The sequence below is a fragment of the Sturnira hondurensis genome, unplaced genomic scaffold (assembly GCF_014824575.4).
Source record: "Sturnira hondurensis isolate 20B ecotype Veracruz unplaced genomic scaffold, ASM1482457v3 Scaffold0002638, whole genome shotgun sequence".
Lineage (NCBI taxonomy): Eukaryota > Metazoa > Chordata > Mammalia > Chiroptera > Phyllostomidae > Sturnira > Sturnira hondurensis.
Window position 1 is genome coordinate 6,289,334 of NW_028075269.1, and position 576,716 is coordinate 6,866,049.

At 38.8% G+C, this 576,716-nt stretch overlaps 2 protein-coding genes across 3 annotated transcripts; one reads left to right on the top strand and one right to left on the bottom strand.

Moving 5' to 3' along the window:
• Positions 1–53,717: 53,717 nt before the first annotated feature.
• KIF18A (kinesin family member 18A) lies at positions 53,718–128,047 on the bottom strand. The gene is made up of 17 exons (XM_037040422.1): positions 127,834–128,047; positions 118,485–118,857; positions 115,768–115,925; positions 112,711–112,815; positions 112,155–112,265; positions 110,468–110,665; positions 108,189–108,365; positions 106,680–106,754; positions 106,353–106,465; positions 101,557–101,719; positions 95,793–95,957; positions 89,467–89,588; positions 83,822–84,054; positions 62,352–62,790; positions 61,587–61,694; positions 56,332–56,441; positions 53,718–54,354 (listed from the first exon to the last, which is right to left on the bottom strand). The coding sequence occupies exons 2-17, from the start codon at positions 118,807–118,809 to the stop codon at positions 54,272–54,274; spliced, it is 2,685 nt and encodes an 894-aa protein (XP_036896317.1). The 5' UTR covers positions 118,810–118,857; positions 127,834–128,047; the 3' UTR covers positions 53,718–54,271.
• Positions 128,048–128,243: 196 nt separating this feature from the next.
• METTL15 (methyltransferase 15, mitochondrial 12S rRNA N4-cytidine) lies at positions 128,244–298,816 on the top strand. 2 transcript variants are annotated; one of them, XM_037040424.1, is made up of 7 exons: positions 128,244–128,308; positions 130,203–130,440; positions 134,206–134,492; positions 207,904–208,040; positions 255,665–255,856; positions 262,376–262,554; positions 297,137–298,816. In XM_037040424.1, the coding sequence occupies exons 3-7, from the start codon at positions 134,223–134,225 to the stop codon at positions 297,580–297,582; spliced, it is 1,224 nt and encodes a 407-aa protein (XP_036896319.1). In that variant the 5' UTR covers positions 128,244–128,308; positions 130,203–130,440; positions 134,206–134,222; the 3' UTR covers positions 297,583–298,816. The 2 variants fall into 2 exon arrangements, with proteins under 2 accessions (XP_036896319.1, XP_036896318.1); XM_037040423.1 differs by lacking the exons at positions 128,244–128,308; positions 130,203–130,440 and adding an exon at positions 130,468–130,821.
• The last annotated feature ends 277,900 nt before the right edge of the window (positions 298,817–576,716 follow it).

Consider the following 576,716-nt stretch of genomic DNA (forward strand, 5'->3'; position numbering starts at 1 on the left):
AGTTCAGATTGAACGCTGTTATGGTGGACTTTGCTTTTTGGACTTCATTCATTCTGCAAGGCTATTTGAGAAGTGGTTTGTTCAAAAACCGAATTATTTTTCCCCATTAGAGATACAGGTATCAGCATTGAAGGGTTGTTGGGTCAAGAACTGAAGTTTTGTTTGACAACTGATACTTCTTTTTTCTGTGAATAACATGGTCAAAAAATGAATTGTTCGAGATGGGAGATATTCAAGAACCAAGGTCTGACTCTGACACCTGAAATCCCCCTTTAGGGGCTGCATTAAGCACTGGCAACACAAAATGAGGAAGCGCATTCCCGCCCTCCATCTAACAGGGGAGGTGAATGGGAAAAATGTGAAGAAGTGGAGGGCACATACCATGCGGGCTCTGAGTCAGAGCCATGGGTGGAATCCCTGGTCCAGCCTTCACTGTATGACCTTGGACAAATTTCTGAATACAGTTATCTCACCTGTGAAGGGGGAAGCATACTATTGGTCCTACCTTGTGTATTATTGTTGCAAGGATTAAATGAATTAATACACGTGAAGTGTTTAGAACAGTCGATTACACAAGGTAAGTGCTACAATAAAACCATTATAAGCCCTGGCTGGTGTAGCTCAGTGAATTGAGCGCAGGCCTGTGAACTAGAGGACCAAGGTTCGATTCCCAGTCAGGGTACATGCCTGGGTTGAAGACCAGTTCCCAGCAGGGGACTCCTAAGAGACAACCATACATTGATATTCTCTCCATTTCTCCTCTTCCCCTCTAAAGATAAATAAATAAAATCTTTGAAAAAACCATTATAAGACAAAGTGAGAAGCACAGTAAAAGAGATAAATCCAAGGCATTGAAGAGGAAACAGTGAATTCTTTCCAAGGCAGTGGGGATCAGAATGGCTTCTTAGATTTGGGAGGACGACTAGGATTCTTTACAGGCATTGATAGATGGGCAGCAGATGGAACACTTAGTAAGTCCTGCTAGGATAAACCATCTATTGAGTGCTTACTGTTTGCATGCCCCATGCCAGTGCCTGACATAGGTTATCTCATTTAATCCTCTTACTAAAAATTTATGAAACGGGTACTATTATTATGACCATTGGACAGATGAGAAAAAATAGAGACCTAGAGAAATTAAATAACCCACCCAAGGTCACATGCCTAGCATGGGCAGAAGTAGGGCTTCATTAATGAGGACTAATGTCAAAATAAACTTATGAAACTATCAAGCTACATTTTAATGCTTCTCTGTCCCACCAAGTATTGAAAGCAACTTTCCCCATTTCAGCACTCGACCATTCAGAACCTGAGATCCAGCCATTTGTAGAGCTTGCCCATCAGCCTGTCTCTACCAGCACAGCTTGTCTCATGGGCTGACGACTACCATGCTGAGTGCTGGGGGAGCAGGGGGGAGGGGACAGCTATGAAGCGGGGAACTTTCAGAGAACAAGATGGGAGCCCCCCAGCTTTTCCTGCAGCCCCTGCCGCAGGCACCACCCGCCTTCTACCCTTTCTCTGAGCGTCCCCATGACGCCTGATGAAATTAAACCTGCCCCAACAGGAGCAAACTCTGGGCATCTGGTTCTCTGGCACTTTTAGTCTAATTGCTGCCCAATGAATATAATAGCTCCCTGGCTATCTTTTCAGCAACACCGGCTTCTGAAGCCATTCAGAAAGGGCTGAACACCAGTAACACTCACCCTTCTGTCTGAGGGCTGAAATCCAATATCAGCCGGAGGGTCCTCGTTTACAACTTGGTTTTCATCTCAACAAGGTCCCTCAGTCTCAGGTTTACTGTCCAGTCGCTAGACAGGAGCAATCTGTGACATCCCCCTAACCTCTCTCCTGCTTCTCACGTCCCAGGGCTGCTAAAGCCAGGATAGGATCACAGGATTACTTTTCAGGCTGAGAACAGGAGCTGCAAACTTCAGTTGAAACCCATTTTGCCGAGCAGCCACCTATTGACCTTGAAGAGGCAACTGGCTCAAATTGAATGGAGTTCAAGTTTGCAGACCAGGTGGAGGCTCTGGTGAATCAGACCTGCTAATGTCGTCGGCAGGTGTGGATCCAACATTGGAACGTGCCCACATGTATCACCTTATCTTCACCCAAGGTCAGACAAGGAGCCAAGCACAAGCCCAGCTCCTAATAAGGAAATCTTGGGTACCTCAGTGTTTAAATTATCTATTGCAGGGAAACAAAACAGGCCACTTCACAACGTAGTGGCTTAACTCAAATTGTGGCTGGGACCGAAGTCATCTGCAATATCCAGTATAACTCACTCCCATGGTTGGCATCTCGGCAGAGACCACCGGAACACGGAGCTCAGCTGGGACCCTAAGGCGCATAAGCCCATCTCTCCATACAGTCCTGGGTTCTCACCCTGTTTGCACAGCATTTCCATATAATCCTTCAGCTGGGTAGCTCAGCTTCTCATGCAGTGGCCAGGGCTTCTCAAAGTAGAAACTGTTGGTCCTTAAAGTTTAGGTGCAGCAAAAGCAAAGTGTCATTTCTACTGCATTCCGCTGGTTAAAGTCATAGGGGGCCAACCCATATTCAAGGGTGGATATTACAAGAGTTATGAATATTGAAGGAGCAGCTTGGTGGAAGCTGTCATTGGAGAGTAGCTATTACACTCAGTTATGCATCTTGGTTACACTACAAAAAAGAACCATATTTCCTTATGCAAGCATACTTTCATCTTATAGAGCTACCATTTGTTTTGTGCTTACCATAGGGCAGTCACTATGCTACGTGGGTTATATCATTGTCTCTTTCAGATTTATAAAACCTGAGAGAGCTAGGTGCTAGTACCACCATGTTACAACTGAACAAACTAAGGTTCAGAGAGGCTGAGTAAACTTTCCTAAATTATTCAGCTGGTAAGCTAGGATTAAATCGAATATTTATTTGCCTGCAAAAATCTGTTCTTATTTTAAAATACATATAGACAAAAGTCACAGCATTATCGCTTCTTGTCATTCTGCTACAGCTGGACACACTTGCCCAAGCTGAGGCTTTGGGTGTTTTGTCGAAGAGCCCAGGGATGCTGAGGGAAAACGTGGCTATATTCTCAGAAGCTCTTTGCTCCAAGCTGGTTGGGCATCCCACCCTGGACTTCTACCAGCCTCTGCTTGTATGCTTTAAAGGAACTCAGGTCCTGGGCAGAAGGCTTTTGATTTCACTCACCTTATTCCTGCTGTGGCAGACCTGGATCTAGGAACTCAGTGACCTGGTTCATTGACCAGTTTTCTGTCTCAGTCTTCAGTCCCATTGCCTGGCTCCTACTATTGGCCTTCCTGAAGGCTGAGGGTATAGCAGTAAAGACATGGACATACTCATATCCTAGTTAGTAAAGAGGTAGTAACTGGAAAGATTGGGGTAAGTCCACAATGTTATGGAGGGACATAGGATGAACACATAGTTACATGAATCAGCCAGGGTAGATCAGGTTATGCTGTGGTCAAAACAAAAAAAAGCAAATTCCAATGGCTTAAGACAATAAGAGTTTATTTCTCACTCATGCTACAGGTCTACTGCAAGCTGACATAAGCTAGTGGAGCAACCAGCAATGACACAGGGAATACAGCTCAGGAGGATCTTGAACTACCCATGAAATGCTATAGCCTAGAAGTGACATGTTACTTCAGGTCACAACTTAGCCAAATCTATTCACAGCCCCACCCATCCAGAAGGAGTCCCCGCATTTGGTACTCCTATGTGCATAGGAAATGATGTCTAATCTGAGACCAAAGGGATGATTAGGGGTGAGGTAGAGAATCAAGTATGGCTATTTAAGCAGGGAAAAGAGCAGGAACAAAAGCTTGGAGACAAAAGAGAGAATATGGTTTTGGAGGACATAAACTCAGAGGGTGAAGGGTGGGGTGATGTAGAAAAAGAGGATCTTTGGTCAACACTGTAGGATTTAAAATATCATAGATACTTCCCCAGCCATACAGTGAGCTGGTTAATGACCTGTGCATTCATTCATTCATTCACTTCTTTACTTTGCATGTGTGTTCCTTCCAGTCATGTTTTAGCTCAAAGAATTTTAGTTGCTTCCCAGTATTCCTTTAATTATTTGGTCATGGTCACCATGTGGACAGATGGCTATGAAAGTACCTTCTTAGCAATGTTATCTTTGCTAATGCATTGACTTTATTATGGTGCTTCATCCAACAAACAACTTTAGAAAAGAGTTCTAACCTCCATAAGTCATAAATAAAGCCTTAGATTTCAAGAAGGTAGGAGAGAGGAGTTTTGTTTCTGAGTGAGTGAACACTCCAAAAGTCTACAGAGCAGGCCTTCTGCCGTCTCATATGCAGATGTTCGTAATGGAATCCGTCTGAATAGGAATGATGAAGCTATAACTTTCTCCTTATCAGTGTATGGGGCCAAACAAGTAATTTTCATAGACTTGGGTCAGAACTAAATGTTCCAGAAAGTAGTATTTCACTGAAGGAGGTTAATGTATTTACTCATGTTTCTCTTAATTAGATATTAACTGAGCGTGTACTATATACCAGAGCTAGGAACCAAAGCTATAGTAGTGAACACCACAAAGCCCCTGCCCACATGGAGTTGACAACCTAGTCAGGGAGACAGACAATGAACAAGTGAATAAATAATGCATCAGATAAGTGCCATCTATAAAAATAAACTAGGGTAAGAAACATAAATGGTTAAGTAAGGCCTTGCAGAAATGAAGAATAACATGTGGGAGAACAGATAAAGAAAGAAAAAGAAAAAACAAGAGCAAAAAGTTTCAAAGTAGATCACTCTTGAAATGCTTACGGACCCACAGGGGGGAAATTTGTCTAGAGAGAGGTTAATGTTGAGGAAAGAAGTCAGAGATGTTGTCTGAGCAATGGGAGAGGGAGACAGATAACGTCTCTCTCCATTGTAAAAACGTTTGCTTTCAAACAGGGGGAAGTGGAAAGCTGGTGAATGATTTTGACCAAAGATTGGCACGATCTGATTTAGGTTTTAGAAGGAATAGAGTTGGGGCACCTAAGAATGAAAGCCAAGAGATTCCTGTGGAGACTATTCCAGGTGAGAAATGACTGTAATTTGTCTAGGATAGTGGCAGTGGTTGTAATGGTGAGTCGTCAGATTCTAATTATATTATGAAGGAAAAGCTGAAAGTATTTGATATTGTATTAAACATGGGATGTGAGGGAAGGATTAAAGTGGAATATGACCCCAAGATTTCCATCCTGAGCAAATGGAAGAATGGAGCTGTCATTTACTGATATGGGAAAAGCTAAGAGCCCAATATTTGACGTAATATTTGAATTCCTGTTAGACATTTGTCAAAGTATCAGGTATATAGCTGAATATGAGTTTAGATGCCAGGGAAGTGAATAAGGTGGAAATGTGTCTGTAGCCAAGGGAAAAGCACTATCTAAGCCTCAAGGTAAACTAGTTTCACACTGGGGTGCTTACAATGGTCTTCACTGAGCACTACAAGGAGCGTTTATGGGAAAGAAGCAGAACGTTGTAGAGAAAGGGAGTTTGCCAGTAGAGTTAAATGTAGTTCTCATACTAGAGCATTTGGAACTTGATAAAAATGGTTTTAACCAAATGAAGGAGAACTGGTATTCTAATGAGCTCAGAATTAACCCAAATATATTTTTTCCAACCTTGATCATGGCCAACATGGCCCAGATCACACCATTTCATTCCATTCCACAACAACTCTGGCACTATCAATGTCTCTACAAAGATGAGGGTTATGAATTCTGCTTAAGGAACTCAGAGCTAAATAGCCATGCCTGGTCAAATATCCCACCTAGAGGTCATTTTTTGATCAGATCAGTTCTTCAGATGTAGCAAGGAGTCTTTGGACAGGGTTTGTGGCCACGGATGGGTCTAGCAGTAAGGAAAGCTGCAATTCTCCCACTGTATGACTGTAACATTTAAAACATCCAGGTATAAGGGCAAAGTTTAAGAAAAGAAAATGTCATTTTTTTAATTCTAGAATGATCTCTATTGAAGTACAAGTGCCTATTCCCACACAATGGGAAAAATGTTTCTCTTTATTCTTTTTTAAAAAATAAAGGTAACAGAGATACCATTTTACATTCATTAAATTAGCAAGAAGGAAACATCAGTGATGACATCTACGGCCATTGAGGTTGTGGGACTATTCAGCCCATGTATATAGGAGAAAAGCAGTTCAGCACACTCTTTGGGAAGTACTCTCACATCACGGATTTTGGTAGATTGGACAATCTGCCCCAGTTCTGACCTCTTCCCCTCCCTCTAAATATACAGTGTGTTTCCCTGTCCTTGACTTCAGGCTCAGTCGTGCATATTTGTTTGACCAATGGGATGAGTAGGCATGATTTAAATGGGGACTTGCCATGGGCTTGTGTAGCTGGGTGTGAACTCTAATGCTTTCCCCATCTTCATAAGCACACGTCTAGGTTAACCTGCTGCTGTGGAGACCAGGATGAGAGGTATACAGAGTCAGCCCAAGTGAGCCCAATTTAGATGTGCCAACCAGCAGATCCATGAGATTAAACGATCGTTGTGTTATGTCACTGGGTTTGGGAGTGTTGTTATACAACACGTTTGAAGCGCTAGCCAAGTAGTATACATACACCGAGTATCATTAAGAATGGTAATACTCTTCCATCCTCCAAATACAGTTTGAGAGCTTGTTTGGATAAATTCATATGTGTATTAGTCAGCATTGGCTAGGTTATTCTGATGTAACACATGAGGCCTACCTTGACAACAATGTATTTCTCACTCATGCAAGCCAGATATGGGACAACATTAATATGTGTGTATCCAATGGCACACAGTTTGAGCCTGAATCATGTCTACCCGTAGCATACAGATGGAACAGTGAAGGAGAAATGGACAAAGACCTGAACAGCCAGATGAGCAGAACAATGCTAAAAATCAGAGGGCTATGAAATTTCAAAGCCTTCTCATTTGGCATAGCAATTTCTCTTCTGTGTGTTTAGCCTTTGGAAATAATTTAACAGTAATTTTTAAAACTTTGAATTAGCAAGCTCTACTTTTACCTGTCGTAGAAGAAGAACCAGAAACAGCCTACTTGTCCACCATGGGGAATGCATAAGTAAAATTAAGGTATGCACAAGATCATAAAAGGCATTTAGAGCATAAGATTAGGAGAAAAGGAGAAATAATGTTTATAACAGGATGATTTTTAATTATGTAAAATATTTGTGTAAGTACAAATTTTAGAAGGAAATATTACAGAAGAAAAACATAGGGTGAGTATTTATCGATGGAGTATTTTTGCTTTAAAGACCTTTTAACCATATTTTTGTGTTATTAAAATAACTCTCATTAAATATCCTTCTGATGTTGCTTATCTGGGAAGTAACTAGTTAGAAAATACATTTGCTATGGAATGCTAACCCCCCTGGAGAAATGAGATAGTGTCTATTTAAACATCTTAAGGGTATCAGATGCTAAGGTGTAGTAACTTGCAATGAATACCTGTAATTTGATGAATTGGTAACCAAATCCATCCACCTGAATCCAATCTTATTTTTTTTTATCATAAACTAGACTAAAATCAAAGAGCAAGATTTTAAGCTTTTAAGCTATCAATTCAAGTGAAACAGAATTTAATCTTTAGTAAACCTTAAAACATAATCTTCACAAAAGGAAGATAGTTTCAGAGCCCAGGAAGAGGGGTGGCCCAGCTATTCAGCCAGGACACTCCCCTCAGGCTGGAGCCAACAAACACACTGGCATTCTTACACATTGAACAATGCTCAGCTCCCCTCCCCTGGGGAGCTGTGGCCCCAGAGCCAAGGCCCAGGTCTCTGCCTCCCAGATGGCACATCCACAGGCACAGCTTTGATGTGGGTCAGGGTCAAAGTTTTGGAGACAATTTCAGAAAGACTCATTATCTCTGACATAGCTTCTCAACTCCTAAAAAAATATAAAAAGTTCAACATACATTTCTGGAAATGTAAATAAGACATTCTCAACTGCTATGGTTCCAAGAGGTGTCTTGACTTCTTAGCCTGTTTTTTCAAAATAAGTTTTTCATTCATTCGCTGCATAGAAATCAAATCCATATTGAGTGTCTATTTCAAGTTAGAAGCTGGAGATAAGGTAGAAAACAAGAAAGACCAAAGTCCTTGCCCCTGTGAAGATTGCATTCCCCTGGAAGGCACACAGAACAGCTCTGCTTTTCCTTCAGAGCTCGTTATGCTAGGAAAAGATTAAGAGGTGAGTGTCCAAAGTAAGACTCCTATTGTTCTGAAGAGTGGTAATGAAACAATATCCTAACAAACCCAAATGTGTTCCCAGATTCTAGCACCTAGGAAGACATTTATTGCTTAGTCTCAAATGCCCTACGTTTTAATTAATTGTACCAATCCCCTTTGTCTATGGGAGAGGCCATTCAAATACCATAATGTCAGGATTCTTCTGAAGAACTGATCTTGTTTAAACTGAAGGAAGTTTTGAATCTAATATTTCCTCTTCCTAACATTTGTGGTATGGACTGTGATGAATTCTTTTCCATGCATTATTTGGTTCAATTCTTATAACTAAAATAGCTATCTCTCAGGTAGCTATTTTTATCTAATTGTACAGACAACAAGTAAGGTTTAATAACAATGACAGAGAAGTTATTAAGGGCTAATAATTTCTCTGCAGTGGGAAAATTAAAATTGGTGAATTCAATATTCAGATTCTGTCTCATTCAAAAGGCTGTATTCTCCCCCACAACTTGCTGCTCACAGACTTTGTGGTCAAAAGACTTGAGAGAACTTATCACATGAATGAAAGAGCTTATCGGATAAGTAGTAAAAGGTGATTTTGAAAACAATCATACCTTATAGGCAGCATAGTGTTTATGTGGTTGGGTTGGCTGGGTGTTTTCTGGTTGTGCAACGTGACAGAAGAGAGAGTGGGTCTTTGAAGTCAGGCTAAGCTGCATCTGAATCCCAGCTCCCCCAGTTCTTATTGCGACCTGTGACTGTAGAGAAGTTACCTTATGACATCACCCTTTATGCAAGGGTGATAATCATACTTAACCTCACAAGGGTTCTTTTGTGAGGGTGAAGTAATGGTTGTAAGGCAACTATTATAGTCCTTGGTATATGATAGGTTTTCAAATAATTAATTCATTTAACAATTCTTCTCCCTAATTCTCTGTTGCAAATCTGTTTTTCAGGTAGGTTGGGTTCAAATAAAATGATTTAAAAAGTAAACTTTTTCTGTGGGGCCCACAAAGGCATTTTCTCATAGCAAATATCTCATTAACCTGAGATTAACTCTCTACGATTTTCTGTCTAGTTCATATTTCTTTTTGTTTATCAAATTGTGATCTTGATCTCAGATGATGCATTTATCTAAAATATTCCTTAGCAATATCTTGACATCCTTGTCCTTCCAATCCAAGAGCACGAAGAAGGGAACAGAGAGACTTGTGAATCCATTCCATGGGCCAGTTACTATGTGAAGGCCCCTGCACTCAGCATCTCATCTCACCCTCTAACTAACACTGGTAGATAGGTTCTTTAAAAAAATTCATGTATGAGAAGACCTCCCATGGCAATAAAATAATGAAAGGCAACACTGAGAAATATAGGCGAAGTTCAGAACCACTCTCTTTAGCATACCAGGCACCTCCCCAGCGTGTCTGGTATCACCAACCCATGAGTCCTGTTCATTGGCTATTCTACATTTGCCCCTTCTGAGCCCCTCTGTGCTCTCCACCATCAGCTTATGCTGATGGTGAGGCTGATCCCCAGGAACTGTATCATCAGGATCCCCCACATGCTGGCTTCCAGTTGGGTTTGGCCAATGGGAGGTACGAGAGCAGGCCATGAAAGGTGAGCTGAAAGAGAAAAGCATGAGATTGGACTATGTATTGCCCCAATCCCCATTCCATCAGACCACAGGTTGACAGTAGCCATGTTTCTCTACCAAAGCCCTGCCTTTTTCCTATGATCCTCTCCTGGATGGACATCCCTGTCCAAGTGCCAACCCATTTCCTGCTCCTTTGGACCTAGGGAAGGAAATGGCTTCTGGGGCCCAGGATGAGAAGCAAGGCTCTTCACCACCCCCTTCTGTTTTCCCTTGTCCTGTCCTAACCTTTGTAATAATCCCTTCATTATACCTTCCTGAATTACCCCATTGGGCCATCTGTTTTGCGTTGGACTGTGATTGCTACAGCTTAGGTAATGGAACCTAAGAACTAGGTGGGCAAAGTTATTTCCTCTAAAGCAAAATTAATTTATGTGGTACAGACGAAGTCTAAATGGAGTCCTGCAGACACTCAGAGCAGGAAATCTCTTTAACTCTTTTCTTCATATCTCTCCCTGAAGATGGAATTTATCACCCATTCTCTTCCAGAATTGCCAAGGAGACATAGTTATTTTACTCATTCAGGGTACTTCCACTCTACGTTTTATTATTTCTTCATTTGAAAGTTTGGAAAGTTCATTAAAGCCAGAGACCATAACAGATGGTAACATTTTAATTTTAACTTGAATACAATTCCTTTTGGTATTACTAATGATGCCTGATTGCTTTAAGTTTCATAGTAAAACAAAACCACTTTGACTTTATTTTAGAATGATGGCACATGTTAAAGTTACATACAGCTATTTCAAAAGAAGCTACTTGGAGAAGAGACGGACAGAAGGAAAATGGGATGTATTACCACTAGTCTACACTGTCAACCATCTTAATAATAAAAATTGGTCTATTAATAAAGCCAGTTAAAGCCTATTACATTCTGCTTCAATGACCAGAATAATAGTTATAAAAAGCAGTCCAGTTGGGGAAGGAATATGTTGCCCCCAGAAATACTGTACCAAAATTTCTCTATATTACAGAGGTATAATTCAAATGTATCATTAGCTTTTGAGATGTTTACCACATCTTCCCTGACTCCACCCACTTTCTACTGCCAAGGCCCTAGTTCAACTGCTTCCTAGTGGGTCTTTCTGCCTCTTGTACAGCTCCTCACCCATCCATCTTCCATGCTGCTCCAACCAGAAAGTTCTTTCTACAAAGTGAGTCTGACCATGTTTCTTCCCTGAGTCAAGCCTTTGGATGGTATCCCATGGTCTACAGATTAAAGCAAACTCCTGAGAAATTCAAACCATCCTGGTTGTTCCTACTCTCTCCTATTACCCCATGAGCTAGGCTTCAGCTACCTTGGATGCCCCATCCTTCTCTTTCCTGGATGCAGCCTGCTCTGTCTCTTTCCAGGGTCTCACCCAGGCTGTCCCTCTGCTTAGAAGGTTCATTCCCATCATGCACTATAAGCCTCCCATGTGCCTTCTCGTGCTCAAGAGACCTAGTTAAATGTCACCACCAAGGTAAAGTTTTCTCTCACTGACTCCCCTCAACAACCTTCTACCATCTTTCATTTCCTTTTCAGAATTAAAAAAAAAGTTCCTAAACCCTTTGCTCTCAATTTGTTCAGCATCATATATTTGTTAGATTAGGGAAAGTCAGCAAGTATTAATTCTCTTTTATGAGGTCATGTCCTTCTGAGTAGTGAATTCTAATTATATGTTTAGAAAGGAAGTAATGTTTATCAAGCACCCACTGATGTACTATGTGCATTATTCACATACATAGTTTGACTTAATGCTCACAACAGCATGAAATAGAGACACACTATTATCCCATTTTGTTGACCAGGAAACTGAGCCTCAAAATAGAGAAACATTGATCAAAGCAGTTCAGCTGGTGGTGGGGAATCCAAGATTTGAATCCATGTTCTCTCTAACTCACAATCTGTGCTTTTGCCATTGCACCACCATTTTCTCATATGAATAATTGATTCACAGATATTTAAGACTCCCTCTTGTTTGCATAGCATGTTACAGAGTACAAAGTACTTTCAAAAAATTATCTTATTTGGTCACCAATAAATCTGTGAGGTTGTTAGGGCAGGGTGAAGACCTCACTTTATAGATTGGAAGGTCAGAGAGGGAAATGACTTGCCCAAGATCATTAAGCCAAAAACTGGAGGCACCAACACTAGAACTTCTGTCTCCTAAGCCAGAGCTCTTTCTCTGTAACAACACTGTCTCCAGCACAGATATAGCTTTTTTCTGGAAGGAAAGAGGAGTTAGATCCTCAAAATAATTGGGCTGTCTACGGAGGCTCCAAATGAATCTCCTGCACATCTTGCCCTTTTGTTCTTAGCCACCCAAGGGTGCAACCTCTGCCCTAATCAGTCAGCTCAGCTCGGTTGTAAAACCAAGATTCCAACGCAGTAAGCCAGCAACCAGCTCCGACCTCAGAAGTGGGATTTCATTTTGTTTGTCCTCCACTGCACTTTTTAAAAATGTAATTAGTTCCTAACTTTTCAAAATCAAGTGTTTAGCATCTCTTGAAAAAAAGGTTGATACTGCTAAAATCACTGGCTCTGATGATGAGATGAGTCAAACTCTCTCTATTTCTGACTTTTATGTACCTGCTGGCCCTATTGGCTCCTGAGTTTCCAGCCAGGTCTCATCTTTGAAGGCTCCCTGTTGACCATTTTACGATACAAACGGGTTTGCTAGAGCACCTGGCACACATTTGCCTCCTTCTCTAATTTTTTTCTCAAACTTTAATTCAAGGCTCTGCTTTTCTGGAATGATTTCATTCTCTTAAACATTGAAGAGTATCCTCTATTTTTTATGATATGAGGACAAATGCTTTGCTCCTTCAAACAGAAATAAAGATATCTAAGCATCATCTAGTCCGCATCCCTTTATGAAACCATCTGTCCTGATGATAATTTTTCTTAAATGCTCCAGAGGCAAGGAGTATTGGTGAGTGGGAAAGAATTAAACACTCATGGCAGGGGTCATGAACTTACTTCAGTCGACCAAGTTTCTGTTCTTTGTCTCACTTTCCCTGGTTGCTGAATGACACAAAAGAGACAGTACATACTATAATGTAAGTGACAAAAATATTCCTCGTTAGTTCCTTTGGGCCCCAGTTTTCTCATCTGTAACACCAGAGTGGTGGATTCTTTGCTCTCTAAAAGGCCTTTAGGATCTTATATTCGCTGATGTTATGAGGCAACCATCTTTAATATAAATCTAATTTTTGTCTTAACAGTGTTTTTGTTCTGCATTTATAAATAAAAGTATGTCCCAATTTTTAGGTGGGAGAACAACCTAATGATCTCTTACAGTGTTTGGGCTGCCCACAAAGCCAGGGTACTTCCTGACTATATATGAGGCCCCATGGATGAATAAAAAGAGTCTTAAGCTAATGGCCAGGGCAGTTGGCTATACCACTTACCTGTCCCACTATCCTGAAAAAGTCCCTTTCTTTCTCTGGGTCTTGGTTTCTCCACTGCAGAATGAGAGAAATCAATTAATCAACAAATCCGTGACTGTGGATGTGATAAATACAGTCTGTGAGCTTGAGTAGCTGTGGCAATGGAAAAAACACTGGGTAAATGTCAAGAGGCCTGGGTGCTATTCATAGTTCTGCTACTCACTATGTTTGTGACTTTGGGAAGTCACACACATATTCTGGGCCTTCCTCCCTATTAGCATTTGTCATCTTTTGTGTTGTGTTTGTGTGTTTGTTTCTAGTCTGGTCGACATCATTAATTTTCATAATCTCTTGGACTGTAGGCATCTGAGTTTATTACTTACCAAGAGTTGCATTCATTCAACTAATACCTACAGATCATCTCTTGGAGTGCAAAACTCTTCAGAGCTATAGACAGAAGTCTGCTGCTGCAGCAAAGCGGACTTTCTGGTGAAGTCTACAATTCCATCTTACATATACAACACCAATTCTGGTTGCTGGTACAACTGGTTTTCTGCACCCCCCTGCCCCCTTCGGTGCGTCAACCTCATCCTTCTTTTTGGCTTCCACCCAGTGGTCACCGATGCCCTTAAGTCCTTCCAGCTGTGTTCCCTGCTCTCAAACCAGCCCTTCTTCAACCCTTGCCCTACCCTTCAAGCCAGCAATGAAAGCAAGCACACTTATGGACATGGACAATAGTGTGGGGATTCATGGGGGGAGTAGGGGGAAAGTGGACAAAATATAAAAAAATTAAATACAATTTAAAATTGTGTTTGATATTTTTTAAAAACTAAATGTACACTCCTGGATGACCCTCCAACCCCAAACAATGGTATGAGTAAGGGCTCTGGGCTCAAGAAAATGTGGATTCCTATTGCTGTGAAGCTACTCGTGGGCTGTGGGATTCATGCTTTGGAAGCCTCAGCTTCCTCATCTGTAAAATACAAATGACAATACTGCCTACCCTTTGGGGAGAATGTTCAGGTCCAGCAAGACAATGCATGTGCAGGACAGAGCCTGGCCTGGCAGATTCAAAACGCTCAACATATGGTCCCTGTTATGACCACCATGAGGCCTGGACAATGGCATTTGTGGTCTGACTTTCCAATCTACAAAGTGATGTTCTGTGAAAGGAGAGGCCTTCCCGCCACCCCCAAACTTACGCTGATTAGCCTGTGTTAAGGACAGCATATACAGGACCTCAGTTCAAAATCACCCTCAGTGAGACAGTGAAGAAATCAGCCACAAGATTATAATTCGCCCCTCTGTCTGCTCAGTGTGGGGAGGAAAATCTTTGCCAGTTCCAGAGACAACACAGCATTCCTGCGGTACATGGTTTTGACATCCAGTACCAAACACCAGGTTCTTTACAAAGCCCTTGTTTTCCTGCAAGCGTTTTTTGTCAGGGGCCTTGTTTTGCAGATAATGGATTTGCAAAGAGGCCCATTCTTCCCTTCTGGCACCTTGAAAGGAAAAAAAGTCCCTGAATGGGGAGAGGGATCAAGTGGCCGGTTTGCATGCTCCGTGTCTCTTGCCTACAGATTGTACCACCTGGCTGCATAATTACACAATGCTGGCACCCATTTTCTACAATTAGGCTAATTATATAAATACACTATGATGATCTGGAAGATAACATTAAGCAACACACAAAGAGGAATAGATGGCCCTGAGGTAAAGCTGAAGGGAATGGATGTGGATCAAGGAAGTTCCATGGGATCCCAGCGCGTAGCACCACAGCTAAGACAGCAGTGTCTAGGTTCCCCACTCAGCAACAAGTCCTTTCCACAGTCTCTGTGGGCTAGTCTCCGGTCAGGTCACCCCAAAGTGTTTCCCTTTACCATTGCTGTCTGTTATCACAACAAATTATAAAGGACAATTGGGTTGGAAAGCAGATCTAAATTCCAGGCCAACAGCCCAGCCACACTGCTGACATTTAAAGGCAGGCTGGGGGTGCATTCTATATTTCCACGTGTTACTGATGGGCTTGCCATTCTCAGACAGTCAGGCCAGAGCAATTAAGCAAAGATTTACACTGGCATAAAAACTGCTGCTGACTGACAGGGGGCCAACTCCAGAACCTCTGGCCTGCTCTGAATCCTGGCTGCCAACTCACATTTTGACCAATGTATGTTGAGCTCTGGAGGAAAAGAGACATCTTCACAAATACACACAAGTGAACATTTTTGGTGAATATTCATTCTGTCTGTTTTCTGGATTCTCCCGGACCAGGATGCTTGATATTCATTCAACAAATAGTTACTGAATACTTTTTCGCCCCCAAGCTCCAAATTTGATTTTGGAAGTAGAGCAAGAAACAAACAACCATGGTCCTTGGCCACCAGGAGTTTAGAGTCTGGCTTTGGGGCAAAAAGGGGCATGCTCTACTTTCAATTGGACTTGCCTTTGCCATGACTATAGAGGACTGCATTATCATTTCCAACTGTTTGCTCCTCTGTCTAGCCATGCCATTTGCCATGTGACTTGTCAGTTTCTCTCCTTAGAGATGGAGTTACTTCCCTACCCACTTTTGGCTATGTGATTTGTTTTGGCCAGTGGAATTTGGGCCAAAGTAATAGAGAACCTGTTGCAAGCTTTGTCCTCAAGAGACATCACACACAACCACTCGTCACTCAAATGTTTGCTGTGAAAAGCACAATTCCCATGTTCCCTGGTGGTCCCGGAAGAATGAGAAGCACACAGCAGACCTGAACTGAACCTAGAACCAAACCCTACCCATGGATCAGAACTGAGCTGGAACGTTCTGCCCAAGCAAAGCCCAGCAAACCCAGCGAACATCACTAGAGCCACCCAGCTGCCCCTCAGATGTATGCGTGAAAAGTAAATTCTAATGGCTGTATGCTGTTGCGATTTGGTGATTGTTCTGTTACACAGCATTTTTATGGCAATAGTGGGCTGATGCAAAAAGCTTTTTGAAGTTTCTAATAAGGCCCTGAGCACAGGATGTGTTTCACCTGGAAAGATGGTGAAGAAAAAATTCCGGAAGGCTACAAAGCAAACCAAACTGTTAGCAGTGCTTTTCTTTAGGAAGAGGTTTGGGGAAAGGGGTTTGGCATGTAGGAGGATAAAAAGACGCCATTTGCTTTTTATTCTATTTTCTTTGACTTTCTTTAAACTTCAGTAATAAGCATTTTTTAATTTTAAAAGAAATACATGTTTTAAAATGTATAAAAATCAAAAGGGAAACTGAGGAGAAGAGAAGACAAACATTCATTAAACCCTTAATGCATTCTAGGCACTGTGTTATCATTTTATATATATGACCTCATTTAACATTCACAACAGCCCTACAAGGTGGGTAAGATTATCTCTATCTTTTTAAATTGAGTTTTGGGGGGTGACATTGATTAATAAAATTATATAGGTTTCAGGGGTACAATTCTATAACACATCATCTGTTCATCGTTTTGTGTGTTCACCACCCCAATTAAATGTTCCTTCCATCGCCATTCATCCTGACCATCTCTGTCCTGAAGATGAGGAAACTGGGTTCAGGGTGTTATGAATGAATGCTTGCCCAAAGCCAAATATATAGGACACTGGGAAGAAAACATTTGGATTCAAGGCTGCTAACCTCAAAATCGCTCTTCTTGGCTTTGTATTTATATTGTTGCATCCTGTCCCCAATGAATCAACATTCACAGCCCCAGTTTCCTCATTTGCAAGAAAGAGAGGTTTGGACTTCATCATTTCCAATGTTCCTGATTGTCTAAGATTCCAGGAGTGAAAATTCCCATGATGCAGTAAAGATCCTTTACTTTCAGGGGAATACAATCAAATTTGCTTTATGTATAGTGCTCCCCTAGCTCACATAAGAGCTTATTATTTCCAGATCATTAACTGCTTGACATAGAGTTTTGGCTGAGAAACTTGAAGCTCAAGTGTTAGAGGCCTCTGCCAATTGAAGATCAGTCAAATGTGGATAATGGCTTCTGTTACTCTAATGCAAGCCTACAGGAAAATGTGATTCAATTTATAAAAAGTCTATCAAATGCAGCTTTTCAGGAATTCATCTGTTGAGTACAACAAGGTACATCTGTGCTATATTATCCAAATAAGTTCCACCTGGCAGACAGATGACAGTAAAGCTTAAAAAGGAAAAAAGAAATGAAAAAAGAAAGGCGTTTTTAGAAAGTGCTTTCATCTCATCTTACTCTATGTTAACTTTTTCTACTCGATCACACCCTCATTTCTAGGTAAAGCAGAGACATTCATTTGGCCAAGCAATGAATGAGGCACTTTTATGAACAGAGAGGAGTGGATGGGTCATGAGAAAGTCCTTTCAAATGTCATTCCACAGTATGACAAATTGGAAAGGTCGGGGGCGGGGGAAGAAATGGGAGGAAAAACAGGAGCCCATGCTTCGTCCACCTGGTTTTCCTTATGATGAAATTCATAATATGGTCATGGAAGCTGTGTAGTGTGAACCCCCAGAGGTTTGTTCTAGCTTCTTCTAAAATTGAGGGTCCTAAGAATGCCAAAGAAAAACAAGCCATCAAAACTTGCAATCATTTGGGGGCATTAAGAAGATCAAGACAGGTTATTTGGATGTCTGGTGTAGTTGAACTTGAACAATCCTTTCCAGGCCAATGTGATTCAACACAGAGGATTCTTATTATAGTCAGTCGCCTGCCTTAGGTGACATTTTAACTTTCAGCAGCAGATCCCCTTCCCCTCCTCCCACGGCCTGCTCATTTTTCCTCTTAGTCTCTATGGCTTCACCCAAAACAATGTCATCCATTCTTATTTGGGCCTTTGTAAACCCCAATACCTCCGGACTCAGATGTTAGGTTCAAGAGCCAGACATCTATTTCATTGTGAATATCTGTCTAGACATAAAAGGGATCACTCAACACTGCCTCCCATGATCCTGTGAGCATCTTGACTATCGCAGACCAACACAAGACGGACAGACACACATACCTCCACCGGCCCTACCTTTGAGCTCTCACTAACCTGACGAGATTCTACTTTCAATAGAAGCAAATAGGAAATAGGAAGGCTTCTCAGTTAGTAGAAGTGAATAGTGATGTGTGTAGACACTGGTTGATTTGCCAAGTTTATTATTTTTTTCTTCTAAAGTTGGGTGGCTTCCCGGTTTGGGGGGAAGCACAGAATGTTCAACCTCATTACTCTCTTGGATTTATTAGCAAACCAACAGGATCAAGAGGAAGATATTGTTGATTAATTATTTTGTTCACAATTGGAAGTCCTATGCAGAAGCATTGGTCTATTAGCAACGGGTGGAGTGTGAAAAGCACCTCTCTCAGGAATTGTGTTAATTCACAATGGCTCCCTCTCACCATCCCTTCTGTAAAATGGTGATGTCGAAAGGAGACCACTTAGTGTTGATGAAGTCGGAGTGGGGCCAGGCTAGGGTATCACGTTCTTTGCCTCAAGATAGAGGTTTTGCCAGGAGAATTGTCTATCTAGGTTGTTATTTGAAATTTCCTGAGCACCTGATTAGTTTTCTAACAATACATTCTCAGAACCAGCGTGCTTAGAGCATAATCTTCCCATTTTATTCCTGAGAAGACTGAGGCAGGAATATATGCACTTAATTAATTACATTTCGCATGTGATCTTAATAAAAGGAGACCTGGAAAAAATACAAAGTAACCAAATTCAATTTGCTCCCCTCAAAATGAGGTTGTTAGCAGGTCACACACATTCTATTAAGGCTTCCTTTGCTCTTCACCTTCTCCTAGCGCCTCGGGAAATGCTTCCACAGTCAGTTCAGTTACAAAGAGAAATTAATCTCAATTCCTCAGAATTCTTTTCCTTTTCAACAATAACAAAGAGACATGCCCTCGGTTGTTCTATAATTTACATGAGATTTGACACCTCAAGATTTTTAATATCTTTCAAATGTCAAATCCACCATCGGAGGATTAGTGGCAGCCATGAGAGGCATTGCAAAAAATGTGGCAGACCTTTCAGGAAATTCCAAAGTTGTAAACAAGGTAATATTTCTGGACTGTGCCTTTCTATGGAGGGGGCTACTTTGAGGAGCCCTCTGCTCCTTTGCACACGTACATTCAGACATTCATTTTGCTCCAAGTACAGAGGGTCACAGTCTCATTGTGTTCAAAGTAAATAGCACCCCTTGGAATTTTCCAACACAAGGGCTCTATGTATAGCCTAGTCTGTTTGGAAAAATGTAATCCTGTGACTCGAGTCACTCTCCCAGCCTTCACAGGCAGCGTCCTTTACAGCAACTTTTCACCAGTCGAAGTTGGTTACCTTTTTTTTTCGGTGCGTATACTTTTATCCTGTGGAATCATTGAGTGGTATCCCTATTTTATTGCTAGCTATTCTTTGTCATATTTATGAGCCTTTCAGAGAAATAGGAACTACCTTCTGGAGATGTTTAGGGGTTGTGTATTTTCCTATCACATTGTAATTTTTATGGGACAAAAGTGGCAAGGCTAGAAACATTTCTATCTTGAAGTCGCTGAGACAGTCTGGGTTAATGTTAGTCAGAAGGCTTGGAATTTAAGCCTCAGATGTGGTCGAGAACTTTACTGCTGGTATAATTTTCCTTTAATCTTTTTCATAAACCAAAGGAAAAAAGGAAAGTTAAGTGAGAGATTGGAAAAAAATGATAGCAATTCCTAAAAATCCAAGAATAAGACTTGGTCATTGGCCCCACTTAAATGGTTAGGTTTATAGGTCACATTAATCAATATTTGGTTTCATAGCAGATGTGGAGGAAGTGAAAAGTCTGGATTCCAAAAGAACCCAAAAATACTGAAAGGTATCGTATTTCACACGCATGGAAAAAAATGGAGAGGAAAAAAAGATTTATGTATATCTGAAAGCAATAAGGATGAAAAAAACATGACTCAAGTCACCAAGATCACTGTTGAGAAACCGGATTTGAATGTTGCTCTGAGTTTTCTTTGCTAAATCTCACCAGCAGAAAGCCATGAAGAACAAGTATTCATTTTAGTGCACCTGGATCTGCGGTCCCACCTTGTGGGGGACACTTTCAAATCGCACACCTCAGTGTCTATGGACAAAGCAGGCATTCCTTCCCTCCCCACCCTCCTCTTTCTCCCTTTCTCAAAACTTTCAAAGTTTGGCCTCTGTATCTTTTGCAGAAGATCTTTTGTATCTTTTGTTCATTCAACAAACATTTACTGAAGTCTCTCAGCTCTCAACCAGGTGTGAGCTGAGAAACATAAAGAAGAGTTTGACCATGGGAGCAAAGAAAACCCAGATGTTGTGTGTGTGTGTGGGGGGGGTGGGGAGACCAACATAGGAATAGTCTCTAACGAAGATTGGAGCAAAATTGAATTTGGAGAAGGAGAACATTTGCTTCCTCACTGGTATCCACTCAACACAGGTACTTATCCATGCCTAATGTGTGCTTGGCGTGTGCCAGACCCTCTAGAGAACATAACAGGAGCAACATAGAGCCTTCGGTTCTTGCTCACTTTAAACACATCCTTTCAAGTTTTATGACACCCTTCCGTCCAAGTCCTCCTAAACCTATTCACTGCATTCACCAAATCACGCAGCTGGAAGCGAGGACCCATGTCTGCCCATTTCCAGCTGGAGTGACCATGTAACACAATTACAGATATCCTACTAATAATTTGAATCAGTTGTTTACCAGTGCAGTTATTTTAAGGCCGGCATGTGACTGCTACTGGCGGGTTGGTGAGCAGAGGCAAACAGGAAATGAATGAAATCATTTATTAACTTTAAAAAGAACAGATTGAAAGGTGTTGGGTCCTGGGGTAAATAGCACTTGGCTGCTGCAAATGATGGAATGGGAATTTTCCAAAGAAAATGACTTACCTGAAAGAATTTTCCAACATTTGGTTTGGGTATCATGGAAAACTCCTATTTTTGAAGCAATTGTGTTGATTGCTGGATATGTCCTCGAGAAGATACATGCTTGCTAAGAACTATAACATGAACACCATCCTTCAAAATCATGTCTTGAGTATATTCTGAAAAGAAGAGAAAAAGAATGAATTCAAAAAGGAAGTTTTTATCATGAACCCATCAAATGTCAGGTCTAGTAATAGATGTTTCCATAAACATCACGTTATTTTCATGTTATAACAAACCTGAGAGTGAGAATCGCCACTTTACAAATGGTAAAAAAAAAAAAAAGAGGCTCAGAGAGGCTAAATAACTTGTCTGAGGTTGCAGAGCTGTAAAATCCTGAAACCAGGCTTCATGCCTTTTCATACATCTGCAAGGTTGCCCTCACTGCAAGAGCTGTTCCCTAGTAAGAGGATTTATGCAAGGGAGTGAAAGCTTTTGGGGGAAATGCAGCTTTAAAAAAATTTTGAGATTAAATCATCTTTTAAGAAATGCTTAGCTCAAAAAAATCACAAATCACACTCTAATTCCATCTGGTAAATTATGTATTAATCATATCTTCTTTGAAATACGTACCAGTCAAGAGCATTGTTGAAAGCAGAAAAACATTTCGCTTTGATATTCTTCCTGCCGCCCTGTCCTGTCTTTTACTCCAGGACCCACTGCCGCCTTGGGACTGAGCAGTGACCCAGGAAGTCAGCCGACAAGGGAGGGAGGTGGGTCTGGAAGTTGTTATGAGAGGGCCAAAGGATTTTTATCACATGGAAATAATTAAATAAGTGAAAACTTATGAGAAAGGATGCTATTGCCGCGTGATTTATCATGGTGAAATTTGGCAATACCCAAGTGTCCAACACGAGAGATTAGATAAATAAATGAAGCTGCTTTGAACAATCAAAACTTTTCCAGTGGTTAGAAATAGTGGTGTGTTGAAGGGTGATAGATTCTGTGTGTGTATGGGCGGGGGGAGTGGGCAAGTGGTTCATTATACTATCCTGTTTGGTGTGTGTTTGAAATTCCCCAAGGTCAAAGATCTTTTAGAAGTGGTTTTGTGATACCTTACGTGGGAAAAGTCATAATTGAAGTAGTAGGAATTTCCGTTGTTTATCTGCACTAAGTTATCTTCCCCTTTTGAGAACATGTGGAAGGATTATATTTCCTTGCCCCCTTGCAGGTGGGCAAGGCCACGGTCAATAGATGGCAGCAGAAGTGACGTGTGTCACTTTCAGGCTGGGGCACTTAATTGCTGATGAGTGACTCCCCAGCCCTGTCTATTCCCCACCTCCTTAACAGGACATTCTGAGTGGCAACCCTGAGTGAGGACAGCATCAGGCAACTCCCCGACAAAGTGGAAGGGACATGTAGTACTAGCAGGGAATACACTTTTGATGTCTAGGGCCACTGGGGCATTTGCTGCCACAGCATTGCTTAGCATATCCAAATTAAAAAAAAATAAAACAAAGCAAAACAATGTAATTGGACAAGAATACTCAGCTTGTTTCCCTTCTTTCTGTCAGGTTTTTGTGAAAATCTCATTTCCTGGGCAGCTTCTCCACGTAAGCTTATTTTAAAAAAAAATATCAGCACCCACAGGATTTGGCAGATCACCTAGTCCGTTTGTGAATACAGGGTCCCCAGAGGTCAAGTGATTGTCTAGGACACAAAAATTCATGGCCAGTTCCTAAAACAGCTATTCTGCTTATTGTCTTTTTCCCTTATCAGACTAGAAGCCTCACAAGGACAGGGTATTTTGCCTGTGACTAACCCCTGAAAGTTGAAAGGATGGATGGTGAGAGATAACAGTGTATATCTACACAAAACTGTCACCTTTGTATATTATTGTGTTTTGCTCTGACTCCAGCTTGAAAAAGGTAAAGCTATGATTATTAAAAATTGAAGCCTAGAAGAAGTAAGTGGTCTTCCCTACACTAAAACCACACAGCTGAATCATAATACCCTACAATATATGGTGGGGTATTTTTTCTGTGCTGAGCACCTTCCATGTTTTATTTGCTTTAAGACTCACAACAACCTCACAAGTTCACTTGGGTTATTATTGCCCTTTTACAGGTGAGAAAAGAGAGACAAAGAGAGACAAGGAGTTCAACCCAGTCATTCAGCTCACATTTGCTGAGGACCAGCTAAGACCTGGCACTGCTCTGGGGAATGCATGAAGAACAGAGTACTAGAAATGAAGTCCCTTTCTTCCACATCTATGGGGGACAGGGGAGGGATGTGGAAGTGTGTTGGAAGCCCGTGGTGCCCCCTCACCAACCCTCAGCCATACATCTGAGTTGAGCTGCTCCCTGAGGGCTTCCACCACTTGGCACTGACAGTGTGTGGCCTCAGATGTGCACCTACCATTTTGTTTTCTATCCATGGAGACATCTTAACCCACAGGCATTTTGGAATCAGGCAAAGAATTAACACCCATGGAGGCAAATGTCAACCAACCAAGGATGGGAGTTCATGGATACAACTGCCAATGCCCAATTTAGGCAGATAATACAGGGAGGCAAAGAATTGGAACTTCAATGCACAATTATGTTGAGTGCTATCAAGAAGGCAAAGCAGGGTGAAGGGGAAGTGCAGTTCTGGGGTGGCGATGGTGAGGCTCTGTTTTTAGACTGAGTGTCCACGGAGGACCTGTCTGAGGTGGTAGGCAGTGAACTGGTGGCAAGGAAGCCGTCCTGTGGGCTGGGGCTCAGGCTGGGGGTGGGGAGCTGGGTTTCAGGCAGGTAGAAGAGCAGGGGCAAAGGCCCTGATGAGGAACAAAACATGAGAGAAGAGTGTGCAGGGAAGTAGAGGATGAAGTCAGGGACCAGAACACATTCAATCTTGTTGGCTGGTCAGGAAACTTAGAAATTATTTTCATTGCAATGAGCAGCCATTGGAGGGATTCAAGTAAGAGAGTGAAAGGACTGAATCGAGTATTCTGGGGTCCAGCGCCAGGCTCCTAACCTTTGCATTATAAGTCAGAACATGGAGTCATCTACTGTAACCGACACGCAGTATCTACCACCTGCAAGGATCAGGACGCACACTGTGCAACCACATTTAGGTCAACGACAGACCACGTGTATGATGATGGTCCTGAAAGATTATAATGGAATTAAATTTTCTATAAAAATGAAACAATGTGTGGTTCAAGAGCAACTGACAGGCCCTGTGTCCCCTTCTCTCTCCATCTTGATTTCTTGTTCCTGCTAATCCCGAGGCCACCTTTCACTCCCCACTGACAGTCACTATTCCGGTGATTCACGCCTTACCCAGCCAGTTCTCCTTGATATTTCCAATCAATCCAGCCCGCATCCCTGCTCATGGAGCAACATTGGCAGCTTTGATGTACCATCTCTGACCTTCTTGAAAGGAAGCAGAGGGAAGGCTTGTGGGACAGTGTTTCTGAAGTCTCCAGTAGTGTCCAGTACTGTCCTAGGCCTTCACATGCACTGACCACTGACTCACTGACTCACCCAGAGCAGTTTCCAGGGCTGACAGTTCTAGTCATGGTAAATGCCCTATATAGGTGGACCATTTTTATCTCTTACACTGTCTTTTTACTGTGTTTTTCTATATTTAGAAATGTTTAAATGTACAGACATTTATTATTGCGTTACAATTGCCTACAGTGCTCAGTACAGTAACACGCTATAGAGTTTTGTATCCTAGGAGCATTTATCAGAATGTATCCCCATTGTTAAGTGATGCAGAGCTGTGGGAAAAACAGTATTAACAAGACATGATTTATGTCTTCAAAAATAAGGCTTCAAACGAGGGAAGAATGGATGTTTACACACAAAAAAATTCGAATAAAAAGCAGAAACAACCTGAAGCAACAATAAGGTGTAATAGGCCGTCATGTGGCACAGGGATGCCTGGTGGGCTGCAGACACCAGGGGGAACATCTGAGTAGGCCACTGAAGAACAAGAAAGATTTGTGTAGACCAGGAAGCCAAGAGGGGGCATTGTAGCCCAAAACACAGAGGTAGGGGGATGACGAATGCAGAATAATGAGATGTCCAGTGGGCTGGGGTATCACCCAGAGTGCACGGAGGGAGGTAACATGATATGAGGTTGGAGTGGTGGCTTGGGGCCGGGTGGCCACGCTCTAAAATCCCTCATGAAAGCGTTTCCTCTGCAGGTGTCGAGGTGCCATCCAGGGTTTGCGAGCTAGGAAATGACTATATTGGACTTTGATTTTAGGGCAACTACTCTGGCAGGAAGGTCAACTGGGTGGTGAGAGACGGCGGAGAGGAAAATTGTCCCCCTGCCTGCCTTTGAGAAGGTCGACCCCTGAGCCCGTCGACTGCTCTTTCCAAGCCGATGATTTCTTTCCTGAGCCTCCCTCACTGTCCTGGATTTCTTGGAATTTGATGACTTTCACTGCTGCAACTATGAGTCATTCTGAATGTTTACACTGGGCCTGGAAAACCTGGAGGGAACATAGTGTCCAGCATAATGTCGGAGGAATTATGAGACCTCATGTATTTGTCACAGCCCTTGGGCAAAGATGTGGCCCTGGGCAGCCTCACCACTTAAGATCAAAGAAAACGTAAGAACCGGTAGTATTTGGCAGGTCATCTAGTCCGGTTATGAACACCAGGGCCCACAGAGGTCTAGGGCACAAAGACTCAGGGCCAGAGCTTGCTATCACCAGCTTTCTCATCTAGTGCTTTACCCGCCAACACTAATCACAAGAAATCCTCCTTACTCAGTGTAATCTCATATTTAGAGTAGGTTGAGCCCAGCTCTTAGGTTAGTGAGGGCGAAGAAATAATTGACAAGTATTGTTTGTAGTAGCTACCCCCAAATGCAATTAAAGCTTTCATTTTTCCAGGCCTAATGGTATTTGATATTCATTAGCACATTTCCTGTCAAATTACAGAATTACAGGGTCTCATAGAGATTTTTTAAAGTGATCTGGTTCAATTATACAATCTTCAGAATTCTGTAATTTGACTTTGCGAAAAGGCACAAGGGCTTAAACCAATAGTTGTCTTGCGCCAAAGAATAATAAAACGTACTAGTTATATCCGTCATTCATTTGACAAAGAGGGTGTATATGTCTAGACAGACCCAATCCTCAAGATGCAGATAGTCCAGTAAAAACCTGTATATTTTCTTAATTCTTTCCTCCACTGCCCTCAATGCCCTTGTTATTGATTTGGCCTGTTTGGCAATTTTAGCGCATTATTCCTAGACGTCTTCGACAGCCTGCATTTGATTTTAGGAGGAAGTAAGAGGACCTCTATAAGCCAGGCAGAGACACCTTCCAGCTTCCTTTCTTCTGTCCTAGGCTGCGACTCACCCAGCTCAAACATCTGCCGAAGCCTGGGTTCTTGCTGAGTTGACTGTGTTTGCTGCCGAGACCTCCCCAACCAGGACCAGTAATCATCAACAGAAAATAGGGAGAACCTTGACGGGGCCTGGAAACAAACTGTCTCAGTTAAAAACACACCAAAACTTAGGCATAAATTACCCTGATAGTAGCAACTAGAGACAACCTGGTTCAAATAAAGATCTGCCTGCCCTGTATGGGTGTTTCACGTTTTCTGAGGCTAAACCCCTGGAGTGAGCCCATCACCCTTGTCACAGGCAGACTATTTGCTCTTTGAGGACCTCTTTACTCTTCAGGTACACACTGGCAGGAATAGTGCATGGACTCTATTCCAAAGACAGAGCAAGCACTTGTCATAATAGTGATGAGCTTGGGCAAAACACTTCTCTGTTTACAAGGCCTTTTGTTATTTACATGTGTCCTCAGTGCAGAGGGTAGAAAATACACTGCAGTTGGGGGTGGGGTGTGATGAAGATATTTTCCACCTTCCTTCGCTCAGGTAAAACCAAATTCTGATTCTGTAGCCCAGCTTCCGCAGATCCTGAGTATTCCATGCACAAAAGAGTTGTGTACAAAGGGAGTTGGCCTAGAGCAATACAGCATTTTGGGTTCTGCAGCTCTAGAACCATGTTATCCAGTACAGCAGCCAGTAAGGCCAGCCACACGTGGTTACTAAGTCCTTGAAGTGGGCTACTCCGAACTGAGATGTGCTGTAGTCCAACCTACCCACTAGACTTTGAAGACTTAGTATACAAAATTAAAATGCCTCCTTAAGAATTTTTATATTAATTTTATATTGAAATCATGTTCGATAAATTGAGTTGAATAAAAGATGTTAACATGAATCTCACCTGTTTCTTCTTGCATTTTGAAATGTGACTGCTAGACTATTTAAAGTTATAGCTGTGGCTGGAATTATATTTCGATGAGACGGTGTGGCTTCAAAGGCCCATCTGGGATTGAGCTAGTTCGAACCACCTTAACTCTTCCTGAACTGTGAAGCACACGTGCCTCTCTCCAGAATGACAGTGTTGGGAGTCACTTTAAGAGAATCCAAGAAAAAGAGGGGATTTATCTAGAAAAATGTCTGCTCCCTTTTCCCAGTCCTAGTGCTGATGAAGAAGAAGGCTGCTGGGGGCATGTCTGCCCAAAGGAAATGCCACAGAAGAGATTTGGAAGGCTCCCATCTCTTTAAAAAAAAGTGAAGATACAGCAGACATATATGATGAACCCAGGACCGAGGCCCAAGTGGGCAGCAAAGGCAGTCCAGCTCCTCGGTCTCCAGGACACCCTGGAACTGCTATTTAATTCATTTGACCCACCTAAGAAACACACAACCAGGAAAACTAGGAAAGAGCTTCCTCTTGACAGCTTCCTGCCGTGACCAGCTTCTCTGGCCAGCTCAGACGAGGTCATTCACAAAGCAGTCCTTGGCACCTGCTTCTGTTTAATTCCACAGCTCAACAGTTCTCCTTTCTGTTACTCTCCTTGCCCCACTGAGACAGGGCCTTTTAAAATCGAAGTCGGGTCACGTGACCAGGTGACAAGGGTTTGTCCTCTACTCAGAACCTTCCTCTGGCTCCTGTAGCCTCAGAAGAAAAGCCAAGGCCCCAAGAGTGACCTGTGGGGGCCACATCACCTCCCTGATGTCACCTCCTACTCCTCTCTTTGGCTCACCCAACTCCTGGTTGTGCTCCGAGTCTGACCTTTCCCTCTGAACCAGGAGAGCCTTCTCTCACGTTAACGGCCTCCTCTCCTTTAGGCTTTGCTCAGATTTCACTGCACAGCAAGGTCTCTCCCGCCCCCTCATTTAAAATTGCAACATGTACTCCTCCATTTCCAGTCTCCCTTACCTTTCTCTATTTTCCTCCTTCCTAGCACATATGGTCTATCCATTGTAAATGATGAAACTTACTTACCCATCTAATTGTTTATCGTCTATCTCTCTCCACTAGAATAGAAGTGTTGTAAGGGTAGAAGCCGTGTGTGTATGTGTTTTCTTTACTGATGCGTCTCAAGAAACTAGAACAGTGGTAGGTATTCAATAAGTATTTTTAAGACATAAAGGAAGTCATAGAATGTTCATTATCCTTTTTATTCCCGTCACTGCCTTTTCAGTCCAAACCCTTATCGCCTGGTACTGAGAAGCCCTCAGCAGTATCCCAGCTCCTCTCTCGGCACGCAGGCCTTTTCTGGTCCCACCTAACCTCACTCCTTCCATTCCTTTCTTAACGAATCCACCAGATACTTGCCAATAGCCAAAGTCAGTAAGAAGTAGAAGAACCTTTGGCGAATGCTTAAGTATGGATAGTTTATGATGGAACTCACTAAAAAGTCTCTGAGGTACAGCTCTTTCACTACGGAATATTTAGTTTGAGACCTGTGGGTGATGGGGATTCATGAAACCTTTTCTGTAAGATAGAGTTGTGATAAAAGGGGTGCTTGATTAGTCATTCTTTTCAGTTCCTCAAGGGAATTTTCTCAGAATCAATTCAGATAGTCATAAGACAAACGAGTGGGCTCACAGTGTCTCTGACCTGGCAGGAACGCCTTCATTGAGTTGCAGTTTGATTGTCAACGTGAAACCCTTTAATCATGAGCTGGGCAAGGCTCCTCCATCTGCACAGCTTCTCTGTGTCCTTGACGACGTTTCTTATTTGTTCACTAATGAGCTAATCAAAGACCTATGTGATTGTTCCCACCTTAAAAGTAGTAACAAAGGAAAAAAAATTGTTTCTGCAAATGAATTTGATTTCCTTTGGTCAGGGAATGGCAATAATGAAATCTGATATATTTCTATTTTGCTTGCATTGTCAGAAAAGCTTGATTCAGGGCCCTATTATGGAAGTATTTAACTTACTACCTAGGTCTTGTAACTTTTGCGGAATGGGGGATTAAGCTCTACTGCCTGGAGGAAGGTATATCAAAGAATTTGTGGATATATGTTAAAATAATGCAGCCATTAGTAAATATTTGGCAGGCAGATCCTCTGAGGCTACCCAGCTTTGTTTTAACTCTAAATCAATTCCTTCCTCCTCCAGATAGATTTGCTAAGCAGTAAAGGTTGTCATCCTCAGAATTCCTCACACACAGTATATATATCAGCATGTATCAATCTTTGTTTGCCATGACCTACCCGGAAGATTCATCCTCTTTTATGATGTCCCAGTGACTACACTCAGAATATTTATGTTCTTCCCAGACTTCTGTCACTCTACCGCTGCCCCTCCCACTGGCAAAGCTGGGAAAGACACAGCTGATCTGGCTACTTCCTCTAATTTTTAAATGTGCACGTCTTTATTCATTTTTACATGTGTGTATGGCATTTAGTTATTTTTGTCCTCACCTGAGGGGAAGTGCGGGAGAGAGACAGGGAGAGAAACCTCATTGATTGGTTGCCTCCTGCACAAGCCCTAACTGGGAACAAGCCTGCAACCCAGACACGTGCCCGGACTGGGAATCAAACCCATGACCCTTTGGTTTACAGGACGACATTCCAGCCAACCGAGTCACACCAGCCAGGGCTCAACTCTTGCATTTTTAAGCGTAAGAGTTGTCATGGATGTAAGAGTCATTAGACGTGCATCTGAACGTCAGGTTTGCCAAATATAGCTATGAGATTTTGGGTAAGTCGTTTTCTTACCAAACCTCAGGTTCCTTGGCCATCAAATAAGAATGCTTATAGCGACATATTCAGATTGTTGTGAGGATTGAATTGATGGATCACGGCAAAGCCCCAGAAAGAGCGCCCACCTCACAGATGGAGCGTATTTGCTGGTTTCCTCACCATGACCAGCCTCACTCATACCCACACTCCTTCACCCATCTGAGCTTCTGTGCCTCTTCAGGAGCTATTGGTTTCCACACTGTAGTCTGTGGAGCCCTTAGGGACCACCTGGGTGGCTCTTCAGATCTCTGCTTCTGCATGCTCTGGAACAATCTGCTTCGATCAGTTTTATATAATTCATTTTGGCATAAGATTTTAGTTTGAAAAAAAAGAGTGCTAGAACTTAACTTTTTAACTGTTTACAATCCAAGTTTCTTCCAGGGACAAGGACTGTAGTATACTTTTGTCATCATCCCCCAGTGTAGACAATAAAGTTGTATGTGCAGTTGATGTTCAATAAATGTCTAACCAATGATGGAACCAAAAGGTTCTGGTGGCTCTCAGGTTTGTAACAGAGCATGGGGCGTTTGCCCACCTATTGGGGTTATTCCAAGCCACCCAGGGCCATCCCAAAGATGGCCATCTGGTTTCCCCATGAAAGATCAACCTTGTAAGTTGCTTTTCTCAGAGACCCCATAAATATGGGCTCTTGGCACTGATTAAAATATATTATTGACTTTCTGAGTATATTCTAAATGGAAAGAAACTGCATGCTCCTGAAACATTTCAAGGGTTTATGAAAGTCCATAAAACTGTTTATATTTTTCTGAACTGGAAAGTTGATTTGGAAGTTATCCCCCCTCACACACACACACACACACACACACACACACAGCCTTGTAAGTACATTGAGACACATCCAAAAGCAAATACAAAACCTCAAATAGTATTTATTTTTCAGTGGTGAAGTTATTCAAGGTTCTTATTTTCCCCATTTTGTTTCGCTGAATTTTATAATTTTTAAATAAAACGTAACAGATGTATTTTACTGAGAGAGTATATGAGAAAGAGGAGGGGAGTGAGTGAGAGAATTGAAAGGATAAAACTTTAAAATCTGCATTCAAATTTTCCCACTAGCAGTCCTTGAAGTATTGTTACCTGAAATGGTCTGTGCTTTGGATCATTGGTGGTAATGCCATTTGCAGCTTCTTGGCCCCTCTGGTAGGCAGGTACAGTCAGCTAATGTCCAGAGTGTGTTGCAAGATTTACGGGAGCCACCATCCAAAGATAGTCATTCCTTAAGGAACCTGAAAAGGAACAAACATGAAGTTTGACGATTTTCATATTATTTGGGCATTGCCATAAAAAAAGCCACGGGGTCATAGAATTCTAGAGCAAAGATTCAGGAAAAGAACGTCTATTCCATTCCTTACCCCAAGTCAACTGAAGTTCAGAGAAGGGATGCGATTTGTCAAGACAATTTAGGACTTTCCATGAGAGCTCATGCTGTACCTTTTCTTGGTTTCTTATCTCAACCATCACAGCTTGGTGGAATCAGTGTCCTTCTCGGTCAGTGTTTAGAATGTGTACTTTTATTACATTATCCAGGTAAATAAGACCCAAACAAAAACGCCTTGGAAACAAAGCTGCATCACATTTCTCCTGCTGTGGCTGCTTGCTTAATGACCTAAATGCACCATCACTTTGATGAGGGTGTTGATTTATCAAGGAAGAGGGTGTTATTGGAAAGGAGTGAGTCGGAATATCCACGTAGGGAGACGTTGCTCTCAACACACTACGGGTGAGATGTTGGTGGGTGGGCAGAGGGGAGTGGCGTGGAGTGGCAGACCATGCGTTAGAGAAAAACAGAAGACTTTTCTATGTTCACGACGCAGAAAGGAAAAACTGCAGTCTCCAATCTGCTCCGTTCACCCAGACCATTAAAAGTAGGCCAGAGTGCTGCTCCTTCGCCTCCACCCACTACCACTCAGCATTGTCCTTTTGAAATCAATCCCAGCCACACGCTGGACCCGTCCCGTCCTGGGCTTGCCGATTTGCACTGATTTTGAAGAAGTCGAGAAAGTATCCTTGTTGCCTACAGCTGCCAAATTGCAAAAAATGGGTGCCTTCAAATAACAATATGTGTTCTCTCACAACTTTGGAGGCCAAGTCCAAAAGCAAGGCGACCTCTTTTGAATGCCTTTGTACGTGTGAATTATTAGTGTGAATGGCTGTGAATTACCATTTCTGTTACCTTGGACAAGACACCTGACTTTTCTGGGCATGTATTCAGCATCTGAGACAGCCCTCTCGAAGTCTCAGATGCACTTTTAATGACTACACGAGATAAAGTTCGTGGCATGGCTGTCATTCAGTACCTGGTGGTAGCTATTATTTTCAAGACGTGGCTGAGAGTGCACACAGGTGCCCTCTGCACAAAGAAGTGCTACACCCTTATTCTTTTCCCAATCAAATTCCCCCTTTGAGGCTGCATGCTAATAACTCTCTCCGTAATTGTCACAGCACACAACTCTGGGAATCAGAAAGCTTCTCCACCACCCACTATTTACAAGAATGACATGAATAGTTCTATTTAATCACTTAGAGATGATTGAAGACATTTATTCCTCATTTGCAACAAAGGCAGAGAGAGAGGCAAAGAGACTGGAATACTAACAAAGCATAAAATGCAGTTTATATTTGTGTTTTTATTTTGACTCTGAGGTTAAAAAAATGTATGCTTTTAAATGAAACTTTTAACATTGTAGATATTATTCCCAACAATGCTAAGCAAGAAATGTGTCCTTGATTGATAGGCCAATAAAATACCAGTTTTCCATTCTGAACTAAACTGAAAATATAAAAATGCATTGCCTAGCCCTGGCTGGTGTAGCTCAATGGATTGAGTGCGGGCCTATGAACCACACAATCGAGGTTTGATTCTCAGTCAGGGCGCATGCCTGGGTTGCAAGCCAGTTTCCAGCAGGGGACTCACGAGAGGCAACCATACATTGATGTTTCTCTCCTTCTCTCCTTTCCTTCCCCTCTAAAGATAAATAACATATTTTTTAAAAATGCATTGCCCAGACCCCTCACCCCCATTCTCCACCCCAGCTTTGAAGAGATTAGATTGCATTAGAAACATCTTGCCTTGGGAGGCACTAAAAGTTGTGTTTAGCTTTTTGAAGTAGAAGGTTTGCTTTGATCTCTTTTGGGGGAACCTGGGGAGCAACATGCTGGTGCCTTCCATATAGAAATGGAAGAATTAAGTGATCAGTGCTTGGAACCTCACTAGTCCCCAGTAAATGGTCGTTCTGAACTCCCTCCTTTCATCTCCACGTACAGTACCGTGTGCCCCGCTCCTGGGCCACACAGACTGCTCTCCTGCACTGTCAGTGTTTTAGCGCCACATTGGTACCTTTTGTTTCGCTATGTAGCTCTGGAAACCGGTGCAGGGCTTCTCCCCATGAACACACTCGGTAACAGTTTGTTGGATTTCATTGACTAATCATGCAATTGTGAGAATTAGGTTGTGCTCAGAGCCCACATTCATTTGCACATGTGTTTATGTGTGTTCGCATCCCACCATATGCTACAAAGGCTTTAAGAATATTCAAATGAATAGTGTAAATATTATTTCAAAGAAGCTGAAGTTGTAGTTGTTGTTTAAATGGAAGACTGAAAAAAACTACTCTGCCTTTGTGGGGGAACTGCCTCCTTGAACTCTTTGGCTTCTCTCCAATGGCAGCACACATGTTACGTGATGGGTGAAAGCAGGAAATCAGGCCTGGAATCAGGGGACCCAGAACAACCAGGAGAAGCTCAGTGTTCTCTGGGGCATGTTTGACGTGTCCCTGGCCTTGGCCATTGTGGCTTGGTTGGTTGGAGCATCATCCCATAAACCATAGGGTGTGATTCCAGTTAGGGCAACTGCTGAATTGTGGGTTAGGTCTGCCCCTCCCCTCCCCGGCTAGGTGCGTGCGAGAGGCAACCAATTGGTGCTTTTCCTTCACACCTGTTTCTGTCACTCTTTTGCCCCTCTCTAGGGTTAATAAGCATGTGCTTGGGTGAGGGTAAAAAAGTAAAATGTTGTGCTTGTTTTCTTCTAGATAACATTAATTTTCTGGACCAGCCTCTGTTGAACAGTCAGTGGGTATGTCGCCATGCAGTCTCCACCATCTAGAACAATGCAGATGTGGTTTTTGCAGCAGGTGTTTTTCAGTGAAGAGATTGCAGAAGGCAGTCTTCCCAGTGAAGCCAGGTGGGGGCAGGATGACAGGTGACACATGTCTTGTGGATGGATGCCAGCAGGGACAGGAGATGACTGGTGACCAGGCACCCCTGCCAATGTCGTGACACTCAATAAGGTCCCTCATAGATGCGACCACTGACCTGGATGATTCTTCCTGAACTGACCAAAATTAAGTTTCCTGCCACCAAGTTGAATCAAGTTCAGTTATAGGAAAGCTGCATTTCTCTGCTCCTGAGCTTATGAACTGATTTTATTTTATTTTACTTTTTAGGCTCCTTAAGGTTTTGTTTTAATCGTTACTGTATTTTTTTCCATTACCAGTTGGTCCTCTTATACTTGGTACATACATGTAGATAGGTATACACCTTATTTTCTTCTAATTTTAAAGTGATATACACTTTTTGTAGAAATATTGCCTGGCTTGGTTGTCATTGTTTTTCAAGAAAAAATTACTTCATATTTATGTAGACCTTTTTCGTTTAAAATGTATTTTTTCATATTTAATATCTCATTTAATCCTTATGACAACTTAGATAGAAATCTAGCCCCATATTACAGATGAGAAGACAGACTTATAAAAGCAAATGTAAATTCCTTGGAATCACCAGCCACAAATGGGCAGAGCCAGGATCAGGACCCCAGTCTTCCAATTCCAGGGCTGTCTTCTTTTCTTCCCTTCCTTCCTTCTCCTTCCTTCCCCTCCCTCCCTCCCTTCCTTCCTTCTTTCTTTTTTTCTTCTCTCTCTCTCTCACTCACTTTTAGACAACAGAAACATATTGCTGAGAGTTCTGGAGAGTAGAATGTCAAGAAGGTGTCAGCATGGTCTCCTTCTGGTGAGGGCCCTCTTCCTGGCTTATAGCCAGCGCCTTCTTGCTGTGTCCTCCCTCACGTAGAGGAAGGGGCTCGGGATATCTCCGAAGCCTTTTTTAGGGCACTAACCCCATTGGTAAAGGTTGTGTGCTCATGACTTACGCACCTTCACAAACCCCTTCTTACCAACACCACCACGTTGGGCTTTAGGATTTCAGCATGTAAATTTGGGGGGAGGGCACAAACCTTCAGATAATAGTATTCTTTCTGATCCCTCACAAGAATCATTCTGAACAGTCCACTCATGACAATGCATAGCAAAGCAGTTAACCCTACCACTACTACTGCTACTAGCTCTCCTCTATGAGCAGTTCTATCCTACATGCCAGCACTCTGATTAAGGATTGACATTTTTGTCCCGTCAAATTCTCCCAACAACTCAAACGTATAGGAAGTAACATGCATTATCTCCCAGCATCTCATTCTTCTGAAGTCAGTGTTAGGTTCAGTGATAGAAGTGACAGCATCAAAGGGAAGCCCTTAATAGTGGTTTGGTTGCTGGAAGAGACATTTTTCTCTCATGGATAAGAAGAAGCAGGAGATGTGTAGTATAGGATACTACAGTGGTCATTCTGCTAAGACCAAGAGTATCAGCTCAAGGATGAAGCCTTTAGGATGAAAGGCAAAAGAGAGAGAGAGAAAAGGGCAAGACCCTGGGCCCATTGCAACATCATAGTGCTGCTGGATTAAACCTTACCTGAAGGTCATATTACCTCTTTCATTTACATAAATCAATAAATTCCCTTAATTGTTTAATCCAGCTTGAGGGATTTTGGTGTTGTTCTTTGCAACCTAAAGTATCCTAACTAATCCAGGTAGATATTATTTAGTAGCTGTGTGAACTTAAAGCAAATATGGAATCTCTGCTTCTTTTCCTCATCTGTTGATTGAGAATAATACTAGAACTTATTTCTGGAATTATTATGCAAATAAAGAGATAATGTAGATAAAATATTAAGTACACATAGTAAGAAACCTATGTACATGTGTATGCTACTATTATTTCCAGACACAATAAAAGAATGAGGACTGTAATTACTTTAGGTCAGATCTGAGGTGCCTAACCATATTTATTCCCATGGCAACTCTCAGATGCCTTTGTTACCACACATATGTACTTTGATATTGTTAGATCGAGGCAGGCCTAGGAGGAATGAAAATCAACAGGCGAGAAAATGGCCCCGTGGGAAGCTGCCTGCAGACCCTCCCCAGGAAGATTAGGGTCTGGGGTCGGCTTATCCGGCACAACAGGATGCAGCTTTCACTCAGCAACCAGCTCTAGCCAATCAAACTCTGATACCCCAACAGCAGGTGTTTGTGTTTAAAAACCCTGATCTAAGAACAAGTGAGCGAGTCCCAACCCCCCGTGGTTGGCTCCACTTTCCCTCTTATTCCCCACTAATAAACCCTGCTCTCCATAGCTCGCTGCATCTATCCAGTTTCTTGAGTGACTACAACCTAACAGATATTTGTTTACTGGGAACTTTTAGTATCTAGAAGGCAAGACTATGTCTTAGTATTCTTTGCATCCACCTCAGTGCCCAGCTTTGTGCCAAACATCTAGCATGTGTTTGACAGAAGTTTGTGGAACTGAAGAATGGAGTTGTGTGAAAGGATCCCCCCAAAAGAGAAAGATAGGCAAGGATAAGAAAAGGTATACCTGATGAAACAGGTGTCAGGAGTGGCCGGGGGGGGCGGGGACCGGAGCACAGGGGGAGCGATTTGGCTTGGGTAGGGGGGTTGTTCATAATCAGTGGGATCCAATTTCTGCTCCCAAATGGCTATCATCACATTTCTTTTAGGGTTACACACACAGCCAGGCACGAAATATTTCCCAGTGATTATTACCAAGGCAAGGCCTGGGAAACACATTTGTAAAAGAAAGAAAAACCACAGTGAACTTTCCTCCAAGAGAGCTGGGACCAGCATCTGTGTTTATGTTCTAGATTAAACTGCATATGAATTTGAAAGAGAGAATTCTAATTTGTCATACAATATTAATCTTTACTACATAATACTGTCGAACAGAGCAGCTCCAACTGAGAAATGAGTTGCTAAAGGTCTCCAGTTATATAAATAATAGTGGTAGTAAATATCTTGATATTATCTACTGGTATTTTTAGAAATATTTCATTTTTTTCTTCATCAAAAGTTATGTCGAGGGTAACAAAGTATGTATTGTTACTTCCCTTTAAACGTGGATTAGTCATGCATTCGATTATCTGGAGTGGACCAAATTCAAGGCTACTATTGTTAATGAATTAAGAGGCAGCAATAATGTTCCAGGCACAGGCCTCGCCCTGGGGACACAGAGATAAACGAGTCAGAGGCTCTGTCCTCATAGAAATTACATGTTTTATTACCTCAAACCCAACTAATTGAAACTTGTCTGTAGTCAAGTTTAAGGAGAAAGAAGGCTGAAAAGATGAGGTCATCTTGAGGGTTCTGAATTTTTTGCATCAGTGGGGCATCTCCTGGGGGCTAGTCCACACTGAGCCCAGACTTCTACATGAAGGGATGCGGGGAAGCTTACTCTGTCCATTGCTGTGATGGCCCAGGGTTGCCATACAATCCCCTCAGGTTGCACGAGTGAGCACATGCCCCCTCCCCTTGGAGATCTGAAATGTGTGTCAACAAAAAGCTCAACAGAAACACCTGTGAACCTCTCCTGGGGGTCAGGTGTCTGCAACTGCCCAGGAGTGATCTCGGCGCCCTTGTTTCTGTCCTTCAGAGGACCTGTTTCTGATCTGGACCCTGTGTGGGAAGTGACTTGTTTTGCCAGAGGGAAGTTACATTTCTTTCCCAAGCTCTCCCACAACTGCTCCCTTACTCCTCTCTGCCCTCTCCATTGCCAAGGCTCCTGTAGGTGAGAAAACTCCCACTGCAGAAACAAAGCTGCAGCATGATGCCAGCGTGGATGGATGGGAGCAACATTTTGGGGGCTCAACATCAGTAAACAAAGACTTAGAAATCAAAGATATACCTTAAGGACAAAATGGTGGGCAAATGCATCAGCAAAGTCCAAGCCTCAGTGGAAAGACCCCCAAAGAAGTGGCGCACATCCCAGCACTGGAGCTGTGCATGTGACTGGAGCACAGTTCCTGGAGGACGATGAAGACTGTCCCAGGTAAAAAGTTGGTTATCACCAACGTCCCGATATGGGTCATTCATTCAAGGTGGACTGGGTGCCAGGTGCTATGTCAGTGTTCTACATGCTCGATCCATACTTCCCTCAACTTGATACAAGAAAACCCATTTGAGAGCATGGCTGTTGTTATCTTCACCGTATTGGTACAGGGAGTAAGACTCAAAGAAGTTCAATGACTACGCAGGATTTCATGGCCGGAATTCAAAGTCGTGTCAGTCTAACTGAGTTTGCTTATAACCACTGTGCTCTCTACTTCCTTAGCAGGGAGAAACAGGAAGCTGGTGGCAGAATCCTTTGTGGATCTTCGGTGATCTGTTGTGTGTATTTTACACTACGTTGTATGTAGTTGCAAGCCATACAGCATGGTTTTTATTCCATAGGGTGTATGCAGCCAATCACAAAAAGGCCCCTGTCCTTTCATAAAATATAACTGCAGAACAGTACCCGCAACACTCCTGGAGGTAAAAGACAAACAAAAACATTTCAGTGAGTAACTGGAAGCCATGAAAACTGGGACATTGCTTATTTTTAACACAATCAACTAAAAACGGTGAACTGAAAGAAGCAATAATGCAAATTAAGGATCCAAACATTTGAATTAACAGGAGTGAAAGAATGAAAAAAAATGAGAGAAAAACACTTAAATATATACAGGCCAAGCATGTATTTAATTGGAATCCCAGAGGAGTGAAGAGAAAGAAAAGGCAAATGTTATCAATTACTTTATTGATGCTGAGACGGGAAGCAGTTATCAATTCTCATTGCCTGTGCATTAGACTATCAAAAGTGTCAAAACTTTCAGAGTGGGGTCAGTGGCTTGCAGGACAGTCCCAGAGACGACAGTGGAGTATTCTCTTCACAGGCTAGGAGACAGATAGTTGTGTGGAGGGGGTGAAGGATTTCAGTCGGATATGTTTTACAGTATTTTTCCAAAGAGAAACCAGTAGTAGGTTAGTTCTACATAATTTCCAAGCCAGATTAAGAGCCCACCACTGGTGGCTCCTAGTTCTTCATGGAATCTTTGAAAAAATGCAGTACCATCAGTAGCTAACTGAGAGGACTTCTTCACGGGAAGAAGTTTTAGGAATACCTGTGTTGGTATTGTATTTTTAAAAATATTTTCCTTATTGGGTATTGTAATGGTTAATTTTATGTGTCAACTCCTCTGGACCAGTGTGCAGATATTTGGTCAAACATTATTCTGGATGTTTCTGTGAAGGTAATTTGGATAAGATTTATGCTTAAATGAGTGGTCTTGGAGTCAAGTAGATTGCCTACCATAATGTGAGTGGGCCTCATCCAACCCACTGAAGGTCTGAATAGGCCCACAACTTTCCAGGATCTAAGCAAGAAGGAAGTCCCCGGCAGACTGCCTTTGGACTTGAACTATGACTCTGCAGACAGGGTCTTCAGAGTCAGAGCTTTCTGACAAAGTATTCTGTCACTGGAGCTGAGCTATCTTTGCAGAGATTAATTTCCTATTCAGTAAAACGTTCAGGAAGAGGCAGCAATTCAATAGAAGGGATCCCAGCGCCGCGTGGAAGGGTGGATGAGGAACTCCTAACGTTCCTTCTCACTCTAAGGTTCTAATGTTAGTTCTCAACAACGAGTGTCCAAATCAAAAAGGCTTTAAATCAAAAACTCCTTTAAAACAGTTTTGCGTCCCAAATTCAAATGACCACAACATCCCGCTTCCTCAATCTGACTGAGGTTATACTGAGCAATTAGACATAATAGTTGTTTTATCTGATTTCTACTCAGGAAAGGAAAACATTTCATTGATATACAAAAATGTGATGATTTTTTCTTTCTTCTATGAGTCAATAGACTTGGTAAAGAATCTAGACCTTTAAATAAATTGAAGTAGTAAACTTACACAAGATGTATAAGTTGTCTAATGTGCAGCGGAAGTTTCAATGGAGCAGAAGAAATAAGTTCTTTGCCAAAAACGTCCCGTAAACAATTACATTTAAACTGTAGTTGGTTATTTAATAATCTTGATATTATGTAGGAAAGTACACTATGTTATGATGTGACTTTTTTTTTTTAAGATTTTATTTATTTATTTATTTTTAGAGGGGAAGGAGAGAGGGAGAGAAACATCAATGTATGGTTGCCTTTTTGTGCATCCCCTGCTGGTAGTTAGCCTGCAAGGAACCGGTTTGCAACCCAGGCATGTGCCCTGACTGGGAATCGAACCGCGATCATCTGGTTCGCAGGCCCGCGCTCAATCCACTGAGCTACGCCAGCCAGGGCTCTGATGTGACTTTTTAAAATTTCAAGAAAAGGTATTATTTTCTTTTTAAAGTCAATCTGTAGGGCTAAAACGAGAGCCTTGCCAAGAGGTCCCTCTGCCCACACGGAGGGGACACATGGCTTACAGCCCTCAGGCCGTGTGACTCGCTCACACTAGAGAGATGGAGAGCATGTGACCCAAGCCACTCTGGGGAAGTCAGAACATGTTTTAAAAGGTAACTGTAAGCAATAAATCACTTTTTTATTTCCGGTAAAAAATATTCAATATGCCATTTGTACGGCTTTAGAATTGTGTTTCTCTGAATTAAGCAATTTACTTCCCTCTGGGAAATGCCAAACATGAATCATAACAGGAACTGTTGTTGAATTTCTTGAACACGGGAAAACATAGGACCAGGTTCTGTGTTAGAATTTGGGGTACAGGGGTGAACAAATGCAAATTCTCTCAGATATTAGATTTTATACATAGTCTTATTGTCATGAATATCACATGTCTAAAATGTAATGGAATATGAAACACTGATTTATTCTTTTTAAGTGAGATCATTTCTTTTCTGTTTTTCACACTCTAAACAGAAACAGCTCATCCCCAAGAAATGCAAGCTAATTCACAAATAAGCCAATGGGTTCTGCCCAACATTTATGGCCCTACAACCCTATTGGACTATTGGCTCTGATTTTAGTTGAGGAAAATAAATATAAATGACCTCCCTGAACCTTAGGTGTATGAAATCATGTTACAATGCCAAATCTAAGGTTTCAATGTGTGAGTGCCTCATAAATATTTACACATAGGTATTTTTGCAATCACTTTTTTTGTTTACATCTAAGGTATAGGGAGTCTCATGTTTGTATCAATAATTCCTTTACATTTATTTTGACATTTCAACCAGTTATGAATGCTTCTTAATGTACACCTGTGAAGAGGTTGGCTGGCCCTTTCACAAATAGACATGTGTGAATACGAAATGTTTGTTAATGATACGAGTGACTTCATCAGTGTAAAAGTCTGGAGAATTATTTAGGAACCCCACCCTTTACCCCAGCAGTTTTCTTTCTAATAACACTTCTAATTGAAAAATATTCTGTATCAAGCCACTTGAATGCTGAGTTGTAAAATACTAGGTTACATTCCTTCTGGTAATCGATGCTACAATAGATTGCAGAATCTTGAATTTTAAATATGTTTCAGATATAGACATGCTTCAAGGTATCACAGAACTATTCATATCTCAGGATTTATATCGCAAATGTGTTCTATAGATAGCTTTGGGATGGTCACTAAAAAGTAAACATTTATAACATTCACTATACCGAACATGCTTTTCTTATACGAATGTTAAAAATTATTGGCATCCATTTGAAGAACTTGTTAAGCCTCTAAAATTTTGAAGCACCAAGTATCTGGAATATGCCTTGAAGCAACTTCTGTTTACAGACAATGTCTGTAAGATATCCAAATACCACCGTGATATGTTTACAGTATATAAAGGAATTAAATATCAAGTCCTTTTGGGTGTGTATTTCTAAATGAACATTAAATAATTTGGGGGAAAAAGTAAAGATTTTTATTTCTGGTGTATGTCAAAGGAATGATTGCATTCATCTTTGCAGCTCGCTTTTGGTTAGTAGTGACTTTCTCTAATGGTCATTAAGGTCATTGCTGGGAATTAGTTTACTTTTGTAAATGGATTTCACCTGGAAATGTCATTGCTCTGCAATCAACTGTATCCTCTCGGGCCTCTGAGCAATGATGCTAAAACTACTGACAGATGGAGAATTTTGAAATGAGTCCCAACTAATTCTGACAGCCATCACTTCCCACCCCCCTTAGTTAAAAATTAACTTCCAATAGTGGGGAAGAGATGATGAAACCTCCCCAATACCTACAAAAGATGTTTAATATCACGAATTGTTATTCATCATTTCTTTTTTGGGAGGGAGAATGAGTCGAGCTAGGGAGTTATCATGACTACTAAATAAAACCAAAAGCTCATTATATTATACCTTCTAAATTAAACTTACAGTCAGAAGGAAGCAGTCTTCCAGGGAGGGTCATTGTCACAGGAATCGTAAGTATTGTGTTGGTCAAAAGGAGGCACAAAAATTCACCTGCGAGGAGTTTATCTACTTTAATTAGTTCTCAAGGCTTGTCTTTTAAATCTCCCTGTGACGTAGAGAACAGCACCAATACATTTCCTTCAAGAGTCAAGGTCTCAACTTATTTAAAGTATTAAAGAGAGCATCTTCAGCTGGCTGGGCAGCACAAAGTGGTGCTAATTAGGCATTAAAATAAAAAAGGTAAGCGAGAGGGAAGCCTCTCTCATCATCGGCTTTGAAGGCAAGATTACGGACTTGGGACCTTCAGTAGTGTCAAGTGCCTCATTGCTCGAATGACTTATTCTCCGGTGGAAAAGACTCAGGGTGGCTTTGTCAAATCAACAGCCAGATACGTGACTTTGGCAGAAGCATTAGCTTGGAGTTAAACACTGATTTTGGGGAAAACCCACATGAACGATGGCCAAGGTACTGTAAGTACGCAGCATGGCACTGATGGATGTGCCGCCTTTCCCCGTCATGCGTGTCTCCTTTTGATGCCTTTTATCTCCCGGCTTTGCTGCTCATGTGCCGGTGATGGTCAGGCAGAGAAATGCAAGCTCGGTTGATTCCAATTCTTTCCTTTTTTCCTTCTTCAGAGACAAGGAAAAGGATGGAAGAATGTTTATGAAGGAAAATTGGTGGAATTTTGTAAGATCGATAGGTGAAGAACAGTAATATAGAACTTGTATATTTTAGTAAGGTAAAAAATGTAAAAAACGTGGCAGCACTGATCATTGTAACAAAACTGAGTGTGTTTGCACTGAAGATAGAAACTGGAGGACTGGTTGGTACTCAGAAGATGGAACCTAGTGGCATTAGAAAATGTAGTTATGGGTCACCTGTGCACTAGGAGTGATTTCATTCCGAAACTCAGTAGACCATGTTTGAAGTTTCAGCACGTATTGCGGGGGAGAAGAAAATTTCCACTTTCCCCTAGGTCTTCCGGCTGGTCAAATCATTTAAATGATGTAAGACAGATTAACAGGAGAAGATAACCATATTTAATTCTGTAGGGACATACAGGGGTTCCATAAAACTATGGGGCCAGAGGACAAATCACGCTGTTGATACTTCTATGCTATCTTCAGCTAAGGAGAAAGTGGGGTAGTGGTTTGGAAGTTCCAAGGGGAAGAAAGCAATTCAGATGGGGACAGAAAAACAGGTGTTTGGTAGACAAAAGTTTGCTGGACCATCTTTTACAATGGGGCACAGAGGGGCCTTTGATCAGATGGGTCTTGCTAGCTTCCTCCCTATCACACCTAATTCGTATTAAACTGTGTTTATCTGTGACGATCGCTCAGTGCTGGAGCCTGTCCTTTATCTAAATTAGGCAGTTAGTGGGAAGGTCAAAGGTTCTTCCCGAGTATTTTGTTTCTTAAAAAATTACCAGTTTAAAGTAACCAATATCCCAAAGAGGCATATTCTGGGGTGGCAAACTCTGCTCCCCTTCTATACGTATATGGAAGACAGAGGGGGGAGAGAATAAACATGAACTGCTGAGTTTAAGGGACAACTCTGACATGCTAAAAAAAACTTCAGTTTAATTATGGAAAACACTTAAATGAGGCAGTATCTTTGAGAAGTCATATATGTAGTGCACAGAAGCATTTTCTGTTGGGCGGTTTGGGAAAAAGAAATCCTTCACATCTCTTTTCTGGTTCAAAACCAATTGAGTAGACATGAGGTCTGGATGGGAGTAGTAACAGCATATGAGCTTTCTACCACTTCCCCCAGGTTTAGATCTTAGGATTCTTACCCAGTCAGCCCCATGAAGGAACATGGCTTGCCAGATACTCTTGCGTGAGCAAGAATGAAAATGCAGAGGACAGTGGGACCCTTGGTGTGTTTCCGGACACTGGTTGTTTACTGCATGTAAGTAAAAACTGAGAGAACATAGCCATTAAGAAGACAGGGTTTTAAGAAAACGTAGCAAGAGATGAGGCTATACATTAATTATAGAAGTAAAATTCTACACTTTAACCCAACCTAGGAGAGCAATGTGGAACAATGGATGTTGTGGTTTTACTATCCCAGATTAAACAATAGGCTTGGGGCAGAAAAAAATAGGTGTACAAAGAAGCAGCTCTCTTTCCTTTCAGAGAGCAGCAATATTGAATAATGTTTCTATTTTGTGAGTTAATGGAGGACTATATTAGGTACACACACATGTAATGATCGAGAAAATTTTTCTTCCTATACTATTCTGACTTTTTCTGCTTGTATTATTCAAAACTCAGTTGCAATTGTCAGAAAATCAACTAAAAGTGGCTGAACACACAAAAACCTGTACATGAATTTTTAAAAAGATTTTATTTATTTATTTTTAGAGAGAGTGGAAGGGAGGGAGAGAAACACCAATGTGTGGTTGCCTCTCTTGTGCCCGGTACTGGGGACCTGACCCGAAACCCAGGCATTGGTATCAAACTGGCAACCCTTTGGTTCACAGGCCAGCACTCAATCCACTGAGCCACACCAGCTAGGGAATGAATGTTTTATAGTGGTTTTATTCATAATGGTCAAAAAGATGGAAACAGCCTAATAGCTTTCAAAAAGTGAATGGTTGAATGAATCACAGTATATCCACATCAGCAATAAAAAGGAATGAACTACTGATACACATATCGAGTCCTAATCAAAGAACTTTTTTTCTGTCATGTCACTAATCTTCATTATATCGCACATTTTCCCTTGCCATCTGTTTGAAAGTATGAGAATGAACTTCTTTAAAAAAATTATGATCACTGGCTTAGTTTGTCTCAGATAGCATGCTTTAGGTACACACACATGTGTGGCAGAAATATCTCAGAACCAACCTTTCCTGACAGCTCTTAACGTGATGGACTAATCCCTATAGTGGTTGTTATGTAGAACTTGCCATTTACATGGCTTGAGTGGTTTGTTAAATGATGTTCACTCTGAGAAGTATGGACTAGCTGTCAACTATGGCCTTTTGGGGGAAGTTACAGGGAAGAACTTAGTATCCTTATTACATGCATATGTCAAAAACAAATGTCCTATGCTGATTCGTGAAACACAAGATTATATTTGTCTTAGTGTCTAAGTTGTGTCTTCAGACTTTGAAGTCTTAACACAGAAACATTCAAATATAAACCAGTGATTTTTGTAAGATATCTTGGAGTATTTGCCAGCCAATTTCAGGCGAGTTGTGAAAATGCGACAAAGAATGTGATATTGTGATTATAAAAGACACAAAATAGTCCTTGAAAAAAATCAGTCTATAGGGTTTGCAAATATTTTCAGTGATAAAACCTTTATTAATCCGTTACCAGTAAGAATTTAAATTGCTTTTGATATGAACAATATGAGCTAAATATAATTTATTTATAATTATAAAAAGCATTGAATCTTTCCTCAATTAAATTACCAAATCACAGGTGACCATGGGCATGGAACTTGTTTCCTATAGTACAGGCTTTTGTAGTCACCCATATGCCGGGTACCAGCCCAACCGCAGGTGGGTGGGTGTATTATACAGAGTTAACAGCAACACTTTATACAAAAACCTGAGTTCAAAATCCCAGCTCGGCCACTGTCTAATTGTGAGATCTTTGGCATATTACTTAACTTTTCTAAGAGTCTTCTTGTTCTTAAACAAAAAAAAAAAAAAAAAAAAAGTTGTATATAAACCATCATCTGAAATACTCATGGCTAGGACATCAGACCAAAATATTTTGTTTTAGAAAGGCAACATAATACGTCGGAGAGGTCTGTCTAGAAAGTATCCAGCCATGCAATATGCTCAATAGAGACATTTATTGAAGAACCTACAAGATACAAGAAACACTGTACACAGAAAAAAAGACACCTCATTCCCATGCAAAGTCAGCACCTTGGGACCTCACACCGTCCTCTCAGCATCTCTTCCACGGTTCAAAACTCAGTCCCTTGTTGGAATCTCTATCTGCTGCCCCGTTGTATTTTCCTGAATCTCATCAACTGTATGAAATCTCTTCCCTTTTAAAGGTAATTTTCGTTTTTAACAAAGCCAGAAGTCTCAGGGCACCAAATCTGGGCTGTAGTGGGGCTGAGTTACCTGGGTAATTTGATGTTTTGCCAAAAAGTCTGCAGGAGATGAGATGTGATGTCATGTGGGCGTGTTGTCCTGATGAAACTGCCAACCACCAGTTGTCGATAGCTGTGGCCATTTTTGTTGTATTGATTGTATCTCTCAACCGACAAAGAACATTGAGGTAATACTCCCTATTAATTGACTTTGAGGGGTTGTACTAGTGATGGACAATACCTTCCCAATCAAAAAACACAGTTAATATGGTCTAGACCTTGCTGTGACTTTGCTGTGCCTTCTTTGGACATGAAGAACCAGGCAACTTCCACGAGGACCGCTGAGCCTTCGTTTCCAGATCTTAGCAGTAGACCCACAATTCCTCTCTGGCTATGAACTCTTGATGAAATCTGGTTCATTGGTGGTGGTTTGAACTAGGTCATTAGAAATGGCAGCACATGTTCCTTCTGTTCTGGTAGCAGAAGCCCCAGAACGAATTCTGCCAAGACATGCTTCATGCCAAGATCCTGCATCCAAACCTCACACACAGTAGTTTTGGGAATCCCCAGATCAGCTTCTGGTTCTTGCACTGTCAGTGTTAAGATCTTTGTTGGCTTCAGCCTGTACACGTTCAACATTCTTAGGTGTTCTGCTTGTTGCAGTCCTTCCAGAACGTAAATCACTTTCAAAAGATTCTCAACCATCGTTGAAGCATTTATGCCACATTTTTTTATTTGTGCTGAACTCATTGCATTGTCCTCAAAAGCCTTACTAATCATCTGAATAGTTTCCACAGAGGAATGTTCAAGCTTTACACACAATGAATGCAGCTTCATTGTACTACTTGCTCAGTCATTTTGCATGTGACGGCCAAACCGTACAGATGCTCACTCAAAGGGGTCTACCGCAACCCCCTGACTAGTACAGTCGTAACCGTTCATGTGCACATACCTTGGCTGCAAGGTTCCATCGATGTCACACAAACCATTATCGTAATATTAACAATGGCTGGATTTTGTTCCAGACAGACCTCATATACTGTTCTTTTTTAATTTAAACTTTATTGTACTGTTGTCCATTAACCATTGTTTAGTCCCCTTAGACCTTCCTCTTCCAGGAATTACATTGTTGTCCATGTCCATGCCTACTTTTACCTTTTCGCTTCATCCTTTCACCTGCTTACCTCCACTCCATTAGCTGTCATCTGTTCTCCATCTATGAGTCTGTCCTCATGTTCCTTGTTAATTTAGTTTGTTCATTGAATTCCACATGTGAGTGAAATCATGTATCTATTGTTCACTGACTAGCTTATTTCACTTAGCATCCATACTATTGCAAAGGGTAAACTTTACTTCCTTTTTTATGGTCGAGTAGTATACCATTGTGTAAATGTTCCATAGTTCTTTTATCCACTTATTAACTGATGGACACTTGGGCTGCTTCCATATCATAGTTATTGTAAGTAATGCTGCAATGAACGTAGGGGTGCTTATGTTTTTTCAAGTTAGTGTTGTGGGTTCTTTTGGATATATTCCCAGAAGCGGGACAGTTGGGTGAAAAGGCAGCTCCACTTTTAATTTTTTGAGGTATCTTCATATTGCTTTCTCCAGTGGCTGCACCAATCTGCATTCCTACCAACAGTGCAAAAGGGTTCCCCTTTCTCCATATCACCAGCACTTGTTGATTTATTGATGACAGTCCCTCTGACAGGTGTGAGATGGTATCTTAATATGGATTTAAATTGCATTCCTCTGATTAGTGATGTTGAGCCTATCTGTATGTCCTCTTTGCAGGAATATCTATTCAGTTCCTTTGCCCACTTTCTTAATTGGATTGTTTGCTTTTTTGGTGTTTTTAAGTACTTTATAATTTTGAATATTAACCCTTATCAGATGTATTGGTATGTTCTCCCATTCTGTGTGTTGTCTTTTTATTTACTTGATGATTTCTTTTGCTGTGCAAAAGCTTTGTTTAATGTAGTCCTATTTGTTTATTTTTTTGTTTCCCTTGCCCGGGAAGATATATCTGAAAAAAAAATTTGCTATGAGCAATGTCCTAGATTTTGCTGCCTGTTTTCTTCTAGGATTTTTATGATTTCAGGTCCACTATCCATTTCATGTCCAGTTTATTAGCATAAATTACAAAATTTCATTTTGAATATATTCTTGTGTGGTATAAGAAGATGGTCTAGTTTCATTTTTCTGCATGTATAATTTTCCCAACACCATTTACTGAATAAACTATCTTTAGCCCATTGTATGTGATTGCTTTCTCTGTCATATTTTAATTGACTACAAAAGTGTGGGTTTATTTCAGGGTACTCTATTCTGTTCCATTGATCTATGTGTCTGTTTTTACACCAGTATCATGCTGTTTTGATTACTATTGCATCATAGTATAGTTTGATATTAGGTAGAGTGATTCCTTCAACTTTGTTCTCTCTCTGGATTGCTGTTGCTATGCAGGGCCTTTCATAGTTGCATGTCAATTTTTGAAATATTTGTTCTAATTCTGTGAAACACCTCATTGGAATCTTGATAGAAATTGTGTTGAATCTATACATTGCTTTGGGTAGTATGGACACTTTAATGATGTTAATTCTTCCTATCCATGAACATGGTATTTGTATCTGCTATTTCTTTTTTCAGTGCCTTATGATTGTTTAAGTGCAGGTCATTTACATCTTTGGTTAGGTTTATTCTGTGATATTTAATTTTTTTGTAGCAGTTGTGATGAAATTGTTTTCTTAATTTCCCTTATGTTAGTTCATTATTAGAATGACCTATGTATATAAAATGTATATAAAAATACAACTGATCCTGCTACTTTGCTGAATTCACTTACCAGTTCTAGTAGTTTCTCGGTGGAACCTTTAGAGTTCTCTATGTACAATATCATGTCATCTGCAAATAATGAATTTTACTTCTCCCTTTCCAACTGGATGCCTTTTATTTCTTCTTGTCTGAAAACGGTGGCTAGGACTTCCAGTACTTATGTTGAATAAGAGAGGTCAAAGTTGACATCCCTGTCTTGTTCCTGACCTTAAGGGCAATACTTGTAGTTTTTGCCCATTGAGTATGATGCTAGCAGTGGGTTTGTCATATACGGCCTTTATTACGCTCATGTATATTCCCTCTAATCCCACTTTTGTGAGAATTTTATCACAAACGGATGCTGGATTGTATTAAATGTTCTTTCTGCCCTTTTGCTATGATCATGTGATTTTTACCCTTCATTTTGTTTATGTGGTGAATCACATATATCAATTTGTGTTTGTTGTACCAACCTTGTATTCCTGGAACGAATCACACTTGGTGTTCGATCTTTTTGATGCATTGCTGTATTTGGTTTGTTAGTATTTTGTTGAAGATTTTAGCGTCTATGTTCATCAGGGATATTGGCCTATAATTTTCTTTTTGTAGCATATTTATCTGGTTTTGGAATTAGGATAATGCTGGCCTTGTAAAATGAATTTGGGAGGCTTTCCTCTCCTTGAATTTTGTGAAATAGTTTGAGGAGAGGTGTTAGTTCTTCTTGGAATGTTTGGTAAAATTCACGCGTGAGGCCATCTAGTCCAGAGCTTTTGTTTATTGGGAGTTAAAAAATTTTTTTTTACTGTTTCAATTTCAGTAGGTGTAATCTGTCTTTTCATGTAATCTGAATCATTCTGATTTAGTTTTGGAAGATTGTATGTTTCTAGGAATTTATCCATTTCATCCAGGTTGTCCAATTTGTTGGCATATAGTTATTCATACTTGCTTACTTACAATCCTTTGTATTTTTCTTGGTGTCAGTTATTATTTCTGCTCTTTCATTTCTGATTTTATTTATTTGGTTCCTCTCTTTTTCTTGATGAGTGTGGTTAAGGGTTTGCTGATCTTGTTTATCTTTTCAAAGAACCAGCTCTTGGATTTATCGATCTTTTTCATCATCTTTTTTTTTTAGACTTTTATTTCTGCGCTGATCTTTATTCTTTCCTTCCTTCTCCTCACTTTGGGCTTTGTTCTACCTTTTAAAGTTTGTTTAAATAAAATGTTAGAGTGTTTATTTGAGCTTCTTGCTTTTTGACATAGGCCTGTAATGCTATGAATTTCTGTCTTCGGATTGCTCTCCCAGTGTCCCAGATTTTTGACTGTTGTGTCCTCATTTTTGTTTGTTTCAAGGTATCTTTTGATTTCTTCTTTGATCTTGTCGACCCATTCATTTTTGTTTAATAATGTTATTTAACTTCAATGTCTTTGCCTGTTTTTCAGTGTTTTTCTTGTAATTATTAGTTTCACAGCATTGTGGTCGGAGGTGATACTTGATGATTTCAAACTTCTTAAATTTATTGAGACTTGTTTTGCTGTCCTAACATGTGGTCTATCCTAGAAAATGTTCTGTGAACATTTGAAAAGTACACATATTCTGCTGTTGTGGGATGAAATGCTCTGAATATCAATGTAATCCATTTGACTTGGTGTATTGTTTAAGGCCACTATCTCCTTGTTGACTTTCTGTTAGATCTTCTCATTTATACCAATGGGGTGTTCAAATCCTTGACTATAACTGTAGTTCTGTTGATCTCTTCCTTTGTGTCCATCCAGATTTGCTTTACATCTTTAGGCATTCTTATGTTGTGTGCATAAATATTTACTAGGATTATATCTTGTTGTTGGATTGCTCCCTTTATCATTATGTAGTGTCTCTTACTAAAGCCTTGGTTGTAAAGTATATTTTGTTAGATATAAGTACTGCTATGACAGTTTTTCCCCCTTCCATTTGTATTAAATAGCTTTTTCCATCCCTTTACTTTTAGTCAGTGTGTATCTTTCAATCTGTGATTGGTCTCTTGAAGGTACACACACACACACACACACACACACACGTTTGGGTCTTGTTTTCTTATCCATTCAGGTACCCTCTGTATTTTGGTTGGAGTATTTAAGCCATTTATATTTAAAAAGGTTATCGATAGATATGTATTTAATGCCATTTTATTGTTAAGCTATTTTCCTTTTTTGCTCTTTTTGTTCTTACAGCAAATTCCTTAACATTTGTTGCAGTACTCCTTAACATTTGTTGGTTTGGTGTTAATAAACTTCTTTAGCTTTTTCTTGTCTGGGAAGCTCCTCATTTCTCAATTTTAAGTGATATCCTTGCTGGGTAAAGTAGCCTTAGTTGTAGGTCCTTGCTTTTCTCCACCTTGAATATTTCATGCCACTTCCTTCTGGTCTGAAATGTTTTTTGTTGCGAAATCAGGTGACAGTCTAATTGGTACTCCCTTGTTTGTAACTACCTGCTTCTTTCTTGCAGCTTTTAGGATTCTTTGTCTTTCAGCCTTGTTATTTTAATTATGTCTCAGTGTAGGCCTCTTTGGGTCCAACTTGTTAGGGACTCTCTGAGCTTCCTGGACTTGTGTGTCCTTTTCCTTCACCACATTAGGGAAGCTTTTGGTCATTATTTCTTCAAATAGGTTTTTGATTCCCTTGCTTGCTCTCTTCTTCTGGTATTCCCATGATGTGGATGTTGTTACACTTCATGTTATATTTCCAAAATGTTTCTTAAGCTCTCCTCTTTTAAATTCCTTTTTCTTGTTGCAGTTCTGCCTGGGTATTTTTTTTACCTTGTCTTCCAAATCACCAATTCGTTCCTCTGCTCCATCAAACCCAGTACTTATTCCTTCCAGTGTATTATTTATTTCAGATATTGCAGTCTTCATTTCTCAGTGGTCCTTTTTTATGGTTTCTATGTCTTTATTCATACTGTTGAGTATCCTTATAATCATTATTTTAAACTCTATCTGATAAATTGCTGGCCTCCAGTTTATCTAGTTCTTTTACTGAATAATTCTCTTGTTCTTGAATTTAGGGTCTGTTTCTTTGCCTTAAGATTTCAGAAGCTTCTTTGTATTTTCAGCCTTAGTTGTTAGTTGTTAAACTAATCAGCGATATGCCCTATAGCTGTAATCAGTAGCCTGACTTAACCTCCTCAGGGTCGGGCAGAGTAATTCTTGTGGACAGGGCTACTGCTTCCCCTCAGGTTGAGGCCACTTGGAGAGGAGTGCTCTGCTTAAGAGCAATGGCTCCTGCAGTCTGGGGAATGACTCAGCACAGGGATCCTGGAAGCTGTCCCTTCAGTTCTCTACACAGAGCCTCCAACCTGACTTCCCTCATGTGTCTCTAGTCTTCTCTGGCATCACTTGGCTGGAATCCAGTGTAAGTGGTTACGAATGAAATTTTGTAGTTGGCACTTTAAGAGAGTCTCTGTGTCTCCAGCTATCTCTCCCTGGCAGATAGAAACCCTGCTGCTTTTCATAGCTGGATGTTATCTGGGTTTCTTTCCAGCTCTGGTGCTGCTGACTGGGGAGCCCAGCTTGGGATTTAGACTCCACACTTCTCAGGGGGAACCCAATGGCCCCTGAAATATCCTCTGGAACTTCAGCCACCCCAGAAGCCCAGCCATCCCTCTTGGGCTTCCTTTGCACTCCCTACCAGTCTCATTGTGTTAAAGTGGTTCCTTCTGTTTGTCCTCGGTTATAAGGCTTCTCTCCAGCTGGTGTTCAGTTGGTTATGCCCCATATAGTGTTCTTATATATTGCCACCAGTGGGGTCTAGGGCAGCACCTGATAATCCGACATGAACATTGATGTAGTATAATCAATGAATATTGCTTTGATGGGACAGTTCTCAGGCCACATAAAATCAAAAGTACATGTAACCCAATACTTGTTGTATTCAGAAGATAAACACACCAATCAAGTCAGTAGAATAGGGATATAGAGTAAAGCTGTAGCTCTATGTACTTTGTATAGCAAAAGGAATGCTTACTATCGCTAAGGAAACTATGGATCATTTTCAGACTTTGTTCTAGTGCTACATATCTCGATGTAATATGAAATACAAATCTACAAAATTCACATTTTATATAAAATAGTTCAAAGTGTTTAAGGGGTGGTAATGAGACACAAAAATATGTATTATAATTACAAAATCTACAACTTTAATATACTAAGTGGCATGGAACAATATTAGTATTTTATTCATGAAGGCTATTTAAATAATATTTACAACAACTTTATGGGAACACATATGTACATTTGTACATCAAAGTATTTTTGCAAAGAAAAGTTACATGTATGATTAAAATAATGTAAGACCAAATGTATCCTGAGCCATAATTTTATTACTTCTGAAATCTTATTTTCAAAAAATAGTAAGGATAATTTAGCTCATTATTTTTTTCTAAAATATTCTAATCAACCTGTTGCAGAATAACAAAAATGAGCTACCACTGTGCTGACTTAGGGATTTTAAAAGGCAGCAAATATTTTAGAAATTAAAAACATAAACTTCTCTGTTAAAAATTTTTATTTGCTTAGGATACAAAAGAACAAAAGTGAAAGAATTTCATTTTCTGCTTGTTGAAGCTATATGGTAAACCTAGTTTTAAGGTAGTCTTTTAAAAGAAATTTAAGTTTCTGTAAGGTCACTGGTATCAAACCCTTTTAAAAGCAAAGTTGTCCATTTACTTTCTCTTGATTTTGAAGTGATTTATCTTAGATTTCCTTTTGAAATACTTCTTCCAAACTTTCTGACTATGTTTGGCTTTGCTTTATCGATGCTTCTTTTATATTCTAGAGAAGAAACAAGAAAATTGATCAGTATGATAAAAGCATCATTAAAAAAATTCGCACCATTCATTCTACTTTTAGAAATCCATTTCCCCACATTCCAACAGAAGTTATAGTGCATGCATGCATGCCCACACACACACCTGCAGTTTAACTATTGTTCTTTTTGAACTAATGAAAGACTAATTCTAACAGCATTGTTCTGTTTTTTGTTTGCCTTATAAATTTTTCTCATTCTTTGGATTATCTTCCTAGGGCTTCTTAAACTTCCACATTTTTCCAATTTATAAGTATCATTTGAATCTAGTATGTCCTAAAGTGCCGATCCTGGTCCCATAGCCTGTTTACCACCACCTCCCAAATGTGATCTACTTGTGCTACTTCATCAGCCTATACAGTGATTCTCTACTCAACAGAGGGCCACAGCAGGCTGCCAGTCACCCTCTTTAGGGACCGGTCTACTCTGTTCTCCATTGTCTTGGTCACATTAAGTTTCTTGGTCACATACTCTCCTGATACTCTTTTTTATTTCTCTAACTGTGCAGTAAACAGTAGTTACCTCCCTTTCCACTATGCTCCTTGGTTTTTTGTTTGTCAATATTGGAGAATTCAGTTGAATATATTCTAAGGAAGCCAATTACAGTTCTCTTACTTTTTTAGTAATTATCCTAATGTACCCAAATTACTAACTTCCCTAAATTAATCTCTTCCTAAGTGCTCCCTTATCCTTAACACAGCATCTTTTAACTTAGCTGTAGCTCTTCTTTCCTCTTTGGCAAGTACTGTAGTTTAGTATCATCTCCTACCTTTTTCTGCATTCATCTTTTTTACGCATGAGACATTTGATGCATTTTACACTAGTATTAGAAAACCAAATATTTCTTATTTAGAATTATCATAAATTTGTTATGTTGTAGAATCATAATTTCTTTAAAAATTTCTAAGGAGACCCATGGGGGAGTGTATGTTTATACCAGCTGCATATACACATTGTTAAGCATGATTAAATATGGCATGTTAAACGAAAATCATAGTAACCTTACTTTCCAGGGTTTTACTGAGTTTTAAATTTGCCCCCAAACATTTCCATTGAACCTAAGGTAAACAAGTACCCCTGGCTACCACAAGAAGTAAGGATTTATCAGTATAGTTTAACAAAGCCATTGCTAAATTTTTACTATTGTAATAAAAGAGCATCACCAGAAAAAAGTAACAACAGTTTTCATAGAAACACTCATGATCTTTAGATTCAAAGTGCTAGAATTTTAAGTTCCTTTAGAGAAGAAGCCAAACAAAAATCTTAATGATTCCTGTATTCATTACAGAACCTAGCACATAGTGAATGTGTAGTAAACAAATACTTTCTGAATGAAGTCTTAGGAACTCTAGTTCCAAAGAAAAAGAAGTCTGGACGCCAAAGCCTAGAAACTGACCGACACTATATACCTCTAGTTTTACTGAAGATGTGGCTGTGCTGATGTGAACTCATGTCAGCTCTGATATGTAACTAAGTACAGAATGGAGCCTGGCTATAACTGCACAAATGAGTCAGAGGCCAAGTTATTAAAAAAAAAAAACAGGCTAATGAAAAAATTTCAACTAGATATAGTTTATTGGCAAAATTTATTTAATCACTAACCTAGTAAAGAATACATTTAGCTAATTAGTTCAATTATTAGTTAAATTATTTACCACTTCTTCTGCCATGTGAAGCAGTATGGATAACAAAGAGGGTGCAGAATACAGCACGAGGAGATGCGGTTCTCAGTTATGGCCCCACTGTGAAGTACCTGTGTAGTCTAGTGTTTCCAATTTAGTGTCTTAAGTTTTCTTATCTGTGACATGCATAATCACACTTACCACGTAATGAAAGTGATGAGTAGATAAAAGATTCGGACGAAAACACTATAAAAATGTAACATATTATACCTGTGTTAGGTAATCATGTTATTAAATATCAAAGTAAAAGCTCAGACATACCAACTGCTGGTCCATTTTCTTGTAAGAGCTTATTGCTTGAATTATCTTGTCGAACACGTTTGGCAAATCCAGAATTTTCTTCAGCAGTTAGCAAAGTATTTGATGCAGAACTTGAGAGGAAAATTTTTATTTTAGTTTAGCATGTTTTATAGTTCTAAGTTCTAATACATAGTTTTACATGCAATAAAGACAAAAGAAAAAAGTAAAATACGAAATACTAAGTTGTTAAATCCCGTAGGAGTAACCGGAGGTACTAAATACAGTTTTGGCCCACTGGGAAATTTAGCTCTGTATGATTTTAATGTTTATTCAAAATCAGAGATTTTGGTTGTAGGTGTATGTAACAATGTTCACACAACATTGCCTGGGGCTCTGCTGGAGCACCAGCAAGCTCGGCTACTCAAAGCGCAGTGCCAAGGAGCACACTACAGGAGGTGAAAAATGGGCTCCTACTACAGTGTGGAGCAGGAACCCTGCTCTGGGGAATGTAAATAAGTGAGATTGTTTGGAAATCTTGTTTTTAACTCAAAACACTATAACAGCCTGAAAGTCTGTCTGATGATTGCAATTACAGAAACTGAAATGAAAAGAATGACCTATTTTCATTTGTTTAATCTTCAAAAGTTCATATCAATTTCATGTTATTAATGGGTCAAACATTAGCTCAATTTTGAATCAACACATTAAACACCTATTAATGGCTTCATATCACAGGACATATAAATAAGTAAGGTACAAACAATTCCTGTCCTGAAAACTTATATAATGGATATGTGGTGGGGAGGGGGAAGAACAACACAAATACATAAAATAAAATAAGACAGAGTTAAAAACAGTGCCACGGGTTTTCAAACTATAAGAAGCTGTAGGTTCCTGAGTTTAGAAGATGAAAGAAACACAAGATATTTTGTGGATGAGTTTGATCTGTGCCTGGGAAAAGAGCAATCCCAGTCTTTGAAACCCTAGAGAGGATCAAGTTTTAACAAAAAAATTAACGGATCCAAATAAGAGAATTTTAGAGAATTTCTGGCTCATAAAAATATATACCATTTTACAAACTGATATTAATTTGACAGCCAGACTAACAATCGGAGGCTTCCCTTTTATGGCAACAACGTGCTCTTCTGGCAATTCTAACCGTGTGGTAAACTGACGTGGGTGTGTGTTTATGGAACAGGGAGACGATGAGTTAGTTGTATGTTCATTTAAAGTAGTCAGAACTGACAATTTAGTGTAACAGTGAAGAAAAATAGGCATGAGCACAGTGAATGCTGTGAAAAATAACTCACCCAATGTACCTTATTTTTCTAGAGCTTTTACGATGATTAGTGTTCTTAGGAGTGGTTTTACCTATTCTATTCAAGAATACAAACGATATCAACCCAAAATAATTACAAAGTAGCATTACTAGTTTTATGAAAGTAAACAAAATTCAGTTGTAGAAATTTTCTATCCCTAAATGGTGTTAAACTAGGCTACTATAATTCTCCAAAAGGATATTAAATACCCTTTTCCTGATAACATGTACATAAGTTGTCTAAGGCAACAATTCTTTTTTTTCTCTCATTTGGTGATTTTATTTCAAGTATCAATGCTATTGGTTCATTTTGACAGTGCTGTTTTTCCTTACAATTTATAATTGCCTTTATTATTTTATGGTATGATTCTTCACTGCAGTTAGTTTTAGAATCTTTGTTTTTACTCACAGATTTTTACTTGAAAAATTATGGTTTGAATAAATCTATCCCAATAAAACTTGTATTTCTGTGTGTCTAATATACTTTCATAACCATTAATAAAAGTTAAGATTTAACCTTCTGTTCCCTTACATAGAAAGAATGCTACTGCTTAATAGACACAATGCATCCCATATTCTTTCAGTTGAGATAATTTTTAGTTGAAATCATTAGGCATCCTTCAAAATAAACCAAAAATGTTTGGCAAGGTATGAGACTAGATTTCTGGATGCTAAGAAAGACTGTGAAACAAACAAACAAATAAAAGCAATCAAATAAACACAAAGTAACAAAATCCCAAAACTCTTAATACAATTTATAAGTAAAATTTTACATATGTATATATCATATTTGTATCTCTGGTAGACTGATTTAGTTAAAACAGTCTGCTGCAGGCCCTGGCTGGGAAGCTCGGTTAGAATATTGTCCCCATATGTCCAGGTTGCAGGTTCAATCCCTGGTCAGAATCAACATACAAGAATCAACTAATGAATGCATTAATAAGCAGAATAACAAATAGATGTTTCTCTCCCCACCCCCTCTTCTTCTCCTTCTTTAAAATAAAAATCAATTTAAAAAAGTGTGCAACAGTGATACTGAATAAATTGAAATAATTAAAAATCTAATATTCTTAATTTAGCTAGTAACTAAAAAAATACAAATTGGTAGGTTTTTTGAATATCTAGTGGTTTTGGAGTGTAATATATCTTTTTCAGAGAGAAAAACTGATACAAAATAAAAATAAAAACTAAATGAGGCCTTCTCTTCTTTACTTTAAAAAACCATATTAGAATATAAACACACCTCAACATGTACATAAAGCTCTGAAGTGGAAAATACCAAAGTTTACTACTCTCAAGCTCATATAGATTTAATTGGGAAAGGAAGATTTTTTAAAAAAGTAATTATGTACATTTCTAGCATTAATCTCTTTTAATCACAGTTAATGGCAGGATCTAATTACTGGTACCAGGGGGAATGTAACAGAGCAATTCAGGCTATGAAAAGTCTTACTTTCTATGTCCTTTAATATGATTTCCCAATATTAGCTGCTCATGTGAAAGTCATCTAACTTGTCTAAAGCTACTACAAATAGACATTTACACGCCTGGGCATTTGATTTTGATGATGACTAGATTTCCATTTAAAAATTATTATTAGCTATAAACCTTTGCTATATCTTAGTTAACACAACGGAGAATACCACCAGAAGTGAATCAGCAGAAGAGTCCCCAACACTAATTCACTAGAAGAATAACCCAATGGACATGGTGGAAATGAGTGACGAGATGAATGACACAGGTGACAGTGACAGATGCTCATACATGAGCCAGACAAGCTGCACAAATCTGGGCCACAGCAGGCTACAAAATTTTAAATGGCATGAATGGTTGGAGATATTGAGGAAAAATCCAGTCCACGAAGTTTTAATGTACATCCTCCAGAGATCGTGGTACTTCAGCTGGAGGGTAAAGGGCAGATGCTGAGTGTCCCCTGTGAGATGACACTGCGTGGCTCGAATAAACAGGCTAGTTGTAAACTTGTGCGTACCGGCTCAGGTGAGACTGGGCCCTGGTGGACAATGAGAAACTTACAAAGAGCTATCTCAAGATCTTACATCACACTCTTTTCCCCCCATAATCACATGTCAAAAAAAAGAGGGGGAGAGCAAGTCAGATCCATTTTACAATATAACCATTCACTATATCTCATCATTGCATTTAATGTTGCAGGATATAAAGACTATGTGTGATAGATTTCATATCATGTGACAGTGTATTTATGATTTTTGTTTTCCTTGAATTTTAGATGTGTTATTGCTATGTACCTAGTGTATCTCTCTTTATACTACTGCTTCTTGTGGTTTGCAGTGATATTTGAATATGTGTTTTATCTTTTGTCAGTTTTAGAAAAGTGTTCGCCAACATCCTCTCAAATACTGATTCACCACCCTTTTTCTCATTTCTTTCTGGGACTAAATACATACATGTGTCTCATATTTCTTTTTAAATGTGTCCCATATTTTTCTCTGTGCTTCATATTTCTCTTTTAGTCTGCTCCATATTTTCTTTTTTTGTCCTTTTTACATAGGTTTATATATTTTTGTATCCATCTATCTTCTAGTTCACTAAACTGTCTTTTGTGCCTAATCTGCTAAAATAATTTACTGAGTTTTTAATTTCAGTAAATTATTTCTTCAGTTCTAGGATATACATTTGATTCATTTTAATAGAATCTAGTTCTTTGGGAAAGTATCATGTATTTTGATTAATTTCTTAATCACATTTAAAATTTTAAGTCCTTATCTGATCATCTCAATACCTGCATCACTTACATACCACTCCCTCTCATTTGTCTCCTGATTTTCAGTCATTCGGTCCTGTTTCCTGGTATACCTGGTAATTTTTGCTTAAGTACTAAACACAGTGTGTGAAAAATTATAGAGGCTCTGGATGGTATATTCTTCCAGAAATGATTTTCTTCTGGAAAGCAGGCAGAAAAGAGGTACATCACCTTGATTCAAACAGAACTGAGTTGGTCTGAGGTCCGTTTCAGGCTGTCAAGAACTGGTCTATATCCAGTTTGCCCGACTCCTGGGCTATGGGCCTTCAGGGGTCTCACATAAAAAAGCCCTGGGTGTTTCACAGGGCCCTTCTCCATGGCGACCCCTGAACGTGAATTTGTGTCCGAGTCCCATGAGCGTGTGCCAGTTGTGCTCGGTTTGGTAGTTTCTTAGCAGCCACCTCCGGCCTGGTTTCTGGAACCCTTACTCCACAGAGGTTAGAACTTGGCAAATAAACATCTGGAGGACCAGAAGCTATACAGAATGATTTTGTTTCTCTAGCTCAGTGAGACTGCCGATAAGCGCTAAACTCCCATTTTATGCTTGGTCTCTAATCATAATGCCATGGGCTGACAAAAAATGAGACAGGAGGATCTGGCTCTCTATCGCTTGTTTTCCCTTTTTTCTGGTACCCGAGACCTTCAAATCCTGGTTGCCTTCCTTGTTCTCCTGCGCCTTCAAGCGGCTGTTAGTTGTTATTTTATCAACTTTTATAATTTTTCTCGATGAATAGCTTGGTCTGATACCAGCTATAGTGTCATAGCCAGAAGTCTCTTTACTCATTACATTTTAGTCATATACCAAAATCATTAAAATAATATAATTTTGGGACTGATTAAATATCACTAATGTCTAAAAGGAAAAATACCAAATGAATAAAATCACTAAAAGGAAAAGTTGAAATTAAGTGACATTTTTGAAGCCCATAAGACTTTTAAATTTATTTTCAAAAATCTGAAATATAAAATACTGTATGCAAATATCAAGTGAAATACTGGGGCTTTGTCAAGATCTCCCTTTGATAATATAAATCCAGGGTCACATTCAGAGCAATTTATTATATATATGCTTAAACACGAATTGACAGTTAAGAAATAAAAAGAACTGTAGGAAACAAAGCCTAAAGATGAACTTATGTAACAATACAGACTGAAGTAGTTCACGTTTGGTCATACCTTGCTAGTTTCCGTTTCCGTTTGGCAGCAGTGGTCATGGCCATGTAGGACGGCACTACGCTTTGTACAGGCAGAGGGTGTTTAGTGGAGAATGAGGAAGGGGCAAGCCTATATATTAAATAATAAAAAATAGAAAGCAATTTTTATTTGTACTAGGCAGACAGGCTACACACTTATATGATTGGAATACTACTCCATAGTAAAAGATAAAGGAAAATAGTATACAGTACTATAAAACTTCCCTTGCTTACTCTGGAATTTTGTTTTCTCATTTTTACACTGTCAAGTTCCTATCAAGAAATCGTTGCACTCCCAACAGCATGGAAAGGTGAAGGTATTGTTCTTCTCATATTTAGATTAGCTGTGATCATACATACAGATGAAATAAGAAGAATATGTCTGCTTGGATGACATCTACTCAGCCATACCTTGGACATATGACTACTTTGGACGGAATAAGTTCAAGTTTGCTAAGCATCAATAGAAACTGTGGAATTTTCTTTATTGAAGATATTAGTGAATAATAACATAGTAATCTTCCAATAATGGCTTGTAGCATCTGACTTTAGTATGATGAGCAAACTAAATGTATCTTAAGGTATCTTCTAGCCTAACAAAGGTCAAGCAACTTAAGATATCAAATTGAAGACTTTAAAATTGATCAATAAAATACACTTCAAATATAGCTAAAGAATAAGAAAGCAAACAATTTAAAGGCTACTAAAAACAAAACAAAAAGAATGGACAAATACTCTTTTTCCATACCTTTGTACAATATTATTATTTGGTACCGATTGTTGCTCAGGTATTTTACTGTTCAATATCTTGGTGTCTTCACATATAGTAACTGTAGAGTTCACATCCTCCTGTCTATATTCTTTTTTCCTGCAGACAGGGATATCTGTTTCACTTGCCATTTTCAGAGAATTGCAACTGTTTGTATTTGAGCTAATGGCCTGGCAACTCATAGTATTAGATAATGGTTTTAGTAAGTTCACTGTAGGTGGATTTTGTGATCTTCTACAGTCTTCTGGGGTATACACAATAGGTTGAAGTTCTTTGCTGAAAGAATCATTGAGCTGCACACTTTCAGACAGTGCAGACTTTTGGGTATGCTCTGCTTTCAAGGGGGAAGGCATTAGTTTTCTTCGAGTTCTTTTTGGTGAAGGAATGTTAAGCAGATTAGGTTCACCTGAAGATGTGCCTGTTTGACAAAATTAAAAAGAAGTTCAATAATGTTGCTAAACAGTTTTTACTTAAATTCTTTAAAAGATTTTATTTATTTATTTTTAAGCAGAGGGGAAGGGAAGGAGAAAGAAGGAAAGGAACATCAGTGTGTGGTTGCCTCCCACGTGGCCCCCACTGGGACCCAGCCGGCTACCCAGGCAGGTGCCCTGACTGGGAATCGAACCAGCGACCCTTTGCTTTGCAGGCTGCGCTCAACCCACTGAACTACACCAGCCAGGGCAGTTTTTATTTAAATTTATTGGGGTGACATTGGTTAATAAGACTATATAGGTCTCAAGTGTACCTTCCTATGATGCATGATTTGTATACTGCATTGTGTAAATAGTTTTCTAACAATCCTATCAGTTAAAAAAAAAACACTGATTATAAAGCACATTTTCTGCCAAATGATAAAAATTTTAAAGAAAACAGTAAGTTGGAAAGGAATATAAATCATTTATTGTTAATAACTTTATAGTTTTTATTAAGAAAATAAATAATAAATGGCTAACATCAATTTATAGATATAGCTATCTTGAGATATTGAGTGATCATGAAAACAAATTTCCAACCAATTACAATAACATCTGCAAGCAACTTCCAGCTTTCATGTTTGATTTAGGTTTAACATAACAAAAAGTATGAACATTAGTGGGCATGGAGATTTCTAACTTGTTCTATTGTAAAATATCACGAGTTCATTACTAATTGAGTGAACCTCCATTCTAAGGTAACAAGAATGGAAATAACCAATAAAGTCCAAGATGAATGAAAGAACTGCATCTTATAATATGCCCTATATAGTTAAGTAAGCATTCTGGTGGATTGATTTGTTTCCTGTTACCATACGTAATTCATAGGTTTGCAAAAATTAGATTAATACCAAAGCTAAATAAACCTAATTTGAGGAATTTAGAACACTCTTACTTAACCACTATCTCTCTATAAAAGCAAGTCTCCCAAGCCAAGTTTAATAAATTTCTCTTAGCTACAACTTCTGTAGCTTTTCAAAGTGATTTTCCTACTTCCTCTCCAGCATCTTTTACCTTCTTCTTCCTCCATTCAGTAAATGTATACGTTTCCCTCGGGATATGTATTTGACCTTCTAGTTTTCTTCCTCTACATTCTCTTATTTCTAATTATCCTCTTACCACTGCCTTCTCAGTCATGCGGGTCTCCAAATAACCAGATTTTCTAAACTTTTCCTTGTATGCCCTAATCCCCACCACTCCCACCTCTGTTACATCTACACAGTTAAAACATAATTCTGATTGTGCCATTCTTATAATTAAACACACAGAAGTTTTCAAACAGAAACATACTATCCAGAGATTTTTAGTAGAGTTCTTGTTTGTTCGTCCAAAATTGAGACAAATTGTTTTGTTTGAACTTAAGTGTGAATTCCTACCATACTAAATTATATAACACCTCCCAAGCACCACTTTTTAATGTACAAGGTAATGACTTGGTTGCATACATAACAATAAGCTTGACCTGCTCCAATTTGCTTATCTTGTATTTAATTAACTATTTTTTTCTGCTCTGCCTATTCATTCTGCTGAACTTCATGGCGCCTGACACGACATAAATTTTGCTTGAAGCATATTGTCCAGGAAGAAACTATCCCATATTATGTGTATTTCTTCCCATGTTTTCAAATCATATAGTAAATTTCCCAATTGACTTTGCATATGCTTGATGATGTAATATTAAAAACACTGAAAGCTGAATAAAGTAAGTGTTATATAGTTCAATAAAGCAACTGAAACTTTCAACCAAGTGAGAAAGCACACGTCGAGCAATCACCAACAGCAGGCGGATTATTAAGTTGGTTGACAGTGGGCTCTGCTATGGCTTGGTTGACAATTACCCTCTAGGAAATACAATTTAAAAACAGGAAGAAAAAATATGATCCTTGTTCTACTAAGAAATTTTACTTTTCTGAGAACTAGATAAATGAGATCCAGATCTTAAAATAATTTTCCACTCCCTTTAACATGACATTTGTCAAATTTTCCATTACCAGATATTTTTATACTAATGCTGCAGCATAAAGACAGTTACTTTTCTCCACTGTGCTGCTACCACCAATTTGGTGGCTATTAATAGCTGGAAGATTAACTTCTTTTCCCAGGAGAGGCAGCGGGGGTATATAGAGGATAGAAAACTGTATCAAGGAGAGAGAACTGAACTGGGAGTCAGGAGACTCGGATTCTATTTCTGGCTTTGCCAGTGACTCGCTGAGTGACCTTGGGCAACTCATTTAAGCAGTGTGTGCATTGATACCCACCCACCCAAAAGGACACACTGCCTTTTTGTGTATAGGGTATTTTCTAGGATTAGTTAATATCTATAAAAGACTCAATGTTCAAACAAATGCTCTGGAAATATAAATATGCTTTGACTGTTGGTATCACTACTTCACAGCGGAAAATTGTAACTGACTTTCCAGTATCCCACCAATACTTAACTCACAGGTAAGACTATATTTAAAACAGTGTCTCCTTTTCAGTCTATCAGATATCCAGTTTACCAAGGATGATGAAAAACTGGAATATAAGCCAAAGCAGGCACATGTCAATGTTATTAAATTTAGAACACAATGAAACACGAAATCTCAAGGGATAAGAACTATCCACAGTCACTATCTTTCTTTCACATATCTAGACAGGGATAATCCCTGGGATGGCACTGGGCAGACGTCCATGACAGTAGACCCTTTTCCCCCTACTGCTTATAAAGAGGATGAAAATAGGGGCGGAGGGGAACTTCTACAGGGCACTGATGAATTATCTACCTGTTCTCTGGGATAATGGCAGCAACACTGAATATCAAATTCTGGTATGATCAAACTGAGTAACAACTGTCAGTGAGAAACAGTGTCACGTTACAACGATATACCTTTAACGATAATTCTGGTGTCCCGGAAGGACACGATAACCTAAAGGAGAAACATGGAAATGGGGTACTTGATGTGGATTCACATGCCATTGTTTTATTGGACCTGGAAAAAAAAAGTCACAACACATAGCACATGCAAAATACAAATACAGGCAGTTTCTTTCTTTTTATCTCTTGTATTATTTAATACAGATAAAGTAACAACAAGAAGAAAATACATAGTTAATTCAGAATGACTTAGACTGACTAGTTGTTAAAAAAGATTCAGGGGATAACCAGAGCAAAAATAAGATTTAAAGACCCTGCTGGTGTGGCTCAGTGGATTGAGCACAGACCTACGAACCAAAGGGTCGCTGGTTTGGTTCCCAGTCAGGGCGCACTCCTGGGTTGCAGGCCAGGTCCCCAGTGGGGGGCAGGGGAGAGGCAACGACACATGGATGTTTTTCTCCATCTCTTTCTCCCTCCATTTCTCCCTCCATTTGCCTGTCTAAAAATTGATGAATAAAATATTTAAAAAATAATATTTAAAGATGTAAATAAAACCGGAATAGTATATCCACTGTTACTATAGAGGGATAATGACTCTACTTATCCATGGAAATAAGAACACAATAAACAACTGATATTTCACCTTGAATATGATTTAAAAATATAAAAATTTTTTTCTCCTCTATCTCGTTAGGTAATGGAGTATTTAAGAGAGTATGGCAAACTGGATAGTGTTGGGTACTAAATGTGTTACTGTATATTTTAATATGCTATAATAATCATTGAATATGCTAGCCCCGGGTCTATGAGAAAGATAAGCTGTACTTTTCCATGAGAGGATATACAGTAACTTTCCAGAGGAGCAGGCTTGGGCCACTGGTTGTTTCCTCTGATTCAGCCTGGGAAAATACTATCTAACAAGATTCTTTAATTCTTACGTCTACAGAGTGGAAATGATACAGAAGGAACCGGGAAGCTGACTATAATTCCTTTAAAAAGCCCCCATAGAATTAGAAATCACACAGTTATGATTTTCAGAACAAGGGAGATGAATAGATATTAGTGTATGAAATATCTCAGCAATATGTGTGCTTTGCAGGAGGGGATAAAAATTAAAAGTGAATTGTTATAAGGCAGGCTCTCATTAATTGGCATAGAAAAGACTGGCAGCCACTTAGAAAGATAGCAAGCCTTCTCTCCATCTAAGGAACCAGCCCACCGCATCATACACTTGAGTACAGGAGGTAGTAGGTAGCAATGTATCCTGTGCTTTGAAAAAGTATGCTGTTTCAAGACCACCTTTGGGGCCTTTAACTCTCCAGGATATTGTAGATTTACCTCCTACTGCCCCGAATGGGTATGACTCAGGGATGTGAGTGTGACTTGTTGAAATGTATGTCTAAATAATAATAACCATACATGTTAAGATATTTAGAAGAAGTCACTACTACTACTTCTAATCCAGAATCAATGTCTATTTTACTTATGAAGGAAAAAAGTGTACTCAGCTATGGTGTAAGAGAAACAATCTAGGAGTACTGAATCTACATTAAAACAATTCACTGTTTGTTCATCCACCTAGTATTAAGCACTGGACCTGTTTCTCACCCTTTCCAGGTATTGAGAAGACAGCAGAAAATTAGACAGTTAAGAACTTACATTTTTGAGGGGAGAAGGTAGAAAAAGAAATTCTCTTAATAAATTAATGTTATTATGACAAATGAGTCATTAAGGCAATAAAACAGTGAACTGGAACAGAGACTGATGGGAAACAGGGAAGGTGTCAATTATAATGAGCAGGGTAGGTGAGTCTAAGAGACCATGTGTAATCTAAGACTTGAACGGCTGTGAAGAAGCCAGCACTACAATGATCTGGGAAAGAGGCACAGGGAATAGCAAGGGCTAAATAACTTTGCTGAGCTCAAGAAAAAGAGAGAGGATAGTGAATTACAGGGAAAGTAGAAATGAGAAGCAGCCATGTTGTGTTGGGGTTTATGAACAAGGTGAGGGTTTGGATTTATTCAAAGTGCAAAGGGTTATCTGTAGAGGATTTTAAGCATGAATATAACGTGACCTGATTTATGTTTCTAAGAAAGATTGCTTTGCTTACTGTGTGGGAAAAAGAAAATAAAAGTGGGAGAGAAAACAGGAAAATCAGTAACAAGGCCATTGCTTATAGCTTGGATGAGAAATAATGAACTTTGATTAGAGAGGCTGCAGTAGTAGGGGAGAGATGTGGAAAGGGCGTTTTAATCAAACAGTCAGTTAAACAGCATATAAAGTAAGTCCAGAACATATCCAAGGGCACATACATACAGACGTGATTAGCTGTCCAACAACCAGGAACAAAGAAGGAAGTTCACAGAGAGGAGGAGTATGTATCACTTTTACACAACGTACTCAATAGAAATTGACCGCTTTCCATGAAGCCATGAACCATTTCCACAGGCATAATTACAGAAGAGTTCAAAAGGTCCTAAGCATCATTCCCTTAAACTTGGGGTTCTCTCGTTACCACATTCCTTCCCCCACCCCGACTCAACAGGCTGAGGCCTCATCTGCTATTGAGGAGCTCCAACCTATGTGAATGGAGGTGCCTTGGCATCTGCTTTCTTCCCTCTCTAGTTTGGATGCTCATGGACTTGAGGCAGCAGACACCCTCTGGGGTTTGAGAATGTGATTTCTTATTTAGAGATGATGGGTACCACTATCCTGCTGGGAAAGAGAAGGAAAGAAGGGGGCTATGTAGAAAATGGTTCCAGAACAAGGGTGGCAGACAGAAGTAAAGTTAATGAAAATGGACTTCAGCTCCTAGGAAGTTTTGCAAAAACCAACGTGAGGGGAAGATTTAAATGAATAGGATGCTAGGGAAAGAGCATGTCCTGTTAGGTTAGGCACTCTACATTCTCTGCAAATTCATCTCCAGACATCCTCATACAAGTGACACAGATTTATCTCTCATTCCAGATACAGACATACTATGACTTCATAAACAAGAACTGACGGCTCCATCCCTCAAACCATGTTAATTATTGCACCCAATTCCTTAAAAAAGGAATCAACACATGTACACATACACACACACACACACACACACACACGATCTGGCACAAATAATGTCCTTTTTTACTACAAAATCTTTTATTATAAAATCATAAGCAAGTAATTCTGTCATAAGCATGTGATTCTGTAACAACATCACACTCAAGCACACCATGTGACATTTTAGGTGAAAAGTGCAAACTGAAACTATAAATTATTATACCCATATTATTACCCTACCAACCATGTTACTTTTTGCTGGACCCTGTATATATAATGAATCCTGAAAATGCAAAATGTCGTCCTGGATACAGAAAAGTGCCAGTATCTGAATACGAGCAGTAGCACAAAGAGGCCCAAGGTTCAGTCCTGGCCCAGCTGGCTCTGTAGAAAGGAGCACTGGAGAGAAAGCACCCACTGTGGGCCTCGCTCCCAGCACTGGTGACCACACCACACGTGAATGAAAACCTTCTGGGCAAAGAGGTAGTTTCTAGCTGACACTACCTGTGGCTCTTCTACACTCCCTGGGCTGTTAGATCCATTCAAAGAAATGCATCTTCCCTCTATTTCTGAACCTTAATTTTGACTTGATTCTCAGAAAGTTATGGGCAAAAGCATACTTACAATAAGCACAGAAGAAGTTCACTGGATCTCTATACAGAGGGTAACATAAAAGAATGGCAGAACTGACATACAGACTCAGGCTAGAATCTCTGACACTCAGGTGCCATATTCTCCGCCACACAATGACGAGTCCCTACCACAGGGAGAATTAAATCAATTAGGATAGTGGTTAAATAAAATATGGAACATTCACAATTATACTTACTTTACAGATTATTTGATGATAGGGGGAATGTTCATGTAAATGATGTAGTATATAAGTTTTATATATAGCATGCTGTCAATTTTGAAAAAAACAAACAAAAAAGCCACCAAGTCCAAATCAATATAGACCCTGCAAGCAAAAAAAATGGGGGTGGGGGTGGATCAAAGAAACAGTGCAGAAGTAAATATGGCATGTTCCATTAAAATATTAGCATACGTTATAGCTGAAAAAATTCTGAGTAATTTAAAGTTTTTAAAAACATTTGATTACTTTTAAAATATATGTTGCTTACATAAAAGTATATTTTTATAAAGGAGTATCTGATCTGGGGTGGGAGGACAGAAGCCAAGAACATCCCACCCACCCCAGCTTTATAAAGCCTCAGTGAGTCTCAGAAACTGGAGGCATACGGTTGTTTCTAAGAGCACAGGGTGGAGCTACCTTTGGGGAGTAAGTTGAAAATCTGTACAAGGAAGTAGCTGGGTCTGCCTGACCCTTTTACCATCACCTACACTTCCAAGGGACTACTCCTTCGTCACCCGTTTAGAAGACACAAGGCTTTAATCTCTGAAAAAGTCGCAGACTTGGGGCAACATGCACGGCTGACACTAGGGGGTTTAAATAATTTCTGAATCAGGAATGTATACAGGTTTTTCCCTACTTATCTAAAATCGTGGTAGTTGTGCTTATATCCTACCTAAATGGGAAAGCAAAAAGTTCTTTTCAGATAAACTGTAACAAAAAAAGACCTAGGCATTGACATTTTTAGGCTTCTCCAAAACGGACTCTTGTTTCTGGAGATTGCCATAGAGCAAAGCTCATTAGCTGAAAGGCTTTAGCTAATGAGAACACAACCGGGGTCAATAGGTATTTGATGGTATGTCTTTCTAAGTTACAATTAGAACATGTAACACACACAGGACAAATAACAGAAAGTAGATCATGTAGAAATAGAGCGTGTTAGAATACCCATAATTAATATCTTCAGAGAGGTGACAAATTATTACTTTCATGAAACAGAAACAAGTGCCAGGGAAAGAAACACTGAATTACAAGAAAGAGTTCTTAAAAATTTAAAGTCCCCATCAGTAAATGACTGGTTCAAAAGGCTGTGGTACAGTTACACAATAGAATAACACCATGCAGCAGAAAGAAGAAAGAGCTCATACCCTTCACAACAGCATGGATGGAACTGGAGAGCATTATGCTAAGTGAAATAAGCCAGGAGGTGATAGACAAATACCTTGTGATCTCACTTTTAACAGGAACCTAAACAACAAAACAAACAAATAAGCAAAGCAGAACCAAAGACTGGGAAATAAAGAACAAACTGACAATAACCAGAGGGGAGCGGGGAGGGGAATAACAGGGATAGAAGGGGAAGGGGCAAGCAAAGGAATAGGAATAGAGAACTCAGTGGGCACAGACAATGGGGGGGCGGGGAAAAAGGCAGGGCAATAGTAACTGAACAATACATTTTTTAAAATTACTTAATTATAGAAGAAAAGAGAAAGGGAGAAACTTTTTCTAATAACTATTTGGTTATTCTAACTCAATCAATCAATCAAGTATAAGGGGAATAAAAGTTGTAAGATAAAATTGGGCATCTCCCAGAAAGAACAAGTGATAGACACCAGAAAAGAGAATGTAGAATTAAGAGGATATTAATAAATGTTCCAAAGAACAGATAGAATGGAAGAAGAGTATGTATACATGGGTATGTATGTATATGTGTATACATACATATATGAAAATTTCTCACAGTGAAAAGATAAATGTTTGCAGAGAGAAATATCCACAAGCTGTTCAGTCTAATACATTTTTAAAAGGCCAATACCAAGGCATATCATTGTTACATTTCAGAAGGGCAAGGATAAGAGAAAGATTCCAAAATCTCCCTGGGAAAAATAATCACATGCATATTCATTCTTATACGAAGAATAAAAATAGCACAACAGTTAACAGTAACACTCAAATCTAGACGTTAATGAACCAATGTCTTCTCAGTACTTAGAAAAATTATATCCAACCCTAGAATTCTACACCTGGACAAATAATCAGAAAATAAAGGATACTGTCACACATGCACTGTCTCCAAAAAGTTCTACTTCCTAATGTACCTGTTCTCCAGAACAACTGGAGGATACATTTCTGTATAATAAAAGAGAATGAGGAAAAAATGTAAACACTACATAAAGAAACCTTAAAGCTACACAGGAAAGGGAATTTAACACTTCTTAGCTCAACAAGGAACAATATTTACTTGAATACACTCTAGGTATTTATTTAAATAAGGTGAAAAACTTTTGGCAAGACAGGGTAAGAGAAGAAGTTTATATATAATTTTAAGGAGTTAAATCCTTATCTTCCAAAGGAAAAAAAAGCAGATATCTAAAATTGAAAAAGCACAAACAACATTAGCTGTATAAATTTGAAATTCAGAAATGAAGAGGAAAAAATCAGAACAGCTAAGGAGACTAAGAATCGGGAATGAGTAACAATAGGTCAAGGGATACTTCCATAAATGTTACAGTACTTGCTAGCTTTCTAAATTATGTACAGGCATTACTTTTAAAAATATACATGAACTGAATTTTTTTAATCCTCACCCAAGGATGTGTTTATTAATTTAGAGAGGGAGGAAGGGGGTGAGAGAGAGACAGACAGACAGTGACTTCCATGAGAAACACTGGTTGCCTTCCATACATGCCCCAAACCTGCAATCCAGGTGATGTCCCCTGACCTGGAATCGAGACAGTGAAGTTTAGGTTTACAGGACAACGCTCCAACCAACTGAGCCACATTCGCCAGAGCCAGAATCTGCATATTACTTTATTACTATTTTCAAATTAACCAGAATATATACAAATTTAGAACAGTTTGGGATCCACCTGGAGAGAATTTGTTCAATGAAAAATATCTTTGGCATTACTTTATTTATAAAGGTCTCATATAGTTATCCTGAAATTGAAGATGATTTTTTAGGCTTATAAATACCTCATATAGTTGAAGGCACATCGTAATGAAGTAATAGTTTTATGTACCCAATTACCTTTTTAAGTCATAAAGCTGTTCTCATGACAACTTAGCAAACATGTACATATGATGCTAGAAACTTAATAAATTCCTAGAAAAAAGGTAGGCAGCTCAAGTTGTGTCATCAAATAACGTAACCTTTAAAATGACTATGCGCTACAATTCAAACCAGGATTTTAGAAGCCACCAGAGCTGGGGCTGCTGGGAGACGCAGAAGAGCCTCTGGGAAAGCCTACAATCAGTTTGGCTTAATGTAGCCAATCCTGGTCTTTGTAATACTTATCCATTAATAGTTTAGGAAACGTCTTAAAATATTTATATGATGCTTTAAGGCATTTTATATACAACTGAAAATGTGCATTTCGGAATGAAGTGGTTAGTGTTCTAGGAACACTGTTCTAGGAACAGTGTTCATCTGTTCCTGCATTACGGTTAGAGATTCCTGCTTCGAAAAGTTTTGTTTATTGTTAAGTCCGCAGAGAGACTTTAAAAGGAAGTCAGACGACAACATCTGGTTGAGACTGCCAAGTTTTAAAGCCTGTCAAAAGACTTTCAAGTATTAAAGCCATGTTGAAAATGAACTCTAAATGCAAGCATGAAAGTTGTGGATTAGAAAAGGCAATTTTCATCAGGAATAATCCAAATTCGAACACAATTTTCCCTGGATTACAATGTAAGTACATTAACATTTGTGTACTTTGTATGGAATAAAATATACTATATTAATACTATAAAACATTAATATAAGCTTAAAATCAAAACAACAGTGGAAATCAAAATGAAATTAGAATTTGCCTGGCCCACTAAATTAAATTTGATAAGTGGTTAAAACAAATTATGACTAAGATCTGAAATTGGTTAAGTGGTTAATGAAGTAAACGAAGTGTGTGATATTTGCCATCTCTTCCCCTAAAATTTCTGGGATTTTTAAGGACAATGATCAACTAAAGGCAATGCAGTAAAAGTGATACATTGGATATTCTGACTTTCTTAATGAAACAGTAGTCTCAGGAAGAAGGACGTGAAGAGACATTAGATAAATTGACTGCTTGTATCTCAAGAGAAACATCTAAAATGTATTTATTGGCTGTGTTGTTCTTTAAGTTATTTAAGTGTGCCTGTGAGCACAGTCTACTCTACTTGATTATTTCTATCTTTCAAATATTTCATTTCTCCAAGAAATCTACCCCACAGATTTAGGTAGGGATTCTGAAATGATTCCAGTAGGAAAAAGCCAGTAGTTTTACATCTATCTTTCTAAATGCAGTTTTAAGAAATGTTAGTATATCCTTCCTTTAAAAATATTTTTTAAAACAACATTTATTTTTTATTTATTATAGGAATTTTTCTTAAGCCTTGGGATTAAATGTTATATAGAGTAATATAAGAATATATGTGGTATTACATATAATATATGCCGCTTCTTACAGAATACTGTGAAGACATAGGTTATACAATATCCTGACACATTAGTAAATCAGGAAGAAGAAATAAAGCAAAGGTGTAAATGAGCGAAATCTTCATCTCTGAAAGAGAAATTGATAACATCTACACATAGATGAATCAGGATGTAGCAGTCTAAGAAATATTGGGCAAAAACTAGAAGGTTGTAAGTCATCCAGCACGTATTTCATTAGAAAATAGAACAAAACAAAGTGGTTTTGTCTATCTTCCTGAAGGAAGTTTTAAGAAATGTCCTTTTAATCATTTAAAAAAACATTTTAAGATAAGTCTCTTAATTATTAAAAGAAATGACCTTAATCCAATTATTAATTAGTCACATCCAAATAATGTTAAATCACACGCTTGTTACAAAGAAAAAAATAAATTAAAAAATAACTTACAAACCTGTGTTGCCTAGTAGCAAAAAATGAAAGGCCCAAGTATGATATAAACCCTCACTTACTTTAACAATGACATTCCAATGTTCTAGAAATCAGGTAGTTTAGCAATCTTAACTCTGAATTGAATAAAGAAAAAATATTCTATTCTGTCTCTCTCAGTTTTAAATAAACCTTTAAAATACAATTACTAACTGGCAGTTTCATGTGGTTTCTTAGGTTGCCTGGGTCTATGTTTATTTTTAACTGTTTGAAATATTCCACAGATGGTTCTTTTAAATAGAGCCTGGATAATTTATCATTAATGACTTAAAAATCTCTCTCTTAAAAAAATGGGCAGGCCTTCTGGGGTTGTCTTTTGATGTCCCATATCATGTGTCCCGAATGATTTTTACCCAGAGGATTAATCTATCAAAAGCTTAAGACTGCAGACTGAAGAGATTTACAGACCTGTATGTCAGTGCAACAAGCAGAATGCAGTATTTAGCGGACATGAGTCACAGGCTGCAAAGTAGGGTTCATGGCAGGGAGACACTGACGAATGGGGGAGATCTAATTGAGGTTTGGTAAAAATGATGGCAGAGATTTTTCTCTTGCTAGCACTCATGTCAATACGTGTGTGAGAAGGTACTTTGGGAAACTATGCTAAATTAAAATGAGTTGGCAAAGTCCTCAAGTGAAATCAAATATTAATATATGTATTTCAATAAACACTTCTAGGCTACAAATGATTGATACAATTACTGTAGTAATCATAAATCTGGATTCTTTTTAACAGCCCTGTGACTCATGGAATTCATAGCTGCAAATAACACAGGTACATAAATTTTAACTATTTAAGAAATATGTAACATTAAGCTACTATTGAATTAACCAAACCAATACATTTTATAATGCATTCATAAGGCACTTTTGTGGTTACTGTGGTATTAATGTCTATACAGATAATAACCGTTATTTACAAATATTAAAGAGAGAAAACATTTTCCCACACTAGTGTTAAGAGTTGTCACAGTCCTTTAAATTCATACCGCACTCTGAGCAATAAATCAACCGTAACCTTCTAACTCCCGTTTGTGGGAAGTAACAGACCATGTTTTCCTCTCAGTCTCATCTTCCTAGTATCCATGCGTAGTTAACATGGAAAAAAGACAATGCAAAGACCTTTTAATTTACAGTAACATCTGCACTGACAGATGAGTACCTAAACACAGTCTTGTGTATAAAACTAGGGTTCAAATAAAATGTATTTAGGGTTACAAGCATGACTACCGCTGTTATTGGTAATGACTAAGTTTGGTTGACAAATAAAAAAAAGGAAGATTGTGTTTATCTAAACATTTTGCTAATTCATAATTAGAATAGAGGTTTCTCATTTTCAAAATAATGCCTCTCCTCAAGTAATTTCAGAGAAAATCCAAACTTAGGTTGGAACTCTACATTCAATCAGAATACCTGTGCTACAGTTATACCAGTGTCTTTTATTGAACTTCAAGATAAAACCACCGACATGGGGTGCAGACTCCAGGAAAAGGAAAGGTTAGAGACAGAAATATTACCCAATGTGAGTTTCCAGATGGATCATGAGGAAATCTTGACTTTTCATTTAATGTCAGAAGTTTTATCAGTTCCGTAAATAAGCCTCGCTGCCAGCACCCCACCCGCACGGCCCTCTGGGAGTGCGCTGGCTGTTTTCCGGACCCAAAATAGGTTCATGGTTTACTCCAAGTCAACAGACATGGAGTTTTAGGCAAAAATTTCAAGTTAAATCACTATCCCAAAATCTAGTACTGACATTGGTAAACTATTAAAATTAACAAAATTTAAAAAGTTAGTTTCAACTTAAAAAGTAACCCAGGCTTATTAATATAAGAAAATAAAAACAGTCCATATGACAAAAATATAACAGATTCTATCTAGGGATATCTTTAATAAAAAATGTATAACAGACATGTGAAGAAAATTTAACATTTTGTTGAGGGATCTACAGGAAGATTTGCATACGGAGAGACAAACTGTTCTAGAGTGAGAAGATTTGAAATGAAAAAGATGCAAAGGTGAAATTAATTTACACATTTTTTAAAAGATTATATTTCCAATGAGTTGGATAAAAATTACTGAAAGATTGTTTCTTGGTAAAGGACAGCCAAGAACATTTTAAAAGCAAAGAATAACGATGGGAGATTAACACTGCTATATATTAAAAATAATAAATTATCAGTTATTCAGACAATAACTACTACCTCTAGGATAGACAAATAGGCAAAAGAATAGGGTAGAAACCCAATAAACAGAATTATATATGATTACTTAGTGTATGTAAAACAAAAGATGCCATAAAAATGGATTGTAAATCTTTCATACAAGAATGACAGGCTCTTTGGAGAAAATTAAGTTAGATTCTTGCCTGTTACATTAAAATAAATTTGAAGAAAATAAAAGTGAAAAAAAAACCTTATAGATTTGAAGGCCTTTCCCATGATTCTAAAGGCAGATGGAAAAAATGAAGCTATTTTACTGAATAAAAGTTTTAAAATGGAATTCTGAAATGAAGTTAAGAGTAAATGATAAACTTGAAGAATACTTGCAACATGCATCTTACAGGAAAGAGTTAATGCCCTGGTGCTCTCATCCAGTCCCGTGGCTTTAAATATCACCGAAATGCTAACTAGTCTCCAAGTTGTATTTCGATTTAGACGGCTCTCCTGAACTCCAAGTTTTTACGTTCAACTGCTCCCATGATGCCTCAACTGCTTCCAGGCTGTATCTCAGACAAAATTAAAACTCTTCCAAGTGAACTCCTGATTATCTACCACCTCCTTATAAACTTGTTCTGCTGGAATTCTTCCCTATCTCTTTAAAGATGACTGGATTCTTTCAGTTGCCAAGCTAAAAAATCTTAGAGTCATCGCTGACCTTTCTTTCTTTCACATCCCAAATCCAATTTGTCATGAAAACTTCTGCTGGCTCTCCCTTCAAAATGTATTAGAATCTGACCACCTGTCACCACTCCCACTGCTGCCAGTCTGGTCTGAGCCATCACCATCTTTCACTGGGGTTACTGCAGTGGTCTCCTAACTGCCCCTACCTCGCCACACTACAATCTATTCTCAACATGGTAGCCAGAGGGATGTTTTTAAAACACGATCTCCTCAGATCATGTTAAGGTCCCTGTTTTGTTCAGAGTAGAAGCCTAAGTTCTTATAACGCCCCTCAAAGCTCTAAGTGGTCTTCCTTGCTTCCCCTGCTCCCTATGATCTCATCACCATCTATTCCTCTTTTCCTTTATACCAGGTAGTTACACGTCTTTCTTGCCATTCCATGAATATGCAAAGCAAACACCTGTGTCAGAGATTTTGCAGTGCTTATTATTTCTGTCTGAAAATGACTCTTCTCCCAGATACGCACAGGGCTACTACCTCTGTGGAATCCCTCAAATTTTATCAGTGAAGGCTTCCCTGGTTTTATTTATTTATTTTTAGAGAAAGGGCAAGGGAGGGAGAAAGAGAGGGAGAGAAACATCAATGTGTGGCTGCCTCTCACATGGCCCCCACTGGGGACCTGGCCTGCAACCCAGGCATGTGCTGGGACTGAGAACTGAACCGGTGGTGACCCTTTGGTTCACAGCCTGTGCTCAATCCACTGAGCCACACCAGTCAGGGCTGAAAAACAAATATTTATAAGTGGCCTCATTTTCTACCCCCTCCCTGTTATTCACCTTTGACTCTACTCATAATGTCTGCAACATAGTTCACAGAATATACAATATGCACTAAGCAAATAGTTAATCTATGAAGTCAGGTGAATAAAATATTAAAACAACAAACTAATAAGAAACAAAACAAAACCCACCTTCTGAAATGTTTTTAAAAGAAAATACAAATTTATATAATGTAACATTTTAACTGTCTTTGCTTTTGAAAATACTATGAAAGGAGTTAAGAGCCAAATAAATGTTTTGTTTTACTGTTGACAGGTATAGTCTGTGCAATTACATTGTAAGTGAAATATGGATTTTTAAATAATGAATAATGACTATCATATAACAGGTGGTATTTCTCAATCTTGGTGTTAAAACCCTATTTCCTCTCTAACATCTTGAATACATTACACAAAAAGTATCAAGGCCCAAAGGTATGAAAGAATCTGGAAAAAAATCTTAAGGTTTCTTTCCAAAGATCTCAACTAGGTCAGTTTTAATGCTTCATAAAAGAAAAACTATACGTATCCAACTTCACTGTTATCTTAATGTAAAAATAGAATATTAGGGACTTAATAGGGACCTAGGTAATTCAGACAAACCTCTCTACTAAAGGCAACTAAAATATCTGGAAAAAATATTTAAAAACATATGCTTGAAGGCACAGGAAAGTGAACAGCATTGTGAAGAATTACAGGCAAGTGTTTGGAGGTAGCCGGAGGCTACTTCCCGGGGAGGTTGTTTGCTGATGCTGGAGGAGGTGGCACAAATGCTTAGGAGCGTAGTTGAGAGCTCTGTGAGCCTGGGCGCTGCAACAGGGAGGTAGCACCCACCAAGAGGAGTTGTTCTTAAACCTTCCTGCTTTGAGTTGATCCTGAACTCCAGAGGATAAATCAGAGGTGGGCAGGCCCTCTCAGAAGCAGCAGGTCAGTTTCAAATTATCTCAGTCTCTAACGCTGAACTGAAGCGATTTGGGATTGCTAACGCTTCAGGAGCCTGTAATCCTCAGAAGATTCACAGTATTTCTATAAACAATTCTGCAAATACATGTCAGATAAATTAGCAGACATTAAACGATAAAATATCTGAAAAAAATTTCCAGTGATAGAAAAAACAATGAAAAGCAGGAGAAAGTAAAAGGCATACAAATAAGACAATGATAAGTTACTATGCAATAAAACTGGAGTCCCAGAAATAGAGGAGAAAGCAAAAGTGGCAGAAACACCATATTTTGCCATGTATAAAGTACTCCCATGTATAATGCACACCCTCGTTTTTGGCCCAAACTTTCAGGAAAAAATATCTTTCATTTTAATTTTTCAATTCATGTATTTATTTATTTATTTATTTATATTTAGATACTTTTTTGTATTATCAAGGAATTTTAGTATTTATTTTTAAACATATTGTGGTACAAGAAATCTTATGTACCAAATACTCACAAAAAACAAGAATAGATACAAGGTATTTCCAGTACTACCCAGGTATAATGCACATCTTTATTTTCCCTCAAAAATTTGGGCAAGAAAGTACAATTACATTTGGCAAAATATGGTAATAACTGAAGATATAATGGTTAAGAACTTTAGAAAACTAATGAAAGATTACCCACCCACAAATTCAGAAAGTTCTATGAACCCAAGTAGAAGAAGTAGAAATAAAATTACATAGGCACTACACAGCAAAATCACTAAAATCCCCCCAAAACAGAAAATATTTTGGGAAGCCAGAGGTCAGATTTCATTGAAGAAAGTAACACCTAGAATGCAAACCACTTCAACAGCAGCAACAAAAGCCACAAGATAATAATGTTTAAGTGCTAAAAGAACACTAAACTGAAATATATCCAGCAAAATAATCTTCAAGAAAGAAATGTAAAATAAATAATATCTTCAGATGCACAAAAACTAAAAAAATTCATTACCAGTTACAACCACTGTGAAAGAAATGCAAAAGATTCTTTAGATGAAACAAAAATTGTCTTGGATGAAGACACACATATGCTAAAAATATACAGAATGAAAAAAGTAAGTATGAATGAAAACTGTATAGACAATAAAAATAATACTCTATGGGTTTAATTAGTAAAGAAGAATAAGGTACACTTTAACAACGGTATATAGGTCAAAGGGTTAAAGGTGTTAAAGAATTTTAAGCTTCCAAGCACCGTCTAAGAGGAGGGTAGAAGTAACAAAGTTACTTTGATAAACAGACTTTGATAAAGCAAGGATATATGTTAACCAAAGGGTAATTACTAAAAGAATATAGAGTGTAGAGCTTCCAAGCTCACAGAGGTGAAAAAATGGGATATTAAAGAAAAGTGGCATAGCTGCTATATTAATTAATATTAAAGTTAAAAGTAAAAAAAATACCAGAAGGGTAATTTTATGATAAAAAGATGTAGTAATTCTAATTCTGAAATGTACAGATATAACAATATAATATCCATAAAAGAAAGCAAAAATTGGCAGAACTAAGCAGGGTACTGTGTGGTAGGCAGAACACCTTCTCCCCCTAAAAGATGCTCAAGGCACAGCCCCTGAAACCTGTGAGTATATTACGCTGTGTGGCAAAAATGGTTTTGCAAATGTAATTTATCTTATAGGATTTTACCTTATTTTTTTTTAGTATAAAAGAAATCCTTTAATTTTTCAAGTGTTTAAAAAGATAATTTTACACTTAAGCCTTGGAGATAAGCAGAGAATGTACCAGTTTACTGTTTTAACCCAAACTCAAGCACCCACTCTGTGTATAGCACTATTCTAGGTGCAGTGAAAGGGATTCTTAACCTTAGAAACCTGATTATCACCTTTTACAGAATTCCAAAATACAGAGGTTATCCTACATCAGCGATTTTCAACTGGTGTGCCGCAAGAATTTTTAAAACATGCGATACCTGACTATTTCGTCAGGGGCAATGACCTCTTTTCCCTTAAACTGTCAAATAAAAAACTGACAACAGCCAGAACAACAATAGCCATCCAGTGTGAATCAATCAAAATTAAACCTATTTTTTGGTCAGACTGGCAACAAATATATTTTTTGGTGCACTGCAGAATCATAATAATTAGTTTATGTGTGCCATGAGACGAAAACGGTTGAAAACTGCTGTCCTCGACTACCCAGTGGCCTCAATCCAATCATTACGAGCACTTAAAGCAGAGCACTTTCTCAAACTGTTGGCCGTAAACACAAGACAGAAGGGAAGGTCAGAGAGACTCAGAACATGAAAATGGTTTGACTTGCCTTTGTTGGCTAGGAGATGAAGTGATGAGGAGGGTCACGTGCCAGGACAGATGAGTGACCTCTAGACACTTACAATGACCCCCTGGCCAACAGCCAACAAGAAAACACGGATCTCAGCCAAACAGCCATGTAGAACTGAATTCTGCTAACTACCAGAATGAACTTAGAAGCACATTCTTCCCTAAAACCTCCAAATAAGAAATTCAGTGGGCTTCCACTTTGCTTTTGGTCTTGTGAACCTCTAAGCAGATCAACCAATTGAAAATGCTGGGCTTCTACCCTACAGAACTCTTTGAGATAAAGTTGATATGTTTATGTTAATTTGTTAGGGCAGCAATAAAAAACATACAAAATAGAAAAATCCACAGTAACAGAGGGAATTTTTAATAGGTCTCAGTATATGATAGAACATAAACTAAAACATAAGTCAGTAAGAATAAGATTTGAAGAACACAACCAATTTGAACTGACATATAGAACATTGTAACTAAAACCTATAAAACGTATATTTCTTAAGAGCATACTTGGAACATTTATTATATAAGCTAACTATATGGTGGGCATAAAGTAAGTATCTACAAACTTCAAAGGATTAAAACCATATAAAGTAATTTCTCCAAATGCAAATCAATTATTTATAGCTATAAATCTATAACCCCAAAATAAGCTGGAGCATAAACAGTAACATAAAACTAGTAAAAGTAGAGAATGAAAGATAAAGAAAGGAAGTAGTGAAAGTAAGAGCAGATACAAAAAAAAAATGAAATAGAAAACAAAATCTACAATAAAACAGAAAAAACATCCAAGAGGAAAAACCAACAAAGCAAATACTTGAGGGGCGGTTCTGACAGAAAAGGATAATATTAAAATAAATAAAATCAAATACACGAATCTACAGAGATGTACCTCATCCCCTCTAATATGAGTATTATTACCATAATACCAGTGACAGGAAAAAGTAACAGATACCAACAGGAGAAACAGGGTAAATTTTGTAAGTTGAAAAGCAGATGGATCAGATCAATGGGTAACACAAAAGAGAAAAATCAGAACCCCAGTTGCTATTTATATGGGAACTGCTTTTGCCCAATCTGTGAACTGAGAAGAAAAAGACTGGGGAATAGACTATGAGGTGATTATGAACAATAATCAAAAGACCAACTACTTAACAGATTTACTCTGGTGCTGTATTACGGGCTAAAACTCTCTAAACAAAGTGGTGACCTCCCTAGCATCAGCGCTGGAATCATAAGTAACGTAGGGCCTTGGGAAGATTCAGACTTCCAGAAAGAAAGAAGTTTGGAGGAGAGAAAGTGGAGCGTGAGGGCAGTTGAAACTACAAGCAAAACACTAAAGCACTCCAAACAAATAAACAAACAAACAAAATGCCACCAACTGCAATAAGTATAAGATACACCAGACAAGATGAGACAACCCCACTAGTCATCGGAGTGCTGCAAATTTAAAAAAAGAACACAGACAGTAGTCTATTGCTGCTGTTATTATTCTGGGTTGAGGTAAAGATAAAATATGCACACATTTGGTACAGGAATATTCTGAGACTTTGACAGATTACTTCTTTTTTAAAAAAGTGGTTGTCCTCTGACTCAGCAAATCGGCTTTTAGGAACCAGGTACACTCACAAAGCTGAATATACGAGCATGCGCTCCAATGCACCATTCACCAAAGGAACATCGACTGAGTAAATTACGGTACCTCTATTCTCTGGATGGTCACAACTGTAAAGAATACCAAGCAGATTCTTCATGCATGTACCCAAATTTATGTGTGAGCATTCACATGAAACCTAACAAAAAGCTAAAAAGTTAATTATCTAACACAAATTCATTCTCTCTCTCTCTCTGCAAACATAACCAAACTATGAACAGCATTTATCTGAGACAGGACACAAGATGGAGGTTCTGGGGCAAGTCAAAGAGGGCATTCTACTTCTATATGCACTTCTATGTCATCTGAATGTTTTTAAACCAAGAGTAGATGCTCCATGCACACTTATGAGGTGAGATATACAGTGATCTGTCAATAGCAAAACAGTCAAATTCTTCACTGTCAGATCTTAATAGCTTATTATGTGTTAAAAATTGTGATATTCTTAATTATAATCTTCAGTCCTTAATAGATGTTTAATTTTAAAGAAAGAAGTAAACTTAGTTAATAAAAAATGGGTAAAATAGCTTAAAGGTTTTATTGTTAGAGATATTTAGAACATCAACTATACTTGTTCTTAGACCTGTGAAAGATACTGGTTAATTGAAACAATTCTGAAGCTAATTTCCCCATTCATTCTCACAAAATAGCCAATCCTATTAAAGAAGTTAACTGTTAACCTATACTGATACATAAAGGAGGCTGCCACAGTCTAGAAAAGTTATTATTTACTTAATAAAATAAAAGCTGTACTTACAAGCAGCAGTCTGAACTGGTGCGAGCTGTGGGAAGGCCATAAGCAGAGAAACCCCGGGCACCGTGTTCTGCCTGCTACGTCCAGTAGTTTGGTCAGCCCAAACCACCACTTTCTTCCTCTCTACCAAATGCTCAATTTCTTTGAAGTCAGACTCGAAAGCAGCATTTGACAGGCCAGCTTCCTTTAATGCACAGTACTGTTTTCTCAGGGTTGGAAGTAAAGCATTCAATACCCTATATAGAAAAGTCGACCAAAAAGGAGAGGTCAATACTATATTTGAAATACATTATTAAAGTTCTATGTAACATCCAAAATAATAGCAGATCATTCAAATAATGCCCTGTATATACATTCCTTTTAGAGTACTTCAATCAACTACATCAACACATTCTTAATACATTAGTATAAACTGGAAGGCACCTTGGGTGGGAATCACGAGCACCAGGCCGTACTCTCCGCTAGTCTTCACTCGCTTCCATATGACCATGGACAAGGCACAACGGAGGTTTCTCCTCATTACATGGCAATCGACTAGACAGCCACTACTTACAGCAGGAGATTGTTTAGGGAGCTGACTGAGTTAAATACATATAAACGCTTTTCGTGAAGCACAACATGATGTTTAAACCAGATATATTGCTGTTGTTGTTACTAAATACTACAAAAGTAAAATAAAAAAAATTATACACTATATCAAATGATGAGACTCATTTTAGGCATATAACATTAACCCCCCCCAAAAAAAGTACAACTCATTTTCCCTTTCAGTTACCTCTTCATGAGCTAAACAATGGCCTTCAAAGCTACTCCAAGGGGGTTCAAGGAGAAAGGTTGTGGACAAGAATGGAGGGTATAGGGAAGTCAACGGGACACTCGATTCTTGGCTCTGAGTCCAAATCTCCCCAATAGTTGTTAATCAGAGCAGTATTGAATATATCTTGTTACATGTTAGACCTCCATGTTAACTGTTCACTGAAGAAATGCCACAGCTAAAGAGCTATAAATTTATACACTTGATCAATGGTTCCTAACTTTTAAATCAAAAAAGATGTCATCAAACAACATGAGTAATCTTGAAATGATTCAGTCCTGGTGATCCAGATGACCTGTCACATCTAAGAGAACAGACCATTTGAAGTATAAATAGCTCACTGGGAAAAGAACAGGCATTAATTTTAACACAAGGAAATAAACGCTTTACTACTTACTTAGGAGTCTTAAATATTTAGATAGTAGTGTAAATAAATAATCTGTGACACCTTCATTTTGGTGAGGATGGGGAGTACTTTAGTCCCTAATTAGAAAGCCAATAAAAACAATGGTTTACTGAATACCTACACTAACTAGGTGCTGTGAGAGAAGAGTTGACTGCTCTCCTTAGAGGTGCTAGCAATGTCGGCCTTCGGCTGGTACCTCGAACCCTGGATTTTGACAGCAGTCTCAGTATTTTCGGAATTGATAAAGAGTGTCTCACTGTGCTTCAACTGTTTATGTAAACAATGTGGGTTATCTGTAAGAGTTGCTTTCCTTTTGGAAAGTCTGTTTTGGGTACATGTGAGGCCTGCATACATGACCAGCTACCAATAAAAACCCTGTGCACTAAGTATTTATCTAATGAGATTCCAAAAGTAGACAACATTTCATATGTGTTGTCACAACTTTTGCTGAAGGACTTGAGCACATCCCGTGTGGGCCCACTGAAATAGGACATCTGAAAGCTTACATTTGGTTTTCTTTGGAGGTTGCCCCATTCTCCTTTTCCTTTTGCTGATTTTGTTTTGCACACTTTTGCTTTAATAAACTATAACTAAGAGTACAACTATACGATGGGTCCTGCGAGTCACTCTAGTAAGCAGTAAATCTGGAGGTGGTCACAGGGAATGACAACATGTTATGTACGTATGCAGGTATGCATGTTTGTATGAATGTATTTATACATTCATTCATTATTTTTCTGATTCATGTACATATTGTGAAATGATCACGGTATGTTTGGTTGGAATTTTTACATCAATGTTCATTGGGGATATTGGTCTATAATTTTGTTTTCAACAAAACCCATGTTGTATTTCTCTGGGTTTGCTATCAGAGTAATGCTGGCCTCATAGACTACACTCTTCAATTTTTTGGAAAAGTTTGAGAAGAACTGGTGTTCTTTGAATGCCTGATAGAAATCACCAGTGAGGCTGGCTGGTCACGGACTTTTCTCTGTAGGGAGGTTTCAATTAGTGATTCAGTCCCCTTACTAGCAATTGGTCTGCTCAGGTTGTCTATTTCTTAATGACTCATTCTTGGTAGGTTCTGTGTTTCTAGATAGTTCTTCTAGGTTGTCCAATTTGTTGTTGTATAATTGTTTGTAGTAGACTCTTAGGACACTTTGTATTTCTGTGGTGAGTTGTAATGTGTACTCTTTCCTTTCTGATTTTATACAATTAAGACTTCTCTTTTCTTGGCAAGTCTAGCTACAGGTCTGTCAATTTTGTTTTTCTTTTTAAAGTACAACTCTTGGTTTCATTGACACATTCTACATTTTTTTTTTTGGTCTATTTCTGCTCTGATCTTTGTTATTCCCTTCTTTCTAACATTGGGCTTTGTGTGTTATTTTTCTAGTTCCTTGAGATTCAAAGTTAGGTTGTTTATTTGATTTTTCTTCTTGAAGTAGACATTTATTGCTATGAAATTCCCACAGAACTACTTATGCTGCATCCCATAAATTTTGGTATGTTGTATTTTTCATTTTCATTTGTCTAAATGCATTATTTTTATTTCACTTTTTAAAATTGTTGTTAAATTGCAGTTGTCCCATATTTATCCCCATCACTCTCCCCTGCCCCTCAACCCTTGCTCCCAGTCAATTCCCACCCCACTGTCTGTACCCACTGGTTCCTTCACTTGCCCCTTCCCCTATTTTCCTCCGTTATTCCCCTGCTCTTCCCCATTATGGTCACTGTCAGTCTGTTCTTTATTTTCAAGTCTCTGGTTCTATTTTTCTTATTTGTTTGTTTTGCTTATTAGGTTCCACTTATAGGTGAGATTATGGTATTTGTCTTTTACCACCTGGCTTATTTCACTTAGCATAATAGTCTCCAGTTCCCTCCATGCTGCCTCAAAGGGTAGGAACGTCTTCTTTTTTCTGCTGTGTAGTATTCCATTCTGTAAATGAACCAATTTTTTGATCCAGTCATTTACTGATGGGCACTTAGGTTGCTTTCAGCACTTGGCTATTGTTATTTCACTTCTGATTTCTTCCTTGATCTACATATTTGAAAATTTTCATTTTCTTCTTGTACTTGATTTGTACTTTCATATCACTGTGGTCAGAAGGGTATCTGATCTGATTTCAATCTTCTTAATCTTGTTAAAGCTTGTTTTATGGGACAACATATGATATATCCTGGGAAGTTTTCCATTTTCACTTGAGAAAAATGTGTATTATGTTGCTTCTAGATGAAACGTTCTGTATATGTCTGTTAAGTCTATCTGCTCTAATGTGTCAGTTAAGGCTGATGTTTCTATGAGAGCAAAACTGATTTTCTGTCTGGATAATCTATCCACTGATATCAGTGGGGTATTAAAATCTCCTACTATAATAGTATTGCTGTCTATTTTTCCCTTTAGGTATGCTAATATTTGCTTTATGTATTTAGGTGCTCCTATGCTGGGGGCATAATATTTACAAATGGTATAACCACTGGATAGATTAACCCCTTATTATTGTGTAATGCCATTCTCTGACTCTTAATACAGTCTTTATTTTAAAGTCATTTTAAATTCTTCTTTGGATCTTCCCCCTCTGAAGAGTCATCTCTCCTTTTAGTCTGGATGATAACTTTGCTGGGTAAAGTACTCTTGGTTGAAATTTTTTTTCTGTTAGTACTTTATAAATTAAATCAGCTTTTGCCTCTACTCTACAATGTCCTGCTAAGATAATTCATCACTGCCATTACTTTTATTCCATTTAATCCTTTAAAATTCCTTGTAAGTACTATAATCTGTTTTAACTAGAAGAAAACCAAGGCTTAGTGCAGTTAATTTATGCCAGGTTATATTGCTAATTTAAATTAGTATAAGACCAATTCCAAAACTCACACTTTTTCAGTTATAATGTGCTACCTCTGTTTGTAATGCTTTGGTTCACCACATTTTTAAATAAGAGTTAGAGCCCTGGCAGGCATAGCTCAGTGGATTGAGCGCAGGCTGCGAACCAAAGTGTCGCTGGTTTGATTCCCAGTCAGGGCACATGTCTGGGTTGCAGGCCAAGTCCCCACTTGGGGGCATACGAGGGGCACCAGATATTGATGTTTCTCTCCTTCCCTTCCTCTCTCTCTAAATATAAATAAAAATAAAATCTTAAAAAAAAAGAACTCTCAGACAGAATCTTCATTAGCATATAAAAAAGTTAGATATCTTTTTTTCCATTTTGAGATAAAAATTGATCTTGAATTTATTAATCTTTGTCTTAAATAGCAAATATGGTATAATTAACATAAACTACTGTTTCCTTAGTAATTTTAGCTCTTGCAAGTGGTTTAAGTGCTCGTTAGTAACTATTCAATGTCTGCTTAAGGGGTAGATATAGACAGTATGGGAGACTTGGTTGAGCTTGCATTCACAGAATCCATCAAGTTTCTCCTTTCCTTTTTTTTTTTAACAACTCAGTTTTTTTAAAAAAAGATTTTATTTATTTATCTTTAGAGGGAAAGGGAAGGAGAGAGGAAGAGAAATATCAATATATGGTTGCCTCTCATGTGTCCCCTGCCAGGAACTGGGAACTGGCCTGCAACCCAGGCATGTGCCCTGACTGGGAATCGAACCGCGATCCTCTGATTCGCAGGCCTGTGCTCAATCAACTGAGCTACACCAGCCAGGGCCCTTTTTTTATCTTTTAAAAAATAATTAACTTACTGTGACTTCCTTTAATTAGAAAGTATAAAAAATTAATTACCAGTTATTTGAGAAGACTGCTAGAACACAAAGACAGTAGAATTTTAGACCAGCAGAAAGTCTAAGAGAAATAAATTTCTCATTTTTCCAGAGCATGACAGTGACACTTAAGGAGTTGATCAACATATCTGAGGTAACAAAATACAGGGTGTTAATATGTTTTTGCTATTATGTTACTATAGGTTCACATGATGTTACTACTGAGCTAGTATAGAGAACATGACATAAAAATTGAATACTTGATACAAAGTGTATACACTTTTAGTAATTCATTTTAATGATAGCACAGTATCATCCTGGATATAAATGCTCAAAAACTGCCTACTTAAATATTTAGTTGGTATTAATAGTGAGTGCTTCTAAGAGAGGAAATGATAGCTCAGAGACAGGTAGAGACAAATTCCTTCTCATAATACAGGTACCTTTGGAATTTTGCATGACATGGTGTTGTGTTACATAAAGTAATCAATTCGAAAAATGCTTTTTAAACTATACAGCATTATAAAAAGTTAGTTGGAGAAGAATCACAGCTTTTATTTCCTCAATGTTCTCAAACTCGTCATGTTTTCTTTCTGATGCTAACAGACGCTTAAAAATAATGTATCCCACACCAGATAGAACTTGGAAAAGTGAACTTCTGTGCTTCAGGTTCCTAAGAGTTAGTGTTAAAATTTGTAGAATAGGTAAATACATGTACTTACGCCTCAGTTTGCCTGTGTTGCTGTTCTTGAAGACCAGCTAGATCCATCATATGTTTAATTTGTGCTTTCAAATCTTTGTTCTGGAGGTACAAATGGTGACAATGAAGGTCTTTATTGAGTTCCTAGGAAAAACAATGTAAACTATATGTCAGATTCCTTTGAGAATGTAAAAATTAAATCAATTTGAATAAAACTTATTTTATGTTGATGTCAACAGACTTAATTGTTTTACATATGCAACAATATGCTAGGGAGTAGTTTGAAAAATGAGTGTTCTGGTATAGGCATCCATAACTTACAAGTAAGATGAGTTTTAAGATTCCTCAGAAACAGGTCAGAAACTCATGACAAATTTTATTATGGTGACAGTTTCTTAGTCTATCCAGTTTGTTCATAATACTGTGAAAATACGTGAATATGATCAGTTTTTGCTTAAATGTCACTTCTTTATGGAGGCTTTTGTTGAGCATTATACATGACGATGGCCACTCTCCATCCCTGTTAGTCTCTGTCATAGTATTGATTAGTAACTGTTTATATTGTTTTCCATCTGCACTAGACTTAAGGTTCAATGCCAGACCAAGGACTGTGTCAAACCACTTCAGTGTTATTGCACCCAGTTTACAGTGTTTGGAGTTGCCTAGAACAACAATTTCTTGCTTGAAATCAATCTTGGTATAAGCTTCATCCTACAGCAGAAGTGTAAAAAAGTCTTTTGTAGGCCTCCGTTTTCCAAAGCCTCACAGGTATAGGCTTAAGTGCTATCTAATCGACCACCTAAACCACAGGTGGCAAACACAAGGCCCACGAGCCAAATTTGGCCCTCCACCTTGTTTTATCCGGCCCGGCACCTTGCTTCTACCTGGTGGCAGAACCGAGCTCTCGCTTAACGGTTAAGGAGGAGTTACATTTAGACAGTCCTAAAATTATTTTCGGCCCTTTGAAGGCAACTGTGAGGCTCATGTGGCCCCCAGTGAAAATGAGTCTGACACTCCTGCCCTAAAGTTACTTATCTTTCCTCAAACTTACTAAAACTTGAGTATGAAAAGTGTCTGCTAAGTGGTTACACTGAAACACTGGTAATGATGCAAGAACATTCTCAAAATCTTTAATTGGGAAAATTTCAGTCAATATAATGAAAGAAGAGACTGAGACAACAGTCCCATAAAGCAAGGGATCTGTGCTTGGGAACATCCTCCTGCAGACGATTCCCAAATCCACTTTAACTTTTCAATATTCCTCCCAACCTGCAGTTGACCATTAATTCTCTAAAAGCTTAAAAGTCCCCACACCTGCTTCTAATACTTCCTATGCCCAGTGATAGGCACCATGACAGGACAGCAGTGACAATCTATGTGTCCTAGATATATTAAAGTTTGGGCTTATTTATATGACTCATACTTGTATTTCAAGAAATACAGTATTTTAGAGAAAACTCTCTTTAGGAGTCAGTATTATATGGTTAGAATGCTGGCCTATGTCTGGTGAGCTATAACACTAATGCCACCTTAAGCCAAAAATAAGGTCTTTATGGAGATTATTTGACTGAAATTAAGTGCTTCACTAGATGATCTCTTTAGTGCTTTCCAGTTAGAAAATTCAATGATCTCAATAGTGTATTTATTGCCAAATACTCTATCTTTTCTCTTAAAGAAAAAAAATCCTTCTGTATATGCTTCTTCTGTTAATTTTATTCCTTCATTGTTCTAAATGACTCTTCTTTTAAAAAGGCAAGCCTTGAATGTATAGTAGTCAATAATGGGTCTTGGCCAGCTTGTCATCTTTGAAAAAACAAGTTTGCAATTTGAGTCCTTCCTTGTCTTGCTATACTAATGATTAAAAGAGCAGAGCCTATTCTGAGAACTACAAGTAGGTTAGTAATGGCTGAAGTGAAAAATATAATGAGGTGATATATAAAAGTTGAGAGTTATTCAGGTGTCATGCTAGGCCTGGGAAATCATAATAGAGAGATTATATTAGGGAGAGAGCACTGAACGGTGATAAGATCAGAGTTACATTTTAGAAAGCTCATTTTAGTTGCAGTAGAGAGAACGAACTGCAGTGCAATACGAATGAAGGCAGAAAGACCAAGTGTAGCAGTCCACGTGTGGAAGTGGAGAGGGGGCTGACTCAGGGTAGTGGTAGTGGGAGAGAGAAAGAGAGAGAAGTGGATAGGTTTGAGAGATTAAAAGGCAGATAATGCAGGAAGGTACAGAAAAAAACAGCACCCATTTGAAAGTCATAGTACTAGTAGGTCTGTGCCCACAGTTGTATGACTACGGTAAGTCCTTTTACAGAGTTATATGTCAGTTGTCTTACATATAAAATAATGGCTTCTAAATAGACAATTGCTTTAGCTATAAAAACAGCCACAGAAAAAAAGAACTTAAGAGTGCAATTGGAGTGTCAAAAACGAAAACAGTTTATTTTTTTTCAAATTATAATCATGCCTTAAAACAAAATACCTGAATATGAACTTAAAATCGATTGTAAAATCAATTTTAAGTTCATACTCAGATACGAAAAAGTTCTATTTAAGAGTTATAGCAAACAATGATAAAAAATTCAAGTTGACTATATTAAAAATTAAGTTTATTGCAAAGAACCCAAACAATATCAACTCAAAAAATGCTACTAAGTAGACCAAAAGGCAAAAACAAATTAGCAATAACAATAATGCTAAAAGGAATACTAAGCCATTTTTTAAATTGGGAATTTATGATAAATATGGGAAAGCAAAGGCAAACTAGAACTAGTTAACTTATACAATTGTTCATTTTCCTCTTACAAGTTCTAACCATTTTTCTAGTTGAGGCTGAGTCATAAATTAGAATGTTGACTTTACAAATGTATTAAGTTATAATAAGAGGCTAATATAAGTTAAGTAGAGCTACTGTAAAAATACTCTAGTAATAACATTTAAAAACCACACACATATATATATATACATACTGATTTTTTAAATGAGTGTTACTAATGCTACTTGAATTGTAGACCTAAAAATCATTAAGATGGCAAATTTTGTTATATTTTACTACATGAAAAAAGATTTTTAGAACCATGAAAAAGTTTTGCTCACTATAGAAGAGCTAAATATTCTATTAGAACATCACAACCACAAATAAAGAAAACTAAAGAATCTAGTATTTATTTTAAAATAGGGTAAAAAATTTAGCTCTACCAAATTGCTTATAATTTGATGTCATTTAGACAATGAGTGCCTTGAGAATAAGACTGTTTTAGATACGGTGTCTAACAAATAAGTGAAATTTACTATAAGTAAGTAAAACAAAACAAAATCCACTATAAACATTCAACATCTGTTAACTTTTCAAGACAATCAGCTCTTGTATACTGAATCAGAAACACACCCTTGGCCAGGAACATCAGCTGTTCTCTCTGAAAACCTTGCCTAGGGGACTCTGATGGAGCCCTGCGGCACTCTATGCCAAGCCTCTGCAGCTTTAGATGCCTCACACCTAGCACGAACTTTCAACTGTTCCATTTTCTAACCGAGATAATCCTTACTATAGTTTATTGATTAACCTTTTTTTGTTTTTCCCCCCCCCCGCTTACTCCTTTTGGCTCATACAAATACGTCTATTGTATCACCTTAAGATGAGTACAGCATTTTAAAAAAAATGTGCTTTTGTTCTTTTGGAGTAAATATTATGTTCTATATCAAAGAAAAAAATGACTTTTATAAAAAGGCAAAATTGTACGGATGTGACCTCTCCAGTCTTCCATCTGCAAGAGGATCAATGTTGCTCTATGATCGGAGTCTCAAAGGCATCCATGACCCAAAAAGTCAGAATTTCTATTTTGGAGGAAGGCAGCCAGCTCTGTTGTGATCCTTCAGCACGACTTTATTTGGCCATTGATTTCTATGTTATTGTTACTCAGAATATCATTAAACTATTGTTTATTAACTATCTATTATGTGTTAAGTGGTACTAGGTCTCTGCATATAGTATTCTGCTTAAGTTAATAATGCCTTAAATACATTTTAAAGATGAGAAATTAAGACAAGAAAGTTAAACATCTTCTTCATATAATTAGTATTAAAGCCAGTATTCAACACAACTATCAAGTACCAAAATTAATACTCCAACTCTAAAGTTTATCCTCTTTCCAATATTTACATTCTCTCTATAGGGAATATTCTAGGGTGTTTTATCAATTAAATTAGATTATAAAATTTTATTAAAGTATACTTTGCACTACATTTAATTCCTAATCCACTGAACTGACTAGCTGGTATGCTTCGACAGGACATTTTGAAGACTTCTAGAATTACTGAGTTATAGATTGCTGGCTGGCCCTCAATGCATCTCCACACTATGAACTATTTAGTTTCTATTTGTCTTTGGTTTTCTTCTGAAGCAACAGAGTGTCTACTGCTTGCACTCCTTTCAATGTCATCATTCACTACTCTTGCTTGTCTCCTCTCCCTCCAGTTTGAGCTTTAATGCTAAAAAAAAAGCCATTTACAACTATTGCTATGTAATCAGAGGATCCAGTTTCCTGGTCATGATGAATTGGCTAATATCTTTGAATTGTAACAAAAAAATTGTTATCTTTGTACATTGATGATCACTAGCTTCATCCATTTGTTACTGAATATTTTATGCTGTATTTTACTGTATTCATTTTCAGTCTAGTGCTTTTTTAGAAACATGAAGAATGTGCGATTACAATTAGCTGATACACAGTATATAATTTCAGAAGAGCAACATCAGGGTAAAGTTGCTCCTCCTTTAAAAAAGTGTAAGAAGTTCTTTTAAAGGATTAGGTAGTTGAGCCAAAATTAGTTACTTCGTTTGCTGGCTGCTTATTCCATATTTATTTAGCCCTTCTTTTTTATTAAAAGAACTCTAATTTTGGTTTTGGTAATAATGTGTCCAGCAAAAAAACATTCACCTCTCCAGATACCCTTGTAGTTAGGGATAGCCATGTGACAATGCTAGCTATTACAACATGCCTGCTAGACATTATTGAAAAAGATCTTACTCTCACAACATAAATATCTCTCATGCTCTCTTTCTTCTTCTTGAACTTGAGACTAAAGAAGGAATAATGATATTGTAACTATGAAGACAGTGATGACATTTTGTTCATCCAAATGGAACTATATTAAGGTACTATATGGGAGGCACTATATTAAGAAGGAACCACATATTCTCTGCCCTGGCAGGGGGGCTCAGTTGGTTGGAGCATCATCCTGTGCACCAAAACACTGCAGGTTTGATTCCTGGTCAGGGCACACACGTAGGTTGTAGGTTCGATGCTGTACAGAAGGCAACAGATCAATCCCCCCCACCCCTCTCTGAAATCAATAAGCATATCCTTGGGTGAAGATTAAAAAAACAAATGAATTGCACATTCCCAAGACTTACTGTTAAGGGAGCAAAATATACCTCTAACTTTAAGACACTAAAGTCAGATTTTTGTAACCATGTTTCAGATTTCCAAACAGTTTTAACCTGATTCATCCATTAACCATTATCACCCATCACTACTTTTTATAAATGTAACCTTTTGCCACTCCAGCTGAAGTATCTTCAGTTTAGTACATATACACACATGCATACAGCTTGCAAACCAGCTTTCTTTAGCCATAATATCAGCAATGGTGGCCACCTTTAAAATTCTTTTTGCACAAAATATCAAGTATTAAAACAGATTAAAATTACTTAGATGATTATTCCTCAAGTATATTTTGAAATAAAATTACTTTATTCTAAATCAAGAGCTACCTCATAAAAATGCAATTGTTTATGAAAAACAATGATTACAAGTAACTTTACTCTTCTGAAAGTACAAAAAAGGCAAATCTATTTAGTTGGCAATTAGCAAGGCAGAAGGCATATTCAGTTAAAAACAGTAAAATTAATCAATTAAATCTCAGAGAAATGGAGCAATAATTGTCTTCCGAAAGATATTTACTCAAGGACGAAGACAATGAGTTCAAAGAGCTCAGCTCTTACAAGATAAATCTGAATATACAGGCATAGTTCATTTTATTGTGCTTTGCAGATTTTGCATTTTCATCAACTTCAAGGCAATACTCTTTCCATCAGCAAAAAGATTATGACTAAGATGATGGCTAGCATTTTTTAGCAATAAAGTACTTTTAAATGAAGGGATAAACATTTTTTGGATATAATGCTATTGCACACAAGAGTATAATATAGTGTTAACATAATTTCTATATGCATTGGGAAAAATCCATGGGACTTCTTTATTGCAATATTTGCTTTACTGTGGTGGTCTGGAAATGAACCTACAATTATCTCTGAGGTATGCCTGTACAAACATGTCTGTACCTCTGGAATATGACCATTTTGACCTAAGAGTCTCATTTCGGTTTCAACACGATGGAGCCAATTAGTATTCTCATCAAATTGCTTCAGTTCCTCCTCTCTTTTCTTCTGTAGGTAGCAGCGACGGGTTTTCAACATTGCAAGTCTATGATCTCGTTTGCAAGTGGCCTGAAAAACAATGCATTTAAGTCAACTTAATTTTTAGGGTATCTGATGCATGTGATATTAGTAAAGTATTATTTTCTTATAAGTGTGCAATTGTAGTATATTAAGTAAGGCTACACTTCCATACTTAACGCTATTTCCTCTTTGAAATCTCACAATATTACTGCTTGCAGGAAAAAAATTGAGTTGTAAGTCATTTTTATGAAATTACATATTGAGGGTTTTTGGCTTTAAGAAACACAATGGCCAAACTGAAGATTATAACATGTGTGTGTGTGTGTTAAAATATGTTCTCTTAAATGGTTCATTTGAAAAGTCCATACATGATCTGATAAGTTCCATGATTTCCTTCTCACGTATGCTCTTATCTCCCCTCCAACTGGAGAGATGTGAAGAAATAGCGTTCTAATGCTCTGATTTTGCCTGTGAGGCCTTAAGGTTGGCTGGGGTAAATGACAGAAAATAGAGCTTGTATCAGAGTGGTCACAAATATCTGAGCTTGCCTGATGGATAACGGATATTACAAATATTTTTAGTGCTTTACATAGGCGGGGCTTGGGATCAAAACCAGCCTTCTGGTTTCTTACCCCAAGGGTCTTCTTGCACACTATCATAGGCACTGTCGGCCAGAGCAGCTCGACCTGTCCGGGCTACGTGCCAAAGACACACTGAACTCTATAATCACACCAAATATGATGGCTGGACTGGAGACAACAGATCCCCATGGATTAAAATATGGTCCTGCAGCTGATTTTGGAAGTAGGAAACTACATGAGAAAAAGAAAAAAAGAACAGGAACTACATTTGAACTGGGTCAAAGACCTTACTCTCTTCAGGAGATAAATTCTTCTTCCTTATTATTTTTTATAAAACATATATTGACATTTTAGGGAAAAGCTGGATATTAAAGAGTCACAAAAATGTGAAAGGACATCACTCTTCTCACTGCCTTTTTGTTTTACAAAAACATAATTGGTTATTTTTCATTACAGCATTGCTTATGTTATCATACAATGGGTTATTCAATTATTTTTAAGTCAATAGATGATTAATTAAAAAGAATCATGTATTAGAAATAATACATAATTATTTTTAAAATAATGTATTTTTGTAAGCCTGAGTTTAAATTTCTAATATGGAAATACTGGTAGGCAGAATACGAATAAACAAAAGTCTTTGAGGTTCCTAAAATAATTTTTTTAAAGCAGAAAGGGGTCCTGAAAAGCTGAAAAGTTTGGAACCACTGCTGCAGCAGAAAGTGGGATGTACGGCTTCTTGACTTTCTTCTGCTTATCAGCAGGTCTGAAAGCGTGGGCAAGTCAGTTTCAGTCAGTATTGTGTCACCTCATCTGAAAAAATGAACAAAAGCATTGTACGTGCCCGAAGAAAGGCAGTTAAGTCAAACTGTCTTTATTTTGTTTTAACAATTATAAATGTTGTAGTACTCTTAAATCAGGGCAGAAAATGATCTGTGGGTCTGATGGCAGTCAATATTTAATACCAAAAACCCTGAAAGGCATGTTTTGAGTTTTTATTCCTGTTGTTCACCAAATGCATCCTTTATGAGGGGTCTCTGTATTTCACACCAGGGTGCTCCTACTGAATCACTGTTCTGAAATGAAGAAGTGTTTCGGAATAAATTCTTAAGTATACATGTCAACCTCTGAGGTTAAGCTAAAATATTTCCCATTAAAGTTTCAAAGAGCTTTACATACCTTATTAACACAATTCTCAGAATACCACAAAAGATCTTGGGTGTCAACGCAAGACTCTAAAATTTAGGTGTTACTACTGCTCTGTGCAAAAGGACCAATAAGGTGAACTCAGTATTTCACTAAAAGTGATATGCAGATTATCTTTACGTGGTCATACAATTACCCAGGGGCTTCACTTCAACACTAATCTCAGACTCCACACTCTAGAACCACTTATGGTTGAAACAATGTGAGGAGATTCTTTTAGCACCTCTGACAACAGACCTCCTTTGGAAAGTCTAAGAAAGATATAAATGTTCTTACCTTAGCAAGCAGTTTAGTAAGACCAAACACCTCTGTGTGTAAAAAACAAAAACCCAAAGAATCACACATACAACCCCCACTCCAAACTCAGCCTCTAGGTATCTCCCTATGTTTTTAAATAGTTTAAATGCAGTCAATAAATGTAAGAAGTTTTATCTCCATTGCTTACCTAGGCTTGTAAGAATATCTATAAGCAACATATAGATGGAAATAACAAAAAGTAAGAAATCATAAAATCACAAGTGGGTTGAAGAAAAGGCTACTAAGCAGAAGAACTGAGATGAAAACAGAAAAAAAATTACAGAGACAAGCCAAACCCATTCTACTACTATGTCTTAATCATTGTAAGCATTCATCTTCAATATTCAATGGTGTAAGTAAAAGAGTAAAATAACTTTAAATTAGTCTGGGATTAAATAACCCAAATTTATCAATTGTACTAAATAGTAATCAAATGTTTAAAAAGTGATACCCTGATTCTAAATTCCAAGAATGTGCTATTTCTTTGCTTCAAAGGCTGGCTCTTGACTACAAAAATAGCTTTCAAAATTCCTGGCAACCAAAGTTTCCACAATCTGGCCCACAACTGATTGTCAGTAACTCCCAATGTGGCAAATATGTTTTAATCACGTGCCATCTCCAACCCATCCATGGTGTTTAGCTCTAGCAACTTCAGATATAGAAAGAAAGAGTATGGCAATCAATCAATGATATTTGCTATGGGTAAGGGATCCAGAATTGACAGGGAGTTTTCAGTATATACTTCCATACACACTGTCCCACAAATGCACTGTGTTCTGGTTAAACTGATACCCACACTACTTCTGTTTGTTTTTCTCCTATTACTACTTTCATGCAAGGCCCAGTATAATTCTCATTTCCCCACCAGGAAGCCTCTCTTAATCACAAAAGTTAGGAGCCACAGTTTCCTTCTTTGAATTAACGATAGCATTTATAGCACTTACAGTGTAACAGAATGATTTAAGAGTACAGACTCTGAAGCCACATGGCCAGCATTCAACACTGGTTCAGCCACATCAATTAGGTATTTAACCCAGAAAACTCACTTGAGTTCTCGGTGCCTCTGTTGCTCACAGATGGTGATAACATAGGATCTACCTCACAGACTCACAAAAATTACTAAACAAATCATCCCATGGAAAGGACTCTGGAAAGCACTGAGTGCTTTGGCACACAGGGTTCGATAATATTAGCTGTTTTTTATTAATGTACTACTACTACTTAAATGACAGTCATTTAGTGCCTTATTTGTACACTTTATTGCTTGACCTAACATAAATAATTTAAGGGCATACAATAGCTCATACTTTTATTTACCTATACATTGTGCCTACTATAGTGTCTTGCTTATAACAAGTGCTCAATAAAGCCTGTTATTAAAAGTTAAGGTACTAAGTCAGTATCAGTTTCCCATGACTGAATCTGCCCTCCACACCCTGCAAGAAACAAGTTAGATAGTTACATCTTCACTAGCTGACATTTATTTAATGGATATCTATATAAAACTAAAAAGAATTATCCCTCCTACATATCAATCTATAAGTGCAAATAACTGAGATAAACACATAGTATAAAACTATTTCATACATTAAAAATGTAAATAATTTTATATATAATTGTTACTTCTGGGAAGGTGAAAAAAGAGAAAAATGCATTTGGGGTGGTGGTCAAAGAGGACTTGGAAGTTATAAGTGAAAGCTTTTTAATAAGTCGCATAAAATGTGTCTCATGCATTACTGATGTAATTAAATTACTTAAACACATAAAAAATAAAATTAACCTTATCATCACTGAACACCAAAACTGAGGAAAGCAATTACCCAATATTTCCAAAGTGTTTATTTTTCTGATCTGGGGTGATTTGGCTTTGCACATGTCCAGGTATACAATTTTATTTTTATCATGCTGAAAACTCAGGCTTCTTGAGTTTACATCTCACTAGTCCTATTCTAAACCTTAAACTTTTCACATTATAGTTTCCACTTTTGCACTAATACATCTCCAGAATATCTATTAGACAACTTCATAATTTTTCGGTCTATCCTTCATGTAACATGTGTTCACATTAGGTATCTTTTCGTCTTAGGCTTTCCTGAGACCTCACTGTGCCTTAAGCCCCTCTCCAGCTACACTGAATATGTAAAAGCACAGGGACCAGAGCGCAGGCTCTGGCATCAGCTTTCTTAAGTTCGGCTCAAAGCTCTGATACCCAGGAGCCCTGTGACCTTGGGCAAAATGAATTCTACGTGCCATTTCCTCACGTTGATTATGAGGATAATAATCTTACATATTTCATGTTTTTTCAGAATTAAATGAGTTAATATATACAGAGTACTTAAAACATTCCCTAGTATTTTATGTATAAAGCAAATTTTTAAATTTCAGTGAATAAATCTTTAGTTCCCGGACATTTCATTTTCTCCCCTCAGACACTGATGTTCTTTTTATTTTGACTCATTTATTGTTACTTCCTTTTGATGACTATTCATTTATAGTTTTAAACTATTAGTTAACTTTTAGTTAAAAACTACTCATTACAGTTTTTATCAGATTGCACTATTATCTGACATTCTGGGCATTCCGTCACATTTGCTAAATCTACTGATTTGCTTAAGGAACACTGTTCTGCATGTTTGGGATTTTGGACAGTAAATTCTCATCGGTGGTATGAGCTGTGAGTCTGTTTCACTGGGCTCATTTTGTGTTGCTTCTGCCCAGTTCCACATGGATTTTCACTGGTATGATACCATTTTCTCCGTTAATTTTTCCTTAGAAATTTGCTAAACAGAACACATGAATTGTAAAAATCCAAATCTCAAATCCTGTGAAAGCACCATGTAACTATAGTGAAAGTCTTCCGGGAGGCTTTCTTCCTTCTCCCAGGCATGGTTCCTTGCCTTCCAGTGCTAGCTGGTGAGATGTTTTTTCCTGGTGTACTCCCAGCACAAAGCACGCAGGCCTGAGGTTCCCAGCTTTAAGTGGGGCCTGTCATTCCCAACACACTGGCTCTCTTGGGTCTGTTTTCTAAGTAGCAATGTACACCAAGGACCCGACAGTAAAAGTGGCTTCTGTGTGTGGTGACGGTGGGCAGGGCACAACTACAGTAAATATTAACACTGACTAAAAGGTGCTCAGTTTTTTTTCGCGCCATACAATGGCAAGTCTAATAACACTGTCAGCGATAAAAGACTCTTCCCTAAAAACAGTCTGCCATTGGTCTAGTTGTAAGCTACTGCCCTATCTGAGTGGACCTGAGTGGACGGCTCCGTTGCCCCAGCTGCAGCACTCAGCTCCCCTTCAGTGTTAACTTCATTCATGTCAGGCCTTCCAGCAACTCTCACAGAAGCACGTTGCCACTGATGCTCTTTCTCGTCCCATTAACTATACCTTTAAAACAATGTTTCCTACATTTCCTCTAGAACTTCCAGGTGGGTGCAGAGAATGGGTGATTAAGTAATGCTATCAAATTTCTAGAACTGGAAGTTCCCATGTTTTTAAAAGGGTATGGGGGGGGGGGCGCTAAATGACGATGGAAAAAAAATAAAAATAAAGCTGTTGAATACCTTTTCTACTTTGTCTTCAGAACACATCATTTCTATTTGTTTATGGCACTGCTGTTGATAGAATGACTTAAGTTCATTTTCTTTAAGTAACATTTCCAACTTCAGATATTCTTGCCTAATTTCTTCTCGATTCTGGAACAAGCAGTTCAGAATTTCTTGAAATCTATAAAACATAAAAGACATTAAATAATCTCATTAATTTTGTGATAGAGTTTATTTAATGAAATGCATAAACAAAAGAGATACCACCCACGAATGAGACTCAGTGATAAACGGCAAATTAGTTAAAGTGACTGTTTCCTATTAAATTACAAAAATGTTTGGAAAGTTATTAACTGTTTTACTACACTGGTTCTCCTTAAAGAAAAATCACATTAAGGATATATGTATTATAAGATCTGTTATTAGTCGTACACTGTATTTTGCTTAGCAAAAATAGAATACTTGTAGGAAGTAAGTGACAATCTGGACCTGTACACACTACCCCCGTTCACAGGCCCCAAGCAACCCAGCTCTGTGTGCTGTTCCCGTGTCTGCTCACTGTGAAGAAACGAGCAGTGCATGGCATAACCGTATGAAGCCTCCACGCCCCCCTAGGGAAGGTGAGAAAGCCAGTTTTCTGCTTCAGAATTTGTTAGAATGAAAACACAACATAAGGCTGGGGACCCCCTAAGCCTGGCTAAGAGTCAGTGACACTGGCTGTGACCCCAAATATTCGAGTTTACAACGTGGTAGACCAAGAAAAGCCACTCTGGCGTGTTTCCTCAAAGGGGCAGCGCAGATCTAGAGAATTGAAGCCGGGGAGTCCGACACCTACCGCCTCCAAATGCATAAAGACCGCGAGCTGAAAAACTCCCCCCAAAGCCCTAGAATGACCCTGTAATCCCACATCTGCTAGGTCAACAACAGAGCACTCGTCACAACAATATTGTCATTTCATTAAACACATTTATACTTTTAAGTGACAGTTCTGAGCTATAGCAACAGTATAAACAGTATAGTCACACACAGGCAAAATTCTCAAAGAAAAATTAACTGTGAAGAGTTTAAAATAAAACTGTAACAAAGTACATGCCCTTAAAAATAAATGTTCTTTGGCCAAATTTTAGATATATTTGTAGGGATTTGTGGTAACAACACTGCCAGTTTACGTCAGTAGTTCTTAATGAAACTCCATTGGGAATGAGTATAAACCACAATACATCGACTTCACTGCAATTTTGTCAAACTGATAAATATTTCACAGAAAGTATGTATGGACATTGCAATTTCATTGTATTATATTACAACAATGCTAATGCCAGTAAATGAATTGATAAGTTATCTCTGGGTTAAAGCCAAAGATAATTTCTTAGTTTTTCTTTAATATTTTATTCAAGGACACAGTTAAATATTTGTCAATTTTGTAATTTTGGGCAGACTTACTCAATTACTGGTATTTAGTGTGTAGGATGAAAGGGAATTAGTATTAAAGGTTGCTAAAGAACTCTTTAAGAAAAAAAACCCCATCCTTTTAAAACAGAAAGTTTTAAGGGATTGAAAAATAACTATTTTCTAGTCATTTAAAACATGTAACTAGAAAACAAAAAAACTTTGTTAATTATCTTAGATGATATATGAATATTAAAAACCACACAAATTTCTTGTTATAGTCACGTTTTATAATTATTCTGCATAAAGAACAATTGTATTTTCTTTTTTAATATCATCTTCCAAAATACCTTTGATAGATGTTAAATACTGCATTGCTTCCCTTTATCTATTTAAACTTCATAAACATGTAGCTTCTAAAAACATCTGCAAATTCATGGCATTAAAAGTTCCATGTAACAGTGTGATTGATATGACGAGAGGTATTTCATATATTTCAGGAGATACTTTTAAGGGAAAATGACAAAGGCTATAGGGTATATGATTCTATTATTACCTTCTTTTATACATACAAGTAAATTATTTAACATGTTGCATGATTTAAAACTCAAAGTTTTTATTTTTGGTCAAGTCAGGGTGAAATACCCAAATTAATGCTTATTTCAAAGCTCAGGCCACGGCCCTCCTGAATCATTTTACCAGAAGGAAAGGCCCAACAACTGGAAGACATTGTCAGCTCCAGACGTCTACTACCTTTACGGTGGTACTTGGTAACCAGATGCAGTCAGCTAGTGCTAAGAGATCACATGCAAGCACTGACTGCAAATCTGAGCAGTGGGGGACTTCTTTAATTTTCAAGAAACTTACATCAGCAAAGAGATGACTGGCTGCATGAAGGCCAATCCCACATTTGACAAACAAATAAAATAGTTACTCAAACTATTAATTGAAGGCTTTCTTTGATAAGATGATGAATAATAAGGAATCATTTCTACTTGTTATTTTTTAAGAGACACTATAAAATTAGTGGGGTATACAAAAACCATTATAAGATTAATACAATATACAATTTTATTTTGACAATGGATTGTTCTGGCCATTAACAGAAAATAATTTAAACGCCTGAGAAAATTGCACTGGCTGGTGTAGCTGAGTGGATTGAGCACCAGCCTATGAACAAGAGGATCGAGGTCCGATTCCTAGTCAGGGCACATGCCTGGGTTGCAGACCAGTTCCCAGCAGCGGACACAATGAGAGGCAACCATACATTGATATTTCTCTCCCTCTCTCCTTCCCTTCCCCTCTAAAAATAAATGAATAAAATCTTTAAAAGACAAAATAAAAAAAGACTTAACACCTGAGAAAATCTCCAGCATAAACAGAGCTCTCATAATAATATATAAGTTGACTTTCCTATACATTATTATATTATGTGTACTTGAAACCGATGTGATCTCATTAACCAATGTCATTCCAGTAAGTTTCAAAAAAAGTAAAATATCTAAATTAAAAAAATTATATATAGGTTAACTTTATACTATATGGAAAACTATATTGTCATTGATAAATAACTAATTCCTATGATATTTGTGAAATACCACATTATGGGAGAAAAAGATTAAGATTTGATTGAAAGAGATGATTTTTATAGTTCTTTCTCTTATCTGCCAAATTCAAGGGCTGTTTTAACAATCAGATAAAATTAATATTGCCCTAACATTCACTAAAAACTATGACAAGGAAGAAAAAATATTGTTTTTCAAATCAAAGATATTTAATGTAAATTCAACATACAAATCCAATTTATAAAAGGTGTTGCACCTGAAACTAAATGAGGTCACTGTGGACTAGTCTTAGGTACTCTTAGACTTCCAAAACAGTGCAAATAACCAAGTTGTGGTTAGTTTCTCATACTAATGGCAACAAAAAACTGGCTCTCGGAAATGTCAAATAAGTTGCATTTTAAGCAAAGCTGAATAGATTTCCTTACTACAAGGCCTCTCAGATCCTCCAATATTCTGATGTACTTTGGAAACCTTTTATTTTTTAAAAAGATTTTATTTATTTATTTTTACAGAGAGGAAGGGAGGGAGGGAGAGGGAGGGAGAAAAACATCAACGTGTGGTTGCCTCTCCTGTGCCTCCTACTAGGGAGCTGGCCAGCAACACAGGCACATGCACTGACTGGGAATCAAACCAGTGACCTTTGGGTTTGTGGGTTGGCACTCAACCCACTGAGCCACACCAGCAAGGGCTGTAAATCTTTCATATCCCTTAAGTAGTAATTTCCAAACTTGTGCGATGCAGGAATTCCCTACTGTCTTTTAGAACCACTCAAGACTCACAGCATTTGAACCATCTAGAGAAGGGTCCCCCAAACTCTGGGCCATTGACCAGAACCTTCCGGGCCTGTTAGGAACACACAGCAGGAGGTAAGCTTGAGTGGAATGTGCTTAAATCATCCTGGAAGCTCCCCCACCCCAACATCTGTGGACAAAATTGTCTTCCACAGAAACGGTCACTGGCACCAAAAAGGTTGGGGACCACAGATCTGGACAATCTGGAGAATTGTCTTAATTGTTTAGGGAAAAAGTTCTTTTGAGTAATGTATATGAACAGCTTTGTTTTCTTTTAAATTTACCTGGAAAGAAGCTTAGTGTGAACCTATCAAAATTCTGTATCAATTTACATCATTGAGAGATGTTCTTTTAAATAATTAAGCACTTACACTCATTAAGTGGATTATTATGAACTATGGAGAGCCAAGAGAAAGTAGATACAATTTACATTAAGTATACAAATAATGATAATGCCAGATGTAACCACCTGAGTGCATGCCCTGAAATCCATGTTGGAACCTAACCCTCATCAGTGTAAGTAGGACGTGGGGCCTCCTGGAGGTGGTTAGTTCACAAGGGCAGAGAGCCCATGGGGAGACTACTGCTCCTACAGAAAGGCTCCAGGAAAGCTGACCTCTCTGTTGGCCACTTGAGGATTCAACAAGTCTACAGCCTAAAAGAAGGCCAGCACCCAACCATGCTGGCACCCTGATCTTGAACTTCTAGCCTTCAAGATATTTTTTTGGCTATATGCCATCTAGTAGTCTGGTATTTTGTTGTAACAGCTCCAATGGACATACCTGAAAAGACAAATAAGAAAACCACTAAAAACTAATTTTATTAAGTGACATAATTGGCTTCACCGTCTCCATATTACACCCATGTCCTGGTTATCCTCACTGTGTGTATAATCACGACAAAAATTAACTGATCTCCGAAGTTGTACCATATAAAGACCAACAGATGACTTCCAGAATTCAGCTGAGAATTTCTATGAAGACATACTTACACAACAAATAATATCAAAACATCTGCCAAAATTCCCAAACAATAAAACCTCAAAATACTATCTTAATGTCAATGTTACCTTTCAATTTCTTTTTTTGGAGGGTTTGAAATCATTAACTTTGCTTTGTTATTTTCATCTGTAAAGGCCTTCTGTTCTTCATAGGCTTTGAGTTTTTCTTTTAACATTAAAATCTAGTAGAAAGAAACACTAGTTACAACACAAAACAAATTATTTGTCTCTACTAAACATGTCCACAGAAAAATTTTAGCCATGAAAATAAATGAACAAGGCAGATTTCAATTGTAATAGAAACACAAGTCAAATTTTTAGACAATTAAGATGGCAGAATCCCATAAATGAGGAGCAGAGGGCAATCAGCATTAATTATGTAAAGAGTAGACATACCTCCTTCTTCTGCTCATTACAGATCTTTACATACTGAGTTATATGACTGTCAAGGTGAAGAACATTGCTCTTCAACTGTTAAAAAGATGGAAATTATGATTGCATATAGAGAAAGAAAAAACTCACAATCACACAGCTGTACACATGAGTAAAATGGCATTATATCCTCGTAATTCAGTAGATGAATTCAGAATTTGTGGCAAGTATAATCATGAGACAATCACGATCAATTATGCTCATGTTTAAAACTCATGACAAAAGGATACGTTGAGCACTTCATAATGTTGATGAAATGATACAGATAGTGCTTTACTATCTGAGAAAAGGTATTTTTAAGAAGTGTCAAGGCATTCATTCTCAATATAATAAGAATCGCCCATTTTCTTTTTCCTCTAACTTCTAAGAAATTCAGAGATAATCTTAAGATCCATCTACTTGTAAGTTCAACTAGAGTTTAACAAATTATTAGATTTTATGCTTTATATAATAATACGGGCCCCTTGTCAACTGTTGAGTAGTACATACAAAAGACATTAAACGTGAAAGTCCAAAAGCCTGATTTGGAGGCCCTGCTCACTTCTCAGTTAAAGGACTCAGAATTCAGCACTCACAACTCTGAGCATGGGGTTCCTGAACTGTGGAGCTAAAACTACCTTTGACAATGGGTTGGCCTATGGATTATATAAAAAATGCATGGAAAAAAAACTTTTGCCCATATTCTACAGTCTTTAGCAACAAATTATATAAATAGTACAGAAACAGTTCCCTAAGGAAAACAGTAACCTGCTCATGTTCACTCAGTGGGAGTGGCAGAAGGGTAAGAGAGAAGTTACCAAACCAGGGGAACTCTAGGTCTTTTCAAACCCTTAGATCCTGTGATTTTAAATATACATTGTTTGACTTACATATTTTTAATTACCCCAAATCATTTGCAAAAAGGCTGATCTACACAATCATATTGCTGGAGTTAGAGACTGGTTACATTAATACCATAAATGTAGAAATAAATGATTCTTAGAAGGCTATTTACTTTAACAATGGGGTAAATAGCAACTGAGGCAGACACTGTATCTATTTTACAGATGAAGTAACTTTGGTTTAGAGAAACCAGCTACAATCAGTCCAGAGCTATCGGGTAGAAAGCGTTGGTTGTAGGCTTAAGCACAGGGTCATCCTCGACTGTCACAAATGTATTCAATAAAGCCTCAACCAACCATTCCAGGATGCCATCAAAATATCATGAGCCACAATGTGCAAAAGTTTGGAAAGAAAGGGACTAAAGAACCCTAGCTCTCAAAAGACTAAATAATACTATGGATTATACATGTAATAAGGATGCTTAATGGTTTAATTATTTAAGTTAATGTTCAATTAATCCTAACCATAAAGATATTTCTAACACTGTCTCCTAATTCATCAGTAGAAATAAACCTCTAAATATTTTGTTAGAATTACAAAAATAATATGCACTGAATACTCCTACAACAAAGGCAGAGTAAACACACTCACAGAAGCCTTAATGTCCTTTGCACGGTTGGCATACTTGAGAGTGTTGTACGTGTCATCGTAGCTCACAGAGGAAGGGCTAATAGCAGCTATCATGATGGTTTGACAGTTGCCTCCAAGAGAATCCTTTAACAAGCGGGTGAGCTTACTATTTCTGTAAGGAATATGCTGATTTTTTCTCTGGAAAAAAAAAAGAATTCTTACATCCTTTCCCACATTTAAATGCAAACCTGCTACCACTTTGCTTTCAGAATTCAAGCACTGCCCAAACTTTACCCAGAGTTATGATATCAATGGGGATCTAAATGATGATAATAAATCTTATAATACTATTTTGTGAATACATAAAACAAATATTCTATCTAAAGACTGTATCTCCATCTGAATGAAGTAACTTTAGATAATAATAAAATACTGATATTGGTTCATTGGTTGTAGTAAGTGTATCATATTAATGTGGTATGTTAACAGGGGAAACTGAGTGTGGGTGTATTTAACAAAGTTTTTCTGTATATATCAGCACCTTTTCCGTATCGAAAACTATTCAAGAACAAAATGCATATATAAAAGGTCTCCATTCATTTTTTAAAAAGAAATTAAAATAAAAAAGTAATATATGTCCTAAAATAGAGGAATACTAAGAATTCTGTACGGCAAAGAACTGCTGCTCTCTAACCATCTAAAATGGACACAAAAGAATTATAAGTACATTTTACAGACACTTCATCTGAAAGCACAGTTCTAGGAGAACTTAGTTTTTCTAGGTTTTCTTTTACTTAAGATTCAGTTCTGACTTTAACAAATTTTCCAAGATGTACAACTGCTATGTAAGTAAAAACAGAGCATTATAATGTTAAGATAAAAGCAAGGTTATGTTATGCAATGTAAAGCTTTCATATATAGAAGAGGAAAATTGAGCTAAGTAAAAAGTGAAATTACTCGCCTCTGGTCACACGGCTGGTAGTTCAGTTAGAAATGGGCCCTCAGGCTCCCGACTCCCAGCAGTGCTGTGCTACCTGTCACCATCAGCCTTGCCCAAACCATGTCGTGTACATCACTGGTACTTGAAATGATTTTACACATATGAGACACGCATTACACAATGCCTCATAAATGACTTTATAGGAATCAATCACTAGAAGTTATAAAGTCGGTATGAAAAAAATGCTCTAGTTTAAGTTTAGAAAATCAGTCTCTATACCATGCCGTCTGCCTACATGTTTGAAATTTTAACTCAGAATATAAGTCATCTTGCTTTTGTAATCTTTCCATGATTTCAGTAATTTGTCTGTCTTAGAAAAGGACCTAAAATAACTGTATAATACTCTACAATAAACCAAAATACAACATTAAAAAATGTTTAACAGTAATTTTTGTAAAGCATCTGAGCCTGCACTGAACTTAAAGGACTGTGTTTTAACTTAAAAAGTCATTTCTTAACAAATACAGAAATTGTCAAATATGCTGCCTTCTAGTAAGAACTTCTGGAATACAGTAGATGTAAAACAGTGTTTTTAAATGCCCCAAAGGCAACTAGTAAACATTATCCTATCGGGTAATTTAATTACATTTTGTATCTTAAGTCTCTCTTCGTCTGTAGGAAAAATCAACACTCTTTAATATTTAACTCAATTTCACAGTATATAAACTACTAACCAGAACAGATTTGGTTTTTCCAAAAGGTGTTTTGTGTGTTCATGACAATTCAATTATCATGCTTGCTGTGTAGTGATCATTAAAATGCTAATTTAAAAAACCAAGTTTAAAATAAGTAATAATAAAGTGCCATAAAATAGTAACTACCAATCTGATATTTAAATACTTTTCATTCAACAAATTCTGATCATAAAACTAAGTTAAAAAAATACGGAGCCCTCGCTGTTTTTGATAAACTAGGCTCTCTGAGATCTTTGCTCTGCTTATAAAAATTATTAATATGCTCTCAAAATTTAATAAGACCTTTAAAAATATTACATTAAATAGTATCTTTCTAGGAATTACACATACTTCAATAGTTCAAACTATTGATTTATTTTTAAAAGATTTTATTTATTTATGTATCTTTAGAGGGGAAGGAGAGAGGGAGAGAAACATCAATGTATGGTTGCCTTTTGTGCATCCCCTGCTGGGAGTTGGCCTGCAGGGAACCAGCCTGCAACCCAGGAATGTGCCCTGACTGGGAATTGAACCGTGATCCTCTGGTTCACAGGCCTGTGCTCAATCCACTGAGCTACACCAGCCAGGGCTAGTTCAAACTATTTAAATGCACATATAGTATCTACCTTTGTATCTGCTAAGGCATTGATGACGTTCCCAAGAGCCAGAAGTGACCGATTAATATTCGTGCCTTCTATAAACCGGCTCCCTTTAGCACTGGTGGCGCTGGCTCTCTCCGACCCTGCCAGGTCAATGAGCGACATCTTGGCGATTCGGACGTTTTGATCGATACTAGCTGTTTTGTCTTGCTGTCGCAAATAAATCTTTTTGAAATTATAGAATAGGAAAAATAAGAAGATTTAACACAATTTAAAGGGAAATATACGCTTAAAAAAAAAAAAACAACGCGAAATCAAGATTATTCTCATTTTAAACCCCCCTCCCCCCAAAAAAAGCCAAAGAAGGTATAATCTGACTTGGCTGATATCCAAGAGTACTGGAAGTAATTACCAGCGTTAAGATGAATTGGAAAATAAAATGTGCACCAGAAGGAGAATAAGCCCTGCCTGAACAGAAGGTCAAAACAGCTACCATTTTATTCTAGTAACCCTCGAATCAGAACATGGAATTATCTGAGATACAGGTCCTCTGGAAATAAAGCTCCTAAGAAAAAATAAAGCAGACAGAATGCTGTGCGTATCTGCAGCGACTGCTCCCAGAGGAAAGCTAAATCTGAATGTTGAGCCAAACCGAAGAGTAAATTAACTCCAGTTCTCCAAATTGTTGAGCATAATTATAATTAAAAAATGAAACATATAGAAAACAGCATAACAAAGAATACTAGTCATGTTTATCTGCCCATCAGAATAAAGGATAACTTATTCAACAATATTAAGCTACTTTTTATGTAACTAAAATAAATTTGGTGCATACTTCAGAGATGGAAAAAGTTAGCTATTGCTCCATTATGGAACCCCTTTGCTAAATTTCCTTACAAAGTTGGGTCTCAGAGATTTTGGAAAACTCTGTGTCATAGATAAACACTTTTCTCAAGACTACTGATAACTAAACAGCAGTCAGTCATAAGAATATAAAGATTAATAAAACTTTGTGGGCTAGACTTTCTGAATGACTTGATTGCCTCAAATATTAATTCCTTCAACTATAACAATTTCTACACAGTAAGTTCTATACAGCATAATCCAGAGTAAAGATACATAACCAGTGGTTTTAATAGAACTAGAAACTGTAAAGACAGTAACCAACCTATGCTTTAGTCTAGAATTGTATTCCTAAAAAGCACTGCATCAACTGAATCGTACTTCCTTAAGGAATGCAACTGCTTTAAATGGTCACCATGGTTAAATTTTCATGTTGTTATTTTTACTGTTGATACCATTACAGCCGTGATCAGTATCTTCTCAATTTATTGGTTCTGTAACTCTAGATCTATAAAAAGAAAGTCTGCTCTGAAGATAAGATTATGTTTTGGAAATACCAAATATTTTCATTAATATAAAGAAAAGAAAAGCGCTCACACACACACACACACCCCTCTTCCAATATTTCCAATTTTTTTAATCCTGTATCTTTAAACAGGTAAAAATTTACATTTCTTATTTACATCCTCTTGATCCTAAATATTCTTGATAGAATCTTCTCAAAGTTGCAAAGTAAAGGGAGAGCTTGAAAGTGGAGAAGTTCACAGATGAAGAAATTTTTGTTTTTGTGTATGAGAAAACCACCACCCATAAATTTGGCTTCATTTATTTTAAATTCAGCTCTCAGAGGGACAGCCCAGCGGCCTGGTACCTGGAAAACAGCATGAGAACGAGAAGACGCAGCATTCATATCGGTGGGGTGTTGTGTCCTGTTCCTGTTCCCGTTATCCAGTAACTGTAAAATCTCCTCTGAGGACTTGGGCTAGGGAGGGTTGAAAAAATATGGACAAATTAGCCACCAGTGTTTCAATTTTTAGTAAAGTTTCAACAAGCAAGAAGACTTTTGAAGGTAAAACAACAAAGGGCAAGAAAATGCTTTCTATAATTTAATTCCCATTAAATATAACTGCATATCATTTGCTTAATATTTTGGTATTATACGAGGAATAAAAGATAAAATCTTATCCTCTGAGGATATAAAGTATAAATGTATTAAGCAGAATAATACATGATATTAAATGTTCAAGTGCATTTGTGAAAGACAAGCTCATTTAATTATTTCAAGAACAACACAATAAGGTAGAAGATACACTCTGATTATTTTAACTTTGCACTGCATTCTTCTTCTTTCTCAAGCACAATGAAAAATAAATAAACAGCTAAATAATCACACTTGCTATTTAAACAAGGGAAGTTTATAAACACACCTGATGTAGAGTTAACCCCTGAACAACCACCCCTTTCTGGGCATCTTCTCGGACAGCAAGTGGCCCCGAATTTACTAAGAGGTCACGAATTTGTTCATTATATACCTTAAAATTAAAAAACAAACAAACGAACAAGAAAAAACTGTGCTTTAGCATTGATGTTAAAACAAATGATGATATCACATATAGGCATGCATTGGTGATTTCAGTTTATATTAGAATTTTATCTTATGACAAATAGCAGTTCATTTAGTTCATCTCTTCCTTCTAGTGCATGTTGCCATACCTCACTTTCTACCATCTGAGAAAATGGACTTTAATTACCCAGGATTGAAATTGAAATTTAAAGATGGACTCATTATAGCTTTACCCCATAATTCCTAACTTAATGATTTCAGTGAAACAGAAACAAGACAGCTGGAATTGCCTTTTCCTATTTCCTGGAAATGTACAGGACACACTTTCTTGGGAAATTGTAGTGCATCTGAAATGTAACTTATACGGAGGTGGCATAGTTCTTACTGGAGAAGACAGACTCTATTTTATGATGCCCAAGTGGTCCAAACTTCTTAAATGTTACAGTTCTTTGAGTTAGCTTTTTTCTTAACTTTTAGTTAAGAAAACTCATATTCAAGGATGGATGGTATTTATTTCATTTATCCTTCAATTACATTAATTTGAAGATATAATTCTGAATGATAAATTCCATAATAATGAAGGAACTAAAAGGCCCTAAGAGGTTAAGGAATTTGTCCATGGTCATGAAAGGAACAGCAGAACAAGAATACCAGATACTTTCACTCTACTGCATGGAATTGAACACACATCTGTAGTTCATGTCTCCGGCAGGTTTTTTTTTAAGTTAATTTCTTTAAGTAATGCAGAGAATGAGTACTATTGACCTTATTTTAAGAATTTACTAAAGGTATTAAGTTTTGTACTTGCTAACTAAATGATGACTAGAACTGATATTTCCGTGTTATAATAAATAGCCCATAGTGTTAATTCATTGCTAGTAAATTTTTTTACCATAAACGATAACCACTTTTAAATGTAATAAACTTTTAAGAGCAGTAAAATATCAAGAGATACTTTCTTTTTTTTTTCAAGAGATACTTTCTTGGTTTTTATTTTTCTGAAGCAGCAGTCACTGTTCTAATGTTTCCCGTTCCCCACTTATATCATACAAAACATACAATTAGAACAGTCACTCTCAAGACGGTCTACACATCAGTCACCTGGGAGCTCTTTAGAAACACGGGTGCCTCAGCCACCATCCAGACCTATTACATTAAAATGTTCTGGGGTTGGGGTGGCGGTGGCAGCGGGGAGAGGCGCAGGCATGTCTATTTTTAAAAAGCTCCACAGACAATTCTGGTACATAGCCCAAGTGGAAAACCATTAGATTAGGCTGCCTTGCCAATGATAAAATGAAAGTAGATTAAAAGAAAAGAAAAAGAATTCAAGACATTATAAAAATAACAAAACTTCAAAATTGTAACAGTTATGAAGGGATCTAAGGAAGAAATAATGAATATGGCCATGCTCTTTTCTTACGTATGTTCAGAACAATCATTTTCAATACTTTACTATAGAAAATGAATTTAGTTCTCTTTTATCTTCAACTTCTATAGGCTCAGAAGAAAAAATTTTAGCAATGTACATAACCTTGATGAATTTGTGAAATGTGAAGGGACTCTCTCAGTAGGAACCTAACTATAAGGTATCGATAAAAGAGCTGTGACTGGTAACATTTTCTCAGACACCACAAATGAAGAGGCAGTAAAATCGGAGATTTATGTTTCTGCACTGGTTTCCGAAACACCGTCCGAATGCAAAGTTAGAACGCCTGCCACTTAGTTATGATTTGTTGGATGTTGGCTATTATTAAGAGGATAGGAGGCCTCCAAGAAACGTGGGGTATGTCAAAAGGACCCCACAGACAGCATGGAGAAGCCTCGACTGGCCGAATCTGGCACAATTTCAATATACAAACTAATAATTACAGAAAGGGATTATAATCTATTGAATAATGTTAAGAATCTACACTAATACAACAGCAAAAGAGAAGCTCTTCCTTAAAGTAGACAGCCAACGAATAAATGTAGAAGAAATTATGGAATTTAAAAATCACTGTCATCTACCATCATAATAATGGTTTCCAGCATGAATCATCAGTGGATGATAATAGATTAAACAGTGGATGATAATAGATAACAGATTAAAGTCTGAGTAAGAGGATATTTATATTTTCTCCCTGCACAGTCCTCATTAATTATAAAAGGTATTACAGTAACCTGACAATGAAGAAACTTGGCAGACACCATGATGAAACAGACCAAATTGAACATAGCCAGCAATGGACTAGCGCGGATTACTAACTGCGTAAGCCTCCTGACACGAGGTCAAAAGAACACGAGTCACTTCAGCGTTATTTCTGCCAGTGCATAACCCACATCTAATTATGACGAACCCAAACAAAGGGTATTATGACAATGACATAAAGAAAAATAAATCCATACTAAGGAGACTGAAGAGATATGGCAGCTGAACACAACTAAGGATCTTAGATTTTTTTTTTCAATGAAGGGTATCACTATAATCATTAGCAAACACTCATTAACGTCTATCAATTAGGTAATAGTGTAGCACTGTTAATTTCCTGATGTTTGATAACTATTCAGTGGTTATTTAAGAAAATTTCCTATTGCTATAAGTCAGTAACTTGAGCAGTTTAGAAAAAAAACCACAAACACACATATACACAGAGAGAAAGCAAAGGTAATAAACTGTTAACATATGGTGAATCTGGGTGAAGACTATCTGGATGTTCCTTGTACTAACCTTGCTACTTCTCTGTATGTCAAAAATTGTGCAAAATTAAATACTTAACAGGCAAAACAGTAAGATGTATTACAGTACTTGAGACCAAAAGCCTCAATGATATATATTTATAAGTATATTCCTGTATGACAGAAAATTGTGAATTGATCGTGGAACTTCTTAAAGATTTCTCAACACAAATGATTAATCTAAAGAATGATATGGCCAACTTACCTCCAGATAAGAAACTGCAGTACTACATACTTTCTCTTCTTTAATCTCGTCCATTGATTTGTACAGTTCTAATAAGGTTAGATACATCACTCCAGGCTCAGTAGCTGATCCTAGCATCGTGTGGGTCTTCCCAGCTCCAGTGGCACCATATGCAAGTACTAGGTTTTTATGAAAAGGGATCAAAGCTCTTTGTTATGACATATACCATTACTACAGCCATTGGATATGCTGAACAGTACCTTTAAGCCCAAGAGATCCAAAATTAATTTATAGTGTTAGCCTTAAAACCGGGCAATGCCAGCACAAATCTACTCCCCTATATTCTCTATTCTGATAAATGGAGCCATCACCTACCCATCCAGTCCTGCACCCCACACCTGCTCCTTATAGCAACCTAGCAAATCTTAAGTAATCAATTATCAGTCTCCCTATTAGTCTCAATCTTCCTTAGTCCACCTCCTGGAATCTGTAAAATTACTTTTATGAAAAATAAAATGAGTATGTTAACCTTTTCAATAGTTCCACAGTATTAAATGAGAAATCTCAAATTCCTTGCCTTGAATACTATTAGACATTCTAAGACAGGACACCTGGTTACCTCTTTAGCTCAGGGGTGTCAAACTCATTTTCACCGGGGGCCACATCAGCCTCATGGTTGCCTTTAAAGGGCTGAAATAATTTTAGGACTGTATAAATGTAACTACTCCTTAACTAATAAGGAGTTGAAATTATACTCGGCCCTTTGAAGGCAACCACAAGGCTGATGTGGCCCCCAGTCAAAGAGTCTGATGCTCCTGCTCCAGCCTATTTCTTTCTTGCCGTGACCTAGGTACACTAGACTATTTCAAGTTCTCCACATGTGCTGTTCCTTTTCTATTCCACCACCTTTGTCCCGGAAAGTCCCTCTGCTTGTTCCAACTAGAGAAGTTCCAACTGTTCTAAATATTCAGCACAAATGTCACTTTTCTGTGCCTCCCCCGACAGTCTTAGACAGAAACACATACTCCCCCATGTGAGCCCTCAGTACATGCCACACAGCCCTCTGTTCTAGCACATATCACGCTGTTTTTCCAACTGTGAGCTCCACCAAGACAGAGGTCATGCATCCTTTGCATTTAGCAAATCACAAAGCAGGTACTAGGCACCAGTTAGTCAAGTGAATGAACTCTAAATAGAAACCATTTATAAAATTTCTTTTAAATTTTAAAACCAATAAAAAATTGTTTTAGGCAAATTACTTTAAGATTCCATCCAGTAACACATAAAAATGATGTTTTTTCAAATTAAAAAAAAAAGTCCACATATGGCAAATACCCATTACAATATTCATTTAAGGCAGTACTTCTTCATATTATTACTGAGAATATTTTTATAAGTTAAATCTCACTAAGCTAAATGTTAACCAACTTCAAAAATACTTTTCAGTAGAATGAATTAAAGTGGCGTATGTTTCACTTCGTTCTATTTCATGTAAGCTCACAGTGTAAGACGGATTAGACAACTGGATAAGAATATAAAGTATAGAAGAAACCGAAGATTCAGTGTTTTGATAGAATTTTTTCATTTCAACTTTTCAAAACAATTTGAAAAATCTCTAGAGACATTAGGGAGGTTCATCAATGAGGAAAAGAATATATGCTAAAAACTAGAATCATAGCAGTTATAATCAATAAGTCACATTTCATTTTTGTTTGACCAGCAGGGTCTTTCATAAAACCGAATGAGTCAGTGAAAGACAAGGAAACACAATTATAGTTTTGAAGTATCTTTAAAAAAGTGTCATTAATTGTGATAATTCCAAAAGTAGCATGAGTATTAATAATTGTGTTAAATGCCTTGTAAGCACTGAAATAACTGGCCTTTTGGATATGTCTCTTTCTAGGAAATCAACATGGCCATTCTGAAAGGCAAATTATTATAGGTCTATTTAGAGCACTCGACATGCTTTTTGGGCTGATGATATTCTAAAAGAGCACTTGATTCCCAATTAACATGGGCTTTTAACATTTTTATTTCAAGATACTACAAAATGATTTCATTCATATGTGCAATCTAAGGAACACGCTGAACTAACAAGCAAAACAGAGACACACTCAGAGAGAGAGAGCAGGCTGACAGCTCTCGGGGTGAGGCTGAGGGGTGGAAGGATCCAACCAAAAAGAAGAAAGACTTGTGAACAGGGACAACAGTGTGGTGACAGCAGGGGGCGGGTGGGGGTGAGTGAAGGAGGAAGAGGGTGTAAGGGGGATAAAAAGTAATGGGAAAAATATGATACAAATAAATTATTAAGTGCTTCAATTAAAAAAAAGATGTAAAAAATGGTGTTATAAAGAAAATGCTAAGGGTTCAGAAATGTATGATTATTCCACAGGGGTAGATGGTTGTACTGGTAAAGAGTGGAACTACTTATAAACACGACTTGTGGGAAATCCGGCATCAATTGCCAGAAGCACGTGATTTAAGAAAAAAAAATTGAAAGGACTGTCTACAGGGACCGCAACACGACCACGAAAGACAAAGTTCCACAAATGACATGTTATATATGATGACTAAATTTCAAATAAAGTTTACATTTACAGTGAAAGTCTACAGAACTTAAGAATTTTTAGCAAACATGCACCTTAAAATTGATTATATTTAGAAGAAAGGGCCAAGTACATGTCCTAATATAAAATTAAAATCAGACCAAAACACTAAACCCCAAATGAAATAATTACCCGTGCAATTGTATCCATTTAAAAAACTCCGAAGAATTGGCTTAGTAGTGTGTTCAAAAACTTCTAATTGTGTTGAAGTTTCATCAAAAACAGCATCAAATACAAATTTAAGATCCTTATTTGGTCTCTTTGTAATATCCCGATTTGCAGTTTTCTTTCCATGGAAAAAACTGATTTCTTGTTGTTTGGGATCGAAAACTAGAATATGCTTATCCACAACATGGGCGACTCTGTGGAACCCAGCTGCCTTTTCCTTTGTGTTTTCGGGACGCACACGGACAACTACTTTCATGTGGTGACACAGGTCCTCCTCAGTGACAGACATTGTTGATGATCTTGACTCCTTTGTTCATACGAATGCCTAAATACTTCTCTAAAATTAAAAAGGAAAATAAAGTGTTAATATTAGTTCTACATATATGCAAAATGACTGGCATATAGTATTCATTTTGAAAAGGTGTTAATTTTGTTCCATTCACCTAGTAAATGCTACTGGAAATATATACACAGTTGACTGTTGAACAACGTGGGTTTGTACTGTGCGGGCCCACTTATACACAGGTTTTTCAATACAGTAAAGGGATTTTCTCTTCCTTATGATGGTTTTCTTAACATTTTTTCTTCATCTTACTTTACTGTAAGAATATAGTATATGATACATGCAAAATATATGTTAATTGACAGTTTATGTTATTGCTAAGGCTTCCAGACAACAGTAGATTATTAGTAAAGTTTTGGGAGATTCAAAAGTCATATATGCCAAGTACACCAGACAGAAAAAGTCAAGAACCATATGCTTTCACTCATTTGTGGGATGTAAAACAGAAAGCAACAAATGAACACACAAAAACAAACAAACAAAAACTCAGACACAGACAACAGTATGGTGGTTACCAAAGGGAAGGGAAAATACAGGGCAAAGGGGGTCAAAAATAAAGTGACATAAGATTTGATTTTGGTGGGCACACAATAGTATATACAGGTGATGTATCACAGAATTGTACACTTGAAACCTATATAATCTTATTAATAATGTTACCCCAATAAATGGGAATTAAAAAAAGAAAAAAGTTATATGCAAATTTGAATGGCATGGGGGGGTGGGAGACAGTGCCCCTAACCTCCATTTTGTTCAAGGGTCAGTTGTGTGTCCGTGTGTGTGCATGTACACAATTTGTTTACTTGTTTATTTACTTTACTCGTTGTTTCAAAATCTTCCATTGGCCCTTCATCTTAATTCAAAGTACAAGTTGAAGTTCTTTAAAGGCCTACATTTTTCATCTTATGTTGTATTGCTGTCCCCTTTGCTCACACTATTCCAGCGAACACACCAAGCACTCTAGTAGTCTTTCAATTCGCTGTTCTCTCTACTGCCAGGTACTTAACTAATTCCATTACTTCTGTTCGAGTCCTTGCTTCATTGTTGCCCCCATTAAAATTACCAACCCAATTCCTAATCACCCTTATACTGCTCTATTTTTTCCATAGCACTTACCATCTGCTAATTTCATACATATATATATATATATATACACACAAAAAAAATTTTACTTATTTATCTCCCTTCTAGTTAAACTATAAGTTCTTCAAAAGTGTGTATTTTTTATATTCGTTTTGCTTGTTATATGTTCCAAGAGACTAAAACTGCCTGTCACATGGTAGACATGCTATAAATATCCGATGACTAAATTAATCAATCAAATTAATTAATTTATTCATTAATTAAAATGGGTTTTTAAAATGTTTTTCTTAGTCTTAACTCTAGATAGATTTCACATTATTTTCTGGATTGTGGAGGCTCCCACATTATTGATCTGTTATTGTATTTTTACTTTTTGTTATTGTGAGGCAGTCATATATTCAGACCACATTTTTAAAACCTGCAATTACTGATGCACTCTAGACTTGCATCGTTACAGAACAGTGACTGGGATCTATATTCAGGGACTCGTGCCTCTGAATAAACCGTGGGTACATACAAACTCCATTGTCTTCCTACCTGGCCTAGTTCACTGATGTACCCTTGCAGTTCTTTTTAACATAATGAATCTCTGAGAAACAGGTAGAGATGAGCCCGGTTTACCAATTCCAACTTTCTAGAAGCTTCCAGCTAAGATCACTTTCACTAACAATTGTTCACAAGCCAAGGCTCTTCCTTCATTACCTTGATATGATTCTGAGAGATCCTTTCCTGTTCAGTCCCATGACCCAAACTAAAATAGTGCTGAAGTCCTTGTTTAAAAAAAAAAATCAAAGCTAGAATTTCTGGGTAGCCTATCTGTGATTGTATATGGAAGTCTGGGTTCTGACTATATTTCAGGTAAAGAGATTTATCAGGATTTTGTACATGCCACTGAATTTTTTTGCACTGTGACATAATCTGATCACTCTCACTACCATGCAAACAACATGCTACAGGTAACAGAGTCTAGTTAGGTCATTGACAAGAAATGATGCTGTCAACTCACAACAGGGCAGTGTTCAGATTTGGATGTATTCTAAAGGTCAAGAAAATAGAATTTCCTGATAGATAGAGGGCTATGAGAGGATGACAGGCTTCAAGAGTAATTCCAAAGTTCTTGGCCTGAGTGTTAGACATTAACTGAGATAATAATAATATCAGAGGTTATAACAGGTCTTTTGTTTGTTTGTTTTTTGTTGGGGCAAGGGTTGGGTAGGGTAGGAGGAAAGGAAGACCTGGAGTTCAGTTTTGGATACCTTAAATTTGAAAATTTTAATAGGCATCCAGGTGGCAACATTGAAGCAGTTGGTAGCCAAGTTAAGGAAGTAAAGACTGTCCTTGGAGTCTAATGCCATTTAAAGTTTTTAAAGCTTAAAATGGCACTGAGATTTTAGGGAAACTTTTAAATTAAAGAGGGAGGAATAATCAATTGTGTTAAATACTGCTAATATGTTCAGTACTTAATAAGAGGTAACCATGGGAATTATCAAAACAGAAGCTAATATGAAGAGCAATTTGGGGGGAATGGTGGGACAAAAGCATGAATGAGAGAACATTCAGAGACTGAATAAAGATACCACAGCAAAAGTGAGCAAAGAAATTGTGTGGGCGGAAGGGAAAAAACATTAAAAAAAAGAAATTTCGTTTGTTTTTTAAAACTGGAAAAATAACAGCAATGATAAAGCTAAAATATGTCACAAAACCATATACTTTTGGAATGAATTCAAGTAAGGCCAAAAGCAATCTAAAAGCAGAAGACAGTGGACACAGCACTCCCTTTTTAGGACTCTGTCCTTCCCCCAAAATAGAATGCTGGAGAGGAAAGCTGGTCATTTGGACTCTAACAGTCAGGTCCCAAGTGAATTACTACTCTGCTCTTTCTTCACCCTTGAGCGTCCGTCTAGCCAATTCCCACAAAGCACCTATAGCTCACTTCTCTGACCTTGGTCAAGTTACTTAACCTCACTGTGTCTCGGGTTTCTCATTTGTATAAAAGAGATAATACGTCACAGTACTGTTGCAAAAGCGAAAGGACATAACAGGTATTAAGCATATTCATGGCATTCAGTAAATGTCAATTCTTTTCACTCTGTGCGCCGCCCCCCCTCCCCCAACGCCTCTTGTTCCTTCCCCAAGACACTGGCCCATCTTTTTAGTGCTTCTAACAGGCTTAAGACTGGCTCTTTGGGTAGGACAATTCTTCCTCGTTCAGAACTGTTCCATGTGCTAGAGGATGTTTAGCATTTCTGACCTGTCTTTTAAAAGCTATGGAATCTCACATTTCTTGTGCTATCAAAAACTACCTTCCATACACATTTCAAAATTTTCAGAAGTGTTCAAAAATTCTTTAACTGATATACTTCTTAAAAAATGACAGATAAAAGGTACACAAATGAAATAGTTAATTAAACATAATATATAAAGCACTAGGTGATTATTTCTAAATAGATCTTAGAACCTCAATGTTGGAAGGTATATCTTGCTAATCAATCTATATATCAATTCATAAAGCTAATTATTAGATGTTAGAGCCAGACAGCCTAGGTTAAAATCCCAGCTCCTACTGGCTGTTAACAGTGGGCAAGTTGCCTAACCTCCCTGTGGCTCAGTTTCCTCATCTGTAAAGCAGGACTAATAATGATACCTGCTTCATAGAATAGTTGTGAGGATTAAGCATTTACAGCAATACCTAACATAGAGTATGCACTACAAATGTTTGCCAGTAACATTATTATAATACTTAGTGCAGTGAGGGAACAGAATAGTGACACAAAAATGTTAAGGTATAATTGTGACAGAAGTTATATGGTAAAGGTGAACAGTGCTATACAAGACGATAACGGGATTAAGATGGTCAGAAAGGTTCCTAGAGAAAGTGGTAAGTTGAGAACTGAAGGATAAGAGACTTACTAACCAGGTAAAAAAAGTTTTCAGGAAGGAAACTAATCATGCATTCAGTAAACATTTATTGAGTGCCTTCTATATGTACTAGGTATTACTCTGGGCCCTATGAATGAGAGGGTCAGTAGTATACATGTGGGTTCTGATTTTAGACAGAGCAGTTGATAAAAACTTATCTAGTGGGATGACTTTATAGAGACTGAAGTACAGCAGCAAGCAAGTTAAGTGGCTACAGCAAAAACGTATCAGGCAGCAAGTCCAAGAGCCTGTGGTAAAACACACCTTGTGCAATAGACATTAACTGGTTACACCGCTAATCTACTTAAACCTTGTCTCTTCTAGTTTGGTTTTAGGAGATTATAACTTTTTCTAAAGCACCTAAAGAAATGCCCGGTTTAGCTTTGCTCAGTCCTGATACAGCAAAAGAGAAGGGAGAGGGTTGCATTCAAAGATAAAACTGGGTAAGGGTCAGGTCAGATTCAGAAGATCTTGAGTGTAAGGTTATAGTTCAGATTTGACTTAGAAGTTAATTAGGAATTATTGAAGGTATTTTAGAAGGCACTAGATCTTACTCAAGTAACATTTCAAGGAGAAATTTTGACAATTACTGAAAGGATATTTTAAGAAGTATAATATCAAATACAACTTTGATTTATAACCTGTTACAGAGTATGAAAGATATGAACTTTAATTTTTTAAGTATCACATTTTCCCTACTTTTTTCTAAAACAAAAAAAATGAATATAATTTTCTTTACAAATATACCTAAGATCAACAGAAACAACAAAATGTAAAAATTTTTCTATATTCAAATACATTAGTGTCTTCCCAGATTGATGAAGTTGTTCTTATATCAACATGTGATGCTTGCTTTCTTTCTTTAGCATGGTTAAGTAAATGAGATGGACGTCTCGTTGATCCTGAATAAGGTACACAGAAAGCATATTCCTCAACCATGTTTACTAAGAAGTGGCAAAAGAAAAGTCTACATAGTGTTATCTGTGCAATAATGTGTTAATTCAAAAATACTTTTTAGATGACAATTCAATTTTGTCATATCTACTGCTTAGTGGTATTTATTGAATAGAATCAAAAGAGCAAGCTGGTGGGATTTTGTTGTTGGGACTGAAACATCAAGTAACACTTGATGGGACTGTAACACTTCTAACATAAAGGTATTTGTCTAACCTACAGAGAATGAAACATAAAAGAGTAATGAAGGAGCTAATGAAGGGGCTTTAGCTGCCAATCAATAAAATGATACGGTTTAACCATATCTATCTAAAGTTCTTTTCTAGCTCTAGAATTGTACAATTATTGCATGTGATTATAAAGGGTATAAGAAAGTGACAAAAAATAACATTTAATGAAGGTGCATTTTTTTACCTTTATATCCCTAACTTCTTATAGTGAACCTGGCGATAGTAAGTTCTGAATATTTGATTAATGAATAAATAACTTGATTATAAAAGTAGACACAATCTAAGAAAGCAATTTACACATTTAGAGTATAAACATACAATGTATTTCTCTAGCAGAACCAACATATAGTAGAGTACAATGACTGACAGTAACAGGAATTACAATGAGGACCCTGAGGCATTAAAAAAAGTTTTTAAAAATGTGCCCAATTTCGTTTTATACGAAATCAGGAAAATGAGATAATGTTTTATGCTAATCACTGAGGGTGCTTAAATTATCCCTTAACACGGATAACATTAAATTTTCTGGAAGTTTCATTTATACTGAATAGCTCATTTGCTCTGCTATGTTTAATGAAGAGATGTTAAAACCCAATTCTCTCCAATAATTGCAAGACAATATAAACTGAGTTAAACAAGCAAATCCTTAACTTTATCTAGTTAGTGTTCACCCTAGATAAAATATTAGCCAATTAAGCTAAAGATTCAACCCCAATTATATACAAATACAATAATACATTTTATTTCATTCATTAATTATATGTACTGATATCTTCTTCAAAGGCAATCAGATTACATTATACATCTTATGTCATTCCCCCTGCTCTAAGCTCCTTGATGACTTCCCGACATAAGAATAAAATGCAAACTCTTTAGCATGTCCTGTATGTTCTACACCTGGCTCCTGCCTGCTTCTCCGACCATTTCTTCAAATGCTCTCCTCCCTGATTATCCTACTTCAGTCACACTGCCCTTCTTAGTGTTTCTAAAAAACCTTCAGTCTTGTTCTGGCCTCAAGGCCTTTACACTTTCTCCTCTCTTTGCCTGGAAACCTCTACCTACGGATATTCGTAAATCTCAACCCCTCAGTACATCATCCAGATCTCCCTTTGAATGTCACTTTACAAAAGCTTTCCCTAAAGGTCTTACTGAAAACAGTATCACTCTGCCCTTGTCTCTTCAATCCCTTACCTGCTTAATTTTCTTCTTAGCATCTAGGCTACCTAAAAAATATATGTGTTATTTGGTTAATATTTATTGCTTATTTCCCCTCTAGAATGCCAGCACTGTGAGAGTATGGTCTTTACTTGTACCCCAGAACCCAGGTTCTGGAACAGAGTTTATCAAATATTTAGGATCCCATATACAATGGTTGAGTAAATGAATACATAAACGAATGCAGATTTTCAAGATATATGTTTAAAAAAGTGCCTAATAGTAGACTTGGCAAGCAACCATTTGTATTTTCTGACGATAACATACCTATTTGTATACGCATGGGCTCTCTTGGGGAGAGAACACAGAAACTGACAAAGCAGTTGTGTTGTGATGAGGAAATATGAAGGACTAGGTGACAGGCAGGCTTACTTTCTACTTTATATCCTTTTGAACTGCTTGAATTTTAAAGTCTGGGTATTTTTAATTCCAAAAACAAAACAAGAAACTATTTAATTTACCTTAAACACAACTATCATTTAATAACAAGTTGTATTTACGAAATATTTTCTATTGAGTTTTTACTCTACCAACAGACGTGTCAAGCACTTTATATGCTTCTCACCTAATCCCTACAATATTCCTATGATATAGGTACATTATTATCATTCCTATTTTATAGAGGAAGAAACTAGTACAGAGAGACTAAGTTAACTGGATAATGTCACACTATTGGAAGCACAAGACATGGGATTTGAACTTAGACTAAATCTAAGACTCAAGCAATTAATTGCCCTTCTTCCTGATACAAATACATGATCCTCTGAAATTTTCTTACAGGAGTTAAAAATATGTATTTGCCCACTTTTGATAGAAACCTCAGGACCTAGTAAAAGAGCTCTTGAATAAATGTTGAAATAAAACAAAGCCTATGATTTCTCTGAGCTTGTTGGATATCAGTTTCTATTCTCACCAACTATTAATTGCGAACCCTTGGATTTAGATCTATACAGTAACAATCAGTAATCAGAAACAATTATGATTATCATTTGAAGACATTCTATATGTCAGGCATTATGGTAAACATTTGACATTCATCATCTCATTCAATCCTTGCAACAATCATATAAGGTAGATTCTACCACTGTCTCCATTTTACAAAAACTAGAGACCTCACTTTAGAGTACGTAATTTTGCCAAGATGACATGGCCAGTAAGTGACGAGTCAGAACGTGGACTCGGATCCAAATCCAATGACCATGTTCTTAGCAACTACGCTCTACGAGAATCAGAACAGAATGCATTCAGGCAATGAAAAAGAAATGTTGCACAAATCATCTTAAATGCGGAGTAATAGAGTTCTATAAATTACTTCTTAAAAACCTCAAACCTGAATTAGATTCATATTCAACAAACAGTTTTTAGGACCAGAAACTAACTATTCACACTGGCACTTACTGTCTCTAGGCAACTTAAACCTTTTTTCGGAAATAACTTCAGTGTTGGAGCCACTGCTTCTACTTACAACCATCAGGGAACAGAAATTTCAAATGCAGGGAAGTGCAACACTGATCTGGGCTATTTTTCCCTTCTTGTTTTTTATAAAGTTGACAGCATAAAAGTCATTTCATGTGCACCTTAATTGATTCAGAATATATTTATAGTGAGACAACAGGCACTTTTAAAATAAACATTTTATGTCCTCCTCAACACTTGCTCAGCAACAGAAGAGAGATTAATTACTAGAGTTAAAGGCAGATAATCTTTGTACTGAAACACTTCTTAAAAAGTAACAGAAACTTAGTAACAGGCCCTTTCTAATCTTTGAATCTTACATTCTCCAGAACCAAAGCTCAATATATATTCTCCAAAATTCAACGTGGTGGCTGAACGTGGTGGAATAACACTATCAACTATAATCTGTAGAACGTTTAACACATTCTACCTGATTGTTAAGTTAACCCAAACTACATATTACACAAAAAATTTTTCAGTTCTGATCAAAACTCTCCTCAAAAACAGCAGTCAGTCTTGACCTGTCTGTAACTGAGTGCCTAGAGTCTTGGCAAAAACTAAGAAAAGAAAATAGGAGAACTGATTCTCAGTGCTTCAGGTCCCTTGCCAAGAATATCTCATCTCCTCGTTAGGCAGTGCTGGCAGATCTTACAATGATGCTCCGGACTCCCGGCAGGGTCCGGACTGACTCTTGCCAGACTAACCGCAGAACCACGCCGGGCAAAAAATTTATAAGTTAATGAACCAAGGTTTCTCATTTGACAGTTAATCTCAGTTACATTTACATCTGTGCCTGCAACAAAACACTGAATTTGGCGTCCGGAACTAAGTTTACATTGTAAAGCACTGGACATAAAGTGCTCTGCTGAAGACTGGGAAAGAAGCCATCAGGATGCCCTTTAAAACTTCGACTTCCTCGGAATTTAAGGCAGGAGATCACTGCCCTTCCTGCCGAGCGATTGTGGACTTCGGATCAGACAAAGCCATGCTTTTAGTGGGTTCTCAAGTCCCTTCTTCCTTTAGCTTTTTCCCTAAGGACCCTAACCACCCGCATCGCCCTCCAGCCCCCCTCCCCCTCGCCCCTTCACGCTTCCATGTTTGTTAACAAGCCCACCTGGTCTTTTACGCTCCAGACGGCAGGGCCCCTCCGCTTCCAGCTAAACAGGTCATCCAAATGGGCGTCCAGAGACCTGACTTTTCTCCAAGAATACCTTTCCCTCACTTCAGGCCCAGGGTAGGATACCGCGACTCTTCATTAGGTTGCCAGCCTCCCGGCGACTCAAACTCAGCCAAAAGATTCAAACCTAAGCCAGCTTCCTCACCGCCTCGTTTCATTGGCTGCCGCCCTTATTACGCCATCACGCCGGACGTTGCTGCAGCGCGCTGCAGTTTGGTTCCTTGAGTCCCGTCCGCGCAGCTCAGCGGAAGGCGCCCGGCTCCGCGTCTCCGTGGCAACGCGCGAGGCTATTTCCGGAGGCGGTGGCCGCGGTGGGCGGGGCTAGGCCCGAGGTGCAGGTGGGAGTCAGCCACCTGGGATTATCAGCAGCCTTCAGACGTGCGGTCTCAGGGCTGGTCCCAGGGTGCTGGGTGTGAGTGAGACTGGTGTGCGCAGGGGTTGGTGTGGGCCCTCCGCTAGTGGGAGAGGCGGAGCCTGTAGTGTGTGGATTAAGGGGTTTTGGGTGTTTATTTTCTCCATTGACTAGGAAGGCCTCCAAAGGCACAGGTCCCAAGGTCCGGAAGGTGTAGGGGGCCTGTTCCTTCCTGCCGCTTTCACTTGGACCGAACCGGATCAATAAGCCTCAGTTAATTGAAAGTCCAGGGCTTTTGGTTTGAGGCCCTAGGCTTCATCTGTCAGGACTCCAAGGCCTACTTCCTTTGGTGCTGACTGTAAAACTGGTGTTTGGCTGCTTTTTACGTTTCTAAGTATGGCATTACAAAATAAAACTTATTTAAATTTATTAGTCTAGTTTATTATTGGATGTAGTGGAGTTTTTTTTAAATACTAGGTTTTAGATATTGTTTCAGAATCTACACTTAAAAAATACCTGGAAAAAAGGGAACTGTTTGCTACGATAACTTTGTTAGAAAATTTTAATGGTATGATCTTAGTATACAGAATGGGGTAAAAGTAGGCTTACAGTCGTGAGTACATGAAACTGTTTATTCTTATATTTTTATTAGTTACTTCATTTCCATATGAACAACCATAAATCTCCTTTTGCTCCACCTTGTATTACCATTATTGCATCCATTTATTTAATAATTATTGATTGTAGATTTTAGGGACATAATAGCACACAATTATGTCAATATCCCTGCCCTCTTGGAGCTTATATTCTGGTGATTCAATATCCCCATATGTGTATAAGATAGCACAACACCAGTGCAGAGTAATGTAAATGAAATAATGTCTGGAAAGCCCCCATAAATTGGACATTTATTTACTGTGGAAGAAAATCAGAAGCACTGTGTACTGAGTATGATGCATGTTGTATGATTGTTTTCAAACATAGGATAGAGCATCAATAAAGCTATTAATTACTGGCTGTATTACATATATCTTAACAAATGCAAAAGTTTTTTGTGTGATACTGGGTTTAATAAAACAGACGACTTTATTTCAGCTACGCACTCACTCTATAATACTTTACCTTTGTATGTCCCAGTCATTTTATTAACTTTACGTGTTATGTCATTTAATCCTTAAAAGAGCCCATGACTGTTTATTTGACTGAATTGAAACTGAAGTTTTCAAAAAATCCCTAAAAGAAAATATTTTTTTAAATGTACAAACCAGCTAATTCAGAATTGAGTAATATGTTTCTGAAATACATCACAGATCAAGGTATATTAAGATGCTACTCTAATCCAGTTTGAAAAAAAGACATGTTTTACTAATTTCTTGTAAAATTGCATTGATCATTGGTGACAAAGAAATCTTAAATTCATTGTTTTTGACACTGACATTGTATAAGTCTTACCAGTCTAACAGGTGTTCCACACCTAAGTATTGGTTTTACATGAACTTTAAATTCTGCCTTACGCTTGCCTTAAGCAGTGTCCAGATGAGTTCCATACTTTTAAGGAATGTATATTTAGTTAAAGCAGAGAAATTTTAATGTTATAATGAATATCATTTCTGTGCCAGCTCTCTTTAGTTTGGTGAGACATTAGAGAATGTAACAGAATGGATAAGAAATGGGCGTATTTTGTATGGAAATGAAGGAAAAAGAACTAAAACTTTAGACGCAGAGTGCTAAGGGGACAAAAACTCTCACCTTTTAAAGAAAATTGGTGTATAACTAACTTCTGTGTTATTTAGAACACAAATTTAACATAGGTTCATAGTAAACTGGCTAGAGTGGAGATCAAGATAAAATGTAAAGTGAGATTCAAAGTTGCATCAGACATTTAAAACACAAAACTTAAACTTGGCAATGGTAGGGTCTTATTTACTACCCTTCCTCTTCCTCTCTCGGGAAGGAAAAGCATTTGGAAACCCCAGTGCCTACGGGACCCTTTTGCAGCTGGGGGCTGGAAGCAGCGGAACGAAAGGCAGACGTTCCTCGGTTGCTGGGCCGGACGTAGACCCAGTCTGTCCGTCCTTTCAAGTTTCCCCCAGGACTGAGATCAAGGCGTACGGCAAATTCAGGCTGTCTGGCACCGTAGTGGTCGTCGGTGGCCCGAGTTAGAGGCCAACTGAGCAATCTTCGTGTCTCAGGTGAGGAGACGCTGGCTGAGTCCCGGGAGCTCTCTTGGAGCTCACCCCACGCCTTAAGGGGGAACTTCCAGAGGTCGCTGAATGCTCCCGAAGCTAAGGAAACACGCCCCTGCTCCCGCCTGTTCTGTTTCCCACTCCTCCACACCTTTGCATCCTGAGTTCAGAAGTTTCTAAGCGGTTTTAACTCGTCAGAGTATACTTCTTAGGTCAAAGGATGTATTTTTCCTTTTCCTTTAGAACTTTCACGTTAACTGCGTTGCGGTGCCTGCCTCCAGGTTAGGTTTTTGGCCTTAGGAATTGATTTTTCTAAGTTTTATCTGCGGGGAAAACTGACTTCAACGATGGTAATTGGAAGAACCATTGAGAAAGTAGTTTTCAAAGGTATGACCCCTTTTTGTCTTTCCCCCATTAAAAGAGTGACCTACCTGATTCCGTGGTCTCAGCAGTTTAAACTGAACTTTGTTGGCAGAGAAAAGTTAGACGACTTATTTAAGAAACCAAAGAGTTGACTCTAAAAAGGTTAGGTTTCCTGACTCCCTGCTTCCTTCCTGTGACCAGAGGGTACATAAATTGACCTTACATCATTTAGGGTGTAAGGTCACCCTAAATAACCCTGGTTTTGGGTTATCTGGTGGGAGACTGGGCTGCCAGGGACAGGGAAGGGACTCCTTTTGGAGCTTGCCTGCTTGCAAGGTATTCAAGGAAACATGCAAAGAGGAAAATTTTTGTGGTTCTTACTCCATGTTAATAGCCAATTAGTGCATAAGAAGATCTTCAAGCTTTGTTACTTGAACATAGTCGAGGAAATACACAGAAATTGATTACAAAAGGAATGAATTAAATGCTGGTGAAGGCGGCGTTTTTTGTTTTGTTTTGTTTTTTCCTATTCTACTTGCTATGTGGTTCTGATTCCTGTATTGGAATTGATTTTATGGCTTGTTCTTTAAAAACCTATCAAAATCTGGATAATTTAGGTTGTTTAAATACTGCAGATTGCACTGTTTTGACCTGTACATTGCATGTCCTCTCTTGGGTACCCCATAGTACACTGTATTTTCATTTTTCCAAGTGGGGTAGGACCAATGGACCAAACAATGAGATATTAGCTCCTAAAAAAAGGAATAATTTATGAAGTAGTACAAAATACAGTCAATGTAATTAAAACCATTCAATCACAAAAATGTATTAAATAGAGGCCATGAACTCTATGTTTATAGCATAGGTGATAACATTGCAGGCTCTGGGGTTAGAATGCTGAAGTTACAGTTCTGGCATTCAAGCTATGTGATTTTTTTGCACAGTGTTGGTTTTCCTCATCTTTAAAATGGGCATAACAGTTCCTACCTCTAAGAGTTGTGAGGATTGAATGAGTTTGTACATGTGATACTGCCCTGGTTGGTGTGTCTTGCTTGGAGCATTGTCCCATAACCAGAAGGTTGCAGGTTTGATTCCTCCTCAGGGCACATGTCTGGGTTGCGGGTTTGATCCCCAGTCCTGGTGCATATGACCCCTGGTCCCGAAGCATAAGGGAGGCAACAGGTCAATGTTTCTCACACAGATGTATCTCTCACTCCTTTTCTCTCTCTCTAAAAGCAAGAGGAAAAAATTTCCTAGGGTAAGGATAAGCCAAAAATAAAAGAATTGTAAGTGGTAGTTACACTCAATAAATGTTAGCTTTTATTTTGAAAAATGTTAGAAATACTAAGTTGAAGGGTACTTGAGTTTACTTTGTATGTGCCTTTTGGAAAACAAAGCATGATTATTCATTTGGCTAATTTGTCACTACTGAACAATTGAATTTTACTTAAGCACTCATTTCCAATCTACTTTTTTTTTTGCCATATATTTCCTGAGCCACACTAGGCACTTAACTCTGTGTATTATATGTTTGGTAAAGTTGGCATGTTATCCTCAAGGTAACAACTTGATATTATATTCACATAATATTAAATATATAGAGATAGATATGTTTGTGTTTCTTCTCTAGTCCTTATAGGTGATTTACTCTTCAACATTATTCTTCATTTTCAGTTGAGTGGAGGCATATTTAAGCAGGATTTATGTTTCTTAAGGTATTTTGAGAAAGTGGCTTTTCATAGGATAGGGTCAGTCAGGTGGAATTTCCTATAAAGCAAGCTTTGATAAAAAATGTTAATTCTGTAGAATCTGGAATTTATCCATCTATTTTCTTTTCAGAAAACATTTCCTGAGCACCTGGTGTGCATCTTATATTGTAGCTGTAAGGGTGTGGGTCTTACTCTTAAATGACTCATAATCCATGAGGAAGAAAGAGTAGTGTTAATTTGGCACTTAATGCAGTATGCTGTATCAGAAATGTTGATTGCAACTCATTGGGTAAAAAGCATAATGTTTTCACAAGATCTTCTACTGTATATTTATATTCTTCCTGCATTTTAAAGAGTTACAGATTGCAGAATAAAATGGAGCAGGTATGAAAAAAATGAAGGATGTATCAATTTTTTATTTGCTTGTTTTGGAGGGTCAAGGGACAAACAAAACAAAGGTGGGTATGCAGTGTCAAAGTGTGCTCTGTTGAGTGTTAATAAAGTACAGGTTAAATTGAAAAAATACTTCCTGAAATAGGCCATGGTAAGATGATCTCTTCAGAGAATATTCATGACAAGTTTATAAAATTTTCACCTTTCAGGGACAATGATCATCACCCTTTCTTTTTTGATATACATGCATAGTCATTTTCCAGGGGCACTTTCTTATAAATTGAAGATGAAGATTTAGTATTATGAGAAAAACAAATAGAAGCACTTGAAATGAAAGACCACCTAAACCTAAAATAGTATATTTATAACCCTTCAGTTACCCAGATATCATTTTCAAATAAACAGTTCTGATGCACTGAATCCATTCTTTAGACTCCATTAAAATTAAAAAAGTACATATATTGGGTTGGCCAAAAAATTAGTTTTTTTCATAAGATGGCTCTAATAGTGCTTAGTTGACTTTAACTTCATTCAAAACAATTTTGTTAGACTGTATTGTGACAGCTGTCATATCAGCGTGCATTTGAAAAAAAACACTGTACCAAAATTGATGAGTTTTTATGTAGCCATTTTAATATTGAAGATGGAAGAAAATAAGCAACATATTCAGCATATTATGCTTTATTACCTCAAGAGAGGTAGAAATGCAACTAAAACACACAGAAAAAGATTTGTGAAGTATATGAAGGAGGGGTTGTGACTGATTGAATATGTCAAAGGTGATTTGCAAAGTTTTGTGCTGGAAGTTTCTCGTTGGACAATGCTCCCTGGTCCGGTGGACCAGTTGAAATTGGCAGCAGTCAACTCAAGATATTAATTGAGAACAATCAATATTATATCACATGCGAGATAGCTGACATACTCAAAATATCCAAATCAGTAAAGGCATTGGTGAAAATGAAAAACGTGTCTTTTATTTTTCTGCAGAAAAAATATGGACTTTTTGGCCAACCCAATATTTCAGAAAAATGATGACTAAATAATCTATTTTCACATTTGTGATGGCTAAAAGATTGATGGTCTTAGACCTAATTAGGCCACATTAAAAATTATATTTTTAGATAGTTTCTTGGGTTGTTTTGGGTTCCTTGCTTTTTGCATAAGGAGATTGGTTGCCATCACTTGTTTGAGATGGACAAGTCTTACATTTTTTTGAGTTAAATATTATATATTCACTTTCCTCCAGGTATTATAACATTCTTTTTTAAAAAATCTGACAGTCATGATACTTAAATTTTTTTTCTAGATTTGTTGACCTACAGAATGCTTCGATACCCATGCGTTTACAGAACCTGTACAGAATTCCTTTCATGCTGGTTGGAAGCTGGCATAGTTAACTCAGGTGTCTGGCCAAAAAAGATCCGCACTACAGCAGAAAGACGTGAGGAATACGAAGCCCGGGGTCAGACAGACCAGACTGAAGCTCAGGGAGCTCTCAGATCTCAAGATGGAGATTCTGAAGCTAGGACTAAATTACATGTGCCAGTAATGGTGGACGAAGTGGTTCGTTGTTTGGCACCACAAAAAGGGCAGGTAAGTTGAGTTTTTAAAAATTAATACCTAAATTGAGATATCATTTACTTATTTTAATATTCACAATTTTAAAGTGTGTGACTCAGTGGATTTTTGTATAGTCACAAGACCATGCAGTCGTCGTCACTGTCTAATTTGGGGACATGTGCATCACCCTGATAGGAAACCACATACCCATGAGTATTCACTCTCTATTATCTCCCTTCTTTCTGCTCCTGGTAGCCACCAATTTATTTTTTGTCTCTATGGATTTGCCTAATATGGATGTTTTATGTAAATGGAATTATACCATATGTGGACCTCTGCAGCTCCCTTCTTTTACTTAGCATGTTTTTAAGATTTGTCTATGTTGTAGTATGTATCTCTTCCTTCTTTTTATCCTTGAATCCTATGCATCTCTTCAATTGATAACATTTATTTTTCTTCTTTGTGACTACTGTGAATAATGCCGCTATGCGCATTCTTCTATAAGTTTTTGTGGGGACAGTATAGTTTCCATTGCCTTGGGTATATGTCTAGTAGTGAAATAAGTGGTAACCCTCCGCTTACTTTTTGAAGATATGCCAAACTGTTTTCCAGGGTTGATCGGTTTTGTTATATAACTATTTTAAAAGAAAACTGAATTTTAGTGTATCTTTTTAAGAATTTTAGTATCTTTTCAGGAATTATGGGAGACAAAAGTAAAGATCTGAATTCCTGTTCTCTGTTTTCTTAGACTTTGTGTGAGTGTGAGTGTGTGTGTCCATCTGTGTAGATAGATAGGGAGGGAGGGGAAGTGGGGAAGAGAGAGAGAGATTGAGATTTTAAGGAATTGATTCATGTGATTATAGAGTTTAAGTCCAAAATCTGCGTAGTGGGGTGGCAGACTTGAGACCCAGGTGAGAGTTACAGTTTGAGTGCAAAGGCAGACTCCTGGCAGAATTCTTTTTTGTTCCAGGGAGGTAGTCTTTGTTCTTCCGAGGCATTCCATTAGATTAGATGAGGCCCACCCACATTATGGAGGGTGATCTGCATTACCCAGTCTAACAATTTAAATGTTAATCTCATTTAAAAAAAAATACCTTCACAGAAACATCCAAAATAATGTTTGACCAAATCTCTGGGCACAGTGGCCCAGCCAAGTTGACACATAATATTAATGATCACACCTGTGTTATTTATAGTGTTGCTGGCAGGACTGTAGAAGGTCTGGGATATGAAAATGCTTTAATATCTATAAAGAGATTTTTTTGGAGGCGTCTTCAGGTTAGAGCACATAGTGTTGATCAACTAAGCTCTGAGCTCCGTCTGTTAGGAATGCCGGACTGCAGGATGTTGCTCATGTACGAGCCATCGGTGATGCGACTTCGGTTGCTTCATCGTAAAATGCTCTGTTTACCTTAACTTCAGACTGTATATAACAAAGTCCAATGTTCTTAAATGAGATTATATGTAAAACACCTAGCTCAATGCTCTCATATAGTAGGGACTCCACCTAGCTCAATGCTCTCATATAGTAGCTAGTGTAAATTGAAAAATTAAGTTGGATAAAATTCCAGTTAAATGACTTCATCAAAATGAAATTCTGTTCATTGTCTTTAAAGATTCATAATGCAAGGATGGCATTAATATCCTTATCTAAATGTGTTTTGAAGAAGTATATGTATATATATATATATATATATATAATGTATTTGAGATATATATGAGAAGGGAGGGGCAGTTTATAAAAAAGTAGAACTTTTGATGGCTTGTATTTGACCTCTGGAACTAAATATCAAAACTTGTACAAATTTGGTAAAACCTAGTAGTAAAAAAAAAAATTTTTGCACTGACCCATGAAGTAGAAAAGCAAATAAAAACAAACCCTACCAGGTCTCCTCTAAATCAGTATTGGATCTGCTTTTTCCCCGCCTAAAACAAAGTGGAATAAAATAAGACAATTCTACAAATTGACCTCCCCTGCTGTTTCATTCTGTTGAAGTTCCTGACAAATGCAATGTTTTGACATTTTCATTGTTCTGATTTGAGTTGGGTTTTCTAGTAACTTTTTATAGAAGGTATAATTTTATGAGTGTTATTTCTGAGAACTTTCCTGTGAGGTACCCTTAGAGACAATGTTATTTCTTACCTCTTCTGTTGTCTGGCAGACAGCCTTGCTTACTATCCCTTAATCTTCAGGTAATAAAGAACTGGCAACAGTCCTTGGACAGGAAAGGTCTGCGTTTCTTCCAGAATCCTTTATTTGCTTTTTTTTGAGCCTTTTCCCCAAAAGCATTTCCTTTGCAAACTATGAGTCACACACACACTTGTATCAATCACCCACTTAATCACTGTTTTTCACATCGCCATTGAAGGTGAATTATAAATTAAACTTGATTTTAACAGAAAATTTAAAAAATATCTAAATGTAGCTTTGAGTGAGACCTTGGTCCTCAAATAGTAATTTCTTTTTTAAAAAATATTTAAAAGGTGCTTACCTAAAAATATTGATTTTGGGAATTTCTTCTGCGTCGTAACCAATTTACTATATATTAATTTTGTTTTGCAAGTACAGGCAAAATATTTAGGGGTTTGAATGAAAAGAAATAAAATTTTATCTTATATTCCTCTTTTTTTGAGGTACAGAAGGAATCAAATATTATTCTTTTTCCTTGCCCAGTTTTTATTATTTCACTTTCTGGGTCAATAGCTTTGTAAGAATGTATTACTTTTTCACGAACATTTTTCTTGCTCCTGGAGATGTTTTAACGTAGGCTACCTTGGTGAATTTTTTTTATTCCTAATTTCTGAAAACTAGAGAAAAGTTGCATGCTGCAGCCAAGTTGAGAATGGTGGCAGTGGGAGGATAGAGGGGACGTGGCCTTCGTTTCCATCAGGAGAGCTCATGTAACTTGGTGGCTGGGGGTATCTAAGAGTGGTGAAGTTATGAGGGAGCTAAGGGACGTACGAGGACTAGTCCCAGTAGCTGTGCAGTTTTAGACAAGTGACTTATGATGCTTGTGCCTCAGATATGGTCACTGTGGGGATTAGATAAGTTCCTGAATTTAAATTGCTTAGGATGATATCTTCCAAGTAGCATGTACTCAATAAATATTTGCTGTTATTATTGTGGGGATAGAAGGCCCGAGTTGGTAGCTAATACAAGAAAATTCAAGAGAAGAATGCCAAGAGACAGCAGATGTAGAAATAAAAGTTTTGGCAAAGGTGGAACCAGTGTGTCTGGAACTGAAAACGTACTGCTTTCTCTGCCTGGAACCCTCATCACCATCCTTCGGGTCTTTGCTTGAGTCATTGAATTTTCTTTCGTAGCCCTAATGGTAATTTATAATTACAATTTTTAATGGGATTACTTGTTCAATGGACATCTCTCATAGCAGACTGCCCTCCATGTTTATCTTACTTAAACCATTATGTCTTCACTGTCTTGTACAAGGCCTGCAACATGGTTGGTTTGTAATGATTTTTAAGCAAATATATGTTAGTCAAAGTAAACTGGAGGCACCAGCAACAGGAAAGTCTCTTGGGCACTAAGGTAGCTTCTTCAGCCCAAGACTTTTACATGGTTCCAGCCTCAGTGCGGCGGGCCCAGTCTGATGAAGTAATTAGAGAACCTTGTGAAGGAACCACATACTAGGACTGAGAAAACGAGCTGGCATCTAAGCTGATGCAAAACAGATTATAATAAATATCAGGCCGATGTTGTAAGGTTGGGCTCATTGGTATTCAAAATAAGTATCCAAATAAGTATTTTGATAGTCTAACATTTTATATTTCATAGTTACCAGATTTGCCAAAGTTGTCATGATATCAGATGTGATCATTTTCTTTACAAAAAATTTATTATGCTGTATATAATGGATTTTTTGAAAGATCAGTAGCAGTATTTCACTTGTTTTATGTGAAAGTCTTTATAATCTTTAGTGGAAAGTAAACATAAAAGAGCAAATCCTGAGACTTTGTGTTTGTTTAGATATTGAGGGTTGATTGATCACAGAGGAGTTTAATTTACTGTTTTAACTCAAGCTATTGAAAGAGTTGGGAACTTTTCTACAAGACAGAAACAATGCTATCGCACCTTTAGGGAAATGCATTTATTTTTGAAGAGCTATTAAAATTTCAGATGGAATGAAATGTCTAGATGTAGTGTTTCCTTTCCATTATTATTATTATTTTACTTTTATTAGCATTTATTTTATGCTTAATTTACTCCCAGGCCATAAATTGATTTTTTGTTTTGTCAATGTCTTCTGGGATATCTTTTCCTTGTGCGTCCTCCTCTTCTGGTTTAGGAATAATTTTCTCTTTTTCACTAAGGATAATCTTAATGTGGCAGGGAAAAGTCATGTGTGGTTATTCTGGTGAATTTCAGTGCCACATCTTGTGAACTTTGTTCCCTGGGATGTTCTTAGTGACCAGAAAAGAATCTGCATTTACACACTTAGGTTCAGCATTACTCTATGCATTTTTAAACATGTATAGTAAAAATTCAGACTGTCTCTGGGCCACCGATCCTGTGTCCAGCTCCACTGTTAGGCCTGGGCCCACCTACCAACTCTACCAGTCTAATGACAGAATAGTTACACATTGCTTCAGTAGAGTGACAGTCTTAAGGTACTCCGTGGCCTTTTGGATATGTATACCCTGGTGGCCTGAGCAGTTTCACAAATGTTCATAAAGTGAACATAAAGATTTGAACCTTTTGATTTGCATGATCTTTATGCAGTTTTCTGGTTCAAGTGAATAGCAAGCCATTTTAATGGTCACCTGGGGCTGCTTATGGAAAGAGCTCCTTTCCATTAATTTTTATCAGTTTCTTTGAAGTAGATTTTTATTTCACATTGTATTCTATTTGTTTATTTGAAAATACTGTTTATTTTTTAAATTATGTAGCTAATTAAGTAACCTGTATATTAAAATAATTTATGCAGTGTGGTATTTCCAGTGTTGCACTGGTATATATTTAACATCTAGTCTGAGGGTTGGGGTGTCATGTGGATTTAAAAAAGCAAACACCTTGATTTATTTTATTTGCAGATTTTATAATTTACATGTTGCTGCTATGGCTCATTCAGGCTACTTATTTCCCCTGATGTCACCGAATGTAGCATTAGGAGGACATTTGTGTAGCTGTTGTGAACAGCACTGAATATGACTCTCATGATTGATACCATTAGAAATCAATGAATTATATAATAGTAAAAGGTTTCACCTGACAATTCTGAAAGTTGGAATAGTCTGTAAAGTTTTATTCTTTAGCTCAATTGACATTCTTCAGTTAACACCTATATTTTATGTTTCTCCATTGTGGAAGGTACCATAGTGTACTCGTGAAATACTGTTTTTTTTTTTTTTACTTATTTTTAAGAACATATTTTTCCTCTCTCTAATAAATGATCCATCTCAAATATAAAGCATAAAAATGGTGCTGTATAGCATAAATTTCTTTATATACTTTATTTGTTTTAAAGTCAATTATGGAACAGTGAGTTGCTTTGAAATCAACATCAGTATATGTTTTTTTTTTTCTTTTGCACAGTTTGGATTCACACAGATAATTATAAAATGTAAAGTTTTTTTTCTTGTCAACAGTCTTACTGGAATCTCCACTTAATTTTTAATTGAATAGAAATGGTAACAGAATTTTTATAAATTAAAAGAAGACATATATTAATAAATATATTAATTAAAGGTTCAATACAGCAAGAAGCTATAATCATTATAGATATTTATGCATCTAACGTCAGATCATGAAAATATGGGAAGCAAAAAGTGACAGAAATGAAGGGGGAAATAATGCTGCAACCAGAGTTAAAATGTCAGTACTGCACTCACAGGAGTCTTTAGGACAACCAGACAGAATGGAAGGAAGGATATAGAGGACCTGAAGAACTAGACCTAACAGTTCCACACAGAACACTCTACCTAACAACAATAGCATACATATTTGTCTCAGGTGCACATGAAACATTTCCCAGGATAGAGATATATTAGGCCACAAAATAAGTCTCAATAGATTTTAAGGCTGGATATCATACAGTGTATTTACTCTGACTGTAATGGGATGAAGTTAGAAATCAGTGAAAGAATGAAAATTGGAAAAGTCATGAATTTGTGCATATTATATAATACACTCTTGAGAAACCAATGGATCAAAAAAAATCACAACGGAAATTAGAAAATACTTAAGAGACAAATGAAAACAAACAAAAATAACAAAACTTACGACATCACCAAAGCTGTGCTGAGGGAGAAATTTATAGCTGCAGACACTTATATCGGAAAACAAAAAGAGCCCAAATCAACAACCTAACTTTACTATGTGAAAAAAAAAAGACCTAGCCTGGCTGGTGTAGCTCAGTGGATTGAGCTCGGGCCTGCGAACCACACGATCGCGGTTCGATTCCCAGTCAGGCCACATGCCTGGGTGGCAGGCCAGTTCCCAGCAGGGGACTCACAAGAAGCAACCATACATTGATATTTCTCTCCTTCTCTCCTTTCCTTCCTCACTAAAGACAAATAAATAAAATCTTTAAAAAAAAAAGACCTAGATAAAGAAGAACAAACTAATTCTAACGGTAGCAAAGGGAAAGAAACCATTAAAGAGCAGAGATGAAGGAAATAGAGAATAGAAAAACAATAGAGACAAATGAAACCAAATGGAATGGATCAACAAAGTTGATATTCACGTTTGATGGACTAAGAAAAAAGGAGAGAAGACTCAAATTACTAAACTGAAAATGGGACTGTTACTAGCAGTGCTACAGAAATAGAAAGGATTATATGAGAGTTCTGTGAACTATTGTGTGCCAACAAATTGGATAACCAAGATGAAATGAGCACATTCATCGAAACACAAACCCTCTATCTAAAACACAACTAAGTCAGAGAGAAATAAAAAAATGACTATATCTATAAACTGTTAGGAGATTGAATCAATAATCAAAAATCTTATGACATAAGTCCAGTAAATGAGTGGATAAAACAACTATGGGACATTTACACAATGGAATACTACTTGGCTATAAAGAAGAAGAAAACCTTACCCTTTGCAAGAGTATGGATGGGCCTGGAGAATATTATGCTAAGTGAAATAAGCCAGTCAGAAAAATACAAATACCATATGATTTCACTCATATGGGATCTAATCAACAAACTGAACTAACAGGAAAAATAGAGATAGTCTTATAGATGGAGAGCAGGCTGACAGCTAAGTTGAGGAGAGGGAGGTTGGGAAGTGGAAGGATTGAGCAAAAGGAAAATGGAGTCATGGATATGGATAACAGTGTGGTGATTGTATGGGAGAGAGGGCATAAGGGGACCAAGTGGTAATGGAAAAACTACAATAAAAAAGTTAAAAAAATATAAAATGAATAAAATGTAAATAAAATATAAAATAAGTATTAAATTTAAATTTGTGCTTGTAAATTATGTACATCACATTATATAGTATTAATAAAATATATAATTAAAGTGAAAAAAAACTTATGACAAGGTAAAGTCCTGGACCTGATGGCTTAGCTTCACTGGTGGTCTCTACCAAACATTTAAAGAAGAAAGGATTTTCAGGAACGTGTAGAAAGGACACATGGACAAAACCAAGGGGGATTAGGATCAAGGCTGGGAAGTGGGGATGGCTGTGGTACTTTGATACCAAAGCCAGACAGAGACACTACAAAGACATACTGTAAATATTCACACAAAAGTTTTCAACAAAATACTAGCAAACAATTCACTAATCTATTAAATGGATTATATACCATGACCAAGTGGTATTTATTCTTGAAATGCAAGGATGGTTCGACATGCAAATATTTGATTATTGTAATAAGCAACATCAACAAAATGAGGGGAAAAAACCCATGATCATCTGAATTGAGCAGAAAAAGCATTTGACAGCACTCAATACTCTCTCGTGATAAAAATGCTCGACAGACTGGGAAAAGAAGAAAACTACCTCAACTTAGTAAATCATACAAATCCACAGAGAAAACATTAAACTCAGTGGTGAAAGACCAAAAGCATTTCCTCTGAGATTAGAAACAAGGCAAAAATGCCTGCTTTCACGACTTCTATTCAGCACTTCTGTTCAGCACTTCCTGTTCTAGGAAGGTCTAGTTGGAGCAGTTAGGCAGAAAAAAGAAAGACAAGGCATGCAAATTGGAAAGGAAGAATTAAAATTTTCTCTGGAGATGATGCAATCTATACCGATTTTACACACACACAAAATCATTAGAATCAATAAACTAATCCAGTAAAGCAACTGATACAAAGTCAACACATAAAAATCACTATACATAAATAGTCAACAATCTGAAAAGGAAGTTACAGAAACAATTTCATTTGTGATAGCAAAAATAATAAAATGCTTAGGAATTAACCAAGGAGTTGAAATACTTGTACAATAAAAACCATAAAACATTGCTGAAATAAAGACATAAAAAATGAAACATCTCTCATTCATGGATTAGAATGCCTAATATGGTTAAAATGTCAATATTACCCAAAGTTTCCTACACATTCGATGAATCCATTTCAAAATCCCAATGAGGTTTTCTGCAGACACAGAAAAACCCATTCTAAGAATCATTTGGCCTTTCAAAGGACCCCAAGTAGTCAAAACAATTTTGAGAAAGAAAAATAGAACTGGAGGACTTGTTATTCCTAATTTCAAGTTAGTATAAACCTATAGTTATCAAAACTGATACTGCCGTAACATCAGACATGTAAACCAATGAAATAGAATAGTCCATAAATAAACTGCATTTCCGATAAAATAATTATTGACAAGGATGCTAAAACCACTCAATGGGGAAGGGACAGTCTGTTCCAACAAATGATGTTGTGAAAATTGTGTACCCATATGCAAAAAATAAAGTTGGCACCTTACCTAATACCATATACAACAATTAACTGAAAATGGAACAAAAACCTAAATATAACACATGGAACTCTTAGAAGAAAACATAGGACAGAAGCTTTACAATGTTGGGTTGGCAACAGTTTCTTGAATATAACACCAAAGACACAGGCAGCAAAAGAAAAAATAGACAAATTTTACTTTATGAAAATTAAAATATGCACCAAAAGAGACTATCTGTAGAGTAAATAGGTAACCTACAGAGTGAAAGAAAATATCTCAAATTGTGTATCTGACGAGGATTTAATAACTGAACTGCAGACAAATTCTATAACCCAACAATGAAAAACAAACAACCTGATTCAAAAATGGGCAAGGAAATTGAATAGATGGTTCTCCAAAGAAGATATATGTGTGATCAATACTCACATGAAAAGGTGCTCAGCATCACTAATCATTGGGGAAATGCAAATCTAAACTACAATGCAATACCACCTCATACTCATTAGGATGGCTACAAAACAAAACAAAAATAAATCTAGAAGGCCAAAAACATTAAGGGGCTGGATGAAAGAAAGTGAAGGGATTAGGCAAACACACACACACACACACACACACACACACATAACATAGATACGGATAATAGTGTGGTCGTAGGCAGAGGGAAAGGTGGGGGGAGGGAGGTAGAGGTGAGCAAATCAGGGAGAAGTGAGGGCAGAAAGAGACTTTGCTTGTGGCAGTGGGCACATGTGCAGTGTGCAGATGTTTTAGTGAGTTGTGCACTTGAAACCTGTGTGGCTTTGTGAAGCTGTGTCACCCCAATAAATTCAGTAATAATAATTAAGAAACAGGCAAGTCATAGGAGCAATTTGGAAAGCAATACATAAGTAACAGGATAAATGGTCAAAAACAAACAAAACAAGGATTTGTGAGGGTATGCAGAAACTGGAACCCTTGTGCACTATTGTTGGAAATGTAAATTGTATAGCTGCTATGGAAAACAATATAGCAGTTCCTTAAAAAATTAAAAAATGAACCACCATATAATCCAGTGATTCACCTCTGCGTATCTTCTCAAAAGAATAGAAAGAAATGTCTTGAGATATTTGTACACCAGTGTCCACAGCACCATTATTCACTAACAACTAAAATGTGGAATTAACCCAAGTGTTCATTGATGGGTGAATGGATAAGCAAATTAGTATATACATACAATGGGATGTTTCTGAGCCTTAAAAAGGAAGGCAGTTGTGCAGTGTGATACAACATGGATGAACTTGAACACATTTTACTAAGCAAAGTGAGCTACTCACAAAGAGACATATACTCTTTGAGTGTACTTGTTTGAGGTGTTTAGTGTAGGCAAAATCATAGAGACAGAAATTAGAATGGTGGTCGCTAAGCGCCGGGGGAAAGTGAAATGGGGAGCTGTGCTTTAATTGGTAGAGTTTCAGTTGGACTTGATTACATGGGTCATTTAGGTAGATGGTGATGGTAGTTGCACAATGTGTTTATTACAGACAATGAATGCATTTATAACTACCACAAAAAATGTACGCTTAAAGTAGTTAAGATGGTCTTCTATTATGTGTATTTTAACAAAACAAATATTTTTTAAAGCAAGTTACCTTTTTAAAGAAAACACAGTTCCTTTTATTTTACTGTATGGCTCTAGACATAAATGATTATTTTGTAATTATAGGAGAGCATTCAAGTGAAGTGAATATTGTTGCTTTTTCATTTTATTGTTGCAGATTATTTCTTGCAGATTTTTCTAGCTGTACTTCTGAAGTATGTTTTTAATAATATATTTAAAAACTGCATGGTATTGAATTTCATTACTAACTTTGTGTTTATTATGTGCAATAACTATAATCATGACATTTATTTTGTTTCTGTTATTTGTGCTATTATTGACAGTTATAGGCGACCTACACTATCTGGTGATGTATGAACATTTTACATATTGTTAAGGTATTTAAAGTCTTTCAGGGAGTCAACCATAGTAAACAACAATTAGATAATTAAATGTGGAATTTTTATATTTGCTTATTTAATAACAATTTTATCAAATGTTTTTGTTATAAGAGTTATAGTTTATACAATTCTAATGTGTATTAGTTATATTAGACCCATCTTACTCACCTGAAATATAAAATGTATAGATTTCTTGTAGAGTTTGGGATGGCACATGTGGGAAATGGGTACCACTGGTAAGCTTAGTATCTTTTCTTCACTGGTGGTGAATGTAGTTAGTGTTAGTTATAAAATGCTTGCTCATATCATGTTACAAGAAATGTGAAAAACTGATATAGAAATGAGTTTTCTGGTTATTTGTAGAATTTTACTTGGTATATATAAAGAAACGAGGTCTTTATAACGAAATGAGCTACTCAATCATGCCCTAAAAGTTACTTAGTTTCTTAAAAAACAATTGTTTAAAATTTTAGAAGTGAATGCATTGTTTATGACTAAAAGGAAAATAATATGTTCATTTTTATTTTTCCATTATAATATAATACTATTAAAATACTTATTTTGTATATATGTATTTTATATACTTTTATGTAAATAAATAACTATGCTTCTATTAATTATATGGTATTTTTAATAATTGCAATGTATGTCTTGAGTGTATATGCACCCTTTCCAGTGAGTTTGGCATGCGTGAGAATATCCAAATATAAATTTCTTTGCTTTTCTTTGCTTTTTTGCCAGAGAATTAATGCATTTTTAAACTTATATAATTCTCTTAATCAGCATTTTAAAACAAATTATAAATAGAGGACATGGATAAATAAGATCAGTAACTTATTTGATTCTTTTGATTGTCCAGTGTCTTTAAATTATATTATTATAATTTGGTCATTTTTGTCATCCAGAAGGTGAATCTTCATTTTTGTTATGAAGATATAAGAGTTAATTTTTTGTTTAAATTTCAACTTAAATTAGAAACTACACTTTTAAAAAACCACTGCCCCAAATATAACCTCAAATAAGTGTGGTTCCATGCTTGTAAAACATAATGTTCTTCTGTGTCTAAAAGTCAGACATATATACTGAATTCTTAAATTTATTTCAGAGTCATTTTCTCATTCAGTAAATAGAGGCTCAGAGTGAAAACAGGTCCATTCTGGAAGGGAAGCTCATAGGAAAAAAAAGGAAAAACAAGTGAGGTTTTTCTGTTCACAAAGCAGATGCCTGAGTCATCTGGGTACTGGTTACTCTTTATTCAGGTCAGCACTAGCCCCTGATCAATAGTCTAATCATAGTCACTGCAAGAAGCTAGACCAGGTGGTTCTGTCTTTTCCTATTGTTTTTCTAAGTCCCATATTATTTTTGTTAAGAGGTAGGAAGTGTACCTTGACCTTGTGAGTTCTCATAACATTTAATTTTACTCTTCTTTCACTGCCTTCTCTTCATGTAACAAACTACGGAGCTGTAAGTAGCATACTTAAAATGTTATTTTATAATAAACCTAGTTGCAAAGCTTTTTGGTGACTCATCTTGTTGTTATGTTCTGTGAACTCTCTCTCTCTTACATATTTTTTGTGGGTACTTATTTTTGTCTCCTTTGGGTGAAAAAAATATCATTTACCAAGAGGTAATGTGCATTTAAAGACTTTATGTACTTTGGTGAATGTTATCTTGAAGTGTTTGTAAATTTTTTTATAGCAACTTATTATCTTTTTCTTGTTCTATTAACTTTTTACTTGGTTTGTTCAGGTCTTTGATAAATAAGATATTATATCACTATATATTAATTTATGCATAAATTTTATCCTTGTCATATTCATTTTCTCTGTGTGGTATCCAGTGTTTTTCTATATTTATAATTAAATTTCTATGTGGAACCTAATTTTTTTTGTTGTATTTTTTTTCTTTTTGGAAAGCAAAAGAAATTCACTCTGGATGTTTCATATATTCATAAAGATGCAAGATTTTCCACATGAGGCCAATGTATGCTGGAAAATATTATTAATAATAACAATATAGAGTTTTATAAGATTTAGTAAAATCTAGTACTGTTTGCAAAGCATTTTCATATAATATTATTATATGTGCTTTTCATTAGTACTCATCTCAGTAGCATTTTGTACAAAGTATCACGTTACCTGTAGAAAGGAAAGGAAATATTTCTACTACTTCTGTTCTAATGGATCCAAGTAGTAATAAGTTATATTCTTTGGAATTGAATGCTTCTAGCTAATAATCAGATTACACCGTGTGCTTTTTCCCTAAACTGTTACTGTTAGCTCTTCTATATCTAGTGGTGGGCCTACAAGATCTTCAGGACCTGTATTAGGCCCCTTAATTCCGTAGGTTAGCCACTTTGCCGTGCCCTAGGGAATAATAGGTCAGTAGCCTCCACAGCGCACTAGGGATGGTTTCGATGCTCATTCATTCAGAGCCCATTCTGCTGCTTTTGCCATCACACCACACTGCAGAGAAGTCCTGACCCACCTCTCTGGTCAGCTTACTGGGTTTTTCAGAGCTTGTTTCCAGGTTGATCTTCCACTCTGCCCGGTAAACCTATAGTTAAGTCAGGAGAGGGAGATAAATTGCTCAAAGAAAGGTATAGGATAAATTGAGTATAGCCATTAAGTGACTAAGGCCTCGAAGGAAAGATGGAGGGAAGGGATAGTGTCAAGGGAAGGAAGCTTCAAGAAGATGCTTTGCAGGAACTATATTAATGCTATAACCAACAACATTATGGATTTACATCTTCGTATGTTTTATGTCTTTCTCCAGTACCTCAATACCACATGTCTGTTCTCTGTGGTTTTTCTTTTACTTTTCCTTGATAGCAGAAATCATAAATGAATTAAAACAATTCAGTCACCCCACTTTCTTTTAAATGGCCTTCATAATGATACTATGAAGACTAACTTTTCCACCAGTACAGGATATCATCGCCAAGATGATTTCCTCTTTGAGCAATACATGTGAAACCAACATTTTAATAGAAAGCCTTGCTTTTGCCCCATTGAAGACTACCAAAATAGCAAACTATTTTAATGAATGAACATGAAACCAACTTTTCTTGCTAGGGACTACTTTAGAATTTAAATACAAAATAAATTTTTTCAGAAGGGAGAGTGGAGGTAACTATAAAAGAGATATGTTTTATACTGTTTTGTTTTAATATTTATTTTTGTAACATGGAACTATTTCTATTTTGTTAATAGAAACTGCCCAGAATTTTCTACAGTTGTTTTCTCCTCCAAAGAGCCATTAGTTTAAAGTCATGATTGATAACTTACAAAACAATAAAAGAAATATTTCAGGATTTATTCAAAGTAAGAGAAATTCTTTGAGAGACTCTTATCAAGGACATTCAATAATTTCTGCTTAATGTGAAAGTCCAGGGTGAAGAGTGTGTTAGTGTTGAATTCTCCCATTTCCTGCAGCACCTTCTGTTATGTAGATTGACATGATTCTGGTTCCATTAGGCGGCATGTATTATTTCTGAGACTTTTGCAATTGAATAAAGATAAATAGTATCCATCTAAAATTCTGAAATTTTTGTTTATTTATTTTTTGTTTTCAGCATCTTCTGAAATTTTTATTTACACGGAGGCTATCTCACTCGACACATTTGGTTTAATAATTACATGTGAAAAAATCCAAAAAGCAATTGCTTTTATAAATTATTAGTGCAATAATTTTGTCAGAAATATTCTTCTTGAAGATGTAACTGTAAAATCAAAATATTTTTTGTTCATGGCTAATTTGATTAATATTTATTGACTACCCACTAGGTACACCTGTGTCCATTTGAGCTGCTATAACAAAATATCACAGACTGGGTAGTTATAAACAACAAAAATTTATTTCTTATGGTTCTGGAGATTGGGAGGCCAGAAACATGGTGCCAGCATAATCAGGTAAAGGCCCTGGGTTCACAGTAGGTACCTCCTTGCTCTGCCCTCACTGCTTGGTAGAGGGGATTAGGGATCTCTTAGGAGCATCTTTTCTAAGGTGCTGCTGATTCCATTCACAAGGAATTAAAATTAAACACCTCCGGATTTAAGCATCTCCCAGCATCCCACTTCCTAATACTATCATCTGAGGGTTAGGATTTCACCATAGGGCTTTTGGGGAGGACACAAACATTCAGACCTCTGCAGAGTACAACTATTTGTTTTATGTGAGGAAGCAAAAAAGAATATGATCTGTCACCCTGCAAAAATAGTTTATGAGTGTCCTAAAAAAGGTAAGGGAGAGAAAGCCTGGATTGTATGTATGAAACTATGTTATTAATGTTGTTAACAGAACTAATTGTAAGTGATGTATCAGAGGCAATCCATTTTATGAATGTTCATTTTGCTGAAAGAGGAGTAAACTCTAATTTAGTTAATGATATATAAGTATATCCGTAATGGAGGGAATTTTATATCAAAAGGCAGATGTTCATTTGCATTGTGATATGAAAAGCACAATATTGATTCATGTTTTCAGTAGGATTGAATACTGCATTTTTCTTGTTATGTCAGTTTAGGGTGTTAACTACACCGTTGCAGGATTCCGACGCTTTGCACTTTACTTCCATGATAATGGGAGAATGAGAATTAATTAGTTAGATGAGAAAACAATCAACCACTTTTAATACTTACATTTGATTTTGAGTTAGGATGATTGCATATTCCACTTAGCACTTTAGGTGCTCGCACTGCTTTTGTTCACTTTTTTTTTGTTTTCTGTTTTTGGGGTTTTAGATTAAAAGTTTTCTAAAATCTTATCTTTCCAAAATGTGAACTTACTTACTTTAAAGTTTATGCATCTAAATTAAACTTTTCTTAATTTTCTTAAGGTAGTACTATCGTTTTGAGTAATCATTCTTATTCTCTCCGATATAACAGTGATATTCTAGGTTTCTTAATTTCTTCCTTCTTTAAGTCTCTACATATTTCTGAGTGGCTTTTTAGGTTTTTCTGCTGGTGGTTATTTCTTAGAATGCCCAGTTTGAGCAAGGTCATGTCCACTAAATTTTCCAAAACAGCTAATCTAAGCAGATTAGGAAGTGTCTAAGTGGAAGTAGATGTTACATCTTTTAACTCAGAAAACTTGGACTAGTCTGATACCAGCACAACTGGCTTCTTTACTTCGGATCTTTATTCAAATGGCACCTTTTCAACGTATCTTCCCTGGCCCCCCTATCCAAGTGTCAGCCACCCCCCCAATATTTGATACACCCTTTCCTTGCTTTTTTCTTTCTCCTTAGCACTTGTCACTAACTTTGTCACTAACTTGTCACTTTGTCACTTATTTGTCACTTACTTGTCACTAACATGCTACGTATTTCATTTTCATCTTGCTTCTCTACTGCCCGTTGTCCCTCCCCTGTGCCGCTCCTCCATGGCATCCTAGTACGTAAGCCAACCAGATATTTGGATGTTTGTCTCTTTCTTTATAACTGTCTTCAGTGCTGACGTCTGCCACATTGGTGGTGACCCATAAATACTTATTGGAATACGTACTGAATGGAGGCGTGAAAAGGAAGGTACTACTGGTGAGAGAAACATTAAGGAGATGGATGCAGGTGAAGAGAAGAAAGGGCAGGGAGAAGTGAAAAAATGACACTGAGCAGTTAGGTCTGCGTTTCAGTGTGAAAATTAGGTTATTTCCTCATTTACCCTATGAATAACTACGAGCTTCTACTGTATAACAGGTGCAGTACTCCTGGTGCTGATGATACAATGTGGAGCAAAACTGGGCATGATCTTAGCTTCAAAGGAGCTTACAATTTAGCGGGGGAGACATACACTTATCAAATGGTCATCTAAGTGAATGTGAAATTTCTACTGCTGTTCCAGAGAAGGCTTTAAACTAGTTGAGTTCTGGTGAGGCTTGCCTGGGGGAGAAATAACCACGGACTAAGAATTAATGGGTTAAGAGCAAAGAACACTCAGAAAAGAGAGATGTGTAAAAGTTTGGTGTTGGACAGAGCATAGTAAGAAGGAGGATTGTAAGCAAACCACTGAATGAGCTGCAAATGAAAAGGTGAGGTGGTGGAAGGTGAAGCTGGAGAGGGAGGTGGGGGTCAGAGATGATTAGGTTTGCCTTTTTAAAAGATTGCTCTGTCTACACTATTGAGCATGGATTGGTTCAGACATTCACAAGGCTCTGGTCCACACAGAAGGTAATGAGTGGTGATAGTTGGGCAGTCGGAGAGGAGTGGAAAGATTTATAAGCTATTTCAGTGGTAAAAAGCACAGGACAGAGCCGACATTTCCTAAACATCATTTCTGTGTCGGACACTGGGTGAGGTACTAGGGGTGCAAAGAAGAAACAACCTACAGTAGAAGAGCTCTCGGAAATAAAGCGTTCTATTATTTATATGACATGTATATATTGCTTTGGGGTGATAGTATGGGAAACAATTTATTCTACCTGGTGTTTCACAGAGGACATGAAGGCTAATATGCGTTTTCAGAAGTAAAGAGGAGGTTTTTTAAAGAGGATAAGGAGAAGGGAGTTCTAGGTTCAGAGAGCTATTTGTACAGAGGTTAAAAAGTATGAGAAACAATATTTGCTCAAGTTCAGATAAAGGATGTGTAAGGAAGGCATGCTAAGGATGTGAAACTTTATCTTGTTGGAGAGGGGGAAATTTGATACTTTCCTCTCTCATGCTCCCAGGTTTGGCATCGAACCTCTGGAGTTGAAGCTCGTTTGGGGCTAGAACGGAAACATGGGCAATTGGGCTGAAAGATGTGGGACTTTCATTTGAATGTCCACTAACAGAAATGAGAGACTAGAAATAGTAATTGAATATGGAGATTGAATATACCACACAGGTGATACTTGAACTTGAGCATAGGGATGATTGTCAGAGCAGAAAGAGGGAAACCTTGGATAACACTTGCATTGGATTTCAAAGCCATAAAAATTTGGGGAGGTAGAGAAAAGGGTAATAAAAGTTGGTGGATGTGTCAAGTTAGTAGGAATAGGAACAACTGCATAGTCTAGTCTACTTCATTACTTTGGGCCCGTTGGCCCAGGACTTGAAGGAAGGAGTTATCTCCTGGCTCTGAATAGCTCAAGTCAAAGATAAAAAGGATTTATGCTAATACCTTCAATAACTGGAATGTTTTGTTGTGTTTAGGTTTAACTCTTCTTATAATGAACAATATTTTATCCAAATTCCACACCACGTTCTTGATAGTTTACAATACATGCATTATTTTATTTCACCTAGAAACCTAAATCTTGTAAAGTACCTTTAGTTTATTTGAATGCTTTTCATTGTTACTGTTTTATATAGAATAAATATTACCCCGTAAATTCAACTGTAATCCAGTGAATAATACTAGTGTGTCACTGCTGGTCCTGACAGATTTATTTACAAAAAGGAATACTAAAGGAATTGCATAGACAGTTCAAAGTCCGCCAGCTTGGAACACGAGGTTTACCATCTCTGGTCCATTGTTTGAACTGAGCTTTATTTATTTTCATGTGTTTATGGTTTCAGTGCAATGGATTAATATTCCACCTATTAGTTTACTTACTACCTTTCAGAGACTGGCCTGTGTTTAGTATAAATTAAGGGACATGTGAGTATAATTTCTTAATTTTATCTTTCCTGACTTAATTATGTTCATGCCTAATAGAGAAGAGGGAGGGATCTTCTTGTGTGTGAGCTTCCTTTGAATGCTCTGTGGCCATTGTTTTAACCAAGATAGAAACCCGTTCCTTATTTATGTACTAATGGTTTTAATAGATTAGGTAAAAAAAAAAGTAAAAAACCAGTTAACCAGGAATAATGGTATAATCTCTAGATGAATGCATTTTGTTAATTAGGCACTATATACCACACTCATAGTCTGTAAGGATATTTGCAATAAGATAATTTAGCTTAAATCTACATCATGCTCACATGGAAAGTAGAGTGTGTATGATGTTTAAGAGAGGCATTCAGGGAGTTCAGTTTTTGTAAATGTATTGTCACTTGCTGGGAGTTGCCATAAAATGCATATGCTTGCTATAAACATTTGTTATTAAGATTGCTAAAAAATTTCATGTATTATACTTCATATAGTTTTTTCTCAAGTAATATTAATGATATATAGGTAAATGCTCAGTTTCTTTTTGCCGTGGACCTATTGTACGAATCTTTGATTATGTTTTTATTTTCTGATGTTTTACATAAAAGTTCAAAAGTGAACAGAAACTATACATTTACTGTTATTTTCTTTGCTAAATTCAGGAATATGTGACTTCCTATAAAAAAGTGAATAGGGAAACTAAATTCTCTGAAATGAGTTTTCTGATCATTCATATTTTATAGGGAAGGCTTTTAAAAATTTTTATTGAATTGATTGGGTTAATAAAATTATATAGGTTTCAAGTGTACAAGTAAGGCTTTATTATTTAATTAGATGATTTGAGGATGTGTTGACCATCAACAGGATTTTTTAGACTGTAATTGAAAGTGGTACTAGTGGTATTTCAGGAGAGAACAAAACATTGAATTGACTATACTACTTCAGTTAGCCTTTGATGGTTCTCCTGTTTGTTATGTTCATTTATTCTGCTGAATCAGAAAGGAAAGCACTTTTAAATGCTATTCATTCACACAGCAGGTCAGTAGCCTCGGTCAACATGTCTATGAATAGGTATATGTGATTATCTTGGATATTTGAAATTGTTTAGATATTCCCCTGATTTTGTGACACTTTATATATTGATTTTGTTAGATTGAACAAGAAAGGCACACACATAGTTTGCTACTTGTTTTTTTGTAATTTATTCTTTCTAACATAATGACTGGGGAGACACTGTTAAGTCATATCAGTTTACCCCAATTAGTCCAGTGTTCGTGTATTGAATTATTGTACGTGTCTGGCTCTGTGTTGTGGGACCTAGGGGTTACCAAAGTAGTGGGTGAGTAAATATGAAGGGGATAGTCAATACCCAGAAGATTTTCTCTTTTATTTTTTAAATTACTATTGTTTTACTCCTCACCCAAGGACAAGCTTATTGATTTTAGAGAGAAAGGAAGGGAAGGAGAGAGGGGGGTAGAGAAACATCCATGTGAGAGAGAAACAGGGATTGGCTGCCTCTCACACGTACTGGGGTCAAACCCACAAGTTAGGCATGTGCTCTGACCAGAAATCGAACCGGCAACCTTTCCATTTTCCGGACAATGCTCCAGCCTGTGGAACCACACTGGCCAGGGCAGATTTGCAGGGGGAGCAGTACAGGTCCACATACACACACAAGCCCCCTGTTCAAACCCGTGTTACTCAAGGGTCAGCTGTGTGGTTCTGAATCCACATAATGTAGAGGGCCACCTGTAGTTACACTCCTATTTTTAACTGCATAGGAGGTTGACCTCCTATGATCAACTACCTTTGGCATTCATTGGTCCACTGTATTAATAAGACACTGAATGAAATTTGATTATCTAAGGCCAGAATTGGTGGAGAAAGAGCTCAGGAATTCGTGGGAGGGGGGGAAGGATTGGGCTTTGACTCACCTAAGGAGCATACCACTCTGGCAGCCATGCGTTAGGTGGTGTGTTTGGGGATGGATTTAAAATTCTCCAGGCTTTTGTAGTTTTAGACACACAGTGAGAATAATCCATAAGTAGATGACAATAATTGCCATAGTAATCAAAAGTAACTTGTAAGAATGGGTACTACTTAAATTAAAGGAGGGAGTGATGATATTAAATGAGGGTCTTCAAAAATACACTAGTGGAGAAAGTGGTGTTTAAGAAAGGCTTGGAGGAATGGTTTTGCTTTGGGGGGCTTTGGTATTTCTTTGTTTAATGAGAGTTTGCAGAGGTATAAGGTATAATGGAAATTGTCATCTGACATAGCCTTTAGTTCTTGTTTTCCTCCAAGTAATCATGTGACCCTGGATATGTCACTTGATTGTCTAGGCCTCAGTTCCTAATATGGAAAATGAAGATTTGGAACTATATCCTTTTCAAGGGCTCTTACAAACTGTAACAAATTATTTTTAGTGATCAGAACTGACTTTATAGATGGGTTAGTTATCTTCTGTTTACCTTTACAGAGCCCCTCTACCTTTTTCTACCTTTCTCCACCCTGTTTGTGTCCTGGGGGACTGACCTTTACCAACCATATCATCTGGCTCCTGCCCTTTGATTTCTGCTTGAATTATACCATTTGGAGATCAGAGGGTGAGGGGAAAGTGAAGTCCTGGTACTTACTCCTGGTGGCCCTGCCCCACGTTTTGCCCTGAATTGGCAGCTTTTCTCCCCCCAAAGTCATAGCTCCTTCAGGAGGCCCTCTCTGTGTAACTGTGCCTGTCTCTATCTGGGTCATCACTTTCTCCCCTTGCCCTTTGGACCTAGGGATGGTAATGTCTCTTGCTTTTGCTAGACCTCCAGGAACCGTGCAGTGTTTCTTGTTCTACAACCAATAAACTCTGTCCTCAGCTTTGTAAATAGCTTCTTACTTAAACTATAAGTCTCAAATTACCAATGTTGAGTGTGCCACCTTTTCTTTTTTTTTTGCCATGACCGGACACTTCCTATTGTTTTAGAATGACTAACTAGCAGTGTCTAGTAGTTACTAGATTAAGTAACTAATCTAGTTACTTAAGTGTTACTTAATTCTAGTTACTTAATTCTCCTCTAAGCTTGGAGAATTTAGTAGTTACTAGGATTAAGTGTCATCAAGCGTCCCTATAAAGTGAAAACTTTCTGGAAGGGAATACGTGTTAAGTTTTCTGGCTAATGTTAATTGTCAGCAGTTATAATTGGAGTGTATGCTAACTTTTAGAAATGTGTGTATGTACACATGTGTACATATTCCCTTTTCCTCACTTTGTAATTAGTGAGAGCTCAACAATTTTGTCATCTTCCTGGCAAAGAATACCATTAGGCTAATTGGATCAAGTTGCATGGAGTTTTTTTCTTATAACAATGCGGAATCTTTGAGGAGTTTGAAGGTAAGAAGTGAGCTGGTTAAAATTCCATTTTTTATATAGGTTACTCAAATAGCTTCACGTTGGGGAATAGTCAGTGAGAGTGGGGCAGTGTCGTGTAGTGGTTAGAGTATGGGCTCTGGGACTCTGCTACTGTTTGACTGTGTGATTACAGGCAAGTTATAGTATCTTTGTGTGCAATTTTCATCTAAATATGGGGACAATGATAGTTCTCACCTCATTAGAACATCATGAGGGTTAATAAATCTTTACATGTAAAGTATGTCAGGCACATAGTAAATATTTGAAGAATTATAGTTTTGATTATTATTTTTATGTTGAAACATGGATAAAACAGTGAACAAGAAGTTTGGTTGGAGGAGGGAGAGAGAGAAAAATGACATTAGTAGATGTACACATGCAGGAACTAAGTAGTTGTGGTTAAAGTGTTTGAATTTCAAATTTCAGTTAGAATATATTGAGCTCATGAGAAGTCCAGCCACTGACTGAGAGATGAAGGTCATTGAATGTGAGATGGACGTGTTGTTGAAGTGTCCGTGGTTTGTACTTAGAAACAAAGGAGTGCAACGTCTTCACCTGAAGACTGACGAAGGGGTGTTGTATTGGCCACTTAAATATGACAAGTGGCATTGCTAAATGTGACTGGATTTTCTGAAATGCACAGCTATTCTTGGTAAAATTTCTCTCAATTTACACAGTAGTTGTATTTCTAGAAAATTCTGTGTAAAATTCAGTCCTTGTGAAAAGTACTGTGTGCTATGTAACATAAAGTTTGGTTTCAGACTTAGGTCATTGCCCTCCCTCTCTGTTTTCCCCTTCATGTACTGTACGAGGTCTGTCCAGAAGGTATCCAGCCATGTGATACAATGAACAGAGACGTTTGTTGAAGAAGACAAAAGATACAAGAAACATTGTATATAGGACAATGACGCCTCAGTCCCCTTCAAAGTAGGCACCTTGGGACTCCACACAGTTCTCTCTTGTATTTTCCTGAATCTCATTGATGGTTTGAAATCTCTTAATTTTCAAAGGTGATTTTAGTTTTGGGAAAAGCCAGGAGTCACAAAACACCATACCTGGGCTGTGGGGAGGCTGAGTTACCTGGATGATTTGATGGTTTGCCAAAAAACCACGTTGTCGTGATGAAGCTGCCAATCACCATTGCCCACAGCTGCTGCCTTCTAAATCATCTGAATAGTTTCTGTGGAGGATTGTTTAAGCTTAATGCAAAATTTGATACAGATTTGTTGCTCTATTTGCTCAGTAATTTTTAATATGATGGCCACACAGTACACATGCTTGCTCAGTAATGTCTACTGAACTCACTGGCTAGTACAGTGAAGTCATCATTGTTCACACAGGCATATTCCCATCCTATGTCCTTGGCTGCTGGGTTACATCAATGTCATGCAAAGTATTCTCATTATACTAATAATGGCTGGATTTTTTTCAGGACATGCCTTGTATGTCATATAGAGTTTGGATTATTTTGCAGCAATGTGCTGTGCTTTGCAGGAGGGTAATGCAGCATTACTGCACCTCATCCATTAAATGCCAGTTCTCTGTTGCAGCCTAAATACATCCTCAGATGCCCCTGTTAAGCACCCACTAGGTTCGGGGAAAGAAGTCACAGAATAGGTCGTGGATTAACTAGACCCAAGGAAGAAGGGTCCTGTTTTACATAGTGACCTAGAACTGTGAGCATATAAAGAAGGGAAATTAACTGGCAACAAAATTTTAGGTAGAATCCTGATACAAAGGTGCAGTGGTGCAAGATAGTAAAGTTTTTTTTTCCCCACCCCCATCTCCGCCTCCTGTCCTTATTAACTTCTTCCTCCATCCACCCCTAACCCTGATGTCGCTGGTAGCCAGGTTATGTTAACACTTGGTGGTCTGCTACTGTAAGAATTCTTGGCTGGATTTAGTGAAGAGTATAATTTCAGCATAATTTTTCCTTTGACTATATAACCATTTCCCTTTCTTTGTGTACGACATACCCTAGCATTCTTTTCCAATGTGAAGACTGGTACAGATGCCTGAGCCTTCCCATTTGAATGTTTATTTCTATGTTTCTCTTGCCATCAGAGATTGTGTTGCATAAAAGTGTAATAATTGGCTTTCTGTATTTTTAGAAACATACCCAACTGTCCTAAAATGCAGTGGAGTCATTGCAGTTTCCTCTTTTGTCCAAACTGATAATGTTTCAGTAGAGACAGTTTTGCCCAATGTTCACTGTTCTTATTATTTTGGAAGAATCATCTTATTTGCAGCAGTTCAGCTATAGTAATCCTAATCAGTCAGATGTATTGCTTTTAAAACACTAACTTTCAAAATCTAATGAAGTGCTATTTTGATATTGTCCTTATTTTAAATTAGGTGACATTTGTAATATGGAATAATATTTTTCTTTAAAATAAAAATTTAGGATGATAAAAAAAAGATTACCCAGAAAATTAAATGAAATTTGATGAGGTTTTCAGCTTTATTTGTGAAGTACAATCTCATCCTTGATGGTAAAAATTAGTAGTTTCTGCAGTATGCATGCTTTATGAAATATATTTTTACTTTTGGTCCATTTTTGGGGGGAAATGTCCATTCCATGAAAATCATTATGATTAGTATTAATTATTATGCTTCTTGGGTATCCCTGCAGAGAAGTCAGAGTTGTAAAAATGAAACCTTTTTGTTTGCCTTATAACAGATAAGGTCATAGCAACAGAAATGGTTTTGAAATGACACATTATACTGATCACAGCTGATTTAAATGGCACTATGTACCATATTTTTCAGACTATAAGACATACCCCCAATTTGGGAGGAAATTGGGGGTGCATCTCATAGTCTGAATGTAGCTTACCTGGCTTGCTGTGTGCGGGGGTGGTGGAGTAGAGTCACAGGGGGCAGGGGCCTCCTCTATTTATTCCTACTCTAAAACCTAGGTGTGTCTTATAGTCCGAAAAACACAGTAATTTTATCACGATTGTTTGCATGGGTAGCATCTGTTACTGAGTTACATTTCTTCTGTATTAAAATATATATAATTTTTATATGAGAAAAATTAGATAGTTCATAAAATCCAATTTGTCTTTGTTCCTTAACCTTACTAATATGTTACTTAGATTATATTTTAAACTGGTAGAAAATAATTTGTTCTCAATTTCTTTTTCTTATTTTATCATAAGCCCTTAATAATCTTAAAAATGAATATGTTAAACCACTTAACAGTTTAACTTCAGTTACTTTTAAGTTCACCCTCTGGAGAATTTTCCCAATGAGATTTTCATTAACTATGAATTTATGTTTACCCTAAAGTGAATTTTTCAAGTCATCTGTCTTTTGTGGCATGTGATACATTATTTGAAAATTATTTCTTCATCTTTGATATGGACCATTTTTGATATATCATCTTTGATATGGACCATTTTTTGTTTACTTGTTTGTTTTGTCACTGTGGACATGTTTCTGAAAAGCTTTGTAAAAACTGAATTTCAAAAACTTACAATTTTTCTGCCACCTTATGTTATGATCTTAACGTTTTATTTGAATAAAGTATTTAATTAATTTTTATTCCAAAAATCAATACAAGTTTGACATCATTAAACACAGGGTGTATTTTTTACAACTTTCCATTTTCATCTCAGATTTGGAAGTCCACACACCTACTGGAATAATGATGCATAAGGAAATTAATTGCAGCTTCTAAATCTTGCGAAAGAAGTTTTATGTGATACTTGCTAAAATAAGTCGCAAAGAACACATTTTTTTTTGTTCTAGTAGTAGTACTTGAGAGTAATCTGATGTAAGAAAAAGATAAAAGGTAGATCTAAAGCTATGTAAGTTTTGTTGGGTTTGGTAAGTTTTTCTTTAGAAAAATTGACTTTAAAAGGTCTGTTGGGGTCCTTGGGCCAGGATAGTAGTTGAGAGGTGGGAGGAAAGTGTACAATGCTTTAAGGAGGATGCTTTTAGAGTGTGGCAGGAAGTGGGTGTCCTGGGAGTGGGTGGTACACATGTAGATGGAAGGAGACTGTTCAGAAAGCAACTGAACTTATCTAAAGGGGCGCTGATAGTCTGGACTAGAGTGGTGTCAGCTGGGGTGGGCAGGGGTGGGCGGATTGGGCAGGCCTTGTATTTAAAACAGAAGGAATGTGATGAGGAGTTAGATACGAGGTGGAGAGCGAAGGAGCTGTTAGGGAGGAAAGTATTTAACCTTGTCATTGGATGGATAAAAACTTATTTTTATGTTCTTTAGATCCTTTTAAAACGGCCAAAATGGAGTTCCAAGAGTGAGTTAGATATATTGTTCAGGAGCCTAGAGGAGAGGTCAGAGCATGAGACAAAAATTTGTTGCATTTATTTCTTACGAAGTTACCACCCATGCGATACAATCCTCAAAGACTACTGTGGTCGAAAGAACACAGTCCATTAAAACAACAATTATTTAAAAGCAATGCAAGTCCTCTATGCATTTCTCAAAACTACGAATGGAACTGGGAACACAGAGCCAGATGTTTTTTTGGTGGCTTATGGAGAAGAAAGTCAAGAAGGACTTCTGAGCAGTGATGTACAGTGTTCATGTACATCATGTCATTGAGTTTTCGTCATGTCATTGAGTTTTCAGCATGTAGGTAAAAACTGAAGCCATAGGTTTATATTATTTTGCGTTGGCATTGAGTAAATGAAAGGGCGTCCTGATCCTTAGCTAGCTCCATCATTTAATGGTTGGGGTAAAGAAGGTGGGCTGGGAGGAGGACTGATTGATATCTACAGTATGTTCACTGTTATCTAGAACCTCTGAGCTAACTCCTGCTTCAGGTCTTGGCTTAGATAATGGTTTCTTTCGAAAGCCTTTATTAATGTTTTCATTTTGGGGTTCAGTTCTTCTTCAGTGGGCACTCAAACCTATTATTGTTCTTATTCCTGCAATGATTTATTTAATTGCATGTGGTCCTCAATACTCCAACCTCTGGGAGGATGGGAGAAGTCCACCAGTGTAGCCCCACTAAGTACCCTCTATCTTTTATGTAATGAGAGTCATTAAGCACCTGTTTAATTAATTCAGTCAGGTAATTCTCATTAGACTCATTAGATTTCATATGTATACATCAACCCTATTTCCTACTTGGCATACAGTCAAAATATATAGATCCACTCTTTAGCAAACAACAGAGAATAGCCTCACTTTAGGTTCTTGTCTTAGGGTATGACTTTGAACTCCCTGTCACCATATACCTATAAAAAGTTTGGGGAAAATAAAATTTATGAGGATTGCAGTGTACCTGGACCATATCATTTTCACATGCTTAGAATTGGTTTTAGTGAATCATGCTATACTTTTGTTTCATAACTTCTATATTGAGGACTATTCAAAGTAACAATTTTGAAACTCATGTTTACTTTAGGGTTGGAGGAGGAGGTAACTTATTATGATTTCTTTATGAGGACTGATAGGAAATGATTTTTGCAGGATGCTTTTGAAGGACTAGGGTTTGTGTATGTGTGTGCACTTGTGTGTGTTTAATATTTTGTGCTTGTGGCAAATGATGTAACTGCATGTTTCTTTCTTTGCAGTGGCTTCTAGGAAACTCAGATAAATTGTGGCCTGCCTTTATTAAGGAACATAAACATTTTATGTCCTTTGTTTTGAGTAACCATGTTGATTGTACTTCATTACACTTACAAAGTGGTTTTTCTGTCTCCCTTTCTTTATTTTTTTTACTTTCTATACTAATTTATCTTTGTAAGTCATCATAGTTTTCTTTGAGTCGCATGGTATTAAAAATTCACATGTAGGTATCTACAGCATAATGGATCTCTTACTGGCAATTTGTTTGGGAATGGACTTTGTATTAACTTTGACTTTCTCGTTGGATCCTCTGGGCTCTACAGGACGTTGAGACTGGCCATGGCCTGTGAAGGACCCCCTTTTCTGGATTATTTTTCCTGAAAAAGGGTCTTCTTTGTTTTCCCTGCAGGGAGCAGTCTTTCATTTTTCTTTTCTCTGGTCCTTTGCCCACTCTCCCAAAGTGTTTCTAAACTGTTTTTAAAACAGTCATCTGTCTGTGTTACAGCTGTGTGATTTAATAGAATGTTTAGTTGGGTAGAGGTAAATTTTTATGATAAATGCAAAGGAATGTAGTTACCATCCTTTTTTATATCATATTTTGTAGTTTGTTTTTCTTTTAAAGGACCATATAAAGCATTTATATTAATCTAGAGAGGTCAACTTGGATCAAACTAAGGATACATTAAAACCGAAAAAATATAAGGAAGTTTCTATTGGCTAAATATATATGGTAATTTTAGGCTTTTGTTTATAGCTAAATTTTGTTTAACTGCTATTTTAAGGAGTTAGGAAATGTGGGATATTTACATAGGAATAGGTAAATTTAATTAAACACTAATATTGGTTATATTATTTATGTCATATGTAGTCTTTTAAAACTAGCATTCTTTATAGATATATTTGCAAAACTGATTTTAAAGTACTACTTTTTCATTGCTTTGTTAACATATCAAACTTTTCAAGGTATTTCTGACTATGAAAGCCTTTTTGGAAAGTTGTTCCATATCCTTCCGGTCATCTAAATTTATCACAGGCCTTGACATAAGAAGGTTGGTGAACCTTCTTTCCTTTTGATCTTGCATCCTGGCGGGTGCTTGGATATTTCTTCTGTAAGAAAAGTTTTGGTAGATGAGTCAGTGCACTGAGTCACAGGCAGCATGAAGCCTCTAGTGTTCTATACTAATTAATTGGAAACAGTTTCAAAATTAATTAAAGCACAGTTGTCAGCTCAGTGTTACTGATTGACATCCCACCAAAGTATTTTGTCTTTTGGCAACTCGCTTAATTGTTCTTTGGTATTTAGGTTTTTTGTTTTGCTTTAGACTTTTTTCAATCTGTTGAATAGACCTTATAGTTACCATGTTGGTTTTTTTAAAGTCCTTTCATGAAACCTTTTCATTTGTGTTTAATTTCTCCCTTGCTTGATTCCTTTTTTCCCCTTAAAATTATTTAATAAAATTTTGTTTTTAGCTTGCTAATTTATCAGTGCATGAGACAATTCTTTTATGTTTCACAGAAACTAGTTCCTACGACAATAGTTTATTGATTTGTCAAATAAGAGCTCACTCACTAACTAAACACTATGTATTTTATTGAATAAAAACCAACTGTCTTGCTTAGATTCCTTTACATTGCATTAATTCTACCTTACTTTACTCATTAAAAATGACATGTTTTTGAAAGATTCTCTTTCTTCATTTTGTTCATATTTATTTGAAAGTACTTTCATTTGTATGAAGGACTTTGCAAGGGGGACTGACAAAGTGTTCCTCATGTTTGCAGAAGATTAAACGAGAAATTGGGACCAGGAGGATATTTTTGGCTGAAGAGATGAAATATGTTCTGGCAAGATGATAAAATGCTGGGGTGAATTACTGAGAAAAAATTTACATATTAAGTGCCTCCTAATTTTCAGGTACTTTATATAAATTATTTCTTTAAATCCTCTCAGCATCTCTGTGAGATGGGAATTATTTACCCATAATCAGAAGTGGTACTTGAAGCCCAGTGAGTTAGTAACTGATTCTAAGTCCCCAATAAGATTTGCGTAATAAACATGTTAGGCAATCTATGGCTGTATGTTAGTGTGCCAGATACGGGCATTATGCCAAAGGAAAATGCAGAAAAAATATCTGATCTAGTTATACAATGGATGAGCTGTATGACCATAAATGGATGCTACATCTTTTAATCATTCCTATTAAATATTACTTTAAAGTTATTTAATTAAAATTTGGATACCTTTTATAACTGATGACATGTCAAAACTTAAACAGCAACATCTTTTTTCTCAGGGTACTTAAGATTTATGCTGCATCTCATAATCAGTAGGGTTTTGGATTTGTTGGAACACAATAGGCAAAGTGTTTGTTCTTCTCACTCCTTATAAATGTTTAAATACAAAGCCAACAGTTTGATCTTTTGGTTTTCACTCCTTTTCCCCTAAGTCTGTTTTATGGTGTTTTAAAAATTCCGTGGCCAACTAAGTTTTATAAACACAGGATAATCTGTCCCTCTTTTGGAGAGTCTCGTTGAACGCTAGCATGTAAGAATTCTAGCAAAAAAGCAAAATGTTTTTAACTTGTTTCATCTATTGTTGTACAGACTTGACCAAAGTATTTCCCCGACCTGCATCCTGCCTTTTTTTCCTCATCTGTGTTTTCAAAGAGCACTGTGAATGTGTTTGAAGAGTTTGATGCTGTGCATATGTAACTTTGGGAAATGCTGGATTACACCCTCTCTTGTCTAAGAGTATCACCAGTTAGAGTCTGACCTTTCTGAGTGTCAACAGATTTTTTTTCAGACCTCTTACCCAACCTTTATTTCTATGTTTTGCTCATGGATTGGCCACACCACATTACCATTTCTCTGTGTGTGTGTGTGTGTGTGTGTGTTTTAATTTGAAACTTATTAGCTGAGTGTTCGGAGTTTTATTAAGGATTCTAAACAGTCAGAGGATTCTTGGAAATGTCTAAATTTAACAGAAAAACATCAGTTTAGCCTATGGGTCAGTAGGTTATTAGAGTTTCATTACCGTATTTTGTGCTGATCTCTTCAAAGGTATGACATTTTTGCATTTCACAGACTCACTAAGGAGGAGTAAATTTCCATGCCTTGCCATTTCTTCTTGTTTATGTCTGTACTTCCTAACCCTCCACTTTTTTCCTCTCACAGCTTCCCTCAGTCCTCTAATATCTAGAATCATGTAACATTTGGTCATTCTTATTCCCAGTTATATTCTTCATTTTAACAATATTGCTTTGGATCTCTGTTCTTACCACTTCTGTACAAAAGAGCCTGCCTAAGTTTTTGGCTTTTTTATATCTGAGCTATAAAACAGCCGCTTCTTACCAATCTTCCCATTGGACAGTAGATCATCGAGTTTCTTCAGTCACTTAGACATTCAGGTATACTGACTTTATTGCAACCTCTTCCAATTTTTTCATTTCTTATCTGTGGTATTTGTAGTTCTGTTTGTGGTTGTCATTCTTGTCAGCAAGTATTCTTGAGTTTGTGTTAGTCTCCTAGAGCTGTAGTGACCATCATGAAGTTTGCATATTCTGTGCTTTTAAGCACCGTATGCTTTCAGTGAGGAAAAACCTGTTAACTCATAATGTACTGCTTTCATAGCATATAAAATGGGCCCCCAAAAGTGCAATACAACATTGAAGAGCATGGGAAATGAGGTTGGGAATGCAGACTGACACCTGATTGTTTAGAGATTTGACTGCCAGGCTAAGACACTACCAGCCTAAGACAGCTCTTGAGCAAGGCAGTAATATGCTTCATTTTCCCTACTCTGCTATGTATTTAGCCTAAAATCTTGAACTTGTTTCAAGTAGCTTGATGCTTTATTATTAGCACATCTTCTTGGCTCTGGTCTCTTTTCTGATTTTTTTTAGCCTTTTCTATTACTTTGAAGAACCTACGTCATAGGATTGTCAGATGATTAAATTAGATATTGTTCATAAAGCTTTTTTAACAAACATATGGAGATGACAATAATCTGATGACAAAAAGTACTGGAATATGAATGTAGCCAAGGTGCGTGTGGGAGGTGGGGGTGGGCGAAGCCAGTGAAACCACCCCATCTGTTCCAGTCTAGCAAGCCTAACCAGGTAGCAGGCGTACCACTCCAGGGCCCGTTGTCACAGCACTTTCTAGACTTCGTGTGTGGGTGCCTGGTTTCTGACCCCAGCTCGGGGTGACTTTGCAGATCACCTTCCCTTTAAGGCAACTGTGCCTTTATAGACAATTTACTTGGATTAGGTAATTATTAAAAGGTATGATTCCAGATTTAAAATACATGATTTCTTATTTGGGGTGTGGAAGGAGGGCAATTAGACAAGTAGTGATTGAGGGTGGCTTAAGGAGAACATGGGAGTAGGGCATCTTTTTTATTTTATTGTGCTATTTCTGATGGATTACCCAAACCAAGCTGGTAAATGGCTATTTAGGATTCATCGCTTCCAGTATAAAAACTATTTTTGCTACAAAAAGGACCTAAGCAAAAAAGCACTATAGCAAAATGGTGCTTAAAGTGCATTTGAAATACATTTGCGTTTCTCAAATTGAGAATCAATAAATAAAAATCTGAGGCAAGAAAACATCCCTGCCATTGGAAACCAACCTGTAGAACAACTGAGGAATTTAGAAAAAGAAGTTCACTTGGTAGTATCTGGTAGTTGTGCACTCATTCTACACCTAGGGCTGGTGTTTCCTCTTCAAATTTTAGACAGACTACAGGCCTATCACTAGTTCAACAAAAGTCTCTTGGGCAAGCAGTCCTAAACTCCTAGCCACATTAGGTATGAAAGGCTTAATCAGCCCCTCTTCTCCCCAAACCTTTCAATCTTCTACAGTGCCCTTTGTGTCAAATCGTTAACAAAATAGTTGAACTAGATGATTTTAAGATAACTTCCAATTTGGTAATAGTACTGCATCAGCACAGGAGTGATCTTTATTCATCTTAGTCCATGTTCAGTATTGTTGGTTCTTTTGCCTTCCTTTTCCTGTTATTGCCTATTTCTCTGCTGTTGTTGTTTTTGTTATTGTTTTTATTCTTTTTCTCTTTATTTGGGCCATAGCATGGAGGTGGATTTGTGTGGGATATTATGGGAGCAAAGGAATTGGCCCGTTATTTTCTCACTCCCTTCTTCCACAAGCACACACACAAATGGATGTCTATTATTTTGGACATAAGGAGCAAGGAGGAGACAGTAAGGAGAAAAAGGAAGGAAAGTGAGGATATTGAATTGGGAAGATGCTTTAGGAATAGCTGTACTATACTTGAAGTGGAGATGATTTTGAAAAATGAAAGATTCTCCCCTTACGCATACATACCCCACCAAGGGGAGAAAAAACTAAGGAAAAACCCTAACTTAATACAATTTTATTCTAAAGAATGGGGATAGGTTGTTACCACTTAAACAATTATCAGTCGTGTGAGCATCGTGCCCATAAGGGTTAGAATGTTAAAAACAAAACAGAATAGCCCTGGCTGGCGTAGCTCAGTGGATTGAGCGCGGGCCTGCGAACCACACAATCACGGTTCGATTCCCAGTCAGGGCACATGCCTGGGTTGCAGGCCAGTTCCCAGCAGGGGACTCATGAGAGGCAACCATACATGGATACTTCTCTCCTTCTCTCCTTCCCTTCCCCTCTAAAGATAAATAAATGAAATTAAAAGAAAAACAGAATAATTGTTGTCCATTTAAGAGAGTTGAGTCTTCAGCCTTACTTTCTTACAAGGTTTTATTTTTCAGAGGTATTCTCAGGAGGTAATGATGAACCCAAAAGTGGTCCAACCTGTGCTGAAATACTCCCACATTATGCTGTTGGAATAGATTTAAGCACTCTTTATAAATCCATGCCAGAAACTTCTTACTATTTGAAGTTTCTGCCCTCAGTTGGATTAAGAGGAGGAATTTCCCATCTGTTCAAACAAAGTAACAGTGATCAACAAATAGGTGATAAGAAAAGATTTCCCTGTTTGAGATGTGCTTTTTGTGGAATGAAAGCTTTTCATTGGAAGGAATTGTTTGTTTTCATATGACAAGTATTTGGACTTTATTTTGAAAACAAGTATTTGGACCTGAATTAAAGTCAAACTTACAGTTCTAAATATTATACTGTGTGATTCACTTGTTTTGACTGGTACTTGAACTCAGGACCCAGTGGGTATTGCAGATTGCTCACCCCACCTGCACTGTAATGCATCACATCACCACCTACTCCCCACTTACCAGCAGGACTGCAAGGGCCTCTTAATTGGTCACTTACTTTCAGTACATCTTCCACTTTGCCACTAAATGGATCTAACTTTACATCTGATCATATCACTTTTCAGTTTAATGGTTTGTAAATTCCCAGCAAATGTGAAAGTTCCTTTACCACTAGCTTCATTCTATCTCTTCAAGCTGCTCGTCTGCCACATGCCCAGCTTGCCACCCACATCAGACCCAGGGTATTCTTTTAGTGCTCTGTTACTGGGCACTGCTCTATTCTCTTTTCCATGATGACATTTATTGCAGTATTTAAGAACAAACACCATTTGCTCTTTATTCCAGGGTGGTATTTATTATACTCTTTGTCGTCTGTTAGTTTACCTGTTTTCTCTAAAACTGTGGAGGACTCATGCCAACTCTATATTTTCCCAACATTTAGCCCAGTGCTTCATTCAATAACTGTTTATTGAATTATTACCCTTCCTTTTGCATCTTATAAATTTCAGCATCTCCACTAAACTAAGTTTAGAATGTTTTAAGTAAGGTTACCGCTGTTTTTTAAGACTTATATTTCCTGAGTTTTCCTCTAGAAAGGAATCTTTATATTTGAATTTTTACCTGTGCTATTGTTGGCCCAACTGTCTTCCTTCTGATTTTAAAAAAACAGGTATTGTCTATATTTCTGCTTTTATTTCCCAACACTTTCAGACTTCTTTTATCACCTGTCCACACCTACTTGTGCACATTCTAAACAAGTTAATTTAGATGTAGAGAAGTGAAATTAGTTTCCCACCATCGCAGAGCAAGGAAGTGATAGCCTCAGTATTACATGGCCTCAAAGCTTATGTGCTCTTGTGCTTTTTCTCACCTCCCCTCCCCCTCCCCTCCCCTCCCTTTCCCTCCCCCTTCCCCCTCCCCTTTCTTTTCCCTGCACCACACCTTAGTTTTCTTCTGATTCATGAGCTCAGTGCCTAAGCTGCTGTCTAAAATGGTCTTGTAACCTTCCTTCTCTTGAATTCATTTAATCCATTTTTTATTTCCAAATGGATTGCACGAGGGAAGTGGGGTTCAGGATACAAAATTTTCTTTTCAGTCAATTTTAGAGAAAAAGATTTGTTTAAACATTTAATGATAGCCATATGGTGGTCACGCCACATTCTGTTTATAAATTGACAGTTCATAGGGAGCAAAAGGGAAACACATGATGATACCTTTTTAAAAAAATACTTCACAGCCTTTAGGGGACTTTTGCTTTTTGAAAATAATTTTAAAGATGTATTCTAATGTATGATTAATACAGTTGGGCTTGGTTAAATGGAGTTTGGGAGGGAAGAAGGGAGGGAGGAAAGTGGGGGAGAGAGAGAGAAAGAGACAGACTCATGAAAACATCAGTCTGTTGGTTGCTTGCAGAAGAGTTCAAGAATTAGAAAAGTTCATTTTTCCGTTATCCCAGAGTTTTGTCTTGGTGACCCAGTCTACTGAGTGGGCAAAAGCGTGTGCTCAGAACATGATGGAACTGGCATTTAGAAAAACCAACAGATAAAATATTACACCCACTGACTCACGAAACAGAAACAATTAAGGTTCCAATTTAGAATGCTTCTGGACAGAGGCTCTAATCGTTAAGCTCATTTAACAAACATCCATGTGGTAGAGTTGGAAGCATGAGCTAAGTGCAGAAATTAGTAGTGCTGGGGAAAGTTCTGGTTTAAAATCTGAGCCTCTGATAATTTCCACAAATTAACCCATTGTATAAGAATGTAAATATCTAATATCAGAAATAATGGAGCTGTTTGAATTTTCACACTAGGATTTTTTATCTGATCTTTCTGTTATTGGTTCTTTTATGTGCAATGCTTAAGTGCAAAGTTTACCTTAATTTCAGGCAGGCATTTTTATTTATTGAGTCTGCAGTAAAATGGGAGCTGGAAAGGGAATTAGGAGACTCAATTTGTAGTTCAGAGGCAGACTCAAGTGGTTAAGAATATAGGCTGTGGTGCCAGCCTGTTTGAAGGCAAATCTCCATTCCTCCTGTCACTTGTTACTGGCTTTATGATCTTAGACAAGCCACTTACCTTCCCTTTGCTCTGGTTTTCTTATTTACAAAACTTGGTTAGTAATAATGCCTAAGTAGTGGGGTAGTAAGGGCTAATGAGGTCACGCTAAATTTTAGCAATTTGGGGGGTTTGCCCTGCCATTAACTTGTTATGTAATCTTAGCTAAGTTACTTTATGTCCTTGGGCTTTGTTTATTTTATTTATTTTATATGAGGGATTAAACAAAATCCAGGTTCCCTTCCAGTTCTAGAATTAATTTTAATAGAATGAAATAGAAATCAGCAGTTTACTGGATAAGTATATGAAAAATATATAGATATTGACATAAATAAGTGTTTGAATAAAACAGGTTTCTGATTTCAGAGGGCTGTGGCTTTCTTTTGTGTTACTTTGGACAAGTTGGTTTCTTTAAGCTTTGGTATTATGTATAAAACAGGTTAATGAGACCTCTCTCATAGGGATGCTGTGTTCATTTTATGAAATGTACAAAATGCTATAATGCCTGACATTTAGTATATATTCAAAAATGCCACTCCCTCTTACATATATCTGTTCCTCTCAAGTCTCTCTCTGAAAGGAACCTCATTCTAATTTATGTGTTTGAATTTGTGTCAGTCTCAATATAGGTTGATTTTAGCATAGGGCTTCAGTGAGTTTGTGGGTTGTCAGTGGATTTGTGAGTAAAGGCGAGGTGAGTTTCTAGCCCTTTACAGAAGGGAGAGCCATGTTAAGGTTGTTGAAAACTAAGAAGCTACAGAGGGAAGAAGCACCTCCTAATGTCATTTATTCTAGCAGGATCAGAATTCAGAATGCAGGGAAAAGAGAATTGAGAAAGCAGAATAGGGGAAAGGTGGACCTCTGTAGTCTGTAGTATTAATGAAGAATTTTATGGGAAAAACCAGCCCCAGCTCCTTCCCTTACAATTCCTTCATTTTTTTGAGATCTTTCTGTGCCTCAGTCCTGTACTATATTCAGTCATTTCCCAGTAATAAGGATTTGTAGAATGTGTTGCTTTTTAGTGAAAATATGACAGAGGTTTTTAGTTGGTTTTGCCTCTAACTTTTAGGCCTTGAGAAAAAAAAAACACCTGACTTTTCTAAGGGTTAGCCTCTTTTGGGAATAGAGAGAAGAGGGCAGAGAAGGAGATTGGACTAGTGATTCAAACGCCTTCCAATTCTAAAGTGATGATTCCTAGTTTTAACCTAACTCTATTGTTCAGTGTAGTGCAAAGTAATCAGCCTTTAGGGAATGCTACCTTTATTCCAACAAAATTGACTTTAGAGCCCTGGCTGGTGTAGCTCAGTGCATTGAGCACGGGCCTATGAAGCAAAGGGTCACTGGTTTGGTTCCCAGTCAGGGCACATGCCTGGGTTGCAGGCCAGGTCCCCACTGGGGGACACATGGGAGGCAACCACACATTGATCTTTCTCTCCCACTCTTTCTCCTTCCTTTCCCCTATCTCTAAAAATAAATAAATAAAATAAAATAATTGACTTTAGAGCCAATTCTTGATCTACCAAAAAGAAAAAATCCCAAAGCAGGTATTACTACTTTATAGTGTGAGAAATATATGCTTTTCTTTTAACTTTATTCTAATTCACTCTGTATTTTCCATCCCTTCTCTACCGGGATTATGCAGTGGTCCTAGGCTGTTAACTTGAATTAATGGCCTATAGACCCTCTTAGCTGGAGTGAGTAGTTGGAGGGGTAAGAGGACCATATTGGATGTAGGAGTTGGCAGTTTCAGGAAAGGCCAAGGAAAGACGGGCAAAACAGAGAGGTTAAAAGGGCCTGGATTCAAATCCTGTCATTTTTCTGTGTCTCCATTTTTTGAAGTTTAATGAGGAAAATCAACCCCATAGAACTGTGGGGATTGAGATTATAGTTTGGTAATGATTTTAAGACAGTGCTTGGTAAGTATTAAATAAATGCTTCCTGGTATTGTATTAACAATGATTATTTTAAAGGTTGTTACAAAGATTCTTGTCAGTAATTTATATCAGGAAGCAGATTGACTAATTTGTGTAAGTTCATTTGTATGCCATTTGAGAATAAGTGTAATAATTAATAGCATGAAATTTATTTTTGTGATAAATGTGAAATACTACAAACTGGAACACCTGAGGTTGAAGACTATATGTGGCTATATGTATACATTTCCTCTTTAAGATTGTCAATTTTGCTTGGAAAAATTTCTGTGTTTCCATGTGTGTTGAATGTGTTATTATTCTTACTCTTTAGGGTCTAAAGTATTCCTAGGATAGGAAATTAGATTTGGAAGGAAACTCATAGAAAATCTCGTTCATCCTTGTACTTCATAGAACAAGGAAAGATACCCAGTTAAAGAAGAAGGAAGAGGTGAAGGATCTGAAATTTCTATTAATATTTCTTAGAATCATTATCTTTAAAATAACTAGGATGGTTAGAAATTCATCTTTCTGTTCATGTCATAAATGCATGTCATGTTTTTGAGATTTAACATTAACAGATCTCAGTGTATTAGGAAAGTGAATCTTCAGTTCAAAATGCTGTAATTATTCCTAGCCATAGATATTCATTACTGTAGAATCTTTAAAGCCTATAAAAACGACCTTCTCAAGTACATAAATATATTTGCTCATAAACATTTATGGCATCACTTTGTAGATGTTTGAAGTCACTCCTGTTTTCCTTCTGAAGTGCTAAAAAAGGCCACTGCTTTATTCCCAGGGAAGGGGGGTGGGTAATGCAACCGACAACCACTTGTACAGGGTCACTTTTTAAAATGATCTTCCAAAATAAGTTGTTTATGAGTTGTCAAACTTCTTTGTAGACAAATTTCTTTCCCCTCTTATAATAGAAAATTATATAGATTCAGAGAAAAACTTACAAATGATAATGTAGACAGTTGTTTTATTCTCTGGTAACTTGGACCAGCAAACCCAAAGGCTCCAGCTAGAAGATAATGGCTTTCAAACACAAAATGTCCTTGACATCAAGATTTTTCAAAAACAGACACTTTAGATTGTTTATGAAGACATGGTGTTTAATATAGGAGAAATGATATTTAGCCTCTGTTCCTGATAATATAAATGTTTGTTTTCTCATTTCTGGAAAGGTTTAACGATTCTTACCTATAGGCGTGCATTGTTGGGAAGTGATCACAGAGGCAATCACATCTTGCTCTTAATGTCAGGTTAATATAATGCTTTCAAAATTGCATATGTTAGGCAATAGGAGTTTACAATTAATGACCTAGCTTGAGTTTTAGATTTAGGATGTGTGTAACTTAATCTGTTCAAGTATGGCTTCTTTAACATCCTTTATAAATACAAGCACATGGTTCTATACTGATCTGCTGAAAATTTACTCTTAGTGTGGCCCTGCTTGCTTAAAGGCACCCATTTTTATGAAATTGATATGGTGAGATTTTATAATAATCACATACTATAGGTATTTTTAAAATAGTATGATAGTGGTAGTGATTATTGCCTATTCCATTGACTATTCCTTGTACATAAAGTGTACTAAATGTCCATAATATTAAATAAGTAAACCAATAGCAACCTATTCCACCCTTTAATCAGCCTAGTAAGGCAAAAGAACTGCATGCTGTAGCTCTTCATGTAGTACATCAATTTTTAATCCTATCAGAGCTAACATCCCCTTTTTATTATAAATATTTTGTAGCATTCCTTATTATCCTGAACAAATAGCGAAGTATACACAATTAAAAAATCAATGCAATGTACTAACTAATTTAAAGAAAGAAAAAAGTAGTAAATCATAATAAATAGTAAGTATTACAATATGTAAATGCTAGAAAACAACAGAACAGCGAGTGTTTAGAGTTAAGAGATATAGGAGATCACGTATCATTCCATGAAAGATGAGGGACCGAAAGAGCTCACCCATACAGGATACAGAGGACACTGATAGAGCTGAAGTACAGATGGACACTGGAATGGAAATCGACGTTGGTATAAGAAATACATACCGCACTTGCTAGCTGAATTCAGCAAAAAGGTAATAACTTTCACCTAATGGTAAGATACATTATGTACTATTTAATAGGAGAAAATGAGTTGGATATTAATTTAAATGTAATATTAAAATAATTGCTTAGATTGTGACATATGATGGTATAGTAATGAAATAGAAGATATGTCTTATATTTTGAAATTCTATACATCTAGAAAAAAGAAGCACAGGAGAAGCAATAATTTTGGGGTGGTGATGAGTTTAGTTTGGGGTCTTCTAAATTTGTGCTGTTGTCAGGACACTGTCATGGAGATATTCATCAGGTAGTGGAAAGTGAGAATTAAAGCCTTGGCTGGGTAGCTCATTTGGTTAGAGCGTTGTCCCGATATGCCAAGGTTGTGGGTTTGATCCCCAGTCAGGGCACGTACAAGAATCAACCAGTGAATGAATCAATAAGTGGAACATCATTGATTTTTCTGTCTGTCTGTCTCTCTCTCTCATCAATCAATAAAAATAAATAAAAAGAAAATGAGAATTTTCCAGAGAAAGGTTGCATCAACGAGATTTAATTTTGAAGGTTATTCACAAGGCAAGAATTATTGAAGCCATTAGGTGAGATGATATTACAAATAAAGAGGATAAAATAGTAACAATGGAAGTCAATGTGATCATCATCACTGCTAACATTTGTGTTTTTATGTGCCATGCACTGTACATCTATTTGACATAGATTTTCTCACAAAACCCCTGTAGAAACAGATACTACCAGTGTCTCCTTTTTCATAGATTAAAGGACTAACACAAAGAAAGGTTGCCTTAGTTCTCATAGCTAGTAAGTAGCAGAGTTTGAATACAAACTCAGGTGATCTGGCCCTAGAGCCCACTTCCAATGAAGGACTCCTCAGGAGCTCATTCATTTTGGAGGCAACAGTAACAGGATAGAAATAGCAGTTAGTGAAGTCAGTGAGTTAAAGTGTACAGTGCCCTGGAAAGCCAAGAAGAAAAGTATGGTAGTGGATGTCATGAAATTCGGAGCACTTTACGAAAGGCTGTTGGATTTGGTGGTTAGTAAGTACTTGGGAAATAGTCATTCAGTAATGGTATAAAGCCCAAGAAAATGACCCAAGCATGTTTTTTAGACTTTCTAGAAATTTTTAATATTCTGTTTATTTGTCCAATATTCATTCTGAACTCTGTCCAGATTGAATTTGAGCCTTAGCATCCATGATGTAGCCATTCTTTCAATAAATCCTGATGTCATTCTCAAAGAAAATCAGAAATAAGCAATCGAATTCTGGATTTGTTGGGGGCAATAGAATCTGTTGAAAATACCAAAAGCAAAGATTAAACTAGTTCTAAATGAAAAGGCAAATATTGTAGAAAGGTTTAGTGTAAAAAATGTTAAGTTTGGGTTGTGCTGTGTAGTCAAGAAGCAACTCATCATTCTTGGGTGTGATAATGAGAGAAATATTCGTGTGGGTGTTTTGATGATTAATTAGTTGATGTGTATAAAATGCTTAAAGAAAAAAAAGTACGGCATCAATTCTAAATATTATTATTTTCTTCCCAGAATTCTGTCAGGCTTCGTGGCTGCCTTCCCACGTGCCTGTCGTTCTGCACCTGCTGCCAGAACTTCTTTCCACAGCAGCATCGCATGTGCTCTCACTCGAAATCTGTTTCAGAGTGTTCCTCTTAACTCTCTCCGCATGCTGGTACATGTGGTTGTGTGTGGTTGTCTGATTTTTATAGGATGCTTTTTCTTATATGACTATGTATAAAACCATATGTGTATGTAAAACTATATGTAAAGTATATACCTACATATCAACACATCAAACACATTTTCTGAACTTTAGTGGCTTACTAGTAAAACAATTTTGTTTATGTAATTTTTTTCTCAGAATCATCTGCCCCAGAATGGTTTATTCCCTGGCAACTTGGTTATATTTAAAATGTAGTGAGCTGTTGTTGCTAATTCTTCCCTTCACTGTTTATTTCTTTCTGTGTCTAGAAGCCTTTTCCTTTTCCATTAAAGTAGGAACCTTAATTTGAAAACTTGCCACAACTAACATATATATCATTTCTTTCATTAGGAAGAATTTTAAATTTATTACATTTTCTAAAATATAACTTATTTATTAGGAGAGGCTATTTTTCTTTGTTTTCTGTTATTTTTAAGAACCAAGCCATTTTTATCTGGTGGGCTTAAGTTATTTTAAAAATTAAATGTGAATTTTAGATATAGTAATTATGAAGTTTATAAAATACAAACAGAAAAACAGATACACTGGAACAGAATTGAAATCCCAGAAATAAGCCCACGTGTAAATGAGCAAACGGGGTTCGACAAAGGAGCCAAAAACATACAGTGAAGAGAAGAAAGCTTCTCGCTTAAATGGCGCTGTGAAAACTGCAAACCCACATGTGGAAGAAGGAAATGACTGGTTTGTCACAAGACACAATCAAGGGAGTGGACCAGAAGGAAGAAAGAAACAACCAAACAGAAAAGAAGGAAGAAACAAGAATTCAAAAAAAATGAGGAGAGGCTTAGGAACGCCTGGGACATCTTTAAACATTCCAACATCCGAATTATAGGGGTACCAGAAGGGGAAGAGGAAGAGCAACAAGTGGAAAACTTAGTTGAACAAATAATAAAACAGAACTTCCCCAGTCTGGCAAAGGAAACAGACTTCCAGGAAGTCTAGGAAGCTCAGAGAGTCCCAAAGAAGGTGGACCCAAGAAGGAACACACCAAGGCACATCGTAATTACATTAGCCAAGACCAAAATGAAGGAGAGGACCCTAGAAGCAGCAAGAGATAAGGGGACAGTCACCTACAAAGGAGTGCCCATCAGATTGTCAGCGGATTTCTCAAAAGAGACCTTACAGGCAAGAAGGGGCTGGAAAGAATTATTCCAAGCCGTGAAATCCGAAGACCTACAGCCAAGATTGTTCTATCCAGCAAAGCTTTCATTGAGAATGGAAGGGCAGATAAAGTGCTTCTCAGAGAAGGTCAGATTCAAGGAGTTCATCATCACCAAGCCCTTAATATATGAAATGTTAAAGGGACTTATCTAAGAAAAAGAAGATAAAAAATATAAACAGTGAAAGGACAGCAAACTCACAGTTATTAACAACCACACCTAAAACAAAAGCAAACCAAGAGGACAGCTAAATCAGGAGCAGAATCACAGAATGGAGATCAAATGAAGGGTTAGCAACAGGGGAGTGGGAGGAAAAGGAGGAAGAAAGTACAGAGAATAAGTAGCATAGATGATAGGTAGAAAATAGACAGGGGGGTGGGCAGGAATATTATGGGAAATACAGAATCTAAAGAACTTGTGACACATGGACGTGAACGAGAGGGGGGGAATGGTAGGGGAGGGGTGTGCGGGGTGGAGGGGAATGAAGGGGTGAATGGGACAACTGTAATGGCATAATCAATAAAATATATTTTAAATTTTAACTTAGATCAAAGCTCTAAATATAAAACCTAAAACAATAAATTACATAGAAGAACACATGAGTAATAAATTTATGGACCTTGGTTTTGGAGAGGATTTTACGAATTTGACCTAAAAAGCAAAGGAAGTAAAAGCAAAAAGAAATGAATGGGACTATATGAAATTAAAAGCTTTTGCCCAGCTAAAGAAACCAACAAAACAAAAAAGCAACCAACGAAATGGGAGAAGATATTTACAAACACCTCCCATAAGGGGTTGATATAAAAAATATATGAATAGCTCATGCAACCCAACAACAGAACAAAGAATCGAATAAAAAAATGGAGCAGAAGACCTGAACAGATACTTTTATTAAGAAGACATACAAATGGCAAACAGATAAATTAAAAGATGCTCAACTTCACTGCAAAGTTATTAGGGAAGTGAAAATCAAAACTACAATGAGATACCACCTCTCACCTGTTAGAATAGCTGTTATCAACAACACGAGACATAAGTGTCAGAGACTTTGTGGAGAGAGGAGCTAAACTAGCGGAGCTTGGAAAACAGCAGTAGGGGGCTCCCTCACAGGAGGTTCCCTGTGCCCCAGCAATTCCTCTTTTGGGTATTTACTAGAAAAATTTGAAAACATTTCTTCATGAAGATGTATGTACCCTTATATTCATTGCAGCATTATTCATGGGTGACCAAGACATGGAAACAACCGAGGTGCCCCTAGGTAGATGATTGATAGAGAAGATCTGGTTTTTATGAGGGGGGACTCCCCGCCCCAAATGGAAGCATCTTCTGGAGAGTGGGCCCATGTAGTACAGGCTTCCCCAAGTGGGTGAGTGTTCCAGGAACCCATCTGTATCAGTGTACCAGCTGGCGTTGTTGTGAGGGGCTGCATTCAGCTTCGGGATTTTTTTTTAAGACTCTTTCAACATGTTTGCCCATTCATGAGAGTGATTTACAAGTGCACCTGCCCACATGTTCAGCAGCTTCTGACCAAAAACCCAGCTTGATTCTCTGCCCCACCCTTTCTATTAACCCGATCTTGCCCTGAGCAACAGTTTTTTTGTTTCCCTGGATGAAAAACACCCTCAAAAGGAAAGCACTAAAGGTATCAAAATTGATGAGTTCAGAAACTGTTTTGAGCAGTGGAAAAACCATCAATAGGTGTGTTGCACCAAATGGAGTGTACTTTGAAGGTGACTGAAGTTTAAACATGTAAGAATAAATATACAATTTTTCATAAATTTCTGGGGTTTGGGGGGGGCTCTCCTTCGTACAATGGAATACAACTCAGTCGTTAGAAAAGGTGAAACACTGCCATTTAGGGCAGCATGGCTGGATCTGGAGAATATCGTGTGAAGAGAAGTCAGAAAGTTTCAAGAGTTGTATAATTTCATTCATCTGTGGGATAATATAAAACAAAGTAACAGACGAACAAACAGGACAGGAAAGCTCAGACACAGTGCTCTGTCCCTCTCCTTTTCCTCCCCGGGGGGCTCTCTCTGGAGTGTGCCTGCTCCTTTCCATCCCCATCTTCTCCCCCAGAGAAGGTTGCCTTTATCTTTGATTACCTAAGATTACGTTACCGTTGCCTTCCTCTCTCCTGGGCTTCAAGGCCCCTTCCTTTGCCTCTGTAACCTATTACTTGAACCCATGTAGCCCAGCTGGCTCACCTTTTCTACCTCTGTGACTTTCTAAATAAACTTTTTCTTATTAAAAAAACAAACAAGCTCATAGATCATGTGTGGTGGTTACCAAAGGGAAAGGACCTGGTGGAGAGAGACAGCAGAGGGTAAAGGGGGTCAAATATGTGGTGATGGAAGGAGGTTTGATTTGCGATGCTAAATGCACAGTGCACTACACAGGTGATACAGGATAGAATTATACACTTGAAACCTATCTGATTTTATTAACCAATGCCACTGTAATACATTTAATTAAAAATTAAAAAATATTAGTTACCCTTGGGTATTAATCACTTAATGAAATCACTATTTTCTTGGTATTTCACTTAGATATTTAATTTATCACACATATGATATCTCAGTATTATATCTTCCTTCACTGGTCTAAAGCTAAAACAAGCACTTTATAAATTGCACCTGTGAAACAGAATGATTATTTAAACTAAAAGGCACATTAGAGGGTGATGTTATCATGATTGATCATTCTCCTGGGGCCGTAAAGCAAGAGACCCTGCACCATTGTCTTTAGTCCCGTTGTCTGTGATTACCTGGTGACCACTAATTTAATTCTAGTGTTGGTACTGGGAAAAGTATTTATCTGCAAAGAGTATGTATGTGTCTGTTTAAAAGGGAGTGAAACAGACATTCTGTCATAGTTTATAGTTGTCCTCCCCAAACTGAGACATATATGATTTCCTTATAGCCATTTCATTGTTTTCTAAATCTAGTGGCATACGTAACCAACTTGCATTTTCTCTTTACCCTCCATTGTGCAAATGCTACCCTTTATGCTGAGTGTCTAGTTCTCTGCCATTAGTGACCTTGGATAGTGCTGTCAGATTAGTTTCTGTATTCTTAACGATAATGCGAATTTATAGTTTACATTGGTTAGTCTGGAAAACAGTGTACTTGAAAGTGCACAGGAAATTTCTTAGTACGAGTAGGATGAAGTACAGAATATACACTTTCTAGCTCTGCTGTTTTTTGTCTTTGTAGCTTTCTTCTTCATTAGCACCCCCATTTCGAATACTGTGAGCTTTGTTGTATCACTTAAGTCCTTAATTCTAGAGGGTTTATGGTTCTAGTTCAGGATTCAGCTGTCATTTTTTAAATTTGAATTTTAGTGTGTAATAGAAGCCTAGGCTGGGACTTTGTAATTCAAACAATAACTACATGAAACTAAAAAAATATAGACATTTGACTCTGGAACAGTAGGGGTTTGAACTGCGTGGGTCCACTTGATACAGAGATGTTTTGCAGTGAATACCTATACAGTTTTCCATCCAAGGTTGAGCATCTTTTCTGTCCAGTGCTGTGGGAGTGCCATACCTGTTCCCGACAAACAGGAAAGTTTCCTTTCCTGAGAGAGCACACACATTGGGGGAGGAGGAAAATAAATAGGTAAACAAATGTCTATAGGAATCTGTATTTTCAGATGATGATAATACAATCCAAACTCTCTGCATTTTGCTATAACAAAGTCAATTGAGTGTTGTTACGGAGTTTAGGGAGGGGAAAGAAGACTGGACATAGGGAGATTGGTTCATAGATAAAAGGCAGTGAATGTCAGATTAATGATAGTGATGAAAATGAGTCTCAGATTTTTAAAAATCTAAAAAATGTTTGTTGTATTTTGATATTTCAAAAGAAATATGTGCTAATGTAGAAAAAATTAAAAATATAGCTAAGTTTGAATGCAGCCCCAAACGGCCACTATAATTGGGGATAATCACTGCCAATCCCATTCGCATAAACCTTTATGAACTTCCCATGTGTACATGATGCTTTTTCTTACAGGACTGGAATCATGCAATTTATACTTTTCACACTTAGCTAAAAATTTAGCTATCTTATTTTATGATGTAGTCATTGTAAAAGCCTGATTTGGGAGCCAGATTATCTGGGTCAGAACCTTGGCCATACCACTTACTAGCTGTGCCTTTGGTTAGGTTACTCCACTCATCTGTGCACGGTTTCCTCGTCTGTGAAATTGGTATAGGGGTGTAACAAGGGTTAAATCAGCTGATGTCAAAAATTGTTTCAATTACTGCCTTGTACCTAATGAATTCTAAACAAGTGTTTGCTATTATTGTTATCACCCACTCTTCTCCAAACTGTTCACTTATGCTGACTGTATTTAGTAATGCATCATGCTATCCAATCTTAGGAGATAGTACAGTGTGTCGTCTTTGTCTCCCAGTGGACCTGGCTAGTGCTGCCAGTTAGTATTACCTATGTGACCTTGAGCCATTGACCTTACCTCTGTGAGATTGTTACCTAATGTGTAAAATAGGGTTATGATACTACTGTGTAGGGTTTTTGTTAAAAAAAATAAACCAAAGCATTCATATGTAACACCAACTTGGAAAACTGCCTGGCACAGAATACGCACTCCATAAATGTTAAAGTAGCTGCTGTAAGGGCATCAAAGGTCTAAGTTTTTAAATAATAGTTTTAAAATTGAGAATGCATGAATTTGATCAATGTTTCGTCTTTTTAAAATAAATATAATAATTCTTAGCAGGACATAATAGAAGAAAAGTTTTTTATAATTAAAAACTGATTCACCTTGTAGTTATTTCTTAAACTTCTGCATTGTTAATTTAAGATATTTGGTCAGTCTTTTAGAAATGAAACATTTTGCCCTGGCTGGTGTAGCTCAGTGGATTGAGCAGGGGCCTGTGAAGCAAAGGGTCACCAGTTCGATTCCCAGTCAGGGCACATGCCTGGGTTGCAGGCCAGGTCCCCAATAGAGGACACATGAGAGGCAACCACACATTGATGTTTCCCACCCTTTCTCCTTCCCTTCCTCTCTCTCTAAAAATAAATAAAAAAATATTTTTAAAAAATGAAACATTTTGATAATGTCTGAAAGAATGTGTAAAAGTTTGAAAGTAATTTATATAAACTTTTGCTGACATAGTAAAATGAAGAATATTTTGTGCAGAGAATTAACATGTAACATTTTTTTCATGCAGATTTCTACCAATAAATAAGGGCTCTCCACTGAAAATATATAGTAGTTAATTTTTTTTAAGTACTTGGCCTCAAATCAAGAAAAATGCTGATTTCTACAAAGATGATTGAAACAAATGTCTTCAAATTTGAAACATTTGCTAGCAAAGCAGATGTTTTATTTGAGGAAAGTGTTTTGGGTTGTGAAGACTCCAACTAAAATGTTTTATATGCATTTAGAAAGCTGTATTTAATATGAAAGATGGCAGTGTCGGCACAACATTTGGTTTGTATGGAAAAGTGAAAATCAAGTACAGAATCCTGGGAACTGCAAAATTATATTACCCAAATGATGAGGTAACTTAGCATTTGAAGTTGGATGTTTTCTCCTTTTAATTTATTAATTTTTGTGATTTTTTCTTGATATCGGTTTCCTTGTCTGATGTGAGAACAAATGATGGAGTTTATTGGAATTTAGGTCTCCTTGAATTCCTTTTAGGTCAGGTGGAACATTTATTGTGAAAGGTTAAAGAGAGGTGTTAGGCTTCATTTGTTTGCTTGGTGGGTGGATAGATGGATGTTTTTAAAAAGTTGATTGTTTAAACAATCCTTCACAAGTTTATTTTATGTGTATGGGACAAAATTTAAGTTACTACTGTAATTTAAGTCTATAACTTTTACTATATCTTTACACTGATTTGGGACTTCAAGGCTTTTGATTTTAGAAGAAGAAATACTTTTGACCAAGTTACTTGCTTTCCACTTTCCATAAAGGTGGAAGTGACTGATGCGCTACTGCTTGGTTTGCTCCTGTTTTCATTTGCCCGCCCAAACACTCCAGTGAGGGAACACTTCACTGTGCCTGGCTGCTTACTCGTGGTTATGCCCTTGTGAAAGCCCGTATTGCATACACACATTCACTGCTCTTAATGCAGCATTTGAATGCGGCAGTTTATTGTTAACATTTTTCATACTAGCAAACATAAATAAATACAGTGTATTTATTTATACTATTCAGCTGTAAAAATATGCTACAGATATTTACATAGTTCACTGCTGTTAGAAATTTACTTTATTTACAGTTTTGCTATTATTAGTGTTGATTACTTGACACCTCTGGTCTGGTGGACCAAAGGTTATGTACATTTTATGGTGTTTGATAAATTTCACTGAAATATCGTCCAGAAAATATCTACCACCCCACCAAATACAGTATTAGTGTTGTGTGTGTGTATATGTGTGTGTGTTAAGAGAACTTTATTTCTATTTTAATGTACATTCTCCTATTATATGTGAAATTGAACATTTAATCATCGATCTATATACTGTACTTTTAATGTGCCCATTTAAAAATAATTTGTTAATTTTTTCAAATCATATTTATTGCAGATATTTACCCCATTTTGAAAATTTATATGTAAATTATTTTCATAGGTTTGTTGTGTATGTGTTTCAGAAATTTTCCTTTTTATGAAATAATTGGTTTTTCTTCATTTGACAATGAATTTGTCAAATGTTTTGTGCTACTTTTGTTTCTAATGCTATGATAGACCTTCCCCATTCTGGGTCGATACTAATATTCACTACCATTTTCTTGTTCTTTAAATGTTTCTTATTTTTAATACTAATTTTATAAACTAACTACAATTTATTTTTGGCCAGTGTATGATAAAAGAAAAGCCCTTTGTATAGATTTGTATATATGTATTTAAAATCCAATCTAGAAATATTTTCCCTGCAGTATTTACTACATCTATGTTTATATATAATATTGATAAATGTGGGTAGAAATTTATAATCTTAAGGGTTTTTTAAATTTGGATGGCTTAAATATGTATTGTTACATAATTCCCTTGTAAATTTTCTGATGATATATATTTTAATATTTTTATTAAGTGAAGTCTAGCATACATGCATGAAAATAGACATTTTAAGTATACAGTCCATAAATTTTTATAAACAAATATACACTTATACATAGATAAAGATATAGAACATTCCTGCCCCCTAAAAGTCTACCTCAAAGGTCACCAATATTCTCACTTCATCACCTTTTTTTCCTGAATTTTGAATTTAATTTAAAGATACCATATAGCATTTACTAAATTATGTCTGTATTTTTGCATTCAACATGTTAGTGATAGTGCTGTATATTTTTGGTAGGATTAGTGGTTTTATTAAAAAATTCAATATAGTATTCTTTGAATACACAGCAATCTATTTGTCCATTCTTCTGTTAATGGGTTTTTGTGTAGTTACCAGTTTTGCCTGTTACGAATTGAGCTGATGCCATTTTTCCAGATAATTTGGCGTAGTCATTGGCATTCATTTTTCTAGAGTACATAACTAACAGTGGAGCTACTGAGTCATATATTTAGTATTTAGTGGGTACTGCTAAATGGTGCTATGAAGTGGTTTAATCTCTTTACACTTCTGTTAATCAGTGTATAAGAGTTGCATTTGCTTCACATACTCAACACAATTTGGTATTGTCAGTGTTTTTAATTTTAGCTTTTTGTATATGCAGGTAATGGTATCTCAATGATTTTAATTTGTATTTCTTTGTTGAATAATGATGTCGAACATTCTTTACAAATTCAGATATACTCAAATCAAGTCTTTCTCACATCAGCTCATATCATTCACTTGCTTTCCATATTTCAGCTAACAGAAACATAATCCTATTCTGTTGTTTGAAATAGCAGCTTGTGATGCCTGTGTACTGTGGTAGATTACAAATGCTCTTTAAGAATACAAACTGTCTTCATTGCTGAATAAAAAAACAGTCAAGTGAATCCTTGACTCCTCTGTGTTTCTTATTTTCAAATTAGTGTGTATAATAAACTTTTTTTTGGATCTTGATTTTTTTCTAATATCAGTGCTATTACATTAATCTTCCCATGATTCTGAATTCTGCAAAACTGGCTTAAAAGTAATTTGGCCAATTATGTTGTAAGCCTAAAACTGCCCTAAAAATAGTCTATTTAATAAAAAGTAATCTGAAACTGTGATTAGTTTTCTGCTTTCTGTTTCCTGTTTTACTAGTTTAGCCCGGTTAGTGAGGGTTGCTTTTTATAACTAAGAAGGGCCTGGCCATTTAAGGATGCTACTGTTTATTAGAGACATATTAACTTGAGTTGTGGCAATCTTCTCTTTCTGTGTCTCCTTCCTACTAGAGAATTATGACTATGCAATTTCTTCACTGTGTACTAGTTAAGAAACTCTTGCTTTCTGAGACTGACAAAAAAAAGCCAGATAGGAAAAGAAGAAAATCTTACTTTTTGTGACAGTATGGATGAATCCAGAGAGTGTTATGCTAAGTGAAATAAGCCAGGTAAAGAAAGACAAATACCAAATGATTTCACTTACATGTGGAATGTAATGAATAAAGCAGACAAACAAAGTAGAAACAGACTGGTAGATACAGAGATCAGACTGGTGGCTATCAGAGGGGAGGGGAGTTGGGTGGTAAGGTGAAGAGATTAAACAACAACAAGAAAAAACTAAAAGAGAAACTCAGGCACAGACTACAGCATGTCAATTACCAGAGGGAAAAGTGGGTGGGGACAGGGAGAAATGGGTAAGAGACAGATGAATGGTGATGGAAGGAGAGACTTAACTTTGGTTGGTGAACACAATACAATATACAGATGATGTATTGCAGACTTATACACCTGAAACCTATATAACTTTATTAAACAATGTCACCTTAATAAATTGAATAACATTTTAAAAAGCAAGATAAGAACAAGATGATTTTTATGAGCAATACAAATTAAATGATTGATGAAATTTGAATACCACTTTCCCCAGTTACTTGATACTTTATTTAAATTTTTTAGTCCTTTTCTTCTGGTGGTCGTCTGTAAGACTTGAGGAAGAAGATAAATGGATTCTGATAATTGCTATTAAGTGTTTGTTACCAGTTTTTTCTTAGGTATTGTTGGTAAAGAAAGTAAACAAGCATGAATAAATGAAATTTACACATACACACTCTAAATATTACGTATTTTTATTAGATTTAGTTTCCTTCCTCTTGACTCTGACGATAGCTACTGGATGCAATAACATTGATTAATTTAAGTTAATTTTCCCTTCTTTCAGTTTGTTCTTTGGAGCTAGAAAATGGCCAAAAGGCAATATAAATAATATCAAAATATTCATGCCCAGAGGCATGAATAACTAATCAGTTATATAAAGATACAGTCTCAGACACACTGATGAGTCATAATCAATTGTAAGTAATTTGTTACTAATAATATTTAAAAATAATATATGTAAGTACTCGGGACAGTGGTTGGCTTACAATTCTCAATTAGCATTATCTCTTATCATTATTATCAAATTTTGAAATATTTTACTTTTAAGTTTTTAGAATTATAGCTGATTCAAGTTAATTTTATTGTAATACATCATTAAATAATTTGCAGACATGCCTATATATGTTCTTATAAGAGGAGTGAGGATTAATAATAGGTCATAGTTAGGAATCAAACTGATAGTTTCTTCTATCTTCCCTACCGAGTAGGCAGCTAGGAGGATGTGTAACCTGTGAAAATCATCTTTTGCTTAATGTGACCCAAAGAAAAACTGTTGAGAATGCTCTGATAGTCTGTCTCTGGGTAAAGGAGATATATTGCATATTTGTTTTTAATGATCAGTCCTACTTAATCCACATTTTACTTACTGTGTTTAATGCTAAAGTAGATGTTATAATAAAAGGGGATATTGCATTTTTAAAAGCATAAAATAGCTACTTTTATATATTGTCACAATATTTTCCCACTTAAAATCTATCTACAATATCCCTTAATTTATATATAATAAGCTCCATAGGACCAGAGATCATATCTTATTATATTTATTTACTGTCCTGCAGTGTGATATACATTGTAGTTTTTTATATTAAATTGGGGGTCCTATTTAAAGGATATGACAAACCCACAGTCAACATCATGCTTAATGGGAAAAAACTAAAAATGATTCCCTTAAAATCAGGAACAGGACAGGATGGCTGCTTTCGTCACTCTTATTCAGCATAGAACTGAGAGTGCTAGCCACCACAATCAGACAAGAAGAAATAAAAGGCATCCAAATTGAGAAGGAACTGTCATTATTTGCAGATAACATAATACTGTATATAGAGAACCCTAAAGATTCCACCCCCCAAAACCTACTACAACTGATAAATTAATTCAGTAAAGTAGCAGGATACAAAATACATGCCCACAAATCAGCTGCATTTTTATACACCAATAATGAACTATGAGAAGGAAAAACTAGGAAAACAATCCCATTCACAATTGCTTCAAAAAGAATAAAATACCTAAGAATAGGGGTAACCAAGGATGTAAAAGACCTGTGCTAGGAAAATTATAGGACACTAAAGAAAGAAATTGAAGATGATACAAATAAGTGGAAATATATGATGTGTTCATGGTTAGGACGAATTTATAAATTTATAAATTTATCCAAAATTTATAAAGAACTTATAAAAATGGGCCAAAGACCAAATAGATACTTGTGCAAAGTGGACATACAGATGGCCAATAGACATAGGAAAAGATGTTCAATGCCACTAATCATCAGAGAAATGCAAGTTAAACCACAATGAGGTATCACCTCATATTGGTTAGAAGGGTTCTCATCAATAAATCAACAAACAGTGTTGGTGAGGACGTGGAAAAAAGGGAGCCCTTTTGTACTGTTGGTGGGAGTGCGGTGCAGCCACTGTGGGAAGCAGTATGGAGGTACTCAAACATTAAAAGGAACTGCCTCATGACCCAGTGATTCCACTTCTGGGAATGTATCTGCTGAACACTGAAATACTAATTTGAAAGAGTATATACACCCCCATATTCATTGCAGCATTATTTAGAATAATCAAGATTCGGAAGCAAGTTCCCATTAGTAGGTGATTGGATTAAAAAAGCTGTGGTCCATTTACACTAAGAAATACTACTTGGTTATTGAGAAGAAGAAAATCTTATCATTTGTGATAGTATGAATAGATCTGGAGAACATTATGCTAAGTGAAATAAGCCAGTCAGAGAAAGACAAATATCATATAATTTCACTGATATGTGGAATCTAATGAGCAAAATGAATTAACAAGCAAAATAGATACAGACGCACAGATTGAGAGCAGGCTGATGGCTGTAGGGAAATGGGGTTGGTGGGTGGATTGAGCAAAAGAGGAGAAAAAAACTCATGGACAGGGACAATAGTGAGTGACTTGGGGAGCAGGGGCGGGGAGTGGAGGCCGGTAAAGGCAGGGTAAGTGGTGACTGACAGAGACTTGACTTGGAGCAGTGAACACACAATACAGTGTACGGATGATGTGTTGTAGCCTTGTGCCCCTGAAACCTGTATAATTTTGTTAAGGAGTGTCACTGCAATAAATTCAAAAAATGGGGAAAAAATAAAATAGGTATACTACCCTAGTTTTTTTTTAATGCATCTAGAATACGGATTTTTTTTAAAGCTGTGAGTCTTGAGTCAGACTGATTTGATCTCAAATCCCAACCTCATCTTTCAAATGCCTGGGCAAGTTTCTTAATCTAGATCCTTAATTTCTGTCCGTCCTTATTATTTGCATTTGCAAAGGTAATAATGCCAATCTTTTAGAATTTTTATTGGGATTATATGTACAAAGCATCTTGAGGTATGATTAGCAGATATAGCTGTCGAACAATTAGTAGCTGTTATTATCATCATCATTTATGTTATTGCTAGTTCACATCAACTTGATTCTGCTGTGAAACAAAAGAAACCCATTATTCTGTAATTCTTAGAAATAAAACAACTTACCCATTACTCCCTTCTAGTACTCTTTGGGTTTAAAATTGCTTTACATATTATTTTAAAGGCTAAGTCAAAAGCAAAGTGAAGAATTGTTTATCCTAATTTTGTATGTTATTTAGGCATTCACTTAATATTTGGAGAGTTCTGTTTCAGGTACTGTTTGCAGCCCTGTGGGTATAACAGCAGAACACATCCAAGTTTTCATGGAGTTTATGAATTACTGGGGTTGTAATTAATATATAGTCAAAGAAGTATAAATTACACACATTTACATATACTCTTTGCATAATATATATGTATGTGTGTATATATGTGTATGTAAAATTTAATATTTTAAAATATAGCATGGGGAAGGCCGGGGAGGGGCTGGGGTGTTGAGTGGAGGCAGGCAGGGTCAGGAGTGAATGGGGACATCTGTAACTGTGTCAACAACAACAAAAAAAGCATGGTTATTATTGTAATTTCCCCCAATATAAATGATAAAATTATTGATACCAAATCTCTGTTACTTTCTCTTTTTTGCACTGGGAAAAGTCATCACTAACATCTTTTGGTTTAAAATAACAGTGTTTATTTGCTGAAGTAAACTGTGATTGTCCATTCACATAAATGACAGTATAAAATATGTAAATTTGTTTCCTAGTAACTCATTCATCTTAGCTTATTTTTAATGTTTGCATTCATAAAATATGATTTATCATATTCTGCTCAACTTGTAATTTAAGTACATAGCTTATTTTATTGCTTTGTTTCCTAGAGCACATTTGAACTTGTAATAAAGGATAGCATACAGGTGACATTATAAACTGCCTGAAACACTGTGTCAGTAAACATATTGTTGAATTTTTATTTCCATCAGAAGCCCACAAAAATGTTAAATTATTTAGTGTCGATTCACTGATTCCAAATTTCAATTTTCTTTAAAGTGCTGTTTTGAAATATAGGGATATAAACCTTGTTACAAAGTTGCTGATAACTTGAACTGCCAGATAAGATTTTTGTGTGTTTAGTGTAATGACATTATGTCCTTTGTCTCTTCATTTTTTATTTTCCAAAGAAAGAAGCAAAGCCTACAGAATGTCATAGTAGAGAAAAATACAATTATGTCTAAAGTCAGTATCAAATATTATTTGTAGCAAAAGAGACTATGAAATAACTCCAAAGATTTTTTCAAAAGCTCTAATTTGAATTCTTTAGTGTTGTTTATAAACTCCTTATATCTATCCCTTGATTTCTCATTTTGAAAAACAAATCTAGATCAGTTTATTGGAGTCTCAAATATACCATAGAGCAAATGGTAGTAAGTGAAAGAGACCAGCTTAAAAACATACTGACTCCATGAGTTGGAGACTACAACTGGTGAACGTGTGCAGAAGAAAACTTCCACGAGGGAGTCCTTTTCATTTGGTGATTCTCTGTGGTAATTAGCTAGCCCATACAACCAAACTTACATTTTATAAAATATCACTAGGATGCCATAGGAGAGTAATTTATGCTTTGTTCAAATAACAGTGTGAGGTAAATTTCAGTAAAATGAAAGACTCACAAATTGATTGCAATCAGTTGTTTTCACTGCAACAACACTTAGTTATGAAGGCTTTACTACTGAGTTCTTTGAAACAGATTTTATATGTATGTGCAATACTATTGATTTATAATTTTTTGTTTCAAGGCTCCTGCTAGAGCCCACTACAGTGCTCTGTATTTTGAGTTAATTCAATTGATCTACTCTTAAATGTAGATTGTACTTCATTGACTGCTCTAATTTTTTGATCAGTAGTTATGCAATAGTTTATTGAATGCTGTTTATTACTGATGATTATTTTACCGATTACTTCTCATAAAGAGAAGCCTCTAGCTTCTAACTTCCTCGAAGAGTTCTCTTACCAGTGAGGGTAACTGTTTATTTAGAAAAGGGAGGTAGGTGTCTCCTTTTTTGCATTCATCCAAGAATGTGGATAAAATTCCTTTCTCACGTGAACCTTTTTCCCCATGAGTAACAATAACCACGATAATTTATATTTTCATAAATGGTGATACAACTACTCTTTTCAGAAATTATAGGAAAGATTATTTCAAATACCTATCAATCTTTTGATTGGTTACTCTTTGGATTTAAATTTTCAGTTCATTTCACTGGTGCTGTTGTAATAACGTTATTTTAAGTCTATTTAATGTCATTAAAAATTCAAAGAGGATTTCTTTTCATTTATAGTCAGTTATGTTTAGATTCTATTTCTTTTAGAATTGCAGAATATTTGATCTTGAGAGATTTTAAAAAATTGTCCTTGCATTATCATTGAGAAACTTAAGGCCTGGTGAGGTAAAAGAACTTGCCTAGAGTCATCTTGCAGCCACATTATTATATAAAGAGCTTAGCATGGATGATTTACAGGAAGTGTTTAGTAATTATCTGTTGAATTACATGTATTTTGGTACCTGGATAAAGATCATGACAAAAGAGGCAGAATTGATGTTTATATTAGCTAGACTAATAGTGTGAATTAATATAAACTAGAGCATTTATGAACAAAATAAGCGAACTGTTAGCATTTGTAATGATGGATTAAGGCAGTATTTGCTCTACTTAACTCATTTGCTTTAGTTAGAACTTGTCCAACTAAAGTAATAGATGTAGACTGGCTCCAGTGAGCATTATCCTAGATTTTATTTACCTTATAATGTGTAATGAAGTTATAACACTGATCCCACTGATAACTTTGCTTGACAGTAGACAGATGCTGTAAACGTCCCAAAGGCGAGGGATGTGTCTTTCATATTGTTATCATAATAAGGTTTTTATTTTAAAGTTATCCTTGAAGTTATAAATTGTTTTGTAGAATTGAGTCAGCATGAATGTTGTTATACTTGACTGTAGAATTCAAAATTGGTGATAATGCTTTTACTTAAAGTTTCATCTGAAATTCTAAAGCAAACATTTAGTCTATACAAGTTGTTAAATTTTGTGTAAGTTTTCTTATAATGTCTTTGTCTGGTTTAGGTAATTCAGATTGCTTTTTTCCCTTCTTTTTTGTGATAGTTTTTTTGTCCTTTGTGTGATATTCTTGAGAATTCAATAATTAACTAAAATTGGGGGACTTAGAAAAAACCTGCAATAGAAATTTAAGGAGATCAAAAAATCTAATTTTTACTTGTGCTTTATATTAACATAAATTTACCTTTTAAGTGCTGTATCTTTTTATAAAAATATTTTTATTAGAATAGTTAGTCAACAGTAGTCTTTTTTTAGACTACTTTTAAGATTTAGAAACTTAAAATACCTTTTCTAAAAATAGTATGTGGCTTTAAATCTGTGGTATATTTCAGGATTTGGGGTTTGTGTTTTACTGTTTAATTATGAACCTCAATTATAAAAAAGCAAATGGTGATATATTATAGAAGAGTTCTTTTGACACAGGAGTATTTTAAGAAGTAACAACAATTTCATGCCTGAAATTGGATAAACTTGTGAAAGTCAAGGTTGATTTATTTTTAAGCCAACTGTGAAAACTAATAGTCACAAAATATAGCTTAGCATCGAGTCCTGACAGTAAAATATCTTACTCACTAAGGGGAAAGTCCCAAATGTTCCTGCCTGATTTTCTCCAACAAGAGTAAGAATTTTCTTGGTCTGGCCAATACGTCAATACTGATTATTTTTCATTAGCCTTCTCCTGACCTGTTCGGTATGTCAGTATTTATATATTTAAAGCCTTTTTCATAGTGATTAACCAGATCATCTGAAGTTATTTGTGGTATTATGGTTTATAGATAAGTCAGCTGAACTTCTTTGCTTATTTGCCTGTTTTTTTTAGGATCTGGCATTTATTCAAATATTATGTCTTATGTATTTTGTATTATTTTCTTTTAACACTATCAGATAAATAGGCTTGGTCCTTTGCATTATAAACACAGAAATGATATTGCTTGACAATAAATGATAACACCTGGAATACACAACTTGACATAACTAAAAGATTTTCAGGTTTGATGTGACTGTCAACTTAATTGAAGTCATGTTTATTGGAACATAACATCTAGGAGTTGGAGAATTGGGGGTGGGAGTTTAATTTTAAGTGATGGTTGAAAGAATGATTAGAAAAATTGACTTTTTGTCTAGTTTAATAATGTTTTCTCCTTAAATCCAGAAGGAATGATTTAAGATGGTTTAATTTAGAATGAATATAAGACTTTTTTGGTTGTTTTTAATAAATAGAACTAACTCAGAACAAACACTTTAAAGAAGAAAACAAGTGTAGGGAAGACTATCTCCCCTTTGTTATAGCAATTTATAGATTTGATTTTGTTTTAAGAAGTCATTTCCTTGGCTGGAGTCTGGGGAGTAGTGGGAGGAAAATGCAGATAACTGTAGTTGAACAACAATAAAGTAACTTAAAAAAAAAGAAATCATTCCCTTTGTATCCTAACATAATATTGTCCTGGTGCTTAAAAATATATTGTGGTAGTTCACATGTTACACTTACTGTTTAGAAACCAAAATCATTCCTGCAATAATGCTCGTATTTCATCTTTAAATACTACTGTAACTCTGAAATACTCATATTACTGTCAATTATTGCTTCTAGTACTCCAGCCATACTGTTTGAAGTCGGGGGTAGGGTGTCATAATTGGGGGAAGAGTAGGAGACACACAATGTAGGACTTGTGAACTGTTGGTAAGCCAGGCTTTTGAGAGTCCTGGTGCAGTCAAACTCAACAGGTAGTAGGTCTGTTATTGTGAGACTTTCCAGCTTTTAAATTATTTTTCATAGGTAATAAATACTTTTCACTGCCTGATTTAATTTTCTGGTTTTTGATCTCTGGCATTTTGAAAGACAATATTTCTTAACATATTTGAGGTAGAGTTGTGTGTCATACCATTATTGTCACCATAAAATATTTAATGGCAAAATAATATTTGTGTAGTGATCTACAATGTACATTTATTTTCATGTGAATTATTTCTTTGTTCCACACAATATTAAAGCCCACCTTTTAAATTGCTTTTTCCTGGTGATGCAGAGATTCTTTTCTAGATGAATCCCCTTTGCTAACTTTATTTTCAGTGTTTGTAAGTGTGCCCACGTGGTTTGGACAACACTTCACTGGGGCTCTATTGAATTACTTGTGTCAAAAATTATACCTTGTGCCAATTTCCGTAGTAAATAACACCCAAAAGAAGGTGATATATAAGATCCAAATCAAATAAAGTCATTAACACTAATTCCAATTATCTTCCAATTATCTCCAATTATCTAGGGTTATTATCTTCAATAACCCTAGTCAAATTAAACAAGGTCTTCATTTAATACCAATCTGAAGTTGATTTAAACACCTTTTCCTGACAGATAATATTTTCTTTAAGGATTTGATAGACTTCCTCTCTTTTTTTCTGTAGGCAAGCCATATATTTGTTCATCTGTGCTTAACAAATGTTTATCACCTGTTATATGCACTGCATTGCTAGAAGTTTACATCTGGAATTTCTGTTTTGTTTTATTTATTGTTTCAGACATTTAGGTAGTATTCAGGGTTCTCCAGAAAGCAGAATCAATAAGTCATATACATGTATATGTACATTAAGCAGTTTGTTTTAAAGAATTGGGTGCAGATTTGTGTGGGCTAGCAGGTCTGAGATCTGTAGGGCAGGTGCCAGTCTGCAGTCTCATGCAGGATCGATGCTGTGGTCCTGATATTTCTTCTCTCTGTAGGAAAACTTCGGTTTTGCTCTGATGGCCTTTTAACTGATTTGCAGGGCCTCACTCACATTAATGAGATTAATGTCATTTACTTAATGTCACCTGATTTTAGATGTTAACTGCATCTACCAAGTATCTTCACAGATAATGTTTTCTTAGTGTTTCATTAAATAACTGCATTACTGGAGCCTTGCCAGGTTGACACATAAAAGTAATCATCATAAGAGTGTTTATTGGAAAAGTTACCTATAATTGCATCCCCCCACAGGAATATGATGAGGACTACTCATGGAAATATTTTTAAAAACTCTTGCTTGATTAGATGTGGAAATCCTAGCCGTAACGTAAAATACTTTATAGGAGACAAGTTGATAAAGCAGGAAGCTTATGGACTCTCAATCAAAAAGACCGATGTTCACACCTTGGCTTCATTACTTACTATAGCTTGTTTTGGGAAAAGCTGCTTAATTTTAGTCTATTTAATGTTCTATAAGATAGGGAGGGCAAATAATATCTACCTCACAGGAGAATTCAATTAGCATTCAGTGAGTTAGTACATGCTGAACACCTAGTAGACTTCCTGGCAAACAGAGATACCCAATAAATATTTTCTTAAATTTCAGTTGATTTTAGCGGGAGTCAGAGAGAAAGGGAAACACTGATTTGTTGTTCCACTTACTTATGCTTTCTTGGTTGATTCTTGTACAGGCCCTAACCAGGGATTGAGCCTTCAACCTTGGCCTATTGGGATGATGCTCTTTATCAACTGAGCTACCTGGCCAGGGCCAATAAATATTAATTCATATTCCCTTTCTCCTTTATTCTTTTGAAAACAAAATTTGCTTTGTTACCAGTACATCGTATTCATTTATTTGTGTATACATTCAAAAGTATTTATTCGACTTTCTGTTTCAGGTATTAGAGATACGAAAGTGTATCTGTCCTCTTAGAGCATGTCTTCAAGTGATGGGACATAGACAATAACCATATTAAAAATAGAAAGTTATAAGATACATTACATTAAATAAGTGCTATGGAGAAAAAGTAAAGCCATAGAGTTCTGTAAAGTGAGTGTTGGTGATGAGTAAAGGGATTATAGTTGATTTGGGGACAGCCTTGCTAGGAAGATTATTTTTAAGCGAAGACTTAAAAGAGAATACAGCACACGTGCTCTGTCCTTTGCTGCTGCCAGAGGCAGGCAGATGGGACACTAAGTGCAAAGGCATTGTGACAGGAGTGTCTGAGGGACAGGAGGAAGCCTTTGGTAATTGCAGCAGATCAACCCAGGAGTTAGGCATAGAAGATGAAATCACACAAGTTGGGTGTGGTGTGCTGGGTCAGTTTTGAAGAAGGACTTGGTGAAATGGGAAGTCATCACAGAGTTCTGAGCAGAAGAGGGCTACCGTGATTTGTATTTGTGCTATTCAAAACCAAATTATAGGAAATTATAGGAGGTTTTGTTAGGAGCATAAACTCAAAGGATAGACAACATGAGTTCAACTGTCTTTTTAATTTATTAACCATGCAATCTTAGGTGAGTTAACCTCTGTACATGAAATGAAAATGATAGAATCTACTTCATGGTCTTATTAGGTACAGTAACCCTCTGCTTGGCAAGTAAAAACAATCTAATGAATCTGTGCCATTGTTATTAGTAATAATAAAAGGGCCCATCTATAATATGACCTGTTGCCTGCAAGTGATCTTGAATTGATATACAAAGCCTGTTCATGTCATTGATTTGGATATAAAACTATCTTGCTAAATTAAAAGTGGTTATGGGTACTAAAGAAAAATGCCTCTGCCTATAAATTGGTGTTTCAGAGTCAGATTTTGAAAGGATCATGGTGGCGCCCTGAAAAGCAGATGATTTCCTCTGATGAAACCTCTCTCTTTTTTTTTTTTTTGGTCAGTGCTATTGTCATGCTTTCATGGAAATTAGGTTGAAAGCTTTGTGAGCTTTAACATTTCTTCCATTTTATTGCTTATATTTAAAGTAAGCTTTAGTTCTTAGAATACTTTTTATTGGCAGCACTCCGTCTGTCGTTTTCCTCATAGGGACCTTTCCCGCCCCTGTCTGTCATTATTCTGGTGTAAGTCCTGTCCCTTCATGGGTTCACATCTGTTCTCCTGCTTCTTGTCAGTGGAAGTAGTAGGGGGTTTTTTGGATTCTCATTACGTGCTAGGAAGTATTCTAAGCACTTTTCACCACAAATTCATTTAGTCTTTGTTATAACTGTGTAAGGTCAGCGTTTTTGTCTGCATTTGATAACAAACAACAGAGTCTGAAAGGTTAAACAACCTAATAGTCAACCTGCTTATTTCTTATTTCAAAGCCAGTATTGCATACAATTAGGTCAGTTAATGATTTAAGAATAATCTTTCTTTGCCTTTGTTTTAGATGTTTTTCTCAGGTACTTAGGTATTTAGGTAGTTATAATCCAGGTTTGACTTGGTGCAGTTTACTTTGATAAAAGAGACTCTTCAGACCATTGCCACATAGAGTGTTACTTCCTTCTCTAAGCATAGTTTATTTACTCTTTGTTAACACTTCTGTGTGATTATACACTGGCATTGGCATGCCTGGAATTTTCTTCCTTCTTATTGAATCATTTTGTAGATGTATGTTTGGTCTCTTTGAATAGACTTTCCAAGTTTCCGTTAGAAAACTAAGAGTATATTTTATAATTTGTACCTCCACAGAAAATTTGTATTGCAAAATTCTGTGTTCTCCATACAGAAGTTATACAATTAAGTGCATAATTTTTAAATTACTGTCAAGATAATCAGCTAGTTGATTTTAGTATGAGTATTTTTTCCGTTGAGTCAATCAGGCACTGTAAAAGTTGTATAAAGTATTCTTAGTCGATAAAAATCGCAAATTGTAGGTGCTCTGTTCCTAGCAATAGGTTAGAATATCAATTTAGTTAAATTAGCTACGCTATTCAATTCATTGTTCCTACATAGAGTTAGTTGTCTACATATTTCAAAATATGATCAGTAGTGGGATAAAATTTTAAGGACAATAATAAAAATCTTTAAAGCTATTATTATTTGCAAAATGAAAGTAATAATATTTACATTCTAAAATATGTCTTTAGTGACAGGAAGAGAGACCCTCAGTTGCTGGGGAGTCCTTGCCCCAGATCAGTCCCCCAACACACTGAGAATCTCCTGACCTCCAGTTTCCACCCTAGACCCCCTGGAGAGGGGAGGGGCTTGGGGAGCCCTGCCTTGTCATGCATCAGCCATAAAGTTCACTGTACCCCCCCCCAAAAATTTCTTTAAAGACTATCAATGATCATGTAATATATTGCATTGTTAAAAATTTGGGCTGAATTAAAAGATAATTCACAGATGTTTTCTTAGTTTTAAGACACAGCAAAGTCAGACTGATTATGGAATTATTTTATTTCAGACATATCCATTGGGAATTTTTATTGCATTTGAAATTCTGTGAAATTTCTGTCTCTAGAAGTGTTACGTTATTGAGAGTCTCCTTTTAAAAACCACCCACCAACGGAAGGTTTTCTTAAAGTTCAGAAGCCGTGAAATGTTGTTTTGAAGGCTAAATACTTTTGTATTTAGTAAAAATTATGATGGAATATAGGCCTTTTGGAATAATTATTTTCTTAAGTTAAATGTGTTTTATTAAAAATATTTACAGAGCACTACACTTTTGTCTTATTTCTCCACACACATCATCTTATTTTTGCATATCCCAATAATCCGGTGTCATGGACTACAATGGTGCATTTATCCCAATTTACATAGGAATATGAGGTTTAGGAAACTTAAGTAACTTGCTCAACTTTTATGGCAATTAAATGATAAATTCTGGACCAGAAACCAGACATTTTGACCTCCAGCCTCTTTTTTTTACACCTTGCTGCCTCATTTGTATCTTGTCTTTTACTTTATATAGTACTTGAATGTCAGAAAGAAGTCTGTTCTAAAGTACTTAGTTATTTCACTGAATCTCCCTATTCTAATTATTTTATTTTGTTTTTTAAAGCTTTTATTTATTTATTTTTAGAGATGGGGAAAGAGGAGGAGAAAGAGAGGGAGAGAAACATCAATGTGTGGTTGCCTTTCACACACCCCGTACTGCGGACCTGGCCTGCAATCCAAGCATGTGCCCTGCCTGATTGGGAATCAAACTGGCGACCCTTTGGTTCACAGCCTGCACTCAATCCACTGAGCTGCACCAACCAGGGCTTAAATTATTTTAAATGCACTTTCCCAATCCTTTTTCCTCTTACTTACCTATGAAGCTATTTCTCAGTCCTTAAATTTTACTTTCTAATATTTCCACACAAAGGTTTCATGGTGGTTTAGTGTTTTTGTATTCTGAGATTGAGACTTGACCAAATTTGAATGTTTAAACTTGACCAAAGACTTGACCAAATTACATGTTTAAACAAGGTAAAGAATATGCGAGTTCCTGCTCCCCTGCCCCTACACAAGTGTAGCATCCATGTACATACATACATGTGTCTGCAGCTGTGCACACATACACACATACACAGAGTGGATTGGACATTAATAGGTGTGTATATTGGTCTGCTGTGTATATTGGTCTGATGTTATTTGAAGGCTAAGTAATAGAAAAGTTTACCATCATTTGGTTTCATTTTAATTATGCTGCTAAGAATTTAACATCAGAACTGTGTTATAACTGCCATCAGTAAAATGATTTGTGCTGCAGTACCCCCTGAAAGAAAATGAAAAGAGCATTTGCTAAATACATTGATTAAAGAGGTTAGTATTGCATTATTTTTACTTTATTTTTCAAACTACTGTAATAATTCTTAGAAGAAAATACCTTTTTAGCTTTCTCAGTAGTTATAGAATGTGTTCATGGGAAAGTTTGTCCAGAATATGTTGTAATCATTTCTTGACAATGTAGATAAAAACAAATTTTCTTACTAAAAAATATGTTGACAGATTGGCATTGTCTCAGCTACAGATCTCTGTGAAACTAAGCTTATTGAGGCCGGCCATGCCGCACTCTTTTTAGCTAATTTTGTTAATTCAACCATTGCACCTGCAAGTTGACCAAGTGACAGTCCGTAATATGTGGCTGGAACGTGCGATTCCAATTCATCCCATCGTACAGATAAGAGTAAAAGCTACTCATCGACAAGAAGGATGAATAGTCCAATTATTTAATTTAAGCTCATTGAAGAACATATTTGATAAAGAAGGGAAAAATGAGTTTTGTTATGACAAAGATTTCTGTTGTGAATAGGATAGAACTGAAGCCACAAGATGAAATGTTTGCAGAATTTAGGCAGAATGAGTCACAGTAACACCATGCTCTTGATAAAATGGAAAAGAGATAAATTTATTGCAATGCATTGATTATTATAACTTTTATGTTCTTTTGAGATTTTCCTTTTACATAAACCCATGTAATAGTTACAAATTAAACAAAATATGCACGTAGCAGACAGATACTCAACAGAACTTGATGAGGCAATAATAAATCCAGGGGTTTGGGAGGAAAAATGTTTGTTCACAATGTGAGCTTCCTATAAGGTCAGTGGCCTTCTATGTTCACAATTATATGTTCTAATTTATTTCAGGACTACAATTGCAGCACTGTGACAAATGTCTGCTTGTCAATAGATTAGGCAGAAAGGATGAATAAGAGAGAAGTCAGTGCTAGTCTTGAGTGATTCAGCACACAGTGGTAGAACAATAGGTTGCCTTAGCATTATAAAGAATTCAGTGATTATAAAACAGATAACTCTAGGAAGTCTTTTTTGTCCAAATATCCATCATATCATAATCATATATTATATCACATCTGAATAACTAGCTCATCTCTGTTAACTTTTGCCTCACCGATTATATCAAGGCGCTCCTCTACTCCTCACCTCTGCCTTTTGTAAATGTGTACCAGGTAGGTACACAGCATTTGGGGCACAATGTTCCCAAAGGCTGCTGATATAAGGCACATATATAATGAATGTTATTTATCTTAGTATTTTTTATGTATCAATGTTTTTGATTAGGATGAGATTTTAAAGATATAATTGGAACTTAATGTTCTTTGAACATTTTTGGAAACCAAACTTCTCATTCCCACTATGGATTAATGCTATTACATTTGCAGATTTTTTTTTTACTATTATTCTCTTCAAACTCTTTGCTTGGTAATATTCCTCACTTCAGTGTTTCAAGTTTACTACAAAGAGTTATTCTGTTTCCACATGAAAATTTTAAGCCTCTTTGTTCTCCGTATCAAGCAGCCTGTATTTTCTCATTCTTTTAGTTTTCTGTCTTCTGGAGTAAGAAGTTGTTTCTTGTTCTTTCTTACACTAATTGTGAGGTGGTGGGGGAGGTAGAGACAGTGTGGGTGGGAGGGACAAGGAATGCTTTTCTTATTTCTATGTCTGTATATAATTGTACTGACCAATTCATGTTTTTCTAGGAAATAGTTCTAATGTACTCATTTGTAAAATTGGAGTATTTTACGATCATACAGATAATTAAATTAATCAAGCTTTTAAAATGTGTGGCATAGTGAGTACTGGCATCTAATAATTGCAAATAAATTGTGTCTTCTTAGTCACTCAGATAGCATGCATTGTGATTAATTTTTATTTCACTTCTCCACTCACCACATCTATTTAGTCTGTTCTACCTCTATTAAAAACAAAAAGCAAAGTAGTATAGGTTTAGGAGATGGAATTGTCTTTAAAATCTGCCTCTATCATTTATTAGCTGTGTTTCAGACACATTACCCACCCCTGTCTAAATCTGCCCTTTCTCGTCTGTAAAGTAGTAATGAAGTAGTAACTTGCCTCAGAGTGTAGTTTTGAGAATCACATTCAATTAATTGCATGTGTATGTGTGCATGTGTGTTTTTAATACTATGTGTAAAGTGGATGAATAATGTAGCTACAGTGTTTAGATTATGTTCAGCATAAGTGTTCAATAAATGTACCAACCTTACTGTTGTTGCTATTACTGTCCATTTCAGTTGCCAGCTCATGCTTTTTGTCCTCTCACCCGACTGCCCCACCCAGGTCACCCCTGTGTTCTCCCACCCCACCATGCAATACTGTTGGCAGGCAAATTGTTTTTTGTATTAAAAAAAAAAGTCCAGGAAACTGTTTATTATCTATCAAGCATGATGCAAGTTATTTAACCTGGAGTCTTAGAACTGCTACCGTCTAACTTCACACTGTCTTTCCAGCATTATTTCCTAGTCTGTCTGTCTTACAGGGGTACCGTGAAGATTATAATAGGGGACATATGGCAAGAAGTAGCACATGATATCTGGCACGTAGAGTTGCTAAGTTCTGTTGGTTTCTCTTTTTTCCTGTTTTCTCCCTTCCATCATCTTATTCTAATAAATCCTGGATTTGAGTCCAACTGGCCCTCTCTATACATGACATATCTTTCCTGTGCCTTTGATAAGATTCAGTTCTGGCTGTTTTTATTTATTTATTCAGCGCATTTTTTCTATTATAGTCTGTACATCATGTGTTATTTGGCAGTAGGGACACAGATGTTCAGGGTGTCTTCCAGAGGTGGGTTCTAGAAAGAACAGCGCAGTAAAGACACTAAGACCCACAGGCTGAAATGAGAGTAGGGACCAGTTCTGGTCTGGCCTACTGTTGTTTCTCCAACTCTTAGTATAGAGTTATGGGCATAATTGTTTGAGATGAAATTTTGTGAGAGATGGGATGAGGCAAAAAGGAAGAAAGGGATGAGACAGTTTGGCATGTTTGGCAAATGCACAATCTATATGGCTAGAGAAAATGTTGTAAAATTCGTGTCAGAGAGTAGTGAGAGATGATGTCAGAGAGAAGTGCAGGGGCCGGAAAATGAAGAATATAATCCCTTATGGAAGAGGTTTGGACTTTCTCATGTGGATTTGAAGAGCCTGTGAGGGGGAATTAAATGGGATTGTTGCATGCCGCAGTTTTGTTCTAGAAAGAAGTGAGATTACAGGCATGGACATGAGTTGTGAGCCTATTGTAGTAATAAAGCCAATTAGAAATGGGCTTGGAAAGATTTGAAACATATTTTTATATGTTAAAATCAACAGCCTTTGGTAACTGATTGGACTTGGGGAATGTTGGAGAGCGAAAACAAAGGATGAGTCCTGAGTTCTGCTCAGCCTTCAGGCCCTGTGGAATTTTGACCTATCTCTCCTTCATCCATCTTACCACACATTAAAATGAAATCTATTTTTATACACCTTACAAAATGTTATGTACACCTTTCTTATATTGCTGACTTCATTTTACTAGTAGTTATTGTGTGCATATATAAATTGTCTCACCATATTGGAAGGCCCATAACTTAATACCTTTGTAATGCTTTGATAACCTAATATATATTGAATGGTCAATAAATAATACAGATCATTAATTAATGTCATATATTTGAATATAGTCACCTCCAGAAAAAAGAATCCAGAAAGTTTGGTATATAGCTGAGATATTTTAGTATTTGAAAATGAAGCTAGCAGTTGCAAATAGGTAAAGTTTAAAATTCTTTCAAAAGTACTTTAATTCTAAGAATTCAAAATTTATGATGGCCAGAAAAGAATAATCATAAGAAGAAATTTTAAACTGAAATCAGCCATATTGTTTCCAAATTCGGATGAGAACTTATTAAAAATCGTGCACAGATTGGAAATGACTAATCGACATTAGGGAAATGCAATTTGAAGAGCTGCCCTCGTACTGTTCATGGCTAAAAATGTTTTCATGTCAGATTTTAACAGTGTTGTTCCAGTCTGAAGATTGCAGTGGTTAGACTGTTGGATTGGAAACAAGTCATCTAATCACTACTCTCTGCAGGATGATCTTCAGTAAATCGCTTGATTTCTGTCCATCTCCCTCTTCAGGGAGCAGCCGTAGCTGTCTTAAAGCCAGTCGCATTCGAGAGGTATGAGAGTATAGGACCAGACAGTCTGGAGAAAGACAGAGCGATGTATAGTAACAGACTTTACCTATGAGTTTTTCCTGTGGAGTGATCCCTTCCTAAGGTATATAAATGTCTAATCACTATGTTTACCTGAAACTAATATGATGTATGTTAACTATACTTGAAAAATAAGTTTGAAAAAGATACAAAGTTTCCACATCTATCTTCGTATTAAGGAAAAATACTTTTTCAAGGAACGGTTGCTTTTATTTCAGTTCAATTATCCAATTTCAGTGGGGGAGTATTATGGGATGAAGTGGGAGGGAAGAGGACAGAGCTCGGCTTTAGTGTTAGCTGTGCACAGCTGTGCACTCAGATAGCTAGCAGCGACCCGCTTTGGGCCTTAGTCTCCTCATAAGTAAAATGAGGAGGTGGAATAAGTAGTGTGTTACCTCCTCTTGAGCTCTGAGATTTTCTATCCATACCTTGTCCGTATCAGATGCACAGCTATAGCACAATGTTCAAGTGTGACTCATCCTGGTGAAAGGTGGAATCTAATCATCTCAATGATATTTAGAAGACCATCTGGGATAAAATATCATTGAGTTGTATTGGACTGAAAGAGCTAACCTAAAATGAAAAATGTTCCCTTTTTAACATTTCAAATGTAAAGGAGAACTTATTGGCAAATAAAAACATGGTACTATAGAGTTACATAATACTATTAATTACAGATCCTTGTTAGTGTTCCAGAAAAGTTCTGTTTATTAATGAATTAGTTTGTTATATTAGGAATGCACTGATATTAAATGACTCAAAAGTTGGATGTGTTGCAACTGTTTTACATGGTTCTATGATAATGATTCTTATGTCTTGAATTCATAAAAACAAGTGAATGTTGCTATTTCTATCATAGTTACCTTGGATGCTGAGCCCTTTTTTCATATTACATCACTGGATACATGCTAAGCAGATGCTATCGTACACTGAGGCTACCATATTAAATTGGTAGCAAAGCAGTCATGGGGATGCAAAGTGCAGCGTAGGAAATAGAGTCAGTAATATTGTAATAACTGTGTCTGGTGACAGATGGTTACTGGAATTACTGTGGTGATCACTTTGTAAGGCACATAAATGTTGAATCACTGTGTTATACACCTGAAAGTAACATATTATATGTCAACTACAATTAAAAATAAATTTAAAATTTAAAAATTGGTAGCATAGTTAGAGAATTATAGTTATGAATCCTCTCTCAAGTGCTCATGTTTTTTTCCTTTATTTATTTTTTAAAAGATTTTATTTACTTTTGAGAGAGGGGAAGGGAGGGAGAAGGAGAGAAACATCAGTGGGTGGTTGCCTCTTATGTGCCCCCCACTGGGGATCTGGCCCACAACCCAGGCATGTGCCCTGACTGGGAATCGAACTAGCAACTCTTTGGTTCACAGGCCATCACTTAATCCACTGAGCCACACCGGTCATGGCTGTTTTTTTTTCCTTTAAATCACCTTCTCTTGATTCAGCCCCTGCTCCCTGTGCTGAGAATCCATCAGTCTCCGTTACCAGCTGCCCCCGCCCCCACCCGACACACTCACACACACACCATGCAGAGCTATGCAGAGGCCCTGTATCTTACCACTCCCAGTGACCACACTTAGTTCCCCTGAGATGCCTTTTGTTCTAACCTGTGCAGGTCCTCTGGGATCACAGAGGGTCAGAGAGCTCTCTGGTTGCTCTGGGAACACCATGATCGGGGTCCATCCTCTCTCAGTTCATCCATCATCCAGCCAGCTGCTTAAACAGGGGTACATTTTTTCCCATTTCTTACACGAAGCAGGTGAAGCCCAGAGAGTTGAAATGATTTGGACAGAGTTGTACAGTTGATAAGTGAAATTACCAGAATAAACTTTTGGTATCCAATATCAGTTTGACTTTTTAGATAAATTATATCAGGTAATTTCAAAAATAGAGTTTCATATATGTTTGGAGCATATGATACACATTTGAGTATATGTATGGATGAGACCTAGAGAGGATTATTTTGAAACATTCAGATTCATTTGTTCTTGTACATTTGTTAAGCATAAATTTGTCCAGTCTTCTTGTTTTATTATCAATTTGTACAAATTTAAAAATGTGATCTCATGTCAAGTTAATGACCTGGGAGAAGGGAAAAACTAATGGGCTCCCTTTTCCATTGTAGTGGTGGACAATTCACTATTATATTTGGTGAACAATGTATATTACAATTTTAAAAATGAAAGTTGATGGCTCCAGTCACCTATTAACCCAAGGCATACGGTGGGGTTCACTTGTAGTTTCATAAATCCCCATCTGTCTCCCACTTTTTGTTTATTACACTTGACTGGAAATCATGGATTATTTCTTCCTGTGGAACCGTCCTTGATTGTCAGTACATCTCCAAGGGCATAATCGTAATACATTAAAAATAATCATGGAAATTATAATCATCGTCTCACTCACATTTCCCAGAATATTTTTAATGATGAGTATTTTTCCTTTTAAATATTGATTGGGACTTTCTTAGCTTGAGATAAAGTAATCATATGCAAATTATTTTATTTGATATACTGTTAGTTTAAACCCAGAGTTATAACAAGGCTTGAAATTGGGCCATAGCAAGAAAATGATTTACAGTTTTACCTGGGAAAAGGTATTTGTTTAACTTATGCCAAAGGCCTGGCAGTTTTACAAGTGGGATAAAGTGTGGTGGAAGACTTTTACGTACTCAGAAATACATGAAATAAGTATACAGAGTGGGGAGGGAAATTAATACAAACAATAAGACTTTAAATATTGTTTTAAAGTTCTTGTTTAACTTGGTGAAAAATGTGTGTGGCTGTGCCTTTGTGCTGACAGTGATGGAAGTGCAAGGTTAAGTTATGCTAACACATTCGTGTTAAAATGCAGTGCTTGTACATTTTTACCACATTAACATCTCTTACATTTCACATCCCTCCTCTTCTCAGTTTTTATCAGGAGACTTCCTCCACATTGTTCTCCAAATAGTAGACTCACTTTTCTGAAGATTTGCTCAGAGGCTGAGACTCAGCATGGTAGCTGGTATCAAAAAATCAAAGCATAATTGTTCCTTGTTTCTGACTGCTCACTCTACAATGCATTAGCATTCAGGGCAGAGAAATATTCAAGTCCATACAGGAATTTCTCATCTTGGACTTGTTTAAAATTTTTTAACAGTTTGGATTATAGTGTATGCCTTTGTCATAGTATTCAGTATTATTATTGGCATAATTGTTTTTACTTTCACAGCATCAGTGAAGCTTATTGGAAAAAGCACATCAAATCCAGAGCATAACTTTGAGGGGATGTGCTGAGAGTGTCTTTACTTCCAAATCAGCCACAACCAATGAAGTTGTTCGTTTACGTTTCTTACCATCCAGGTCGGGTTTTTGCCCAACCGTGACCTGTTTCCTTGATAGCGTGACCAAATAACATAGCCAAGCAGTAGATTCAGAACCAATTACCAGTAACTATATTGTGTAACTAGAATGATCCAGCATTTAAACGTAACACTCCATCCATCGTGTCCTGCTTTCCTGGCAAAATTATGACTGGCATGCCTTTCACTTTCAAAGTGCCTTGGTTTAGATGAGAAATTATATGTCACCTCACCAGTTAGGTAAATAGGGATACCATTTTTCTAGATCTTTTTTCTTTCTAAATCCTGGAGAAATCTAAAGCTCTGGAATTTTAAGTGACTTTCCCAGAAATATATAGCGTCTTAATGGCAAAGCTAGAATTTAAGTGTTTTGACTTAAGCCTTGGGCTTTTATCCGAGTCAGAATTGTTAATTTGTCAATTTTGCAGGTTAGATTTTTAAAGATTTGTCCTTTGGCCATTTATCTTTAGGTATATTCTTTTGCTCTTACTTATTCTTGAATATTTTTATGTTTAATATAAGGCATTTAGAGAAACTGAGGTAAAGTGAACCACACTAATTGTAGGGTATTTCCTAAGGATGAGAAACTGTTGGAAATATAACCAGCAGGTGTTGGAAAGCACTGAAGAGCTGGCAGCACACGACACCGTGGCCAGTTTGACCTTGTGGAATGAAATCTAAGTTTGTCTTGAATTGGACAGCCTGTACCAGAGATTATCATACAGGTCCTCTGACCAATTCTTTTGGACTTGTCACTCATAATTGATCCAGGTCTCTTGTGTAACAAGTTGAATTCTAGGCAAAACATTGTAACTTTTTGCATTTTGCCGTCAGCTCTGAGAATCATTATGTGCTTCTAGAAATTAGTGTATCCAGGGAGTAGAAGTTTTGTTCGAGCTAAGTGGTAATTTTCTTTTTCTGTATTGGCTAGGTTTTTCTAGATATGACGTTTGGTTCGGGAGGACACGCAAGAGCCATTCTGCAGAAAGAGTCAGACATTACTCTGTATGCCTTAGACAGAGACCCTACAGCTTATGCAATAGCCAAACGACTTTCAGAATTATATCCGTAAGTATTCCTCTTGCGTAATTATTTAATTGGACCATTGAGTTTTACAGAGCTTCCTTGATCATCTTGGAATTTGTCCTCCCTTGCATGATGTCATATTTCATTCCACCAGTTACTCCTTGCCCTTCATTCCCCCCAAGAATTAATGTAAATGGTATTTTCAGTACCCCTTAAAATAATGATTTTAGGCATTTATCATTTCTGAATTAATAAGAATAAGTACAAAAATGACTTTTGGCTGAAGTTTGAAGATATGTTGAAATCCATTCATGAAAAATATTTTGACAAATAACCCCTAGTTTAAATAATACTTTTCAAGAGAATTTTATGATTTACAGTTTCTAAGAATTTAGTGAGGTAAATTAAGTATGTGATAATTCTACAGAATCCCTGAGGTCACGTATGTCACCATCATGCAGTTGTTGTCTCTAAATACTTTTTGAAATTCATGAGTAAATTTAGAGTTCTCTATTCCCTTTGTCAGAATTAGTGAACTTTCACTATAGAACTATTTGAAAATAAAAAAAAAATATTGTCTTTATGAGTGGTAACACCATCTTCTTTGAGAGAAAAATTTAGACTAAGTGTTATGTCCATTTGGCTATCAGCCTGAAAAACAGAAATATCTTGGAACTAAGATGACTACCTTGAAATACTATGTAAAGAGCTATATTTAGAAATTGGGAATTGTTTTATTCTGTCATGCTCCAAAGACTGAATTAAAGAAAAATGATGAGAATATCAAAGGTAAGTTTTGACTTGATGTAGATTAGAGTTTTTACTAGTTGTAGCTGTCTTACAAGGGAAAGGTCTCTTTGGTGAAAAAATAAAAGTGTGATCATGGAAAGGCTTCATCACAGACTGAAGGTAGAAAATGGATTATTATTTTAGAATAGTCTAATTCAACCTCTCTCAGGTCTCATACTCTTTGCATATCTATCAGTGTGATTTATTCTCCTAGTATATATGTAAATAAATATATATAAAATTTTGTTTGCAAGAGCACAGAGTTTATGGAGTATTTTGGATTATTTTAATTCCAGGTTATTTTTTCTAAGAATTACGAGGATGAGATTAATGGCATGGTGTTTTTTTTTTCTTTAAAAATATCTTTCACTGTCATCTTCAGTGTGACTTAAATGTACCTTCTTTAAAAATATCTTGTAATAGGGCATTCACATTTGTGAAATATCTATGATTATGACCTTAACATTCATAGAATGAGTACAGCTCACCATCATATTTCATAGATAAATTAAATTTTCATATAAATTATTTCTAAAGGCAGTGATTCCTAGTTCAGTTGATTCAAGATCTCTTATTCTTTCCATAATATTTATCAGTTTTATCAGGTATAATTCTTTACCTAACAGGAATCTTGAGGCTCTGTATTCTCTCTTCAGTTTACAGATGTGGACGCTATTACCTAGACAGATTAAATGACTTACGGAAAGGCGAACTTGGCTTCAAAGGGATAGAGCTGGCACGTGTCTTTTGATCCCCTTACCCCCTAATAATCTCATTTTATTAATTATACTACCTTGTCCTAAGTCTTGTTGAGACTTTTTAGATTCATCAACAAAATAATTCCTTTGCCAAACATAATAAATTAAAGAACAGTTAAATCAGGAAGAAGGAATGATACAGAAAAAGTTAGAGTCAAAAAAACCAAAAACAAAAAAAGGATAAAGAAATCCCAACTGATCATCCTTTGAAAATAGCAAATTTTTTTTCAGCCTGATTGTTAAAGGAAAAAGAGAGTAAAAATTTTTGATTAAAATAGAGACCAACCATGAACACAAGATAATTTATTCATAATACCACCATACAACCAATTCTGTAATGTAAAATCTACACGAAATTGATGATGTCTTAGTAAAATATAAATTATTAAAATCGACTCAGTAATTAACTGTTAAACTTGAATAGGTCATTACCATAAGAATTAGAAAGGTAACTAAGGTACATAGAAAAGTGAACCATGACCAGGAAATTGAGAAGTTATACGCACAATCTAAGGGTAAGAGACTTTAAATCAATGTTAGAAATCATGAATATATAAAAGTACATAATAAAATATCTAACTATATAAAAACTTTTAAAACGTGGCAAAAATAGTATTGTAAAAGTTTTAAAAGTTAATTTAGAAAAGAAATATTTGTAGGTTAGGGGATAGACAAACGAGTGGTAATTTAGGGGAGCAAAACTGTTTTTTCTGTTTCCCTTCTAAATTCTCAGCTAGGAGCCCTGTGACAGAAGACAGATTAAAAACAGAAAACATGTTACTTTATTTCATATGAGTTTTATGTGGCACAAGAGCCTTCAGAAGGAAGTGAAGACTGGATGACGTGTTTAAACCTCAGCATTTCTGTATTAGGTTTGATGGAGAGTGGAAAATCATGGAAATTTGTGGCGGGACAAAAGGTGTGAGCTAAGTGCAGTAGTAAACAGGGGGAGCAGAGCAAGCCAAGCCAATTCCGATTTCTTCCATCACTTCATCTTCAGACACGGGAAAGCTTCTTTTCTCTTGGTAGAGGGAGAGTGTCTCTAACCTGAGGGTCAGTGACCTATTTCAGGGAAAAGTCAGAAATTCTTCCTGCATGTGGTGTTTCTCAAATTTCTTTAGTTTAATATATTCGATATGCCAAGGTTCCATACTTTGAGGTATTGAGTCCTGGATCCCATCAATATTTACCATATAAGAATCATTTCAGAATTGATAAGACAACAAAACTCAATTTGAAAAATGGGCAAAGGATATACAAGGGTCATTCACAGAAGATTAGGTATAAAAAGATTGTTCACCTCAGTAGCAGTGATGAGGGAAATGAAATGAAAAATACTGGTGAAAATGCACTTCTCAGACTGGAAGGACATAATTTTGAAAGTGAGGATATGGGGTAGGGACATTTAGCCATTTTTTAAAGGACCTCTTTTAAAATTAAAAGCAAAACACATTACCTGCTTAGAACCTATTCCATCTAAATAAAAGAATCAGTATCTAAGGAAACACATCCTGAGACTTACTTCAGACTTCGTGTGTGCATTGTTTGTATATATGATTAGGGGGAAGTTGAGAAAGAAGGAATTAGTGGTGGGGCAAGTGTGCTGAAGGGGGAAAGAATGGTTAAAAAAAACAAACCCTGACTGTGTATGATGACATCTTTGATATGTGTGTAAAGTAGGAAATGCCAAGCAATGCTATGTATTATTTATGAATACCTACATCTGTAGTTAGGGTGGGTGTAAAAATGTGCATGAGAAAGAAAAACACAACTTTGTGCCTGGGATACTTTCTGGGGATAATGGATGGATAGATGGTTGGCTGGTTGGAAGGATGGAGAGATTAGATTGATTGTCTTCTTAAAAATAAATATGTAATTACAACTCGTAGCAAAGTGTGCAATAAAGGGAATATTTTGTCATTTCAATATTAACATCCTTGAGGAAATACAGTAATTTCTTTCTTCCACTTATTTGTTTTGTTGTTGTCAAAGAGGAGCTTATTCTTCTGAAAAATTACTGTTCTCTACTCTGTCAAACTAAGTCAAAAATAAAAACTAACGCTTTTGCAAAAAAAACTAAGCAATTCACAGGAAGGCTGAATTTTAGACTAACACATTTCAGCTCTTTCAGAAAAGATGACATGTCAGATCACCTGTTGTTTAAAAACGGAAACTTTCCTCCATCGCCTCTGAAGACTGTACAGGAGGAAACACGTTTAAATTGGAGCAGCGGGGTGTTGGTTGACTTTTACTACTGTGGAAGATGGATGTTGGAATACAATATTTTAAAAACAAATTTTTTTTCTAAATTGAGAAATAATACGTACTCCATAGGTTGAGTTTAGAGAATATAGCCACATATAAGAAAAAACAAGTCATAATTGATTCTATCATTTAACTGTAATTTTAAACAGATTTTAAAAATATAGTAAGATATTATTTTCAATTATTAATAAATGTAGATGTGCTTATTGGGGTAAATCTATAGTATATAGAAAAATATGGAGAAAAAGTGAACTCATAATTCCATCACCTTAATGAGTAGCAATGATTTTGTGTATTTCATTTTATCTTTTTAATTGTCAATAATTCATTATACTTTATGTACTATTTCTTGTTGAACTTTTTGGCTAGTTTTACTTTTTATTTATATTTTCAAATATTAAAATATGTTAGCCAATTTTAAGAAACCATTTTGATCAGTTGAGTTAATTTAGGAAGAATTGACATTTTCATCTGCATCCCAATCCAGCAGCATGTGTGTCTTTTCATTTATCACGATATTTTGTGTTTCTTATTAATATTTTTAAGTTAAAATGATAAAATACACAAAAGTATTAAGAAAAAATGAAAATAATTCATAATCATCCACCAATTTATGAGCTTGGTATATATTTTCTTCTAATTATTTTGGTTATATATGTAAATGCATTCATATATACACATATATATCTTATGCATACATATATATTTTCTAAAAGTTAATTATACTTATACAGTATAAGCACATTCATATTCCATTAAATTATGTTTAATTTTATTGGCTGTGGAGTGTTTCCTTTATAAAGTTCTTAGAATTCTAATTCTAATAAAACCTTATCCATGTTCACGTTACTCTATTTTAAATCTTTCTGTGCTATATTCTTTTAGATGTACTTCCTATGAACAACAAATACCAGATGTACATTGTGTAAACAAATCTGAATGTGTTTTCTATAAAAAGGTAATTAAATCTGGATATGCTTGCTCTATGTCATGTTTTATAAATATATGTTATATATTTATATTTTTGTATTTTATTCAATTTTTCTTTGGCTTTAAAATTTTTGTCATATATATATATATATATATATATATATATATATATATACGCACACACACATATATATGGATTTCCCTTTTCTCTAACACTTTTGATGATATATCTTTCATTTATTTTCAATATCTTTTTATTGTTGTTCAAGTACAGTTGTCTCCATTCCTCCCCCACTACTACTCCCTCCCACCCCAGCCATCCCCTCCTCTCACCCTTGACCTTACCCCACTTTGGCTTTGTCCATGTGTCCTTTATACATGTTTCTTGATGACCCTTCCCCTTTTTTCACCCATTGTCCCCTCCTCTGTCCCCTGTATTTACTGTCAGTTTGTTCTTTATTACAATGTCTCTGGTTGTATTTTGCTTGCTTGTTTATTTTGTTGATTAGGTTCCACTTAAGGTGAGATCCTATGGTATTTGTCTTTTACCACCTGGCTTATTTCACTTAGCATAATGCTCTCCAGTTCCATCCATTCAGTTGTGAGATGTAGGAGCTCCTCCTTACTTTCTTCTGCATAGTGTTCCATTGTGTTAATGTACCACAGTTTTTTGATCCATTCATTTACCAATCGGGACTTAAGTTGTTTCCAGCACTTGGTTATTGTAAGTTGTGCTCCTATGAACATTGGGGTGCATAGGTTGTTTTGAATTGGTGTTTCAGGGTTTTTAGGATATAATCCCAGCAGTGGAATTGCTGGGTCAAAAGGCAGTTTTGTTTTTAGTTTTCTGAGGAAATTCCATACTGTTTTCAACAGTGGCTGCACCAGTCTGCATTCCCACCAACAGTGCGCTAGGGTTCCCTTTTCTCCACAGCCTTGCCAGCACTTCCTGTTGGTTGATTTGTTTTATGATAGCCATTCTGACCAGTATGAAATGGCATCTCATTGTGATTTTAATTTGCATCTCTCTAATGGCTAGTGATGCTCAGCATCCTTTCATATGTCTCTGGGCCTTCTGTATGTCCTCTTTGGAGAAGTGTCTATTCAGGTCCTTTGCCCATTTTTTAATTCGGTTGTTTTTTTTTCCTGGAGTGGTATCATATGAGACCTTTATATATTTCAGAGATCAAACCCTTGTCTGAGGTATCATTTGCAAATATATTTTCCCATAGGGGTGATTCCCTTTCCATTTTGCTAATGTTTTCTTTAGCTGTGCAGAAGCTTTTTATTTTGATGATGTCCGATTTGTTTATTCTTCCTTTAATGCCCCTATTGCTGATGTTAGCATTTTTAAGATTAAAAGTACTTAATAATTCTTATAGTTAAGTATTCATAATAAAATCATATTTTCATTAACCACCCCGTGTAACATAAGAAGTTAACACTTATTTTTTTAAATTTATTTATTTATCTTTAGAGGGGAAGGAGAGAGGGAGAGAAACATCAACGCATGGTTGTCCCCTGCTGGGAATTGGCCTGCAGGGAACCAGCTGGCAACCCAGGCATGTGCCCTGACTGAGAATCGAATCACGATCCTCTAGTTTGCAGGCCCACGCTCAATCCACTGAGCTACACCAGCCAGAGCTAACACTCTCATTTTTATTTACCTTTTTCCTCACCTCATTTCTTGGCTTTTAAAATATTATTCTGGATTTTATAAATTAATTTCTACTATTATAATTTTTAGTTGGCAGTTTCATTGTTTGGCAGTCGTATCTAAAATAATTACTTATACTTAAATCCATATTGTAATATTACAAGTCTCATTTTAGATTTTAGAGATGAAATGAGATGGAAAACATCTCTACTTTTGCCTACCTGATACTATGTTTCTCATGCTTTCCTACATGGCAGTGTGACTTAGTGTAACATTGTAGGAATTTTATGGACGTTCCGTGTTTCCTTCTCATGTACAGGGCTGTGGAGCAGTCTGAGGGCGGCACCCTGTATCTTTCCTTTCCTAGTCAGTTTGTTTCTCCCTCCTCCATCAACTGGCTGGATATGTATTAGATATATTTATTTCTTTGAACGCTTTTGATACTCACAAATTTCACTAAGAAATATTAGTAGTTGGTCTCTTTTCATTAAATTTTCATGTTTTCGGTGAACAGTTTTGGCCTATAGATTGGGTCTTTACGAAGGAGTTTCTGTGATAGTTAGCCCCTACTGGTTGTTTGTTTTCTGACCCATGAGCACTTATTATTGATTGGTTGCAGTTGTATTACCTATGCCACATGTCCTTTATTTCCTCCCTTAGTGCTTTCAGCTGCTTTTACTTTGCCTTGGCGTTCTAGGAAATCTCTTCAGGGTTATTCTATGTATTACATGCTTGGTTTTCTACAGTTTTGGTTAAGTTTTATTTATTAAGTTTTACCATCTTGCTTAAGGTTTATTTCAGCTATTGAAAGTTATCTTTTCTTGTGACCTTATTGATTCATTGATATGTTCTTTTCTGCCAATATCTTTTTATTCCCTCTTGGTCCATCCTCTCATTTGTATGCTTTATTTCATTTTCAGTTTTCTTGAAATTTATGGCATCTAAATTATATGCATTCTAAACTTTTTTTGTAATAAATATTTTTCGGTAGGATGCTTTTGCTCTGTATCTTGAGTACAAATTACTCCTTCCTTTTTTTTTTCAGGATCTAGTCATAGATTCCATCTTGGTTGTATATTTCGTGTAAGTTTTTACTATTTGGATAGATTCTCCTTTCACCTGCTCATTTTTCCAGTCATGTGGGGCCAGAGTCTCCAGTTCAAATTTTAAGCTAGAAAATTACTTTAGGTACATAGTCTCATTACAAAAAGTCTTGGTATTGGAGAGTTCTTTCCTGGAATCTGCCAATAGGAGGAGGGTTCTATTGTTTTTTTTTAATTTTTACTGGAGAATGCAATTCATAAAAGCAACTGCTCTTATAATGTATAATTTCTGTGGCTCTTTTAGCCTTCCCATTCTAGAGAGGTTCTAGAGCAGCAGTTTTCAACGGGCGGGCCACAAGAAGTTTTAAAACATGCAATATCTGACTATTTAGTCACGGGCACTGGACTTTTTCCCCTTAGATTGTCAAATAAAAAAATAACAACAGCCAACACAACCGCTGAGTAATTGAATGAATCAAAATTATACCTGGTTTTTGTCATATTAGCAAAAAATTTATTTTTTTTTGGTGTGCTGCAGAATGTTAGCAATTAGTTTCTATGTGCCGTGAGATGACACAGGTTTGAAATTGCTGTTCTGGAGAGATTGTTCATATCCAGGGCACCTGTTGACAGCGCCTATCCATCTCTGCCCTTGGTACTGTTGTATTACATTAACTGAAGTCTCTGAATGAGCTCAGTGATGAAGGTACTGGTGACTGAATACGAGGAGACGGTGGGGTAAAATGGCCCATGCATCCAAGAGTATTCCTGTCTGTGTAGCATAAGTGATTCCTTGAGGGTGCTCTCTTCTGTCTCTGAGGAAAGGAGTGCTAATGGAATGCTCTTAGTTTTTTAACTAACTGGCCTCACTGCCTTGAATCAGGGTCCAATCAGACCTTCAGTAAAAGAGATATTTTTCCAGTATTCTGCCATGTCCTTGAGGAACATTTTTAGTTTTGGCTATTTGAATTTCCATTGTTTTGGTTTTTTTCCAGGAAGATTAAGTAGACATCAATAGCTGGCCTTCGTATTTTCTATTCAGGTTTGTTCTGTGGTCATGAAATTGGAGAGTTACCAGTATAATTTACCCATATGGTATATGTATTTTAAATTATCCATATGATCTGTTCTAAGTTGTATAGTGTTCTCTTGCATTTGAAGATTACCATTTACCTCCTCTTCCTTTTAAGCCACCATTTTTAATTTTTGGGTTAAATTCACACAGAAACTGGGCAAAGGTAAGTCTAGACCTCGTGGCTTTAAGCTTGCTACTTGCGTTCTTTCTAACACTGTACAATATGCTAGTGTTGTGGATGCAATGTAGCCATGTGCTCTAGCAGAGCCAGCATGCAAACCCAGGCATTTTGTCTCCAGGGCCAGTGTACAATTCAGGTGAAGGAATACACTATCCCCAACAGCCCTATCCATGTAAAATTTAGACTGTTGGGAATAAGATATGAGACACAGCTGTTATTAATCTTACTAACCGTAGGAGGTCAGTTCTGCTATGCACCGTCAAAGTGAAAGAATTTTTATAAGTATAAACAAGCATGAAAAAAACAACAACTTAGAAGGACCAACTAGACCATTTTGAACTATGGATGATGGTCTGGCACCTTTTCTCTATTTTTGGTGATACTGAATACAAATATAACTAAAATGGAATGTTGTATTTTGCCCCACTGAATACTATATAATCTTTGCCCAAGGGATATTAACCTTGCAAGATCAAGGTGTTTCAGAAGGTAAGAGTACTCTCTGACTTAGTTCCGAGGCTTGAGGAAGCATGTCATACTAAGTAGTTTTCAGGCAGCCTTGCAGGTCACAGGTTCCAAGGGAATTGGTATGTATACAGTTCATGCCCTCATAGAGCTTACAATGTAAGTGGAAAATAGATAGGAAAGAGATGATTTCACAGTTATAATTTAACTGCAGTTGTGATTATGGCTAAGAATGAGTACAATATGTTTTGTAAAGCAATATGAATACAGTAGGTACTAAGAGCAATATGTTCTAATGTAGTCTAGAATATCTGGAACAACTACCTGTGTATCTGGATTCCAGGCAGGACTTGAATTAGTAATGACTGTTAGGTAAAGAGGGAGAGTTGGTGGAGTGAGAGATAAAACATTTGTAGTAATGAGAACTGGATATTCAAAGATCCTTAGCAGGAAGGAGGATGTCATATTGAAGAAACTGTATGTAAAATGAGCCATGTGAATGGACGAAGAGAGCAGAGGACTGGCCAGAAGAGGTAAGCTGGGGCCAGACCGTACAGGACCTTGTTAAGGATTTTCGATTTTATAGCCTTCAAGGGAAGATGCCGAACTGTTTGAAATAGGAGACTGACATGATAATGTTGACATTTTTAACAGTAGTTTGCTTGCATATGAAGAAGCCGTTAAAGGAGGAAAGGATTCAGGCAGGTCAGTGAAGAGGTTAGACAGTGCCACTCTATGTGAAAGCTGATGGTTGGTGGCCTTTGAAGATGTTTTTTCTGACCATCCCATTAGAAATTGTACTCTGCTTTAATTGTTCCTGGCTTCCCTTTTTAAAGGGATTCTAAGAGAATAAAATAACCCCTCCCAAGGTAAATTTATGTTGCGGTTTTATAGGTAAAATTGAAGTTAATGTTGTGACATTAAATTTTAAGAGACCCTTCAAGAGTTCCCACTTATCTGACTTGGCCAATATAAGGAAGGAGACAAGGAATAAGTAAAGCCAACCCTGCCATGTTCGAAAGTCCTGCAGAAGGAGTCTTTGCATTCTCACGGTAGATTTTTAGTGATTACCTTTCCTCCAGAATCCTCTCCAGCTCATGTTTTCCCTCTCTAGAGGAATGGTATCACCTAGGAAAAATACGTTCATTCATTAGCTGAGTGAGCCTAGGCACTAGTCTTGCTTAACGATTCCCCTTCCCTCCCCCTTGTGTGTAATCAGCAGTAGGGGCCTTTCAGTTCCACGTCACATCTTGGCAACTTTAGTATCTGCCCTCTCTTTCTTCTTCACCGTCTAACTCTGGAGCCATAGTGCTGCTTTTTTGAATGTCAGTCCGGCCATTTACTCACTGTAAAGCTTCAGATAAATCAGCCTCTCTGTCCCTCAATTTCCTCCTTTCAGGTGGGAATAATAGCACCTACCTCCTAGGAATGTTGTGAGGAAGACCGTTTAGTATGTGCTTTTCGTGTGTCATGAAACCATTTTATTGGGTCCGTGTCAGCATTTTATGGAATGGAATAAAGTATGAAATATCATTGTATATCATATTAAATTAAATTAAATATTGTTTCTTGTGAAATCATATGTATGTATATATGCACACACATATGTTGTGGTTGTGCATGGAATTTCAGTCGAACCACATTTCTTTCTATCTCAATGAAAATGTTTTTGAAAACTATACTATATGGCTACAGTCCATATATTTGTTCATATTATGTACTAAATGTTGAAGTGATGAAACTGTCTAATGCATGTCCATATTCCTAGGACCTAGCTCTGTGCTTGGAATATATATGGAGGTCCATAAATGTTTGTTTATGGTTCAAACTAAACAGAAATGGTGTGGATGACAGTTATACTTTCTAGGGTTCTGTTTCCTGGAAGCAGTAATTTGGCTAGAGAATGAGAGTCCCCTGAAACTGCCACCCCTTAGTCTGTGCTTTCCCAGTCTTGCAATAGATGAGGTAGACTCTGAAATATAGACACTGATTATGAAGAAAGGACACATCTTTGGAGAGTGGATAGAATTTTCAAATAAGAAATAAAGATATAGTATCTATAATAAAAATATTTAAAATGTATGACAGAAAGCAAATGAACTTTTCTCCTTACTGAGGATTATAATAATACCAACAGTCCCCAATTTATGAAGATTTGACTTGAGACTTTGACTTTATGATGCAAAAAGCAGTATGGTACAAAAGCAATAATTGCTTTATGGTCCAAAAGCAATAATGCACTCTGTAGAAACTTTACTGAGTTTTGAATGTTGATCTTTTCCTGAGCTAGTGATAACTGTTCAATGCTGCCTGGTGATGCTGGGCAGTTGCAGCCGTCCTCAGCTCCCAAAGAGCCGTGCAGTCACAAGGGTAGCCAACCAGTGCTCTATAGTACACCGTTGTTTTGCATATTAAGCTTTGTGTTTTCACATATCGTCATGTCCACAAAATGCCTATCTTTATCTCCCACTTCTGGTGAGAAGAGGGAGGCAATTACTCTTGAGATGAAATGCAAGATAATTCCCATTTGTAGGCTAATGTATGTATACTGAGCAAATTTAAGCTATGAGGTTCAGTAGGTTAGATGTATTAAATATATTTTTGGCTCAGTATATTTTCAACTTACGGATTTTGGGGGGATGTACCCCGTCATTAGTCAAGGGGCATCTGTCTCTGGGAGGAGGGATGATGAGTAGGCTCAGAAAGGTACCTGACCCTGGGTTTATCAAATGAATCGCTTTTCTCAGTTTTCAGTCAACTCTTACTCTTCTGAACTCTTACTTGGTATGCTGGTTAGTCTCCATTTGCCTTTAGACTTTCTCCATCCTTGTTCACACTGATCCCCAGAAGTTGACTTTTATGAATTTATCAACGGGTTTCCTTTTCTTCTGACTTCTGGTTGGATTCAGTGAATAGGAGGCACTGGCAGGAAATGAGAGGGCAGAGATGAGTGAGGTGAGAGTCATTGTTAGCAGTGGCCACATTTTCTCTTCAAGCATCATTGTTCATGGCCTCTTCTATGAGATGTAGCTCGGGCTCTTTGGGATTTCGGTCACTACTCCTTGTCTTTCCTCTTCAACTTCTTACCTCATGTGTGTTATAGGGATTAGATAATATTATGGAATTAAATTGTTTAGCATAAAACCATTTAGTAAATGTTAGCTGTAGCCATGTTGTGAGCTATAGCTGCTTTTGCTCTCAGGCTAACATTTTCTCTGTTGTGACTTCTGCATCCGTTCTTGGCTTCAGGCCAAAATGATATTTTTATGAATGTCAAAACCAAACAGAAGACCTTCCTATGTGTCTCCTGTTCTTTGGCTCTCCCCTTTTATATGCATATGCTACTTTCTGAAAGCTACATTTTCCTAATTAAAGAAGGTTGAAAGTTTTGCAAGATTTAATTTTCAGTCCATTCTTGTTCTGTAACCTAAAAATTCTGGAAGTCCAACTCCTGAGTTCTGTTCATTGCCTATAGGTTTAAATACTTATTATTAATCATTAACCTTATTACTGCCATGAGGAAACAGAGTCTGCAAGTGATTTTTTTGAATAAAGTCTTTGGTTCTTGTTTTCTGACAGTACAGTTTAACTATAGACCACATGCTTAACACCTCTACACCTGTTCCCAAGTGTTGTTATAGATGTATTTCCTCACTCAGGAGATTTAACTGAAAGGTTTAAGAACTGGACCTGGCCAGGTGGCTCAGTTAGTTGGAACATTGTCCTGTATACCCAAAAGATTGTGGGTTTGATACCTGGTTGGGGTACATGTGAGAGGCAACTGATCAATATTTCTTTTCTCTCTCTGACTCGCTCATCAATAAATATATCATTTGGTGGGGATTTAAAAAAATTAAAAAACGGATTCATGGAACTCAGCATATATACTTGGAATTTAAATGACATTTAATATTATGGTAACTATGAGAAAATTAATTACCTCTTTACAAACTTAAGGTAATCCATTTTTATTGCCTATGACATTTGAACATCGCCATATGGTACCAGGATAAGAATAGCAGCTTGTTCAGAACTAGAATAACTTTACCTAGAAAGACTTCCTTTTATTTTATCTTGGGTAAACAATGCATATTTAGAGACATATTTTATTGCATATGAGAAAATTTTAGTAAAACCCTTTACAGTTGGGCTTCTGAGATATTAAAAGAAGGAAAACAATAATATAATTGTATTTTCTCTCACATCATGAACTACTTAAGTCAAAATAAGCTTGCTATAATTAATGTATAATCCCCCTGTTCTCTACACCCCCACTTTTGCCTGATATTTAAAGCAAAACTGAGACAAACAGCTGCTGAATTGGATCATCTCCTTTAGTATTTTATTCTTGTTTCCTGAGAGAATACAATCTAAATTTAATGCACAATTCAACATCATTTTAGTGCCTGCTGTGTATAGGGAAGTGGGGTTGGCCTGGGGATTGGTGAGCAGCTCAGGGAATGGTGTCTATACCAAAAGAGAAGCTCGGGTATGTAGATCTCCCGGGAGAGAAAATAGCAAAACATACTCTAAACTCCAAATACATTATTTTTGGCATATTTATTCTTATTTTCCCTATTAGTATTGTTTGTTGCTCATTTAATTTAATTCAAGGAACTCTATTTTGTTGCAGATATTAAAATACATTTTTGAATTACAGCTGGATAAAAAGCACTATAATTCCTTCCTACCCTATGAAGAAAGACAAGCTAAACAGGTATTTACAATAGAGACGGTGAGTGTCAGAACTCCAAAACATTAGATGTTATAGAAATAAGGTTACATAGCATGGAAGAGGTGACTGTGTTATTTAAATATAATACCATTGCTACAAATATTTATGAAAAGGAAGAGTGTTCACTACGTAGGACTTACACCATTTCGTAAGGCAAGTAAAATGTCTGTAATAATGAGGTATCACTGATCGAGTTAATTAAGTTATTCAAGTAGTGCTTCTGTCTAACAAGCTGTATTCCACGGTAAAATTTCCAGATAAAGTTAAATTTTTCTCTCACCACCGGAGTCTGTTAAGAATTTGGCCTCTGTTTTTCCTCCAGACTCATCTGCTATGACTCTATACCAGCCTCCACGAACCTACTTTTATATAAACTCATCAGGTGGTGTCATATCAATACCACCCTTTCTGTGTACATGTTCCTTATTCCACCTCCCTTTCAAGACTAAGCACTCGTCCTCTGGGGAATTCGTCAGTGACTCTCCCAGTTTAACTTAAAGTCCCTCCTCTATTTCCTCTCACACCCTGTGCTCCTTTATCCAGGCTCCTGACACACCATTATGTAGCTTTACTACCATATCTTTTATGCTCCTTAGAGTATGACTGTGTCTTATCCAACTTTCTATGTTCAAAATTCGTAGGAGATACTTGACTAATGTCATATGGATAAATAAATGAATGGATGATCACGTTCAGCTTTCTGTATCAGATGTGCAGAAGGAGAAGAAATTAGATGTAATTTGCTGAGTTTATCTTAATTTTCATTTCACAATGGAAATCTAATGCTTCTAAATCTCAAACACTATTTGAAATAATGTTTGTCTAGATATGGATTCTAAAGAGAATTAAAGGACTAACTTCAGATTCAACTTCTCAGTAGGTATTTATAATAGGGGATAAAGAAATATTAGGAAATAAACTCCGATTAGCTATACTGTACCTTGCAATAAGCTCAAACCCCTTATTACTAGCGTTTACTGTAGAGAAACCACGTCAGGGGAACCTAATGGGAGTATAATATTCTTATTATACATAGGTGTTCAGATACTGTATGGTAAAAGAAACTACATTCTATTTTCTAGTAATGCTAGTCTGTTTTTCTTTCCCTGGAACTGAAAAATTCATGTTTAGCATGTCAACTCCTGCAGCTCAAATTATTAATTTCTTTAAAGAAAAAAAGCCAATTCCATATATCGTTCTGGTAGCATGTAATAAACGAAGATATCAGGATACAAAGAATAATTCAGAAATTACTTTTTATATTAACATCTTATTTTTTATCTTGAAGAATTTTTCATATCAGCAAGTATATTAGAACATATTTTGTGCAATGTGTAGGCTTAGTGTAGGGTTTTCTGCACTGAAACTTTGCAGTGATGTTGGTTAATTGCTAGATTTCAGGCACCTCTCTAACCTTCTTCTTAGTGGGTGTGAGAGGGTTTATTTGTAAGAGATATTGCTACTGACAGAATTTTATCTTTTTCTCCTGGAATCTCAACAGCACTTCCCATGTTAGAGGCATCCCCAGAAAGTTCGTCAAAGGATTTCCACCTACATGCTGAATAGCTAACAGGGCTTGACCCATTTTTTCCCTTATTAAGGTAGCAGCATATGCATCATGGGGAAAAATCGAATAGGAGCTAGCCTAAGCTTGGGATTTCAAAAAGTTATCTACCTATGTGCAATGCATTGAAGTGGAAACCAAAATTATTTATTTTGTATATACCCCTAATAATTTCAGAACTTCTCATGTAAAAGAAGTCACATCTGATATCATGAACTTATTATTGAGCGCCTTAAAATTTATATTTGTATTATCAAATGCAATAAATGTAAATAGCAAAAATGGAGCATATTATAAATTGAGAATACTCCTTTGGAGCTGATTTTTAGGATATAATAAAGCATTGTTTTATATAAACCGCTTCCTTGAGGATGATTGACATACAAAGAGCTGTATGTATTTAATGTATACAATTCAATGAATGTGGAGATAAGTATAGATCCACAGTCTATGCTATAGACATATATGTATTACCTCCAAAAATTTACGCTCACTCTCTTTATTATTTTTTTTGTGTGTGATAAGAAACTTGATGTAAAATCTATCCTCCCAGCAGTTTTAAAGTATATGATACAGTATTGTTAACTATAGCCTCCATGTTGTGCAGGAAATCTCTAGGACTTTCCCATTTTGTGTAAGTGAAACTTTGTACGCTTTGACTAATCACCCTCCCACCGTGGGACACCCAAGCACCTGGCATCCACCATTCTATATAATACTTTCTGCTTCTGAGTTTGACTATTTTAGATGAGGACAAAAAGTAATTGCCTTACTGGTTAAATAATATAGATAGTAATCATTAAATGAGACTAAAACTTTGAACAGTAACGGTAATAGAACTCTTTAAAAACAGACAAAATAATTATAATACAGAGAATAAGAAAGTGTATTTAAAAATAATTTCGCTTATATAAATGATTGAATCTTCATAATAAGTTTTTTTATCTATTTGAAGCATAAATTTTTTTTTCTTGTGACATCTTAACACTCATATGTAGACTATGGCAGATTGATTAAAAAAAAAATCCTAAAAGATAAAAGTCTCTTTGAAACACAAGACCACCTTCAGTATTTCCCTCATTAAATGTCTGCATTTGGGCAAGTTACGTGTCACCTCTTCTTCATGATGAATGAGGAGTTACTATAAGTGAGAAAATGTAATGTTAATTATTGTTACCACAGCAGTTGCTTTTTCTGCTGTTATTAGTTTGGAGTCAGTCACCCAGCAAATATCCAATTACAAGCACATGAGTGGTGCATTCACTTCCCTTTTGTAGTTATTTCACCGTCTGACCAGACTCATTGTTTTGAATTCCTCTCCTTCCATTCATTCTTTCACCCAAGTCAGGCTTTCAACCGTCCAGCCTCCCGACTCTACCAAAATTCCTCCTGTCAGAGACACCAGTGCTGTCCAAACTACCAGCGTCAGTGGCCAATTCCTGTTCCTCATTATACTTGACCATCAACATCATGTGATGTTGTGGACTATTTCCTCCTTCTTTAAACTACTTTATTTGGATTCTTTGGGTTTCCTTCTCCTCAAACTAGGAGCTTCTTCTCAAATTTCTTTTTGAGTTTCTTTTTATCATCCTCTAATATTTGTGCTTCCCAGGAACTCTTTTTTTTTGTTTTTTTGTTTTGTTTATATATATGTATTTTTATTGTTGTTCAAGTACAGTTGTCTCCATTCCCCACCCTGGGACTTTTTTACAGGCCTTTCTTTTTTTCTATTGATATTCATTCCCTCAGTAAACTATCCAGTCACCGAGCTTTAAAAACTACCCATTGATGACTCTCACAGGTTAATCTCCATCCAATTGCTTAGCTAACATTTCCCCTTGGCGATCTAATAGAAATCACCAGTCTAACACATCCAAGCAAAGCTCTTGATCTTCCCTTTAAAACCTGACTCACCCAGAATTGAACCATTAGTTAAGGGAAATTCTGTTTTTTCTATTTGCTCAAGCATGATAAAACAAAATAAAATTTAATTAAAAAATGAAAGAATGTTGTGTCTTTTTAATCAGATAGTATAATTTTGTCTGGATATTCTATTAGCTGTACCTTCAAAGTACATATACAATCTGGCCCCTCTCTACTACCTTATTAATGCTACCTTGGCCAAACCACCATCATCTTGTACCTGGATTTTTCCATCCTAACTGGTGTTTAGTCTTCTGCTATTATAATATTTTTGTGGTCAGATTTCTGCACCAGAACAAGTTATCCTTTTCCACAAAAGTTTATATTGTCACTCCTCTGCTCTGCTCTTATTAACCAATATCAACCAATACACTTAATTTAAAAATTAAAAAGGAAAAAGACACTGAGACAGAGGAGTAGCCATGGCAGTGTGCGGACATGTGGATTACACGAGACAAGCCAGGCATGTCAAGGAAAAAGCAAGGAAGCCTATGAGGGAATAGATAATGAGCAAGAAACAGTGACAGATGATGTCAGGAAGCTAATGGATGGGTTGGAGGGTGGTAGCATTCAGAAGATAGATCAGGCAGTTTTGTAGATCATTGAAAAAGCTCTGGCTTTTATTCTTTGCCGATTTATGAGTTGAAGAATGAAAGACATAGTCGGATGTGTTTAGAAACATCACTCTGACTGCAGGGTTGAGAGTGCCCTGCAGGAGCCGAGGGCAGGTGCAGGAAGCTAGGAATGGACAGGGGAGAGGGGCTTTTAAGGTAATACCAATAAAACTCTGTTTAAGATTTTGAGAATATGAAAACCAGGTGTTTGATAAAAGAGCTATGCATATTTTTTGCCTGTTATTAGCATGGACTTATTTGTCAGTTGTTCTTAAATATTATTCCTGTTATAATTATTACTAAGCTTAGATTTATTGATTTTCTGTCATGCTTTGTACCATCTCTACTTGAGTATGAGCAACCCCAAAACAGGAATAATGTTCTATTCACCTCTGTTCTCCATGTTTAAAACTTTTTTCTTGAATTAAATTAGAAAAGCTCAAATATTCTGTTCATATGCAAAAAAAAAAAAAAAAAACAAAACTCTAGAAAGACAGAGAACCAAAGGGCAAATTCAGATTAGGAAACTGTAGTAATGACAATTTAGACAGTTATCTGAAGGGTTGAAACCTACCACAAGGATAATCAAAAGAAAACTGTTAAACAGCTTATTTTAACCAATAATGGCTGGTTAAAATAAATTAAAATTCAACTATGATTTTAATTTCAAAAATTTTAAACTTGTTCAAAATAGTATTTTTGAGTTTAAAAAAAGCTTCTATCGATTTCTTGGTAATTTATATTTAGTTGAAGAGAGCAATAATAGTATTTGAAAGAGCACTATTGGTTTAACCTATAGATCGCATCAGTCCACTCACTGGCTTAAAAACCTTTAGTGGTTTCTCATCTTTTAAGGATGAAATTCAAAGTCCTTTGTCAGAGATTGAAAGCCATTTATGAGATGGTCCCTGAGTGCCACTCCATCCCTATGCCTAGCCTTCTTTTATATCAATGTGCAGTTCCTTCTGTTCCTTGGATCTGCAATGCCTTCCTGCTCCTCCGCCTAATACAAACGCCTACCACCCTAACTCTCCTGTCCTGCTTCCCAAGTCCAGATCAGGTGTATTCTTTGTGTTTCTTAACGTCTACTTCTTACTTCTGTCATGGAACTTACTACATTACAGAGCTCTTACCTGTTTGTCTCTTCTACTACGTGGAAAAATCTTGGCAGAGGGATTTTTTTTTTTTTTAGTCCTTTGTGTTTAAAACAGTTGTGTGAAAGGATCTAGTAGACGTGTGACTGAATAGATTGGAGAATAAGATGTTCACTTGGGAATGGAACAACTGTGGATGGTTTTCAGTTCAAAGCGTGGTGCTCTTTACCCAGAGAAGCAAACGAGTGTTATATAACTTTCTAGTTACAGTTTATTTTTCTATTTTAAAAAGTAATGTAAACCTATAGAAAACATTTGAAATTAAAAAGTACAAAAAAAATCACTCACAGTCACCCTCATATAAACTCTTGTAGGTTTGTGATATTATTTCCTTCCAGTGGTTGTTTTTCTGTGTGTGTGTGTGTTCATTGTGTTTGTTGGATGTTAAAATTTCTGACTATGATTGTGGGTTTGTCTTTTTCTTTCACTACCTCTACCTCATATTATTAGGTACTTAGCTAAAAACTGAAATACCCCTCTGGTACTCCACCTAATATTATAACATGTAAATATATAATTTTGGTTTTGTTTTCTGTGAGGGGAGAATTTATGCTTTTCAAATCTTGGTGTTTCCTTACTGTCCTGCCTTTTGTGAGGGGTTCAGTACGCGTTCAATAATGGTTACGTCCTTTCTTTACATCATTAAACAGGTAATGTGCATCCTTTATGTATATTACTATATGGTGTAATTTAGCTTTCTTAGTGATATTTTATAACTTATTTTCCTTTTGAAAATGGTGTTTCTCCTACATTATTTGCTTCTTGCACATTAAAGTGGCAGAGAAGCCTAACTATGAAACATTCTGGGCAGTATGCATGGCTGATTCAGCCAAGTTAATTATTGATTTAAAGGCCAAAGCAACCTTCTCTTAGTTGGTTTTATTGTCTAGAAATCGCCTTCAATTCTGCTTTTCACCTGCCAGAAAAAGCATCAGCTCTCTTGTTATCGGTGACCTTTGACTTGTCAGGAGCATTCAAAACATTGTTATTTCTGCATGACTAATAAAATATATCAGGTCAGCCACCTTGTCAATTTTAGCTCTTCCCTTTCCTATACCACTTGCATTATTCGTGGTCGAGGATAAGAGAGGAGTTTCAGGGATTTCTGTAGATATTTTGGGGAAAGGGTGATTCTTGAATCAGAACCATCAGATCTGTGTTTTTCTTTAATCCTTTTTAACAAAGCCTTCCCTCAGTCACATCTGAAATATATCTTGTTTTTTAAGGCTATGTGACTTTCTAACCTTGAGTTTGCCTCTCAGTAAAGTAGATCTCTGTTTTCCCCACTAACAAGGGTAATATTTGAAGCCAATTCAAAGAGATGGCAAAATTATTCCCTTTGCTTCTCCTGCCATGTTCTCACTACACTATATTTATTATTCTCTAGCATAGAGGTGAAAAAAAAAGATCACTTTTTGGCCCAGCCCACTGTTGCTAAATTAGAAACTTCCTATTTTGGTCAGCATTTTGCTTCACTCAACAAATAACCCTTTCAATAGTAAACTTTATAATTAATAAAGCTTTAGTTTTAAGGACACCAAGCCTTTCAACTAACTCCAAACTTGTAAACTTCTCTCTCAAGAAATTGCTTATTAATCCTGTTCTTGCTACGTCATCATTTTTCATGTGAACGAGTCATTACTCCAGAGCTCTGAGGTTCCCCATGCCATCCAGGAGTGATATAGTGCTATAATAGAATTTTCTTGTAATAATTCACAAAGCCTTAGGTACTTCATATATTCCAAGCACCTGGTACTCTGGGATTTACCATTAGAAATATGTTACTAACTAGTCTCCATACCCAAGTTCCATCCAATAACTTAATCTCTCAGTTTCTTGGATTCCTTAACTCGAATGAATTTTTCTTCTTCCCACCTCCACCACCTCCATTCATTCACTCCCACCTTCACCATTCACTTATTTGATCATACCCTGGATCTCCAAAATTTCCATTTCAAACATTTCAGTCCCTAATCCTGACTTCTTTTCCTTCTAGAGCCCCCTACTCAAATACTCCAACTGTCCTTCAGCCCCTTGGTGTCCCCCAACCTCGTAGTTCAATGACACTAATTCTTTCTTACTGTCCAGCTTCCTCAAAATGCAATTACTCATCTTTTTCTCTTACTTCCTCTGTCACATAACCGCCCCAAACTGTTTTTTTTATACCCAGCTAACTGCTTACCCCACACCTGCAGCTGAACATACCTAGAGAAAATAATATAATTGTACTGGCTGGGCTAATTTCAAGTGTATTACCACAAATTCATCCAGTAAACTGGTATTTATTGGACAAGAAGTATGTGAGACATAGTCTGAATGCTAGGAGTCTATTATTAATAAAATACACAAATATCCTTTCTTCTCAAAGCATACTTATTATTGGGCTGTGAAGTATATATTGAATTATCTGTAAGTACTAAGGAGGGATATATCAATAAGTACAGGAGGGATATATAGGATTGCAATTTTAGTTAATAAAGGAGGCATCACTGATTCGAAGGGTCATTTATTACCCTAGGGTCTTTATTACCACTAGTTAATTCCCATTCTCCTAGGCACTGTATAATTCTTCCACTTCTCACTAATGCCTAGGTCTCTTTTTCCTCTAAGCCAATGGTTTTGCCACCTGTAGATAAAGAGACAAAATAAAATATGAATTTTATTATATTTTATCATAAGCTCCACCATTCTACCTGTATCTGTATGCATCTACTGTGTCTTCCTGTTAGCTATAATGGAAGACTACTTTTTTAAAAAATAAAGTAAGCATCTACACTTAAGCATTGAATCCAACTCTCCTTTTTTCTCTCAAGGGTTTTGCTCTTGAAATTTCCCCTTTCCTGCATTGTCAGTCTCTCCCTTTCTATGAGAGCATTCCTCATCAGTAAACAAGCAATTTTAATATCACACTTTTAAAAAAATCCTTTCTTGACCCCAAATTCCTTTATGGCTTTGCTTCATTTTTCTCTTCCCTTTATGACATAACTCTTGAAAATAGTCCATATTCATGCCTTAAGTCAATGGTGAGCTTTCATCCTCACCATTTTATTGAAGTAACTACTCCTTCCTTCCTTAATATAATGTTTCCTCTAGGTTTCTATGACTCCAAAGTCACCGGCTTTCCTCATACCTTCACTTCCTGGTGTCATTCTCCTCTAATAAACTTCTAATTCAGGAGTACCTCTGGCCTTTGGCTTTGGCTTCTTCTCTATCTACATATTCTTCGGAGTCTGATCCCTAGGCTTCTGGGGCCATCTTTTCACTAATGGCTCTGTAATTTCTGTCTCCAGTCCTGACCTTTCCTTTAAACTCAACTCACGCATTGTCTAGTCAGCCACTGAAATTTGCCACTTAATATGGCCAGATCTGAAATATGTTTTCCTCTCCACCAAAATCATCCTCTATTTCTTGTTTCAGTAATTGGCACCCAGTTTCTTGGGGGTAAAACAAAAACAAAACCCAAAGCAAGTGGTCATCTGTGATTCTGACCCCCCACTCATACTTCTTAACTACTCCAAAATATAGCCATAATTCAGCCACTCTCCCCATCTGTGTGGCTATAAATTTAGTGTAAGTATATTACCTCTAGCCTCGCTTACTGAGAATGCCTTCTAAATTTTCTGTCTTAACTGGGCCCTGCACCTAACTAAAACAGCTACTCCATTTTGGAAGAAAGTGCCTATAAATCATAATACTTCTTGTAGGTCTTCTAGAGGCAGGATTAAAAAAAATGTTTGATCACTATAAGTTGATTATTTTTTCCCAACCTGGGCCAATGGAGCAATTTAATAATTTGCCAACTTTCAGCAAAATTGAACTAGTTTCTAGGTTTCAAGGATTGTGTCCTACGTCAACTAAGAGCCTTAGACTCCGTCATTGTATTATTTTATCTGTCACTTTCTAGAAGCCCTAGTAAATGTAATGCTCATCTTTGGGAATAGTAGTAGATACTAAATAAGTCTACAGAAATAAATACCAGATCAACAACTAATATGCCCAAATTCTAAGTTTTTCACAGCATTCAACTGAACTATGAAGAAGTGTTACATTTATAAACCCATCAAAAACCAGTAATGTTTTACTAGATCATTTGGAAACTTGTTATGCCCCTTTCTATCCAGAGAATATGGACTTAACAAGGATGGGTGGATGGATGGGTAGGTGGGTGGCCATGGGTGGATAGACAGATATGTTGGCAGGATGGGTCGGGGGAGAAAAACAGGCACGTATAAATATATAGATAATTGTTCAGACATAGATTTTGTATCTGCATGTAAGTAGGTGTATGCATGTCTTAGAACATATATCAGCCCTGGCTGGTGTAGCTCAGTGGATTGAGCACGGGCTTGCAAACCAGACAAATGCGGTTCGATTCCCAGTCAGGGCACATGCCTGGGTTGCAGGCCAGTTCCCAGCATGGGCCAGTTCCCAGCAGGGGATGCATGAGAAGCAACCATACATTGATGTTTCTCTTCCTCTCTTCTTCCCTTCTCCTCTAAAGATAAATTAAAAAAAAAAGAACATATATCAGTTACGGCTCTTCCTAAAGACCTTCACAGTCACTCGTAAGACATTCAGGTAGCCACCCCCGCGTTGTTGGGTAAGAGCGCACTCTTTCTTACCCTACACTAGGGACACTGACATTGTAATAGTAGTGGTGATGATGACGATGATGGTGAGGTCCGTTAACTATGTACTCTGTTAGTCAATGTTCTTAACACTTTACAGGTATTATTTAATCTTCACAGTAAACTTGCCACATAGATTACTATTACTAACTTACACATATCACTTCACTGTGAGATAGAATTAGTGGTCATCTGGGGTTTTCTTTCCTCCTCACTACTCAAAAATCAATGTAGACTGCAGACTCTGCTTTAGAATATGTTTTCTGGTGAAGAACCTCACTCCACTGTCTTCCCAGATCCTGTACTTGCATGTCATTTAGTTATCAATATAATTTGAGGATCAGTTATGATACAAGAATCATGTGATGCAGGGACCAAGAAAAATCATTATGTTCCAAGATTGGGCTCTGGATATTAGAGGATAAAGGTGAAAAGCATTAGTACCCTAGAATAGTTTCATTAATATATTCCTTTCTGTACTGTATTCACAGTCTCTTGCAGTTGACCTTAATTCTGAATGGACTTGGTTCTTCCACTAATTAACCATTTGAACTTGTAAAAATTCCTCTATTTCTCTGAATTTCTCTTCTTTATCTGGCACAAGAGTTTTGTTAAGCTATGTGATGTCAAAGATTTTGTGTAACACTGAAGTTGTAAATGCTGAATACAGAAAGATATGGCCATGTATCAGGGCTGTAAAAGGAAGAAAAGAATCTTTCTTAATCATCTAAGAATTTACTGTAGTATTGCTTTATATCAATAATAACAGCTATAATATATTAATCACCTAATGTGCAAGCCTCTGTGATTGACAGTGATCAAGGCAATTGGAAAATGTGTAATGAGCCAATTAGTGCCTTCATGAAGTGGATTCTGTGGTGTGATTGGAGTGATAAATGCAAATTACTGAAGATCCTAGTGCTATAGAAAACAGTGGCACAACAAAACAGGCAATTTGAGGTTTATAAATGTCAGCTTAGATCATGCCCTGTTTCATGAATCATAGGCAGGTATAATACTCATCGCCTTCCTACTTCCCCTGCCCTTTCACTTTGCAAATTCCCTGAATTTACAAGTTCTGAATTATTTGATGTGAAGTCTGCACCCTGCTAAGGTAGAAGCTCACCAGAACCATCATAGAAAGACTAGACAGGAAGAACTTCCTCTGAGACAAACATGAAAGAAGAGTTGACGAGTTAATGAAAACTATCAGTTGTGTAGGCCTTCTCTTTACTGTCTTCTCTGTGGAATTTAAACATACATGTGCGAAGGCCCCAAATACAGGGCCCAGCAGAAGTCACGCCTGCTTGAGTATAGTAGGCAGGGTAATAAAATGGGTGTAATAATTTATCATTTTAATTTGAACATTTCACCTAAAATGTCATGTGGTGTGCTTGAGTGTGATATTACTATGTTACAGAATTGCATGCTTATGGATTTGTAATAAAAGGTTTTGTAATAAAAAAGGGAGGTGATTTTTGCCTGACCCTGTAGATAGTACATGGTGAGCATCTTAATGAATATTAGTATTATTTCAGCTAATAAGTATTAAAATGAACATGTTAATATCATAATTTTATCAGTATTCTTTCCTTAGTATTAATTTTGGTTCTTTGGTTCTCTTTGTCTAGATTCATGTTTTTGGTAACTTCATCAGGTTTAATAGTTTTAAATACTATCTTCGTACTAATCTGTCTGGAACTCTAGACTTGTATACCTAAATAACTTCTTGACATCTCCACTTAGAAATGTGAAGAGATCTCATGTTTCATGTGACTAAAGTTGAATACCTGATGTTTACCTGAAACCTGCTTTGCTTACAGTTTTCCCCATCCTTCCCGTTGGTCTGGCCCAAATCCTTGTAGTCACCCTTGACTTCTCTCTTCCTCTCTCACCCTATAGGCAGTCCATCAGAAGTCCTGCTGCCTCCAACTTCAAAATATATTGTGAATCCCTACACTGTATCATGTCCGCTGCTAATACCCTAGTCCTAACTACCATCTTTCACCTGTCTCACTGGTAATAACCTCTTACCCAGCCATCTTGTCTCCTCAGTGTGTTTTCAACACAGCAGCCATTAATCATCATTTTAAGACATAAGTCAGGTTATGCCACCTCTTTACTGAAAACTCTCCAGGGTAACTCTTTTACGGAAAATGAAGAACTTATAGCAGTTTTCAAAGCCCTACAATGTCCAGCCTTCTCATTACCTCTCTGTTCCATCATCACTGTGCTCTGGTCACTCTGGCTTCTTTGCTCTTCCTCAAAATGATGAGGTATGTCTGCGCTAAGGCCACTGCACTGGCTATGTTCTCTGCTTGGCGTGTTCCTCCCTCTCCTTTTTTCCTTTTTCAAGTGTTTGCTCAAACATCACCTTCTCAATGAGGTCGACTGAATCACTATTAAAATCACAACCCCAGGCCCTGGCTGGTGTACCTCAGTGGATTGAGCGTGGGCCTGCGAACCAGACGATCGCGGTTCGATTCCCAGTCAGGGCACATGCCTGGGTTGCAGGCCGGTTCCTTGCAGGCTAACTACCAGCAGGGGATGCACAAAAAAAGGCAACCATACATTGATGTCTCTCTCCCTCTCTCTTTCCCCTCTAAAGATAAATAAATAAATAAAATCTTTAAAAAAAATCACAACCCCAGAACATCTGATCTTACTCCTCTCCACTTTATTTTGTGTTTTTAAATTTTTTATTGTTCAATTACAGTTGTCCCCACGTCCCCCCCACCACTGTCCCCGCCCTACCCACCCCCTCCAACTTGCACGTTCAGTCCTCCCCCTCAACCCATTGTCTTTGTCCATGGGTCCTTTATACTTGTTCCCTGACCTCACCCTTCCCCCTCTTTCCCCTGCTATCCCCTTGCCCCCTCCCTCTAGTAACTGTTAGTTTGTTATTTATTTAGACATCTCTGGCTCCATTTTGCTGGCTTGTTTGGTGTGTTATTTTGCACTTTTGATATCATTGACTACCCATTAAATTACATAATTTACTTATTTAAATATTTATTATTCCCCATTCCTACTAGAATATTACTCTGTGATGGAGAATTCCTTGTTTTGTTTGCTGATCATTCTCAGTAGCCTAGAAAAGTGCCTAGACATTATCCACGAGGGCCATTTTCTAGAAATAGGACGTCCATTATTCCATGCAATTATCATTCTGCACGTGCAGTTAAAGAAGACTCCTAGAACTTACCTACACTCGGCTGAAGAGAGTATCTGGTGCCTAGTGGAGGTGAGATCTGTCCATCTCTAAACCTCCTGCGCTTCATCACAAAGCCAGCAAAAACAAGGGGATAGAAGGAATACGTATCTGTGGATGGATTTAGGTATTTCATGGTTAAAACATCTTTATATAAATGTCTAAGTATAAGAATAGAATGTTTTCTATTTCACTATAGAAATATAATTGCATAATACCAGAATTTAGATAATTTCTTGCACATAGATTCATCTTAATGAGTAACTTAAATATATTCTGGTTTGTCTTGATATTGTTTCAGTAAATATTATTGCTGAAGGAGTAACTTATTTTTCTCTCTCCTCAAACAGAAACATACCCCTCATGCAGCCTATATATAGCAACATACTGACATAGAAAACTGTTGTCCTTCCGATTATACATTCTGCTTGATGGGTTGTTAAGCCTTACTAAGATCTCATTTGCATTCACTTTAAAGTGAAATTGACTATGTCAATAAGCATCTTCTGATTACTAAATATAATACATAATTGGAGCATCTTTGTGGGTTTTCAACTTAGAATTGCAAGTCAGGTTCTAAGAGAAGGCAGGACAGTTACTCTATTTTGATTATAAATCCCTATATTTCTTGAGAAATATTCTTTCTGAAAAATGACTGATGTTCGCAACATAATAACACATTTTTTACATTCTGTAAAGTTATTATTCTCTCTTGGTTAGGATGTTATTATATCTATCAAGGGAGAGATGCCTTGATAGTGTATGAATCACTTTGTCTTTGAGACATGTATTTCTAATTTGACACTTGTGCATAACTCAGTTGTATACCACTTAGGAGAAGACAAAATAAAGCATAGCCTTTTTAAATCTGAAATTTAAGGAGCAAGACATCCTAAACCACAGATACTATTTTGGTATAATTTATCACCTTTGTTAACGTTTTATTGGATATAAATCATAATGTATCAGGTTGCATAGCGACAGTATGGTTCACCAGGCATTCTATTTTTACAACTTTATTTAAAACTGACATGTAACTTGCTGTACCTGAAACCCCAAGTGAGCCAGTTATTGGAGTGTAACAAAGTTTTGACGTCAGAGTAGCTATTTATTCCACTGGAAACCATTAGCAATGCATTACCCTTTGGCACTGCTCTTTTTTTGCAGAAACATGGTTAAAAATTTATAACTGATTTTGACCAATTAGGTTTCTTTCTCTCTTAGAACTAAGAAATTATGTGTAATACACAAATGCATATGCACCTGTTTATATATACTATACATATGCTTTATATTCCTAAGTTGTGTAATATATATTTAAACATTATGTATATATATACTAATATTATCCATATAAAGCCCTCTTAAAGTTTCTAATCAAAAGTCAAGTATTGTGGTTTTATTTTTTTGAATTTTAAGACTTAGTACTGTCTTAGGGAAGGGGTTTAGCTGCATATTATTTTTGTGTATTACTATAGCTGTGTGCTCACTAGCTATGTCACCCTGGCATGTTTGTTGGCATTATCGATGTCACTGTTATTTTAAGAAGACTCCTTAGCATTTCGGTTGTTTTCTACCAACAGTAGATTCTTTGGAAGTAATAGGGCAATATCATTTTGTGCAAATGTAATATGATCACTTACAGGCAGGTTTTCCCCCTTCCTAACTTGGATTTTCTCCCCCCCCCCCGCCCCGAGGGCACTAAACTATACACGGTCCACCCGTGCATGCGTGGAGGTGGTCCCTTACCTCCTGAGCCAGCCAAGCGCCAGCTTACATGCTGAGCTCTGCCATTGTGTTCACATTGGATCTGGTGGGACCACCATGTGGAGTTAGGAGGAGGACAAGATTTCAGTTTTGTTTTTTTTTTATTTAGTGAGCAAGCTGCTCTTAAAACCCTGTATAAAACTTTGCCAGGTTTGTGTTTGTGAAATAACTCACTTGGGTCAGTAAAGGATATGTCTACATTTAATCTGAGGAGGGAAAGTTAATTCTCTCTCAAACGTCAGTGTGAGACCTTAAATTTGATAATAATTATTACTACTATTTACAGTGTATTATTTACTTTGAGGATAATCTTCATATATTCTTGAATTGATTGTTTTCTCTTGGAAAATTCAAACACATATATAAATCTAACAGGAGACCTCCACACTCATAACTCTTTAAGCATGTTACAATTTTTCCAGCTCCATCTCTTCCCCTGAAGCCCACCAAGACACTTTTGAAAAATGTGTAGGATGAGTTCTAACTCCAAAAGTGGTAAATTTCTTATGAAGTGTCATAATATTGCACATCGGTTAAAAGTGGAGGTGGAAGCAGAGCAAACAGGGTTAGAATTCCAGGCTGCTGCTACCTCTTGATGTTGAACAGATTACTTCAAAATTCTGAATCAGTTTACTGCCCTGTAAAATAGATACACTGATAACTGCCTCAAAGATTATTGTTTTGGAAGGATTAAATGAAGTAACAACCATGTAATCCTCAACTCAGTGTCTGTCTGGCCCATAGTCTAACTCCATAAATGCTGACTATCATTTGTATTACTGCACTTGGTTACTCTTGTCTGCAGGGGCCTTATGGCGTAGCACTTAATAGCTTGGGCTTTGGAACCTGCACTTTAGCCCTGGGTTAGAATCTCAGGTCTGCTGTTTATGAGCTATGTAACCTTTCATCCTAACTATGCTGCCTCAGTTTCCTTATGTAAAGTGAATATAGTAGTACCTACTTCAGGTGTGTTTGCTTCTATGCTTTAATACAAGGAGAGTGCACAGGACAGTAGGAGTTCTGACACATAGTAGGAGTTCAATGAATTCTAGTTTTTATTATACAAAAATTGCTGAATCTGAGCTTCCTGGTATTTAAGAGGTATTTTAAGCCTAGCCCTGGCATTTTATAATCATTAAACAGACCCAGCTAGAAATGATTTGCCTGAAGACACACAGCATTTTTTTACACACTTTAGCATTTAGCCCAGTGATCCTGCTAACAGTCTTTCAATAAATATTTCATTGTAAAACTTATTTAACCCAAGTAATTGACACCAAAATCTGAATTAATTCGTTTTAGTATTTATTGCAAAATCATGTTAGTTAACATTTTATTGTTGCATTTTTTAAAGTTGAGTTATGTAATCCTTCCAAGAAACCTGGTCCTGCTGGTTTGAGGTCATTCTGATGCAAGATTCACGTTTGGATTATTTCTGTTCTCAAGTGCACAGTAAGTTTTTTTATCAGGCCGATAATCTCAGTCTCTTAAAACCTTCAGTGACCTAACTGTTCACACTGGTGAAAAAGACGCTAGATCTCTCTAATTCCATTCCTTTACTGCCTCCTCCCGCTCAAGGGTGGATGCTAAAACTAGAGCAATGAATAGACTATTTCTCCTGGCATACCATTCTACTTTTTAAAAAGTATATACATAGCTCAAGGATTACTATATTAAGAAGTTGTTGAATCAGTTTTATCAGAGAGATGTGCAAACAGATGCCCTGAATCAACCTCTCAAAGCTATCTATAGTAGTACTTTGACATCTTGGTGTTGAACTTGACCTGAGTTTAACTCAGCTTTACCACCAGTAGCTGTATGACCTTGAGCAATTGACTGGTTATCAAATATTTATTGGCCACCCGTTCTATTTTCTACTAGTGTGCTAGATAATTGTATAGAAAGATATGTAAGATATATATTCTCTAAGTCCATATTCCAATAATTATAAACTGAAGATAAAAGTGTTTACATTATACAATTTGTACAATTGTGATGAAGGTCAAACTGTGATCACCTAAGGTGAAAACATTCCATGAATAGTGACATTGTGCACTATTATTATACTGTGGAGGGACTGGGTGTTACGCTCATTGCCCTTGTATTTAACATAGTACCAGACACATCAAAGTGTTCAGAAAATGTCTATAGCAGACTAATATTCGTAAAAATTTCAAAAGCATCTATTAGTGCATAGAAGAATATTAAGATTTCAGAATGTAAACTTAAAAATATAGAAGATTTATTCTTTATATTTTGTAACTGGATTCCATATATACTCAGAATTATGTGGAACATTTCTATAGAATCTTCTGGAAAAAAACATGGTGTTACACAGAGTCATATTTATACTTGCAGTGTTACCAGGAGGCCCTACTTTCTGCAAAGTAATGTGGGGTTTTATTAAGGAAAATTTTAAAATTACTGAAGTCTATTATGACCAAGAACTGGTATTATCATTTTTTTACCAACACATTTGTTTTCCTTATTATTGAATACATTGGGGTGACACTGGTTAACAAAACTATACAGGTTCCAGGTGCACAGTTCTACAACACAGCATCCGTACACTGTATTGTGACTTCACCACCCCAAGTCAAGTTTCTGTTACACGTACCCCCATACCCTCCGCCACCTCTCTCTATCCTCCCATGCCCAGCAATCACCACGACTGCTGTCCATGTCCATGAGTTTTTCCCTCTTCTTCATTGTTTTTATGGAGCCAGAGCCAGAGTTAGCCTCTGCGTTTTAAAATAATATAATTTATATGTCATATATAAATACATTGAGTGGCTAAATATACATTTTGTACCCAAACTTAATAATAATCTTTGAATATTATAATCAAATCTAATTGACTTGGTCATCAACCTGGTAAAATCTTTCTAATTATTTGGACAGTATATATTTATTAATGTTATTAAATGGATTAGAAATACAAGCTTCAGCACACTAGACCACATCTAAAAAAATCTTTTATGTAGTGTATTTCAAGTTAATAATGTAGGAAGTAAAATCTCGAAATTTTGTAGACCAGAAAGTGTCAGTATTAAGCAGTATGAACCTGACCCCCCACCCACCCAAAAAAAAAGTCAGATTATAGAGATTATCCTTACATTGTACTTCCAGGCTTGAACCTAATTTACCCTTTTGAAAAACAACACTACTCAAGATATACATAAACCAAATTCATGTTTGGTTTGGGAGATTATGTCCTGCTAATACACACTCAAATAGTCTTTAAAAATGAGAAATGAAAGATAGTAATCAAAGGAATAAAAGTCAGCAACTGAAAAGTGCAGACAAGGCGTTTAGGGAGATGTTACTAGGAAATAGTCAGGCTAAAAGAAATTTCCTTCTGACACACACCCTGCTAACTAATTTGCATTTACTGAGGGAATGAGTTTTTTCTACTCCCACTGAACTTAAACAGAAAAAGCAATGAAAATTCACACTATAAATTTTGAGTTTTCATGAGTATTTTTTCAAGAGGTCAGAAAGGCCATATTTTCTTTTCCTTAGACTAAAACCATTAGCTATTTGCCATAATTTTCACGTCATATTATATAATAACCACGCTCAGTTTTAACGAGAACCACCAACAGGAGGAAGGTTTGCATGCCTTTTTCTTCTCTGGACGCATCATTTTAATATGCTAGTAGTTGTTAGCAGCATTACCACGGAGTACTCAGTACTACCAGGAGACTGTGACACGTCTTCCTAGGGCATCAGTTTTACTTGTTAAAGTCAATATTGTTTTATGATTAAACATTATTTTATATTAAAATAAATACAGATATGTCATAGGCTGGATAAAATGCACATTAATTTAAAAATTCAAACATCAGACTTCATGGTCTGAATTTTGAGCTAGTGATGGTTCTCTTCCTTTGAAAAATACTGCTGACTTCCATCATACATTTTCCCTTTATTTTTAAACACTTGATTGTACTTAGTCATTTATTTTTTATCTAAAACTGAATTTAAAGTACCATTTTAAAGTCTCATTTATCAAAAGATACTAGGTTGAACTGCTAACTTTAGACTTACACACTAGAATTAGTCCAGTTCCAGTGTGAAGACAGTACTCCCATGCCACTTCCCTTGTGTTGGTGACTTTATTGCTAGAATTTCTCTCTTCTTTCTGAGAGGGGATGACATACATGCCTACTCTTCAAGCCTCAGTGTTCCTCATAGCTATCACCTCTTCCTTCATGTGGCACCATTATCCTTTACCATAATAGGAAGCATTTAATTTTTCTTACTCATTCGTACTTGTTGTGCATACTTAGTTTGTAAAAGCTGGCATCAGCCTCAAGGGTTTACCATTCCTCATGGTCTGGATAGATATGCCAAAACCTCTTCTTTTTCTGGCTGTATCTAACCATTGCTCCTTATAAAAGGATGTGAATGAGAACCCCTCAAGAAAATCCACAAAATAAAGCATACTTGTCATGATATTGATTTCTTAAGTCAGTAATTAAATACCCATAGTTCCAGATGATTGCAATATTCTTTGCATTATTATTTCTTCAAATAGGTTCTCAATCCCTTGCTCACTCTCTCTCTCCTTCTGGTACTCCCATGATGCAGATGTTGTTACACTTCATGTTGTCCCAAGTTTCTTGAGCTCCCCTCTTTTTTTTTTTAATTCTTTTTTCTTTTTGCTACTCTGTCTGGGTGTTTTTTCCTACCTCCTCTTCCAATCACTGATTCGATCTTCTGCTTCATCTAAAACATTTCTTCCAGTGTATTATTTATTTCAGTTATTGCATTATTTCTGACTGGTCCTTTTTTATGGTTCCTTTTTTATTTTTTCATGCTGTTGAGTGTCCTTAAAATCCTCACTCTAAACTCTGATAGATTGCTTGCCTCCATTTCATCTAGCTCTTCTTCTGGAGAATTCTCTTGTTATTTCATTTGGGGCCTATTTCTTTTTCTTTTCATTTTGGCTGCCTCTTTGTACGTGTTTCTCTGTATTAGGTAGATCTGCAAAGACTGGTGCAAACCTGTCAGACGCTGCCTGTGACTGGCCCCGGGCAACTTGTTTGGAGCAATCAGCAATCCACAGTGTGTGGCTCCTTCTGTTGGGCCCATTTGTATGCAGAAAGAACCAGGCTATACACCCAAGTTCACTTTTACCAGCACCAGGCCCAGGAAAGGGTCTGCTAAAGTCTCAGAGCTCCCATAGATCTGCCTCTGCCTGCAGGTTTTTTTGTAGAGTTAAAGAGTGAAAGTCTTCCAGCTGTAATCCTCAGCTGCAGGGCTTAAGCACCACTGGGAGGGGAAGTGATTCCTGTAGATGGGGCTCTTCCTTTCCCTCAGGCTGATGCCTGAGTAAGATGGCTTCTGCAGTGTAGGGAACGACTCAACACAGGGGTCCTGGTGGTTGTTCCTTCAGTCCTCTTCCTAGAGCCACTGACTCCAGACTCTCCATATGCATCTCTACTCCACTCTGGCCTTACTCTGCTGGAGCCCAGGGTAGGTGACTGCAAATCGAATTTTGTGTGTTGGCCCTTTAAGAGGTGCTCTGCCTCTCCAGTCAACTCTCCCTGGTGAACAGAAACCCCGCTACTTTTCACAGCCAGGTGTTATTTGGGTTCCTTTCTCAGTCCTGGCGCTGTAGGTTGGGGAGACCAGCTTGGTGTTTAGATCCCACCCTTCTCAGGGGAAACCTGTGAAATATCCCTCTGGAACTTCAGCTGCTGCCTGTTGGAGCCCAGCCAGCCCTCTCGCCCCACCTCTGCACTCCCTACCAGACTCGTCATGGTGCACACACTTCTTCCATCTGTCTGTGGTTTTAAAGCTTCTCTCCAGCTAGTATTCAGGTGGTTGTCCAAGATGATTTTTCTATGATTTAGTTGTATTTCTAGTTTGGTCCTGGGAGGAGGTTAGCAGAACTTCCACTTCCTCCTCCACCGTCTTGCGTGATACTCCCTCTGAATTAGACCAGATTAGATGACTTGGCCCCTCCCTGTCTGAATTCAGGCAGGCAGCCAAGCACCCTACATCAGCAATGCCAGGTATTCAAAACTATTAATATTGAAGTCATAACAGAATATCCTGTATAGAATCAATGGGCTATTTTGATAGTGTGTGTGCATGTTGATTATTTAGAGCCTGGATTAATCTAAACTGCTTTCACAAGATGCAAATTTTAGAAAGGGCTGCCTCAGAGAAAGGGACACTTCTTATTCCACACTAAGCTTTCTAGTAAACTGGGTTGGAAAGTAGCAGGAAAGGCATGAGGTTATGCACCGTACAGGAGCCTGACCTTAGAAATCGTGGAAGGAGCATTTTAAGACCCTTTTGCAATTACACTCCGATAGTTATTACTCAGAAGAAAAAAACAGATTTAAAATAAATCTTTCTACGTATGAAATGAAACAAAATGTTTTTTCCCCTGGGACATTTTGAAGTACCCCCAAAGGGGAAAAAGAATATTCTCCAAAGCAGTTTTATTTGAATAGTATTGTGATTGTAATGCCATCCTTCAAAGTAAAGTTCTCTTCATTGAATGAATGAAATATTGAGCTTAACTGAATTCTCTGACTTGGTTGGTATGAATGGTGAGCTTTATTTCCTGTCTTAGTAGAACATGATAGCATTTTTTCCTATTTAAGTCCCTCCATGATATTGTGGGTGGCAAGACATGGACAAAAACTTAAAGTGCACTCTTTTAAATTGATTGACTGTGATTATATGATGTTTCCAGAAAGCTTCTCATAACTCTTGGAAAGGTGAAAAATAAATGTCTAAAACTTACGTCCTTATAACAAGTGTATTCAGTTAAAATTATGAGAAACACACTGCATAACTATGTCTTTCTCCAAAACCTATATCAGTATACTATGTATCTTACATTTCTTCCTTATCACTGATTACATTTAAGTGTGATAGAAAAAACATGGAGTTAGTTATTACCAAGTGTTCTCATCTTTGATGCCTTAAAAATATAGTAATGCCTTTAAAATCATCACCACCTTCATCCCAAAAAGATGTTTGCTGCACACTTACAATTTTTTAGTTGCTGCACATACAAAAAAAAGTTTATGACATGGTCTGTATGACCCTTAAGAGACAGACTTAGGGTCTTATTGCAGAGGCATCAGGGCACATACATAAACAGACAAGTAACATTACAATGTAGCATATACTGAGTGCCGGATGAATCAGGGAGCTCTATAGCAGCCCAGAAGCAGTTAGCACTGAGCACTGGAACAGTACACTATCTACATGATGGAGAAAGGGGCAGGGCGGAGGGGGGGGGGTGAATAGTAATTGGAGGAGAGGGGATTTAAGCCCTGAGGAAATAGATGTTTTCATGTGAAAATGGAAGAATTAGGGTTCAGTGTTTCTTTTTTCTCTTTTTTTAATTTTTATTTTTATTTAATTCTTGTTCAAGTACAGTTTTCTGTCTTATATTCCCAGCCCTGCCCCCTCCCAGTGTTTCAATCTCATGTAGAAAGAGTAAACTGAGATGCTAAAAAAAAAAAGGCAGCAAAGAAGTTCTCACCAAGAAAATTCCTTATTAGAATTACTTCTTGTTCATATCTAATTTCTGTTATATTAAAGTAGCCCTGGCTGGTATAGCTCAGTGGATTGAGCGTGGGCCTGTGAACCAAAGGGTCACTGATTTGATTCCCAGTCAGAGCACATGCCTGGGATGTGGTCCAGGTCCCCAGTTTGGGGTGCATGAGAGGCACCCCCACACTGATATTTCTCTCCCTCTCTTTCTCCTTCCCTTCTCCTCTCCGTAAAAATAAATAAATAAATAAACTCTTTAAAAAAGTAGATGAGTAGCTCTATGAGGAGTCTAGATGTAATGAAACCTCTAGGGCAAGAACTTGGGAAAATTGGATTTTTATTTGGTATCAGAGATCAATTTCCTGATAATATTGGCCTGAAACTGGGACCAGAAGAGTTCTTCTATTTTTAAAATTGTTATGTATGCATTAAATAAACATTTACTAAATCCCTACTATTTTAAGATAATTATGAAAGCTCTCTCTCCAGCTCCATCCTCTCTCAGTGTTACCACTGCACACTCAGCTACTTCACAGATACCGCCTGGGTGCCAGTCTCGTGAGACCGTTCCTTCTGTGTGCCGCTGGATCACTGTGTTGATTGTGTTGATTTTTGTTACACCCGTGTTTTGCCATGTGCAGTGCATACTCTTGGCCCAAATTTTTGAGAGAAAAATAAGGATGAGCATTATACATGGATAGTACTGATTCTGTATCTATGTAAATGTTTTTAAATCTTTTATTTATGCTTATGTATTAAAAGTATAATTTTAGAAAGCAATAATGATATCCATATGCAAAACAGTACCCTGGAACATGATAACCCATTGTTTCTATATATAAATGAATAAATAAATAATTGAATCAGCCCTGGCTGGTGTAGCTCAGTGGATTGAGCACAGGCCTGTGAAGCAGGGGGTCGCTGGTTCGATTCCCAGTCGGGGCACATGCCTGGGTTGCGGGCCAGGTCCCCAGTGGGGGACGCGTGAGAGGCGGCCACACATTGATGTTTCTCTCCTACTCTTTCTCCTTCCCTTCTCCTCTCTCTAAAAATAAATAAATAAATAAATATTTAAAAAAATAATAATTGAATCAAAAGATTAAAATGAAAGATTTGTTTTTCCTGAAAGTTTGGGCCGAAAACATAGGTGCGCATTATACACAACAAAATACGGAATTTTGTCCATAAGAGAGATTGACCTTCGGTTTTCTATCTTTTTTTGTAATGTCTTTGTTGAATTTGTATCAGAGTTATACTGGCCTTGTGAATTGAGTTTAACAATATTTCCTTTTTTATATTTTCTGAAAAAGTTTATGTAATATTGGCATTATTTTCTTTATTTGCTGTATATTATTAGCACGATTTAAATGTTTGAAAGACTCCTGGTGAAGATGGCTGTGTTTACAACTCACAGTAGCTATAGGACTATCTGTCACATGTTAATATGAGGAAAAGTTCTGGGGTTTGCTAAGCTGCTATTCCAGAATGGAGGAAGATAACTCCATGCAATAAATTTTGAAAGGGTTACTGAGAGATAGGAATACAATTGCATTTTATCATTTCCGAAATGGACTTTATCCAATTCAAGGTATGGGTTGTGAATGAATGACTAAATCAATTTTTAAAAGTATTTCTGAAGGGAAATAAAATGGTCAGTGAAGACAATTCTATCAAAGATTTTGAGCAGGGATATCTTTTAATAATATTTAAAAGTGATCATAATTAGTATGAAAATTAAAATATCTTAGATATATATAAGTATGTCCACAAAGAGCTCTGTGTGACATGGTAAACATGAACAGAGCAGAAAGTGAATAATTCTCAAACTATAACAGGGGGATGATGAAGTGGAAGGAGAAATATAGCCCAATAGTGGCACATAAAAGGGGGTGTAGTCAAAAGGGGTTTGACCTTTCATAGTCAAAGGTCACAACCATTCTGCCCTGCATTCGGTGTGATGGAGCAAATCCTTGCCATTGCTTCCAACTCCCAATTATCAGGGACCACATTGTAACCAGAGTGTCTAAGGGAAGAAAACCAGCTTGGAGCAGAGGGAGAGAGGTAACTCTATTGAGGGCCTTCCTGTGCCTAGGTCTCTTAGTCGGTGTTCTCATGTACATTAATTAATATTTTCTTTATAAAAGCTCTGTGACATTGAAATTGCTCTGTTGTCTGCATAGTACAGTGAGGATTCTGAATATTGAGGCAATAAATAATCAGAAAGTTAACAGTCTGATTCAGTTTGACTCCAAAACTTGTTGAGGTATTTCTACCATAGCAGGATACATCAGAGGGGAGAATTTAAACACTACAATATACTAGAACTGAAATTGAGGGAAATTAAATAACTTGTCCAAAGCCACAATTAAAAAGTATCAGAGTAAAGATTTAAAGGTGAGCCTCATGATTCTGTTTCTCCTTTCCACTCCACTGCTATTGTTTTAAGAAGAAATAAACCAATTGCTCAGTGATTTATATATGTTTGTACATAAACCTTTCTATGTTGTGTGCTCTTGTTCATTTTTGTATTCCTGTGTCCAGTATGTGGTAGATAATCCTATGCAACAAATATTTATTGAGTGTTGAATCTGCAGACCTATAGATATGAAGAAATAGCAAATATTTAAAACAATTAAAGCATTTTAATTAAAAAAAGACAAAGTAGGAAGATTTGTGGATCATGACAAGGTCATAATGGTGAAGAGTTAGAGTTCTGAAATAGTGCTAAATAAACAGAAACTTGAGAGATATTACAATATAGTGGTTACAAACATAAACTGTGGAGCCAGACTGGACCAATTCTGTATTCTGATTCCACCACTTCATATTTACACTATCACTTGGGGAGGTGACTTCCCTTTCTGTACTTGTATCTCCACTGCAGAATGTGGGTTAGAACGCCACCCACGGTATAGGGTTAGGGTGAGGATGAAATGATGCAGCACCTACCACTGGGTCTGGCACACAGGGTGCTCTCCAAATGTCTGCTCTTACCGTTGCTTAAATATGAACTTCATGTTTCATCTACTGTTTTGGCTTTCTCTAAATTGCTTGCTTGCTTGGGAAGCCTAAAGAAGTGGTAAAAGCAGCCATGGCCCCTGATTTGTGCCTACAGACTAATAAAATTTAATGACTGGAAAATAGGCAGCACACTCGGATTTGTATGGATAAATGCTGATACTGACATGATAAAGACGGGGATTCACATAGTAAGCACATCTCCCTTCTCCCCCTAAAGTGATGTGGATTTTGCTCTTCTTATATCCTCTTACGGAATATTATCACCAAGTTGTGCCCCAAATGTACACACAGAATGAATGTGTCCTCTTTCCATGAAGTGGTAGTTTGTTTTTATGGTCTCGGAATATAAAGTAGTCTTGCTTTGGTCAATGAGATATTAGAAGATGGGGAATACTCAGAAACTTTAAAAGTGCTTGTGCGCTGGGGTTGTCCTACCTCAGTACGTTTGGATCTTCCACTTTGGAGAACCCTGGGCTAGCCAAATGAGTGCTGGAACCATGTGGTCCTGTTATCATCCCACCCCAGTTGACTTCCCAGCATGTGAGGCCATGTGGGACCAGCTAAGCCTTAGTCAACCCACTGTCAAAAGAATCACCAAGTAAGCCCAACCCCAGTTGCCAGGGGCTAGAATATGAGCTAATAAATTATTGTTTTAAGCTATTCAGACTTGAGGTGGATTGCCACGTATCAAACGTTAATTGATTCAGAAAGAGTCCAGACAAAACCATCATTAGTAGTCATTTCTGTGGACTGTGTCTATGTTTTGTCGGTTGTGTGTTATGGTGAGGTATGTTACTGAACTTGAGATTAAAGGTATATAATGATTTAAAGCATTTATTTAAATTTTTTTGTTAAGATAGAGGAATGTTAAACCCTAGGGGAACAACAATAATAGTGATATTTATCTTAGTCTCCAAATTCAAGATTTTTGTGGAAAATTAGTATCCAACCTTACATTTTTTAAATCACTTTATTCAGCATCAGTTTGTGTAGAACCTGATTCTACACAAATTAATCTCTTCTCCATGAAACTGAAAATTATTTATCCCTGGGCAACAAAAAGTGCCCTTTTATAGCAAGCATTTTGTAAGCCATGGGAATTTGAGGTTTCTAAAGCTGAGATAGGTAAGTACTCTCATTAACTACAAGATGTTCAGCCCTGTGAGTTGGATCCACTTTTATGATTTGTAGGGTAATTTATCCTTAACACCTATCATTAGACTATATGCAGTTAGAAAAACTATGAGGTTCCATCTGTGAGTCTAAATCAAGCACACAGAGAACAGTAGCTACTCTTACATCACTAGCCGCAGTATGTACTAGAGCACCTTAGTCCTTGTAGTAAAACAGACGACACACAACTTGTATTCTAAATGCTTATGCTTGTCAGAGTCAAGATTAACCATACTTTCATAGTCAAAGAACCCCAAAAATGTCTTCCAACAACCAAGGTATCATTGGCCGTCTCCTGCTAAGCACCTTATCTTTCCTTGGGATTGGGTTGCAGGACCATTCTCTGGTAGCACGTGCCTTAGTTACAAGCAGTGTTCTCCCTACAACCTGGGGGGCCTAGGGTAAAAACAGATGATGACGGCAATGATTCAAATACATTGTGCATTCGTAGTGTCGGCTTAATGGCCTGGTTTGGTTCTATTTTTTGCGCCCACCATGATCCTTTCTGTTACTTGTTTTATAATGTAAAATGCATATGGAAAAATAATGAAATTTAAAATTCAAAAGAAAGAAGAAGGGGGAGGAGGGAAGGAAGAGAGGAAGAGAAAGGACCCGAGGAAGGAAGGGAGAGAGAGAGGAAACAAAGAAGAGAGACAGAAAGAGAAAAATGGGCATGAAGCCTGCCTGTCCAGGAAAATTAGCCACAACATAACTGCATATATGAAATAATGTCCCAGGGTCTGAAGTTGAGGCTAAGTTTTCAACATATTGGTCAATAAACTTTGTGGATGGTTTCTTTACTCTGAGAACAATCTAGTAATTCTAGAAACATACAACTGATGTAGCATCAGAAATCTCTGCCTTAAACACATGATTTACTTTGTGGTGTTGCCTTATGGTTACTTTTTTCCCCTATGATATACTCATACTTGTATATCATTCTGCTGACTTTTGTACCACAAGGATTACACTTTTGTTATTTACTCCTAGTGAGGCCAAAAACTGTATCAGTATTGTGTATTACACAGTTACATTTGAGGGCATTCAGGAATGCAAACATCTGCTATAAGATATTATTTTTACTTTACAAGTATATTAGCATCAAGTCAGATAATAGCTGTAGTGGCTAAGGAATTAAGATTGGGCAGTAGTGATTTGTTTGAGGCTTTTGCTGTAGTGTAAAGATTTTTATGATGAAATATAACACCTGGATACATGATTAAATATAAAAGGATTGTAGAAAATGTGTAGGTGCAGAAATTATACTTAGATCTGAAATAATTGGCAAAACAGAGCTGCACAAAGTACAGTTATGGAGGAAACAGGCTCAGCAGTGATGTCCATGAGAAGGAGTCAAGAGTATTAGGCGATCTAAGTCAACATTGTGAAATAAATTCTAAAACTATTTTGAACTTGAGCTGTATTAATGTAACAACTAGAACAAGGGAGGCAAGAATTTACTTTATTCTGGGCCAGTCATTATGGAATTTAGATCTAGGGCCATCAGCAAACTGGAACACATTCAGAAAAGAGCAGCTCGCACAGTGAAAGAATTTTTACTTGGGGAATTACAGAAGAAATGAGTTGTTTTATTTAGAGAAAAGAAGACTTAAGGACTGAAATTGATGTAAGAGTTATAATGTTTTTCATTTTAAGTGAAAGAAAAACCCAACTCAAACTGGTTTTGATAACTAAGGTAATTTATGGACTCACATAACTCACAAGTTCAAAGGCAAGTTGGACTTCAGGTGAGGCTCAAAGCTAATGGCTGTGCTATTTTTTTTTTCTTTATCTTGTACAGTTTTGGCTAAAACTGCTGCTACTCTTTCCCTTCTTTGGGTCAAGGTCTCTGTTGGTGGTAATTGGGGCTGTGTGTTTCTTTCATATCAAGTTAGGTTCTGAAAAACATTTTCCTTCCAGTAACTCATTGGAAGAGAGAAAATTTCCCTCCAGTCCCTAGGAAATATCTCTTGTATTTCGTCGGCCAGAATTGTGACACATGCCAATCTCTGAACAAATTACAGAGGCCATGGGAATAGTGTGTGCAAATTAGCTTAGCGTATCAGAAATCTACCTCTTGAGCCAAGATGTATATCCATCAGAATTTTAAGAGAAACAGAACCAGTAACTTAACATACATACACACACAGACATGTGTGTGTGCATATATATACATATATAAAGATATTTATTTCAAGGATTTGGCTCACACAGTTGTGGAGACTGGCAAGTCTGAAATTGGTAGGGCAGGCCAGCAGGCTGGAAATTGACATGGGCCGATATTGCAGCCTTGAGGAAGAATTTCTTCTTCCTCTAGGAAATCTCAGTTTTTGCTCTTAAGGCCTGTCAGCTCACTGGGTGAAGCACACTCGGATTACTGAAGGTAATATCTTTTAGTTAAAGTGAACTGATGGTAATATTAGCTCTATATACAAAGTATCTGACAGCAACACTTAGATGACTGTTTGATTAAGTGATTGGGCACTATAGCCTGTGCAAGTTGATGCAAACCATCATAGATATGATCAGGCTCTCCCAAAATACTTGGCTGCAGCTTTAAGGTTTCATTGGAACAGAAAGATTGGCAACTAAGAGGAAGCCCACAAATATCCCTTACAGTAGCTAACAGTAGGTATGGGAAAAGCTGCCACGGGTCCTAGGTTTTCAGTTGTTTTCCGTGCACTGATACCAGAGACAAAAGATACAGAAATAGTGAGGAAATGGCTGTTAACTAAACTGAAAGAAAGAGTAACATCAATGACAGAGAAACACCTACCAGTCGTCTCTGGTATGCACCCTGGTGATTGAACCCATAACCTACATATGTGCCCTGACTGGGGACCAAACTCATATCTTTTTGGTGTATCAGACTACACTCCAACCAACTGAGCTACCTGGCCAGGGCAGAGCTGGCTTAAAACACACGTACACACACACTGTAGTGGGTTCTTTTTACTGGGTATTCGTACATGAGCTATATTACTATAGTATAAGGCATAAAACTAAAGCCCAGGATTACATGTTCTTGATCTGGGGAAAACTGAAAGAGTCTTAAGTAGCCCAACCACAAGTTCTGCTGCCCAGTCTGTTCCCAGAGACAAGGTTCCTTCGCCACAGGACCCTCCTTATCAAAGGGATCAGGCACCATATCTGCTTATCCCTGAGTAGCAGGTTCAGCACCCTGTCAGCCATCGAATGATTCAGTCAAGCCAATCACATCCTCTCATGAGAACCAAGGGGACCCCACCCTCTTACACCAAAAACCCTGTTTCTCGAAGTCTCTGCATGCAGTGCTGTTAGTAGCATGTTACCTACAATAGAGCTCCTTTCAAAGCTGGCGTCGATCCTCCCAAATCCTGTTGCTGCTTCATCCACTAAGTTTACGTAATATTCTAAATCCCGTGTTGTCATTTCAACAGTCTTTACAGTATCTTCACCAGGAGTAGATTCCATCTCGAGAAACCACTTTGTTTGCCCATCTAAAAGAAGTAACTCCTCATCTGTTAAAGTTTTCTAATGAGATTGCATAAATTTACTCACATCTTCAGGTTTCACTTCTAATACTAGTTCTTTAGCTGTTTCTTCCACATCTGCAGTTACTTTCTCCACTAAAGTCTTCAGCCTCTCAAAGTCCTCCATCAGGGTTGGAATCAGCTTCTTCCAAACTCCTGCTGATGTTGATATTTTGACCCCTTCCCATGACTCACAAATGTTCTTAATGGCATGTAGAATGGTGAATTCTTTCCAAAAGGTTATCACTTTATTCTGCCCATATCCTTCAGAGGAATCACTGTCTGTGGCAGCTACAGCTTTACAGAATGTATTTCTTACTAAAACTTGAAATGCAGAATTATTCCTTGATCTATGGACTACCGAATGGATGTTGTGTTAGCAGGTGTGAAAACAACATGAATCTCCCTGTACATTTCCATGAGAGCTCTTTGGTGACCAGGTGAATTGTCAATGAGCACTCATATGCTGACAGGAATCTTTTTTTCTAAGAAGTTTGTCTCAACAGTGAGTTTAAAACATGCAGTGAACCATGTTGTAAACAGATATGCTGTCATCTGGCCTTTGTTGTTCCGTTTCTAGAGCTCAGGCAGAGTATGATTAGCATAATTCTTAATGACCCTACGATTTTGGGAGTGGCTTCATCTCAAAGTCACCATCTACATTAGCCCCTAGTAAGAGAGTCAGCTTGTTCTTTGAAGCTTTTTGAAGATAGGTGTTGACTTCTCTCTAGCTATTAAAGTCCAAGGTGCTATCTTCTTTAAATAGAAGGATGTTCATCCTGCATTGAAAATCTGTTGTTCAGTGTGGCCACCTTCATAAATGACCTTAGCTACATCTCTAGGTAATTGTTGCAGTTTCTACATCAGCACTTGCCGCTTCGCTTTTCTTTAAACCTCATGAACCAACCTCTGCTAGCTTCCAGCTCTTCTTCTGCAGCTTCCTCACCTCTCTTGGTGTTCATAGAATGGGACTGAGCTAGGACCTTGCTCTGGATGAGGGTTTGGCGTATGGAAATGTCATGGCTGGTTTGATCCATCCACACCACCAAAACTTTCTCCACACTAGCCATAAGGCTGCTTTACTTTCTTATCACTTGCGTTCACTGGAGTAGCACTTTCAGTTTTTTCAAGAACTTTTCCTTTGCATTCACGACTTGGCTGCTTGGTGAGACAGGCCTGGCTTTCGAACTGGCTCAGCTATTGACATGCCTTCCCCACTAAGCTTAATCATTTCTAGCTTTTGATTTAACATGAGAGAGGTATGATTCTTCCTTTCACTTGAAAACTTAGAGGCCATTGTAAGGTTATTAGTTGGCCTAATTTCAATATTGTTGTGTCTCAGGGAATAGAGACATCCCAGGAGAGAGTGCTAGATGGGAGAATGGCTGGCCAGTGGAGGAGTCAGAACACACACAATGTTTATTAATGAAGTTTACTGTTTTATTATGGTGTGGATTGTGGTCATCACAACAGGAACACCAAACGTCATTGATCACAGATTACTGTAACAAATATAGTAATAATTAAAATGTATGAAGTATTGTGAGAATTACCAAAATGTGAATCAGAGACATAAAGTCAGCAAATGGTGTTGCAAAAATGGCACTTGTCGACTTGCTGGACACAGGGTTGCCGGAAAACTTCAGTCTGTATAAGAACCACAGTATCTGCAAAGCACACTAAATTGAGGCACAATAAAATGAGTATGCCTGTGTGCACATAGAAATTTGTTTATCAGTCCACGATTAGCACCTATCAGGTTGTTATGCAAGTCATTTATTTATGTATTTCTTTTCACCTCAAAGCTCAGAAAGACATGCTTCATTAATTATTTTTATTAATTTGTGTATTCCTCCAAGTAGCATAATGTTAGACATATGGTAGATATTAAATGAGTATTTGCTTAGTGAATCTGAAAGTGACTGTCTTCATCAGAATTTGAGGGAAGAAACACAGTGATTTGTGAATTTCTCCTTAAACGTTATAATGTACAAGTCCATAGTTACAAATATGATTTCCCCAACAGTGTCAAAATCCACACTCACCCCACCCGCCTGTAGAAAGGAGGAAATGCGGTCTTGGGATTGTTGCCCAGTTTTTCTCTTTTCCTTCCCCTTCCAAAGTGCATGCCAGTTGCCTTACGGCTTCTGAAGAAGCCTGAAGGCAGCATCTCACTTTGTGTAGGAAGGAGCATTAGTATAGCTGCAAGGTGATCCCGGCTTCTTGTCTGTCTGTTGATTTTGAACGCTCCCTTCAGTTCACAATCCCTGCTGAGAGCTAAAACATTGCTTCTGCAGAAGGCATTTATTTCAGTGTGCAGCTTCCCAGCACCCCTGTTGTAAATTATGGGGAGACACGGGAAAAGCTGAAATGGCTGGCTTGAAGATTTTTGACTTTTTTTTTTTGCTGGTTTCTGTTTTATTCCTTACTGAATTTAAATTGGCCTACTCATTAAATTTATTATTTTTCAAGTTTTATTGAGATAACTGAAACACGAATACAGTACTGTAGAAGCTTAATTGTGTACAGCATAATGATTTGACTTTCATGTGTTGTGAAATTATTACCACAATAAGTTTAGTTAAACATTCATCATCTCATATAGATATTAAAAAGAAAAAGGAAAAAGGTCCGTTTCCTCGTCATGAGAATGCTCAGGAGTTACTTTTCCCTTCCTTCAGCGTTAACTAGGAATCGCGTTGTACGTTGCGTCCCTGGTGCCTATTTGTCTGAAAGTTCGTACCTTTTGAGCACCTTCATCCAGTTCTCCTTTCCATCGCCCTCGCTTCTGGTAACCACAAATCTGATCTCTTTCTCTGTGAATTTTAGTTTCTCTCACTCTCTCTTTTTTTTCTTTTTACATTCCACGTATTAGTGCAATCATACAGAGTTTGTCTTTCTCTTTCTGAATTATTTTACTTAGCATTATTATTTCAGGCATGTTGTGGCAAATGGCAGGATTTTCTTAATTTTTTGTGGCTGAATAATATTTCACGACCTATTTATTCACTCACTGTTGGACATTTAAGTTATTTCCACCTTGTGGCTACTGTACGTATGCGTGATGCTGTTATGGACATGAGGGTGCAGATATCTACACAATAGTTTTTTTCATTTTCTTTGACTGTATTCTCAGAAGTGGAATTGCTGGATCACATGGTAGTTCTATTTTTAATTTTTTTAAGGAAATTTTATGCTGTTTTTTCTGGTGACTGTATTAATTTACATTCCCACCAACAGTACACAAGGGTTCCCTTTTCTCCACATTCCTGCAAGCATTTGTTATGTTTAAATTTATTCTTTTTATAGATTTATATATGTGTCTTTTTCTGATGCATCAATTTAATAATTTTTAAAGAAACAATAAAATGCCTAGTCTGACAAAGGAATTTTTTTAATTCCTCAACTCACTGTATGTCTTTAGAGAGGTACAAAATAAATTGTGTTCATTGGCAGGAGTAAAAGCACTTAAATCACCACTGATATTAAAACCAAAGAGGTAATTGCCCCGTACACGTATCTTCATGTAGCACCAAGCATGTGGTTGGCACTTGGTAAATATGTATTGGTTAAATAATGCAATAATAGGATGTGCTCCGTCCACTGAGCATAGACCTTAAGAAAGACTTTAATGTAACAGCATTGTTTTCTCCATCTCCTGGGTTTATTCACAGTCAACAGGTCCGAGCCCTGCTCGGCCAGTTCAGCCAGGCAGAAGCCTTATTAATGGACGCCGGTGTGCAACCGGGCACTTTGGATGGAGTTCTTCTGGATCTTGGATGTTCCTCCATGCAGCTCGATGCTCCCGAGAGAGGTTTTTCCCTTCGTAAGGATGGCCCTTTGGACATGAGAATGGATGGTGGCAGGTGAGTATCTATAAAGCATTTTTCCTCACAACAAGAAATCAATTTCTCAAAAGCACTCTGAATTTAATTTCCCTTTAAGACAGCAGAATTCCCATTATACGCCCACACCTAGCACTATCCATATATAATAAATCAGTTTTGTTTGCTACTCATTGTAGCTTTTCGTGTTTCTCTGGAGTTGGGATTCTGAAGGAAAAACCATTGCTGTCTTTACACAAAATAGTGAGGAGGGTAACTTTGATACTGGTTATCTCTTTCACGGGTACAGTGAGAGCTTTTAGACTGCCGACAATGGTGATACGTACGGCCCTGAAACCATGGCTCCATTTCTACACAGGCCCAACTATGCCTGTTGTGAGAAGTAAAAAGGAACTGTATCTAACGCAGATTGTTTTGAATTCTGCATTAATGTCAGAATTCCAGAGGTCAGCAATTACGTGTTTTGTCCTGTGTCTTATACAGTGACTTTGTTTCCGCCTTCCTCGGAGAAACTACACTTTACAGTGCTATGTCAAACGCAGTCCCGTACATAGGAAGGTGTATGCCTCCTCTGTATTCCTCGTCACCCTGGGTGTACTAGCATTTGTTCTTCATTAGTCAGATAGGTGCATACATATTAAAAAGCACAACGAGGATAACATTCTAGTAAAGTACAGAATACTTTATTTCAAATCTAAATTACTTTTGAAAGCTTAGATTTGCACTTGTCTGTATGCCCAACACTGGCCCTGGGACTCACCAGCCTGTACGGTCAAAACTCACCCATGCCTTCCTACCTCATTTCATGCCCCCACCCCCACTGCCACCAAGTTCCATATCATGTCCCCTACTTTTGTGAAGCTTATCATCTAAGAAGAAGGTTAGACTTTCATATATATCTAAGTAAGCAAATTACTTAGTTACTGTTTCTAATCTACAATTCTGTACCCTTGTAAATGTTTCTACTGAAGCAAATAGGTTTTCCAAAATTTCTTTCAGTTAGAAGGATCTGTGTATAAGAAGTTTAACATTCGATTTAAATCAACAAATTACTATTGAGCTGACTTCAACTTCTGTGCCAGAAACTGCTGTATCCCATGGTGATTATTCACATACAGTCCTCCCCCATGCTTTGGTAGGACCTCTTAACTGAGATTGTGCCCGACACTCGTTGGAATCTTTTTGTTCTGAGTCTTTTACCTTCTTCGCACAAGTTGGCATTCATAGAATGAAGAATGTGATCATAAAAGGAAATAATAAAAATCTTTTAAAAACCAGTGACTAATAGTAAAGGTCAAATATCTTCTCATGTTTGGAGATTGAGGTTGTGCAGAGGTAATAAAATGTCAGGCAAATTTCTGCTGTTCCCTTGTTTTACCAGGGAGGATGCCTTCTGAAATACAGGGAACGAAGCTTCTAGTTAATAGTGTTAAATCCTCAAATTGTTACATAAAGATTTATCAGCAGATTTTAGTTTGAGAATCGGGGTTCCCGAAGTTCTCCTCTAAGAACTTGAAAATGAGACTGCTTTGAGAAAGTAAACTCTGTACCAACCTATCATGGATGGCATTGGACATGAGAAAATGTATCTTAAAAAGCAGGTTGGCTTCCAGTGAGTTGGCGTGATTGTAACTTAACCAAAGATGTGAACAGATCTGGAGAAAGTATGTGGCATGCAGAAAGGAGGAGTTGGCTCACACAGATTTATGGAAGGTGGAGTCAGAGATGGAAATATGTGCAATGTTAGTCCAAAATGTGTTATGGGGAAAGGGAGTCCAAGCCAACAAAATGTCGCCAGTCAGATCATGGAGGCGGAACTATTCCTGCGCCAGATACGGGTTCAAGAGGCTCTCTCAACCTGTTGCTAGTTAACACTGGAATCTTAGAACAGTTTCATTTGTGCTCTCCCAATTTCAACAACAGCTTTAAGATCCTAGTAAGGTTCTCCCACAATAGAAAGTGGCTCACAGCTTTAGGGACTTGCGAGTGTGGCCCTGAATTGGTTGTATTCTTCACTGAATTTAGTAAATAAATTGCCTCTTAGGTTCGTATTGTCTTTTTCTCATGAGTGAAAGCATTGTAGGTCTGTGATCTCCAGAGGACTAACAAATGTCTTAACCTGTTAAGTTGGGACGGGGGAGCAGATTTTGTATCTTAACTTCTTCACATACATGAATGCCTATTCTGAAGACTCCTAGTATAACCTGCTGGCTTTCCAGAGTGTTGCCCTTTTGTCTTGTTGCACTATGGAGACTTCTGTCCTGCTCTTCGGTGTTCACATTACAGTGAAATCAAATTATGCCTAAAATTATAATACCCACTGAAGTGTATTTGCATAAAATGATCTTTTAATTTTCTTCAAAGTAGAAAAGTATTATAAAAAATTGCCAAGTATATCCATACTAATTTTAAAACTGTCTTATTTGAGCTGAACTCTATCCTGTAGAGTCTGAATTTGCCATTTTTTGCAAGGTTCATTCTAATGCTCAGTGGTTTGAGCAGTTGAATTCAAACTAGGTAAGATCTATCAGGGATTTTGTCCATGGTGCCAAAAGTAATGATTGACAAATCTAAGAATGAGAAAAATCTAAGGGACATTGACATGCATTGAGCTTTTCTATGGGCCAAGCATTATAGTGTTTGTTCTACAATTATATGCACCATTCTTCTAACAATTCTGTGAGGTAAGCATTGTTACTTTCACTTATAGGTTAGAAATTGAGGTTCCACTATATTAAAAAGCTTATCCAATATGAATAGCAAAGCCAGGATTCTAAATCTAGTTCAATTGGTTGCTAAAGACCAAATATTTATATTTAAAGCTGTTACTGAAGGAGCAAGCTTTATTGAACCAGAAGCCACATAACCTCATAAGATGTTCATTCATCTGGGGCACCGTGGAGCAAAAAAAAAAAAAAAAAAAAAAAACATAATCACAGGATCTAGAAAGCAAGTTTTGGAAGAGAGAGATGGAGATGGAGGGGACAAACCAAAGACAACAGCAACATTTTTCTCCTGGAAGACCGAGGTGTGCTAACAAGGTGCAGTGTAATGTATTCAAGGAAGGATTTGGGTTTCTTGGCAACCTTACTCTGGTTTGATCCTCAGGTCTTCAAGCTGCCATATTCTTGTAACCTAAAGTCCTCACAGTGTGGTACCAACAATCAATCCAACACATGAACTACAAGTAGAAACTACTATTAGCAAAGCTATCTTTCTAATAAGTAAGGTTTCGATTAACCCATCACTTAGCATCCCTTGACCCATTTCTCTTCAGTAGTGTAAACTGGCATGGTCTGACAAAGTGAATGCTATTTTCTGCTACTATGGTTTATTTTCTTTCAACAAAGCTTGCTATTTCTTTGTCTTCTTCACATTGATTACCATGTAGGCTTGTTTAGAATTGTTGATTAACAAGTTTTATCTCATGATATCTTTTTTCATGAGATATCAAGATATCTCATGATATCTTTTCATGGAGCCAATATTGTTAAACATTTTAAATAATATACATTATTATTATTAAGATTGTTCTATTTTTTGTGAGGGGAACTAACCATATGCTAATCATATGCTATCTTCTTATACAATAGTCCCCCCTTACTCCCAGTTTTACCTTCTGCAGTTTCAGCTAGTTGGGATCATCCATGGCCTGAAACTATTAGATGGAAAATTCTAGTAATAAACAATTTGTAAACTCTTTTTTTACATGACATGGGTTTCTTTATTATGATTTTTTATTGTTGTTCAGTTATAGTGGTCCCCATTTTCCCTCCATTACTCTCCCCCACCCTACCCACCTCCACCTCCCACATTCAATTCTCCGCACCGTTGTTTTTGTCCATGGGTCCTTTACACATGCTCTGTGACTTGACCTTTCCCCTTCTTTCCCCGATCATCCCCCTCCCCTCTCCCCTCCAATTACTGTCAGTTTGTTCTTTATTTCCATGTCTCTGGTTGTATTTTGCTCGCTTGTTTGTTTTGTTGATTAGGTTCCACACACAGGTGAGATCATATGCTATTTGTCTTTTACCACTTGACTTATTTCACTGAGTATAATGCTCTCCAGTTCCATCCATGCTGTCATGAAGGGTAGGGGTTTCTGTGTAGTATTCCATTGTGTAAATGTACCATAGTTTTTTGATCCACTCGTTTACTGATGGGGACTTAAGCTGTTTCCAGCACTTGGCTATTGTACATTGCACTGCTATGAACATTGGGGTGCCTAGGTTCTTTTGAATTGGTGTTTCAGGATTCTTAGCGTATACTCCCAGAAGTGGAATTGCTGGGTCAAAAGGCAGTTCCATTTAGTTTTTCAAAGAAATTCCATAGTGTTTTTCCACAGCAGCTGCACCAGTCTGCATTCCCACCAACAGTGCACCAGAGTTCCCTTTTCTCCACACCCTCATCAGCAGTTGTTTGTTGATTTGTTTATGATGGCCATTCTGACCAGTGTGAAGTGGTATCTCATTGTGGTTTTAATGAAATATCAGAAACAGAAATCAGGGAAAAAGTCCAATTTGCTAGTGCACCAGGAAATATAAAGTACCTAGGAATAAACCTAACCAGGGAGGTAAAAGACCTGTACTCAGAAAACTACACAACGCTGAAGAAAGAAATTAAGAAAGACACAAATAAGTGGAAACATATACCACATTCACAGGTTGGAAGAATTAACATAATCCAAATGTCCGTATTGCCCAAAGCAATTTATAGATTCAACATAATCCCTATTAAAATATTAATGACATATTTCACAGACATAGAACAACCATTTCAAAAATTTATATGGAACCATAAATGATCCCGAATAGCTGCAGCAATTTTGAGAAAGAACAAAGTAGGAGGAATCACCATACCTTATGTCAAACTGTATTACAAGGCCACAGTAATCAAAACAGTCTGGTACTGGCATAAGAACAGACACACAGAAAATGGAACAGAATAGAGAGCTTAGAAATAAGCCCAAGTGTCTATGGCCAATTAATATTTGACAAAGGAGGCAGAAGCATAAAATGGAGTGAAAATAGCCTCTTCAACAAATGGTGTTGGGAGATCTGGACAGCTACATGCAAAAAGATGAAACTTGACTACCAGCTTACACCATACAAAAATAAACTCAAGATGGATAAAAGACTTAAATATAGGTTGTGATATCATAAAAGTCCTAGAGGAGAACATAGGCAGGAAAATCTCAGATATTCCACACAGCAATAGTTTCACCAGTATGTCCCCTAGAGCAAGGAACATAAAGGAAAGAATAAACAAGCGGGACTTCATCAAATTAAAAAGCTTCTGCATGGCTAAAGAAAACATTAGCAAAATGAAAAGGGAATCAACTGTATGGGAAAATATGTTTGCCAGTGATACCTGGGACAAGGGTTTGATCTCCAAAATATATAAAGAACTCACACAACTCCACACCAGGAAGACAAACAATCCAATTAAAAAACGGGCAAAGGACCTGAACAGACACTTCTCCAAGGAGGACATACAATTCATAAGCTTTAAATTGTGAGCTATTCTGAGTAGCAAGGTGAAACCTGGTGGTGTCCTGCTCTGTCTTGCTGGCAGGTGAATCATCCTGTTGTCCAGCGTACCTAGGTTATATATGCTAACCACTCCTTAGTCACTTAGTGGCCAACTGTGTTATCAGGTCAGCTGTAGTGGTATCACCGTGCTTGTGTTCAAGTGGCCTTTATAATGGCCACACAGTGCAAAAGTAGGGATCCTGGTAATTCAGACATACCATAGAGAAGCTACAGAGTGCATGTATATACATATAGTTTATATAGGGCTCTGAACTGTGTGTGGTATCAAATTTCTGGTAGGGATCTTGGAATATATTGCCTAGGATAAGGTAGGATTTGTGGAGATTTTCTGTGTTGAATTTCTGCTCCGATAAAAGTAGTCGGTTCCTGAGATCTAGTCTCATTTAAATATAAGTCAGTAAGCCTTGTACCTTCTATAGTGAAAAAAATTTAAGCATCAATTTAAATTTTGAACGAACTACATCCAAACATTTCCATTAGGAGTTATCTGCATGAGCCATAACTTCTTTGTGAATTAAAGGTTAGTAAAATACAGGGTCCAGCAGAAGTAAGGTCTGCGTGAGTGTGGTTGGTGGGGTAATAACATGGATGTAATAATTTATAGTTTCAATTTGAAAATTTCACCTAAAATGTCATATGGTGTTCTTGAATGTGATATTGCTATGTTACAGAATTGCATGCTTATGATTTTGTAATAAAAGATTTTGTAATAAAAAAGGGCGTTCTTTGAGCTGGACTCTGTATTTTAACTTCCTGGTGCCCTTGACCTTGATGAATGTCATACACACAGTCCCCAAGGGCGATCACGATGGGTATTTGAAATGCAGAACCTATTTCCTTCCTTTAGGATTCCAGTCTCCGACTTTAAAAACCTCAGAAGCTCTCTTAGACAACGTGTGTATGCCTGGCTTTATGTCTCATTACTCTGAAATTCCACCTCTTGTCAATGAAAACTGACGTCAATGAACTAATTGGTTCTTGTGCGTAGGTACCCTGACATGCCCACCGCAGCGGATGTTGTGAACGCTTTAGATCAACAGGCACTTGCATCCATCCTGAGAACGTACGGGGAGGAGAAGCATGCCAAGAAAATCGCTTCAGCAATCGTTCAGGCACGCAGCATCTACCCCATCACCAGAACCCAGCAGCTTGCCAGCATCGTTGCAGGTACCCTCATTAATTCTGAGCAGTGTCTGAGAGAAAAAAAATACATGTATATATTAATCCCCCAACCCCCCAGAGGGATTCATTTGTTCTTGAAATCATGCAAGATAGAATCTTGCCTATCCTTATACCACTTTTTGGGGGGTTTTGGAAGCTATCCCTCTCTAACACCTCTCTTCCCCCAACAAACAATTTTTAAAAACACACTGTAGGTTGCTGATCACTCCAATAGCATATGTATGTATTTTTTACATGAGGTAATTTACCACTTGTACCTCTCAAGGTAAAACGTGGAATGACAAAAGCAGAAGAATTTCTTGATGCATCACAGTGCTTGATAAGCATCCTGTATAAGATCTGACATTACCTTTCAGTTTCACATTTCTGCATTTTAATATTTTGGGCAAAAAGAGAATTGCATTGCCCAACTGCTAAAATAAAACCCAGTGACTCATACATCTATTCTAAACAGCCGTCTAACAAAGGGTATGTGATGTATAGGTTATTCCACTTTGTGAATGCTAACTAAGTCAGCCTGAGGGGCTTATTGAAACATTTCATCTTTTCTGCTGGTTGCCGCCATAAACCTCTTGAACCTCAGTCTAGCTAGGATGAACTTTATTACAGCCTTTCTGTGTGAAGCCAAAGTTATTTCACAGCTGTGTTCCGTGATGAAAGTTTTCTAAGGCAAAAATATAACTCTGCCAGTTAAGACAGAATTCCAGTTGTAAATTCTATCTTATTGGACTTTCTAAAATCCTACATCATTTTTACTTATCAAATGTATTAAGATTTCTTTTCAGTGGTTCCTGGTAAGTTAGTTAAGTAGTTAAAGATATGGGGCGAAGCACACAGAAAGAACCAATAACCTATATTGGTTATCTCTATTCTAATATTATCCATAGTGTAAGGGGTAAAATGTAATTATAAGTTTATTCAGATCAAGATTTAAAGGTCATATAGCAATTCTTTTATGACATAACTTCATAAAATTATATTATACCTACTTATGCTAATAAAATATGAAAACTTGACTAAGTGGTCAATTTTTTAAGCTGCATACATCAAGCCCCTTGGAACTTAACATTGAGCAACTACGGGCAAGTGATTGCAACATTCCCGTGGGTTATGTGAGCATGAAATATTTCACTGTATTTTTTGAGGAGTTTATACTGGCAGTCTAATGTTAAATTCACCGTCTGTTTTATGTGGCCTTCTTTTTCCCACTCTGTACTCCCTAACATGTCTCAACCTTACCCTTTCTGTCATTCTTCAACCAGCTCTGTGTGTTGTTTTCTGTCTCCCGTATTGGAAAGAAGAGCAGTGAGAAGTCACTTTGTTTTATTCACAAGGAAATCTAGAATTTTCTGGTACTGAAAATGAGGACTTGGGGCTAGGGGGTATTCTAGAGATCTTCCAGTCAAAAGTCTTTGTCTGATAACTGAAGAAACTGAGGCTCAGAGAGTGTCAACAGTCTCTTCAAGGATACAGCCTAAGCAATGACAACATGGGTACTAAACTATAATTTGGAAGCTCATGAATTTGAAACATAATCAGGAATCTGCCTTTTAGAAAGTAACTTTTCTACCTCAGATTCCTCATCTGCAGATTTAGGAGAAATAACATTAGCATTAGAGAGAAATTACATGAAGATGTAAAATAGGAACAGATTAAGTATTTTCAGAAAGATACGATATGAAATACATTTTGGGGTCATGACAAATGATATAGTAAAAGTGATAATATTTGTTTATGTGTATATAAAACCCCATTTTAGTAAATGCCACTAAAAATTGAGTTCTCTATAATGAGTCCATTTTTGTGGCTTATGTCAGCCCATAATAAAACTTTATTGATCATGATATAATTCTTTTAAAGAGGGAAAACAGATATAATGAAATTATATTTTGTGTTCATTTATTCAAAAAATAATTGGGGAGAGGCTGCTGTATACCAGGCATAATACTGAGTACTAAGGATGGAATGGAGAGTTAATCGGATAGAGCCCCTGTGTTCTCAGGGCTTATGGACTAACAAGTGAATGAATAACTTCATGGTGTAGTAACCCTATATTTATAGTGGAAACCTTATTTATTGTAGTCTGAAGTTATGAGTGTGTGGCTAATAGCAAAAGTTGATGAATGTGTAGAATTATAGACTAGTTCCACAAAGTGCATTCTTACATAAACCACACCCACGGTATATCTTTTAAGATCTGATTTTATTTTTATTAAAATGAAGTAAGAATTTCAAGGGATTTACAAAGCAATCTGGATGAGCATATTTTCTAGATGTGCATTATTTTTCAGTCTTTTATAGTTACCTCACCAACATCTAATTTGATTGCATTTTTTACGTGACTCACCCTTGTCAAGAGTTTCCAAAGTCTCCAACCTAGTTTTCATGGAAACAACAGCTGTCTTTCCTTTTGCATTCATATTTCATCAGTTATATAAAGTTTGATTAAATCATGTGAAGCAATAGTAAGTGGCCTGGGATGTAAGTGTACAATTATTTTGGTGGAACTAGCACTGTATAGAATCTGAAGAACAGACTACTATCCCAAGATACTTTGTGTAACAGAGAAAGGGATTTTTTGGTCAAGTCCATTAAATAGAAGTCTCTTAAGAGAACACCTCACAAAGGAAATGTGAGAAGCCGTGCAGTGTCCGAGAAGGTTCCTATATTAGTTTCTTGGTTGTGTCATAGCCAAGTAGCACACGTGATGGTTTAAAACAGCTGAAAGGTGTTCTCAGAGTTAAGAGGTCTAGATACCCAAAATTGAGGTGTCAGCAGGGCCCTGGGAGAGCATGCCTCTGTGACTATTCCTAGTGTTGGTGGTTGTCACAGTCCTTGACACATCAGGAAGCCTCTGCCTCCATCGTCATATGACATTCTCCCAGTGCATCTGCCATTGTGTCTGAATTTCCCTCTACTGTAAGGACACTGGTCATGTTGGGTTTAGGGCCACCATAATCCAGTATGTCCTCAATTTAGCTTAATTATGTCTGCAGAGACCCTGTTTTTAAATAAAGTCGACGTTCCCAGGTTCCTAATAGACATGAACTTGAGAAAACGCTATTCAAGCCAGGACAGCTCCCACACCCACCTGGTCTAATGTTAACCCTAAGGTAGATTAGAAGAACACATTGCCCTCCCACTACTTGAGCTGCTTCATCTTCAAGGTGAAGCGATACCTGCTCCTCCTTTATTCTTTAGGGGTGCTGCAGATAAAATGCTTTTATTAATTAAAAATCTTTAACAATGGGAAACTCTCAAGCTCTTCAGGCAAAATAAGATTTATGTACTTAATTTTAAGAAAAATGACCAGGGTCTAGATTTTGCAGATTTAATGTATGTTTGATTTGTGTAATCTCAAAAACGAGGTTGATTCTAGACATCTCTTTGAGTAAAGAAGTCTGACTTATTTTCCTCAACAAGCTGTTCATGTTTTACATTAGAGCTGATCCATATTCTGTTGCTCTTTCCATTCTGTCAATACGTCAAGGAAACCACCATTTGATTTTAACTATTAAATTAAGCTTAATTTAAGTCTTGCTTTTACAACTTGCTTTCTATGTAAACTTGAACAGAACCTCATTTTTCTCATCTTGAAATGGGGGGTAATTATATCTGTAATGATGATCATTGTTATTTTTTTAGCAAACATAATCCTACCGATTATTTTATTACTTAACCTAATATTGAAATTCACTTACAATTTCCAATCTCATGCCAAAAATCAAAGAAATATACCAACCACTTTTCTGATCATTGTGATTTAGGTTCAGATTCACAAAATAGATAATCCATTGATAATCAAGAAAAAAATGACAGGAGGCCTGTAATAATAATTTTTGAATGGGAAAAAGGAGATGGTGGAAGCTTTCTAGACATATTTGGTTCTTGTTGATTAAATATATAGATGTATTATTCCCTGACTGAAACTTTTATGTAACCTTTATTCTGACTCATGAACTAGATACATGGCCAGAGCTAATGAATGCTTGTTGAACAAATAAATCAATAAAAAGATGTGTACTTTCCTAGCCAAAGTAAAATGAAAAGGGATGGGGGGAGTACAGGGTGCCAGGTGTCACAGAGAACCAACTGTGTTCTGCCCTTCACATTGAAGAGGGGTGACCTAAGCATGAAAGTCCTAAGAATGAATTAAAGTTGCTGGAGGAATAAGTGAGAGTCCCCAAGGCATGGAACCAAAAATCCTCACCTTCTATATCTAGTTCTACCATTACTTGCTCTGTGAACTTGAGTAAGCTACTCACCTTCTTTGATCCTCATTTACTTATTTGGGAAACAGGAATAGATAATTCTTGCTATGACCAATAAATGAGATGGTGGATAGGAAAGTTATCTATGACTTTTAAAGTACAAATATATTTGTTCATAAGCATTTTGTTCTCTCTACCCAGAACTGGGGTTTCCCGAGAGCAAACAAGTCCATTAGTCAGAGCCCTGGATGTAGTTTTCTACCCAGAAACACCTGTCCACAGCCAGACAGTGTGATCTGTGAAAAGCAAATACCTTCGTTCCAAGCTGTTCTTTCCTTTTATAACAGAGAATAATAGTCACTCTCTGCATTAGTGCATTTAAGGTGTGTCTTTTCACAATAGCATTGGAGGCTCATGCCTCAGCTTGTAGCTTGAATTGCTGTCTCTTTCCAGCAAAGTTTTATTAATTTGGAAAGCAACCTACAACATAAAAAAAAAGTAAAATAAAGCATTCATCAATAGTCATTCCTATCAAATTTTAGTAGAACATAAACTTTTTCACAATGAAATTAATTAGACTAGATTGTCATCCCTTTGTTGTTTAACTAATCTGCTGTTACCTCCTTTATCTTCTCCATAAAAAGCACTTTTTATGTTAACACCGCCATAATTAAGAAATAAATGAAGATGTTGGAGTTTATCACCCCGAAGGGAAATGGTATGGTCCAACTACTGTTGAATTAGATGGCTGGTCAGTGAGTCATAGTTATTGCCACTGCCTGTGATAATGCACTCATCCTTCAGTCATTTTAAATCTCTTGAGTTCAGTGTGTTGTACATAGTGTGTGTTAGTAAAGTAACTTCGTGCCAACTAAATTATCAAATGACATTTCATAAGCAAACTTATTTCTTATTTTAATAAGTAATCTTTCCAAGAGACATTCTGTACAAGGAGTCCAACTCAGAAGAGAATTAAATGTGGGAAAAAAGAGAAAGAAAAAACCTGAAAATCTCTCTTCCTCGTGAAAAATCTGGCTATTCTTAGTTTGAAGCACAAAGTAGGAATCTAAGAATGTTTCAGTCCCAAATGACTATGGTCCAACCCCAATTTAATAATTGTAATGGTAAGGTAATGATAACTAATCTTAATTACTACTTACTGAGTGAACCCAAGGCACTACCCTAAATTATTTTCATGTATTAACTCACTTGATAATCACAACAGCCATTAGGCAGGTAATGTTTTTATCCCCATTTCACAGATGAGGAAACTGAAGCACAGTGAGACCAGGTAACTTGTCTCCCGTCTAGTGGAGCTGGAAGAGAGAGCAGGTAATCAATCGCACGCTAGACCCTGTGCTCTCATTTACGACACGTCTCGTGACCCCTGTCTTATGATTAAGATATAGTGTGAATTGTCGCTGGTGAGTGCTGACAGCTCCCTCTTCCAGGATCTCACACACTCATGTGGGAGACAGTTGTGCAGGCAGCCAACCCCATCATCCTGTGATAGGTGCTGTATGTAACAGAGCCATGAAAAAAAAGGTATGAGAACGCAAAGAAGGGAACAATTGATTTCAGTGTGGCAAAAGGGCCTGAGGCAGAAGAGACAGACTGGGGAGAGATCATGGCGATCTATAGATAATTGCCAACAGAAACTCATTAATTGCAGAAAGAAAAGATGAATGAAAATATATATATATATATATATATATATAGATCGGAAGAGCTGCGTNATCATCCTGTGATAGGTGCTGTATGTAACAGAGCCATGAAAAAAAAGGTATGAGAACGCAAAGAAGGGAACAATTGATTTCAGTGTGGCAAAAGGGCCTGAGGCAGAAGAGACAGACTAGGGAGAGGTCATGGCGATCTATAGATAATTGCCAACAGAAACTCATTAATTGCAGAAAGAAAAGATGAATGAAAAAAAAAATATATATATATATATGTAAGTAGGATTTCAGAGGGCTGAGGAGAATAGAAGACAGACAATTTGAGGTCTAATCTTAGGACCCAATACATTTCTAAATGACTGGAATTCTCCTATTTTCTTGGGATCCTCTGTCCTAAATGTCACCTTGAGTTGGGCCTTTTAGTGTAATTAGTAGTTCAGCATAACCAAGTCTTTCTGATTTCAGCTGAATTTCAAACTGCGTCTATGGAACAAATGAAGGAAAATTCATTCCTTTATCTCATTACTCCATTTCTTACTATTTTATGCAATACTTGTGTGCTTCTGCAAGTGAAAATGTGTGATCTGGCGATGTGTGTTCTGCACATCAGCCGTTTTTACATTGGTGTTAACTTTGTCAGGATTCATGTAGCCTGGCCATTCTGCCCTTCTCTTTATTGATTTGAAGAAGGAGAAGGAGGAAGAAGAGGAGAAAAAGAAAGATTATTTGTTTCTATAACTAGTTATTCAAAAGCTTTAAGAATTTCGTGGTACATGTTTATAAGAGCTCTCCATCTGAGAATCAAGGCAAGCAGTCTTACATATCAGTTGTCCCGCTGTCTCGTTTTGTAGATTGACGTGATTCAGATATCGTCTAGATGGTAGATATAATAGCCTAGGTTGGCTTCACCCAAAAAAGTACTGAGAGGATCAACAGTGTGCAGCACTGTTCCTAAAAGCAGCAGTTTCAGACATTGACTATTATTTTTGTATGTTGGGAATGTTCTTTGAAGAAAGCATCTGTTTTCATTTTCAAAGTATAAAATGTTCAAATCATGCCAAAAGAATGTCAAAGAAAGAGAAACCCAAGTGTTAGTAGGTTGTCAAAGATTAAATATTATATTTCTGGGGCAGGGAGGGGGGAATGATGAACAAAAGAGTGGATTTAATGTCTAAACTTAAATCATAGCTAACAATTAAGAATGATATTTCCAAAGTATTTTCTATCATCTTTTGCGTTATGCTGAATTGAAAAATTATAGAATTTCTGGAAAAGATGTTTCTCAGAATTTAAAAAGAGGAATCTATATTAACTTTTTATGTCTTATCATACCCTACTCTATTTTCAGCAAGAGTATTAGCAGTTTCACTCTTTCCCAAAAGTTTAAACTTATTTATCTCTGTAATCTTTATATTGCCTCGCATATATTTAATCACTTGGTATCACTTGTAGTGAATTATAAATGGGAGAGCAGATAATCAGCTCTCACATTTGTTTCATGTAATAGCATATAGCACACAGTAAACAAGAGCATATATTTGCTGACTTTCTGTATTCCTCTAATGTAAAATTACTCATTTAGTAACTTTCCTATCATCTGGACTATAAACTCTGAGAGCAAGGATTAGATATACCTTCTTCATTGTGACATTCTCAAGATCTGATACAGAATTTGGCTTGTAAAAGATGTTCAATTAATATTTCTTGAATAAATAGGTGAATGTCATTTCATAATTTTGTGATGCTTAGAAAAATGGGGAGGCTAGAGACAGCTAATAGAGAAAATCTTTTAACTAATGAATTTCTTCAGCTGATAGGCACTTTCCATTGTTAGGTATACTCAGACCCATGATAGGAGAAACTGTAACAATTTTCCTCACATTTGTAGTATCTTTCCTGTTGTTTGAAGGGTAAATCAGGTTCAATATGTCATATAATACTAGGTCAGTCTTCTTCTATATTTCCAATTTCCTCCTTAGTAAAGCAGGGAATTTGACCTGACATTGAAATGAGATACCTATTTCATATACTCATTACATATTCATTTGATTATCAAGTATTTATTGAGTCCACTTTGTGCTAGGCACTAATGAAGGTAATTAGTTAAGACATAGCTTTCATCTTCTCAGAATTAACAAAAAAAGATTTTTACTAGTTAGATAGCAGTCTTCACAGCTAGTGCTTTTTTGCATGTATCAACATGTTTACTACTTTTTTCTTTTCTTATCTTAAAATTCCCATTTGTACTCTGACTGGCGTGGCTTAGCAGATTGAGCACTGACCTGTGAACTGAAAGATTGCTGATTCGATTCCCAGCCAGGGCACATGCCTGGGTTGCACACAAGGCCCCTGGTTGGAGGCGTGTAAGAGACAACCAATTGATGTTTCTTTCCTTCTCTTTCTTTCTCTCTTCCCTTTCATAAATAAAATCTTTTAAAAAATTCCCACTTCTTTCTTGGATCATTTGTCTTCCTACCCAAGTACATGCTTTGAGATACACTCCGTGAGGCTCCATAAGTGATACATTCTCATCCTTTTTCTACATGTATCTTTATTTTGACCCCACTTTTGAAAGATAATTTAGTTGAGCATAGAATCAAGATGTTTATGATTATACTCACTCAGCACTTTGAAGGTATTATGTCATTGTCTCTTGATATCTGTATGGTTGATGAAAAGTTTAATTGTCATTATTTCATAGTTGGTCTTTTTCTTTCTTTAGTTATCCTTAACATTTTTCTATCATTGATGTTTAATTGTGACGTGCATGGATGTAACTCTATTTTTATTGGTCATTAATGGAACAGAATGAATTTCCCTAATGTTTCTTCATGCCTGAAAATATTAGAAGTTATTCCTTTCCATATTTACTTTCTCCCACTCTCCTGAGTCCTATGCAAGTCGTTCATCATGTCTCACATTTCTCATGTCTTTGTGTCTCTGTGTTAAACCTGGGTGGGATCCCTTTCTTGTTCACTAAGTCTCTCTCAAGGTATATCTAATCTGTGTAACCTGTTTACTGAATCCTAATATATTAGCCGTTCCTAAAAATGCAGTTGTTTTTTAAAATGTGCTTGTTCTTACCATTCTTTCTTTATTGTCTGTGTTGGTTATTTCAAATTCATTTAAAATGTAGCAGATGTAGTTATTTCATATTTGTGCTCCTTTATTCTGTTATCTTCAGTTTTTCTTATTTTACTGATGATTTTATACAAACACATACACAAATGTATGTAGTGAGCACATTTTCAGGAGCTTTTACACACTCTTATCCTTTTGGAACCCGACCTGTGGTTTAATGCTTGCTTCCACCTTTCTTCCCATTTTTTTTCCTACCCAGCCCACTCCTAGCCAAGCAAAAAAGTGTTGTGTTATGCACTTTCAGGTTGTAGAAGTCAAAGACACATTTAGGCAAACTTAAGTAATTAAATGTTATTATTAGCTATACGTGATAACAAGCAGGAATTATTATAAAGTTATTCATATTATTAGGACAGACCGTTGTTTTAGCTACATAGCCAGGAATCCAAGACACTGGGACACAACCAGGGGGTTACTCAGGGTCCTACACAACTTCCCAACTAAACTGTCACGTTTCAGGAAACATTGCTGGTCTTCTGCTTTAGTAAATCACCATTATTTTGGTTTGGCTACTCTCTGTCCCTAGCTTCTGCAATTAACTTATTTTTAGGGTAACTAGGTTACTGCTTACTCAGATCTTTTATGGTTTTTACTGTCTCATGGCATCTACTTATATATGCTTTCACTCTTAGTTTCTGCTTCTTTTGTCAACTGCTTCGGTCTCTCTCCCTCCTTTCTTACCACCTCATCTCTCTCTCTCTTCCTCTCTCTCTCTCTCTCGCTGTCGGTCTCTTCTTCTCTGCCTGGGATTCCAGCTCCCTTAGATGAAAAATCTAGTATGTGCTGTAGTTACCTTAGCATCCCTTATTTCATAGAGCTTTACACTTGCTCCGTTTGGGATGGCTGTCATTGGACCGTAGGGATTTGCATGGTAACAGCATGGTGACCAGAACCTAGGGATTGCCTGGGACAGTTCAGCTTATTTAATAAATTCCTCTATAAGGTTGTAATTATTTAAAGAATGTTTCAAAGAATAAGTACTTCTCAAAATGGCTATAACTAATGGTAAGTTCCTTTGTTTACAGAGATACATGCAAAAAGTGCATCTACCTCTGTAAACAAAATGGGCCCTATAGTCTATCTCTTTGTAAGTAAACTGTTATCTTAATTTGAGTGGGTTTTACTCCATTTCTTAATATTCAGTCAGTTCTCTAAGACATCGCAGGTTTACTAAGTACCTCACTTACAGGGTCAAACACGGGATGGCTCTCTACTACCCACGCGTTTGATCCCAAGCTTCTAAGCTTGATATATTTGGATCTGTCTCATTCTTTTTACACTTGTCCATCATCATTCTCCTTTATTCTCCTAACTTTTCTTTCCTTTCCTCCCAAGCATGCTCTATACTTTCCTTGCTTTTGGCTTTGACTCTGCTTTATTTTCCACCTGGAAAAAAGAAAATTCTTTCATCTCCATTGGTTGAAAACATCTCCACCCTTAAGGCCCAGCTTTAATGCCACTTTATGTATTTCATGGTTTCTTCTCTGACCTCCCAAGTTGGGTGCTGTCTCTGATTTAAATTGCCATAGTAGTCTTTCCGTCTTTTATCTCCGCCATGGCAGTGAGATGTGGCAGGAGGAATATAGTCTTTGGTGTCAGACAGAGCTGCAGTCAGATCCTGATTTTGCTCTTGAAGGGTTGTGTGATTGTGTGACTTCGGGGAGTTTCTCAATCTCTTCATGCCTCAGTGGGAGACAGAGGCAATAATGTTCAAATAAATAAATAATTACAAATTATGTAAATGCCATGGAGAATAAGTACAGGATAAGTGAGAGGGTATGGCAGGGGGACAGCCTGGTTAGGCATTTTGGGAAGGGCCCCTGAAGAAGTGGCCTTTTAGCAAAGTCAAAGAATAAGAAGTGAAGTGACAATCTAGAAAAAGAATTTTCAAGACAAAGAATAAAGAAAGGCCCTGGGGCCCTTCACTATCTTATTTCATCACTAATATTTTCTCTTCTTCTCATCTCTTAAGTATTACTCCACTCATTCTCACTTTTTAAACAATAACTCATGTCTCCTGTCACAATCTGTGCTCTATTAGTAAGTTTAATTCTCACTGCGTCGCCTGTTTCAACTATGTCATATTTTATAGCATAATCGTAATCTTTTTAAATATATTTTATTGATTATACCATTACAGTTGTTCTATTCCCCCCCTTCATTCCCCTCCACCCTGCACACCCCCTCCCCCACCATTCCCCCCTTTAGTTTATGACCACGTATCTCAAGTTCTTTAGATTCTATATTTCCCTTACTATTCTTGCCCTCCCCCCTATCTCTTTTCTACCTACTGTCTGTGCTACTTATTCTCTGTACCTTCTCCCCCCTTCTCCTCCTCCCACTCCCCTGTTACTAACCCTCCATGTGTTCTTCATTTCTATAGTTCCGCTCCTGATCTAGCTGTCCTCTTGGTTTGCTTTTGTTTTAGGTATGGTTGTTAATAACTGTGAGTTTGCTGTCCTTTTGATACAGGGTGCAGCCAGGGGGGGGGGGGGCAGGAAAGATTTGGAATAGTGTCCAGAACTCAAAGTGTATAGGAATATTGGAGAGACGTATAAGGTGTCCTCACCCCTCCCCCCCACAGGTGTGAGTTGGGGGAAGGGACACATAGACCAGGAACATGCAGGGCTGTTTTGTAAAGCCACAGCCCTGCAGCTAATCCATGGCCTGGTCATTTAACATATCTATAGCCTTTGGCGGGTCACTTGGATATGTTAAATGGCTGTGGCCATGCTTGGAGCTAGGGGAATGAAGTCACTTCCCCCCAAGATGTGACTGGGGGGCAGATCCCCTGAGTTACAGCGCCTGCGTGGGGGCTTGGAGGAGATTGGCTCTAGGACATGGGACCATACCTGCCCAGACTAACAATGGCAGCCCAGTAAACTTATAATAATACAGAAATACTGGCAGGTGTAACTGATCGTGGGAGGAGTCGGAAATAGGGGTACAGAGGAAGATGGGCACCGGGGGATTTAAACCCAGACACGGCAGCCATTAGGGGGAGAGACACGAGGTTTCAGCAGAGTGAGGACCCCCTGTAGCCATTAGGAGAGAGAGAGCCACACGGGTCTCAGCAGGGTGCAGACCCCCTCTTGGCCAGGTGAAAGGGAAGACCACGCAGCTTTGCCAGAATGGAGATCCCTGCGGCCAGGTGAAGAAGAAAGACGCGCACTTTTGGTGGAGTGCGGCTTTGGTAGAAGAGGCCCACGCAGCTTTGGCGTGCTCCCTTTGGCTGAGTGGCCTGGAAAGCAGGAGAGACTTTGACTGGAACTTGGTACAAAGAACTCTTGCCAGTGAAAGGTGCCACATGACTTTGGATTAATTGGAGATCCTGCCTGGACAGGCAGGCGACACAGCTCACGTGCCAGCGACCTGAAAAACGGACGTGTGCTCTTTTCCTGATTTACGGTACCCGGAGTTGGGACAGTGGGAGAAGGGAGCGCTGTGTGTGTGTGTGTGTGTGTGTGTGTGTGTGTGTGTAGGTGTATACCCTTAAAGACTTTAATATTTTAAGGAAGGCATTAGGCCTGAATAGCATTAAATAAACATTTTGTTTCCTTTTCACAAATCTCTGGCATTGAGAGATGTCTTTCCAATTGGCGGCGGACAGAAGAGCCCAATAGATATTAGTGTATCGTCCTTGGGAGGGGCCCCTGTTTTCTGTAGCAGTTTTTGGCATCCCTCAGTGGGCCAAGTATTGCCCCCCCGCTCGGACCCTTGTTCGGTAACACTTTCACTGTTCATATTTTTTATCTTTTTTTTCTTAGGTAAGTCCCTTTAACATTTCATATACTATAAGGGCTTGGTGATAATGAACTCCTTGAATTTGACCTTATCTGAGAAGCACTTTATCTGCCCTTCCAATCTAAATGAAAGCTTTGCTGGATAGAGCAATCTTGGATGTAGGTCTTTGGATTTCATGACTTGGAATACTTCCTTCCAGCTCCTTCTTGCCTGTAAGGTCTCTTTTGAGGAATCCGCTGACAGTCTGATGGGAACTCCTTTGTAGGTGACTGTCCCCTTCTCTCTTGCTGCTTCTAGGATTCTCTCCTTCATTTTCATCTTGGCTAGTGTAATTATGATGTGCCTTGGTGTGTTCCTTCTTGGGTCCAACTTCTTTGGGACTCTCTGAGCTTCCTGGATTTCCTGGAAGTCTATTTCCTTTGCCAGACTGGGGAAGTTCTCCTTTATTATTTGTTCAAAAAAGTTTTCCACTTGTGGCTGTTCCTCTTCCCCTTCTGGTACCCCTATAATCCGGATGTTGGAACGTTTAAAGATGTCCTGGAGGTTCCTATGCCTCTCCTTGTTTTTTTGAATTCTTGTTACTTCACATTTTTCTGTTTGGTCATTTCTTCCTTCCTTTTGGTCCACTCCCTTGACTTGAGTCCCAGTTTCCTTTCCATCACTGTTGGTTTCCTGTGCATTTCCCTTCATTTCAATTAGTTTAGCCTTCATATGTTCCTCTAATTTTTCACTAAAATCAACCAGTTCTATGAGCATTCTGATCACCAGTGTTTTGAACTGTGTATCTGAGAGGTTCGCTATTTCTTTGTCACTTAGAGTTATCGGCTCTGGGCCTTTGAGTTCTTCTTGAGCCATGTTTTGGACTTTTTGTGCTTCTTATGTAGGAGGAGCAGAGTCCTAGTGTTCACCAGGGTGGGGCAACTCAGTCCCTGAGTCATGACACTGTATGTGGGGGCGGGGTCCAAGAGGGCCAATGGTGGTTCCCTCTGCTGCTTCCCGCCGCTGGGGCCTGTGCTGTCTGTCTCACTGCGAGAGAATGTGTGACTGTGGTCAGCCTGCCAGGCACCCTCACTGGGTCCATGCTGCTACCCCGGCTGCCTGCACACCTGGGTCGGGGGATGTTTCCTGCCCCACCCTGCTCCACTGCTGGCTCTGCCCCTCTTACCGGTCCAGTTGAACAGTTCGTTGTTGTCGGACTTCCGTATAGTTCAATTTTCTGTTCTTTGGCTACATCTTTACTAAACCTTTGTTGTATTCAAACTTGGTTGTCGGAGAAGGCACGGTGTTTCTACCTACGCCTTCATCTTGGCAGAAGTCCTTTATAGCATAATCTTGATAGTCACTAGCATCAGTTTAGTGTGTCTGTCAAACTGTAGCACTCCAGTAGTTGACTAACCTTTTCTGCCAAAACATTGAAATGTTAATAACCCAGGACAAGCAGTGCTGTCTTGACTCTCACATTTTTGCTTCTTTACTTTTGATGACTTCTCTTTTCTACTTTCCTTGCCTTTTAGCAAAAATTTTTAAAAGATGTATGTGTATGTATTTGTTCCAAATTTATATGTGACATATACTATATGACCGCCTCATTCAAAATGACTGAGCTAGTAGAGCAACAAAATCTGCATCAAATTTTGTGTTAAGCTTGAACATTCCTCCTCGGAAACTGTTCGGATGATTAACAGGGCCGCAGCTGTGGGCAGCTGGTGACTGGCAGCTTCATCACGACAATGTGCCCGCTCATGCATCACGTCTCTGTGCAGAGTATTTTGGCAAAACATCAGATCACCCAGGTGACTCAGCCCCCCTACAGCTCAGATTTGGCGCCCTGTGACTTCTGGCTTTTCCCAAAACTAAAATCATGTTTGAAAGGGAAGCGATTCAGACTGTCGATGAGATTCAAGAAAATACGATGGGGCACCTGATGATGGTTGGAAGGAATGTGTGAGGTCCCAAGGTGTCTACTTTGAAAGGGACTTAGGCGTAATTGTCCTATGTACATTGTTTCTTGTATCAGGTATCTTCTTCAATAAGTGTCTCTATTTTTCATATTACATGGCTGGATACCTTCGGGACAGACCCCGTTACATGCTCCTAAGAAGCCTAAATAGTGGGATATTGGATATCTAAGAAAGTAATTCTAAAATGAGGCAGAGTGTTTTGTCTTTCCTGTTATCTTTTAACCACTTCCCCACCCCCTAGCTCTACCATAGTTATATTTATATTATAAAATATAGTTATATTCATGAAATTCAAATCTGATAATATACTACCTCTTATTAAAATTCTTAATAGTGTCTCTGTCACCTTTAGAACAAAATTTAAACTCTTAAATGTGAAAATCAAGGCCCTCATATTCTGGCTTCTGCCTGACTTTTTAACCTAATTTCTCCACCGCCCTTCCCCCACAGCAGGCCATTTCTGCACCAAACTGCTCACCACTCCAGTTCCTGGAGCTCACAGTCTTCCTCTGCAGTATATAGTCTTTTCTCTCCTTTTTTCCTCCACCCCACCTTACCTCCCTCAAAATCTCTCCATTTCTTTCAGGTCTTGGGTTATATATCATTCTTTTGGATGTTTCTTGAACTTTGCTTTTTGCCATCTTCCTGAAATTGCTCACTTTTCCAATATGTGTTTATACATCTAATGAACTTTTGCTCACTACACTTTGTCTGCCTTACAAACTGGGTGAGTTCTTCAAGGAAAGAGTGACCATGTTTCTGAATAGTCTTAGCACCACCCCGTAGGGAGCACATTAAAGGGGTCAGCACCCTGGGTTAGAGAAAGTCTTGTCAAGTCAGATTTGAACTGTCTCTGTCACTGAGCAGCTCTGTAAATTTGGACCTTTTTTACCCTCTGTGAATCTTTGTTTCTTTTTTGTAATTTTTTTTTATTGAATTCTTGTTCAAGTACAGTTTTCTGTCTTATATTCCCAGCCCTGCCCCCCCAGTGGTCCCCACCTCCCTTCCATTTCCGCCCCCCACCTTAGTTATTGTCCATGTGTCCTTTATACTTGTTCATGTGAGTCCATCCCCTTTTCCCCTATGATTCTCTCCCCTCTCCCCTCTGGACCCTGTCAGCCTGTTCCGTATTTGAGTGTCATTGGTCATATTTTGCTTGCTTGTTTGTTTTGTTGTTTAGATTCCTGTTAAAGGTGAGATCATATGGTATCTGTCTTTCACCGCCTGGCTTATTTCACTTAGCATAACGCCTTACAGTTCCGTCCGAGTTGTTGCAAAGGGTAGTAGTTCCTTCTTCCTTTCTGCAGCATAGAATTCCATTGTGTAAATGTACCATAGCTTTTTGATCCAGTCATTTACCGATGAATCTTTGTTTCTTTATATGCAAAATCTAGATGATAACAACTACCTCACAGGATTCTTGTATGGCTAAATCAGAAAATGTATTTTAAACGTCTAATACAGACCAATATCTAGTAAATCTGTATTTATTTTTAACTTTAGTTGAATGAACACATATAGATGAGTGAATGGGTAGTTGATTGAGTGAATGAGTGCATTTGAGTGACTAGAACAAATGTTGTAAAGTGTGAACCTTTGTATAATGGATTCACCAAGAAAGACTTTCAATACAAGCAGCAGCTGTCTTGATCTTTGAAGAGATGGTTAAGATGTCAGCAGACAGAGATGTAGCAGTCAAGGAACTAGGACCTGAAGCTTGGGAAGCAATGTGAGAAAAGGCTAAGACTGGAGAAAGCATCCTTCTTTTTGTTGAAAACATTATTCCCTGCTGTTCCTTTGTCCTTCTTCCCCTTTTCTTCATCACACTAAGGAATTCTCAGGATGGGCCGGCTGCCAACTCATTTGAGGTTCATCAGCATCTCATTAGCCAGGTGACAAGTTAGCCCTCACACAAGAAACTCTAGGCTTGGATTTTGAAAGTAAAATGAGGTTAATTATGAATAATAATATAAATTATTATTGTTCAAGGGAAATTTCTGTTGTCTGTTTTTCAATGAACAGTTTTAGCGACAGCATATATCACAGCGATTTTACCTTGAAAAAACATGAACATTTATGCAGAGTCCACTTGAAGGATTGGTCTAGACTCCATATATGCTTCTGGTACCTATCCGAGAATTTGAGGCTGGCAGTGATAATCTAGCAGGTAGGAATTATAAGTTGTTGACTTCATCTTGGTACTCTTCAGATGCAAAGTAGACTTTGCTGACAGACTCTAATCATTAAGCCAGTATGCTATATTGCTGCATGGCTTACCCATTTTTCTTTATTAGTCTTTTTTTTTTTACTTGCTCATTACTTTGCATCAGTAGTAAGGGTTCAGGTCTCTGTATTTTATTGTCACTGAGTAATGAAAAAAGAAATTAGTTTTGGAATTATACAAAAACTCGGATCCAAATTTCAGCCCAGCTCTTTGCTAGCTGTTTGGACTTGGATAGGTTGGATAGACATTATAATTCCCTCTAAGATAGGGATAATGGTTCCTAACTTACAAGATGTCTGTGGTGCCTAGAAATTACATTTTTAAGCTGCCTATCCTAGTGCTATGCGTGTGCTAGGCTCTTGCCAGAAACTAATCAGATGAAAAAAATACATACAATAGAATCTGCTGTATAATACACGCTAAAAACAATTCATGATGATAGGGAAAATGTGAGATTTTCTCTATTTTAAAAGCATTTCATTTATGTCATACAACATTGTTAAGAATTCAAATGGGGCAAAGTGTGAAAAACAGGGACAACTATAATAGAAGAACAATAAAAAAATAATTCAAATGAAAACGTGAAAAACCTGCAATACTGCTTTACCACCACACCACAAATATTATAACTTTGCATATAATCTAATAATTTCGTTATTAGATTTTTGGACTACCTCTAGTGGGAGCTATTATTAAAGCCATATAACATATTTTTGTGCACATTTAAGGGACTGGGAGGGGGAGGGTTCCTATATTTCTAGGCTAAATTTCCTGAGCGAGATTAATGGGACATATATATATATTCCTTTAACATTGAGTTGTTTTTTTAATGGATACATATCCTTTTAGAAACCAAAAACCTTCATTAGACATTATCCAAAGCATTGTTTATAAAGCAATTGAGGAGGAACATACAGAAAAATAAATGATGGGAGGCCAGTTCAGTATTAGAATTGGATGGGCCAGAAATAAAGGCGATATTTATAACCTATGATTAATTAAAATCTACATGCTGTTGACCCTTGGAGAAATCGGTCGTTTACTCTTTAATTCAGTTAGATAATCTATTAGTCTTTCAACATGCCTGTTGTGAGAAAAATGGTAACATGCAATCCTTGCCTTCTAGAAGCTTTTATTTCAGTGGAAGAGATCATTTAAAAAAATCGTTGGACTTCGTTGAGAAGTATTCCGTTGCAGGTTAACTCTGCTACAGGAAGGCAGGCAACGTTACCTTGGAGCATGAGGATTAATGATGAGTGTATGCTGACCTCACAAAAAAGGAGAACCATTGAAAAAAATATATTTTTGTTACCATTGCCCAACTCCGAGAAGTATAAACGCCCAGCTCTGAGAGTAGTACTGCATACCCTGTACACAATTCCTAAAGGTTAAAATAAAGTATCTTATTTTGGGTTATAAATGTGCTAGAACATTTTTACTTACAATTCTGCTTTCTGTTTATAGTACTTAGCAAATAGACCTCAATCTCTTCTTAAAGATTCCATAATTAAATTTAATATTGACCACTAAACAGGTAATAGGAATTTTGATTTAGTTTAGGATATCTCATTTGTCTATGCTAAGCATTTTAACACAGGTAATACAGAATGAATTTTATTGAAAATGATGTATAAAAATATAAATTCTTTCCTTTAATTCTGAGCCATGTTTCTTTATCATCTCAGCAGGTAATGTTCCTTGTTACCTTTTCTGCTGAAGCCTATAACTTGATTTTTTCCCCTCATGTAGGAGGATTTGTAAGCCTCAGCTACCTATAGTGAGATCATGTTGTCATCAGACTTAACCTGGTAGGAGTTAGGGATTAGATGAGACTCTGAGAAGTTTAAAAAGAACCTCACTGAGTAAAGCCAATTTTATCCAGAACGATTCAAGTTCACAGATTTTAATTAACAGTTTGAAATTTGTAATGTTACTTGAATTTCAGATGGGTGAGAATTTAACACTATATTAAAGGAGCCCAGGCAAAAGGACACGAGTTGCGTCATAGAGACTTATTAAATGTGATGGAAATTCAACAGACGAATGCTGGCAAACAGGTGCAAGAGCTGAATTAATTTTTAAACCCTACCACTCAGGGGGAATTGCAATGCATCACGTTGACAGCCACAGCACGTTGCTAATTTCATTCACAAGCTTAAAAATCTCAATACATTTGAACATGTGAATGTATTAAATTTTAAAAAGTGTAAGTAACATAAGGGTGTCCCAGAGCTAAAAATGATAATTTCTCTCTGGGACTTCAAGTCATTTGTCTAGCCAGAAGCATGGTGGTTTTTATGAATGAAATTTATCTTACCACTTCCACATACAAATTATGTTCTATTATTATATATAGTGCAGACTGTTACTAAGCCAGGTTTTCTCTTACTTTTAATATGAAATCCCTCGTGAGTCAGAAGCATAGTGAGTACTCGCCGATATGGTTTCCACTTCTTCTGTCCTGCACAAAGCGGGTTCTCAGCTCATGCTCCTGATGGTGCTAAGTGGTGAAGATAGTCCTGGAGTCAAAGAAAAATACAACAAAACATAACTTAATGAACACAGAGGCTGTGGGGGTGGTATCACTGAATGTCGTATGTTATACGCTGACAACTCACTTAACGTGATGCTTTCACTGAGAGCTCACCTTCTTTGGTCTCCCTGGTTTATTTGATAGAACTTGATAGAAACCTTAGAGTATCTGTACATAAGACTGCACATACACACAAAATCGTACAGAGATTTCAGGGAGTTTCTCAATTTTCACATTCAGAACATTGGTTATGGTGCATCTTGATCTTTGTCTGAAACTACAAGAGTATCTCTTATCTAGTGGATTTTCCCCTTTGCCACCTAGGGTACACCAAGTCCTAGACCTGGGAGTGGGCGTAAAGGAAAATAAAAGGTTGTTGGACCTCTTCCAGCCCGGTGGAGGTTCATAGACAAATAGCATGTAGTAGTAAATAGTTGGATGGAATAGGTACAAAAAGGTCTTTGCAAAAGCTTCTTGGAGAAGATGGCACCTTGGTGAGTATTAAGGATGAATATATATAAACTATAAGTAGAGAGGAGCATTCTAGACTGGGAATGAGAGCAAGAAGCACCTCTCTGTCATTGCTAAAACTGTGTTTACAAGAAATGCATAATCCCAAATGTATGGAAAATCTTTCAGTCTTCTCTTGAGATTTCTCAAGAAGCTATAAAGAAAAAAGGACTGGGTTTAATTTCCCAAGGTTTTAGCCATCTAAGCCCTTTATTTCTAATTGTGCACAAGCTTGTCCCCTCATTTTACTTAGTTGGAGAATATTAAACCCTCATTTTTAGAACATAAAAACAACTATAAAGGGCCCCTGTCCTAGCGAGTGATTCAGAAAAAGACCAGTATCTACTGCTTTGGATGTCTCGATTCTTAATCAAAAACATGGTAATCACTACTTGCCCAGAAGTCTTTTGATAATGGCACCAGTAGCAACTGTTTCTTTTCTAAATCCACTATCAAGAAAACGGATGAAAAAGAGAGACAAATGCACAGTCTAATAACCTGAGCTAACAATACATTATTTTCAATAGAGTGAAAAGAACAAAAGCCAAAGGTATTCATTACCGTTCCCAGGGTAAGAGACCAGGGCAGTTGCCGCCTTCACCAGATGTGCAGTCTCTAGGCCTGACAATACACGTCTCCCCAAGGGAAATGTGGAGAGAAAGCCAAACTCTTGCAACTTGATGCAAAGTGATTTGGGTTCCATTACAACATCTCTCAGTAAAAGGCTATTCAGGCTTAGACTAAAGATTCCACACTCATTTTCTCCCAGAAAATGAGATTGTTATATAAAACACCAGGCATGGAATCAGAGCTTCTGGAGATCACTCTAAACCATGTGATTTCATCTTAACTTCCTTAAGTTCTAATCAGGAAAAAGGAGATGATATGGTTTGGTGAACATACCATTTTAAAATCGTTGCCTTGTTCGGGCACACTTAAAGATGAGAAAACTCAAGAACATCCTCAGGAAACTGATCAATTACAAACTCTTTCATAAAATAAGTTTGTTTGTTTGTTTTTAAATGTACTAATGCTGATCTGGACCCCCAAGGTGTGTTTCTTGCATGAACTGGCTATAAATCTTATGCCTTTCTTCTCAGAAAGTTAGATTCACTCTGTATTACCAAAAAAAAAAAAAGGCGGGGCAGACTTCACATTAAAAAGAGCCGAGTTTCCATTTGAGTCTTTTCCTGTGAATTTGGAAAAAGACACTTGACCCCTCAGTTTTTCACCTTTAAATGGAAATAAGCATAGTTCTTCTTACCTCTCAGAATTACTATAGGGATTTAATGACATAATTAAGATACGTGGAAAGTGATTAACACAAAACCTGCTTTCAGTATTTCCCCAAGTATGTAAACCAGAAGACAAAATCTAGGGATTAGATAGTTGTTAAAAAAATGATTACAAGTTTCTTTTTCAGAAAGTTTAGAAATGCGAGGTAAACAAAGTTAAACAGTTATCTTCAGAGCTTAATCACGCTGATGGGCACCGTGCATCTCCAAAGATCCGTGCAGCGTGCTGCGTTCCTCACCCTTACCTGATGACAGACTCCTGGGGTTTGGTTGGGCATGGAAGGGCCTCTATATAGTTCCCAGGGTCACTGTTTCCCAGAACAGTAGTTTGGAAAATGTTGTCTGTCTAGGTGTCAAAGTTTCCTCTCTCTCTCGCTCTTTCTTTCTTTTAGCTTCCTTTAACAGTGTGTAAAATCCATTGGGTTTATTCAAACCCAACGAGGAGCAAGAACTACATCTTCATAAATGTTTTTGGAAGGCAAGAATTACATTGTCATAAATGTTTTAATCCCAAGTTTTAGTACATGGCGTGTAATAAATACTGGCTCCATGAATGAATTATGTATTATTATGCAGGATGTAATTACTGAATTTTACCCATTATTGTTGGTGTCAGTTTATATTTAAATTATTTATAGTAGCCTCAGATTCTGTTTATTTGGTAAGTGGACTAAACATATTGGGTGTTTGGAGCGCTGAAAACAAAGAGCATGGTTTAAAATGACTCACAAATACATTTTATCTTTGTGGAGTTATGCTTGTGAAAGAAAAACTGTGCAGGAAGGTGCTCCCTGAGAACTAGAACAAAGGAGTAACAAAATAATTGAGAAAAATTGTCCTTAAAATGCCCGAATACAAGTTGTATGCTTAGGTAGCAACAGAAATCTAGAAGTTTAATTATGGAAAATAATCTCCTGGCCAGGTTAATGCAATCTGGAAGATTTACATTAATGAAGTTATGGATTTTACAATTCTTTTTTTATCCTCACCTGAAAACATTTTTTTCACTACTTTTTAGAGAGAGAGGAAGGGAAAGAGAGAGAGAGAGAGAAGTATTGATGTGAGAGAGAAGCATCAATTGGTTGCCTCTCATTCCTGCTGGGATGGGGATTGAACTCACAACCGAGGGATGTACCCTGACTGGGAATGGAACCTGCAACCTTTTGGTTATGGGATGGTGCTCCAACCAACTGAGCCACGCAAGCCAGGGCAGTTCTTACACTTCTTACCATCAATTATTAAATAGTCATGGTCCACCTAAAACACCTCATCCCAAAGCCATGGTATATCTTTATATTTTTAAGACCTAAATACTACTTTATAAACTTAAATTGCATCATTAATTTGTACATAAGGAAAATTTTATACTTCATTTTTAATGCTGAGGTATTTTAGTCTGATACCTGCATTCAATAAGCATTAATTACTCAGGTGCTTTAGGGGTTTTCAAGGGCCCACTGTCCCACCTACTCTATTAGTCCAGCGTGAAATTAGAACTAGTTTGGCCTTAACCTTCAAATTAACATATTAAATCCCCTCATCACCTACCATTTTACAATTGAGAAAAGGAAGTAAATAAATGTGTGAATGACATTCTTAAAGTGACTGCTTTGTGCCGAGTATATGCTAGGTGCTCCTGTATTTGATCACTGTCTTTATTTGATCGTCAGAGAAATTCCATAAGAAGAGTTGACTCTTCTTCCAGTGGGGAAACAAACTCAGATGTGTTATTGCCCCACATTAAGCAACCATTAAAAAAGTAAAAAGATTTGATCAATAAACCAAGTTTCTTCTTTTGGAAGTTCTGTGCCATTTTCTTTTACACCATATTGTCTTAATATATAATTGTCATTACTTATGCTTTTCTCTAGGGATAATTAATGTCTTTGTGTGAACAATACTTACAAATAGCATGACCATGACTCACATGAAGATAACTATTAAACTTTAATAAAGAACATGTGAAATACTATGTTCCCTGGATGGTTTTATATTATGATAGTTTAAGTTTTATCCAAATGAGTTTAGAGAGTTACTGCAATTCTAATCAAAATACTTATAATTATATATGTTATTGTTTCTAATTTTAATTTGGAATAATAAATGTATAAGATACCCAAGGAAAGTTGAAAAGAAAGATAATGGCAGGAGAGAGACTTACCCCACCAAATGTACTAAAAAAATTAAAAGAAAAAAAATCAACTGACCCTGGCTGGTGTGGCTCAGTGGATTGAGCTCCGGTCTGCAAACCAAAGGATCACAGTTGATTCCTTGTCAGGGCACATGCCTGGGTTGTGGGCCAGGTCCCCAGTGAGGGGCACACAAGAGGCAACCACACATTGATGTTTCTTTCTTTCTTTCTCCCTTCCCCTCTCTCTAAAAATAAATAAATAAATTTTTTATTAAAAAAAGAAAGAAAAAATTATCTGTTATTGGCTGAAAATAGAGAAATACATCAATGAAACACAAATGAGAATCTAGAAGCAGATCTGTTTGCATTTAAACCTGTAGCTTATGATCAAAGTGGTACTTCACACGAGTAGGGAAGAATGTAATGTTTAATAAATAGGATGGTTGGCTATATAGTTTTTGAAAAATGAAGTTAGATTTCTACCTCATACCTCACTAAAAATAAATTTGCCAAGGATTTAAATGTAAGAAATGAAACCAGAAATATACTAGAAAAACAGAGAATTGATTACCTATAGTCTTCAGTGGGGAAAGCCTTTCTAAACTTGATAAAATCTAAAAACCTTGAAAAAAGTCTATATGGAAAATTCTAAATTCTGTATGGCAGAAAAACTCTGCAAAGTGAAGAGAGTCACAGTCCAGGAAGAATATTTGCATCAACATATGAGAGACACCAGGTTATTCTCTTTATATTGTACGTGTTTCCCCAAATCAATAAAGAAAAGGCAACGTCACATTAAGAATGTGGACAGAGGGTTTGTTCAAGCAATTCGTAGCTGAAACCAGGTGGCCATTCGTTTTGAAACAATGCCTAATCCTGCTAATTGGCAAAGAAACACAAATGAAAAGAACTATAAGCTATCATTTGCTTCCTGCTAGACAGACTATTGAAGGTGAAAAAGAATGATAGTTTCTAGTACTAGTGAGGATGTGGGGAGATGGACTCGTATGCTGTTGATGGCAGTAAGCTGCTATAATCTATTTAGAAAGTAAATTTAGAAATATTGATCCAAATTTAAATGGGCGTAAATAGCCTTTGACCTAACAACTCTTATCCTACTATCACAGATTCACATACAGTTACTAATATTTTTCACAGATTGTGACTGTCTTTTTACTTTGTCGAGTTTTTCAGCCATGCAGAAATTTAAAATGCACAGTTCACATGTTTACTGCAGTGTTTTTTGTGATAGCAAATATATATATATATATATATATATATGTATGTATGTATATATCTCCTAAATTATCCCCACTGTGTTAGCAGTAAGAGCTCCACCAGAGTCGAGACGGCCTGTCTTAATTAGTGTTGTATTCCCAGGTACTGTGCTTGACGCCACAGCATTTGTTAAATGTACAAACAATGAATCATAATGCATCTATATAATTGAAATTATTGTTTTTTAAATAAGTCAACGAATTTTCATTTAATATAATTTTTTATTTTTCCCATTTTTTTATTGTTCAAGTACAGTTGTCTCCATTTCCGCCCCACTACTACCCCTCACCCCAGCCATCCCCACTTTCCACCCTCGGTCCTACCCCCTTTGGCTTTGTCCATGGGTCCTGAAATGATTTTTTAAAGTAAGCTAAGTAAACAAAGCAAGTTGCAGATCACTATCATGCAAATCATTCCCCTCTTATTTTATATATATAATATATATACACACACATACATTTATATACAAAATGTCAGGTATGTCTATCAAGAAAAAATATTTAAAGTGTACCTCCCAGTTGTCTCTTGATATGGAACTTAAGGAGTAATGAAATTAATGTGTTACTTCATATACACTGGTAATGTATCTTTTTGCTTTTTAAAATGCTTTTTAAAATAACTTTAAGGTACAAATGTAATAATTTTTTCCCAGCTCTTCTTAAAGCAAAGAATTCGCAGCAGTTAACAAACTTCCGTTTTCCTTGAGCATATATTCTAGTGGAGAAAGACAGGTGGTCAACAAATAAATGTTTGTCCCTGATAAGGTATGATGGAAAAAAGAAAACAGTGTTAAGAGGACTCTTATTTCAGGGTGCTATTTTCATATAAGCATACTCAGAGACTTCATTTCTAATTCCGAGATACTGAAAAGAGACCTGAATGAGGCAGGGAGTAAGCCACCCCGGTATGTGAAGACAGGTCCTCTAGGTACAGATCCGAGGACCTACACAGTACCATGCTGTGTTTCATTCAGAAATACAGAGCTCAAGGGTGGGAGATATGGTCAGAAAAATGGGGCAGTAGTAACCAGAGGTGACGTATGACATAGGGACATTTGGTCAAGATAAGGACTTCAGGTTCTATTTCATGTGTTAGAAGGCACTGCAGGCTTAAACACCTGGAATGGCATGGCCTGACTTTTTCTGAAGTATATCAGTCTGGTGACAGTGTAGAAAAGATGATGATGACCTGAACTGCAGAGATAGCTGTGGAGGTGGTAAGAGACGGTGGGGCTGTGGACACAAGCCAGTCAAAGAGCTGTCAGACTTTGTGGATAGGAGAGAAAAAAAAGAGTTAACTGTATGAAACTGACGAACTTAAAAAAGGTCAACAGCAGCACACCTGGGATGTGAGAGTGGAATGTCGCTAAGGAGGCAGAAGTGTTGTACAAGTTTTGTGAAGGGCGAGAATCCATCTCTTGTGTCATTAATAATCCCACCCTTGCTGCAAGAGAAGTACCGCGGAAGGTCCCAAATTGTACTGAAGTTAGAATTTATCCCACAGCAGGTTGAATGTGTGTTTACCATTAAATGTGCTTCTTTACAAAGTGTACTTAACTTGGATTTAATATACATTTACTTTTAACTGTACTTTTTTAAAAAGTGTACTTAATGTGAAAACATCTTGCTATTAAATGTATATTAGCATTTAATTTCCTTTGGTCATAAGTTTTACTGGTATAATTTTGCTATTTTTAAAGTAGTAGGAGCAAAAGCAAACTGTTATTTTGAAGAACTAAGAAAAATTATAGTTTAGGGTTTTATAGGCATTCAGTGAAATAAAGTTTACATAAAATCTCAACAATATTGTGCATTAGTCTTGGAGGGAAATGCACTGAAATCATTGAAGGTATTTTTTTCATAGGGAAATAATGTTTTATTCAGGTAATTATTTGGTATCCTCACTGCAGATCTTAATGAAGGTTTTTAAACATAACTTTCCAAATTTTACCATCACATTCTTGTCTTATTTTATTCTTTAAAAGAAATATGCAAAAATAAACTTCACCTAGCACATTTGCTCATTTCAGATAATAAGGATTTGCAAGCTTGTATTTCCTGTGGTCAGCAAATAATTGTCAGCAAATAATTTTATTTATTCCTTTTATTTTTTCCTTTAATTTTAATTTTATTTATTCCTTAAGGAAATTTCCAATCAGTATCATTAAATACACGCAGAACAGCTATATTGAGACAGTGAAATTACTAGCAAATTTGAGAGTTGAATTGCCCCATTAAAATTATCATTTTGTACCACAATCACATTTGGCCAAAATGTAGGACATAGGATGGCGCCTATTTTATGCCATTAATTTTACATTCTCTTCATAATGTTTTCTATGATTAAAAATGCTATGTTCTTCATGTAGTCACTCATTGATGTGACTAAATATTATATTTTTCATATGCCCATCCCATGATATGAATGAAACTCTTTATAGTGATGGCTCTGGATTGTTATTCATTTATGCACTTAGTTTTTTTCATTCATCATCTATTCATTATCTTTTCAACAATCATTTACTGAGTGTTTACTATAGTAGTTTTTATTCTTGGCTGCAAGTCAAAATCCTCGGTGAAGCTTTTTAAAAGTAGCGATTCCTGTGTAATAAGCCCCTGAACCTAATCCAGGGGGTCTGGACTGGGGCCTGGCACCTCTGTTTTTGGTAAAACTCCATGGATGATCCTGTTGTGCAGTCAAGGTTGAGAATCATAAGCTTCTCTGTTAAGTGCAAAGAATATAAGATTGAACGCAAAGTAGTTCCTGTCCACTAGGAGATCGCAGTCCAGTGAGTGAGGCCAGTAAACTAGTAATTACAGTAAAGTGTGATAAGTGCTAGACCAGGGGTAAGCACGCCTCTATCCACTTAGAAGCAATGTACATTGGTCCAGTGTTAACTACGTCCACTGACAGGCTATAAAACACAGAAAGATTTTCTCCTTTTCTCCCTGTACCAAGCCAAATGGCCTAAATTGTGATTGAGTCCATATTTTCTGTCCAGCTCTGTGCCTTAATCATATGAATTAACCATACAAGGTTCTGTGATTAAACTCAGGAAATTGAAAAGCAGGGACCAGTTTCTATTTTTGATAACAGGATATGGGAGATGAGGAGGAGGTGAGAAAAAATTGCAAAAGCTCCTCCAGGGCCAGGACCAGGCCTCATGCATATTTTTCTTCCAGTGGCCTGACTCAGAGTCCAGCACATGGGTAGGAATTGGATCTGGTATAGATTTTCAATCTTTGTATTTCTCCTGTTTACTTGTAGGCAGATGCCCCTGCTACTCCATGGACACCTCTGAACTCTGCCCCTTGCTCTCTGACCAGTGACTTTCACAAGGAAACCCATTTTCTACCTGAGAACAACAGGACTTTTGCTGATTATCTTTAAACTTTCTAATTTAAACAAAGAATCTTAATTAATCCTTAACGTAGGATTGTCTTTTTCTTTTGTTTTCCTTTTTTTTTTTTTTTTTGGTCTTGAGTTTTTGTACCAATACTAGTTGATGTTTTGCTTTTATTTAATTTCCATTACCATACGTTGTTCTATATTCTTTGGTTTCTTTTTTTCTTTTTTTACTTTATGTTACACAGTGTGCATTGTCAACCTTTCTTATTACAACCACAGACATAAAAGTGTCAGTATAGAGGAAGGGTAGCCCTGGAAATTGAAGCTATCCAAAATAAGGGAAAATACGTGCCTTTAATCCTCTCAGCAGCACGAAAAGGTCCACAATAACATGGCCCATTGCAGTCATTTGTCATCTGGTCCCTAAAGATGGGACTTCAGGAAGTTGACAGGATCCACCCTTAGAAATTCTTTTCAGGAAACCCAGTGGACACCATCCAGATTAGAATGCCCTGAACCAAACTGAGAAAGACCTAGAAGAAAAGATTCATGGATTGGAGTTATTCTAATATCTTCAGGATAATCTAATCCTAAATATAAATGAAAGCTTTTATTTTCTTTCTCTTTGATATGGTATTTATTGGCAAGGTCTAATTAGACCTTACGAAGAAAAGTTTGCTTGCAGTGGTGTTAATTCATCAGCTCCAGATTTATATATGGTGTGAATGTACTTAAATGTGAGTATTATATAACAAAGTAACAAAACATTCATAAAGTCTCACTTTATGTGAATACTTTTAAATAAAAACAGATTCCCTCAGTTAAAAGGCAGGAATCTTATAATTTCACAGCTAGCTGGCTGAGTGAATTATAATGTATAATTCTGCCACTGGAAGGTACCATCTTAGCTGGTAAACAGAAATGCCTACCTACTTTGTCATGTCAAATGATCCGATGTTATTGTTTTTTTTTTTAAATATTTTATTTATTTATCTTTAGAGGGGAAGGGAAGGAGAGAGGAAGGAAACATCAGTGTATGGTTGCTTCTCGTGCATCCCCTGCAGAGAACTGGCCCCTGCCGGAAACTGGCCTGCAACCCAAGCATGTGCCCTGACTGGGAATTGAACTGCGATAGTCTGGTTCGCAGGCCTGCGCTCAATCCACCGAGCTACACCAGCCAGGGCCCCGATGGTATTGTTATATTAGAACTTCTACGGTTATTTCAGAGACTTTGTTATTTGAACATTTTCTGTTTCATTAGTTTTCAAAAAGATATTCAATCACAATATCAAACAAGTATTTATTTATTACACGCTCTCCCTTTTATTTTGTCAATTTAGTTAACACATACCCAGGCAGAGCTAATTTGGTGCTATGTTAAAAAACACATACTCAAATATATATATATATATATCTTTGAAATGTGATAAAATGCCAGGGAAGCTAAGCAATTACCATGTTAAGCTATGCTTTTAATTGTCTTTTAATACTACAGAAACTAACGTTAAGAAATTTTTTTTTAAAGAATTAAAGCAAAAATGTCTTACAGTGTTTGTTGAGCCTTGTGCTTTATGAATGTTTACCTCCTGTTTTAGTTTAACCAGGTACATTAAAATATATTCTATATTACATTTCTCCTTTGAGAAAGTTTGTGTTGATTGTCAAAGTTTGAATCATACAAGGTCTTCAGGAATGCAGCCTCCCTCCAGCGCCCTCTAAATTCAAGCTCTAGAATATGAGACAGTTGTGTGTTGTTCACATCCTTAGGATGTTTTCAAACCCGTGCCACAGTGACCGAAACTCTTTCTGGAAAATGGAGAAATTGAATAGCAAATGGCAAGAAGTTGACTTCCCTCTTTAGCTCTGACTTTGACATTTTGTTTCTGAAAGACCTGGTTGTTGGAAGATAAATTCCCTAATGTCTAACATTCTCTAGCCTTTCAGCATAGTACTTTTGTAGGGGAGTGGACCCACAAAACTGATTTGTCTAACTTTAGACACCTGTTTCTCGGCTCCCAGGTGTGTCATTTCTTCCCTCCTCTGATCCAGTTCCCTGAGAAGATTCATCGTGTGTGTGTTAATGTGCTTTACTGCTAGATAGTCTACAGATTCCTAAAATGGGGACCGAGGTGCCAGCCTTGTATAATTTTCTTTGCCGTAAGAAGCGCACTGCAGAGAACCAAGTGCCAGGGCTGCAGCCATTTCAGATGTTCATTCACGGGAAATCGGGACTGGAAAGATTTTTTTGTGGGATAGTATTCTCCAGGAATGGGTTCCTAAATCAAATGAAAAATCCTCTGTAAATTCATTGGGCATTATACTTAGATAACGTGTTTTTATGCCAGTGGGATAAGCCTAAGAAAAATTATATTTATTGAGTCATATAAAAATCAACATTTTTTGTTTATCTTGAAAACTAGATGGGGCATGACTGTTTTTGATCTGCATGTCTCAAGATATCATAGAAATAGCATCAGGGATGTTTACTTTGTAATTTGCTTCTTTTACATATTGTAGATACAAATCCATTATCAGATAGGTGGCTTGCAAGTTTTTCCCCATTTCTTTGAGTTGTCCTTTCACTTTCTGGATTGTGTCCTTTGAAGGACAATAGTTTTTAATTTTGATGAAGTCTAATTTATTTTTCTTCGTTGCTTGTGATTTTGGTGGGTTTTTTCCTAAGAGCTTTTACCAACTTCTAAGTCTTAAAGATTTATCTCTGTGCTTTCATTTGAGTATTAAAGTTGTTACTCTTATATTTAGGCCCTGGATTCATTCTGACTTAATTCTGTGTATTATTTGAGGGTCCAACTTCAGTCTTTTTTATGTAGCTGTCTCACTGTCCCTGTGCCATTTGTTCAAAAGACTGTGCTTTCCCCACTGAATGAATGGTCTGGACGCTCTGATCAAAAATCAGTTGATCACAACTATACAATTTTATTTCTAGGCTATCAATGAAAGGCCATTGACCTCTATGTCTTTTGCTGATCCAGTATCAGACTATATCAATTAACTTTGCTTTGCAGTAAGTTATGAAATTTGTTTGAGTCTTCCTGCTACAATATGTATTTGTTCAGGATCATTTTGACTGTTCTGGGTGTCTTACAATTCCATGTGAATTTTAGAATCAGTTTTCCAGTTTGTACCAAAAAATCAACTGGGATCTTACAGAGACTGCATTGAACCCTAAATGAGTTTGGGTAATAAGTATTTCTATCTTAAACAAATTCTTTCAAAAAATGTGTACCTTCCATAGCCTAAGTTTTGAACTTCTTTTATTAACTTTATTTCTAAAATATTTAATCCTTTTTGAAGCTACTATGAATGAAATTGTTTTCTTAATATTATATTTGGATTGTTTATGGTTAATGTATAGAAACACAAGTGATTTTTGCATGTTAATTTTGCTTGTTAATTCTTTGCAGAATTGATTTGCGAGTTCTAACAGAGTGTCTGTGTGTGCATGTGTGTGTGTATGCGTGATTTTTAGTGTTTTTTAACATAGAAGATATATCTTGTGAAAGAGGTTTAGTTCTTCCTTTCAAATCTAAATGCCTTTTATTTCTTTTTCTAGTCTATTCACTCTGACTAAAACTTCCAATACTATGCTAAATAGAAATAGTAAAAGCAGATATCCTTATGCTATTAATGATCTTTGAGAAAAAGCTTTCAGTTTCTTTCATCATTATGATGGTAGCGGTGGGTAGTCATATATATATGTTCCTTTTTTATGATGAGGATCTTTTTCTTCTATTCCTAGCTTGTTGAGTGTTTTTATCATGAAAGGATGTTGAGTTTTTTCAAGTGGTTTTCTGAATCAGTATGGGTTTTCTGTATGATTTTGTGTGGATTTTTTCTTTATTCTGTTAAGGTCAGGAATTACACAGATCAATTTTAATGTATTAAACCATCCTTGCATTCCAGGAATTAATCTCACTTGGTCATGATATATAATTCTTTAATATGCTGCTGAATTTAGTTTGCCAGTATATTGTTGAAGGTTGTTATGTCTATATTCGTAAGTAATATTGGTCTGTAGTTCTCTTATGATGTCTTTGATTTTAGTTTCAGGGTAATATTGGCTTCATAGAATAATTTGGGGAGTGTTTTTTTCATCTGCAGTTTTTTTGGAAGAGTTTGTGAAGTATCGTTATTAATTTTCTGAGTGTTAAACAGATTTGAGCAGTGAAGTCATTTGGGCCTGGACTTCTCTTTGTGAGTTGATTACTGATTCAATTCTTTCACTTATAATATGTCTATTCATATTATCTATTTCTTCTTGAGTCTGTTTCAGTAGTTTGTATCTTTGTAAGATTTAGCAGTCCTAGTAGATGTGTAGAATTTCATTGTAGTTTAAATTTCCATTTCTATGACTAATAATTATTTTGAACATCTTTACATATGTTTATTGACTATTTAATAACCTTTGAAATATGTCTGTTCAAAATTTTGCCCTTTTTTCAAACAAGCAATTTGACTTATAAGCAAGCAAGTTGTAAGATTTTCTATATATTCTAAATAAGAGAGTTTTGTGGTATATGTTTTATGGTTTCAGTGTTTACTCTTAGGTTCTTGATCTATTTAGAATTAATTTTTGTTTATAGTGTGCAGTATGGGTTGAAGGTCATATTCTTACAGATACTCACTTTTATTGAAAATCTGTTCTATCTCCATTGAATTAACTTGACAACTTGGTAGCAATCTAATTTCCTAAATAAATATAGGTCTTTTTCTGAGGTGACTAAATTTTTGGAACTATGTTATTTGGTACATATACCAAAATACGTTTGCAATGTATCTTCCTACTCTCTTGACCATCTTCTCAATAAGAAATGTTCCTCTCTGGGTCTAGTAATTCTCTTAAAATTTTGTCTAGTATTAATATAATCTCCCAAGGTTTTTTATGTTTACTGTCTACATAGTATGTCTTTTCACAGCCTTTACTTATTTTTATTTTTATTGTGCTTTATATTTAAAGTGCATTTCTGTAGATAATGTATAGTTAGGTCTTGCTTTCTTTCAGCCAGATAATCAATGCATTTTTATTGGATTATTTAATACATTTATATTTTATGTAAATACTTATATATTTGGAATTATTGTCTGCCATTTCACTTCTTGTCTTCCCTTTGTCTCACTTTTGTTCCTCTTTTGCCTTCTGTTGTGTTAAACTATATTTTTGTGGATTGTTTTTATTCCCTGTTAGCTTATTATCTTTCTTTGCATTATTTTAATTGGCTGCTCTAGCAACCACAATGCAACTTTAGTTTGAAGTAAAATATAGAAACCTTACAGTAGTGTAGTTTCACTTACCCACTCTCATTCTTTGTGCAATCATATCGATTACTTATTTGCATCTATATCTTAATATATCTATCCTAAACCCAAAATATGATGTTATAATTTTACTTAAAGAGTTCTGTCTTTTCATTGAAATTGAGAAAGGGCTGACAGTGACCAGAGGGGAGGGGATAATGGGGGACAAGGGTGAAGAGTGTACAGGAACAATTATAAAGGAAACATGGACAATAACAAGGCAGGGTAGAAACAGGGGAGAGAGGTGGAAAGGGTTGGGGTAGTGGGGAGGGGGAGGGGAAAAATCAGAAAATTGTACTTGAACAACAATTAAAATGTTAATAAAAAAAGAGTTCTGTCTCTTAAAGAAATTAAGAGAATATATATGTGTGTGTGTATATATATATATATAAGAATATGGGAAGAATATTACACAATATATAAGGGAAGAATATGTGTGTGTGTATACCCATATTAGGGAAGAATATGTGTTGTGTATATACACAACATATAAGGGAAGAATATACACACACATATATATATACATACACACACACATATTCTTCCTGTATATCCAAGGTTATTGCTTGATCTTATTTCATTTCAACCTGAAGTACTTCTTTTGCATTTCTTGAATGCATACCTGTTAGCAGTGAATTTTCTCATTTTGAATTTATTTGAAAATGTCTGAACCTTTAACTTTGAAGAATGATTTCAGAATAGCCTTTTGTTGGAAGGCAGATTTTTCCTCCACAATTTAAATGGTATTCCCGTATCTATAGCCTCTATCGTCCTAATGAAAAACTAGCTGTTAATATTTTTTGTTCTCCTTAATGTAATGAATGTATTGTTTTTCTTTGTTGTAGTCAAGACTTTTCTCACTATCTTTCACGAGTAGTAGCTTGATTACAATGTGCCTAGGTGCGCCTTTCTTGGTTTATTCCATCAAGGGGTGGTCATTGAACTGCTCATAGTTGAGAGCTCTTTTTTCCTGCTCCTCTTTGACTCCAGGTTCTTTTATGAGTTATGAAAGATGTTTCTGACATGGTAATTTTAAACCTTGTTAAAACGCTTGGAAATAAAATGGGGAAGTACTAATGAAATGCCACGTTGTCCAAGGAAATTTAGTACTTTAAATATATACACAAGCCAGTCTATTTACAGTTGAAGATATTAATGTCACCTATTCTCTTTTCCCATTTTCACCACATCTGCTGTAGGCGCATTTCCTCCCTCTGCTGTTTATGCACGAAAAGACTTGCTGCAGCGATCTACCCATGTTGCTACCAAGACTTTCCAGGCATTTCGCATATTTGTGAACAACGAACTCAATGAACTTTATACAGGACTGAAGACAGCCCAGAAGTTCCTGAGGCCTGGTGGTCGTCTGGTTGCCCTGTCCTTCCATTCGCTAGAGGATCGCATTGTCAAACGATTCTTGCTTGGGATAAGCATGGCGGAAAGATTTAACCTAAGTGTAAGACAGAAGGTGACACAGACATCACAGCTGGGTTCCAGTCACAATAACAGGGAAGGAGTCTCTCTAAGAAGGGCTCCTTTAATGTGGGAGCCGATACACAAGAAGGTGCTTACCCCAGAAGACCAGGATGTACAGGACAACCCCAGAGGGCGCTCAGCCAAACTTAGAGCAGCTGTCAAATTATGACAAAGTCATAATGGTCTGATTCTTCAAGTTTTCCCTCACAGTTTCTCACAATGTCGTTATGTAAAATTCCTGAACAGCTGAACACAAGAAAATAAGGATAGTATATAGATAGGTACTGCATATCTGTGGAGACGCAGAATATTTAGCATTTTTCTCTCAAAAGGAAAATGTAGTAAATATGGCACAGAAAGTTCATCTTGAGGAGAAGTAGCATCTCAAACCTAAATGAGTGGCTTTACCTTGGCATTATACAGGAAAAATTCATCTTATCAATGATGATTAGAAATTCTAAATTGGTGAATCCAAGTGAATGAGATATTAGAATCACTATGGACAAAAGATACGACGTAAATACTTGAGTTTATCTTAGACTTACACTATCTGCCTCTGTAATATTTAACTTTAGTTTCAAAGCTAGTTTACCACTTTTACTTTATAGACTTTATTCAAATCTAACAATTCTTCAGTGAAATCAAAATTAGAAAATATTGTAAGGATCAGTGTGACAAATTTTGTAAGTTTCTCTGCATGAAATCATATTTATGAATGACAAAGATTCCCAAAGGTAAGTTCCCATCCAAGTATCAGATTAAAAAAATAAAAGATTGCACTCCTGTATTCTACATTGTTTCATCTGTTTCATTCATTATTTTTAGATCTGTATAATATGAGAATTTTTTTTCTTTAATGTTAATGAAACTGACTGCGCTGGGTTGGATAGTGCCCTCCGAAAATCTGTTTTTTTTTTTTCATAGAACCTCAGAACGTATCCTTATTTGGAAATATGGCCATTGCAAGTGTAAGTAGTTAAGGTGATGGGATACTGGAGCAGCGCCGGCCTTGGTCCAATGTGTCTGGTGTCCTTGTAAGAAGAGGAGGAGAGCGACACAGGCACAGGGAGGGACATCTGAAGATGGAAGGTGGAGACAGAGACTGTAGTGCTACATCTACAAGCCAAGGGAAACCAAGGGCTGCTGGCGACCATCCGAGGTTAGGGGAGAACCAGGAAATAGATTCTCCATCCGGGTCTTCAGGTGGAACTACTCTGCTGACACCCTGATTTCAGACTTCCAGCCTCCAGAACAGAGAAAGGATAAACGGCTGTTATTTTAAGTGCCTAGTTTGTGGTGATGTGTTAGAGCAGCCTTGAGAAACTAAAACTCTGACAGAAAAAAGTATTGAATAATGTGCATGAAAAGAATGCTTCTTCAATAAACACAAAATTGCTTTCAAACTGTTGTGTGTAAAAATGTATTAGTTGCTTTATATAATTAGGCTGTTTTATCACAATCATTCTTGCTTGCTTTTTGTCTCTGTTGTAGGATGCATAAGAAAATACATGAATGAGGGTTTTTTGTGGGGTGGGGTGGAGAGAGGGACGAAGAATCAAACTCAGTTGCATGGAGCTCAGCAGTTTTCCCCATCCCACCTCCCCCTCTCGTGTGGCAACTACCAGCTTGTTCTCTGTACCTATGGCTCTGTTTCTGTTTTGTTTATACCTTTGTTTTTGTTTTTTAGATTTCACATGTAAGTAAAGTAAAATCATGCAGTACTTATCTTTCTCTGTTTGACTTACTTCACTTAGAAGAATACCCTGTAGGCCCATCCACTTTGTTGTAAATAGCAAGATTTTATTTATTTTTGTTGTTGTTAATTAATATTTCATTGTATGTATGTACATCTTCCTTATCCATTCATTGATCAGTGGGTACCTAAGTTGCTTCCATATCTCTACTATTGTAAATAATGCTACAGTAACTTAGGGGTATGTACATGTTTTTGAATTCATGTTTTGTTTTCTTCAGTTAACTACCCAGAAATAGTATGGCTGGGTGGTATAGCAGCTCTGTTTTTAAATTTTGGGGGCATCTTCATAGTGTTTTTCATAGTGGCTGCGATAGTTTACAATCTGAGCATTGCGTGAGAGTTCCCAGTTCTTCACATCCTCTTCAGCACTTATTTGTTGATTTTTTTATGATAGCCTGATAGGAATGAAGTGTGATACTCACTGTGGTTTTAATTTGGATTTCCTTGATGATTTGTGATGTTGAGCATCTTTTCATGTATCTGTTGGCCCTCTGTATTTCCTCTGTGGAGACTGTCTATTCAGGTCCTCTGCCCATTTTTTAACATGAATGAATTTTAAATAGTTAACTCTCAAGAATGCATTTGGGAGATTTAAACAATATATACAGAAAATAAAAACTGATTATAAATATTACTATGCATGACTTTTATAATAAAATATAAAGAATATAAACAAGTGTTTTATATTTCTGAATCTCTGTACCAACCGCCTTCTGTTGGTCATTTTAGTATAGCATCAATGTCATTGTGTAGCATATCAGTTCCTAACAGGTTTTAGTTCATTGCTTATTAAGAAATGAATTTTAATAGCTATATACATTTTTAGTCGATACTCATATTTTGTATTTTTGGTTTTAAAGTCGTAAATGATACTATATGATCTATTTGGAGTTTCTAGTGTTTTCTTTTTGAGACACTAATCATATGTACCTATCCTGTTTCATGTAGTATGTGATCTATGATTTGCGCTTAAACTTATGTATGTTGAACTAGAAAACAGTATGCCTAACTAGGTTTTTGAAATTAATGATGAATCATACTGCAGGCGTTTAAAAAATAATTTTAATTTCATTGGAAATTACTCATCCAAAAATTCTGCAACAGTTTTAATGCTAAATTTAAAACATACAAAAAATACAAAATTTCATTAACACTTTCATCTGATAAAATCTATATTTATATATGAATTCAATAAGCATATATTAAAGGCCTACCATTTAGGAGAAATCAAAGCATTATTTCACTCCCCTTTCTGTGCTCCTCACTTTCCCTGTTTCTCTTCACATTGGTATGTGATTTCATATGCCAGCTGTATTGACCTTAATTTGTGTTTCAGATTTACTCTGGACAGAGAAATATTAGCCAGTATTAGCAGATGCTCTCACAAACTAAGTCCTACACATTAGAATCTTTGTAATAGATGAGAATAACTAAAAATTGCTGCTGGTTAAAATTCTGTAACATTTATTTTAATATAACTACTCTTCTATTGAGTTTTCGTGATAGCAAGCATTCTAATAGATCTTTTTGTGTAAGCCACATTTTCTAATAGAAATGCATAAGCATTAAAAAGTAAAGGGAATTCGTTATGTGCTGGATAAATATAAATTTAATGGTAGAAATCCTCATATATTTTTCTTAGAACCACAATGCCATATGTTCCATGTGGAATGAAGCATGGTTTTCAAAAATCAGCATCATATTTTAAAACGCCTGGATTGTGTAAGTGTAACTATTTTTGTATTATTTTTTTTCAAATTTCATCTGTGTGTAGCTACTATTTCCAACTAATGTTTGGTAACACACAACATAATCTGTGGGGATACTAAGAGAAGTTTTAAATGTAAGTTATTTCTTAAGTCAGGTTACAAAACATTAAAAGTTCAGTAGAATTAATTATGCAAGATGCAATAGTTCAGCCCTGGCTGGTGTAGCTCAGTGGATTGAGCGCGGGCCTGCGAACCAGAGAATAGCGGTTCGATTCCCAGTCAGGGCACATGCCTGGGTTGCAGGCCGGTTCCCTGCAGGCCAACTCCCAGCAGGGGACGCACGAAAGGCAACCATACATTGATGTTTCTCTGCCTCTCCTTCCCCTCTAAAGATAAATAAATAAATAAAATCTTTTTAAAAAAGATGCAATAGTTCATTATGCCTATCATTTAGGTGGGCTTTAAAATTCTTTACAGATTTTTTGGCCACCTCATTCTTTTCTCATATAATCTATCAAAATTGTTAGACAGCAAAGTAAAGAAATAAAATTTAATGTTCTGATATGCAAAGTGGGAAGTTGCCTCTTTGGTGATGTCACATCTCCTTAGGCAATACTTTATCTCAAATACTGAAAACATTTTCTACCATTAACATACAAGGTCTCTCCAGAAAGTATCCAGCTATGTAATGTGAAAAATAGAGACATTTATTGAAGAAGATACAAGAAAACTTGTATGTAGGACAATGACGCCTTAATCCCCTTCAAAGTAAGCACATTGGGACCTCACAGAATTCTACCAGTTACCATCAGCTGCCCCATCATATTTCTTTGAATCTCACTGTGGGTCTGAAATCTCTTTTCTTTCAAAGGTGGTATTAGTTTTAGGAAAAGCCAGAAGTCACAGGGCACCAAATCTGGGCTGTAGCAGGTCTGAGTTTCCTGGGTTATTCGATGTGTGGCCACAAAACTGCATGAGACACATGACACATGAGCAGGCATGTTGTTGTGATGAAGCTGCCAATCACCAGTTGCCCATGGCTGTGGCCTTCTGAATTATCCAAATGGTTTCAATGGAGGAAACTATTGTGGAAGTAGTTTGAACAAGCCTAACACAAAATTTGCCGCAGATCTGTTGCTCTACACACTCAGTCATTTTGAGTGTGACAACCACACAGTACGTATGCTAACTCAATGGCATTTACCATTCCCACAGACTAGTACAGTGATGTCATCATTATTCATGCATGTCCATTCCAGTCCACTCTCCTTGGCTGCCAGGTTACATCAATGTTGCACAAACTGTTCTCATTATATTAATAATGGCTTGACTTTTTCCGGACAGACCTTCATATGTATACATATATATTATTACATGATAGCCTTAATATATAGTAGGGTGGAAAATATTGATGTGCTACCCTATTAGGTTATTCCCTATTAAATATATTACTGCCCAGGCCCTAAAATACAAAACTGAAATCAAACAAGAGGATATGCCCATTTCTAATTCTTGAGCAATAGCTTCTGTTCATTAAACTGTATTTATGCTTTGGTTAGTAATTCTTGTCTGCCTTGCACTGGGTGAAGATTTGTGTTGCTAACTCAGCATAGTATGACTCCTCATTTTGTCCCAGGAAAAGGATAATGATTCAGTGCCTACAGGTGCATAGGAATGTAAATAACACCAGTGGATTTGGAATCAGAGAACAATGAGCTTGGATTCCAGGTCTGCATATATTAGTTGACTATATGAAATAATCTGAATTTCTATTTGTTTCACTTGAAAATGAGGGCAGTATTGGTATTTTTCTCATCAGATATGTAATCAATAAAAAGTTCTTGGTAAATGTTCAACTGAATGTTACAATTGCCAGTATAACTCACATTTCTGGACATTGTCATTGAAGACATGTACGCTTTATTCTTGAGACTTTAAAGGGAAGCCTCTGCATCATTAGCAGGAATTGATTGGGTTACATTTGGTTTTATTATTTGGGGATTTTATTCCTATTTATTACTTATTTCACTCCCCCAGTGTTTGCTATGTATTGACAGGGCATAAAAACAGTCATTGCCCTTGTGGGGTTTACATTTGCAAGAAAACAAAATGGAGGAAGAAGAAGCAGTTCCTGAAATTATTTGACATGTATTTAGGGTGGAGAAAGTATTTGCCCTCATACATTTCCATATCAGTAGGTGGCCAGCCTACACTGTCCTTACGGTAAGATTCTCCAAAATACATTTTAAGGTGGAAAAGGAACTGAGTACTTCATGAGATATGAAGGGAGATTGCTATAGGAGTATTAAAAGGTTTTTTAAAAATATATTTTATTGATTATACCATTACAGTTGTTCTATTCCCCCCCTTCAGTCCCCTCCACCCTGCACACCCCCTCCCCCACCATTCCCCCCTTTAGTTTATGACCATGTGTCTCAAGTTCTTTATTTTTTTAAAGATTTTATTTATTTGTCTTTAGAGAGGAAGGGAAGGAGAGAAGGAGAGAAATATCAATGTATGGTTGCTTCTTGCGAGTCCCCTGTTGGGAACTGGCCTGCGACCCAGGCATGTGGCCTGACTGGGAATCGAACCGCGATCGTGTGCTTCGCAGGCCTGCGCTCAATCCACTGAGCTATACCAGCCAGGCCATCAAGTTCTTTGGATTCTATATTTCCCCTACTATTCTTGCCCTCCCCCCTATCTCTTTTCTACCTACCGTCAATGCTACTTATTTTCTGTACCTTCTCCCCCCTTCTCCTCCTCCCACTCTTCTGTTGCTAACCCTCCATGTGTTCTTCATTTCTATGGTTCCCCTTCTGGTACCCCTATAATTCGGATGTTGGAACGTTTAAAGATGTTTCCACTCTAAAGCCAAGAGGCTAAAGGATCAGTAAAATGTACATACGGCAGATGTGAGAGGGACAGTTACCAGTGAAAGGTAAGTGGTCTGTTCACACATAGAATTAGGTGGTGATCTGCTCATTTACAGCACCTGTATCCACGTAATTCTACCCCCATACTGTCATGTTAGCACTTACAAATTTGTCCCTTATTTCTACTGATTTTTATTGAAGCATAGTTGATCTGCAATATTCATATATTAGTTTCAGGTGTGCAACATAGTGATTCAACTTTTCTATACCTGATAGTGTGATCACCACATTAAGTCTGGTAGCCACCTGTCACCATGCAAACTTCTCGTAATATTATTGAGTAAATTCCCCTTCATCTTCTTCACCCCATCCCCCACTTGTCTTTCCTCTGGCAGCCATCAGTTTGACCTCTGTTTCTATGAGTCTGTTTTTCTTACATTCCACATATAAATGAAATTATACACTATTTGTATTTCTCTGACTTATTTCACTTATCAAAATACCGTCTAGGTCCATTCATGTTGTCACGAACAACAAGATTTCAATTTCTGTTATTGCCAAGTAACAGCCATTGTGTGTGTGTGTGTGTGTGTGTGTGTGTGAGAGAGAGAGAGATATATATCTCACATCTTTATCCACTCGTGTATTTTTTTAAAGATTTTATTTATTTATCTTGAGAGGGGAAGGGAAGGTAGGAAGGAGAGAGGGAGAGAAATATCAATGTATGGTTGCCTCTCATGCATCCGCTGCTGGGAACCAGGAACCGGGAACTGGCCTGCAACCCAGGCATGTGCCCTGACTGGGAATCGAACCACGATCGTGTGGTTCGCAGGCCCGCGCTCAATCCACTGAGCTACACCAGCCAGGGCCATATCCACTCGTGTATTGATGGACACCTAGGTCACTTCTTCATCTTGGCCATTGTAAATAATGATTCACTTGACATAGGGGTATGCATATTTTTCTAAGTCAGTGTCTCTGTTTTCCTTGGATAAATACCTGTGAGTTGAATTATGGGTGTTATGGTAAACCTATTTTAGGTTTTTTTAAGGCACAGACACTATTTTCCATAGTGGCTGCACCAATTTCTTGTCCTACTAACAGGGCACATCCTTTTCTCCACATCTTTTTCAGCACATTATTTGTTGACTATTTGCCAATAGTCATTCTGACTATTGTGAGGTGGTATCTCATTGTGGTTTTGATTTACATTTTCCTGATCGTTAGTGATGTTGAGCCTCTTTTCATATCCGTTGCCCACGTGTATGTCTTCTTTGGAAAAATATCTATGCAGGTCCTCTGCCCATTTTTTGATTGGATAGTTTATTTTTTTGTTATAAATCTCTACATTTATCTCTGTTTTGTACTGTTGTGTCTCAGCAGAAACCTTATCTTTTTTCCTTTCTCTCCAGGACTTGGTTCAGTTGATTTCTCTTGACTTTCTTGGTTACTGCAAGACTTGATAATGTTGATCTATACTTCTGTAAAAATCTGGTCTCTGTGGCATTCTTCAAAATCACTCTTTCTGTAGCTTTGTCTCTTCAAAACTCTGATTCCTTCACTAGTTCTTCTTTCTCCCATAAGCCAGACCGCTTCTCATGTGATTTGTTCAAGTGTAGGTTGTCCTAGGGATGTGCATTTAGTGAAGGCAGTACTGGGAAACCACCCCATGATTATCCATGGAGTAGATGAGAGATGAGTATCTTACCAAGATCAAAACAGTGAAAGAAATAGAGTTTGGAGTCATGCTGGATGTTAAATTTGACATGAAATTAGGTAAAGACAATAATTTGGACTATCACATTAAGAATATCTAGAAGACTTAGAGAAAACATTTTATAAGATGCCTCCTTGAAAGCTAATCAGAGAGCTAGTAAAGCAGTGAAACATATTCAGGAGCAGAAGGAAACTGAAAGAGGTTAGCCCAGATTTGTAGCCTTCAGCTGCCAACTCCAGAAGTGGAAGCTGAGAAACTAGACAGAAGTGTTGACAGTGTTTGGGAGAATACAAGTGAACTCTTACCCACCTGGACCTTGAAGAAACCAAAAGGTAGTTTCAAATCATCTTAGTACCTGAAATTGGATTAAATTTAAAGTTTTAACTACATGGTGAAGCAATTTTAAATACTCTTTGGGGAAAAATAAAATTTGCGCACAAGTCATTTCTGTAATTTTTCATATATTGTGTCCACTAAATCAGAAAATGTCCAGTTATGAAGAGATTAGGCATAATTTTTTAAAGATGGAAAAATACGTATAAAATACCTATGGGGTATTTAGACAAATGCAGTAAATTTGTTCAAGGAAATAGAAACCCCGAAAACTATAAAGTAGAAAATAAATTTTGGAACCGAAAAATGTAGTACCCAAACTTAAGAACTCAGTGGATTTATTTAAGAGCAGATTATACACAGCTAAAGATAGTGAACTAGAAGATGTTTTAGAAAGAAATATCCTGAACAAAGCATAGAGAGACAAAGATAGAAAACACAAAAGCAGTATAAGAGATAGAGGAGTTACAATAAGTCTAATTCATGTGTAATTTGGGGTCCCAGCTGGAGAAAAGAAAAATAGTGGAGTATAAGTTATACTTGCAGAGAGGTGGCTGAGAATTTTCAAAAACTGATGAAAGATATTAAACTACAGATTCAAGAAGTCCTCAAACATCCTAGGAACAGATTTTAAAACCTGTTGGAAGCCACAATCCAAGGTCAACCAGCATCCTCAGTGGACATAGATCACATATTCCTTGGGACAAGAGGAACCATTTGATTATGAAATTCAGCTAACAAAGATATTTAAAAAATAAAAAAAAATTAGTAAGGAAGAACAGCAAAAGAAATGTAATAACTTGGAATCCATGTAACTACAGAGCTAAGAGTAAACCTGGGAAATTATGGGCTACATACAGTATACGAACATGTCTTAAAAATGTAGTGTTAACAGAATTCACCAAAATTATGAGTTTAAGAAGTCAGGAGGTAGGAAAGTGTAAGTGCACAAATGTATTTTGTGGGCAGGGAACAAACAATGCTGTTAGAGTTTAAGAGTGTCTTTGAACAAAGCCAAAAGAGGGTAGGGTCAAGGGTGGGAAGTGGGGATGTCTGGGGTGGGGGGAATGGGGGGGATGGAGACAACAGTACTTAGACAACAATAAAAATGTGAAAAAATAAAACAGTTTCTTTTAAAAGTCATTCCTTTTTCTACATTTAGTAATTGTAATGTTAAGGAGCTTTTTATAGTAAAAAATGTAGGTTTAGCAATTCTGCACTCTAATTTCTTTAGTTATATTCAAGTAAAATTAAATGTTATGATTAAATTTTAAAATAAGATACATTGCTGATGTGCCCTTTCAGTAAAAAGTTTTTGCTGATTTATTTATTCTTCTGTTCTTAGTGATATGTAAAAGATATTCTTTTGTTAATGATATTTAATTCTAGGTGGAGGAATTGGGGGTATTTAATCATTCTGTGTTAAACATAACAGATGTGTTTTTCTGTGTTGTGTGAATGTTTATAATGAGCATATATTTGTTTTCTGAAAAGAATCCATTTATTGGTATTATTGTTTTTAGGGAGCACAGGTTTGAAGTTGGACAAACATATGTATAAATCCTGGCTCTGAAACTAAACAGCAATGTAGCTTTAGCAAATTTACTTGAATGCTGAACCTCAGGGGGTTCATCTGAAAAAGGAGGCTGTTAATAACTATTTTATGAGATGGTTGTATTGTATACAACATATAAATATGTATATAAAACAGTACAGTTTGTGCTAAAGGCCATCGGTATTTATCTTCTTCTGTATTTTATTTGTTGAGTTCTGCCTGTTTTCCTAGTTTGTCACATAAGCTAAAAGAAACCAACCCATCCCTTTGCTTACTTACCTGGAAAGTGATGGGGTTTTTATTGGACATTCTAGTGCACCCTCTGCTTCTCCCAGCACTGATTCCCATCTGTGTGGCCACTTTGCATTCTGTCCTGTTGTTCCATGAGTGCCTCTCCTCTCCATATTTCTTGCTCCACTCTTGTAACAGCTGAGTGTTCCAGGGGAGAACTCAGATGCAAACAGCTAATCCTTGCTAATAGTGACCCTTCCAACCTAGACCGATGGGTTCCTTTTCTAATTTTTTTTAATTTAATGCAAAATGGAAATCTCTTGGTCTTTCTTGACCGTCTGAAAGATGTAAACCATAAGAACTCAGGGGTACACATTCCCATCACTTAAAAAAGAGTAACTCTGTCTTGCAGAGAGAAAACTGAAAGACAGGATCCGGAAGCTACTCCTGGGACTAATCACATCCCTGTCCCCGGTTGCTCTGGAAGCCCAGCTATATCCATGCCCTTTCCATGAACTGGGTGTGAAACCCGTTCTTGGACTCTATAAGCTGCTAAATTCCTTCCCTCCTCCCCCACTATCCCTTTTCTTATTTTTATTTTTTTTAATGAAATCATGCCAGGTTGCATTTCTTTTATTTACAACTAAACCAATACAGGTTTAGAATGCATGACTTTTAAGAATTCTCTCACCTAAATGTATTAATTCCTTTAACTTGCCTCATTTACTGATTCACCTGACCATGATTTTCATGATCTCAACGAACCTTTATGAAGTTGTTTCACATGCACAATTGCACAATTCACATCTTAGTCACTGAGCAATAAAATATGCTCCTCTATGTTATCTAACATGTGACATATTTTTGTCATTCGTTTTTCTAACCAGATTTGAAACTGTACGTGTGAAAGAGTCTGTCCAACTCATACAGCTCACTTAACTGATGGCAAACATCTTACATTCTGGCACAGTGCTGGTGTAGGAAAAAAAGAATTATGCCCTCTTCCTGGATTTCCATATATTCTTTATGATCTTTCTTTTCTCTTTATAATGGCACCATACCTATTTCTAAATCTATAAAATTATTGGTTTCCACACAGAAATTCCTTTGATGATGAAGAAAACCGTGTTTAAGAGGCAGCCAGATGGTTTTCCCATTTCCTGTTTTGTGCATATATTTTTCATGGGATGAAGAAGGATAAGTAGAAGGGGGAAAAAAACTCCCATGGATGTTGAACCTATCTAGTTCTAGAATCTATCATTGTTCCTTTGAAGAATTTCAACATTTGCCTTACAACCAGAGAAACATCAGCTGCTAGAGAAAGCTATTGAATTTCAAAATCCCTTTGAAATGTCACATTAACCTGTTTAACTTTCAGTCAGTTCTTTAAAGTATCAAACATTTCCTGATGACTCCCAGATCTAAGACTGCTGATATTTCTCTAACTTAGAAGTGCGTTCCTTCACTCTCCCATGAACTGTGGTGAATGAATCAGCATGTTTGGAGCTGGGGAGGATATATTGCAGCTACAGTCTGTGTACAGTCGTTCTTCAGGTTGGTTCCATTCATGAACATTGAACAGGGTCACATGCTAAATGTGGTTGATTTGGCTAAAACGACACAGCTCTAGCCTTGTATTTAGTCCCCCATTAAATTTGAATCTTTCAAGCTGTATTTGTTTCATAGGTATTGTTTTATTTGAGATGTGTAGAAATCAGGCAACCATTCATTCATTCTTTTGCCCAACAATGTCTATTGAATGTCTAGGCACTGGGGCTGAAAGAGTCAGAGGAAAAGGTGTGCTCCTTGTTCTTGAGCTGTTAGAATATAAACTGAGATGGCTACGTAAGTTCTATGATAGGGGTTAAAAACTGTAAAAGCACAAGGGGCTGAATAAATGAATGATCTTTCTTCCAAGCAGAACTGGATTTATGATTTGTCCTTTCAGTATGAGAGTTGCAAGAATTTCGTGCTGAATCACCATCAGAAATTAATATCGTGGGGCAGAGCACCAGGTGGCCTTTCCTTGTAATGCCATGCACAGCCTTCCTGTCTTGCACTTACTCTTGTTGTCTGAGCTCCATGTACTTTGATTTCCATGAGGTATTTGTGTACATGTTCACATGAAGACTCATATTCATAGACATGGATGACCACCTAAGAGTTAAGTGTGAAATAATCTCTCTGAACAAGCCTGTTTATCCTAGAATTAGGATTCTTTATATTTTTGAAGCCATGGTCTTTTTTAAGAACCTAGTAAAAATTGGAGGTTCTCTAAAGGAAAAGACACATATACACTAATTTTTTTATAATATCAAGGTGTTTTTATTGAAACCCCCTAATGTCTATCATGGGATCCAGTCCAATGACTTTTACTAGAGAAACATTTGAATTCAGGCCACCATTCCCAAATTTGATTCTATGATGTGTCAAAGGATACAGGCTAACAATGTCTAACTTCCAGCCCCATCTCATTCCTTTATTCCTGGATGCTTCGTTCATACACTATTTTAGAGCATCCCAAATCTGGCACCAGCCAACCTGATCAGTGCCCCAACAAGGCTAATCTGGGCCCCCACAGAAGTTTTGTGCTAGGCACAAAGAATAGGAGGGAGAAAGTGATTTCTGAGGACCTGAGTAGATCAAATGTTTCAGGCCAGTGCCATCCAATAGAAATATAACGCAAGCCTCCAATGTGAGCCACATTGTAGTTTTAAATTTTTAGAAGCCACATTGAAAACAGTAAACTAAAGCAGATGAAATGTGAATAGTTCAGTCTGTTTAAACTAATGCATCCAATGTATTTCCACATGTAATCAGTACCAACATGAATGACAAGATATTTTACTTTTCTCTTTTGCACTAAGTCTTTGAAATCTGGTGTGTGTTTTACACTTCTAGCACATCTCGGTTTGGACTAGTGACACTTCAAGAACCCAGTAGCTACAGGTATCTACTGGCTGTCATACTGGCACAGCTTTAAACCCAGAATAGATACCAATCTTTCTGCACAGCTGGCTTGGTTATAGCAAACATCAGTTTTTCACCTTAAAAAATGCTCTCCCCCCCCACAGTGGGTATCCCCTGGGCATAAACGAGCAGTTTCTCACCCTCTATTGCACCGCATTGCACTTGGAGGAGGAGCTGAGCCGTGACCCCCTGCAGTCATTCGTTGCACCAACAGGGACCACAGACAAGCTGCACCTTTCCATTCCGCTTCTCTACAGGGCCAGTGGTTTGGGTGCAGCTGTAAAGCACGCTTAAATATAATACGACCAGACCAAAACAGATCTTTGTACCCACATCCAAAATCACGAGAACTCATACTAACATCCTCTGTAAAAATTGCTTTAGGTTGACTGTATCAGCGTGACCCTTCCAATGGGCATTAAAAAATGGAAATGTATTTTTGGTCAACCAATGCTTTTCTGGCCAGGAACAAGAAAGCCACAGCGTACATGAAACCAGGAGTAACTCTTACAATGAAAGATACTTAAAGCAGATGATTTCTGTGTTAAAAGGGCAGCAGGGAGAGGGGATTCTTCCCTCCCCATCACATCACCGCACACAAAATTATTGCTGTCTTATTCAGGTATTGCAGAGCATTTACCTGAGTAGCCTTGAAGACCAGATGCCAAAGCTGTTTCACAGACACACCTGTAGCATGATTCTTCAGGCAGGCTATTTCTCGTGTGCATTTCACTTGTTTGGAATAACAATTTATTGCCATTCTTGAACCCCCCCCCCCCAATTCTTTCAGGTACCATTTTTTTTTTACCCATTAAAATGCTCTCTTGTGTTTTTAAATGGGATCCTTTTGATAGGTTGTAACATCATTCTTTGAGGAAAGGGCACATTGTTGAGTTTGTTAGAAACTATTTATGGACATCTTGAATCTTTTCTCAGAGTTAAAAAACCTTCATGCTAGTAGTTAATAAATGTTAATAAGAATTTTTTTAAATAGTGGCTACAATATTACAGTGTTAATTGCATTTCTCAATGAATCATATTTTATAGTTGGTACTTATGCAACTTGGAGAACTTTTCAGGCAATTGATAAAGACTGAGGGGGACTCCAGCCTTGGCTGGTGTAGCTCAGTGGATTGAGCGCTGGCCTGCGAACCACGTGATCATGGTTCGATTCCCAGACAGGGCACATGCCTGGGTTGCAGGCTGGTTCCCAGCAGGGGACTCATGAGAGGCAACCATACATTGATATTTCTCTCCTTCTCGCCTTCCCTTCCCCCTCTAAAGATAAATAAATAAATCTTAAAAAAAAAAGACTGAGGGGGACTCCAAACTTGATAAAATGAAAAAGACCATTTCCTTTCTTTCATGGTTTTTAGGACATTTGCATTTAAGAATAGGCTAAAGCAACCTGCAGTTGTGTTATGGGCTCACACTTGACAGGACCTCAACAGGATCAGTTGATTTCAATAGTTCCCAATATTTTCAAAATTGAGGATCCCATTTGCCATGATTTTGTTCCCTCATTATCAGCTTTCCCCCACAACATGAGCCTAGTAATTTTGGACAACTATATTTTTCTCCCAAATATAGAGAAAATTTGTTTTTCTAGTCTATTAGTGAAAGGCATCTACAATAATGAACTAGTTCCTTTTTAATATAAAACAACTTGTGTTGCCATGATGGATCAATATAATTTCAGTAAAAAAGACAGTTGTATAAAATTTAAGTCAGCATTCGCAGATGCATCAAAGACAGAAAATAGAAGACTTAACCACATTAAGAAGCCAAAGCAAGTTGGTGGGCTCTCCAGGATTGTGTCCATGTTTATTAGCTACAGATTGATAAATGTGCTCACAGATCAGCTAAAAAATGCCTGAACCTTTAAATAAAAGACAAAGAACAAATGTAAAGTACTAAATGCTTGAGTTTAAGCTCCTTCACACCTCTCCCTGGATATCCTTAACGCCTTTTGCTATTTAAATCCTTTTCAACATCAACTACTCAAATGTGGTGGTGATGAGATTGCTGCTCCTACTACAGGGAGCATAAAGAACTCAGGGTCCAAGCTGCTGCACTCTGAAGTTCATCCCTGTGTTTGCACCAAGCCCATACCTACCATGGGCTGCTTCGCCCAATCATTGAGTGAGGTGGGAATACTACTAATGAGGAGCCTTTTCTGGAAGACTCGGGAGTACTGTGACAGCCCACTTTGACTCAAAGACTCATAGATGGCTTTGCTAAACCTTCCATCCAGCCTTCCTACCTCTGTCCTTCTCTCATATTCAGATTTACATTATAATCCAAGGACTCGTCCGACTTCTTCAGCATCCTTTCTATTTCCTTTCATGAGTGCATTTCTTTTAATAAATTCTTTGCACATTTAATTCTTCGTTGGTATCTGCTTCTGAGTGCATGATCTAATATATCAACTCAGATTCCTTTTTCAAGTCCTCAAACTGCAGAAGAAGTCTAGGAAATGTCCCTTCATAACTTAGCCCCGCCTCATCTCTTTGGCGGCATCTGCATCTGTCTGTGCTCCGGGCGCACCCAACTTGCTGCAGTATCTGAGATTCTACACCTTCGAGCATGCTGTCTTCTATGCCTGAAATGACTTCTGTGGTTATCAGACAAGTTCTTCATTTTATGAGACTGCATATAACTCATCTCCTTTCGTAAGCCTTCCCAGATATCTCTAAACAGTATTTAGAATATCCTGCTCTTGCACCCATACTTAGTTTCCATAATATTGGCATTTTTTGAAGATCAGCCAGTTATTTTCTGGAATATCTTGTAATTTAGATTTGTCTGACGCTTTCTGATGATTATACCTAAGGTATGTATTTTTGGTCTGACCACCACACTGGCTTCTTTTCATTAAATCCCATCAGTGCATATGGTGTCTATTTGTCCCATTACTGGAGTTGTTCATTTTGATCACTTGATCAGCATGGTGTCTACGAGGTCTCTCTATTTTTCGTTCCTTTGTAATTAACAAATATTTCGTAGGGAGGTACTTTGAAACTGTAAAGAGATCTCATTCCTTACCTTACTTTCACTTACTAGTTTTATTATCCACTGAGATTTCTTACCAGGATAAATTATTACTATGCTTATTGTCAAATGGTGTTTTTCTATAACCATTATCCCTTCTACACTTAATTGGTGGCCTTCTATCATAAAGAAGAATTTTCTGTTTTCCCCAACTATATAGTCATCTATTTATTTATATCAGTGAAGTGCTAGTTTATTCAATGAGCTATAACTTGTTATCATATCATTTATGTTAATGCTTCATTTGTTCTACATTTGGCTAGGTGGAACCCCCTCAAGCTGACTTTTTTGTTCTTTTCATATGCCCTCATCCTTCCTTGACTATTTTCTTACTTCCTACTAACAATAATGCTCCGAGCTCATCATATTCTTTCCCAGTCCCACACCGGAATTCAGTCATTTCTTCAAGGAGCGCTGGTTAATTTTAGTATTTGAAATCAAGATATAAGGACTGGATGCTCATTACTACTGGGATGCTAGTGTCAGTGAGCCCTTTCAGCAGATAGCTAAGGGCTGCACACACATTCACACCTGTGTTTATCTCTATATCTATAATAAAAAGCATTAGCTCATCCTGGTATATCCATTTCTAATCCAGTGCCAGCTAGCTTTCTTCTCGCTTTATTTTTTCCATATTTGTAATTCCTTTTCCAATCATGAGAAACTTCACTCTTATTATTCTTGATCTATTTAATTATCTGCTCAACCTCTCTAGATATAGCCAATCTTTTGGTATTGCGGGGCCACCACCCTCTGCAAATGAGCCTGCCCTGCGCTGAATTTGCTTCCTCTGCGTAAGCCTGCAGCAGCCTCTGTCAGCTCTGACTCATGGCTATTTGACGATGGGAGAAGGGACACTAATAAATATTTCTTAAAGAAAGGAAAGAGACAAGATGGAAGGGGAAAGAATGAGACAGAGCTACTAGTATTCTTTATGCTATTTTAAATACTTATTAATCTTTGTTTTGAAAAGGCTTTGGGCATAGAAACTTCTATAAGGAATAATACCCATTTAGAATTTAATAACACTATTCTGCTTTAATTGTGAATATATTTAAACTTACTTGCTCTATTTTTCTTGAAGTATATATTTAATGGAGGAAAAGCCCCATACTTTAATTAGCACAGTTCTTTAGAATACAATTCAATATACTACTATATATACTACTTGAGACATATATACCACTGCATCTCCTTAGAGGATCCCAGTCAGTTTCTACTCCATGACTACACATCTTTTCATTTATATTAGAGTTGGTTTTGCTTCCTATGTTAATATATTTATGGAAGAAGTCTCTCAGAAATTAAGTAAGATTAAAATGGTAAAGGTAACGTAAGGAGTATAGAAGGCACTATAGCTGTTGCATAACCGCTGGGAGTTTGGGCAGAGTTCTCTGTTGTGTGGACGTCTTGCGGAGTTCATCCCTAACCCATTAGAAATGCTGCCGTTGCTACAAAGGGGCTGGTTACTAACATCAGACAAACTACTGATACAAGCTCTACCCCTCTCTCCCTACTCCTTCCACAGGGGCTCATTTTTGAGTATCTAGTACACACCTACTATGTGCTCCAGGGCTGTAGATAAATGAGAAACAACATCTACCTCCAAAATAGATATGATCAGTATAAGCTCATTCATGGAATTGTTTACAAATCTGGTCACAAATTCTTGTTGCTCCTTTATGGACAAGGTCAAAATCCATAAATCTGCTGATTTGCAAGAGGTAATTTTAGAGACACTTGAAAGAAATGAGAAAAAAAGGGGAGCACATAGGGGAGAATTCCTTTTTAAGAATTTGCATATGGTTTTTAATAAATAAAAATTGTTTTATTACAAAATTACATCTGGCACCAGCAAAATAAAAGGGCCACCCATGTTCTACAACTTAAGTGTATTAAGTACTGCGTCAATCCAAGCACACTGAAACAATAGTTCCTCTCACGGTAAACTCCAGCTACAAAGACAGTTACTTTGGATTGAAACTCTTGGGATAAGAGCTAAACGATAATGCACCCCTTCTTTTGCTCTACTGGTTTCACCTTTATATCTTCTTATTGTCCAGCAGCTGAACAAAGATGAGGAATTCAGCTTGTATTTCAGTTAACGTGCACAAAGGCACAAAGGTGGAATGTGGAGTGATGTTGACCAGTTGAGAGTTATGTGCTGACTGTCTGGACACTCTGCCCAAGGAGCTTGTGCTGCATTTAGGAAGTAAATTGCACTTGAATTTTGAATTTGGGGAGGCGTGGATTGTTAACTCCCACATAAACATTCCCTACCTTAGCTATACCAACACTAGGTCATTGGATACCAAGCAACTTTTCTTAACAAAGATCATATACCTCTTGAGTTTGAGAAATTTAGCCAGTCTGGAGAATGGAATTTGTCTTTACGGAGAGTAGGGCAATATCAGCAGGGTCTACTTTACTTGTGAAACCTAATGAAACCCAAGACACGCTACTTAAAGCTATGCATTCAGAAACAATCATTCATCAGCACAATCATGAACACTGTGAATCTCTGGGATCTCCTTTCTGGCTCTTTTTCCTACTTGTCTGTGACAGTATCTGCCTCACTGGGAAATCAATGAGACAACGTGTGTTTGGCCGTATTTTGTAAAGCAGGGCCTAGTGTCCAAGTGTAAGGGAGCAGAATCCTGCTGTCTGTGTAGTTAGCTGCCTGAGACATTGTAGGACGCACATGTCCCTGCATTTCAGTATCATTAAGTATAGACTTAAGACAGTTTAATGTGACAAAACGGTATTAACCAGTCATATATAAGGGTTGAATGAGGTCTGCCAGGAAATTTACAGCAGACCAAAGTCATCACAGGCAGCACTGTGAGGTCCTAAAGAAAGAAAGCTCATGGTTTAGAAGACTCTAAAGGTGAGGCTTGAAAGGGACTAAATTTTATAAGCTCTGTTGGAAGGTGTGTTTCACCAGGAGCCATGAAGCAAGTCACTTACTCTCTCTGCCCTGATTTTCTTTACAAGATTGTCATGGGTAGAAAGATGAAACCGGCTATTTAGATGAAAATTATAAGGCAGTGGATAAGTTTTAGATATTGTAATTTGTTGTGATATAATTTTATCACTGTGTACGTTAAATCTGCCTCCTTTCTCTGCAAGTTGAACTTGATAATTTGAACTCTTTTTGAGATGCCCCAGGATCTAGCCTGTACGTCTTCACAGGTGTTTAGGCAAAAATGTATGCATTTTAGGCAAAATGCATATATTTTGCAAAAAATGTTTAGGCAAAAGTGTTTAGGCAAAAATGTTTGCATTGACCCATAAATCAATCAACATGGTTCTCTCACTTTGATGCTCCCATAGGAACATTATGCGGAAGGAGAGAAGACAGAGAGTGGGATATTGACTGGAGTAGTGAAGAAGCTGGCGATGTCCCTTTCCCCATGGCCAGTCTGTGGAATTCTTGAGTCATGCTATTCTAGGGAGAAGAGAAGCCTAAAACTGGATGAGAGATTGCATGTTGTTTTAGGTGATTTTTAATGTTTGAAAATTATGCTGTGCTATTGATATCAAGAAGTGACCAGAAAAGCTATAGAATTGGGCCGAGAGGACAGAAAAGGAAGATCTGGTAGGATGGTTTGAGGGCAGCAGTGAAAACACAAAATAACACTGTCTACTCTTTTGTTCTTAGTTCAACTCATTTAGCTGGCAGAAGCAAGAAAGGTCAGAACAGGACACATTGCTACTCACACAATGACAACAAGATTAAGGGAACTTAGGAGTGGTGCTATCATTGGTTTAATTTTTTTTAATTTTACAGATCTTATTTTACAATTTTTTTTAGTTTTTTTTATTTTTATTTATTGGTGTTTAAGTACAGTTGTCTCCATTTTTACCCCATCACTTTCCCCTGCCCCACTCACTGCCACCTCCCACCCTCAATCCTTCCTCCTTTTGGCTTTGTCCATATGTCCTTTATATGTGTTCCTTGACGACCCTTCCCCTTCCTTCCCTCACTATCCCCATCCCTTCTCACCTCTGGTCACTGTGAGTTTATTTTTTATTTCAATATCTCTGGTTCTATTTTGCTCACTTGTTTGTTTTATTGATCAGGTTCCACTTGTTGTTGATCAGGTTCCACTTGTAGGTGAGATCCTATGGTATTTGTCTTTTACCACCTGGCTTATTTCACTCAGCAGAATGCTCTCCAGTTCCGTCCATGCTGTTATGAAGGGTAGGAGCTCCTTCTTTCTTTCTGCTGCATAGTATTCCATAGCTGCCTTTTTCTTCCTGAAACACACCAAGCATTTCACATGTCAGGGCCTTTGCACATGTTTTACTCACCACATGTAATATTATACCTCCAACTCTTTGCTCCCTCTCCTTTTCAGGTCTCAGCTCAAATGTCACCCTTTCAGTGGGGTCTTTCTTGCCTTCTATCAAAAGTGCCCTCTTCAGGATATTTGGCATCTCACAACCTTGCTTATATCATTCATAACATTTTTAAATAATTTTTTAAAGATTTTTGTTTATTTATCTTTAGAGGGGAAGGGAAAGAGAGAGGGAGAGAAATGTCAATGTATGGTTGCCTCTCATGTGTCCCCTACTGGGAACTGGCCTGCAACCTAGGCATGTGCCCTGACTGGGAATTGAACTTCAATCCTTTGGTTCATAGGTCCCTGCTCAATCCACTGAGCTACACCAGCCAGGGCCGTTCATAACATTTTTTATGATCTATAATTATTTTGTCTTTTTGACAAAAAGACCTTGTTATTTTCTTCTCCTCCCGCTGGATTTCAAGATCTTTGAAAAAACCTTCTAATCTTCTTTACAGCAGTGTCCAAGATAGCTACAGTGCCTGGCATGCGATAGACGCTCAATAAGTGTTTGCTGAATGAATGACATGAACCCTTTGTATATAAAAGTTTATGGGAAAGTTAGAGTGAACAATTTGAAATAGTTAAAAAGAAATAGCCTAATTAAATAATTAAAATAATATGCATATGGCAGAAAAAATGCTATCTGTACAGGAATGGTTTCAAATGCCAGGGTTTGTTTGGAAGGAAAGCCAGGCCGGGAGCTCTGGCTGGGACAGACAATGGCCTGGCATACTCTGACCCCAAAAGTGATGGCTCTCATCAAAGGACTGGCATGAATTTTCATTTGGCAAAGCATTTTCAGACCAAATGAGCCATGCCAAACCAAAGGCCTAGGAACAACTATCTGAATGATACCATTTTGCAGAGCAATCTGGAATGTTAATACCAGCATCTCTTGATATTTAGAGCTAGCCCACCTTCAAACCATATTTTTTCACTTTCAAATTAACCAGAGACCCAGATGGCATCCTGGATGAACTAGGATGTGCTCCTGTATAGAAAAGGCATTACCGGGCATGGTCGTGGCTGAAAGCAGCCAGGTGCACAAGCCTCAGGGCTCATTTCTTGAGTAGACTGTGCACATTCAGTTTCCCACATGGACATGGTTCCAAGGACATGTCCAGAATCTCTTGGTTGCTAATAACATCCTGGCTCACTGTATACAGAACACTTCTCTTTTCCTTTCCTGCTCCTGATAGGCAGAACTTTAGCTTTTAACATTTTAGAGTAGACTGAAGACTGAAGACTGATTTACATGTGGTATCACTTGTGGATTCTCAGGTCTTGGAAAAGTTACTCAACTTGAGTGAGCTTCACTTTCCTTCTCAATAAATGGAGATGGTATAAAGCAAGTAGAATATCCTGAAAATTCCATGAGATAGTGTATATGTGAGTGTGTTTGACACATAAATATTTCCTTCCTTTCTCCAACTCTTCTTTCTTTTCCACCTAGTTTACATACAAAGGAAAGTGTCTCTAGTTACCAGTAGAAAAAGTATTAGTGGTCAGCAACTTTTGCTCTCAAGCCACATAGCCTTGAGTTCACATCCCAGGATTCCCTGTCCTAGTGATACAGATTGAGCAAGCCCACTTGTATTTAATTGCTTTATCTGTCAAATAATCCTACTTCATAGGAGTATTGTGAAGATTACATGAATTTCTGTGCCTGATTCATGGTAAGTACTCAGTAAATATTGACTCACTCAGTTACCAGCCTCTACCTCTACTGACTACTCTAAACGGGCTGAGAAGTTTTAAAGGAAGCAAATAACAAATTAGAATAAAGTAATTTTGATTATCTGACCTAATGCAAAGAAACCTTTGCTTCTTTAGACATTACCTTTGAGTTTAGTACATTCCCTCTTCAAGGCACTGGTCACACTTTGTAGTGATTCAAAGATAGGTGACTGGATAAAGGAGATGTGAGACAAACACACACACACACACACTGGAATGCTATTCAGCCATAAAAAGATGAAATTGATACAATATGGATGAATCTGGAGAATATCATGCTAAATAAAATAAGTCAGACAGAAAAAGTTAGGAACTATATGACTTCACTCATATGTGGGATATAAAACTGAAAGCAACAAACAAACAAACAACTCAAACAAAAAAATCTCACAGATGCAGACAACAGTCTGGTGGTTACCAGAGACAAAGAAGGGTAGGGGGAGAGGGGATAAGGTAAGGGGGGTCAAATATATGATGACAGAAGGAGACTTGACTTTGGGTAGTAAACACACAATGTAATATATAGAGGATATGTTATAGAATTGTACACTTGAAACCTATGTAATTTTATTAACCAATGTCACCCCAGTAAATTTAATAAAATTTAAATCAATGGGCAAAGAGAGGAATAAAGTACATACATTAGGTATAGTAGGCATGATTTTGGACTTTTCTCTATCATGACTTTCTCTCGTGACTTTTTCTCTATCATGATACACTCATGAATAGGTGATGTTGCGTGGCAAAAGAGACCTTAAGGTAGGGAGATTACATGATCCCTTTAGAGCAGAAGGGGATATCTGAGATAACCAAAATATTAGAGGAGAATTCTGTGTGACATTGTTGGTTTAAAGATGAAGGGGACCTTGTGTCAAGGGAATGGAGACATCAGTCTTACAACCAAATGGAGCTGAATTCTGCCAATAGCCAGTGAGCTTAGGAGAGGATTCTGGGGCTAAGAAACATTTGCTTATTACATGCCAGAAAAGATGACCACACCACAACCTTGTTTTTCAAGAGGTTGGAATACCAACACCTTGGGGCTTCTTCCCAGTATAAGACTCCTCCAATGAACCATCTTTGCTGTAGAGTCCTTCATTGGCTGGGACAAGACTGTTGTAGGCTCCCTCTGCCCAATCGTTTCCTTTGCTGTTATGTTTCACAGGTGTACTCCAATAAACTACTTACATTCCTAAGTTTATCTCAATGTCAGCTTCCCAGAAAACCCAACCAACACAGATGGCCTTCAACGAGAAATGGAGGGAGTAGTTTCATATATTCAATAAATATGTACGGACCATTAATAATAGTTAAGCAATATGCTAAACACCAGGTATTTCAGAGAAAAAAGGTGAAGTTCCTTTTCTCATTGTGCTTCACTAGAGGCTAATAGAAATGACATTAAACAAATAAATTACACAGAATGTTGGGCCCGTCAAATAATAATTGAGCAAAGATTCAGAACTGTGATCTTCAGAAAAAATACAAGGGAAAAGTTGAGTGAAAGCCAGATGGGGAAGATTAAACATCAGAGTGTGTTGGGTCTTAGTGAGACAATAAAACCTATTGTTTTCTCTATTAATCACATTCCTCATTTAGGACTCTGTGTCTGGAAATTGTGGGATTCCTTTCGCAAGTGCAGAATATGAAAGACTTGAATTGGCCTCATTGTGTATAAAAATATATGGGCAATTTTTGTAAAAGCAGAAATTTAATTTGAGCTAGGTGATTAAAAAAACTGCTTTAAGAATGATCCCTTTGTCATGAGCACAATGACAGCATAGGCCGTAATTGTTCTGTGCTTCACACTGGTCAGACACCATCTGGAATCTTGTGTTCAATTCTGGGGTCTTTTAAAGAAAACCTTTAAGAGGGACAAAAAATTGGACTCCATAGAGTGTATGAGAATGGAGAGAATGCCTTGGATCCATATGGGAAAATTTTGTGGAGATTTTTATCCACAACCAGACGCAACTGAGTCATTATATCCATCTTTAAATAAAGGACTGTACTGTGTAATTAAAAACAAATCAAAACCTCCAATCTGTTTTCTCCTAAGGGTAGAAATAGGAACAACGCATAGAAATAATACAGAAGTAGATTGCAGGTTAGTGTAAAAAAGAAAACAGAAAAATTTAATCTCTGAAACCTACAACTATCCATCAATTAAATGAGCTCATTCAGGAGGCAGTGAGCCCTCTATGCCTGAAGGCAGTGGAGCCCATGTAGGAAGGCTTCCTGCAAGTGATATTTTGGTACTGAGTTTCAGATTGGAAAATATATGGATATAAGGTGTCTAGAGGAGCCTGTAAAAGAATTCTGTATCATTCAAGGTTCATGTAAGACATGAGGAGGAGAGAAGATGGGGCTAAATTGGAGCTACATGTTCTGCCCATCTGTATTCAAATACAAATTTTTCAAAACTGCTATGCCAGCGCTCAATGGTAAAATAAGAAGCCCCAGACAAGTTTCTCCACAAAGACGCTAACTTACACTTAACAAAAATATACAGTTCAAAGGGTTTATGAGAAATTGATCATCCAGTTAAGAAATCACAGTACCCCAGGCAAGTACAAAGCCAAGAACACAAGCAATGAAATGGGTAAGAAAAACCATTGCTTCTCACCCATGATTGCCCTTTCCCCAAGCTGGCAATGCTGAGTGCAATTGAAAAAAAAAATGCCAACTCACCACTTCTCCTTGCAGAGGGAAACAGAAATGTGTAATGTTTATCCAACGTTTTGGCATTCAGGGGGTCTGCCTGAGGGACTGGTTCTGTCTCATCCAGTTCTTAGTGCTGACAGGGAGCATATAACATATATTTGGGATATTACCCACATGATCTACAAATTCAGTACAACTTCTTTCAAAAGTCTAATGGGGATTTTTGGGAAAAAAAGTATCCTACAATTCATATGGAACCTTAAATGACCCCAAATAGCCAATGCAATTTTGAGAAAGAACACAACTGGAGGCCACTTACTTCTTGATTTCAAAACATATAACAAAGTTATAACAACCAAAACAGTATGTTTCTGGCATAGAAACAGACATATTAACCAATGAAACAGAATAGAGAGCCCAGAAATGTACCCTAATGTATATGGTCAAATGATCTTCAACAAGGCGGCAAAGGCTATACCATGGGGATAGTCTTTTCAAACTAAATATCCACTTCCACAGTAATGAACTTGAACCCTTACCATGTATAAAAATGAACTCAAAATGGATTGAACACTTTGCTGTAGATTTAATGTTTCTGTCCCCCGCAAATTCATTATCTTGAACTGCAACCCCCAGTGTGATGGTATTCGGGCCTTTGGAAGATGATTAGGTCATGAGGGTGAAGTCCTCTGGATACAATTAATGCCTTATTAAAGAAACCTTGGAGCACTTCTTTTCCCCTTCCATCCTTGTATGGACACAGTGAAAAGGCAGCCCTCTATGAGCCAGGAACTGGACTTCACCAGACACTGAACCTGCCAGCACCTTGATCTTAGACTTCCCAGCCTCCAGAAAGGTGAGAAATAAGTTTCTGTTGTTTATAAACCACCCAGTCTCTAATATTCTGTTATAGTAGCCCAAACACACTTAGAAATTGGCACTGATCTGTGGGATGCTGCTTTAACAAACACCTAAAAATGTGGAAGTAGTTTTGGACCTGGTTGATGGGTAAAGGCTGGAAGGGTTTTGAAGTACATGCTAGAAAAAGCTTACAGACCATTGAGGGTGATTGTGGTGAGAGCTCAGAAAGAAAAAAGGAAAGCTATACAGAAATCCTCAATCTTTTTAGAGAATACCTAAGTCATCCTGAACACAATGTTAGTAGAAATATGGACAGTAATAGCCATTCTGATGAGTTCTCCAGCGGAAATGAAGAACATGTTATTGGAAACTGGAGGAAAGGTCATCCTTATTATAAAGTGGCAAAAACTTGGCTGAATTGTGTTCTTGTTTTAATGTTTTGTGGAAGGTGGAACTTTTAAGCAATGAAATAAAATATTTAGCTGAAGCTATTTTAAAGGAAAGTTTTGAAGGTGGGGCTTGGCACTTCCTGACTGCTTATAGTAAAATACGAGAAGAGAGAAGTGACTTAAAGATAGAGTTGTTAAGCAAAAAGGAAGTGGAACCTAAAGATTTAGAGAATTCTCAGCCTATCCATATTGCCAAAAATGAAACAGTAAGGGTGTGGCCAAGCAAGCCTACTGAGATAATTATAGACCAGCCAATTCAACAGAAGCCAGGAGTGGTTCTCTAATATCTTGGAAGAACAACCCCACAGCCAGTTCCAGGATCATCGGGTCAGCTTCTCCCATCACAGGCCTAGAGTAAGGCTGGAGAAAGAGCTGCTTCAGAGGAGAAACTGCTGTCACCTGCAGGACCTTGAACCTTGCTCCCTCGTGCTCCCTCGAATAGGGCTCTGCTCCCCAGTGCTGTGCTTGTCAGCCACCTGCCGGGCCCTGGGCTCATGCAGGCAGCAGGTTTTGGCAGCATATGTGTGGTGCCATCTCTGCCACCTCAGAGTACAAGAGTCCAGGGCTCTGCCAAGGTGTCAAAGGATGGAACTGCCTTCAACCTTGGACTTTCAACTCCAACCTGAGAGAACAATTAGGGCGGATCCCAGCAGAGAGCTGCCACCCCTGAGGGCACCCCCTTGGGCACCCCTCTGGGCCCAAAAGGCAGAGCAGTGACTCAAAGGTTATTCTGCAGCCCTGCAATCTAGTGGAATTTGCCCTGTTAGGTTTTGGATGGGCTCAAGGCATGGCACTTCCTTCTTCTTTCCTATTTCTCCCTGTTGAAATGGGAAAAATATTCTATGCTTGTCCCACCATTGTATTTTGGAGGTACATAATGTGTTTGGTTTCATGCATTCACTGTTGGAGAGGAATTTGCATCAGGAAGAATCGAACTTTGGGTCTCATCCATTTCTGCTTCAGATGACATTTACATTAGACATTGGATTTTAGGCTTTTGAGTTGATGCTTACTTCTCAAAAGTAAGACTTCTGAGACTACTTGTTTGGGATGACTATATTTTGCATGTGAGAAGGACATGGATTCCGGGGGCTGATGGTAGGATGCTATAGATTCAATGTTTGTATCCCTACATAATTCTTATAGAAACACTACACTTAATGCCATTGGACTTGGCATGATTCATTGAATATGAAACTGAAGTTCAGACAACAAAGTGAAAATTAGACAAATGGGGCTACATCCAATTTAGAAAATTCTGTGCCAGAAAGGAAACAATCAACAGAATGAAAAGGCAACCTACAGAATGGGAGAAAACACTTGATAAGCGGTTAATATCCAGAGTATGGTTTAAATAAACCCCTATAACTCAACAACAAAAACCCAAATAATCTTTTTAAAACAACTGTTATAGGACTTGAACAGATGTTTCTCCAAAGAAGATGTACAAATGGCCAACAAGCTTGCTCAGCATCACTAATCTCCAGAAATGCCAATCAAAACCTTAATGAGATATCACCTCATAGTCATTAGGACAGCCACTACCGAAACAAACCACCAAACCGAACAACCCCGTCCCCCACCACACACAAAGAAAAACGGAAGGTGAAAGTGTTGAGGAAGATGTAGAGAAATTGGAATCTTTGCTCACTGTTGATAGGAATGTAAAATGATGCTTGGAAAATGGTGTACAGAAAACAGTAATTTTTGGAAATAGTTTTGGAAAATTAAAAAAAAAATTAAAATAGAATTACAATATGATCCAGCAGTCCCACCTCTGAGGTTATTCCAGGAGGGACCTCAAAAACCAGAATCACCCTCTGGAGGGCAGGCCCCTTGTTTTCCAGGCGTCCCCCACTAGGTGAGTGTTCTAGGAACCCATTTGCATTAGAGCACCAGCTGGCATTGTTGTGAGAGGCTGCGTTCAGCTTCAATGAATTGAAGACTCAATTCATTGTGAAGACTCAATGTGTTTACCCACTTTGTGATGGGTGATTTACAAGCGCACAAGCCCACACTGCACTGACTGTTTGTTCAGTAGTTTTTAACCAAAAATGGCATGACCCACACTCCATATTCACCCAATCTCACCTGAGCAACTTTTTTGTTGTTGTTGTTTCCTGGAATAAAAAAGTCCTTGAAGGGACTTTTATGCCTTAATATATTGCTGATGTGGAAGAGGTGAAATAAAAATGGCAGAATCACTAAAAGGCATCAAATTCAACAAGTTCAAAAACTGTTTTGAGCAGTGGAAAAAAATCTTGATAGGTGTATTGCATCAAGTGTAGAATACTTTGCAGGTGACTGAAGTTTAAACATATAAGACTAAATACACAATTTTTTGTGAATAAATTCTGTTTGTGGGGAGCTCTTCTCTCATATATCTGGGCATATATTTAAAGAAAATGAAAATAGGATCTTGAAAAGTCACAACCATGTTCATTGCAGCATTGTTTTTAGAAGTTCCAAGAGGTGGATATAACCTTAGTGTCTGCTGACAGATGAATTGGTAAAGACAATGTGGTATATACATGTAACCAACACTTACTCATTCTTAAAAAAGAAGAAAATCTTGTCAACGTGGACCAACCTTGAGGAAATTATGCTTAGTGAAATGAACCAGTCACAAAAAGCCAAATACTACATGATTGTATATGTATATATATGAAGTATCTAACATAGCCAAACTCTCTGATACAGAAAGCAGAATGGCAGTTGTCAAAGACTTGGGGGGAGGGGGAAAAGGTGAGTTGTTCAGTGGGCACAGAATTTTAGTTTGGGAAGGTGAATAAGTTCTAGGGACCTAATTTACAGCAATGTGCATAGAATTAACAGTACAGTAATATACACTCAAAAGTGATTAAGATGGTAAATATTATGCTATATATGTTTTACCCCCCACCCCACTGACAACCAAACAAAACATATTTGGTAGGTAAATGTGACTCTCAAGATCATGAGTCTGTTACCTCTGGGGTATAGAAGAAATGGAAAGGAAAGAGACAGAGAATTGGCTTTTATTGAGCGCCTACCAAGGTCCAGGAAGTATACTAAGCACTTAATAAATATGTTCTTACTCAGTTGTAACGACAATCTTGTAATATAAACATGTTTTATTTCCACTTTACAGATGAGAAAACAGAGAAATTGCGAGATTAGAAGACATCCCTAAGATTACCTATTTAATTAGCCAAAGTCCGGATTTGAACATGAGATTGACTCCAGAGCTGGTATTTTTCCCACGGCTCCAAGGAACAGAGAAGACATCTCAGGAAGAGAAATACTACATAGAAAGTCACAGTGGTAAAGATTGATGAGCAGTATGGAAGTTCCTAAGACAAGTAGGTGTGTTCCTTGCAGACTCTGTGGGAGCTTGGTAAGTTGTAAGCTGCAGGGACCACTTCAGAGGGAACTGATTCCGAACACTGGCTCTGGGTCTGAGTCCTGGTCTTGCCACTTGCAGCTTTGTGTCCTTGAAAGACTCACTTAGCTTTTCTATGTATGTGAAAGGTTATCATGCCTTAAATGACCTTGAGAATCAGCTGAGGATGTCATTAAAAAGCATATTCAAAGGCTTCTTCACCCACTGGCATTTTAACTCAGTAAACTCAGTTGAGTCTAGGGATCCAGGGGGTCTACTTTCGAGAATCTTTGTTGAAATCAGCCTCCAGTTCATTAGCTTAGCACACAAACCCTTCATGAGATTGACTCCAGAGCTGGTATTTTTGGCCCTGGCTACCTCTCCAACTATGCTTTTTCACTTTTCTAACCCAAGGTTAACTCTCTAACACTAGAGCTCACTTTTAGCTTAGGCTGATCTGTTTTTTCTTGAATACCTTTCTCTGTTCTTTCTCACTCAGCCCCCTTCTGTGACCTCCGCCTGCCTAATTCTGCCCAACTGCATTAGCTATCTGTTGCTACATAACAAATTGCCCCCAAACCTGGTAGCTTTAAGCAGTGATCATGATGTGTTATTGTTCAAGGTGTCTGCGTCAGGAATTTGGAAGTGGGTTAGTGGGGCAGTTCCACCTTGGCGTCTTTGAAAGGTTGCTGTCAGGTGTCAACTGGAGCCAGGTAAAGGTGTAATTGCACTGAAGGATCTCTTTCCAAAATGGCACAATTACATGGTTGGCAAGTTGGCGTTGGCTTTTGGCGGGTGGCCTTTCTACGCAGGCCTCTCTTCCGAGTTCCTGTGAGTTTTTGCAGCATGGGGGCTGGGTTTCCTCCAAGCAAGTGATCCAAGAGACCAGGGCTGAACCTGTAAGGCCTTTTGTGATCTAGCCTCGGAAGTGACACACCATAATTTCTGTGGTCCTCTTTCAGTCATGCAGGTCTGCCCTGATTTTCTGTGGGGAGATGACACGTGCATGCAAACAAAGGGTGGTGGAGGTCATGTGTTACTACTCTGGGAAGCCTTCTTTGAATTTCTTTCCTAAGTTGTATGACTGTCCCTCCTTCTACTGTGTGTGTGTATACATGAAGTATGTGTACATTATATGTATACACACATGTGTAATATAGATATATTTTGCATATCTGTGCGTGTGTATACATACACATATCTGCGTGTGTATACATACACACATAATACATGTGTCCATTTTAAGTGCATACATTATGTTATAATTCCTGTTGATGTGTCTACCTGCCTGTCCACAAAGCTGAGCACTGTGTGGATAGGGATCAGCCTTATTATCATGGTACTTCAGGTTTTGATCTGAGATTAGTGAAGAAAGAGGGAAAGGAAGAAGACAGGGGGGTGAGGAAGGAGCAGTTGTGAGCAATTAGATTTGGTTGTCACAGGCTCTGTGGCACAGAAGAGTTCCATTCCTGTTAATTAGCAGATGGTTAACAGAAAAATATCTTCTTAGGGGCAGTTGGGGAAGAGCAGGAGAGTTAGAAATGCTTTCATCCACCAAACACAAATGTTAAGGAATGTGTGTGGATTATTATATTTACACATCTCTGACAAACATGCTCAGTCCTAATGGACCTGATTTTCTTTTCTGTTCTCTTTTTGATATTTTACTGACAAACTCTGGCTCACGAACAAGGGAGATGGAAATTATAAAAAGGACTGTGGTCTTCGAGATGGCAGAGGACAAAAGTTCTCAACACTAAAAAAATTCCTAGAATGTTTCAGGATTCTTTTCAGTTCTAATCTTCCAATGCTGGGAGGTCCACATGGACTAAATATATTAGTTTCCTTTTTCTTACAACCAGATTCTCCACTGAAAGAGAGTTGTACATATAAAGATATTAATGATGCATCCTCTTTTTAATGATACCATTGTTGCTTTTGCACTGGAAGTGGCTTCTTTGGCTTTTCCAACAAAATTCTTATGTTGATTTCCTATCAGCATTAGTTTGTGCTGGTCTCTCCTGAGAAGTATAGAAGAGTCTTGTATTACTTATTTTTATATACACGTTATGCTACCTGATACAGAATATATGCACGTTAAGTATAAGCTGAATGAGTTCGATCATTTTTTCAAAACCATCTTATTTAAGATTTCACCTTGGCAGATTCCTCCCCACCAAACATACCACCTAGGAAGAGTGAGCTGATTCTTATTCATCAGTTGTAGTTATAAAAAATATATAATAAAACCAATTTAAGAGAATCTTCCACATGTATATTGTGTATGCAGCACTGTCTGACATCCTCTGGCAGTCATCCTTTGCCCACAATTCCCTTCTGCTTCAGAAGACACCTGATTCTGCCTTGAGAATTTGGGGACCTGATATTTCTTGTCTTTTGAGTTTTGTATCAGGTGAAGCACAAGCCTGATGCTGATCTTGAGGAAATGTCAACCAGCGAACTTTCACTGAGCATTGCCTAGGTGCCACACACTGTGTAATGGCACAGGGGTAGCAAGTTAATTAATACTGTGTCTGTCTTCTAAGCAGAAGTAGCTGAGTTCCTCTCCACTGCCCGGGACTGAGCAGATGTTATTGCAGTGGTCACTGTGGTGCGTTGGCTTGATTCCTTCTGTTTTAGGACTGAGGCACTAACTCCCCTATGTAGTGCATGCTGGCCGCTGGTGGCTCATGGTTGAGGCCCCTTAAGAGGTTGGACTCATCTTGAAGGGAGAGGCCTGGCCCAGCGTTTTGTCTCCTTGTCAATATGGATATATGAAAGTCTGCCCCTGGCCCTCATTTGATAGCTCTGAGGGCCGCAGGCCTGGCCCTGGCCCTGCTGCAGAGCTCACAGTCAGACCAGTTGGCCTGTTGTGACTGCTTTGCAGCCCGACTTCCTACCCTGCCCCATTCTCTTTCCTTCAGTCACTCATATGTGTTGACCTTGACAGTACGTACTCCCCAAGAACTTTTCATGTCTGCTTCTGGGTGAACATGATCTGTAAGAGTCTCTACACTTAGGGCACTGTGTGGGATTGCCCATGAAAACTGTGTCAATGGAATGCTTCATTTCCAAGTTTATATATTTTACAGAAGGAAATTAGCGGTAGTCAAGAACTTTGAGTAACATGAACCATAACCTAAATAAACAATAAAAATCTAATTTACTTGTTTTATTATTTCCCACAAGTGTGAGAAAATCAGAAAGTTTCCTCTGAAAACTCAGAAGTAAAATTTCAGACTGAAGGTAGAGTCAGTACTAGAACGCTGGTGTGAGTGTGGATCATTTTCAAGGTGTTAGAACTCAAAGGTTTCATTCTTTTACCTATAGCATCTATAATAAGAAGGGGAAAATGAAACTCTAATTCCATTTCTCTAAAGGAAGCTGAAATGAAGTAATGTGTGCAGATTTCAAGAGGTTTTTAAAAATCATTTATCTTAATGGCACACATGTCGAGCTATTAGTTAGCTATTTTTATAATATCTAATTCTATTCTATAGTAGTGACAGATATTCACCAAGTGGTTGATACAAGGTTACTTACTTTATTTGTTGCATACTTTACTCCCCTAATACAGAATTCCATATATTAAGGCATAAAATCTTCCTAATCACTTGCAAACGTCAAAATGCATCTATTCATTGATAACAGAATGTCAAAATTAAAATTTAAACATTTATATATAATTTGCACAAACGTTGGGACACATAAACTAAAGGTAGGTAAAAGTCATCCCCAAAGTCTTTTTCTAAACTAATCTTTGGTTGACATGATCAGAAAGAATGAGAGATTGCCATGTTTTCTTAAACTATTTGGCAAGGTGATACCTGAAGCCATGAGGTAAATATTTCTAGTGCAGTAGAGAGTGTAAAATTTGCATGAAGTTTTAAGATAGGACATGAGACTTCAAAGAAATTCCTACAATGAACTAGTTTTCCTAATCTTAGATTATTCTTTTTTCTCTTCCTTCTCACATCCTTTGCACTCACATGGGCAGTAATGTTTGGGAAAAATTGCTATGCATATTTGACTCAGGACTATAGATTTGGCCTTTGGCTTAGTGATGGCTACTGTTTATTTATTAAGCCACTATTTTTCCATAACCTATTATGTGTAGCTTTGTATAAAGCATGTTTCCTCTTCTCTGCAGCAGTCCTATACCATATAAGGCAGCTTCCCTTCACTTCAGTAATCCAAGGTCCACTTTAAGCCTCCAGGTTTTTAAGCCTTTAAGAAAGCATGACTGCGCTCACAGTCATCAGTGCGGAGGGGAGCTATGACGTTTCAGACTGACCTTCAGCTCAGAGGTGAGCCATGGTGAGTGCTGAGGTCCAGCTCCTCGGATAAACAGCAAGCTGTCTTCCCCTAATTAGGCATCTTTCCAGGTGCTTTCTGGGCAAACAAAGGAGATCTGATGTGGATAAGGTGAGAAATAGTTTAAAAACCAACTTGAAGTAGTCAGTGGAGTCTGAGTTTCTCCCACCCACCACCCCTCTTTGGGTCCAAAGGTTACATATTTTTTTGACATTTCTGCATGCAGCTTTCTCGCTCAGCAGGCTTTGCAGAACCCGAGGGGTTTACATTACCCAGATGAGTGTGGATGAAATCAAAGTTCCATCCACTGTTGTGGGTGGGCTTGGGCAAGGGAATGAAAATGTTTGCTAAATATGGATGGATCATGTAATGCTTACTAACCACAACAACGAGTTTTCAGGACACTACATTTGGAAAGAGTATTTCCCCCTGAACCAGCTTCACTCACCATTGAATTGGACAGAATTGAAAACACTTGAGAACAGTGACTTATTTAAAATCTTTTTAACTGCAAGATGTCCATTGGACCAGGGGGAGCAATAATTAGTGCGTGTGAACAGCTGTCAAGAGGACATCATTATCAATCTCTGTTTTAAAAGTAGCCAACAAGTTTTCATTACAGCAAACAATAGATTCTTATTTGGTGTAATACCCTCATCACACACCCCCAAAATGACATCCCCAGTGGTGTGTTTTCTTTTTAATTTTGAAAAGAGTCTACTTATTTCAAGTGGATGTGAGACTGACATATTTGTGGTTTCCATTTAATGAAATGCACAAGTTAGGGAATCAATTATTTTTGTTAGTATTATAATTACTTGCCTGGGAGAAGAATTAGGTGACTATGGTTTTCTGCCTAAGAATATCTGCATGGGATGATCCTTTTGGAGACTTTCACCTGTAGACCTCCCTTAAAAGATAATATCTTCACCATTTTTTTAGTTAATTTTCTATAACTCAGAATTTTTTTTATCATTTTCATTTTTCCAGATTTAGAGGAGGGAACTTCCAGGTCTTCCCTCATATTTTATCTTATATATATATTTTTTTACTTTTCTTGATCATACTGTTTTTATCTCTGCCCTTTTATTGAGTAATCATCCAATGATGGCCTCATTTGTTCAACGTCTTTTGCTAATCTTTGACTTTGCAAAGAGGATTGTAAACAGCAGCCCCAGTGAGACCCCAGACAAGGCAGACAGTGCCACAGTTGGGTATAAATAGATGAAAGCTCTCGGAGTGCACCGCAGACCTTCACTTGACCCTTGCGAAGTCCCAAAGGGAAGCTCTCATTTGGCTCTGTTGAACATCTCAACCCTCATCTTGGCTGGCTAAAAGAGACTAAAATAAAACCCTGCTCCCTTGTAATTCATACACTTTTATAGTAAGATCCTTCAGGGAAAGTTCAGAGAAGTTACTGCCATGACAGTTTTATCTTTCAGTATGTTTCAATGTCTCTTTGAAAAAAACATAATTTTAAACAAAGAAGTAAAGCTCCATGGTACTGTATTAATTGATCCATTTCTTTCCTTCTTAGTGCCTGTGAAATAAAGATGTGTAACTTTCACTTAAGGCAAAACAGCCACTTTGCACGAAGCTTTCCAAAGCCTACCAAGGCTGCTTTGGTAGTTTCCGGAACTTCTACAAAATATTCCAGCAAAATTTAGGTCAACAAACTTGTTCAATGGACGTCTCCCCTCTCCTCCGGTCACTATTTCAGGGACTGTCACCCTAAAGCTACCTAAACAAGAACCTGGAATACCATTCATTTTGCCTCCTCACCAGCAACATGTCAGTTCAATCCATGGGTTCTGCATCTCCTTCTCTCAGCCTAGATTGCCGAATCAGCCCCTTAACTGGTCCGCTTATTGTCATTCAGCCTTGGCTCTCTCTCCTTCCTTTTTTTCTCTGCAGCCAGAGAGATTACTAATCAAATATAAATATTATGCACACACCTCCTCCCAGTTTATAGTCCTCAGTGCTCCTCGGATTTCAGGATAAAGTCCAAATCTTTAAATGTCATTCAAGACCTTTCCAGATCTACACCCTAATTACTACCTCTCTATTCTCACTATCAACTCCCACATCTTTCAACCTGGGGAAAATTACTTGGAGTTCCCCAAATATGCCTCTTGCCTCTGGGTCTGTGCACCTGTTGCTTCTTCTGCCTAAAACATTCCTCTTGTTCATCACCTGGCTACCTCCAGTTCATTGTTTAAGAGTCCATTTAAAGATTACTTTCTCCAAGAAGCCCAAGACTGGGTTAGAAGTCTCACTTCTGTGCTCCTGAAGCTCTGGGGTTCAGTCAACAGTACTTGCACACTGCCTCACCAAACTCCTCTCACTTACCCACCACCCCACTGATGAGGTTGTATCCTATTCAGCTCTCTATGTCCAACACCTGGCACAGGGCCTGGAACAACAGGCTCAGTGAATGTTTGTTGAATGGCTGGATGAATGAATGAACAAACACCTGAACACTGACTCTTGCTGCGCTTTGCTTTTTCTTCTGAAGCTGCTTCCAGGCACTGTGACCTTCATATGTAAACCTTCCATATATCTGCTCTCCTGTGGCAATATTGGAGGGCAGTCATGCAGCTTGTTTGAAGTTTTCCAGGAGAACAGGGAGAAGGCTTTAAGTAGAGCTTCAACAGAAAAGTAGCAAATGGTAGTCTTAGTAGAGCATGACATCTGGAAGAGCAGGTACTGACAGAGTAGGTATCCAATGAGTAAAAGGAAGTAAATAAAATAACGAGATAAAAATAAAGGCTAATGTTTACGATGCTGGCTGGTATCGTATTTGATTTGTTGTTGTTAACAAGCCAGACAACATTTTTAGGTGTTTCCCTGAGCTGTTCGGATGTACATCTTATTCCAGCCCCTACTAGATAGTCAACCTGCTAGACCAAGGTCAGAATTTTAAAGAGGTTAGTGACTGTTTTTGTATTTATTGCTCACCTAGATATTGTTTCACCTGGAGAAAAAGGGAAAAAGGGGGGGGGGAAGGAAAACCAAGCTCCCAGATTCCACCAGTCCCTCTGATTTAGTCTTCTTGCTGGAGCAGTCACACCATTTATGTTTCATCTTATACAGTGACCTGAAAAGCTTATAGGATGACTTATTGTGCCCCAGTTCCCTGGCATTCACTGTGGTGCACCCATGGTTATCTTCATTGCTTCAAAATTCAATGCATTATGTTACCAATCAGAGCCTAACTAGAAAAGCAGAAACCACTTTATGACTTTTCAGCAGAGTGAATTTAACCCATAGAGAGTATGCTAAGGTAATTCAAAATTAAGCAGCAGAAAATCACTACCATCAGTGATAGTGTTGGAAAGAGGAAATGTGTAGGGAGTTACTGCACAGGAGGTCATCAAATGGAGGATGGAACTAAGACAATCCTGTCAAGCAATGAAACCATGACCCGGAGCTGTAGAAGAGAAGAAACTGCTAAGAAGTGGCCTAGGAGAGCAAGGCAGGAGGAGAAATCCCTGGCTTCTCTCTTCCACCATGTTAAGTCTCCTTGCAGTGTCTCATTTCGTCAAAACTCAGCTAGAAGTCATTTGATCTGGGAACTTGGTAAACATGGACTTCCGGGCTCAGTCTCCCCCTCTTAAAGAAGGCGAAGTAGAAGAGGGAGTGATGGAGGCAACAGGCTCAAGCTTCTAGCCACAGCACCTACAGGTGTATCGATTGTTTCCATAACGTGAAGCGTCTTCTCAAAGGTTCTGTGTAGTTTCAACTACCTGATGCCATGTCCCAATGGCTCCACAGTTCCAATCACTTACTTTTAATCCGTGTGACTATCATAGAACCATCTGGCAGAAACCACTGGAAACTAGAAAAATCTTTTAAAAATAGAAATTACCTAACACCGTCCTTGCTCATATCGTTGTGGATTTTTACCCATTTCATAGAAACATGCCAATAATATGACTTCTGAAATGTCCTCTTTTCCAAGTTCATGGGCTTCAGAAAGCTTATCTTCCTGCTAGAACTGTTATAGTAGGTTCTTAATCGGAAACTACATCATGTTGTGAAAGCTTTTTGAAACTCGCATTGCTGTAGGACTAACTGGAAAAGATTCCTTAAGATTCAGAAAATCAAGAAAACCCAGGAGGAACTTAAATGCTTGAATCCTTATCTCTGCATTTGTGGATCATGTCATTGTACACTCCAGAAAATGAGTAAGTGTTAAAGTGGATGGAGTGTGTGATTAAATCCCTGAGTGGGGTGAGCATGACATAATAATGCTCGACAAGTGCTTGAAGAGTTTAAATAGCAAGCAAGGAAGAGAATGGTTTCCTGCCGCATGAGGAGTTAGAACTGGAAGTACCAGAATGGAGTTGGCAAATGGAAACACTGGAATGACTTTCTAGAAATATTTCCTAATGGAGTCATAAAGTGGGGCACTGGAATTGGTTTTCCCGGGGGAAGTGATTGGAGCAGAGGTTTTTGAAGTAAACAGAAGAAAAAGCATCTGAGAAATATACTACAGGGAATACACCTAAGGAGTCAGCTATTATTAACTCTCTTCTTTAGTTCCTGCATTAGAAATAGCAATGCTCTATCTGCACAGTACTAGTCAATGAGGTGTATATATATATATATATACTTCATATATATACTTCATATATATACTTTATTCATATATGTATATGAATATATAATAATATATATATAATATATATATAATCTTATTGAATCCTCAGCTGAGAAACTAAGATTCAGAGAGTTTAAAAGGTGCTTGTTCACAGGGCACAATGGGTATTAGAGCCAGGTGTCCAACCCAGGGTCTCATTCAGTCTTCAGTGCCCTTTCTGCCATGGTATATAGCGCTTTGGGATCAGGAAGAGCCACGCACAGCAAACAGAAGCTCTGGTTGATACTGCAGGAGTTCCATATTCTTAGAACTGATGTAGGCTTACCTACAAGACAAGGAAAATACCATCCCTTTCTAAACATCAGGAAACTGCAACAGCCAGAATTCGTGGTTTTAGAGAAAATATAGTCTGAGAAGAAAAGGGTTCCTTATAAAGCCTGGTGTAGCTTATGGAATGTATCAAAGTACCAAGGAGTCCTGCCACTATAAAATTCATGGGGTCCAGGACAAGAGTACAAGTAGAGACCCACATATTGTGTGCAAATACTTCAAAGTTAAGCAATTTCAAACTGTTAAATGAAATATGTGCTATGTTCACACCTTGCAAAGTGTACAAACAGAATGACCTGGAGGGTCAAGACCAACTTTCGAAGTCTCAGACTCCTTCAGGTTCCTCGACAAAGCATGGTGGCCTGGGGAAAGCATGGCCCTAACTCCCAACCTGGGCTCCCAGCCCTTCTCTTCCCCATTTTGGCCCCATCCTGTGCCTCCACGTACCCTCATCTGCATGTCCAAGGTCGGTCCACATCCCCTGGCTATGAGCTACCCTGTAGTCACCCTCAGACCTAAAGGTATCCACAATGATGGCATAGTTATCAAGAGAATGGCCCCAGGAACACAGCCGCCATAGACCCTGGAAGCCAGTGCAGGCTTATTTAGGGAGGTGAACTGCCTCCAAGGTGCCAGGGTGCAGTCTGGGGCTAGAGGTCCAGTTAGGCATGTTCCATCAGCCCCACGTACTCCTCACTCAGTGTGATGGTGCGTGGCCAAAGGACAGCCAGAGCAAGAGCCTCTAAAGTGCTGGCCCCAGATCGAGAGCCCCTCTGGCCTGCATCTAAGTGTGGAAGTAAGTCTGGGTTCTGCACATTCAGGAACAATGCAGCCTGGTGAATGGCACAGCCATGCCGAGGGACTTGTTAAGGGTAACCTGGCTGCCACAGACACCTGCCGTTCTGTACCCGAAATGCCAGGTACTGGCATTTAGAACCTTCCTCACAGCTGCCACAGGAGACCCAAAGCTTCTGCAAATGTGCTTGCCTGGGGTTCTAGTCTCCCCTTGTAAGGCTACCATCTCACAGTGCTGATTTTCGCATTTCCAGTATCGGGCAGGAAGAACCTAAATCAGTGTGGAAACTTAGCTGCAAATGTAGTTTGGTCTTTACAGCTTTTATTACTCAGGAAAACAGAAGCAGACTGAAATGAGTGACCGCGGGAGATCAAACCTCTATGCAACATCTTTGAATCAAACCACTTATTGAGATACAAATAGAAACAACTTGAATACATATTGCTTATTTATGGTAAAACCACCATTATGGATTTATTGGTAATGACTATTTGGAGCACTCTGCTAGAAAGGATTCTGAGGCTTTCTCTGAACTCAGTGATAAAAAAGCACTTTTTCTGATTTTCAGTATCTGCCATGGTTACGGGAACCACCGGGGTCATGAAGCCCATGCCATTTTTGGAACCAGGACTGGGTTTTAGATATACATAAGTAGGCACTGAGGAAGGTCTTGTTAAATAAGCAAATGAACTATAAGTAAGTGAATTATAGCTGCAAGCTTAGGCAGGTATTAAAATGATTCTGAGTTTTGTTTTTAGCTTATGATTCTAATCCATTTAGCTTTATCTGTTACCACAATAAGTTAGAGAAGAAAATAGATCTAATAGAAGGTGGATCAAAAAACGGCAACATGTGTATCAATTAAAGAAGCAAAAGAGGTTTCTTGTTTAACTGAGGGAAAGAATAATGATTGGCATTGGATTCAGGGTCAGGATTCCCCTGACCCTTTCCCGTCTTCCCCAGTGTTAGTTAAGGTAATACTGCTTGCTATCACAAACAAACCCCCGAATGTCAGTGGCTTGCCAGAGGTAAGAATTTGTTCTCTTCCCCACAGGTATCTGGTCCATGTGCCTCTTCTCAGTGGGGGAAGGTGGCTCAGGCTGATGAAGGCTTTAACTTCAGCCAGGAGCTGCAACGTTGCCCTGGGCATCGCCTGGGCATGCACATGTGGAAAGCTTATGGGCGAAGAAAGTGGCTAGCTTTTTAATCATTTTGATTAAAGCGACAGACATCACTTCTGTTCACATTTCCTTGGTAAGAACTAGTCACCGGGCCCCACCTGGATGCAAGGGCAAGGCTGAGACATACAATATCTGTCTGGGCAGCTGCTTTCCACAGCAGATCCAGGTCAGTTCTACCCAAAGTATGGTCGATGGACCAGCACCATCAGTATGACCCGGGAACCTGTTACAAATGCACAGTCTTGGGTCCCACACAGGATTACTGGATTAGAACCACTGGGGTCGGGGAGGAAGGGGCTCGGAAAGCTGTGTCGGAACGAACCGTGGGCAGGACCCTTATGTGGCTTCTCTGAAAACCCCGGGCCTTGTCATTTCCGTGACTGCCAGTAGTGACCGCATGCCAGATGCCGGGACTCGTTCTCCAACTTCAGTCTGTTTTGAAAGCAATTTGTTCAGAAACCAAAGCACCCCTGAGAGACACGTGATTGATCATACAGGTATCAGCATAAAAGGGGTATCGGGTCAGTTTTGTTCGATAACCAGGGCATTTTTTCCCCATGAACAACTTGATGGAGAACCAAATCGTTCAAGATGGGAGCTGTTGGAGAACCAAGGTTTGACTGTATTTGAAGCCCCTCCCTGAAGGCGGGTTATACTTCCTACTCCCTTAAGAGTCGGGTTTCATCATGTGACTTACATTGGCCAATGAAACGGGGGAAGAAATGTGAACGGGAGGGGCGGGGAACAGGACGGTGACCAAAACGGGAGCCAAGGTGAGCTAGCATATGCACGCTCTTCTGCTTCGCTGATTCCTCTTTCCTTCGGTCACTGCAAACGGCAACAGCCGGCTACAGCCGCTCTGCAAGCCTAGACCTCGGAATGAGGAGCGCGGGCAACATAGAGCCGAGCCCCCGCTGCAGTGGGCGTGTATAAATAGCTCGAGAGAGAAAGAAACCTTTGTTGTTTTAAGTTTGACGTTGCGGGGTATAGCATTATCCTGACTGATATTTCTCCTTTCCCCCAACCTGTAACCCTGACTTTGAATTTTTTGAGTGGCTTTGGAAGGCTTATTTCCTCCTTGGCACTGTGCTAAACATTTTGGCATCCTACCCACCAGTAGGTTTTTCTACACTTAACCCTTACTTTCTTGTAGTCTTTTTTATTCTTACTTTAAGTGTTGACAGTGTCTCAAACCTGGACCATTTGTACCACAGAATTCTTCCCTCAAGTTTGCTCTGTTTTTGGTGACCCTGATTTTCCCACTGTTATCATGCGAAATATCCCTCAGGCAGGTTCTTGCTTCATCTTCTAAGTCCCAGTCACTCTACTGGTTTTTCCCCTCGAGGTTTTTTCAAGAGTTCAGTTCTGTTGGTTGACATTCATTTGTTTTCTTGAGCATTTGGCTCAAGGGATTCAAAGATAAATCAAATCACAAAAACTCAGACTGTTAGAAGGATGTCTTTTTAAGTGGTCTGCTAAAATGAGGTTTAAACTTGATCAGCACACACACTAAGATATATTAATATAATTCACAGAGTCATCCAGAGTCATAGATTTGGGGCTGGGCTAGGACGGTGGGATTTTATTTTGGGGGGTGGTAGCAGTTTCTCTGACTAATTTTGTTAACCTTCGGCAATATTAACACGATGACTTTGAATTTCCTGAGCATGACTTCCAGGTCAATGATGAGTAGGAGGGGCAGATGGCTGGAATTAAAACTGGGACATAACCAGTGTTCAGCAAAAAACATCAACTGTCTATCTAGAACATTAAGGAAATGTGTTCTTCTGGTAACAAAGTGCGTATGTATAAAAATAGGTTATTTAAACTATTTTTGGTGAACATCCTTGAAAAAAATATATCCCTGTTTTATTAAATAGAACATTCTAATTTGATCTTGTCTTGATGACTCAGTCATAAATTATTCTAAAGAGCTGTAATAGAGCCTGTTGAGTGCAGGGCTCTGTGTTGGAACCTCTGGGGATCCAGTGTGGAGTTCTGGTATTAACTTTTCAGAGTTTTTCTGATTTCATCCACTCTCAGGCTGCCAGCTGTCTCTTTTGATGCTGCTAATGCGCCTCCCTGGTGACCTGCTTTCTTGAACTGGGGAACTTAGACAATCATGCTCATTAGAGTTGTGCCTAAAATATAAGTAAATCAATTCCGAACGTGAGTCCCAGGGACATTCTATGTGAATAAAGTGCATGTGTTTCATTATGTCACCTTTGCCTGCTCTGCTGCCCTTCCTAAATTTCTTCCTTCCTTCCTCCTTCCTTCTCCTTCCTTCCTCTTTGTCTCAGGAAAGTAAGATTGCTTCATCACTGAAGTGGATGTCATAGCTATATGGGGTTAATGGAAAAACTAGCCACAATGCTTTTCAATTTTAAGACCCCTTTATGCTGCTCAGAATGTTCTCCCTAGTGGCATTTGCATCTGTCATTTTGGTACAGAGATTGCACTGTATCATTTGCTAGTCACAGTGGCTATAAAGTTGGCATAAGCTAACCTTGCTAGTAACTTAGTACTAATTTAATCTGACAGAGGAGAAGTAAAACTGTCTCGCCTGTTGCTTCTTTTATTCTTTCTGAACACTTGCACTTTCTTTTCTCTAGGCTGCACGGTCTTGTGAAAAAGACCTAAAATCATCGCCTCTTGTTTTGTCTACAGGTCCCCAAGGCCTTTTCCTCCCACTTGGTTCTCTGCATGGAGGACAACCTGGGGTAAGAGTATAGAGAGGATTCCTTTGTACGATGAAAAAGGCAGTGGGAATGTGAAGAGTAGTGTAAAGCAATGCAAGAATTAGAACTTTTTAGTCATCATTCCTTCTGAAAAACATTCACAAGGGCTCTTCCAAGCTGCATCTTTCATGTCAGTTACAGAACCTTTTATTCTATGAGCACCTGGTTTGTTAAAATGTGTGTGATGGTGAAGGACTTGACCCTGCACACCTGTGCCTCCCCTGGGTTGGTTTAGTGCTGGGAGAAAATGATTTGTCCACATACTGAAGAGGAGATGTTCCTCTTTCAAGTCTCCCACTGACACATGGGGAAGGGGTGATTTATCACATGAGGTCAAGACCTTTGTGTGTCTGCAATTACACCGAGCATTCCAGGCCTCTTCTGTGCGTCTTCTCCTCTGCCTCGAGCTTCAACCTGTGGCTGTACTGCAGGGACACGGGAGAGCAGAAAACAGATGTTTACATTTACTGCAGTAGTGGTGGAGGGAGACAGCCAACTTGTCAGAGCGATAAAAGCTGGGCATGGAGTTTCAGAAACCCATGGAGGCTGCCTGGCTGGGAGGGAGCATGAGCAGCCGTGCAGAGCATGAAAAGAACCCATCATGAAATGAAAACCAGTCAGTGTTGCCACATGACAGCATTCTCGCTGGTGGACTTGGCTTCTGGGGCTGTCTTCCGGGCTCTAGGCCCTAAGAGAAGACTGAGGAGCAGATGGCTATGGGAATAATCAAACCCACTGGGTCTGTCACATGGAGTAGGAAGAACAAAAGTTTGTTTTCCACCCATCCACCCATCCACCCACCTACCCATCCACCCATCCACCCATCCACCCATCCATTCTTTACACATAGAAAGCAGAATAATTTTCCAAAATGCACCTCTGGTCATATGACTCTCCTCTTAAATCTGTTCCTTGCTTTTTCATCATGGAGACGCCCACACTCCTGAATGTGGCCTCCCTGGTCATGCATAATGGGGCTCTGCCTACTTCTCTGGTGGTATTTCAACCCCTCTCCCATCACTTAAATACTCTATACTCCAGTCACACAGACTTCTCAGTAACTTGAAAGAAATCATGCTTCTTATTGTCTCTGGGACTTTGAGAAAGCTTTTTTCCTTCTTCTCCTCTCCAGGCTTTGCTTCCAGTGCTATTGGGTCCCAGTACTGTGTGCTCTCAGAGCCTCCTCTGACCTCCATGCAGAGCCCGGGAGTAAGTGTTACTGTCCTTAACGCATCTATCTTCCCACTACATTCTAAGCTCCTTAAGGTCACAGATGGCCCCTATAATACCTAGCATAGAGTCTGACACTTGACATGGATTTAGCAAATAGTTGTGTAAAAACGCATGACCAAGATTGACAATGTAGTTTAAAGATCGGGGGGTTTGGGCCAAGCTTGTTGTACATGTACTCCAACACCACCTGTTATGAAAGGTTTGATTTTGGACAATTTACGCCACTGGTCTGGGCCTTGAATTTTTTATTGTTAAGTAGGAATAATAGTAGATAATTCTTAGGATGTGGTTAAATGAGGTGACATGTGTCAGGCATATAGACTAGTGTCTAGCACACAGAATACACTTAGTTATGTATGATTACGATTAAGTATCTTTTACATACTCAAGGCTCTGGAGTTGAGCCTGTGGTAGAATACGAAGTTGTATAATATAAAAGTCACTGCATGGACTGGCTTGATTTCTCTAAACCTTACAGATGCTCTACGAGGCAAGCTGAGAACCAACACCGGCTCTGGGAGAACCCCTGGGACAAGTCTGGCCTCAGGGTCCAGGACCACATTCTCCATGCTGCCCTGGCCCATTCTTTCAAACAAGCCCAACTCCTCCCCATGCCTGAGCTCACAATAGAATGAGGTCTATTGCATTTGTCACCAACAGACCCCTTCTCATATCCTGACGACCAGAGTCCTATTTTTAAAGCCCAGGTCCTGTTGGGGCCATGCTATCTCTTTGGTGCTGACCACCTAGTCACATTGCCTTGGTCTGGAATTCTCATCACCACGTTCTTCCTGCCTAACTCTTTAGCCCCCTCTGACATTGCCTGCCTACCCAGACTTCATGTTTCTTCCTCTTCTGATTTTTGGAATATGGCTGGATCTGCCTCCCGTTGCTTACTGACTGTATTTTATGTAATAAGTCCTTCAATCTGCAACTCCCCTCTCATTGTATCTTGTCACCACCAAACTCCTGTTTAGAGAGTCCTGCCCTCAAAAAACTAGAGTATCTTAATGCATGTCCTTAAGTGACAATTAAAGGTGGTTGACAGTCAGAGGTGCCTTGGAACACCAGTGCAAGTTATAAAAAATACTTTAAAGGAAATAAGGGAATGAGGCCACTTATGTCTCTATACTGACATGCCAGGAAACAGACTAACAATTTATTGGACAACAGAGAAACTGTGTCTCCCCAGGGCTCCCACCATAGAATTCTTGAGCCCTTAGTAGGAATGGAGAGATTCTTCCATTCACACCAGAGTACATAACTATGGATGCGGGAAAGACTCCAGCTTTCCACTCTAAAACTTGGCATCCATTCCATGGAGAATGTCCTTTTGTGCCATCCAACAGATTGTAATTGTGATGATCAAATTCTTAGTCAAACCCTATAGTCTGATGTGGACAAAATCACTGGTTTGGAGAGCAATTGAAGATGGAAAAGAATAAAGACAGTGAGCTGGAAAAGAAAACTTACTGCTGTTTTATTTCCTTGTTACATAGTCTTCGTGATGTTGTAGTAGTTTAATCAATCAATCAATCAATCAATCATTGGGCGAATCTCTTTCTTTTTAAGGAAGTATAAGGGCCAATGATTAATGATAGAAATATTCAACTGACTGGAAACGACCATTTGTGTTTATTATTGTTTTCTTCCCTTGGAAATGCGTTGAAGGGGAGAGAGCGTTTCTTCTTCAATGTTGCCCCTTGAAGGCAAAAGGGGAAAATCTTCTCTTTAGGAAGTGATCTGGCAGTTTGGTTTCCATGACACACAAAAATAAGAAAAGATTTTAGTGTTAAATCAAATTTTAAATTCCTCTATCATTTTCTGACTGATCGATCTTTCTTCTGCTGAACCTCATCCATAGAAAGGAAGGAATGGTATCGATCTCAGAATGTTGCTGCGAGGATTAATTTACGGAATGCGTATGAAGGGTCTGGTCAGTGACTAGTACTTGTAGGGACATAATTAATGAATTCTCAGCTGTTCTTGCTAATTAGGGTCAGGGCTCATGGAAACAAGTGCCTCTGGGAAGAATGCTTTACAGCATGGCCATATTGAAACATGAGTTGGTGAAATGTTCTTTCTCAGCAGCAACTCCCAGATCTCACCCACTGCCTCATTTTGGGAACTTCCTTACCCTCTGGGTCTGTTTTTGCCTTCTGCCTCCGGATATGCAAAGGTCATTTTTACCTGTGTAAATAACCAAGTGGCCTTTACGTCAACAATGCAACAACTGATGTTCATTTAATTTTTCTCAAATTCCATCCTGTTAATTTCTCCCTGAACGTGTGCAGAAATTGTCCTTTCCTTACGAACATACCAAAGTTGAAAGTCTTCTTCTCCCCTCCTTAAGATCCTTCTCTTGGTTTTTTGTCATTGGTACTGTCATCCTCTTACTCATTTGTTCATTCATTTATCCTTTTATTCATTGCTCTCAATCATTCATTCATTCAATATATAGTATATCTATATGTTTCGTGTGCCAAACCTAAGCTGTTGTGAGGAGTTAGTAAGTGTCCCAGTAAGAGGGGCAGGATGAGGTAGCATTTAGGAGGAGGTGCTTCGAATTCAGAGACAGACCTTCGTTTTAACCCAGGCTCTGTTATGCCCTGGCTGGCTGACAGTGTGCAGGTCACCTCAAGCTCCTGAGACCTCAGTTCCTCATCCACAAAATGGGGGCCATATCAATTCTTACTTTTCAGAGTGGTTGTAAAGAGTAAACAAGACAATGAACAAAGGTAAAGTTCTGAGTACACTGCCTGACGTGTAACAAGATGTTAGCTTTGGTGATGGTAATGATGGGGATTTTTAATGAGCTGGTTCTTCCTGCAGGTGAGAATTTAGTAGGGGTATCACCTAAATCCCCAAAGAACCATTCAAGACTTTAACGTAGATTAGGGACTAAGTGGGGATCTCCTTTGATGCCTGATTTTTTTCACACTTCCCCATCCACAGCCAGACCATGCGACTAGTCAGTCTCTCCTTTGCTTATGTTTCGTAGCGCAATCTTTCATTCTGCAATCCCACTCAGAATCTCCAATCCATTCTAAATGTGATTTTTATTGAAGCATTATCTCATTACCAAGTATAATTAGGCTGGACTTATTTCTGAAGAATGGAGGGTTTCCTCGGGCATCTTCCTGAAGTGCAGGGGCGGAGCCGGGCTGTCAGAGAGCAGTCACATCTCTGACTGTGGCTGTTTGCAGTGACTCAGACGTGGACTTGTGGACTTCTGCTATCGGTAGTAGTCTCTCTGCTCTCCTTTTTATCTGATTGTAAATGTAAAGATATCCATCTGGCTGAATTTGATGGCTATCACTAAAAGATGAATCTATTAACCTGGGGATAGTATTCCAATCTGCCTTTAATGAAACTCCTTCAAAGGCAGCCTTTAATATGGCTGTGGCAAACAGCTTCCATCTCACGTGCTGTCTGTGTCAATTAGCTCTGGCTGGGCGACATACCCCTAAACTTAGTGGTCGGTATGTTTCATGGGTCTATAAATTGGCCGAGGGGTTCTGCTGGTCTGTGCCAGGCTCGGCTCCTTTTGGCTGGGCCCTTTCAGGCGTGTGCAGTTGGTTGGCAAGTTGACTGGGATGGTTCGATCTGCTGTAGGTTCAGATGGATCAACTTGGCTCTTCCCGACATGCCTCTCCTTCCCTCTGGGAGGCTCTGCCAGGCATGTTCTAATGGCAGTGTCAAGGATCAACAAAGAAAAGGCAGAAACGCACGAGAACTTCTACAAATCTCAGCTGGTGTCAGATTTTTCCCATTGGTGAAAACAAGTCACATAATCAAGGCCAGACTTAAAGTGAGAAAACGTGACCAAAAAACAGAGGTATAGGGAGGCGTGGAAACTTAGAGCTACAAATTCAGATTTTCTTGCCACAATTGTTAATATGCTGTCACATGCAAAACATATTCACTCCCATCCCAGGACCCTCCCAAATCTCCAGTCATGGCATGGCATCATGCTTGAAGCCTAGCATGCTGGGGTCTACATCAGTTCTGCATTAAGGCCCCTGTTGATCCTGAAGGTTTCATCCACCCTGTACATGCCCACCAAATAGTGATGAAATGAGGACACAATAGCTTATATAAAAACATGCCCATTTGGAAAGAGGAAGAATAGGAAGTACATAGTAGTCACTGGTCCCTAAGCAGTTGTGAACCTGTTACGGGCAAATGCTGTCAGTTTCCCCTACCCTGGAGTTAGTTCTTTGATCAGATATTAGTTCTGCCCCCTGAGAATGGCTCCCAGCCCTCTATTCTCTATGACTCTGGGCTCGGCCCTCTGGCTCATCATTTCTTCTCCACCCTCCTTGACTATTTCTCAGGAGGGTACTGGGAAACAACTTCTGCCTACAGAAAATTGGGGGCACAAAGCTTTTTCTACAATTTTGAGACATCTTTTCCTACAGTCTCAATTTCTTCTAGTTCATTCTGACAGAGCATTTCCAATCCAGCTGCATTAAAATCGTTGTGGCTTTCCTTTGAATATGATGTAATTCTACTCTATGAGCTAAAAGCTACACTTTTAGTAGCCTTGTAAGTCTCTTTGTATAGTAGAGAAGTTCTATTAGACCTTGCCTTAATTTTTTGCAGGTCTTTACAAAGGACGTTCTAGCCACAGCTGTGGTTTGATCTTTTGTCCTCAAGTTGTATTTTATTTTGAGAGGTTTTCTGCTCTCTAGACAGGCTAGAGATGAAAAAACGGTTTTATGTTCCTTGACAGAAAATCATGAACCCTCTCTATTTCCTCTGTGTTCTGCTAATAAACTGGCTAATTTTTTTTTCTTTAGAACGTCTGCTTCTTTGAACATTTTTTAAATTACAGTTTACATTCAATATTATTTTGTATTAGTTTCAGGTGTACAGCATCGTGGTTAGACAGTCATATACTTTACAAAGTGTTCCCGCTAATATTTCCAGACCTAGCTGGCACCATACATAGTGATTACAATATTATTGACTGTATTTCCTATGCTGTACTTTACATCCCTACAATTATTTTGTAACTGCCAGTCTCCTTTCTTATAACAGTTTATCATATACAGCCAATAAGGGTCAGTCAGCACTTTAAACATTTTGCCTGGAAATCTCATTGCTCGTAGCTAAAAGTTCATGACAACATTTTCTATCTGTTGAAAATGGATATCCCTGTTCTATCTATAGTTACAATATGTGACAATTTTACCAATTGTTTCACCGTTATACAGGATGCATCACCGTGTTTCCAGTCTCCTTTACTCATTTCCTATCATTCCATCTTCTGTCCACTGGTCTTACCGACAGCCAGTCCAATACCATGTGTGTTAGTTGTGACAGAAGCCGAGTGCAAGACAAAGCACTCTGTTTGCTAGTGTGTGTCACAAACCACTCCAAAACTTAGCGGCCTAAGAGAACCACCACGTGCTCTTTCTCAGGAGTCTGTGGATCGGTAAAAGGTTTCACAGACTGGGGCTCAGCTCAGTGCACCAAGGGTCTTCTGTCTGGGATCCAGACTGGCTTTGCTGGGGAAATCTCAGCCCTTCTCCCTGTATTTCTTATGATGGGGGGACAAAAAACCCCAGAATTTATCTATAAACATTGTGTATTTATTTCTACCTGTTTAAATGTCAGTCACCTTCCAAGTTGTCTCTATTTGATGCAATACGCCTATTGAAATATTTTTTCCACTGCTGGAAACAGTTTTTGAATGTGTCCATTCCGATGCCTTTTAGTGCTTCTGCTATGTTTTGTTTCATCTCTTCTACATCAGCACATTGTTTCCCTTTGAGAACTTTTTCATCCAGGGGAAATAAAACCAAAAAGTTGCTCTGGGCAAAATCGGGTGACTAGGGAGGTGGAGCACAGGGGTCATGCTGTTTTTGGTCAAAAACTGCTAAACATTCAGTATAGTGTGGGCAGGTGTGCTCTGCTCCTAAATCACCCATCCTGAAATGGGCAAATGTGTTGAATCTTTAGAAAAATTTGGTGAAGCTGAATGCAGCCTCTCACAACAGCACCAGCTAGTACACCGATGCAGATGGATGCCTAGAACACTAACCTAGTGGGGGAAGCCTGTACTACGAGGGGCCCGTCCTCCAGAAAATAATACTTTCTATTGCCCCCCATACTTAAAAATTTTAAACCATTTTTATTGTTATTTTATTACAGTTGTCCCCTTTGCCCTCCTGTGCCCATCTCACCCCTCTACTGCTCCCTCAGTCAATTCCCACATTGTTCTGAACTGCCTGAATGAAATACTATGTTTCAAAACATTCAGAGGCTCTACACAGGCTCAAAAAAAGGTGCTGTGCTAATGAGTAATTTCAGAGATGGGGGAAAGACATAGAGGGGGCAATTTGGCACGTCCTCACTATTTCCTTCTTGGGCCCTGAGGTCATCAAGGGTTAGATAAAATTTCATTCGTATATATCTACCTACTATAACATCTGATGATTATTAGGTGTCTGCCAATGTTTTGGAGGGTAGCTGAGTAAATAAATGGACAGAGAAGATGCTCGTATAGGGACTCTGCGTGGACTGAATCTTCAGGCAGGTGTTCTTCACCTGTTCAGATGCTTGTCTTTCCAGTTTTTGGAATCCACCCTATAGAACACTCATCTTGTTATACCTCTTTTCAACTACTAGGTAGGCAGATTGGTCTTTTCCCATGTTATCTCTACAGACAAATGTCCTCTTATTGATATGATAACATTAGTTTCAATTTACACCTTTCCTTCAACCCTCCTCCTTGGTCAGGTTAGTCAGAAATAATCTCATTCTTGTACTTAGTGTTCCTTTTACTACGTACTAAGTACTCATTTCTCCCACTACAAGAATGAACCGTTTAGCTCTCTGACATTCAGCTGGACGGAAGGGGCTGGGAATCATGGCCTGTGTGTGATTTGCCTAAATATTCTCCATAGTACCTAGCCCAGTTGCTTCCACGTGGCATATTTAGTAAATTTTATGAATAAATAGTGAATGAGTGAACAAATGCATACCACACAAGGGCTATATTTTATACCACAAATTTGGTATAAAATAAATATCCCACATTTATTTTATTTATCTTTAGCCATTGTATCAGTGCCTGATATAGGGTAGCTAATTAGTAAATATTTATTGAATTAAAGATAAATGAGTAAATGAATTAGTGAATAAATTAAAAATAAGCAAATCCAGAGAAGTTCCACTCTACATCACATTAGGGAGTTCTTCTGTGATTAGTTTTAATAGTAATTTCTTAAAACATCCCAGGAACTAAAATTACCCCGGTTTTTATTCTTGCTCAAAGACCTTTTACCAGGCAGTGGGAATGAGAAATGGTGCACTGTGCTCACTGGGAGATTCATTTTAAAAGGGAAATATTTCAGAATTCCTAACAAGACAAGTAGGATGTTGGAGTCTTTCCAGGCCAAGTAGGGCTGGTCTTGTCCATTCAGGCAGAAAGGACCAGCAGGTGTGTCCTCAGGAGGGTAGCTGGTAGATGTCAAAATCCTTCCTTTGGTCCCCACACCTTCCTTCCTGCTGAAACATATCCCCTACCCTCGGGAGGTTCAGGGTTCAAGGAAGTGGTTGTCAGACTTAATTGACTGACTGAATCTCACTTTTTACTCTCCGATCATTCTGATTTAATTAGCCTGGAGTTGGTCCCAGGAAACTATTTTACGAATTACCCCACTCCCATGATTCTGATATTGGTGGCCTGTAGACCACACTTTAAGAGACACTAATTGTGTGCATACACATGTATCTGTGTGTTTGTTTGTGTGCAGAATGCAAAAACACAAAAACCGATCATCGGTGCTGAGAAGCGTGTCCGGATGTCTGCGTAGGATACCCCGTGGGGGCAGGAGAAAGGAAGTTGTCACCTCTCCTAGAAGTGTCTGGGTCCTTGCCTTATTAGGAGTCCTGGCCAGGTAAGCATTTTCTCCTTTGCAATGATTTGTAACGTTTCTAGGATCCTGTGGAAGGAACAACTGAAGTCCTGAAAAGGCTACGGCATGCATGGGGTTTGGAATTGTGTTAAAGCCACCTCGTTCCTCGAAAATCGCAGAAGAGCGCCCATTGTGCGTTATATGTTTCTGAGAATTCTCCCAGTAATCTTGGTGCTAGCAAAAATAATAAAAGCTTACTATGCTGGGCATGTCCCCGGGACATAAACAGCAGAGATGATGGGGTTACATGGGAGAGATCTGCCCTATGAAACTGCAGGAATCTCATTCCCAAGCCAAACAGTTAATACACTTTGGTTTCTGTCTATCAGGAGATCATATCTGATCATGTGCCTAAACTTTAGCTTAATGGTGTAGAACGTTACTTAGAGCTCCACAGTTGTCTTCCCTCCTGGTCCGTGTGGGCGGGACTAATGGGAAGCAGAGGAGAAAAGGCGCTCCATTGAGTACTCAATCATCCTACTAACATCCCATAGCCTTGGGTGGTTGGATGTGTGCTTTATATGCACTATTAAGTTTGATCTCTTTTACTCCTCTGCAATTATCTGTTGGAATTTTACAGGACTGTGGACATACCAAGAAGAGGGATTTAATCGTTAAGTACTTTCAGCCTAATTGGTTCTCAATTGGAAGAGAAGCCTTGGCTTTGGAAACTCGCCATGTGCTAGCAGAGCGTGTCGGTTCATTGCCCACCTATGGAGCTGACAGATACTAGAGACATTCTGACTTGGCACCATTTCTGGCACGTGGTTTGTGTCTTCAGGCCTGGTGCTAGGGCTCCGTATGTGTCTCCTGTGCCTATGCTGGGCAGACGTGGAGGCTTCGCCAAGTGTCTTAGATAGCCAGCTGAAGACTCTGGCTGTGGCAGTTCGTGTGGGAGAGCGTGGAGTGTCATTGCTGTTGTCTGGGGAAAACCAGTCCTGGGTGGCTGAATTACATAACATCAGTCTAGTTTTCAACATTTATTTCATTGTGTCTTTGACACATACCCAGTGAAACGGGTGAGCCCATTATTTGTATTGCTAAGTCCAAAACCCCACTTGTGAGGAAGGAACTAGGGTCCAGTGAGGGAGAAATGATTAAATAGTGTGTAGCCTATGCTAGCTAGTGCACAGGCGTTACAATCATGATTTTGAATATCACTGTATGCTTATGAAAATCCACTCACAGTGGGTTAATAATATCTCTGGTATATAATTTCTCACCAGAGTAGAAAGTCAGTAAAATAAATCCCACAAACATCCGTAAGAGTTAAGTGCAAAGATTCTGGGAGGAAACTGGTCTGGTTTAAAGAAGTTAGGCAGCCTTTTCAAAGTTATACTTAAGTGTTACATAGTTCTGGGGAAAAGTTACTTCGTCTGTGAAGACTATGTTTGAATCTATAAAATGCAATAATATTCATAGTACTTGCTCCAGAGTTGTTGCAGGTATTTAACATTCTAATGTACCTAAAATGCTACATTCTTTGCCTGGTACATAATAAAAGCTCAATAAATGACAGTCTTAAGTTCACAGATAAATACAGACTCACATAAGCAGACAAACACACTTTTGAAACCTTCTCACATTTTCAGCTTCGGTAATCAGTCTTTTCTTCTCCTACAGCCTTCTGCCATTAATGCTAGGCTGTGAGGGCAGGAAGGTAGCTTCTGGAATTGCAGTTTGGTGTGGCAGTCACTGCCCATACTCTAGTGGCCACTGAACACTTGAGACATGGCCAGCCCCAAACAAGAGGCTTTTACGTGTGAAATCCATACTGCAGTTTGAAGGCTATAGCAAATAGATTTTGAAGAGTATAGCAAAAAGAACATAAAGTATGCTAGTAGTTTTTCATATTGTTTACATGCTGAAAATATAGCTCTGACATATTAAGTTAAATACATAATGAAATAAATGAACTCCTCATACCCTTTTGGTGGAGGTAACTAAACAGACCTTCTATGACAACTCTGAATGGAATGCTGTTTCCCAAATAATTGTGTGTGAAGCTGCTTTTCTGCTTCGTCATCCTGTACGTTCAGTCACACAGGACTGATATTTCTGTCTGGATCCCACCGTCCCCTTAAACTCACCGTGTCCTAAACCGTGTTTTCGTTTTCCGTATGACTGTACCCTATTTCTGACCTCACTCTGTTGTGTTCTCACAGCCCTTATGACTGCTGTGACAGCCCTCGTGACAGTCCTCGAGTGCTTTCACCTGGGGCTGTTCTGCAGCTTGACTCCTTTCCATTCATTCTGCTTCCTCAATCCAGATTCAATCTGCTAAAATACCATTTCGTGTTTAAAAATTAGATCATCTTTCTTCTTGAAAACTTTCAGTGCCATCCATGTGCCCATAAGGTGACTCACAGCATTTAGCTTGGCATTAGTTTGGTCTTCTCTTTAATTTCTTGGTCTGGCTTTCTATTCGAGAAAATCCTAACTATTCTCTGTCTTCTACACACAACTTCTGGGGATGGTAGAAATGCTCTAAGGAGCTTCGTACACAGGAAAAGGAGTAGATTTTGCCAGTTGATAAGGGAGAGGCGAGGAAGAGATTCCATTTTTGGATATATAGAAGTTGATGTGCTTTTTAGATAAGTTAAAAGTTCCTCCTCAATAACATACAATAAGACACGCGGTTCTCATTTTAATGGGAATTGAGATGGGGAAAAGATATAAAAAAAGAATGGCAATGTCATTTGATGCTATTTTGAGATAGGAGCTCCTCATTGTACTACAAAAGTATACTGACCATAGGGTGATGGTGCTTCAGAGTCACAGTTATGTGGGCGTTTGTCCTGGCCAATTTTTCCAGGAAAGAAGGAGGTTTTGAGGGCCACCTCCGAAGGGCGCATTCCCTGGAAGGTTACCAAGATAAATGGGACTGCCCATGGCTTTAGATAGTATTGCCCAGGCCTTGAGTTTGTGGACTTCTTTCTAATTTCCAAATAACTTTAATGGTCATTAGCTCATGAAATCATCTCGACTCTATGAGTTTGACATATGGCACACCAGCTGGCAAACATTATTGCCGTTTTGAAGAAAAGTGGAACATAGAATGTAGCTTACTTACTGAAGGACACAAAGCTACATTTTGATATTAGTCTCCATTGCTTTGCACTTGGAATTAGCGAAAGTCACTCATCACCTGAACTGTGTGCAGTCTTGACCTGTAAAGAAGCACATGCTTCCCAGTTTATCTCTAAGAATTAGATTTTTTACTTGCAGAGGTGAGTTTCCCTAGGAAATCCATGGCGAAGTTTCCATTGTGTACATTATTCGATTATTATTTACACTGGTTTTGGTTGAGGGAAAAATAATATCCTGCTAATTCTTACTTTACAAGTCAAAGAAGTTTGACATATGCAGTAATCCAACCTTCATTTCTAAATGTTTATTTTTTATTATAAAAGTAATGAATGTTCATTATAGTAATATTGGAAAATGCAGAAATGTGAAAGGTAGGATTTATTTTTATTTTTTGGTATAATTTGCACATAGTTAAATGCAGAGATCTTAAGTGTACAGTTTGATGAGTTTCGAAAAGTGTTCACACCTGTGTGACCCACACTCTACTCAGGATGTAAAAGATTTCATAACCCAGGGAGCTCCGTGATATCCTTTTACTCTCTAGCCACAGGACCCTCCTTCCCCGCACCCCAGGCAACAACCATTCTGATTTCTATCAGGAAGGCAGGATTAAAAAACAAAACAAAACTCAGGTCCCACCCGTCACTGACAATCGCTGCTGAGCCTGTCAGCCGCTGTTGACACCACTGAGCTTTTCGTTCTGAACACCCCACACCTTAGCTTGACTTTTGAGATCTGACACTCTTATTTCTCTCACCTACCTCGTTGCTACTTCTCTGTCTCCTTTGCTCAGTTCTCGTCTTCCTAATCTCTAATGGAGCAGGACAGCACTTGGCTCTCTTCTGTTCCCCAGCTGCACCCTCTTCCTAGTGGTCTCATCAAATCTCGTGGCTTTCAGTGCCATTTCTAAGTAGATAATCCCTAAATTTCCATAGCCCTGACCTCTCCCTTGAACTCGAGTCTTATATCCAACCGTCTAAAACACTCTCCCATGAATTTCTAACCAGCCTCTCAAAGGTAACATATCCTAAATCTAAGATTTCATTAGCACTTTCCAATCTCCTTAGCGTCTTCATCTCAGAAAATGGCAACTCCACTTGCTTGAGCCAAAAGGCTGGAGGGCATTCTTAACTCCACTCTTTGTTTCAAACCGTATAGCAAATCCTTGAGGAAATCCTGTCAGCTCTACTTCAGAGTGTGTAAGACAATCTGACAGATTCTTACCACTGCCCACACTAACACCTGAATCCAATGCCCCTCCATCATTGTTCCCCTGGACTAATGTGCTAATTTCATAAGTGGCGGGCCTATCACCCTGCAACCTCTTCTCCACGTGGCAAGCATACACAATCTTTTAAAATATAAATTTTTTCTCTCAAGCTGCAATCATTCTTTCTATTTAATTTTGTTTTGCTTTTTTTCATTCAACACCATGATAAAAATTTTTAATGTTATTAACACATTATGAACAGAATTTTCAATGGCTTCATTTTATTATACGGGGGTATATGTAATGATTTACTTACCCATTTCCTTATTTTATTTTAATTATTATTAACAATGCTGCAAGGGATATTTTGGTACACAGTCACCCATCCCCCCCAGTTACAAGCCTGGATTGGTAGCCAGGAATTGCAAGGTTAAAGGGTGTACATATTTTGAGGCTGTAGCTATGTACGTACTGTCAAGTTGCTTTTCAAAAGGAATGAAGCGGTGTATACTCCCACCAGTGGTACTAACAATAAAGAGATATTTTTTTCTAAATAGGTTGAATTTTACTAACAACTTTATTGCAGTTGTAAATAAAAGATCTGTAAAAAGTGACTTATATTCATTGGAATTTAACAAAATAACCCATGTAACTCTGTTCAGAGTTTATCTATTACTAATTGTATGTCAGGGCAGAGAGTCCTGCTCCACTACACGCCCACAGACTTGGGGTGCCATGTAGTGACATCATCTAGGTGGTGAGCCTTGGAAACATAAAGACATGGGTTGGATTAATGGCTTAATCCCTTAGTAACCATGAATTTGGACAAGCTGCTTAACATCTTTGCACCTTAATTTTCTCATCTGTAAAAGAGGTATATGAAATCTGCCTTTTAAAGATGAAAGGAGCACAAATTACTTAGCACGAGGGCGGCACTCACTTCCTATCCAGCCTTCCCTTCCAAAGTTATCCTCTTTTAGGTTCGGATGCCCACCATACTACACATACCTGGAAATAAAATGTAAGCAGGGCGTTTCTCCGGTGGCATGCTATCCTCCTGTGAACATAAGGGAGATTATTGTATATATATGCACAGGAGTGGGTGCGCCAGGAATGCTGAGCTTTGCTTAGGACAAGCTAGACAGCTGTCATGACTGGATGTGAGCGGATGCAGGAGGTCATATGGGAACGGGGACCACACGACTGGCCTGAGTCCTGATTCTGAAGGCATGGGGTTAGAGATGTGAAGGGTCAACAGGGGAGTACCGTGGAGTAGAACCGAGTGGGAAGCAGGTGTCTGAGGTTGGCCATGATGGATGTGGTCCCTGGTGATTAAAAACAGGAGGAGTCAGGAATCCCGGAAGTAAAACCCCTAAGTAGCATGTTGTTGTCATGCTACCAACAACATGAGAGCCAGTTTTAGGAACATTTTTGTTGAAATGATTTTTAATTTATAGACAAGTTGTAAGATTAGTACAGAGTACTCCTGCAGACCCTTTTCTAGACTCACCAGTTTTGAACATCTTGTCATATCTGCTGTACCATTTCTATCTCTTACTGCTCTACTATACGTTTCTTAAGAACAAGTATTTTTCTCTTACATAACTATTTGAGTAGTTCTCAAATTCAGGAAAGAACATTGATACCATATATTCCAACTTCATATATTGTCACAATAATGTCTTTTACAGCACCCCCCCCCCCCATTAGATGATCCATTTCAGGCTCATGTACTGCATTTAGTTTCTATGTCCCTTTAGTATCCTTTAATCTGGAATGTGTCTCAGCCTCACTTTGTTTTACCTGACATTGACAGTTTTGAAGATTACACACCAGTTATTTGATAGTATGTTTTTCAATTTGGGGTTTGCAGACTTCATGTTTTGAATTTGCTCCTGAGCAATGCGATTGCTATCAGGCTCCCTATTTGAATGGGAGCCGGGCTCAAGGATTCCAGGTGTAGCGGGTCAGGGGGAGCATCTGCAGCCCACGCAGAAGCCACAGCCAATCAACACAGGTGAGACTGTTCAGAGGGGTGGAGCTCCCGTGCCTCTGCCCAGGTTGTAAGCCCAAGTCAGAGGACCATCGGGAACCTTGAAGATTCACCAGGTCCATCTGCTTGGTCTTCAGCAGAAACACGTTTCCACTCACTCAGACACGCCAGCCTATTTTTAAAGTCCTCCAGGGAAAGTAATTCTGTGTGTGCTTCTTGCTAACCCACGCTGGTGCCACTTACGCTCGCTGTGTGAAGTCTTCCCTGTAACACAACTAATTTCCTCAAGGAGCAGGTCTTAAGCTTTCGTTCTCATCCTTCTTTCAGGAAGAACTCACAGGTAAGTCACAAGCCCTTCATTATGTTTAGAGAACTGTATTTTATCACTTGTCCCTCAGGTTTCCTTTTTTTTTAGTCTAACCTAAAAACATGTACACTTGTACAGGTTAAGTCCCTCTAGCATAGCATAGCCATAACATAGCTAATTTTATCCTTGGATTCATTAGCCAGGGACCTGACTATCAAGGGGAAACTTTAGGATGTGTTTCCTATTTTTCTTTAATTATAAAATGATACATTTATTATAAAATATAAATTCAACCATTACAAAATATTTTTTAAAGAGATAAAATTTCCCTCCTTTTCTTCTCCTCACCCTCAACCACATTCTCAAAACTTAGCCAGTATTTATAGTTTTGATGTCTGGAGTTCCAGATATTTTGTATACATATGCAAGTGTATATGCACACACACACATACCTTTTTATTAAAATACAGGATCATATATATTTTGATTTGATCATATTTTCTCACTATAAAAATATTATGTGTTCTTTGTGGGAGATATGAAAAGAGCATAAAGGAGAAAAAGTTTTAAATCACCCATAATTGCTCATATCTACTATTCTTTGGATATTTTATAATTTTTATGCATGTGTTATATGCACCTTTGGAAGGTTGTTTTCTTTCCTCGGCTTTGAATGTCTCAGGCTGTTTAATGGTTCTTAATACTGGGCCCAATTGGATATGGTTCTCTCATGGGGTTAGGTTATGAAAAGCCGAGGAAGGAGGGTACACACATGGAAGGAACAGCAGGCTGGCGAAGTGTCAGGTGACCAGGCACGCAGAAATATTTCCGGTGGGCAACAGAGCTCCTAGAAGGGAATGTAGCATCTGTTACCCATAACCCACCTGGTGAACAGGACTTCTGATAGCTCTAAGACAGTGTCTTGCACGTGCAAAAACAGACTCATTTTGGTAATAAAGCATTGACTAAGACAAGCATGTGCCTTAAACTGTGTTTTTTTTTTTTTGCGTAGTTTAGTTTTATTTTTTGTGCCACAGAAACCAATTGCTACATCTCATTATCTTGTGATCTATTTGGATTTTAAGATTTTTTTTCTTTTTTAGTTTTATACTGTAAATCTTGTGATGCAAAACTTATCATGCATAGTTTTTCCAATTAGTTCTTCTTGATATACTAACAAGCTTAGATGCTGGATATTTTTTATGTGCTTTATTGTTGAAAAAAGTCTTCAGATTCAGAATATCTCAGGAAGAGACTATGGAATATCTTGCTTTAGGAGTTAGAATGCATTATGTCGGTCTTTGCTTTTTCCTGTACCTGGGCATGCCCACCCCTCCAAATTGACTCAGATGTGGCCCCAGTTCCTGAGTCAATCAAAAGGAAAAGAGGGTGAATAGTGATGTTCCCACATTATTCCTATTCTTTGGGTAGAGTGAATTTTGAAATTACATCCCATGTCGCACCTCAGATCATAAGGTGCTCCCCCTATTCTGCCCCCATGCTCCTTTCTGGTCACCAGGCTTGGGAACTTAGTGCCCAGGGGGTGGTAGGGTTGCAGCAACCTCATAATGGTCCCTTTATCTGAGTGTCTTCATTTTCATCACAGAATGGAATTTCTGTTGGCGTTTTATCTTCTTAGCTCGGACTGGTCACTCCCTTGAACATTTAAGAGCTCCTCATCATACACTGTCCCTTGGGCAAGAGCCCTGAGACTGGCCCAGTGTGGCAGGTGTCTTGGCCCTGTCCTGTTATGCCACAAGCAGATCTCCAGTAACTACACCCTGTTAACCTCCTGGGTTCCTTTCAACCAATTCTCATGAGCTCATTGTTAAGATGAACAATTATTGATTGTGTTCCTTATGTACCAGGAGTTGTTCTAAGTGTCTAGGCTATATGAGCGAGCAGAAAGACCCAAATCTCACTCCCCAGAAACCTTGCATTTTTGCGGATGCTCTAAGGATGAGGCTGTGATGCTGGGGCTGGGACCGGTGTGCCCCATCAGACTCCAGGCACTTCCACCCCGCTGGGGAAATCACCTGTAGCTTCCACCAATTCTGTCTTGCTTTATAGTCTCCTTTGCTCTTACATTTTAAGGTTTCCATGCACATGCCTGAAATTACCTTAGTTATAGCAGGTCTTGTACTTATAAAATATTTTCTTTCTTAACATAGTCAGCCCTTATTTTTTAAGTTCTTTTTAAATTATTATTTAAAGATTTTTATTTATTTATCTTAGAGGGGAAGGGAAGGAGAGAGAGAAAGAGAGAGAGAAATATCAATGTATGGTTGCCTTTCATTTGTCCCTTGCCAGGAACCGGGAACCGGGAACTGGCCTGCAACCCAGGCATGTGCCCTGCCTGGGAATCGAACTGCGATTGTGTGGTTCACAGGCCTGTGCTCAATCCACTGAGCTACACCAGCCAGGGCTATATTTTAAGTTCTTATCAGCCAAAATGAGCCAAGGGCGCATTTGCACTTGATAAAACCAACCAGTTCCTTTTTGATCAGTTAGTGGACAAAAACCCAAAAAACAAAAAACAAAACCCCATTGAAAATAAATGTGTAATATAAATGCTTATGATAAGTAGAGATTAAGGTCATGATACAATGAGAAAAATAATCTTTGTGCTTGTGGAAATAAGCTGTATTTGGTGAATTCGAGGGGTTGGGGGTGGCTAACACTGTCAGAAGTAAAAATCCCTAAAATATAAAGCCTCTAGAAACTAGTGTTGAGAATAAACTTTAATTCTTCTTGGGGTTGTCCAAGATGCCCTGTGCTTATTTGTGTTATTTGTGTTTTCTTTGTTCTATGTGGTTTCTGGATCATTGTGCTATTTTCGTTCTTACTTAGCCATACTCCCTGTTGAGATGCTAAAATATCCTGGAAGTGGCAGGGCTGAATTTTTTTTGCATGCCCAGGGGGTGGATAGCCCAGGGTTGATTTGTAATGACACTTTACTGTAGAGTAAATTTTTAGCTCTAATGATATTTTGGGCTGATCCCACCAGATTTGGGGAAGTTTGAATTACCTTAAATAACAAGAACACAAACATTCCGATGTTACCCCTGAGACATGCTCACTGAAGCATGGAAATTAATTCACATATGCATCCAAGCTTCGCTGAATTTTAATCTAAGGTTTTATAGAATTATTTACTCATATTTGGGAAATGAAAGCTGTTCTATGAGGATTGTCGGATCGAGGTGTCAGCAAGAGCAACTCCATAGGTTAATGCCTGTGAGCTTGTGTCTTGGTTAAGGAAACTGTAGCGAATCGACAGTGGCTTCACATTCTTTGTTAATCTTGCTGTGAGGATACCAGATCTGTTTTCCCAGCCTTGACCCATAGGCTGTGACTGCTTTGACCAGCAGAATACAGGAGAGATGCTGCTGCTTCAGTGCTAGCCATCAGGCCTAAGTAGCCTCCAGTTTTGCCTTCCTCACCTTGGAGCCCTGTGTTGCTGTGTAGGACGTCTGATTACCCTGCTGGGGAGGTGATGTGCAGAGGCGCTGACACTGAGTGGAGAGGGAGAGGATCCCAGCTGAGACCTCCTGCAGCTGTTCCTGCTGAGGCACCACAGGCAAGCGAGTGAAGATGTCCTCTTGGAAATGGCCCTTCTGTCCCTGTTCACCCCAGGCGATGCCATGTGGCTTAGGAATAAACCAGCCTGCTGACCCCTGCCTAGATTCCTGATCCATGAAAACAAAGTGGTTGTTTTAAGCCACTGAGTTTTGGGGAGTAGTAGATAAAAAGAAAAAAAAAACTTTCCATTGAAATTCAGGGTTTCATTTTTTTAGAAGTGAATTTTTATTCATTTTTCCATTTATCCACTTGACCACATACCAACATTTACCAATATTTCATTACATCTCTGATACCCCTGGCCTAAGTTCAAAAGAAAGTTTGGAGAGAGTTTTAGCTTTGCGCGGACTTAGTCTTAAGTTACTGAGTCATCTCACTGGGAAACAAGAGTCTGCTTTTCATGATTTCCATTCATCTATTTCAAGTGCACTGGCCCCGCCACGCTTCAGGCCTTGTCCAAAGGGCCAGCCTAACATTGTGATTAAAGCAGCATGCTCTGTGTGCTCCTGTGACGTATTTACAATGGAAAAACATAGAATGGAAAAAAACCCCTTCTTCTAATATAATAAGATCATAGTACAGACCTCACGGATTTTCCCTGAAGATGAAGTGATGTAATACATGTGAAAGCCTCTTGTAAGTAGCTATTCTTTATACAAGTAAGAACTTTGATAGAGTCTTGTTGGTAACAGCAGTAGCAGAACAGTCCAGCAACAAAGCAGGTGGTTAACACTTACAGTGAAAATGTGCGCGTGTCATAAGTGACTACTGACAGCGCGAGTTTTAATCTGGTTCTTGGGACCCCTTATTGAACTTCAGTGGACCCAGAGAACATCTGAAATTGTGTGGAAGGTGTCGTGTGGACATGTATGTGCACATGTTTTTTGAATTAATCGATGCTTTCGTTTCATTTTCAAAGGTGTTAGTGCCCTGTAGAGGTAAAGACCCTCTGATTAAGAGAATAAAGGCAACTGCAACATACTAAACCCTTCCAAGTGCCAACCACCCTGCTTAGTATCCTTACACATTCTAATTTGATCTACACAATCCACTGAGGAGGTGACTCTCATTCTTGTTTTACAGATTAGAAATTGAGGCTCAAAGAGGTTACATGACTTGTCCAAGTTTAGTAAATGATGAGCCAAGCATTTCAGTCCAGTTCTGTCTGATCCCAAAGATTTAATGATAATATTGCTAATATTATTATAATCCTTAGCACTTTGTAATTTATACTGAACTTGCACAAATTTTATCTGTCTATATTTTACCACACAAGCACTCTGAAAGGTTGTTAGGGCAAATGTTTTTGTCCCCACTTGACAAGTGAGGAAACTGAGACTCATAAATGCTACTTGACTTCATCCAAAGCTTGCACGTCTGGTAAGTGCTCTCACTCTCCATGGCTAGGGCTCCTTCTTACTAGACATCCTGTGGAACTCCCCTGTCCCAGGTGCCCACAGAGCTGAGGTCAGTGGGCCCTCACAAGACCAGCCTGCTACAGGCTGCCCTTCTTAAGCACTGTAAACCAGAGATGGTTGGTTGCACATGCCTGTACTCTAGGCATTGTTGGGCAGGTGTCTATGGAGATTGGCAAGTGTGGTGCTGGATCATTAAAATGTCACCTGGTGACAATGAAGCAGGATGGGCTGGCAGCATGGCCTGAATTGGTATCCAGACCTGGACATTAGTGTTAGATGACAGTTTTTGCAAATATGTACGTCAATTATGCTGGAGTTCCCAAGTGACTTGGGAATAGAGGCACCTTGAAAAGTCCCCACTCAGGACTTCCCACAACTGGCAAGCCATCATTGTGAACAGGCAGAAGAATGTCACCATGCCTGAGTGCATCTCCCCTGAGGGAATGGGGGTGTTTCAAGCTGTGCCCAGTGAAATTCCTCTGGGCCAGTACTCTCGGGAAGCCTTTGCAAATAATGCATTCTTTGACTTTACTGAGGTTCACTGAAATTGGTGCAGGTTTAGGTATCAGAATATTCATTTTTTGTGAAGCCTCATCTTCAATCTTCTGTGGGATTCCTTTCATACAAAGTAGAGAAAGAAACAAATGATCATATTTCTTTCCTTTTCCCCATTTCAACCACAACTATCATTTATTGAGCATTTACTATGGCGTAGCAGGGTGTGATACATACTTTATATAATTATGCTATTTAATCTCTACCATAACTCTATGAAGTAATAATTATTTTGTTTATTTACAAAACAAATAGAATTTACATATAGGGATTTACATATAGAAAAAGTCTTGTCCATTACTTTCAGCTCCCAACTAGCTTAGGAGGGATTTGAACCCAGTCTTTTCTTCCTCAAAAGCCTGTATCTCTTCACACCTCTGCTCAAAGAGAAGATTCTTCATCTCTTTTATGTCAAAATAATAGGAGAGTTCGTAGTTTAAGGTGTTTTCTTCCTGGAACTGTTGTTCCTCAACTTCCCAGGGTCTTGCAGCAGAAAAAAAAAGTGTCACGTTATAGACATCCTGGCATGCTGTCTTACTTGGATCCATAAGTTGATGGCCTATGCTATTTGTTTGATGCTTTTCAGAACAATATGTATATTACCTCTACCAAAAGGTGTTTCCCATCCATCTGTATGACCACCTGTGGCTAGAAAATTGTATTTCTGTTTTCTTGACACAACTGTAGCTGTAGGACGTGTTGGAGGATTATTGTTGAAGGAAGGAAAGATGTCCATTAGTGGAGTGAAAAGTCAGGTGGAATGTTGAGAAATTTACCTCTTTATGCAATGTCTGTTTATGTCTGTTCTTTTCAGGATTCTGGGCATTTTAGTCAGTTCCCTTCATAGTGCAGCTACGATGTTCCTACTTTTATTCTTAACCTGTTGCCTTTCTGTCTCGTCTTTTGTCTTGACTCTTCAGCCTTACTTTTCTTCTACTGTGTCCTTATTTAATATTATTAAAAATGGAAATGACTGCCATAAGTGTGGTATTCAGAGCCCAAAGTGGTAATTAAATTAATTTTAATTTAGTGATTAGTCTACATTTTCCTCTAATGGTCAAATACATTTTATTTTTATTTTTATTTTTCAGTTATAGTTGACAGTCAACATTGTATTAGATTCAGGCGTAGAGCCTAGTGGTTAGACAATTATATAATTTACAAAGTGATCCTCCTGATAAGTCCCACCTGGCACTGTACATGATTACTACAATTTTATTGACTATATTCCCTATTACTTAATTTACATTTCCATGACTATTCTGTGACTACCAATTTGTACTTCTTGATTCTTTCACCTTTTCCATCATCATAGCTATGAGTTTGTTTCTGTTTTGTTTGTTCATGTATTTATTTTTTTGCTTTCACATATAAATAAAATCCAATGGTATTTGTCTTTTTCTGCCTGACATACTGCACTTGGCACAATGCCCTCTAGGTCCATCCCAGTTGCTACATATGGTAAGATTTCACTCTCTTTTATGGCTGAGTAACTTCCCAGTGTATACCTGTACTACATTTTCTTTCTCTAATTGTCTATCAGTGGACACTTGGATTGCTTCTATATCTTGGCTATTGTAAATGACACTGCAATGGACATTACATATATCTTTTCAAAGTAGTGTTTTAGATTTCTTTGCATAAATGTCCGGAAGTGGGATTGCTGCATTGTATGACAGCCCTTGGATGCCTCCTTGTTTTAATCCTTATTTGTGCTTTATGATACATTTGGAAGTTATTTTCCTGTGATTGCATTTGAGAACAACAAATAATGGGTTCCACAGGCCTAACAACTTCAATTGATTTAACAAACAAAAAAGGAAAAAGTGGGGGATGTTGTGGACCACTCTGTCTGGGTCTAGGAATTACAACTCTCTACCCCTGTGGCTAAGGATGAGCTCTGGAATGTGAACCACAGGAGACAGAGCTTGTCTCTAGTAGCAAATGCTGCCTCAGTTTCCTCCCTGTCCCCAAAGCATGGTCGGAAGTTCTTGAAGTGTAAGACCCCTCAGAGGATGGGCAACCTAGGCCAGACACGACCACTTAGGAGGCCATCATGGAAGGACTGGGGGGCGGGGGGTGCTGCAACAAAGAGCAATAGACTCTTGCCCTCTGGCTTTGACAAAGCCCAAGTCCCCGTGTTCTCTGGGAGAAACACTTCCTGGCTCTAATCCCCTTAAGCCTGACTACCTGTCGGGGAGGGGTGCAACTCCTTGCCTTACTAGAGCATGTCCTGGGGAAAATCTAGCATCACAAAGACTTCCTGATAAACCTATGAAATCTGCTCTGCTAAGAGTGCTTTCATTCATATGTTAAGGGTTCGAGCAGGAAACCCTAAAACTCTGTTCCTGACAGACTCTGACTCAGACTAAGCCCTCAGATTTCTTTGAAATGTTATCTACTGTTTGATCCTTGCTGCCCTGTATTCCTGTGTATTACAACCCAATAAAAGCCCTTGGAGGAAGGGGCTCCACGCCTTTTTCCCCTGAGAAACTGGCCACTGCTCAAGGCCTTTTTCCTCTGGGAAACTGGCCACCTCTCCTTCTCAAGCAGATCACATCATATCTCTGTCATGTTTACTCTCATCCGTGGCACATGGGGGGACTTGCGAGGAAAGTTGCCCCCACACTGCATCATATGGAAGTTCTATTTTTAATTTTTTAAGGAACCTTACTACCATTTTCAATATTGTCTTCACCAGTTTGCAATCGCACCAACCATGCAAGAGGATTCCTTTTTCTCCACGCACTTGCCAACACTTGTTTGTTGATTTATTGATGATAGCCATTCTGACAGGTGTGGGGTGATATCTCATTTTGTTTTTATTTGTGCTTCTCTAATGATTAGTGACCGTGAGCATCTTTGTATATGTCTATTGGCCATCTGTCTGTAGGTTTTCTTTAGAGAAATGTCTATTCTGCCCTCTGCCCATTTTTTAAAAATCAGATTGTTGGGGTTTTTTGATACATACTAAGTTGTAAGAGTTCTTTTTTTTAAATAATTTTTTATTTAATTCTTGTTCAAGTACAGCTTTCTGTCTTATATTCCCAACCCTGCCCGCCCCCCGCCCCATGCTCCCCACCTCCCTCCCATTTCCCCCCCACCCTTAGTTATTGTCCATGTGGCCTTTATACTTGTTCATGTGAGTCCATCCCCTTTTCCCCTATGATTCTCTCCCCTCTCCCCTCTGGACCTTGTCAGCCTGTTCCCTATTTCAGTGTCTTTGGTCATATTTTGCTTGCTTGTTTGTTTTGTTTAGATCCCTGTTAACAGTGATATCATATGGTATTTGTCTTTCACCACCTGGCTTATTTCACTCAGCATAATGCTTTCCAGTTCCATCCATGATGCTGCAAAGGGTAGTAGTTCTTTCTTCCTTTCTGCAGCATAGAATTCCATTGTGTAAATGTACCATAGTTTTTTGATCCAGTCATTGACTGATGGGCATCTAGGTTGCTTCCAACTCTTGGCTATCGTGAATTGTGCTGCTATGAACATTGGGGTGCATAGGTTCTTTTGGATTGGTGTTTGTAAGAGTTCTTTACATATTTTGCATACTTAACCCCTTGTCAGATGCATTATTGGTGAGCATCATCTTTCGTTCAGAAGAGAGTCTTTTTGTTTTGTTGGTGGTTCCTTTGCTGTGCAAAACTCTTTAGTTTGAAGTAGTCCCGTTTGTTTATCTCTGTTTGTTTTCCTTGCCTGAGGAGACAGACCCAAAAAACTACCACTGAAAGCAGGGCCAAAGAGGCTACTGCCTATGTTTTCTTCTAGGAGTTTTAAGGTTTAGGGTTTTACATTTAAGTCTTTAATCCATTTTGAGTTATAAAGTGAATATATATTACTTAATATAAAACTTTATATTAAATATCAGGCTAGGTTCTTTATAGTACCATCTTCCATATTCACAAATCTTTATGAAGTGGGCTTTTTAAACATCTCAGTTCTACAGATGAGGGAACTGGTGCTCACTGAAGTTAAAAATCTTACTCAAGTTCCCAAAGGCAGAAAGTGACCTCCAGGAAGAGGCAGAGCCAAGACTGGAACCCGTGTCTCTCTAAAGTGTGTGCATGTCCCGCAGTGCCACTTTGCTTTTAAGTTCAGGGCCAGTAAAACTGTTTGTAGTAATTTCCTATTTCTTATCCTACCACCATTGCTGAAGTGCTATCTTTTTTTGTGATCAAGTTGCTTCTATGATCGAATTGAAGATTTGGGAAATTGTACAGACTGACAGATCCCTGGAATGAATGTTACCCTCTAAAGAGAAAAGCTCTTTAAAGCTGTTGGAATCTAGACTGAAATAACCAATTTCTATCTATGCTCATGTTAGAAAGGCTTAACCTAGAATAGCTTTTTGAGTGAAGTCATTGACCTCATTTTTCTCTTTCCCCTAAACAGAACCAGTTGGAGATAAGTATATGCTTATCCCTTGTCGTTTACTGTTGGTGTCTGTAACAGTTTTACTGAGTCGCCGCTTTATGCCCTTATGTGTGTATAGAGAAATTTCCTCTGATTTCTGTTGGTGTTAATTTCCAGATGCCGTGATTACTAACTGACACGGCAAACACCGATGGAATTCTCTCTGGTGCTGTGAATCCCATTTACATATGTGACGTGAAGTGTTTTTCAGTGGGCCTTGGAAATGGCAAATTTGTTTTCCCATAACAAGAAAGGTTTAAATGAGCACAGTTTAACCTCAGCTGTTAGTGTGTGTACAGTCAACTGGGCATTTATTCATTCTCAGTGATAACCCTTCCTGGCTCTATTTTGGAAGTGGGTAGTCTTTAATTTATCCAACAAATATTGGAGTACCTGTTGTGTATTAGTATATGCCCCCAGCTCTCAGAGTCTAGTAGAGAAAAATAGATCAAAAAGTAAATCACACGGGACATGAAGACACATTTACAGCACTGTGTGGACTCAAAGAAGTGGGGGGCTAAGTCCTTAAATGAGTAGGTGAGGACTGAGCAGATTTCCTAGTTACATAAAGAGAGATAGATTTCCCAATTAAAGGCTGCAGCAGGCTTGAAACTACAGCTATCAAAAAATATTTAGACAAACTGGAAGATTTCAGAGTACCTGCTCTTGGAGTGGATTGGTAGAGCTAGTGGAAGAAGAGGTAGTTTGGGACCAAAATCAAATCACTGAGGGCCTTGTGTGCTCAAGTCGAGAATTTAGAATTCATTTTGTCGGGAAAGGGGTTATAATGAAGAGGCTCAAGAGTTCAAGTGAGAAAAATCATTTCCCTTCTTCCTTTAAGAAAGGGGACATATAATACCAAAGAAATATTTACTAACTCTCTGGTCAGTCAGAGAGTTAGTAAACAACTCAATCAGAGATAGTACAGGCACTCAAATAATACAAAGAGGAAGACGATTCCATCGATCACCCCATGTTTGATTAGCATTTAGCTTCTCTGATTGAAGTGAATTTATTTGAACAGTCCCAAAGTGGGGCTTCAGATCAATCTTCTCCGCAAGGCAGACAGGAATCCCTGGCATTTTCTTTTTTATGTTTTGTTTTTATTAAATAATTCACTAGTGATTTACCAGGAGGAGTCCAACTGTATCCATTTCCAGAATTTCCTTAGGGATTGCATCCTTGGCCTTCACTCACATTAGCAGCCTTAGGAAGGAATTCATGGGTTTCTTCTTCTTCTTCTTCTTCCACATAGTCTCAAGAGAGGAGGGAAATCCTGTTGATTATACAATGTGACTCATTGCATCCTGGGTCGCTGCGTACTTCTGCAAGGACAGAGGCCAAGGGAACTTGGAAGGAAACAACGGAGGCATTGAAATGTGATGTGTCAGTGGAAAAGAGAGACGCAGAGAATCTCGGGGGGAAGAGAAGTGGGGCAACTATTTTTGCTCTCTACCTCTCATCAGTTATTAATACTAAACTCTGTAAAGTGTTAATGGGACATTTTCAAAGAGAATTATTGAAAGAGAATAGGATTGGAGATTTTCAAGCATAAACACACAAACAAATAAAACTCCAATAAAGTGAGAACCATCTTTTGGAAGAAAAAAAAAAACTTTAGATGTGACTCAGTCCGTTCAATTCAACAAATATTTGTTGAACTTTGCTTGTGTGTCCTTGAGAATTTCAGCATCTCCTAGAAGAGTTGGACATGTGAATCATTAACTATGATGCTATGTTGTAAGGAAGATGTAGAAATGGCTATGGATACACAAAGACAAGGACATGTAAACCTGCCTATGAGGGCTGGGAAGTGTTCAAAGTAGAAATACTTCCTTCCACATTTTCCAGGAATGAAGAAAGGGGTTATGGAAAGAAGGAACAGTATAGGCAAAAGCTTAAAGAATGGAAGTATATAGCATTCCATGGAAATTGCTCGCCTTCTGTTGTCTGGAGTATAGGACATATGAGGAGAGAACTAGGAGGAGGTTGGGAGGTAGAGATAGAGTATCATTTAGAATTCTCTGGTTATAAGCAATGGAAACTGATGGAATAACTCATGCCCAACATATGCATACACACTCAGCCCCCCTTCACACACTCACACATATTTATACACCCACACACTTTATTGGAAACACATAGTGCTACTCACTAAATCATAGGACATACTGAGATCCAGGATTTGAGATAGACAGGAACTAGAGCACCAGAAATGAATGGTGAACTCTTCCCACAGCCTCATGGGGTGAATCATTTTCAGTGGTGTCCCTTAGATATGAAAGTTCAGAGACTTCTGCTTGGTACGACTCACACACCTCTTAGCTTGGAGAGAGCAGGGCCCCTTGATGGGGTGCTATGAAGTTACACCAAAGGGGGGAGACGGGTTCTTGAATCTATTTGGTTGCTGCTACCCAAACAGATGGAAACAGATACTGGCCAGAAAAATGACAAATGTCTATTAAAAGTAAGATTGGGCCAAATTGTGAAGTGTCCTGTATGTCAGCTGAGACCGCTGATGCCTATTGTAGAGGCAGAATCAACAGGCTCCTGGTCCATTGTCTGTTGGGGGATCAGAAGGTGAGGAGTCAAAGAAGAGAGTTGAGTTTTGCCTTGGAGGAATTCATGGATATGGAAAACCGTTATTGAAAGAAGTCATAAAGGAGGTGACGAGTCTGTTTGATGTGCCTTACAGATAAGTAGGGTGGAGATGCACCATGGATGTTGGAAAATGTGTGTCATACCTACCTATGATAGACTCGAAAATATCCAAAACAATCCAGTTTTATTGAATGTGTGTTAATCCATTCATATCTTATCCAAAAATTACTGACAGACTCTCTCATCTACCTAACCACCCCAAAGAAAAATATAAATTAAAAAAAGCGAATTCTAAATAATGAAAGAGAATGTTATAGGACCAATGCTACTAAAACATTTTAAACATAAGAAATTCCCTTAAGGACTTCTCTCAGAGACAATTAATTTTATGTTAGAAATGATTATAATGATTATAAGTATCTGCTTTCTAAGTCTGTAGATTAGGAGCAGCAAATTGTAAGTGAATGTGAACGTGAGACATACTGATAACTGCTTAAAATGATATCCTGATATTGAAGAAAGAGAAATATCAAAATGCTCAAAGTGTATGAGTCTAGGCCTCTCATACAGCATGGAGGGAGGAAAGGATTCTTGCCCTGGTAAGTAATCCATAGGCCGTTATATTAGTCAATGTAGGATAGGTTGTATTTTAGTAACACATTGCCAATACTTGGGGACTTAACACCACAAAATGTGATTCCTTACACAATGACTACTTCTGGTCTGCGTGGCTCTCCCTGGCTGCTGATCTCCACGTGGTGTCTCATTAATTTAGGCTCCTGCACACAGGGTACCTCATTCACAACATATATCCCTGAATGTCACAGCAGGGGAAATTGTCCTCTGAGGGCCTCTGTCCCCACCTTGTACAGCTTTGCCTGAAGGTGACACACTGACACATCTACCACTGGGCAAAACTAAACCCATAACCCTGTCAAAGGGCAGAGGGAGTGTGACCCTCCTTTGAGCCAGGAGAGTGTTCGTAGACGTGAGTGAGCCTGGAGAGAGTTCCTTCAGCCATTCTTGTGCTCTAACCTCATGTAATCATTTCAGTTTACAACTCAGTCATGTTTGAGTATATTCTACTTTAGTAGAAAAGGAAGCACACAATTCACTATTTCATTTTATTTTTGCAAAGGTACAGAAAGACTCAGTTCATGTACCCTATCATCATTTGTCTGTGCAAGACCATCTAAAGTATTTCACAAAGGTGAAATAATAATGAATATAATTATATTAATGTTGAATGAAAATAATATTCATTTTCACCAATAATGATGAAAATGAAAGACTTCCTTCACCTGGAACAGGAGTTGGAAAACTCTGTTGCTCCAACGGCCCGGATAGTAAATATTTATTGCTCTGTGGGACACCCATGCACTCTGTCTCAGCCACTCAACTCCACTGTTGCCGTGTGAGAGAGTTGTAGACAATATGTAAACAAATGGGTGTGTTCCAGGAAATGTGATTCACAAAAAGAGCTGGCAGCTCGAGTCGACCCATGAGCCATCGTTTACCCTCCTGTGATTTAGAAAATTTGCCTGTGCACCTTCTCTCTGGAAACCCTATGGCTCCTGGGCACCCTTGGAAAATTATGAAATGTGGATTCTTTCTAAGTTTACTGTTATGCTCCAGCCAGATTAGAGTACTCTGCATTCCTCAGAGGCTATCACTTGCCTGTGCTTTCCTTTACATTCTTCCTGCTCCTAGGAATCTCCTCTTTTTGTAAGTTTAACTTTGTCTTTGGGGACCAGGTCAAGTTCTACTTCCTCTTTGAGGCTTCCCTTTAAGGGTTCAGTGAGCAGTGAGAACTCCTCTGAAACCCAGAGTATGCAGCTCAGCATCCCTTTGCCTTGTGGTTCTCCTCTGTGGGTATCTTCTCCATTTTCTACTGAAATTTTAAGCTTCTCAGAGGCAAGAAAAATGTCCTGGATTTTATTTCATGACCTTACGCAAAACAGATACCTTTTGACCTTCTTTCTAATTACAGCCAAGCTTCTGGGAAGATCTGACCACACTGGCTTCTATTTCCTTCTTCTTGCTTATTCATCTTCCTAATGTCACCTACCTCCCACCTTTGCCATTACACCAGCACTGCTCGTGACAGCATTGCCAAGGAACTCCTTCTTGCCAATTCCCAGTTGGCCTTTTCTTATCAGAAATTAGCCATTCGCTACTTTCCCACTTCTTTCTGGTGGACTCTCTTCCTTTCATCTCCTTGGCACCACACCTTTCTAGGTACCCGCCCCCCCCGCCCCCCGTCGTATTTCAGCCATGTTTCTCAGTCTCCTGTTGAGACCCTCTTCTTGTCCTTTAAATATCGGTGTTCTTTAAGGGCTCCTGTAACCTTCTATTTTTTTGCACATACTTTCAGGATAATATTATTACCTCTGTATCTTCAATTAACTTCCATATCCTGATGATTCTCAAATCTATTTTTCTCACTCAGGCCTCTCTTCTGAGCTCCACACCTATACATTAACTGCTTAAGAGGCATCTCCACTTGGATAACAAAGAAACCTCCCATACTTCATCCCTGTTCTTCCCTTTCATCCCATATTTTTCTCTTGAGTGAATGGCACCACCACTGGTTGCCAAGTCAGCAAAACCTGGCAAAGCATCCTTGTTCCCTGTGCCCCCACTGAGATGCTTCTTTGATTTTAGTGTTTTCCTCTTCCCACATCATTCTCTCCTGTTCTTCCTATATCACAGCAAGATTCTCCTAACTGGTATCCTACCTCCTGTCTAATCACCTTAATCCATCCTACATAGCACCAGCAGAATCGACTTCTAAAAGGAAAATCTAATAAATCTACCCATGACAAATATGCCCTAGGTCTTGTACAGTCTGGCCCAACAACCTCTCAGCTGACTGTCTCGCCACCTCATGTTTGGACTCTGACTAACCAGTTTTCTTATCACTGTGCCTAGAATAATTAATCCTGCACCTGGTTAATTCCTGTTTTACTCAGAGCTTTCAGCTAGAATCTTACTTCCTACAAGAAGTTCCTGTAGTGCCAAGTTAGGTGGCTCTTGGTATTATTAAGGCCATTCACAAATGCAGTCATACCTCAGTACTCATTGGCCTCAGAACTCGTCAAACCCCGTACTTGTCACGTTTTGACAAGAGAAAAAGATGTTTCAGCTCCAGCACTTGCTTGGAATGCATTGCACTTGCTAGAACTCATATGAGTCATGGCTGCCCCACAAGACAAAATGCTCCACCACTCATTGCTTGTCTGCCACTGGGGACCCCTCTCTTGAGATGAAACAGAGGTCAGCGTCTCATGATAGCTTGGGAACAGTGCTGAACACCCTATGTATTTGTCATTATTGTCTTGCACTTTTGTGCATTTTAAGTGCTAATCATGGGTCGAAAAAAGGTTAAGAGTGATAGCACTAAACCTGAAAGAACCATGATAGAAAAGAAAAAAGAGACCCTAGCTAAGTATGAAAGTGATGTTAAGTGTCTGGGAACAGTCCTATGAATGATAGTGAGAAATAAAGAAGCGATTAAGGCAGCAAGTGTCACTAAAGGTGTAAAGTTTGTGAGTGAGTAACATTCACAGATGTTGGAAGAAGTTGAGAAATTGCCTCACATCTGGATTAATTAAAAACAGTTAGCAGGTGAAAATGTTTTTGAGGCAATAATTTGAGAGAAAGCTAGGCAGTTGTATGCTGATCTGTTTAAAGACAGGCCTGGAACAAGGGGTGAGAGCACAGACGTGTTTAAAGCCAGTCATGGATGGTTGGATAAATTTGAGGAAATTGGAGAACAGCATTTGGAGAACAGCATTCCTAGCGTGGTGAGGCATGGACAGGCAGTGAGTGCAAACGAAGAAGCTGCCGAGAGCTGTGTCACCAAGTTTAGGGAGCATGTAGAGGCCAAGGTCCCCCAGCAAGTGTCTAACTGTGACGAGACTGCTTTGTTCCAGGTGAAAATGACAGAACCTACATCACTCAAAAGAAGGCGTTGCCAGGGCACAAGCCGATGAAGGACGGGCTCACTGACATCGTGTGGGAATGCTAGTGGGATTGAAAGCCAAAGGCTCTACTAGCATATCACGGTGAAAACCTTGAGTTTTCAAGGGAGAGAGAATGTGATAAAAAGCCAGTTAAGTGTGACGTGAGGGCCAGTGCTAAAGCCGGGGTGACAAAGCAGTTCTTCTTATGCGTGAATGAAGCTTTTGGCCCCGGTGTGAAAACATATTTGCTGGAAAACGAACCGCCTCTGAGGGCTTTGTTACTTTTGGACAATGCTCCTGCTCACCCTCCAGGCTTGGCTCACTGGAGGAGTTCGGTTTCATAACCAGAAGTCCTTGATCACTAACACGGCTCCGCTGCTCCAGCCCGTGGACCAGCAGGTCATGTCCACCTTCAAAACGCTCTGTACGGAGATGCTTTTCCAGAGGGGTTTTAAAGTAACCTTGTATACACAGTTGGCATTCAGAGAGTTCTGGAAGGGCCATTTTAATATCCTCTGTTGTGTTACTCTCGTAGATGAGGCCTGGTGTGGAGTCTCTTAAAAGACCACAAACTTTGCCTGGAAGAAATTGTGGCCAGAGCTGTAATTCCAAGGGAATTTGAAGGCTTTGAGGATGATCCAGGTAGCCCAATAGTGGAGCATATTGTGTCTCTGGACAAGTCCATTGGCCTGGAGGTCAGTGATGAAGATGCGGAAGAGTTAGTGAAGGAGCACAGAGCAGAGCTGAGCACCGAGGAGCTGCAGAAACTTCAAAAGGAGCAGCAACAGAGAGTGGCTGAGGACATTTCTTGAGGTGCGGAGGAGGGAAGGGAGGAAGTATCTCCTGCACCGTTAGAAGAAATACGTGGGTACCATTTACCCACCATTTTGAAGCTCAGAACGGTGTGGAAAAGTGTCACCCAGACAAAGTGCTAGCCAGCTGAGATGTGGACCTATGTAATGAACAGACAGTGTCACACTTTAGAATAGTGGTCCCCAACTTTTTTGGCACCAAGGGCCAGTTTCTGGAAGACAATTTGTCCAAGGATGGGGTGGGAGGAGGGGTAGTTTCAGGATGATTCAAGCAGTACATTCAAGTTCACCTCCTACCATGTGGCCGGGTTCATAACAGGCCATGGACCAATAGCAATCCGTGGCCTGGGGTTAGGGACTGCTGATTTAGAAACATTTTTGAAACATAGACAGAAACAAGTTTCTCTCCACAGGTTTTTAGTGAAACTCCCTACAGCTGGGTCTCCAACAGTATTCTGTGAAGCCAAGAGACAGAAAGGAGAGAAAGCCCTGAGAAATTGCCTGAAATTGTCTTGGAAGAGGACTCCTTCCAACAGTTAACCTCCACCCCCTCCTCTCTCTCACCACCATCCCATTATTCCAAGTACTCCTCTCAGTACAGGTAAAGTGACGTTAAACTTTATTTTATTTTTGTATAATTAATTGCTGTTTTGTCTAAGTCTGTTTAGTTTTAAGGTTCTGTCTTACAAAACAATCTCCTTACTTAATATTAGACCAATAAAATGTGAAAGTTCTGGGAAACTTTCACAAGTTATTTCTACTTAGATTATTTTTTATTTGAAAAGATACTTGTCAGATTGGGCACTTGTCATGAGTTCTGGAACAATTTATTGACAAGTACTGAGGTACCACCGTACTTTGATTCCCTTTCATTTGTGAACATGATTGGATTGCCCATTCCCATGGTCATGAAGTACGCTGTGATCATGTGACTTCCTCTGGCCAATGAAATGTAAGCAGGAGCATTGTGTCACATCTATGCGGAAGCCTATAAGAACTGTTGTGTGATTTGCCATACCACTCCTGCTCTCAAGGCAACTGTCAAACTCAAGGAGGTCAGAGGCCCTGCTAGTCTGGGTCCCTGGTGGAGAAGACCTGGAGCAGAGCGCCAGCCTTCCAGCAGCAGTAGGAAGCATCAGTCTGGTGTTAGATAACATATAAACCACTGTGATCTGGGGGTTGTTTGATGCCTTGACTTTATCTAGACTGTTTCCTCCTAACGTGTGGGGTGTATTAGTGCAATTCCCAGAATAGGAAAGGAAGCCGTAAAGGGTGGTCGTCGCCCTCTTTTCAGGCACCAGGTTGTTTCGTGTGGCTAACCCAGTCTCCATTCCATCCTCACCCTTTCCGTCTGGTTAAGGTGCTGTGGCTCTCTCTCTCTATGTTTGTACAGTGCTTTGTGCCCAATTTTCTACATATTTGCAGCAACTTCAGAGACTCATTTGCCCTCGGCCTTTTGCAAATTGTTNCAGAATAGGAAAGGAAGCCGTAAAGGGTGGTCGTCGCCCTCTTTTCAGGCACCGGGTTGTTTTGTGTGGCTAACCCAGTCTCCATTCCATCCTCACCCTTTCCGTCTGGTTAAGGTGCTGTGGCTCTCTCTCTCTATGTTTGTACAGTGCTTTGTGCCCAATTTTCTACATATTTGCAGCAACTTCAGAGACTCATTTGCCCTCGGCCTTTTGCAAATTGTTGCCTCTTCATTCTGCTCCAGGCTTAGTTTAACCTTTTTGGAGCTGGGGTGAAGACTGCCTGCCACTGGAAGTGGGTAAAACAGGGGTCTCTGAGCTTGGCAGTTTGGATACCCACGAAGTGCAGGCTGATGTCTAGGCAGGATACAGGGAGGCTTTAACCTGCTGGGGAGAAGGGGTGCAGAAAACTACTGCAGCCGACCCACTTTCTGACAAGGGAGGGTTTAAAAATTTTAAATCCTTTTGGGGGAAAGCATATGTGAATTTCTTCCCTGGTGGCCTGGCCTAAAATTTCCCTTTCCCCGTCTCTGGCATGCTGCCTATAAGGGTCTCCCTAGATAACCTTTCTAAATGCTCATTAGCACCAGTTGGTTATTCTATTTATTGTAGCGGACATCTGCTAGAGGAGGCACTGTGCAGAGGCTGAAATATGGCTGGACTTGTGTTGGCTCTCCAGACTTCCTCCACCGATCATGGTGGGCTCAGATGGTGGGGGTAAGGGGTGGAAGCCGGGCATGAGGAAGCCTGGGTAGTGGCGACATAAAGACTTCAGAAAAGGGTTTTGATGTCTCAGAAACATTTCTATTCTCAGCCTAAACAAAGAACGAGCTGCCTAACACCTCCATAGGCAACTCCTACCAGGCTGACTCAGGGAGTGCTCAGCTCCAGGCCTCCAAGAAGCTCCTGACTCCCCTCAATTTACTCTGCATGTGTCTGATCCTCCTGGAGCTCAGCCCAGCCTCCTGCTTTCTAACCTTTTCTCAACTGCTCACATTCTCTGGGTCTTGGCCCCGTGGTCCAGACGTCCTCCTCAATGTTCTTCTTGCATCACTGTCCCACGTAAATCACAGAGGAGCTGGAGCTGCCCCAGCCCCTCCCTTCCTGTGTGCTGTGTGAATTGGGCTTCACCCACTCAGGTACTGAGTGTCTTCTCTGACCCAGACGCTCTATTAGGCACCAGATACACCTTTTGGTGAAAAGGAGAGTGGCATGTTCCAATGCGAGGGGTGTGTGGGGGAGACAATAGACAAGTAAATTAATTAATTTTCTGAGTGCAATATGTACAGTGAAGGAAATGGGTTAAATGAGACAGAGCCATGGGCAGTATTTTAGTAGTGTAGCCGAGAAAGAGTTCTCTGAAGGGGTGACATTTTAACTGCGCCTTGAAGGAAAAGGAGCTAGATATAGACATTTTCCTTTCAGGATGTATATACTTCTTTGTTGCACTTCACCTTCTACATAAAACAAGATCCAGGAAATGGTTGCTGTTGGATTATTTAGCTTGCAGATGGTATGCGCACGCACAACCCCTTACATGCTTGAACTTAAAAAAATCTTGGGGTCAAGCTGAAGTGACCTCCTAGCCCTCTCATGCCAATGCTGCTCATATTCCTATGCATCATGTTGCTGACACCCTCTGTGTGCTGACTGCCTTCCAGCCCTGTCCCGATGCTAAATGGCTCAGGGACATTCGGGCAAGCCCTCCTTTACTTTAATGTCTTAACCCATAACATAAGGAGATCAAGTTACATGTTTTATTGATTGTTTTCGCCATCACTAAGTCTATAAGTGGAATATTCCTCCATGGCCTGGGGTTAACTCCTAGAAATGAGCCCCAGGGAATCCAGATACACTCACAATGAGAGGAGAATTGAAGAGGTGGGACTGAAGCCCTTGCTTTGCCCCACCCCCCACCCCCTAAAAACTAAACCACTTTTGTTCCTCAGAGTAGCTACAAGCATGCCAGCTCAAATAAATATTGTTATGACATTGTCTTAGCCTATCGCATGTCATCTCGACAGACCAAGGGGACATCCATAAATCTGTGAAGGAAGTCTATTTCTCTGCAAAATAGTATCATTTAATAACGTATGCAGGCATAGGCTGCCAGAGCATTCAACCTTCTCTAAGTGCCCCAAGGGTAGGTTCCCTGCAAAGCGACAGAGGATTGTCATGGGCCTTCGCAGATAACTCCTTGAGTCCCACAGTCACTAAGGGAGCCCCGTGATAGAGGCATTGTTCTTGGCTACAGCCTCAGCGCACATTTTTCATGCCATTCCGTACTGTCCAGGGCTTCGCGTCACTTATCCATTGTGATGTATTAATAATGTCTTTTGATTAGTGAGTGTTTCCTGGTTAAAGGAGAGATTGAATCTCAACTGGTGCTGGTGGTTAAAGTTCTTTTCACTTGGCAGAGGCATGGCCAATTTGGGGGGGTAGAAAGATAATCAGGTTGAGGGTTGATATTACTTCCTGCCACTGTATAAACATAATATAATGTTTTCAAAAGCTCCAGGGCTATTTTAAATATTTTAGGAGAATGATATGGTAAGCATCATTTTCCAAATGTATTCAAGTTCATGGGTTTAGTCATTTATTTAGTCATGAATGTATGTGTGTGTGTGTGTGTGTGAGAGAGAGAGAGAGAGAGAGATATCTTGTAGTTCTAGTGTTATGTGGCTCATTCTGGGCAATAATATTTTAGATGTTATTTATTTGAGTCAGTTTCTATTTTGGAGTCTTTACCTTTTAAGGAAATACCTTGTCCTAATTTGTCTCTCTACTAATTGACCTTAACTCACCAAAGTCCTGAATTTAAATTGTCTAGTTGCCTTCTTGAATAAGAGCAAAGGGATTCCTTAGACTTTTGAATCCTAAAGTATTTTTTTGGGGGGGTATAAAACTGTTATATCTGTGCAATAAGGAAATGTGTTAAACTCTGCTAGCCTTGGGATTCCCCAAGCTTATTTGATCAAAAAGCATTCCTCCTTTTTCTTTACTTAACACCTTTCAATATATAATGAAAGATACTTTGACAAACTTTGCTCTATATAATTGTACCTTGAGGAGTGCTCTTTACAATTAAGAACATTCCCAAGACACCTTTATCCTGTGTGTTAATTTTCTTTGTTCTTTACATTTCCCTCAACTAAATTTTGGAGCTAAGTTTATTAAATACTGCTAGAAGATTGTCTAGCATATCACATATGCCTAATAAATATTCGCTACATTATAGTGATGTTACAATAAAAATAACAGCATTGTTATTAGTTAGTTCTATTCTTATTTACTTGTTAGTGTGTAAAGTATTCTTCCAGTATGTACAGTACTGTGAAAAGAGGGTTTTGAGTGAATAAGTGCTATTTAAAAAGTGTTCAGTACTTTGGATTTGGTTGCAAGCAATCCATTGCCTTGGATTGGTCACAGATTCCAGGAAAGGTTGTCAGAGTGTTAATTATTTAGAAATGAAGTTTTCCAGTCAGTATGATTGGTTTTTTGAACAATGGGGAGAAATACCTTTTCTTTATTTACTTTGAAATAATTTTTAGTAACATATTTGCCTTACATAGATTCAACTTTTTTCAAAAGATAAGAATGTTCATTTAACTTATCAAGATATTGTCAGATAGCAACTCTCTGAAAACATTTAAAAAATAGTCCAGGTGGTATACAATTGTGTTATGACTGTAGAATATCGCGTAACAGTTAAAATGAATATACTAGATCTATGTATGTCAATAAGGGTAAATATAAAAAATTTTGTAGAGATGTCACACTGCAGAGGGCTACAAATGGTAACATTTATTGAAATGAAAGAAAGAACTTGCACAGAGCAACACCACTTATTGTGACTGAAGCAGAGTGGCCAGTTTTCGTTACTGATTGTAGAAGTGCACACTCCTTTCAGAGTCAGTGTGCGTGGCTCTGAATACTGGCTCTGCCGCCATTGATCATGTGACCTTGGGGGAGTTCATTCATTCCCATCATTATTAGAGAAGTATTATGATGTGCATGGCTGAGCACACAATTTCCAAAGTGGGGTGCATCTAGAGAGAAAGGGAGACCGTGAGTCAGGGAAACAGAACATGGGATTAGTTTTACGTGCCATATTTTGTTTTCTAAAAAATGGAAAGGTCAGTAGCATCTGTTCAAACACAATAGCATTTGCTAATCTTGAATGTCATGCTCATAAACATATTTTAACTTACCTGTTGTACTTCTTTTTTTTAAATTTTCTTTTCTTTTTTTAATAATTTTTTATTTAATTCTTGTTCAAGTACAGCTTTCTGTCTTATATTCCCAACCCTGCCCGCCCCCCGCCCCCCCCGTTGTACTTCTTTAATTTAAAAAATTTATGCACAGTCTTTGAAAAGTAATATAGGCAACAGATGAAAGCACCCTCCCTTACCCCAAGAATCAGGCAGGCTCTCTAATTAGAGAAGTGGAGGGTTGTAGCACCAACAGTGCCACTGGTTGTAATTTTCAAGGAAAAAAATTCTGGATTGGTTAGAAAAATCTTAGAGCATAAAACTTTTATCACGCTGTATGTAGTGAGTGATATTTTTTCTACTGGTAGTTGAATATGTTGGAGATCGCTAGTTGTTTCCCAGAAATCTTCTTAACTAGTAACAGAAATTTTAGTTGGGCATGAGGCCGACAAGAAAGACTGCATTTCCTGATTCTCTTGCTGCTAGGCTTGGCTAAGTATCTCACTTCTAGTGAACTGGTTGTGAGCAGAGTTTAAGGTGAGACTTTTGTGTTCTTCCCTTAAAGAGAAAGGACACATCCTTCCCTTCCCTTTCTCCTCCTTCCTACTTCAGGGAGTGTGACCATGGTCGACAGAACTTGACCTCCTGTTTAAGCCAAGAGATGGAACCTATATATTAATAATGGCAAAGCAGCGAGATAAAAGATTCTTGAGTCTCTGAAGCCTTCCAGGAAAACAAATGCTATATTGCTTAAACTTATATGTGAGGAAGAAATACTTATTTTTTAAATTAGATTTATTGGGGTCATATTGGTTAATAAGATTATATAGGTTTTAAGTATACAGTTTTATGATACAGCACCTGTATATTGCGTTGTGTGCCTACCACCCAAAGTCAAATCTTCTTCTGTCACCATATATGTGACCCCCCTTTACTCTTTACAATCCCTCTTCCTCTGGCAACTACCATATTGTTGTCAGTGTCTGTGAAGTTTTGTTTGCTTATTTTTTACTTTCAATTTTATATCCACATATGGATGAAATCATATGGCTCTTTGTCTGTCGGACTTATTTCACTTAGCATGATATTTTCAAGATCCATCCGTGTTGTTATAAATGGTAGTATTTCATCCATTCTTATGGCTGAATAGTAAAGCTATTTCACAATTTAGGTTTCTGCTACTACACCTGAAGTAATATAGCTAACATGAGCACCCTGTTTTGTTTATGGAGTTGCTCCTCTTAGTCTGTGTGCTTATGAAAAGTATTAATTTTACCTGTTGCTTGAGGAGTGAGCTTATGGCCAACCACACCAATACTGTGTGAGTGTTGGAACTGAGGAGAAAGGAAAGTTCTCCTTCCTCAGGAGCTTCCAGAGGGGAGCTGCAGGCACAGAGCTGGTGGCGGTCACTTTGTTTATACAGCCAAGACCCTGCTGGAGTGGAGAGCCAACTGAAGGGCAGACAGGAGGACACGGGGTGGATTCCCTGGTACTTCATTTGGGGACCTAGATCTACTTATGGCTGGTATTTACAACTAAAATGTTCAGTCACTTGAAACAATAAAATTCCCTTTTTGTTGCTTGTCAATATCTGCTTGTAACATTTTCAACTAAAAATCCTGTGTAACGCAAGGCTGATGTCATGTACTCTTTGGAGTCAGTGCCCTAAATGTTTGAAAACATTTTTTTCTGCCGTTTACTATGGTATAACCACATCTTCCTTACCATGTCCAATATTTCTGGCTTAAAATAAGTTATTATTTATGGCTCAGGTTTCTGTGGGTCGGATGAGCTCAGCTGGGTAGTACCACCTTGGTTTCTCTCATACGTTGCAGTTAAATGAGGCATCGGAAGACCCAGTTGGGCTATACATCCAAGGTTGCTTCTTTACTCATCAGTCAGAGTTGTTACATGAGGCGTGCTTTCCCAGAGTAAGCACGCCAGAGGCCAAGGTGGAAACTACAGGTTTCTTTCTGACCCAGCCTTAGAAGGCATATAGCATTCTTTGCATTGTATCTTAATTTGTTTCAGAAAAATCAAAGTCCTGGACTAAATACAAGGGGAGAGCCCATAACAAGGGCATGAATACTGAAGGGTGTGGTTCATTGTGGGGCCTCTGTAAAAACTAGCTGCTACAATTTTTTGATTTCTATGTTCAGAGGAAAAGTCCAGTTCCTCTTCGTGGTCTGAATCAGTAGAATAACTAACTGATCGTTATCATGAGCTGTGAGACAAGGGTTGAGTACAAGTGATTGAAACAACTTCTGTGATTTGCATGCTTCCAACTGTAGCCCTCTCTTCCTTCCAGCTCCCGCATCATGCAAAGTTGCTTCTCTGCTAAGCCTTTTGTCGTCTCTGGAACAGAACATAATATATTCTGAATTGAGCTCTGGATACAATATAGGCTTCTTTGAGGAAAGGCTAGATATTTCTTTACAACCTTCAGTCCTATACACTTTAACATTGTTGCTTTTTAGAGAAAATGTTTCCAGCTGGTAGATTATAAACCTCCTGGTACAGGTGTAAAAAAATTGTCCTTGATCGTAGAAAAACAACTGGCTGGATTCTATGCTAATCAGAATAGACCTCTTCGCTGTGGGAGGGTGGGGAAGCTCTCAATGAAAACAATGTGAGAGGAAAGCTATTTGAATGATTTTTCTGAACCATATAAGGTGGAGCTCAGGAGAGGCAGATCCAACCCAGTGAAAGAGACTAATATGTTGAAAAAGAGTAGTGGCTGGGTGGGATTTCTGCTAGTCACAGGCTGGCATAGAAACTGTGAGAAAATATGGCCTTGTCAAAGAATACGTTCTCCAGGAAAACTGAAGCAATTTAAGTTGAGACAATGAATAAAAGAAATGGTCCCTACAATTAATAGGTGGAGATGTTGGCTAGAACTTTATAATAGATGTGTTATAATCCTTTGCTCTCTTATTTACACGAGAAATTTGAAGCTAGAGAGCCTTAGCATGTGTGGGAGCTCACCGTTGATGGATACCAGTCTGGGGCTTAATTGCTCTTAATTGAAGTATGTAATAAAGTAGTCATCAATCTGTTAATAAAACTATAATTTACCCAATTTCTGAATCTTTACCTTACAGGGGCTCGAGCAGGCCACACTAGTGTTGAATTCTCAGAGGCACTCTGGTCGAGGCATTCGATCAGAGGTATCACGAGACTAGGGGAATTAGTAGGAGTCTCTCTAAAGAGTATTCCACGAGGGAATTCAAAAGTCAGAACCCCAGAGGTATCAGAGGAAAACATCTAGTCCAATGGGGCTAAGAAAAGGATGAAAACATATGTGGATTGAACTGAGGTCGTGGAGCAGGGGAGGAAGGAGCAAGGAGCATAAAAGTGCTTGTATCTCAGTTTACATGATAGCAGGTGCATGAGGAATAAAAAAAATAATAAGAGGAGAAGCAGCAAAATAGCATTCAATGAGCAAGTAGTATGTGCTAGATAGTGTTTTAAGTGATATAGATGGATTGTCCCATTTCATTTTCCAAACAAATCTACGAGGAAGGAACCAGTACTATTCTTATTTTGTAGATGAGGGACTTAAAGCAAAGATGACTTACAAAGATCATCTAAAGTCATACATCTTGCACTTGGAGAGCAAAGGTGAAATTTGAACTTATCGTTATCTGATCTCTGAGCCCAGGCTCTTAACTATGATTTGGAGCCTGAGCCTTCACTGCTCGGACCCACTGAGTTTGCACATGGGCTTTGAGTGATGAAGACAGATCTTCACTTTCCTGTGACCATCCCCTCTTGAATATTCCATACCATTGCCTCAATGAATACCCTTGTACTTGCTAGAAAATGATTCCTTACTTTTAGTTTTTCTGATAATGTCACCTTTTTTTCTGAGGATCTCACTCTTGAAACCACAACATAAACCATCAAATTGTTAAAATGATGAGACTGGTAGGTTGTTCATTTACTTAGGGGTGGGAGTCTAGTATGTTGTTCATTTCCTTCCCCATCATGTACACTTTTCCAATGAACCTTTTGTTACTTCTGTAACCTGAATTGACTAGTTATTGTGTTTGGTCAAGGGTTTTTAGGCCTGGCCTGTTAGCCTATAAAAAGTATAAAAAGTGCATATTCTTGGTCTTCCACTGCAGATTTTCCAAATCTCGATCTTCAGGACAGAGTACTGCAATCTGTGTCTTCAACAGTTTTCTCTCCTCATGTAATTGTAGTCTGTTTGACTTTTTTTCCCCCTCAAGTAGGAGAGCTCCATTCATAATCCATTACATGCAAGAATAAGTATAGCGTGCGAGAACAGGTTATCGCCTATGTCAAGGCTTCCAGGCAGTGCGGGAAATGTGATACAGCCAGGCAGCATGGGAAAGCAGTTTGCAAACCAAGAGGTCTTTGAGTATTAGTACAGTTCCCACAGCAGGGTTACCTCCGTCTCTTCCCCAGTGTAATGCCCCACCATTGAAGGACCCAGCTTTTGTCACAGGCACTACTTCTTTTTGGACGTTCCTTCTGGATTTAAACTCTTATTTACTTCTCCTAAATTCAAAGTTTTGAGGGAGAAGACCTGAATGGTATAGTTTACCACTCTCACCCTGGTGGGTAGAACTCTTGAAGAAGTCCACCTCATAGCCCTTTTAGTTGTCCTTCATATTGACTGAACTTAGCAAGACCTAGTCTAGTCTGCTGGGACCAACATGGAATGGCGATATAGTAATACATCTTCCCTCCTACCTTATAAATAGCAATGCAAAAAAATGAACTAATAAAACAATAATCTCAGGAGGACTACCAGGTAGGAAGCCTAAAAGGAAGCTGGTGTGCCGAGGCCTGATTTATCCAGTGTATTCTATTCTTTATCAGGGAATAGATTCTGTGCAGTTATAACTTAAATATAGAGCTTTCATCCTGATGGTGGCAACAGGAATTTGGCTTCGGGGAAATAAAGGTATGTCTGGGACACATGTCATTATGACAAATGTGTGGGTCAGAGTCTCGTCATCACATCATTGGAGTCTGAGCTCATCACGCAGTATTGACCATGGGAATTAGATCCTTGGAAGGATCTCATCAAACCTGGACAGTGTGATGCCTTTTTACCTTATTAGAATTAGTATGTCTTTCTTCTTTCCTCCTTTCTTTATATATGTCTCTGTCTTTTCATTCTCCTAAAAGTTTTTTTAGCATTAAGAAATTAAGACTTTTCAGAAGAATCCCAAGTGCAGTCTCTGGGTTACTCACCATTGGAAAGGTCCAAGGGAATCAGCTCAATTCAAGAACCATTTATTTTAACATGTAGATTTTACTATAATTCCAAATGCAGGAGATGATTGTTGTTGAAGATACAACTCTTTATGTTCAGGTCCCAAGAGGAGGGCCATGCCCTGCCATGGGGGTCTTATCGGGAAGAATCAGGGTTGGGCAGGAGACAGAGGGAATGAGGGAAAAATGTGAGCAAGAGCCCTTCATGTGGCTTCTGTGGGAAGGAATGGGCAAGATAGGGTAAACAGGTTTAAGATTGGCTAGCGTGAATAGTTTTGGTGGGTTCTGGAGCATAGTGGCTAGGTCTGGTTGTCTGTTACCTGAGTCTGGGGTGTTGAGAGCAGGGGGTAGAGGCCGTGACTATGAGGGCTTGATAAAAGTGGGGGGATGAAAATACAGACAACTGTCATTGAAGAGCAATAAAATCATTTAAATTTAAAAAAAGAAGAAGAAAAGTGAGGGTATAAGCTCTGGATTGGTTGGTTGGTTTGCATATGAAAAGTATGCTTGCAGACCAGTCTTTTACTTTCTCTAGGTCTTTTTTTTGCATTTTATTTATTTATTTACTTTTTATTTAAATTGTTGTTCAAGTACAGTGTTCTGTCTTTTACTCCCATCCCAGCCCACCTACCCAGACCTCCCCACTCCCTCCCATTTCCACTGCCTCCCCTAGTTTTTGTACATGTGTCTTTTATACTTGTTCCTGTAAACCCTTCCCCATTTCCCCTGAAATTCCCTCCCTTCTCGCCTCTGGACATTGTCAGCTTGTTCTCTATTTCAGTGTCTTTGGTTATATTTTGCTTGTTTGATTGTTTTGTTGTTTAGGTTCCTGTTAAAGGTGAGATCATATGATCTTTGTCTTTCACCTCCTGGCTTATTTCACTCAGCATAATACTTTCCAGTTCCATCCATGCTGTTGCAAAGGGTAGGAGCTCCTCCTTTCTCTCTGCTGCATAGAATTCCATTATGTAAATGTACCGTAGTTTTTGGATCCATTCGTTTACTGATGGACACCTAGGTTGTTTCCAGCACTTGGCTATTGTAAATTGTGCTGCTATGAACATTGGGGTGCATAGGTTCTTTTTGAACAGACACTTCTCCAAGGAGGACATACAGAGGATCCAGAGACACGTGAAAAGATGCTCAATATCACTAGCTATCAGAGAGATGCAAATTAAAACCACAGTGAGATACCACTTTACACTGGTCAGAATGGTCATCATAAACAAAGCAACAAGTGTTGGAGAGGTTATGGAGAAAAGGGAACCCTAATACACTGTTGGTGGGATTGCAGACTGAGAAAACCACTATGGAAAACAGTGTGGAATTTTCTCAGAAAACTAAAAATGGATTTGCCTTTTGACCCGGCAATTCCACTGCTAGGATTATATCCTTTTTCTAGGTCTTGGCTAACCAGGGGAGGGGCATTCCTACAGAGTCAGCAAGGATCTAAGGTAGTAAAACATCAAATGTGGAAACTAAAAAGAGTAGTTATTTTTAATGTATTTTATTGATTATGCTATTACCATTGTTTCATTTTTTTTTCTTTACTTAACTTGCCCCTGCCCTACACCCCTCCTTCTGCCAGCATTCTCCCACCTTAGTTCATGCCCATGGGTCATGCATATAAGTTGTTTTTACTTCTCCATTTTCTGTACTATTTTAACCTCTCTGTGTCTGTTTTGCACTTACCATTTATGCTTCTTATTCCCTTTATCTCGTAGTTATTACACCAGTGACTTTTCTTCTTTAGAGAGCGGTGTTTAACCTTTAAAATCTCCGGTAGAGTAAGGGATTATAATGTTGTAACCTGCTACAATTACTGAAAGTGTCGTACCATTCCCCAGCCTGCCCACTCCTGTTCCTTGACCTCCCAGGTCTCTATCTTAGGTCAGGATTTTAACAGCTGTTTATATCAGGCTTATAACCATCATCATCACCATCTTCATCATCACGTAAAGAAAGGCTCTCAGAGGACTAGCTGGAGTGAGAATCTCAAAGAGAGACTGGATGTAACTCCAAGGGTCCAAAGCAAGGAAAGTATTGAAGAGATATGAGAAAATAGAGAAGACAAAAGTAATGGCAAGTGCCAACAAAATAAACAACAAAGAAGAGATCCTTGTGAAGGTGTTTTGCTGTCTCTCAGATGGGGAGTGTTTATTACATGTCAAACCTGTCTCAGTTGGCAGTGACCAGGAGTTGGTGGATGTGCTGTCATGTTCCACTCCCGCATGCACGGTACCCTTGAACTTGTTCATGGCATGAGGAATCACAGCTCTTTTCCTCTTGGGACTCAGTAAAAGTACCAGAATCCTTCTCACCTTCACATTTGGAGTTGCAGCCACCGGCCAGTCTGAATTGGGACTCAGGAAGTTATCCAAGAATATATACAAGTTCTTTACAAAAGACAAAAAAAAAAAAGGATGGCATTAAAACTCCTCTGAAATGTTACCTTTGCCTCATCAGGCTTCTCTTATTCCTTGACCTGACCTTTTTTCTCATCATAATGCTGACGAACAGACTATAACTTGTCAGAGGTTTGCCTTCCATCTCTGTCTCCTTAGTGAGAACCAATGTCTTGTTCAAGACACAACATCTTTGTACCACCTTCTCTGAGGTTTTAATGCCACATACTTTTCTTTTCCCCATTCCCACACTCCAGGGCATACCTGGCATCTCTGTAGTGTCTCCACTCTACTTCTACAGAAGATTCCAGGAGCCTTCTGGTACGTCACTTGTTTCCTTATCTGTCCACTCCAATGGCAGAGAACTCCAGGGAAGATACTGGAACATGCATGCAGATGTGTACACATATACATGTGTATTCACACACACGTGTGTGTGCAGTATTTAGTTTTTATTGATTGAATAACCATTTGATGTGGTTTTCTAATAATAATTAGGGATAGATTTATAAATATTTATTTCCATTTTTCTCATTCTGGCCTCCTTGCTTGTGATAAATGCTAATTGAAGGGTTCCAATAAGTCCACTTTCTATAATCTGAGAAATAGCGAAGATTAAATTTTATTACATTTTATAGTCTATGAGGAATAATTTATAATTATTATTAATAATTTGTGTCCTGCTCTTTTAGGTGCAGGACAAAAATAATTCAACTATTTTGGGAGTAATGAATGAATTTATGTAACTTTTAAAAAAGTTTATGAAGTCACTTTTTTTCTAAAACTATATATTAGAAGTACTTCTAGGAAAAATAGCAAGAGAATTAGATGTTGTAAAGGCTTCTGTAAAACAAGTCACTAGGACCACAGTTAAAAAATATGACCAAGTCCCATCAAAATATTACAGAAATAAATAGAGATTCATGTATCTGGGTATATGCCTGTATGTGAGAAAGTCAGCTCCTACGGATAGCTGAAGGTACCCAAGCAGCAGACACAGCTCCACTGTAAAAATGTTCACAGATAATCTGACAGTCTGAAAGTAGATAGTGGGTTACACAGAAATGAAACTACAACAAAACTCTGGTCTAATCTGTAGGCATTCAAGGATGAAGTAGCATAATAGGCCTTGCACCAGGAAAAGAACAGATGATGCAAAATTTAGGCAAGTACCACCTTTTTTTAAATGAGAAAACTTTAGTTGGCTTTGAAAATACCATTGACCCAGAAATTGACCCAGAAATTACCCATATGTAGGATTTGGCCAGGTATTGAAGGGTGAACTCTACATGAACATGTCAAATGAGGGCAAATGACTTGGTGTGTCAGTACAATTTTAAACTCCTATACATTATTGGTAGTATTTGATCATTGACCAGAACAAATGCCCCATATTTAACACATGGCTGTGGCATGACAAACTCATGGGACTGTCTCCCAGTCAGACCAGGGACACTTCTCCTCTCCTGCCACCATCAGGGCTACTGCCTGCAGCCCTCTGTGACATGCACAATCATTGGCAAGCAATGACCTCCAGCTGTAGTTCAGCAGCCTCGTTTCAATACCTTCTGCTGTGCCCTGTTTGCCTCTGCAGAACCAGGCTTACTGGGGGTAGTAGACAAAGAACAGAAAATGCATAATTTATATTTCACTGTCTCACAGAGGCACCCCACTGGGTTGCTTTCTAGGAAAAGATATTGCTGGCTAGCAGTCTCAGTGTGAGACTGTGTGCCAGGCCCAGCCCATTGCCCCCCCTTCAACTGTGAAATATTACCCAGACAGAAATATCAGACAGCTGGGTTTGATTTTTGCCTTTTTATTTTGGTCCCTGTGAAAAAGGAATGCTTTCTATCATTCTGGACAAAACTTCACTTACTCAGTGTTTGGTTGCTGTCAAAACAACCCAGATGGCAGGTAAAATAGTGGTGCCTCTAATAAGACCACCAGAATTCTTATTTGATGTTGTGTTTAAGTTTCCATTCAGAGCTTGGCTGTGGGGTGTTTGTGTTCATTTTTCTTGCGAACCAACTCCCAGCTGTCAGGATTATAGGCTGACAGTTGAGACAGACCTTAGAGACTTATTTATTCCATTTTCTCCCTACCCACTGTTCTAAATGGTTTAATCAGGGTGCTCACCATTCTTTCCAAACAGAAACTTTATTTCCTACAGAGCACGTTGAGTAGCCAACTCTCAGAGTTGGCCAGCTCTTCAAGTTGCTATGTTCTTTACCACACGACCTCATTCTTCTCTGGAGATAGAGGCTGGGATCAGATGTATGGATCTGACTCAAATCTACTACAAATTGTATGCTAATTGATGGTCAGTGGTACAGCCTAGTGCTAAAAGCTCAACCAAACCATGAATTTTATGGGATAGTCAATTTGCTTTCTGTGCTTTTCTGTGCTGTATAACAAATCATATCGTCAGCAGTGGGAGCATAGAGAAGGACCATGAGAGACATGAGTGAGCAAAGTTCTGAGTAAGTTAAAGCTATGAAGAAGCAGGAACAATGAATAAGCAGAGAATGGCTTGGAAGAGCAAGTCAAGTAGTAATAAGAAGAGGAGCAAGAGATAGAAAGAAACAGGCAGAGAGGGTAACTGAGAGCTAAGTCATGGTAGTGACAGCTTATCTGAGACTAAAATCCCCAGTCTTTGGCTGGTGAGGCTCCTAGAGCTTCTTCAAATACAGAATAACCTTTTGTTTCCATTTCTTTAGGTGTGACCACATTGCAATTTCTATTCTTTAATATTTGGCATTGCTTTCACATTATTGCCACCCTTATCCTTGTAATAAACACGATTCATACTGAGGAGAATTCTGTCTTGCCTAATTCAAAATAAGAATATTTTCTATAGCATCCCTGGCAAAACCACATCCATATTCTACCAAAAGACCTATAAGGCTGGGGGGTTCTACATCACAAGAAGGTCCATCCCATTTTTGATCACTTTAGAGAGTTGGTCTTAAGACCATTTTCTAAGAACCTGGACCCTCTGTGGTTTTTATATTGTTCTTGACCCACCCATTATTCTTGAACTCTGCTTCAAAGTAGCTTCTTATTATCTCTTCAATTTCTAAGTTTCCTTTATGGAATTTGTTGAGGGCCCCCCTGAGGCTGTGTTCATCCTTCAATTTTATCTTCTGTTTTGCAATGCAAACCCTGGTGATTGACTCCATGAAGAAGGCCTGGTTCTTCTGTGCTGGCCATTGCTGATGGTTGCACGCTACCTTCTGATCCAATCCTCTCTCCCACCTCGTTTTATTTTATTTACTTACTTTGTTTTATTTAGCACTATGACCAAACTCTCTGTGTACCAGCCGTAAACTTACAATTTTATTACTTGAGACCTAGATGACCTGTGATCTTAAATCTTTAGTTAGATAAATAATACAACTTTTGGGAGAAATTGGAACCTGTGGTCATTTATTAAGTCTAAGGAGATATCCTGTGAAGAAATTGCCTTCCCCTGGCTGTGGTCAAAAATGTCGACTGTATATGTTTTAATTTAAGCTCTGATTATTTAATGAGGCTATAAATCTGAAGACTACTCACAGAGACGCTGATGGGGGAGTCTGTGCCTACCATTAGTTTGTGCCTTTAAATTAGACAACCTTTTACATCATTCAAACAAGACCCAATAAAAGATGAATACTAAGTCGGTCTGTGACCTCAGACACAGCATTATTCTGCCTCTCGGCCTTGTTTCTGTCTCTACTGCCTGTGTGCACTACCTCCAAAACCTCTTGTATTTGTCACCACCAAGTTTTTCGTGCCCCAAACTTGTCAACAGATGTGGTTTTCCTAGGAACATCTCTTGCACTTTTCTAGCTTCTTCTGCTCCTAGAGGCTAATGGTAACTACCTGGCATTTATTCCCTTCCCCCTTGGCCAGGAACTGAAAAACCATCAAGAGTTAAGTGATAACAGGTAACATGAAGAATGTTCAATATGATATCATTGCCACTTGACAATGAACTGCATATTTTTGGGAATCCCCAAGAACCCAGGGATGTCTTAGAACGCAAAAGGATTTGGGCTGTGATTTGTTTTTGACTTGTAAAAGGCTTAAATCTAGTTTTCAGGAGGCAGAAAATGATATGGTCCTTGCCAAGGGAGGGGACATGGTTAAGTCTCAGACAAGATATGAAAACAGAACAGAGGCCTTGTGTTTGGAGACATTCTTATTACTTATTATTTATTACTTACTATAAGGATGTAAATTTATACCACGTAAGCTGTATTTTTTCAAAAATTGCTAATTTTTGTGTGTGCGTGTATGTATATGTGTGTTTACTTTTGAAGAATGAGATATTATGATATCTTTATAAAATTCTAGCCATAGTCAGTAGAACTAAGAATCAAAGAAAGGGCCATGGTTCCATTTTATTTTGACAATTGATTATTTAAATAAATATTTGTTAATGGGTACTTTATATCATGACTGAGGTAGGTGATAGGGTTAACAAGATGAATAAGACAGACAGACCCAACTACCGCCCTCTTGGGACATCTCGTCCACACACGTTCCGTTGGACAAGGAGAAAGGGAAAGCCACACAAGCCAAAAGGACAAAGCATGTGGAAGGGGCTGAACCACAGAGAAGTGGCATCTTCGAGTTTCAACTGAGGAATCTGTGCAGTTCCCACTGGCCTCCTTTTCTGTAAGAGTTGGTTTTCTCCAATGCCCGCTTGGTCGAGCCCTGAGAAGATTTTATTCAAAGTGAGTCTTATAACCTTGAACTGCACCTGCTTTGTGCACAGAAGGTTGTGTAGTAATTGTAACACAGATTCCATCCAGCTTGTCTCTAACCTCCCTTCCCATCTCTGGGTCCATCTTCCTGAGCCTCTATTAGAGGTGAATGAGACGGCCTTAGAATATTCTCTTTCTTCTTTGTAACTAGTCTTAGTGGCCAATTTCTTCTTTCTGAAAAATATAAATAGTGATGTGGCAGTAAATGTTTAATTACCAGCTCTTTGCACAAATGAAGTTTACCTGTATACATAGGTATAGATGTATACAGGTTTATGTGTTTATTAAAATTTTACTGACATACAATATGTGCACTAACAGTAACAGAACATAAATACTCCTTCCCACAAGCTCCATGTAGGGAACCGAATCTCACAGGGTGTTTTTATTGCTTTTTGCTGAGCTCCTTCATCCTTCCCCGAGCTATTGTTGCGATTGATGAATGAGGGTAGTTGTAGCATGAATGGTGCTCAGTATTTTCATTTACATTAACTAAGAAGATGAAAGTTAAAAAAATAAAGATGTGTGCTAGGACTTTACTTACTTGTCAGTGATGGGTACAGCTTGTTTGCTAAATTGGATAAAAGTTTTGTAATGCTGGAAGATTATTTCCTCAAAGTTGTAGACCTGACACATTCTACAAGTGTAAACTGCGTCATTAACATTTTCTTCATCACATCCTTAAGTCTAGATACATAACAAAACAGTAAATCAAGCCCTGACTTGTGGCATTTGCAGATTTCCATGACATGGATATTCCCACCAGGGCTGATTTTAATCCACACACGTGATGTGACTGAGTGCAGAGTTGTGAAGGGATGTGTAGCAGCTCACCATGACCTAGTATTTCCATCATATAGCTACACTAGATATAAGTAACCTCAAGAGTATATGTGTATCTCTCTCTCTATATGTATGTACATGTATATATATTAGAATGTAGTAAAATCATTGTGAGTATCAGGCTTTGAGAATTTATTAACCTTAGTTGTAATATTACTTAATTACAAATGTATATTAAGATTTTTAATGATGAGTGTGTTGAACAATTGGTTTGCCAAATTCCTGGACATGTAACAACGAGCTGGCCTCAGCGTACGACTCAGTGTAGCCCTTTGGTTTTAGAGGAGAAGACGTCCCGAGCTGGAGCTGTGGTATATATATGGAGAGGCAACGCCAGCCTGACTGAAGAAGAACGGTTTAGGCGGGAAACAGAGAGGAGGAATAAGGTCTCTCTGGCTAGTGTTAGAATTTGCACAATCCCAGACTTCCCGAAAGGAAGTGGTCAATCCCTTGAGTGATCAAGGGACCAGCTGATGAACAGGTAGTTTTGGGGAGTGTTGCATCGTTCATTTAATTGCAAGCCAGATGTCTGCTAAGGTCATGTACCCCTTTGAACTTCAGAGTAATTGATGAAGGCTCCATAACACATAACCCTGGGGAAAACTGCTCCAGAAGGAACTCAGCCATGCTGACGCTCCGATTTTGGAAACCTGTTTTGAACTTCTGACCTCCAGAATGATTAAGACAATAAAGGTGCCTTGTTATAAGCCACTGACTATATGGTAATTTGTTGTAGCCCAAGAGGAAATGAATACTCCCTCTTTTCCATCTTCGGGAATTTTATGTAGAATTTTCCATAAAAAAACATAAAAGGCAGCATGGGATGGGGCCGCTTTCCAATTACTACAATTGAGAACACACACCACATCCTACAAAAAGACCCAGCCTGGCTTTGCTGACTCTAGTTGGGTTTTACTTTCTGATCTCCCACGTGGTAAATCAGAGGAGTAGCCCTTCTTGGTCCCTGTGCACAACATCCCCCCAAAGTCACTCAAGCGGCCAGGAGGATAGCATTCCATTCCCGCGAACACAGCACACGCAAAGGACTGGCTGTGCAGGCGCGTCTTCAAAAACTCAGCTGAGGCTGCTCTGCGGTGCCTGTGTGACAGCTCCATTAGAGGGGTGTGTCGCACAGCCATTATCCAGTCACATCTTAAGTGCAGCCCGCTGGGCTCAAATACCACGTTGGGAAGCAACAAATAATTTTCTGTTATTGGCGAGGATCGCTGCAAGTCGCCTCCTGCTCTTTGGCACTTGTTTCCATAGCCCAGTTGCTGTTAGGAAATGAAAACCCAGCATTGGACGGTTAATTCTGAAATATATTTTCTCGAGAGGTATTTATTGGATTGTGAAAGGGTTTTTTTTTTTTTTTTTGCCCACCCCTTGGCTACATGTTCTCTCAGCCCTCAGCACCCCTGCTACTGGTCATTGAAGGTTGAAGGATGAAATGATTGCTTTCAAGAGTGGGTAATCATAGGTCTCAAGCACTCCATGAAATAGCACCAGCAGCAGATGGCAGTGGGGGACGCTGTCTTCACTGCTCTGGCAGCTGGAGGCTGAGGCTGCTACCTGTAGCAGGAGCACCAACCTTCTCGTGCCTATTGGATACCAGTTACCACGTGAGGAATTTTAGGTATGGCCAGGAGGCTCATTGAGCCTATTTGGGAGATTGAAAAGCATGCTTCGATGACGTTCAAATCAGGGTCAGAATTACAGTTCTTTTACTTCCTAGCTGTAGATCTTGGGTGAGGTACCATTCTGGGCCCTCAGAGCTCTTGCTTGTTAACTATGATCATATCTCCCTTGGCAAGTTTTTATGAAGATCAGAGATAATGTGTGATGTAAAATGCACCCCCCACCCAGTACTTGGCACAGAACTGAGCAGTTGCTCAGAAAACCCTGTCTCATTATTAACGAATACTAAAATAACATCTGCATTCCAGTCTCTTCTTCCATTGATTTTTAAGCTTATTAGCTTCACATCTCAGATGAGTGAGGCAGACCCCAGTTTTTGTGATTTGCTCAGGTGGTAGATAGCATGCCTTTGGCCAAGTCACTTCTGACTCTGCTCTGCCCTGTGTAGCCCAGTATCACCTGGGAGCATGATAGAAATGCAAATTCTTGGGGCTTCTTTACAAAGTCAGCCTCTCTGGGGGTGGACCCCAGGAGTTGATACTTCAACATGCTCTCCAGAAAATTCTGAGACATGCTCAAGTTCACGAGGCACTATTTGAACTCAGGATCCAGATCTCTCCCCCATACAGCCCTTAACCTCCTCAGCTGCACTTCCACACTGAGCCATCATCCTGGGCGACCTAATCTAATGCTAGTCAGATGGGACCGAACACTTTGAGGCTGAGTGGGGATCAGCCTCTCTCTTTTCTTCTCCCTCCTTCCTGCTCCAACATAGGCATACTCATGTGGAAGTAAAGATGCTACTAACCAGCCCAAACCAGGAAGTGTATTAGTGATGGATGAAGAGGCACTGGTAGGAATGTCTTTGTCTGATATAACACTAAAAAGAGAGATCTATTCTGCTGGCAGAGTACAGTGGCCATAACGGGGGGGTGTGCTTTGGGCTCCCTGCAGGTTGCCTGACATCGGCAAGATGACTGAAGATAGCCAGCCTCTCTGGTGGGTGGCAATGGCGGGAAATGCTGTTGACTCATGGGCCTGATGTCAGATATTTAGACGACTAACTGATGTTCGTAGCTCCATCTGCTTGTTTCATCAAGCCTCTGAGACTTCCTCGTGGCCTTTATTTTAATACCAGTAACTTTGGAGACCATATAATAGTGATGGACAGCCTGAGTTTGAAGTCAGGCAGGCTTGGGTTTGAATCTGTTCTCTGACTCTGAAGCTAGCAGCATCATGATCCTGGACCTGGGGTTCATTTCCCGGGCCTCACTGTCTTCTCTTTGGAAAAGGGGTCGGCACACCTTGTCTGAAAAACTGTCTCTGATAATGGCATTAACAGTGTCTCTCACACCAATGCATTCACTTTTCACTTCAACTCCCTACTCTTCTTATTGGGAACCCAATAGTTCTGAGCAGTGATATGAGAGACACAGGAAGTGAGACCTGACCCCCGAGACATCAGCTAGGATTTTTCTGAGGAGTTTCTAAAGCACCCGCTGTCCTGCCTCAGGGTGTGCTGGCCATTTCCACTGATGTTGGTCCTGTGCTCAGGTTAGTGTTCCACCTGTTCTCAAGTTTTTGTCGTCTCTGATGGCTACGTATCTGCTCTGAGCAAAGAGGGTCTAGGGTGGAGCCTAGAGAGGTCCTATCCTTAGATTCTTTTTAGATCCTTCTTTTGTCTGGTCCCAGGTCCCTGGTACCAAGTTTCCCATGGTCTTCGACCTCTTAGAATCCAAAGAAGATTTTTTTCTTTATTTCTTCTCTTCTCCCACCACATATCACAGAACCATAGCTGGTGTGGGTATTCTTGTTTCAGCTATTCATTTGGAGGAAAGTATGACTTACTATGCCTACTCTTATTGAAAAGAAAAATAGTTTAATTATAATGTCAGGATGCTGGATAATAATAGTGATGATAACTATATTTACAGGGTTCACTATGTACCAGGCACTGTCCTAAAGTATTGGAAGTCTTTTCTTTCCAATGACAAATTCATTAGTCAGGATTAAGTGGGATTCAGCTTTAAGCACATAAAAACCAAATGGCCAAAAAGAGGGAACATTCAGAAATCCAGACCAGTTATTAGGATGAGGATGGAAACATTAAGGTCAGAGGAGTGGGAAGAGGTAGGTGGAGAATAAATTACATGGTTGGAAACTCTGATACATGCTGGGCAAATAATTGGGTGAGGGTTATGAGAGGTGAGAGGGTTATGGGAGGAGAATGGGTAGGGAATAAAAAAGGTAAACTTAACTTTATTAAACACTTAATATGTGATGTGTAATTTCCCTACAAAATTTCATTTACTTCTACCCTAATGACACTATCTTTGGTCGGGGGGGGGGGAGGGCTGCTGTTAACACAATGCCATAGACTGAGTGGCTTCAACAACAGATATTTATTTCTCCCTGTTCTGGAGGCTGGAAGTCTAAGAGTGGGTGCCAGCGTGGCTGGCGAGGGCCCTCTCGCTGGCTTGTAGATGGCTGTGTTCTCACTGTGTTCTCGCGTGGCCTTTCCGCAGCGTGGGGGGCAGAGAAATCTCTCCTCCTCTTCTTTATCAGGCCACCCATCCGATCAGGAGAGGACCTCAGCCTTATGACTCATTTAACTTTAATTACCTTCTTAAAATCCTATCTCTAAATACAATCATATTAAGGATTACAGCTTTAATATATGAATTTTTTGAGGGATACAAGTCAGTCCATAGCAAGCACTATGAGCAAGATATTATTAATTTTAGCTTGTAGGTGAGAACATTAATGCTTAGAGAAAGTGGTAACTTGTCCATGGCCTCACATACGGTAAAGCAGGGTCAAACCCAGAACCTCTGATGCCTAAGCCTTCCTCCGTCTTAGGCTCCATCAGAGCCCTCATTGCTGCTGGGGGCTGAGTTAGGCCTCCTGGACTTGCTCCTATGTTAACCTTTTCCCCGTGGGGCATGGCTTCTCAGGTAAGGAATTCAGAAATGTGTTTTTCCTCTCTTCCTTTTTTTCCTGCATGTCTCATCAGCATTTATTATTAGCTCATTGGTTCAAGTAGATAGATGTTCTGTCACTTTGTAGAGAAATTGGCAGGCCCTGGAGACACTGGCTGGACTTCTGTGATTTTCTCCTGTCTGCCAATGAGAATGAGCCTTTTGCTATTTCTCTTTTGCCCAGTGCTTCCAGGATTGTCAATGAAGCCTGGTAGTGGTGGCCATCTGCCCTCTAGACTATCTGACTATCTGGTTGTGCGGAAGTGACCTCTCCTTGTCTGTGGCAATAAATCCAAGCCGGGAGGCTCTGTGACAGGAAGAACTATTACCACCTCAGCTCTTTTCTTCATCATGTCTTTTCAGAGCATCTTTTGCTGTGCCAGGAATGTGGTAGAGCGTAACTTCTCTCCCTGTATATCCATGTAGCTTGGAAGTATGCATACGGGCACACTGTGCACCTTGTCAGGGAGACTCAGCTGTTCCTTGAGTGAAGGAGGAAGAGAAGGCACCATGGCCATATTCTTCAGGGCTGGGTGCTAGGAGCTGTGTGCAGACAGGCAGGCATGGAAAACTAAGAACAGGACCACAAAGAGACCTTTAAAAAGGGCTGCATAAAATGCAAATTGAGAAAAGAAGTGCCATTTCCCTTTAACGGACTAGCAGAGTTTGTTTGTTTGTTTTTTAAAGACACCGAAATAGTCAGTTTTGGAGAGACTGCAGGGACGTGCCCCCTGCGTTGATTCCACAGCCTGTCCAGAGGGCAATATGGCGCCATGTTTGAGAAGTCTGCTGAAGGCACCTACATTTCGGAACAAGTGAATCCATGTTATAAAATGTATTTTAAGAAAATAATCCTGCACCCCTTTGTACTGCATTCCCAGTACAAAGATTTTGCTATGAGACAGTCATTGTAGCATTTATCAAAGTGAAATAGGTAAAACTAAATACTAGTCATTACATAGTTAAGTAATTTGTGATACATTAATGCAATGCAATATTTGAACATAGAGAACCTGATATATTAAATAGTTGTTGACATAGAGAGGTACTTATAATACACTTTACATTTTAAAAAAGGTTATAAGTCAGTATATACAGTATTATTTCTTGCACACCCTCTATGTATTATATATTTAGAGTAGAAAAATATATGCTTAAGTTGTTCAATAGTAATATATAGATATATTACTGCAGATTTCTGTGATTGCTGATATTTTTATTAAAAATTTTAATACAGTAAAATAAATAGGTCTCATTTTTTTGTAACAGATAAAATGTTTCTTTTAAAGTAATAAAAAAAACAATGGCTTAGAAATTAAGCGGGACCACAGGCACAGGAGGGAAATCCTGCCGCAGCCGTGCTCTGCCGTGGCTGTGCCCCCCGAGGGCCTCCCCGCCTTCCGCTCTGCCCCTTCTCTCACACCCTCGCTCCTTCCCTCTGCCATTTGCAGCCCCGCACAGTTGTAGTACGTGAAATTTTAGAAACTTTTTGGTAAATTGTCTAGAGCTTGGAAGTAAGAAGGAGGAATTACTAAGATGTTTGAAACCACAAGAAAGAAACAATTTAGGTTTTGTTGTTGTTGTTGTTGTTGGTTTTTTTTGGTATTACAAAATGCCAGAATTTTTAACTCCTTTTGGTATAATGGAAAAATCATAATATCCAAAGTCAAGCCAGTATCCATAGTCAGTAATTTTATAAATTACATTTTTACCTTGACTGGTAGCCCTATGCTTATCAGCTTATTTATACAAGGGTTTTGAACTTATCAATGAAAATATCCTCATTTCACCAATATCTTTGAAATGAATTTTATTTTCTCTTCAAAAACAAGTCTTAAAATGTTTTAAGGCAACAATTCCAGTGAGAGCACCCATTATTCTCTTTCACAATTTTAGTTTTGAAAATAGAAATTTAAAATGAAGCACATCTCATGAGCTGACTTTTGCTTATTTAAAATATTCATTATTGTGATAAAGCAAGTGATAGAAAATTGTCTAAATTTTACCACTGAAGTTTACTATTCTTACACTTATTTTAAAATGTTTCTGTGCCTCTAACAAGTAACACAAGACTCGGTTTTTCAATAAGAGTGTTGTGTGGTTTTCTATCACTTCTATTTTCTCATCTGGAATTAATTTTAATGAATATCAGCCTAGCTCTCCACAGAATCGAATCTAGTTGTGCCCACTGAAGTTACCTGGGCTAATTTCATTATGCTGTCTTTGACTCTGCAGTGCGTCTCACTGTGGGGAGCTGAATTCTCAGCTCTGAGATGATGCAAGTCTGACACGCGTGTTCTGCCCTGTGTGGCTGGGTCTTGTGTTGTAATGGAACTGCAGTTCTTGCCACGTGTTTGCTGTCCGCCAGCATTCTGGTCCTTTAAATCAGTCAGATACACCCAGATACTTAATTGATTCAAAATAGCTCTGGCCCCACATTCTAGACTTACTTTCCCTACTTCCTCTTTATGCCATCTTTCGCTGCTCTGCCTCAACTCTAATGCACTGGCTCGTAAGATTCAGTATTTGTATTTGGTTGTGAATCAAACACCAAGAAGCCCTTCACTGAGAGATCTTACTGTGGATAAGCTTAGAGGTAACAATATTGGGGAATGGCTGTGACCTTCCTTCCCCTTCCCTATCCCATGGCAGACATTGCTAGTTAAACATCATACTCTTTTCCTACTGAGCCTGGAGGCAGTCTTAGATTATTCCTAGTACAGTTTCTTAAGCCATCATTACCGATGGTGTGAGTGAGACAACTGAGACAACATCACCTTGCCATTTCCAAACTCATCCCGATAGCTCTTCTTGCCTTGGACAGCTGCTAGGGTAATACCCTCCCCAAGTGGAGAGCCTAGCTAGCACAGGATGCGTAGTTGGTGCCTCAGCCCCATCCTATAGAGTGGATATCTTTGATTAATCACACTCGTGATTTTTAAAACAAGAGTTTCCAGATCGCAAATCCTTTGTTTGATAGCTTCCTTGGTATTTCAGAGTGTAAGTTGTCAAGTGAAACTGTCAGCACTTGAAGCATTCACTCCTTCACTCCCAGGTCCATTCTGCTTTCACGTGTTACTGATTGGAAATGTCCCATACCAGATATTGTCCTGTCACAATGGGGCACACCAGTAAACGGGGTACAACAGTCAGTTCCTTCAGGGAGTAAGGATCTATGAGGGGCGGGAGGGGGGGTCAGCATTTGTCACAACATGAAACAGAATAAGAAATGCACTTAGAAGGGGAAACGAAGTATTGTGGAAGCCCAGAGAAAGAAAATTTCCCACCAATGTTTGGGGATATTGACCATGGAGGGAGTAGCAATTGAGGGGCACATTAGCTCTGCTGATTACTGGGTGTGTGATCTTGGACTTGTTATTACCCCCCTCTAAGCCAGCGGTTACTCAAGTAACAATGTAAGGATAGTATCGGTCACTCTGTAGAGGATTGTGTGGTCAGCATTAGATGAGGATGAGAAAATAAAGAGAAATTAGGCTGGAACATTGTAAGTGCCCAATAAATGTTAACTCTCTGAATGCCCAGATTTAGACACAAAGAAGAAAAGAAAGTAAACTTCGGATTACATGTGTGTCTGGCCCCACTCCTGCCCTTTCGTCCTTCACACTCTGTCCCCATTTGGAAAAGCTAGCCTCAGTGCCCACGATAGTGGTGCAAGAGGAAGAGAAGGGAGTCCAAGGAAGCTAGCAGTGGATAAGAATCGAGGAAGAATGTCAGTTTTCTGCAAGCGCTGTGCTCCCTTTTCAGTGGTTGAGGTGTGGCGGCTGTGAGTGAGGTTTTTGAAAGGGATCTGTGACCTGGTCTGTGGCATTGCAGGTGCGGTGGTTTTAAATTGTTCACTTCCTAAACCCTAAGAGGCCTCTGAGTGAATATTCATTTCTACCCAGTGATAATAATGGCCAAATATCCTCTGTGGTTTGAGACCCTCAGAGTCATCTCTTCATCAGTCTCCTCCTACATCCATCTCTCCCCCATGCACCTTAGACCAGATGACCTACTGTTGGCCTCAAATATCTTGCAAGGATAATACAAAGATCTGATGCCATGGAAACAGTTTTGGTGTCTGAATTCAGTAGTTCTCAATCCGGGCTGCACATCAGAATCTCTGGCAAGTCAGGGACTCCTCCCCACAGGGTTTTGATGTAATTTAGCTAAGATAAGACCCTGACCTCAGTCATTTTAAAAGCTCCCCAGATCTTTCTTAATGTTCCGTCAAGGTCGAGTACCACTAATTTAATTGAATAAATTTTGAGAGGAAAATTCAGCCATAATTTGCTTATTAATTCTAACATGGAAAAAGAGAAAAAACTGTAGGAGAAAAAAATAGTTCTTATTTGTTAGAGAAGAAATGTTTGCCTTTTAAAATAGCTAGGCTAAAAAGGCATCATTCATGACCAAGGCTATATGCATAAATAGATAGCTTTTTTCAGAAGGCTCGGCTTATTACTGAGGGCATTGTATCAAGGTATAGAAGTTGCAGTGGTTTGAAACTGGTTCCAGGTCTAGAAATTTGGAGAGATTTGTGTTGAATTGTGAAGTTAAAACATCTAAATTTAGCAAAAGTAATTTCTCAGTGAGTTATTGCTCAATATTATCTTTACATATTAAATCTTGGCCACCTTAAAAGGGAAATCGAACAGCTTTGTAGATTGTTAAAGAGACAGATCTGGCCCTGGATGTGCGCACAAGCAAACAGCGCAGCCTTGGTTAAAAGGGGGCTGGGAAGACAGATGATCTGTGTGGTTTGACCCACTGGTTTCACAGATGTGAAAAAGGGGCCAGACAGTTGGAAAACTTACGTAAGAATGAAAAGTTGGGGTTTGGCCTTTACCTTTTGGTCCGTTTTTTCATGTTGCTGAACTAACATTTCATTGTCATTGAGTATCTTTTAGTCCTAGATTCTAGTAAGAATCCCCTTAAGAAACCAAAGGAACCAGATAGGAGCTTAGGCACAAAAATTAAAGAAATCCAGGTAATAACTAGGACCCTCACCCATTCTTATAGCTCACAAATCTTATTTTGGACATGACAGGTACATGGTCTGGGTGGGGGCCAAAGCGAGGTCAGTGATGTTAAGTCACTCGGGCTGTTGACTCTTCTGATAAGGAGGGAGAGGACCAAAACCTCAGAGGGTTTGAACCTGAAGGCCAAGGTTAAATGGCACCACCAGTTGCAAGGATGGAGGAGGAATGGACTTTGACAGCTTATTCCTAAGTAAAGTCAGAGGCATCTCTGTCTTCTGCTTTAATAAAGCAAGCCTATGGGTGAAACATCTCCAACCTTCTCCCAAAGTAAGACTCAGCCAGGCAACCTCCTCGAGGAAGAAAGTTGCTAAATATAATACAGGACACCAGTTAAATTTGCTTCAGATACGCAACAAATGCTTTTTAAAGTACAAATGTATCTCGTATTGGCTTCAAATACTTAAACTGAAAGAAGTATTTGTTGTATATTTGAAATTCAAATTTAACTGGGCACCTTCTACTTTTATTTTCTAAATATGGCAACCCTCTCTGGGAAACTCCTCTGTACTTCCTTCCCCCATAATCTGCCTAGTTTCCTTTCTTCCGTTTTCCCATAGCGTTTCGTACCTAGTGACACTGTTACCTACTCATACGTCTGTTCTCTGCCCGTTTTGTTGTTTAGGGATAGGCCTATGGAAGGAAGGCTGGCATAGGGCAGCCCTCAGGAAAACCTGGTCAGATAGGCGATGGATGGAACACCTCTGTCTGAGCCCAAGCGTGCGCCTGGTTCAGGACAGGCTCTTCCTGCTTCGGGGGAAGCAAGTCCATGTGCAGCTGACCCTGGTGTTACCTAAGAATATTTTTGGGGGCTGCTCTATGTTCTGTTATTCAGGGCCAGCCTCTCTATTCTGTACTTTCAAGAAGCACAATGAAGCAGCTTGTGATGCCTTCCCTCCCCGTGGTGGGTCTGGGCCTGGGTTGTTAGGCCAGCGGAGTTGAGAGACACATCTTCTCTGACTGCTCTAGAAATGTCCCCAGGCCCCGTCAGCCTGCTGTAACTCAAAGCTGCAAATCGTTGAATCGGCTCCCGTGGGGGGTAGTGAGTGCGTAGGTTTCCTTTGACTTTGTTCTCTTGCTGCGTGAACATGTCAGAATTTGGTAAATTTTATAAAAGGGAACCGGAGACAAAAAAAAAAAAAAAAAGCAACCTTGAATGCTGATTTATTCCCATTGTCATGAGCAATGCATGATTCACCTGCACGTTGATACCCCCTGGGAAGCCTGTGCCATGTCCGCATTTGTGGTTTTCAGAAATCAATTCCGGCTTTTCACTTCACGAGTACAAGTACGGGGTTCATGGGGACAACGATAAAAATGCTAGTCCCGTATGCAAGTATAGAGTGGAACAATTTAATGTGTATAAAGCGCCTAGCAGAGTGCCTGGCCTCTGTCAGTGGTAGCTGAAGGTCAGTAAAGACTTCAGATTTCAGAGTGTACCCACCGGGTACCCAGGAGGTAGGCCCCGAAGAGAATGAGGAGCTCGAGTATGTGTAGTTGGTATAAGGCAAAGCCAGAACTCAGCTGTGCTGATTCTTCATCCCGTTAACTCTTTTCCCTCTTGACCGTGAGGGATCCTGCGTGGCCTGGGTGATTGACCCTGGAGTCTCTGTGGTAAATGAGAGGACTGTGTTTGGAAACTACTCTTGTAGATTCTCGGGCACAGCTGTTCCGTTTGGCCGTGCTGGGCACACAGGCATCTCCTAGTTCTCTCCTTCCCAGATCAGCTCTCCCTCTTCTTTTCCCTGCCAATACGAAGAAGGGATGCTATGAAATCAGCCAATATGTGGACACCACGGCTCTTACTGTAAGGTGTTAAATTTAGGAGTCCTATGGACACAGGAGCGAGCCCCTCATACTTAGTTTATCATATGGCCTCTTTTCTGTCACATTGCATCTTACTTGTTCGGCCTGAAGACTAAGAATGGAGCATCAATAATTAAAGGTACCATCACAGCTGAAGCTTCCGTTAGTTATTTTTCTCCAACCCTGACATTTTATGAGTCAACAAAGCCAAAGCCGTCAATATGAAGCAGATTATTTTTAGCAGTTTTTTTAACCAATGTGCTCTAGCTTTAAATTAAACATTGACGTCGGTTATTATTAAAATTCTGAAAATTCTGGGCAGAGAGAAGCCTATGTTAACACAGTAAATGCTGGGCTTTTATTACCTTGTTTTGAAAAACATCAAGTGACTTGCTGCTCCTACCACATCACAATGGTGTAGAACTAGTGGGTTGTGAATTTGCTAAGGATTCGTTTGTTCAAGGTCAGAATCTGAATGTGTGGGTGTCGTTTGCATGGTTGAGTGTTACTGTGGACTTTAACCTTTTTTCATTCACAGTAGCTTAGCTTTGACATTATCTCATTATGGCTTGATTCTATGAAATGTGTCCCATGCTCTGATCAGCACCAAAAAGACAGTGTTACAGGTTTTTTAAAGTTAATTATCACTTCTTTTTTGAGAATTTTGCTGTATTCTTTGCAATTTGAGAGACCTAGGGCAGCCTCTGGTAACATGACCCTAGGGTTGGGGATCAACTCTACCTGCATGATACAGTGGAAGGAATACTGCTCTTGGAGCCAGAATACCTGGTTTCTACCACTTGCCAGCTGCGTGTCCTTGGACAAATGATTTCGTGTCTCAAGATCTGAGATTCCTCATCTTTTCATTGAAGGGCTCTGGGCTAGAGCAGTAATACACAAACTGATTTCTATGTGCTCACTGAGAAACATCAGGGTCCCTCATGGCTGGGAGGGAGAAGGTCTTCAAACAGGGTCTTAGTCTCTCTGCCCCAGATGACTGTAACTACTCACTCCTATTTGTTTTACTTTCCTGTGCTTCTGCTTAAAGATTTAGCCTGGGAAGGGTTCCTCTGCTAAGAAAGTTTGAAAAGCCCTGGACAATATGTTTTCCAACCTTTCTTTTGGTTATCAAATTCTATTCCATGTGTCAAATTAGTATTGAAAATGTCATCAAACTATTCACTGACAATGTTAACTGTATCACTCTGAACTTATTTTGTAAAAAGGTACCTGGATTTCAGAGTGGGCCTGAAAATTTGCATTCATTCAGTGTCGTGTGGTGAGTAGGAACTTATTCCCTAGGGTCAAATGGCCTAAGTTCAAATCCGGTCTCAGGCCCTCTCTGTATAACCGTACCTCTCTGGGCCCCACTTACATCAATACCCATAGGTTCTATTGTCACCCCCCTTTACAAAGAGGAAACTGAGGCACAAAGAAGGTATTGAGATGAATAAGATTAACAGTTCCCACTTCCTAGAGTTTTGTGCTGATTAATGAATTGATGGGTATAAAACACTTCTCACCATAACTAGAACATAGTATATGCTGAACAAATATCAATTGTTATTTTAAGTTCATTTATTTATTAAATATCACTTGTGGATCTACCATGTGGTAGTCATTGTGCTGACTCACAGAGATTCAGGGTGGACACAACATGGCCCCACTCTCATGACTATCCTAGAGATAAACCAGAGAGAGAGCCAAGTAAACGTTTTTGCAAAGCAGTGTGATAACTGGTGCTAAGGCTCCGAAGGAGGCATAGATACAGGAAGAAGGGAGAACTGATACAAAGAAGACAACAACTCGTGAGAGGTGTTTGAGACTGTCTCAGTCATGTAGAAGGGCCAGAGCATGGGCGGGAGGGTGATAACAAGACGTAAAAGACAGCCCAGCTTTGAATCTTCAGTAATGAAAGTCCTCTGGCTTCTCTTGTTCATGAGCTCTTCGCAAAGGCAGATGCTAATAAGGAGCCTGCTCACCGCCATCTCTGTACCCCCTCCACGTCATTTCTGGCTTATCCTGGCCAATCATGAGGAATTATAATATACCTGCTGTTGCCAAGTTGGAGACTGAGAGTTTATGTCTGTGTATATGTTCCAGTTATTTATTAAAAACTCAAGGTTTTCAGGTAATTTCCACACAAATCCCTTGGGGGAAAAATAGATTGGGAGAAAAGCTAAGAGACTCATAGCTTTTCTAATAACGTTTATACCCAAACAAGCCATCTTTCTGAAAGCCAAGTGCAGCCCTCAAACCAGAGTATCTGCTGTCTTTTGTTAGAGAAAAACTCAAGCACAATCCAGGCCTGAACAAGAAATTATGCTAGAAATCTCAATAAAAAGGAAAAGTACCTAGGCATGAAAAAAAATCCCTTGTTGAGAAATGAGCCCAAATAAAGCAATACTGTGTCCCCTTTGGACCCCCCTCTTTCCTTATGGATCCCCAAATTCCTCAGACATTGGCTCTTAAATACAAGGGGGACGCCGAAGTTTTTCTTAATGTTATTTAATCAGATGGCATACTGTTCGATCATTATGTCAGTACAAAGCCAACTCTCAATAATATGCTATAAAACTGCGTGATGAATGAGTGAATGAAAGACAGAGGGCAGCACAGGTGAATATCCCGCGGGCTATTCAGTCCTGAATCTGCAGGTTTCCTTAGGACAGGACTGGTGGCTTTTGCTGTCCTTCGTGGCAACCAGAGAGCTTTATGAGCCTACAATCAGCGCCGCGCTCGACACCTACGGGGCTCCGCATTTAGTGAACACCTCAGTTTCTCGGTTTGTGTTCTTCCTGGGTTAGTCGTTTCTACAGTGAAACAGCACTAAGGGGAAACCAGTATACTCTTGGTGTGCCAGTCATTTTGTGTCGATTTATGCAGTCTGTGTACCTCTCTCTGAAAATTCAGGTCTTTCCAAAATATGAGGGTGTATCATTAAAACTGCAAGGCCCATTCTAAATCTTTCCTCGTCAAATACCTTTGTACCTCCCCCTTCCTTCTTTTGGCTTCCCCAGTTGTTAGTTCAAAGAAGCCAGGACCAGGCACTGCTTCTGTATGTGAGGCTGAGCTGCGCATTGAGGCGAAGCTGAATCCTCGATCTCTGCTCTTCAGGATTCCGTAACCTAGTTTGTGGATGAAGGGCACCCAGTTAGCAACTGGGGAACAGAGAGCAGGCACTGCGATAAGGAGTTAAAGTGTGTTTTAGAGTTCAAAGGAAGGACAAATTGTGACGAAGTGGAGTAAAATGCTACTTGCTTTTCTTTAGCTTTCTCCCTCTCAGAAACCTCTTGGTGGCTCCAATGGATGCAACTATTAATGTTTGATTCACGCACTAAGATTTTTAAATATAATGACGCTTTGTCACACAACATAATTTCTCAGTCCCCATGGAAACTGCAATATCAGGGTGTGTGTTGGAGTGAGAGGAGCTTAATTTCAATCAGTGCCAATAAAAAAGAGGGAGAGTGACATTCTATACACTCCGAACATCCTTCCACCTGCCCCCTTTTTAAAGAAAAATGAATTCAGATGATTTCCCTGTGGATATATGCATCTCGCTGGATTATAAACCCTTTGGATAAAGGTTCCTAATTTCTTCTAATTCCTAGTTCCTAATTTCTTCTAAATTCTTATACTCTTAGATCTAACAGACACACTAAATACTATTTGTTGAATTATTAACACATTCAGAAAAACTGGGCAACTATATTAGCAATTATCAATGAAAGGACAATTCCTCGAATCCCTCAGATATCCCTCTTGATTTGTCCCTTTCTCTTGTATTGATCTCACTAAAATTTCCCCATTGGTCCAGGTATCTCCATTGTTTTAGAGTTTTCTCCATTTTTGTAAGTGCCGCCTTCTTTCCAATGCCTTTTCGTTAAAGGCAATAATTCTTGGACTAATGATGGATGAAATACCTAACATCCAATCACTGACGCATTTCAGATTCTCCATGATAGATCCAGAATCCCCGTGAGCCAAGAACACCCCTATGTCCCAGGTATTACACATCGCCGACCCTCTTCCCTGTCTTACCTTAACAATCTTCTCACTCCATTCCTCAACATTTTCTGATCTTTGCTATTTCTTATTCCTTATATCATGATTTTATATTCTGTATTCCAGGAGGTAGAAGGAATATTCAGAGTAGTAGAGAGTACAGAGGCTGTTTGGTCTTGCAACTTGACTTTGCCCTATGACCAAGGGAGCGTTATTTAACCTGTCTATTCCTGTCTCACAGGCTGGTGTGTGTAATCAATGAGATATGCTATGTGTTATTCCACCCCTCATGTGAGCTCTGGCTTTCTCCCTCGCTTTGGATTCTTACTTGTTCTGTGCGAGTCTGTTTAACCCTGCCCTGACCTTAGACCCTTCTCTAGTATAACTGATGTTCCCCCCTTCCTGCCCCGCCTGCATTTTCCTTTACTGCTAGATAAATTGGGGAAGTCTGCACTGGAGGTCACAGAGGGTAATAATAGCCTTTGAGGAGTGTTTCAGACATATAGTGAGCACACACACACACAGTCACACAGTAATCGCCGTTATAACTTCTAGGTATGGAAATTTCATCCTCCCTTTTTCCTAAAAAATAGACAAGTCTTTAGAACCAATGGTAGAAATGGTGTTATTTCTAATCTAAGGAAATATCAGGAATGCTTTAGCAAAAGGTAAAAAATAGACATCTTTTCCCTTTAGTTCTCTTTATTTTTTCGATGATACTAGTCTTTTAATTCCCAGGCCAAGGTATGATGACAAGCAAAATTGTGCTTAATCCCAGATTCTTCCTGTAGCCTCAAGTCTGATACTAGTTAACATCCTCACTTCTTTCCAACTTGACAGTGCTTGACAAATGTAATTCTTAGAGTGGCCACTACATTAAGTAACCAGACACCATCTAGTTGTGGCTTTGCAGTCAGGAGAAACTGGAAAATGGTCACAAGCAAGGCCATTTTCAGGAGTTTCAGGTATCAGAATATATAAATACAGGGGAACCTGCTTCAGTCTTTGAGTTCCCTGTATGGCTCAGGTTCGGGAACTTGGTCTAGACCGTCAACAATCATAAGGGAAAAGTAAGAAAAGAAGGGTGTTTGATGAGATTCTGCCAGTCTGCCAAACTAGAATCTAACTTTGCTGATACATGTGGTATTCCAGGTAGAGCAGTTGTCCTTTTAGTTAAAAGTAACAAATGCGTGCTTGTTTAAAGGGCGGGTGGTTGAGATTGCTATTTTTTTGTTTGTGGCAAGCCCATAATGTAAACCGATGTGTTCTGGACAGGAAGAAATAGATACCACAGTGAGGTCCTAACCCCTTAGGAGCAGAGGCCCATGATACAGAAACTCAGGGAGTGGCTGTGGATGGTAACACACAGCTACTAAGTGGCAGAGACAGGGCAGTAAGACCCTGACACTGTCATCTCACTACGATTCTACACTGCCTCATTCTGAAATTGCTTTCAGAGCCGAGTGACTCCTGTCAGCACCCAAATCAATGACTTCATTTTATAAAGGGGGGGGGGGTTGTGGACTAAGCATCGCCCACTTACTTGAATGACAAGCTCACTTCGTAAAATACCTACTCCATGCCTTGGGGGTTGGGGTGGATCCAACAACTTTGACTAAGATGAGGCTTGAAGGTAGTCCCTCAGCATTGGTAGTAGGGTTTCCATATTTAATTTCTTATGTATTTTTCATGGATGTCTGGTCCTTTCAAATGGATTTGATCCTGTGCATATGTGATGTGAGCATTATTTTTAAAATGCTTTTAGTGTGGTCTTTTCTTTTGCGTTTCCATGTACATGACTTTCACCCCAGTAAGCCCAAGAGCTGCATCAATTACGTATTTCAGGGATAATGGAAAGAAAAATAATATTCAGTTTGTGACATTCCAGTTAGGGCTTTTCAAACTTCAACAATACAATCATCTTCATGCTAGAGTTTGTTAAAAGAAATGAATATAATATAAAGTGGGTGAAGTAGGTTTACAGTTGTTCGCATGGAAAATAACACAATAATTAACAAATAATAATATAAGAATAAACTCCATGCTCTGTATACTTATAGCTGTAAACCTACTTTTGTCCCACCCCGTATACGAAGTGTATTTCATCCTCACATTTCCCCCCATCTCGCTTTTCAGTAAGTAAGAGCTTAGACTGGTAGGCTTGACTGCAGAGTTTTGTAGGCATCCTGAATATACAGGAAGAACAAGGTAGAACTACTCATATCCTCCAGAGGGGCTTGGAGAGCCTGAGGGGAGACAGAAGTGGAAGCAGCAGATGGTCAGCCCCGTGTCCCACTCTCCCTCCTTTAGAGTGAAATACCAGAGGAAGAAAGGAGGATGGCATGGTAGGAGGAAATGCTGAGAGATTTCTGGTTCCTTTTCTTCTTAGGATGCTGGAAGGTGATTTCCTCAGAGGCCATGCACCTGACTGGGACCCAGTCCTCATGGTATGGTTAAGCAGAGGGAAAGCTAGAGGGTAGCCCTCTTAAACCACCGTTATTTCCTATGAGCTTCATGGGGACCCATAATCTCCCACGTGCCCCTGAGATACGTGGTAGAGGTTACTTGAGATTGTGTCTGGGGAGTCTGCCAGGAGGGATTCCTGGAATAAAGAAAACCCAATTCTGTAGTTGGAGACCGTGTGGGAGTTACAGCTGGCCCTCAGCGGGGTGTGCCACATCAGCTGTAGTCAGTCAGTAGGGAAGACACCACACCCTGACCAGGCAAAAAGAGAATCAACCAGGAGTTTCCCCACTTTTAAACTTTGGAACCAAATTTCAGCAGGACACTCAGGGATGAGGCCAGCCTCATGTCAGAGGTCATTAGTCCAGGGAGAAATCCATACCATCCACTGTACAGCAGACATGAGCAGCAATCCACAAGGTACCATGTGCACTTGAAGACCTGGTTTCTCCTCCTCTCCTTTTTTTATGGAGTCAGAGAGACTGGATACCCTTTAAAACTCAGAGACCATTTTGGAGAGGCGATGAATGGGAAGAGAGGAATCTGAAAAACCAAGATTTTAACCCAAAGGGCCTGGTCACTTACTTAAAGGGAAAGTTTTTATTAGTGACCAGCAATTTTTTTCTACAAAGACCTAGGTAGCAAGTGTATAGACTTTCTGAGCTACATGTACTCTATTGAAACTACTCCTTCTGCCCTTGTAGCATGAAAGCAGCCATAAACAATTGTAAATTAATGAGTGTGACTGTGGTCCAACAAAACTTTATTTAGACAAATAGTGGACTTACAGGGCATAGTTTGCCAATTCGACTTCTCATCACTGAATTAGATTAAGTTTCTTGATATTAATTACAGATATTTTCTCCTATTAGTCAACAGAGTAGGCATTTTGGATACAAATAAAATTAAATGTAGAAATAATTGGTGCTTTCTTTATGTATTTTTGTGAAACAGGAATAAAAATTTAATTCCTCTCATGTTGAAAGGGGAGAGAGAAATTTAGTGTAGGGGGAATTGTTTGTTTCCCTCATCCCTCAAGCCTTGTGGTGACTGGAAGCGTTGGGGTCTTTGAGGAGCCAGAGAGGTGAGCTCAGAGTGGGTGATGGAATTGGGAGGGAAAGAACAGCTGACCACAAAAAACGGAGCAGAAATGCCACACTTCCTGCTCTTGCACATTGCCCTAGGAATAAAGGCAAGGCATACTTGGCAAAGTCAAGTACTTTTAATAACAGTTATAGTTATGATAATGGAAGTGACAACATAGTGATTATTAATACGACTACAGTACCAGTCAGGATGGGTTTAGTTATGCTGCAGTAACAAGCAGCTCTGAAATCTCAATGGCTTAAAGCAAAAAGTTTATGTATCACTCATTGTCTGTGTCTGTCGAAAGTCAGTCAGGTGCTCTCTTCCACATTGTCCATAAACTTGTTCCAGGGCTCAGGCATTGGACAGGATACTGTCTGGAGCATCTGTAGTAACAGGGGTGCAGTGAAAGTGGTAAAGTACAAACTGGCCTCCACAAGAAGTGACACACGTCACCTCTACTCTCATTTCATTGGCCCAAAAGAGTTATATGACTAAGCCTGACTTCAATGGGTCAGCAGAAACATAATCCTCTAGGGAGGAAAAGTTATTAATGAAAAGTAAATTGCTGTCCCTCAACTACGATTTCCAAGGAACAGCATACTAAGCACCGTGCTAAGCACAACATAATTTTATCCTTATTCAGAGACCTTGTAAGATAGGTATTATCAACACTTTACTGATGAGCACATTTAGAATCTTGGGAATTAAGTAACTTGCTTCATCTAGCCAGTAGACAATAAGGATTTAAAAGCCAGATAGGCCAGACAGCTTGTACTTTTAGGCACCACATTGTACTACTTTGATCATTTGTAGTATGTAGATTAGTGTTCACAGTCTCAAATGTGTTTAATGGCCTGGAAGTTCATAGAAATCTGTGAAGCAGTTTAGATATAGTACAATTCTAGGGAGGGTTGTGGCAAACTGGAGAGCTCATGCTATGTCTAAAAGAAGCGGTCTAATTCTTACCTGGTGTTGCTATGTAAAAATATGCCCATCATTGTCAGATCTCCAGGTTCTTAAAAATGTTCTCAGAAACCTGGATTTTTATATGTGATTTCCTGATTTCAGAATGTTAAAGACAAGCCAAGATTTAAAAAAATTATAGCCTATATAAAATAAATCTATAGGTCAAACATGTCCCATAAGCCATTAGTTTACAGTCCCTTAACTAGTTCTTTTGGTAGAGTCTGACCAGTTTGTTGGGGAAACATTAACACTGAAAATAATCTCAAGATTATTATGGTTCGCTGGGCCCCAAATCTATGTGCAATTTCTGTTAAGCAGCAGGACCAGGGCAGCATGGCAAAGGCTGAGCACTGAACTCAAATGATTGTCATCAAGATGCATAAATGTTTGTGTAGGTTGAGGGCACAGTACAAATACATTTGGAGCAATTCAGATGTTTAGACTAGCTGTGGAGCCATTTCCACTTGCAGGCTGCCACCACATAATACACACTGCTTTCTTCTTTCCCTGGCCAGTGAGGGGCTGTTGCCATTCACTGGAGCACCTTCCTCAAGAGGGGGCAGTTCCGTGTCCTCTGGTTCAGTCTATGCGGCACCACCAGACTAAGCAGCCTTGTGGGTTGACATGTGCTAATTACCACACGCCAAATGGAATGGCCATTCCCAGTAGCAGTCAAAGCTAGTCACATACGCTTCTGGTGTCAACAGTCAGGACTGAGCCTGGTGGAAGGTTTGATGGGTATGGATTTTTCTGTAAAGGAGATAGCTGGAGTTTTTGAAGGAATTAAAAAAGAGTCTAATGGAATTTCTTATCTGGGGATTTAAGTATATTTTTCTTGGAGGAAGATCTATCATTTCATTGATTTCTCAGGTGGGTCTTGCCATCTCCAGCGTATGCACCACCAAATCCTTTAAGCTGGAAAATCATCAAGAGAAGCAAGGAAATATCTCCAGCCATCCCAAACCATCTTCCTTTAGAAAGCATTCCAGGCAAGAGGGTTTACTGATTCCTAAACAGAAGCCTTACTTTCTGGCTGCTTTTCTTCACTCAAAGTGCTCTTTCTGGCTCTCTCTGCCAGTTACCCTCCTTAAAAAAACAAAAACAGCAGAGAGAAACAAAACTGTAAGGCATTTCCCAAATCCCCTTACAGGATGTTTTCAATTCCTCTGATCCTTGAGAACATTTTCTTTGTTGTTCGCTGTGATGTCACTGTTCTGCCCCTTATCACTGTGAGTGTGTGCCCATGCAGGTGCGTATTATATAATTTCCTTACAGAATAGCAAAGTCCAGGAGGACAGCTGGGATGCCGTCTTCATCTTGAAATCACAGGTGGTTGCTTGTACATGGTGGGTACTCACCTCAGTATTTGCCAACTTGAACTGAATATTGCTGTCTGGTTGGATGCTTAAGTCCGCTGGTTTAGGTTCTTGAGGAGAATGACTGAGTAATGACAGTCAGTCATTGGGTATTTGTGTGCCCCCAGGATTTTCTTGAAAAGCCCCTGGGTTGAAGAGTGCACATCTCTGTGCCTAATCCTTTGCAAATTCCTGAGTGTAAACCACATGATAGTAGAACCATCTTGCCCTGTGAATTCATGGATGCCCTGGCCTTGCTTCCTTGTACTTAAGACCTTCTTCCTCATAGACTCAGTCTTACTGTAGCCTCTCCAACACTCTGAGTTTAATCTCAGCATGTGCTCTCCTCTTGCCTTTGTCATCCACGTGACATACGATATCTCTCACTGGGAGACCCCATTGTTTCTATTTTGTAATTGTTTCTACTCACCATATTGGCTCAGTCTCTATTCTCACTTGGTCCTTATTCTGATACTTCTTGTGATCTAATGAAATAATCATGGACCTTGAAGTTAAACAAACTTGATTTTGAATTCCAACCTCATCATGTACTAGCTCTGTGAACTTGGTTGCCGGAATCCCTAGTTAATAAATAATAACTACTTTTCAAGCTAGTCATAAAGGTTAAATGAAATGATCATTTAAATGGCACAAACAAGCATCCGATGAATGGTAGCTATTCTTGTTAATGTTCTGTACTGTACCCATTCTTCTTTTAATCCTGAAGCACAGCCTGAAGTGAGGGCCTGGTTTATAACTTGTTTTATGAAATATTTTTCCTGGGAGTAGTATATTGCTACATGACTTCCTGGTAGGAACTAGTATTTTTTGACCATCCAGAATCCACCTTTACATTGATGATAATATCGAAATACTTTTGCATTTGTTTCACAATCTCCCCCCTCTTTCTCAGTGTTGAAAGCATCAGAGAGTTAAAAGTGGGCCGCATCTATTGCTTCTTAGTGCTGTAACTTTGCCATATGTTCTAAGGTTTGCAAAATGAAGAATAAATCCCTTGGAGATGGAGATTTTTAGAGTCTTGATTCTCAGTGTAACACAAAGGTGGTCTACTTTTATAAGAACTATGAATGACCTACGTGATTTGACCACATGTTCGATCTCTGGGAGCCAGGCCAGAGTGCCTAGTACAGAGTTAATGTGTAACTGATGTATGATGAATGAGATCTTTCCAACCTTTCAATAATTGGCCGGTCCTGGAACCAGTTTAAGACTAACTTGTCACCCTCTTCTATACCAAATCAACCCTATATAACTTTTAAAGTGAATTAAGATAATAATAACGACCCCCAAAGGTCATTATTTTGGGGTCATTGTAATCAGTGAATCCAATTATTTTGGATGGTTCCTTTATGCCCGTAAGTCCCAGGATGAGGATGATAAGAAGAACCCTGGGCAGGAAAGAGGACCTGTTTCTGCTTCAGCCTGGGCCAGTAAATGGGCGCACTAACTTGTGTAAGTTGTTTTACCTTTCTGGGCTTCTGTTTCTTTATTTGTAAAATGAGGGGCTCAAATTAGATTTCCTAAGAGCTCTTCTAGGTTTTACATTCTGTGAATCTATTGCTGAGACACCCCCAACCTTATGTCTATGCATGCTAAGTGAGAGCATATTACGGGGAGCTCAGTGCATGTCAGGTGTTTTCTTCCATATGGAACTAAATCCCTCATTTGTCTTTGCCCCTACCTCATACCTCCATAACTTTATTTTAGGTTGTAAAGTTTGCTCTCAGTTTTTTTTAAAATTCTATTATTCTTGCCCTAAGTAGTAAAACAGTTACTATGACAACGGAGTAATTTTCCTGGATGGCCACATTCAATTTGCTTAAGTAGATATTAGGCTTGCAACATGTTTCATTAGCTTAGAGGCCCTTGGGATGTAACCCTGAAGTGCTGGGCAGGCCAGAGCTTCAGGTTAAGCCCATTGAAACCTGGGTCTATTGACTGTGTTGAGATGACATTTCCTTTACAGGGCCTGTGTCTTAGTTGCTTAGACTTGGTGAGTACCAAAAGTAATTATTAAAGGAAATTGTAAGAAGATTTGCTACTTTAGCTAACAGAAAAAGAAATGGAAGAAAAACTTTAAGTACAATGCTGGATAGCATAAATCAGAAGGTAAATAGCCAAGATATTAAAGACTATGTTTTGTATCTGTTTATTTCCCTTTTATATGAAAGAGGAAAATAGACCTTTATCTAAATTAAAGCTTAGATTCCCAAAGGCAGTCTGTTAAGCAGGTAACGGCTGTCCAACAGTAAGCAAATAGAATACATTTGGTCATTTGAGTAAAATGCTAATTCTAATCAATAGCTATAAGGTTAATACAAGTGAGCATTAGTCTTTATTATAATAGCACTATCAGTGAATATATTTTGAGTGTTTTCAATATGACAGACATTGTGTTTGTGACAACCATATGGAATGTCTATTTTTATCATTATTCTGATTTTACAGATAAGAGAAATGGAGGTGTGGAGAGGTACATAAACTGCCCAAAGTCATGGCTGTTAGGCAGACAAACCGAGTTGCAAACTGAGTAGCCCTGTGCAGTACCTGCATCCTCCAAACACACCTTGTATGTGTCCAGAACCTTGAAGATGATGTAGTTAAACACAGGAGAAAGTTTGACAGTGCATTCTCGGAGAGCTGTGTGTTAAGTGTGTGTGTGCACCTGGGCACTAATTTGGAAATGACATGTTAGATAGGCATGTTTCAGTGCTCTGTGATGAGGCCAGGACACACTGGAGAGTTTCAGGAGAGAGGCTAGCCATATGCCATGGGCTTGTGGACATCTCTCACAATTAAAGAGAACCCATGAGGGCCACCTATTGTTATGATTTCAGTAGCCCTGGGTAGAGCACACGCACAGGCTAACTTTCACGTACACACACTTTCTCTTCAATGCAAGGTATACTTAGACACAGAGATGATTGCAGGGGCCCAGAATGCATTTTTTTCCAGACTCAGGCTGCAGATTCTGTGCTTACAGCAAACATTAAATGTAGGAAAGCAGAGCCTGCTGGTTTGATGGGACCTCTCCCAGCATGGCAGACTAGGCTGGGGCGGTAACATCTAACTCAGACTTCTCTTTGTATCAAAGTGGGAGATGCCATAGTAGGACATAAGAGCATGGAATTGAGTCAGTGTCCTTACTTGTGTCTGCACACTTACTGTACCACTTATTAACTGCAACACCTTAGAAGGATGTTCCAATGCTCTCGTGCTCAGTGCCTTTAGCAGTGAGACAGGGACGATGTCTTACTCAGGGCAGAAAAGCAGGGTCTGGTGAGTTGATGGGCCACAGTAGCACAGAATCTACCTGCATGAAGACCTGAAGCATGTCCTTGCAGAGACTCTAGGACCGAGGACAGTCATTGCCTTGACAGGGCCTCTCCACCCCTCTCCTACTGCATGGTTAATATATAGATTGGATCAGCTCTTATTAATAAAAACCCAGTCAGCTTTCTCTCACCATTTCTGGCACAGCTACCATGTCGGGACCAGCTCTAATCACAGTTCTAAGTCAATGGACCCATGTATCTGCCTGACCAGGTTAGTCAGAATGAGGGATCATTTAATGTATGACTGGGGAAAGGATAGGGCCCCTCTCTTATTTGGGATAGTGTGATGTGAAGATAATGTCTGGGGCTGCTACAGACCCGGGGGGAGACACTGGGCACGGCCCTCACATGCAGAAGGACAGAGACGAGTGAACTGGCCAACAATGGTTATGAATTCAGAGTGAGCCTCTGACTTGAACCTGTTCCTGGCAAATGTGTTAATCACTCCACCCCCCTCTCCCCACCATTTTTCCACTTTTCCCAAATGCCTCTCTAAGCTTTAGATGCATGTTTGATGCCTAAACCGAGATAGCTTAGTAACTAGTAGTTAAACCAAAATTTACTATCCCTGGGACGTGTTAGGTTTAAGCTGCATTGATTTATGGCCCTCTAATGGACATTAGCAGGAAAAAAAGGGGCGAGGCCCTTTACTTTTCCCACAGATCTCCAAACGGCTTTGGACAGAGAACACCAGTGATTTGTGGATGGCACATAATGGCTATTTTCCTTTTGCAGGTTATCTATAGCATCTGGCTACTAAGTTGTAAGAAATAATGTCTATGTCCTGAGTTAAGTATGGCCAGTACAGTATTGAAGTAGGTCTATGGAGTAGTGTATATCATATTTTACCTCTTTTTTATTTGACCATCTAATAAGGTACAAGATAGGAGACTGGAGAGTAAGAAGGCAAGCACAAGAAAGAATAAATTATTTTAGGAGCCAGAGTGGATCAGGAAACTGCTGAGCAGAATAAAATCCTTTAGCACTACTGTTTAATTTTGCATATTTAATTACTCATTTTTTATTCTCTGCTAGGATCATATGTTAGTAAAGGCAGTACAACTTATTTAATAACTAACCTCTAAAATGTCAGTGATCTAATAAAATAGAAGTTAACTATTACACTCATGTAGAGAGTCAAGACCAGTGAGCCTGTCTGTGTTGCTGGATTTTCCCCATGTAGGATTCAGGGACTCAGGTGTCTTCCATCTCATGCTCCACTATCCTTTAAGGCAGGGGTTGGCAACTTATGTCCTGTGGGCTAAATATAGTCCTCCACTTGTTTTTTGTCAATAAAGTTTTATTGGAACACAACCTCAAATATTTGTTTATGTGTTTTTCATGGCTGCTTTTGCACTATAAGGTAAAGTTGAGTCATTGCAACAGAGATCATATGGCAACAAAACAAAAAATGTTTACTATCTCTTCCTTTACAGAGAAAGTTTACCAGCCTTTGCTCTAGAGTCCACACCTGCACTGAACAGGCAGGGACAAAAAAGGAGAGAGAATTATGAAAACTTCTTTCAAAACTTGGATCAGAAAAGACGTTTGTTTCTTCTACTTTCATTCTACTTTGTTTCATTCTACTTTCATTGCCTGTGCTGGCAACTAGGGAAGGCAGGAGATGTCAGCGATAAACTGATCTTCAGCTGGTGAGTTGGGGTGGCAACACAACTCAACATGATAGGCTTGCCTATCATGTCTTTGTGGCTTAGGTTCAATACTTTTTCTTCAACTCCATACTACTCTTCCTTTCTTTAATTAAATTTCATTGTGTCTGCTTCTTGCTTAGAGGTGGGGATACTGAGTGTTTTTTCCCTGAGGAACACATGATTTAGTAGAGGATATAAACACAAAAATAGATACTTTCAATACATATGGTAATTCTGCTGAGGATGTCATCCCCAGGTGCCTAATCCCATTCGGGGGGAGTAGTTTGAAGTGTTAAGAATTACTTCCTAGTCATGATGACACCTGAGTTAGGTCTTGATAGGTAAGTAGGATCAGGTAAAGGGAAAAGAATGAGTCAGGAGAGAGGGTTGCCCTGGGTGGTAGACTATATTGGAAAACCTACAGAGGCCCTAACATAGCACATTGATCTGGAAGAAATTAGTTTCTGAAATTGTTGAAACATAAAGTTCAAGGGGCAAGATTACCAAGGTTTATGTAGAACACATCAAAGACCTAGGAGTCCATCCATCATTTTGGTGATGAAGGAATATTGAGAGTTTTCATCTCTGTATAGCCATTTTTTTACTAATGGAAAAAAATATCAGAACATTCAGAATAAAGGGTGCTGACCTGTCATGAAAACTATAGGGTAAGAAGAAACATGAAAGATACTATATATTCCACTAAACAAATAAACCAATATAAAAAACTCAATCTCTAGTAAGCCCCTGATCAATAGCAGCATCCTTAGTCTGGCTCTGGTTCAGCTAAAGATCAAGGAAACCACTCTAGTGGTATTTTTTTTCTTGAGGTTATGAAAGATGCGATTCTATTTTGAGCATCCTTCTAGCTTCTGCTTCAATATTATATATACTAATTTTTACCTTTAAGTGTTTCTCCCCTTTATTTGAGGTCTTATTTTATCTACACAGGGTTAACAGGCAACCTATCTTTGTGGAAGGGGGTGGGAACCCACACTGGAGATCCGGATGAGTCCCTTCTTATTTGTTTACTGCTATAAATATAAAAAATTCGGCTTTTGGTCCAGCCTTGCTGGGTGATGAGAGGCACTTGGAAGAGAAGGGACTCCTTTCCCCTTTTAGCGATTTCTTTCATTTACATCAATGTTTTATTCTCATGTTTCACTCCTCCCTGCCACTCTTTCCATTCTCAATTGTCACTGCCTTTTGCTTCGGCAATAAATAAGGAATGAAAGGCAAAACAAAACGTCCCGCCACGGTGGCTGACCATGATAAGTCTGTGGGGGAATTTTTCAGAAACCTCAAGAGAAGAGACTCCGGTGGTTTCCATCCCACAAGTCCCAGCCGCCCTGGGCACAATGGCTCTCCTGCCTGCTTCCAAAGGACAAGACGAGACATGTGCCTGGGGTTTTCTTTCTCCTCCAAACTTCAGACTTGAGCAAACAATCACTGCTTCACCCACACGGAAAACTTGCAAACACAAACACATTCCTCCTCTCCTATTAGTGCTGGGATGAAAAGCAAACTACAAATTAGTTCAAGTTCATGTAGTAAAGTGGTTCCCTCCTGACTGCGAGTACGTAGGCTGGGAAGCTGACTTGGAGAGGGGCTTTGGCTGTCAGGCCGAGAGCAGAATTAAAGCCAAAGTCACTCCAATTACAAGAGAAAGTTTTACAACACGCGCAAAGAAAGCATGTAGGTGGCACAGAACCTTGCCTGTGTGACACACTGGAGTTCCCACTCCACCTGGCAAGTCTGGGTGGCCCCGTGAGCGATGGAGGCAGACTTTTGGGAGAGGACCATTGTGCTCCTCGTCATGGTCCATGAACCTTTATAGAGCAGCCCTTTGAAGGGTGCTTGGCGCCACCACAGAGTTTTATTGTTTGGCAGATTGAAAACTGTTCCAAGCTTTCTCCTGGCTCCGCTGTAAAGAATGTCTGTGCTTCCAGCAAGGAGGTGGCCTCGTCATTCCTGTTGGAAGACATAAGCCTCTTGTTCCAGGGGCAAGAATGTCTACCCATACAATGTGAGAAAGAAACCAGTTGGGAACCGAGCAGTCCTTACAGCAAGCATCTTGGGAACTGGTCAGCTACTTTGCTGGAGTTTGGTCATTTTATTCTCATACCTGTAGTGAAGTATTTGAGGGAAATTCAGGATGACCCACCATCTTGGTAATTAAAAAACAAACAAACAAACAACAGAGAACAAAAAGTAAGTGTTCAAATACTTGGAACACATTGGAAATGGAGTTAGAGGTTGTAAGTTGGAGGCAGCCTTTGTTTTAGTGCAATATCCACAGCCAAGAGAGTTTGATTTAATCCCAGAAGGTCTCCTTCTCTAATGAATCGACACTCTCACCTGGAAGTATCACTATTAGATCATTGATACTGTAGGGCTTTGACTGTGGGACTGAGTCTCTGAGTATAGACAGCAGTAGGGTGCATAACTGGGTATTTAAACCGGTGGGAATTCTATGAAAATTTCATGTATATGTCTGTGTGTATGTGTGTGCATGCGTGGGTCTGCACTTTTCTCAGAGAGAGGATTCATGGCTTCCATTCGACTTCAAAGGGATTTGTAAGTCCTAATATTAAGAACCACTGCAACGCTGTTAGAATGGAAAAAGACTCGTGAAACGCCTGGCTCTGTACCTTTCAATGTGCCTCGCAGTGCTCACATTTTTCTGTTCACGAGATTCACCTAAGTTGCCTGTACAAATGAAGATTCCTGAGCCCCTCCTCTAGACAGGTTGATTTAGTAGATCTTATGGGTGGGGCCTCGAGTTCTGCTTTTTAATAAGATCATGAGCCACTTGCATGGGCCAAAGATCGTAGTACTTTGAAAGTCCAGGGAATTTAAGAGATATGGGAAGTGTGGTGGTCAAGTACAAAGGACTGGTAGACATCACCTTCCTTTCAAAGGACTGGTAGATAACACCTTCCTTCAAAGGACTGGTAGACATCACCTTCCTTTCAAAGGACTGGTAGACATCACCTTCCTTTCAAACCAGAGCAGCTCTTGCCTGGTTTCTACTTCACGTATTGAGCTTCCATGTAAGATTTCATTAGAATAAAAGCTTCAAAATTAGCATAAATATCACTGACAAAATTCAACCCTTTCATGTCACAAAAGAGGGTGCAAAAGAGGACACTGAGACCCCGAGAGATAAAGTGCTATGCCAAGGTCACAATAGCTGTTAGAGGCAGGATTGAAACAAGAATTTAACCCCCCCCCCCCCAATTCCTGGTGCAGGCTCTGATCTTCATGGTTGATTCTCTTTAAAGCATGTTGGGGTTAAAGCACAGAACACTTTTTAGCATATTATCTGAGAAGGAAGATAGTAAGTGTTTAAGATTTCTTAATCAGCCAAACAAGAAAGACTTCCTGCCTTGGAATGTTTAAGTTAGGAGAGACTTGGGTGATCAGGGGCCTGGATGAGGTGGCCCCTGGGAGCCCGATGGAAGTCACAGAGGCACCAGGAGTGCATGTGACTAGAAACACCTTCACTTTGTCCAGCACCAGACTTGTCACCCGAGAAACGTCACCTCCATGAGGGTCCCAAGAAAATAATTTAGTGTTAGGCTACCCTGTGAGTTCTTACATTTATCTATAAGTATGAGTCTATTCTTTGACTTGTGCATTATCTGGTGATTAATGGCTTCGAGGTGATTCTTGACTAGGATTTCCAGGATGGTATGTAATTTCAGTTTAGTTTAATAGTGAGGAGAGGGGACATTTAGCAGGGTTCATGGAGTTTAGAATTGTATTCATTTAGGAAGGTGAACTTCAAAGCTCAGCCAGGATAAATTTGGGTGGTTCTATGAATGAACTAGGCTAACAGAAGTTGTAAAAACAGTCTGAAAATGTTCTCCAGCCTCTCTCACAATTTCTGATGCTGCCACATCCTGACTTGTGAAAAGTTTCTTTTCTTTGTTCTCAGTTTCCGTTTTGGGTTCTGGCCAGTACTGAGACCTAGGACTTTCGAGGCTAGTTCACAGAACTATCAAATAACTTTTTAAAAAAACTTCAGGAACTGTTAACCTGAAATGTGTAGTGAAATGTGTATTCATCCAGGATGTAAATAATCAACCCCTTTAAAAAAGCAGACTTATATTTTATAAAGTTTTGTGCAATGACTATTGACATTCAGAATCCTGACCTGAGGCCCTGTAGAAACTTCATGAGTCTAACTCATCAAAGGAAGATTCCATTGTAATCAGTCACTGTTTAGTGCCAAGTACATGTTACTATTATTTCATTGTGTCATGCAGGTCCCGGTAGGGAGGTCTTAGCATGGACATATCCAGCCAATTCTGACAAGTTAGAGTTTGTCCTAAGGCATGGAGGGATGGGCCCACTGGTGCTTTATTTGCACAAGTAAATGAGCAAATAGCCAGGAAAAGAGAAGCCCAACAGCACTGTACCAGATGCTGAAGGATTTCACCCTGATTGGAGAGTGTTGGTTGGTTGTTCAGATTTTTATGAAGTTGATGAGGATTTTAAAGAAGGTGGACTGTTGGCGTCATCTTGGACATGCCAGACGGCGTTAGTCTCTCTGGGGTAGCGTGAGAGGTTTGAGAAGGTGGGGAGATATACTGGATATCTGCCTTTTTCTACTCTGCTCCAAACCCCAGAGCTGACCTTGGGCTCCTTATCCTTTGGCCTCTGGTTGGTTTTGGCTGGGTCATTGGCCCAAGACCAATAGGAGGGAGCAGAGTGAGGTCAGGGTATTATCACTCTAGTTCTCTTTACATCCTTGGGCTGGATGTTCCTTGGGCTAAAGGCCATAGCTCTGTAGGTTGTCCATCTCCAGCCCCCTCTCTTTCTCCCCAGGTTCCCCGATGTCTCCCTTATCTTGCCCCATCAGGCCTGGGGGTGCAGATGATGAACCTCTGTCACTTGCCCTGGGGTAGTGCAGTGTCCCGTGTGGCATTCCTATATGCTGTCCATAACTCTGGTAAGAATCCTTTTATTAAGTTCACAATTCTTCCAATTTGAGTACATCACTGTTTCCTGCTGGGACCCTGACTGATACAGGTGTGTAGTAATGAATCAGTGAAATAAAGACTGTATATTTAACAGTCTGACCAGACACTGGTCCATACAGACAGAAGGAAACATTTTTTGAGATGTGTCAGCTCTAGCCTTGACATTAGCACATGATTTCTCTGGGCCACAACCGTTCCACTTACCTGTTAGGGTAAGTAGTTAGGGTACTGCCTGATGTCTATCTACTCTGGTCTCTTTAGATAAAATGGTTCACTCAAATAAGGCACCCTAGAACGAAATATCAGAACTCTATTTTCAAGAACTACTTTGGCCATCTCCCACTTGCCTGCTTCACTCAGATCCCAATATTTAGGTCCCTCGGCTTCCTGAAACTTTCTTCTGACTCACCATTACAGGGCAGTTTTTATTCTTAGCTTATCTTTTCATTGAATATGGTTTGGACTAATGCCCTGATTTTGACCTTGGCACCTTTCCGGGACACCATGAGAACTATTCATAGTGAGTGTTTGTTGCACTCTTGCTATGGCCCGGCATTTTGATAACACTTTAATGTGCTTGATCGCATTTAATCCACACCACAACATTATGATGTAGGTATTATTATTATCCTCTTTTTATAGATGAAGAAGCTAAGTCTTGAAAGGTCGCACAACTACTAAGTGGAAGGGCTAGAACTTAAACTCAGATCCGCCCTTGGTAAACTCTCTAGGTATTTACTGCTTCACTTTCCATGCTGTTAGTACAGGTTTAGGGAAAGCTCAGAGCCCATGTGTTTAATGGCTGAGTTTGTTCCTAAGGGTGTGTGTTCGGAGACTTCTGTGCAACTACTGAGTACAAGGTACTGGATGTGATCAGAAATGTGGGAAAGTAGATGGAAGTGGCAGTTTAGGGCTCACACCAGGATTTTCTCTTAGTTCGTGATGAGGCATTTAATCATATATTTATTTAATTCAACACACTTAAAAAATCTATTGCAGGGTGGATGCTAGGGATGCAGAGATAGGTACAGTATGGTATTTGCCCTCCAGGGGCTTAAAGCCAGGGAAAATAATATAAACAAACAAATAAATAAAGGAATAGATAGAATAAGATAAATCTAACTCTTGTAGGTTTAAAGACCTTTTTTTTTTCATTTTGGACATGAATAAAACTCTATGCAAACTCTTTGAAAGTAGAAAATCATGTAAGGTATAAGGGCAAATCTGTTATGTAGAGTGAAGTCTGGAATAGATACATGTATATGAGCAGTATATTAGGGCTCTACAGAAAGACAGGGAGAGAGATTTTAAGGAATTGGTTCACGTGATCATAGAGGCTGGCCTGTCCCAAATTTGCAGGCTGGGATGGCAGACTGGAGAGGCAATGCTGCACTTCAAGTCGGAGAATGTTTGCTGCAGAATTGCCTCTTACTCACAAGTGTTCAGTCTTCGGTTTTATTCAGGTCTTTGACTGATTAGAGAAGGCCCACCTACATGATGGAAGGCAATCTGTCCACCTTTAATTTAAATATTAATCTAATATAAAATTACCACCACAGAAACATTCAGAATAATGTCCGATTACATATCGGGGCACTATGGCCCAGCCAATTTGATGCATAAAATTAACCATCACAAGCAGGCAGAAGGAGCCTCAGGAACCGATGCAGTAGGTGAAAGCTGGACACTGGAGACTATACACCCCCTTTTCCTCTCACCACAGGGAACAGAGACCTAGCGGAACTGCTCTAACTAAGCAGGATGAGTGTGAGATTACAAAGTCAGGAGAGAAAGTTCTAGGCTACTGCCTTGTATTCTGATTTCTGCTTGCTTGTGTCCCCTTCCTAACTTTTCCTCATTAGGATACTCTGCTGTTCTGCTGGGGAAGTCATTCATTATCTCTTGTTGACCAGTACCCGGATCTGTGCTTGGCAAGAAATCACTTGTTGTTGTAAAAATATACTAAGCTGTATCCAAACCAAGGGCTGTATCTATCATTTATTTATTATTTTATTCATTTATTTAACAAACCTTCATTGAGAAAGTACTGAGTGCCAAGAACTTTGCTAGGTTCTGAAGATACAACATTGAACAAGGTGGATGTAGTTCTAGTCTTTTGGAGTGTACTCTTTGAGGCAAGATGGACAATAAAACCAATAGTTGCTCAAATGATTACTTTATTAAAATTGTGATAAATGGCATGAATAAAATGTTTGGGTGCAATGAGAGGAAGGATCAGTAAAAGTAGCAGACACTTAGAGCTGATAATCACACCTATTATTTTGTATCCCAGTCTAACCCATAAAATCCCTCTTTATGTAATTTTATGTTCTTTCTGCTTATAGTTTAAAACACATGAACATGGTGAATCTCAAAACTATGTGTTAAAAATGGTAGGACCACACATTGGAAGCAGCTTGGGTCTCTGGAACCTCATGTAGAAGGCCATCCACCAAATGTCAAAATTGGTCTATTATAAGTGAGAAATGAATTTATATTGGATTTAACCACAGTACTGTCAGTATTTATTTATTCTGAAGTTACAATTACTGTTAACTAATATAAAAACTACTTCTGTAGTTATGATTTCCCATAAACTCAAAAGGTGGTGCTATCTATAACAAATACTTAAAATAGGTGACATTGACCTCTTAGTTATATCTTAGGCACCAAGGAAATTGTAGAAGATTGGAGAAATGGAGGCCCATTCTGTAAATTGAACAAATATTTGGTACCATTGTTGCTTATGATGACTCCTAGGCAGAAGATGGGTCTATTTAGCCTTTAGTTTCAGTTCTCAGTTGGGGGTGATTTTGTACCCCAGAGGACATTTGGAAATGTCTAGGGACATTTTATTTGTCACAGTATGGGGAGGAGGCTTATAGTAGGTAGAGGGCAGGGATGCTATTAAACAAGATACTATATAGAGTAGACCCTTGCAATAAAAGTTTCTGATCGAAAAATGTCAATGATGCCAAGGTTGAGAAACTATCTTTTAGGGGATGTGATTGAAAAGATTCATAATGATCACGTAAATTGTCTTTCACTTTTATCTTTCACCAAGGAGTTAGTAGAAAAATACAGTTGTCAGACAGTAAGGGACCATTGAGATTCTCAAATTTTGGATCTTGTAAAAAGACTGCGATTCAAGGCCCCAACCACAGTAGATGTTATCTAAAGAGGTTTTGAGTGACAGTGGTTAATTTAGACATTGCTCTGGAGTAAAAATCTGATTGAGGGTGTGTGGCTTTGCCACCAAGTCTCTGATTTCTGCTAGCCACAACATATCTGTTGTTAATTTGAGAGAGATTGCCCTGGAAACTCAAAGGCAAAAACCTAAATCAGGCCTCAGGATTTCATCTAGCAAAGAACTTTGGACATTGGTCACTAGAACTTGGAACGGAGTCGAAAGTAGATTGATAGCTTACCAAGTAGCTCACTAAGTAGTTGAAGGAAAAGTATTGTGAAAGACATCTTCATTGAAAAAGTAGTTAATATCACCTTAATGAGTAGTTATTTATTATCAGGGGCTTAAGAACATGCTTTGTGGAAATAGCAATTAAACCGAGTCCTCAAAGACAGAAGGGAATAATTAACAAGTTAAAGGATTGGAACCTTGTGGGCTCCCTGATGCCAGACTTGAATGAAAGTCAGAGCAACTGAGAAATGGTAAATTTAAATGGTCACGCTGATAGATGCTGCTGCCAGCTAAGGACAGGAACCTGGAGGGCCTTAAAGTATGGTGAGGATTTGGTAGCTTATGTCTTTCTAGGAATTTTTCCATTTCACCTAGGTTATCTAATTATGTTTTTGGCAAACAGTTTCTCATAGCATTCTCTTTTAAGTCTTTTTATTGTTCTTCTAGGAGTTTGATTATGTAATCCACTGCCTTCTGGCTTTCATAGATTTAAGGAGTCAGCTGTTAATCTTATTCAGATTCCCTGATTCATGATGAGTCACTTTTGTTATTTTCAAGTTTCTCTTGACAAAGGCACAGACAGAAGACGGATCATGTAAAGATGCAAAGAGAAGGTGGCCATCTAAAAGCCAAAGAGAGAGAGTCAGAAGAAACAAACTCTGCTGACACTTTGATCTTGGACTTCTAGTTCCCATCACTGTGAGAACTTACATTTTTTGTTTAACCCACCCAGGCTGTGCTATTTGTTATGGCAGCCCAAGCAAACTGGCAAACTAATCATGTATGTTCTGACACTGGCTTTATGTAATTTAATTCTCCTTTCTGGGTCATGATTTCCTTCTCTATTAGATGCTCTATCAGTGATCAAACTAAATTTGTCTGTTACTGTTTAAAGAACAGAAAAAAAAAATCAAAACCCTTGTTTTTATTTCATCCATCTACCTATTTTTAGGAAGCATTTACTTTCTACACCTAACTCAAGCCGATGTAAACTTTATAAAATGTAATCATTTTCTCCTCTCTTTTAAAAAATGGATATTGATTTTTTTGAGGAACTATTTTCATTCGGTTGAATGACATTTGACTTTGCAAATAATCATGCAGAATACCGCTGAGGGTAGTGCAAGTTTGTTAGAAAACCCACTGCGTGTATGTTTATACTTTTTATTGTGTCGAGTCAAGCCCTTATGGTTTGGTTTATAGCTTTTTTGATAAGACACATTGTTTAAAGAAAATAGGGTGAGAAGTTGAGTCCCGTCTGGCTGTTCCTGAATGGCTGTGGTAGTGTAAATTAGCTAACTGGGTGTTCTAGAGCCTATTAACTACTTTGTAATATTGCTTCACAGCAGCCTCATCTGGTCATTCATTCATCATTCAATAAATAGACAAGTAGTAATTGAGTGCCTCCTGCATGCCAGGCACTATCCTGCATGTTGGTGACTCAGTGGAGAGCAAAGCCAGTCACAACCTATGGCCTTGGGTAGCTTACATTTTCGTGGGAAGATAAACATTTGTCAAAGAAATGCACAAATAAATATAAAGTTTCAACTTTGCTAACTCCTGCCAGGAAAAAGACATGGTGCTTTGAAAGATTATAATAAGACCGGTGGGGTGGGGTGGGGTTGGGTGCATCACACCTAATCGAGGTGTTCGAAGCACTTTGGAAGCAAGGTCGTAAATGAGTTGAGATCTGACAAAAGGAGTCGGTGCTAAGTCATTGCAAGGATGGACACCCACCCAGCTTTTTTGTCTTGTTAGTGAAGTTGCAATATATCTTATGATAAATTCTTTGACTGGAATAAATCTTTCCACACTCGAAGTTGCCATACCCACAAAAATTCAGACTTTCAAAGTAATAGCTGACTGTCGCATTCATGAGAAGAACTAGTAAAAAACAGCCCAGTGTATGGCCCCTTTACATGTTCCTTAATCTTGTTGCTATTGCCCATCCATTACCTACATTGAGTAATAATTTGTATATCTATTATATTTCTCATCTTAAATCTGACTTATGAAATTCTTTCTGTATCTTATTTCATGCATTGGAAAGAGAGTTATTTCTCTTCAGCTTAATTCTAAACAGTTAAAACTCTTGTAACCCTGACAGGTGTGGCTCTGTTGGTTGGGTGTCATCCTGCAAAGTAAAAGGCCATTGGTTCGATTTCTGGTCAGGGTACATACGTAGGTTGCAGGTTAGGTCCCTGGTCAAGGTGCACGCAAGAGGCAATCTATCAATGTTTCTCTCTCACACTGATGTTTCTCTTCCTCTCTTTCTCCCTCCCTTCCTCTCTAAACAAACAAACAAACAAACAAATACATGTTTATAAAACTTTTGTAGTGATGTACTTTATTTTTGAAGACTTCTGACCAGTTAACTGCATTATTTCCAAGAGGGATCATCTAAGCCCAATAGACACCATTCAACAACAAACCAGCTGATTCTCTAATAGCTGGCAATTATATAAGGGCTATGCAAACATAATAACAGCATTTCCTTTCAAGGGAGGACTTAAAGCAATATTTACTTCTTTCTACTCCTTTCATATAATATTATTTCTTTCCCATCTGAACTAAGACCAAGGCAGCACTATGGGTTAAGTTCTTCTGAGAGCAAACTTATCCCAGATGTGAGTTGGGAAAGCTCATTCAATTTTGCTTTTGGTCTTGGCAATACCAAAGACTGAATTTTTTCAAAACTTTACACTTTACTTGGCAACTTTGAGTTAGGCTGTAAAGATTATGATGTTTATTAGCACTTCTCTGATAATTACTTTGCCATAAATTTTTCAATGGGCAAAAAATCTTAAATTACTTACGTTTTCTTTCCTTTTCTAAAGTTCTTCTGATATGTGTGTTTGTACTACATAAATGCTAGATTTCATGTCATTCTAAGCTGGCTTAACTGAGCATTTTTTGAAATAGAGAGGAAATTGAGACTTCACTGGTGAGCAATTCTGAAGCAGGGATAATTAAGTGGATCTTTTGATCTTTCTAATTTTTAAAGGATGTGAATAAAAATAACCCTGTAGAGAAATAAAATGGATGAAACAAAGGTTTGGCATGGTAAACTTCAGGAACAAGGTAAAATTCTTACCTCAGATCTAGTGGCTTAAATTTAGCAACTGCCAACATCTAACTGGTAGGTTCATAATGCTGGAATATTTGGAAAAGACAGAAACATGGGTGAAAGTCTACTTGTATTGAAGGGAAAAAGAGACTTTAAGATCAATAAACAGCACTCAGTTGAAACCGCTAATGAGCTACACAACATGTCTCAGAAATCACAAGTTTATTTTGCTTTTTAAGGAGTCAGAGTAAGTTGTGGCTGAGGCTGTCAACATGCTAGACCGCAGTCCTTCAGTGGCCTCTGGTTTTCTAGTGCCTGAAAACTGTAAAGCTCCAAGACAAGGGCAGAAGCCTGTCATCTGAAACATGCAGTTCATCAAACTTAACTTGGAAAACAACTTGAGACATATTGTCTAAAGCACCAAGGATGTAACGTTATGAAAACCAACTTCTTGATATTCTTCCACACTTCCAATACTCTCACATTTCAAAGAAAAATATGCCCTCTCATACAGCTGGCACTTTGACAATGTGGACCACAGAATTTCACCCTGATTCCTCTTCTTCTCTTTTGTGAATTAATGAAATTACTTGAGAAGATTTTGTGTGTGTTTGGTGGAGGCTTGGGAGGGGGATGAGAGGAAAGGAAAGAAAATGGAATAAAGAAAATTTACTTTTATTTTTCTGGTTGGCCTGAAGTGAAGACTTGAGTAGTCCTGGGGTGGTTTTCATTTCTCTGTCTCTAAGATGTCTCTTCCAATGGCCATAATTCTTAGCTCTATACTTAGAACAATATGAGTGCCCTCTGCTGGACAAAATGCCATTTATAAGTTTTGAATATATGGACTGAACATGGATAAATATGGGGAAAATAAGTCTTATGTTTCAAATGTCCTCAATGAACTTCTAAAATCCCTTTGAAATTAGTTCCTGATGTTCCAGGGTGGTGACAGCTGGGAAAATAGTTTCGTAAAATATGAGGAAGAAAGGCAAGCTGGGGTGGCACTCTGGGTCCTATTTGTCACCAAAATAATGTCTTGGAACAACACATAATTTGGATGCTGAACAAGAAACTAAGGGAAGGCTAAAAACTCTACTTGTTGGCCATCAATGCAAAGATCAGAAGTACTCTCAGTAAGAGTGAGGCACTAATGAAACAACTTGGGTGTGGGCAGAGCCTGTAAAGATGTGTAACTGTTGGCATTTAGTGGTAAAACTGAGAGAGAGAGAGAGAGAGAGAGAGAGAGAGAGAGAACAGCATGGGTTGTGTAACCCATTTACATGCCCAGCCAACGCAAAGGTTTACGCCAATGCAAGCCTTTCAGCTTCGTAATGCTTGTCTTCTCATTGTTTATTTAGACATTCTGTACCATGCTGGAGGGTGACGCATGAAACCTGAAGACAGACTCTCTGGTTCTTCTTTCAGTCTCTCTCCATTTTTATTTACTACAAGGACAGTCTGATTTAAGATTCACTAAACTGACACAGCCCTGGGATTGTGGGCACTGATACTCTGATAAACATTTGACAACTGCTTCTTCCCAAAAGAGAGCCTGACTTTGTGACATTTGCCAATTTCCATGGTGTAAACTGTCTCACAATGGTTGATGTCAAGCTACCAACACAGTGTCACTAAACGTGTTACTGGGAAGAGACACACAAAATTGACTGTCACAAACTGGTACAAGGTAGCCTCCACCTGCCACCACATAGGGGACTTTTAATTATTTATTTCTTAGCTTTGAAACTTTGGACCATGAAGGTAGATTATTTTTGCAATACGAAAACAAAACCCACAAGATTTACTTGAAAAGTTGACCTGTATCGAAGAAATTATTCATAATAAAAAGTGGTTTCCATATTGACACAATTTCTGCATGACACAGTCCACAGTGTTTAATATTCTCCAAAGTGTTTCCAAACTCACTATGTCACTGGAATCTTGTAAAAACTCCATAAATAGAGTACAACTGCACACCACCACCTGACGGGGAAACAGTGAAGACCAAGAGGATCTCAGCAATGTATGGAAGTGGTCCCAGAATTCTAGTTTTCTGGCTGTCAATCCAGTAATTTCCCTCTTTACATAGATATTAAAATGACAGTCTACAAATGAAGTTGGTGAATTCTAACTCCATTCAGATTTCATTCAACAATGATGTTTACTCTATTCCCTACTTTGAACACAAAAGACTATCTACAGCCATTTCTTCGAGAGACTCAGACTTAAACCCATCTATACCTGGGTGATGCTGTTACCAAGCTTCATGTGATTGTAAAAACACACCACCCCTCTCTAGCTCCCACACACCAGGAAAATATGAGTCTGATTTTATTTCTCACCCCATCTTTCCCTTTGTCTCATTCGTTTGTTCAGTGTTGAGAGTACTTGATAACTCATTTCTGCCAACATTTCTAACCCCCTTGAACTTAAGGAACTCAAGTGCCTAGTTTGAGTATGTCCAAGAGCACCCCCAAAACCCTGAGCCACGTAAACATTGGTAGTTTAGGACAATAGAAAGAGAACAGGCCTTGGAATCAGTGATACCTTTACTTGATTACTGCTTCTGATACTTACTGTGTGACTTTCAGTGAGTCACTCTCTCTGATCTGTTTCCTTTTCTGAAAAGAACAATGCTTACCACATGGGGAAATTTGAGAACACCAAGTAAGATGGTGTAACTTTATGAAAATACCTGGCATGCTGCAAATAATTTAAAATGGTAGCAGTAGAAGCAGTAATAACAATAACAATAACAATAATAATAATAACAGCCCCAGCCATGGGTCAGTTGGTTGGAGTGTCATCCTGTACACCAAAAAATCGCAGATTCAGTTCCCATCTGGGCACATACCTAGGTTCAATTCCCTATGGGAGCATGTATGGGAGGCAACCAAAAATGTCCCCAGGTAAGGATTAATAATAATAATAATGCTGGTTTGCTGAATATCTGAAATTTTATAATGGGTGCTCAATTAAAATTAGTTTCTAGGCGAGCAGATGATCACATAGCAAAGTTGAAAATTTCTATTATCACTTGGCTTCTTACTCAGTGTAAATTCAGGGAAATTCACTTACCTTCTCTCTTTATTAGTTTTTCCATATATGAAATACGGTTAAAATCCTTTACTTTGTTTTATGACTAAATAAGATAACATATATAAAAGCACTACTTCTATAAAAACTGATACCATTTATTGCACACCTGCCCTGTGCCATGAATTTTCATGGCACTCGTATACCCTGTAGAAAACTTACATTGTTCATGTCTTATTTCCTTAAGAGTCTGATAGAAGAACACATCTGATAATGTATTATGGAAAATGTATACACATACATGTTTTAGTATATTATTTCTCTCATCATGTATTTATATTTGAAAGGGGACTTGGAAGTCTTAATTAACGGACATCTATTGAACAGAATTGAATTGATCATATTTAATACATGACATGCTATCCTCAGTCATTGTAAGAAATTATTTTTATTTTGTTGCTTTTATGTAAGTGACTTAATATCCACCTATATCTCCCACCACTCATAGCTACTCACCCCAATGTAATGTGTATGTTGTGTTTTCTTCCAATTGGTATTGCATATGTTTATTTGAATATATTTTTTCCTGGAAAAATACATTTTGCTGTTTCATTAATGAATCTTTTAAAATATGACCAGAGACATTGAAATTAGTAGCAAACTGACAGTAACCAGAGGGGAGGTGGGAGAGGATAATTGGGGGGAGGGGTTTTCAGGAACATCTATAAAGGACGTACAGACAAAACCAAAGAGGGGGAGGGTCAAGGGTGGGAAGTGGCGATGACTGGGGTGGCAACAGTGAGGGGGCAATGGAGACAACTATACCTGAACAACAACAACAACAACAAAGTTAAAAATATAAAAAATGAAAATACAACCCCATTTTATTATTATAACTTTAACTTCTGATACTTAAAATTAACTTATGGCTTAGATAAAATTGGAACTTATCACTTAGATGTATCTATCTTCATTGAAGCGTTGAAATGTGTTATCAGCTCTGAGGGATATATGAAACTGTGAGAGTGTATGCCACATTTTATTCATTCATTCTTCTTGTTGGCAACAGGTAGACTCACTCAAACTCTTGACTATTATAAACAATGATGCAATGAACATCCACTATGGTGGACAATGACTGCTCACTAGTATTAATGACCTTGTGGAGGATTATTTTCCTCACTAAGTTGAGCTTAGACTTAGTCGTGTAAATTACTGTGTCTGATGGAATGTGAGCAGAAGGGACACATGCCCTTTCTAGGTGGAGGCTTGTGTAGCATGGTCTTTGCCTCTGTCTCTGTGACTAGCAAAGTTCCAGGCGATTCCTGCTCTGTCAGACTGGATTCAAGAGTCAGTGAATACTGCGGTCAGAGCCATTCTGCCACAGAGGTATACAAATAGCACAAGTAGAAACTAAGCTGTATTAAAAGTCCATACGATTTGGGAAATGTTTGCTATTGCAGCAAAAGCTGTTACTTTGAATGATCTAGAAACTGATGTCATGATTAGGTGAGATGATCGAGTTGTTTCCTTTGAGGGAGGGTTGAAGGTATTTTGTTTGTAAAAAAGGAGAATGAACCCAGTATGTGTGACCAAGAGGTGAACTGGGATGGTCATCAGGACTTTTCCAGAATGTTAGTTTTCTTACTCTGGATATTGGGTTGGATTATCTTGTCACCCAATTAAATATGTCATCTTATGGACTTGGTGTGAAAACTGCTCTGGCCTATATAATTAGGAACTCAGTTTGTGAATTATAATATACATCGCTTTTCACAGAGAATCTGTTGATTTACCCTCCCTTTAGCAAAGTGATAATCCTTCTGCTTCATAATGCTCTCAGAAATACTATACTTATTCATCTTTCTGATTTGTATCAATCTTTTGGGTAAAAGTTGGCATACTATTATTACTTTAAGGATTCCTCTGAGTGCTCATGAGATCAAATGCCTATTCACTTAATCATGATGAACCATCTTCTCTAAACAGGGTAAATTTAACTTTTAGCCATTAAAATATTGTGTTTCTTGCAGTATTTATTTGCTTATTTGGGGGATGGGTTCTGGGCATATTTTAGATGTTAAACTCTGCTTAGATTTTGCTATTGCAACTATCTTCTCTCAGTCTGCCACCCATCTGTTCGCTTTAACAATGATACTTATTAGACAAAAGTCTTTGATTTTCATGTAATTTCATTAGTTTTTCTGCTCATGGTTGCTCATTCTGGAATTTTTTTAAAAAGACATTCTTCCCCAGTCCCAAAATAACATAAAAAAAATCTACCTCAACTTTTATCATTTTAAAATTTCACTCTTTTCGTTTAGGTCTTTAATTCACTTGAAGTTTAATTTTTATGTAATGTGTGAAATGGGAAATATTACTTATTTTTCTTGACATCATTTTCTAAATAGTTTATATTTTCTCCACTTATTTTTGATGCCACCTCTATTATGCGATAGATTCTCATATTAATGGATATGAGCTTCTAGATTTTCTACCATCTTCCATTATTCTATTTGTAAACTCTGCCAGTATCACACTGTTATCACCATGACATATGAATTATGGGCTTATTTATGGATATTTATTTTTTATTAAAAATTTTAGAATAAACTTTTTAAATTTGTCAGTGTTAATTAGATTGGAACTGCATGAAATTTATATGTCATTTGGTAGAGTTGACATTTTTATAAGGTTGTCAAACCCAAGAATTAAGCATATTTCTCTCTTTTTTAATATTTGGGGAGAGGTGGGAGAAGTCATCTAAAAAGCTTTTAAGGTTTTCTCCACAGATATCTTGAGCACTTTTATTATTTTAACTTCGACACATGTTGGGCTTTTCAATGCCATGATATTGGCTTATTATGAATGAAAATGGATGTTACTGATTTGGGGGAACTGAGCTTGCCTCTGGCTACTTTGTTCAAGTACTATTAGTTTTAATGATTTGCCTCCTGATTTTCTTGATTTTTCATGTAAATATATCATTTATGTCTTTTGAAGATGGCCACAGCTTTGTGGTTTCCAGTGTCTCTCTCTGTCTCTCTGTGTACCTCTCTCTGTCTCCATGCCACGTGATTGGCAGCTGATCATCATCATTATTTTTAGGAAGTTAAAGTTTCTACTTCTTAATCTCTATGTAAAAAATCAAAACAAATGTTATTAATTTTATCAAATAATTTTCTGGATCCATTTAAGTGGCCATATAAATTGGCTTTAATGCCTTTTTTATTGATGTTTAGGCATACAAGCATTTTTAAAATGAACCTTGCTTGTCTTAATGTTTTTCTTAAAGATGCTATTGAATTTAGTTATCAAAATAACTAAAAATGCCCAAATTTTCTCTCCTTTTTTTGACTTTATCTGGTTTAAATATAGAAGTTACACTAGTCTTTTAAAATGAGTTGGGTAACTTTTATTGCTTTTATATTTTCTGAGTATATGATGGTTATTTGTTTCTTTAATGTTTGTTTAACTTATCCATACAACTATCTGGATCTGAAATATTTTGGGGGGGGATTGTGAAAGAGGCAAAAGTTCTAAATTATTATTATTATTTCTTTTGTGATTTGGTATGTCATTCAAGAGTTCTATTTCATCATATGCTTATTTTGATATTATCTTTTTCAGAACATTTAGTAATTTTATCTAGATTTTTAAATGTAATTAAGTATTGTTCAGTTGTTTGCAGTTTTTAAATAACTTAAAAAACTGTCTGTTATTTTTGGTAGTTATTTACTCCTTTTTAGTTGTTTATTTGCATCTTTGTGCCCACAAACCTGACAGGTTTTTTTTTCTATTTTGTTACTCTTTTCAAAGAACCAGCTCTTGGTTTGGTTAATAATCTGCTTTCTTTCCTGTTGCTCTTTACTTCATTGATTGCTAACATTTTTATGACTTCCTTTCCTTTTATCTCTTTGGCTTTACTGGTTTGCAATTTTTTCTAGCACTTGAATTGAATGCTTCGATCATTTGTCTTTAATAAAAGCTCATTTACTGAACAGTCTGATTTCTGCAAGATACAGCATGAAGTGCTTTTATTGCTATTTTTTTTAACTGCTTCCTTCAAACCCGCTCCGCTGAGTCTCCCTTCCCGTGCCTTAGTAATGTCTCAGGAGCTCCTACTGTTTCCTGCTCATTTTCCAGTATAAAAAACCCCCAGTCTTCTTGAGGGTAGTTGAAAAATTCAGTCTCACATCAATCTTGTGTTCACCTTCTCGACGGCCTGGATTTTCGTCAGGCCACAACCTGTGTCAGAAGAAATGTCAGTTGCTTTTCATTGCCTCCTCCTCACTGTTTTTACTCCAGCTTTTGAAAAAAGAAACCAGAACAAATGCATTTTACTTGGATGTTGTTGGTTTAAACTTTCCTTGGCTAGTGGTTCCTCCTAGGAAGGAAGCATCAGCTTAGATGTTGGCTCCCTCCAGGGGAACCTCTGAGTGGTTTTCAGAAGCTCAGTGGGGCCCTTCCCACCATCCTGTTCCCGGTGAAGGCATCACTCTGTTCTGACACAGTCTGACCCTTCCGGGCTGTGCTCTCAGAAATACACCCACAGCCTCTTGCTGGAGGACACTGCACCTCGGCAGGTAGCCTTCGGAGCAGGACAGTCATGCCCAGCTACTCTCCACAGTATTCCCTCGGCTTAGGGGACACTCATACATGCTGATTGTAGAGGCTTGCCCACTGTGGCCACCTTTCCATTCCAGGGACTCTCGCTTTTAACACCCTTGTTGTTTTCTCTCTTCTTATGTCTTGTTTCTTGGTTAATGAATGTAGAAACAAACATTTTCCTTTAGCCACTACTTCAGCTACATTTCACAAATACTGGCAGGTAGTACCTTTATTGCCATTCAGATCAAATTGTTTTAAAATTTCTCTGAGTAAGTTGGTAGTATTTTAGCACTTAACTGTTAAAAGCTCTTGATAAGAGAGCTAATGGAGATAATGGCTGGGCCAGGTATTAACATTTTAAATAAGCTGTAGATAATTGGAAATGGGAGAGGTAGAAAGTGGGTAGTTATTCTGGAGCAGAAATAAAAGAATAGAGAGGGAAATTGGGAGGTGTGAAGAGGTCACGTATCACATGTTATTTTGGGTGGCATGACCGGTGGGAGGGAGGTGAGAAGTAGGATTGGAAACAGAGAATTCTGTATTCCAGTCAAAAGGGTTAGAATTGTATTCTGTAAGGTCTTTTTGTTTTGTTTCATTTTTTGTTTGTTTTTGGTTGTTTTTTTTTTTAAAGATTTATTTATTTTTAGAGATGGGGAGGGAGGGAGAAAGAAGAGAGAGAGAAACATCATTGTTTGGTTGCCTCTCATGTCCCTCCGACTGGGAACCTGGTCTGCAACCCAGGCATGTTTGATTCCCTGAGTGGGAATCAAACCAGCTGCCCTTTGGTTCACAGGCCAGAACTCAATCCACTGAGCCACACCAGCCAGGGCTGGGTTTTTGCTTGTTTGTTTGTTTTAAGAATAGAGGAATAAGAAAAATTAGTTTGAAAGGACATTGGAGATGACCCATTGAAATAATTGAGCTCAATATTATCCATTGTTGCAATAAGATCCCTAATCCTAGCAATGCCTAATAGTAGACACAGGGAAAAGGTTGCATTGTACAGAATGAGCTTGGAGAAGTGACAGAGGCTAGGCCATGCCACCGCACTCAGGAGGGTGACGTTTCTTCTCAGTTCCATGGGACATCATCAGAGGCTTTCATCATGCAGAAAAAATGCTGCAATGGGAGATTTGCTGTGTGTGTTTAAAAGCCCGTGACTGCTGTGTGGAGAAGGGGCGGTGGGTGGGTAGGAGAGGAAGCAGGGCACCGATTCGGAGGTGGGGGCTGAAGCCAAGCGTGTCCTCTCAGAGCATTTGAAACCTCACTTTCAGTATATTCCTTTGGAAAGCATCGTGCATTTATATGGCGAGGCAAAAAGTTAATTAGAAGAGAAATACAAGTTTACCATTTATCCAAGTAGAAGTACTACAGCAAATCAATACCTGAATGAATAAGTAAACATATAAATAATCAAAGCAGTGATAGCAGGGGCGTGCAAACCGCGAGCAACATAGTTTTTCCTCGTCATATCACGTGCTCATGAATGTAGACTGGTAACTTCTCAGGAAAGCTGACTTGGATCGCCCTTTCTAACCCACCTGACCCAACCTGCATGCCCTCCTGTACTTTTCTTTAAAGCGTACCTCAGTACCAAACATAATCTGATCTATGTTTGCACTCATTTTTTGATAGGCTCTAGAATCCCTTAAGCATAAGGCCCAAGAGGTCAGGGAACACATTTGTTTTTTTTACCATTGTATCTCCTGTACTTAGAACAGTGCTTGGGAGAGAGAAGACAGTCTTCATTAAATGAACAAATGAATAAACAGTAACGGACAATTCACAGTAACGTGTTTTCCTGGGCGAAGTAGGTAACTCCACTGGAAATCTTGAAGGCTCAGGAAAGCTAAGGAGTCACCTGGAAGAAGTCTTAAATAAAGGAACCTAGCACAGGTTAGTGGGAAAGGCATGAGCTTTGAAATCCTACAGGAATGTTTTCAAATCCTGGCTGCTTCTGTGTATCTCTCTTTAATCCTGGGCTCTTGAATCACCTCCTCATTCTTCATGCAAAATGGTATCATTCGTCTTATGATGATGCGATGTATACAAAGCATAATGCCTAGCTAATACCTCCCATTCTACTTTTTTAAAATCATCTTAATTTGATGCAAGAAATGTTAAAGGTTTTCCAGAACCCTTCATTTTTCTAGTATTTTTTTTCTAGAATTTATATTTTATATACTGAAAATCTGGCTGTGACTAACTTGTATATTTGCCTTTGTTCCCACCCTATCAAAGGAAATAATTTCATCCTTTTTCCTTTTGCCTTTTGTGAATCATGCTTCCTACCTTCTATACCTCCACACTGAGCCAGCGCAAACTTGCTGAACTGCACAGCGTTGCCTAGCAATGTCATGCTCCTCTCATGGTCTCACTCTGGGATGCGGGAACTAGACTCCTGATACTAATTCTTCCATTTTCATGTCTCTATATATCCCGTCTTTTAATAACAATTAGAAGGGACATTCTGCTTTTATTAGTTGAAGGTCTTATAGAAGAATCGCCATTGTTATTTATCCTAATAGGATTAGGCTGAACTGTTTCTCTCTTTGAATCGCTGAGGTTCTGTGTGTAAAAGGTCAATTACATTTGTTTCAAATTGGTAAGACAAACATTTCTTGTGCATCCTGAAAGTAAAATAGCCCAATGAACAGTCTCTTGAGAACATTTTATTCTTTACTTGTAAATATGTATCTGGCACTAAAATGTTTCCTCCCCAACCTTGGGGCTGTGTTGAAAGCGATACTGAGCATATGCTGGTTTCTGAAATGGAACCTGAACTCCAGGAAGCCGACACCAGCCGAGGTGTGGGTGAGGTGACCTGGCCCTGTTACTGTATCCTTCACCACAAAGCGATCATCTCGGTCATGCTATGAATTTGCAAGTATTACACAGAAAAAGCAACAGCCCACTCACAGTGCTCGCTACATCATGGAACATTGGAGGTGGGCCAGATGTAATAACTATAATTGGAATGAGAAGTCATTTCACATCACTAATCTGTAGATGACAAGGCGATCTCAAAGAACCAATCGGTGGTCAGCTTGTTTTTAGAAATACTTGATGCAAGAATATTCAGAGGCAATAAAAGAATGGAGGGACTCTCCTACTGTGCGGAAATGGGATTTGACCTATTACCGGCAGCTTTCGCCATGCCCTCAGAGGCCTCAGCTGTGACCTGCAGAGTCAGGAGTCAGACCTAGGCCTGTCCAGCTGCACACATCTATGTGCTACATTATGCTGTGTGAGCTACAAAGTCAAATGCCTACCAGGCTAGTCGGGGCCTGGGCCACCTGGGAGAGAGTGTGCCCATGGAAAGTCAGGACTGCTTAGTTCTGGGGATGCCTACAGGAATTCAGGCCCAGGGAGACCACACCATCTGACTGCTTTAAGAGAGTCTGGTTGTCTGAATTTTATAGTGCAATGCCTCGATTTTTAGAAGTGTTGACAAGTAAAACAATGTGGTCAAATGTGTCTTCAACACATGTCACATTTGTCACGTGTCTTCAAATGTGACAAATGCAACACAGGATCCAGCAGCTTCTGAACTCGGTGGAGAGGTTCTGCTGTTGTGGGCGCAGACCAGATGCAGTAAAGATTATTTGTGGGGCCTCATGGGCTCTAGCAAAGGCACAGCTATGTTCTGGGTGGCAGGGTGCAGGTCAAAGGTCAAAGGCACAACCAACTCTCAAATAGAGAAGACACAAATACTCCCTCTATAAAGCTACTCCTAGCCCACAAGAGGACAAGAAGGAGTTCTCAGAGAAGAGAATTAGGGAAGGGGAAGGAGGACAACTAGTGGGAGGAGGGCAGAGAAAGTAAGAAGATATGGTAGCAGCAGCTTCTGGGTGGGTTCCAGACTTTTGCTCTGTCAGGGAGCTGTCCATCACTGAGCAAAGTTAAATTCTGCTATGACCTTGATCAGCATGGAAATCTAAAACTCCTTTACATAAAAAACACTGTGGCCTTCAATTTTTGGTAAACTGGTTACTACCTCCCTGTGTCAACAGTACTCTTTCCTCTGCCCCTGCAGGAATCTATCTGGTCCTTGCTGGCTACTGCATCCCCTTGTTTCCCCTGAGAAAGGAGACAGGGGACCTTTGCACACAGGGAGGTCTAGGAAGACCTTGCAGAAGAGATACATCCCTGCTCTTGAATACATTGTTAGAATACTTTCAGTTTGATAAGTGGAGCCAGAATCTGAGCTTACATCATCAATGTAGTGACGGCAGTAAAAAAGACATTCTTGGAGCAGCCCTCTCCGTATCCCATCCCTCCATCCTCACAGCATCCTCCGAGGCCCAGGAATCCATCTTCAGTTCTATTCTAACTCCCAGACGATGGTTGATGAATGTCTGCAAAGTAAGGGTATACTGTATTTTGCCGTGTGTAATGCGCTCCCGGGTATAATGCATACCCACATTTTTGGCTCAAACTTTTGGGGGAAATTTTTTTGGCTTTAATTTCTTAATTCAATTTTTTACTTATCGATATTTAGATACTTGTTTTTTCATATTATAAAGGAATTTGAGCATTTATTTTTGAACATACTATGATACAAGAAATTTTATGTAGCAAATAATCACAAGACACAAGAACCAATACAAGGTATTTCAGGTACTACCCATCTATAATGCACATCCTTATTTTTCCCCTCAAAAAGTTGGGCAAAAAAGTGTGCCTTATATCCGGCAACATGTAGTACTCCTTCCCAACATTTGTAATTTCAAAGGTTGGAACATGAAACCAAGGGGACTCAGAACACAAAAGAATGAAGCTCTAGTCCCTGAGACAGGGATTTATTTGGTAGGGAGAGCAGCAGGCATTCCTGAAGGTGATTCAGGTGGTATGGAAAAGCCATGGTGGTAAAAATTTGAAGTCTGGGAACAGGCGTTTCCCATGGGTGAGCTGAATACTATTCTCTGCATCAAGAATATCGGTGTACGACCTTTCAAGCTCGTGGATGTTGTGAAGGAAGGTGTGTTGTTCATAAGATTGGGAGCGGAGAATAGACACAGGTCGATGGAACTCGAATCTAGTCATTGAGTACAGGGCAGAAGAACCAGCTCAAGGCTGATGGGAGACTAAATAAGCCTCTGAGTCCTTTAAAATTGCCTAGACCAGTGCACAATGGAGACATGGTGGTAGAATAATGACTCTTAACCTATGTGTTCATTTACGTGGCAGAAGGAAAGCTGCAGGTATAATTAAATGAAGTGCCTTGAGGCAGGAAGATTATGCTGGGTGACCTACCTGTTGGACCTAGTGTAAGGGTCCTCGGTTGAGGCAAACAAGAGTGTCACGGTCGGGGAGAGATTTGAAGATGCTGTGTCGCTGGCCTTGAAAATGAAGGAAAGTGCAAGTAGCCAAGGAATAGAGGCAAACTTTAGGAACTTAAAGAGGCAGCAAAACTTGTGGTTTCCTAGCACCTCCAGAAGGAGTGCAGCCTGCTGACAATTTAATTTTAGCCCAGGGAGAACTATTTGGGACTTCTGACCTACAGAGAACTAAGGTAATATATCCATGTTGCTTTAAACTCCTGCATTTGTGATCCTTTCTTACAGTAGCAATAGGTGACCCAATCCAGTGGGTAAGCATGTTTTACCTTAGAAAACAAAAATCTTTGTCTATTAAAAAATTATATTTTATACAAAAATCTATATTTCTAATGTCTTAAATGAACAAACTGGAAGTGCTGCCAAGGTGGTCCTAAGTTGTTCTTGATAGGAGCCCACTGGAGCTGCGCTGTGGCTGGGTCCTTTGGATGAGTGTAGCCCTTAGATTCTTCATCATTCCGTCTCATGTAACCCTTTGCACATTTGAGTTTAAGCTCCTTGCCTGGGCCACTGTGCAATAGACTATACTCTCTGGCCAGCATCCAGATTAGCTCCAGACTTCGGAGCTAGGCTGAATTTGCAGGTTGGTGTTGAGTAAGCCTCGATATCTGTGTTGGAGAAGCAAGGGAGACAGAATGATCAGTACATTGCCTGTAGCATGACTGGCAATGAAGCTATTGCTTGGCTCCTTTGAAGAGATCAAGTTGGGTAGGCACCTGTGAATTCCCTCTCGTTTTCGGGTTGGCCTTGTCAGTAGCACATCAGGCCCAGTGAGCTGACATCAGAAGCCGGCACAACCCAGCCTCTGTGGAGTTCTGCCCACAGTGGTCCCCTGAGAGAGGCCAAGGACCCAGCCCTGGATGTTGGCAGCTCTGATGGCAGGGGCTCAGAGACCCCGTGGCGATGGGCACAGGTGCAGTGAGAAAAGGCCGACAGTAGGTCAGACCTGCTCTTGTTGTGGAAGGCGGAGCCCATCACGTTATTGAAGGGCCCTGTTTACTACAGAGCAGTAACGTGGTGTGGAACTAACAGCCCTAAGTGGCATCGTTTCCTACTACCCAGCATGGTAATACGTTGCGAGCATTTGCTCAGCTCTGTCTAGCATAATGGTGTCGTGGTGAGTTTCCCAGGGTTTTATTGGCACTGATGTGAAGTAGCTGTCTTTTTTTCCCCTTCAATGCTATAATTTTCCATGTTCTGATTCTGCAATCATAGCAGCATTTGGGTTAACTCAATTGCTTTGTCGCTTTGGTAAAGACAGCCCACACATAATGGCAATTTAAAAAATCATACAATTTTAATAATTGAGTGACTAAGACCCAAAGTGTCTGATACAGGAAGCTCATAATATTTTGTAATACGATTTTGAAAAGATAATAGAGGGTAGAGAAATGAGTCTGACAAGGAAATGACAACACTTTCTTAAAGCACTGCTATTAAGTGGGCATGACAAGCCCAGCTGGTTACCTACAACATTTAGCAAAAACAGGACTCTTCTGAGCTGCTGCCAAAGACAGCTTGCGTGCAGTGAAGGTAATACGGTGCTGAGTTTGTGCTCTTTCCTCTTTCCAGCTGCTTTTGCTCCTGAGGCTCATTTTACCCACCCCCTGCCCCACCCAGCCTCCCTGCTCCTGACAGACTGGGTGGAGATAGCTAGAACCTGCTGCCATTTTAAACTTTCTCTTTCAGTTTTCCTGCTTGGAGCAGGGATTTTTAAGTTGTTTTGTTTTTTTTTTTTTTTCCTTCAAAGCACTAGGATCGGTCTTTCAAGAGAAATATTTTGTGGAAGTACCATGTGCAATACATAAAAATCAGCACACCCTGATTGAAGAGTTGAAGAGACAGAATGGGCCTTTCTAAGCCTGGCTTTTCTTTCCCTCCACGGCTCGAGGGGCCACAGAGAACATGTTTGAAATCCGTAGGCTTGGTGCTTGCTGAGAATCCTTGAAGATGCTTTGAAATATTTCCAAGGCTTGCTTCAAGTCAAGGTTATAGAATTTCTAATTCAACTGAGCTTCTAAAAAATCTGTGATTTGAGTATATTTTGTTGGGAAGGCTTGAGGGTCTCATTCAGATTAAAATGAGGTTTCTTTTATTATAATTATTATAATTATAATTATTATTACTATTAGGCAAATGCTTTGTTAGTTTGGTAAGTTTGAGGTTAGTCTTCAAGTTTGAAAAGTTCCCTCCCAATGGTCTGTAGGACTCTCCTTTGTCTAAACAATTTCCTTCCGGCTAAAGAAATGCTTGTGAGAATCCCAGTGTGCTGGGCACATGGTTTTCTCCCTAAGTTGCTTTCTTATCCTTGGAGGGTTATAGGAAATTATTTCTACTTTTGCTTGATCACCCTGAGATTCGGGAAAGCTGATGCTTGGCTATCCTTTCTCAGAGCTGCATGCCCTTTGGCGCTTTCTCTCTCAAGCAACCAAAAAGGGTAAAAATGTCACCCACATCACACAGCCTCAAGTCTCCGCACGGCTACCTTCAGATGAGGCCACGGGAGCTCCATGGGGCCAGTTGGTTTTCTAATGACATGTGCGATTCTATTTGGTGTCTCAGGTGTCAAAATTAAAATATAACTAAGCTACTGAAGGAGATTTGACAAGCTCTAGGTGAAGTAGTCTGGACTTTGATCAAGGACGTGTTAATGCACAGATGTGAGCTGAAGTTCATATCAAGTCAGCGGTCACCAGGTAGAGAGTGCAGATGTATTTCAAGTCAGATCTGAAATTCAGTCTGCCTTAGTATGTATGCCATATTCCCAGGGTGCTTTGGCATCACATAGACAGCTAGGATGAAGTCTCCTTGGTGAGGAGAGCTGGCTGTAAAATTAAAGAAAATGGCCTGGGATGTATCCTTGATCTCAGGATCAAACTCAGAAAGGAACCTGACCGTAATCTCAACCCTTTAGGAGCTCAGTTATTCTCCAAGGAAAAATTCTCTTCAGCTGCGCAGGTCGCTTTAGTGAAAAGGTGATGTTAATAGAAGAATGGCCTTCCTTAATTCAGTGCTGTGGACAGCAAGTGGCCAGTTTAGTCAGATTTATGGTCTGTGAGTTTAGACAGTTGGTTTTGGATGGACAGCCCCGCTCACCGATGTGAGAGGGAAGCAGAGCGGAATTCTGTGGTGGTGTGTGGTGTCTTTGTCTAAATTTCATGGTGTTCCCCTGCTGGACATTTAGGGACACAGTAGGGAGAAAATTTTTTCTATTCTTCGGCAAGCCTGAGTTAGTCTGTCTCTTTTCTATTTCCCTTTCATTGAATGCTTCTCTCTCAAACTGTGTCGCATCAGCCTATAAATTTCACCAAACCATTGTCCTTTATTCTCTTAAATAATGCTCCATTTTGACTTGAAATTCCACTCTCTATATCAGTGCTCAACTGGTTACTTTTTATGGTGAAGTCGAGTTTAGAATATTCCTTTATTTAGAAGAGTACTTCTCATCTTCACTTGTCTAAACTTTCTGTGATGGAGTTCCCAAGGCCCGCTGTCTCTCTCGGTAAGGGAGTTCCACCTCTCTGCTCCACTGATGGCTTGGTTTGTAAATTCCTTTGTCTGATGAAATGCAAAAGTTACTTAAGTCACTTCTGAGTAGCAGCTGCAAGAGCCACTGCATGATCCTGTCAATTATTCATTTTTCTCTGCCATCAGACAGGTATGTTCCAAAAAGGGCGTGTTCTGTCCACCCAGTTGCAGAATTAAAAAATGTGCAGTTGAACCACAACGGACAAGGGATATAAGAAGAAAAATAAATTGTTGTTCAGATTTTTGGAATTATTTGTTACCACAGCATACCCTGGTATAATCTGACCAATGCACACGTTCCTCTTTCAAATCTCAATTCAATGTCATTTCTTCCATGAAATCTCTTACCTCTGCATTATGACATCCCTGGATTTGAATCCCACATTTTCTACTTGATAAGTAACATGACATTGGAAAAGTTATCTCAACTTTCTAAAGTTCAGCTCCTTTGCCTGTAAAATAAGGAAAATATTAATAATTAAAGGAATGTCATGATGCTTAAAATCATGTAAAGTGCTTAGTACTTATTAGTTGTTAACTCTTATTATATATCTTTAGTTTCTATTTATCATTCTTAGTAAATGGCACACTGCCTTATACTGAGGAAATATTAAATGATATCCTTACTCTTTTGCTTTCTTCTTAAGAGTTGAGAATAGATCTACTGGAAGGTCTACCTTGAAAGTTGCCTTGGTCCAGACAGATTTAGAAAAGAAGAGCATAGTTTTCATTTGCAAGTCACCTTAAGTTCTTTGGAACCAGAGAAGAAATCACAGAAGGATTTCCTCATTTCCCATTTGACAGAAAATACTTGAGATGCCCTTTCAGGTTAGATGAGGAATGAACCCATACATTTTGCTTAGGTGTATTATGCTACTGCTTGCCAGGAAATTCTGTAAAAGCAAGCTACGTAATGGTCATAAATTATACTCTCATTTTTCATCAAAGAGAAAAGATGATTATAAAATAATAAAAAGTAAGGATGGCTTTTTGTTGCTCTCTAAATTCTTTTATATAGAAAGTTCTCATTTCACATAAGGAGCACTTGAGCTACTTTTATACTTATCCGTTAGAGTAATTTCATTTTTCTATTTAAAATTAATCCTTTTTACAAATGGCTCCTCAAAGCCTTTTTTTCCCCCCTGATAGTTGCTCTCCCATCTGTGTATTTGTATGCCTTCCTGTAATTCTGGTTTCTAAGCAAATTAAAATTTTGTCTCCAATGATACCGATTGTAGGACAGATATTATAAATCATCTCTTAGTGATTATCTCCCAAGCACTGTCACCATGGACAACTCAGTTCAGGAAATCAAAGAAAATATGAAAGAGATTTATAATTAAGAATCTAGTCACCTAAGTACAGATCGCTTTTGTTTCTCCTCAATTAGATACTATGTTCTTTGGAGACAGTCTTTGTTTGTCTCAGAAAACAGAGCCAGAATGATAAAAATCATTCCACCACTTACCTGTTAATTTGCTGATTATGACTGCTCAAATGATGAGTCTTGCTCCTATCAAATAGTGTGTGCAAAGCCAAGTGCTATCTTTTGTGGCAGACAATGTAAGTGCAGTAGAAATGAACTCACTGGTCTGAGTAGCTACTATAGAGCCAGGCACTGGGCACAGTCTCTGTTTAAGAAACTTGGTAATGACAAGAAAGCAGAACCAGTCGCCCTACAATTTGCTAAAGGCAGCATATATATAGATATGAGCTACAGAGGAAACATAGGAGAGGGAAGATCGCCTTGAACGGGTCCGAGGAAGCTCTGCATGGGAGTTTTCTTTCACTAGGCTGGGTCTGGAGGGACTAGTCATTATGTAGCATAAGGATGATGTCAAAGGACAAGAGCCCTGATATCAGAAGGCATGAGATCAAATAGGGATATGTATTTGGAAAAACTACGAAACTTAGAACTGTTGAGAGTGGAGGGTTCAGCTGGGAGAGAACAGGAAAAGGTCTCTGTCCATGAACTACCAAGTATGTTGTAATTTTCAAGGTGCCCATTGTGATGGACTGGAAGTTAAGAATAGAAGGAGAGGGCTGGTGTACCAGGGGAAGGTCGGGAGGAGTGGAGAGGATAATCGGAATGTCAACTGAAGGCCACGAATAAACATGAGGTTGAGTCAGGTAGATTTTAGACTTTGACTGAGTCCTCTGAAATCAACCACAGCATACCCTGGTATTATTTTATCCTAGTCTGGCTTCAGGGGCAAATGTGTACAGATTTGAAAACTCTTTGAAGATAGACCTAGTAATTCATCTTATTAATTTCTAAGGACTACTGCATGACTGGGCTCATACTCAATGAATGCTCAGCAAAAGAATAAATTTGGTTGATCTTTTAATTTTTTTCAGCGTTAATCATTTATTGCTATCAAGCCCTTTTATTTTCACCCCTCATGCCTTGATGCTCACTGGCAATAACTAGCACTCATAGAATGCTGTTCTGTGTACTGTGTATATGTTACCACATGGCACATCCACAATGAAGAAGTAACACTACCTATGTGTTACCTAAAAACAACCCTATAACGAAGCTTGTATTGCATACGGGTTTTCCCATAAAAAGCCCTATGAGTGAGGTGACAGAAATGAAAACAAACCAACAAAACACAAGATACGTTAAGCAACTTTCCCAACTGGAGGAAGTGGAATTTGAATCCAAGCAATATAGATGCAAAACATCAGCATTTAGCCACCCCGCTCTACTGATCTCCAAGGGCAACAAACACGTTTGCTAATGAACCTAACGGCACCTGCGTTTTCCTTTATGTTCTCTCTGCTCAGAATCAGTGCTCTTGGCAATGTGTGGCTCTGTTTCTGAAGAGCGTGCGAGGGACACTGGCTTCGGAGTCAGTCTAGACTCTGTGCGTGCCAGCTGTGCGGTCTTTGGTAAGATACTTAACTTCTCTGCCGCTTTCCCATAATTCTTCATTCGTAAAGTGGGAATGGAAATTTACACCGTGCATGGTTGGGATGAAAATTGTGACTAATTCAGGTAAATTTTTCTAGCATATAGTTACTTCTCAGTTAACATTAGCCATTAGAACGACTTGTTTTGGTACATGTGGTGGCCAGCTGCTTCTCTTGTATCCCTAAGCTTGGATACTTTTGAGAACAGATTAGATTCTAAATAAAGCCTGGCTGACTGGTTGACTGATATTTTTTGCCTTGCTTGGGGGATGACATCCCAGAACAATATGTTACTATTAGTCATTTTTCTCTAATTTATACACAGTCTCTTTAATAGTGATTTGTACTTGCATAACACCTTCTATCAACCAGAGTTGGTTTTACTAATACTAATGAGGTTTGCAGCTACTGGTGTTATGGCAGGATTATGTTGCCCATTAAAGTTTGTTAGATTAATAAATGTTAGTGATTTAATAGAAAACCCCAAACTACAGTATCCATATTCCATGGTGACTGATCGCCCTTCTAGGAAGTCCACTCTTTAGTAGGATCAGTGCTTCCTCCTACTCATGACTATTTCCAACTGAAGCCCCTTGCTGACATCAAAGATACTGATGTTACCAATCATTTGTGTGTTTGTTACTCTTCCATATGACTCTCAGAGTAGGTTGATCATTTGCATTACCTTGTTGTTTATCTATTTAAAATATTCTAAATCTGGTGGGGAACAGAAGGCGTATATTTAGTCACACACAGTACGATTTAAAATAAATTCTTTTGCCAAAAACAAGTAACATTATTGACATGAACCAATAGCCTGCTGTATTAGGCCACAAAAGAAACCACTGATATTTATTAACATAATAGCTGGCTCTCTGGCTTGCCAGTATTTTATTTTACAACCTAAACACACATATTTTTTTTTGTTCCAAAGTGTAAAGGAATCTATTTATATAGTGTGAACGATTTTTTTAACTCACACAGAAGATAATGAGACAGTCGCTAATCCCATGTGGCAAATCCTACTCAAAGGCTACTTTTTTCTCCTCTTGCAGCCAATCTGTTATTTGTTATCGTATTTGTTATTTAGTATTCTTTAAAAAAAAAAACCTGGAGAGAGTCCTCCTAGCCTTTTGGCCTGCAAGGCAGAAAAATGCTCAACCTCTTGTTACTCCTTGAGATCACCATATGCAGAATAATTACCCAAAGCTGTTTCTGTATTTTAATTTTTCCTCTCACTATTTTACAACATAGGTGGTCTCCCCGAGGCTTTCCCACTTAGCAACATGTGTACATTTTTGTAAGTTACTTCTTTGAGATTCTATTTGTTTCTTTTTAATCTGTATTATGGAACAGAGGTTACAGGTAATGTTTTTACAATTTTTTCCAGCTCTAAACTATATACAGTACACTAAATTGTCACAGTACACTAAATTGTTAATCCAATCTGAATCAATACATAGTTTCTGAGCTGAAGTCAACCAGAAAATATATTGAATTTCTATGGGCAAAGCAATGGTCTAAGCTATTATATTCCTTCCCTATGCTGCTGTAACAAGTTATCACACATTTAGAGGCTTAAACAACACAAATTTATTATCTTACAGTTCTGTCGGTGAAAAAAACTTCATGGGTCTCAGTGGGAGGAAAATCAAGGTCTTGGTAAGGCTGTGTTCCTTCTGGGGGTGCTGGGGAGGAATCCACTTCCTTGCATTTTACAGCTTCTAGAAACCACCCCGTGCTTTGGCTCAGGTCCCTGCTTCTCCACCTTCAAAGCCAGCAACATTGTGCCCCTGTCTTCTGGTCACATTTTCCTCGGACTGATTCTTCTTTTCTGCCTGTCTCTTTCACTTTCAAGGAAACTTGTGACTACCCAGGACCACCCAGATGCTCCAAGATAACCTTCCTTCAGGGCCGTCTGATAAGCAACCTAATTCCTTCCGCAACCTCAGTTCCCCTTTGCAGTGCAACCCAACATAATCACGGGTTCCAGGGACAGGACATGAAATGTCTTGGGTGTGGGAGGGGTGATGTTATTCTGTCTGCCACAGTTACGGATGCATTTACTTAACAAATAAATTTTTAAAAACAACCATTTGTGCTAGGCACTCAGTTAGGCACTGGGGATATACTGAAGAACCAAAATGGGCCAGGTCTCTGCCATTTTGTAATAGATTACTGGGAGGTGACACAATATTAATCAGATTATCCCAGATTCAAGTATTAAGTTGCAACTGTAATAAGGAAGAAGTGATATGAGAATTTATAAAAAGATTCATTGACCTAGTAAAAGACGCTAGGAAGGCCTGTCTTGGGAAGCAGTGATTACTGGGTTGAGATCTACAGGAGCAGTCGGAATTTACCAAGCACCGAAGGGAGGAAAGAGAGTTCCAGGCAAAGGGAGCAGCGTATGCAAAGAAAGGCTTTGGAGCTGGAAGGAGTGAGCATAGTCAATAAGAGAGACTGAGATGAGGCTGTTGTGGCTAGAGGCCCAGCTGGAGGCGCCGTGCTGTCTAATGAGAGGAACTGGAGAAGGACCTACCCAGATCGTGCATGTCAGTCATGGCCAGGAATTTTCAGTTACAGTACTGGCCATGGAAAGCCATGCAGTCATTCAAGTAGTTCAGTGCCCTGACCAGGTCAGATGATCAGAAGCTGGTTTTCAGAATAGAAGATCCAGTGCCTGCCTTTAAGAAACTTACAGTCTGTTTAGTGGAAGTTATAAAAAAATACATAAAAATTGAATAACTTGAGAATTAAATAGTCAAGAAAGACCAACAACAAATATATTTTTAGATGGTACAGATAAGAGCTCTGAATTTAGAGGATGAAAATTCTGTAGAGTCAGCTAAGGAGCCTTTCTGGAAGAAGATAGATTTGGATAACCATGAATATACTTAAATATTAATATGTTATTAAGGAAATCGTATTAGTTTCTACGGCTGTGTCAAATCACGGTGCACTTCAGCAGCTTAAACCAATGTTCACTTATTGCCTCAGTTTTGCAGGTCCGAAGCCCAGCATCCTTGTCTGGATTCTCTGCTCAGGGTCTCAAAGGTGAAAATTACAGTGTTAGCAGAGCTGCTTTCCTCTCTGGAGGCTCTGAGGGATCCATCTGCTGCCAAGTTCATTCAGGCTGTTGGCGGAACACAGTGCATGCCTCTGGTTGTAGGTCTGAGGTCCCCATTTCCTCATCAGGTGTCCTTTCCATCTTCAAAGCCAGGAGGAACACATTCTTCTCATACTTGCAGTCTCTCTGAATTTTTTTTTCTGCCCCCTTCTTCTGCTTTTAGGGCTCATGGGATTACGCTGGGCCTGAAACATAATCCAGGATAATCTTCTTATTTTAATGTCCACCAATTAACCTTAATCACATCAGCCAATTACCTTTTTCTGGGGAAGGTGACACGTATGAAGTGCCAGGATTAGGGCGTAGACTCTTCTTGGGGGGGCTGTAATTCTCTTTGCGACTGACACACAACTAGGCAGAATGGGAAATTTCAAAGGATATTCCTTCAAATGTTATACGTGTGGCTGAGGAGGTAAGTGAAACCACACTCATTACTGTGTTCTTGTTGTGTGTGTGTGTGTGTGTTTGCTATCCTTATCATGAATCCCTACAGGACCCAGGAGCATACACCTATTTGAAACAGAGCCACGGTCTTTGGTTAATGGCAGAGCATATGACAAACATAAAAGCTTTCACGTTCAATTTTTTGAAACAAAGTCTGTGCTGGCCAAACAAAATACATTTGTGGATAAAATCGGGACCGATGTCTGCCAGATGTGAACCTTGGAATAGATTCTCTATAAACCGGTGAAAAGTAATGTAGAAAAGTGATTCTTAAATTTTGAGGTGCTCAGAACTAGAATGATTTATTTCTGCTGTCACCGTCTTCGTTTCAGAAAATGAAATGCTGCTTCTTCCTTGAAACAAGTTCTCCAAGATGGGGCTCTCTCTTCTATCTCTTTTACCACTATTCATCCCTAAATCCAGATGCTGACAGTTCCAGGACCTGGTCCTCTGACCTCTTCTCAACCCTCAGTCAGTCTAGGTGGTCTCATTTGCTCCTTGGCTAGAAATGCTACTTTTAGGGTTATGACTCTCAAATTTATATTTTTAGTCCTAACCCACGGCCCCCAGCTCTACCATGAATTCCTATCATTTCTGTCCATCTGTGTGCTGCACATCTGCACTTCCATTCCTAATACCCATCTGCATCATAATGTGTCTAAAGCCTAGCCCCTCTCTTTCCTTCCTCTTTCCATCACCCCCATCTCAGTGAATGGCTTACCTTATTCTTTCAGCTGTTCAGGCTCCAAACCTTGGTGAACGAATCCCTGATGTCTTCCTTTCTTTCCTACTCTGTATCTAATCTACATCTATCTCTTAACCAATCGCGTTGTCTGGATTTTTGAAATGTATCCAGGATCTGGTCATTCCTGACTACTCACAATAACATCATTCTGGGACAATCCAAATATCATTTCTATCCTGGATATCGTACTTCCCCTCATTTACACTCATTCTCCTGCTGTTTATTCGACAGCAGCCAGAGGGATTGTGTTTTCAATGGAAAGCCTAAATCAGATCACATTAGTCTTAAAATACTCCAGTAGCTTCCCATGTTATCCGAATGACTTCCAATAGTCCTCCCTTGTCCCGCCCTCTGGCTCTGCTCCTATCCCTGAATACACCTGCAACCCTTTTCTCTTTTTCTTATCACTTAAATCAACCACCTTGCTGTTCCATGCACAGATCGAGCAAGTTCAGTGTCCTAGGTCCATCTAGAGCTTCCTATGGTTGTCTACTCCAATGTCAAATAATCGTGACACCTTCCTCGACGACTTTAGATAAAATAAGGACCCCATACCACACAATTTTCTGTAAGAGTTGCTTTGTTTAATTTTAGAAAGTATTTGTACTGCATGCTATTTATTAACATGTTTGGCATGCTATTTATGAGAAATGGCATGCTATTTATTAACATGTTTGGTGACAGTAAACAGTTTGACTGTTTACTGATGGTCTTTAGTCTAGTGATTGTCCTTCTTCCCCAGAATGTAAGATCTATGGATGAAACAACTCTGCTTATCTTGTTGACTGCTTTTGATATACTCAGTACCTGGAACAGGAGTAGACATGTATTTGCCAAAGGAATTAATGGATGGTATTTTTCTGGTAGGAATTTTTCTGCATTTGTGAGTCCTAAACTGGGCTTGGAATGAAGAAATGATGGATTGATAGAAAAAAGTAAAGCATTTTCTGGGATTGGAGAGAGCTCCAGTGAGAGAAACAAGCTGGAAGTGAGAAGATCCAGATCTTATAAATAAATAATAATAATAATAATAATAATAATAATAATTAGAGCTAGTAGGTACCAAATGCTTACTGTGTGTCAAGTACTGCTTGACTACTTTAAGTCACTAATTTTCTCAGTAATTCCACTAGGCTGTCAGTATTCCAGTTTCCCTGCAATAACACCAACTACTGAAGCTTGATTTGTCCAACTGTATGTTTAGTATAAAAAGTCGGACTTCCTCCTTAACAGCCAGCAACTGTAGTGAATACTGGCCCTTTGAGCATAGATTTGAATATGCAAACAAATTGCCTTCAATGTGAAATCCTAACTACAAGTAAAGAGTTATGCATGAGGCAATCGTTGCAATGTTTCATGCGCGTGAAAAAGCAGTAGTGAGTCCTTCTTCCACAGAGAAGTAGGTCCAGGAAAATGGGAAAGACCTCCTTCTCCACCACACAATCTTCTGCTTAAAGAAGGTTTTTGTCTTCTCGAGAATTTAAACAAGTAATTGCTCGAGAGCTTAGAGTTCTGCCCCTCACAACCCACAACTCACTATATTAATCTTTTTTTTTTTAAATCTCAGGTTTTAGTCATATAAACCTAGGCTCCTATCTTGGCTCTGTCATTGATACAAGAGAAACCAGTGTTACTTCCCTTAATAATTCTCAGATTCCTCATAAAAAAGTGGACTTAGCCATCACTCCATATCACAGGGGCCTCATGAGGAGCTTGTTGCTCCCCCCTTATGAAAGAGGACCCCTTCCACTTTTCCTGTCCCTCAGGGATGACTGGCAGCACCACATATTCAGTTCTGTGATTCAGAACTTATACGTCGTCTGCAACACCTCTCTCCTTTTACATTTTCCATCCCTAGATCCTGCCATTGTCACCACCTACAGGTCTATCAGAGCTATTCACCTCTCTTTTTCTTTTCCCTTTTGTCTTTTACCCTACCCCCATTAGTACAGACCCTTAGCTCTCCCTGAGGTTCCTGTAATGGCCTGCAAAGGAGAATTCACTTACGCCTGGGCCATTTCCACGTTGTAGTGAAAGTAGTGTTCTTACAGTGGAAATCTGATCAGATTCCCTTTTAAACTCCCCCAACTTCAAACCTTGCACTGTTTTCTATGCCTCGTCTCTGCTTACCTCTCTCATCGTGCAGGCTTCTCCCTGCTTCTCCCTCTCTCTGTTTTCCAACTCCCTGGCTTTCTTTGAGTTCTTCGACTAATGCCACACTCTCTACTGTCTCAGAACTTGAGTGTTCTCTCTGAAACGCTTGTTGCTCTTCCCATCCCACTTCCATTCATGATTCCACCTTCCTTTACCTACAGTCTGCCAGATTTTTAAAATGTCTTTTCTGAGTACCTTGTTATTGTCCTTGTACACCTGTGTTATGTATTTGGAATTATACATTTTTACTGTGATTATTTGATTAATTTCCCCAGTGGACTCTGTGCTCTTTGAAAGTAAAAACTTGCCTATCTTTTGCATAGAAGGTGTTCCATTAATATTTAGAGAATGAATAAATAAATAAGAATTTACACAATATCTGTCACATAGTATACTCTATCATCTTTTGATTTATAATTATTGATTTGAGAGAGAAAGAGAGGATGGAGAGAGAGAGGATGGAGAGAGAAAGAAAGTGAATGGAGGGGGGGGGGAAGAAATTCAGCATTCTACTTATTTTTGCATCCATCAGTTGATTTTTGTGTGTGTCCTGACCAAGGATCCAACTCAAAACCTTGCAACCTTGGGGTATTGGGATGATGCTCTAACCAACTGAGCTTAGCTGCTTCCATTGTAAAATCACCTCAGTATATTCTTGTGCTATTTTACAAGAACAGGCTTGCAAATATCTACCAGATAGCTGAAACAACTGTCTTGTGTAGAGTTTTTTAAGTCAACATTTAAGCATGTAAAATTTTTAAAATGGCCCTGTCTGGTGTGGCTAAATGGATTGAGTGCCAGACTGTGAAGCAAAGGGTCATCAGTTTGATTTCCAGTCAGGGCACCTGCCTGGGTTGTGCGCCTGGTCCCTAGTGGGGGGCGTGCAAGAGGCAACCACATATTGATGTTTCTCTTTCTCTCTTTCTCTCTCCCTCCCCCTTTCTCTAAAAATAAAACAAAATCTTTAAAAAATAAAATTAAAAAAATAAATGCTAAATAAAATGATCTCTATTTTTGTATGTGTGTTATGAAATAATGTCTCTAGCACTTAGCCAAAAGAATTGGTTCTTTTCTTAAGGCCATTCCCAGTTTATTAAAACAAAGCTGATGTCACTATAGACAAGGATGCCTGGTTTCCTCTGGTTTCTTCTGATGCCTGGTAAGTGTGCAAGCAGCACATTCTTCTAACAACTGAATCATGTTCATGAATCGTAAACAAAACAGGAAGGGGGTTATGACCCAATTCACTCTTACATTAGGTATGATTGGAATTTCATCTTTTAAAAGAGCTTGCCTACTTATTCTGATTTTAGATTCAGAGTAGATCTGAGTCTCCTCTGTCTTTCCAAATTTATTTCCTGCTACTTCGTTTTCAATACTGTGTTCCATTCCAACAGAACTGCTTTCTATCTATACCCCCAAAATGATCCCCTTCCCTGCTTTCGCTAGTGCTTTCTTTGCTCCCTGGAATGCCCTGTCTCTCTATTCCAGTACAATTTATTCTTACCAGTAACTCAAGATTCATTCAAAGGCAATCTCTTCTCTGATCTCCCACCTGGAAAGAAATCTCTATCTCTCAGCTCTTTCTGCAATTTTTCTTTGTTTAAATTTCTGCCGTGGCATTTGTCATTTTACCTTTTGTAACCTTGCAATGTATGCATTTCTAATTTTCTCTGCTACATTTTAAGGTCCCTGTGGGAACAGTTCATGTCTGATTCAATCATCTGGCATCTTACTCACACATTGATGGCCATAAATACATACAGGACGGGGCAAAAGTAGGCTTACAGTTGTGATTACACAAAACACAGAGTTTATTCCTGTATTATTATTTATTAATTATTGTATTTTTCCATATGAACAACTATAAACCTGCTTTTGCCCCACCATGTATTTACTAAATGAATAACAGTTCAGTATTTAAATGGAGGAAAGACTTAAAAAAATAACTATTAGCTTATAAGAACCTATAAATTATATCAGTAGCATATGCATGTGTCCGTGCACCTGGGTTATAACTGTGCTTAAAACAAAAAAATTAAGAAAGATCAATAAATCCTGAAAGAAGACTGACTTCTAATCAACTTCTTGAAATATAGACTTTTAGTTTTACTTGTGTTTTCATATAACATATTAGAAAGGAAAACACAGTCCTACAAAGTGTTCAGTAGAAAAAAGTAAGTAACATCTATTGGGTTGGCCAAAAAGTTCATTTAGTTTTTTCCATATGATGCCTAGTGATGCTTAGCTGTCTTTAACTTCATTCCAAACAGTTTTGTGAGATTGTATTGTGACAGCTGTCATATCAGCATGCATTAAAAAAAAACTTGCCAAATTAGTGAATTTTTTGAAGCTATGTTAATGTTGAAGATGGAAGAAAATACTCACCATTTTTGATGTATTATGATTTATTTTTTAACAAAGGTAAAAACACAACTGAAACACAAAATAGATTTGTGCAGCATGTGGAGAAAGCAATGTGACCGATAGAATGTGTCAAAAGTGGTTTGTGAAGTTTCTTACTACTATAGACATTTTGGCCAAATAAATTTTTTTTTGCTCTGGAGCTGTTTTATGCATTGGAAGATGTTTAGCAGCACCCCTGGCCTCTGTCCACTAGAAACTAATAGCAGGAGATAGCCAACATACTCAAAATATCCAAGCCAACAAAGTTACTGGTGAAAATGAAAAATGTGCCTTTTATGGAGAAAAGTAAATGGACTTTCTGGCCAACCCAATATAACATCTATAATATTGAAGAGCTCGGTGGAACTGGACACAGCAAGTCCATACGTAGACTTCATCCTAGAGTTAAAAAATGATATTTGAAACAGCAATAGAAGATACCTGTTATATACAATTTATTCTTCTATTCAATGGACATAAAATATATATACAGTACATCAGTAATCTTTGCCATGGACAGGTGTGATTTTACGTTTTCCCAACCTAGTAGTCTAGTCAGCCACTACCAACTGACTTGAGTTGACATGAGAGAAACCTACTTGCTATACTTCACATTTAAGTCATCCTAAAGGATGGAGGCATTTTCAGAAGCTATTTTGTTCTCTTTTGGTTTTGTTTGAGCTCGAAGTGACTTATTACATATTTTAAGTTGTATGACATTTCTGGAACCCGGGGGAAGTGTATGTATAGGTCATTGTTGAGTTGAATGTGTCTACCCAATGGTCACAAGATACTTGGTCTTCTGTGATGCTCCCTGCAAAAGCCAAATTGTGCCCCCTACACTGTGTTCCTTATGGGTCTGATAGATATCAAAGTCTCCCAGGTGATTGCATTTAATACCTTTTTTCTCCCTGAAAATAAGTTGCTTGGGAAAGGTTTGAATTTCATGTGTGTGTGCAAGACTTCATCTGAGTTCTATTGAACTGCTGTGTCATAAACTTTTCCAGGAAACCAAAAATAGCCTAGAGTCTATTTTTTAACCAGGAAATTTGTGTGATCCAGACCAAAAACAGTACAGGGAGCATGCACCGAGAACAGTTAATTATTGATCTGTCTATCTAGACCAGTGGTGCTCAGCCAGTGTACTTTTGCCACCAACACCCCTCTTTGGGGACATTTGTCAATGTCTGAAGAGGCTTGTGGTTGTCAAAACTGGAAAGGGAGGCCCTGACTGGTGTGGTTCCGTCGATTGAGTGCTGGCCTTCGAACTGAAGGAATGCCAGTTTTGATTCCCAGTTATGGCACATGCCTGGGTTCTGAGACAGGTCCCCAGTTAGGGGTGTGCGAGAGGCAGCCAATTGATATTTCTCTTGCACAACAATGTTTCTCTCCATCTTTTCCCACCCTCCCTTACCTTCTCTCTAAAGAAAGTGAATAAAATCTTTAAAAAAGTAACCTGGAAAGAGAGGTGCTACTGGCCCTAGTGGCCGAGGCCAGGGATGCTTCTAGAGTGCACATGACGGTCCCTACCACAAAGAATCATTGGGCTCAAGATGTCAGTAGTGCCATTATTGAGAGAAAACCTGATTTAGAAGGAGTATCTTTAGCGTGTTGCTCACTGAGGTCAAGGATGCACTTTTCTTAGAATCCCTAGTGCAAAGGCTGGAACATGGTAGGTGCTTATTTTTTCTTAAATGACTATGTGGAAGAATGAGTGAACAGTATTGTGTACTGAGGAACTCATGATGTCACTTAGGAAAATGGAGTGATTCATACTTTATCTTCAGTGTTTAATTCCATAGCCTTTCTATTTGACCAGTGAGCATGGTCATGCTTTAAGATAGTAATGGCGAAAATGCCAATATGTTTAAGAGAAAAATCAACATTCCTGCCTTGGCCCAAAATACCAATCTGTAATGTGGAACTAAACAATGAAGAACTGTTGACTGAAGCACCCATGACACCATCTATATCATTAAACATGTAAGACTTTCCCTTTACGCCATGAATGGGCTCTTGATTGGATTCCAATTATGAGGACATATTAATTTTAAATTGTAATTTCTTCTCATATTGCCCAGTACTAGCCCTAGCCCTAACAATAATAATAACTACCCTAATAACATAAAATGAGGCTGTTCACACAGTCTCATCTGGTGAAGGGTTCAATCTTTGACAAAATTATTTTCAAGCACTTAATCTCTAAAATTTATCAAGGCAGCTTAAAAACCTTCATATAAACATCAACATGATGTCACAAGGTCTCCAGGAATTAGAACATCCATTAACACCTTCCAAGGTCGCAGGGCTTTCTGTTTTCTTGGCAGGGGAGGCGGGGCTGAATTTCGACTTGAGGCTCAGCTAAGGTAGAGTTGGCTGTGGATCTATCAGGGTTTTTCTGGGAGCCAGCTTTTTAGGTCTAGCTCTGGGACCTCTGACAGCCACTGGATCAAAAAAAAAAAAAAAGGCATGCAACAGAGAAAAGAGTTGACATTTGTCAAGTGACAACATAATGCCAGGTTTTTCATGCATATCTCTTTCTCAGTTAATCCTTCCAATCACTCCGTGAATAAGTATTATGTTTTTGTTCATTTTAGAGATGAAGGAGCTGATGCTCAGAAAGGTTAATAACCTTCACCAGGAACACACACACAAAAAGGGCAGAGTTTACAGAGAACCCAGATTGGCCTTATCTTCTGGGGCTTCTCCTAACATTTGCTTATCGGAACGCTGGTTCATCCCCAGGTGTGCTCTCTTACTCAGGTACTTCCTCTTCCCTATCAAGAAGAATGGATATAAACCACGTAGAAAGTATGGTAAGTGGTAAAATACATTAGAAGTAAATTTCAGTTTATTTAAGTGTGAAGCCCCCCCCCAAATTCCTCTCCAGAGCTAATCTATTTAAAAGCAGTTTAAAATTGCTCTAAGCAACGACGGTGATAAATGTAGTTTCTTTATAAGAGAATCGTTTGCAAGGGGCTTCCAGAAAGTTCTGGAAGCAGCCTCCTCCTATCCATTTATACCCCCACTAACACACACACATATATGCGTGCTCCTCAAAGTAGGTTTGAATACTTGCCACCTAGGACTTTGGAATTATTTAACTTTTCTAAACTCATAGGTATCATGAGAATAATAATTCCTTTCTAAAAGAGATTATTGATAAGATTGAATAAATTAAAGGAGATAAAAGTGTAGAACAGTGCTTGGCATATTTGGAGTGCTCGGTGATTTTCTCATGTCATCAGAGAGGACAAATATTCCGGCTTTCTAGTGCAGTGGCTTGGTGTCACATGTCAAAACAACTTTGTTGATACTCTGTTTGCCATCACCCTAGTGGATTTCCAAGGAGCCTCTTCAAGTTAGTTCATTGTCAGGCCCTGAGATGTGTAAAATTGCTTGCTCATTCCTATTCCAACCACTCGGATGTTGTCCTCAAGGTGACTCCAGAACAGCCCGAGTTACGTATTAACACAACTTTATTCTCAGGACCCATCAATCAATGGGGAAAACAAAATGAAACATACATTCTGGTGACCCTCTGTAATATCCATAACTCTAAAACTATTACAATTTACAATTTGAGTTTATATTTACTTGTGTTTTTAAGCAAACTGAAGGACCGATCATTGAAATGTGTAGTCGATAAGAAATGCCTTATTGTTCTTGAACATGACAGCCCCCAAATTCCTTACATAAACTGTGTTCTTAGGATTACAAGCAGTTTATCCCATTAGGCCTTTGTAAAAGATTTTTTAATATATATATATATATGAATTGAAAATGTATTTGTCTAAACAGATGTCCTGCTTTCTCCCAATGACATCTCTCAAAGAAGATATTCTGTGGACCACCTCTAGGGGAAAATGTGCCTATGTTAAAGCTGAATCTTATTTGAATAGAAGTGGGAAACATGTTACTCTTTCCGGGGCAGGCCTCCTTGGTTATTTTTTGAGTGAACACGTGCAGTTCATGTTGAGAACCCCACTGGCAAACTGGATATCAGCACTCAACAAGTCTGGAAAATTTGTTTCCTTATCCTTTTGATACCTAATCTTCATGATTCTTGTGTGATACTTCCTTCATTCAAAAAGGCTTAATTTAATATATATTTATATTAGCCTAGAAAGAAAATCAAAGCTAAAATGCATCACCAGCCAGTTTGCTTTATATAAAAAACAGCTTTATTCTCTGCTAATTGGGAAAATTATCTTCTAGGATAAAACCTATAATTAACCTTGAATAATTCAAACTTGCATAAGCCACTGGATTATTTTTGAGAAAGGATAGAAGTGTCCATCAAACAGATCCTGGTGTATTCAGAAAAAACAAAACAAAACAATTCTGTAGTTGCTACTTGTTCCCCGAGCACACAGATACACTACCTCATCCTGCTTTTTCAGATTCAATCTTTATTCCCAAATCCCTCCCAAACTGCAGCTAAATATAGTACTTTCAGATTTGTCAAGTTCTGACTCCCTGAAAGTTGACTTGGAAATATCCAAGTGTTGTAGATACTGATAGAATGACCGACGTAGACCGGTGACTTTATTTCAGGAAGAAGTGCCCAGTGGGAAAACCAAGCTATGTTTTACTTCAAAGGATTTATTCAGGGTAGTGGAAAATGTGGTGTCTGGAAATAGTACTGTTATATTTCTTAGTCTTTGAGATGCTCCCATGTTGGCAAGAACAAACAAACAAATGAAATTACAATACGTTCAACCAAGCAGTCACACATAGAGTCTAAAAGAGGAAATGCGTGCGTGTATGTATTCTAGAAACTGAAAACTCCAGGGCCCATTAGTAATGAAACGTTTGTGGCATTAAAATAACATCAGAAGTTTCTTTAGAATTAAAAAAAAAAAAGCTCTCACAAGTCTATTGTCCTCCTCAAGACTCTGCTTGTTCCCTGCAAGAGTTTCCAACAGGTTCTGGAACAAGAGGAAAGTTCCCCTTTGCAAAAGAATGCTAAAGAAATGGATGCGAGGGAGGGAACAAGCTTTGTCTTCCCTGCTCTTCATTGTGGCCAAGATAAAAGAGCTCCAGGGTCTCCGGCCCATGACCTTAGTCCTTTGGAGAGGGGCCGAGGGGTGCAGGCCCAGCTCACACTTGCCTTTAGTCAGTGATCTGTGAATAACTCTCGGTCCCTTAATGACGTGAGCTGAGGCTCTAAAGGGAGCCGGTGACTCAGAGCGCAGGAGGCACGGAGATTGCCTGAGCAGCCATTAGCACGTCATTGGTAATCCCAGCGACACCTTTCACATCCGTGGTATTTGTCTCCATGCTCTCCGCGGAAGGCTGCGCGAATGTTTTATTTAAGGGCTCCGGGCTGCCTTCTGCCTGATGGATGGCTTGTCTGCAGGGCTTACTAACACTTGCAGATCTTCCGAAAGGAGAGGGGTGGGGGATGCGGAATTCTGAGTCTGGTTACAGGCCATTTCCGTGCGCGCAGACATGATGCTTCTGCAATTTGGAAACTGCATGGCCAATGAAAACGCAACGCTCGTCCTTTTGCCTCCTGACTCAAGCAAGCAAAGAAAGACTGAGATGTTACAGTGCAAAATAAATGCTCTTAAATGCCATAAATGTCCATTAACTCTCTAGGGAAACAATATAAAACAGTGGCTAAGAGCACATCTTATGTCATCTGAAAGGGATCCATCTGAATTCCAAATCTGTTACTTTCTATTTCTGTGACTTTAGGGGCGACTGATAGTCTCTGAGCCCCCAATTCTTTATCAGCAAAATGGAAATAGTGGGACCCTCTCACAAGAGTGTTTGACAGATTAAGTGATTGAAAAAATATATATGTTAGCAACTGGCAAATAGTAAACACAGACTAGGTGGTAGTTATTTTATTTCTGCTCACTGTACACGGGGCTACAGGAGTCTATAGCTCCTCCTTGGAGGAACAAGCAGTGTAGGAAGAGATAGGCGAGGAAATAAATGGAAACAAAGTGTGATAATTCCACATTAGCACAGCATTTTAATGTGCATAAGGATGCATCTAGTAAAAGTGAACATTTTGATTCTGTAGGTCAGAAAGGGGCTTTTAGTTGGCATTTCTTATAAGCACCCAGGTGTTCAAAGACAATTCTGAGGAGCAAGAACTTAGAGCAACAGATAATGTGCAATGGCAACAGCTAGAAGAACAGCAAGAGTTCTGCCTTGTGGATGCTGGGCCTCTCTCTCTATCCTCCAGTTCTTCCATCCACCTTCTTGCCACCCAGGACCTCGCCCACATCCAACATCAAAACGCTAAACCAAGGAAGAGTTCAACGAGTGGCATATTGAGCCAGGAACAACTTTTGGAAAAGGCAAATCTCGAGCTAGACCTTCGAGGTGGTGGTAGACATAGGTGGCCATCTAGAATGATGAAGACAAAGGGGACTGGAGGGTGTGCCTTTCCTGCCAAGCACACAAAATTGTTGGCTTAATATATTCTAGGAGCCAGGGAATATGCAACGGGAGTTAAATATAGTTATTGAACATTTGCCACATCTATGAACTTCAAAATGTGGAGAGAACATTTTTATTTTTTCCTTCTCACACAGGAGGCTTTGGAAGTGTGTACAATTAGCTTGGATCATCAACCCCAGTGGGTGGGGAGTTCCATGTGCACCTCCCACGATTTCTTACGAGTGTGACTCCTGCAAGCAGTACCAAGCAAACGCAGCTCTGGCTGCTTTCCTTTGACAACTAAAATTTCATTCCAAATCAAACCTAGAGGCAGTGCTTGGGTTTAATCATAGGGTGTCTGGGACTTGAAGTGGTTACACGAGCACCCAGTCGGTCTGCAGATCTGTGTTTGGGGATCCGACACTTTCTAGGGAGGCCTCTTGGTAGCATCTGTTTCCTACTATTTTCCACACCTCCCAGGCTCTGCTCAGGCTGAAAATCCTGCCCGGGGCCCTCTTCCGACTGCCCTCATCCTGTTGAAATTTTGGGTTAGTGATTCATTGTTCTAGTCAAGACAGTCTTCATCCCACATTGAATATGGTCTTTTTTTTCCTTTCACCAGATTGTCCAGCTCCAACTGTTAAGACAGTAAGGTCTTTTTATGAGTCAGTCTGTGTGTATCCTTCATACTGCATAGCTCCAAGCCATCTACATTGGAGGGCCCATAGTCCTAACTACTAACAGTGATTAGGAGCCGTTGCTTTGTATTTGGGCAGTCCAGGATTTGAATTCCAGCCCTGCTATCCAATGGCTCTTTAACCTTATGCAAAACACATTAGCAACAACATAATCACACTAACTGCTAATAATTAACATTTTCATACTTCTTACTATGTGCCAGGCCACTGTGCAAATACTTGTATACTGCTCGATCAAAATCTTAACTTCATCTGGAAAATGTATTATTTACGGTAATTGTTATTTCAGTCACTGCGCAAGATTTTACCTCTTTTGTAAATAAGATGTTATGTGCAAGATTTGTCACAGTGTGTAATAATGGTGACATGGGTCCATGAGCCTGTGTGCACACCAATACACACAAGTACAGACACAGGCACACATCTGTGCTGAACCTACTGTATTTTGCTGTGTGTAATGCACACTCATGTTTCTGGCCCAAACTTTCTGGAAAAAATCTTTTGTTTTAATTTTTAGTTCAATTCTTTATTTATTTATATTTAGATACTTCTTTTTTTGTATTGTAAAGGAATTTTAATGTTTATATTATGATGCAAGAAATTTTATGTAACAAATAATTACAAAACACCAGAACAGATACAAGGTATTTCAGATACTACCCATGTATAACGTGCATTCTTATTTTTCCCTCAAAAATTTGGGCAAAAATATATTCATTATTATACATGGCAAAATACAATATATACTTGGGTGGACCAAGAACCTCAAAGTCATAATCTTGAAATACTTGCTCTTACTCTTTCCTTCCTCATCTCAGTTATTCACATTGCCACCCACCCATACACCAAGCCAGTAACTTAAGATATATCCTAGGCTCATCTCATTCGCACAGCGCCTACTATGTGCCACACACCGTTCTAAGTACTTTGTCATAATACTGTATGAGTTCTGTTCCATTAAAATCCACACTTTACATTTTAATGAAATCTTAATACTCACACAATTGTGTGAGGCAAAACTACCAGTAATATCCTTATTTTACAGATGAATAAACTGAGGCGCACAGTGACTAAGTAGCTGCATACGGTCACATGGGGAGGAGCTCACAATTACATATCACAAATGTGTCTGTTTACTCACACTTGTAATTATGCATCTAATGTCTGTATTTCCTCTGCATGTCTGGGGATGGGTGGGGGCATCTCAACTGGCAGAGGCTGCCTTTGGAGGAAATGGTGGCAGGCAGGTGGGAGGTGGAGTTAAGGAAGTCTGGCAGGAGACATTCTACCCCAAGATTTTGATTCAAAGACAGGACGCTCTTAGCCTTGTGTCTTGGGTGAATTGAGTTGAAAATCAAGGAACCAAAAAGAGATACGTTCATAAAACTCAAGAATGTATTGTGTAGTCATCCAAAAATTTCCCTTAAGTACAATGCTGGAATTACAGCCAAGACCCAAGGGACCTGGAAAATCATCAGCCATCCATTCGCTCTGTCTTTGCTCTGTTTCTGTAGGAATGTGGGTTCTCATCCCTCCTTTTCTAGGCAGATTTTTTATTCTTCGCTTTTCACAAATTTATCTTATCTGCTCACTTATTTGTTGCAATTGGTTTATGTATTCCCCAGTTGGCAGTCTTTGCTCTGCTTGGCTTGCTGCAAAGTGTAATAACCTTTTAGCATCCAGATGCTAATAACCTTTTAGCGTCTTTTTCCACATGGAAAAAGAAATATGATTTGACACTCTTGGGCAGGTGTTTGCCACTGGTCCAATCAGCCTTGATCAAGTGAGATTACCTGGTTTGAATATAAGCAGTGCAAGACCATAAGCTGGGCAGTACTCTTAGAAAAAATTTGGGTATCAAGAAAATGAATACACTTTATGGTTCATCTAGGACCCTATGAAACCAAGACTACAAGTAGTAAAACTGGGACACATTTGTTGGGTACTAGAAGTAGGATGAAAGAATGATCATTAGCAGCATGACTTAAAATTAATCTCAGCTATTTATCCAGAAATCCCTCATCTGGCTCTAAATAAGGACAGAATTGCCCCACTTGTGTGTAGTATAATGGAGGAGGGGCAAGTGGTTTTAGCTAGGAGGAACAGAATGTCACAGGGGCAGAAAGTCAAGCAGATCAAATTCTTTGAAGTCCATGGAGCCAATTCCTTGTCTTTCCTTATCTGGGTTGTCTTCTCCAAAATTAAAATTTTGTAAAGTGGGTCCAATAGATAGTCTTGGTCACCTTAGTGAAATAGCAACATCCAGTCACTCTCCAGGAAGCTGTTGGAGCAATATTTGTCATTGAGGAAGGCAAAAAACCAACAACTGACGAGTGACTCCTGTGTGCTGGGTCCTTTCTCCATGTTATTTAATTATTCTCCAAAAATCCTCTAAAAAGTAGTCACAACATTCACTCTCATTTCACAGAGGAGGAGACAAGTCAAGTAATAAACAGTCACTTCTGTGCTACCCAACCTACCAGCCAGTCCAAGTCCTTCTTAGTTTTGACTCTTCTGTTCTCTTTTCTCTTTCTCCTTCTTTTCCTTTTATTCTTTTCTCTCCTTCCTTTTCCTTTCTATTCCATTTTATTTTTACTTTGAAGATTTCGGATCAGGTTTTGTGCTTCCGTGTCATTGTGACTCCATGTTTGCTGTGGATGTCATTAGTCTGTCTCTGAATATTTGATTCCCCACCTTGACCTATCTCATTAATGTCACTTATACTGGACCAGGAGGTTCTACCCAGAGACCCAGGATTTCCTACTTCCTGCCTGTCTCTCCATGGCTTCCCGTCCCAGGGTACTTGAAGGCCTTTTTGGTTCAAGCACCATCACTCTGAGTGTCATCCATTTGCTATCACTGTCTCAGTTACCATTTACCATTCTCATATTATGGAACTCCTTTTATTTCTTGGCAGTCAATAGTTAGCATTTCTTTTTCAAAGTAGAAATGCCCAAAGCATTTCTCGTCATTAGCAAAAAGGTCTCAATACTCACACTTTCACTCTAGTCAAATATGGGTGTAAATGCGATTACAGGGAGAGAATTGTGATGATAAATCTGGCCAGCTCCTCCGTAACTCAATCAGTTGGACACTAACAAAGGGAATTGTAGGGGCTTCAGGGAAGAGCCAGGACAGTAATTAAGGGGCTGGCCTTTAAAGGATACATTGGAAATAGTTAAGCCTTTACATCTAGCTCTGGCAGTGGAGCAAAAAGGTTTATGGTCATAGCTGCCCTCCTGAAGAATGATTTTTTATGTGCCATTGTAGCCTGTGAGACATTTGCAGTTGGAGGCCATATTGGTGCTATTGTGTAAGATTTAGCCTTTCAGTGTCTTTAAAAACAGATTTTATTGAAGTATAATTCACATGTAAAAAGCTGTCCATATTTAATGTATCAACTCAATGACTTTGAAGATAAGTATATACCTTAAAAAAAACACCACTACTGTTAAGTTCATAAGTATATCTGTCACCTCCCAAGGTTTCCTCCTCCCTTTTTTATTATTATTTTTACCATTTTTGTCGTAAGAATACTTAACATAAGACTTAGCTTTTTAGAAGAGTTTCAGTATGCAATACTGCATTTCAGCCATCGGTACTATTCAGTATAGTAGACCTTCAGAATTTATCTTATAAAGCTGCAACTTTCCCCCAGAAGAAACAGAGAAAGAGAAAGAGACAGAAAGTTCATTTAGGAAATAATGAGAGACGACTCAAAGCTTGGGAGGAAGTGAACACCCAGATCCATGATGGCCAAGGAATCCCAAATAGGCTGAACATAAAGAGATCTTCACTGAGACGCATTATAATCAAACTATGAAAAGTCAAAAGCAAGGAGAGAATTTTGAAAGCAACAAATGAAAAGTAACTAGTTACGTACAAAGGAACTTCCCTACGACCATGAGTGGATTTTTCAGTAAAAACCTTGGAAGTCAGGGGAGTGGAATGATATTTAAAGTTCTGGGCAGGGAGGGGGCAGGAAGCAACCAACCAAGAGTATTATTCTAAGCAAAGCTGTCTTTCAGAACAAAGGGGCTAAAGATTTTCCCAAACAAAAGCTGAGGGAATTTATCATCACTAGACCTGCCTTGCAAAAAATGTTGAAAGAAGTTCTTCAAGCTTAAGTGAAAGGACCCAAATTTGCAGCATAAATCATGAAAATATAACACTCACTGTAAAAGAAAATGTGTAGTCAGTTTCACAATGATCTAATACTGTAATGATGATGTGTAAGTCACTTATAAGTTTGTTTTCTTTGCTTTTTTAAAAAAGTCATAACAATATTTTTATTATTGTTGTTAGGAAAAGGACACAAAAATTGAAATTCCACCCTTGCCTCATACCAGTCTTACTCTCATACTGTCTATTTAACCAATATCTCTGCGACATAAATGAAATGTAAATGCTCCAGTGCTCATTGTATGTAAACTTTCGGCAACATTTGACACTCTAACACACTGCCTTTTCACCTTATTCTCCTGATTTTTTCCCTCCTACTATTTTGGCTCTTCTCTCTTAGAATCCTTTGGGAGATTCTCATCTTATATCTGAGCTTCATATAGTCAACACTTATGTAACTTTTAATAAGTGCCAGATACTTTTTTAAGTACCCTATGTATATTATTTAGTAAATCCTCACAACATTCTAGGAGAAGTTATTCTAGCTTTACAGATAAGAAAGTTGAGACAGAGAGGTTAAGTGACGCTCACACCTGGGGATTTGAACCTAGGAAATAAAACTCCAGGATCCCTGTTCTTGACAACTACACTAGACTATGTCTCTTTATCGGAATTTCTCAGGATCCTATTCCCAAGCACTCTTAGCCTTACTCTATGCTTTTTCTCTAGGCAGTTGCAACAGTTGTCTTAATTTAAATTAGCATCAAAAGGCTGATGGCACCCCCAAATGAAATTGATAGTTATGACCTCTCTTCTTACCTCTAGACACTCACATTTAAGTGTTTACTAGGCGATTTCACTGACGATCCAACAGGGACTTCATATAAAACATGTACATGTATTTACTCTCCTTGTACATTTCCTTAACACAGTCACAATTGCAATTAAATACTTTGTAATTATTTGCTTTTGCCTATTGTCTTTGTTAGAATGGAGGCTTGCTGAAGTCAGGAAACCTGTCTTGTTTATTATGGTGGTCAAACCTCTTAGCATAGTTCCTGACATACTGTAGGTGCTCAAAAACATTTTTGAATGAATGAATAACTGCATTAATAAAGAAAATTTACAAAGTTACTTAAAGTTCTATCACATTTTTCATTTTAATGTAAAACTCTCTGATGCTATCACTTGAATACATTTTAAACAAATTGCATTTATAGTGAATTAAAAACTTCATATTCTGTTCTTTTTACCTCACATAAAATATTTAAATAGTTTCCACAGGTATTTTATCATGTTAATGTGCCATGTGTTAAATAACAATTCTGTATTATTGGACAAAGATTTTCTCTCAACACTCAGTTATTAAAGGCATATTTGTAATGAACATTTTTATATATGTACTGAATTTATTATTTCTTTTGTGTGCAAATTTTTTGCCTAAAATAAATCCTTAGAAGTATACCTAGTTTAAATGGCATGAACTCTGTTATGGATCCTTACACATATTGTAAAATTACTATTAAAAAAAAACTTTTGCATGACACCATCAACAGCAACTGTAAATAGTATCACAGATTCTGCTTGCAACACTAAGGGGACTGAAGAAAAAAGTGCAGAAGAAATGTTTCTCATGGACAAAAGAATCTTACTCCTGGTAGCTAATCCTGGTGCACTGCATTGTTTTTCTATCCATCTCATAAAAACATTTTTTATAATTTTTGTAAAATGCACACAACATAAAATTTACCATTTTAACAATTTTGAAGTATTCACCCTGGCTGGTGTAGCTCAGTGGATTGAGCGTGGGCCTGCGAACCAGAGGATCACGGTTCAATTCCCAGCCAGGGCACATGTCTGGGTTGCAGGCCAGTTGCCGGCAGGAGATGTAGTTCCTGGCAGGGGATGCACGAGAGGCAACCATACATTGATATTTCTCTCCCTCTCTCCTTCCCTTCCCCTCTAAAGATAAATAAATAAAATCTAAAAAAAAAAAAAAACCAAACAATTTTAAAGTATTCAATCAGTGGCATTAAGTAATTCACAGTATTGTGCAGCCAACATTACTATCTAGTTCCAGAACATTTCTATCATCCCAAACAGAAACCCTGTGCAGGCATACCTCAGAGATATTGTGGATGCGGTTCCAGACCACTACCATAAAGCAAATATCACTATAATGCAAGTCACACAAATTTTGGGTGTCCGTGTATACATAAAAATGGTCTTTATATAATACTAGTATTATGTTTAAGAACAGTGTACATACCTGAATTAAAAAATGCTTTATTGCTGGAAAATGCTAACCATTATCTGAGTCTTCAGCGGGTTATTTTCTTTTTTCTGTGGAGGGAATTACCTTCAATTGACTAGCAAATGCAAGATTTAGCCCTGGCTGGTGTAGCTCAGTGGATTGAGCGCGGGCCTGTGAACCAGACGATCGCGGTTCGATTCCCAGTCAGGGCACATGCTTAGGTTGCAGGCCAGTTTCCGGCAGGGGCCAGTTCCCTGCAGGGGATGCATGAGAAGCAACCATACATTGATGTTTCTTTCCTCTCTCCTTCCCTTCCCCTCTAAAAAGATAAATAAATAAAATATTTTTAAAAAAAAGAAAATGCAAGATTTAAAAAGCATAATAAAGTGAAGCATAATAAAATGAAAGATGTCTTTACTCATTAAGCAGCCATTTCTCATTCTTCCTTTCTCCTAGCCCCCGGCAACCACTAATCTGCTTAATGTCTCTGTGGTCTTGCGTATTCTGATATTCCATGTTAATGGAATCAGGTGTTCAAACAAAAACTGGTGCTTGAATATCCAAAACAGTTCTATTCACAGTAGGCAAAAAGTGGGAACAACCCAAATGTCCATTAACAAACAGAGAAAGGGATAAACAAAATAGAATATATCTACACAGTGAAATATTATTCAGCCACAAGAAATGAAGAACTGCCTCATGCTACAGTGTAAATGAACCTTAAACTGATCGTGCTGAGAAGGCAGATACCCATTTTCCCTTATACCTTACTAAACCATTTGAACAGCAGGAAGATGAGTAAATTTGAAAGGAGGTGAGAATGCAACAAAAGGTCAACCCAAACCAATCATTTACTAGAACTGATTTTATGCTGATTGAATTCAATAAGCATGTATTGTGTACCAACTGAGGGTCAGGCACCACTCTCTGTGATAAGACTACACCCTCCATTTAAAGGGAATCACAACCTAGTGGAGATACAAACATGTAAATAAGTCATTAACATGGTGTATGATGCAGAAGTAATCTGTACTAGATGAGAGAAAGACTAGTTCTCTCAGAAAGGGTCAAGGGAATATACAGAAAGAAGGTATTATTTTCATCTGACATTGAGCTGTGAATAGGTTTTGTCAGTAAGGGAATTAGGGTACAAGTTAGAGGAGGCAAGCAAGGGTAGGAAAGGAAAATATCTTTAACTTTCTCCTTTCCTTTGCGCTCACTCTGCTTCTTTCTCTACCCCACACTTGAGGGTTCATATACTCATCACCATAGTTTTGACATAGACTGAAAATAATTTTGATTTCACTTTAATAAAAACATCTAATGGAAAGAGTACTATAGAATCAGGCAAGACTGGAACTTTGTGCATGCTCAATTACATTAATAATGTATCAATATTAATAATGTCATATTAACTGATATTAATAATGTACGTTGAATGCAACCTTTTATTTTCAGTTCATTTTCATTGGTTTGTAAGAAGAAATAGGGTAGGGATTTAGTTGACCCTCGCAAATGAAAGGGGGAGTTTTCAGCAATTGTTTAGAACTATGGTCATTTTGAACGCTGAATGTTTACGTCTGGGCCTTGAAATGAATGAGAGACTGTGGCTGCACCTCTGACTCTGAATCCACATAGTACAGAATGTGCTCCGCAAACATGCAGCATATGTGCCCCCTGCCTCCCTTCCATGCTGCCATAGGCATCTCTTGTAGGTAACAATATTCTTCGCTGACGAGGCTGGGCATGCCCAGGGGTGCCCTTTTAGACAGCCAGCCAAGCCTTGATGGATCAGAGGCAACCAATAAAATTCCATTCACTGTGTCTGCTAGAGAGGAGACCATATTGGGTCTGGGAATCAGATGTTGTGGGTTTGTCTTAATTCTTTCTTTACCAACTTAGGTAACTTCTAGGTACCTCCGTTCCTTCAGTAGGAAAATCTACTAATAGCTGCTTTAAGGGTTATTGCAGGATTAAATAAGGTCAAATGTATGAATGGCACAGCTCCAGTAACAAGTTTTCAGGTGCTCAATAAATAAGTTTAGTGAAATCAGGTTCCCTGTGACTTGTCTAAATACTTGTGCATCTTCTCTCATGAATCTCTTCTGTGTGAAAGAGAAATGACAGCTGCTTCTCTTATTGCAGAGTTGCTACAATTCTTCCTTTCACCCAAAGGAGAAAACTGGGAGCCACCCCCTACCTCCCTCTCTTTAGGCCTTCATTACTAAATTCTGTTTATTTATTTTGGAGCAACTTGGTTTTTCCCTTTCTTTCAAGCTGACTTACCACTACCCCACACCAGTGATGGCTCATCACCACATGCTGTATAATTTCATCAGCTTTCTGTCTTTCCTTCCTCTGTCCCAGGGTTTTTCAATTTTTGCATTATTAACATTTGGGATTGGGTGATTTTTCATTGTGAAGGACATTGTTGGTCATTTAACAGCATCCTTGAACTCTATTTACTAGATGTCAGTAGCACTTTCTCAGTTGTGACAATCAAAGATGTCTCTAGACATTTTTGTCTGGTGGGAGAGGGGAGCTAAATTGTTCTCAGTTGAAAACCACTGCTCTGGTCTCAGCCTTTCTTGAACCATTTTACCCAAGCTGAGAGACTAATTACCTGTAAGTAGTGTTCTTGCTGTATTTCCTTAGTTCAAGAACTGTCAATTGACTGTCAAATTCCAAAGATATTAATATTTCTGCATAGCTTTCAAGTTCATCAATAATTGCTTTCTTTTCTTTCTTTTTCTATCCTTCTTTGGACCTTTTCAGACTTTCATATGGATATTCAAATTTTAATATGCTTAGGAGCCACTGGCAAATCTTTTAAAAATGAAAATCCTGTTTTAGTAGGCATGAATGTGGTCTGAGATTCTGCTTTTCCAACAATGTCCCAGGTGAAGTTACTACTAGACCATCCAGAGAGCACTGTGAATAGCAAAGCGTTGAAAAACATCAGTGAAGGGATCGCTATCTGCTTAGGGTTCATAAAGGACCAGGTCCTGCTTAAGAGGAGCTCACAGTCCAGCTGGAAAAAGAAAAGTAAGCAAATAAGGAAACTGGATCATTGTTATCATGAGTATGGATTCAGTGATAGAGAGATGAAGAGGAGTGAGAAATTCATTTTGCCTGGGCTGATGGGTATGTGAAAAGTAAAGAGGACATAAATGATTACCACAGAAAACTCTGATGAGAAAGTGATCTTTGATTTGGGCCTTCAGGACATGCAGGTGGTCTACCAGGTAGAGAGGAAATGGAAGTATTTACCCAGAAAGTAGGAACAGCATGAGTAGAAGCAGAGAAGAATAAAAATGCATAAGGTGTGGACAAAACTGCGTTCAGCTAACAAAGAGTCCAGGCTGGCCCTGAAGAGGGTCTCAGTGAACAGCCTTCAGACAAGGAAGTACCTTGTCTGTCATACTTTGTGTTTGGCTTTTATTACATAAGCAAGATGGCTGCATTGAGGGTTTTTAAGTAGGAAACCAACATGATTAGGCATATGTGTTTGGAAGATTATGCTGATGGCAGGGTGGAGGTGGGTTACAATGTGGATTCCATCCAGGAATCAAGCCAGGCTGCCAGGGGTGAGGATCTTGGGTAAGATGGGAAGAACGGAAGCTGTGGTGATGGGGAGCGGACTTGCATCAGCTCTGAGAGTCTACTGTAGACATCTGTCTCTTCCCAACTCCACGTGATGGTTGCTTGAAACTAGCTGGACTGGGAATATTTACACTATGAAAAATAGCAAATGCCAGAAGTGTTTCCCTAAAGGCTAGTGTTAAGCATTTACCAGCACACCAATTGAATGGAAAGACTGAGGTAGACAAGTATGAGCCACAAGGAGGTGACTTATTAGATAAGTCAAAATAAAGGATGAAATATAGATAACATGCCTTCATTTGGGCAATTCAGTAGATTAATTTTTGTATGCAATAAATACTTACTGAGGGCCCACTGTGCAGTGTGCAGTGTGCCTGGCACTGTTCTGAATACTTGCCCCAATATCCTTCTTATATTCTACTGATATGATGTCATTCAGTGAGACAGGGAAGGTAGGGGGTACAGAATTCTTTTAATTTAGGATATGGATGGTATTAAGGTAGAGTTTTTGGCCATCAACATTCAGCCGTATTCTGAGCTATACTTGCTAAAGCATTTCACATACAAATCTAATGAAACGTTTACAATAATTTTTAGGGCCGATGGGAGAGGTACCGATTGGCTGGATAGGAAAAGCTAAGGCCCAGATGTTTAAAGAGATTTGCTCAAAGTCACTGAGCAAGTTAGTGTCAGTGTTAGCTAGTGTCAGTGCAATTCTGGGGCTCTGACAACTAGCCTAGGTTCCTCTCTCTCCCCAATATCCACCCTGCTGTTGGTTTACTGATTAGTACTGATAACATGAAGAGGCAGTAACGAAAACCTTCCCCTGCCTCCTGATGCCATTTTCAGCCTCAAAGTGCTTCCACAACTGTGATCTCAGTTACTCCTCACAGCCATAGGTGCTACTCCACGGTGTTCCTCTGGGCTTGTTGCTAAGTGCAGTTTGGCTGAGGAGTCACAGGATCCCCGCTCTGTGCTCTGATTTTGCTAATAGTGGCTTTGCCTGGCGTTGCAGTCAGAGAACAAGCGTTGCCCATTCCTGTTTCTGCCTCTGTCACTGCTTCTGAGTCCTGTGTCTCATTCCCTTCTGTCTTTAAATACATACCAACACCTCAGTTTGTTAAATAATAATAAAAAAGAGAGTTACAGTAAACAAGCGGTAAAATAGGTATTCATTGAATGCTGAATACAGTATCCATAAAATAGTTTAAAAATTGAAAATATACCACTCTTGTCTAAAATTATAATATTATAAATAGGAAGTGTATAATATAATATTAAAAAGAGAAATGTAAGGTCTAATGCAATAGATTTAGGACTTAGAGTTTCCAGTTAATTGCTCAAGGGTCACAGGTTAACAAAACAAAATACTTCTCATGTCTGAGATTAGAAAATGCCTCTCCACGGGCATTTATTGACACCTAGGCAAAACAGAAACCATTTTCCAAACGGCATATCACACAAACTTTCCAAAGTGTAGCTACTTTCACATAAGTAGCTTTCCCCTTTTCTTTTGTAAAGGCAATTTTTTTGCACGCACATGAGTGTATGTCTGAATATATATTTATATATGAGACTATATATATAGATATGAGTGTATCTAAAGCAGCTACAGTAGTGTTGCTTGGCTGAGTGGGAGGTGATACAGGACTGTGCTATTAGTGAGCGGGAGGTAGGAGGTGGCTATGACGGATGGGCAGGAGTGTGAGGTAATTGCAGGGTAATACTGTCTGCAGGTATTTTTAGATGTCACCAGAATGAGATGATGTTGGTTGGTGGTGATGGTCTTTCTTCTTCTAGAGCACGGTGATGAAACAGACGTAATAAGAACATAAGGATTGCCAAGTTGGAGCAGACCTTTTCCCCACCCAGCCTAGAACTCTGGATGATAAAGGCGTCAACAGCTGTGTTGTGGGAGAGCAGGTTTTTAATCTTCCTTGGCATCCACCATTGATGTGAGATGCCTTGCCCTCGAAATCCTGGGTTTCCCTTAATAAATCACTGTAGATGTGTCATCTTTTAATCTATTTCAGGCTTTTAAATAAATGTTTACATATGCGTATTTCTTGGACTATTTCTTGGGAGAAAGTGGTTTTCGGTTTGGCAAGTTTGCTATCCACTGTGTTGAGTAGAATATCTTTAATTTCTCTCCAACTCATTTCCCCCCAAGTTTTTAGGATGTATGTTAGTTGTAGTGTTCCAGAATTCAGTACATTATGTATGATTTTTAGATTATCATTGTGTTTTCCCCATGACAAATAGAACAACTATCATCAAGTGAAATTATGAAGATGAAAATGTTCTAGAAACTGTAAAGGTTTCATAAAGTGATTATAAGTTTTACCTGTTACTTTTACTTGTGTTCAAAACCCGAGTCCTACATACAAACACTTTCCACATCCTGGTCATTTTGTCAAAAAGCTCCCTCGTTGTGTGACATAGTGTTCAAGTCCCAATGCTACTTTCAACAGAGGAGGCACTTTTAGCCTTTCATCCTCGAGAAGAATAAGATAATTAAAAACATTTATTAGGCTAACCATTCTTAACTTTTTCAGACCACGTCTTCCATCCATCCCAGAGACGGGCAAGGCCAACACTTTTTCATCTGGAAAGCTGGTATTTGAGATACAGATTTTAGAATCCCTTTTATATTTTCTTTTAATTTGGGACATAAAGTGTTCAAGAGAAATTTAGACAAATAACCGTATGAAAACAGCACTTTAAAAAGCAATTTACTCATAATATCAGTCATTGCAGGGCACTTCAATTAATCTGGTAATGTACTGACATACTCCCTTTATGGTTGCACTCAAGGATTGCTTGTTTTTACATATAATCTTCCTTTAGCTTTGTTTGCCACACACAAAATGATAGCTTGTGTGTGTGTGTGTGTGTAAATGCATACTTAACATAGTTTTAAGATTAAAAAAAATCTTTTCCTGTGTTTTCCATTTCAGAAAATGGATCCTCCTTCCTGACACTCATGTAGAACGTAAGAGCCCTACCCCCTCACATTCTGTCCCTTCTGGACCACATGCAGTCCGTCCACTTTTCCCCATCGGTAGTCCTTCACCCTCAGTCTTAACTGTGGTACTCTCCTGCATGGGCTCCAGCAAATCTGACTCTTTCATAAGACAGGTGTGCCTTGGATTGATATTTAAGTATGACAGGGAAATATGTAGTGGAAGAGACATACAATTCCAGGTGCATGAAATAGTCAGAACATAAAGCCAGGGTTTGAGTTCTGACTACTTCTTACCAAATACACCATCTTATTATATGAGAATTCTGAGCTTCCCTTTGGTTGTTCCTGAAAGAAGGCTGATGATAATACCTGCCTGATTATAGGGTTATAATAAACATGTAATGTGATGATGGATGTCAAAAGGTTTTGATAAACTGAAAATAGGCTCTATACTCACTAGTTGTTATTGTTGTTAAGTAGTAACATAGACTTTTTATACCATTGGCAATTGCTAGGGCATTTGATTATAAAGTTAGCACCAGCCAAATGCCCTCCTAAGACATTTGACAGTTAAATAAACATGTTAATTTTCTGTGAAACTGGCATCTTTATATTTTATCCCTGTACGAAGTCAAGCAAAGTATTTGAACTCTATTACTTATATCATGACACAGAAGTTTCCTAAATATCTTTTGGTCTATGATGGCCTCTGCTTTTACAGAGTTTTGACATAGAAGTGACCCATTGGAAAGGCTGTTCTCTGACTCCTGTAGAAATGGATGAAAGATAGCAGCACCTGAGCTGTTGTGAGACAACATCCCTCTCGCAACTGTTGCATGAAAAAGTCCTCCTTGGTTCTAATTCCAGGAAAAGTTGGACTGCCTGGATTTAAATTCTTGCCTATTATAGGAAGTGGGACTGCTGTAACTCAACATTCTTGCCTTTTTGTCAGATTTATCAGAATATTTACGGCCAAATTTTGTTAAATTTATCAAAATGTTTGCCCAACCTATTGAAAGGTACATAGGAGCATCTTTGCCTTGAAATTGTTCTTGAAGTTGAGGAGAATGTCTGGTTTGCTGTAAGTTACGTTGTGTATTAGCCTGTAAGTTGCTTACAGTCCTTTTGGAGTCAATGGGGTATAAATCTTAAATATATAAAAAACTTGTATTGAGGCAAGGATGTTATATGGTTCATGTTTCCTATGTCTTAGTGAGTAATCACATGGTGCGTATTCAATGTTATATCTCTTCAGGACTCAACCGGACACAGAGAAAATTGAACACATTGTGTAGCGAGTTGCTTTACGATAAAGCTTTACTACCTAAAGAAAAATTCCCATATTTCAGAAGACTTTGACAGTTAAGCCCTTTCATCTCTTTCCATTGCCCCCTCTCCTCCCTGCCACTTTAAAAAATCATAAACATTTTGGTTTTTATTCTCTGCTTCCACAGAAAATTCACAGATATGCTTTTTATCAGTTCCTGACAGGGTGTCTTGGCTGCACCCTGGCTCTTCTAGTGGTTTCTCTGAAATCTAAGCACCCTCTGGGAGACGGGTGACAGGGGGAGGCAGAGCAGGACCACGCTTGTACTTGACCTCTCGAGAGTCAATGTGAGCTGGACTTTCATGTCTTACTGACAGTCTCCCATGGCCGCATCCTTTTAAGCATTTGTGTTTTAAGTAAGATAAAGGAGAATTTAATCCAACTAAATATGCCTTGAGGTTTGCATCTTACCAAGGCCAATCTTGTCAACTTTTTAGATTCTCCTTTCTTGTGTCAAAGGATCCAAAGTCCAATTAAGACCTATCTTAAAAATAACCTAGATCCCATCTGATGTTCAGATATAATAAAATATAACCACAGACGTTTTTTATCAATTTCATTTAGTTCTTTAAATAACTTTAGAGGAATATACTAGATACTTAGGATGCAAAACATATCAAACATTATCCTTACCCTTAAACAGCATGCTATATAATGGCTGTCATAGCCCCAAATAATTGCCATATAATAACCACCCAAGTCCAATACTTGCTGCATATTCAAAAATAAGTACCCAAACAATGCTCCTTGTAGTTGAATTACCTGTTTTGGTTTGTACAAATGTTGGGTTAGCATAGCTATAGTATTTTATAGAAAAGGAATTAAAACCCACATACCTATGTTTATTGTCTCATGATGTCCTACTACGGTGTTTAACAGCTCACTAGCATCTGCATTCGAGTTTAGATTGTTCCTCCCAACAAAGAAATATTCATACCATCCCATTAGTGCAAATGTAGTTACCCTTTTTGTTTTTTCCAGAACAGAATGAATGGGATAAAAAACGATTTTGGCAGTTAATCCCTTTTTAGAGCATGACAAAATTTCCTCCAAAATGCTCAGTTGTTATAAAAGGTACTCCTTGAATGGTACCGTATCTATCTGTTAGGGTTGGGATCAGAACACAGCTCTTGAGAGTGACTCATTGACAATGTGCATTACCCCTCATCCATCCAATAATGGTGTAGCCTTCAGAGCCAGGGAGGATTTTCTCAAAAGAACACTGTTAAGAATGTGCAAGGTTTATTTAGGAGACCAGTCTCACTTGTGTGAAAGATTTCTTTAAAGACATAATAAATTTGAAACATACAGTCATGAGTTTAGAAGATCTGTCCAAGATGAGATAGTTTTGGAGTTTGTATAGACCTTTTTAGATTTCACGCTAAACTTTAGTAAATGTGACTAGTGGAAATAATCAGTAAAAATAGGATATTTTGTATGAGTGGTATAAGCCTGTTTAGTTAAATGAACATAGAGAACCAAGCACTTTATTTTAGTTATATGAAATTAGACATTATTTTCATATCCTCAGAAGAAACTGAGCTTTGCTGAAACAGCATCCTGTAAAGGTTAACTGCTTTCTTGGTTTGCCCCATCTGGGCATTGTACTTTTAACTGTAGTAATTAACCAATCATTCTAACTATTTTATCCATTTTAGATATAAAGATAACAATACCTGGAGTGATTTTGAACTCAGAACTTAGGCCAACAATACAGACTGTGCATATTGCCCTGGCTGATGTAGCTCAGTGGATTGAATGAGAGCCTGTGAAGCAAAAGATCGTGGTTCGATTCCCAGTTAAGGCACATGCCTAGGTTGCAGGCCAATTCCCAGTGGGGGGCACATGAGAGGCAACCACACATTGATATTTCTCTCCCTCTCTCCTTCTCTTTCCCTCTCTCTGAAAATAAATAAATAAAATACTTTAATTAAAAATATAGACTGTGTATGGATTGAGCGCGGGCCTGCGAACCAGAGGATTGCGGTTCGATCCCTAGTCAGGGCACATGCCTGGGTTGTAGTCCAGTTCCCTGCAGGCCAACTCCCAGCAGGGGATGCACAAAAGGCAACCATACATTGATGTTTTTCTCCCTCTCTCCTTCCCCTCTAAAGATAAATAAATAAATAAAACATTTTAAAAAAATAGACTGTGTATAAATGAATGGATCTTCATGTTGGAATAAACTACATATTTACTGTAGTTACACAGTTAATTAAAACTTATATCTAGTAATTATGAAAACTGTGGAGTGATTATTTTCTTCTGTGCATTCCATTCTGATCTGTGCCTTCTAATCTCAGAGCCCTAAGCTTTAATTATAGGATGCTGTGATATTTCTATCTATAATTATTCAAAATTCACTTTTGTTTACTCAATCTGCATCTAGTATGGTTAGGAGCAAGGGCTTAGGTTCATTGCCAAGCTTGGCTAATTACTAGCCATGTGATGTGGGGCTAATTTTTTAACTTCTAAGCTTCTTTCTGTATGTAAACTGTAAATCCTAATAGCACTTAGCTTATTGTGTAGTCATGAGAATTGATGAGTAGATACATAGATTTGGTACATAGTCAACATTCAGTAAGTATTAACTAGTAGTAGTAGTAGTAGTATCTGTAGAAAATTAATGAGCTCAAGCCCTGGAAATGCTTTCCCAAATTCCTACAATTTTCCACTTATTACCATGAAAAAGGACCCAGCAGCCCAGGGGTCTCCTCTTTCATGATTTCACACCGTTACCATTGCTACATGAGCTATTCAGTGAACTTCCATTTGTAATTAAAGTCATCTTTGTGCAATTTGAACCTCTGTACAATTTCTTCATAAGAGTGTGCAGTCTCTCAAGTTCATGAAGTTCTGTGTTCTTCTGGACAAGACACCCCTCCTTAGAGAAGCTAGACTAAGGTAACTGTGTTAGTCATTCTGGGAAATTCTCATTTAACACCATGTCTCTAAGAGTGAGCCCTCCATTTACAGCTAGGCCTTTAAGTTACTGTATTATTCAAGTAATAGGTTTTGACATCTGCTCTACTGTACATACTCAAATGAGGTAATTTACTGACCCTGCTTTCAGCAGCCTTCTATTTTGGTGTTTGAGTCAGACTTTCTATTTTATGCAATAATTTGCTAGGACAGCACAATGCCTCCCTAGTCTCATCCCACATTCTCTAAGAACTTCTCCTGCGTCCTGTTGAATTTCAAACTGCCTTGGATTATCTCATTACTTTTTAATTAAAGCTCATTGATTCATTCCGGGGCTTCTAATGTGTATGGGGGGGACACAGAGAGTGAGGGTGGAGAGAGCTTATTTGCAAATTTTCAAGAACTCCCAACCGCTCTCACCATTTGCCTCCCTCTTTATCCCATTATCTCTGTCACTTCTGGGAACAATGTAGTTACTGGTTTATTTTTGTGGTCATGAGCAGATAACCGTTTCCCCATATTAGCAGGGCACCTTCTGTTCACGCAGAAATGGGGCCATGGAGGGTAGAAAGGCCAGTTGATGGAACGAGCCCCTCTGCCAGTAAATTTAGGCTATTATATAACACGCTAAAAATTCACTTCTGAAAGTGTAGGTGAGAAGCCAATTTACACGTATGGTACCATGACTTGTCCTGGGCCCACTGGAGTCATGCAGGTCACTCGCTGTCCATTTGTCTCTAAGGTGGACTGCTTTTCTTGCAGTCTCCTGGTCAACATTTTGAGCCCTCGCCATTGTAAGCCCTGGGGCAGGACCAAGGACTACAGATCACCTTTTTACTCTTTTTACTGAGGCCTTAAGTAGACAAAAGCCACACCTGCAAATTTCTCTGAGATAAACATTTCTCTTCTTTGGGCTTCTATTGAGCTTGGTCAAGGTCAACATTTTTAACCTGCTTAGGAGCTCTATTATTTGACCGAATGGTGTTTTGAGGTACTGGTCTGAATCTTCTTGAGACTACACCTTTGGCTTAAAATTTAATACTATGTTTTCTCGAAAGTATCCTCGATTTGATCTTTGCCCAGAATCCATCTCTTAATTTTAGTATCATAGGTTGCCTGGAGAGGCTAAAAATGTTTAAACTCAGCAACTATTGGCTCTGTCTTATCAGCCTGTCCCTTAGCCCTTTTCTCTCTGCTTGCATTTCTCTAAAAATAGCAGAAAAAGTGTGGCTGCATGTTCAACATTCCACCGGGGCATTTATACAGCTAGATCACTCAGTTTGTTGCATATGTTTTCTAATTCTCCTGTTATCACAGGGGACGGTGTGACTAACACCCCTGCCATTCCATTGCCAGGAGTTCCTTTTCTTCCAGGTTTGGGTGATACTGTTTTCACTCTTCTGTTACTTAACATATTCTTCAAACTTTCACAAACACTTTCCCTAAATCCTTCCAGCTTCTGCCCACTGCCCATTTACAAAGCCACACCCACACGTTAAGTTTTAGTAATGGTAGTACCTCATTCTTGGTACCAAAATCTGTATTAGTTACTGGTTGTTGCATAACACTTTATCATAAACCTTTTGATTTAAGTAATACTCACTTATTCTTCCATAAAGTTTTTGTGGGTCGGGAATCCAGGGACAGCTTAGCTGTTTGGTTCTGACTCAGGTCTCGCATTAAGTTGTAGTCAAGGTCAGCCTGTGCTGCGGTTATTTGGAAGCTAGACATGGCTGAAGAATCTGCTTCCAGGATGTGCCAATCATTTGGTTTTGGGGGAGAGGCCTCAGTTCCTGAGGACCTACATGGACCTCTCCATAAGGCTACTTGAGTACTCATGATATCGCAGCTGACTTCCCCCAGAGGGAATGATTCAAGTGAGGTCAAGGCAGAAGCCATAATGCCTTTGGTAGTCCAACATCCTTATGTCTTCAATAATCTAATGGTTATATAAGTCAGCCCTGTTTTGATTGTGGAAAGAGACTAAATACGGGTAGGAATACCAGGAGTCAAAAATCTTTGGGAGATATCTGGCAGGTGGATGTAAAAAGGAAATAACACATAGATGAGCAGTAACGGGAAGCCAGTGCTGTTCTGATAAAACAGCTCTCAAAAAAATAAAAAACAAAGCAAAAAATCCTGATTTGTATTATTTGTCAGGGTGCAAAACTCCCACTAGGACCAATTTTAAGCTACCAATGGTTTAACAACAGATTTGCAAAATACTTAACAATTGAATCTTAGGAGATGGTAAGAGCCAAATCCAGGATGCCACTGCCCACCCCAGCCACACACACACACTCACACACACACACACACGCACGTGCGCACTGGACAAGATACAGGATACAGAAAGGATCTGAGTACAAGTAGACATAGGACTGGATCATTTAGGTGACATGAAATGAAGGACCTGGGAAAGAAAGCACATCAGTGATTGCCTGGGACGAGGGATAAGGACAGGAAATGACTGTGCATGGGTACAGGGGTCTTCTTGATGTAATAAAATGCGCTAAAACTGGATTTTGTTGATGGTTATGCAACCTTGTAAATGTACTAAATATCCTTTTTTCTTTAAGTGGAGGAAGTAGAATTCCATCCTGATCTCTAAGTCTACCACACTATGGTAGTATGGGAAATCAGAGAAAGAGCTGCCCTCTGTGTTGTGTTTGATATTTTAGACTTGAAGGTCACCCATAAGATCTGCATCTGCTGCTGTTCACAGCCTCGTATAATACCCTCCCCTAGAGTTTGGGGAGGACCTGTGACTTACTTCTAACTGGTCATATATGACAGAAATGGTAGAGTGTCCTTGCTATGAAGCCTCCAGTCACAAGGAAGTCAATTTTGTCAATAACATGAGTGAGCATGAAAGTACATCCCTCCCCAGTCAAACCTCCCGCCAAAAACGCAGCCCAGCTAACACACTGATTGCAGCCATGCACGACCCAGTGTGGAGACCCAGCTAAGCCGTGCCTGAGTCTCAGTGTGCTATTCATTTGTGACAATTTGTTATACTCCAATAGAAAGAGAATAAGTCCTCCTTATACCAAAATTTATGGCTGTGTTTATGTTCCATGTTGATACTATTATTATTTTATGAACATATTTTATAGTTGAGTGTCTTCTTTCTAACTAAAAAAAAAAAAACCTTTCCAGCATAAGTAATATTGTTTTTTTAAAAACAGTGTTTTTTATCTACCTGCCACTAACTCATCTCTAACCCTCTATTTAAGTGTAAATCTACTACCAATATGACCAAACACATCACAAAAATGGTCAACTAACTTGTTGCTGTTGAGAAGCATGATTCTATTCCGAGTCTCTCTCCTTGGCCTCATCCTGGGAAGCTTTTTGGTTATATCTTCATCATCTGATTTCTAAATTGTTATAATGATGTGCGGTGGTAGTATTCTATTTCTTTTTTGTTTATCATAGTGGACAGCCAGTACCTATCTTCAAACAGAAAATATATCTCACGTTTTGGACATTTATTTTTATTCTTTCTCTCTTTCTGTTTTAGAGGGAGTAATTGCTTCCTCTTTATTTTCTCCTTAAGTGGAAAGAACTTTAAGTGCTCCTTGCCTTCTTAAGGACTTTATTCCTACAATTATATCCTGGGTTTGAGGAGTGCAAATCAAGTTACTAATCTGCTGTTCTCTTTCAATTTCAGCATTTCAGTGTCTGCTAAATCAGTTGTCATTCATCCGTCTGCCTTCCAGCTTCCAGAATGGTTTTCCCCCTCCTCCTCCTCCTCCTCCTCCTTATTCTGTGCTTAGCTCTTTCTAAAAGTCACTCTACTGTCACGTCAGTGAATTTTGGGGAAGAAAAGCACATAAATTGTTTGTTCATTCTAATATATTTTTTTAAGATTTTATGTATTTATTTATCTTTAGAGGGGAAGGAGAGAGGGAGAGAAACATCAATGTATGGTTGCCTCTCACGCATCCCCCACCGGGAACCGGCCTGCAACCCAAGCATGTGCCCTGACTGGGAATCGAACCGTAATCTCCTGGTTCGCAGGCCCATGCTCAATCCACTGAGCTACACCAGCCAGGGCCATTCTAGTATCTTTAACCAGAATCTGACCTCTCTACATTTCACTTTCTCGTTATTCTCTAATAATAGTCATGTGAGATGAGCAGGAAAGATATTATTGTCCTTCTTTTACTGATAAAATGTGTGAAAGTCAGAGAGCTTAGGTGACTTTTGTAGGATTACTAAAAGGGTTACAGAATATGCAAATCTCAGGAGTCATATTTGCTGTTCTTTTCACTTACAGCATATGACTTCCTAAATCTAACCAATAGACTCAAGTGGTTAGAAAGTTTGGAAGTGGCCTTCTATCCCAGTGTTTCCCAAAATGCACCCACAGAACACTAGTCCTGGGAGAAGCTCTGCAAAAAAGGATTCCATAATCAACCACATTAGAGAAACACTCTACACTAATGGATTCCCTTAATTCGGTTACACCATTAATTGTAGGAAATAATTATTAAGATTTAATAATAGCTTTTGGTAGAGCTATAGATAGAATGGAGAAGAAGCATTATATTATTACATGAAACATATAGAATGTAAGAAATGTAAAATAATTTTTAAAAGTAAATCTTAGCATTAGGCAAACAATATATCTCCTTTCCATAGTCATTCATATATTAAAGGCTGAAAATGGTAATAAGGAAATCTGTCCAGAATATTGAATTTAGTCCCTCTGAGATGAGTTTGGCCATGAAATCCCTTTTTTTATTTAACACCTATTAATATTCTAAGCAACTTGTTTATTTATATTATAACTCTTTCATTGAGCTTCTGCTGTTTGCAGGTCATTGCACTGTGTGCTAGATATTGACGTGATAAGGAAGTTGTCCAGCCCCCATAAGGTTTAAGGAGGTGTGTATTTAACAGAGGTTTTAATCTAATCTGCAAAATTAGTAGAATTACTCTGAGGATCTGACATTCAAATTAAAACCAGACAGAGGAGTATGAGTTACTCAGCTTCTTGTGGAAATGGAGCCCGCAGAGGGCAAAGAGCATTCTAGGAATGTAGTTGTAGACTGTTCATTGAGAAATGCCATGGTAATCAACCTCCTTCACTTACAGATAAGGGAAGTATAGCCTAGAGAAGTTAGAAGGAAAGGATGTCATTACTGAATGGAATCGTAGACATCTGGTTCGACACTCTACCCAGGACACAAGTTATCCTGAACACATCCTAGATAAATAGAGACCTTCCTCGTTTGGAATCCTGTAAGTAGGATACTGGCATTTCTTAGAGGTTAAAAAAGAGCCGAGTCAATCTCTTTTGGAAATCCATAAAATATTAAGAGGGGAAAAGACCAAGACAGGGTCATTTTACATTGATTGTATTTACACTAAATCAATGTCTCCAAACACATGTAAAAACACCGAGGGAACACAATGATGCAATACATCACTTCATGCAGAGAAAATGCCAAAAGTCTTACTTGAGGCTCTTGTGAATGAGATCAGTGTATGCTCCTAAACCTCAGCCTACCTATCTGCACCGTACGTCTGCACCAGAAAGGCCATTGGCTCTTGTTCCATAGGTTGAACTGATAATGTAGCATCTCCATACTGGGCTACCTTTTAGAAACGCCTGGAACAGGTCCTCGCCCTCTTCTATAAAAAGCCCTTTACGTATGTGTAAACGCTCACTCGGGGTCCCCACCGTTGAAATGTCTCCATGGCTTTAGAATTCTCAGATGCCACTTTCTAGGGCCTTCATTCTCCTGTTTCATCCCTGACATCCCTGGAAAACCTAGAGTTTACATTTCTCTGGTTCCCTGAAGCCAAATGCGTGTGTGTCACTATAGTAGCATGGTAACTTTCTATTTATTTAAATGTGAGGTCCTCAGTGAACCATTTCAGACCCCTTTGACTCATTTCATCCTGGCAGAATTTCCCCCATTACAAGCTCTATCCTGTCATCACCTTCCAATAATACATTCTTTCTGTCAGTAGAGTGAGTTGTTTCAGAAAAAAAAAAATTAGTTTGTATGTTACTCTGGGTATTTGGGTGGAACATGGTGTATCCTGAGCCTGTATTTCAGCCAGTTTCATGTGCTCATGGGTCACGGTTAATGCCAGTTAATCAAGACGAGCTGAAGATGCTTGAGAGAAGTCTTTGACAGTTTTTTTGGGACTCCCCTCACTCTCCCTGTCTAGTTTCCTCTTGAACCCTTCTCTTGCTTCTCAGCAAATCCCAGATAACCGCTGGTCCCAGAACAAGAGACTTGAAGGAGACCTGAACCTGACCTGCCACTTGGAACAGAGCTGCCTCAATAGAGGTGGGTTGGCAAGAAAAATGCTCTCTTACAAATTACTGAGATTTTGGAGCTGTTTCTGGTACAGATTTTTCATAGCAGAAACCTGAGCATTAAGATCCTCTTTTATACCATCTCTTTAGTATGATTGCCTTGGAAATAATTGCTTTTATTACCGCCCCCCCCCCGAAAATCTTTGTTACCAGGTGAACTACATTCTCAAAAAAGATGTACGGCAGTCTTGACCTCTGGTACCTCAAATGTAAAGTTATTTGGAAAAAGGGTCTTCATAGACATAGTCAGGTTAAAATGAGATTATACTTGACTAGTGTGAGCTCTCATCCAATATGACTGGTATCCTTCTAAATGTCATCACATTGGGCAACCTAGCCAGGGACACAGTTCAGTGCACAGCACCGTATGTTCCAGAAGCCTACAACATGTACTCCCTGACCTTTCAGAGAAAACATTGGCCAGTTCTGGTCTAGACAACAGTGCTTGAGCCCTCTTCTCCTGTCCTGTGGGGAGTTCATTATCTTCCCTAAGTTTTCTGCAAACTCCCAAGGGGCTAATGTTCTCAAGATCTTCTCTGATGTGAGTCCTTGTACTTGCAAATGAGTTATCTCAGCATCTCACCCATGCTCCATCAGTTCAGCACTGTTCCCATAACGGGAGAATTCTAGCTGTATTCCTTGGTGTTCATAACCATTCCACAATAAAACCCACGTTAGGAAGCGTTCTTCCAGAACTGTGTGTGGGAGTCAGGCTTTGAGGACGTGGTGGAGTCTTACACTACAAAATGAAAAGAACCTCACATTGATCACTGGGCATCCTCCCATCTTTTCTCCTTAAAAAGTACCTTGAGCACATTGGCAAAGTTAGGTGGCAATCAATCACCATTCTTCTCTCTTTTTTCCCCTTCTGCTTTCTCCTATCCTCCAAATTTTAGTTTCTTCATCTTGTTGAGCAGCGGAGTTACTTTGTAAAGATTTCTTTGAGCAAGTCTATGATAAGTTTCATCATTTACCCCCAAGAGACTCAGCAAGTTTTTATTTTTTTAAAACAAAACTGTGTAAGATCTTCTTAAGAAGAATTTGGTTTCTAACCTTAAAATTATAATTTCTTTTTATCTCAACACTAAAATGTCATGGGTGGTGAATGGCCACCCTCTGTACGATTACTCATTCTACCATCTTGTCATAGTTTTGACATTTCTATAATTGGAGTTATTTTTAGTTATCTATTATGTATCTGTAACACAGTATGCTGGATATGAGATCTAGAAAGCAATATCTCATTTACTTCTTACTCAACTCTGTTGGGTAAATCCTTGTTGCACCATTTTGCCAATGAGAATATTGAGGTGTAAATGCCCTTGTGTCCAAAATCATATCTCTAATAAATGGAATTTGGACCCATTTTTTTTTTTTGCTGCTCATTTTCAAGATGTCTTCACTGGCCACAGTTTTGAATCTGGCCAGGCTCCTATTGAATACCAGATACAGAGAAAATATAGCATTTTCTGGGGAGCAAGAAAATAAAGACGTATTAGTTGACATTTCTAGATACTTTCAACTGTTGAGCCAGATTGTGGGAAATGGGGAAATGGCAAATATCACATTTCTGTCCCAAACTGGATAATAAACCACGTAAGCAGTTCTTAGGTTAGTGTATGAAGCAGGTGTGTGTGTGTGTGTGGAGGGGGGAATAAGAAAAACAGCCTTGTGGGCTTCAGCGAGGAAACACTTCAAAAAATACCATTTGATTAAGAGACAGCCCGCATGATTCAATGAGGAGGCGGAGGTATTGCCTTGGAAAAGCATCAGATAAAGCAATACTAAATGCCTGTGGAAGTGTTGTGGGTCTGAGGGCTAAAAACAGCTTGCAGAATGGCAAACTTTCTGAAAAACATGGCAACAGCAAGTGTCCGTAAATGGCAACTTCACTCTCTGTGGATGAGTGGGAAACAGCAGAGGTAATTTTTAGATTACTTGTTTTTTTTTTTTAACGTGAGTGGAGTGAAGTGATGCCATTGGCAATATTAGGAAGAATGAGAATATGTCGGTGACGAAAGAACACTTATGAAAATAGAATAGCACCAGGACAGGGAGATCATTCGATGACTAAATAGGGAATAAGGTTGATACCTGAAGAATAGTGCTGTCAGCCGGTTAGCCAGAATAGACCCCACCTCCTCTGCAGCGCATGGGTGTAAACAGCATTCTCATACGGTGTTGTCAAAAAGAGGCCTTTCCGACTTTCCTTCATTATCTTTAGGTAATAGAAAATCTAAGTTAAACAAAGTGTTATACACAAATGGATGAAACAGAGAGCCCAGAATGCAGTCAAAATGGGGACCAAAACATTTCCCACGTGGCTAGAAAGCAATGTTGACAAGGCGCATGCTGTCAGGCAAGATCTTAAAATTCAGGTGGGATTCAAAAGCAGAAGCGGTCACGTCCAATTGAAGGGCCATCATGTGTGACTGTGTGGTGGAGATCCTGTACAAATGGAGCTTCGGGATGGTAGTATGTGAACAGGTGAAAATTAGGTGAAGTATCCAGATGTCGAGAATATCCGTGAGTATAAATATAGCATCATAAGTCTTCAGGGTATTTCTGGGGAATAGCTGATGGCTCGCTGTGGCCAAAGTGGTAGGTTTTCAAACGTTGGCCTGTATTAAAACTCCTTTTGCTTCGTTTTCCAAATGACAGGTAATGCTGAACTCCAAAATACAATATAAATCAAATAATCAAACTGATCTGGTTAGTGTGTGTGTGTGTGCGTTAGAGAGGGCATCCAGAGGGGGTGCATTCGTGTTCCAGGGTTGCCATACCACAAAATGACCACAAAACTCGGTTTAACACGACACAAATCTATCCTCTCACAGTTCTGGAGGCTCGAAGTATAAGGTCAAGATGCTAGCAGGGCATACTGCCTCCTAGGACTGTAGGGAAGAAGACTTCCTGTTTCTTCCTGGCTTCTGGTGGTTTGTAGAAATTCCTGGTGCACCTCGGTGTGTGTCAGCGTAACTCTAATCTGTCTCCATCTTCATTTGGCCTTTTCCTTATGTCTCTACCTGTCCCTGCACCCAAATCTTCACTTTCTCTTCTCATTAGGACACCAATTGTTTGGCTATAGGGCTCACTCTAATCCAACATGACCTCCTCTTAACAAATTACACCGATAAAGACCCTTTCCCCCAATATGGCTACATTCACAAGTACCTGGAGTTAAGACTTCACCTTGTATATTTTTGGGGTGGTGGTGCAGCAGAGAGACACAATTTAACACATAGCAAGGCATTTCTTGAGATTCTGAGCTTCCTTGCTGCAACTACCCCAGTCTCCTAAAGTAGCCACTGAAACACTGAGCCTCAGGACCGCCTGCCGAGAACACCAAAAACCACTGGGCCAGCGCCATTCCCACATCACCTGATCAATAGAATCACCTCAGGTACTTCTTCCATGCAGAGTCCTTGAGCCCCGGCCCATTCTCCTGAATCAGAATCCTAGACTCTGTGTTTCTATCAGACATTCTGGGGCAGCATTAATATCAATTAGTCAAGTTTACAATTATCACTGAATTGGAACAGAGGGACCCCTTGGACAATAGACTGAAAGGGCAGATTGCGGACAACCTTGATTGCCAGGCTGCGGAACAGTGATTTCAAGGAGAGCCTGTGGTGAGCTTCTTCCTGGTGCTCATTTACCACACTGCATTTGGGAATACACAGGACAAGTACCAAGAGCAGGTTTCTAGGGGTTCCTCCTCCTCAGGGAGGCAGCTCTGGGGCTTTTGGGTTCTAAGAGCCCAGACTGGATTTTATATAGTTTTTTGTCCTCTGGAAGCACTCCAGGGCCTGGGGGGGGGGGGCAACCTTCCTGTGTCTAAAGAGTGCCCTGCATGGCTGTGGTAGCTGGGGAGGCCCTGCAGGTGAGGCTGCTGCAGGCATCTTTTTGCTGGCTGAGAAAGAAATGCCTGCTGTAGCAGAGGCCCTGTGCTTCCTCATTAGGGCAGCCTCCACCTTGAGCACACATGTGGGAGCGAGCAAGGGAAGTCAGCACAGGGAGAGAGGTGCCCGGCCTAATCGGTGGATGGGCCGCAGGGGAGGGAAGGCATGCTGATGGTGACTCAGAGTCAGCAAGAGGTGGATGTCACCAGCAGGAAGTTGGACTCAGGTGGCACTGCCAGGTACTTTTCCATTCTCTCCTATCAGAATCCCGGGGTCCAGGATGCAAAAATTCACAGGCCAAACTTAGCCTGTTTCCTAGAGCTGCACAAACTGTTTTGACTGACTTGAGCTGATCAAAATAAAACATCTGAAGAACCTGGCAGAATCCAGTGACTAATGCACCGTCCTGCGTGTGCAGGTGGTTGTTTTGACGGATGGATTAGAGCAGGTGTTGGAGACCAAGAGCCTCCCACTCTTTTCCACCCTCAGTAATACGCTGCTTCAATCAGGATAAGAGAAATAAAGATTCGTGCCAGGTAACCTTTAAAAAATATGAGTGGTGCCATCGAATCCTCACAACAGATCTCAGAGGCAGTTAACCCACTTTATAGAGGAGGAGGCAGAGGCTGGGGAACATTTCCCTTATCGGATGCTGCTGGTAAGATGCAAAGCTGTAATTTAGCCCCCACTCTCTGTTGCTCCAAGGCTTGCTAAGTTCTCAGCTACTTTAGGCTCCCTCTGTATCAGATTCTTCTCTACGCTGGCTCTGTTTTGCTTCCCCCTGTGCTCATCATCTCTGCACAGGTTTATTCTGTTGCAATGGCCTCTTCTCTCCTCCTCTCCATGTTTTACCCATATTTCAGAACTCTATGCAATACGTGAGCAAACATGAATAGTCCAGAATTAGTTCAAATTCCATCGCTGCCTTGACTGTGTGAATTGAACATATTGGTTAATTTCTCTAAGTCTCCCTTGTTAATATGGAAGCATTGACAATTAAATACCTATAAGGTAGTTATGACTTCTCTATTTTTCAGGTCTACCCACTGTCCACAGTAGTGAGATATTGAAAGTCCTGTACTGACCCCCTACATTTCTTGTTTCTTTCTCATCTCTATTTTCTCTCTCATTTTTAAATATTTTCTTGGAGATTTTCTTGACTCTGTCTTCTCAACCTCCTATTGAATGTTTCCTTCAGATACTTATAATTGCCAAGACTATTCTTCTTATCTGTTTCTTTTTTTCCTGTGGCATTCTCTCCTTGTTTACTGGAGGCAAAATCTTCAATATCTTTTCTTATTCTTGAGGATAGTAAATGTAAGTTTATTTATTTGTTCTTATTTGTTTGCCTGTTTGAATTTTTATTTCAGGGTGAAAGCTTTCCTAAAGACATCTATTAAACCTTAAATGTTAATTCATGTTCAAGTTCAGAGACCAACAGAAAATTCTGTACTTAAGGATTGTATTGGTGGACAGCTACTGGAAGATTGAATGTTGGATGAGTCATTTTGATAGGAAGATCTAGTAAAGGTCATGAATTTTCTGGGAGTTATTCATGTTTTCAAGGGAAAAAGAAATTACCCAGTATTTTGCTTGGAAAGCGTGTCTCATAGAGTCTTATAGGCTATAGCAAGGAATTTGGGTACAATATTTTTAAGTGATTATATGTCTGCGGCATATGGGGACAAATGAAGAATCAGTTGTATTCAGAGTGGTCCAAATGACATTACGTGCTTCATTCCTTACTGTTATGGCCCAAATGTTCCGGAGGGATCCGTTTTGTTTTTTTGCAAAGAGACTCAAGGTTTTACAATATAACAAAAGATTAAAAACACAAAACAAAGCCATAACTGGCCCTGCCCACATACAAAAACCAAACAAACAATAAAGGACTTAAACACAAAACCACAGATGAGGAACTCCCACTTGGAATCCTTGGGCCCCTTAGAGTCTATGAGGTGATAATGATAAGCCTCCTTAGTATTGTTTTTGGTGTTTTATTTTGGAATGGATTAATACAAAATTATCTACATGCAAGCTATAGAGGCTAACTTAAACATCAAGAGTATTTCATTGTGGCTGGAATCATAAAATAAGCTCATTCATTCATTCATTCATTCAGCAAGTAGGTTCTATAGAGATTAGAGTCAAATTTCCAGACTAGTTCAGCATTATGGTTGGAAATTGTATATGTATTTGGTTAGTTAAAATTAAGAAAACAAATTCATTGTTAACTAATGAAATCAGGTAATTCATAGGTAATTCTTGTATACAAATGAATGTTTCAAAACAAGATTTTTGTAAAGGAAAAGCACGATTACAAATAGTCTTGAGAGGGGGTGGAGGATAATGGCTAGGAAGACAGAGTGCCTGAGTTCAAAGCCTGACCTTCCACATACTAGTTGAGTACCCTCAGGGAAATGACTTAATATCCCTGAGACCTGTTTCACTTTTACAGAATAGGAATAATAATAGCAGAACCTACTTCACAGGATTGTAATGAGTACTTGGGTGAAATTATTGCTATTATTTTGAGGACGAAATACTTAGAAGCTCACTACGTTAGACAACGTGTTGTGAGAAGGTGTCTAGTTGTTGAGACCAGCCAGGAATTTCTAAAACAACAGAAAAGTACAGTAAGCCTGCATTAAATTAATCCATACTGGCAGTATTGAGAAAGCAGAACTAAGATGAGTTCCATATTAAATGGAGCTCATGAGTGGAAAGGTCCTGATGGGACTGAGCCTTGGATTTGGTTTTTCAACTATAGAACTTTAGAATAGAAGTGAATGTAGAAATCGCCCACCTAACCTCCTTCATACAGCCTTTCACATTCTTCAGCTAGTGGGAAGCAAGATAAGGAGGGACAGGAAAGAATCTGAGATTGATTCATGAGAAGTTTACTGCTGTGGGTGATTGGCATTTAGTCCTGCAGGAGACCTTTGGGAGACCAGCTGGAGCTGTTACGTTTGAGAGGCCAGGAAGCTGAGATATTTGTCTGTCCTTTTTTGTTAAGCCATAGTTCTGTGGTTGGAGGAGTGCCTTTCAACAATTCCGTCCTAATCCATGTGTGGGTCACTTGGGCATGCTCCTACGTTGAGAGAAGGCCCTCAGGCAAAATCATGGGCGCTGTCAGGAAAATGCTGTTAGCGTAATAGAAAACGGAGTGTAGTAGGTACATGGGTAGGGAACCGCAGTGACCACGGTCAGTGATTGGTCCATGGCTGCACCTTGTGACATCAGCAGCTTGGTCCTTTTGTTCACTCTGCACATGGGCAGAACATGCTGTTGAGACCAGAGATAGCACCCAGGAGGAGTACCAGGAGCTGGCAGGGCGACAGTCAGTATGTGCAGACACAGTGAGTGCTGAGAGGTGTGGTCAGAGACCCAACAGTAAGGGACAGTGTTCTGCCCCCTGCCTTTTACTCATCCTTACCCTGCACAACTCACCATACCCTGGGATCTCCTGAAGGTTTATAGATTCGCTCCACAAAACACTTGTTTTCTTACCTTAACGACATTGCTCATGCTGTGACTTTTGCCTAGAAGATCCCTCTTCCCTCAGACCCTACCTACCGTCCTGGTGAACTTCAAGTCTTTCAAATCTCAGTACAGCTGCCACTTCCTCTTGGACCCATTCCCAGCCTTCTGTGGGCAAAGTTTCATTGACCTCGGAGCCCACTTAATACCCTGTACATTTTCTTGGATAGGGCTTATTGTGCTGCTTTTGTTACACTCGTTTTCCTTGCCTGTCTCCCCAAAAGATCAGGGAGCGAGTTGAGGGGAAGGATTTTACTCATTCATCTTTATTTCCTAAGAACATAGCACGAGGCCTGACATTGTGTAAAGAATCAAAGACGGTCAATGAATAAACACATGAATGTCATGTACCAGAGTTCCTATCTTTCTTAAGGTCTCCCAGCCAGCCAGTAGCAAAGCTGGGAGTAGAATTCATGTCTTTTAACACCCACTTTTGGAGGAAGTGACTTTTTCTTTAGTATCTAGAAGGTAAAACAAAACCAAAACACAGATATGAGTGTCATAGATGCCACGAGAAAAGAATTCACTAAATATTGTTTGTTTACTGTGGTGTAGCAGGCCATGTCGTTGGTCCTGCTGACCCAGATGATGTTGGTGTTAGAGGTATATAGTGTGGGGCGAAAGTAGGTTTACAGTGAGTATGCAAAACACAGTTTGCTGTTGTATGATTATTTATTAATTATTGTATTATTTTCCATACAAACAACAGTCAACCTACCTTTGGTCCATGCTGCACTTGGCATTGAAGCACCCAAGATGCTGTGCGGTGGCTCTTTCTCTAGATGTTCAGGCAGGAAGAACCAAGTTGAATGAAGCTGCATTAAGAGGGAATCTTGTTTACTTTCTGTAACTTTCATTTGTTCATTGTTCAGATGGTTCTTAAAATACTTTCATGGGTGTGGCTACTACAGTTCACTTTTTCAGTATAAAATGCTTTTCCAACTGAGCTCTGCAGAACCTCTGACTAGTTTTTAATAGGCTTTCCTACAAAAGCCTCATTTGTTACTTTGACTCATCAATAATGACCATTATAGGTGCTCCTTTGGGGTTCCCCAAAGGAATTCAGAGTTGTTGACCCCTGCATTTTCTTCAGCAGAACTCCTCATTCTTTCATGTGAGTCCTCACAGGCCTAGTTCAAAATTCAACAGTGATTATCTGCCTAGCAGCCCAAAGATCTGGGTGGAGGGCATGGTTGGAAGTTTGGGATTTATCAGGACAGCCTGCCGGTGGGCCAGCACAGAGCGGAAAGTTGAACCTTCAACTTGCTAAGTGACTGACGTTGAAGGCCCAACTGTCAGCTCTATTGCTTTAGGTACCTGGTAGTCTGCTTCAGGGGGCAGACCCATTTCTTAGGGGGGCCTCACAGAATCTGAGTTCAAAATGACTGACAGATAACACAGAATATATATCAGTGATTTTATATTGATTCGCATATCTCTTAGGTATATTAGAAAATGCATATCACAGTCTCTTTGTCAAATTCTAGAAAGCCAGATTCTAATCAGAAAAGAATGTGGTGAGCACAGAATCAGAGAAAGGGCAGTTTGCTGAGCAATTCAAATGCTTTATGGCATCTTGCTGATACTCTGGCCCACTATCCAATGGGTAGTCAGGATGGCATTTTAAACATGCAAATCCAAACATATCATCTCTTGGCTTAAAGCCTTCCATGGTTTCGAGTTGCTTTTAGAAAAAAAGGGCAAAAATACCTTGTTCCATAAAGCCCAGTATGATTTTACTTCACCTTCACTCAAGCTTCTGGGCTCACTGTCACTCTCCGAGTCCTCTTTCCGGCACTTTTCCTGCAGTGGTTTTTCTCTCCCTTAAGTCTAGTTAACTCCCTGTTGTTGATGTGTGCTGTTGAGTCTGCTATGACCCCTGGAGACTCCCAAAATGAGTGATGTCCAGAATGTCCTGACCCCAACAGCCTGGCACCTTCAGGCCTACGGGGTTGGTCCACCTCATATTGGGTCTTCCTCTTCTCCTGCTGGCTCTATTTTTCTGAGTATTCTTGTCTTTCCCAGGGAACCCACACTTCTCATGGTGTGCCTGGAGTAGGACAGCTTCAGTTTTGTCATTTTTGCCTCCAGTGGTGCTTCAGGCTTAATTCGTTCCAGGACCTACATGTTCACCTATCACATAAGGATAAAGAGAACTATTACAACAGTCAATGTAGGAGGTAAAAGAGAACAACAAAAGAGGAAAATCAGGAGTTCTCTAAGAGAAGATTCAAGAAATAAACGGGAAATTCAAGCCTAGATTAGGAATGCTGGGTAACTAACAAGGAAACGTATCTGACCAGGAGAGAATAAAGGGAAGGTAGAAATGGTAAACTCCTACTGTTCTTTACTAACAAACATGTGTAATGCACACTCTTAAATCACCCCCAGTTTTATTCATGTTTTAATAACCATGTATGAGTGCCTCCTGTGGGTACTGGGGGTACAGCAGACCAATGAACAAAACAGAGCCTGTGTCCTCACAGGGCTCATGTTGCAGCCTCTATGAAGGGAGACAGTGACCCAAAAAATTATAATAATATACATGCAGCATATGTATACACACACACACACACATGCATAGGGAATACCTGAAACTAGTAAGTATGATGGAGAAAACATAAGGCGTATGGAAGTGGGACAGGGGGAGCTGCCGTTTTATAGGCATGGTTATCAGAGAAAGTCTTCCCGGAAGAGTGGTTTGTGGGCAGAGACCTGAAGTGAAGAGAGAGCTTTAACATTTCTAGAAGGAAACAGTTCCAGATAGAAGGAGCAGCAAGTGCAAAGACCCTGAGGTAGGATTGTGCTTTGTCTGTTGCTTTGTAACATTTATCACAAGCATCACTTACAACAATTACAGATTTACAGGTACTAGTGTTCCTGCCTTCCTTTATCTAAGGAGCTACCTAAGCTTTCTGAGAGCTGACTGCGAATTTTTCCCAGCGTGGCATTTCCAGCCTCTGTCACATAGGGTCCTGGTGCAGAATAGACAGTTTGTACATGTGTGTGGAAAGGAGAAAGGAGGGGGGGGATGGGCGAGTGGAGAAAGGAAGTAGAAATCCCTCAAAAGAGATGAGCTAAGCCCTGTTCCTGTGTACCACCTTCTCTGTTTGGGACAAATACAGGCACCCCCAGTATTAACCACCCCCCTACCTTTCCCTCTGCTGCTTCTATTTCTGAACAGCCCATCTGTTGCCAGACACAATGTGCTAATAATTTCATCTGGGTTAGAGTCAAGTCTTCCAGGCCTAGAAGAATTCTTCTGAATCTTTAACATGACTGCTCATATTTTGACTGATTTACTTTCTGTTGATTTCACAGTTAAGTCTCAGGAGGCCTCTACTTTTCCTTGTACCAAACTCTTAGGGGAACCTTATGTTTGCCCCCATTTTTGTTACTTCTTAATATGCTTCCTTCCTCATTTTCATTTCCTCTCCACTGTCCACCAACCTAGGCCAATGCCACAGGCTCGTCCAGACAAATGTCTCTTTTCTGGGACAATTCAAATTCCCCAGGTAGCTGGGCAGAGGTTGGCTTCCCCTGCTTCTGGAACTCTTCGATTTGATGTGAAGTTTAGAATAGGCACTCTCTAATTTGAAATAAAGCTTCTCAGGAGGATTGTTTGTTACCCAGAAAGGTGAGCCAGAGGACAAAGTCCGGGTTCCAGGATGGCTGACAGCAACCGCACACTGCAGCGTAAGGTTGCCTACGCCTGGGGTTGCCCCCGAGCCAGCACAGCAGGTGCGAACAGGCTACACTTGACCTATGGAATCCTCCTGGTTCAGGTCTTCCAAGGTCTTCCACACCTGCCACATGATGTGGGGGTTTCCTGGCTAAGTCCAGTCTCTCTCCCGTCAAGAGAATTTGGGAGAATCTTATGTTCCTTCAAAACAGTGTTCTGGAAAAGACCCTAGGATTTCAGAGTAGAAAGCTTAGTGGGTAGCTTAGGTGCTTAATTTCAGAGCCAGTCAGATATTAAAAGGTTATGTCCTCAATCTCATAGTGCAGGGGTCAGCAAACTTTTTCTCAAAAGAGCCCAATAGTCAATACTTTAGGCTTTGAGAGCCGTATGGTCTCTGTAGCAACTAACTCTGACACTGAAGCATAAAAGCAACCACAGACAATGTGTAAATGAATGGACATAGCTGTGTTTCAATAAAACTTTGTTTATAAGGCAGGTGGTGGCTTTGACTTAGCCCATGGAAAATTTCATCATTGTTCGTCTGATGACACTCTATCTTTGATGGTGAAGAGCCATCAGAAACATTGATTATATAGTTGCTATTATTATCTATATATTTTGAGAAGTCGATTATATTATATAGTTATCCTTGTATACATTTTATAAGGCATAAACTTTTCCCACACCAATTCTATCATATAGTGTGCTTAATGAAAGATCTGTGGTGGTAAATAGGCATTACTTGTACAAAGTGAGCAATATACTAGTACTTTGTGATTTGAAGTAGGATCCATGAACCAGCAGCATCTGTATCATCTGGGGTCTCGTTAGAAATGCAGGCTTTCAGGAGCTTCCCCTGATCTCTAGAAGGAGGACTTGCATGTTAACATGATGCCCCAATGACTCATAGGTGTGTTAACATTCATAAGCACTCTTCCAGCACCCAGCACTGAATGCAGTGTCTCAAAAGCATTGTCATACTGCAAAACCTGATCGATGGAGTGCAGATTTCCAAGTCCCTAAAACAGCTGCAGCAATAGGTTCCAATTTTGTTAAAGAGACTCGTATGGTGAATTTTTGTTCCATGAATAACCGTCTATTTATATGTCTGTTTCATAAATAATTGACTTTCACACCATTCCTTGAAAAGTCTGACACATACCCACTTTTACCCATTGGCTTTCCTAATTTTCCTGGCATAGAATGACCTCACACTAACTGCTCTCTTTTACTAAGTCTCGCAAATCCACTGAGGCTGAACTCAAGTCCTTTTTTCTTTGACGCACTTGTTTCCTTTCCTGGACTGCTATTGTCTGGTTAACTCACCCTTTGCTAAACACAAGCTCTTGGTTACAATCTCTCTGAGAGTGGAGACCTATATCTTGATCATTCTTGTAAGGGGCTTATAGCATCTTTCTTTGAATGTGGTGGGAACCTTAAATATCTTGATTTCTATATCACAGGAGAGTGAGCTTCACTCCCACTTGCCGAATGAGCAGAGTCCAAATTCTTTCTCTGGAACAATAGCCATCTCACTATGAATTGAGTAACCTACATCTTGATGCATTCAAACAAGATAGGGACTAGTAGCAGTGGTTCTTAACCCTAACCCCTGGAGCTCTGGGGATAACATTGCAGATTATAAACTACTGTTGACATACGGGGACATAGAGGGATAGCATGCGATATAGGATCCATGGAGAAGCTCATATTTTCCAGCACCTGATCCAGCCTCTCAGATGTCATTTGGTTGATGGTAAAGTGAAGATCTGCCAGTGATACTCTGGTTTTGGGCGGGGGGGGGGGGGGGGGGGGTNGGGGGGCGGGGGCGGTCAGGAGAAGCTGATTCCTGTAGGAAGCCTTGCCTGTATCCATTTAGTAGAATTGCGAGCCTTTCCATGAATGAATAAAGCAGACTTTACTTATTCATTCATCTGAGTTATTCTTGATATATTAATCATAAACTTAACACTGTGCTTAAAGCAGTGATATACAAAGGACATGTAGAAAGTTCATAGTGTGGTCCCTGACCTCTCAGTTTAGTTGGGGAGATGAATCAGGACTTGCTTCCATATTTAAATGAAATGCATATCCCTTAGCCAGAGCTGTTTGTGGTAAAGTGGCCAGTACTTAGCACAAATGCAATAGCAGTATGTTCACTAAGTGCTATGATAGCTGACAGAAGATCCAGAGAGGTTACTGTGGGCTAGAGATTTAGGGAGGATTCACTGCAGGGGGTGGACTTAGGGTAGGCCCTTAGCAAAAGGCACTCTTTGAACAGACTTTCATAGAAAGGCTGGCGTTGCTCAGATCTAGGATAAGATGAGCTCCCTAAAGGACCCATACTCTCCACCCTCCTTGTGGTGTGTGGCTGGGGAAAATCCGCTGCTCTCTTCCTGGGAAGCTGCAGTGCGCCACTGGCTAGGGCTGGTCTGTTAGTCTTCCTTACTCCTCCCCATCACCCAAGAAATTCGGCTGCTTGGCAGCGTGGTTGGACTGACAACGCCATGGAAAATCCCCCCTTTTTCATCAGAAGGCGATTCATTCACTTGGTGCCAAGTTGTCCTCCCTCTGGGCTCCCTGACAAAGCCAAGCAATACGCTGCACAGCAGCCTGGGTCTACCTGAAAATGAAAGTGAATTCTTGCTGCAGGAAAAGAGCAAGGAGCTGCATATGCTGTAACATCTGTTCCTGCTTATATTTTCCCTCTGCAGTGAGACCTGCTCTTGGCTCTGGGGGAGGTAGTAGCTGAGGTTGACTCCCATGCTTAGGAGAAGGGATTTATCAATTTTCATAGAGAATATTTTTTTCAAGTTACTACAGCCCTTAGGATGTAGTCAATAGATATTTATTAGGTACTGATATTATGCCAAATCCTGTGTCCGATGCTGGAATATGCCACTGAGTACAACACAGTTGCTTTCTTGCCTTCTTGGGACTTTTGGTACATGCAGGAAACAGTGAAATTAAGTCAGACAACTACAGTGCAATAATAAGTGCTATCAGAGAGGTATACACAGGATGATTATGCACCACCCAGGAGTACCTACTGCAACCAGACTTGGGAGGGAGTGCAACAAGAAAGTCTTCTCAATACACTAAGGTCTGTCCGAGTTTTAAGAACAAGTAGGAGATGCCAGGTTGAATTGGATGGGAAAGGGGGAAGCTAAATTCCAGACAAAGGAACTGCATGGACAAAAAACTAGGGAACGAGAGAGCCCATAATGCTTTTAGGGGATTGCTTGTAGTTCAGTACAGCTGGTAAGGACATTAATTAGCAATAAAGTTAGAGAAGTCAGTAGAGAACTTGTATATTGTATTCTTTTATGAAATGGTCAGGAAAGTATGGTTACAAGAGGAAACGGAGTTGAGGCTCAAGAAAACAAAGTTTGTTATACTCACGAGTCCTAGAGACAAGGAGGTATGGCATGCCATCTGGGGCCACATGGAAAAACACCAGGCAGTCAGGAGGCAGAAGACAGGTGCCAGCCCAAAGTCTGGGCCAGAACCTTTCTTGGGGTTTCCATGGGAAAAGCAAGACAGGGCAAGGTAAATAGCTTAGGATTGGCTGGTTTAAAAACTTTTGTTGGACTTTGGGCTCTAGAGGTGGTCCAATTGCTTGGGATGATTGAGGCAGAGGAATATTGTTTCCTGTGGTATATGGGCCAGGCAGAAGACCTATGGCTGTGGATTGGTTAGTTTGCATATCCAAGGCATGCTCCAGGCTGAGTTCTTGCTCTCTAAGAATTGGATAGCCTTGAGTGGGGCAGTCTCTACCCAGCTGAAAGGTTTCTTAAGATGTCAAAATATCATAATATGCAGAGAATAAAGAGGTGTCCATACAGTACACCTTGTATGTGGTATGAGTTTTGAATGTTATACTCTAGGCAATAATGGGAAAATACTGAAGGATTTTAAGGAAGGCTTTGATCATATTGTGCATTTTAGAAGTAATATTTTGGGTACAGTGTGTAGACTGGGTTGGAGAGGGGCCGTATTAGGGCATAAGGTTGAGGCACAAGTCCTGCAATTAGTAGAGTTGTTTATAGCAAAGTGGCTTGCACTTGATATCAATGAATGGTAGTGGATAGGAGGAAGAAAGATGCCTGTAGACCAGAAGTGTCAGGAAAGGCTTGATGGAGGTTGTGGCTTCAGGGTACTATTATGCTCATATTATACATTTTAGAAAAATCATCTTGACTACAGGGTAGAAATTGGCTTGGCAAGGCCAGAAAAGAAAGTTGAAGCAAAAATTCAGCAGAAGAAATGATGGTAGCACCTCCTGTCAATGGAGACGGAAAAGTGGATGGATGCAGGCAATACTGAACAGGTACAACTTACTAGTTAGTGACTGATTGGATAAGAAAGGGAGAGTCCAAAATAATATTGCAAATTTATGTCGCAGATGACAGAAAACCCAATTCAAGCTAATTTTAAAAAGGGAGATATCAGCTCAAATAACTGAACAATCTTCAGGTGTAACCTCATACAGGGCTCCAATGTCCTCAGGGACTGTCTTTTTTCTGATTCCTCTGGGTTCATTCTATTCTTAGGCTCAGTATTTTACCCCTAGCAGCCTTAGGCTAGCATTATCCTAGCACTCAGTCCCACAAAACACACTTCCACCTCTCTGGTTGGAAGAACAACAGTTGTGAAACAGACTTCCTCACTACTGTTCTCTCTTAGGTCATGCTCATCCCTGGAACCACACTGTTGCCAGGGCGCTAACAAACCTGATTTGGCTTGAACCAGGTCATGTGCAGGTTCCCTAGAGACTGATCTCTTGAAATACTTAGGTTGAGAGTTGGCCAGGCTTGGTTATCAGAATAAGAGTAAAACGCTGCAGGTGTGCTGTGTGTATAAACAATAGATATCTACATCATGAAATGTCTGATGTTCAGGTTTGGGAAACTGTGTGGGCCATGGTACCTACCATTCACTGAGATTGGAACCATTGAAATAAATATGTGTCAGTTTTGAGTATAGAAGGGCTTGATAATTAGGTTTGAAACACAATGGTGTTAGAACCTTTGATCTTTGCCTATTGGAAGGTGATATTCACTGTGGATGGTAAAAGGATTACCTGTGCCCCAGATTTGTTATTTAAACAAACATTTTGTCTTAATTAATCATGCTGTCTCCAGAATTTCTTGCTGTTGTGGATCCATTTCCTCTCTGTTACGCCATGCACTGCTGTTGCCCCAGACTAGGTGGCAGGTACTGAAAGTACAAAGTTTCGTGACCCACAATGACCTCTGTCCTCAAGGAACTGATAGTGTAGTAGTGAGGGAGGGACGTATAAGCAAGAAACTGCATCACAGTAAATTAAGTATTATTAGAGAAGGCCAAAGGAAAAAAAAAGAAAACAGAATTAATACAAAGAAAGGGGTGAGTGATAGACTATTGGAGAGCTGGGAAGTCTTCCGAGGGAGATTATTTCTGAATCGAGTTTGCTGCAAGTGGGAAAGGAAGTGGAAATCCAAACTAGTACATGTGTTTGCAGAATTGCAAGTAGCTTTGTATAGTAAGAACATACAATGGTGAAAGTGTTGGTGAAATGCTTTACCCACTGATAACTCTTATTCTAAGAAATAACATATCCACCTATCTATGTGGTACAATTTGAGAAAGAATAAACTGTATTCTCCCATAGTCTGATCTAGCCACCATTTGCTAATATTTATCTTATGGGGAAAAACTAGGATTTTGAGCAAAATTAAAAGGTTAATGATTGCCTTGCTATTCACTTGCCTCAAGAATAGTGTTTTAATGTAGAAAAGCAGAGCCTTGAGAAGTGAGATACTGCCTTTCTATCATCTCTTCCAGATATGTCCCCTCTACGGCCACTGTCCATACATCAAAAGCTTAAGAACATTAGTCGCTCCCAGTCAGGGCACATGCTTGGGCTGCAGGCCAGTTTCCTGCAGGGGCCAGTTCTCTGCAGGGGATGCACAAGAAGCAACCATACATTGATGTTTCCTTCCTCTCTCCTTTCCTTCCCCTCTAAAGATAAATAAATAAAATATTAAAAAAAAAAGAACATTAGTTGCTGCTACAAGAACTGTTGTTATTCGCCAAGAATTACCAGACCTAAACTCTTACCCTAAGTCCCTCTTAACTTCTTCAATAAGCAAACTCCTAGTCACTCTTCAACACACTGAAATGTAATAAAACGGCCTGTCATGTGAACTAACTTGGCCGCTACTCCAGGAGCCATCTGTTCAGTATATTCTATCGAAACCCTTCTATTCACACATCTGCTTACTTATCAGACCTTAAACTCTCCCTTGAGGGTGGGAAATGAGTCCCGTATCTTTGTAACTCCTGTGTTTAACTCAGGGTGTGGCCCTCTCAGACCAAACGAGTCTTTTAAAAGCATCCCCTATGGTTTAACCAGCTTTCACCTCTAGCAGATTCTCTTTAGCCATCCAGAAGGGGCCACCTGCCTAAAAGGTTGAACACAGGGTCCACTGTTGGTGGGACTGCAGACTGGTACAACCACTATGGAAAACAGTATGGAATTTTCTCAGAAAACTAAAATTGGACCTGCCTTTTGACCCAGCAATTCCACTGCTGGGATTGTATCTTCAGAACCCTAAAACACCAATCCCAAATAACATATGCACCCCACTGTTCATAGCAGCACAATTTACAATGGCCAAGGGTTGGAAGCAACCTAGGTGCCCGTCAGTAAATGAATGGATAAAAAAACTATGGTACATATACACAATGGAATTTTATGCTGCAGAAAGAAAGAAGGAGCTCCTACCTTTTGCAACAGCATGGATGGAACTGGAAAGCATTATGCTGAGTGAAATAAGCCAGGTGTTGAAGGACAAATACCATATGATCTCACCTTTAACAGGAAGCTAAATAACAAAACAAACAAGCAAGCAAAATATAACCAAAGACACTGAAATAGAGAAGAGGCTGACAGTGACCAGAGGGGAGAGGGGAGGGAATTTCAGGGGAAATAGGGGAGGGATTTAGAGGAACAAATATAAAGGATACATGGACAACAAATAAGAAGGGTAGAGATGGGAGGGAGGGGGAAGCCCGGGGGTTAGGATGAGATGGGAGTAATAGACAGAAAACTGTACTTGAAAAATAATTAAATAAATTTAAAAAATAAATAAAAGGTTGAACACAGGGATTTCTAAGGATGACATGATTGTTACTTAATGATGATTACATCTAGTCTGTGTTCTTCTTCTTGCATTTCTCGCCAGTTCTTATTCGTGTACTCCATGCTGTACTCTCATACTGTTTTGTCAGGGGTAGTTATCTTCGTGTCGTAGGACTTTTAACTCCACTGCAGAAACCTGAATTATAATCTTCGTAGGAATTGATCAAGTTGCACTATAAAAATATTTATAAATCCACATGTTTTTAGTTGTATAAATACAAGCTTATTGTAGAACATTCACAAAATATAGAAGAACATTAAATAGATCCCCTCATTCCTTCTTTTCTTTTCATCTACCAATTTCCCTACCCATAAGTAACCACTTTTTCCTTCCAAAATTCCTTCTTTGCATTCACAAATTTATTCCTTTTTTTCTCTCAGTACCTAATTATTGAACACCTACTGCATGCTAGACTGTGTCCAGACACTGCTGATGCTGCTGTAAATGAAAGAGACAAGGTTCCAGGGGGAGGTAGACAGGTAGTACATGGGTAGGTAGATGGATAGATAGAGCCAGCTAAAAAGTAACTTTAAAAGAGAACATAAGTGGTAAATGCCACAAAGAGATTTAAAGCTGATATTATAAAGACTGGATAATTGTATATATGTGTATATTTATAACACACACACATACATATACAACAGGGTTTTATACACACACACATAAAATGGACCCCAAATGTAGTCATTTATGCTAAGCCCCATATCTCCAAACAAGACTTAACTTAATTATAGCTTCAGCTCTCCCAGGCATGAAATCTTAAGTCAGTCAATCAGGAATCACTTGACTGGCACCAGTTAGGTCACCTGCCTGATAGACCCCTGCTAGTTGCTAAAGGAAAGGGACCTTAAAACAACCAACTGCATTCTGTCTAGTGTCACTTCCTCATTCCTGCTCCCTTCTGCCTATAAAAGTCTTTTATTTTGTATAGCTCCTTGGAGCTCCTTTCTGTCTGCTTAGTGGGATGCTGCCTGATCCGAACTGATTTCCAAGAATAAATTATTGGAAATTTTAAGATGCCTCAGTTTATTTTTAATCAATATATGTACTTATATTTGTGGCATGCACATATGCAAAATGGAATGACAGAATACATTCTTTTTCAGATTGCTATCTGCCTTTAATTGTGTATCACAGACCTCCTGTTATTACACACAGATCCATGTTAAACAGTTATGTGAAGAGCTCATGGTACTAATGCAGTCCGTGGCATGAGGGTGCCCCTGGAGGTGTTAGCTTTTATAGGAACTTACGTTAAATATAGTCTTCATTGTATTATATCATGAACTTTGGTTTTATCCCTTATACTGAGAAAAGTGCTAAGTTGTCTGCTTTCCATAGCAGCTCGAGGATGGATGGCTCAGATGGCCTCTCAGATGTTGTCCCTCTTTAATCTGAGCTTTCTGGGTAATCTCAGTCTCTCTCCTGCAATCAGTTTTGGGGGGACGGGAGGTTGTGGGATATGTTCTTTTTGCAAAGCGCATTCGCTGACGCAGTTCTTGCATTCAGGAGATCTGTTCATTTTCACAGAGAGAATCTCTTGCTGAAGAATATTATATTCAATAATGAATATTTTCCCATTGCACTGTGCACATCATTTCAAGGTGACAAAGCTAACCAACCAATAGTTAGCTTTAGTAGTAGGTATAATAATTCCCCTATCATGAAATTTCTGGTAACATACTGTCTACCATGCAGTCAGTACTCATTGAATACATGAATGACTGTTTGGCCTCAGAAACTACTCGGGTGACCCTGCAGTTATCTAAGAGTCAGAGAGTACTGAGCATTTGCAAGAAAGGCAGGGACTCCTGAAGGAAGAGGGTATTTATTCATTCATTCAGCCAATATTTAATGGGCACTTAGCATGGGTTGGCACCTTTCTAGGCTTTGGGTATGAATGGATTCTGAAGACAGCTTTCACCTGCTTCATAGATTTATCAGTGATCTCCCCCCCATAGTCTGCAATTTTGCTTAATCACTTGTTTCAAAACTGAATGTTACGGAGCTCTCTGTGTGAGGGGGATGTGAAGGTGGAGACAGCAGCAAGGAAATTAGGACTATAATATCATTAGAGTGCCAACTATGATATATTTTAAATCGTTTCAACTAGGTCACTCTAGAAAGAACCTTTCTGTTTCCAAAGAGCTTAATCCGCCCAGATAATTTCCTCTAATGTGCCACTCCAAAAGCAGTCTACTTTTTTTTCTCTATTCCCAAGTTCTTAAGCCTCATCAGAGGCTGCTAAGCAATCTTTTTGAACAGGAGAAAGAAGATCATTATCATCATTATGCTGTTACCCTTGAAGAAAGTGTGTAAAGAGACTGACAGAGGATGCATCATTTAGGAAAACCTGGAAATTCAAGGTTGCATAATAGCCTTTTGCTTTTCCCAACTGCCACTAAATCTAACTGAGACTAAATATTTGTATCTATACACACACTCAGGTACCAATATGGGGCCATGTTTTGACGCGTTGCACCTGATTCTAAGCTTCGTGATAGCAGGGACCGCATCTGTCTGTTTACCAATAGAAAACACGATGTTTGGAGAATGCCCGCCACAAAGTAGGCTCTTCCTAGAGATCAGTTAAATGGGCAGATAAGTAAACTGTATTTCTATTCCCTCTTCTCAGTTATTTCTCATGTCTGTCTTTCCCTATTTGTGGCAGCTTTTACATTCTAATGATTTTATTCCTGGTATCTCTCCCCCTCTCCTACAACTGTTCTCACTAGTTTGTGGAACTGCTGCATTATTAGAGAATTACCTTTCATTACCTATGTCTCTGATTCAAGGGTGTGGGAGGGGGTTAGCTCTTCAGTGTAACTCCCCCATCCCCTTTTTCTCTTTTTTGCCCCCACCACTGGGTTGCTTACTTCACAATGTCCATATCCTTGCAGAGCTTTCTTAAAGCCCTGGTCATATAACCATGGTCCCAGGAGCCTCAGTTTTGTTGCTGATTAGGGTTTAATATCCTCACCCCCAGAGTTCAACTTCAATTCCAATTTCAAGTCAGGGAAGTTCTACTGGACGACAGGGCTGTGATGTAGGAAAGGTGCACTGAGATTCAGATGTAGGTTAATATGGTATTACCACTTACTAAATGGTCAGCCTTGGGAAAGTTATTTAAACTTTGCACTTTGGTGTCACCACCTATAAAATGGGATTATGTACTTTAACATATATAAATAGCCCCATGTTTAGCTACTAGGAAATGCTATAGATTCCTTCACTTTTCTGTATCTTCTCTGGGTTCCCTGGACACCTCTAATACAAAGTTTTTCAGTCTCAGCACTGTTGACATTTAGCACAAGATAATTCTTTGCTGTGGGAGACAGGCATGTGTTTAGGGTGTTTGAAGACCATAAAAGTCAACAGGCTGTCAGGTGATGAGGTTGTAGTGTTCATTATATTACTTGTTATGGAGAAAGAGACGTCATGTGATGAAAAGAACGTGGATTCTGGAGTCAGGCAGTCCTGGGTTTGAATCCCAGCTCTACCAGTACTGTGAGCCCTATGACAATGGTCAAATTACTTCAAATCTTTGAGTCTCAGTTTCTTTGTGCACAAAACAAAGATAATAATGAATACCTTGAAGGCTGACACAAAATTTCCAAATTCATAGCCTGGTGCCTGGCTCTCCTCCTTCCCCACCCCACCCTCGTGGTTTGGCCCTTATACACCCCGCCCACCCCCCAATTGCTTAGCCGTACTCTTCTCTGTTGAATTAAACCTCAATTCCATGGTCCTGTGGTCTTTTAAAAAATATTTATTTATTTTTTTAGAGAGGGGAAGGGAGGGAGAAAGAGAGAGAGAAACATTAACGTGTGGTTGCCTCTTACATGAACCCCACTGGGGACCTGGCCTGCAACCCAGACATGTTCCCTAACTGGGAATCAAACCTGCGACCCTTTGGTTCGCAGTCTGCACTCAATCCACTGAGCTATGCCAGCCAGGACAGTCCTGTGGTCTTTATCAGATACTCATATTGAATGTTTTTTTAGTACCTTTTTTATTTGTTCAACCGCCATGGACCATCATAACTGTTATCTCAGTTTGCAGTTGTGATTTCATTTTGAGGCTGACTTGGAATGTGTCTGTCTCCTGCCAGACTGTATTCTCCACAAGAGCAATATCCCTGAGAGTTTGACTCACTCTTGGATACCCAAACACGAGCATGGCGCCTGGCACAGTGTAAACATTTAATAAATATATATTGGGTGAAAGGAAGGAAAGAAGGAAGAAGAACACTTATTGTACTTTCACTAAGATTTTATTTTCCTAGAGACTTTATTCTCCTGTGAAACCCAACTTATTCAGTAAATACCAGTTCAGTTAAAATGAACTGTTTATATTTCTTTCTGCGGGGTATGAAAAAAAGAAACCTCTGCAAAGGCAGGGGTCACTTTCTTCACCTTTCTATCACTAGTGCTCAGAATAATGCCAAGCATTTAATGATAAATATACTTAGTGAATATTTGTGAATTAAAAGTAAGTTAACAAATGATTCAAAGTCTGGTATGGGTCTGAGTGTGTGGCTTAGGATGGGGGGTGGATTACCAACTAGAATCACCTTAGACATTTTTGTAAAACCCCGGTGAGACTTGTAGAAAATGCTTTTTCTTTCCCCATCCAGCCCACACAAGAGGGCTCTGAAAAGAGGCTCTTTTGGAAACTGTCTTGATAAGTTGTCACTTAGGAAGGGGGCTACACTATAAAAACATGATTTCCTCCTCTGTTTGAAAAAGTTGATAAACGGATGTGTGAGAGACAGAGATGAAGTGATCTGGTTGCCCTGGGCAGGGGGACCATGAAGGCAAGCTGCTCTGTAGGAGGGTCTCAGCCAGGGTCCTTCCCCCACCTGGTCCTGGTTGCCTGGAGAAAACACATTCCAAGGCTGGACACCCCACTGAGAACAAAGCCCTGCAGGCTTGGGACACATGGTGTTGGTTATCTGGCATACTGTTTTTCAAGGCCAGTAAGACCCCTTTTTATATGCACCCTATTTTGGAGGAGCTCCTGGCCCTTCCGGGCACAACTCCTGCCTAGATGGTAGATCTGCCTGAAAATCTTAGGCACAAGACAGATTGGTCCCAGGGTCTAGAGAAAGCACCTCTCCCTTAGGTCTGGGGCTGAATTCCTGGAGGTCACGCTTTTGTAAGAATTGCTGAAATGCCATCGGCATTTGGTGCTCATTGAAACCTGGTAACAGCCCCAACCCAAAGTACATACTCTATCCATAAAATTCTTCCAAGTGCCTTATGTCTGAGAAAAGTCTGCAGCCCGATGGCATTGACAGATGCAGCTGTGGCCAGTTGTAGCGGTGTCCCCAGCATGTTATTGTCTCTGAACAAAGCCCTCCTTTGGACACTAAAAGTACATGAAATACCAAATCCTTTGTACTTACACATCTGTAGAAAACAAGTTTCCATGAGAAGCAAGATTGAATATTGCCTTCTTACACTTCATGGAGTCCTTGAGGTGCTTGAGTTCAAAATGTGCCTCTGCTCTGAGTAGCTAGATAACTGGATTTCCTTTTATATTGATTTGGACAGGGGCCACTAGATTATTTTGACCCTGAAGAGTAAACATTTCCATCAGCGGCAGCACAGCATAACTGTGTGAATCTTGGTAGAAGGTAGGATCTGTTATTGCCTTATGTCCCAGACACTAGCAACTAGACACACTCACTCTCTCCTCCCGATGGCCCTTGGGGGTTGGGTTGATGGGTAAAGGGCATACGATTGAATTTAAATGCCAGATAAATAACAAACTATTTTTTTAGTACAAGTGCATATACGGAAATATTGCATGGGCTATACATATACTAAAGAAATTCTATTATCTGAAGTTTCAGTTTAACTGTGCCTCTTATATTTTTATTTGCTTGATCTAGTAATCCTATCTGAGGGCAGGACATGGACCAGTGGGATGCTCACGTCCTATATTTTGAATATACGTCAACTGGTGCAGAGAAGCAGCAGCAATTTAGAGTTTATTTAGCCGGTGGCTGTGGTGGTGGTGACATCCACATCCAGTCACAACAGCACGGGCGCCCATGGCGTCCCTATGTAGTTCACGTGGTAGAGAGTCCGGTGTCCAGTGGTAGCAGCAGCAAGAGTAACCTGATCAGACTTTTTCCTGAGTCAATCCTTGATACCTGCCCATTTCCTAAACCTTTCCTCCAGCCTCCCCATAAACCTCGTGAGCTGGCCAATACAGTCTTATGAATTCCTTGTTTGTTTGTTTACTTTTTAGCCAGAGTTGACTTCTTTTTTTTTTTTTTGAACACTGATCCTTGGTTGCTATGATTATGAGTTGTAGCGACCAAGAAGATGTGTAATTTACATCTGCCCGTGCGAGAGACATCGTGTACTGATGGCTATGGCTGCTGCCTCTCGGCATCTACCACTGTGTTAGCCCTTCAGACGCACTTCTTGCAGGCTGCTCTGAGATGTTCTAGAGACAGACTCACCAGTGGGCGTCTTTGGCTGGGGGACTCCTCATTGGTCCAGCAGAAACATTCATGGAACTGTGCTGCAGTGTGAGACTCCTTCTACCCAATCCTCCTTCCTTCCCTCTCTCCTCATATGGGTGTCAGACCTGCGTCCTGATTGGGGAACTCTCTCCACTCTCTGCTCCCTCCCCTAGGAAAGCTCTTTTCTATCTAACAGCATCCAGGTATCTGCTCCTTTTCAGACATGAACTAACACAGAGTTGGGGGAAAAGGTCATTGAGGCCTCCGACATAGCTTTGGTTTACAAAGTCTCCCCCAGTATTGCCCAAAAGATAGTGTAAGAGGTAGAAATGGAAAAGTTAAGATTGCTCACACCCTCATCTTTAGGCCCAGTTGGCTCCCCTCCCGCAATCACGAAGGTGATCTGTATATATTTTAGGGAGGTGTGGCCGATGATATATTCAAGGGCCTGAAGGAATCCAGTTCCTCCTCTCACTCTGATTCTCTGGCTCAGAAGATTGCCATGATTTAGGATGTAATATAATATTGTAAAATTTTCCCTGTAGTTCGGTATAGGAATTAATTTTTTCATCGCCAATCTTTGGCTGAAGTTCAACTTCTGATCACATTCCAACGTTCAGATGAGCTTCGCCCCAGCTTCACCTGCTGGCATTTTCATAGTGATGGCCATGGCGAGAGACTGCTCTTTACTGCCATTTAGCCCACAGGGGCTGGTGTTGAGATGAAAGTAAGTCATGTTGCTGCATTTTGTAATTCAGCATCCTGGGAGGTGTAGCTATGACTGGATGTGCTACAAACCAGAATTAGCTTTCAGGAGACTATTTCTAGGCAGTGACTACAACTGGGCTTGGCCAACTACTTAGATATTCCCCTATTTTCAGGGGATGATGTTAGGACAGAAACGTAGATATCTGCCCTTTGGTTCAGGTGTCCAGCAGGTCAGTGTGATGGCCTCATGCTACAGTTATGATTTTTTTACCAATTATACAGTCATGTGCCACATGACAATGTTTTGGTCAGTGGCAGACTGCATAGACCACAATGTTCTGATGAGATTGTAATGGAACTGAATTTACTGTAAGAAATGGAAGGATATGTGGTTCAGGTGTGATATATATTTTTTTCTCTGATGGGAGCAATGTCTCTGGAGCTTAGCCATGGATTCCCTCTCACTCACAGCACCTCAGTTTTGAATGCACAGATTACACCCCAATCAGTCAGCCATGGACTTGTTTTATCCCAGAGGGGGTTGTCCCCCGAGAGCTGCATATTCAGAAGGCTCTGCAGCACCGCCCCCCCCCCCCACCGCCGCCCCCAGATCTAGCTTGGTGGTCTTTAGAGTGCATTGCTGTAAATTCTTTGTTGAGGACCTAAGATCCTTTTCAAGGACAGAGGTCCACAGAAGCTACCCTAACAAGTATTAAGTATCATGGCCACTTCAGTGAAAGCTTTCTGAAGTAGTGTGGAGCCAGCTTGTCCTGTATTTTAGAAATAATTTCAGATTGTAATAATGTAAAGTATAGATAGGTTTTATTTCTTCCATCAATTCAATGCCAGAGAAAGCCCTTTGTGCCAGAGAGGACAAAAGGAACCAACAAGAAAACTCCAAAGTCAAAATATTGGCTCCTCAGTTCTACACCCACTCCATTTTTAAAGAGGGTTGAACACCCTCTTTTAAAATAAATACCACAAACTTCCTAAAACACTTCACCATCGTGTACTAGCCTAAGCCGTATTGCCATGACAACCCCCTATTGTCCATTGTCTCTCCATCTTGATTCCTGATTCCTAACGATTCTCAGGCTACCTGTCACTCCCTTCTGACAGTCACTATTCCGGTGACCCACATCTTACCCCGTCAGTTTCTCCTTAGTATGTCCAGTCAATCCAGCCCACATCCCTGTTGATGGAGCAGTATTGAGAGAGTTGATGTTCTAGTTCTGACCCTCTTCAGAGAAAGCAGGGGAGGGCTTGTGAGACAGTGTTTATCTGTCCCACAAGCCCTGTGAAGTCTCCAGTGTAAAGTCCAAAGTATAAAGTGTAAAGTCTCCAGTAGTGTCCAGTAATGTCCTAGGCCATCACATTCACTCACCACTCACTCACTGACTCACCCAGAGCAACTTTCAGTGCTTAAAGCTCCATTCATGGTAAGTTCTCTAGGCAGGTGTGCCACTTTCATTCTTTTGTACAATATTTTGACTACACTTTTTCTATGTTGGATATGTTTAGATACATAAATTTTTACCACTGTGTTATAATTGCCTTCAGTATTCAGTACAGTAACATGTTCAGGTTTGTAGCCTAGCAGCAATAGGCTATACCATATAGTCTAGGAATATGTAGCCTATCCTTCTAGGTTTGTGCAAGTGCACTGTACAGTGTTTGCATGACAAAAGCACCCAACGATGCATTTCTCAGAACGTATTCCCGTCCCATTGTTAAGTGACACATAACTGTATTTATCACTTTATCAGAGAAGAACAGTTAGTGTTCGTGTTTCTCCAATGCTACTGCCTTTTGGAAAGTGAACCCAAAATATCATCACATTTTTTACAAAGACTTATGGGAAGTGGAATAAATAGTTCCTGTTAGTGATAAGAAGTTACCACTTAATTCTCTAGAAAATGGGAGCATTTGAAGTTTTTTTTAGATAACAGCATAAGACCATCATAGCTTTACATTAGGAATCACCGAACCCATACCATATGTCAATACAGTGTTTTAATGTTTTCAAAGGTTTTTTTTCAAATATATAATTTAATTTGGCATGTACTTTTGCAAGGGAGTAGATTACACCTTGAACTATATACAGGGCAGTGTCTTGCTGACTCCACTTCATATTAAAAATCTGAAGATGGATGGTGTATTTGCGGGTAAAATAGGGACTTCCTGTGTTGAACTTGTAAGCAGAATGTCTTTTTCTTTCTCTTTCTTGGTAAGGTGAACATATTTCCTGAGAAGCTAAACTTGAAAGGTAAACCTGTCTTTAAAACACTGGGTGTCTTGGAAACCACACGGCTGTGAGCCTTTGCCATGGAGGGTTATCTCTGTCTGGAATCGGATCTGTATACATTATGTCTGTTGTCCAGTGATGAATGGGGTGCCTACCTCAGCCAGCTTGGCATTGTAGGGGGCCCTTGGTCTTCCGGCTGATGGAAGGGTAATTAATAAGCTTGACAGAAGATGACAAAGAGATTTTCACATGAAGAATTCTGGTTGGCTTTGTCCACACATGTGAGTGATTGTTGTTGTAACCTTGGAGGCAAATGCTCTTGTCCAGTGAGAGTCATAAGGACTACAGCCTTCTTAGTTAGAGCCTCAGCTCCCATGTGAAGGAGAGCCAGGTTGAAGCTGCAATGGCTGACTCATGCCTTTGCAATGAAGGACATGAAAGCAAGGTGGCCCATGTCTTTTCCTTCTGAGAATTCAAGGGTAACCAGTCTAGTTACCTACTAACTCACTGGTATAACTACTCAATTTAAAGTTTGTCTTTCAGAGCCTAAGAGAGGTGATCTTATCTATGCCATTTCCAATTGGGGTACATGTGTCCACTCAACCTATTACATATCCTTTGAATTTGTGCCCCATGGCACTAGTATATATATACACATGTGTGCATACACGTGCACATGCATGCCAAAGCCCAGCATGTAGACTCACTTGTAAAAAACTTAAATAAGTTAAGATAAAGCAGTGAATAAGAATGATTTCTAAGCAATTTTCAGTAAAAGACCAATTTTTAAAAGAAGATTTTATTTATTTATTTTTAGAGAGATACAAAGGGGAGGAGAAAGAGAGGGAGAGAAACATCAGTGTGTGGTTGCATCTTGTGTGCCCCCTACTGGGGACCTGGCCTACAACCCAAGCATGTGCCTTGCCTGGGAATCGAACTGGCAAACCTTTGGTTCCCAGGCCCACACTCAATCCTGAGCTACACCAGCCAGGGCAGTAAAAGGCCAACTTTAAACAATGGTCAGTAGCAACATTGGGACAGATTTTTGACAGTTTTTAATATTCTCCACTATTTTAAGCTTCGTGAAAGTAGAAACTATATTTGCCTACTTAGTATTTTTTAAAAAAAAAACTTTCATATAGGAATGTTTCCCACTTAAGATAACAGAACATCTACTAACAGTAGCTTAACTGAAGAGCAGCGATTTTCTCCTATAACATAAAAAGAAATTTGGAGGTAGCAGCTGCTGGCCTGGTTCAACTCTTCAGGACTCGGGTAATTCTCATCCTTCTGCTGCCTCTCTCCCATAGTGTTACCACTCAGGCTCTCAAGAAGGCTACAAGAGCTGCAGAAAGTCACAGCCGCCTCCTTCCTGGTCCTTCAGCAACTCAGTGGCTGTTTCCTCTGCCTGGAAAGTTCTACCCCAAACAGTCACATGGCTTACCACTTTTCTTCATTTCGGTCTCTGCTTAAATCACCTCTTTAGCGATGCCTTCCATAACTGCCATAGGTAAAATGGTATTTTTTTACCCTGCTTTGTTTTTCTTCATGACACTTATCAGTTCCTGATATTGTGTTATGCTATGTTACATTTCGATATACTGATATATATATTCCCCTAATTGTCTTTCTCCCTCATTAGTACATAGGCTTCTCAAGGGCTATAGCCTTGGGTCGATCACTACTTTATCCCAGCATCTCACAGACCCTGATTCATAGTAGATGTCAAGTAACTATGTTTAGCCCCATTCAATTGCTATGATAGAGATGCATGTGAAATGTTTTATGTCTCACACTAGACCAGACTCTTATATTTATATAGAATTTTATTTAATGTCCACAACCACCCATGAAATAGCTGTCATTATCCCCTTGTTAGTAATAAGGAATAGGAGATAGGAGAAGATTCATGTGGACTTCATCTGAGGTTACAGTGAGGGGGCAGCATACTGGATGACCGAGCCTGTATTTTATGACCTGAGTCCACTTTAGGTGAACTTTCCACTGCACAGAGACTGTCCTGTAACTGGGAGAGCAGGGAAGAGGGCATGTAAAAGCTCCATCACTTAAAACCTGGGAAGGAAATATTTCATTCTTGCTTTTTTGCTGTGACTTTTCTCATGGCCTAGAAAACTCTTCTCAGTATAGATTTTTCTTTAACGTAGATCACTCATGAGACCTTTAGTTGGTTCCTTTACATGGAGTTTTTGTGAGTCTCTGGCTCATCCTTTCCATTTACCTCTGGGTGGGAGAACAGAATCTAAAAGATGGAAAGGGGCCATACAAAGTATATGATTTAGTACACTGTCCATGTCTCTTTTGGTTGCTAGTGAGAGAATCCCAACGCGGACTTGTAGAGATTTTCGTGGATCATATAACTGAAAAATCAAAAGGTAAGGCATTTATGTATAACTGCCTTCAAGTCTTTATGGGACAGGAGCAAGGCACACACACTCTCATTTTTTTTTTCTCTCTCTCTCTCACTAGCAAAAAGCCTCATGGCTATTCCAAGTTACTTGGTCTTGAGAGTCCATGAAATCAGGACAAAAAGATCTTTCCCAATTGCCCTGAGTGTTTGAGAGAGCCCCAACAAGCCGGTCTTAGACTACTTACGTTTACCTGGCCTGGGAGGCCCGGGAGGAAGTGAGCTCTTGCAAGGGTCACAGGCCTGGGGCAAGTGCGAGGCATGAATCTTTTGAAGTGAGAATCATCATAGTGTTAGATAGAGATGCTTTTTAAAGGAAAGAATGCTATACAGACAGAAACTTAAAGCACATTGCTTACCTCTTCCTACTCCTGTGAACCTTATTTTTGCAGTAAGCAAATATTTGTGAAAATGTTCTCTATGCCAAGCTCTGGGATAGGCCCTGGGCATTATCTTTTTAATATATAAAATTTGCCCTTGAAGATACAAATGTGAAAAGAAGTGGCTAACGTGAAGGAAGATAAATTAAATCACAAACCAAGGTAGAAATTGTTTCAGGAACTTGGAAGAAGAGCTGAAAAATATGGACATGTTACCTGACCACTTCCCTCTATACCCATCTTTGAGCACTAAATAATTTTCAGATGACAGTCTCTTTTTAAACTCTAGTGTATCCTTGAACATCTTTCGTTCTGCCATCCAAAACCTTCACTCTCTAAGTCATTTCAAATAGCATCAAATGTCACTTTCCAAAGTCATGATTTTGCAATACTGTAGAATCTTATTGTCCTCTCTTTATTTCATGCAACTGCTTTCTGTGACATTGTGTTCTTAGATACCAGGCCCTGTTGATGGGAGTGGAAAGGATGGAAAGAAGTAGGGAGGGTTAAGTCGTGCCAAGAAAGTGAAGAAGGGGTATCTTCAAATTAGATTTATTTATTAGCATGATGAGTCACAGGATAATAAGGCCACTTTGCCAGTGGCCAGGATAGAAAGCAAGACTATAAAGGAAAAACTGGCTGATACTTAGAGGCATCCAAGTTGTTATATCTTTAGGAAGTTAAAAAAGTACCTTAGTGTCTGCTTACTCATCCCTGGGCCGGATGTTCTAAGCTGGAAAAAGAAAAAGAAAAAAAAAAAGTTTTCCTTTTCTCTGATTCTGATTGTCAAGGACAAAAGGCCCAGCTCTGCCGCTAATTAGGTCTGTGACCTTGAGGAGTCACTCATCTGGCCTAATCTATGATTCCTTGTTAAAGAAATAGAGGTGAGTTATATCTATTTTGCGCCTTGTTTTCATGATATCTATCTACTTTTCTCAGTATCATACCTACTCACATAGAATACATATTAAGCATATCCATTACATGTGTATGTGTGGATACACCGAAAAGAATATGTAGTGAGGTCCTGTTCTGCAGTGGAACATAGGAGGTATTGAGTAAATCAATTTCCATATTGTTTCCCTCTCTCCCCTGACTTGGTCTCAGTTTCTAACTTACAGAAGATTGGGCTGAATTAACTGGTTACCAAATACCTTTCTCCCTCTGATACTCTATTTTTCTGAACATTTTGTACCTCTTACAGATAAGAAAAATGACATTTTTCCCCAGAAGTTATTTTCTATAAGTAACATATCCTCTGGTCAGAAAAACTCTTCTGCTCAGTGTTCTCACACAGTTTTCTTTTTAACCATAAATACGTTTAAAGAGTCATTACCACTCAGTTTCATCACAGGGCTTTCCAAGATAAGCAATGACGGATGTCAGCCAGAGCCTGTTGGGAAGGCAGAGGCAGCCTTCAGGGGGCTGGAGCTCACCCTCTGGGCACAGCTTTCTCCAAGAGGCTCCTTGGAAATCAGCTCTGGGTCAGTTTCCATGTGTACCGTCACTGCAGATCTTCTTTACTCTTCGTCTTTGCCTTCACTTGGAGAGGAAATGATTCAGAGGACACTGAGACAGAATGTTTTTTTCTAAAGGCTTCTTCTTACCCCTCATCACATCAGCTCTAAAGTCAGCGTCGTGTTTCTTGCCAAACTCTGTAAACTCAATTTCCATATAATTTTCCAAGGCTCTAGAAGAAGCTGTCACGACACACAAACAGGCCAGTGGAATTGCAGAATGATAGAATGACAGAGTTGGAAAGAACCTTAGAGGTTCCAGCTCCATTCAACCGCTTGTTTTCAGGATGAAGAACTTGATGGTCCTTGAGGTTAAGTGGTTTTACCCCAGGGTCTCACAATGAGCGAGCGACAAAGGAAAATAAACCCAGAACATCATCATGCATCCCTGATTAACATTTGTGGAAAATTTTAAATTTACAGAATGACTCTTCCCTTCCATACATGTCTTATTTAACACTCTTTACATTTACTTGAATCCTATATTGTTTTTAGTTCCCTACACAGAGAAACTAATTTGAGGTTAGAAAAAAGATTAAGTAACTCTTTCAGAGATCATATCTCAAGAAAATTACAGAGCAGAGACCTGCTTTCCAGGTGTTTTAATTTATTTATTTGTGTTTGTTTATTTCCTTTGTCATCCATCCACTCAAGGGTGATCTGCCTTCCTTTATCAAATTTTAATTTAAAAAAAGGCAAAGAAATGTATCCATAAATTAGGCCCTGACAATTTAAATAGAAAAATCTTCTATCATGGAATTGGTGGCTTTACATTTGCAATAGACAGACTTATATTGGATTTCTCAGAAGCATGACTTTTGGAAATAAGCCTATCCTAGTAGATAAATACTAATATATTCACTTTTGATTTGGCATCTGTAGAAAAAAATGTAATAAGCTTTTGTGAGGGAAACTGGTGACTTTTATGGAAATATAATCATTGTTAATTGAGGTAACATTAGGAATACTGATAAGAAAAGGGAAGAGTATTTCAGGGGTAGGGGTATAAAAATACCCATTTACAACTTTACAATCTGGAGATAACATTTGGTATATAAGCTTTCAAATTTTAAAAATTTTCTTGTACATATGCGTAATTTTTAAACAAAAATGCAATTATATGACATAGATTCTTTACATTAAAAAAGAAATACATTCTGAGCATTTTTCATGTGAATAGATACATAGACTCATTTTTAATCAGTCCTTAATATATATTTTGTGGATACAAAATATTTTGTTTTGCTACACACTTTAGCTATGTCAAATTTAACATTATTATAACTTATGCTGGAGATGAACATCCTTATTTACAGATATTTGCACATTTCTCTGATTATTTCGTCAGAATATCTTTCTAGAATTGAATTGCTCTGGTCAGTGTGGCTCACTTGGTCAGTTGGTTGGAGTGGCATCACATAGACAGAAAGGTTGCGGGTTCGATTCCTGGTCATGACACATACCAAGGTTGCGGGTTTGATCTCTGGTCATGTGTACAAGAAGGCAACCAAGTTGATGTTTCTCTCTCATGTTGATGTCTCTCTCTCTCTCTCTCTCCTCTCAAAAAAATAAAAAAAAGAGTGGAAAAATGACCTCAGATGAGGATTGAGAAAGAGCCAGACAGACAGACAGATTAAGGTGGAGATGGGTGTTGCTGATGACGTAGGTAGTTGAAAAATCAGGACAGCAAACACAGCAGCCTCGTATGGTCTGAACAATGACTTTAATCTGGGAAGATAAGGTGAAAAAAATACATGAAGGGGAATGAGGATCCCTTTGCCCTGACCCATAACTGGGGTTTAGAGGTGACCTGAAATACTAGCAATAAATACTTAAAAATCAGCAAAGAGTTAATTAAGGGTATGACTTTTCCCAGATAAGATTTGCATTTTCTCTATAGTTGTGTTGTCCAACATGACAGCCACCATTCACAAGTGGCTGTTAAAATTTAAATTTTACTGGATTACAGTGAAATACAATTTAAAATGTGGTATTTTGGCTGCACTAGCCATATTTCAAGTGTTCAACAGCCACATGTGGCTGGTGGCTACCATACTGGGCTGCACGGAATTAAACATTTTCATCATTTCCGAGAGTTCTGTTGAACAAGCCTGCCTTCTGTGGCACAGAGGAGTAAGTAGTGTGGGGTTATCAGACACCCTGGCAACCGTAAAATTGGGACTTGGGATATAGATTTTACATCCTGACTCTTATTTTATTACTGCAATGAGGTATCAGCCAGGTCTCAGCATGAAACAGACTCTACACACAGACTGGATAACATGAAGGAAGTTTAAAAACGGGTTTTCACCAGCTGACCAGAAACAAAGTCAGAGGGCAGGAGAGACAGTTAATGTAATCCACTAAGGTCAGGTATAGGAGGATGGACATGGATACATATGGCTCAGTGAGAGATCTCTAGCATAAGTTCCCTGGCAACTAGAAATGGTCTGTGTTCCCTAGTTGCGGAGATCTTTGACCCAGTGAGGGAAGCATGCAAAGAGCAAGCTTGCTCTTCTCCCCTCTGCGTAGTCTGGCCTTTTTCCTTCTGCCTTCTTGCAAGGAGGCTTTGGGGAGCCTTTTATTGACATTTTCCCCTCTTTGGAAACAATTTACATTGTACCTGGGTGGATCTCATTTTGTACTTGGAGAGTCTGACTTTTTCATATTAGTGAATTACCCATCAATTATGCATTAAAATATATAATACAAATCACAAGCAGGCTTGGGCATAGATAGCCCCAGAAGACTGAGTCTAGGGGTTGAGGTAGCGAAAGGGGAGAAGAGCCCTCTTGAATACACAAACAAATTTGTCTTTCTCAAGGATGAAGACAATGTGGTGTTAAATAGCAAAACATCTGTTTCTCTTCTGATTTCTGGATATAGTCACTAGTTAGTTTTGCTTTTTGAAAGTTAGATTGGGAGAGGAATATTATACATTTGCTTATTGAACTTGATCTCCTCACAGGCAGACCCTTTCTCACTACTAGTCTTTTGATAAGTGATTCAAGGCAATTCAAGAAGAATTTCTTACTCAAAATAAGGCCGCCTTCCAACCCCTACTCAACTAAAAATTATGTAGCTTTTGACAACGTGTGTGGCAGATATCAATATTATTATTATTGTTCCTATCATCATCGTCATCCCATTTTGGAGGTGTGGAAACTGGTGTTCAGGGCAAGCAGCTTGGCTTGGATCACACTGTTAATTGTCACTGGGACACTCATAGCCTTCCAATACAAAGCTGGTGCTTTTAGTAAACATTTTTCTGGCATATATTAAAAAATATTATTTCTTGTTTTTCTTAAATTTTAGTTGTCGAGAAAATGTACACATTTGAAACGAGATAGTATTCCATAAATTTAAATATACAGAGGGCTCAGAGTACTAAGTAAATTTATTTTCTTTTCCTCCAAGCCTATTTCTTTTTCCATATTTCCAGTCTTTGTTGCCCCCATAATCTTCTGAATCACGCAAACTAGAAATCTAAGATCCAGTCTAGCTTTACCCCTCTTTCTCAATTCCTATTTCTGGGCCATCTCTCAAGTCCTAAAGACTGCTATAGTTCTGTTCTCTGTTCTCCAACCCCACTGCTGTGCTTAATTCAGATATTCCTCATCTCTCACCCAGACTATTTCAACATCATCTTCTCTAGTGTCTAGTGTTTCTAACTCAATCTCAATCTTATCCATTTTCTGTCCTGGGCCCTTGGAGACCTTTCTTAAAGCTACATCTTACCATAACACTGATTCTCAAACTCCAGCTGTCTTAACCTTGACTACATGACTTTAATCAAAACTGCAGATTATCTAGGCCCAGAGATGATTTGGAGGGTGTGCGACGATACAGCCACAACATTAAATAATATAAAATGCCTCATTATTTCTAATTTACCTTATCCTAAGCAAAATAACTGAAATCACAGGTTGGAACGTGCTGGTCACATAATGTTTTTATGTGAAAGTCATTAAAATGAATATACAAGTCCTAACTTTTAAAAAGAGTTATTCACATACCACCTAAAATTATATTAGAGCAAATATTCCACCATTCAGGAAAGTTAGGACTCCAGAATAAAAGCTTAGCTCCTTAATGTGATACCAAAAATCCAGTAGAGTCTGATTCTGTCACTCAGTGCTCTCATTGGGTCTTCTTTCTTTTTTTCCCTGTCTATAACTCTAGATAATTATATATTCTAACAACTAGTTTAGGTCCTGGTACAAAGTAGATAATCAATAAATAATTAGTGAATAAATCAATGAAAGTAACCTTAACCTATGTTAAGCTCCCCTAAATCAGGGGTCAATGCACTGGTCTTTTCTCCATCCTCTATCCCCAAGAACATAAGTACATAGTAAATGTCTGTTGAAGTACTAGAGAGTATGTAGATAAATACATCACTGGAAATAAGAAAAATGAAGGAGCAATACAGGCCAGTGGTTGTAACAGAGATGCTATGATTCATGATTGACCTTGAACTGAGGGTAAACAGAGAGGAGAGCTATGGAATTCCAGGTAGAGAATGAAAAAAAGGCCAAGGCGGGACCCGTCATGGCCAACTCAGCTAAAGTGGGGAGGGTATATTTGAGAGTAGCTTTCTGCGCAGTGCAGAATTTAACTTTTCTCAAAGAGTGGTCTGGCTTTTGGCTTTTGGTGTCTCTCATGAGTCCCTCTAGTAAATTATTGAAATTGAGGGTGGGTTTGAGAACCCTCTGAGCTCTCAGTTGGTGTCAGAAGTGAGGACACTCTTGGGTGTACTCTCCTCTCCAACATGGCAGTTGCCTAACTTCTCCATTTTTTCACTCAGTTGAGCTAAATTATTTTGAGCAAAAAAATAGTCCGTGGAACCTCATTTTCTCAAGCAGTGTAAAGACAGGGGTGTGCAGTGGTTGCATCAGGGCTGCAGGCTCCATACCTTGCTGGCTGTCCAGAAGCCTCAGATCACCATCGCTGGTAAGATGCTCTGTGAGAGGAAGGAAAGAAAAGGACATTTTATTTGAACACCTATTGAATGTGGCCTTTCCAGCGATTTCATGGCATTTTATTGAATCCTGCATCCACTCTCAGAGACAGGTATTTGCCCCTCTTCCATGCAAAGAAAATAGGCTTAGAACAATGAGGAGCTAGCCCAAGGCCACACAGTGAGTTCAAGGCAGAGTTGGGATTGGAAAGTCAGCAGAAGTTCAACTTGACCCTTCAGTAATAGAAATATAACTTGGGGGGTAGTCTTGAGCTAGTCAGGGATTTCACAAGGGAGGCATTGAAGGAATACGTGGTGTTGGTGTTGGGCTTAGAGAAGAAGGGAGATTGTATGTGCAGGGAGTTGGCTGAAAGATGAGCGGAGCCTTGGGCAGCTGGGCTTCACCCAGGCTGTTAGAGATACTGTGTAGATACAACTTAACTTCCCAAAGCCCTGGCCCTTGAGGTCAGGGCTGCACAAAAGCACCTCCTGGACTGTTGCTCTGCGCCACGCCTCTTTAAATAGTTAAGAAAAAGAAGTTTTAAAGACGCGATTTCATTATAAGTCACTCATGATTTCACTTGTCAAAGGATAAGCTTTCTCAGAACTAGGAGAAAAAAATGAATAAAACCTAGAGAAGATCATTAAAAAACTCTAAAACATGAAAGTGTTTCAGTAGTATCTGTGAAAAAAAAATTCCTGGTGACCTCTGCCAAGCCGGAGTCAAAGCCTTCTCACTTTGTGAGCTAAAATTTCTACGCTTGAAGTATTTTCCACATAAAATAGTAACTGGCAAACAGAGTAGGGATTGGGGAAGCTGGCATGATGGTGTAATAGCTAATGAGTGCGAATCCCTAGGTCTGTTATGTGCCCACCTTGCATTAGCTCATGTGATCACACTACACCTGTGAGCGAGATGGCTGTGTTCAGACCCATCCAGCCACCGCAGCATCGGTGTGACATCAATCATCAATCTGTACTTTGTGGTTGAGTGTGTATCTTCTTTTCTAGGGTAGGAATCCTATAGAGGCACAGACCTGGTCTGTCTTACTGCTCAGTTCCCTGATGTTCACGTGCCTTATACCTAACTGGTGCTTGAGAATGAACATTGGGTATGTATACTGCAGCCCCATATGCAGACTCAGTTCTTCTGACTCAAATGTGGAGTTTTAGACCATGTAACGGAATGGTCATTTAGGTCACTATAAATGGGCTTTTTAGGTTATTGCCCAACTGACCTTCGTCTTAGTTGTCTAACCAACCTGAATCTCAGTTTTCCATCTATGAAATGAAGTGCATGGAATTAATGCCTCCTGAGCACCCCTGAATCTTTGTGAAGACAGCTATCTGTGAATTTCACTAGTTGGTATTTTAGTTGCTCCTCTTTCAGAGAAGCAAAGCCCATCTGTGTGACCTTGGCCATGATGTAGACATGCTTCTTCTAATATTTTGATTTTCTTTTCCCTTCTTGGCTAAGGGATCCCAATAAATCAGTAAAATTAGGCACCTGTTCCCATGGGTGGATTTGACTAAGACCTGGCTTCATGTTCTAATTTTGTGATTACCTGGTGATACTGGGCATTTTTGCCTTTCAAATTCTCCATCTGTCAGTAATAACAATAATAACAATAATAATAATGTATAACAGTAACATTAAAAGCAACAGTAAAGTCTAACATTGATGGACTGTCAGTGCTATAGACTGAATGTGTGCCCATCAGTTTCATACATTAAAACCTAATGCGCTATGTGGTGGTGTTGAGAAGTGGAGCCTTGGGGAGGTGATTAACTCATAAGGGGAGAGCCCCCGTGAATGGGATTAATACCCTTATTTAAGAGACCCCAGAGGATCCCCTTCTTCTTTCTGCCTTGTGAGGACATGATGAAAAGATAGCTATTTATATACCAGTGGGCTCTCACCACACTCTGAATCTACCAAGGCCTTGATCTTGGACTTCCCAGCCTCTTGAACTGTGAGAAGTAAATGTCTGTTGTTCATAAGCCCTCCGGTCTGTGGTACTGTGTTACAGCAGCCCGAGCAGACTGACAGGCAGGCAGGCACGGTGAAATCACTGTATATTTTTCATTTATCTAATTTGTAAGACAATGTTATGAACCAGATATTTTTATTGCCAGTAATGACTATGGAAACAGAGATTTGTAAGTAATTTGCCTGGAGTCTCATATCTTAGAAGTGAGGGGGAGAGGAATGGAAGGAGATCTCTCTGATCTACAGATTTAAAGATTTTAGTCATTACATTTATAGCCTTTGAAATGAGTGATTTGGACTGGATTTTGTGTTTTTGAACTGCATACATCTTGGTGAAGATCTGACAAAAGTTATGGTGTGCTTTCCCTAGAAAAATAAATACGATTGTATCACTCAATATTTTGGAGGCAGTATCAAAGAGTTTTATCAGCTTCCTAAAATGTAGCAATTGGAAATTCAGCAAGAAATAAAAAGCAACAAAAAAAGGAAAACCCCCAAATTTGAGCTAGATTTTCTAAAAGCTCTTTCTAGAATGGACTTCCAGAAGCCCACGAGGAAAATCTTTAAGAAAAGTTACCAGGAGTGCGATGAGCCCCTATCACCATACATCTCTCTAGACCTAATCTCACACCTTTATTTCATGTTTAGTCACACTGAGGGCTAAAACAAGCTCCTCGCCTGCCTGTAGGCTGGAGAATTCAGCCTGGTTGCTGATTACCCCCCGTGTCACGAGTTTCCCTGTTGGCTCCAAGTTCTCAGATTTCTGTTTTTCAAGTTTAATTTGCCCGGGACATTGCAGGAAGAGAAAACGTGGGGGCATGATTAAAAGCATATGGTGTATGAGGTGGGGAGGGGGAGCAGTGAGCACAGCTGGAGGGGGGAGGATTGCTAAATTGAGTGTTTCTAATAAAGGAGAGTGGGAGACTATTTGCTGCTTTTGCTTGGGCTAAAGTGTACTGTGTAATACTCCTCTCTCTTGCCCTCCAGGACCAGGATGTGGGGACCTGTGACTTTAGGGTGTCTCATCTGGTGAGAGAGATAGATACACAGATAGATGATAGATAGATAGATAGATAGATAGACAGACAGATAGATAGATAACCATAGTGTTTTCACATATTATCTAATGACATAAGGATGGAATATATACATATATATATATATATATTTCTCTTGTTAAACAAATGGAAGGAGTGTGGTGGTCCCCAAACCTGAAGGCATCAGAACCTCTTTGGAAATGTTCTGAAAACACACAGTCATGGCCCACTCAAGACTTATGCTCAGAGGAGCCTCTGTTTGCCGTGAAGCATAAACCCCCTTGCATTGTCCGTTACCTCTACTGGAATTCTTTTACAGCATAATAAAGTCTAAATGGACTCCCAGGATATTACTGCTGTAAAGGAACTTAATGCCTGTTGAAGTGGACACTTATGACTTTTGATGGCCCAGCGTCCATTCTACCTTCTTTTGGTTACAGCGGCTATGGTTTGTTTTAGCAAAAGATCTCTCCCCATCACGTGCAGATTTAATTGACTTTAAAATGTACTGCTTTTGCTCTTACCCAGCCAACGGGAAGGTGTGAAGGCACAGGCATCAATGAAGTCAGTGTGTTCTCTCCTAAGAATGTACGAAAGGGTAGAAAAAGAACAAAAAGCATGAGGAGGAGAATGGATTGACATTCATTCACTCCAGCATGGGAGTCCTGATAGAGCTATGCAGGAGTTCCTACTCTGGAGGTCTCCATAGCCTCTCTGGTCTCTCTTTTCCTGGCCTGGTCTTCTAAGCCTTCTCTGAATTCCGTGAACTAGCTGAATCCTTCCAATAAATTTCTTTTAGACTTCAGTTAGTCAGGGTATGTTTCTGTCACTTATCCCAAGACACACCATTCTATGCTAACACCTTTATGCTGTGCAAGAAATAGCAGAGACCCACGGACCCTATGTTACTTGTCTAAGGCCCCGAGGTTAATAACCGATGGCATTGGGCTTGGAATCTGCATCTTTTCATTTCAGAGAAGAGCAGGGAGTAGGTTTGTCTTTATCAAATGGTTCCTATGCTTCCTCTTGAAACTTGGTGGGATCTTCTAGATACTATTGGAGTTAAGCCAATGGGAATAACAAACTTCTGATGATGCCACATTTGTAAACACGATTTCCACTCATTCTCAAACTATTTCGCAGGCCGGCAGGATTTGCAGCCTGCCACCCTGCCTTTGGCCAATGCCCATTTTAGACGTTTATAAAGAAGATGAACCCTCTCCTGATTCCTTTTGTACCTGGTCCAAGATGCCTGACCCATGGAGAGAAGACATTTTCTGCCCACAGCCGGTGGCTGTCCCAGAGCCCCAAGGTGTAGGCATTGATTGAGGATGGCTGGGTTGAAGAGGTGGGTCAGCCATGCTATTTTAATGGTGACTTTTTCCCCCCAAAGACTTCACTGTACACATTATGTAGAAATAGTCGAGCAAGTTAAACGGCATTTCTGGGGATGGAGTCTGAGATGATTAAAGTCTGTTGGTTGAGGAAAAATGAAATGCTAGAAGTATTGGAAGTTTAGGGAAATTTTTCTATGAATTGTGATCGTTTCTCTCCTAGTTCATGTCATTAAAAATCTTGCTTTAATAATGGCTCTATTTTAACACATTCATTTCCATTCCATGTAGTTATTTTTATTTGTACCCTACTTACTATTTTACTTATATTATATACTATTAAATTTTTCCACGACCCTGAAAAGTAGACTCTTATGAGTGAAGGGCCACCTTTAGAGCACTTTTATTTTTAGTTGAGTTTATTGGGGTGGCATTGGTTAATAAGATTGTCTGAGTTTCTGCTGTGCCCTTCTATAATACACGGTCTGTACATTGAATTGTGTGTTTGCCACCCCAAGCCAATCTTTATCCATCACCATTTATTCCCCCCATACCCTTTTCTATCTCCCCTACCCTCCTTTCCCACTGATAATCCCATACATTGTGTCTGTGATGTTTTCTTCTTTTGCTTAATCCCTTCCTCTTTTTCATGCAGCCTCCCAACGCCCTCCCCTCTGACAGCTGTCAGTATGTTTGTTCTCTGTAGCTGTGGGTCTGTTTCTATTTTGTTTATTTTCTTTATCAGAGTCCACATGTACATGGACTCATGTGGTACTTGTCTTTCTCTAGAGAGATTAGTAACATGTCCAAGGTAATGTGTGCCCCATAAATAGCAATGCAGGACCAGAAACCGGGCACCCTGGCCTGGTGCCCCTACTGTCCTTTGTATTTTACATTTAGTTGCTGTCGTATTGGCAGTGTTTTTGAGGAAGAATAAAGGGAAAAGTGCAGACAATGCAAGAGAAGCTTCAAGTTGCATGCCAGAGGTTTTTTTTTTTTTTTAATGTGAATAAGATCACTCTCTGCTGTGCTCCCACCAGTTCCTAAAGACTGAGTAATTTGTTAATCAATTTATCCATTAAGATTATTATCACTCTTACTGTGTGCCTCTAATTCTAAGAGGAATAAAACACAGTATTCACCCTCAAAAAGCTTGCTCTCTAGTGACTTGGTTCTAAGGCTACTTACTATCAAGGAAAAGAAAACTAACCTTTTGGGGATCCTAGCATATGCTAATTATGTATATGATTTCAAATAATACCTCTTATAGCTCTATAAGAGAGTTCTTTTTCTCCATAGATTCATAGTATTGTATCTAAAGCATTTACCCCAGTACTTGGCACTTAGTTAATTCTCAGTGATGCTATCTATGAAATAATTACTTAAACACATGTCTGATCAGACCTTTAATTTTTTTGAAAAGCCACCATATCATTGCACCACGCTTATAAGATGGAGTTTGATCTCCTAAGTGTCTTATCACAAGGGCCTTGACAGTTGATGCAAACAAGCTGCCGACCCTAGCTACACTGTATTTGACTTTGTGAAATTCAATGCAATGTTTTATTATTTGCTAGAATGGGTAAAGTCCTATTTATCATTTAGTGTCCATTTCTAAAATTGTGTCCTCTGGGTGGGCTTCTCTAACCCAGTTCACTGAATTTTGCTTTTCATTCTGTTTTGTAGGAACCTCTAACCCAGCACCTTATCAAACATTATAAAGATGCATTTTTTTAAGTCTCTTTCACTCTCAAAGGAGAATACTTCAAGATCAGAGACTCTGTCTTCATCTCTTTCCTTTCAGTTTTGGTCACTCATATAGTATCTAGTATGAATTAAAAGCTTAGCATGTTTGCAGGATAAATGAATAGCTATCCAACTAATATGAACTGGAAAATTTCAGAGTCAATACTTAAAAAAATTTATTTGTAGATATAAAATGTTTTACACTAGACAGAAACATTTTGAAAAATGCAAAAACTGTACAATGGCTTTTCCCCCCTTTTTTGCCAAAAAGGAATTTTGAAATAACTTGAAATTACCTGACCTCTATCTCATTCAAAGGTGAATAGGATATATTATCTCTTAAGCTGAAATAGCAATTGTTATTGCTATTGTTATCTGATATATTTATCAGATTTGTACCAAAATGTTCACAATGGGGTTCTTTAATGTTGTATTCTTGGTTATCTATTGAATAGTTCAATGATTCAACGTTCTAACCAATATTAATTGAGCACTTTCTATTGCCAGGCAGCGTCTCAGACATTTCAGGGTAAAATCAAGTTGGCTAAAGTAGAATCTCTTCCCTCAGGAAACTTACGGTCCTACTGGGTAGGCAGAGACATTTACAACTATGTATACTGAGATGCTTTTGGTCACAACCAGTGGAAACAAGTTTGACCTGATCTAAGTTACAGACAGGGGCTTGATTAAAAGGAAAAGAGATTGTCTTAGTAAGGCCAGAGGCCAGAGTATAACAGGAACTGGTGAAGAGACTGGACACAGGCCCTAGAAAGCCATCAAGACTCTCTACACTGGGTTCTTCTCCTCCCCACCGGTCTGCTTCTGTTCTTGCTGGACACAGACACCTGTGCCCCTCTGATACAGCGACAGAAAAGTAGAGGCTGTGCCATTGTGCTCCTGGCTCTGTATCCCAGTCGGATCTCTTACAGGGCTCCTGAATCCCCCATCCTCTCATTCTCTAGCCCTCTCCGTCTCCTTCTTTTAAATGCTTTTTCACCTTGTCTCCTTTTGTCTTCCTCCTAATTTCAAATTCTGGGGAAAGACTGTACTTGGCCCATCCTGGCATGTGGGTACCTTTGAGCAGAACAACTGTAGACAGGGTCAGTAACATTGTAAACCGTGGATTTAGGATCCTCACTTGGTGACTTCTTACTCTCCGAGATGGTGTTTGTCATAATAAAGAGTTGGGCAGATATCTCAGGAGGTGACTTCCACACAATGAGATATAATATATTGTGCAGGAATATAATGTAAGTGGGAAAGAAAGCTTAATTCATATTAATTCTGCTTTTAAGGTACATGGCATGGAGGTGTTTATGGTACATGGCTATAAAATAAATACCTCACAGAGGGGCTTGGTAACTGGTGGGGGTCTTTAAGAAGAATATGTCACAACAATCCCTCAATCAAAAATAGTTTAAGCCCTGGCTGGTGTAGCTCAGTGGATTGAGCGCAGGCCTGTGAACCAGAGAAAAATAGTTTAAATTTGTAAGAGAGTAGGTAAAAATTAATAGCATGCAAGCAAATCACCTATGTGCTTACAATTCTGAACAGACAAAATGCGTCTTATAGTCTCATAAAAATAAATGAAAAATCATGCTGGTTATCGTAAACTAAGTGGGAGAGTGTATTGTGCACCCAGGAGAGAGTACCCTTTTTTTCTTCCTCCTGGCTCTGTTGTGGAAAAGGTTAAGATATTATCAACCAGGCGCCTCATTTGGAAATGATCCATGAGCCATGAAATATTAGTGGGAGTGAGTGTATTGGTGCTCTGACCATTCTGGGATATTAAAATGCCATTGACATCCATAACTACCAATGCATAAAAATAACAAATGCTAGTGAAATGACCCGAGTGCAGAGAGCGTGCAGTTTGGCCCTTGTCCACATTTGCTTTATGAAATGTAGGCCACTCTCCTTCCCCTGCTTATGTCAGACTGTCCAGGAGAATACACCCTTTGTTGTTCCTCTGCTATCCATCAAGCCTTCCATGCCCAAAAAGCGTGAGCAGGAAAGAGTGCTTTCTCTCTTCTTTTTTTTTTTTCCAGGCTGGAGAATTTGCTGAATAGTGAGGTTAAGATTCTGCACTGAGGAAATGTTTCCTTGGGCCGGGGTAATCTATTAGGCTGTTTGGATTTATCAATGAATGTGGCAGGTTTACTCACCCTCCTGTCAAACTGTATGTCAAAACGCCAATTCCCAAGGAGATGGTATTAGGGTGGGGGTCTTTGATGAGAGCTCATTCTTTTGGCCTTGTGGGGGCCATGTACAGAAAACCAGCAAGAAAGCTTTTACTGTGCACCAGATGGGTCAGCGCTATGATCTTGGGCTTCCAGCCTCCAGTACTGTGAGAAATACATGTTTGTTGTTGAAGCCACTCAGTCTACGGTATTGTTGTTACAGCAGCATGAACTCACTAAGATACTACTCTTTCCTGACCAAGCCTTAGTAATACAGTCTTTCTATTATGGTTTGGCATTTATACTGATAAAAGCATCTGGCTATAGTTGAGAGCCATGCACTGAGGACTACAAAGATACAAATTTCCAATTTTGGGAAACTACGGAAGTTGTGAAGAAAAGAAGAGAAATGATATTCTTTGAGTGGTTTATCAAGTATTTATTGCCGACCTACTATATACAGAGCAGTGTTTCAGTTACAAAGAATTGGCCAGAATAAATTCTAAGGAATTTTGAAATGATGTTCTTATTTACATAGAAGAGGACATGCATGAATTACGTGATACAAGGATGGTTATGGATGAGTGTTAAATATCATCCAAGTACAAGCTGAATATACAATACTCAGAGAAAGCAGTGTTAAGGGGAGCAAGACTTCAACAGGTTCATAAGAAGCAGATAATTCACCAAAGTGGAGGCCGTACTCGTTTACAAAGATGGGAGGGTGTTCATTTTCACTAGTAATCAGGGAATGTAAATCGAACCAATAGTGTGAAATGCTTGGTCCCTCTAACAACTTGCCAACTTCTCTTTTTCTTGAGGAAGAAGATAGTGCTTCCCGCAGGCCAGGCTGCACAGCTCCTTGGGGAGTTACTTCACAAGATGTAACGAGCATCTTCAAATATTCACACCCTTTGACTCAAGCAATTCCAATTCTGGGAACCTTTCCCCTAAAAAAGAGCTAATTCCATGTAATGAAACAGCTTTCTGAGGTGAACAGCGGTGCCTTTTTTTAATGGTGAAAATTGAAAACAGCATAAATCCCCAAGTTTGGGGAATGATTAAGTAAATTATGGTAAATCTACTTAAGAGCTAACACTTATTGTGTGCTTATACTGTTCCAAATTCTGTTCTAGACATTTCTGGTGTCTTAATGCATTCAATTTTCTTGAAACATTATTACTATTCCAATTTTACAGATAAAGAAACTGAGGCATAGAGAGAATAAATAACTTACAGAAGGTCACCCAAGTAGCATGTGATAAGGTGGGCATTGAAATTTAGATGGCCACTGATAGTATATTTTATAGATATTTAATAAGCTTTCCTGCATATATAACACATGAAAAATGCTTATGAAAATATTATATTAAAACCACCCCAAACAATGTAAGACTGTAGTATAATGAAGGCCTTTCTTTTGATTCCACATCATTCTCACATTTCCCACTGTTTCTTTACATGACTTTTTACAATCTTGTTTTCTGCCCCTCTCCCTGCCTACATATATCATGCAAATTATTAATGACTTCTCCCCCTTTGCTTAGGCTATTCCCTGCTCTCACTCTTCCGTGGATATTTTTCAAATCCCAATGCTAATTCTAGTTTCTCCAAGATCTGTCTAAGATCACTGCAGCTCGTGCTGACCACTCAGTTCTCTGACATCCATTGCACTGATAAATGACCCCTCACAGTATTCTGTACGATCTCATTTACTCATTGCTTTATGCGTATTTGTGTGTTCTCTCAATGGGCCCACACACTCAAGTTCAGGAGTTACTTTATATATCTTGGCTCTCCAGCAGCTATCATCAGAATATTGAACACAAAGAAGGCCCAAAATACATGACTCATTAAAACAAGTTTAAATTTCCATAATAAACCTTTTTTAAGGCTTGCTTTGGGGATACACACACACACACACACACACACACACACACACACACACAGCGCGCGCCTGGGAAAAGTATAGCCATTGTTAATATAACAAGAATGGTTTGTGCAACATTGATGTAACCTGGCAGCCAAGGAGAGTAGACTGGAAGGCGCATGTGTGAACAATGACAACTTCCCTGTACTAGTCAGTGGGTGTCGTAGACCCCACTGAATGAGCATGTGTACTGTGTGGTTGTCATATTCAAAGTGACTGAGTAAATAGAGCAACAAATCTGCATCAAATTTTGCGTTAAGCTTGAGTATTCCTCTGTGGAAGCTATTGGGATGATTCAGAAGCCCATGGATGTGGGCAGCTGGTGATTGGCACCTTCATCAGGACAATGTGCCTGCTCATTCATCACATCTAGTGCAGAATTTTCAGACAAAACATCAAATCACCCAGGCAACTCAGCCCCCCTACAGCCCAGATTTGGTGCCCTGAAACTTCTGACTTTTCCCAAAACTAAAAATCACCTTTGAGAGGGAAGAGATTTCAGACCATCGATGAGATTCAGGAAAATACGATGGAGCAGCTGATGGCAATTGGGAGAACTGTGTGAGGTCCCAAGGTTCCTACTTTGAAGAGGACTGAGTCGTCATTGTCCTTGTGCAATGTTTCTTGTATATTGTGTCTTCTTCACTAAATGTCTCTATTTTTCACATTACACAGCCGGATACCTTCTGGACAGATATATATATATATATATATATATATATATATATATATATATATATATATATATGTTTATATGTGTATATATATGTGTATGTGTATATATGTATATACATGTATGTATATATGTCTATACACACACACGTACAGGATCTGGAAGAAGTAACTCCATTGAGTGTGGTTGGTAGGGTATATAAATGTCTTTCATGAGATGCACAGCCAGTTGAACATTTCACCCAAACTGTCATATTGTGTGCTTGAGTGTGATAGTGTTATGCTACAGAATTACATGGTTATGATTTTGTAATGTAAGATTCTTTTTTTTTATATTTTATTTATTTATTTTTAGAGAGAGGGGATGAGAAGGAGAAAGAGTGGGAGAGAAACATCAGTGTGTGGTTGCCTCTCACGTGTCCTCCTACTGGGGACCTGGCTTACAACCCAGGCGTGTGCCCTGACCGGCAATCAAAACCGGTGACCCTTTGTTTCACAGGCCTGAGCTCAATCCACTGAGCTACACCAGCTAGGGCTGTAATGTAAGATTCTTATGTAATAAACAGGGGCATTATTTGTGCCAGACCTTATATCTCTCTATATATTTGTAGCTTTTGCCTTAAAATAGAGAAAATTAGTGTAAACAAATTGGGCTTTATCTCAAACAATAAGCATTATAGAGAAGTCAGACAGCCACACTTAAAATAATAATAGAGTATTCAAATTGGAAATGATCTTTAGGATTATTCAATTCTTATTTGACCAAAAAGGAAAAGGAGACCCAGTGAAATGCAGTATTTGGCCCAAGTTCAACAGGAGTGGAATTAGGACTGGAACCCAGAGCTCACATTCCCAGGTGGGATTTGAGATGGCCCAGGTGACACTCCACTGTTCCTGTCCCCATTTAGATGAGTCCTCCTCTGCCCCTGGGCTTCCTCCCATACTCCCACAATTCTCTATTTTTTATGTGTAGTGCCAAATGTGCATCTTACAGCCAAGTCACCCTCAAAAGGTCCTGAAAGAACCTATTTCCCTCTGAGGAAGAGAAGAGACAGTGTGGATTGAGCACCTTTCTTTCCCTCATCCCTTCAGTCTCTTCTGATTTTCTGCACACCCTGGCACAGGCCTTCCTGCGTGTCTGTGGAGAGACAAGCCCTGCCAGATTTTGTATTCCAAAGTTTTAGGTTTTATTAGAAAGAGCTGTAACATTTTGACCACAGTACATCAAACTGTCTGACATGCAACCACATGGCCAACTGAGAGCCTTTGAACCCATAATTTGACACTTGTTTTTATTTTAAAAAATTCATTAATCTTCATTAGGCATCCAACTCTCCACCCAGGTCAACGATGGCATTTCCTGACCCCGACATCTTTATTGGAAAAAAGTTATTTCTTTTCTCTGATCACTTGGGTGGATGAATGAGTATACACACTCATGAGAGCATGGTTCCTAAATAATGTTTATTATGTACCATATGGTGGAAAATTAAAAAGGCCTGCTACAGTCTCTGAGGTGTGCTGGCCTACAGTCCCTCACTGATGGTGCCGCCTGGTGGTCCACCAAGGCCAGAGCTGCAGCCCCTGGTAGCTCACATTACCTCCAGCTCAGGAAAATGTGCTCTGAGTACTGATTAAATGTGGCTTTTCGTGCTTCCCCGAAGCCTCCTAATGGAACCTTGCATGACGATGCAGAAGGCAGCTTGCATTGCAACACACTGTAATCTGGCTGGACTTAAATGAGCTTAAATAACAAATGCTCAGAATGTGGTTACTAATTAAGAATGATGCCAGAATGCCTATAAGTTTTGCATATGTTCCTTGTTTGGCTGAAATTTTGACAATGAATAATGCAACACAGACTTGGTCACCTGACCTCCACGTGGTGTGCTCATCAGCTGGGAGCTGGGGGCCCAGTGAAAACTTTGAGACTGTGAGTCAGACTGTGCTCTAAAGACCACTGCATTGACCCAGGTGACCAGCCCAGGTATATGTGTACCTGGGGGCAGAGTAAGGAAGACAGAGGGTGCTTTACCTTGAATGGGATCAGAGCGGATGCCAAGGCCAATACTAGGAGACACATATGTGCATCATTAGTAAAAGCTTTCACTGTCCACTAGCAGCTCAATGCATTCATGTGTGTCTTACAAGTCTTTTTACCCAGAAATCAAAGGGAAGACTGACTCCAAAGAAAAATCTCGTATGCTTTGTGGCCAACCCTCTCCAGTGACCTTTTAGGAAGATGTTCCTTATAGAAAGACCATCAAGTGTAGACCTTCAAATATAGGATCAGCCCCTTCAGAACAGCCAGAGTTCATCACTGGTCAGAGGTAGTCTTTTTCCCAACATCATATTCCTTCCCCTTTGCTCATCACTGTTCCTTCATTCCTTGTTCTAAACCTTAGCCCTGCTTTCTGGCATGTGCTGCTTTCAGACATATAACAGATTTCTTTCACTTGGTCTTAGAATCTTGTTCTGGGATCCACCTCAGTCCATGGTGAGCACTGAGATGTGACCTAGTCTCATGAGACACCCTTTCTTTATAAGTTATGGCTTTACCACAGTATCTTTACCTCTCAATTGTATCCTTCACATTAAGACAAAGTTTCGGTTGTGGTTAAACTTTTTTTCCTTTAGAGTTAAAAAAAGGAGAAAGCTAGCTCTTACATCTATGTTTCTGTCTTACCCAGAGCTTGCTTCTCATGTCTATATTACCTAGTTGGTCCCGGAGAACCCCTTCCCCTCAGAGGACTTTTCAAAGACTCTGTCAGCACAGTTTGGTGACAAAGAGCATAGGCTTTGCATCAGACAAACTTATGTTCTAATTCTGGCCTTTTTCCGCTGGGACAGATGACTTTTCCTGAGTCTTGGTTCTTCCTCTATAAAATGCGGATAATAATACCTACCCTACAAAGTTATTGTGAGAATGAAAGGAAATGATATCCACACCACATTTAGCCCAGGGCTGGTGCAAACAGGCAGTCAAAAATAGGAGCTAATAATATTATTAACATTTTTCTCCTTTTCTGGTTACTTTCCTTATGACCTGAATATTTGGTGTGAGTCAACAGGATTGGGTGGTAGGGAGCAGAGATGAATGCTCCATTTTAGCAGATTATCGAATATTCTAAAACGATTTTGGGGACTGTATAACAATCAGGCCATAGTTCTAATGATCCAGAATCAGACCTTTGATCATTTTTTAAAAATGCATCATTCATCAAACAGGTTTCTTCCCTCCGATCGGACCGGCTAGCACAGAATCTCACCTGCATGACCAGAATAAGGAGAATGTGACACCCGTGACAAAAAGTGAACACTACTCTTGGGCTGGGGACGTGGGAACTCCAAGACCAAACAACAACTTGAGCGACTGGAGAGTATGTAAGACAAATGCGAAAGTCCAGCAATAGACCTCTGCACTAAAGCCGCTGAACCGTAGAAGGCAGGTTTAACTAAAGGGACAATCCACTGAGGTGTCCTGCAGGGAGCTGTGTTATGTGAATGGAGTGAGTTTTAATTTTAGTCTGCAGATACGAACTCTGTAGTACAGTACCGTTGTCACCAGCAGGCCCCAGCTCTGTCAGAAGGGTTCTCCTTCTTTGAAACCCTAGCAGGTTGGCATCAGAGTCTCCTGTTTCGCTGCATTAAATATTTACCAACAACCTACTGGCCATGTGTTATTGGGGCGTGTGTGGTGACAGACTCACTACTCGGCACCTTTTCAAGTGGATTCTGTAGGATCCCTGGGGTTCTGGAGGCTCCCAGACCCTTTTAAATAACCAGGTCTTTTGTTCTCCTGTTCGCTAAGGTGGTGTCAGTACCATCTGCGGGTTTCTGAGGGAGTGAATCTGTCCAATCATTCCCCCTTCTGTGTTCTTTCTTCCTGGGTGCCACAGATGATATCAGTGTTCTCTCCTCATTGCTTATTTATCTGACAGTATTTCCTTTAACTATTGTACAGGTGCAGAAGCATTGTTTTTCCTGGAGAAAATAAAAGTATTCTTCGAGTTTAATTCTGCTTACATTACTTATTTGCCAGTGAGTTCTGATTCATTTTATGGTGTTTTAAGAAAAACTCACCTGAAATCATGCACTTTGGATTTAGACTTGTCGGGCTCTTAAATTGAAAGCCATTCCCTGGAGAAAATGTAGCAGTTTGTGGATCTAAAGCATCACTTCAGAAACGTTTTGAAATAAATTGTACATCCAGTTGGAATTGAGGAATTTTGTCATCAATCATATATTGTCCATGATATTAGTTCTGTTTCAGCCCAGGTAAACTCAAAAGCTATTTTATGAGGGCCTACTATGTGTCTCTCCCTTTGCTAGGTATGGCACTAAAAGGATCAATATATCTGCTCAAGGGTTAGGGAGCTGGTCCATCAATTTTTTTGGAAACTAGTAGCTTCTGTCTCACACCTTGATTTATATGAAATGACCACATTTTTCTTTTCTAAAGAAATTTACTTAAAACATACCATCAAAAGTGCATGAATTTGTAGCTTTATCAGCTGCTTTATGGCCAAAATAAATTTTTGCTCTCCCAATGTCTTTAAAATCTACAATCTTTGTAGATTTACAATCATAGATCTTCATTTGAGCTTTAAAATTACTGTTAGTATAATCTTACTGACTTACGATTCTGCCAGGAACCTGGATATTTTGTCATTTTCCATGGGGTGGGAGAAAATGAAAATCCTGATCTGAATTTAAGCTTATTAAAGACCTTGGTGTTTAGTACTTCTCAGCTGATGCTATTTTATGTAGATTATATGCAGTAAAAACATGTCATTAGTTCAGAGTTTCAAACTATCCTGAATTTGAGCAGCAAACCAAGGAGAGCCCTAGAGAGTTAAGTCTGGACCAGGTTTCAGGCATGACCCCAATATCTACCTTCCTCACAGTCCAATACCATTTATATACTCAATAGTGTTGAATAACTCTTCGAAGAATAGAAAAATCTTGATAATGCAAGTGCTAATAGGTGATAATAAATGATGTGAGAAAATGATGTGTTGGTCATAAGCAATCACAATGATTTAATATTTTAGTGTATCAGTATGTGGTATGTGTGTAATAGGAGGCCCTAGTTCTGTCTACTAGCTTACAACAGCAAGAGTAGAAAACGATTGTTTCAATATGAGGACAACAATATGCATGGTTGTATTATGCGTGACACTTTATGTTGATATCAGCTGCAGTTTGCTGTGTGATTTCTATGCATAATGTTTAACTGCTTAAGCGGTGAGGTGTTTTTATCATTGCAGATGAAACATCAGTGGAAAAAACTCAGACTTGAGAATTAAGTGATAGAGTTACTATTCCTGCTTGTTTTACTACTTACTTTTAGAGACTTTCCATATTCAATCTCATTATTTTGTTGTGATTAAAATTAAGAAATTATCCAGATATTGGTGATTTCAAAGCAACTGATTTATGTTATATTTACTAAGCATCAGGCATTTTCTAAATATTCTCTGTAGATGTACTCACAGTTTGGAACTGTTACATCTTTACTTTACTGTTGAGGAAACTGAGGCACAAAGGTACTAACTTAAGTGGCTATACATAACTCCAGAAGTGTGTAGGGAGAAGTCAAAGATTCTAGTGTCTTTCTTTGTGTATTTGACTATCTTAGGCATATATCGTTGATTCATTGATTTGGTTAATTCAACAATTTTTACCCGGCACTTGCTCTCAGTGTGGTGTGGTGTTCCATATTGGCTGACAGCAGGCACACAATTAGTGATTACAAGAGACTGTAACCCACTGACAGGCAAGGCAATCAAGCAGATAAACATACATTAAGGCTATAATGAAATGGTAAGGAACACATCACAGGAGAAAATAACCTTGGTGCTAGCCATGTAGAACATGGTACGTGTGTCCACATATATATGGGGAGAAAGAATGTGTAAGAATGTGCAAAAGGTTTGGAGAAGAACAAGAACATTCCAGGCTGAAGAAATAATATTGCAATGCCGTCTTTGAGGTAGTAAAAAACTAGTCATTTTGGTTAGAGCAGATTGGGTGGTTGAATATGTAGTGAGTGACTGAGAGATGAAATGAGACTGGAAAAGTCTACAGCAGCCACGTCACAAGGGTCTTTTTCTGAAGCCATGTTAAGGAGTTTGGATTTTTTCTTACCCTTATCCTCCCCTACCATGTCCATGCTATTCATTATTAATCACCTATGACAATGAGCTTCAGAATCTTTCTCAACACAGCTCTCTGAGTAGCCAGTAAAAATGAAGAGGAATTGGCAATGAAATTGAATTTGTCAATCTTATTGGTCTTAAATTCTAGAAACATTTCCTTTTCTCTCTATTTGACAAATGAGGAAGTTGAGGTTCAGTGAATAAGAAAGGTTCCATTTCTTCCACTTACACCTGAGCTAAGAAAAAATGTACCCCTGCCTATTCTCCCAAGATGACAATTTCGACTCCTTGAGTCCATCACCCCAGGCGTGGTTGAAGCTCCACACACAACTCCACTCACCCGGGAAATACCAAGTCAGGCTCCATTCTGGTGTCTGTCCACGGCAGACTCAGAGAGATTTTTTCTTAAATGCCAGCTAATGGTAGGGCTATTTTCCTTCTCTGTTTCTAAACCCTGGCATTCATTCTACTTTAGATAAGAGATCTTGTCTCAAATTAAGCTTGGATCCTGAAGGAGCTGAGTTTGTTCATAACTCTAGCTGGGGGGAGACGGGGAGTGTGTTAGAGAAAACATCTAGTTTCTACCTTTTCCTTCAGTACAGCCGATTGTACTCCCTCTCTTGGGCCGTGAAATTCAAATGCCTCTAAGGGGCTTCAAAACACCAAAAGTTCATCGGCAGGAGTGAGGCTAAGAGAATTTCCATGCCTCCACGTCAGGCATGGAAATTCTCTTCTGGAACTTTTGTTGCTCAAATGTGTGAAAATAAAATCAAGTTAAAGCCACACAGATGAAGAAATTAAAGCTCAGATTTGAATAAATTTGCCCACAGCGGCAGAGCTCAGAAATGCGTAGTCAAGGTTTGACTGTTAATCCCAGTGATTTCACACCATGTTCTAGCCCTAGTATCAGGTGGCTGCTGGAATACACCTACATCTCTGAGGAATAAGGTGCCATTTTCAGTCACGATCATTATGGAATTATGGGCGGCAGGTTGGACTTGAGCCAGGCTCTGTGGCCTGGCTAGCTTTGAATTTGAATAGCCTTGCTATTTATAAGCAGTGTGACCCCAGCCGAGTTGCTTAACCTCTCAAACTCAATTTTCTTACCTGGATAACACGAATCATGCTTTTCTGGCTGGCTTGTTGAGAGAACTGCATGAAATGAGTGATTTTCATATGTAGTGGTCCACCAATCACCTGGAAGATTTGTTAAAACACCAAGAAGGGCTGACCTCATCCCAGAGTTTTTGGCTCTGCAGGTCAGAAGTGGGATCTGCGAATCTGCATTTCTTACAAGTTCCCAGGAGGTGCTGATGCTGCTGGTCCCTTTACATTTTAATTAGGGGGAAAAAGGAAGAAGAAGGTAAAGCTACAAGCTCAATTAATGAAGATGCTATCCCCTAAGGCAAGCCCCAAGGGGAGGCTGTAGGAGCTGGAGATCATGCCAGGGGTGGCCTAGGAGTGCTAGGACAGACGGTTTGGGGGTGGGCGGATCACAAGAAACAAAGGGAGGCAGATCAAAAGCAAACCTCAGCAACTCCATGTATTGTCAAAGGCAGACCTGGCTGTGACTTCAGATCTGCTGCTTCCAGGCTGTCTCCTAAGCAGTTGCCTTTTTTTATTTGTTTATTTAGTTAGTTATGTATGTATATATTTATTTATTTACTTTCGTTAATGGTTTATTTTATTCTCATTCTAGAGAGAGGGAAGGGAGAGAGAGAGAAACACCAGTTGGCTGCCTCTTCCTACATGCTCTTTAACTGGTATCGAACCCCCAACCTGACCATGTGCCCTGGCTGGGAATTGAACCAGTGATTTTTTTGGTTATAGGATGATGCTCCAACCAACTGAGCTGTGCCGACCTGAGCATTACTGTGGACAGTCTTAATATCTTTGCCAAACTGTGAAGTGCAGCCGTAATTATCTCACTAGTTCATCTCAATAAACCTGCAGGGCAGGGGCTAGCTAGTGTTTGCATTTAGTGGATTTGTACCCTGAGGCCCAGAGAGTCAGGGGTTTCCCCAAGGTAAAACAGATCATCAGTGCAGATTTAGAACTTGGATCTTGAGTTCTCCAGCTCCAAGTTCCTTTTTCAGCTGCTCTACCCTGACTCGTGCCTCCCTTCTCAGAGTGCTATGCCTAGTCTCTGAACAAAGAAACTAGCCCCAAGAACAAAGGCTGATGTGCTCAGAACCAGGTCCCAATGCCTTGAGTCCTTGCACCCCCAGGTGATAAGAATGCTAGCTTTGATCCTTTTACTCCCTGGCCTGAGCCCCGGGCTCCTCTTATGCGCACAACCTCCTGCCCAGGCAGAGCCCACACCAAAGACCTGGGCGTGTCCCTGAGCTGCACTGGGATTTTCCCAGATCTCGTTGGCCTGCTTTCTTGCCTTTTCATAACATTCGCTCTTTGAGGATGTACACGCAGCTTTCTCTTTGCATTATTTAAGAGATGGTTTCCAGTAAGGAAAACAGTTGAAGTCTAAGTCTCCTTGTGATGTTGGTTTTAGGCTTTTCTGACTTAAAAAATAAAATTGCTTTTCCTCCTTCACTCATTTATTTGCTGAAATGCCAATAAACGGTACCGGTGCTTTTCCCAAACTGAAGCCACTGCTGTGACAATATGGGGACTCGTCTTCCACAGTGGTCACATTCTTTGTACAGCATCTCCCAAGGGAAAATACCAGTTTTAGGCTAGACTGTGATCATTCGTGTCACAAGCAAGGTTGGCCTGGTGGGTCAGTTGCACCAATTGATGGGTTGACTGGCTCTTGAATTCCTTCAGCACCCGCCATAAAGATGAGTGAGAAATCATCTCTAACCTTGGGAGAATATAGACTCAATGGAGCAGAGCTGACATCTTCTAGATATCTGATATGACATCTGAAAGAGGAATCCTTTGCTGTCAGCTTTATGGTGTCAGAAACTGCACCAATAGATACTAGTTTCATCAGAATTATGAGTAGGTCTTCTCTCAGTGAAAAAGCCCGTTCTAGTTTCTGCGGTATTGCCATTTCCTCCCTCCTCAAGTGATAGGATTGTCCTGGCTATTTCTTCTTCTTTTCTTCAGAAACTTGTCACCCTTTCTTAGAGGGCACCAGAGTATTCGCACAGTTTGTGGCAGTCCTAAGATGCCCTCTGTGTTTGTGGTATTGGAACACAGTAGGGGGAAAACACAGATGTCTTTTTCTAGTGTGTCCTTCATGGGGATTGGGCTCACCTGCAATATCCTCCTGTCTCTCAGTGACTCCTTTCCAGGGTGGAGAAGAGACTTAGTATGATGAGTGTGTCTAGATAATTCAGTCCTTGTTTCTCCTTTCCCTTCTGGGGAATCCACTTGCTACAGAATGCAAGAGTTTAAAAGGAAAGGCCCTGTTCCTGCAGGCAGAAGCCTACAGATTTCTAGAACTATCTAAGACTGTATAGTTATCTGCTAATTTGGGAGTTTAGTATAAAGAAGCTCACCGCCAGGTATAAGCTACTTTCTCCAAATTCAGCTTTCTCATTTATAAGGATAATATTTTGGTGCCTATTGCTTGATTATTCTGTCTTATTTCTCAATATGTATAAAAATTTGGGGGGAGGGGTATGGTATTATTTATTGAACTCTTCCAAGACCCAGCAAATAGGCATGCCCTATGGGTTTGTATTTAAAGTGTTCATTGCTATTTAATTGGAGAAAATCACATGCTATCCACTTCACACATATGTTTTGCTGAGTGTCAAATCAGTGCCCAGCATTATGCCTGATCCCAGGGATGCAAAGATGAGATCCCTTCCCTGAAATAGTCTGTGGTCCACTAAAGGAGCCCCATAAAAACAGAAATTGCCTTGTACTGTGGTGTTTGTTATAACAATAAAAGTTTGTACAAAGTGTGAGGGAAACTTTAAAAACTAAAACAAACATAAAAAAAATATGTCATTGTAGAAACAGCAAAACTAGGAACTCATACACACTCCCAACATTTATAGAGACCCTAGAATCAAGGTTTCTACTCTATAATTTTCTTTTCCCAACTCATAATCTAATATTCTTTTTCTCTCTCCCTTTCACAGCATGGCAATAAGATGTTGGGCTCAGCATGCTCAGCTCCACCGTTGGTCATATTTAGGTTTCGATCCTGGCTCTGAGTCTTTGTGGGCTTTGGATGTTTTAACGTGTTCTACAACCTTGTTTTATCCTCTGGAAAATAGGAATTAAAGAGGACCCATTTCTTGAGGTTGCTGGGTGGAATAAATGTAATAACCCACGCCCATGCTTAGCTTGATACTTGTTACAGAGTATCATTAAATATTAGTATTAGTAATTATCATGTTACTATCGCCTCAACATTGATTTGCAGATCCTCACTGAGCACATCTTCTATGGCAGACGCAGTTGAAGAGCTGGGAAATCCTCAGTGAATATAGTGGAGTGAATGAATGTAACAGCTCGTAGATTCTTCCTTCTCCTGTTGCAGAAAAAGTCACTCACGCTCAGGATGGCGGAGCAGAGCGCTCTCTATTACGCGCGTGGGCTCAGAGGAGGCAGTCTCCAAATTCTGAGCCCAGTTCTGTGGGTTGGTCTTACTTTTAAAGGGCATGAAGCAGGTCACAGAAGCAGGATGCGGTTAGATATTTGCTTATCTGGGGTGCACACAGTTCGGAGTGGGGTAAGCACACTCTGTCTTACTAAATATTGCAAAAACAACTTTAAAATGATATCTCCTTGTCTCTATCCTGCTTCATTCCCTTCCGAGTGTCTAGGTTTTTTTCTCTTTTGAAGGATCCTCACCCCAAAGTTTTGTAGGTAACTTATGCAGAGTAGTAGGCATGAACTTGGAAGCTATTGAAACAGATTCTAATCACAAGTGGCTAATCTACACTTAAGTGGACTTCAGCCTGGAAAATGTCTGCCTCCGTGTACTCTTGTAACAATATTTTCCAACCGAAAAATCAGACCGTTGTCTGACATCGGGGCCCCAAACCGTCCACCTGCAGTTCCACAGGAATGTAACTGTTTTCTTCCCCTGTTTTCTACAACATAATGACACCAGAAAACTTTTGCCCAGTAAATTAAAAGTTCCAATGAATAACTCCTTCTACTTTCAGAAACTTCCCCAAAGCATATTTAAAACTGCTCAGTTTTTTAGTAGGTAGCATAAAATAATTATTTAATTTTCAAGACTCTTTGGAACTCTTGCCTTAACGTCATTACCCTGCTATATCCACTATTAGTCCTAAAATATTGCATCGTGACCTTTACCCAATCCAATTAAAAGACCCACTTTAACCAGACCCCCCACACCCCATAAGTACACCAGCTTTTCGTTTCCACCTTGAGACATTACTTTACCTCTGTGGAGGTAGCAATCTCATAGTGGTAAGCAATAAACTATTTCGCTTGATCAATAGAGTTTTTTCAGTGATGTTTTACAGTAAAATGGGAAATACAATCTGGCCTTGTAGTCATGATTTTATCTTCACCTCTTTCTAACTATATTACTTTGAGAAAATCCCTTTGTTTTTGTCAGCCTGGGTTTCCTAAAGGGATATAATAAGAATAGAATGAATTTACAGGATTGTTGTGAAGATTCACTGAAATAAGCCACGCCAAGTTCCTTCAGCTCTGAGCTGTGGCGAACACTAACTAACAGCAAGAACACGAAACGTCATGATATGTGCACTGTTTGGCCCTTGCTCTCCCTGGCACTCGGTAGCTCGACTCTACAAGCAGGCTTTACAAGATGCTTGAGAAGCTCATAAACATGTTGCACTTTGGGCTGTGCTGCTTGTTTCTCTAAGTGGAGACAACAGTCAGTACCAGCAGAGTTCAAACATGCCTCATAATCTTTTCCAAGCATTTCTCATCTCAGCAAATTTGGCCAGACTGGCAAAATCTTAAGGAAATAAATTTTCAGGAGAAATAAGCAGAGGAACCATTGTGACAAGACAAAGCTGTTCATACTGGTAGAGGAATGAATTGCCAACATTTGACTTAAGTCTTGGTCCCAGACAGACAGACAGAAAGACAGATAGGCTCTGAGGGAAGCTGGGAGCAGATTCTGTGCCTTGGGGAGAACTCATATTTGCAGTTCCAGACAGAAGGAAATGGGCCTTTAACTGGGAAACATCACCCATTCTACAGATCTTACTGCCAACTCTGAGAGGGAGAAATACATAGCCAATAGCAACTTTGAGTATTTTTGTCATTGAGAACTTGGTTGACACTTCACAAGTCCTCAGTAAAGTGTACTCTCCTTCGAATTCTGTTTTGTTTTATCAGATAGGCAATGCATTGTTTTGTCACTCAGCGTGTATCTATCTAGTGTGTACCGATGCAATATGTTACCCCTCAACATGCATGTAGTTACACAGGGTAAATAAGTAGAATAATCAAAATATGTTGTTCTAAAGGTTATGGAATGTCATTCCCAGGTGGCCCTGGAGGGGAGGAGATAACCTGGGAACATAAAACCTTAGTGACATACTGTTTATCTGTTTCATTTCCAGTTTATTCTGACTCAACAAAAGAAGACAAATAAAATAATGACAATATTTCGACACCATGCCAAACCAGATCATATAGAGATAATTATCAACGTACAGTGGAACTTTGTTTACAAGTCTGCTATTACATGGTGACATAGAGGCTGCACAAAATCAGACTCCTAAAGCATAACACCAGCATAGGGCAGAGGCCTGATTATGGCAAAGTTAGGCCTACTGTGTTTTCTTGTTAGAACCACAGATAGTCTAGGACATGTGTATGCTATGCGGTGTGGTTAGATTTCTGGATATTTGATTCTCTTATTGGTGACCACCAAAGTGGAAGGCATTTTTCCTGGTAGAAAGCTCTATATTTTGTAGGAGAAGTAAGGAGCCAGCAAGGCTTAGCGTATGCAATCTTCGTGCTAATGAATTTTACATAATCCTTTGTTACACTAGACCAGTTGTTTCAAGTATAATATCACCTACAGTCTCTTCTTTCAAGTGCTGGCCCCATGATCACTGAAAAATTAATCAAACCCTTTCCTAAGCCTGTGTCAAAGAATGAGTATGACTGGTTGTTTTCTTTTTCTCTCATAAATTTATCTGAATCTACGGCTGCACTGTTTTGACTATGGACAGTATCTAAGTTTAAATACCACTGCACAAGGAACTTGCATGAGGGACTTCTGGGTCTGGCAGGTGGTCCAAGGAGGAGGCAAGGCCAAAGTCAGGGTAAGTTGCTGAGGCAGCCACGTGGGCAGCTGACAGGTCTGAGAACTTCTCTCAGAACCATTCACCGGAAGGAAGAAGGTGGAGGCGTGCGTTTACCAACAACCTCCTGCCTCCACTGGCTGAGCATTCCCCGAAGAGACGCTGCCGTTCTGCATTTCCAGGCTCTGCTTCTAGTTGAATGACTCCCGTTGCCTCAGAGAAGGCCTCCAGGCAGAACCGAAGTCAGAGGATGCTAGTAGAGGGAGCTGTCTCAGCTCTCTGGAAGTCGTCCAGTACAGCCGCAGCTGCAGCCAGGAGTGAGCCAGGGGATGAGAAGAGGGGCACTGAAGGCCTCTTCTGTAGGTGCATGTGGCCTCTCCTTTTTAGACATCTTATTTATCCTCTCCCTTAGAGTGAGGGCCAAATCAAACCAGGTCCTTTGAAAGAAATCATCTCCATTGGCCTTGCATAAATATCCCTGTATTCTCAGAAGTACATATGAAGATTCCAAGACAAGAATTACTGTTAAATGAGTTTCTGAAAGCATGTATAATTCAAAACGTCTGCATCAAGGAGCGGTTTTATCGCCCCAGCTTCTTTTTAGAAAGGGCCAGGAAAAGGAAGTCAGAGCTTGTCCATGCTATGTAGGTATAAAGTGCATTGGTATCACTTATATAATGGCCACCAAAGGAGCTTTGCAGACCATCTTCGTCAGGATTGGGCACACAAGGCCAGATCACCTTTTCTCTGTAGGAAGTTTAGTAGGGGCCACAGGCGACCCCAGTGGCCATGGCTGACTTTGTCTTCCTCCCTTCTGTAAGTACCAGGACATGTGCTTCAGATCTGAAAAAGTAGATAAAGCAGTACTTACTTTAATGCCAGCAAGATCCCCCACGGGAAATAATTTTTTACAGGTAGAGTTCCCTTGGAAGGGCACTCTCAGGTGTCAGAGGGGTTGAAGAGCTTGCCTTACCCAAAGGCTAGGAACAAAGCCTTCTCATTACTCTCATTGACATAAAGGCTTAAATGGTGTGTTTTTTGCAAATGGTTTTAAAGATTGGAGAGCCCAGGCGGGGTGGAGGGGGCGGAATTGCCTAGCAAACAATGATAATTCTAACATATCCATTGTCTCCTGAGGTCCTCTGATTGACTTATCGGTAGAAAGGTGGTCCAACTCAGAGCCCAGGAGNCTTCAGGTCTGAAAAAGTAGATAAAGCAGTACTTACTTTAATGTCAGCAAGATCCCCCACAGGAAATAATTTTTTACAGGTAGAGTTCCCTTGGAAGGGCACTCTGGGGTGTCAGAGGGGTTGAAGAGCTTGCCTTACCCAAAGGCTAGGAGCAAAGCCTTCTCTTTACTCTCATTGACATAAAGGCTTAAATGGTGTGTTTTTTGCAAATGGTTTTAAAGATTGGAGAGCCCAGGCGGGGTGGAGGGGGCGGAATTGCCTAGCAAACAATGATAATTCTAACATATCCATTGTCTCCTGAGGTCCTCTGATTGACTTATCGGTAGAAAGGTGGTCCAACTCAGAGCCCAGGAGAGCCAGGTGGAGAATTTCCAGACGTACGTCTTCCATAGAGCTGCTTTGCCGTGGTGACATCGGAGATGATCTGTCGGGAGCAGAGGAGAAGCCAGGGGCAGAAAAACCCACAAAATGATAAATGACCCCAGAGTTGATGGATTTCATCGGGTGGGCTCTCATGGACCCCAAACTAGCAACATTTTTACGAGCCCCAAGCTGAAAGACGACAACATTTTATGTTATCCTTTCCAGGATTTTCATTTGTTTCCTCACAGCAAAGGCGATTAGAATTCTTAAAGCTAGGACCCTCAACCTAGGCCAAACACAGCGCCCGCCTGGCCCCTGATAGGTGCTCAATAAATATCTGTTAAAAGATTAGATAGTATATTACGGCATAGTGTACAGACAAGTAGAGGAAAATGCAATATATTCTCGCTCAGGTTCTGTGACTAATAATTTCCCTCTCTGAATTTGTTTATCTGCAAAATGAAATATTAATTGAACCTCTAACCCTCAGGGCTCTGAAAGATATAGTAAAGAAATTCAAGTAAACTTGATGACAAAGGAGCAGTCTTTGTCTTCAATGAAGGGTTGTGTTTTCCTGTGAGAGACATTTAGGAGTAGTATGGTGACAAAGAGGCCAGACACTGGAGTCAGTGTGATTTGGGCTCAAAACTCTGGTCCCCTACTCACCAGTAGAATGGAGACGACTCCATTTTAAACAGTAGTAAACTACGCCAAGTGTCGTTGCGAAGACAAAATACAATAATGCGTATGAAGCATGCAGCCCTGGAACATAGCAGTCAATACGTATCAGTTATTAATATTAATATGAACAGTGATTATAATAAAAACCAGATGCAGCTAGCATGTTAAATATTCTTCTGTAGTGATTGGAGAGGATGGGAAGTTTTAACGTGACTGCCCCTGTGCAGTGGGGTAGGGTGTTTGCAGGAAGCTTTAGAGATGATTTTCATTACGCTCGTAAAGCGTGAGGAAGATCTGGGTGAGAATGTGGCGGGGGGAGGGAAGCCTTCCCAGGAGGACAGGGGCAGTGTTATGAATATCAAGATAAGGGAAAGGCATCATTTAGACATTCTGTCATGAAAAGAAGGTTGGTATCACTGGAGATCCTGGGGAAACGTCACAAGTAGCAGTTACACTGTACCGTTTTTTTCTTCCTTCCGGCACCAATGGATTACTGTTGTTCTTCAGTGTGTCAGATAGTACTAGCTGCCTGCCTAATTTAATCATTCCTCTTCTCCCTCCTGCCTTGCCACCGCAACTCCGTTTTGGTAGAGTATCAAGGCGCCCATTTAAAAACGGTCACCTCCCCTGATCCTTTGCAGCCAGGCCAGTCTGCATGACCCTGTTCCGGCCAATGAAATTCAAGCAGAATTCTAGGGATAGAGGGGAGGCTTCTGGGCGAGCAACAATAATCCTGACAAAATGGAATCTGGCAAGCCACTTTTGCCTTCACTTCCCCCCGGCCCTCCTCTGCTTCTGTGCGGAACAGAGAAACAGTGTCAGGAGGAAAAGCCGTCTTGCACAATGAGTACCAGAGCCATACACCATTGGTGGTAGGGCACGATGCGAGAATGAGCCTGAATCTTGATGAGTCCCTTGAAGACCCCCACAGGCGTTAAGCTGCCCGTCTCGTACTTCGCGTTACAGGGAGGAAACAAAGTCCTTTTTAGTTAAACTGCTATAATCTGGTCTGTGTTATGTGCAACTGATTACCATCTTAACTGATACATTCAGCTAGACAGGCCTTGGTTTCTGTGTCTTATAACTATACTAAAGAAGAATGTGTAACATATTGCGTTTCCTACTTGAGGTTTCTTTGTTTAGGCTCTTTTTAGTATGTGTATTTCCTTAAATAGATTAAGGAATAATTAGTTTCCTTGGATCCAAAATATATGAAGCACATAAGTTAGAGAAATCGTAATAAAATTTCACCACAGGAGGTGACAGTCACTGAAAACCAAATCCAATAATGGATCCAGGATACGTGTCCCGGGGAAAGTTCTGAGAAGTGTTAGCAACACCCTCCCTTTTGCTGGGGAGGTCTCTCTAGGGTGACTCAGCTGTGAGCTGCGCTCAAAACCGCCTTGTGTATTCCCTGAGGTTCCCCCGACCACGACCCAGTGAGCAACGCTGGCTGATGAAGAGCCTCATCTTCTCTCTGTGGGATGAGTTAGAGAAGGTGGCGCTTGGCATCACATTTGATAAAAAAAATACAAGCTCTGTGGAACTCCTTGAGCTGCCTCGATCTCCTGGTTCATGGCAGGGAACTCAGATTCACGTTGATAGGAAAAATAAAAATAGAGGAAAGGCACTTCAAATCTGGCAGATCCCAGAAAAGTGGACTGCGTGGGAAATTGGCATGATATCACCTCCATTCTGGAGGACAAACCAGTCATCAGAGGCATTCTCGGTGCTAAGGTTTATTGTCACTGTTGTTATGATGAGACTGGCTGATGCTTGAGTGCTCACCGTGTCTCAGGTACTATGCTATTTATTTGACACGGGTTATCTCGGATGAGCCACAACAGATCTTATGAAAGGCACTGTCATTATCTTTCATAACACGTGACACCATTGAGACTCAGAGACTTGAATGGCTTTCCCAAGTTCACCCTTCATCATGGCATGTTCTTTCCTTGTGCTTGATTTTTGAAGAGTTTATTTTGGGTAATCCTACATTTCCCTTAACATACCTATTATACAACGAAAATGTTGTAACTGGTAGATTACGCTCTACCGGTGAATTTTAAAGCGTTGCCGACAAACGTTCAAAGTGCTTCTCGAAGTTCCACTTGCTGCCGTTTTTTTGTTCAAGGATCATAATCATCTTTGCTGGATTCCTAACTGGGGTGAGAATAGAGACGATTCCTGTCCTTTTCCCAGATTCTTCTCTAGCCATTCATTAATTATGTATCAATCCCCTAATATGTGCTAGAGGAAGTCTACGTGGGGAGACAGAGGGCACACTGGGAAGTACCGTAAAGCGCTGAAGATGCAAAGGTCATGTTGAAGAAACAGTTCAACTGGTGAGGGGAACCCAGGTGACCAAAGAGCTCATCGTTTTTAATTGTTCTTATTTATTGATTTTTTTTAGAGAGAGAGGAATGGAAAGAGAGAAAGAGAGCGCGAGAGAGAGAAAGAGAGTGAGAGAGAGAGAGAGAGAGAGAAAGAGAGAGGTAGAAACATCCATTTGTTGTTTCACTTATTTATGCATTCATTCCTTGATTCTTGTGTGTGCCCCGACTCAGGATCGAAGCCGCAACCTTGATCTGTTGGGGCAATGCTCTAACTGTTTGAGCAACCTGGTCAGAGCAAGAGCTCATGTTTTTAGATGGATATAGGTTCAAGGCCATCTCTACAAACGAGTTCCTAGCTTACTTTTTTAGTGATGTCCTCGTGTTTGGGTCAGTTTTCTATCTTGACTGGATGTGACCACCTCAGGCTTCTAAATACTAGAACACAGAATTTGCAAGAACACGACAGAATTTTCTTTGAAAAGCCACCCAGCATGTCAAGAGTTGTAATAATGTCTGCTTAGAGTATTGGAGTATTGACTTTCATTATATTGAACATGTATGATCTTTCCAATATGTTTGAGTCGATAGAATGTGCATCATTTTACATTTGTATGAAATAATTCATAGGACACCTCTTGTGCTTTCATTTTAAAAGTTGTGAAGCACCTCCTGTGTGCCAACCATACAATATAATGCTCATGATATAGAGATTCACGGGACAGAGTCCTCAGTGTCAGAGAGGTCACAGTGAACTGGGAACACAACTTATCAATACTTTTAATAACCAATTTTAGGTCTTGTCATAGAGATGTGTTTAGCGTTCCATGATTATTTCCATCTTATAAACATCAAGAAATCCCTCCAGAAAATTGACATCAGCCTTTGAAATATGAATAGGAGTTTCCAGAGTTCACTGGATGGAGCACTGTGTACCTGCTGAGGGTGGGGGCACTGGGCAAGGATCGAAGAGGGAAACCAGGGAGGGAGGAAGACTTGGGACAGTCTGGGAAGCAAAAGCAGTGGGGTTGGAATGCAGCGTGCGGGGGCAAGCGGTGGGGTCGAATTAGAAGAGCAAGATGAGGATTTATTCTCAACATCATCAAATTCCCTTTCACCTCTACTCCTTTCCCACAACTCCCTAAATCTTTAATGACCAAGATGTTTCTGCTCTCGTAATTTCAGGAAACGAAACAAGGGCCATTTATCACAGCAAATCTACAATTGACAACCCTCCCTAGAATTATTTGTTTTTAACATCTCTGTCCTTTTTTGAGTAGCACTTTGGCCTTCCCGGAATGGCTGACGCCCTGCCCATGGAACCCCTCCGCAGAAGTGACTTTGCGGTACCGAGAAGGAAGCGTTCCACCTGCGCAGAGACCGCTCATTTCAAGCTTTAATAATTTAAAAAATACTTAACCATTGTTTCCCTGAATGTTTGCCGTGGATATCCTTCTTCCAGGAGAGCTAAGATCCTGCCAGCCCTGAACTTTCTAGCCTCAACTATTTGTTAAGTGAGACGAGGAGAGAGACAAATCAGGGCAGGCTTTAAACTTTTAAGTTTATTTTTTGTGGTCATTTTTAAAACTGAATTTATTGGGGCTGCATAGGTTAATAAATTTACATAAGTTTCAAGTGACAATTCTATAAAACATCATGCTGGTTTTTTTTAGAATGGACAATTTTTATTTTATTCATCCTGAGATAGCTGAAAAACTGAGCTAAATGAATTCATATAAAACCTTTAAAATTAATTCAATTAAGTGTTCAGATAAAGTGTTGACACCATTAGGCCACAAATGAGTTATGTTTAAGGAGACTGTGGAAAGTTTGGAAAATAGGTTTGGGGTGGATCACCTGCTCCCCGCTTTTGTTCTTTTCCCCTCACTCCCCCTTTTCTTTCTCTCTGTGTGCTGTTGACTCCTGCCCCTCTCTCCATCCTCCCGTCCTCCTGTTACCACACCTGCACACACACATTGATAGTGTTCTGGGTAGCAGAAAGTCAGGTCCTCACACACACGACCTTGTATACAAAGCCTACCTACTTTTAGTAAAAATGTTTCTAAAGTGTTTGGCATACTTCTTTCTGCCTTTGAAAAGAGTAATCAATATAATTGAAACTTTCTGAATACAGCACTGTCTAAATTATGACTTTTGGGTAATCCTTAAACTCTGAGTTTCAGTTTTCTTATTTTTTTTCCATATCATTCTCTGCAATGAGGTAACTACAGTCTTCCAGGTACCCCAAATCTCTACCCATTCTTCCTTCAATTGTACATCCCAAATTCCCATCCTTAACTGCTATTTGCTGCCCCCTGCTGGCACCTGATGACAGTACTTTTCTATTTTTGCTCTGTGTGGGGGTGGGGTGGGGGGGTGCCCTCCCTAACCACCCCCGGAGCACTGCATGACTCATATTCAAATTGTGTATGTTTTCTCTGCAGAAAAGAAAATTCTAGAAAATATGTTAAATCATGTCATATTAATGTTCAGGAAAAGCGGATTAAAAAAGAACTAATGGTCATGTGGAGTGAGTCGACTTACTGAATTCACGTGAAACGTATTTACCCCAATAACCTCTTAGTTTAGATCAGAATTACTGTCCTGGATTAGTGAAATGCTGCAGCGTTGGTCAGACCGGTTTGGCAAAGAATTTAGACTGTGTTGATCTCTTCATGACCCCCTTCCTTTTCTTCATAGTGTTTCCCCTGCTGTGGCGGCAATGTCTTCTCTATCCGTGCAGACACAGAAAAATGTTAGCCAGGGCATTTTTTAGTAGTACCAATACTTAGCTGAGCAAATGTGAGGGTACAAGTGGAATTTTATTTTTTAAATTTTTGTTCCTCTCTCTGTAACATGTGTATCGTATATGTATTATATATTTAGGCTAAAATCTTAGTTAATTTTAGCAACTAGCAGGATAATGATGGACAACACATTTCTCTGCTCTTCCTTTTTATCACCTAAATAACGAACTGGTTAAACCGGATCTGTAAGGCCCTCAGACACTCAAAAAATTTTCGTACAAAGGTATACTCTTTTCAGACGTTACTGAATGAGGCTGAACTGGTTGTACCAATGCTAAATGATCTCGGGGTTGACTGATTTTTTTCTTAGAAATTTTGTTTGTTTGTTTGCATTTGTTTGTTTTTTAGTAATTTTGCCACTTCTGGCTCCCATGCAGTTGATAAGCTGTTCGCTCTCTCTTCTCTCTACAGCGGCCCTGATTGCCTCTCTCCTACCTCTTATCTGCTGATGCTGAACTTCTGCGTCTGGGGAGCCAGTACCAAAGCTTATTTTTCTTAGCTCCACACAAACACTTTCAAAATCCTGAAGCCTTCTGACCTTTTATGGTGATCTGAGATTGGCTCCAGTTCATCTTGTGGCAGAAAGCACGTGGCCTTCGTGAGAATTCTTCTTCCTCTTCCAGGCCAACCCTTCTCAACTTCTGTTTTATGGCCGTGTTTCAGATAGATGAAGTTTCATAATTTTTAAATAAGTGGGGTGCATTCTTGTGAAGTCACTGATAGGCTACCTTTGTATTTCTACTTAGAGCACAGGTGGCAAATACAAGGCCCATGGGCCGAATCCGGCCCTTCACCTTGTTTTATCTGACCCAGCACCTAGTTTTTACCCGGCGGCAGTGCCCAGCCCTCACTTAACTGTTAAGGAGAAGTTATATTTATACGGTCCGAAAACTACATCCGGCCCTTTGAAGGCAGCCACAAGGCTGATGTGGCCCCTGGTGAAAATGAGTTTGACACCCCTGATTTAGAGTATAGTCTGGCTCCATATGTTAACTAATCTGTGAATGGATCAGTGCTTAAAGCAGTGAAAAAATATTTATCAAGAATTTCCTCTCATTATCTGTGTGCTACTCACCAGGGAGACCCAAAGGAATGAAAACCAGAGTCCCCAGCATCAAGAATTCGTAACAAAAATAATACTACTGTAGTTAAATTAAAAACATAAACATTGGAAGCCATGGAGCAGCATGTGCTTATCAGTCAAGTGTCCAGTTCAGAAGTGGAGTTCTTTGACTTTAGAGGCTACAGTGGACCTCTTTGTTCAAGGAACTTTCTTTGCAGACCACTGGGAAGGAAGGTTCTGACACAGATTTTTGCCCTCTTGTTAACGGAAATGCAGTCATGGTTTCCTCAGAGACAGAATTTAGCTACCATCTTGTGCCCCCTCTTCTCTTTGGGTGTTTGATCCCTTGTCCCTTCTCTTTTGTTCCAAGGAGCTACTGCCTTTTCATCCTGTAGCTTAGTGTTTTCCTCATAGTCCCTGAATGGTGGACCTCTTTGGGAGTTATAAATGTATTTCCTCTGATCAGCTAAAAATAGACTCCCTGAGCACACTGATCCTCCATGAGATATGACGCGATGATTTTCAGGTTGATTTTCCAGAATGGGAAGTGGCATGGGACGAAAGAGCATGGACTCAAAGTCAGACGAAACTGGCTCTGAGTCATTCTCTACCACTTCTTGGTTGCGGTATATCCACTTGCCTATTTTCTTAAACTTTCTAAGCCTTTGGTTCTTTATCCATCAATACCAGGTCAACAAGGAGCTCTGACGTCAGGAAAACAAATCGGCAGATGTACATGTGGTGAACTAGAGGGGTAAGAGAAACCGTGGGTCGAAAGACCAGTTTACATCCTAGGGCATGAAAATGCTGATACAGGGATAAGCTAGGATCTTGACTAAATGCTTTGACAAAGTAGTAGGTTTTCAAAATAAACACTGGCCTGAAAAAAACAGAGTATATGGTTGCTGTCAATAAAAAGCTATTACGTGGTCTGGAGTTTCATTAGAAGTATTGATGGGGAAGACTAGCAACGATACGGCTCTGAAATACTTTATGAGGGTGTGAACTGTGTCTGTCTTGTCATTTCAGCACCTTCCACAACGTGTGGTTCCTTATAGATAGTCATTTGATGAATGCATTTGATGAATGAAAATATTTCACATCGTAGCCTTATCACATCCTAGCTCAGAGACATCTGGAGTAGAAATGGCTATGCATTTGGTGGTATCCATCGCTAGTTATGCCAGAGGCAGAATCCAATATGGCCCGGGTGCTTTACTTTATGGCATGTCTGAAGGACTAGACTTTGGAGTCAGATGTCCCTGAGTTGGAATCCTAGAGCTCTTTTTTATTATCAATGCTGACTAAATTGTTCTACTGAGTCACAGTTTCTTCTTCTATAAAATAGTTATACTATCATTAACCTAAAAGGTGTTGTAAAGATTACTTATAAGGTATATAAAATGGTTAGCAGACTGCCTAGCACACAGAAGGCAAACAATAATCGTTAGCTATTTGTTATTTTTATTGTTGGTGTTGGTGCTATTGCACCCCATTCTCCCCAGCCATTTAACAGCTGCCAGCTGTTGTTTATAGGCTGAACTCTGTAAAAGAGTCCAGCTCAGTGGAAAGCTCATGCAGCAGGTCAGTCAAACACCTGGGTTTGGAGAACCAGCCTTATTACTAAAGCCTACATCTTGGGACTTAGCAGAGCCTGGCTCTGCCCTTTGGTTGGCTTCCCTTTTATCCTCTTATCAGGACAGCTAGAGAGTATCAGACTCTCCTTTCCTGGTGATGTGGGGAGCTAAGATGTTACTGGACCAGATGGCTATCTCCTCTACCCTTCCTCCATCCAGAGCCTCTGTCTCCCGAGATGCCCTGGGAAAAGTGGTTGCCCTTGCTTCCAGGGTATGTTTTCTATGCCTGCCTCCTATACCAGTATTCTAATGCATCATTGCATAGAAATATTATAAAATAGGTATGACTATAATGAGATTTTCAGTAGCTTCCAAGAGCTTACAAATTTAGTAAGCTTTAAGGCTAACCTGGAAGCTGTCATCATAACTCATCATCCCCTTTAAGTCCCCATCACTGCTCCCCATACTGTCACCACACACACCTTGATTTCTCTAGGGGCGATAGTTTAAATTCCAATGCCAGCATCCAAATAGTTTCTGAATTGCAGCTGGTTGGTACGTTTTCATTATTGGTGCAATTGTTATGAAAGGCAGTGCAATAGAGGAACCCGTTCTGGGGATCTTGGCTCTGTCTTGAGCTCTGCCTCTCACTTGCTTTCTCACTTTGGGCCAGTCATAGCCTCCTCTGGGACTCAGTTTGCTCATCTGTAAAATGAAGGGTTTGGACTGCAGCACCTTCCAGCTCAAAAGGCCTCTGATTCAGCAAAATCTTTATTATTGTAGCTATCAGAAAAGGCTTGTTTTGATCGTGGTGACCACTGCTTTCTTGGCCTGTCACAGTCTCATTTCTTCCTTTCCCCCTCGCATCCCTGTGGCATTTTGGCCCAGGATGAGCCCCTCTGCCGGCTGTGGCATGCATCTGGAAGTGGACTGCCTTTCTCTTTCCTGGCACAGGGAGGGAAGAGTGTGACTGTTTACGTCCCCTCCTATTGATTAATGACCTCTACTCCATAAGAGTTATGATTACTTTGGTCTCATTGAGCCACATCTATGAATACAAATCCTTTGTGTTACTGGGATCTCAGGATGAGTCTGACCTCAGAAAGCTCTGGGAACACGTTAGAAAACATCTCTCTCTGCCACTGAAAGGCCCACAACTATTGTTTTCCTCTTCTGACTCATCTTTGAATCAGTAAATTAAATATGTATAACTTGTGAAGATTTCACTTTTATTAAAGCAAGGTGTTTTGCTGAGCCAAACTAAGAGTTAGAAGTATTCCGTTCTCCCTTCTCCCTACTCAATGATTTCATTTCCTCCAGTTTGCAGGAGGACTTCTAGAGAGCTGCTCTCTTTCTCTCTCTGAGGCTCTGCTCTTCCCTGTAACATGAAGCTAAAAATGAGGCGGCTACCACCTATCTACCCTCCCGGGGAGACTGGCAAGACCTAAGGATTCAGAAGCTCTTTCTCAAGTAAGTGCTGGCCATTGTATCTTCTGGGAGATGGTGTCTTCCTCTAGAATTGGGAAAGAATCATATGTTTTTCATTATGTTGTTTGTGACCTGTTCTGGAGTACAGTCTTTTGATAATCCTCTCTTCTGGAATGTTCTTATCCTACCTCCAACTTCTACATGTCCCTTGATCAATTCCTAACTCTCGTCCTTGTATTTCCCCAAAGGAAACTAGTTGGTTTCATTACCTAAAGACTGTCTGCCTACATTACATTTTTCCCCACCGTGAATGTCTACAGAACTTACTATCTTTCTTATCTTTTTAATAATTTATTTGCATAATAGATCAGGTTTTTAAAGTTTTTCCCTAGCATGTAGCTTTTGCCTTCCCAAACAAATTGGAGGTTTCTTGAGGGCAATAGACCACATGCCTTTACATTAATAAATACAGATTTATCGAGCCCTTCTTATATTTATGGCACGTTGTCATTTTATTTCTACCTGTTGTATTGTACTTAGCATAAATGTTAGGTGTTACCAAAGTTTTTTGTTTGCAACTACTTGTGTAGCACATGACATCATCTAAAAAATACAACTCTCATCTGTTAAACCACAAAGTAGTGAAGATCGTAGCCTTTTGATACGGTGATATAGCCTGAATTCTTAACTCTCCCCATGCATTTTAACCTATTCAGTTCTCCAAGCCTGTTTTCGGTGCTGACTAAATGCCGGTCTCTATCTTGGGTAAATACCAAGGACATCATCAGGCTCCCTGAGCTCAAGTCAAGTCATTTAACAGTCGGACCGATTTTCTTACCCAACAACGGGAACAATAACTCTCTCTTGAAAAAGTATAGAAAAGTTTTTTAAAATGGAAAAGTGCCGGGTTACTTTTTTTGTCTTTGTTAACTCATTGTGAAGATCTGCCTTATGCAAAGGGATCTTTTTAAAAATATAAGAGGCGTTCTTCTCTTTATTTATGTAGTTTTTACTCTCAGAAAAGGGACACCTATGCGAATGGCCGTTTTATGTACTTAAAATAAGAAGTCTGAGTGACGAGGTGTTGCTAGTGTGACAACCCCAGGTTTTTCTTCATTTTCACTTATTTCCAGCAGGCCACTTAGAACTTCTAATTTTTTAAAATTTCTCTTTCCTTTTTTTTCTTTCTTCAAACTACTGTTGCCACCAGAGTCAAATCCTTATAGGCTTAAATATGTTCATTTACCATTATTATGGTAAATTTAACAATTATTTGCTAAGTTGTTACTATGGTCATTGCGCTAGACACCACGAAATGGGAGCAAGCAAAATTGACCTAGTCCTGCCTTCACTAAGCTTACTTTCTAGAAAGTCAGAAAACACAATAAATAACTAAAAAACAACAACTATACTGGCAGATTAAGAACAACAGAGGAAGATAATCCTGGAAAAGCAGATAGGGAATGCTGGTTATAAGTTCTGAGCATATATATATGATAGGCCACATGGATATCTCATGGAAGAACACTCCAGGGAGAGTGAGCAACACTCTGAGGTGAGAATGAGTGAGGTAGAGAACAGTTGAAGATGTGGAGATAGGGGCCAGGCAAGCAGGGGCCAGAAGACCATTGTAAGGAATTTGAGTGTTAAGCCAAGTGAGATGTACAGCTATCAGAGCATTTTGAGAAGAGATAAGGCACGATTTAACTTATGTTTGAACAGAAATTGTCTGACTGCTGTACTGAGATAGACTCTAGGGGGACAGGTGGAAAAGTGAGGAAACCAGTTTGGAGGCTATTGCAGTATCCCTGGGAGACGTGATGGTGGCTTGGACCAACCTGGGAGTAGTAGAGGATGTGAGAAGTGTCAAGGTCTTGCATGTATTTTGAAGGCAGAGCCAAGGAAATTTGCTGATGGTTAGACATGGGTGAGAACATAGTGCATGCAAGGATGACTGCAAGGCTTTGGCCTGAGCAGCTGGAGAACAGGAGCTGCCGTTTTGTAAGAGGGGGATGCTTGAGGCACTTCAGTCTGAGTGTTTACAACAGCGTGGAAGTCAAGGCTGAGGTTTGTGTGGGAGAGTTAAGTTTGGAAGGCATAGAATATAGGTAGTATTAAAAGCCATCTGAATAGATGAAATAATCAGGAGAGTTCATGTACCTGGAAAAACGAAGAGGCCCAAAGGCTGAGCCCTAAGGCGTTCTAAGATCAAGACTGGAGAGATGGAAGGAATCGGTGAACCAGACCAGCTTGTGAGGTGGGAGCACAACCCGAAGATCACAGTATCCTGTAAGCCAAGTGAAGAAACTGTGTCAGTGAAGGGATCACATGCTGCAAATGTCAAATGCTGCAAAGTAAGGCGAGGAATATTGAAATGTTCCTTGGCTAGAATCCTGGTTTTTCTATCCCAACTTTTTAAAAACCATTAGATTTAACTTACTAAAACATGGTTTTTATTATGTCCTATTCACAATAACTCTCACTGGACTTTATTATCATAAAGTCCAAATGCCTTTGCTTATCCTTTAAGGCCTTATAAAACATCTCCACTCATCACTGTCTAGTAGGAAATGGCTCATTTCTTGGAGGTTCCTGTACGTATCTGTCATGAGCATATGTTCATGATATAGTCTTCCCTGTAAGTCAGCCAGGGAACTGCTCGGTTAGCTACCTGCTGAGCAGCCCGGCACCAAGGAATAGACAAGAGTCACACAGTAACTATGCTACTCAATCAGCTTTTATTGAATACAGCTTCACTCAAAGTAGAACATCAACATACATTAATATCCTACTCATACTCTAATAATCTTAGAGAAATGTAACACTCACACACACACACACACACACACACAGAACAATCAATGGGGAATAACAGACCCAAGTCCCAGAATCTCAGTCTGCAGGTCTGGGAGACAGCATGGTGGGTAGTCAGTATCTTGCAAGGAAGGACATCTGGAGCCAGGTGAGCACCAGGGCAGATGAAGTCCTCAGTCCAGCAGGGCAGAGCCTCTGCAGCTGATGCCAAGTGAGATCAGCACGGTGTGGAGCAGCACTCTGGTGTGTGGAGCTCGGCTGTCTCAGCAGTGGTCTGGCACTGCCTCAGTTATATCTTGAAAGTGGTGGACTCCCCTCTTCTGGGTCTCTTGTGAAGTGTCTTGGCACCCCTGATGGCAAGTGTGGAATTTTTTCCCAGGAGCCTATCTATGGGTGGTCCCACTCTGTAGTCATGGCTATTCTGATCACATGTGCAGATATCTTAGATATGTCTCCTTGCCAGATGTGTCTGCTCTGACTTAGGTAGTTTCCCTCGTAAATCAAAGTGTCAAGGCTGACTGGCAGCCATCTTGGTTGACATGAGTGACTCCACTTTGTTTTATATACTTTATGCTACCTTGTCCAGAGCAATGCCATTTCATTGGTCCCGCTCTCCGCATTCTCATGTCCTTCTCTTCATTCTGCATGGTGCATATGCCATATCCACCAATGCATGTGGCTGTCCCATCCTCTCTAACAACCCAAATCCTCTCCCTTCCTCGTCCACCTGAAAACCCTCACTATGTTAGGCCTTGAGGTCCTCTCCCATCTCCGAGTTCCCACACCTCCTCACTACCCCATTCACAGTGGCACTTGTACTGTCTCATGATTTTCCGGCAGTCCCCAGGCAAATGTGTCATCTTCTTTATGAGACTGTGAGGACCATTAGAGTAGGAACCATGTCATAAGCCCCATAGCGTTTGTAGCTCCCTGAAAAACTGAGTCTTCAGGATTACTCACTCATTAAGGAATACATTGAATTACTGGAAATTAGAACAGAAATAGAAAGCTATCATTAACTATTTGACTGGTCCAGAGATTTTCTTTCCTTTGTTTCACATCAGTGGTATTATTTCTTGACTGGGATATCTTGCAGGAAATCTCGACTTATAACCAGGATTAATGTAGAGCTGCTACAGCTGAAGGCAGAAGGTAGGAGCTCTGAACTTTGCCACGAGTTCATCCTTTTCCTTCAGTCACCCTACCCTTACCCCTAGGACAGGCTCAGAGGCACTTCATGGAACCCAAGATTACAGAGGAAGAATTGGACATTTAGAGGCCGTTCATACTTATATCTGTGTCCCCAAATATTGCACTTTGTTTACATTGTATACAATGAATAAATGAATGAATGAAAGAGCTGATGACTGAAAAAAAGAGAGAGGAAGTAGATATTCATTCATTGCTATTCACTCAGCAAGAACAGGAAACTAGTGCTTTCATGGCTTATCCTGATCTCAACGAGAAAGAGTGAACACAATACCCACTGTAGAGATCAGGCTGAGGGTAGAGGTCTGATGGCCTTAGGTTAGGAGACGAAGGTAGCATTCGAACCCACCTTGAAAACCTCAGTGCAGGATGTTTGCCATGTCAGACCCCTCTGGGGTAGAAATAAGAGACTGTATAGAAATAAGGAAATTACTGACTGAGTGTGAAGGTCTTAGCTATTAGCTCTGCCTGATTTCAGGAAGAAAAGAAATAGGAAAATACAGTCAGAGAGCATTTGGAGTTTATGTACCAAAAACTTGTACAGCTCTTATCTCCCATTTCTCTTCTCTCCCCACCTCCTCTCTCTCTTTCTCTGTTTTACTAGTCACAAGCTCAGGATGAGACAACTTGGAAGATATTTATTAGCAAAGAGCTACAGAGTCACAAACCAGAGCTAATTTTGCATTGCAGGATTGATTTCTGTTCAAAACATGCTTCATAAACTTTAAAACAATACTTTTTGGGTGGAGACAAAACTCAGCATCACTATTTATCATGCTTAATTTATTCTGCAAACACAATCTCTCAGCCAGAAGGATTTCACCTGTCCTGTGTGGGATGGGGGACATGTCGGGAGTGTTAAATGAGATCAGGGTACAAACACTACTTGGGAGGGTCTTTGGGATACATAGTGCACATTTGCTTGACATTTTATGACACACTACATGTTTTGGTAGCCCAGTTTGTATTTGTCTAGGAATGCTATACACTATTAAAGATTAAGTGAAATGATTTCTTGCATGGAATATAAAATACACACTTTATAAGTGCTAATTTTGAGAAGTTCTAGAGTCTAAATTATCTATATTACAGGAAACATGAATATTCAGATACACAGAAAGAATAATTATGTCACGTGTACGTGGTTTTCAGTTTTGTAACTTGCTTTTATGTATCCTGTCTTATTTAATTCTCATCACAACCCTATGTCATGGTTGATAGTGTTCCCCACTTTAAATGATACGGAGTTCGGGAATCACAGGATTTATCCAACATCAGAGAACCTCAAGCTAATGTTCTACATGTGGTGGGGAAAATGTGTTTCTTTCTTATATTATCATGTATTTATCATATTATTTATTGTGATAAAAACACACGTTTTTCCCTTCCCAGGCCTTACACCCATAGTAGTTTTTATTAACTTCTATCACTGAACTAGTTGAACCCATGAAAGCTTCTGCCAGGTTCTGGTAGAGGACCGATAACCAAGACGGAATGATGTGTCCTGTACAGAAGTCTGTATTTGACAGAGTACGTGTATCTATAGCATCACATTCCATCCTCCCAACAAGCCTGAGAATCAGAATGGCCAGGTATCCTTGTGCAGATTTTATAGATGAGCTGGCTCAGCGACCTAGTAAAAGTCAAATAATCACAGATTGTAAGAGCGGAGACATAAACTCGGTTTTAGGCGTCAGGTTCAGAGACACTCCATGTGGAATACAGAACCGATTATTTGGCATGTGGTAAGTGCTCAATACAGGGTAGTCGCGCTTTGTCATGATTTTCCTTGTTGCTCTCTACATTCAACTGAGTTGTAAGTGTACCTTTCCTTGGCCAAGTTGGCTGATGTTTACAAACCCAGCTAGAGAGCCATTCTCCAGTGTGCCTGATAAGCCACTCAGCTGGCTGCAAACAGTCAAACAAGCGTGTGGGAGCTGAAAGCTGAATTTGAGTAGGACAATTACTAAGTGGTTAGCTGGGAAACTTTACAAGCAGAAGTGGACTTTCTTTTACAATGTGGTGAACTGGGCAGATATTTTATGCTTCTTAGCTAAGATGGGTTTTCAGTTTTATGAATTTTCTCCAGATTGCAGGGGTGGGGCATTGATGCCACACTGAGCACTAAGAGTCAATGAGTCTCTGGCTCGCTGTAAAAGGAAAGCTGCGGTCATATGGAGGTGATCTCTGACAAACTTGAACTTCAGTCATCAGGAAGGTATCCAGGATTATGCCTTCATGACAAAATGATGTGTGCCTTTGTTTAATCTGGAGCTTTCAGAACTTAACTAGCAGCTCTAATGACTATCATTTATTGTGTATTTGCCATGGCCAATTACATAGGTAAGTTATACATAGGGCTAACATGTATCCAGGTGTGCTTGAGAGGGTCCAAATATTATCTGCCTGTCCTTGCATAAATATTAATAGTGTTTCCTTTCACTCTCAAAGGTGTCCTAGAAGAACAAAAAGATGGAAAGATAGATGATACACATGTGATTATACAATTTAGGAAAAAATGTTAATTAGATAGTCTAGGTAATAGATATATATGGGGGTAGATAAAAGTTCTTTAAACTTTTCTTTCTTTTTAAAAAAGATTTTATTTGTTTATTTTTAGAGAGAAGGAAAGGAGGGAGAAAGAAGGAGAGAAACATCAATGTGTGGTTACCTCTCACATGCCCCCTATTGAGGACCTGGCCCTCAACCTAGACATGTGTCCTGAGTGGGAATTGAACTGGCTGGTGATCCTTTGGTTTGCAGGCTGACACTCAGTCCACTGAGCCACACCAGCCAGGGCTTGAACTTTTCAAAATAAAATATTAGGAAGAAATGTCCTGGTTCGGATGACAAATTATATGGTTACCAAATATGCAGATGATCGAATTTAATACCTATTCGATGGATGACAAAGTAATAAATATCTGTCAGGTGCTGTATTAGTCAGGACCATCTAGGCTGTGCTGCAGTACAAAATACCCCACAATCTCAGTGGATTAACCCAATAAAAGTTTATTTCTCACTCACGCTACATGTTGGAAGCAAGTTAGCAGAGGGGTCTGCAATCCAGTTACATAGCGATTCAGTAGCGAGGCTCCATCTCGACCCAAAGCCGTGATCTTCAATAGAAATATGATGACTCATACACTGACTCTTAAAGCTCCTACTAGGAAGAGACACGTACCACAATCCATTGACAAAGGCCAGTCATGTGTCCGTGTCTAATGTCGAAGGAGCAGGCAGAACGAGGCTGCCTGTGCTCAGAAGGACTGCAGAGCTGCGCTGAAAGTGATCATATGTGGGGAGAAAAGGCCTAGAAAAGAAGTAAAGAGGGTAATAGGCACTAGGAAACACTTGGTTGGGGGAGGGGTGTTTTTTTTTTTTTTTCTTATAAAGGACAGCCAGGGAGGGCCTCAGTGGGGTGACATTCAAGTGAAAAAATGGTGCAAGTATGGAGGTCGCTCTTGTAGTTCTCTAGGAGAACAGCATTCCAGTCCAAGAAGGTAGCCAGGGTAAAGGGCCTGCAAAAGAAGTAGTCTTGACAAGTTTGCAACATTGCAAGAAAATCTGGACGGTTGAAATGGAGGAGCAATGGAGAGGGTGAGGGTGAGTATATCAGAGAGAGCAGGAGGCCTGATCAAGTGGAGCTTTGAGGGTCAATGTGAAGGCTTCAGCTTTCGTGCTGGGCAGATCGCCATTCTGGGAAGAGGAGAGATGTCATCTGGGGAACAGTTTAATGGGGTCACCCAGCTGTGTTATGGAGAAGGGGGCTTCTGAATAATCCAGGTGAGAGGGGATGCTGGTTTGGATCAGAATGACAGTCGTGAAAAAGATGAGGAAAGGCGATATTATAGATACATTTTGAAAACAGAGTCAAGAGGACTTGCTCACTGCCCAGATATGGGGCATCAAAGAAAGAGAGAAAGGAGTTAAGAACAAAAGCCAAAATTCTTACTGTGTGTAACTATAAGGATGAAGTTGTAATTTACAAAGAGGTGAAAACTTTGAGAGGAGAGCTCATAGAATGTTGTCATAGATAGGATTATTTAGCCTTTATAGCAGCTCTACTAGGAACGTGTTCCTAGCTTCCTTTTGGAAAATACAGAGCTGATGCTTAGTAATGTTAAGTGGCTTTAACTAGGGAAATGGCTCCGGATCATTTGGTTCCTAACTCCAAGAGGGATATGATACACTGGTAATTACCCAGCATATTTCTTCTATTCTCTGGTTTGGCGCTTAACTAGGTTCTGATGTATCTTTAAGTGTTAGATCATGAAGGCTAAATTAGTCTGGCAATGAGTAAAAATCCCAATGTAGAATTTTAAAAGGGTTGATTTAAAACTACTAAAGAGGAACTTGAAGCTCTTATCAAGTGTACTATTAATATAGAATTACCATCAGCACCACTTCCAGCAAATGCAAAAAGAAGAGGTAAATCTGCATGCCTAGTCAGGGCCTACACCCAGATCCGTGGAATGGATTGGGGTTTAATTTTAATATTGTAACTAAATATTAAGGTAGCTATATAATTATGATGCCATAATTTTATAGGCTTACAGTTGTTTGTATGGAAAAAGAAATGTAGGTTATAATTATTACAGTAGCTTTATTAACCCTCAAGAAAGTCACAATGGTCCAGTACACTTACGTGCAACCTTGTAAGTGATCAAATGGCCAGCTTTCATTATTTACACATTCTTGTAGTCTACTTGCTCTACTCAGGCACACTTGGCACACAGTTCTTCATTGTCATCAATGTCTTGATATGATTCTCTTATGCAGTGAATCACATCATCCACAATATGTGGTTTTTGTGATAAGACTTTATTTGAACACCACCTCAAAAGAAGTCCACTGGGCGGACAGGCCTGGTGATTGTGGTGTCTGTGCCACCAGCCCCTTGGCAGGCTATCCCCCTGTTGGGGACTCCCAACTGGCAGCCTGCTTTACCCACCCTGTACACGTGAAATATACACACATGCACATATATGATACACATATAGATACAGGGTCCAGCAGAAGTAATACCTGCTGGAGTGCGGTTGGTAGGATAATAATATAGGTATAATATTTTATAGTTTTAATTTGAACATTCCAGCTAAAATATCATATGTTGTGCTTGAGTGTGGTGTTATTACATTACAGAATTACATGCTTATGATTTTATAATAAAATATTTTATAATAAAAAGGGGAGTTATTTGTGTCCGATGCTGTGTCGTATATGGTATAAAACCTATTGTTTGAAACCTGGTAAAAGATCCTGGACACATTTGAATTTTATTCAGTTATGGAGGAAATCTCTTAGTGTTTTAGTACTAAAATACTTAGTTTCTTAGTAGTGCCTTTAGTTCCACACTTAAGGCTTTTATGACCCGAACCACTCCTTCCTCTGTAGCTTTGTCTCAGCGCCCCTTCTTTCCCTCCACTCTCAGCGATTCTCATCCTAGCATTTCCCATTCTGGTTTATAACTTTATAGACTCCCAAATGCTTTTCTTTTTTCCCCTGAACTACTGCCCCCCCCCCCAACTTCCATTAACTTCAGTAAAGTCCTATTCATCCTTCAGGAGTCAGACAAGGGTCATCTCTTTTAAAAAGTCTTCCAAAACTATTTCTCCAAAGAGGGCCTGGCATCTCTTCTCTCTGTTCTCACAGCACCTTTAGTATACTTCACTCAGCATGTCGCATCCTGGTCTGTAATTAGTTATTTATTTTCAGTCTTTCACACTCATCTGTCTGTTTAGCCTAACTGACTCCAAGCACCTAAGTTAAGTGTTCACCACTTACAAGGAACTCAATAAATATCTGTTAGAATGAATGAGGAAACGAAGTTTTTGTGTAAAAGTCTTTAATGGACAATTTCTATAGATGTCAAATGAGAAAGTTTAGAATAGAAATAGCAAACGCACTTCATTCCTTTTGCCAAATCTGGTCAGTTAGTAGTATCAGCTTAGAGTGTCCATTAAAAAAGGTATTCGAAGATTCCTTTTTGGAATCTCTCCTTGGTTGGAAGAGAGCAGCATGGGTAATAAAATGCTTGGGAAGGTACAGGAGAGAGAAGTGAAAGCGTTCGTTTTAAGTTATTTGACTTCCTAGGGCTAGAATATTGGGCTACATTTTTGTAACTCCCAGGACTTGTATGAAAAGTTGATTTTCTGATTTAAAGCCTACTGTCAACTTATTTACATACAGAGTCGCTGCTGGGATTCATATGAGGACCTACTGCTAGTTTCGTTGCTAAGCAAGATTTTCTGCTTGACTTGGAATTTCTTGAAAGGGAGTGTTTCTAAAGAAGATACAAACAGCATTTGCTTTTGCATAAGCCCAGGGTTTCTTAATTAGTGGCAGGCACATCTGGAAATATCCCTTAATGTTGTTTTATTTTTTATTAAATATATTGTGGTGGAATTAGTTAATGAGATTATATAAGTCTCAAGAGTATAGTTCTATGGTACATGTTCTGTATATTGCTTTGTATGCCCACTACCCAAGGTCAAATCATCTTCCATCACTGCATATTTGACCCCCTTTACCCTTCACTACTCACCCCTCTCTCTAGTAACCACTGTACTGTTTGTGTCTATGAGTTTCAGTTTTATATCCCACATATAAATGAAATTGTGTGGTTCTTAACGTTTTCTGTCTGACTTATTTAACATTGATTTAGATTTCTCACTCTATGCTTTTGGAGGTCTGTTTAGAGATTTCATAGGAAACATGGAGACTTATCTTTATTAATTCAAACTTTTTCTGTATTGGAAGAGTATAAAATAAGGCAAAAATCCAGAAAGGCAAACATTTTAAAAAATTAGTCACCTTTTCTATTAATGTTATATTTGCTATTCCTTCTTCTAAAAAGCTAACTGTGCAAAAACTAATTCAAATAGTATTTTCTCAAACACTTTCTAGTGCCAGGAGCTATGTTCTGTGTGTGTGTACTTACATACCTAGAGTAAATAACCATACATGTAAATTCTATCTATCTATCCATCCATCTATCTAATGATTTTCTTCTCTTCTCAAATCACATCCTTCATGTTTTTCTTGATGTTAAAATGCCTTATCTTTTACTAAATAGGGGAGACCAAAAATACTGGAAATGCTTTTTTAATGCCCTTACTTTCAAAACAAAAAGTAGCAAATCCTATTTTTCTTCCTTCATCACCACTTGGTCTTCTCGTCTTCTTTCTTTCTTCCTCCTCCTATTTTCTTCTCCTCCTCCCCCACCCATGTCCTCCTTCTCCTCCTCCTCCTCCTCCTTCTTTCTCCTCAATCAACATCATCATCATCATAGTGATTACATCATCATTAGCATAATCAATTTTAGTCTAACTTGCCCTTGAAAACTGAACTGTGCAATTGAAAAAGATGTTTCTCTATCAATGTAAGGTTGAGTACACTGGTGCTTTTCCTTCACTGTTTTCTGTTAACCAACATGGGTCAACATACTGGATTCAGATTATCAGGGATTATTTATTTCTTGGCCTTTGAAAGCCACATAAAAATCAGTTTTAAAAGATAATAGGCAACATACGAAGAAGCTAATCTGAGAAAGAGACTTTGCCCGTGGTTCTCTAGAACTTTGCTTGGCCCCTAAATGGTTTTACAGTGATGGGAATTTCATGTGAAAAAAAAATGGAGCCTTAAAGACAAGATTTTTGAAACCTTTATTGCTGGGTTCATACAGATGTTGCCTCTGTTTTGAAACAACTGAAAACCAAATGCTGCCCCTCAACCTCCAACTCCAGACATCTGTGTAAACTTTGGGTACAGTTCCATGTTTGGTCATAGATTAGAACACAAATAGAATTAGTATCAACAGTGCTGTAAAGGAAAGCCTTTTCTGTAGATTCTCATAAAGCAAATGCCTTTTAAAATAAGCATTGTGTCTATTTGAATTCAAGTCTTAATGCGAACTGTTCCCAGACATTGAACAAAAATTATTCATCAAACCATAGTTTCATTGTTTGTCTTCCAACCTGTTGTGAAAACCACAGAACTTTTGTACTTGAAATGATTCCCAAACTATATAATGCCCCCAGTTTCAAAACTCCTTATTCTTTTATGCTAAATTAATTAAACAATTATTTTGCTTTTTAGAATAAGAACCTAATTGAGAATAGACAGATATTTATTGGTTCAGTGTGTCGTAGCAGTGCCCCTTGGACTTTATGTTCTCAGGACTCCCTTTATACTCTTAAAAAATATTGAGAACCACAAAGAGCTTTTGTTATACAAGATATATTGGGTTGGCCAAAATAGTTCATTTAGGTTTTTTTTCCATTTGATGGCTCTAGTAGTGTTTAGTTGTCTGTAACTTCATTCAAAACAATTTTGATAAATTATCTTGTGACCACTGTCATATCTGCATGCATTTTAAAATAACTTATCAAAATTGGTGGATTTTTGTGTAGCTATTTTAATATTGAAGGTAGAAGAAAATAAGCAACATTTTTGGCATATGTTAATCTATTATTTCAACAAAAGTTAAGATGCAGCTGAAATACAAAAAAAAAAGATTTGTGCAGTGTATGGAGAGGGTGCTGTGACTGATCGAATGTGTCAGAAGTGGATAGTGAAGTTCTGTGCTGGAAATTTCTCACTGGACAATGCTCCATGGTCAGGTAGACCAGTCAAAGTTAACAGCAATCAAATTAAGACATTAATTGAGAACAGTCAATGTTGTATGTCATGGGAGATAGCTGATGTACTCAAAATATAGAAATCAGTAAACTTACTGGTGAACATAAAAAAATGTCTTTTTTATTTTATGGAAAAAAACCATACAAACTTTTTGGCTAACCCAATATAAATAAATAAATAAATAAATAAAGAAAGAAAGAAAGAAAGATGTATATGAAATTAATAATATACATTTATTTATTTTAAAATAACTCACTGTAAAACAATAATAAATGCATTGTTTGTTAATGTAAATGACATTTTAAAAATACATGTATATTTTCCAAAGCAAGAATAAATATGTACTGAGAAGAATACCATCATTTTAAATTCTCCTAAATCTCTTTCCTGTCTGGCTTAATAGAAGACAGTTGGGTTCTCTAATCTGCTTCTGTCGTCAATCTATTGCTATACATCCTTTTGGTTGCAATATAGGAAGAAGATTCAGCATCACACAGATGAGGTTCAAAGAGGGAAGAGTAATTAGAAGCCTTTTCAGTTATTGCAGATATTCTTGTTTATCGACTAATATTATTTCTGAGCTCCGCTCCTGTTGTGTTGTGGTTCTGTTCCACTGGTGCTATTTAACTGCCTTTACATAGTTTACGTCCATAATGAAAGACATACTTCTTTGCTACTAGACCAAAACTTGACAGGTGGTACTTTGTATATCCACTTCCATTGATCTGTCTTTGAATGAATCCTTTTGTTTACCCATGGATAATTTTTTGTAACATCATTCAGGGGTTATTTGGAAAATATTAGTTCACTGAGTTATACATCTCTTCTAAACGTTGACTCATTCCATTACACAGCATGAAAAACTGCACCTCTAAATAGTAACACTTACTTCAGCAGAAAGGTCTTTAAGTTTGGGGAAGCTGTTAAGCTCACAGTGGTGGGTGCAACTTTTTGAACATTCTAATGTTTGCTTGCAAGCTGAAATGTTTAATCAACAACAGGTACTGCTGGTTGTTTTTCCTGAGGTGACAGGCTTGCTTCACTCATTTTTAAAATTACTTTATTGTTGTTCAATTATAGCTGTCTGCATTTTCTCCGCCCCCCTCCAGCCACTTCATTCATTTTTGAGACAATATCTACCAGATAGCAAAATCTGTATAACCGTAGTTTGTCAGTGCTTCTTTTAGTTAAAAAGAATGGACCATGCAATAAAGTAAGTTATTCACTTTGCAACTCAATTTCACAAGTACTTTTTTTTTGAGAGACAGTGTTTAGCAGAAGTACTTTTTGCATACTTCCCATTTTGTCAAAGAGTATGCTAAAAAGCATATATTCAAGGGTTGAAATTTAATAAGACTATTAATTTTTATGGCTTCGTCAAGGACATGATTAAGTGAAACTGGCTTTCCTTCTATGATTGCATTTGATGACAAGACAAATATGATGATTACTGATTTAGTGTTCTATGGCACACTGAGGTGCAAGCAGTGTTACTAGTCATTGCTTTTGCACCATCAGTGCCAAGATCAACACAATGAAAAAGCACATAGCATCATAGTGTTGTTGT

What these genes read in the sequence shown, in the direction of transcription:
- METTL15 (XM_037040423.1), top strand. Translation starts at nt 130,782, where the DNA reads ATGGTAATTGGAAGAACCATTGAGAAAGTAGTTTTCAAAG. An exon ending in CGACTTTCAGAATTATATCC is followed by an intron (nt 208,041 to 255,664) that starts GTAAGTATTCCT and finishes GTTTATTCACAG; the next exon opens with TCAACAGGTCCGAGCCCTGC. An exon ending in GCTTGCCAGCATCGTTGCAG is followed by an intron (nt 262,555 to 297,136) that starts GTACCCTCATTA and finishes CATCTGCTGTAG; the next exon opens with GCGCATTTCCTCCCTCTGCT.
- KIF18A (XM_037040422.1), bottom strand. Translation starts at nt 118,809, where the DNA reads ATGTCTGTCACTGAGGAGGACCTGTGTCACCACATGAAAGTAGTTGTC. An exon ending in AGGGGTTAACTCTACATCAG is followed by an intron (nt 112,266 to 112,710) that starts GTGTGTTTATAA and finishes AACCCTCCCTAG; the next exon opens with CCCAAGTCCTCAGAGGAGAT. An exon ending in ACCAGTTCAGACTGCTGCTT is followed by an intron (nt 62,791 to 83,821) that starts GTAAGTACAGCT and finishes TTTGTCAAACAG; the next exon opens with GCACATCTTCAGGTGAACCT.